The 554,803-nt window shown below is 37.9% G+C and overlaps 17 protein-coding genes across 48 annotated transcripts; 7 read left to right on the top strand and 10 right to left on the bottom strand.

Moving 5' to 3' along the window:
• Positions 1-60,836: 60,836 nt before the first annotated feature.
• Positions 60,837-205,289, top strand: unc5cb (unc-5 netrin receptor Cb). 3 transcript variants are annotated; one of them, XM_044096282.1, is made up of 17 exons: positions 60,837-61,523; positions 138,425-138,655; positions 148,062-148,205; positions 155,406-155,509; positions 171,047-171,227; positions 174,515-174,682; positions 174,933-175,097; positions 180,502-180,558; positions 186,787-186,978; positions 191,758-192,120; positions 193,918-194,005; positions 194,149-194,320; positions 198,312-198,488; positions 199,023-199,172; positions 199,922-200,086; positions 200,700-200,878; positions 203,374-205,289. In XM_044096282.1, exons 1-17 carry the CDS (start codon positions 61,406-61,408, stop codon positions 203,531-203,533), a joined length of 2,814 nt encoding a protein of 937 aa, XP_043952217.1. In that variant the 5' UTR covers positions 60,837-61,405; the 3' UTR covers positions 203,534-205,289. The 3 variants fall into 3 exon arrangements, with proteins under 3 accessions (XP_043952217.1, XP_043952218.1, XP_043952219.1); XM_044096283.1 differs by lacking the exon at positions 180,502-180,558; XM_044096284.1 differs by lacking the exons at positions 174,933-175,097; positions 180,502-180,558 and having other exon boundaries at positions 60,838-61,523.
• A 678-nt stretch (positions 205,290-205,967) lies between these two features.
• bmpr1bb (bone morphogenetic protein receptor, type IBb) lies at positions 205,968-254,440 on the bottom strand. 4 transcript variants are annotated; one of them, XM_044096287.1, is made up of 14 exons: positions 254,231-254,440; positions 248,433-248,535; positions 232,081-232,190; positions 224,475-224,758; positions 214,045-214,204; positions 212,953-213,055; positions 212,178-212,280; positions 210,712-210,805; positions 210,487-210,631; positions 209,445-209,637; positions 209,071-209,368; positions 208,787-208,962; positions 208,573-208,703; positions 205,968-207,493 (listed from the first exon to the last, which is right to left on the bottom strand). In XM_044096287.1, the coding sequence occupies exons 4-14, from the start codon at positions 224,563-224,565 to the stop codon at positions 207,368-207,370; spliced, it is 1,620 nt and encodes a 539-aa protein (XP_043952222.1). In that variant the 5' UTR covers positions 224,566-224,758; positions 232,081-232,190; positions 248,433-248,535; positions 254,231-254,440; the 3' UTR covers positions 205,968-207,367. The 4 variants fall into 4 exon arrangements, with proteins under 4 accessions (XP_043952222.1, XP_043952220.1, XP_043952221.1 ...); XM_044096285.1 differs by lacking the exon at positions 248,433-248,535 and having other exon boundaries at positions 206,774-207,493; XM_044096286.1 differs by lacking the exon at positions 232,081-232,190 and having other exon boundaries at positions 206,775-207,493.
• Positions 254,441-255,784: 1,344 nt separating this feature from the next.
• pdlim5b (PDZ and LIM domain 5b) lies at positions 255,785-293,216 on the bottom strand. Of its 5 annotated transcripts, none has more exons than XM_044144270.1 (14): positions 293,029-293,154; positions 286,731-286,836; positions 277,892-278,043; positions 269,548-269,581; positions 268,055-268,578; positions 265,585-265,611; positions 264,506-264,660; positions 262,939-262,963; positions 260,363-260,523; positions 258,507-258,687; positions 258,232-258,412; positions 256,920-257,040; positions 256,716-256,831; positions 255,785-256,615 (listed from the first exon to the last, which is right to left on the bottom strand). In XM_044144270.1, the coding sequence occupies exons 2-14, from the start codon at positions 286,827-286,829 to the stop codon at positions 256,526-256,528; spliced, it is 1,866 nt and encodes a 621-aa protein (XP_044000205.1). In that variant the 5' UTR covers positions 286,830-286,836; positions 293,029-293,154; the 3' UTR covers positions 255,785-256,525. The 5 variants fall into 5 exon arrangements, with proteins under 5 accessions (XP_044000205.1, XP_044000204.1, XP_044000209.1 ...); XM_044144269.1 differs by having other exon boundaries at positions 293,024-293,149; XM_044144274.1 differs by lacking the exon at positions 268,055-268,578 and adding an exon at positions 266,407-266,429 and having other exon boundaries at positions 293,024-293,148.
• Positions 293,217-297,718: 4,502 nt separating this feature from the next.
• opn4xa (opsin 4xa) lies at positions 297,719-308,029 on the bottom strand. The gene is made up of 10 exons (XM_044144496.1): positions 307,936-308,029; positions 302,978-303,113; positions 302,170-302,303; positions 301,675-301,878; positions 301,414-301,585; positions 300,406-300,567; positions 300,104-300,211; positions 299,844-300,018; positions 298,318-298,422; positions 297,719-298,207 (listed from the first exon to the last, which is right to left on the bottom strand). The coding sequence occupies exons 2-10, from the start codon at positions 303,109-303,111 to the stop codon at positions 298,136-298,138; spliced, it is 1,266 nt and encodes a 421-aa protein (XP_044000431.1). The 5' UTR covers positions 303,112-303,113; positions 307,936-308,029; the 3' UTR covers positions 297,719-298,135.
• Positions 308,030-328,948: 20,919 nt separating this feature from the next.
• Positions 328,949-338,442, top strand: gdnfa (glial cell derived neurotrophic factor a). Of its 2 annotated transcripts, XM_044096025.1 has the most exons (4): positions 328,949-329,347; positions 329,442-329,833; positions 331,812-332,042; positions 337,388-338,442. In XM_044096025.1, exons 3-4 carry the CDS (start codon positions 331,838-331,840, stop codon positions 337,933-337,935), a joined length of 753 nt encoding a protein of 250 aa, XP_043951960.1. In that variant the 5' UTR covers positions 328,949-329,347; positions 329,442-329,833; positions 331,812-331,837; the 3' UTR covers positions 337,936-338,442. The 2 variants fall into 2 exon arrangements, with proteins under 2 accessions (XP_043951960.1, XP_043951959.1); XM_044096024.1 differs by having other exon boundaries at positions 328,949-329,833.
• A 7,338-nt stretch (positions 338,443-345,780) lies between these two features.
• LOC122847273 (WD repeat-containing protein 70) lies at positions 345,781-384,945 on the bottom strand. The gene is made up of 18 exons (XM_044144854.1): positions 384,841-384,945; positions 384,332-384,385; positions 384,140-384,223; positions 383,810-383,906; positions 383,502-383,703; positions 382,915-382,974; positions 382,073-382,206; positions 381,202-381,355; positions 377,322-377,398; positions 369,640-369,814; positions 360,996-361,095; positions 360,502-360,586; positions 360,262-360,400; positions 351,562-351,662; positions 350,932-351,011; positions 349,631-349,747; positions 346,974-347,136; positions 345,781-346,439 (listed from the first exon to the last, which is right to left on the bottom strand). Exons 1-18 carry the CDS (start codon positions 384,848-384,850, stop codon positions 346,352-346,354), a joined length of 1,920 nt encoding a protein of 639 aa, XP_044000789.1. The 5' UTR covers positions 384,851-384,945; the 3' UTR covers positions 345,781-346,351.
• A 416-nt stretch (positions 384,946-385,361) lies between these two features.
• cplane1 (ciliogenesis and planar polarity effector 1) lies at positions 385,362-405,445 on the bottom strand. The gene is given in 50 exon segments (XM_044144873.1): positions 385,362-385,798; positions 385,922-386,187; positions 386,522-386,655; positions 387,134-387,301; positions 387,377-387,432; positions 387,532-388,373; positions 388,538-389,016; positions 389,090-389,221; positions 389,303-389,345; positions 389,585-389,775; positions 389,810-390,092; positions 390,743-390,968; positions 391,068-391,138; positions 391,228-391,296; positions 391,473-391,607; positions 392,124-392,193; positions 392,277-392,355; positions 392,422-392,585; positions 392,679-393,284; positions 393,382-393,696; positions 393,786-393,999; positions 394,446-394,495; positions 394,582-394,667; positions 394,759-394,892; positions 395,547-396,596; positions 396,672-396,984; positions 397,243-397,354; positions 397,449-397,598; positions 397,680-397,789; positions 397,865-398,006; positions 398,251-398,415; positions 398,622-398,839; positions 398,927-399,063; positions 399,160-399,391; positions 399,462-399,626; positions 400,390-400,554; positions 400,642-400,722; positions 400,826-401,016; positions 401,149-401,903; positions 402,004-402,204; positions 402,297-402,546; positions 402,904-403,086; positions 403,217-403,320; positions 403,417-403,573; positions 403,656-403,759; positions 403,875-404,107; positions 404,548-404,667; positions 404,744-404,879; positions 404,975-405,086; positions 405,310-405,445. Coding segments are annotated over 49 exon segments (10,512 nt in total). The 5' UTR covers positions 405,056-405,086; positions 405,310-405,445; the 3' UTR covers positions 385,362-385,654.
• Positions 405,446-409,333: 3,888 nt separating this feature from the next.
• LOC122847239 (protein FAM222A) lies at positions 409,334-435,780 on the top strand. Of its 8 annotated transcripts, none has more exons than XM_044144737.1 (4): positions 409,382-409,718; positions 414,908-414,959; positions 419,622-419,790; positions 433,392-435,774. In XM_044144737.1, the coding sequence occupies exons 3-4, from the start codon at positions 419,661-419,663 to the stop codon at positions 434,735-434,737; spliced, it is 1,476 nt and encodes a 491-aa protein (XP_044000672.1). In that variant the 5' UTR covers positions 409,382-409,718; positions 414,908-414,959; positions 419,622-419,660; the 3' UTR covers positions 434,738-435,774. The 8 variants fall into 8 exon arrangements, with proteins under 8 accessions (XP_044000674.1, XP_044000676.1, XP_044000672.1 ...); XM_044144740.1 differs by having other exon boundaries at positions 433,395-435,774; XM_044144739.1 differs by lacking the exon at positions 414,908-414,959 and having other exon boundaries at positions 409,334-409,718; positions 433,395-435,780.
• A 1,124-nt stretch (positions 435,781-436,904) lies between these two features.
• LOC122846964 (glycolipid transfer protein-like) lies at positions 436,905-440,876 on the bottom strand. The gene is made up of 5 exons (XM_044144263.1): positions 440,653-440,876; positions 440,167-440,225; positions 439,889-440,022; positions 439,120-439,270; positions 436,905-437,751 (listed from the first exon to the last, which is right to left on the bottom strand). Exons 1-5 carry the CDS (start codon positions 440,753-440,755, stop codon positions 437,569-437,571), a joined length of 630 nt encoding a protein of 209 aa, XP_044000198.1. The 5' UTR covers positions 440,756-440,876; the 3' UTR covers positions 436,905-437,568.
• Positions 440,877-442,680: 1,804 nt separating this feature from the next.
• git2b (G protein-coupled receptor kinase interacting ArfGAP 2b) lies at positions 442,681-456,413 on the bottom strand. Of its 6 annotated transcripts, XM_044144256.1 has the most exons (21): positions 456,205-456,413; positions 455,604-455,737; positions 454,963-455,075; positions 453,788-453,893; positions 453,257-453,343; positions 453,028-453,158; positions 451,945-452,039; positions 451,791-451,836; positions 451,596-451,601; positions 451,448-451,499; positions 451,300-451,372; positions 451,084-451,181; positions 450,887-450,998; positions 450,389-450,540; positions 450,128-450,280; positions 448,302-448,511; positions 448,069-448,158; positions 446,733-446,815; positions 445,921-446,076; positions 444,238-444,301; positions 442,681-444,133 (listed from the first exon to the last, which is right to left on the bottom strand). In XM_044144256.1, the coding sequence occupies exons 1-21, from the start codon at positions 456,254-456,256 to the stop codon at positions 443,924-443,926; spliced, it is 2,223 nt and encodes a 740-aa protein (XP_044000191.1). In that variant the 5' UTR covers positions 456,257-456,413; the 3' UTR covers positions 442,681-443,923. The 6 variants fall into 6 exon arrangements, with proteins under 6 accessions (XP_044000191.1, XP_044000193.1, XP_044000192.1 ...); XM_044144258.1 differs by lacking the exon at positions 451,596-451,601 and having other exon boundaries at positions 451,448-451,496; XM_044144257.1 differs by lacking the exon at positions 451,596-451,601.
• A 1,707-nt stretch (positions 456,414-458,120) lies between these two features.
• Positions 458,121-473,718, top strand: sgsm1b (small G protein signaling modulator 1b). 2 transcript variants are annotated; one of them, XM_044144594.1, is made up of 25 exons: positions 458,121-458,259; positions 458,370-458,413; positions 460,837-460,912; positions 461,534-461,696; positions 462,498-462,650; positions 462,948-463,015; positions 463,098-463,240; positions 463,329-463,460; positions 463,542-463,666; positions 463,749-463,816; positions 463,898-464,061; positions 465,352-465,481; positions 465,924-466,050; positions 466,133-466,197; positions 466,294-466,439; positions 466,521-466,649; positions 466,740-466,913; positions 467,067-467,135; positions 467,386-468,507; positions 468,589-468,713; positions 469,302-469,384; positions 469,489-469,598; positions 469,829-469,925; positions 470,035-470,202; positions 470,694-473,718. In XM_044144594.1, exons 1-25 carry the CDS (start codon positions 458,253-458,255, stop codon positions 470,780-470,782), a joined length of 3,777 nt encoding a protein of 1,258 aa, XP_044000529.1. In that variant the 5' UTR covers positions 458,121-458,252; the 3' UTR covers positions 470,783-473,718. The 2 variants fall into 2 exon arrangements, with proteins under 2 accessions (XP_044000529.1, XP_044000527.1); XM_044144592.1 differs by having other exon boundaries at positions 458,153-458,413.
• Positions 473,407-479,226, bottom strand: srsf9 (serine and arginine rich splicing factor 9). Of its 7 annotated transcripts, none has more exons than XM_044144597.1 (5): positions 479,148-479,226; positions 476,856-477,147; positions 476,493-476,674; positions 474,171-474,343; positions 473,407-474,098 (listed from the first exon to the last, which is right to left on the bottom strand). In XM_044144597.1, exons 2-5 carry the CDS (start codon positions 477,011-477,013, stop codon positions 473,874-473,876), a joined length of 738 nt encoding a protein of 245 aa, XP_044000532.1. In that variant the 5' UTR covers positions 477,014-477,147; positions 479,148-479,226; the 3' UTR covers positions 473,407-473,873. The 7 variants fall into 7 exon arrangements, with proteins under 7 accessions (XP_044000532.1, XP_044000531.1, XP_044000536.1 ...); XM_044144596.1 differs by having other exon boundaries at positions 476,856-477,180; XM_044144601.1 differs by having other exon boundaries at positions 476,856-477,032; positions 479,148-479,205.
• Positions 479,227-480,164: 938 nt separating this feature from the next.
• Positions 480,165-490,707, top strand: prodha (proline dehydrogenase (oxidase) 1a). Its single transcript, XM_044144602.1, has 14 exons — positions 480,165-480,618; positions 480,701-480,909; positions 483,083-483,117; positions 483,723-483,872; positions 484,387-484,451; positions 484,652-484,768; positions 485,046-485,125; positions 485,355-485,436; positions 485,912-486,004; positions 486,224-486,370; positions 486,848-487,023; positions 487,111-487,209; positions 487,355-487,443; positions 489,046-490,707. Exons 1-14 carry the CDS (start codon positions 480,274-480,276, stop codon positions 489,234-489,236), a joined length of 1,878 nt encoding a protein of 625 aa, XP_044000537.1. The 5' UTR covers positions 480,165-480,273; the 3' UTR covers positions 489,237-490,707.
• Positions 490,708-491,458: 751 nt separating this feature from the next.
• gal3st1b (galactose-3-O-sulfotransferase 1b) lies at positions 491,459-495,692 on the top strand. Of its 3 annotated transcripts, none has more exons than XM_044144605.1 (3): positions 491,459-491,521; positions 492,374-492,513; positions 493,985-495,692. In XM_044144605.1, the coding sequence occupies exons 2-3, from the start codon at positions 492,395-492,397 to the stop codon at positions 495,123-495,125; spliced, it is 1,260 nt and encodes a 419-aa protein (XP_044000540.1). In that variant the 5' UTR covers positions 491,459-491,521; positions 492,374-492,394; the 3' UTR covers positions 495,126-495,692. The 3 variants fall into 3 exon arrangements, with proteins under 3 accessions (XP_044000540.1, XP_044000541.1, XP_044000539.1); XM_044144606.1 differs by having other exon boundaries at positions 492,374-492,463; XM_044144604.1 differs by lacking the exon at positions 491,459-491,521 and having other exon boundaries at positions 492,338-492,513.
• Positions 495,693-496,640: 948 nt separating this feature from the next.
• Positions 496,641-497,317, bottom strand: LOC122847165 (cytochrome b-c1 complex subunit 9). Its single transcript, XM_044144608.1, has 2 exons — positions 497,134-497,317; positions 496,641-496,972 (listed from the first exon to the last, which is right to left on the bottom strand). Exons 1-2 carry the CDS (start codon positions 497,272-497,274, stop codon positions 496,925-496,927), a joined length of 189 nt encoding a protein of 62 aa, XP_044000543.1. The 5' UTR covers positions 497,275-497,317; the 3' UTR covers positions 496,641-496,924.
• On the top strand, positions 497,216-499,897 carry zmat5 (zinc finger, matrin-type 5). Its single transcript, XM_044144607.1, has 6 exons — positions 497,216-497,512; positions 498,023-498,167; positions 498,612-498,674; positions 498,833-498,913; positions 499,233-499,341; positions 499,449-499,897. The coding sequence occupies exons 2-6, from the start codon at positions 498,041-498,043 to the stop codon at positions 499,594-499,596; spliced, it is 528 nt and encodes a 175-aa protein (XP_044000542.1). The 5' UTR covers positions 497,216-497,512; positions 498,023-498,040; the 3' UTR covers positions 499,597-499,897.
• Positions 499,898-501,093: 1,196 nt separating this feature from the next.
• Positions 501,094-520,183, bottom strand: cabp7b (calcium binding protein 7b). The gene is made up of 5 exons (XM_044144609.1): positions 519,176-520,183; positions 504,810-504,953; positions 504,617-504,729; positions 504,084-504,231; positions 501,094-503,973 (listed from the first exon to the last, which is right to left on the bottom strand). Exons 1-5 carry the CDS (start codon positions 519,282-519,284, stop codon positions 503,846-503,848), a joined length of 642 nt encoding a protein of 213 aa, XP_044000544.1. The 5' UTR covers positions 519,285-520,183; the 3' UTR covers positions 501,094-503,845.
• Positions 520,184-554,803: the final 34,620 nt, after the last annotated feature.

Here is a 554,803-nt window from a genome sequence, read left to right on the forward strand (position 1 = left end):
CCTCTTCCAAAGAACAGATATTTTAATCAGGCCATGTATTGCTGAGGTCTACAAAACAAATTACTGACCTAGTTTGACAACACCTGTAAGTTTGTGCTTTTTTTTTTTATTTTTTTTTTTACACAAATGCAAACTAAGATTCGTGTAAAAGTCACACTGGTGATTTATTAGTTTGGACCTCCTGCTTTAGCATGAACAAGGTAAATATTATCAACATTTTAGCCACGTCAACGTCATAAGTATCTCTGGAGTCTAGTGGCAGCCACTGTGGATGCCAATTACTGCCATAATCACTCTCTCGCTGAGGACGTGGTTTTCAGATGGGGTAAAAGTATTATCCATCTTCATCATATTCATTATCAGGCAGCAGATGCAGGTGTCCTAGTCTCCCACTGCTCCACACCATTAGTGACTGATAGACAGAGGGACTATACTGACAATTCTTCAGTAAAGCACACCCACATGACTTCTTCTTCTTAAAAAAAGACAAAATTCTTCAGTTAAAGAAACTGCAGAGATGTACACGGAGTGCAGAGACTACTTTTTATCTATACTGTGACAGTCATCAGGTAGACGAGATACCCATACGGTCAAAAGTCACACAGCAGGGGGTTTGCAGCACATCATTTGTTCTCTCCTGATTATCCTCGGCTGTCGGTCTAACAAGGAGGGTCAGTGTGACAGACATATATTATCTTTGTTTCACACAACCACAGAGCAGAAAAGGTGAGAGGGAGCAATGCCTTAGCGGCGGTGTGTTTGTCACCTATCGATCCAGCTTACACTCATATGCACACGGGTGGACAAGGCCAACCTGCTGCCGATACTCCACCTATAGGCTGAGGCAGGGATGCGTGTCGCGAGAACTGCCACGGTAGCTCAAATAAATCACCTCATTAGCCTGTTCCCTAATGGGTTATTATAACACGGGTGACAACATGCTCCGGGTAAAGCTCGTGAGGTTTCAAACTTTTAAAACGCTTTTGGGTGGGATCGTTTTCCTATCTTGTCACACCTGGTCGAGGTCATCCCATTAGGTGGATTGATTTACATATAAATTGAACATGCAGTTTCGCGCACCTCCTTAAACTCATCTGTTTCAGTACTGTATCCCATTATCTGTCTTCCATACTTCAACAAGCTTTTAATCTCGTCTTTCACATTGTCTTACGTTTCATTATTTTTTAAGGGATGTTTATTAAAATTCATTTATCTAATAACGCCCACTCTCGTGCACACGCCCCCTCTGTTCTACCTACACTGGTGCGTTTGGAGACAACTGTGTGTCCTGAGGTGAAATGGGAAATGTTGGAAATTCACTGGAATATGAAAAGCAATCACATTTTCTGTATCAGTAAGCAGGTCTGTGGTAGCTGGAGGTCATTCGCGCTTTCTGCTGTTGCTTGGGGAGGCATTTTGCAAGATCCCCCAAGGCTCACCTAGTTAATTAAGTTTTTGTAACTTGTGATTTTATTGCCCCACAAAGACAATTCTCTCCAACTGCTGACGGTTTATTGTATGGTAAACCTCATGTTACACCTTACTATAGAACAACTATGTTGTGATGTGAGATAATAAATTGCCTTTGTAAAAGTATTTATACCCTCAGAACTTCTTCATATTTTGTCACATTATAGCAACATACTTTAATGTGTTTTTATATGGATTTTATGTACCAGACTTTTACAAAAAGGTGCAGATTTGTAACGTGTAAGGAAAAAAACAACTAATAGTAATAGATCTCAAAGGTTGTGACCGGATTTATAAAACTTTCTCTACCAGCTTTGCACATTTATAGTTTGAAGGATTTGCCCACTTTTCTTAGCAACATACCTTAAAATGAGTCAAATTAGATCTTAGAGTATCTCTGACCACCAATGTTCAAGTCTTGCCAAAGATTTTCAGCAGTACTATGATAAGGCTGTTCTAACATACTGTTAGTAGGACAGAATAATGCTGCCACCACCATGTTTCACAATGGGAATTGTGTGATCATGTATTAGTTTTCAGCCTTTTGTACACAGGGAAGTTAGATTGGTAGAATGTGATAAGATAGATGGATATCTTTATTTGTAATATTATTCATATGGAATAAAAGCTAGATTAAGTTTGACTTAGTTTGGCTCAGTCAAATATGAAACAACTACATAATTAAATAACTAAATGTAAAGTAAAATTAGGGATACAGAATAGGGGGAAAAACAATACATACACATTGGTACAGAATTAGAATATTGCACATGGTGTATCAGCTGCCAAGATTGTTCAGCATAATTATTGAAAGTGTTTTTCAAATGGGTTGTGATGGTTATAACTGTCTGGTATCTGCTTCCTGAGGGAGCTGGAACAGAATGTTTCCTGGGTATTTTGCATCTTTTTTAATGTTCATCGCTTTTGTTGTGCAATAGCACCTGAAGATCAGGGTAATGGTTGTCCGGGTGACAGACTCTCGTACCTGACTGGCGAATCTCTGCAGCTCCTCCACATTAATTGTGTGCCTTGTTGCTGTAACTAAAAATAATCCTCTCCTCTCCTTGCCTGGCCTGTCGGTTTTGGTGGTCTGTCTTAGTAAATTTGGAGTGGAGCCATACACTTTCTATTATAAAATGATGAATTGGTGAGAATGAAGTGGCATCTTAGTGTGATATTTAAAGCTTGGTGTACTGTTTGTAACCTAGCCAAGATTTGTATTTCTCCACAACGTTGTCTCTGAGCTCTCTAGTGTGTTACGTGATTTTTATGTTGGTGTTCTTTCACTAATGTTCTCTAGCAAAGGTCTTCGATTTAATAGTTACTAGATTACTTTGGAAGGCAGTTAGTTGCCTTTAGTATTCATTAGAGATTCTAAAGTTAAAGGAGCCTGAATACATGCTTCACTTTTCAGATTTTTTTGAGCAATTTCCTTCATCTTCACAATCATGTGCTATTTTGTTTCTATATCTATATCTATATATCTATAGGTATAGATATATAGATATATATAGATATATATCTTTATATATATAGAGAGAGATGTATATCTATATATATATAGATATAGATATATAGATATCTATATATAGATAGATGGATATCTAGAGATATATAGAGATATATAGATATATATAGAGAGATATAGATATATAGATATCTATAGATAGATAGATATCTGAAATTATTAATTGTGGTATTTTTCTCATCAAAGACAAAATAGATGCTGTCTTAAAGAGCAGAAAGAAACTTTATGTGTTGAGGTTGTCTTGGTGATAAGGACTTTGTATGCTATGAGGGGGTGGAAGTGAAGCTCCAGATATAGTAATGTGTGGGTGTGTGTATGTGACTTTATCCACTGCCAAGAAATAAATTAAGCAATAACATTGGCTGGGTGAGGTGCTTATGAAGGGTGAAAAGACAAATTGATTAAAGCCTGTAAGGGGGGAAAAAAAGTCTACCTGAATGGTTTTCCTGCAGCAGCAGTGCTGCTACTGCACTATTTTCCACACTCCCTGGACAGAATTATTATACTTTTTTTTTTTTTTCCCACATTGCTCAATATATCGTTTCTTCAAGCTGAGAAGTGTGGCCTTGGAAACCATGTATCTCTGAGAGCTCATTAAACTGCATGGACTGAGTATTTTTGTTAGATGGTCAGAATGAGAAGGAACCATATTTATTTTTAACCACAGATCATTGACGTACAATGCAATATGCATTATAAACGTGGGCATGCATGTCTGTAAAATGTGCTTGGTTAGGTGAATTGTGACAAACTTCTGCAGCATTGTAAGGCTCTGGGGTGTCTCTTTCCCTTAGAATAATTGGTTGGACAGTGCTCATGAATAACTTTTTTTTTTTTTTTTTTCAATACAAAGATTATCATCTGAGAAAATGTGCTGAGATAAATTAGATTTAAGCCACTGACTGTGAAAGACGAAAAAATGAGCAAGTTAATAACCAACCAATTTAAGTGGTGACAGTGAATAAACCCTGTATTGTTTGAAGTCAGTTGTCATAAATAATTGATTACAGCTATTGCAAACACCTTACTGGCAGAATAAACAATGCTAAAATTCAGCGTCATTTGCAGTGACTGCAGACTGTGGCCTATTCTCTCTGTTTTTCATGGAAAGTGCACCTGGGTCAGTGCTTCTGTGTTAAGCCTCTGTCTTTTACCTCAATGAAGCCATCAACATCGCTTTTGCTAATTATGAAGTTGGTATAATCTGCTTTTCTGCCCCATGGCATGTATTCCTGACGTATTGTTTCTGTCTTTTTTCCTGGAATGAGCCGTCTCACAGTGTTTTAACTGGATTAACTTGGTACACTCTTAATTTTTCTTTCCAGTTGAAATGACTCCTGAGTACTTGTGCCTGGTTCTTTCTTGAATCAAGTCATGATAAATAGCATTTAGCTGATCTATGAACCTGGTTAAACATGTAGAAGAAGAGAACAAACTACAAGTCAAAATTGATTTTGTGCTTGTCAAACTTTTCATACAGCACTTTATGTGAAAGTGGTATTTACAGGGTGTGAATATGTAACAATAGTCACTTTAAATAATGAAATACCATATCGGGCATTTCACAATGTGTCATATTAAGCAATAGCACATGGAGAATATAAATTTGAGTACAGAAACGATTCTCTCTAACTTGGAGACAGTTGTGTTTTTTTTTTTTTTTTTTTTTTTTTTGCATAAACATTGTGCAACTTGCGCTGAGACCCAACAGACTTACTGTAACATTTATGCCAGGTTGCCAGTTCTTTCTGTTTTAAGCTGTTTAATTTTTAGTGTGATCTTTTGTTTTACAGCAGAAAATAACCGAAGAATTACTTTTGCTACTGCGGGAAGCACAGTCTTCAGGAGATTAATATTTCCTGACCTCCACAGAAACAAGCATTTGTAGCACAACTATGTACTTATTCTTGACTTATATCCAACACATCTAATGCAAACAATTTCTGCGTTTTACATAAAATAAATTGGAATGGAAAAAGAAGCTAGCACTTCATAGCTGTAACCTAGTCTTCTTTCTTTACTCTCTAATTTTCACCTCTTTTCTTATTTTATTTTTGGCAAACAACTAAAAAATCTGACTGAATGAAAAGAGTCAGATGAAGATAATTTTTCAGAAATGCCTAGAGTCTGGTTTGCCATTTTAAGTATAGTTTGATCTAAACCCTTTCATTGTAGCTCAGGTTGTCATGATTTGACCACTGCTCTACTAGAAAGTAAAACTCTGCTCGAGTTTCTTAAATAAATTTCCATTTATCTCTCTCCATTTCCCCATCAGTTCCGATCAGCCCGTCTATTCCTTCTGTAGAAAAGTTCCCCATCAGCTTGCTGTGCCACAACCATATGTTATGAAGAGATGTTCTAGATCATGTGAACTGCTTTATGTCACACATAGTGTGTTGCAGACCATGTGTAATGTTATAAATTAATAAATATACATACATCTTAAATTTTTGAGTCGTGTGTTATGAAAATGCCATTCCTTGCAGGCAGAAATAACTACCGATGGTGGAAGAAAAGAGGCATTCGGATAATAAGGTTGGAAAACAATGGAGAAAGATTATGATGATATAAACCGCCTTTTGTTGCCCTTGATGTCAGAAATTCTGACATTTTTTTAAACAGCTAGATTTTCTTCACCATTACATTCATCTCTCCTTAGAAGAGCAACATACTGTAACTTGGTGAACCCAGGCTATGGCAGGAGAATAATGAGGAGCCATAACTAGTGAAAGTTTCCTCCTCCCACAGTGAAGCAGATGGGAACACCTCCACAACCTCCTTCTCATATTCATCTCAAATGGAAAATGCAAGCTGAGGCTGCCAAGTGTCTGAAAACAAATATGATGACTGACAGACTATCTTGTTTTTTCAGCTGAAGCCAATAATGCGGAAAGCTATCTGCTTCGTGAGGAGAAATCTCTCCTGTGTACGAAAGGCATATCAGAGCTAATACTGAGCAAACTTTCATTCCCCAGCATGCCTTTTGTTTGGGTTGAGTTTAATAAGAAAGAAAAAATGACGGAAGCTCAAAATTATCTTTGTCTCTGGGAAATGCTGGTTGCGGTTCTGTTAATCTGTAACCCACTTCACACAAAGACAGATCTGGCTGCCAACGTGTTGGCAGCGCTGACTTTTGATGTGAGGAATGTGGGCAGTTTCCCAGGGTGACTTTAGAAACTGGGGGTACACTAGCATTAAATAAGAAAATATATCCTTTTGCAAGTTTTCTATTACATTTTAATGCATGTACAGTCAGTGGACTAGGTTTTCTCTGCTTGCTGGTAAGAATGGGAGATGCTTTCTTTAGGACAACACTCCAATTTACCCTGGTTTAAAATCTTAGATAATTTCTTGCATGTTAATTGGCTGGCTGGTAAAAGAATGCTCACCTGGGGAGCATTTCAAGCGAGAACCATCACTGCGCATAGGCACAACTATGCACACTTTTATAGTGTTAGAGAAGTGGCAGGTAGAGCTGTTGATCAGCACCATGCATGGGAGTAATAGATCCGTTTAGCGTTAATCAATGTCGCTCACAGGCTCATTGAGCAGTGCACTCAGCATCCTGCTTTTGTGTCAGGGAGCCTTTTAATCTAATTGGACATTAAACTCCTGTCATTATTCCTCATGCTCTGAGACTTATTTATGGCTTTCCTGCTTGCTTGTCTTTACCTTTTCATTACAGCATGCCAGTCTACATCAGCAAACTCATTAAAGGAGATGAATCAAAGGAAAAAGTTGATGCGCAGCTGAAAAGTGTAATTTAATAAATGTATGTTCGGCTGCAGTGATCGGCACATCACTCATGTTGTTTACGGCCCGTAGTGTGTTAGCAGGTGAGGGCACTTTAATAATAAAGGCCTCTCACAAAGGCAAACAACAGTGCTGAATTTTAATGCTGGGGCCTGTGGGGAGTGAGTGGACTGTCAATGCTGCAACACGTGATGTTGCTGTGGATTTCATTCAGAAATTAAATGATTTGTCAGTTTAAGCAGCTTTTACACAGTATCCCACAAATCAATAGTTTCATCAGTATGAAAAGGAAAAGTGTCTCATGTTGTTTGTGTCATTTTGTCCTAAAGTGCTTTCATGAGAGCATTTTAAAAGGGGAATACAGTTGAATCAAGATGCTTACGTGCACTGTAAAAAAGACACATTATCTTTTCTTGTCAATGTCTGACATCAGTCAAACTAAACGTTTTCTGTCGTAAGTTTGTTGACCAAAATAATGATTGTCAAAGTTATTCATATTTGCTGAATAAGAATAAGATTGGAGAGAGAGTTTAGAGGAGATTTTTTTGAAGAAAGTCAGAAGTTCACATCTATGCTAACATCACTTTGCTTTGAAACAATTTGGGAAAATATAGATGATGTCATGGCTTTGCAAGCTTCTGGTAGGTTCATTTAAATAATTTCTTTTAAATGTTTGGGACACACGTGGGGCAGCTGGTAAGAAGGTGCCCTTCACTGTGAAACATTCCTGTACCAACATGAAGCTGAGCTGAAGGGCTGCTTAGAGAAGATGAAGCCATTATTTCTAAACAGTGGTTTCTTTTCACTTCTCAATTGCTCATTGAATAAGTTCTGTATATTGCATGCCATACATATATGCTAAGATCCCCAAGTTGAGTTGCTGTGACCTGTTTGCTGAGGACAGGGAGGAGGTCACACCAGGTCAGTTGCTTCTTGTGTGATCTTTGAAAAGTAGTTATGTTTTTCTGTCTTCTTTGCAAAAAAGAAGCACAAAATTAATTTATGTGACTTGTTTGAGTGTTTCAGAAACTGCTAATTTTCTGAGATTTTGAATTGAAACCATCTTCCAGGTTTATATTAAATGGCCTAAAAAAGAGCTTTATTCTTCAATGGCCTCCACAGTTCACCTAATCTCCATGCAACATAGCACTTTTAATATGTGGGGGGAATAGCAGATGTACATCATGAATGTGCAGCTGAACGATCTGAGGCAACTGTATGATTCTGTCATGTCAGTATGGACCAAATTCTCAGAGGAATGTTTCAGAAACCTTGTTGAATCTAGGTCACACAGAATTGAAGCAGTTTGGAAAGCAAGAATGGACCCAATCCTCTAGTAGCAAGACGCATCTAGAAAGGTGATGCATGTAAATACATGTGACATACTTTGTATTTATATAAAAAAGAAAATCCTATGAGTTTGTAATTGTTTTTTACACTTTTTGCAATAGAATTTAGAAGTCAAACCATTACAGAGGTCTTAGTAGATTTTAATTAAATTGTTGTTGAATCTCCAGCCATCCAAGGACTATTAATCCCACAATGCACTGCATTAACCCGCTTTTAGCAGCAGGAACCTGAATGGAAAATCTATGATGTCATGGAAGTTTATATAGAGGATTCAACAATGTAAACTATGAAACAAGACCATATACCTTTGAACTACTTTGTTCTCCAACTATTACAGTTGGTCACTTGGACTTCTCTTTCTACATCAGTTTGTTTCTTCATTAAATTTGCTGAAGGACAAGAAAGTTGTAGGTTTTTGTTTTCAAAGACCTGTCCCTCCCCTTTATCTTTTCTTGATTTTAATTCAAATGTTTGTTCTTTCTATTAATAATCTTGACCATTAGAAGCTGTGTCTATATCTGAAAAATGTATGGATTTTTTTTTTCTAACTTGTGAAAAGTCCTGATTGTTTTATTGGTTAGCCTCCACAAAGTTAGAAATGATCATAAGAAGTATCATCTTAAGCTGTGCAAAACTTGTAAATCTAACAATATGGTTCACAGCCTTTACAGCCTCCTCTCAGAAAATGGAGCCTGTTCCCTCTGCACGGTCAATCACATACACATTGCATGGGAAATTAATTCCATTATTAAACATGCTGCAGTTCAGAAATTTCAATTACCAGCCCCAGCATGTGGAGGAGGAAAAAAGTGATGCACGCCTCCCCTAATGCATGAATATTGTATTAGGCCAAGAGAGTAATCAAGGCTGATAGCTACAGAAGTCGAGTGTCTTAAGGTCCATTTATATACATGACTTCTGGCCAGATGGTCACCTTAGACAACAGGTTCATTTATGCAGCCATTAGATACTGAAAATTGTTAAAGTGGTCAAGAGCATGACAAGCAGGAGCTCCAACACAAAATGGCCACTCCACCTAATAGGTTTAAGAGGTATAAATGGTAAACATTACACAAGTAGGCATCTCTTCTCCAAATGAATTAATGCTGCTGACCTTAGTGCTTGTTAAAGCAAGAATTCGTGATACAGAGAAACCGTGTTTCCATGTTTAGACAATGTGTAAAATAAACCAAAAACAGTTTGTCTTTCAGGGTTACATAGTGTTAAAATAAATGCTCGATTAAATGTATTTTTTTGGCTGTCTTCTGAGAAATTGGAAAAGCATAAACACAGGGGAACAAATCGGCTTGCTTTGACCCCGTAGAGGACAAACACTTACCTCTGTTAATTTCCACGCTTGCCATTTCCTCATGTTTTGCGGACTCGAGCATTCTTTCCAGTTGGGTAAAATGTCCCCTGTTGCCATTGAGCCATGAGTCTGAGAGAGAGAGAAAAAAAAAGGTCAAAGCAATTTATATGTGACACATAGAGTTTGATCGCTTTGTCATCGCCTCGGGGGCCAAACCTGCCGCTCTCATAAGTATGTTGCTCACACACGCGAACTCGGAGTGAAACGCACAAAAAACCTGCAGAAATGTGCACAGGTGCATACACAAGTAAATACAACTGCAATTTGCATGAGAATGTAAAAGTAATGGTTTAGGTTCATTCTGGTTTCAAATTGGGGTTTTTTTCTAGAGGAAACAAAAATGGAAGAGTCGAGGTGCAGATGCCAAATAAAACATTTAAGATTCACGTTTAGTGAGCGATGCATTTTTGTCTGTCTTCAATTTAATTAAAAATGTATTTCTATTAGAAAGTGACACATCTGAAATTAAAATTCACAAACTTTTGATTATATGGAGTACATATTGGAGATGGAACCAAATTGTTTTAAAATCCTAATGTGTATTTTCCAAGTTATCTCATTAGGAATGAAATAACTTGAAAAAGAAATATTCTCATCAAGCAAAAAAAATCTGTCAGTAGTTGTTTTGCATTTAAACAAAATGCTGGCTAATGTACCAGAATTATTGGATTTGGCAGGAAACTGTATGTTTGGATAATTTTGGGCGTAAGAAAATTTTGACTCTCAAGTACATTAATACTTGCTACTAATTTCTTGCCAAGAGTGCCTGCCTGTTGCCTGGAAACTGCATGCAACAAAGACAAAGAGGTAAAACTGTAAGACATTTCCATGTATTCAGCGCCATACTGCTGCCTTTAATTTATTTTCATGTTCACATTATAATTATAGGATTTTATGGCAAATTTGCTATATATTTTCTTAATTTGAGTTTTGTATTGATAAATGATAGTTTAATGAGCCAATACTGAACAAAAAGAGCCTTTTAAATATAGGTTTTAAAGTCTTAAGAGGAAAAGAGAGCAAACCTATTTTTGTCAGTTTTTCTTTTACAATCCTGTTGCAAATCTCCTTTTGATATTTGAAAATTATAATGTTAAGATGTTTAGATGAAGCTTTTTTCATTTAATTGGTTGTAGTGCAGCAAACATGTTGGATTCCCTTTCACTGACAATATGCAACATCAATATTCTACAACCTTATGATAGACTAGATGTACAATGCATTGCAATTATTAACCCCTGAACATTTTCACCTTTTGTCGTTTTACAACTTGAGTGCATTTTATTGGGATTTCATATAAGAAACCGACACAAATTAGATCATAACAGGAGGAAGAAAAATCATAAATGGGTTTCAAACTTTTAAAAATACAAATTTGAAAAGTGTGACTCCAAATTTTATTTAGCCCCCTGAAATCCTTTGTAAATCACTATTCATTTATAGAAAGAAGTTTTTTGTGCATTTTTCCTCCGTTTTTGCACACTTGAAGTGTGGATGTTTTAATAGTTAACTTGATCTGTTACTAAATATTTTCACCTTATTTATGATGATGATGATGGGATATGATGTTTTTGGAATTCTTTGCAGAGATTAATGCAGAGCATTAAGTGAAGTTTGTGGCTTTTGTCTGGCAAGATTGGTTTTGCAAGACACTGCATGTGAACCCTACAGGCTGACTACTTGCTTTGTGGGAAAACAATTGGCCCTTTAATTTTTGAAAAAAAGCAGTTTTATAGCTACTGTTTTCTTTTCCAGGTATTTGAACCTGAACCTTGAAGGTATATGAACCCAAACATCAAGATGCCAGAACCCTGTGATAGATTTTACTGTGGTATCTTCTCTCCGTGTGTACAGTAACAGATGAAATTGTCCAGCTGTGTCATTATCTATCGTACTCTTGTCCTGAAGCCTCTGGCAACTGGGAGAAGATGATGGAAGTTAGAGAACTAGAGGCACCTGCTGCCTCCATGAATACCCATCATGCCAATTTCTGCTCTGATTTATCGAGAGTCTTGCCCAGGCGGGGGACAAATGACCTTCACGTGTAGTTATCAGAGGAAGATATCAACGGACAGGGATTTCCTCATCACATCCCTCTTTTTCCCTGGGGTACGGACCAGGCGCAGTGTGTTTGCCTGCATGCAGGTGTGTGTATGTGTGTTATTGAGTAAAACAGACACTCATTCAACCCTCAGGGCAGAGAAGGACTGTAGATTGTGTCCCACACGTGAGTCAGTCCTTGCAGGAAAAGTGAGTATTTACATTGGGGAAACTTACGGCAAAGAGTCACCACATAACCTGCCTTTACATGTTCACTTCAATTAGAAATAATAAATCGTTTGATAAAGGAATGACAAATTTGCGTTTTCCGGACACGGATCTTGCAGCTTGTGTGCACAAAGCACAAACAGCTCAGAAAAATCTCTCTCCTCCACTCATCTGAAATCCCTAATTTGAATAACAAAACGCCAGTTGCTCAGCCTTGTTCTGGTCTTTTTTTCCCTACTTTTTTCTGCATCTGATTGAGCTGACCTTCTGTAAGCTGCCAGCCAAAACCTGGTCTATGCCACACTAGGGTCCCACTGGTTCTGGATGTACGAGTACATGCTGTTTCCCACATGACCCCAGATGTTGTATGTCATCATGCCTTACAGCTTGCCAGGCCTGGCTGGGCTCTTTCTGACCTTTTGCAGAAATGCTTTCATTAAACAAGTTGGGTCAGAATTACAAGGTGTTTTCTTTTCTCAAATATACACTTTCAAAATGTATATTTGAGGAAATAATCCACATATTTACAGGTAGTGGCTTCAATATGGAATCATTCTGGGCTAGAAGACCATTTTACCTGTTGTCATATAAAACTTTTAATGATGTTGAATCACTACAGATCAGTGTGGACTACTTTGCGTGTAAGGAGCATTTTACTTTAAATAAATTTTTGCTACAGACATGATCATCTGTCTTTGCCAGTTGCACTTACATAAACAACCCATTTTATGTAAATATAAGTACTTTATCTAATCCTAAATCCCCAGTGTCTTAATCTACAAAGCTACAATATGTGGTATGCGGTGCAGTAGGTGCTTTTTCTTTCTTCCTTTCTTTTTTTTGCAAGACCATGAGTAAAAACAGCAAGCCAAAGCATAAAATAGGTCTAAGCAAAACAAAATGCACTCAGTGAATTTCTTTCAACATAAAATTATTGGAAAATATTAAGAAATTTTACATTCTTAAAATATAAGGTGATTTTTTTATTTATTTATTCCTCAAAAATTTATGCTTAACCTAAGTTACTACAGTTGAAACCAAACATTTACATAAACTGTAAATATCTAACACAATCTTTTTTAAGTATAAGCTCAGTGAGAATTTTCATGATTTCCTTCAAAGTCAAAAGTTTACTTTCACTAACATTTCTACGCATTTAAAGACGACAATGGGAAAAGAGTATGGTATTGTAAGCTCTCTCTCTTTCTATATATATATATATAGATTCTCTGCACGGAATTACCAAAACATCATATGCCGTCATCATAACAGAACAGGTGATCTATTTAAACATCCACGGTTCAGGTGTGCAAAAATGGAGGACAATTACACAAAAACCCTGTATCTATAAATGAGAAGAAGTTTACAGAGGACTTCAGGGGGCCTGAATAAAATTGGAAGTCACACTTTTCAGGTTTTTATTTTTTAAAAGTCAAGTCAAACATGTTCCGACAGTATAGGCCTTTAACAATGAAAAATGGCTTGTGTTTGCATGTTGAACACAAAGGGCACCATAAAAATCATTACTGGAATTATTTTTAATTGGTCTGTCAATCACATTGGCACAATAAAGATATATTTTTTTCTTACAACATATAAAATGTCTTGCGCATTTTTAGGCTATGGCTATGGCCTTCTTCAGCTCCATACCTCAACAGAGGCTTGAGTAATTCCTGCAAGGCATACCTGGTCTTTCCCTTTCAGTCGATTAAAAAAGCCTGACACTTAGTCTTTTCCTGCAGACATGGCCAATATTTTTTCTGTCTTTATAACAACATTATATGGTCCTGGAAATCTGTGCGTCTCATTTGTCAGCCCTTTTTACTGGAGGCTCCTGACACTTCAGTCTACAGATCATGAACCCAATTAAAGCAAGCAATTTGTGTTAAATTTATTACGCCAAGGCTGCTCTGCTATTGGCTCAGAGCTCGTTAGGCATTACCTTTATCACACTTGGTAGTTCAGCTTGGTCCCCAAGAGGTCTCTGGTCATTTTTGTTATTGTTACTTTGATTTATTTCCTTGATAGTGAAGAAACTGGCCAGACACTGCCCCCCACTTGCCACCGAGTGTAAAATAAACTATAGCTTTATATGAGGTGCCTCATCCTCTGCTGATAGAATGTCAGAAGGGAGGAACTGGTTTAGTCGAGAAGTAAAATAAATTGTCTCAGTGGAGAATGTTGTACAAATGAAAAACAGTTTACCCCTCAGTTTATTGAGCATCATTTTTATATGATTTACTTTTTATTTGTGATAAGGCTTATAGCTGTCCATAGATAAGAACTTAAATGTCTTTTAAAAAGTAGTCAAATTCGTGATCACAACTAATTTACCATGATGTTTATTTGCCTTTTGGTAGATGTGTTTGACTCTGTGTTTTACTGGTTGCTTAGATGAAGGCCCTTTTATGTGGGGACAAGGATCACCAATTAACTATTACTACGGCATAACATGATAAATGTATACACTTGTCTGTATCAAATAAATAAATAAATAAATAAATACATATAAAAAGATTTATTTAAATACCTAAGCCGAATAAATATGTTAAAAGAAGAAAACAAAGGTTGCTGAAGGTTGCCAAAGACTTAAAACTTTACATCCAAATCAAAGTTTCTCACCGGACTTAACTGTTATGGCTGCAGAAGAAGAAAGCAACAATAATGAACTCTTTAGCTCCTAGGGAGCTCAAATTATTCCAGTCCTGAATAATGCCTACTGGCGTGATGGATAAAATCAAACAGAAATATTGACAAGGGTCGATATACTTTTGTACAAACATTATATTAGGGTATTCTGTTAGTTTTATGTTGTTTTTTTGTGGAACTTTTAGTTGTGGCTGCTATAAAAATGTGATGTCTTATACATACCACATTTGCTCATCTAAAAAAAAAAAAAGCTCAACTTTTTGACAGGCAATCGCTTTCATCTGGATGGTCTGGGGTCTGGCTGTGGACTTTCCCTTTAAGAGTACTGTTTTTTTTGGTGCATTAACTGTGGACTGTCATCTCTCAGCCTCTTGTTCTTCCCTTCGATTCTCTCCATAGGACTTGTTTTTACATGCAATACCCTTTTTAGTTTGATGAATCTTACCCAAAAAAGTGGGTAAATTGCTAACAAAATCATATATTTCCTGCAATAAGAGGTCCTTGCACTATATACCTCAATACCTAAGTGTCTTTTTATCTGTATCATGTTTTTTTTAAGTAAACATACTTAAATAAACATAGATTAAATAAATGTCTGTTGTCCTAAATATATACATACATATTTATTTTTCTACTTTGTGATCTCATAACTAAAATTGTAGTTTGCAGACAGGTTTAAAATTACCTAAAGGATTTCATTCTACATATTTCTGAGTCAGAAAAAGGCTACAAGTTCCACAGTATTTTTTATGTACCATGGCAAAATGAAGGCAGTTATTAATAACTGGAAGAAATGTGGGTCAGCAGTGATATTACAAAGAACCACTGACTTCCTCTGTTTAACAGGATTATTATTTTTGTCAAAAAGTTCTTTTGAATTACTTAAGAAAAAGCTGATGAGGACATTTACTCTTTAAAGTTAAGTAAATATGTATGCCTTTACCTTTACTTCTTTAAAGATAATTTGACCTTAAATTAATATTATAAGTTAGGGTTCAAGTCTAAAATGAATCAAATGGTTGTAATTCTTGATAGTGATACTGAATCGAATAAAAAAACATCATAGATACAGAAAGTTACTTTAAAAAATCCTTAAGCCGTCTGCAACTCAGGCGGGGAGGAGACTCTGGTATTGTTCCATTTCAAGCCTGTCAGCCTGACTGATGACTTCAAGGCCTCACATCATTCCTCTCTGTCTTTTCTTTTGTATTTATGATTAGGGCAAGACTTTCACAACACAAAGTCGACACAGGCTCCCACATTAATGGCAGTTCCTCATTTGATTGTCAACTGTCGCTCCTGTCATCCATGAAGGACAGCAGTATATGGTTTTATTTTTTAAATGTAACTAATACCATATATACAGTGTTCTATAGTGTTGATTAATTTTAACTAATTTTATATTTTAAATATTTTGTATAACTCAAGAAAAATTGTACTTTAGACGTTTTATAAACTCAAAGTAAGTTTAAAGCCTTTATTTTTTTTTATTTTCCCAAAATAAAGTAATTTTAGTTGTTGTGGATACAAGGGCTGCTGAGGGGAACAGTAACATGATAATGCATATTCTGAGATATTATATATATATATTTTTTACCAAAGTCAATTTAGAATCATCAATCAAAGTGGCAGAATGCCAGAATAAGCCCCGGCTGCAAACTCCCACAGACCCCACTTTGAGAAACCTCAAACCAGAGATCTTCATGCAATGAGGTGACAGTACTAACCATCACATCATTGTCTGGCCCCACAACAGGAACATGACACATAATACCTTTCTCTTTAATTTTCCCCCAGACAACATTAAAGCAATGTGACGGTCCATCAGGCTGCTGTCTGTCGAACTGTCACTGCACTGGTCCCTTCATCTTCAAGACAAACTGTGAGCCATTTATTCATTAAAGGGAGGGGGGAAGCCTAGAGGAAGCCATTCAAGGGGTGATTTAGTGTTCTGATATAAAGAACTTTACAAGCTATTAATCTACCTCCAAACAGCACAAATACTGCCGACTCCTAAGATCTCTTCCAGGATGACAATGGCCCAATCCAAATAAAATGAGGGATAACTTAAAAGATTGATGAGTGTGAAAATGCTATGAATTATAAGCTGCAGCCTTCACAGTCACCTTCACAACCCGATTAAAAACCCATGAGAGTTTTAGACAGAGATCTCTCAAACATCTCTCTTTCCATCCACATCATCAAAACGCTAAATGAGGCAATGCTTTTTGGAAGAATGCCATTTTATTCCCCTATTACAGTGTAAAAGATTTATGCCGTCGATACCTTTCTGTATCTCAAGAGACAGTAATGAATCACTGTGGAGTTTCAGACCAGCATGATTGGAAAAAGTAAACGCCATCTGATAAAGTTTGTTGGCACATCATTTTTTTCCTAAATGGGTTGCATGGTCTTATATCCAACATCCTTACTGGTGAGAAATTAGTGAAGCGACTGTTGTATTCAGTTTTATCTTACTTTGAAAGCTTAATTGAATATGGCTACATAAATAAGTGTTTTTGTATTCTTAAGTTACGCAAAAATAATTCGAAGGAAGTCACAAGCATGAAATGAAAGTCACTTTGTTTGCTGTAGAAGGTCAGCGGATGAGAGCATTTTTTTTTTTTTAGCTCAGTCTATGATTCCAGCTCCTTATAATTACATTGAGACATAACAATGGAGGAAGCCCTTGGCATGCAAATTCTGTAGAGCAAGATTAATTACAGAGATGACCAGCCAGCATTTGTTTGTAGTCTAGCAAACCAACTATGTAATCTTTTCCCAATTCACTGACATGGATACCAGTCCTTGAGATGACCCAACAGGGCAGCTGCGGTCATTCAATGTATTTAAGCATCATGACCTAACATTATAGACATGTATGTTCTTTTTCTGAGGACTATGTGAACTGGAACAGGCTATATAAACACAGATCCTAGTGCAAAAAAGCCAAGATTTCATTGTCGGGTCATTATTATATTTATTGAATGCAACATAATAGCATGCAAGACTATGGTCCAGTATTTTGGTGAAAGGCATCTGGCACCTTGGTACTTTGATGAGTGGTCAGATTGGAGCAAAGTCAGCTCATGCATCATCCTGGTGTGTTTGTCTTGATTGGTAACCAGAGAATTTGGAGCAAGACTGGTCAAGCTGGCTTCATGCCATAGCTGCAATTCCATCACATCACAGCAATTCAAGTAAGTTAATGTAAAGTCTTTGGCCATGTGTCAGCAATGGACAGGGGCTATGTCACTTTTCTGACTGCAACAAAAAGTCTTTTCAAACAATCTATTCTCAAAATATAGGCTTTGCCGAGACTCCTTGCACGTGAATATTGATATACATTTTAAGCTTAGACAAACAGAACTCTAAGCGAAGCGACCACATCTCCAAATTGCATGTAAAGTGGTTGCTAGAAAGCTGAGATCCTTGAGATGATTCTGAAGCAAAAGTTATCCAGGAATTTGAATGAACTTCACAAGAAGTAAGCAGAGGCTGGAAACATCAAGTGCATCAAGAAGATCTTTTCAGATGAAAGTAACATTTACATTTCATAATGAAATAGGTCCCAGAGTTTAATGATGAGCTTTATGGAGATGCAGATTTAATTTTCAAACATCAAAATTGCAAGAAATAAAGGCTTTACATGTTTTAGTCTATGCAATAAATCTATACATATGCCTATATAGATACTTATTTTTTTCTGTAATGAGTAAAAGAAGTGTGTTTTTTGAATTGTGCTGGCCACACTTTCTGTGCTGAAAACCGGAGCTGAACTATTTCAGCATTTCTGAGGATGATGTAAATCCGGAAATTTAGTTTCCTTCTGCCTAAAAGTATTTTGACTTGTCAGTGTTTTCAGTTCAGTCCTTTGCCCACAAAAATGTATTTCTTTATTTATTTGGAAATTACGCCTCTGAGGCAAGAAGAGACAAAGGCTGAACTTTTTCTTGCCGGAATGTATTCACTAAGCAATCTGGAGCAATTTTGAAAGTCACAAGGGAAGCATGTACTCTATACAGAGCTGTCAAAAAAATGATCACACATGAGCACACACATTTACTTTTTTATTGGCTAAATAAATAGAAGATGTTAAATTATTTTTGCATAAGCAAACACACCCTTCTGAACGCCCATTCACGGTAATATGTTTATGTGCACCCACACAGATACGGGAGGCATTGCATTAAAGGAGAGACCCATCTGGTCGCTTGTGCAAGTGTAGCACTCAGCGGACCCTGATTTCATTATCTCAGCATGTTCTCTGTGACCCGGAGAAAAGTGACATCTGATTTACCTCAAGATCAATTTGTATGTAAATCAGTGAGAAACTGGAGGGCAATGGAGGGGTGGCATGACAAAAGCTGTTCCTGAGTGTGCAAGAAGGTTTGAGAGTTTAGGTGAAGCCAGCCGTCTCCACCGAGGCGCTAATAGCTCACATTTAAGTAATAGGACCCCCACTCAAACTGTACTGCCACATTATTGCATTCAAAAACAGCATGTTTGTTTAGAATCTGTTATTTGCTGTTTTACACCCCCATATTAGATGCTGCACTTAGACGAACTGCTTCTCTTTTTAAAACCTTTGCAAGTCAGTATATTTTAAAGGCCACCATCAGACCTATCGGAGAATAATGTGCCTGTCTCTTAATAATGAATGAAATCATAAAGAGGTTAAATGTTAATCACCTCAGCGTTTCCACCACCTGGTTGTTTCAGCTGTGTTACCTTAAACCAGACTTTGCCAACGCTGCAGCCCCTCTCCGTGATTGTAAAATATTACAGCCATATGGGGACGACACATTTGATCTTCTGATGATGAATGCCCCCTGCCTTCCAGACATTCTTGGTCAATTTCCTCCTCTTTGATTTGAGACCCGAGCAGGCTCCCCTGAACTTTAATGGATCGCATAAGAAGTGTCAGTTCTAGCCTGAAGGACTGCATCCTCGTGTGCCACCTGCAGAACAACCTGTTTTTGCTTCTCATTACTGCTCAATGGTCACCTACAGCTCCTTTGGGACATTATCTACCATGCAACTTGGTTTGGTTCCTCTAAGGTTAGAATGCACTTATTCCTGCATGTAAAATTACTAAATTTAGGTCATGTGTAAGACAGACAGCGCTTTGAGATACAGTAGAATTACATCTGTTTGGAGTGGGTGGTATTATGACAAAGCTCTGTTTATAGGCACAGAACAATTAAAAAAGCAGAAAGCTACAGTAACCCAGGAAGTAAACGGAGTTTTGACATTTATAAATGTCAAACAAGCTTCAACCAGAAGAGTTTGATTCAGCTTCTTACAGATGAAGTGAACTCTCTCATTACAAATAACTTCAAATTTAATGTCTGTATTTATTACACTTATACATGTAGACACATGCTCGCACAGCTGTCTTACCAAATATAGGCCTGCGAATGTCAGGCGTAATTACGTCTATAAATTATGTCGATGCTCGTTTGACTTTGTCTGCAAAGCAAAATGGTCTTGCTGGCCAATCAAATTATGCCAATCCCTGTGACACAGTCATATAAAAGCTCTTTGTGTTATTAACTGAGTATATCATTTCTGGTAGACAATGACAGTTTTGATGCTTTCAGCTGCTCATAAAGCACCTTTAATCTCCAAGTAAAGAAGACTTGAGAGTGACATGGCTTTGAGATGGATGGACTTTGGTTGATGACAGTTATTTATGGGTTTTGGTCTTAACAACATTAAGATTCAGCTGACCAGTTCAGTGTCTTTTCTTAATTTTTTAATATGGTGATCCAGAGTCAAAAAGGAGAGTTTCAGCACAACATATTAAACACATTGAATGTATTTTCATGTATTTTATCTCAAGGATGATATCAGCTCTTCCATATAGACAATTCTTTATTCAAATACCAATGTTCACAGCAGACCCCTGGTGTTAACAGGGGCTAGGGACCACAATCGCACCTTAATATGCACTAATACACACTGTCTTGGCACTACACCGACACTAACGTCTACAGCCGCATATCTCTGCTCTTGGGGGACAGCCAATCAGTTCCAAGCAAAATGAATAGTGCTCCTGGATGAGCTGGTTTCCATTTGCCAGCCAATAATGTGTTGAGTAGCATTTATTTGTAGAAAGTATAAGAAAACTGGGATAGGCCTATTAGGTAGTGAAAGGAGAAGGTATGTGCCAGAAAAAGCTGAATCTCACAATGATCTGAAATGACATCTTTAGAAAATACGAAATAAGTAAGAAAATATCTGCAGAAGCTATGAGGTGTGTCAGCAACATGCTATTTTAAGAATAAATAACTACTGGCAGCTTTAATGCAATACATAAAGAAGTAGTGGTTGGCTTTTGTTCAGTACTTTATGAAGAGTAAAGTGCGTCTCAGCACTTCACTACACATATTTTCAGGTCATAAAGGAAGCATAGCATCTCCTCTATTATAGGACCATTCTCTTGAGCTTTACAAAATGCAGGCACGGTGGACTGTGTCCTTCTCAGGCCATTTAACTCCTCAGGTACCACTCACTCTCCTCAGCCACTCAGTGCACCACTGCTCTTTGCTAAAAAGAGGAGAAACCACACGCTTGCATTTAGGGAAGGTGCGAAGAGTTGATGAGGACTGATTTCCATTCATTTCATTCATCAATTACTCTATAAAAGCTTCAACAACTTCACCATGAAAGGTAGTGGATTCAACATCTAATTCTCCAGACTGACAGAGGGTACCCAGTAGGTTTTGGCCCATCACACAAGGGGAAGCACTTCCCCTGTCCAGTCCTTAGCTTATTATCTGCTCCCTGGTTGAGAGAACGGACTGAGCGGCTATGTCTGCAGTGAGCAGGGGAGAGTCTCTTGTCTGAGAAATAAAATGATTTTCCGTCTGAGCTGAATGGAGATTATTAACACAATCCAAATAGGAGCGACGGAGTTCAGAGAGGGATTTTGTCTGCACCAGTGAAGTTACACATTGTTATTAGGTCATAGTATTTTATTGTGACACATAATAGAAGTGTGGAAAAAGTCCCCATGAGTTTTCATATAAAATAAGACTGTTGAAGTTTAAAATGCAGCATTAGACTCTCAAAAAGGAGGAAAAAAAGCGAAACATTCCCAGAAATGTATGTAAATGTGTTGCAGTAAAAATAAAATATTCAGCTCCACATTCTTCTCAGCTGCTGTATTTCTGCATTTCTGATCATGAATAAAAAAATAATCATTTGGGGCTTCACAATTTTTCATTTTTTACAATAACCACGAGGTGTTTAGTATATACTAAATACTGTAAATGTTTAGTTGTGACAGAAATCCTGTGGACTTAAAACCATTTCCGGTGCCAAGTGCTTGACTTCATTTATCATCGAACTGTAGAACAAAGGATAGAAACAAAAAAAGCCACCTGTCAATGCATTTTTTTCTCTCCTCAGCTCTTCCATGAATTAATCTCTCAAGCAGTTTTGACAAGTGACCCTGTGGGGGGTTGCAATTGTTATGGCATGGGACCCTTTTAAGTAGCCCACGTCTTGGCTTTTTTCTTTTTTTTTCCTGAGTGATCTAATTATTGCATGTTAAATAGGCATCTGGTAAATGGTGCATATAATGATGCGCTTCCACAGAATTAAGTGCCTGCCTTTTCTGCTGCTGGGCTAACACATAAATTGGCCCTCCTCTGTTCTCCCCTCCTTTTCCCGACTGCAATCCCTCATTTGAGTTTCTGTGGGTGAGGCTCTCGCAGAGACATGCCTCAGGTTCTCCCAGGATTAATGACAATACTCTGAGATGAGTTTTGGTCCACAGCTCATGTCACCAAGAAGGAAACAGGGCAGTAATGCAAGGGATGAGGGCAATAAATTGAGTATCTGAGACATGTGTATTTATCAGTTCACACTGAACAGGAAAGTGGAGTCAAGTCTCTTGATATTTTGTGAGTTTTGTCAAATTACAGCCACAAATTTGATTATTTTTATTGGAATGTTTGTACTATACAGTACTTACAGTTGTGCACAGCAAGCAAAGGGTGTTATTCTTGTTGTAAAATGACTTTGCTTTTGCACAAGATGTGAACAAGTTAGAACTCCAAATAGTAAAAATATGTATTCCATATCTGGTACCAATGTACCTCACCTACTGTAGTTGGAGATTTTAAGTAGTTGTGAAAATAGTGTGAAGCGTCTCGAGTATATTCAAGTGTTTTGCGTTGGAAACCACTTCCAGACTGAACTGTTGTAATGAAAACATGATAAAGCCATTTGACTATGTTGTTTTATAAATAATGGCTGCATGACTTTTCATTTTGATGACACTGATTTGTTCAATAGCATAATACTTTCTTTTGAAGAATGAACTGCCCATTTTGAGCAAGTGACATGAATTTTCAGGTAGTCAATTAGATTTTCAAGGACTAGTTGTTCTGATGCTAATGTTGAGACTGAAAAAAAACCCTGTACTTGTTAGATGGTAAAATCTAATCTGGGAAGTAACTTATTGGGAAAAAAAATATTTTAAAGGAAAACTTCTGTTTTTAAGTTAAAAATTTTAAAAATATGACAGTTTCATTGTGACACGTGGATGAGAAAATATTATAAGTTCTCCAAGAGAGAACATTAATGTTGAGCTAAACCCAAAGAGATTGCAAATGTTTGAAATCCAAACAATTGCTTCTACGGTTGAACTATTTTTATATCACTGACTAGTAAGTAACTCACTGTTAGTGCTCCCCAAGTAGGAGAAAAGACATTAGGTATTCAGACACACATTCGGGAAGAATTTCCTATTATACATAAGTAAAATACAATAAGTTCTCAACCCCCAAAATATACATATATATTGTTGATATACTTATGACAAAATCATGAACTTCTTAAAGATGCATCACATTTGAGCAACTTACCAATTATATTATACTAAGCAAAAATAATCCATCCATCCATCCATCCATTTTCTGTACACTATTGTCCCTAGTGAGGTAGGGAGGGGTGCTGGTGTCGATCTCCAGCTAACATTCCAGGTGAGAGGCGGGTTCACCCTGGACAGGTCACCAATCTGTCGCAGGGCAACATAGAGACAGACAGGACACACAACCATTCACATACACACTCACACCTAGGGAGAATTTAGAGAGACCAATTAACCTGACAGTCATGTTTTTGGTAAGCAAAAATAATATTAGATATTTGTCTATTGCATCTTGATCTAATCTAGCCTGGTCATTGCCTTCCTTAAGTTCCCTTCACTTCTAATTGCCCTTCACAGTTCAGTGTGGGTTTTCTCCCATTGGCCTGGATTTTTGGGTAGAATTTCAACAGAGCCAATCAGCAAACAGAAGTTCTGAACAATGACTTTGATGTTCTGTGATATTTTGGAGTTGTAGTTTGCCTGTATTTTTACGAGTTTTAGGATTTTCATAGTAGTATAAAATAACTACATCTCATTCAATGAAAACTTTAGGTTTTTCTTTTTTCTTTCCTTTGTCTAGGAATAAAACCCCATTCAGCTCCTCATATGCTTGTCTTTTTATTATTGTATGGTGGCTGGCCACTCAGTGATTGGAGCATTACAGCCACCTGCTGTCCCTGATTGATGGTCAAAAGTTTTTTACACACAGCTCACTGTTTTAGCTAGTTCAATTCTCTGGTATTAGGTCCTCAGTTAAGCTCTTTGATCTACAAATAGAGTTAAAACTCTGTCGTACTCAAAGAGTTAAAATTTTGTTTCCAAGTACAACCTTGCTCTGCTATGATTTAAAAATAATTTTGTCTTACAAATAAAATTAAAACTCTGTCTGTCGTACTCAAAGAGTTAAAATTTTGTTTCCAGGTACAACCTTGCTCTGCTATGATTTAAAAATAATTTTGTCTTATCGTAAAATGGGAGTCTCTATAAGAAGTAAACAATCCCAAATCATTAAAATACTCGTAACATTTTAATGGAGGGTTAAGGTGTGTATGCTGGAATGCACCGGTTATCTTTTTCAGCAAATTAATTAATTGTTGTTTGGTAATTAATTCATCAAGCACCGTCCAAGAGAACATTGGCAAACTCGAACGTAACTCTGACAGTTCCTTTTTAGCAAGTGTGTTGTGTTTTTATACGTAACACTCCTTTGTGCTCCATTTTTTTTATTTATTTTTTTTATTTGTTCAGTTCTGCAATGGCAATAAGATTCTTAAATCCTGTTGATTGACATTTGAAGTTTTGTGCCTGGAATCAGTTTGATTGCAGAACAAGAATTACTGTGAGAACATCTCGCCTCATCTTTCAGACTGGGCTCTGTAAATATCAGCAGGCAGCATCATATCCACTCGATTTCAGCAAACCCTCACTAGCGTTGCTGACATTTATCTGGATCTGCTGCCAGAGAATAACCTTTGTGAGTTATGAAAAGCTGTCCAGACCTGCCTGTTCAAATGTCGTAACACATGGGTTCATCATCCGAGCTCCGGGGATGAGGATTAAAGGCCCAATCTGTGATCCAAATGTAAACAAAAGGTGAGAACTCTCTACCAGCATTCAGATAACTAGGCTGTAATCTACAAGATTTTTGTAAATAGAAAACTCAAAATAGAAAAATATTATAGTTGCTGAGTTGAAGTGTTTCAACAAATGTCCCATTTACTTTAAAGCCACTATATTACTTTTCCTCACTACAAGTGGGAAGATTTAATCACAGGTGTAGCTTCAAAATTAAAATATTATAAAGAAAACAATTTATTTTGTCACTCATTTCAGATAGTGCTAAAATTTCAAGTCATTCTTTATTGTAATTTTGTTGATCATGTCTTGCAGAAAATGAAAGCCCAAATTGTCTCAGAAATTAGGAGTATTAAATTGGGTCATGTTATGGACTTGCAGCCTACATTCCTCCTGGATGAGCATGTAACGACGGTTGAGAGAAAAACACCCCCTTTCTCAAGAAACCTCCAGCAGAACCTGTGTGAGTGTGAAACGTCATCTGCCATGTCCGACTTAGGGTTTGAGAAGACAGAGCAGACACATTCACAAAGAAATAAAAGAAAAATAGTCTTAATACTAAAAATAAAAGAAAATGAGGACATTTTTTTGCTTTATTAAACTGATGTATATCTCATGCACTTTGACTGACCACATGTTCTCCAGGCCTTTCTGTTCTGTCAAATCTCATGACCTTGGTCGTTTTGATTAATGACAGATATCGAGGTGCAGTATGTTCCATATGCATATTGTCTCAGTAACTGGCATTCCCATTAGTCATAACTCACATGCTAAAGTTAAACTTCATTAACCATGACAAGATTAAAGAATAGAGTGGTGATTTATTTATTTTTTGTAGTGGTATGTGAAAGTGTCCATTAATTGTTTTTATGCCTGGTTTTGAGCAAATGTCATAAAAGTCTCAGTTCTTAGTTACATTCACATTAACAATGCTGTATCTGATGTTTATGGTGATTAAATATGAAAGAGAGGCAAATACTTAATTATAAAAACCGAGCAGTTTAATTATTCTTCTCCAGGAATCTCATATATTTCAGTAAATATAAGCTCTTGCAGCTGTGCCAATAGCAGATGGGCAATAAAAGCTCTTATAAATCACTAAGTGTACAATTAAATGTTTCGGTTTTGTTGCTTAACTCTGAAAAGGGTAACTTGACTTCATTTATGTATAATTTCTAAAAATAATATATTTATATTCCTGATCCAAGACAAAAAAAAAAAACTCACAAAGTCTCTTTGAGCTGTACAGTAAACTCTTGGAAGATCTGGTGATACATCAAATTAGTGCTTAAATTTTACTGTAAGCAGCAGAATACTTGAGCTAAAGCTACTAACTGTTTAATTTTTGAATAAAAAGAAGAAACGGGTGATGCTTCTGTTGTGCTTGTGCCATGTCGGTCCTGGTTGGAGAGCACAGGAGTGAGTGGGGGAAACAAAGAAGCAAAGGCACAGCAGACTGGAGCTGTACACTTCAGTGCTTCTGCATGCTGAGGACAGCTGACACATGCTGATATTAAGACAGACACAACTACAGTCCAAAGTTACAGAGAAGGGAACCCGTTCCAGGAACCTGCCTGTTCCCGCTACATGTCTCACCTGTCCCATATATTTGCAGCCAAATCCCCTGGCGACATGCTACGTATGCAACCGAAACAAAATTACGTCCAGCTTCAAACATGCACATTATGATTGGCTTATAACTGCAGGGAGGCAAATTAAAAACCAAGAAACGCACGCCAAGTGCTTTATCACACAGTCCGTTAGTCATGGTCCAGTACAACTGTTGTCCTAACCACATGTTCTGACCACATGTATGGACCATATCTGTTGACCTGAAGTGCTGCTAGCATGGGGTTCACAGGCTGTGCCGCCACACTGGATTGGATTAGGAGACAGCAGGTGTAACAGCTTGGTTCGAAGCTATCCGGCAAGGCTGCCATCCCGCCTTGAGCGCTGCAGATGCTGCCTCACTGGTAGGCAGTGCGAATGTGCTGCTTAAGGTGATACTTAGAATCAGTTTGAACACCTTTATGGCAACCTTTAATGAGGAATGCAATATAATTGAGATGGGCAAAGGACAGAAATACATTATTTTAAAGAAATCTGTTCCATTGCAGTTTTGAGTTGTTGCTTTGCTGGAAGGTACCCTTGGCCCCCTTTTCAGCCTATGAAGTCTTTTATTTTGAAGAATTTAAATTCAGCTCCAACCATTTTAGTATCAACTCTGACCAGCTTCCTTGTCCTGGTTCAAGAGCAGCATCACCACAGCAAGACGCAATCACCAACATCTGTGTGCTAATCATTGAGTTTTTTCTCAAAACAAAATGTTTATGGCAGTAAAAAATTTAAATCTTTGGGATTGTTGGGAACTTTCAGTGCTAAGTGAACCGATTCTCCCACTTGGCAATCTGTGCAGCACCAGTGCCCTCTTAGCTGCATTTCTGATTATTTTTCTACTTGTCTGGCCTGTCAGAACGGTCATGTCTTGGCAGATTTGCAGTAGTGCCATCCACTTTCTGTTTTCAGATAATGGATTGAAGAGTGTGAGATGTAAAAAATTGGGAGTACATCCTGGAGAGGTTGCCAGCCCAAAATCTGGGATATTATTTTAGTTAATTACAGCCTACTCAAATCTATTCACTTGTCACAGAACTTATTTGGGGGAAATGAAATGAAAGGGGCTGGGTTGAATGTGCACAACACTTTTCCTGTATCGCACTAATTTCATTTCAAAATTTTACATCACTTTGTTTTTTTACAACATTTAAGACCTCAATAAAAAGTAATTAGGCTTACGGGAAAGAATGAGCGTGAATACTTTAGCAAGGCACTTTAATTAGCACCACTCCAACTGGCCAAAGATTCAGTGATACAGGTTTTATGTCACAGTTTAAATGCAGTAAAGGATGTTCATTGCAAAAGGACAGTGGGTTATGACTTTATTGGTCTATTAGTTTTTATGCAGGCATTAGATCCCCCCAGGAATGTCTCATTGTTGAATTCACACCTCAAGGTCTTTCAGGTCTTCGGGATGCACAGCAATAACTCGCAACAAACAAACAAATCTGACATGGTTAAAAAAAAAAAAACAACAAAAAAAAATACTGCTCTCCTTCCCTGCACCCTCACGGGAGCCTCTGTGTTAGCACGCACGGCTGCTAAAGATGCCGCTGCTGTGAGAGTCACCTTGCCCGGGTGTTTTTTACCTGCACCCCACTCGTGATCGTGAAATCCATCACCTGGCATCGCCCCGGTAATGGACTCATTTTTTTCTGGCGGTCGGTTGTCAGGGAGCTCCACCGGGGACGCAGGCGTAGTTCCCGCGCAGTGAATAATTGACCTTATGCCAAAAGGGGAACTTGGGGGTCATCGCTGCCAATGACAAAGAGGACAAATCTGGTCCTACACTCCCAATGTCTTTGTGAATCAGAGGTGGACAGAAAAGGGCATCAGCAACAAGACAGTAGGGGACAAGGAGATCATTAAAGTTTTGTAGGGAGTTAGGGGAAAAAAAGTGGGAAGCAGTAAAAAAGCAGTAGTTTTGGTGAATTTCACAAAAGTTGCCTAGCAGCAGAGGGAAGATAAATGACTAAATTGTTTTGTTGGTTATTAGGGATGTCTGTTGCATTCAGCTGACTGCAAAGCACACAAGATTTGTGTTTATTATGAGTAATTAAATTTGTGATGTAGGCTATAATTAAATTTGCGATGTATGTATTTATACAGACGGCAGAATCTGTTGCCAAGCAGCATTATTTACTAATGTCCATCAGTCATAAAACTAACAAAAAAAACTCAATCCATCGTTTATTTTTATTTAGTACAATATTCAAATGGTGGAAAGCTATGTTGCTGGGTATTAAAAAAAAAGTCATTGCCCATAATGGTCATGATATCCAGCTGGCACTATACAAGCAAATTATATCTTCACCTCAATCATAAAAGGGAGGAGGAGCACAAACTCAGCTTTCACAAAAATGTGGTCAACAGTCCTATGTTATGGGAAGTGAAGATTGCTCAGTGTAGTATGGATGTTAATGTGCTCCTGCAGCATGTTTACCCATAGGGTGCAAGCATTTACACAAGTGATTTTTGAGCTCAAGGAAGAAGAAATCTCTGTCTGGAGGCAGAAGCTGGCACGCCGTCTGAAAGTCATATTGAGCTGCCGTTGTGTTCTGCTCCTGTTCCACACACACCCCTCTTCTTTTGCTGTTCGCTCATTGTCTTCATTTAGAAGGAGCTGTAGGTGCTTTTTAACGTCTCGTAATACATGAGATGTTTTTTTTTTATTATTGTGCCAATTCACGAAATAAAATGTTTTCAGAAAGTAGTTCCTCAAACAATCTAAGGCTGTATAGAATCCAGCTTGATCCTTATATAATTGAAATCCTTCCAGATGAGTTAAAATTATACATGAAGTCAGATTCAAATGCATTCAGCCCTATTCAGTCTAAATTATGAAACAGTTCTATCAAATTAATTTGACTGACTAAAGCCAACTGGCAAAAATGTAGCCATCAAAGGAAGGCAACTTATTGTATTAAATCATTAACATGTGAGCAATTCTTTCTGGTCAAGCATGTGGAGACATTTGAAAATATCCTTCAAAGAAAGTTAATACAACACTGATGGCAGCACTAATTGCCATAATTGGGGAGCAGTAGGAGAAAACAGTGAGGAAAAGTGATCACTGTTGAGCACAATAGAACATCTATCCCTGTAGTCAATTTGTTCATAGTTGTTTTTTTCATGTCTTGATAATAAGACTTATTATGTTGACGAAACAATGGTGTTATCTTGTGATAACAATAATTTTCTCTATGCTATGTTTTCCCCTTGATTTTAATACTTCAATATCTCAGAATTTAAGACCAATTATTCCTTGTTTGAGCTGCCAGAGCGCTTTTAGAGGCTATTCTTGCAAACAGTCGCGGTTGTGCATTTAATTATCACTCATAATCTACATCAGAGAAAACAAGGAGAACGTAGATAATTTTTTAAACTATAATCATCCAATGAGCCCACAAAATAAGAAAACATTGGTATCTCAGAAACAACTTTTTAGCAGTGGTAACCATTTTTGAATTTCGAGAAGCTTATCAAGTCAATTTATTGTTGTTTTTTTTTCTTGTTTGTTTGTTTTTTTGCTTAAAAGTTGTACAACATGGCTTTGTAGACGAGGTCTACCTTAGCACATGAATACCAAACAACTGAAGAGACTGAAAGATTGTAGTTGTCTATGTTGGAAAGTGTAACACACTAAGTTTACCTTGTCTGAAAGCAAAATTTTAAGCCTGTTCTTCAAAGCAGATAGTACAGCAATAAAGTAAAAATAGATAAACTTTCTGAATTGAAAACATGCTTGTAAAGCAGCAGTGAGAGGAAATTATTTTTCTTTCACCTTGTCAGGATGTCTAATTTTATCACACACATCATCAGGCTTTAGATTTTTACATTTTGTGGCTCTGTACACTGACTGTCTGTAAAGTTGAATTCAAAAGCACTGTTTAACTCCATATACATTCCTGTTATCCGGTGCTATATTATCACACTGACCTGTTCTTTAATGGCGCTGCCCTCTGCTCTTGTTGCTGCCTTCCAACCAAGACTGTTCAAGCCAAGATTACAATTTTCTTCTCGAAACAACTCGGCTACTATTATGTTACCATATCTCCATAATGCTTTCATGATAAGACTAGACGTGATCATTTATTGATAAAACTGCAAGAGGTGCAGCTGTGTGAAAAAAGAAAAAAAAAAAACCCTCTTCCAAGTTTCAGTCTGGTCTTTGGAGATTCAGAAGAATCTCCAAAATATATATTTATTTTTCAACACACGACACTTTTTGATAAGACTCAAAATCCACCTGTACAGATAATACCGTTTTATGTACTCAGCCCATTTTAAGTCAAAGGGTTTTATTGTATTTTTGCAGACGTTTGTCAAAGCATCGCCTTATCTAAGTGAGAGCAGACACCTCCTGCCCTTTCTCTGAACACCTCAGGTGCTTGAGTGCTCAGAGTAGATGGCTGCTCTCTACATTACAACAAAATAGGGCCTGTCCAAATGTAATACCAATATTCTAAAAATTACCTGAGCACAAAATTGCCCTCCTTGATTTAAGACCCCCGGCAAAACATGTGACTAATTACGCTCCAAACCTGTCAGGGATTTAAGCAGTCTAGAATTATTAATCAGAGCCAAATAAAGAGTGTCTGTTTGGTAATGCACACCTTCTGCTGCTGCTGCAAGAGGCCTAATAACAACGTTAGTTTTAATTTATTTCTTGTTTGTTTGTTTTCTAATAATTGAAATACAGGTTTCATTCTTGTTACAGATTTTTTTGTTGTTGTTTCTGAGATACTAAAGTGTACAAGTGGCCTTTAAAAGTCATTCCTCTTGTCTGAAATTCTTAAAAGAAACCAGGTGTTCGACGTAATAATTAAGTGTTGTTAAAAGAACACCACTGATCCTCAGAGGGTGATGGTCTTATTAATCTTAATGTCAAGGAAAAACTGAATCTCCTGCAACTCACTGAGAAAAGCTCAGGGGAAATCTTTGAGGTCTGAGGTGACCCAGTGTTTGGAAAATGTCTTGAGCAAATCTGGATTGGCTTCTATGCAGATATACAAAGGTCATTTGATGTAGATTCATAAATAAATATGCAAGTTCTGACTCAGAGGAATTTTTTAGAGGAATTATTTTTTTTATTGAACTCTGGAACCCAGTGTTGAAGTCATAAAATCTGTTACTGGAGGAATGAAACTCATAATCTGTGTAAAACTTATCCTGAGACCTGTAAAGCAAGAATACAATAATATATATTTTTTTCCATAAAACAAGGTCTCTAATGGTCTCATTAAGCTCACTGTACACCAATATTCTTCCTTTCACCGAAGTCATTAATAATATGGCTTATTTATATAGATTTCCAATAAAAGTCAGTACATGCAAAAAGCAGGATCTGCATCATAAGTCATTAGTAGTTTTGTTTATATTTTTATGAAATAACCATATCCTTGTGAGTTCACATTTGGGAACCAATTGTTTTTCAGCAACCTTTGGCAAATGGCATTTTATAATCAATGATCACTGACGAGAAGTTCTAAGCAAGAATGTATGGTGTATACATTCATATACAGCAATGTCCAGGTTTTCACATTCTAATGAAAAGGATAACATTTCTTGAATTCAATGTATCTGTTATTACATGTCATGCAACCTTCAATTTCGAGTACAGTTATTCAGAGAGTAACAAATTCCAAGTTAAGAAATGATGCAGCCACAATTATTGACGTCCCCGACTGATTTTTACCTATGGAACATGACCTACTTATAGTTTCTTAATGATGATGCAAATAGAGAGAGTATGCTTAGACTGTTCCTCCTTGAACAATCTTTGTTCCCACTTATAGTCTCTCCTATAACTCTCCTATAGTTTTTTTTTCTATTTTATTTCTGGGGACTGAGATGACCATGAAAGAAGATTGATTTTGTGTCTGGTAAACCATTTCTGTGTCGACTTGGCCATAGGATTTGAATTATTATCCTGTTGGAATGAAACATTTCTATTTTGCCAGTGGAGTCCACTAGATTTTTTTGGTGAAATTTTCTGGTATTTCAAAGCTTCCTGAGTTCCCTTAGAAAATTAACAGGCCCAAAGCCTCAGGCCCATGCTTAACAGAGAGCTTCATGTGCCTTTTCTTCCCTTTGTTATACACCAGAGGGTTTGTTGATGAGGAGCTCAATCTAAGTGGCACAAAATCACACACATCCAGAAGAAGTCCCAGTGGCATGTGGGAAATTCCACAGATTTATATTTGTCAGAGTGGGTCAGAAATGACTTTTCCTGGAGTACTATGAACCATTTCAGCTTGTAGATGGAATCTAATGGTATGGAGACTCGATGACCCTATGATGCCACACTTTCAGAAGCGGTTTTTAATATTAGCAATATGGCTCCCTGCCCAGAGTGTCCTTAAGCGGGAGCAGTATTAAGAGAAGATTGTCACTTAGACCCTGAATAACTTTTATATTCCACTGCTTTTCATGTCCAAACAATGGGGATGTACTGTAGGAAAACATGCTAAAGTAAAAGTCTGTTTTGCTGTTTAAGAACTCTGGATTGCACTGGACAATTTTAGATTATATAGAACTTTATTAATGCCTCAGAATTTCTGTAAGAAATTATTGCCTAGTTCAAAATCTACTTTGACTGATCAAACATGAACTATATTATTGTAATATAAAACAGATTAATTAAAAACTTAGAAATCCTTAATGCTATTTATATAAACACACTATAGCATTCCCTTTAATAAGACCATTTGGACCAACTTAACCTGAAAGAAGTCACAATATATAGACTGGTCAGACATGAACTGTGCTAAAGGAAGTGCTTGTGCAGGTTGGCACTCATGCCAGAAACCCCACTGCACACTTTGCTGCAGTTCTGGCAAGATAAACCTGGCCCATTTTTCATCTTGTATGCCATATTTGCCAACTTTGTTCAACACTGAAAAAAGCGCAGCTTAAATTTAAAAGTGAAATACAAGTTGGCAAAATTACAACGTGGCATTTATTTTGATATCTTGATTAATTTATGTGGAGTATAAGCAGCTGTAGCACCAAGGGGTTTGGTAAAATAATAATTTCCTACCATTATCCCCCGCCCTCTCACACACAATGAATGTACTCAAAGATTGATTTTTTTTTTTTTCATTATACTTACAGCAGTAAAAGCTACATTAATTTAAAGTCTGTTTATTTTCCAGACAGAAATATCAATAAGCAGTAAGGGCTCTGTACATTGAGAGCAGGATTTGACTAGATTCAGGTGGTTCACTCTCACCTTATATCAGTGCTTTCACAATACGCTTGTACGGTTACAGATAAACGGTCATATTTCAAGCAAACTCAAATGCACTTGGGTAATTGGCTGTTGCAGTTTTTGCGGACACGAGTGATTCATTTTCCGCTTTTGTCTGAGCTGCCATCTAATGTCAGCTCTGGTCAGACTGCACTGAGCTGCAGACATGGGATGTTTGGAAACTGAACCACAGACTGCTCTTTTTATGTGGATGCCGACATCGTTGCCATTTCTTTTGTATTGACCATGAGACTCACGTAGTTGACACTTTTCACTGGTTGCCATGTAACATGCCTGCTTTCTCAAGCAGCAGAAAACAAATTCATAACTGAAAATGTCATGGTGCCACAGATCAGACAGAACAGACAAAATCCTTTTTTAATGGCAGGTGAAACTTCATGTGAATTGATGATCTTTTAACATCACAGTAATACCAAAATAACAAGCTAGATCATCTGTACCGAGCTTCATAGCTTGATATAAACAGAACAACATCCAAAGTCATTTTTCTGCTATTCTTCTGATTTATTTGTCTGACTCAAATGCCATTTTGAGTCTGAAATGAAGTTTTACAGCAGTCTTTATTGCAGTTAATGCTCCCCTCTGTAGTTTTCTGCATGATAACCAGTCTTCCAATGCTCAGAGGAGTTGCGCCTCACATACTTGGTGCTTATTATATGTGAAGCTGTTGGTAAGACCCCACACTGAGTAGCTCCATCTTAGCTCTCTGCTTCCACTGAGCCACCAGCTGCAGAAATGAGTCAAGCAGTCACTTCACAATAACTCCACCAGTCCAAGCCTTGCCGTAATGAAATCTTTTTTTTTTTTAAGTGGAAGATGCTGAGCTGTTGCTCCGAGGATGCGCAACTCACGCAGGACAAACAAAACTGGCATGCAGTAAACCGGCCTAATGCTGGCTGCAGTTTTATTTCGTTTGACCACAAAAGCCGATTAATGGATTTGGCTGCAGTCTGTTGGAGCAGGAAGAGCTTTGCTGTCTTAGCTCTTCTCCCCAGAGAACTTTCTAGAAGAATATAAATACTTGAAGGAGGAGTGGGAACATCTATAATATCTGCAAGTGGTGACTGGTGGAAGTGAATACATGTAAAAGTTTTCTTCACTGGTCTGCCAGACGGCTTTGGGTTTTTACCATTGTAGGGAAATGAGGTGCATCACAGAAAGCGGCTAATTATTTCAACGCTTTGATTTCCTCAAACACACACATCTTACAATTGAAACTGAATTGAGCTAGATAGAAAAAGTAGTTGAATGCATATACAGATTTTCTCTCGTATGGAAGACATTAGAAAGGAAGTATCTGTCATGTTAAAGAATAAGACTCATGCTGGCAACAGTCACAGAAATAAATCAAAATTTTGAACGGTTTATTAAAACAAGTAGCTGGTTCTCCTGGGCATACAGTGAGATTGTGGGTTGGTATTAAGGAAGAGACATAAGTGGTTAACTGTTAGAGAAATTACATTGAAATGTTGGTTAGAATTCTTGAGCAACCAGAAGGAGTAAGGAAGGAGAGCACTGAAACAGAGGAACTCAGCATGAATGTGGGAAATGGTAGCACACAGGAAGGCAAAGCAATCTGTCATTTGCCACAGAGGATCCATATTGGCACTGAGGAGGAGAGGTAGGAGGTTAACTCCTTTTACTCTTCCTCTTCTTTATGCTCCTCTGATTAGACTTGATGAGTTGCAGCTGCAGGTGCACACCTGCCAGTCACACCCTGCGATTAGAGGAGGTGAGGAAAGACGCATCGACATGTACACAGGTCAGTGGATATGACGGTGTCATCTTTTAGATGTTAGGATAATACACTTCTCTTGGAAGAGGAGCTAGACCAATCACATCTCTTGATGGCCAGGCAGTAGGAGGACTTGTCAATTTAAACACGGTCAGCTATAATGTCAGTCCACCAATCTGCATTTAGTCTTCATGACAACTGGGTAGCGCAGATATTCACCCTGGCTTCAGGATACAGACTTTAAAGTAGATACATCTGCTTGTTGATTGAAGAACACATCACAACCACATACATTGATTTATTTTAATTGGATTTTATGTGAATATAAAATATGGTTTTATTTTATTTTGTTTCTTTTGTTGCTTACCAGTATATATATTACAAATGCAGGCTTTGAATAGGCCATTCCATTTCCAAAATAAGCTTTGATCTAAGATATCAAATTGTAGTTATGACTATATTATACATAAAGTGGCAGCAAATAATTTTTAAACATTAAGAACATGTAACTGAAATACAGAGATATATGTATGCATGCTGCTTCAAGGTAGTTTACAAAAGATACTTTAATCTGATGGCCAAGCCTCACCAGAACTGATATTCTAATTTATTGAATGCCTACGTTTTTCTCCGCTGTTGCTTGTAAAACACAAACATTTTAAATACAGCATGTTAAACGGAAATGTTGATACATAAACCTGAATAAATATTTTCAGACATTAGATCCTTACTTTCATCCTTGACTTTTTTTTTTTTTTGGTTGAGATTGCGATGAAAGAACATTTGAATTTTATAAACATAAGTTTTCTCCTTAGAGCTTATGTACATTGGACGTCGGCACTTTTCACTGGATGACCTTCATAAGATCAATTAATCAAACTTTAATTAATTTTGTTGTTGCCCTCAAAGTGGTTGAGTGTCAGTGCAGAATTGGCACTTGTTAAAGATTGTTGGCATCAGACCGACAGTGTTGCTCCCTCTCAGACAACTTCTAGAGGATATTCCAATCCCAGCTTTGTTAATCTATTCTACCTCACGTCATTCAGATGTATAGCTCACTAATTGACTCCCTTGCTGACTTTTTCTCATATCAGACCAACTGTCAGCATCTAGAGATGGGAGTATGTTACTGTTTCAGCAGATCCCATGGATAGTAGATTATACATTGCCATTCCCTAAGCAGGAGCACTAAGAAAAAGAGCTGCATCTCTTGTCAGTGTGTGTTTTCCTAAACTTTGCAGAGCTGTGTTAGTAACAGAATGACTTATTGGATCTCGAATTTCGATCTACGCTATATATTTTGTTCTCACGGTTCCTTCTATCATTTTCAGCTAAAAATATTTTGCTATGCCAACACAAATCTGGGCAATGTTTACTGTGGAGAGGAAATGGGAAATTTGTAATGTCATCACACATCTCTGGTCATGATGTGCAAGAAAATGAATCCCAAGAATTTGAAGATAGTCACTCTAGTGAACAGAAAATAAAACTTTAAGAAACAAATCAACAAAGAAAAACACTGGTGGAACAGCTAATAACTTTCCTCAAACCTGCAGTAGAAAATTTATTATAAATGATATGTTTAACATATAGTTTTGGCAGCATATTTCTCTAGAATTGTAAAAAAAACATTTCTATAAACATTACTTACTATTATGTTATTTTTGAGAAAATATGCAATTTTGAATAATTTTTAAGTACATTTGGAGCTTGATGCTTTTCATTTTCTTTTAAAATTATACTTATAGTTAATGTAGCTGGGCTGCAAAAGTGCTAGTTAAAAAAACCACACTGAAGTAAAAAATGCACTTTTTAAATCTTCTTTCTTTTTTACTTTTTGAGGTATTGTATACTTCTAAATCTCTATTTCATCTATTTATATATTTTAAGTAAAATCTGTAATAACATTGGAACACAATTACAACTGATGCACTGCATATTCACAACAATAACAGACACAACAGGGAAAGTTTCCCCACTGAGTCAAATGGGGAAACTTTCCTTTTGTGTGAACTACAGGGCTAAAAGCGTTCCCATGAAAGCTTTACTTTGCAGCAGAACCCTGGGCTCATCTTAGGATATTATGCAGAGGAGGAGTCATGGGCTGTCTGTATCCTCACTGCAGTAACATTACTGTGATTAATGTCGCGTCTCAACCATCTGAGAAAAGAAAAGTCCTGAAACTGCTTCATGTCCTTCTGCTAATGCAGCGGCCAGTTCAACCTAATTACAGCACAGCTCAAGCTTAAAAGCTACTCGGTGAGACAGTTATTAATTAACCCATTTCCTTGTCATGAAATCACAATCGCATCAGAGCATTTAGTGTTTAATACTTCTATAAATTTACTAGCTTGTGTCATTGTTCAGTCGTAGACTTAATGGGCAATATATTTCCATCTCTTCCACCTCTGATATACAACTGATTCTTTTTATCTGGTGCAAAAACAGTTGGTGTGTGTTACAACACAAGATGCAGGGAGTCTTCACTGTCTTGTTTTGGTAGAAAGCATATTCAGCAAAATTGGATTTCAAATACACTTGGACTTTTTATTTAGATTTAGTTTACTAGTTACCATCCAGTTAACACTAATCCTAAATCTAAAATAGAAATTCATCAGCTGACATTTGAATCTACAACCTTCTTGCACTTAGTCAACCAATTTTATCTTATAGCATGTGAATTTGTCATGCCAATGTCTTAACACAATGCAACAAAGAGACAATGTCAGGAATAGCTGTAATTACAGAGGTTGAATAATGACTCAGCATTTCAGAGAAACCAGTGATCTCTTATAGACGTCCAGGAAATGTTTTGTTGCACAGCTGACACTGAGGAGAAGAAGGACTGTTGATCCCAAAGACACTCTGTGGAAAAACATGGAAACAATTTGTAAGTGACTTGGAATGAGTAGATATACGGCAACAGGGAGGGCCAAAATGGGCGATCTGACGGTGAACAGGAGTCCTTCTGGACCTTTTGGACTGTGGTTTGATACGCAGACTAGCAGCAGGTGAAAGGAACAAGCCTACAAGGAGAAAAACAACCACCAACCACAGCAAACCTTCTCCTTCAAGAAAGCTTTGAAGCAAAACGGAAAAAGAAATCTGTATCATATTATTTAAAACATGAAATTCTATCTTGTGTAAATCCTTAAGCTTTCAGTCCAGACATTGCCTTTCATTCTCTGCTGCTGTAGCCCTAAGTAGTGTAAAACGTTTGAATTTGCAGAGGTAATCAGCAATAATTTCTAAAGCAAGTGTTGTGCTTTTGCATTCTACCTTCCCGACATTCCAGTTCTCCTTAATGCCACACTAAACGCTGAACACATGGTGAGTCGTCGTCTGTGCCCAAATGCAGTCCAGCTGCCTCTTGTCTCGTCCACGGCTGTAAGAGGTTAATGAAAGAGCCCAGCTCCCTTGATGAAAAGATGCAACCTGAGTTTAAATTACTCATGTAAAACCTTAAACAAGCCCACAAGTCCGACATGTTTGCACTGTCCAGTAGGGGAATTCTAAATACCCATTTGAAACAGTTTACCATCACTTTTTAGCCCTAAAACATCTATAAAATATTGTATTACAAAATGTCTTTACATGTCCACAGTAAGGATGATTTCTTTCAATTCTTTTCTAGTTTGTACTTGAAATTCAAAACAGATTTGTAAAGGCAAATCAAAGTCATGTCCATCCTAATGCAGAGAGTGACAGATCAACACTCTCACTCCAAGAAAGCTCACTCTTTAACAGAACATCTAAGATACACTCCCATGAGGGTCACACTGCCAACAAGCAAGAACACATATTGTACCATCTGGTACATCGTAGATCTCTCATCAACCCTGTCCAATCTGGAGTCTCTGAGATGAAAAAATTTCATGTACAAGTTTGACCTCAAGATGACATCTTCCTGAAATATTAAAACAGATGACTGGAACATTGTTTGTAAGAAAATATCGGCTTATTTTTTACCTCATTCTCCTTTTCTTTGTCTAAACAGAAGAGGACATATGATCTCTTTTTAGCTTAGTCAAAATCCTGCAAAGGTTGAGGCAGGACTTGTGGAGGAAATGTATTCCTATCTGATGAGTGAAACGGGATGGTTGCAGCCATGTCTGGCTTCTTTCCAGCCTGCAAATATCCAAACAGTCTGTGTCTGTTTGTATTCTCGTTTGTGTTTGTCTGTGTGCATTAGCTGGCCAAAAATCCTGGATTTCTTTGTTATTATTTTAGAACTGGAAGACTTAGACATGACACATAACTGACTGAAGAAGGGCCCAGCAACCCTGGTTAATGTGGAGCCAGTCTGCGGTGACTTAGCGGGGGGCTGGCCTCCTTAATTTACCAGCATCTACAGACCGGAAAAAGGTGGGAGTGTGGTACAAGCAGCTGATTTACATTTAGAGCTTTTAATTGCCTACTTCTGAGGCTTATTACTGAATTTTGTTGTATCTGTTTATGTTGCTAACTCTGTATGTTGTAATTTATGCACTGAGTCAATTGTCAATCATGCTGACAGTGTGGAGAAAACTCCAGCTGCTCTGAAGACTTAAGGCTCTCCTGTATTAATATTAATACAAAACATTTTTCTGAATCTAAATAAAGGTATGCATAAGGAAAGGATTTCAAAACAAAGATATGATGTACAAGACCTTTCGACCACATTTCATATTTATTTGCCGGCTCTTTTAATGGTATGGGAAGTACATTATTTGACGTTTGAGCTAGATGAAATAATTTAAAAAAACACTTTTTTTCTAAACTTTCTTTTTTGATGGAGGTTTTAAGTTACTGTAATAGTTCTCCTATCTGTAGCAAAAAAAAAAAAAAATCTCATCATGAGCATATATGACGAGATATGCTTGTCATATATGATGTCATGACGCCACTGCGCTGATGATATCAGGTGGGAGGCTAACAAGATGCATTAATCTGCCTTATCTATTCTGCTTACGAATTGTCTGATTGTGACACTCCAGTAATAATTTTTAAACAAACGAGGTCTAGAAGCAAAGGAACGTCTCTGCTGCTTCTCTGCAACTGACAGCCGTCAAATTGTTTTAAACAATACTGCTAAAGTCAGATAAAATTGATACTGCACCTAATATCTTTTAACTTTCAGTAGTTTGACAGTTTCTTCATTTTTTAAAACAATCGCATAGTGATTTGCACAGGTAAAGAAACTACTACCATTAATAGCTCCACACAACCTTGCATCATAGAAACTCTGGATCCTTTAGGGAGTTCCTTCTCTTAGATATTATATCATGGTAAAATAAAATTCACTTCTTGGCTTTTCCATTCATTTTATGTGGTGCAAAACAGTTTTTTATGCTGTAATACATTCTCCATTAGAGAAATGTATCACAACAGTGCTTCAATACAGAATTTCACGATTAGATTTTGCAAAATTGAAACACACGAGCCATACAGAACATTTATTAGAAGGAATTGAACATTTATGCATTTATGTATATAAAAAAGGTACAAAACATTTCACTGAGGTTATGAGTCAGATTAAGTGCAATTAAATCATATTCTGTCAGGAAATTATAAAAAACAATAGATAATGCATCACTATGTGAACATTTGTAAAATCGAACTTAATATTTGTAATACCCTGATGTTTTCCTAACACTATATTTTACAGGTGGCCATTATTAAATAAAATGTGAATAACACAAGCATTTAAAGCTTTGTCCAGTTTTAAAAGATATTCATACATTTATTCCTGAAATCTATTTGATCCTGTGCAGGGAGATTAGAGGGCGTCCTGTTCAACATTAACTCAGGAACAGGCACATTCTGCACAGAACGCTGGTTTATCACAGAGCTAACACACACAGACATGCAACCATTCACACTGACAGTCCAATTGATGGTCAATTAAGAATTACGAATTATTTTAAGGACTTGTTCTTGTAAAAACCCAGAGCAGACAGAAAACAAAACACAGAAGCCGCAAAGACAAGTTAGACCAGTTAGATTCAAAGTATTTCACTGTGAAGCATCACTGCCCAACTAAACCATAAAAAAATAAAGTTTGGATTGCAGTAATGAGGAAAACGTAGCTTTCTGTCTTTGCAAAGGTGCCAGCAGCTGCACTCTTTTTGGCCCTGAGTTTATCAAGAAATAAAAGTAAAAAAATACAACATTCAAATGAATAAAAAAGTTTTTTTATCAATGGGACAAGCTTCTGCTCTTATAACATGATTTCTCTTTAAATACTAGCAGCGGAAAGCAGAATTGGCTTTAGTAACATTTTGAGGTGGTTGTACATGTTGAATGACATGAAGCAGATGAAGTAAAAATGTGACTGAGCAGCATTTCTCGCAGGAACATAACATCAAAGCTGCACAAACAGGAAACCTTTTTAATCTCCCTCGTCTACTTCCCCAGTGGGGTACTCACAGCACAATGAGGGGGAAATGGGCCAAGTGCAGGACCTATAGTAGGAGCAACAAGCGTGTGCAGAACACAGTTTCATTCAGTCAAATACAAATTGCGTTTCAGTCATAAATCTGTGGATGAGGCAACTTTTCATGCTTACTTTTTCATTAAAACACCCCATCCCAGTTCCCTGAGATTACAGACCTGGGACCCGCTCTTATTGGACGTTTACTGCATGGTGAAAAGCAAGTATGTATTTTGCTGTTCGTATATCTGAGCTGCATCTGGTCATGACACTGTTCCCAACACCACTCACAGGAGATAGAGTCAAGGACCCAGCCCAGTTTAATGGCCTTCCTCCCCTGAAAGGAAGCTATAATTAAAGCTAAGTGAGCAGACGCTGAAAGAAAAGCATTTTCCCTGATAATAAATGTGGTTTAGAATTTAACACCTCGGGTAGAGGAACCCTGCTGAAAACCCCCTCCGGGCCAACCTCCACTTCTACAGTAGACCTTAATGCTGCGGAGCATGGGGACGACACCCTCCTCCGCTTCCACTTAGCTCCACTCCCCTCCCAGCCTGCTGGCTAAGGTTGAAACCTCTGTGTTTCAGAGGGGATTAGATTACTGCACTTAAGTGTAGCAACAATGTTGATGAAATTGAGACCGCTAATGTTTGCGTTGTACCTACAAGGCAGCTAACCGAAACCATAGACAGGCAACGAAAAAGAGGGTTTCAGCGGCACCATGGCCATTGTAATCCAGGGCTTTGGAATGAAAGTTAATCATCGGGAGTTCCTGCAAGCAAGCACATGTTTGCATCTTTAACATTTCCTCTCTTAACTTCAGAGTCTTTGCCTTCCAAAAGGGCTGTTTACAACTAAAAGGTGACTGTTAAGTTATAATTTAAGGGGAACAACAGCTATTTTGTGGCATTTTTTGTTGGAATTTATTTCAGCATATCTTTTATGATGCCTTGCAAAAGTCATCATACCTCTGAACTTTTCACCTTTTGTCATGTTAAAACCCTACACTTTAGTATATTTTATTGGGATTTAAGTAACTAATAACTAACTATTATGAATCAGAAGAAAAAATATGCTACCTAGAAGCGCCTAGTCTTGCAAATACAACTGCAAGTTGTTCCCTCTCGACAAGCTTTGCACATTTAGAAAAAGCAGTTTTCCCTATTTATTCTTTACCAGAGTGCTCTAGCTAAGATTGGATAGATATCATCTGTAAACATCAACTAAATGTTTATTATTTGGACTGATGTGTGATAATTGACACAATTTTCTTATGGATCTTTGTGGTTGGGGTTGTTGTCTTGATGAAACATTAACCTTTATCCAAATCTTAAGTCTTATGCACCCTCTGACAGATTTTCTCCCTGCATTACCCTACATTTAACTAATTTCTTACCGTGTTACACTTTTGTAATGGTTCAAGGTTATAATTTTCTGCCACACATATTTTGCATTTAGCCCCAAAAGTTATGGTCTTGGCCTTATCTGACTAGAAGACTTTTTTAGGGAAACTTCAACTAAAAATTGTTATGGTTCTTTAAACATCAAACTTTATTTCTTTTATCTTGGCACTCAGATTTGTGTGGTGTATATATTACAGTTGTCCCTTTGTACCAAATTCTCTAACCTGAGCTGTGCAACAGTTTTTCCAGAGTTTCTAGGAACCCCTTGATTGCTTCTCTGATTAATTCTCTCCTCAGTTTAGATGAACAAACATGTTTTAGTAGGTTTGTGGATGTGGCATATTGTTTCCTTTTTTGAGTGATGGATTGAACTGTTCTTTTATGAAAAGTACAGATGTTGACATTTTGTATTTTCCCCAAACTCTGATTTAAACACCCCCACAATGTCACCCCTAACTTGTTTGATGTTTCTTAGTTTATTCAATAATGTTGTCTGCCAGTCCCCAGAGGCCTTCACAGAACAGCTGAATTCATACTGAAGCGATTTGTAAAAGTATTTTACGAATCGTAGGCAACTTCAGAAGATATAAGTGTTATTATAACTAGGAGTACAAGAGCAAAGAGGCTGTATGCAGGCCACATGGTAGTTTTATTGGTAAATTCAAATAAGATGCACTGAAATAACATGACAAAATAGGGAAAAGAGTAAGACTTCTTCAAACTAGGATGTATAAGCAAACCACAATTTTTTCTTTCTGTTATTGCTGCAGGATTTCAGTGATAATTGGTCATGTTGCTTTCTGAATCAAACTTATTTCACCACAATCATTTCCATTGTCTTTCTATTTAAAGGTTATATTCCTGTGTTCACGTTGAACCTTTTTAATTGAGGTTCAACCAAAGAGCAAGGACACCCTTCAGGAGTTGAATAGTAGAGGACCCCCTGCTGTAACTTGCCGTAACCTGGAGCCAAAGCAGGGCAGGGGATCCTGGGATATCAGTTGGCCCCTGCCCTGAAGGGACCAATCCAATCCCCCTCTCTCTCTGGTCTGTAAGCCTGGAGTGAAATCCGACTGGAAGCCCTGGTGATTCCTGCCACAGCTCATCACAGCAGGGGTGTGCTAAAAGGCTCTCTGGGCTCCAATCTGGTGCAGAGGAGCAATGAAATTGGAATGAGGGCCCTCTTTTGTTTTTTCATCAGGACCCCTACATTTCCATCTCCCAAGGCCTTTATAGGCCACTGCATTAAGTTCTTTCTTTTGTTTTCATTTGACTGCTTTGCATTGTTTTGGTACTATAAACCTATCTTTTCAAAGCGCCATTTATAACCAGCATTTTTTCTTAAGATTTCATCTAAAATGTTTTGATCAATTATTTATTTTTTTCTAGACAAGATTCATGAATAGATGCAATTTCCCATTTTCTTTCTACCCCAGTGATTAAGTACATCGGTTGATCATTGCAGAGCATTACATTTTCAATAAAACATTTGTTTGGATAACGTCTTTTACGCGCAAGGTGCCAAATATTAAAAAAATATCTCTGATTAATGAATGCTTAATTCCAAATGACTGGAATAGCAGAAACGGCTTACGCAGCACGCCAAAGAAACCTGATTGAGTCTCATCTCTTCATCGGAAGCAGATGTTTATTTACAAATTGCAATCATGATTGTACGTATCCGGAGTTCGTGCTCAGGCAGAATAATTTATTGCACAGAGGCTGTATGTGATTATGTTTGCTGTCCTAGTGAATGTGTGTGACCACGGTGCTTTTTTGTTTCAGTTTTTTCTGCATAGTTTGCATATTGCTTCCCTACGGCAACAACCTATTAATGAGACAAGCAGGTCATTCCCAGAAAACAGTGCTTACCATGCGAGTGTGAACGAACAGACCCGTGGATTCTGTCCTCTTTTGTCCTCCGTGTGCTGATACAGACACTCATCAGAAGCACTTACACAACTGTTTTCGAACTTTACACTTCCTTTAACTCCCTCGTGCTCTCTAGAGAACCTTGAGTCAGTCCTCTTCCATTGATTTAACCTTGTGTTGCCAGTTTTCCTCCCCGTCTACTTTGCAACATTAAGGAGCAACCTCTTCCTGTAGTGAGCAACTGAAGGATGCCTTTTCATCCACCCTGTACTCATTTTGTTTACACATCCCATTTGTTGGTATGGATCAGATGGCAGAAATAGTAATGCGACCTGCGCTGAGTAATGGCAGAGGATTGGGGTTTGACACACTGACCCCCCACCCATCAGTGTCATTTGCCACCAGCAACCCCTGCGGATGCTCTTTGGGAAATGTCTGTCCTGCTTATTGGAATTTCTTTGATGTGTTTCAGGTTACGGAATAATGCAATCTGTGCTTTCCACCAGACCCAAGCAGACCGTATCAGGTTTGGCTTAGCGTCACAGGAGAAGAGATTATACACTAAGTATGAAGGAAAACAATTCACAATTTTCAAGATGTTTTTACATATTTTTACCAATAAAACCCCCCCTCAGATTTTCACTTTGCATACAGTACAGACCAAAAGTTTGGACACACACAGTGACTCGTTTGGTGTTTTTAATCCTGGTCAAGCTCTTAATTTGAAGTAACTGTAGTGTGTTAGAGTACTGCTTGTTTTAAATGATTGTCAAACATCTAAAAAAAAAAAAAGACACTAGATTTTATCATGTTATGTAAATCCTTATGCATTCTAATTTTCCTATGAAGAGATTCAGTGGTAAGATGTAGGAACATCAAAGTATGTAACTTCCCAAAGAATGGTTTAAAGTTTGATTTTGCAAATATTTATTAATCTTTCTCAATGCACTGTTTAAATTTTCATTTAAATTAGAATTATGATTATTGATGTAGCCTTTGGTCGAATTCCTTTCCTTTGACAAACAGGTCTTTTCTGCTGTCAGGAAGTTGGACATTAACGCTTAGATGGAGTGCTTTAGCCTTTTGTAGCCATGAAACAAGATTATTTCTCACGTGTTATCACCACACAGGAATGTGAAAGGGTGTAATGGATTCCTGTGAGAGCCTTCATTAGATGTCATACACTGTGTTTACAGTAGCTTTCCCAGTCCGTCTGCATTACCACAACCTGGTGCTGCTCCCTCCCCCTCAAGCGACCATAAATCATCGTTAACAGACAGAGTTGACATCCTGCTCATACATCAACAGGCAGGCCTTTACCCATCCACAATTCAAATCCTTGATGTACAAACATCCCCGACCGTGTCGCGTCAGTTCAAAACATAGTTGAAACTAACACTCTAACAAAGAACAACAGGCCTCTCTTTCAGGCAAAGGAGATGAAAGGCTTTTAGAGTAAGTCGAGAGCTCTTATGCCTCAGAACATTATACCACTCTTCTTTTTTTTTCTGCAGGCAGAAATTCAAGTTTTTTTTGTGTAATCCTGTAAAAGGATAAATAGTTCAGATATAAAAGTGTTGATTTAAAAAAAAAAACTACAAAAAGAATTCATAACCAAAACACTTTCATACATTTTCACAACAGCAAACTTCAATGGAATGTCATAATTTAATGTGAAAATCATTAACACAATGTAGTGCATACTTTTTTAACAAGCTGCAATCTGAAAACTTTAAATAAGCCCTAGATGGTACAACAAAATAAAACCTAGTTCTCTAACTTTGATTATTTCAGAGGTCACTATTCAGTCCATCAGCTGAAAATGGAAACAGCATGGCACAAATGCTTCCATTTTAAAAAGAAATAGCTCTGTTTGGAGTTAGCTGCAAGATATTTATGAGACACAGAACGTAATTTGGTCACACAACAACCTACATGCAAAATACTATGAATAACTGCATGTCATCTAGAACGCATCACCCTCACCATGAGTATGGTGGTGGCAGCATCACGCTGTAGTGCAACTGTTCTGCTGAAAAGAAAAGGAAGCTGGTCAAAATTAATAGGAAGTTGGAGCTAAAAATCATATTAAAAAACAACATGATATAGCCAGAGATACATCAAAGTATTATATTTCAAAACATATGCAAGTGTTACAATGGACTAGTCAAAGACCAGACCAAATTTTAATTCAAATTGTGTGAGAACAGTGAATAATTATCTTGACAAATATAAACATCCATTCTGACGTAGCTGGAGCTATTTCACTGAAAAGGATGGACAAATATTACTGCTGACTGAGACACACGTTAAAAGCTGCAACTGCTGTGAAAAGTGGTTCTAACTGGTGACTCATGGAGGCTGAAAAAAAAAAAAGAAATTACAACTCTGGGTTAGTTTGTTGCATAAAATCCCATTAAAATACATTGAAGTTTGTGGCTGTAACATGACAAAATGTGAGGCAGTTCAAAAGATGTGAATACTTTTGCCACGCACAGCACTGTAAAAACTTTTATTGCATATCTTATAATTTAATATCAGAATTATTCATGTTTTTATTGGAAGAAGTCCTGTAATCTTTCAAGCCGTGAAACAATTCAAGTATATTTTCGTGCCATGTCAAGATCAGACAGAACACCTTAAATTTATTTTCTGATGGCTTTATGCACTTTCAGGTTATTAAAGACATGAAATATAAACTTTGAGTATCAAAGCTGCTTTTCACCTCCTTCCCAATGACATCCAGACACTGCTTGGCAGCCATCTGCCAGTCGGGATGTGTTGCCAAGGCTCCGGTTGTTGTCTAACTGCCACTTCACATAAAGCAAACAGCCTTCGTTACTGCTTATTCCACTCCAGAAGTAGTGGCACACAGAAGATGATATATAGCAACAGTTATGAAGTAGTATGGGTATTAAATGTGTGTGGTTTAAATTTGGTATAAAAATGTACAAAACCTATTTTCCTAAATGTAATTTGATGCCACGGTAACATGACTGTTTCGCTATTGTTCCCGATTGGCCATCATGGCAAAATAGACAAAGGAGTCTCCTCATTGATCTCTTACAAGCTGCTTTTAAACCATCAATACATTTTAAAGCACCACTTAAGATGAGTAACATATGTCTCCCTGCTGTCTCTCTAAGTGCAATTGCTGTAACGAGCTGAGGGCCAGCAGAGGCTGTAATAGCTTAAAGGAGACATTCAATATTCTGATGAAAATTCAAGAAAACAAAAGCTAGAATAACAACTAAAAATCTGAAATAAAAATTCAAAAAGTTGATTAAACGTTAAACATTTACTTTAAGCACTGAATAACATTCAAACACTCTATGCTGTTGGATCTTTACATTTCTGTGTATATTTGAGTGACACCTGTTGACTCTTATCGGATACACATTTTTAACATTTTAAAAGCTTTGGGTTAATATGATCAGAGAACAATCATCTGAACTACAATAGGAGCTGTGTGATAGACCTGTGACTTATATAAAGGGTCACAGGTCACCCCACCTCTTGTCTTCCCAAGTTTGCTTGTGCCTATCTTGGAAATAGGCACCAACCACTTTGCAATCCTTTGAGCAGGTGCAGACAATGGATGAAAAGCTAGCTATAGCAATACGGGTAAAACCTGGATCTCTGCTAAAGGGTTTCCTGTAGATAGATTTTAAACTCAGTTTTAACAATTAGATATAGAGATGTTAACTCTAATTGTTAAGACACAGGACAAGTTGCATTAGCTGTATGAAAAGCTGCCTGTTCAGCTACCAGTAAATGCATATTGATAACTGTGACTGGGCCAGTCATTTTGTAATGTTGCGTGTCAATTCTTTGAACATTATAGTGCACATAAATTAATTTCTGATGTCACAAAGCATTTCTCAGCTGTTCAATCAAGAAAAACTAGAAGTCATAATTCAATCTAGCAAACAATATTTGTCTTTAATGCTTCATCAATATTGTGCTGCTGTTACACATAGTTATTAATTCACTCAATTAAAAGAGAAAGAAATCTTAATGATGATGATTTACATTTAAAATTTAAAATTCAACACAGATTTTTGTGAACTTGAAATTTCAAAGAAAACAAAGAAGTTTCACATCTACTTTTTGGTTTGAGTCGTCCATGTTTGCCGGTTAAGGGTGCTGACACTTATCCCTCATTACTTGCCTATACCTTGCCAAAGAAGGAACGTCTCTCTCCTAAAAAGGGGTTAGGCTAATGAGGAAACAAAGAAATTTTCATCCTCCAGTTCACTGCAGCAGCTTCAATCAGCAGCCAGAGTCTCACCTCCTCCTCTCTCTGTCCTTGACACACTTAGCCAAGGTGGACGTGCTGACCCTATCTGCCGCTGCTGTACAGATCCCATAGGGGGCCACAACACCCCGCAGCCCTCCAACATCTATCTCCAACAGTCCCATGAGCTTCTGTGTGGCCCCCCCTCCAAATGCCTTGGGCTGTTCCTTTGACAATTTCTCTCAAGAAGTGATTAATGCCTGTTTACTTCAGAGAGGCCAAACCATTTCCCAGCATGAATGGGGTAAGTTGGGTTCCTAATGAGAAGGAAAAGAATTAGAAGGGGGGGGGGGGGGAAGAGTTAAAAAGGGGGGATCAAATGCTGTAAATGTATGGGGAGGAAATGATGAAATTCAACAACAGTGAAATCCTATAGCAGTATGTCCTCTGAGCTAAGGTTAGCAAGAGATAATCACAGGCTTTATGTAGTTTCTATAGAAGAACCTCTGAAGGTCTGAGTCACAGCATGAAGGAAAGAGCGCAGCCACTTTTCTTCAAGGATGTACCGAGTTGTTATTAAACAGTGATTCACAGACATCCTGCAACTGCCTCGTGGATATCGGAGCACTGCTCTCCTGTTTTGAAATGCCACCAGCACAGGCTACAATTTAATGTCTTTTTTGAAGACAAAAAGACAACAACAACAAAAAAAAAAAAAAAAAAAAAACAGCAGACGGAAACCTTGTAATGTCCTTAGGTTTACCATTTAAAAAAAGCTTGGATAATTCCAAGAATGGAGGAAGAGGAACAAATTAAGCTGAACCTTTGACAGGCGTGTACTGATGAGATACAAGATGATTGGAGCGAATTTACTGAAGGTACAAATTCATGCATTTATTTTTTTAATAGTTTTGTCTTGCATCAGTATGCCTAGTAGCAATCCAAGGGTACCTGTACACATTTCGGATCTGCTTGGTTGATCTCCAAAAGTTTGGGTAGATATTAAACAGAGTGAACCCAGACTCTTTGATCTGACCAGAGCAGTGGTGAAGATATAAGATGTGTTGAAGGGTGTGTTTCTGGTCTGTGCCACAGCGAGACTTTCAACTTCCTCCAGGCAGAGACTTCAAATGAGAAGTCTGTACTATCAGTGAATGGTGAAAGGGGTCAAGGCCTGGCTTGCATCAGCAATCACTCAAGAACAACTGTGGTGGTCTGTGGATCTTCTGCAGAGTGAAGGAGAATATTACCACTACTGATGGGAGAAATTACAAGAATTGTTGCCAAATCTTCAAGCGTCACCAAGGGCTGCGCAAATAACTTTGATTTTGGATCTAAATGATAAAAAAAGTAGATGTAAAAAGTATTCTAAAAATTTTTAAGAAATTTTAGCTTTTATATATTTTGTTTTGCAAATACTATACTTATTTTATAGTTTCCTGATAAACTTCTGCTGCTTTCAGAGATTTGCTAGCTCAACAACTTGCCATATATTTACCAACTTTTTAGACTCCTCCAGTTTAAAAATAATTAAAAACAATTGCAATAATAAAATCTGGCTCAGAATATTCTATGTACATCCCTGTGGCAATTCACATGCAGATTTTTATGTTTTTGCTAATGGTGACAAAATTAGAAAATTATGAAATTGAATATATGTATTCAGTTGTGAAAAAAATCCTACATTATGAAACTGTTTTTAACAAACTTGTTAAAAACACTTGTCAGAATTATGGGAACTGAAGCATTCTTAGACTTCTTACCTATTCTTATTTAGTTGATCTATGTCCATCAAATGTAAACAAGTATTTCATGACTTCCTGTTACCCATTTGCCTGTGTCTCCAAAATGGGAAAATATCAGAAACCAAAGTATTATTAATATAATAATTCTTGTTACTATATGCCATTATTTTAAGCCTCTTTGCACATCTTAACCAGAAATGCCAATAAAAGCTTGCCCTAACCTTCGTGGGAAGTTAAGAACTCACAGAGATACCAGACTAATTATAATTTCTCACAGAAATTAATTACATTTGCATAAGTTTGGTCATCGGCCATTGTAGGAGGAGGCAGGAGAGGCGGGGGAGCAAGATTTCAGAGATGAACAAGCCAAGTGAGGGAGTGACTTAGTGAACATAGAGAGAGCAAGTTAAATTAATGTTGGTTTTGCTATAAATGTGCTCATAAGGCAGAAAAAGCTGCGTAAATAGTCTCCATAAACTAATCTGAACCTCCACGATGCGAATATCTCTTTTAAAGTAACAGCAGACGTGGTTAATTTCTCATCTTAGCTTCACTGGATTACATAATTTAAGTGGAAAGGAGCCTCTGTGGTGATTGTGTAAGTGTCATGTTGAGCCACACTCCTGGTGGCAGCAGTGTCTTCAGTTTGCGGTGCTTTATGGGATGACTCACAGGCTGATGGACGGGCGAATCGATATTTTGACTTTGGCCACTGGATTTTCTCTTACAGAAGAAGCGACGGTAATGGAGGAGGACTGTAAATAAGTGGAGGGTTCCTGACAAATGAATCCATTAACATTTGCCTGTGTCGCCTGGCGAGCAGATTTGCTGTTTTATGGAGCAGGAAAAAAGAGCTTGTAAATCTGAGGGCGCTGTGAGGGTGAGGCGCTGAGAGCAGGCTGGGGAACACGTCTTCCATGATGCAGCACTTTATCTCCCTCCCAAATGGCATCTTTATCTGCCTAAATTAAGTTTTGATTCCTTGCCACATGCGGAGCTGCAAATCACTTTTAATACTGATATCAAGAGCAGCAGTAAAGTGTGCCCAAAGCGATGGAAAGCAGCTTTATTGTGTGGCACATAACTTGTTTCGCCACCATTCACTGTCTCTCTCTCTCTCTGGCTCACAGTTGTAAAAAGCAAATCTCAAACTCCTGCTTTGTCTGCAAATCATATTATGCCATTTGTCATAATTTAAATTCCCTTCTATCCTGCAGCTCATGCATGCAGAACTTCATGGTATCTTTCGCTATACCTGTTACTCTGTGAATGAGGAAGAAGCTCATCCCCAAAGGTGACTTAATTTATAGCTATGATTAATTTCCAATTCCATTTTCATCTGGCGATGTTTATCTTTAAAATTAGCAAGACGTTTGGGTACATTTGTGTCTAGCAGAGGGCGGGGGGGATAAGTTGGTGTTAGAGATTCGGTTCCATGGCAGTACATCCTCGCTGAATAATCACTAATCTGCTGGTGTATCACTCTATTTGTCCAATATCAATCTGTCTGTGTCTCTGTCTAATTGATCCACAGGCTGATGCTAGAGAGGGATGTTGGGTGAGAATGTTCAGCAGGAGGGGGAGATCTCTGATATGCATAGAGCTAGAAACCATTCCCCTCACCCCCTCATATAGGAATATGTAATGAGTTGAAGTAACAGCTAATTTATTTGTCTGAGATATTTTTGAAAAACTAGAATGTAGCATAGTGTTTCTCTAGGTGTGATTATATCATAGATGAGGGAAAAGATAATCTTCCTTCAGATGTTGGAGATCAAGCAGCATGGCGCAGCTCTTTGGTCAGCAGTTCATTGCCCCATCCTGCGTCCAGAGTACCCAGGGTAAGAAACTGCTGTACTAGGCAAAATGTAGTTTTAGTCTCCACAATTTCTGTTACAGGTCTCAGTTTCTGCCTAGTGTTGAACCACAGATCCAGAATAATTTTCCGCTTTAAATCTATTTAGAAACTTAGACGTTTTTGATCATAAAACAAATTGTATTATCAGATAAAGATAATCAGGCTCAGAATAAATTGCAGATTTCAAATTATGATTTTATTTATCAAGGGATGCCAACCAAACTAGCCAAGCCATTACATTTATACACACTTATACTCAATTGTCATCTCCTTTCACTGGTATATGTAGGATTTTCTCTTATTGAGGAGTTGTGAACAACATCATTGATTTTCTGTGTCGTTTTAGAATTGTAATCTGTAGTTTTTCAGTAGCATTTATTCTGTGTTGGCCTCAATTTCAGCTATTGAATTAACATTAACAGCTTTCTCGTTCATAGAAATAATGCATTGCACTCGTCACACCCAAATGTTAGTGATTGGGTAAAATTTTAAGCTTCAACAGAGTCCACACCTCCAGCAAGCAATCGTTTCTCAATAGCCAAAGGGTCTACACCCTCTGTATGGCATAGAACAGAGGGGGCTTGTTTTTGACAGGCCTTATAATTACTCTCTTTCGCCAAATTATGAATTAAACACAATTTTTGGAAAGGTGTGTTTAATTTCACCAGCCACACCCAGATGTGATGTCTCCTAGACCCGAAAAATCATAAAATCACTTAAACAGCGCATATCTGTCTGGAACTGCCAAGAGAGCCATTTTGAAAGCTTTGCATGTTCAATGAAGCACGTTGTCAGTCATTACAAGAAAATAACATGAAACAGAGGTGAAGCTGCCAGACAACCAAAAATAATTCAAGAGTGCATTAACAACTCATCAATGATGTCTAAACAGCATCTGACGTAGTTGTAGAATCTGAAGAACTTGACATGCCAGATGAAACCAAGAAGAGTGCTCTTTACCAGAAATTAGCAAACAATAGACTTGAATTCATAATCCTAAAAATCTAAACAAAAACTGCAGTAAGTAGCAGAAAATAAGGAATAGTTTTTCCACGTTTTCAAAGTACCTTTCATAAACCTAGAGATGAATTCATATCAAGCATAAAACTATTAAAGGCATATAGCCTTAAATGTCTCATGTCTTTTATTTCAAACTTATACGGGTAAACTGCAACATTAAACATTGACAAACTGTGAAACTATAGGAAGGTAACATCAAAATACAGTAAAACAGAAAAGTTATTTATTCCATCAGTTCCTGCATGTTTATGTTATCGCCCACTGTGAGCTGAAAACCCATTTGAAATGATAGCTGCACAGGGAAGCTCAAAACGTTTAATCTGATCATAATGCTCAAAATGTGCATTTTTATTAAAGGAATAGTGTCGTGTTGTTGTAAAAAGTATCACCCCCTAAAATATCCAGCATATTACAAAAATCTAGCTGCTTATTAGAGAACGCTTTTGTGGCAGTGAAAGCTTTGGTTTAAAGCTGAATTACACTTCAATTCACTTCATGTAAATATTCAGTGTCTGCATTTTATACACTGAATATTCCAATTTTCTCATGAGACACACTTCATATTACCAAATTTTGGCTTTATTCTTTTGCACCGATAACTGTGATAGCTTCACGGTTATCGGTGCAGCTATCACTTCTTTTCCAAAAGTGGAGGACTTCTTTTCTGCCTGCTTTATCATATTATTATGATTTTCCACAAAATTCTCTCTGATCAAAACTACCACAAAAGTTTCATCAGACTGTACGTGGAATTACACCTTAATTTGAACACCAAGAGGATGAACTTACAGGCAAAATAACAGCCGGAACAAACCTCTTTAAGATCAGTCACCTGAAAAAGACAACAAATCTTTTCTAATGCAATCAAAAATAGGAGAAAAAATGTTAAAGCAGAAATGGCAGCTCATTGTTACCAGTTGAAAGGTCTTTACATAATATCTAAAAATGAGGCTAGTTTGAAGCACAGTCATTACAGAATAAAATTATTCAAATAGATGCATAACAATGACATCACCTTTTCACAGTATCTCATCACTTCCATTTATCACAGTCTCTCTTGTTAATGGGGTTTTTACTTGGTTGTCCAGGAATCGTGACTCCACCCAGATGCATAAGAATAACACAGAAAACAAATACATAAACAAAAATAGAACTTCACAATATATATATAATCTTTTAAATTAACTTGGGTAACTAGTGTCCCCTTCCGCTTGTTCGATCTGCCCCTCAATGACTCACTAGAAAAAAAATAAAAGGTAAAAATGACAAAACTAGTGTTCAGGTGAATAGGAATGAGAGCTCACTACTACAGCTTTGAGCAGAAGGACATTTCCGAAAGCCTGTATTGGTTAACCTTGAATTCGATAGGCTGCATTGGCAGAGAGCTACACCACTTTCCCCTCCACTCAGCAAACAGTGAAATGAGGCTATGTGTACCATAACTGAAAATGGATGACTGTGAGGGAAGGAATACATTTTAATCTGAAAAACTCTGGTTGTATTTGAATATTCATATCTCTATGATGAACTATGTGCTTTATGGCTAGCATGATACATAGAGCTACAGCATGGCATTTCATATGCATGCATTGCATTTGTTTTTAAGGAAACTGGTTTAACACATCAATTTTCCTCTTATTGCTTTCATACAACTATAAAAACTATCTTTTAAACTAATTCAAATGTGCTGCAGAATCAAAGCAGTAAGATGAGCTATGCTGAATCAACAGGAAGAGCATATTGTCAGGACTTTGTACAATGGTAAAAAATCCTTGTTTGTTGATCTATATTTACTGTATCAATTGAAGGATTATAGCAGAGGTGGGCACGCCTGGTCCTCTTGGGCCAGTTTCCTGCAACTTTTAGATGTATCTCTACTTTAATACACCTGAGTCAAATAATGAGGTCATTAGCAGGACTCTTGAGAATCTGACTGCACTTGGGAGGTGATTCAGCTGTTGGATTCAAGCGTGTTGGACCAGGGAGACATCTAAGAGTTGCAGGACACCGGCCCTCGAGGACCAGGAGTGCCCACCTCTGGATTATAGGATAGGTATTTTTATTTCAGAACAACATATACCTATTAGTCAGACGTTTCTCCTGGCAGAATCTCTGGTGTGAATTAGTTTTGAATCTGGGTCTCTCGGTGGTTAGGTGTACCGCAATCCTGTACCCACCTGGCTACCTCTGTACACTGGGAGCTGCTGTTGTTGTTTGACCTCCTTCTGGATGTCTGAACTCCTTGCAGAAATATGCATGCAGCTGTTCTCTGAATATCTCAGAAGTTTAAAATAATATTGACTGACCATACTTAAATAAGTATGTACTTATACATAAATATGTAAGGTGGCCCCTGGGATGGATGAGATTTGCCCAGAGTTCCTAAAGGATCTGGATGTTGTAGGGTTGTGTTAGCTGACTCGACTCTGCAATATCGCATGGACATCGGGGGCAGTTCCCCTAGATTGGCATATCGGGGTGGTGGTCCCGGGCGGTGAAGAGAGAGCTGAGTCAAAAAGTGAAGCTCTCGATTTACCGGTCAATTTACGCTCCCACCCTCATCTACGGTTATGAGCTTTGGGTCATGACTAAAAGAACGAGATCACAGATACCAGCGGCCGAAATTGACAGAGCTGCAAGCATATCATACTTGATAATGAAAAAGGAGCACTAATCTGAGAAGCGGCAAAGAAATCCATTGTAACTTTGGAGGACATGGAGAGATGCACAACTCCATTTGGAGCACACATCATGAATTCATTGCATCAATTAAAGGATCATAAATTCACTACTCTGCTTTGGTCTCTCACATTAAATCCCAATGAAACTTGTTGACGTCTGTGGTTGTAATTTGACAAAATGTAGAAAGTTCCAGCAGCATGAACACTTCTGCTAGATGTATCCATGATGTCAATGTTTCAGCTGATGAATGCATTTCTAACATAAAACAAACAATTATTTTTTATTATATTTGACAGCAACCTACTGAAATGTCTACATGGCATGATGAGGCCAGGAAAGCAAAACTCTTCCAAAAGACTCTAAGAAATACATTAACAGTCTTTAGTCTTCACTAAATGCAATGACCTTGTGTATGGTATGCAGGACCCTGTGACACCCTCTAATCGGATTTCTGAATCTTCCTTTGATTAACAAATTCTGTGGCAAAAACTCCATTAAATACTTTTTAGAGGCGCACAGTGACTGTTTAGAGCCACACAGTGAAGCTGTTAAAAAATCCTTTGTGGAGTAAATCTCATCCTCACCTGGAGGCTTGTTTGGAAGGCAGTATATGAAGAACACTGAGGTTTTTAGCTAAATACAACATTTACATATAATATGAACTTTGTTTCTTTTTGATCTGTCCATTGACTGTACATTTCTGTAACTGAAATTTTCAAAACACTCCAAAAACGTTTTCCACTTTGTGTATTTGTGTGTAGAATTTTGAGGAAAGAAAACAATTTAATACAATTTGGAATAAGGCTGTCGCATAGCAAAATGTGTAAAAAGTGAAGTGCTGTGACTATTTTCCAGCAGCAAGCAGTGATTTGTTTATTTCACTTTGCATTGTTTGTAGACAAACCCTAAGCTAAGAATTGTAAGTGATGGAGATCCGCTCTTCCCCTACCAGGATACATGAATCCCATTCATCACATTTTAGCTTTTATGAAAAAGACAAGCTCTTCACTTTAGATCCATTTGTCATTTCGATATGCTAGTTATTTGTCCAAACTGTCTGTTCATTCAATAAATAGTTGATTCTCAAGCTCTATCTTTTTGTATCATTTGCCACATTCTGCTCCAGCAGAAAAATCCTAGAACTGGTACAGTGATAGCCCAAGCTTTTATAATTTAAAGTTGGCAAGCTGGGATAGGTGGTACACAGGGGATGGATAATTACTGGAATTGTTAATAGGTGAGTTATTCAGCAGAATGAATGTCAGCTGTGAGGGGAGTACAACTAAAAAAACGGAGGAAAATTGGAATAATGTGATGAATATACATGGGCAAAGAAGCCAAGTTAACACTAATAACCTAAAATAAACAGGTATTTCGGTTTAAAAACTATAATAGGTAAGGCAGCAGCACTGCACAAGGAAACTGTGTAATCCAAGAACCAAAGGTTATGCTGAAAGAAAACAATTCCCACAATTTGTTAGTATTTATTGGTTCTGTGATGTACAGTGTTCCACAGTTGGTTCACTTTTTTGTTTTGAGATTTTTGGTTTGTGTTCTCTTCTTTGACTATTGATATTCTGATGTGTGATTATTTCTAGATTCTCTCTTTTTTAAGTAGCCCTACATGGGACAATTTGGACTACAATATGTAAAAAAAAAAAAATTAACTATGTTGACTTATGATGAAGGAATCTTAATATGACTTGATTTTTTTATATATCTATCTGTGTTGATATATACAGTATATAATAAACATTTTTATGCTTTGCTTGGAAAAGTGCCCTTTAGATGAAATATACTTCATGCTACAAATATGAGCTTTAAAACAGCAGCTAGCGACCCGTTCTATTTTAGTCTACTTTTTCTAATGTTGTTTTGTGCAGTCTATAGTTGATCCAGAAGCACTTTTTACACCCAATGATGGGTGAAAAAAGTCATATGACCAATGTCATATGACCAATTGTTATACTTTGAAAACTTTTATGCACTTAACTAAAAATCTCCAGCTTGTTTGAAAGCAGACGCGTGCCACTTCTCAAAAGATGTCATCATAACAAAATAATTCTTATGATTTACCTGTGATTAATTTATTGCTATGGCTTATTTTGATTTTTGTAAAAAAGCATTAACAATATACATTAACATCTTTGTATATGTAGGAAGGTCTGAAGCAAGAATAAATAATTTCCTGCGTATGCTATCCAAAATTGAAATGTCAGAAAGATGTCAGCAGCCTGCTGACATCACCATGCATTAGAGACTGTTATAGGGGGAGGGAAGGGAATCCTAAAATTAGATTCATATTTTAAAAGTTTCATATCGGTGCAGATATGGTGCTGGAGTTCATGTTTCACATTAATCACGAAGTGTCGGGAACATTACTCAGACCTCTGTCATGCATATGTAATAACCCATCAGCCTTCCATCGGAAAGCTGAGACAAATTTCTACCCAAAAAGAAAAAGCCCTATTTCAAGCAGTTTTTCTTTTCTCTGAATTTCTGCGTGGATGTATGTCTGTCAGGCTGAGTTCCTTATATATCTAATTACATGCTATTAGTACTTTAAAATAACAATTTCCTTTGTTTGCAACAAGGGACAGTGCAAGGTCCTATCTGACATGCAGTGTTCAAACATAATTTTTGGTGATTTATTTTTCCAATGAAAGGTGGCATCAGAAGCATCTGTTTGCAATACATTGGAAATATAAACCACATTTTATATAGAGTAATGCACTGGATATTTCCATTTTTTCTACTTTATATTTCAGCTGCACTACAATGACAAGAAAATACCTAAGTGGCCCTACTGTACTGGTACCTTTGTCCATAAATCAGTTTGCAGGAGTTTATGGGACATTTTTGTCTTCTCACCCTGTTGCTGCTCAAGGCAGAAGTCCTTGTCCGGAAAAGATTCACATTTTTATTTATTTTTTAACAAAGGCATGAGGACATTATGTGATTATAGGAACATCACCAGGCTAACTTTTGGTCACATTTATCTGTCAGATTTCATTTTTTTTTCATTCAATTAATTACAATTTCTAAAGGTCCCAAATGTTTTGTTCACTTGTAACATAGTTTGTCCATAATCGTAGTTGAATCTGTCATTCATAAAACTTACACTAAGTGTATAATTTGTGATTAGGCGACCTGGATTCAATTCAAAATATATGTGCGTGTAACACAAATACAACAATTGTGTTATTTAAGCATTTATTTAGCTAATTAAAATCAATTTTAAAAAAAAAAGTTTGCAAAAAAAATGGCTGTTTGTTCACAGCATATTAATAGAAAGTTGAGCAGAAGGAAAAAGTGGATTTGAAAATTATGCATTGGCAACGTGGATAATCACAGCTTTGAAAGGGCTCCTCTGGGGAATGCACCAGAACTACCTCGCAGGCGTCTCAAGGAACAAGTCGTTTATGAAGAACGTATGAAGAAAGTGGAGGCACAGAATCCAAGTTTGAAGTCCAGGATGAAGTATCCATATCTGAGGAACCATGTCATCTGTGGGTGTTGGTTTACCGTGTTTTAGCAACTCCAAAGTCAGCGCAGCCACCTACCAGAAAATTACAGAGCATTTTGTGCTTCCCTCTGCTGAAAAGTCTTACAGAGACGCTCATTTAATTTTCCAGCAGGAGCTCAGACCTGCTCATAAAATAACCATCATATCACTGTGACTTATTGGCCAGCAAACTCTTCTGACCTAAAACCTCCTAATGAATTTATGTCAAGAGGAAAATAGGGAAAAAAAACAGACTCAACACTGCAGATGAGCTGAAGGGTGCTAATAAAGCTACCTGGGTTTTTATAACACCTCAGCAGATTGACAGGGTGACTAATTCAATGCTATTTCACACTAATATAGTAAGTCATGCAAAAGGAGTCCAGACAAATTATTTTATACATGTGTGACTAAGTAGATGCATGTGAGGTTACATTTTTACATAAGTCTTTAAATAATTGGCATTGTGTAACATTCAAAATTTATGAGACATACATATTTTTAAGCAGATAGCAGATCATTTGAGGCAGAGACAACCCCGTCTCGTATTCTTGAGATAGAGTTGTAGGGAAGACCACATTTTCTTCTTATGTCACACTTTTGATTGACTGTTTTTTCTAAATCCCGAACTTGTATTCGCCTTGCATTTAATAAACAGCTTCCATTCCTCGCCGCTGTCCGGGCCAGGTTTTGATACAGCGCCGCCACTCGCCGGAGCACTTGGATTGGCTGAAGGAGCAAGGTAGTCCGCAGAGACGGCTCCTTCCCCGGGTTCAGTCCCGCCAGTGAGACTCACACGCTGAACAGGTTCGGCTGAGCGGGACTCTCCGCGTGTTGGACTTCGATTTGGCGAGGGAGCATGAATTCACCTTCAAGGTATCGAGCCACACATCAGAGCAAATCTGGTGAACCTTTGAGAGGAAAATCAAACGGAGTCAGGTTTTAACGCAACATCCTCTCCTCTAACGGCGGACGATGCGCCCACATCTTATTCTATAAACTATCACATGTTTGTGAGGAAAAAGCAAACAAACAATCAGTGCGCTGGAGATATCTTCTGCGGAGCTACGCTGTGCGCTCTTGGTTGTGGAGGTTGCTACCTGGACGGGAACGCGGCGCACAGAGGGAGGATAAAGCGTGTTGGAGATCCATTTACTCAGAGACTCGGACTTGCCTCAGAGCGCAGTTTGACTCCTCATCATGGGCTGCGGCACACAGACTGACAGAGGAAGGGGAAGAGTGACGAGATTCCCCCCGGAGATGCCGTCCGTATCCTGGCTTCTGCTCCTTCTCCTGCTGGATGTGGGATTTGCTCAAGGTAAACTTTAATGCTTAGTGCGGACTTTACGACTGGTCAAAGTTTCACGCACACTTTTAGCTTCGGAGTGGTTGTAATGGTCGGAAAAAAAAACACCCCGAAAGTTTAAGCAGGAATATTTTAAGTCGAGTACTCAACTTTTGGGACAGAGTTATAAAGTCAGTCTCTAATCTGCCTGGCAGATGAATGTCTACAAAGTCATTTAGGGTCAATGAATATAGAATATGTAATTTACGTTTCCTCGATCCGAACTGAATTAATACGTGTTATACCGGTGGATCGGCCAAAGATTTGAATAGGCTGATTTTCCTTAGAGTTGCTTTGGTGAGTAAGAAACTAATAATAATAATAATAACAACAACAACAATAATGATAATAATAATAATATATTTTTAGAAATCATAAATTAATATTTTTTAATTTATCAAAAAAAAAAAAAACACCATCCTTCTTTTTATAAAGCAATAGACCAAGCTACTTTGAGATAGTTATAAAATAAAATAGACAAAGTTTAGTATACTTTGCTGCATGCTTTGTGTTGACCTGTAATTAAGTAATTTTCTGTTTTATTTAAAGTTACTCCCTCTTTAAATTAAAATACTGTTTATATTTTTCCTCGTTTTTTATTATTGTCTGAAAAAAAAGATCTGAATAAGCAGAATCAGTATGAGGCATGTAAAGCCTGGTGGTTCTGAGATACGAACCAACTTTTACTCAACCAGCTCTCATCAGTGGTATGTAGGTCAAAAGTAGAAAAATCTGATAAATCTTCAACTATCTTTTTTACTTTCTGCAAACAAATGTGGGGCTTTATACATACATTTTAAACAAAAACATAAAGTTACAAATTTTTTCACTTAAACTTATATGTTTATGGATGCAACTCATTATTTTAAAATTGCACCCATAATTACACCAATCATCTTTTAAAACTCAATTGTTTCCACCTCTTTTGGTAGAAAACATTTTTTTTTCTCTACCACACTTTCCATTGATGTTTTAGGCAAACTGTAGTAGCTGTCAGTTACAGAACAAAGCGAAAGCTAAAACACTTGAAGGTATTTACTTAATCCTCTTGTGGATGAAATTACCTGTCAAAGGGCTGTTAGAAGAGAGCATCTGTTTGACGCTTAATTGTTCATTATCTGTCTGTGCATGTTTAAGTACCGGCCTTGAATAAAGTCAGGTGGTCTCTCAACTGTATATGGGTATTTTACCGTATTAAATGTCTGCGGTCTTTGAGAGCCAGACGAGGTTATATTGGCGGCTCAAGCACTTATCGTGTGGCAAGGATTAGAATCTGTGAGCAACCTTATCCAGCTCCTCCAAATTGTCATCTCACTCCTACATTGTTAATGAGCAAAACGGAGTTGAAAAAAAGGGGCGAGGAAGAACAAAACACAGGCCAGAAGCAGCTTCTGAAGGGCAGGGTGAGATGACATAATACCCTTTCCAAAACCCCGGAGAGCTCTGTGTCATTGACTGGATGGGAATACGAACAAGGTTCCTCTCTGTCCATTAAGAAGTCGATAGAGCAGGAGAACATTGTTTGAGCTTAATTAATGGGCTTAGCTATTTTGGGGCCCTGATGAGCTGTACACATTTCCAAATCGCTTGAGAGATGCTTCTTCAGTGTGAAACTACTGGTGATTAAAGTGGCTCGCTTACAGACGCTTACTTGCAACACAGTTCTGTTCCTGAATGGCTTGTTTGTGGATTATCAGAACACATCTTCTGCTTCTGTGTACTTGTATTTGTTTCATTTTTAATTTTCTTTGAGGGATCTAGCTCAATTCAATAATCAGAGTGCTCTTTACTTGGTGGAAGCCTCACTAAAAGAGACAAGGTGAGACAGATTTCAGTGAGGGCTTTGTGACAGTAGCTTGGTTAAGAACTCCTACTGGGCAAACAAATCTGTCTGCGAGTTACAAGGAGTATCTGATGGGTTTTAAGTAGGTTTTCTAACTCACATAAAATCACAGTTCTGAAAACCGTGTTTCATTAGACAAAGAAAAACGTATCTGAAGTGTTTTCATACTTGATCTCTTTTTATTTTCATGCCTGACCTTAAGGTTGACATTTATGTAGCTCGTCTTTGCGTTAGCCACTGGATAGAGAGGTGCTGAGGGCCATCCTTGGGATTAATTCAGTTTTTCCATACGGCTGCTCTTGTACCTTCCTGCTTCTCTCACACCCTGCTCCTCTGCTTCCTGAAGATGTGTCCTCTGAGGATTCTTTATAGAGGGGAAAGTTAAAGGATATTTGATACATATATGGATTATAAACCATCCTGAGTAAGTGTTCTGCGAGGCTTTGCTATGTACCGCAGATGACAATCCTGTTCCGAACAATCCAGGTGCTACATGGAGTGAATGGGAATGGTATTTTCATTATTATTATTATTCTAACAGGCTTTCCTGGGCCCTGACAAACTAGCTCCCTTTGGTCTACTAACATTACAATCATCTGGGTCATTTTTTAAGCTGAGCGTATGCACAATAAGCACACTGTGTGTAAGGAGCAGGAGTTATAAATTTTCCCCCGTGAGCTGACCGAAATGACAGCTTTAAATTCAATAAATTAAACGTAACTGAAGAATTTAATGTAACTGATGTAAATAGAGATTAGGTTTGCAGTGCGCGTACGTTATAGAAGAGAGCAGGGGAAAGATTGTCTGCACAGTTTGGCTTCAATGGGGCAGAGCTACATGCTGGTTGCTAGCTAAGCCACAGATGGAGCGTGGTAGCAAGCGATAATTACTGTGAAAAGTAGCTGCTGAGCTTGCTTCCCTGCACTACTTGATGTCATGTACTATTGTTATGAAAGCAAAAAATATAGACGTGTGCTATTTTAGGGCCGGGAACAGTCTTCGCTCCTCCTGTGGGTGAGGATACCTTGTGGTTGGCTGGTGGAGGCGGGATACTGTGGCTGCCATGTTTACAGTTGGCCCTACTGCAAGGTTCACTGTTGTACTGTTATTTGTTCAAAATTCAGTTTTGTTCCTTTTAATGTTCATAAAAGTTCTTTTTCTTTTTCACTTGTCTCATGGCAACATTTTTTCCATCTCCCCTTATTTTGCTGCTTTCACTTTCACAGTTCAGTTTTGAATTAAATACTAATTTGTGGCTTTAAATACTTTTTGAACACATCCTAATATAACCGGCTAGACTGCGTGACCCTCAAAACCAAAAATGTTTGGGAAAAACACGTCAGAACTAGCATTAACAAGAAAACATGAACTATCTGCATCACTTTGAATATTTGTGCTCCTTTCTTTTAGTTTCCTGCAGTTTAATTATTGCATTTAAAGTATTTCTGTGTTTTACTGACATCTTACTAATACTGAAGATAACTTATATTTACTCTTCCTCTTTCCATAAACGCTTGCTCTTACAAAGCACCATCCATTTACACAAAGCTCCTCCTCTGAGCTGCAGTTCCAAGCCGTACTTCCGCCTCACCTCTCTCCAGCACCTTCCCCATTCAGTTCCTCCAGACTAGCAGAAGCAGCAGCAATTTGAAAACACCTGGTGGAACTGTGAGTCTGCTGAGGTCATCATCCAAACTACTTTTCACTGCAAACGACCCAAAGAATGGTTGTCAATAGATTAATGAGAAGCATTTCTGTAAGGGCACACTGAAGGGCTACTTAAAGAGACAAATGCCCAATTTCAAGGCGTCAAATGACAAAATTAGATTAATTTTATGTTATGTTTGATATATACATCATTATTATAAGTACAGGTAACTTAGTTACTTGATTGTGTTATAAAATGGCACTCTGCTGTGTGTCTGGATTATATATAACACCACCGAATCAAATCAACATTCAATTTCTATTTTTCAGAGCATATTTAATGGTATTTCACAATTTACAGCGTTTGAAAAACTATAAAATTCTTCCTGGTGGAACAATCTAGTAACCATGTTAAAATATGGAAGAAAAAAAAAACCCAAACTCCTCCATCCAGTTCAGTAAGTCAAATAACTTATTTTTAAATGTTGCTCTTCCATGTTTCTTCCACATTTTTATTTGCTTCTCTCATGCGGTGATGCCTTGAAGCCATCAAAACCTGACTAGTGAAGGGTATAATAGAAAATCAGAAAACTCTTGTTCTTTCCAGAGCGGTACTTGAAAAACAAAATAGGTGAGATGAAGGAGATTGTAAGGACGCAGGTAAAGGACAGAAAGGTGAGCAATGAAGAGAAGGGGGAGCTGTTGGCAGAGGCAGGGAGAGGTAAGGGTGAAAGCAGTCGGACAGAAGAGGAGAGGAGTGTCATTAATCACCCTGTGTGACACTCTCAACTACAGGGGAGCTTCACAGTGCAACATTCACTTCTATTAGCAGTCCATTAGCAGAGCTCTGCACAAGTAGCAGCGCTTGACAGGTAGGCCTGTGCCAGAATGGCTGACCTGTGTGCCTTAACAACGCATATTGTTTCTGGACTGTGTGAAGGTGTGTGGGGGTGTGGGTGCGTGTGTGTTTGCGTCGGGTGTAGAAAGTCAAAGTGCACCACAGGGCAGAAATTACCTTGACATATTGTGGCAAGTTTTGTCTTTTCGTCTATGGAAAGGAAATGAAAATAATTGTTTAAAAGGTCCCACTTTCAATTACACTACTGAGTGAGATGGGAGATAATGATCCTAACAATAATGATGGTGGTGGTGGGAAGCTGATTCCCACCATTTTTGCCTTTGCTGCAAAATGGCTCTTCAAACTTGAGATGATGCATTAGAGGTGCACCCATTTCTCATTCAAAACCTTGCATTGCCTCCTGGTATCCAGGAGCCCTCTGATTATGGGATTGTAGGCAAGGAGACGGGGGAGTGGACCACTGTTCCTGTTCTAGATCCTCTGTTCGTTTATGATTAGAGGTCGGAGCTAGCAGTCAGAAAATCTGGGCTGGGTGGGGGTGCAGGAGAGGAGGACAAAGCCAAAGGGGGAGAGAGAAGTGATTACGAGTTAAGTGGCCCTTCTCATGCCATTATAAGCAGCAGGGCTGACAGAGCACACCATGAGTGAGAATAAGTACATACTCCACTTCTGCCCTTTAATTTGGCATCCTGGCCTCTCCCCTGGTGTTCAACCACTAACGTCCACCTACATTTTTCTGTCCCTAATTGGAAATCAGCCACGTATCTTTGCCAACACAGCTACATACAGGTGAATTCACAAGTTAAGTGACTTTCTAGTGAGGCTTTTTATTACTTTTTATATTTCAGTAATTATTTATGTACTAATTTGAGAAACACTAGCGCCCAACCTTATTCTCATTTTCTTTTCATGTTTGTCATATAATTGTGCAATATTCACATTACTTTTTCATTCTTAGTAGTACGGGGCCTAATAATCAAGTCATCAAATTTTCAGAGGAACAAGTGGAGCAACCATTCCAGAGCTATTGAACAAGTGCCCACCTTTAAATATCTGAGTATCATTATGTGCAGTAATTTGTGTTGGAATGATCATATTGATTGTCTCCAAACTAGCCCTAAGACCACATTTTCTGAACAGGCTTAAAATGTTTGGAGTCCAGGATAATGCTGACCTTTTATAAAGCTGTCTTGAGCAGTATAATTAGATATATGTGCCTGGTATGGCTCACTCACTGTGTAATCTTAATCTAGAATTGCACCCATGGTAAAGTCACAGATGAAAATAGTTGGGTCGAACTATCAACCCCCTCCCTTGTAGTCAATCTATGAAATCACTGAAATGAAACAGGCAAAGAAGATGCTGAAGGACCCATCCCATATCCTGTTTGGAGACTAGTATCAACTACTACTCTCAAGGAAATGTTATCTGCTGCATAAGCAATAGTTTTAAACAATCTTTTCATCAAACTTCTCTTTTACGTCTTTATAAATCTGATAACGTTCTTGATTTTTTTCCTTTTAAAACTAATTTCCCATCTAGACAATCTGAACTTTATGGATGCTATATATATATATATATATATATATATATATATATATTTATATATATATATATATATATATATATATATATATATATATATATATATATATATATATATATATATATATATATATATATATATATATATATATATATATATATATATATATATATATATATATATATATATATATAGTTTTATTTATTTTTTTTGCTTTTTTTATTTGGTGTGCATGTGACCTTGTAGTCATTGTACACCTGCCCCTCAATGAATTTCCCTCAGAGATAATGAAGTCTCTCTTATATTCTCCTAAACACCTGAACTTTGTTGTTGCCCTCAATGTCTCTCTACAGTATCAGTTAATTTTGTACAGTTTGCATGCAACCTAAACAGAATTAAAGAGGCCTCTGTAATGTTACCTTGCTCAGGGTCACTATAAATAACGCAATGTGCTGATTAAGAGGCCAATGCAGTTAGGTTATTTCCCCGATGTCCTTTTAACCAAGCTACCTATTCCAGCATGAACAACCTTGCTAACTGCTGCTGTAAATAGGAAGCAGGTGCCCAATGTGGCACAAATATGTAATCCAACATATAGAGTAAAACATGCTTCAAAATGTTCAGTTCATTCAGATTTTGGATTTCAATGGTGAAAACTGCACTATTACAAGTTAGAGAAATACACTAAACGATATATGTAATTTCTGAGAAAGAAAATCTGGCAAAAAGATTGTAGTTTTTAATGTTTTTTAAAGAATTTTGTGAACTACTGCAATTTAACATTGCGCAGGACTGTGTGGGAGGCTTTTTCAAAACTGGAAAACAAGCATTTCACTCTGCAGTAAATTTGGAGCTACACTGGAGCCCTGACTATTTGCAGTTCAGTATTTGCAGATTCACCTATTCAGGATTTTTTCTGTGACTCATGGCTTCAAATTATTTGTGGATACTCTGCCTATTTGCACATTGTTTTGGCATTGCTACTTGCCACGCTATTGGCTGGCATTTGCAAAGCAGCCAATCCAGGGGTGGCATTTATTTTCTTTCATGGAAGTAATTGATTGATAATTAAATATGTAAACATAACTTTAGATTTTTATTAGATGTTAAAAAAAGTAACTTACACATTTTCGGAGCAGAAGTTCAGCACTATCAACCTTTGAAAAAAAAACAAGTATTACATCAGATTTGTTGTTTATTGTGAGCTTATGTCTGCAATACAAGCTGACTATATTTTAGAAGTCTGTAGACTTCTTTACTTCAAATATTGGTGGACCCGGTAATGTGACTGCTTGTTACAATTAAGGAACATTAATGCTAAACTCAGGCTATGCATTCTTTCTTCACGAAAACGTCCAACATGCCAAAGAGGCAGTAATGAGGTGATCTCAGAGATGATTCATCATGCTTGAGTCATGGTCAGCATGGAGTTACTTGAATTATGACGTTTGTTTAGAAATCCATCCTTCTCTTGAAACATGAAACACAGCTACCGTCTTTCGCTCAGTCCTCACTGTCTGATGAAACTAAGCCTCTTTTCTTTGCTTTCTGCTGCTTTCTGTTCCTTCACACAGCTTTGAGTATAGCGCAAATATAAAAAATCTCCTTGATAAAGGATATTTTAATTATAACACAGTCTAATGAAGATAATAATCTACATTAGAATGAAGAATTTATTTTTGCTAAACCTCTTCACATTTATTTATATCCTTAAATGTGTTTATTTCTGTTTAGAAGGATCTAGTTTTCCATTTGCTTATCCCTCTGCTTGTAGAGGGTTGTGGTCTTCATATGTCAGCAGAACAGAAAGAGAGGGTGGGAAGGGGGGGTAAGTGAGGGAGTTCTTGTGGGACCCCCTTGTCCCGGGTGAAACATGAGAGCAGGAGACCAAACGTTCCCCATTTCCTGTCTCGACTTTATCAGCATCTTGCTCTGTGTTATTTCTACACTCTTAAAGCATCTGATGAAAGTCTTGCCTCAGACAAATGTTTGTGCCTCCTTGCTTTTTACGGGGCTCAAATGAGATACTTTATCCTCGTGCCACCCCTCCCTCTTTCATTCTCTTTTTACCTCATTCCTGTGTCTGCTTTTGAGATCCCACAAATGAAGTTCAGAGTCTCTGGTTTACATTATGGTTGCTTAAAGATGGGCCTGGGATGCCTTAAAAGACAATGATTGTCGTTCTTCTGGAGGAATACACTTTTACAAGACTTTGGGGAACAGCTTTGAGGAAAAAGAACCTTTGTTGAGTTAACTACATTTCTGCTGAGTTTTGCTGAATATAATTACTTCCACCCACATATAGGTCAGCGATACTTCACAAATGAGAAGTAATTCTCCTTTTGCATCTTTGACAGTTCACACTCTTTTCCATTCATTCATTAATTTTCATTCTAGCTTGTGTAAGCTGTGTGTTGCAAAAGTTTTCACAACCATTGAAGTTTTAGTGTTTGGTCATGTTACAGCTACAAACTTTTATGCATTTTATTAGAATTTAATCTAGTAACCCAACACAAAGTAGTGCATAATCATAAAATGGAAAGAAAATTATAGATGGTTTTCATAGTTTTTTGCAAATAAAAATCTGATTTGTGTGATGGTATTTCTAATTATACTAATATTCTTGAATAAAATCCACTGTAACCAATTGTTTATGTGTAATCTGAGTGTGGAAGACCAAACAAATCAGCCAAAAGAAGTGCATTGGCCTACATCTAAAAGCCTGGAAAGGAGATGGAAAAATACCCAAGAGAAATAGATTTGAAGAAGGTGCAGAGAAGCGCATCTGAGATTAAAAAAAATCTGCTTACAGAACAACTGTTAGCTGTGTACTTCTAGCTATTGTAGACTAGTGAAAAGAAAGCCATTGTTGAAAGAAAGTGGCAACATTGTGCTGCAAGCATGTTTTTCTTTAGGAGACACAAGGATCTTTATAGAGTTGACGGGAAGATGGATGAAGCTTTATATAGGGCAATGCTGGAAGAAAACTTGTTGGGGGCTGCGAAAGATTTGAGATTAGGGTAGAGGTTCACCTTTCAGTAGCACAACAATTCTACACATACAACCAGACGGCAGTGGAATCATTAAGTAAATATATACTGTGCTATAACAGCCTAGTCGAAGGCCTAAACTAATGTGATTATCATTGACAAGTCTGGAAATTCACTGTTCACAAATGCCCTATGGCCAGTCCAGAAAAACTTAAGCTACTCTGTAAAAAAGAAAGGGCGCAAGTTTCAGTCAAAGCCCAGATGTTTACAGCTGGTGGAGACAGAGATGTGTTGTTGTAAATGCAGCAAACAGAGTTTTTCCTAGCAATTGACATAAAGGAGGCTGAATGGAAGCCATTTTCTATTTGAAAATGTTGAAAACTAAGAATGATTTCCTTTCCAATGCTTTGTGTTGGTCAATTACACAAAATCCCAGTAAAGCAGTCAGAGGTTGTAATATGACAAATTCTAAAAAAAACATTCAAGGTGTTTGAATATATACTTTTCTATGTGTCTCTTCTTACGAAAACAGCTCTGTCTTTGTGTGCACGTTATTGTTTTTCTGCACGCGTTTGTTTGTCCAGTGATAACTGGGTTTGAAAAAAAGTCTGCTTCAGAATAAACTGTCTGAACACCAGACCGTTCTTCTTTGCAAAATCAATCTTTCTCATAATTCCCCACATTTTTCTTCCATCTGTTATCTACCGAGCTGCCAAGCAGACTTTTAAATGAAGCAGACCATTACCAGAGGGCAGAATTAAACGTGTGTCACGATGCCAGCCTGTAAAAGTTGTTTTTACTGAGTGAAATGAGGTGATAAATTAAAGCTTCTCAACTGGTATGTACTGTTGTATGAATAATCCCCACTAAATACATCATCAAGGAAGGGTCAAAATACAAACACACACCTAGTTTTTCCAAAATTGTATGTTTTTGACTTATCGTTTGCATAAGCAACTGAATCCTGCTTCGCTGGTCTTTTTTGGGGATAATTATTCTTCACAAGTCTCAGCATGAACAGTGGAATTCAACATTGCAGAAAAAAAAAAACTGTGTAATAGCAGACTTAACTACCTCACCATCAACCACCCCACCGCAGAGCTCCCACCAACTTTAACACCCACTGTGTGACCTCTTTTCCCCAGTTTTGGCTTTGTTACCGTGACTCCAGTAATAGTTTGCAACTTGAGATTGCTGTTGGGTGTCAGCACTTTCCTGTGTTTGTACAACATGTGTGTGTTTGCCATATCTCCATGATCAGTCCCTGGTGACTTAACTGCTGGCAGACAGTGCATAACTGGGGTAAGCTCAATGGGTCTCATTTAGATGGGGCCCAGACAGAAGCCCCAGTGGTGGAAGGTTATTTTATTACTCCTAACATGTAAAGTACACCACTGAGGCTGCTACATTTGTTGGCTCTGTCAGAAAAGAGCAAATGGTACCGTGTTGTTCTGTTGTAAAGATGTGAGAAATTTCTAATCTGCTACATCGGTCGGAAAATAAATGGCTCTGCGGCCTTTGATTCTCATGCATTCTTTTTCGGTTAATGACAGCTATGGAAATGAGCTTAATAATTGAAACCAGTTTTGCTGATCTAAGAGTTCAAGTAAATGTGAGAACTGCATGATGTATTAACACAAAAGGATCAGAAACAGCCATAATACAGCTGCCCTCAGATTTCTAGTAGCGTCGTATTTTCATATTTATACAAAGGATGTGCTCAGTAGCTGGAAATGTGCTCACTTCAATTCATTATGAATCGTAAAATATTACTCAAACATCCCTGTTGGCGGAGGAGAGCTCCCAGCTGTGCATTTGCCCCTTTCAAGGAGTTACCCAAACAGTAGGCAGAGAGTGAATAATGAATGTTGTTGTGATGATTGCTTCAAAATACTTTGGAGAAAGCAAGAGATTCTTCCAAAGAAGGTCGAAAGTCTGAATAGACTCAATCTTCCACACTGATTCATTCAGCAAACACAACTCTTGTTTGCTGTGTAACCTCCACAGGCTGCTAATCCTTCAAGAAGCAGAACCCAAAAACACTGGGGCTCAAATCTACTGTGATGTACATGCTGCTATTGAGGTTTATTGAACATCATATGCCTCAGATTAGAAGAGGACATCAGTGGTCTGCTTTAGAGATTTTGTTTGTACATTTCAAACAGTATTAAAGATACTTACAACAAAGAGTAAAGAGTAAGATTCATGGAACAATTGAATCCACAGTTCAGTGGTCTTGTGCTGTGATTCCATCTTTTATATTGCAAGCCTCTTTTACATTTTTCCCCTGGTTTCTCTATTCTTTTCAGATTTTTTTTTTATATGAAATGTGGCATAGATTTTATGAACTGAAGTGGCTCCGAGCATGAGAAGTTGACACACACAAAAAAAGATTCTATGGTAAATATAGGGCAGAGAAATAGGGTATAACATTATCCCTCTGGCAACTGGTAGGTTTTTGGAAAAAAAAAAAAACTTGACATGTCAGCTTTTTGTTTGATGTCTTTTTGTCAGTGTGATTAGCATGTATGTGGAAAACATATGTAATATGTATTATGTCTGTGGTTTAAACAAGCCAAACTGATTAAGGCATATTTCAAGATAAATACCATTGAATAAAAGTACATTTTTAATATACACAGTCAAGTAGCATACTAATTGCAACTCTGCTTTTGTAAAAATATGAATTTAATTCTGATATCTGCTTCCACTAGGGATGCTTTGATCAAGATTTTTGTCCTTGAAAACAATCCGAGTCATTTAATATTAGGTTTTTACTGAAACGTAATCCCAATCCTATTTACAGTCTCTACTATCTTTGTCTCTTGACAGCGAGACAGTTTGCCCCAACTAGAGTTTGTGTAGGTTAGCATATGCTGTTTCATGAAGCTTTTTTCAATTAACCTTCCAATATGTTTTTGCATGATTTATCATTTTGTTCCTGAAGACGTTTATAACTTGACGTATACCGCTTCACTCTTCTGTAAACGCTCTTCTTTTTTCTTCTTAGTTTTTTTTTATGTGTAGCAGTCTGACAAAATGCTAGGCTAAATCTAACATCTGTCTGTTTTAAGACAACTTGTTGTCAGGTTGACTTGTGCCTCACAAGTGTACAGTCACTTAATGGTGACTGTACAAAACATATAAAAATTGTTCTCCTGAGTCTAAACTTGAAACAACATAAAACATGAATGGCGTTTCAGGTCTGTCTCCTACATTAAAATCCGTCTGGGAATCTCTAAGCATCGTGGGTGGAGCCGGTCAAATGAAACAATGAGACAGAAAGCTGCAGCAGCCATTACAATCCTTCTTTAATTTTAAAATGTCAGGGAAACTCAAGTCTTCTGCTTACTGAATATTGTGCTTGGCTATAATAGCATTTTTTAAACCATGCACATAATATTTGCGCTGTGATTTAAAAGAAAAACTGGTTATGCGAAATACAGCTGTGCAGTTTGCCAGTATAACAGTATAACTAAAATAAAATTATGAATGAATCGTAAATTATTTGCAAATCCCCGAGGGTATTCTCAGCTGCCACTAAAGGAGGAATCAGAATCCACATAAAACTGATTTTTTGTGACAGAGATAAACGACAACTGTTGGTGGTTATACTTGTATTTAGACCGTATTATGTAAGTATATGAAAAAATCTTGTAGCAATAGACAAAAAAAACACATTTGTCCAAGACTGTCTCTTAATTATTTTTTTGAGTTTATCTTTATTGATAGGAATAGATTATGAGTTATTTAATGTAAGTTAAAAGGTGTGACAAATACTGGATGAACTGTTGTGTATTTGTGGTTTGAAATAAAATGTCGAATGGATTTTAAAGAAACATGATACCAACACAGCATTTTGCTCAACCCATAATGACTTTAGCTATCTTTTTTTATTAAGCTTCACCATTAGTGCTACATTAGTAAAATTACTTAAAATAAATATTCTACAAACAGCAAAAAAATATTAGCAGATTTTTCATTTTCATTATCTAATGTTTTGGCTATTCAAATTGTGCCTGTAAGTGGTTACAGAGAGATAGTATGAAAAGAGGGAGTGAGAGAAGCAATGATGGACTCCAGCTGCTTTCGAGCAGGGGCCATCTTAACCGCTAATCCACTGGAGTGCCCCCAGATATCAGGGACTTTCAAACATGCCCATCAATTTCTATAGGAGGGCTTTGGAGGATTGTTCTCCCTGTTGTCAAAATGACGAAGAAATGAGATCCTAGTTTGGGAAAAAATTGACCAAGCTCGGTGAGATGACAAGTCTGTTTCTCCAGTTCCAGACATCTATAAAGCATGACTCCATACGGTACACCAGCTGCGCTGGAGTCAGCACAGTTACTGTAAACTGATACACAGTAATGGCTTGCTGCAGATATGCTGGAGCATGTGGAGCGGAAACCGATAATTCAGTGGTGACACACTATGCATAGGGGTTCCCATGGTCTTTAGGCTGACGTGAAGTAAGCTGATCCATCAGGTAAAAAGAAGAGAGGGTTACGCTGAGGAGATGGGGAGAGTGGGGAGGGCTGTGTAAAGGAAAGAGCATGGCATCAGTGAATTGCACCTCCTGATGAGTTTCCGCCGGTAGCTGCTTGTTTAAATCCCACTGCACACGCTCTTTGCGTCTCACATTTAGAAGGCTTCACATTACTAAATCATGTTTGTTTTTACAAGTCTACAAAGCCTTACTAGCTTTCCGTTAGCCATGTTTTCTGCTTTTTTGTGCCAAATATTTTATTTAGCATCCCTATGTTCCATGACAAGCGCTCGCCAACAAAAGCACCGACATGGCCTCGGGAAAAAGAATAGAAAGGGGGAACTGGAGATGAGGAAAAAAGGAATAAGGAACCACTCCTAAGCTGTGTGTCTTTTACCCAGGAGATGAGCAGACTGGAGGTATCCAGTATTTAGGCACATTAACCCACAGCTATTCATGGCTGCTTTGTGCGGTTTTTTTGTTCATGGAACAGCGGCAAAAAAAATCTGGTAAACAAATACAGCCGCATTATACAAAGCAGCATTTTCTGCAAGCAGCATTTTCTGCAAGCACCGGGCAGCTTTAAGTGTTACCAGCTCACATGCATATTTCCATTCGCCTGCAATTTCTGGGAAATTTGGCAGCGTAATCTGAACCTTATTGTGTTTCTTCTCCATGAAACACCAGACACCAGTGAAACCTGGTTTTGGTTTTGACTGGAGTTTTTTTTTTTTCCTTTATTTGTTTCTTTCTAGTAGTCGCTTTGAATTTAGGGTCACATTCAAGACAAGCAAGAACATTTGTCATGATAATTTCCGTTTTAGTTCCTGTCAGAACAAACTCAACAGAAAACAGTACATATGTGAGATTTTCATGGTATGATAGCCTTGCATACAAATAACACAGTATCATGATATTTTCCATTAACATTTCCGAAGTTATCACTTGCTACTCCTACAAAGACACTGGATAAAATATTAAGAGAAATTTGGGTGGGGTGGGAGATGGTTCTATAAAAAAGTTTTAAGTAAAAAGAATTAACAAGCTTTTAAAAAGGTGGAGTAAGAGACATGGGAAACAGGCTGTGGGAGCACCACAAAATAATGCTGTGCAATAAACAATCAAACAAACAAACAAAAAAAAACAACAACAACGAAGTGTTTTGAGGTAGAAAATGTTTATTTAAAGTCTGGATGGCATAAAATTTTCCTCAACAATTTAAAACAAAAGGCACATTTTGACAATGAGAACCAGAACTTATTTCATCAGAACTTTTTTTTTACCCCTACAATTTTGGTTTTGGTAATGTTTTCATGTTGCTGGATTTGTACCTTTGGGACAAACTGAGGGTTTATTTTGTAAAAATAAACCATCAGTTTATCTTCTTTTGTGAATATAAACCCTCAGTTTTCAGCAATAGCTAAAACAAATAATCCTGTGTAGTAATTACACTAACTTCTATAGAGTCCCGACAAAATCTATGAAAAGTGTTGCTGTAGTGTTTTCCTGCCTTTGGAGCAACAGGAAGGAGAAAAGAGTAGAGATAGCTCCAGTGGGGATAATTTCAAAGCAGTTACACCGTGAAGCTGAATTAAAATCCCTACAAAGTCAGAAAAACGTTAAGAACTTTAATTGATGTTGATCTAAATAAATCCTGAGAGACATATCTTACAAAGCACCATATTTCTTGAAAGTCTCCCAACAATCCAGTTGGCAAGAATTTTACCCTATTAAAGTTAAAGCAAAAATTGTGCATCTGAACTGAGATGATTAAAGTATAATTTAGTTATTTTTTTATCAGTTTGACGTTTATGTCTCTCTCCTTCCATATACTTCCATATACATCTACCAAAGTTCTTGGTAGATGTTGAAATACTTCTTACTTCCATAAAAGGGCCTTTTTCTGGATTAGTTTTCTATATTTTCTTGCTAAGGTAAGTGCACGGGAAACACAGGGGGATGATAATGACAGCAGAAAGCTGCACTGGTAAAAGGTTTATGTAAAAAGGTTTCTGTGGAACACGCCTAGAACTCCTTCTATTTAAAACAGAAAAGTATCAATTATTCCTACATTTGCTATGATGTAACATTATGATTATTTCAGTATCAATGTTCTCTACAAAAAAAACATTTATTGTTATTATGATACATAGACTTAAGGGAAAATGTAGAATAATAGATTGCAGCTTCGGTTTTTTAAAATAGGGTCTCTTTTAAGCTTTACTTTCAAAGACTTTTTTATGTTTTTCATGACCCAAAGTATTTCCAGACAAGCAGTTTTGTGTTTATTCTCAGCAATTGAAAGAAGCAGTAGTCTTTTTTTTTTTAGCTAAACGTCTGGCAGTGCATATCAACAGATGGGGTTGGGGGTAGAATATGAAACTTCTTAATATTCCATGCAGCTGGAATAACTATGGTCACTTTCCCTGACGTTTCTAGGAAAGGGCTTCAAACCATATTTTGATATAAAATTTTAGTGTTTCTAAAACTTTAGTGTACCTGGATACTGGCAGCGAGGCCCAACATTGTAATGGTGCAAAGACATTTTTAACTGGAGCTAATATATTTGATAAATGCCCCCAGTCATTAACATCCTGCTTTGTCTTTAGTCATATAGTCAGAAGGACTGGTCTGAAAGGTTTGGACAAACAGGAGAACAAAAGTGATGAGTGATATGATGGATGTGTCACAATAAGGAGATGTTGCTGTCTACCATCTATCGTTGAATAAAGAATTTTTTTCTGCGCGGCCTGTCACATCCAACTTGACTCTTCATTTGTAGTCCTCTCTCCCTTTGGTTTCCTATTTTATTCTGTAAGAAAAAGCTGGGATCTAAAAGGAGAGGGGTAAAAAGAAAATCTCTGAGCCTGCAGAGAGAATTTTGGAAAAGCCTTAGACAATTATTTTTTACTTCACGGCCTCAGTTACAAGCAGACAATCTTTGTACTTTGCATCAGGGTGGTCTCCTGAGAGTGAAGCAGACATTTTAATTCAATCAGCTGCAAATCCCTCCTCCCTCACCACAACCCCTCCTAAAACTCAGTCATCTAAGTTCAGTGACACAATTACGAGCTCCTCTGCATTAGGCATCTTGTTGTGATTATATATGTTTACATGGGAGGGAGGTGTTTACAGAAACTGCAGCCCCTTCCTGCTGCTCATTTAGCTACTGGAAAAGTAGAGCTTCAGTGAGATTTAATTTATTTATCCTCTATGGAAAAGAATTATGATGATTCAGTAACAAGCATTGTGATTAGTCTTCTTGTGTTCTTTTCCATTAGGATGAATGGCACCAGGTTTACAGAGAAAATTGGTATAATGATTCCGCAGCGACATAGAGACTTATGCATGTGTTTGTACCTACTGAGTGATCTCATTTGCTTTTTTGTTCTTTCTTTAAGTACAGTTGTATGAAACAACTAAAAGTGTGCAAATATCCATATGTTTAAAACACAATAGTTTGATGAATCTGATGTAAAATTATAAAATAAATTCCTTGCCTAAAATATGGCTGACAATGTAGGTTGAAAGTGCAGTGAAATAAACATATTTCATAATATTCTGGGGTCCTACTTTGCCTCACATTACTTTCCAGATGTTGCAGTATCGGTTTCTTTTTCTTGGAGTGACGGATAATAGATTCCAAATTGGGTTTCTGGAGGAAAAGCCTTAATATTTTGTTTCAGTACTTGATTAAATAAATCACCTATTATTCTTGCTAATGTTTCAATTCTGAGATGTTTGTTAAAGTAGTAGGCTAGCATGGTAGTTTTCTGTTTTTGATTTGACTCATTGAGAAGTCGGCCCATGACATATTTCAGTATGATTCCATTTGTTTGACTATCAACTTTTTCTCTTAAAGGTAGCACTTTGTTTTGAATGTAATACAATTTAATAACTGGTGTTTCTGCTGCTTTCTGTTTCCGTTACACTTTATTGTGTGCAGAAAGCCATCTAGCAAGCACAGTGACCCAGACAGCTATGATGGCTTGTCTCTCTTTAACTCTGAATCTCATTAAAAGGGTGAAAAAGGTTGTTGGTTTTATATATAATTAAAAAAATATTAAACTGCCCTTAGTTTCTTTAGACTTAGCTTCTTATTTGTCTATGCTTCTCATTTTTTCATGTTGTGTTGATCAAAAGTTCTCCAAGATTTTTTTAATGCAAATCTGTAAATTGTAATTTTCTTTAAGGAAGAGGACTTAACTGTCACCCTCAAAACACTTACATGTAAGCCAATGTACGTGTCCATGAGGACATTTAATGGGTTTAACACTAAGATAAGACCCAACAGATGCATCATTTTTCTGTCCCCTGCATTCCTTAAACAAATATACTCTAAAGGATTCACATTCTTGGTTTTGAAATGCTGTTTTTTCTCAATCAGACATAAAATAAATAAAGAGCTACTAAAGTTATAATGACCTCCAGAAAGAATGCATGTTTGGTTCTTTAGCAGAAGAAAAGAAAAGAAGACTTTGCTTAGACCTTACCTTACAATTTTTTGCTTGGTTGTAATTTTAATCAGTCTCTTTAACTGCATTTGACTTTTAAAAAGAGCAAGCTGAACAATTTGTTTGCTTTTTCATATTTCTAAGTATCCATGTACCCCCGGCCTTGCATTGTCCCATTGCTGCAGCATTCTAGTGATAACATTGACTCACTAATCTCACTGATGGTCACATTCCCCTTTCAGGCAACAGCACTTTGTTTTATTGGTGTAGCTTGATGCGTCATGTTTTGACCATTGTTTACTCCACAACATGCCACTTGTTATCTCTTGCAGCAAATGGCTGCGTCTTTACCAATCTTGTCTGGCTTTTGTCTGCTTTCCTCTCTTCCGCTGGATGAGCAGCCATTTAGTGCAAGGGTCAGGGTTGTAATTGACAGCCACCACTAAACAAATCTGGCCGTCTCGGCGGTAGACCGAGCCCACCTCCCGTCCCCTCCTTCTGGTCTAATCTAACTAATGCACCCGTGTGTGTGCTGGAAAGTGAATTAAGCAGAGAAAACTCAATACCTGATCCATCTGACGGAGCTGCCTGTGTGCACATTAGCAGTTTCTCTGCAGCCTCTGTAATTGTATTACACAAGTTGGCCGCTCTAACGATCAGGCCTTACACACACTTACACACGCATACACACCAAGACTGTTGTCGTTAATCGCTGCCTTTGCTGGCCCCGGAGGCGTATGAAATGAAATCATAGTCAGAGTGTGTGCGTGTGCGTTCACAAATTGGTATATTGGTCTGCGTCTTCTTTTGTTTTCGTAGCTCTTTTGTCAAACTTTTTCTATTTGCTGCTTCGCCTTCTAATCAGTGGCTTTTTGGGCGCTCCTGCTGCGAGGTTCTGTTTCTGCTTCTGCTTTTCTTATCCACACTGCATGTTATCTGTGTATTATCAACAGTCTTGCCCCTTTCCAGAAGCACAGCATGATAAGATGAGCTTACTCTCTCCAATTCTCTCCCTTTACTAATCTCCCTTGACCTTATCCAGACCTACGCAAGGTTAAAAAACAAATTTCTCTCTAGTATTTTCTTCATTAAGCATTAGGGATGCAATGCTAGGAATTTATCATCTGATTTCAGATCTTTGGTTTTTTTTTAAGGATTAATGCAAGGATAGTTTTAGCTGATTCCAATGGTCTTTTATAAGAATTGTCATTAACAGAAGTTTAGCTTTGCTACTGCTGGCACCGATTAACACTATAAGGAACAGGCTTCACATTGTGTGCTTGAGAAAGTAGTTGCTGTAAAACAGAGTTGTAGTACTTTAATACAAAGACAACATATTAACATAGTTAGCATTTTAACCAAATTTAGTGCCCTAAATTAGCAATTAGTGTGGCTATTATCCCTAAAACAGTAGTGTATTCTTAAATGCATGGTTCTTAAACTGTGGCGCCACCACTGATGGTTATTGGGAATTCTAGTGGAAATTCTCAAATCACCCTTTGACATTCAGGAGTACTGCAAATAGACAGCTATCATAGGTTTTAAACAGACAGGAGCCATGTTGGATTTTAATGATGGATTGATGAGAAGTGTACAATTTTCCCAGTAACAATTCTGACTTTGGAGTATCTTCTTTTTATTACTCCAACTTGGACCATGACTTAAATTAAAACATTTAAATAAAATGCAAAAAAACACAACATTGACCCAAACATACTCTGCCAGTGGATAAGAACTAAGTTTTGTGATCTAAAATGTTGGTCTGTATGGTTATACTGAGAACTGTGTTTACTGAGCTGAAAAATCTAAGACTGTCTAGATCAATACCCCTAAGCTTTCCAAAAAAGTAGTCAAAATGTCAAAATAACAGAGTTGTTTTGCTGTAATTAGTTCAACCCTCCTGTTATGTGCTGAAAGTTTTGCTCTCTCATAGCCTGAATGAATCACGAAATCATCTTGACAAGTTTTGGAAACTTCTGTTTCTTTTTCAAATACTTTTTACATCTCATTTCTTTCTCTGACCTCATTTTTCTTGCCTGACTAATACTTGAAATCGCTGACCTTTCACTTTTCCTCACTCAGTAAGAGCATCTACATGGAAAAGTTGAAAGCGTGGTTGTCCTCTTAAAGATGGCGAGGAAAAATAAAGGATGGTGTTTCTGGAGAGCCAGATGTAATGAACAAAATACTTGATCTAATGTAGATTTCTCCTTTAAGAGGTTACTGGACTTCATCACTGAGTACCAGAGAGAATGAAACCCAACAAGAAGATAAAAAAAGTCCTGTTGAGGTGATTAAGGGAGTTGGTGTGCTGATTTCCTGCATGTTGCTGTGCAGACAACCATTTTCTCTGCCCTCACTAATGGAGACTTCAGTTCCAATCCAAGGAGAGGCTCTTTAAATTTTTATTTATTCTAACAGGGTGATTTATAATGATGAGCCACATACTCTTTCCACCACAGCAGGACATCACAAAGAGTCCTGGGAAGCAAGGAAACTATATATAGCAATACCATGAAGGGACTTGCTCTAGGCATGAGCTAGTTTAGATAGATGGTAAAAGATGAACTGCAACTCAAAGCTGCCTGATGTCGTCTGAGAGACCTCTGTGACCTCTGTAGTTCCCGGGGCCGAGTGATATCCTGCTGGCCAGATGACACCCCGTGATCCTACTCCTGGGAACAGGTCTAGTGGGCGTGCACGTCTGCATGCTTGTGTCAGAGTCCCTCAGGGGGGAGTTTTCATCAACTCAGGGAGTAGGTCATCAGATATGCCTGTATATATTCACTGTTATGTCGGTGCACGTTCAAATCTGTGTGTGTGTGTGTGTGTTGTCTTTCCCCAAACGTAAGCACGGCCAGGGATGAAGGAGAGCAAGGATGGGCAGGTTTATCGTGGTTATCTGAAAGGTCACTCTGTCATTGTCGAAGCGCACTTTACAGAATCTCCCTGTGGTCAGGAAGAGGCAAGATGATCCTGGAGAAAGAGAGGGAGGAGATGAATGAAAGATATTAGCTATTCCATCCTTTTTTCACTGTAAGCATCAGTAGGAAAATTAAACACACAGAGAAGATTTATATTACCTTACACTTACTTCCATCTGAACTTTATGTTTGGTGTGATTTTAGAGAACAAATTGAGCCTTTAATTTTAGATATCCCTTGCAAATTTAGATTCTAATTCACTTTTGGTCAATTGAAAATCTTATTTCTGGTAGGAAATAAAATCATCTGTTTTATGTACATTTATAAAAAAAAAATGTCATGTCAAAAATATTTATGCCTTTCTCAACGATAATGAAATTGTCTTTAGTGCAAATTTAGCAATCAAACTGTTCTTCAGTTCAATAAATTTAAGATATAATTAAATGTTGCTGGAACTCATACTATAAAAGTTTCTTCAGTAAGTTGTTGTAGATGATAACTGCTGTGGGAAGGAAGGATCTCCTGTAACACTGAAAACACTGAAGCTTCTGAATTAATATTATAGCTGAGCAGCACTTGCATGTTCCAACTGTTATTTTCATTAGTTGTCTTTAAATTGATTTAAACTGCGTAACTGAAAATTGTTAGATTTTTCAACTCTTGGCTTCTTAGTAACAGCCACATCTGTGGTCTTATCAGGTCTGTCTAAATATGCCTTCATCCAGTTACAGCATTCAGAGTAAGTTGAACCTTAAGTCAAAAAGATTGTGTTTGAGGTAGTGCTAGCATCTCTCTTGCTCATATGTTAGATATATGACAAGACCTTATAATGCTTTTATTTACATTCAGATTATTTTCTAAGCTAATAACAAAATTGAATTGAACTCTGCTTTCATGATGGGAAAGGAAAGGAAGACATTATGCAATACAGCAGATCAACTTTAAACGTGAGCTCAGTTGTAATCAGAGAGAAAACGGTGTGAAGGGAGCGACTTATCCTCCTGTGTCAACTGTGTACAAGCCAAATCCCTGAGAAACACTAATCCTGCTGGTTCTGCTGGTTATCTCTCCTGCTTCCCTCCTCCCATCATCCCTCAGCAGGTACGTCTCGTCTGCCAAGGTGCCTCCCTGACATCCGTCTACTGTTTTCCCATTCAGCTCACCTACGACCCTTCCCAAACCCAGTTGACACCCCCATCGGGCTGTGTTTGTTTTCGCAGTTGTATCTTGGTGACATTAGCCAGAGTAATCCAATTGAAAGCAGCTCAGACTGGGGTTCTGCTAGGCTGAGGCGTTTCCACGGGGATCGCATGGATTCCTAATTAAGCTCATTAAAGCTTGCTATTAAAGCTCGTTAAATCTCATCCTGACATGGCAGCAGAGCTACTGGTGTCTGACTGTGCTGATTCACACACATAGACACATACATAGATGCACATAAAAGCACAAATATGCTGATTTACACACTGAATTCTCTACTCTAATGTGCTTGTTGAGAGTAATTAAACCACTCAATCAGCCCTGCAGCTTTATTTGGTTTGAATTGTTGGAAGTGTTATAAATGAGATTTCATAAGGCGTTTCATGGACAATTTTGCTAATGCCAGCAATTGTGCTTATTCCAAATTTTCATAGTCATTTATGAACATAGTCTGTAAACAGTGCTTTCAAAATTTGCTTGGTGTCAACTTTAGTAGGACATAATTCCTTCAAAGTAAAAAAAAACACCAAAAAAAACCAAAAAAATTAATGCATAACTCAATGAGCAAAATTTGAAACTCATACATTTCCAAAAATAAAGACAGTTTTTGACATTTCTTTAGCAGCGATGCACCAACCTAAATTTTGTGGCCAATTTCAAACCTATGGTGTTTGTAAACTTTTGACATGCTGTTACAGATTTTAACTGGTTTTGTTTTTTGTTTAAGAAAAATAACCAGACTCAAAAAGACCATTCAGAATACTTTTTTCTAACTTTCCTATCTTAGTTGGCCCTACAGATTTCTTTTAAGTTCACAGTTGAGTTTATGCTTTGTGTAAGAGTACATTGGCTTAAAAACATGGGTTTGCTAATATTTTCAGAAGTCCAATACTGAATCTCAGAATGACATGGTATTTGAGTTGCAAGTTGGAAAACAGTAAGTTCTCCTTTTTCGAAGCTTATTACAGTTTTTTTTTAATCCTTTCTATGATTTCATTCATGACTTCAAACCTCACTGACACTGACTGGCAAACTTTGAAACTTTTTCACTCAGTTTTCATACCGAAAGGTTTCATTGTCATTGTGTCCGTTTAAACCTAAGGTAAACTGTCTTTAATGGAAAAAAAAAAATAAAAATCAGTAAAAGTCTGTTGACTCAGGTCACCGGGTAATTTCTTGCGGTATTACTAGACCAAACCCAAACACAGAATGAAAATAAGGATATGCACAGCAAGAAAAACTAAAAAAAATTCGAAGAGAAATGGTCACTCTGTTTGAAAGTTTTGCTCAAAATGTTACAAGGAGTCAAATTCAACAGCTTCGTATTATGGAGTGTGGCAAAAAAGAACCTATTGTCTTAATATTTTACTCTTTCACACTCAGTCATGTTATTATATGCCCCTTGACCTAACACTAAATTTACACGTCAACTCCAAATATTTTTCTTTGGCTTCAAGCAGGAACAGTAAACCGTAATGTTTTTGAAGGTCTTTAGGGGGCCGAGGGGAAATGAGTGCGTGTGCGTGTGTGTGTGTGTGTTTGGTGTGTGAGAGGCAGAAAGAGACTCCCCACACAACCTGAATCAGCCCTTTGATGCTCACTGGCCTTGACATCAACAATGTGGCCTTTCACAGCCCTCCTCCTACCTCTGAGGAGCTCACCGAGAACACACACATACACATCGTTTCCTTCTGTGTCACTCGCACCGTAGTTTTTATTGTTTACTTTTTGTGCCATTCACAGGGAAATTGCTCTATGGGTGGAAAGAAAACAGCAAAAGCAGGGAAGGAAGCAGTTATGTGAACAGGGTAAAGCATAGTGCATCAGATGTGGTCTGAGATGTTAATTCTCCATTTTCCAACACTGATGACAGGATATTGAGCTGAGCTTGGTAGAACTGGTCAAAACCAGTGGGACATTAAGTACTTGACAGTTGATTTATGTCTGACTCAGAAAGTTTTCTTTTTCTTTTTCTCTTCCTTTAAGAGAGTTCCATCCTGTGCTTTTCTGGTCTTGTCTGTCCTAGAGGGATTTCAGACTTGTGTCATAATGACTGTGGTTTAAAAGTCAGTTCCAGATAAATCTTGAAACGCTCAAAGCTCTCTGAAAGGAGGCTCTGAAGTACAGCCTGCTTGAGGGACATCCATCATTGACATCATCAGTAATTTTGGTGACACACTCAGCAAAACATGCCCAGCTGTGTGCAAAAGAAACACATGAACTCTCTGTTTCCATGTTTTTTTCTTTACTTCTATGTCATACAAAAGCTGCAACTATTACCAGGCATGTGCTTCTTTAATGCTCAGTGTTTAAGAAGACTTGAGAGGGATTTCTTTAGACAAACATGTTTTTGTTCAGATGTGGAAAAGGCTGGTGGAACATTGCTTTCGAAAGTTAAAATGTGGCATGCCAGGCAAGCAGTAATTTTCCTGTTACCAATAAAACCTCATTAACATGTTAGCATTTCAGATAGCTGTTTGTTAGTGGATGGATATAAGTGTAGTCTTAAATATTTTATAGAGACCCTCAGTTTTTTTTCAAACCAGTGACAAAATTCAGGAGAAAAACACTTAAAATGCATTTTTATGCAGATGACATAATGCTTTATTCTTTTAGATTTACTCTCTGGGAGGCTGTTGAGTTGTGCAGAGGTCACTGAGAAAACTGTATTAATATTTTCCAGAAACTACACCTATACTGAGATAATTTTGCTAAATTTAACATAAGGGGCAACTTTCTTGAAAGTGTATGCTAAAATATTAGGTTTTTTGGGTGAATATGGGACTGGGCTTTTGTTATCAAAATACATTGTGTTCTAATTTGTCAGGTCAGAAAAAGCTTATTCAGGCCAGTGAATGTTTTTCACCTATGGTGATTCTAAATTCTTACATGCTGCTTCATTTGCACAATATTTTTTGTACAATCCGTATAATGCTATTCTTATGCTGTTTTTCTTGCTTTGGCATTCTGTTTATCTTATACCCATTGCATTAAAAATATCTATTTTTAAGATAGATTTTCACCTGAAATATCTTAAGTGTGTCTAAGTTTTAGTATATAATTCGAAACAGTGTACATTCTTGGTGAGATGTTGATCTCAAAGGACTTCCTGGTTAATTAAATCTGAAATTAAATCTGAAGGGACAAAGTATGTAACACGTAAGTGGCTTAAATGAAGGTGTGTTGAGATATGTTGCATCTTAATAACATCTGAGGATCAAAATAAAACTCCCATTCTAGCACCAGAAAATAAAGAATGACTACATTCTTATTTAGTCATTCTTACATGACTACATAAGAGTCATGCAAGAATCACTCTTCTGTCATTCTTGCATGTCTCAATGTGGGGTTTTATCTTTGTAGACTTGCTCAGACACCAACCATGGAGTTTTGGTCAGAACATTCAAGTTAAACACATCTCACAGAACATACTATTTCCTGAAGATGAATGCTACACTGTGACGGATAAAGTTAAATACATCCAGTCATTTTCCCTGGAGCACGAGTCTGTGTTTAGGTGACCGGACGAAGAGGATGTGGGCAGTTGCAGAATGACTGCCTTGGTGCCTTGCTGCTTCCATCTCTGCCACGTGGACTCCATGCATAAAATCAGAGGTCCTTTTTGTTTTTTGGGAAGTTTATAAGACATGGTTAGTTGCCATCAGGAATATGGGTTCTTTAAAGACACCAGATTTTTCATCATTGTAGTAAATTCTTTTAATTATGGGCATTATGGAATAGTAAATTGCCAGGATGCGAAGCAGATGCAGGGATGTCTTTTGGTTTTCACAAACAGTGGAAAGAAGCAAGCTGTCTATTTGAGTTTCAAGTGTATGTATCCAATTAGTGCTCGGGTGAATATTGAGTTAGTAAAAGCCACTTCCGACTTCGACTGCAGTAATTACAGTAATTGCTACAGTACACATACAATCCAGCTGCCCACCAATGATTTAAAGAATCTTGTTTTTTCCTCCTCTAAACACTCAGTCAGGCCAGGTGCTTCCAGAGAGCGTTTGAGTTTTGCCCCACTATTGCCTGCTTGCCCACATGCATCCACAGCTTCAGTGGTCAGAAGCTCGTATTTCAGTCTCTCTGACAGTGGTGGTTTGCTTTGATAGTCAGGCCTGTTTACCGCTCAATGTCCCGGGGCTAACTGAGCTCGGATCACCCTCAAATGAACTGAGGAGTGAGGGAAATATTCAACACAGCTGTGCTTACTCTGAGGGCTGAGGCCAGGAGAGACATGCTGCTTTTGCTTTCAGGTGGCGGGCAGGTCGGGCCTCTGAAGCTGGCCTTTAGAGAGGCTCTTTGCATTTATAAGAGATGTTTGCTTGGATGGGAAAATAAAGATTTTCCCAACTGTAATGAATGGGAATGCAAAGAGAAATAGTGAGCTGGATGACACGAAACAATTTTTTTTTATTTTTTTTAAATAGGTAGGGAAGCAAATAACTTAGTGGGAATTTGGGAATATTGCAGCATGTCATCAGTAAATGAAATGGTTTTTGAATTTCAAGATGGAAAGACTTCATTTTGTTAACTTAGGTGGTTAGAATAAAAAAAATAATTTAAATGTAATTGTTCCTCTGCTATGCAGGCAACTCCTTATTAAAGATGTCTTTTCTCTCTTGTGTTAGGATGTAAACGCATAAATTGAACATCTTGTGTTTATTTTTTTTCTCCAAGCCAGTTTGTTGCTTTCTCCAATTTAGCATCTCAGCACAACACATTCGATGGCTGGCAGGAGTTGTGAGACCGATACACAGTCACTGCTGTTTAATGAATAGAGGGCATGGCAAAAGCCATTTGGCAAGGGTAGATGGAAGAGGTCATATATACCGATAAAGAGGACAGAATAGAGAAAGTCTGACACGTAGCATGGAAGCAGCTTCTGGTTTGCCAGTGATCAACTGTCAATCAACATAATTGTGGTTCAGTATCATACAGGCAGCTGTGGGGTTGGGGTCACTAGTGTGCTTGTGGCAGGATGCTTTAATCTTCAACATATTCTGAAATAATCTCCGTCACTGTGCAGGTTAATTCAGATTTGCGCACATTTAATGTTTGTTCAATTCAGCATGAGTGAAATGTTTTTATTCTGATCCTTTCTTCAATATACACTTGCCATCAACTACCAAATGGAAAAATTCACTGTACCAAATCAATGCACTGCACAAAAACTATGAAGGCTTCCCAAATGTTATTAGTACACAAAATAGTGACAGACAGACTCTTTTCAATATGTACATCAGGCACAGAAGTAACAAAATCAGGCTGTGTGGGACTCATAATGAACTCCGATTTCCTGACTTGCTATTTTTAAAGTGTGCTGCACAGTGTGTGATTGAAGTATTAATCTGGAATCTAACAGGAATTAGAGGATTTTCCTCATTAATGTGTCAAAGCATACGCCTTAACACTTATTAGATTTTTAATCAGCTTAAAAAAAAAGAAGATCATGGACTATCATTTGTAGTTCTCAGTAATGATTTATTTAATATATAGGAGAAAACAAACGCATATTTTACTTTGTGATTTGATTTATTTATTTTAAACCTATTTTTAAAAACAACAAGAAAAAAAAGCATCAAAAACATCACTGACCAGTGCTGATCCAGGGAAAATTGGCTGACTGCAATATCTGGTTGACTAATTGTTGGTCTTTTGTTATGTAGAAATAATACAGAACAGACACTTGACAAATGCCAAAGACGTTTTTCATTAGCTTTTTACCAGTCTGCCAAGTGAAGTACTGTTGAGCGAAATACAGAACAACTGTTGTCAGGAGAAGTGGAAAATAAGCAAGCTGTGAGAAGAGCCGTGTTGTGAATGTAGCTGCACTGCCCACTGTGTTGCTGGCGCCCAGACCGGCCCCCTGTTTGCATGTGCATCCTGTACCCCTCTGCTTCCCCGCCCTCCCTCTGCTTCTCCATATTTCCACTAGTTCATTCTGTCCAAGCTTTGCCTGGTGTTAGTTCTGGCATGCCAGCCCTGCCCTGCCCCATTCGACTTTGTTACACTTCCTCCCCCTGGCCCGGTGGGCCTCGGCTGCCCGGCGGAGACAACCTGCTCACCTCCGGGGCAGCTGCCATGCCTGATGGCCCCATTTATCAGAACTTGGGGGAGAGTGTTATAGGGGGTCTGAATAGTGAGCTGGTGGAGTGGTGTGGGCTTTGTCGCTGACTTTAGTGAGATAGTTATTAAATAGGGCTTGACGACAGGAGAGGGAGAGGAATGCTTTTAACTTCCACTGCAGGAGATGTCGTTCTCAAACTGTTGGGCTGAATGGATGATGGAAAGAGGGCGGGGCTATGACCAAAAGTATTTCATTACGTTCAGATTGCAGAGAAGGAACCAAAAACAGACATAAATATATACTCAAAGAGGCAGCTAACAAGCTAAGTTTTTCAAATGAGGTTTTAAGGGTAAAGGGAAATATTATTGCTTGTTGTCTTTTAGAGACAGATGACTTGCCCTGGGCGAGGGGCTGGCAACCTGCGGTGCCTGATTACTGAATGACAGAGCTCCTACTGACACACCCGCACACACAACACACACACAACCTTTTGAGTGTCCCAGCAGGGGCGAAGACACAGCCTTTGGACCAGGGGCCAGGGAAGGGATCCGGAGGGCAAAGAAGGTCTCCTTAGTCTCAAATACAGCCAGCAGTTAGCAAATGGCATGGGAAAATCCAGTCCAAAGACTCCACACCCTCTGGTGCATTGAAACCTAACAGTAGCACATCCTTGTGTGTGCCTGCTTGTGTAAGATTCCCTTGACCCTTACCCTGGTCCACAGCTGTTCAACACAGGATGAGGAGAGCCCCAGAAAGAAAGGCGGACTCGGAGCGAATGGAAGCCAAAGCCTGAATGTAGTCCCTGTGGGCAAAATGAATGAATAACTGACATCTTCTTGGCTAGATTCACGCTTTTTGTCACTCTGGACAATCCCTGAAAAATGTTTAAATTCATTAAGTTTATTACCACTTTGTAATTTGCTTCTTTTCTCTAGGCTTCCATGCTGAGGATCTAGCAATCGCCTTGTAAACAACATAATCCAGAGCTGTATAGCAATTGTTCTATGTATTTTTACATCAAACAATAAGTGGTAAATAGGTACCACTTATTTTGGGAATCTAGAACATGGTACACATTTTTATAGGCTGAATAAACTTTGAAAATGTGTATGAACTTGTGGGAAATTTTTGCACAAAAATGCTGTTTATAAATGCATAGCATAATCTGATTACATTTGCAATGCTGTGACCCTTAATAGTTCTTTGTCATTTTGAGTTTGTTATACTCTCAGTATTAGTGTCAAAAGCAGAAACCCAAGTCTAACAAACTCACAATAGCCAGGTAACTAGTTTGGCTATCTGCTGTGTCTACTGCTTCAAAGATACCTTGCTAACTTTATTGTTTTTACGACAATATTCCCCCAGGAATAGCACACCTTGATTGTCCATGTTTCTCATCACTTTTTTACAGCCACACACCTAATTTTCTTTCAGCCAACTGACCAGCAGTGTGCGTAAACAAGTGAGTGATTCATAGAAAAGTCTTGTCAATCCAGTACTTTATCTAGTTACGGTAGTTAAAACTGCTGAAATATTCCTAAATACTATTCCCTTGTATTATATGGGAGACTAACATCAGATTTCTGCATAAATAGTTCTACTTTGCTGGTTGGTTTCTGGCTTTGTCATCTGATTATGTTCTCACAATGTTTTTGTAAAGCAATTTGGCCGGCTAGGCCTCTGTGTTGGAAGGCTGCTGGCATGTTTGTTGGGGAAAATAACAAGAGCACCTCTCTATGGGCCAAGTTTCCCATGAACAAAAAAAACAATATTTATATATATATAAACTGACGTAGTTGCTTGTTACAAATAAGCAACTACAACTGCCAGCATAATGGATTGCACTTTAAAACATGTGCATATGTTCAAGTAGCCATTTTGTCTTCTGCCTGGGTGTTACAGGCATGCTTGTGTTCCTGTTGCGGTCGATTTTCATGCCTTGGCCATTTCTTATATCTGTCTTGATGATTAACATGGAGGTGGAACGATGAATGACACAGTTTCAGCATCTTTATATTGCAGTGACGTCAGTTCGCCTGGCTTAAATGAAGGTGTGTTGAGATAAGCCAATCAGGATTGAACTGAATTGAATTGATATTCCAAATAATTTCAAGGCCTTTAGTTTTCTTTCATTGCTTCATTCCTTCATTATTTATCGGGACATCGATGCTTTGACTTTGAACATCTAAGTAACAAAATAGAGAATGCAGATGTATTTTTGCTTTTCCCACCACAATTAGAAAAAAAAACAGTGTCTTATACTTTTAAAACGAACTTTTTAAATATAAAATGAATTGCATCATTTTGCAAAAATACCCTTAGATATTCACTCCTTTTCAACTTTATCACACCCATTTCAGCAAATCAAGCAAAGGGTTGTGGGTTTTTCACCCCATTTCCTTTAACCTGTGTACGCTTTAGTTAAGGAGATCTGGGTCCCATCACCTCAGGCTCAATAGTGTAGACAAGGTAAATGAGTACGCATTATTTTACTCTCTTTCACAGGGACAGAAAACCGCATAATGCACTCACAAATGAACATGCAACAGCAGAGACTGCAGAACCTGCACAGGATTTGCTTCACAGTGAAGAATTACTCTAAAGGATTCCAAATCTCAGCCAGGATGACAGCCACCTTTATTGAATATCTTAAAATTTGTGTGACAGGAGATGAATATCTGAACCGTCCTATTCATTTTAAGTGTATATATGTGAAATGAAACTGCATATAGTTTGGATGATGGAAAGAAATAGCCTCAGACAGTTTTTGAAGGCTGAATGCCACATTTTATCCAGCTGCGCACAACATGTCAAGAAAATCTGGATTTTGAACATTTTACATACCCCTAAGGACATTTTGAATTCACCAAGCCATAAACTCGAAAACGAAGGTTTGAAGTGTGGAGGCATTTTTCATCTTCCGCCAAAGCTTTAAAGATACATCCTTTGAGATCTGGTGGAGATAATTTTGTTTACTCATCGTTCTAAGAGAAGCCTTAGAATACAGAGGGACAAAAGTGCTTGTACAGTCAGCAGAGGCAAATCAATAAGGGAATATAGACTTTATTTTTTGTCTCCTAACTAAGTTACTAACTCATTATTCTGTATCAGCTCATTGAATCTCTGCTGTCAAAATGGTTTGTTTACAGGAAAGTCACAGCTGACAGATGTGAAAGGCATTTAATAAGCAATCTAGCTGTCATGATATTCCTGCAGGAAAAAAGCTGGAGACAATACAATTTTTAACTTCATGTGTTGTAGTTTTTTTTTGTTGAACATGTGGTCACAGATCTGACCAGCTGTATGCAATTCAGTTTCGGAGTGACAATTATTATTTGGCAGGAAAAACCACAATGAAATAAGTACTTGAAAAGATGCATTTATTCAATTGCCAATTTTTACTATCTTGGCTATATCTGGATTCCTTAAACAAAGAGTTTACTGTGAGATTTAGTTCTGAAGTATTCATAGGGATTGTGTAACTCAATAGTTGGGAATCATTTTTGCATGAACCCTGGATGTGTTTGCATGCTTTTGTTGCAGTCAGACTGGGTGTATTTAAAAAGACTCTACTTTATGAAATTGTAAATAAAGTTTTTGACTGCAATTTACCTGATTTACAGTGATTGAGAAATGTAGCAGAAACACAATGCTTACAAAGATGATTCAGATTGTGTTTATTTGACAATTCTTTTCAGTATTGGAAACTCTGATAGGATCATGTTAGGATGACGCACCATATATTTTTATTTTTTTTAACAATCACTTAAAACATGTTGCTTTTTTCCCATGAATTACAAATTTAAGAAAGCGTCCTATTGTTATATTTAGCACTTAATTTGACTAGTAAGATCACATTCAGGATCCCCTGCAAACTTCTGGTTAAATTTCAGATGCATATTGTGAGAATATACAACATTATGCTTTAACGAAGATGACAACACTAATTACCTAAGTCTTAAAAAAACTCATTAAAAGAATTATAATACACGGCACACTTATATAAAGACTTGCAGTCTAAAGAAACCAGTATCACAAAGCAGCGCCACATAAAAATATTGTATGTATAGCAACATGTCTATTTTTCTGTATCATTAAAGTCTAAGACTAATGAAATGTCCTCTGGAGTAACTTATTTTGAAAAGATCTTGAACTCCAGAGATCAATTTTAAAACAAAAACAAGTGTCTATCTTTTCTGCATAAAAATGTCAAATCAGGGACATATTTAGGGATTTGCTGCGCAATTTCTGGCTTTAAACTGGCCTGATTGTTTGCTGGCGTCAGATTGAGATGAAGCATCGTTAAGAAAGACAAGCTTTCTTTTTTTAGACTTTACTTTCTGTCATCCTGGCTTAATGTGCACCACTTGGTCCAGAGTGATTTGAAGCTCTTGGCGTTCTGCAGTACAATCTGAATTTACAACTGAAGGACAGAAATTAAGGAAGTAATTGTGGCACTGTAAATTCTATGTTGTGATAATCTTATTTTTATAGCATGAACCAGTATTATTGTATATAAAAAGTGTGGGCCTGGTAACTTTAAAAGACACGTAGAGAAGGAAGTGTTTTTTTCCGTTTTCATTTTCTTCTTTTATACCCACATATGTCATTGCACTCCTTTTTTTCTGAGACAACACAGTCAGACACTAAAATTCCTCGTAATTGTCATTCTTACACTTGGTAATTGGCATTCTAACACCTCGGAGGTGAAGAACAGACACCCAGCCCTCATGACCCTTCCATAACCACACTTACTCCTCACGCTTCGCTGAGCCCATCCTCAGCATGAGGTGTGTGCATGTGCGGACAAAGACAGAAAGCCAGAAATGAAAATGGAGAAAAAGAGATATGATCTGTCCATCAGTGGCTTCGTCAGAGCATCTTTCAACTTGGTGTGTCTCTCCGGCTGCTCACTCCACTGAGCACTCAATCACCGGAAATAGCTTTTGTGAATTGTTGTTTCGGACTTTGGAGTGTGTGATTCAGGTTGTGTCGACAGATGTGTTGCAGGGTTACCCGTGAGGAAGCGGGCAAGCACAGAGAGTGCATTAACACCAGCGCCTTGTGCGCTGTTCCAAATTCCTCCAGGTCTTCGAACATGTGCATGAAGTGAAGCTTTCGTGAGCTCATGCTTTAAATTTTTCAGGAGCTCAATGCTCGCTAACCTAACCTCAGAGTGACCTTGCTGATGTCAGTCCTCTTGGGCGGCCATGACCCACCTTCAGTTTTTTTCTTCCCCACAAGCCTGCTGAATGTCTCTGCTGACGATTGTATGAAGGGATTGGAACTTAATCACAGAACCAACATTGAAAGGCTTTAGCAGTTGTATTGCTGAGTAGTCCCAGTAGGCCCCATTTCTGTTAGGAATGGTTTAGAGACAATGTTGTGAGCTTCTGTTGTGGTTTGTAGAGCCATCGTTTTAAGTCACTAACAGGCCAATGAAAATACTTGTCATGTAGACATTATTCCCTTTTTACTTTACCAGCGGTTGGATTGATGTTTAATTTCTAGTCGCCTTTTTTATGGGAACTAATTGCCACAGTATTGTGTCTCAAATATGTGGAGAAATGAAAAGAAGTACTGGCACCACAAGTAAAGATGCTTTAAAAGATTTTAAACTTGTTTTTTATCTTTAATTGCAGAAGCTTTCTAAAGAAACATCTAGAAAAAAAAAGCCCTTAATATGACTTTATTAAAAAAAAAACATTTTTTTTTTTCTTTTAATCTCTGGTGCTGCAGTTAATTTCCTCAGTGTCTAAATATGACATAGATTCTGACGTGACACCAGCTGTGGGCAGCATGGGTAGTTGCTCTGGGCATTAGAATTTGATACTGAATGAGTTTTGTTTTATTTTTTTCATATGTTGCCAATTTGGAGTTGACAAAACCTCACTCTCCCATTCAGGAGGCATTGCTGTGTGGTGAAGGGAAAATACAAAAAAAATTCAAAATTGGGAAGGCCAGCAATTGTTGTTACAGTGAACTTCTATAAACAAAAACACCTAAAAGTCAGATTTTCCTTTCTAGACAGTTGTTAAATATAGTAAATGTGTAGGATAAATTTATTTACTTTCTGTGTAAGATTCTGCTGCTGCACTGAAAAAGGAATTTTTACAGTTTTTTTTTTCACAGAGACATATCTTCAAGTGGGATTTCATAAGAGAGCGATGTATCCACAGACAGAAAGGATCATATATTTCTTAAAACAATAAACACATGCTGGAGCTGTGGCCTGTGGATGATGTCCCCATGGAGAACCCACTACAACATCCCTCTGAAATCTTCACGTCATACCAGATCAGAGTTAAAAAAACGGAGAGTGAAGGGAGAAGGAGCGGAGGCGGAGTGGAGAGTCTGCATTTTACATTCAGCCCCCCTCCTTCCCGCCAGTCATCCATTTAACCCTGCCACCGCGCCTGGTGCAATATTAATGACTTTAAACGCAGATGAGGTGAAAATGTGTCTGAGGGAGCGGATCCCTGCGGGGAGGGCAGCTGCACACATGCACAGGGTCAGGAACACACACGTTCACTTTACAGTATAGGGCCTTTGATATTTAAACACATTGTCCATTTACATTCAGAAGGCCTTTCCAGCCAGATGTTACCTTTGTACTGTACATGATCTATTCGGCAGCCTTCCAGGCTCTTTTCCTGTGGTTCGAAACTGAAGTGGGCTTATCAGAGATTTGTGGATCAAAGTGTGTTTATTTGAAACCCTAAACCAACTCAAATGCAGGCTATTCCACCAAATACCTCCCAGTGTGGAATGTTGATCTGAAGTAGGAAGAGTCGGGTGAGAGGTGAGCAGTGAGGGCAGGAAATCAATTCAGTGCCGTGTTACCTGAATAATGAATGAGGCAGTGTCTCCAGAGATTAGAGGGGTGTATTTGGACAGTGCAGGAAGACGTGGAGATGTGTATTTAAAAAAAAAAAAAGAATTGCACTTGTTTTTGTGTGTTGTTGCATCAAGCAGATTTAAACTCTAAATCTGCTTGATGCAAAAACCTGATTAGTAGCCCTGTAGAAGAATCAAGAAATATTGTTATATGGGGACATAAGTAACTTCTATGAACTTTTGGTTTTCAATATTGTTTCAATCTCATAAGAAATGAAATAAAAATAAGCAGAAAAAACTGTTTTGTGCCAGTGACAGTCATTGTGCTGAAAACATGCACTGCCACCACAGGCACAATGATGACATAAACTCAATAAACTCCTTTTTTCTGTGCATATGTAATTCCTCACTTAATTTCAGTACTTTGATAAGCTACAGAAGTCCAGAAGTGGAACCAACCATGACAAAGAGAAAATGTTAAAAATAAAGTCTCTGTTCTGTGGATTCACACTCTATAAAACCTTTCTTCCTTTTTCTTTCATATAGCTTGAAATCAATCAATCAATCAGAAGAAATTTATTTTTCTGGCCTGTTTGGTAGTTGGATGGACTTAATAAAAAAAAGTATTTAAACTTAAACGGCTTTTGATCAAAGCTGACAGACACTTCCTTTAAGTGTGGCAACGTCGTCTTGGACACAAAACTGTAAGCAGGATGACCTCCCCAGCACAGCACTTTAGGGAGTAGTTTAACACATTACTTTTGTGCCACACCTTTTAGCCGATACCAACACCTAACCTTTAGATAACCCCAGCAGGCTGGTTAAGAGTCCCACATTGCTGCTGTTTCTTGACAAAGTGGCCACAAGCTGCCCACTAGATGAGCTTTCTATATTCTCCAACCCAAACTCAGCTGCTCCAGTAACAGCTGGCGCTCACAGTAATTTTATATTCTGTTTTATTCTGTGAAGAAGCCTGTCGGAGGCATCTGACGGGCGGATGGAAGTGCAGCCGTGTTTGTGAGGGGAGAAAGGAAGTGCCAAGCAACAGAACAAGCATCTACAGGGAGAGTGAGCTCAAAACAACTTTGTAAAGGGCAAGGCGTTATTTCTTAGCCCTTAGATCCACAGAGGCTCTGTGAATTTCAAGGAGCCGTTTCCTGTCACCATCACCCTTGGCTTGGCTTTTAAGGGGGAGATATGTTATTGACACATTTGTGCAAAAAAAAAGAGAAAAAAGTGGCAGATTCAGTCATGCAAGTGAAATTTTAAAGATTTGAACTTCTGACACCTCAGAATATGTGGGTGGAATTTGGGAAAAAATCTCAGATGGGTGGGGACCTTTACATTGGCGATGCGACTGCACTGGATGAAGTCATCTTTTTAATTGCGCTGCAGCTCGCTGTGCCTTTATGTTAGTACTGGCCTAAGTTTCCAGGCATCTTGAAATGATAGTATTTAGACCGCTTTAACCTTTTTACTATAATACAACTTCAAAATTGGAAATTGTCCTGTTATAAATGAGGGCTGGACGGTAAATCAATTTTATCAATAAATCCAATCTTCTGTTTAGGAATATTTAATGTGAGAAAAATCCAGATTTTTATTTTTTTATTTTTTATTTTTTTACCAATTTACTCTTTGGGTTTTTATAGTTTTCAGAGTGATGTCATTTCCCTCACAGTCTGCCATCTTGTTTTACAAACATGTTTTACAGCTTGAATTTACTTTGAATTCAGTTCATCTCCCAGGATGCGTGACTGAAGTAAAATAAAAAGTTTTTGAAAATATTATTTAGTTATTTTGTAATTAATTTTAAGAATAGAAAATGATGGGAAACAAATTCCTCACTTTATACCAAATTGGAAATCGGATTTGGTAATTTATAATTTCCCCATTTATTTTGAAACACCATTCTGAAGGCTAAAGAACAAGCCAGACCGATCAGGTACATACTATGAAGAAGTTTAAAGTAGGGCTCCCATAAAACTTTGAAAAATCTGATCCACAGTCAATGTTTCCAACAACAACGGCTAATCATTATCACCACTGGGCAAAACAGAGACACATAAAGGATTCAGGCCCACTCTCATAACTAAGTGCAGTTAACTTTGTGCAATCATATTTTGGACTGTGGGATGAAGCCAGAGTAGCCTCATTGCTTTAATATTAGCCTTCCTCAAATATTTGCTCTTGACTTGGTTTTCTGACTTGGTCTTCTTGACTACAACACTACTTTAACCTGTAACTGCAAATAAAGTACTGCATCAAGTGGCTGAATATAAATGCACACTAAACTTTTAAGATTTTAGAGTATAAAAATGTTGAAAACCATGCACCCCCTTCCTTCTACTTGGCAATTAAGCAATACCCTGTGTTGGTCTATCATGTAAATTCTCCTGAAAATAATTAAAAGCTTACAGTTGTGAAATAATATAAATTAAAGTGAAGGTATTTTAGAACAGATGCATGCACAGAGATCTTGTCATATTTTCTGCACTGGTTGTGATGATTGGGCTAATATTATCTTTTAATATTTGATGTTCTCACAGGAGCTTTATGTGTACTTTTCATCACTGTGTTCCCGCCTCTGCTTTGCTTGCTATTTCTCAAGTCAAAGATTGTAAAGAGACATTAGATTGCTTAAAGAAATAGATGGTTCCGTGTAATCTGCTTATACCATTGATTTATCTTTTTATCCAATTGTCTTTTGTAACCCTACTCCAGCCTATATCTCTTCATAGCACAATGGTGCTGCACCCCAGCAGATGTCTATTGACAAGCTCTACATATGCCATTATCAGTCGGCAGGTATTTTCACAACAAGGTATCAAAAAGAGATTTATTACTGTCTATGTCTGATGCTGCCGGGAATTCCTAGTTTCATGGAAAGTTGTCAAAAATCAGTATATAGTCTTATTTTCCTCTCTGAGATCCCAGAAGATGTGGTATTTGATGTCATTGTTTGTTAGAGGAAGGAGAGCGGAGTGTGTAGTGTAGCCCAAATAATTGGCGGCGGATTCTCAGCAGGGGAAGGTAAACTGAAAGTGACACCAGGGTGGAAAGCTCGGCATGAGGCTGTCTTCCTTTCAGCACTTCATCGGAATACTACAGACCGTCTGCAGTTCTACGGCAACACAAGTGAGAGCTCCTTAACCGGAGAAGAGAGTCTTTGGCAGACGCAAACGCATAACCCCCTCCCAACTTTCCTCAGCCAGCCCATTAATCTTTCATATCCAGGGCTAAATATGAGCAGAGTTAATGTGACGCTGCGTCTGTGTTGGGGGCAGGCTGAGTAACAGGGGGCGAAGGGGGAGGCCTGTCGAGGTTAAGTGCTCTGGTGCGCTTGACTCTGGGGATGGGAGTAGGAGAAAGAGGGAGGGGGAGTCTGCTCACTGGGAAACTTGAAGACAAGAGGGGAGTTAAAGAAGGATAGAAGAGGAGACGGAGGACAACTGAAAGATCGTCCCATGAGGGGAGCTCTCAAAGCTGGGGTTGGGTTTTATGAGATTGGCCTCAGAGTCACACATCTGCATGCTTACGCAGACGCATGCACGGATACAGGTGGCGAGCCTAAAACAAAAGCTCGCCTAATCCAGGGAATTCTCATGTTTCTGTCTTTATTAATCCCCAGGCTTCTCTTTGACAGGGTTGCATGCTTGACATTCAGTTTATTGGAAGTGAAGTCTGTACATTTTAGAATACTTGCAGCAACATTTTTCATATCTGGGCTACTGCCAAACCCCAAGAGGGGCTGCAACAGTGTCCCAGAGAACGAGCAGTCATGTAAAAGAGGCTGAAACTGGAGCTTTTCTGTATCGGGATCTGTTTGTTCTCCCTCCATATTTGCTTCTTTTTGGTCCACCGCTCACTCTAGTGGATTTTTGGATGTGCATGTCATTCTCTGAGCTACACTGCGACTCCTGTTCAAAGCACTGTATGATTCTGATCTTTCTGAAGTTTTAAAGGGAAATCTAGGAATGCGATGCAGCTGAAGACTCGCTCTTGTGAGTTTTGTGGTTCTCTTGTTTTCATCTCGTTACATGCACAAACAAGATAAAAGAAGGAGGAAAAGTCCCCTCTGCGGTGTTAAATTATATGGTGCGAGAATGAAGCAATCAGCTTAGGGGATGCGAGGATCTACTGCAGCTGAAGACATCCTGATCATCATATCAGAACAATGATGAGGGAATTTAAGTCAACATTGTTCTCCACCACGCTCCATTAACAACAGCAGAATCCATGATGGCATTCATTTACAAGCAGCTTTATTTAATAAAATGGAATAGGCCTGGTTTCTCCATTACCATAATGCTGCTTAACATTAATCTTGGTCATTAAAAAAGACTCATACCAAATCCCCAGGCATCCGAGTCATAGGAATTAGGAATGAACTCGGGGAAAAGAAGCGCTTATATCTGTAATGTGCTTGTCCCTGTTTTTCAAATGCAAAATTCCCAAAGATCCCTAATGTTTCTGGAAGTACCGTTGCCGCCAAGCACAACTCGGAGGTGAGGTTTTTGATCTTCCGCCGTGGATGTAAACAACTCATTAGAAAGGGAGCAGGATGCCTGCTGACTGGCAGGGACAGCAGGGGTGCTGGGGATAGCTGGGAACATGGTAGCTATCTCTCTTATCGCTGTCTCTGCCGGTTGCTTTACTTTCATCCCTTCATCAACTTCCAGGGACTTATTTCGAAGAGGTGGCGGTATAATTGTATCTTACTTAGAATGCTCCCTACTTTTTTTTCATCTGCCTTCATTCACCTGGTGATTGAGTCTGAACCTGCTTTCAACTTCCCTCACTCCTCTTCAGATATCCCTTTATTCCACCTTCTCACCCCTACCTTTTTTCCATGGCTGAGTTTGTCTCCGCTGCTCTCTTAATCAATAACTCTTCAAGCTGCTTCTCGGTATTCTGCATTTCCTTCTGCTCCTTGTATTTTTTGGAAAACATTCTTTCTCCATACACAGCCCCTTTTTTTTTGTTAGACTTTGTCTGAATTTTGTGGCTGATTTCTGAACTGTCAATACCAATTTTAGGACAAAATTATGCCATTTATGTTTACTGTAGGATTTTGCTTTTTTTGCAGGAAACTTAAACAAGACGCAGCAGTGTATTCCAGTTATTTAATGGGAATGTACATTTTTACCACCCTCTGAGCTATCTGAAAGGCTGCAAGCATTTTGAAATCCAGCATACTCCATGGCATAATGCTATCGGATACTTACAAAAGCTAAAATAGCCCTGGTTTGTTGTACACTCAGTCAGCCTTCCTGTTAGTCCTGATCTCTCGTAGCCTGAATCACTCCTTAGTAGCGAAAATATTTGTTTGCTGTCTTGGACCACAATGTAAGTGCCTTAATGATGATTCTGAAATGATGACACGATTTCAATAATTTGCCATGTGTATGCACTTTTAATAGACACCACAAGAAGAGAAACATAAAAGCCTGACAAATGCAAACATGAAACCTTTACTAAATGCTTCACTAAATTGCTGTATGTGACTGTGAGAGACTTACTCAACTGTGTGCCTTTCTGTAACATTGTAGGATAAGGTAAACATCTTACCAGCTAGTTGTTGAAGATATTTTAAACGAAAATGCTGAAATACCACAATGCTAAATGACATTCTGTTGTCTGTTTGCAATGCAGAGATCTAATTTATTTTACTTAGGGGATATTTAGTGCTTGAACAATTAAAATAAACAACAACCAGCATTTTTAGAGGAGGTCTCACGTATTTTAGTTATTTGCTGGTTATATGGTCCCTAACCCTAGGAAATACCTGAGAATTCAGTGGGGATATGACTTTCCGCACTCAATCTTCCCTTTTGCAAATTAATTCAACCTCATGAGCCTGAGTAACATGTTCCCTTTACAATTTCTTCCTTCTGTTCTCACATCTCAGTCCTCTGAAAGAGCTCGGTTCGAGGGTGCTCAGCTTTATCTGAGTTGTACAAATCCATATTTACTGTTGAAAGGATCAATGATTAGTGCTCCCACCAAGCTAAAATAGTCACCATTGCTGATGCATTGATTTGAAGTAATAGCTCATGCATACTAATGAGTCTTGTGAACCATAAAAAAAAAAGCTTTAATGTCTGAATTTTATAAAGAAGATGTCGATACAGGGATCTAGGGAACCTGAGGAGAACATGAAGCACAACCGAAAAATTGATTTTTAGGTTACATTTTATGTTATCCAAGGAGACCTTATCGTGACCCCTTTTATTAAATCTCTGTCATCGGAGGTTAGAATTACTTCTGCTGCCACGCCTTTTCAGTTTTGGTCTTTTGATGTTGATTAGTGTTTTTCTTAGCCATCTCAATCCTGTTTTTACTCAGCAGAGAGCTTCGTCAAGCTGTTGTGTCCCAAATATCTCCAGCCAGTGAGTTGAGCATGGATTAGTCTCTCTCTTTGTCCTGATGACTGGCAGCTGAAAGTCTAAGATAGACCTGAGAGGCAAGCAGAGTCCCATCAGATCAACCTCAGTAATTAACTTGTTTAAACAAACTGGAAGAGAGAGTTGGAAGAAAAGCTTTCAGTATGCTTAAAAAAAGCCATTATAGGAGAACAGGGGGGATGGAAAATAAATGGTGTGCAGTTTTATCAAGAGTCTGCAACCTGGGCCTCTTGTATGTGTGTTTATGTGTTGAGGATGGAAGATCAGGGAGCTCTGTGTTTACCCCGCAGGTCGGACAGATCTGAGGAGCTGTGTGAAGAATCCCAGACAGGGGCAACTTAACCATTGACCTTTGTGTACTGAGCTAAATTAGAGGCTGCAAACTAAGCTTCTTAAAAGAAGTGACACAGACAATGCAAAGCGGGCCAGGGAGGGTGGGGATACTGGAGGAAAGACACAATAACTAGGGAAAGTCCCAAACCACAGTTTTGTCATTAACTCCATTTAGCTTTGTGATTCACCTTCATTCATGTTTGAATTAACTGAAATGTTTCCGTTCCCTAAACGACCGAGTGTTTACTTCATGAGGCTTAGCATACATGTAATTTAGCTGTCACCTACTGAGTTACTGTTGAAGCAAAATTTCTTGCTCTGCTGATAAACTTAGATCTGCTGCAGATTAAGAGTTTCATCCATGTTGTCACAGCCGGCACTAATGAGCTCGTCCCATCAAAACTGCAACGCATTCTTATATAACAAACACACCTTTACTGTGTTGTATAAATGGTGCGTGACATCTTATTTTGTGTGATTGCGGGTATTGTAATTAGAAGAAAGGTTTATTATCCAGTGAAGATGTCCTCCTTCACAGACCAGCGATGCACTCGCCTTGGGGATTTTGCAACACTGAGACTTAATAGAAAACTTTCAGGCTGAGCAGAAGCTGAAGTTTTGTACTGCACAGATCTTGCTGCACTCACATAAGCTCATGAGATTATATATTCTGCCAGAAAGTGTGGCAAGTTATTATTATTATTTTTTTTTTCCTCATTTCCCCTGCATTGGATTAGGATAAAATTACCTGTGCTTATGTCACAATATAGAAAATACAAAAAATTAAACCGAAACAGATGTAGAGAGACAAAGGCATGCTAGAGACACTGAGGTCTCTGTGTGATGTATGATGTTCATTTCCCCCCATGGGTCATCTCCAGCTAAGCGTCAGCCATAAGAGAGGCAGAGGAAATGAACACTGGGGAATTTATCTCTCACGCTGGCATTGTTTTGGCACGGTGAGCTCTGAATTAACACATTTATTAAAAGGCGGCTTTGAGACCTTGACTCATTGCAGGGCAACTAAAGAAGACACTAAACTGGGACCATGTGTTATGTAAAAGTGCAACCAAAATTAAAGCTGTAGATCAGTAAATGGAGTAGCTAATGAGGAGCAGATAATGCAGTGACTGTATTTTGTGTTTTATATCAATGCAATAAGTGTAAATGTACGTTTTTTTAAAAGAGATTTGGTCATGTTTGCATGTAGACCAAATACTGAACTGCTCATGGTTCAGCATTGGCAGATTCACCTATTTGTGAAAACAAATAGGCAGATTCACAAATAAAAAGGTTCTGTGGGACCTCTCTCCAAATTATTCAGGAAATGTTGGCCTGTTCATGGATTTCTTTGTAAAGTGTAAGAAAAATGTTCTAAATGAAATGTAACTTGGGTAAATGGGACACCTTGGTGCAGTGTAAGAAAAATGTTCTAAATGAAATGTAACTTGGGTAAATGGGACACCTTGGTGCAATGCAGCTTGTCACACTTCTGTATTTTCAAAGCAACCAATCTGTGAGCACTATTTATTTTCTTCCTTCGATTAATATTCAACTTTCCCCGTTTTACTGTTGTGCCATGAGTTACATGGTCTTGGTGCTTGATGCTGTTAGTTCACAAATCTTTTCTAACAACTTCTACCTTTGCAGATCAGCTCTATTTATTAGGTTAAAATACACATGGACTTTAATGTTTTAATAAGATGACTCAGGAAAATAATAGGTGAACTGTTTTAGACACATGACAGTGAAGGGAACTAAATACAAGTATATGGTAACCATCTACGGTTTTTATCTTTCAGCGTTTTTTTTAACCCCATAAGTTTAATTCCATTTGAAAGTTATGTACTATTTTGTGTTTGTGTCACACATAATCCTAATAAAAATATTTAAGTTAATGGGTTTTAATGTTAAAAAAATGTGGAAAAGTTAAACTAATTTGTGCCTTGTGCAGTTTGCAGAAATTTCTACATTAGATGCTGAATGTTTTAGTGCCCTGTAGAGTATCTAAATAATTCTGAAAAGTGACAGATTCCTTCTAATTTGAGCAAAATTTGGCCCAAACTCGTTGATCTGGCTGTATTGGACAAATAACCTCCTCACTGATTAGTTTGTATTTGTTAGATTGAAGTCAAATGGAGTTCGAGTGGTTGTGGTTAATTTGCAGAAAGCACTTGTGCAAAGTGGGGGGGGGGGGGAATATAGCCGGACACATTTTGCTCCCTGAACATAATGTATAATTAGCCACACTTTCACTGAAGTCACTAATTAAGAGCCTTGAATAGTCGCTGTTATTAACAATCACTCCCTAACCTAATTGGAGAAGTTGTGAGAAGCTCTCCACTAGGTGAGCACTCCTGATTATTGGTAGAATCTACTCATAACCTCAGAAAACTGATTTTCTAACTAGTTAAACAGAAACCACACTGATTTCTGATCAAAATCAGATAAACACAGTGAGTCTGTCGAGAAGTTTTTTATGAAACTCCCACATGGTTTCTTTTTCTCATTTCCTGTAGTGCTTCCTGTTCTTTTCCAAGTAACTCTACCTCCTATATCTTGGGGTTGGAAGGTAAAGTAGTTTCTTTGATTTGATGGCTGAACAGTAGTCTTTAACTTTGCTCCCCCCCAACCCTCTTCTCTCCTCTGCCCTCGGACTGATGTCTCAGGGGCACCTCATCTCCTGTCTCTTGCACTCTTTCATCCAAGGTACATGCACCTCTAGCCCTATGGCTGCTGCAGTCAACCGGGCTAATGGAGCCACTTACTGGCCCTTTAAATCTTAACGGTGCTGGTTAACCCTGTATTGATGTTCTTAGACCCTTCAGCTGCCTGCTGGCTGGTCAGACTGTAAATCTTCCACTGCAGCTTGATCACCTGCTCAAAGGGAACGTCTGAGTGAATGCAGGCTTGGTCATTAGATAGAAAGGAAAAAAAAAAATGCTACTACAACCATTCGTCAAAGACTGAACAGTGACGTGTTTCTCTCTGCCAGCCCTTTGTTGTGCTTTAAGGGTGTTTGGCTTCTGGTTCCTACCGGTGACACAGAAATCAACCCACAACTTTTTCAAATTCTATCTTAATGTACGTGCATTTACATCTGAATGTAATTTGTGTTTGTTTAATATGTTTCTTGTCTACAGGCTGTTCACAGATTTACATACACTTGTCAGTATCATCCATGTCATTTCTATTTTGTCCTATAAATAACTTATAAAAGTTCAACTTGAGTGATTTTTAAAACAAAAATTAGTTATAGAGCTCCAGTTTTCTTCACCTTCTAGAGGCTACGAGAAAGCCTCCAGAAGGTGGCTGGCCGGCTGAGGCACAGAAAAATGAAGCTGGTGTTGTCCTTCTGTTCTGATAAATTTCCTCTTAGCATCTAGCTTAGCATAATGTTCTAATCTGGTATATGTCAAATAGTTCAAATACTTTTATCCCAATATTTGTGGAGGGTATATATACATTTTTGGTTCAGTGTGGATTGGGAAAAAAATCAATAACTTCAATCTACTAATTCTAGTTTTTAACTATACTTAAAATAATCATTAATTCAAGAACAAATCCAAATTTAATATGACATTAATGGTCATAATGGATTTTTCTCTGTCTGGCTCCATCAAATTAATCTTTGATGTCTATACCTTAACTTTTATGAATAGACGAGATTAATTATAAAAAGTTGAATGAAATGTTTGATTGACCAATAATAGGCATGCATATCAAATCTTTGGCCTTCACATTTCATTTGTACCTTGTTTTGAAAATGTATTTTTGTTTTATATGTGAGTATCTTGATGTTGCTCACAAATGCTCTCTTTGTGCTCCTCCACTGTTTGTAATAGAGACACTCTAAAGCTTTAATACCATCAGCACAACTCCCTTAAGGCACAAGGAGCTTTATAAAGTCTGCATCACTTGTCCAAACATCTAATAACCCATCTTTGGTCTTAGGGCAACATCCCACCCTCATCCTGCTTAAGTCTGCTTTCCCCTTTGTGGGGGTTGAAATGGAGGAAAATGTGCTTGCTCACATGCTATGTCGCAGCTGTGCCACCTCATTTAAGTACTCCTGCAAGTATATCTAAAAGTGGCCTCAAACTGTGGCCCAATAAACTCCACAGGGCTGCTTCTCTTCTCTTTCTTCTGCTCTGTCGTTCCAAAGGCCAGCCATATCCTTTTACCTAAGGCGATGGCAGTCTGAGAGTCTGGGACATGTTAGCCAGCTGCCAAATGAAAGGAGGATAAATCACACAAATGAAAACAAATAGAGCCAGGTCTGCTTAGCTCTAATTAAAGCCGGTCCCCACACTCTGTAAACTCTGCAGTGTTCCACATACTTGACAGTGCTTCCGGAAACATGTGTTCCTACTGAATTTCTTCATATCTAAAGCAGCCGTTTATGCCTGCACTTGGGGCCGAGAGTGAGTTTCAGATGTGCTTTATCTTTTTCGGAGGATTATTTTCTGCAAATGTAGTGTTTCAAAAATGCAGTGTTGTTTTACAATCATTTTGTTCCATGTAAAAAATGTGTTATCTGTTTAACTTGAGCATTTTTAAATTAATAACATCTTTTCTTTTCTTTTCTCTCTCTCTCTTTCATGTTCATGTGGACTCTCCTGCATATAGGTAAGCATCTTCTGAAAACACATCTGCATTTTAATAAATTAAAATGTCATTGAGAACATCACTTACTCAGTTCAAAGAATTTTAATTCCATATAAATGAAAGTTGAGTGGTAGAAAAATATGCCCAGACAGTAGAGAGAATGGTAGCACTAAGGTGGACTGGAGCTGGATTTAGTACTTTAACACTGAACACACACAGAGTTATCCAGAACATTGTCTACATCTATGCAAATTATTGTATTTCCAGACTTTTTTGTGCAGTTAGTGTGATAGGAAATGAATTATACATCATCTAAAAGTCATTGCTTTAGTCTTTGGATTTACACAAGTGGACATCCAGATTAATTTTCATTGGCTGACTACTTCTGTAAATTAATGTGCTGCAGGGATTATCTCCACAAAGCTGCCCCTGCCCTGTGAGGGTCTCTGCATCACTCTCACTCTCTTGTTTATATTATTATGCAGAATCAGATTTTTTTATTTTATTTTCATGAACTGAGCTTTGAGTCAGCGCCTGTGAAGTGTGAACCTCCATGACTGCCGTAATGCTTATGTCAAGCTCAATTCTGTTTATATGTATTCAGTGGGATGGGGAATGTTGTTTATGTGCGCATGTATATGTGCGCTCCATCCCACATCAAATGCCACATTTGGAGGTGGAATACATCAAAGATTTCTCTTTGATCTTCTTGTTTTCCAACCAGACTGGATGATTCATAAATGAAACTATATGGTTCCTACGATCCAAGAACGATGATTGGAGTTGCTTAGAAACTCCTCGGTTTCTTAGATGTTTTCTTCGCCATAGTTTTTATCTAAAACTCATTCTCTGGTATGCTTCCAGTAATCCTTATCATCACAGGCCTCAGGGGTTCCCCGCTTGTTGACTGTAAAACGCTGGTGGTGACTCGGGAAGCAGAAGTCCCCCCCACTCCAGAAACAGTGATTTCTGCTCTGCCAGAATGCATTTGTTAGCTGCTGCACAGACAAACAGGAAGGCTCACTGACCCATGCAGTACTTCAATTAACATTTGCCACCGACACCTGCTCACATCAAGCACTCAGCATTTCAGTGTAAGCATGGCCGTATGTTTCGTTTTTGGATTGGTATTGCTGCACATGTTCATTAAATATTAAAACCCAGGGGTGAGGTTGGGCAGGACAGGCCCTCCTGTTTTTTTTTTCTCCTCATCAAAAATAAAACATGTATCGAAGACGCAAATTCATGGCACAAGATGAGGGCATTTAACAATCCAGTGCCATTTACGTGTTTTCATAGGCATTGCACTTTTTCTCATTTATTCATGTTACAAGCACAGACTTTGTTGTACTTCATTATATTTCATGGGAACTTGGTGTTTGGATTGTATTTTTTAGGTCTTGCCATATTCTTTTCATCTCTCTGTTCCTGTATTTTTCTAGCAAGGTCTTGCCTTACGAGTTTATTTATTTGTATTTAGTTTCTTAGTGTATTCTGACGTTTTGTTGTTTGTGCTTTTGGATTTAGTTTTCTTAGATCGGTGTTGTTTCTTTCCTCTTTGTTTATAATTTATTTCATTCTTAGTTCAGCTCCTTTGTGTTAATTATTGACCTTCCTTCAGCCTGCCAGTTTTCTCTCTTCCGCAGTTGTTCCCAATGGTCTGATTTCCTCATTCTCCACTCATTCCTCAGTAGTAAAGCCCACTGGTTCTCATTGTTTTTAAAACTTTCTCTTGTTCCTGTCTTCTTGCCCATTATCATTATCTGTTCCCCTTCATGACTGTCTTGTAAATCTTTGTCTTTGTCAATTATTAAATACTCTCCCTTCACCTTCTGTCTTCATTTCTGCCTGCATTTTGGTCCAACTGAAATTGTTATGATGCTTTGTTTGGATTTCGTTTGATCCAACACAAAGTAGTTTGTGATTCTCAAGTGGAAGGAAAAATCTTAGCGACCCCATTTAAGTCAATACTTTTGTAGATCAGCACTTCTGATTTGAACTTTGCAAAACTACTGGCTGACATTTTTGACTATGCTTCAATGCACATCTGTTAGTATCAATTTTCAAGTAACACACATTTTCATTTGGTTTTAGGTTTGGACTTTAGTTGGGCTATAAAAACAAACAGGCGATGGCATGAACCGATGTGTTGTTCCTCTGGATGTGTTGATTTCGTGCTAAGAGAGCCATGCTTAGCTCCTATCTTCCTGACAAGTCTAACCAGATTTCTTGTCCCCTGCTAAAGAAAACTATTCCCACTGCATGATGCTGCCACCACCGTGTGCGGCTGGTGTTTTAAGTGTGATTTATAGTGGTTATTTTCCTCTATATTCATTGTTTTACAAGTTAGCTTTTGGTCTTTTACTACTTGGTATTGGTCTGCCAAATGAACCTCCACCCCACCCCCCACCCCCAGAACAAGTTTGTAACATGACATTCAACCTGAAGCACTGATAAGAAAAGACGGATAAAGCTTGTTGTGAAACAGGGTCAAAGGTCAAAAAGTGGAGCCACCCAGTTCGTAATGACTTTAACCTTTGACTCTAACTATTGTCTCGAATCCTGTCTTAATGTATCGTGCATGACAGATTGGCAGCTTTTAACATTCTTCAGTCTGGGCCTCAGGCGGAAATGATTTATGCAACATCTAGATTAAAACAATAACAATGTAAATGGCTGCACAATTCATCACATTTTCTCTGCCTCTGTCTCATGATTTCTTATGCACTGTCACCATGACGCAAAATGCTGAAAGTTTACTTCCAAGAAGCCCCCCTACTGCAGCATGACATTCGCGCTTCCTTGCAACCAGCAGCTCCAGCCTTCTCTCTAATCGAACAGAGGGTTTGAAACGTGACTAATTGGTGTCTATTTGTTTGTTAATGGTCCTCTTGTTTGGTGCTGGTGGGAACAGATGTGCCTGATGAGCGTCGTGAAGTGGTGGATATATGTGGAGGGACGAGCCTAATCAGTAGCACAATTATAAGTTTGGGAGCATATCATCTGCTTGAGCTGAGGAGGAAAATAGATTCTGCTTGTTGTTTTTCATTTGCTTTCTGAAGCATGTATTTTTCACAGTCTGGTGCCTGATACATTTTAAAGGGAAAAAAAAGCAGCTTCAGACTTCTTTTGACTTTGTAAGTGGGGAAATATCAAGAAGTGTTTTACCAAGAATATAGTTGATAAGGTGAGAATTGTGGATAACAGGAAAGGAGGATTTGAAGTGTGTGGTGAGATGTGGCATTGAAATGAAGATAGATCTGTTTTTGTCAGATGAAGGGAGGTTACATTTTACTTTCTGACCTCTTAGCTGACCTTGTTGGGTGACAGCTTTGTTGATGAAATCCTCTGTGAAGGCACTGACCTCAGAAGTAGGTGTGACTGATGCCTCACCAGCATGAATGCTGAACCATGGAACCAGGTTTTTTCAGTAAATATTGAAACTGGCATTCAAATTCTAGACCCAGCTTTCAAGATCAGAATGTAATGATACACAAGATGCAATTTTTTACATATCTTAATAATCATTTACTATGTTTTGTGTTAGTTTGACTTGGCACTCCAAATCTCACAATTTTTTTTTGCCCTTTGTTTGTTTACTTTCTGGGTGCTATGGCTCATTATCCTAAAGAACCCAAGTGCACTTTGGATTAAGATCCAGGGGCCAAACATTCTTATTTAGGCTTTTCAGATAGAGAGCAGAATTAAGAGTCCTTTGACTTGAAGCAAGTCACCAAACTCCTGTAGCAGCAAGCAGACATGGGCCGTCACATCATTATATTAGTATGATGTCACTTAATTTTAAAATTATGTTAGTTTTACCTCAGATATAAAGAAATGCACACCTTCAAGAATGCCCCAAGTAGTTTTTCAGTCATAAAATGTTTTACTAAAGTTCTGTGCAGCGTTTTTTTTTCTTTTGAGAAATCTAAAAGGGGCATTTGTGTTCTTTTTGATCTCCTATGGATACACTTTTTGCCTGATGTTTTCTTATGTTGATTCATGGACACTTACTTGAAGCATCTGCAGCTCTTTAGTCGCCTCCTCTTTGGTTAAATGTGCCAGTTTTTTGAAGTGCCCCCTATAAGCATGATGCTGCCATTGCTTTACTTCTGTGTTATCAGTCTACCAAATGTTAATGTATAACAACCTGAGATAAAATTTTCATAATAGTTTCTTAACTAAATGTTGCAGGTTTTGTATCCTTTTTATTTGCTCAATAATTAATGTGGAAATACTAAACTGATGGCAATCAGTGTCGATACTTACATTTATTTGGGGGAAAAAAAAATTCAGGGAACATCTTATCAGACTTTCATACTCTTCACAGTCTTCTTCTAATATCTTCTCTCAGAGGTGGGCAACATTTTATTTCTAGAGAGGGTCTGTATTGATTTTGCCAGAGCAATTGAGCGCTACATTAAACTGGCTAAATAATTATTCCAGGAATCCATGTCAGAAGATACCTTTGGGGCTTTTTTCTTAATTTTCATAGAATGCAAAATAGGTAGATTAAATTGCTTGACTGATTTGTGCAAATAATATTTCCATGTAAAACAAAACGCAAGCTTATGATGAAGTCACCCTCTGCATTCAGCTGGAACAACCAATACTGTTTAAAGAAAGGCAAGTAAAACTTAGGGCCTATTTTAGTGTTAAAGCTTTAGATTTAAACATCCAAGATGTTAAATTTAGATTTTTCAGTTACTTTGGTGTGTCAGCAACCAGAAGATAATGGCAGTGGAAGTGGCTAATGTACAGTCTCATAAGCAGTAATGGGTCCTGAGGGAATTCAGAGCTGATATAAAAGTTATAAGACATTTTTGCCTTTCATTTGGTGTTGATGCAAGGCAAGGCACATGATTTGGGCAGCATCGTTTACAGAAGGGATATGATACTGTATTAAGAAAGACTTTACTAAAACATAACCCTGCTGCTGTGAGACAAGCTGAGCCCCAGTCTTTGTCTCTACAGGGTGAATCATCTTTTTGTATTTTAATCACTTTAGATTACTGCAGCATGTAGAATATGCAATGTAAAATAATTCAAATTGTATCAGTCCCCCTCTTTGAAATAGCCTATTAATCAGAGTGTACATTTTTTATTGCACCTATTATTAACACAGTGAAAGACAAAAAGGCTAAATCTGATGCCGCTGGTAAGTTCTTTCTTTTTTTTTTTTTAAATGGTTTATAGTGAATACTGAGCTTAATATATGGTTTTAATGATTATAGCAAAAAAAAAAAAAAGAAGTTATGATAATGTTTAGTGTATTCTGGGACAGCAGTGCTCGCATGGCCAGACGCACCATAAATCATTCTGTCAAGAATGGAGGGAGGATGGGGCTGAATAGGAAAAAGGGTGAGGGGCGGGTGCCTTTGAAAGGGATCTGCGTGGGGGGGCAATGACAGTTTGGCAAGGTGATATGAGCAAAACTACTAGCCTGTAAAGAAGTCCCTCAACCCCTCTCCACCCTTCTCAATTGAACTGATATCGCATCACCTCTCCCTCTGTAGCGACCACCATCTTTCTCTCTGCCACTTTCTTCTACCTCACCAGTCATGTTTTCATCTGCTCTATTAAGGTTCTGTGCTTTCCCCACGCTGTGCCCCCCCAAACCCACCTCGAACCTGCCTGTCACTCACACTACTGACTGCTGGGCCCCAAACACAGCAGAGATGGGAAACATTGAGTTTGAATATGTAGAGGGCTCTCCATGATCCCATTGTAGACACTGTATGCTGTGAATGTTGTGATCTAAATTTATCAACGTGGTTATGTGGAGTATGTTATGGGGATGGCTGTAACAAAAAGAGGAGTGGTCAATGAAAGGATCAGCTTCTCCAGAGAAAATCCTACAAAATTCCTTCCTAGGTGGAGAGATTACTGAGTTAAATTTGGAATTAGTTGGAACTGATTCATAAAAAGTGCTTTTATTCTCCTCTAGGATCCTTTTTTTAAAATTGTGCACATCTATCCAATTTCACTAATGAACTACTGAAAAATGTCCATGAAAATAACTGATGGAAGGCCAGCTAACGCAGTGTTGTGAAAATGATGATGATTAATAGTTTCCTGTGAGGATCATCTCTATTATGCTGATGATCTCTGAGGAGTTTAATTGAAAGTGTTGAGTTGTATAACCCCAGATTTTACTCAGCACTGTGCAGAAGTTTTGAAGCTCCCCTCTATAGAATCAGAGCTTTCCTATGATTTTGTAAAAGTGTTCTTGATTGATGGTTCTTCAGGCTTTTCAAATGGTCTTCAAATATTTGAAAAACAAGTTTGGTTGCTTTAATTGAAATATCCTGTAAAACATTTCCACTAATTTCAGAAAGTATAATTTATAGATTCATTCCACATAGAGTAAATATTTTAATACTTTATTTAGTGTAATTTTGATCATTATGGCTTACAAAAAAATGACTTCTCCAAAATTCAATTTCAGAAAATTTTCATTTTCTGAATTTTCATAAGATCAATAAAAAAATTGCTTAAATAGAAATGTCAGAAAGGTCAAGTAAATTCACTGGCCAATCAAACACAGTCACAACATGGTCAAATCAGCTTTATGCAATGACATATTTATCTTGAAAAACTTCATTACTAATTACTGCTTAAGAAAGTAATTTAGTTACTTTACTGATTACTTGATTTTAAAAGAAACAACTAAGATTGATTATTCACCACCTACCAACAACTGCCCTTGGTATGTCAACATAAAAATTACAGACAGGACTAATTAACCATGTTTAAGTGCAGCATTTCCTCTCCTACATGCTATTTGTTCAACTTCAACTCTCCTCCACTTACTAGATGTGCTCCAAAGTGAAGCGTATATGGCTCTCTCAGTTTCCCTGTACCGTGCTGCAACTCAAAATCTTTCTTTCTTTTTTATTATGTGATGTAGAATTTTTGAAGCTAAATAGTTTGGTAGGTTAGTTAAAATAAGCCTTAAAACAATGTAAATACAGTAGGAAAATAGTCGAAAAGTTATAGTTTTTCATTTGTATTAATGTCTGTGTTATTTATTCAAGTAAATTGTAATCTCTGCTTCACCGATTAGCTATTAAACCTTTTCAAGAATTGATTGTTAGTGGCTCCATCCTCCACTAGGGGTTTTCATGCTCTCTGCTCATTGCATTACTTCTGCATGAGAGAGGTACTAAAAATAACTCATTATTCTGTCTTCAATACTTTTAAGGGTGTATCAATGGCATCTTGTCTGCAGCACAGAGGGTACAACAAACCTTGATATTGACACCTTTAGCTGACATGAACTCAAAACAGTGCTTGTATTTGTAGCAAGAAAGTGCAGTTTACGTTTGTTTCATGCGTGGTATTATACATTCATAACATGGCTGAATTGTCACTTAGGCTGTCATTCCCCTAGATGCAAGAGGAAAGCAACAATATTTCTTATTACGGTAAGAAAAATTCTAAGAACAGTACCATACAGTGTTTTGTGTAACTTTAATCTGATTACTGGGTTGGAAAGAGTATCACATTAGATTTATAATTTTTTTTAAAAAGGGGGCAGGTTAGAACAATGCCTTGCCAATAGTGCGTTACTGAGATCACTGGGTACGGGTACCATAAAATACTAAAGTAAAAGAAATGGAAAAACAAATGTAACAGGGACATTAAAGTAACCCAACCTTGCTGGCGATTGGGCATGTAGGTACCAGCTTATGTACAGAAAGGCCGACTTGGGTAGTGTAAATTTACTTTAAATAATAAAAAATAATAATTAAAAGGTCAGTTTATGTGACGTTTTTACACCAACTTTACGCAAATAGCGAGACTATTTGAACACCGGGTGAAGTTTGTTAAACACCCATGCCGTTCAATGTCTGGCATCTGACTTTTACATGTCATTATCTCCAGCCATTCTTGCACCAGTTTGGCGTGGCGTGCTTAAACTACTCATTTTCAGTCATGGCTTTAACAAAAAGCAATAAAACCAGAAGCATGTGTTCTTGTTTATACGTGTGTACCGTTGCATCCCTAGCACACACTGCACAGCTGGTACTCATGTTTGGGTACAAGGTCCCGACAGACAAATATAAATAAATTAGTTATTGTTTAAAACGTTTGCAATGTACTGTTGGCTACATATGTTTTTTGTGATAAAGAACATACATTCAATACTACATGCGTCCCTTGCTACTTACTTGCAGCAAGTTTTCTCACTCTGTCTGTCTGAACATTCTTGTGCTTTTTAGTGATTACTGACTAATATGATTTGACAATAAATGTCAGCAAAGCAGCTCTTTGCCATGGCTGTCGAATGAAATTCTTTCATCTTTTAAATTCATTTTAAGGATTACATGCTCTATAAGAGGATGAGAGGTATGCACATGGCAGTGACTCATGAAACCATTTCAGAACCAGTTAGATAAATTCAAAAACACATGGACATCAAACTAAAAACGAGACTGTGTAATACACCCCATTAGTGCTTATCATGTGAATATGGGCATCCTCTGACAACTTAAAATAAAACAAAATATTTTGAGAAACATATCTGTTTTGGTAACCAGCTTGTTTTTTATGTCAAGTGCATTGCATGTTGTGTGTGTTCATATTTTAAAACAAGAAATTTTCAAACATGAAATATGCTGCAGGGTTCTATCTGGGTTAATATTCTGTCTTATTTATATTTCATTCAGGGCTTCCGTGTAGATTACAAACACTTTAAAGGATCATTTTCATGTTTGTACTTTCTTTGGTGCATTGTCTTGATGTTCTGTAGAGATTTCTTCTGAAATAAATTGTATCTGAATGAATATAAGCAATTAAAGGTGCATAGTTCTAGTCTGGCATGGATTTACTGTTTGTGTGGGTGTTAGCTTGTTTTATATTTCATGACTAAAAATCTTGCATGTATTATTTTGTAGCAGTGACATCAATGGTTCAGTACTGACAAAATCCCTGGAGAATTTTATCATTGCAGCCAGTAACACAGATATATGTTATAGAGTGGTCATGTCTGAGTTAACTATCGAGTCAAGTCTGATTTATATAATCAAAGATCTCTGAAGTCATTTAAATTGTAGTTGTCATCTCAGTGAGATTTCTTACATTTTGAAAAATAGCCCTTTTTGTTCTTTGTTTACTTCCTCACTATCTCTGCTATGCCGGCAAGGCAGCTATGTTAGTAGTATTTTAAACACCTGCTTTTGAAAACAGAGATCAGTGGAGTGGAAAAGCCCAACAGAAGCCTTCAAGGGCTGCGGATCACAAGTAAAGTCAAATATTTGGGTGTGGAGCATCTGGGAGGTGCACTGTGGAAATCTTTTCATCCCTTGCCCCCAGATGAGGATCTATGCAGCTGTCAGGATGCATCTTAGGGTTTTGGGGATTGGGCCCTGGCAGGTGACAGAGTGTGATAAACAATAAAAAGAACCTGATTAGTAATTACAATGCACATCTTTCAAAGCAATCTATTTCCTGCTGTGTTTAGGTTGACAAAAATAACAACCAATATTCTATGATATTGCTACAGTTTGTCCTTTCATGGAAATGGTGTATTTTTATTGACAAATAATCTAAATTTTAACTTTAGCTATGAAATGTTACCAGACAAAGAAGATTAATTAATATAACTTCGTACATAATTAAGTTTCATTCAAATTCAACTCAACTTAAATCCAGTTAATTCCAGGACAATTCAGTCATAAAGTAGTTGCTTCAAATAAATCCCCTACGGAGCACCAAGGTGGCAAAATCAGCTGCCTAATTGCTAAAATTCTTGAATTTTTAAGATTGGCACCAATTTTCTATAAATGGCAAAGCCCTGGTACATCTTGAGACCTGGCCTGCTTTCAAGTGTTTCTAAAAGATTAGATGAGAGGTATCATTACCCCACTGCACTCTCTGCGGTTGCTGGAGCACCCGTTTCCTGACAAGAAAGAGAAGACGGCAGCTTTGAAATGTCCACCTGAGGGCACAGTAGCAGATTTTGTCTTTCGAAAATCTTGAAAGAGTAGAAGCGCTTCCATTTTCATTACGAGACCTTGGTTTGGTTGTCTTTACTGCAGACAACTAAGGACAGTGGGAAGACAGTAACAGAACTATCTTTCAATTTTTTATTTTATTTTATTTTTTTTTTGAGAAAAACAGGAATTTGAAAAACGTTTAAGTAGTCTTTTTTGACTGATCTTTTCTCAAGTGGGTGTGTAGGAATCCGACCAAACTGTGGATTAGTGTGAAGCTTTAGACTGATTGTTCAACTCAATAAACTATGAACAAACTAGTGTTCTCTGTTGATGTGCGATTGATGTTAATGTTTAATGAAACCCACTCAAGACCTGAGCAACAAGCCCTAAATATAATCAATACAATTACAATCTGCACTGCCTCTCTGTAATTATTAGTGGCGAGGGCCAGCTGCTTCCTGTCACCTCTAGTATTTTTGATATCTGCTGCTGGGGAGTGTCAAAGAGATATATGTGATTGAAAAAGAGAAGAGTGAGGCTCTACTTTCTAGACCTTGGAGCTATCACGATCTGTGGCTGTTTTCTGCATATCCCTGTGGATGTCAGGGAATGTGGCTGAGCTCTGCTCCGTCCTTGAAAGCAGGGGAGCAGCACAGAGGCTTAGAGTCAGAAAGATGCCCTCAGCTCACCACAGATCATTAATGCATGAGGTAGATGGAGATGGGCAGTATCCTGTTCCACTGGAGAAAAGGTCATAGCAAGTGGAGACTGCAAGGGAAGACATGAGTTTGGAGTGCAAGGAGATGCAACGGGCAGAATGAATAAGGAGATGAGGGGGGAAAAGAAATATGGAATGAGAAGTGGAATGCTGAGGGTTTTTTTCAGTGGATTCGTGTGTGTGTGTGTGTACTTCTGTTCAAGTGCATGCATGTTTCAGCCCTTGACATAAATACTTGAGATGGCAGGATATCTGATTTAGCCCCTTGAATCAATAGCCAAACTCACGTGAACAGCTTTAAGCAACATATCGACTATATTTTAAACAAGTCAACTTCTCATGAAGCACTTTACATAGCTGGTCAATACAAGACTACCATTTCTATTCCTGTCAGAGGCTATAAAACATGTCTGTTTGTCAATGTTAAACCATTTCATCAGTTTTCTTAGTTTTGTTTTTGTACAAATCTTGCTCAAAAGTTTTTTCCTGTATGTCAGGATAAACTTTAGAGGAAGGAAGCTCAGAGATGATTCCCACAAAGACCACAAACACACAGGAAGAATGTACTTAAAAGCACTCTTTATTGGCAAAACAATAAAATGGAGCTGGCCATATAGTTTCTCGAAAGAGATTTTTTGGCAAGTAATCAATGCCTCCATATGCTGGTAATTCCTACAGAGTTGCATGCTTTACCCAAGGTGGAAATGCTAAAAGTTGATGTTTTCTCTGTGCTTCCAAAAATGTCAGTAACATCTTAGACAAGGTTTCTTTCTTCACTAAATTATTTCAAAAACAAGGGGTCACCCCTAAGCACAACTCAGGTGAGCTGTTTATTCAGTCAAAAGCATTATTCAGCTTAAGGCTTTATATTTACTTCTGTTACTTCCTGTATTGCTTCACTCCTTAATTACCATCAGAGCTGTCAGCTGATCAACATTTTGCATTAATTGTCAGTGTGTTAATTTGTATTGTATTGAAGCTTCAAAACTTAACAGCTGGGAAGTACATCTTGATGGGGGAACTCAGACCAATCATTGGGCTCTCTGTGTCCATGAAACCAACATTTAACTTATGACATCTTGGACGTTTGCTACTTCATGCTTATGGTACACTTCGGCATTTTCTTTTTGTAGCCTGCGGAAGCGTTTTTTTGAACCATGTATTGTTTGCCTTGTCAGCTAAGGACGGTCACTCATGATTTTTCTAGTTGTACTCACCGTGTTCACAGAACGTGACTTAGAGCAGGTAAGGTGATTGACTTCATGGAGGGGAGGTGATGAGTGTCTTCAGTACTGCAGCACTGCTGCCAGTACAACTCACTCTGGATGGCTAATTTTATATTGATTTTAACACGTATGAGTATCTTTGAATGAGTAATATTTCTATTATCGATTATGATGAGATATCGATTATTTTGACAACTGTAGCTATTAGATAACATAATGCCTCATCATTAGCTTTCTTTGTTGCTGTCCTTGCTGTTTTGACAAACTTAACAAAACCTTCTGAGAAAACTTTCTAACTTTCTATTTCTTCAACCAAACTCATTACTTTTAAACTTTTGCCTCTTTATGCAAAAATAATAATATAAAAAGATAATCCCTGTTAGTGATTTTTGAACAATCATCTACAGAATGTAGGGTCACACTGATGGAGTGACTGAAAACAGTTCTACACAATACACACTATTATTAACTATTTCCAATTTCCTCAGTCTTTCATTTAATTTAGCGGAGATGAGCTTTATAAACCAATGATGGGAATTCATCTTGTGAGGGTGCATGTTCCATATGAAATAGTGGAACTTGCTCTGTTCAAGCGTGGCTGTGTAAATGATTGTTGTGGCTGGGAGGTCGGTATGTTGTGGCTGTTGTTGCCGTCTTCTCTGCAGGCCGCCTTCACTTTGTCCATGGGGGGGCCCGTGGCTTGCTTCTGGCTTCTGGATGGTGGAGAAAGGGGGGAGAGATGGGGTGCAAAAGGGAGCAGAAAGGGTGGTGCACACTTGCTCCTCATTGCCCCTTCATTATATGTGGTTGACCTATTTCAGCATTGAGTTGCAAAAAGATGAAAAGAAGGGAGGGGTACTGGGCAAATCACAGTCTGACAGAAGTCCCCTGGTGAGTGGAGCTGGGTGTGTGATTGCCTAATGGAGTCACTTTATATACACTCACAAAACAAACACACACCTACTTTGTGTCCTTCTTTCTGGCTGGTGTCTTATCTTCTTAACACATCCATTAACAACTGTGGGGTCTGTGCATGCTGGTGTGTGTGCAACAGTGCATATGAAATATATGGAGGATAGCCAATCAATAAGGAAAATATTGAATGTGTGCTTATATTGTGTACTTTCTTTTACATGAATACCAATACTGGATATATTTTTGGGATTATAAATCTGTAGGACTGAATTTTAATTAGATCTCCTGCCAAGATATAAAATGATAAAATGTTGAAGTGAAGTTTTTCTGAATCAGAGATAAAGGCCACAATGAATGACTCACAATGATGCATCTTCCTACTTACCAAGTTCGAGTGAGTCAATGTTCTTCTATGCGAAGTAATTTTACTCTTCCTACACCTTTTTCTTCTTCTTACTTTCATTTTCTTGACATTTATGTTTTTCACTTTTAGACAAATCACTGAGAAGAAATTCTGCAACATTTATTCGTATTTTCACGAACTGCATGTGTGGTTTTGCATTCTGGTCACTTCTTCACCAGATGGGAATGCAAAAAAACAATGATTTTTCTCCAGCTTGGCTGATGGCTTCCTTTCTGTGGACCAGAGGTTGCTAGATACATTAGCGTATCTTTTTATGTAATATAAACTTACAATACAACAGAGTGGTGAAAGGACAAGAATGCATTTTTTTCCCAAATTACAACAAATGGGATGAAAACTTAAAATAGATCTTTAATATTTGTATAAATCACAATTCATAACAGAACAGTAAACAGAAAGTTATACAGTGACTTGCAAAGGCATTCAAATCTTTTGAAATTTGCATTCACTCTATTTACTGTTACTTAAAAATAAAATCCAATTCTACCTAATTAGTCAAGTTGCATGTGATTTAAACATATAAACATATCTGATCTGTGTAGGCCCTTTTGTAGATTTTTCACCAGCCATGTAGGAGATACAGCAAACATGTGGGACAAGATGTAGGCCAGAAAATACTAAGACTGAAAACTAACACTGCGCATTGCATTACCCTGAACACTCAGTAAAACATGGTGGTGACAGCATATAGCTGTGAGAATGCTTTTCATCTGAAAGGATGGGGGAAGCTGCTCAGAGCTGAGGGCTAAAATGGATGAGGAAGTAAATGGATGGAAGAAAACTTTAAGGATTTGAGGCTCAGGGCAGAGATTGAACTTCCAACAGAAATATTGCCCTAAACATACAGTCAGAACCACAATGAAATGGTTTTGCAAATCAAATCACATGTGAAATGCGTAGTCAAGTCCAGACCTGAATTCAACTGAGAAACTGTGGCAAGATTTCAAACTTGACCTTTACAAAGGCCAGCTATCTGGCTTTTCTGAACATCAGCTATTTTCCAATTAAAAGTGGCAGTGAAACAAATGTAGGTCATGAAATGTTGGCTTTTATGCATCGGCTGATTTAGTTAAACAAAACCATAGGAGTTATTCACTGATCATTGCAACCTTTAAAACATTGTTGGGATTTATAAAATAATAAGACTTTTTTAATATTAACACATTCCTATTTGATTAATTTTATAATACTTTTTAAAAAATTAATTATTAATTAATTTACAACTTTATTAATGTACAACAGGAGCCAGAAAACATTCTGGAAACTTAAAAAAAAATTAATTGTGTAAAGCTGTTTCCAGTTTTTCAGGTTTTGAGTTTAACAATTTCTCAAAAAATTAATTTCTTCCCTTTTATTTTTCAAATGTAACCTGCGATATGTGACATGCAGTGCATAAAAACTGACAGTGGTTAGTCTACGTATGTCTGTTTATCAGAGTTTGTAGCTATATAGCTACATTTAATCTCATTACCAGATGCACTGCGACTGATCATTGACACTGGACAAAGTTTTCCATGGAGCCTGTAACTTTGAGCGCGACTCTGATGCCTTGTCCTGCAGCCATGTTTTCATTCTGCTTCAAACTGATATTGCAAAAAGAAAATAAACTAACACAATACCTTCATTTGGTGCAAGGCATTGTAGAATATAAGAAACTAAAGAGGGATTTGCATGTAAAGTAGTGTACATAAGCGCCTTTCTCAGGTCCAGAGTCAGCACAGAGAGCCTTGATGCACCTCAGTACAACACAGCCACCGCCCTGCTACATGTGCATTATGTAGAGCCTGTGTGCAGAAACCAGCAAGGTGCAATTTCCTGAGAATGCTTACAAAGCCTTTTTTCTTTTTAGCTATAATCCTAGCAGGAATCCTGGCTACCCTTAAATGAGCATGCAGGGAAAGTCAGCGTTGTTATAAAATACTAGGGGAAAATTTCTCTCCGCAGATCAGCTATGGTGGGGAAGGCAAATGAACTGCAATTACTTCTTTGTTCCTTTACAGTTATGCCCTTCTAAATCAGTTCAGCATAGACAAAATATGGATAAATAAAAAATAGCACAGGGCGTTGAAAATGTACTTAAAAAACACTTAGCCTATGTGAAAGAAAAGCTATGTTCTATTTGCGAGAATGCAAGTCTAATGAAATGAATGTTTATGATTGTGAATGTGAGCTGAATATCAAGTGTTCTCAGAAATGCAGATAAAAGGCTGCATTAATTATTGTTTTAACTCTGAGAAAGTATTTTTCCACAGCTGCACCATCTCAGCTCACTCGCTGTGTGCGACTGTGAAGAACCAGAAAGTTGAAATGCTTACCCATTAAAAATGAATGGTTGAGATGCAAAGAATTGAAAAAGTATTTTTATGTAACCTTATTTTCTCCACCTTTTAATTTTATAGGTATGTTTTAAACCAAGAAGGTGCTACGCATAATTGTGAAGGACACACAAAACTGAAAAGTGAAACATGCACTTTTCATTCATCCTGCTTTATTCTAATACCCTTAAATAAAGTGTTAATCTTCCACGAGTTACCTGATTAGTAAATAGCCACCTATGTGTAATGTAATTTTAGTACAATTACAGTTGTTGTGTAACAACAAACAGTATCCTAAAGTCAAAAGAACACTGCAGAAATGTCAGAGATAAAGTTATGGAGAGGTGTCCGGGTCATGCTCTGAGGGTGGATCGTTAGACTGGCATGGAGGTTCACTTACCAGTGGAAAAAAGCCAGATGTTTCAGAAAAACAAAAACACTCGTTAGAATGGCCCAGTTAAAGTCCAGACCTAAATCCAGCTCGAAATTTGTGACAAGATCTGAATCAACACTCTAAATCCATTCTGACTTTAAGCTTGAGCTACATAGGTTTGAAGAATTCACAAACGTTTCTCTCCATTTGCAAAGTTGGTAGAGACAAACCTCAGACATTTTCCAGTTGTAACTGCTGCAGAAAGTGGTTCTACAACTATATTCTCCATGGGGCTGGATGGAGATGCACATCACACTTTTAAAATGTTCAACTTATAAGAATTTTTGAGAAGAGTGTAGCATTGTCTCCCACTTCACAATGATCCACTGTGGTCATTGATCCTTCAGCATCTCTTGGTAGATGCTGAAGGAAACTTTTCATCTTGTATACGTTCAGTAGAGAATAAAGAATCTTATCTCACCTTGTGCTAGTGAATTGCATAAGATATCAATCAAATATATTTAAGTTTGACAAAAAGTGCAAATATGACAAATGAAAAAAAGTTCAACTAGGAAGAGTATTTTTGCAAGGCGCTTTTGGATCTAAATACGTGAACTAAGCATATATTAGTAATTGGATTAAAAGCATTAGTGCAATAAATGAGCATCAAATCTGATAGTGACAGTTGTTGAGCAGTCTGTTGAGAGACTTGCTGATCAGCTGGTCAGGCTTATTTTGACAATGAACTGTGTCAGAATGTGTCGTCTGCATTGAGCTGCGACAGTCCTATTCCCAAATGAAGTCCTGTCATGTTGCTTTTAGTCCCACGTGATGCAGCTTGCACAGTAAGTAAAGATTTTAGCATGTTGTACAACAGCAAGCTTGTATAACAGTATTAAGATTTTAACAGTATTACAGCCACATCTAACACTTGAGCTGTTGGGCTGAAAGCGGCGTCATAAACGGCGAGAAAAGCGGATAGAGTTGGTGTTTTGTGTGTCTGACTGTGTGAGTGCATGTCACAGCCCTCAGGGCCAGATTTGGAGTCGTGTCTTTTAGCTGGCTGTCGCGGCCGGGTCTTGTTTTTATTATCGGCATCCGAGCTGTGGTGTGTGTGCCCTTTAATGTATATCACCTCCTGCTCCCCCTCTGGTGTTCCCAGGCCAGAGATTTATGATTCTGCATTACACCTGCCATGTCACATTAATTCTACCATCACACATAGACACAAGAACTCGCATGCAAATATCTAACACCATTCACTGTCAAAGCCTGAATTAGGGCATGCACCCATGCCTGGTGCATTACACCATATAGTAAATCTTGATCTTCTCATATTCCATCAAATTTGAGCCCCTTTGTACATGACGGCAGGTTTCTTTATTAAGCACAGGAAAGGACACAGTTTCAAAAAATAACAAAAGAGATGTTGACAGCCTTTGAACTATGGTTTTTGTGCAGCTTTTACTTGCCAAATCAAATTTTTTCTTAAGAACTATGTATCTCTTATTTCTTATTTGTGTTTGTTTCTAGTCCTCAAACCAGGAGTCATTAATTAAATGTACAGATATTTAACTCTTAGATTTCCTAGGAAATCTAGACACAAGTTCAACATAGTTTCTGACAGGTTGACATAAGAGCAAAAGAATATAATAAAACATGTTTGCTGTTGCGTGGACTTTGATATTTGGTGGGTTTAGGGACAACAACTGGGCAAGAATAGGTGGAACTCCACTGCATTCAGTTTTGCTGGGATCCACTGAAGTCTGTTCTGGGTTCATTCAAAACATTGAAAAGTATGATGTGCCGAAAGAGCAACCCATTATAGTCTCACTCCTTGTTCTACTTACTTAAATTTAAAGCCATCACTGTTCTGTAAAAAACATATACATTCTTTTAAATAACTCTTCTATTTACTCTGGCTTTATTTATTCATTCACTTTTACACTCTATTATGATGAAAATAGCTCACTTTGATCTATCTTCCTGGAGTAACAACTTCCTTTCTAAAGAGTGCTGTCAGTTCAGCCTTGTAGCCACCACTTCTTAATGTCACATTCCCTGATTGGGAAAATACTTTTTTTTCTTATTTTATGACTAGCTGAACAAGCAGCTGAACTTTTAAGTGGAAAGAAAATAGCCTAATATCTCTATGTGACTTTTTATTTTCCCCTTACCTTGCTATTTGATTGACAAGGTAGTGAGAATGAGATTTAGGGTGTAGATGCGTATGTTCGTCCCCATGTTTCTCCAGGGAATAAGCAGGCAATGACAGACATGGAGAGTAGACTGTGCTCAGGGACTTTGTCTCACACATTTCTAGTTTGTAATGTTCAGATGCAGGACTGCATCTGAAGGCTTTCTTTCCCTGTTTGAGAAAAGGCTGGGATATTTAATGTGCTTCAGGATACATGCGCAAGGTGGGCATGTGTGAAGTATGTGTGGACATGTGTGGAGGCAGTGCCTCCTCTTCAGCGAATTTACATTTTTGTGCAGCACAGAAACCACAAAATAAGCAGATGATGGAGAAATTTAGCTTCGTGTTTTCAGGGAGTTACTGCAATATTGTATGGATTCTAAACCATACAACAATGCATTTATTTTGACATGTTAACTTAGAATTTTTATGTTGAAAATATGTTTGAATGAACGAATTCACCCAAACTGTTCATAGATCTCTTGACTAAATGGTAAATTTGGTCTAATATTGCTAAACCAAATTTAAGCAATTTTAGCAAGAATTAAATGTGACCAAGGTGATTTTTTTTTTTCCTATGCAATGAGCTTTAACTTATTTTTGTGAATTATGTGCCATTTTCCTTTAAATATACAAATTTGAGGCTGAGCCAAATGACATTCTGGCTGTAAGTAATCTAAGGAAAACCTTTTTTATATAGTACATTTTATATATAAAGATTGCAAAGCGCTTCACAATAAACATTAACACAAGAAATGTTTAACAACACAAATTTAAAAAGATAAGCTTTTAACTGGCTTTTAAGGGAAGCAACAGAGTTTGCTGATCTCCGCATCCAAGGACCAGCCAGTAAAGTAAAAGTGCTGCTATCTTTTGTTTTCACCTTAGTGTAGGCAGCTGTCAGCAGGTCCTGATCACTGTGGCTCAGGAACCTGCAGGGGACAAATCAATGCAAGAGTTCTCTGCTTATAACTCAGTGGCTGACCATGAAACGCTCTACCTAGTCCGAACAAGAATCTTACAATGCACTCAAAAATGCACCAGGAGCAAATGTAGATGCATTGGGAGCAGTCACATGTGAGAATTTGGGTGATGTTGTCAGAAGCCTGATAGCAGCACTCCGAACGGCCTGCAACATGTAGGGAGGTTTTGATTAAACAACATTATAATAATCCAGGCACAAAGCAGCAAAGCCTCTTTAATTTGACATGCTGATAACCCACTGAACCGCTAGTTGTTTTCATCTGTCAAAATATAAGTGTGTAAATATCTGTTAATTTTTTAAACTGTTGTCTATTTTTTAGCTCTAAAGTGAACAAAGAGTCTTATGTGATGTTTTCATTGCGTAGGCATCATATCTTTAGTCAAAGTTATTTGTGAAATCTGTACTTACAATGAAACGTTTAGAGCACGGCTTTTAAAAGTTGCTGTTTCAAAAGTGATGAAGAATTTCATCTGGATTTATGGTGCATACAGTTTGGTAGAACTGACCATCCCCTTCCTTTTGCTGTTGACAAAAACAATTTTGTATTTACTTACACAGAATGCAAATTAAGATGTTTTTAAAAGCTGGAAAATTGACAGTCCTGGTAACGAAAATAAAGAAACACCACATCTTACCTTGAATTTATTGATAAGTCTTAAAACTAGGGTTGTATGCTTAAAACCCTAACCTTAACCCTGAGAAAATTATAGAGTGATAAATGTCATCTCAACACTGAATCTACCCATTGCCCTGATTTCACTCTGCATATCCAGTTATCCTTTGAAATTCTGATTACTGCTGAAGCTGCATGATGTACAGAGTTCAATAGGAAGCGACAAGCGCAAAAATGCTTGAAAGTAAAAGCTCCAGACTTCGTCTCCCCTCACAAGCAAAACTTATTCATATTTCAGCTTATCTCAGCTAAAATGCAGATATCCATTTGATGTCTCTGACTGGCTTTAGACATATATAAAAGTTTCTATTTTAAGACTCAATTTAACCTGATTTTTTCTTATAGGTAACTTTGATGTGTTCAAAGTACACAGTTTTCTATTTGTCTATTATTTTTGTATTATTATTTACTTTTTTGTGGAAATTGTCATATTTTTCTATTTTTAGAAGCGGCAACCTTTCTGGCTGAAGAGGTTGACAGGATGCCCCTAAGAGTGATATAAAAATAAACTAAAGTCCAACTATTAAGGCTGCAAGAAGCATTTCTTTTAGTCTTTAGTTGAATTGCACGTCCCACTGCTATTGGCCAATTAACCAAATTCAGAGCATCTCTTCAGGCTGTTGGGCACAGTGGTGGGTCAGGGTGTGCCGCATGTCTCTTCTGACAGGAGCAGCTTTACTCCACAGCCCACCGGTCAGTGTGGGGCAGGGTGACGGCCCTGTCTGGCTTTGGACACCCAGGGGTGTGACGGTTGACAAGTGAATGGGTCTGCCAGCTTGTGCAGAAACGACCAGTCGTCAGGAAGTGAAGTCAAGCAGGGGAGTTATGCAGCGGCTGCTTTGAACTGGATTAAAGTGTTTGTGCATCACTGAATGCATGGCCTGTGACGGTGGGTGGGCGGGAAAGCATGCGAGCGTGACATATTAATATTGACACATGTCACTGAAGACTCCAAGCATAAAGATAGCAGCGATCAAACCTGCGTGAAGTTAATTGGGTCCGTCTTGTACTGGTTGTACTCAAACCACCGTTGTACCTCTTGAAGGTGTTTGGCCAGATGCCTCACTCTCCTTTACACCGCTCTCCTCTGTTGTCCCTGCCTCGGACTTCTCTCCAAGCAACGTGTGTGCCAGACCGCGCCGTAAATTAGTCCCGTGTGGTGAGATGGTGCTTGCAGGGTAATTTGGACAATGGGGCGTTTGACAGCTCACCCATCACGGCTACAACGCCCCAGGGAGCCACTTCTCCTCTGGAGCTTTTCTCTGTCTCCTTGCTACTATTCTTCCTCAGTGCCGATGGACTCTGACTCTCTAAGTAGCGGCATCATTCTCCGATCAACCACCAAGGAGACTCTTCATCCATGAGCAAATAGATAGATGGGGACTTGAGGGGAGGGGGTTGACCTGTTAGGTGAAAAGAAAAATCCCAAAATAAAGGTAATAGTAAGAAAACATCAAATGGAAAAAGGCAAAAAGTAGCAAAAAAAATGAAGAGTTCAATTACACTGGTAGTCATGATAAAGATTTAAAATATGTTTTAAATATGTTCAGCTTCCACACTAAGCTGATGTACTATGCTACTATATAATGTTTTTAAAAGAAGAGACATAAAAAAACAAGCAGTTAGTTTTTCAAAAGTGGCAACAATATCAAATCAATCAAGTGAGTGGTAAATGAAATAAAAATGTCAATACAAATTACAATAAGGCGACCAGAAATCAAGCAAAGGAAAGATTTTTGAAATTACAGAGAAATGGCAAGGATTTAAAGTTCATAGATTTTTGACTTATAAAGATTAGTTGAACATGCCTGTCTAATATCTAGAGGTAGATGGTTTAATAGTGCTAGTGTGCAGAATAGAAGAATAAAAAAACCTCACACATCAGCAGTTTTATGTGAACTTTTGCAACTTTCAACCTAAAGCTGCCCTGGGAATGTAGATAACATAAGGGCATAAAAGGGATGACCAGCTCTGACAACCACAATTCTCCAAGTTCAATCAGTATTTTTATGTAAAATGCGATAATGTGAAACCTGCCAGCGCCTGAGTAATATAAGAAAATTTATTGGTACCTGTCAAAACTAAGTTGCTACATTCTGAAGCATCTGAGGGAGTGTTAATCTCCAATACTCCTATAATTTAGAGCCAAATGTTACATTTTAGAGCCAGATAGTTTAGAAATCTGGTAATGAATCACAATATGGTTAATCTCAAAGCTAGACAACATTTCCCTGGACAAACTGCCATATGAACCTTTAAATTTATGTCATTGCTTTCATCTTGGATGGCCATTGTGGCTTGGATTAGCCAATTAATGCGATAATGTGCATTTTTTTTAAAGGTTTTGTTAGCTCTCGTGGCCTTTATTGGAAAGTAGTTTGACAGGAAGCAGGGTAATGAGAGAGGGGGAAAACATGCGGCAAATATCACCACGCTGGGAATCGAACCTGCGACCACCGCCACAAGGACTAAGGCCTCAATATGTGGGTCGTGAGCTGCCCCTGCGCCACCACAGCACCCCCAATGTCTTGTGCATTTGATGCTAATCTTTCATCTACATGTAATTCCCAACATTTTGCATGGACATAAATGAACCACAACCCCAAACACAGATACGATGGACATGTTGCAGAAATGATGATGAGCATCCTTTAATTTTTATTTTGCAACAAGAATTGGGTTTTGATTTCTTACCTTTGAATCTTATCACTATATGTTTGTAAGGTCAGTTGTCTAGTGGGATTGACCGAAGTGTTTCCTGAGCTCAAACAAAATTGGTCTGTTGAGGCATGAGAAACAGAGAGCCAATCAATGGGCTGAAGTCCATCAGCCGCAGTGTAAATAGACACTGCTTACTATTTTTAAAGTCTGTTAATTTGCAACTCGTGTCCCTAGAAGGAATTTTAGGACTGAGACTGAACTGAGATTTGTCTAAACTGGTGTGCATGTGCAGTGGGAGTGAAGATAATTACTTTTGGCTTAAAAAAGGAGGTTCAATAAGCTCATATTTCATATGAACATTACGTAAGAAAAATACCTGGTGCAGCTTCTTTTTTTGAAGTAGCTCACACTACTGCTCTCTCCAACCATTTACAGAAGTATTATTTTCACCCTAATTTTGCCTTTTTTCATTTTTTTTCCTAAAGAATCTCATCTTTTTGAAACCTCTTTTCAGATCATCTTACTAAACTGGTCTATGCAGGTTTCTGCTTACCTCTTCTTCACCTCCTTATCACAGGACTAATTATTGTTTTTCTTTTCATTTTTTAAAAGACTTTCTGTCATTTAAGAAGTTGCTGACCACTTTTTCATTTTTAGTTGTTTTTTTTTTCCACATACGAGTATGTGATATCTTTATAATCTAATATCTTGCTATTTAAATATGTGATAGAAAGTTGTTGTTTTTAAAATCCTGCCACCTTTATAACATAAACTTTAAAGTAGATGAAGTTTATTATCATCATATTTTGACCTTGTCTCTTCTGGCATTGATGTGACTGGAGAGACAGTGACCGATGCTTGGCATGACCCTGGCAAAGACCAGCTGCCACCTGCCAGGGTGCTGCCCGAGAGAACCAAGTGAAGGTCAGGGATGACGATCAGAGAGAACATGTAAACACACCCAAAGCGAAATACACAACTAACATTGCAAAGTTAGCCGAAAGCAACTTTTATCTTGATAGAGATGGCCTGTTCTCTCTAAAAGTTATGAAATTGTCTTTGAAAGTTCACCAATCGGAATTTTGTAGCAAAATTCCAATCGATGGTTTTTATAGAGCAATTCTTAGAATACACTGATTTTGCTAGATTTTGTGAGAGGTCAGGGTTTTACTGAAATTTGTAACTCTTTGGGATCTTACTAGTTCATCTAAGCACCAGTCTGTGTCTTAAATATCTGCTTGCAAAGGAAGAGGCCACTGGTTCTTGGTAGCAATCAATACCTCCTTATGCTTAGGTCAGGGTGTGTAGATATAGGAGTTTGCATGAAACACTGAGCTAATAGAGAGATTGCATGAGAACACCAATACAAAGAAATGAGTTTAAACCTGTTGCCTTTTTCTTTTTAAGGTTTTAAAAGGAGATGCTGTTGAAAGAAGGACCATGTATATTGATTGAGGCCAGTGGGATGTATAACTCTTTCTATAGGCCAATACTGCTGGCCAGAAAAAGTCATTACCATAGTTTATGTTCACTTAGTAAAATCAGTAGGTGTGTCAAAAGCACATTTATAGGTAGAACTGACCAATTTGTTAATAACAGAGATGACAGCTGAGTAGATGCTACAAAACATCTGCCTTGTAAAATCCCCAGCTAGATGACTAGATGATAATTCACCAATGTTTTGCCTGGACTTCCCCTGTATGTGTATTAATAATTAGAAGGATTAGTGAGACGAGGACTTAATTTGGGAAAGTAAGAGAGAATGAGATATGGATAAAAAAGATAAAGAAATTAAATAAAGACGATTTGTTCCAGAGTTCATCCTTGTTCATGCTCAACTCACCCCTGATGAAGGGGAAACATTGTTCACACTGGCACATCACTTTTCTTTGGAAAATAAATCTGCTCAAGCACTGATAGAGACAGCTTATCTTCCACAGCACCATCAGATCCCCAGCATTTTATTAGGTTCGAAAACTTGCCTTCACACACTGAACAATGTCCAGTCTTGGGCAACATTTCTTATTTCTTTAGTGAATAGCGGTGTAACAAAAACATTCAGCTCATGAGACCAAAAGCTGAACATATGAGAATGAGACAAGTGATTTTAGCAATATTTTTGAGAATATCCCCACTTTCTTTTTACATAATTAAATATTTCATTAACAACAAACTGCGTTTTGAAGAAAACATGCAATCAGAGTGGAATATTTTAATACAGGCTTGATCAGGGTATAAATTTCTTTTAGTCTTATCTAATGGCAAGGCTGCTGTCACACAGTTTCTTTACCTCTTAGGTGCCTAGATGTAAGGAAGCACATTATGTGCATTATAACATGTCTGAAATATTTGTGTTGGTTTGAAGGACGTTTCGGGTTCAACAGTGTCAGCATGGAATGCAACTTCTACTGTGATCCCATCGACTGACCATGCTTTTTGATTTCCCCCACATATGGTAATAATAATAGTAGCTCACATATCTTGGCCAAGGAGCCTCTTTCACTCAGTTACCAGCATCCTGAGGTGTGTGAAACTTCAACAGTCCACACAAAGCATCTGCATACTGTTTCATGAGAGCATATAATATTATTATTGGGTCATTGCTGCAATAATTGAGAAGCATTTGTGTAACTTTGAAACAATGCAGTAGAGACACTCTGAGAACTGCAGGGTAGCATAGCTGTTGATAAAATCATGTCTGGTGCAGTGTAAGCATAGAAAAGTCAAAAGCCAGTAAGTGAAATTTTAATCTTGTGCCACAAGATCCCGTGATTCCCTTTGTAATGAAGTGCTGTACACACCGAATACACAGCAACCATACAACATGCAGTCTGTTAGGTGTACTCTATATGCTGTAATGTGCTTAAATAATTTACATGCGATACCGTTTGTGCAGTTTAGATTTTCTGTACTGTGGTTTTGTATTTTTCCTGAAGCAGCTTTTATTTTTTTCAAGGTAAAAGAATATATATATATTTGAATAATATAAAATATGCAGCTTGTTTTATGTAGGGTATTCACTTGTAGTTGCTCAGAACCTAATCAACAGCACTTAGAATAATTATAAAGTAGTTATAAAAAAATGTATTACTTGAATACACAGCGAATAAGAAAATCATGGTCATGACCACTGGCTGCTACTCCATCAAGGTATGTTGCCTTGACTTTAACTGCACCCCCTTATCATGGCCTTTTTTTCTTGATCTTTTGCTTGTATTCAGTAACTGAAAATCTTCCACGCCTGTCACAAGGACAAGTAATTGGTTCAATCATTAAAGAAAACACTATGTCTCAGAGCTTCTTTTGTTACCTGTCAGAGAGGTTTGGGGGTCATTATTTAAGACTTTGCCATGCCATCTTTTTATCCTTTTGGAGTTTGATGTGCTTTTGGCAAACTATCCAACCCTCTGCACCTTTCACTCTTTTCACATACAGTTCTGGGTAGAAACAATGACAAGCCTATTTTCACCCACGCTCTCAGCACTGGCTGCTTGTCCATTTCAGAGTTGACTGCTTGTTGTCGGATGTGCCAAGGATCGATCTGGTTTTTGTAGTCGCAAATTCAAAACTGTGGAAGGCATAGTCATTTCAAATTAGAAAGGCCTTGTAGATGTTACCAGATATTTTTCAATCTATTTTGCAGACTCACCTTTTGGGTTTTGTTTTCAACCTAGTTGCTATAGAATTTATCTGGATTTTATTTTATGTCAATTGTTACTCATACTTTTACATGCATTTCTTTTCAGTATCTTATTGCGTTTTATAGTTTTTATTCTTTCTTATTTTATGTTTATCACTTTTGTTGGTTCTCACTGTTTTTTAAAATGTTATAACATGCAAATTCAACGCAGACGACCAAGGCCAGGGTTTGAACCCGGGATCGTTTTTCTGCAAGACCACCGTCATTCAGCCTGTCACTTATTATTATGCTAATCCCATTTCAGTGGGAATCATTATGTTTATTTTCTCTCATATGAGAACATATTGCTTTATGTCTCATTCAGCTCTATTTTGCCACCATATATGTTTTGATTTAGAACAAGCTATACAACATATGCTTCATTAGACTAGTTGATTGACTTTGACCAGCTCAAAACATTATCATCTATCACTATCATCTACTGCGTTATTTCAGTTTGACTCAAGGCAAAGGAAGTCTCATTGTAAAGCTTCAGATAGCTCAGCCCGTTTTCAACCTTCTTTTCAGTGGTACTCTGGACTGTGTTGCTCTTATCTGATTAATTCATTGGCAGTGAAGTATTTGACATTTGTATCCACTTGACAAGCTCTCTCACATGAGTATCTGTTTTTATATAATTTATTTTTTAAGTTTTTTGCTGGTGAGATATGGAGTTCATATAAAATTCAAGTAATGTTCAATTTGTGCCTTAGAATATTTGATTATAAAGTCACAATTTACATATGAATTAGAAAAACTTACCTCAATTACAGAGCAAAACATAATTAAAAGAAAAGCGCTGCAAGGATATATTTCATAAAATTTTAAACACTCAATCTGGAGATTGTTCAGGGGGGGTTTGTATTAAAAGAAAGGCAGAGTAATACAAATGCTTAAGGAAAATCTAAAGTGCATATCAAACAGGGGGAGCATTCTTTATTAATGCTTTTGCTAAAAAGGCTACAACTTCAGAGGAAAAACATTTCATTTCACATTTTGGAAAAATAGGGTTTAAGAAAAAAATGTTTTGTAAAGATGTCTCTTTAGTTCTATTGTTTCTCGCGTGTGAGGTGAAAGATGCTGAAATGATGTGGAGATGTGGGGGGAGAAGGACTGGTAAAAGTCAGGGTTTCTCATATTGTCATGAGGTTTCCTTTTATACTCCTTTGCTGATTTTTTATTTTTTACTGCAGAACTCGTGCAAAACGCTTGAATTTATTATTTCTAGGACTAAGAAAGCTGATGAGTTCGAATATCTGTGAGCAAAGTCGTGTGTGCCGGTGTGCGTGTAACCATTGTGAGCGTTTCTATGTGCATGAGCACATTAGACGCGTGCCTCTCTTTGGTTGTAAGGGAGCTGCACTTTCTTGGTCACCTCAGATCTTTCTGCCTCAGAGTTTGACAGAGGCAACAGAGCCAGGAGGGAGCGAAAGATGGAGAGATAATGGGAATGGAGGGCGAAAGAAGGCTAACACAATCTTTAATGAGTTTCCTTGGCTCTCTTTGCCTGTTTCTGGGTCATGGTCCCTTTGGCTGAGTATGTGGGTGGACTGAGGACTATGTTGCACAAAAGAAAAGACTAACCCAAGGTCTGGTGAATAAGACTTCAGCTTTATGAAGACATTACTCGCAAAATTGAATGGAGGAGAAAGTTTCCAACTTTTTTTTCTTGATGGAAAAGTCTCTGTATATCTTGAACTCACAGACTTCTATTCAGGTTCTAGAAAATCGTCACAATTTTAAAAGTCTGTCATGCATTTCTTTTTATTCCGATACCCCTGAAAAAAAATCTGGTACAGCTAATTGCTTTCAGAAGAACTACTGCAATAAATATATGAAAGATTTATTCTTTGTGTGAATCCAGCTGTTCTGTGAAGGACGGTTGTTAGAGAACATTGGCAAACAAAAAACTTCTTGACGACCAATGAACACAGCAGACATGTCAGGAACAAACTTGATGAAGTTTAAATCAGGCATAGGTTACAAAATAATATATCAGCTGTTGAATATTTCATAGGAGTGTTCAATCTATCATCTAAAAACACAAGGAGTAAGGCACAACTTGTAAGCCTAACAAGACTTGCCCAGTACACTTAAATTGACAGGGCCAACAATAGGAGAAATGATCTGAGATGGAGCCAGTAGACACATGCTACCACTGGAGAAGCTGCAGAGGGGCACAGATCATGTTGGACATGTTGGACAACTCTTGCTTTCCAGCCGGAACCTCTCAACCTCACACACTAGCTCTGGCTCCTTCCCCACCAGAAAGGTGACATTGCACGTCCCAAGAGCCAGCTTCTGCGACTGAGGATTGGACCGCCAGGGACACCTCCCTCGGCTCCCACCCATCACACAATGCACCCGACCCCTTTGGCCCCTCTCATAGGTGGTGGGCCCATGGGAGGGGGGAACCCATGTTTCCTCTTCAGGCTGGGCCCGGGCGGGCTCCATGGGTAAAAGCCCGGCCACCAGGCGCTCGCCATTGTGCCCCCCTTCCTGGCCCTGCGTCCAGGCAAGGGAACACCAAGTCCAAAGTTCTTGTCCCTCATAAGGGGTCTTTGGGCTGCGCTTTTTCTGGCCCCTCGCCTAGAACCTGTCTGCCTTGGGTGACTCTTCCAGGGGCATAAAGCCCCAGACAGCACAGCTCCTAGGATCATTGGGTCTCTCAAACCCCTCCACCACGAGAAGGTGGCAGCCCAAGAAAAAGTTTGATCTGACACGCAAGTTTTATTAAAACATATATTTTAATTTATGTAATATAGCTGTAAATTTACTGTTAAATTAAATAACTATTAAAAAAATTTATTTCATTGTTTAGAGGACAAAAAAAACCCTTAAAACTTTTCATATTCTGTATACATTGTATTGTTGAAATTGAGCATATATTGTTACAGGACTAACTGCTAAATCTATGCCAAGACTTAAAAGTTTATGTTCATATATGCTGTCCATCCAAAATATCTTAATTTGAGCTATTTCTTCAAAAGAGAAAAGACACAAATTTAAGTCAAGCTGCCAGAGACACCCAATAAAACCTTCAGCTGTTGTTTTAGAATTGACTTAGAGAGGTCTGAACAATATAACATTTGTTTGTGCACTTTAAATTTTCTACTATGGAATGCTTGTGTTTGTATAAAGTACCAATATAACACATACCAAACTATGAAACCATGTAGTGGGTATGAATACTTTTCCAAGATACTGTAACTGCACACACGCTTTCACCTCAGTGAGGTTTGCTTTGTTCACTTGATGATTGGCTCCTCCTGCACTTTCATTTCCCAGCAATCAGCCTCTGTCCGCTGGTAGGTATGGAGGGATAGATAACATTAGAGCAACATCACAGGGAGATATCTGCTCAGTCAAGATGTTATTTAGTGCTCCCAAAAGCATTCACGAGGCAACTTCTGTCAGACAACAAGACTCCATCATGTCCACACAGGTCAGGGAGGCAGATAGATGGAGGGCCATGGAAGAATTACTGATTGGGCTGATAAACTCTATTGTTATCCGAAGAGTCTGCCTTCCTGTTCCTGTGCTCCTGCGTTACGTTTCTGTCTGTCTGCCCAGCTCAATTCCTACATATCAATCTATGTCTGTCTGGCTTAGCTGCCCTCACTGTTCCTTCCTTCTGTTTCCCTCTGTGTCTCTGTCTCTATTACTCTGCCTTCTTTCTTTCACACTCGTGAATAATTGATGTCTACCGGTTCAATGGTAAGAATAGAACAGTTCTGGAGGTGACAAATAGGGTGGCGAATAGGCCTTATCCTGCTTTCTTCAAAGAGTTAGAAAGTTAGCTGGACCCACTTGGATGTGCACGCCTGTGTATTCGTACGATTGTGAGCTTTTATTTGTGTGTTTGTGCACTTGTATGCGCATGCACATACAGCTGAGCGTTTGTGATTTAAGACACAGAGATGAAAGAGACTTGTAATTACAGGGAAGCGTATCTGTCTACTGCAGAAGTATCTGAGGAATGGCACATGGCACAAACTGGGCCAAAAGCCCGAGGTCATTAGATGTGCTGCCTGCATCCGGGTTGTCTGCGTGAGTTGGTGTTTGTGTGTGTGCGTGAGAAAGAGTGACAAAGAGGGAGAAGACAAGAGAAAATTGGAGGCACAGCTAGAAGAGCTTATAACTTTAGTTCCTTGGAGTCAACCTACAAATTCTGTTTCTCGTTATTGGCTCTGGCTGGCGTCACTGCTCTTTCATTGCTCAGCAATCGCTGGTTGTGGTTTGACCAAGTGAGGCCGAATTTCTGTAAATCCATGCAGGCTTATTGGCCTGAGAGGAATCCCAGAATTTCCTGCGCTCTAAAACACTTGTGTAAACATTCCAAAATATCAAATGATAGGGATTTCACTGTGTGTGCTCTGCGAAGTGGATTATCTCATCCAAAGGCTGGTTATAATACTCCCCCGCTGTCTTCTGCCTCCTTTTTCTCTCCAAACTGATTCTTATTTTTTCCATAATTGCTTTTATGTCTGTCTTCACTAGTTATTCAATGTCTTCCCATCCTTCTCCCATCATGTGACAGAGTTTTTCTCTTTACAGTTGACGATGATTTCATTGGTCTGGGTGAGCTGCCTGAAACGTTCCCATCAGATCCCCCAGAGCCACTTCCCGTATTTTTGATGGAACCGGAGGAGGCCTACATTGTGAAGAACAAGCCAGTTAACCTGTACTGTAAAGCCACGCCTGCCACGCAGATCTACTTCAAGTGCAACAGTGAGTGGGTTCATCAAAAGGAGCACACCGTGGAGGAGAGGGTGGACGAAAACTCTGGTCAGTAAAAGCATCACATTCATGGAACATATGTTGCACTGGTTGTTAAAGAAATGATTTTCCTAAAGTACCAAAAAAATGTGCTTGATGTCAATGCTCTGTTGACTCAACTTTTGATAAGTATATCCTCCCATTGGGGATTTTCTCCTTCCCTAGGGATTATCTTGGATGCTAAGTCGGTCCATAAGCAATGCTAACACAGATACTTAGAAAAAGACATTTGTGACTAAATTGCAGGAATAAATTAAACTTACATGTGTGTTAGCTTGTGCGAAAAAGCCAGAGCACCTGGAGTGACCTCATTCAGATCTAAGGAAAAGGGACAAGGGTCACATCTGGAGTGGAGCTTTGAACTTTTTTAATCAACTCTTTTATTGTTATTGATTTGATAAAGATTATTCAGAATATTTTCCCTTTGAACAACAATCACTGACAAAAGGAATATTAAACATCCTTCTACAGATTTTCTGGATATTTAACTTTTTAGTATCATTATGTGTATTTGTTAGTGCTGCATCACAGTTGATGATGTTGATATTAATTACTTTGTGCAACCATACCCAACATCTCCTGAATTGGACCCGTTGGAGATTCAGGTGACCTTGACAAATATATCCAAATAGACTCATAAACATAAAAAGTGCAACATGTCTAAGATGTTGATGATTGTTTTTGTATTGCCTTTTGATAATCTCTCAACTAACATCTCACAAACATTCAACTCTTGCACATATTGATGACTGAAAAGCAAAATCACTTTTCTGAAAAATGTCTAGTAAATCCTACTGGGATTTTTTGCCATGGGACTATTCTGTCACAACAGGAGATTTATATTTATCCATAGACAAATATGGATAAATATTTGTCTATGGATAAATAGACAAATATTTATCCATAGAATAAATAATCCTCTAAAGTGAAATCCGCCTATCTGAGAATCCTGCAGATAGATTTTCATTTTAGTCTACATGGAGAGCAACTTGATGAAGAACTATTCAGCAAGCAAAATTTCTAAATTCTTTGCTAGCATTAGGTAGATGCCAAGAGTTTTTTCTTTGAAGATTTTTTTCTGACCTTATATCAAGATGGCCATCTCATGAAAAGATGTTTGCACTGCCTATTGACGTCTGTGTTTTTGCTATGGAGCCAGTCAAAAACAAAACCACAGCCTTGCCTTACCTCGGAGTGTTAATGGTTTGCGTGAACCTGCAGGTGTTATCCGAGAGACAAGTCTAAGCTAGTTGGGCCTGGCTAGGAGCTTTATTGCTGAGCCTTTGTTTCCAAGCACACGGCATTATATGCTGCCTCAATGTTGGATAGGCAACTACTAACCAATAAAAATATGATGATCTTATTCCATACTCCAATGTATTTTGTTGCTTATTAAAGCAATAAGATACATCTGGAGCAGTTGCACAAAAATCCTTCACTGCACACCCAAGGCAAAATCTTTTTTCAGGCTTCAGTTGAAAGCTCATTTGTAACTACCATGTAAAAGGTCAGATAAATATAAAGGTCTCAAAATATAAAGTTGTAATGTAACATAATTTTGCTGTTTAAAGCCTTTCTAAAACATGATTATCTGTTTTCACTGTTCAGCAAGTGTCAGAAGCATGTTGAAGGCCAAAAATACCTTATATACTGTCAGAGAATACTAGACAATACTAGGATTTGGCCTTTAAGGTTCCTTTATTATCAGGTTCTCTGATCATAGCAATTTCTTTCAATCTACTCCTAATACAAATGGTGTTGCAAGCCTTATACTTTGATTTAGAACTTGACTTGACCTAGATTTCACTTGCTGTTAAAAGCTTAAACTCATATTCTTCAGGTTTGTGTGGACTTTTAAGGCTTTTATAGAGAAGTGTTAGAAAATAATGCTTCAGTTGGGAAACACATTACCTGCCATCATAAATTATAATGTAACCAAATTTTTGCACATTCACATTTTGTTTGGTTTATAATTATCACATGAGCTACAAACCTACATATTTGTTCTGAAAAAGGGCTATGAAAATACACACAGACAAGTTTTAAGGTATCATAAAGTCTGTCTTTAAGATTGCACATATATTTTTAGGAGGCATCTCAGGGAAGTGAAGGTAGCAAATCTCCAGCAGGGTTGTTTTCTCCAGAACTCAAACCCTGAAGGCACCAGAACCATTACACACTACAAGCCAGCGCTGATTGGCCTGCATTCAGCTGCTGTATTTGGAATTGAGTTCTTTCTGTTGCCCAAAGGTACCAATCACATTGCATTTACCCTTTTCATCCAACTGTTTTGCTATACACATGCCTTCAAGCTTCCACAAACACACACCCAACACTGCTCCTTTAGTCCAGTGTGAGCATTTAAGGTCATGAGCGCATGTTTTCACGCACTTCAAGGACCTAAAAGTGTGTTTCTATCAAGATGTGGACTAAAAACAGGCTTCACTGTTGCTCTTCGTAGTGACCTGCATGGCAAAACATCAAATTAAAGACAATAGCAAGCTGTTAAAAGTTACACCAAAGGTTTTGCAGCACTTGTACATTATTTAAAACGCACAAACAGATTTGTTCACCAGGCACTAATTTTAAAAGGAACGATTGAAAATCTTGAAACCTTTTCATTTTTGCAACCTTGTGTGTGTTCGCATGAAAACAGAAATTCCGACATGTGTTTTAGTTATAATGACAAAGAACAGGGAGAAGGTAGTAGTGGCTTTTAGCCCTTGTGTCAGGAGGTTTTGTGCCAAAAGCATCAACAAGAAAAACAACCCACACATCATACAGGCACCCACTCTACATAGCCATATCCACAGGCTATTTACTGCACAGATATTCATTCGTTTATACTCTTGCAAAGCACAAAAAACACACAGTACACCAGCAGAGCTCAGTGCATGTGTGTTGCTGCTCTCAACCCACTCATTTGCTCTCTGATTTCTCCAAATTGACAGAAAGGGAACACCGATAGAAACCAGCAAGCTTGGTCAATACCACTAATAACAGCCTAAAGAAACTAGATCGCTCCCCTCCTTGGTTTTCTTCACTGCCTTCTATCTTCTTTCTGTCTCACTGCCATAATGGAGAGAACTGATGAGCTTATGCAAATAGCACAGTCGCAGATACTGAGATTAAATGTACAAGAGACTAAAGACAGAAACCGCAGGTGTTCATTTTAGGCTTCTGGCTGTATCCATAGCATATTTATCCAGATGTTTTACACTCTCGTGTTAGCGTTGTGTGCCGAGCTGTACAAACATTTTCATCACACAGATGTTTCTATTACCATCCACTGTGCTAAATCATCAGGGAAACATCTGACTGGTGTTAGATTTGGTCTCCAGCCTCATGGCAACGACTTCAGATCACAATCATGAAAAATTCATTTAGGTTACTTGAAGAGGTAGAAAGCATTTTTCCCTCAGGTTTCAATTTTTTTTTTTACATATACCCATTTATAATAAAATCAATAAATTGGTTCCACATTTGAATATATTGATTAACTAAATCAGATTAAACCCTCTATTAGAAGTGTTGTCCCCTCTCACAGTTGTTTTCATATGTGACCACCGCCCATTCCGTCTCTGACGCCGTTAAACTTTGATCTCCTTTTACATTTCTTTACCTCGGTAATATAACATTGATACATCAATCCAAATTTCGAGAGAGCATTTAGAAATTACAGTGAACAAATGCAACAGCAACAGCATGATTCCCCTCACCCTTTGCTGCAGAGAATTGGGGGACTAGGTTATGCGCTTTTGTTAGAGCTGCACTGTATTTTATTATCCCATACTAAGATGGTTTTATAGGATTGAGACTGTTGTTGTTTTGTTTTGTTTTTGGGGATTTTCAGGAGTTGTGGGTAGATTTTTAATCATTTACATGGGCACTTGTGCATGTTTACTGTGTTTACTGATTACAGTGTATATAGTGGCTTTAAAAAAAATTACATAGCCATATTGAAATTCAAGGTATTTGTGATGTAAACCAATGCAACGAATATTATTAAATTCAAATCTTTCCATCTTTAATGTGTAAAATTCAGCTCATATGCAGATCTATTGGGGAAGTAAAAATAAGAAGCAAGAAAGCAGCAAAAGCTTGGTTCCATAGGTGCACCTCCTTATACTAATACTTCAAGTTTTATCACTTTTTGATTGTGTTTCAGCTTTTAGTCTTGTAAAGTTCACACCTTCCATCAAAGTTCGACTGTTCTGAAATCCTTGAGCTAAAGTCATATTTTTCATAGAGGTTACAAAGTATCAGAATGTACAAAGGCATAAGTCAAGAGAAGGTTACACAAAATCCATAGTAAGGGTGGCTGCAAACAGCCGAAGAGCAAATCTGAAATAGCTGCAGAAGTCGATGCCAAGTACTGGTTGTGTTGTACATGTGATAGCGGTCTACTGTATTCCAGTATTATTTGTAGTATGGAAAATGGTTGAAATAGGCCTGGCCAAGATCTCCAAAATCCCAGTGGGAAAACATGTTTCACCTTCAATCTTCACAAAGGTATAGCAATGTGTATCACAAAAAGATGATCAAGATGAAATTGTTTTTAAGTGGGGTAATAAAAACTGTTAGGGGTATGGACAAGAAAAGTACTCACAGTCCAATAGATTAAGAGAACCTTTATTTCAGTAATTGAAGGACAAAACCTGAGAAACAAAGAGAAATTAGCCAGTAAATTTGGTCTTCTAACAAAATAGCTTTTTCTGTGACTTTGTGGCAGAGCCATTTAGGTTTCGGGGGTCATCTTTTCTCTTATAGCTATTTCCTGCTATATGTTTCACGTGTAACTACAACTCATTTTGACAAGTGTAAAGGTCATAAAACATAGCTTTGACACTTTTGACAGTCCCAGTTTTGTTTTGTGAGTGCTGAAATGTTTTACCTCCCGGTGTCGAGGGCAGGTTATAGTATCTTTTGAACAAAATGAGCATTGATCCGAGCAAATGACCGGTAAATTAATTTCAAGCACCTCGTATAATATACACCAGAGACAGCTTGTCACTTCCTCTGAGAAACGAGGTGTATGATCAGACGGGAGTCCTCTTCATCTGGTCCGATAATGAGTGCCCATACTCCTCCCTCCTGCTTCTGCTCGTCTTTATTGACCGATGCTTCCTCCTCCTTCCTGACCAGTCTGATCAATAATGTTAGCCAGGCGCTAGCACTGAAGAGCGAGGCTAGCTCACATTTATAGTCACATTAATAATGAATTATTTTTAATAAAGTGCCCTGTGTCAGCCAGCTATGAATGGAGGCTGATGGCTGTAGTTGGATGAAGCAGCCCCTCATCATTAGTCCTGCTGGGGTTCACAATTACTTCAGCCCTTGTGGCTGTAAATTTAATGCTATGCTCTGTAGTGTTCTTAATTGTAATGATGTGCTACATAAAGTCAGGGTGACTTCACAGTTACAGGGGTATGAAAAAGTATTTGACCTCTTAAAAATACATTTTATGTTTGTTTGTGGTTTATATGAATATTAAAGAATTTTTATAATAAAAAAAAAGATAGCCAGAGTATACAAGTCAACCTGAAATTTGGTAATTAGCCCCCATATGAAAACTGTTTGGATCAATCTTTGTAGCAACAAAATACCCTCAAATCTCAATCATATCAAACTCAAAAATTTGAATAGGCTGGGTTAGTGTAACATGAAAACGCACCTTCCAAGAAGTTCCACTTTTTGTCTCAGCAGTTAACGGAATATTTCATAATATGAGACAATCTGCTGTTTTCTTTTTTGGTCAGCAGTGGTTCCGGCCTTGAAACGCTCTCATAAATGCCTTTCTTCTTGTTTAATCACAAACACTGAACTTAATTAAGGCAAGTGAGGTCTGCAGAGCTTTGGATGCTGTTCTTTTGAGACCTGTGATGAGTCACTGATGCACTTCTGAATTCATTTTTGTAGGTTGAACACTCCTGAGAAAGTCGCCCAAAACTATTGCATGTTTTCATCCATTGTGACTAATGGTGTTAACTATGGTTTATTTGAGCCCCAAAATCTGATAAACGGATTTGTAATTTTCCCAGACAGATAGATCATCTGTTCTTCTTTTTCTTTAGATCGAGGCAGATTGTGTTGCTATTCAAAATCTTTTAGTGCACTTGATTTGTGAGACATACTCCATTTAAGTGACTTCTTGATTCTGCTGTTCTGGCTGTAATCAGGTCTGGGTGCAGCTTGTGAACCTAGACTGAAATGTTGTTAATCACAGTTTGGTCTGACAAATCACGTGTAAATGCTTAAAGAAATCTTTATTAGCCAATAAAGCCAATGAAAGCCAAATTTCATCACTCCATAGCCATGCTGCTCAGCATTTGATAGAGTAATGAGTGCATATATATTCCCACTGAACCTGTCTTCCACACATCAGGAAATGAAAAGAAGGTCTCCCACCCCAGAGTGCATAGTGGGGTGACAGGGAGGTGGAGAGGCTGAAGAAAACAATGCAGAAGCTGGCTGCAGTGCATGAAATGTAAAGTGGAGCAGCGCACATGCCACCTTAAACAGACCACCCAAATTCTTAGGGCATGCTTGATATATACTTCAGTGTCTTAAAGATTATGTGTCAAGCAACAGCACTGCTGAAGAGACTGGATGAGCCTGAAACATCAATTCATGATTAAACAAGGGAGGACAGTCAGGTTAGTATGGAAAGCTTTTGTCCCTTAATAAATACAATTATCATCTAAAAACTATGTTAGATATTTATGTAGGTTACATTTGCCATATATGAAGACGTTTGGAATAGTCTTAAAGATTTAAATGTAAGAAAAATGCAAAATATGCAGAAATGTGTAGGAGGGCAAATATTTTTTGTCACAACATTATTTTTCACAGTTTTGCTTGTATTGTGTTAAAAGCGAAGCATATCTCAGAAAACTTAATCCAGGTTTAATTATGACTTTTAATGTATATTGATATTTGATCATCATGAGTATTTTAGTTAATCTATTACAACACAAGTAACATTTAAAAACAGACATGTTACTCAAATCCATGAATGTTTAACATAAAACTAAAAAAAGAGATGAGTTTCCCCAGTGTAAGCTTCAGACATCGAGTAGTTTGAGAGTACAATTATTTTCACTGCTGTTGATTTTTCCCGTTGCTGTTTAGAGACACTCCCACTGCTCAACATCCATCCTTGACATTATCAAGCTAACAAAACATTCTCTCAGGCAAGCACATTAGCATGCAACAGTACTTCCTTCCTTACAGTGGCACACACGTGTGGAAAAACGCAGAGGCAAATTGTGAGACTCCAGACATTGCTGCTCCCTTGCCTGTCGGCGCACTGCTTAAATTTTACATGAGGGCTAAGCTGGTGCGTTGGTTGTCAATGTGCCTGGTGTGTGTATCTGCTGGAACAAGTAGGCTGTGTTAATGCGATGAACCTGAAATAAAATGGCATGTTCATTTTTTAACCATCTGCTCTTATTGTATTTTCCATTCAGCCAGAACCTGACACTTTTCATATCTACTTGTTAAGCCAAACCCCTTCAACTAAAATGTGATCTCACACATTGGGTTTTAAACAAGAAAAAACTGAAATTACAATGATGTAGGCTTTTTACTTTATTTTGGGGGGCATTTAGATGTTTCACCTGATTCAACATGTTTGGAACTGGTGAAGCAATTCTTAAATTACTTTAAAATTAATCCCCCTTTGCTATGAATTTAGATTCTCAATGTGTCCTATATTAGCCCATCATGGTTGAGTTGACATCGAATAACTCTGTAATGAATTGGATTGCAAAATACAGAATGGATGCAGATAGGGACACAGATATCTCTATAATTTATTACACCAGTTCAGGGCCAAAATAATGTCCTATTGACAACAGTTACTTCCTGCTGCAATAAATCAGTATCAAGGATAACCTGATACCTGAAGAGTATGAAGAGTAATGATAACCTGAAGATAATATAGTCCTTTCCTAACCCTGGCCAAGGCCTAGGTATTTCTAAATTTAACTCAGAATTGCTGATGACTACATCATGCCAGTTTTGGAGCCTAAATCTTAGCAAAAAGGTAGTCACTACCATCAAAACAACAAATAAAATAGTGGTCTTTGAAAGCCTAGAAAATCTCGCCAGTATAATAAAAAAGATATGTTAAATTTATCTGTTGAGTCTAGCTTTCAAAAAGTCTAAAAACTAACTCTGCTGTCTTCCATCCTTATTCTCTGGTTGCCAAAGGTCACTTTTTGCATTACTTTGATGGAGTTTTGACAGGCACAAAAACACAATAAATCTCTCAGTGGAAAGAATAGTTTAAAAGCAATGTACACCACAGCAGTATGTTCCTCAGCTCAGCAGGGTTTGAATTAGATTTGCTACAACAGAAGCAAACTCTCTTTCATTGTTTTGTCACCTAACTAGGAAACCTTCAGCGGAGCAAGTGATCCACAAAATTAAAGGAATAATGAACCCACTGCTTCTTAACATGGCCTTTTTTATTATTATTATACCATCAGTGATGGTTATAGTACAGACTGACAATGATGGCGTAATATAATGTAACAAAATGTGTCCCAGTGGGAACTGGGAAAGATTAGAATGTCACAGTCCAGTTTTACCTCAGAGCTGACCATGAGCATAACCACTTCAGAAAAATTACATTAACTTATTTCCAACATGCTGCTCAACTTCTATATCTAAACTTAATATGTAGCTGTACATCCAAGGGATGAGGAGGAAGGGAAAATTCACAGTCTGGGTGTTATATATTAAAAAAAAATCTGCTAAAGTGTTGTAGCACATTTGAATATGAGCTTCCAGCTTAAATGCATGCAAAGTTCAAGCTCTGCTGGAGCTAAACCCCCCCCAACTAGAGCAAAATGGAACATATACAAACTTCTCTTTTTACCCTTAAATGTCCGCGGTTTAGTGCCCGTTCCTTAATATACATCCGAGCCATAAAAATGTGATTTGTGTTGAGCTGAAATGGAATTAAAGTGTTGATATCTTCTATGACTGTTTCTGTTAGGGAAACATATGATATCAATGGGCTTATATGTGCAAACACAGATGTAGGCAGAGTGTGGCAGCAGCAAAGTCCTCTGTAGCACTGCAGCTGTTGATAGAAGCATCTGTTCCAGGGCCAGTGTGTTTGTTTGTTTTTGTTTATTAGGTCCTGGCATCCAAATGAGCCCTAATCAGATGAGTTAGCAAACAGGATTGTGTTAGCTGTAACATCGAGAAGCCAACCCCCGCAGGGCCCAGACCAAAACAGCTCAGTACTCAGTCCAGACTGACCCTCCAAAATACCACAACGTCTGAGAGGAACGTGTTTTATTCCAAGTGATTTCTGATTTTCTTTCTTTTTTTTTTCTTATTAATCCTTTAAGGTTGAGTCAGTTTGTTCCTGCTCTCTAAACTTCCTCTGTTACCTCTGCAGGTCTGGTTGTGAGAGAGGCCAGCATAGAGATCACCCGGCAGCAGGTGGAGGAGTTGTTTGGGCCGGAGGACTTCTGGTGTCAGTGTGTGGCCTGGAGCTCCGCTGGGACCACCAAGAGCCGCAAAGCCCACGTCCGCATCGCCTGTGAGTTTATCTGTTATTATCCACTCCCTCATCTGTGCACTCCTCTCTAAGCACAATCTTGAACTTTCCAGACGGTTGATGTCCAACAAGCTGTTAAAAAGGCTTTTACTGACATGAAAGTTTAGAGAATCTGAATTGGTTTCATTGCACTCTGTATAATCGACGAGAAGAAAAAGCAAAAAGTGAAGAGGCAAAGCAGTGTTTATACACAGTAGAAGGCCTATATGGTTCCTATTTATGTCAGCATTCCGCCTTTTTTCCTCTTCCATGGCCCTCATTTGTTCCCTGACTGTGTGTTTGTCCTCCTTCTGAACAGCACAGCACAACTGTTTTCAAGTAATGAGAGACATTCTGCACTGGCCCCAAAGTTTAGGCTCATTTTAAGCTGTTCCCCAAAGGATGTTCTAGTGAGAATTTGAAAAGTAATGAAACCCCAGAAGACTGCGATGCGGTAAACAGAGTTTTTGTTATGCAGAGCTGTGACATCAAGGCAGCCTTTTTTGCAACACAATAAATTTTATGTAACACAACTTGCTCATGCATTGTTGTCAAAATGCTGCCTGAAGGCAAGTCTTTTTGTAGTATCAGTGAGATGCCTGAGCTTCCCAACCATCTGTCAGTCATTTTATGATCCATGACATTTTCTGCACAGGTTTTCTCCTTCTTCTCCTTTTGGCCAACGAGATTTACGCTTTTCATTTGATACATACTTCAATGACTTAATGGGCCTATCACAGTTGGGTCTTTGTTTACTCAGTGGAAGTAACACAGTACAACATTGAAATCAAACCTCTTAGCAATATCCTTCATTTAGTCAATTTGCAGTTTGGATGATTTTTTTTCACCAGAATATCTGATTTGTTCATTTTTCTTCTCAGGATAAAGTTACTCCAATGCAGTTGGACATAAAAAATTCAGATAATCTTGTTCTACATTGATATATTATTGACAATCTAGCAGTGGTTTGTTTTCTTCGATTTCATAAAATGATGATTGACCTGAACTCATTCTTCAAATTACTGAGTCAGTCCAGGACTTTCTTCTGGCTTCTACTTCAGTGATGATAATGAAAAGTTAAGCTGGCAACTCAATTCTACTTTTAAAATGAACTCATCTCCACCAAATTGGAACAGATGGCACAGTAAGGAGTCAACATCTGTGTTTTTCACCTGAGTCAGCCGGTTTAAACTTACTTAGCATTTGTCTCTCTCAGTTTGAGCCTTTTGAATTCTTTCCTTCATCTTTAAATTGTCATATACCTAAGTGTTTTTCGCCTGCTGTTTGCCCTCATTTCCCTCACAGTTTCCATCTAAATTTGTTGGGTTCTCTTTAGTTCAAGCACCAGCAACCCTTATTACTGCTTCTATAAGGCCAGCCTTTCGAATAGAGAATCACACTTCCCAGTCTCCCACCGAGCTCGTTCCCGCTGCTCCACCTCCTATAATCACCTGTGATGAGCGGCCTGCCAGCACTGCACCTATCCTTCAAATCACAATGGACCCCTTTTCCCCTCTCATTAGCTTCTGCTGAATGGATTAGCTCTTCTAGTGGGCTTTCTCTTTGGGCGGGCTTCTTGTTAGAGCCAGACTCCATCCCGTTAAGCTAATGGAAACTGGGGTTGTTTTCCTCTCCTCTCCCATCATCTAAACATATGCAGTTTAATCAGATAGTGAGTCAGAGCAAGTGCTGCTGCGCAAAAAGGTTGCCATGTTAAAAACAGAGCTTTCAGACTTGCAATGTAAAAAGGTTTTGCAGGAACATGTTGGAGTGCACAAAAAGTTCTTCTGATTAAATTTGTCTCAATTTTTGCGGTGCACGGATTGCCTACCAACTAAAAACAATTTACAGTCAGATTAATTAAAGTTAATTAAAAGTATGGAGAAGCGTAACTTTGTTTGCAGTTTTATTTTATTTTTTTTATTTCAGGTAAAAGCTGCTGACCAACATTTTATCCCTGAATTAGATTCAGATGTTGAACGTGTTCTGTGTCACTCCTAATCTGGACTCGTTCTAGCCGCTAATGATTTTCTCAGTGGGGAAAGAAACCGTGTCTGAAGTGTGAGGTTGGCGTAATTTAGTGAGACAAGTAGCCAAATACATCCACTTAAGGTAATGGTAGTCATATGTGTCTGTTTCTATGGAGCTGTGAGGTTTGAAATGTTTGTGTACAGAGCGACTCCCACAGGAATGCCAACTCAGCTGATCGTGCTCCCCGTCATTGGGCCGCAGGGCTGATCCAGGTTATGAGGTGTGAGGAGAGGAGAGACTGTAGACTAGAGGAATAGCTAAACTCCACATGCAGTAAACATCAAACTATTTTACAGTGGCTCGACATCCATGCCTCACAAACTATAACCCAGTTTTCAGATATTATAACAACATATTTCAATCTGTTTTCTTGGGATTCCATGTGATACACCAACACAAAGTAATGTGAACAATTGCAGACAGAAGTCATGTATTTATTAAGTACAAATCTATGTGCGATTTATTTTAGTGTAGAAAGGAAACAACATCAAGGGTCTCAGCAGACAGGGTAGGACCATGGACCATAAGAATGAAGCTTAAACTGGTGTTGGTTTATAAAATTACATCCCAATTATTGGACACCTCACTGAAAACTGTTCAATATATCATTCAAAAATAAATGACATTACTCCAAACTACCATGACGTGCCTATCCACTGAAACTGACACACCAGGGTAAGGAAAGCTTTCGTCAAAGAAGCAATTCCAGTGAAAGCATTTTGTCAAAAGGACAACTTTTATCCTGACTGTTCACAGATCTGGTCTTTATGGAAGAGTGGAAAGAAGAAAGCAATTATTATAAGAAGTATAGTTTAGATTTTACCTAAAGGGATGCAGTGGACACAGCAATTAAGTTATGGAAGGCACTATCGTCAGATGAGATCAGCAGAAAACTAACTGCACATTATCCTGAAAATCTAGACGGACTCAGAGCTGACCAGAGCTACTGTTTGATGATGTAGATTAACATGTTTAAAAGAAGAAAATGAAGTCAATGTGAAACTTATACTTAGCAAGTCTTAAAATTGCTGTTTCTATGTGTTCTCCTGACAATATGAAGTTTATGAAATGTGACAAAATGAGAAAATATTCCAGAGCTGTAAATACTTTTAAAAAGCTCTTAAAGTTAATTTTATTTTGTTTCACAACTGTGTATTTATGGCAACAAAACATTTTATTTTTTTTGTTTCTCCTGTCTGTTTCCTGTTCTTTGACTTGCACTTTGTCTTTTACTATGAAATATGTTGGGTCTACATTTAGGCCCTCTTGGGACCTTATCACCAGTAAGTGGCTGCCAGCTTTTATGGTTTACTCTAAAGCGGGCAGTGGCATGCTGAATCACTGCACACTGAGCAGTCATGAAGACTTCCATATGCTGTAATGCATTTATGTGAAGAAATCAAATTTGATTTATTAGATTTAGCTGTGCTGCATATGCAGTAAATCAAAATGTATCATCTAGAATGTGTGACTGTGTTGCCTCCTCACCTGTCACACCGTGTCTGTGCAGTCTTCTGTCTTTTAGAGGCAGTTTAAGCAGAAATCAATCTCTGCGTTGTTGTTCTGATTTAGCAGCATAACTTTTAGAACAAAACAGAAACTTTGATAGCCTCCTTTGCATGTTGTTTTCGTTCCCTTTTTTCTTCCTCTTATTGGAGACAAAAACAAATGATGCGTTTGTCCTTGGATAAAATTCCTTAAATCGTTTTTTCAAAGAGAACGCCTGTCTAGTTATTCCTTTTTCTTGTATTTCAATCAAAAAAAAAAGCCTTTTCAATTTATCATCCAGCCTTTCAGCTTTTTAAAACTCAGCTCAGTAATGTTTGGAATCAGAGCATATTCCCCGAAGGCATGCTTAAGTTGAACTGGAACAAGGACAGGAACTCATATTCAGTGTTTTGAACATCAAAATATATGTATTTTTTGGTTCCTCTGGGTCTTGTGTTTTAAAAAACAAAAACACACAAAAAAAACCCCAGTCAGATCTCTCTATTTTTATATAATGTATTCCTATTTAAAACTATTAAACTAAAGCACACATAAAAATTGTAAATGTTTCTCTAAAGTTTAAAGGTATATTTCTTTTATACTACTTCTGTTCTGCTCTCACAAGACACTCTATCATAATAGATATGGACATCTCTTTACATGCTTAGCCCAAGAGTTTCAGAGTTAAGAGGTTTATGTGCATTTTTGTCTAGAGCCCGTCATATGCCAAATGTTCAATCTGCATCACTGCTTCTCATTTAGGGCTTTTAGTTTTAGTCTCATATTTTAAAATATTGCACCATTATGAAGTCATCTAAGACAAAATCATTTGAATTTATGTCAACAGTCAATGTTGCATAGAATTTTGGGAAGATGAACATCAAGATAAATCTATTGCTGGAAAATAAAATGGATAAGTCTTTGTGTTTTACTGTTAATTGTTTAGTGAAACTCTTTTTTGAATATATGAATACTTTTATGCCAAACTTTAAAAATTATGTAAGCTAAAGTTTAATCAGTAATACTTTTATAACAAATTCATGTCAGATCATGATTTCTTGGTTAATGTCAAGTTGTCATAACAAAGACATTTTGAATGATGTCAACTTTGTATTAAAAGTATCATGATTCACCGAATGACGCTTTATGACAAAAGTCATAAATATTCATGAAGACTTACTCATGTTCATAACAGGTGTTATGTCATGTTTATGACAGTGTCATGACAGTCTTATTAACAACCTGTCAAATAAAGTGTTACCAAACTTCTATATGGACAAAAATCAAAGTCTCCAAGTAGTGGCACTGATCACAAAAAGAAACAAAAGTGAAGGATTTAATGTAAGGCTAAGAATGTGGCACATGTCCACATATACATTTTATCTAGGGCTGTAGAATATTAGGTTATATTGTATATATAAATCATACAATTTCTGATTAATGAACAGTTAAGTATTAATGTATTTAATACTACAAGCAAAGAGACCCCGAATGCATGGTGTATAAAAATTAGCTGGCACTTATGATAGATAAAACAGTTTTTTGTGATGTGCATAATGCTTATACTGTTGTAATATGATACATTTGAAATATGCTGTGCAGCCATAAAATAAGGATGTAAAAATATAAATATTTGGGCATCACTTGGCTCAGTGGCAAAGCAGGTGCTACATATACTGAGACTACAGTCCTTTTTACAGCTGTCCTGGGTTTGATTCCTGGTTCTGGTCTTGGTTACTGCATGTCTTCCCCTTCTCTCTCTGCCCTACTTCCTGTCCAGCTAGTATCTACTAATGGATAAAGGCTACCAGAGCCATAAAACATAAAAGAAGTCATATAAATAACCCTGAATAACACTTCTGAAGTAAAAATTTTTTATCAACAATTTCTGCACATTTTCATGCCGTTTATTATAAAACTAAGGAGGATAGAAACTGAATGCAGCATGACCTCGTTTACTTCTGGTCCTTGGAACACTGAGAAATCCAAGAGCTTAAATAAAAACATGATGAAGTGCTGGAAGCAGTGGGCAACAAAGAAACGCCGCTGCATTGTAAAGCAACAATTCTACCTGCATTGTAAATAAAAAAAACAAAACAAAAACCTAAATAGCGGTATTCAGTTCATAAGTACCAGCTTCTTTCTTCTTTAAAGTCAACATAGAATGGGCATCAGTAAAGACGAGGTTTAACTGCTTACTGTATCAAGGAATGTCAAGTTTCAAAGCTCGTTTTTTTTTTTTTTTCATTAACAAGGTTTGAAGTAGAGTTACACATTTCAGGCTTTTCCTGACAAATGCAAATTTCCAATTTCTCTAAGGTCTCACTTGTCAATTCCAGTTTTGACTGATTTGTATTTTTTCCTATGGACTATAACACATAAAAGATAAAACTGTGCTGCAGGTGATTTGATAGCAATATTCATTTTAAATCCAATTGAAAATGAAGAAACTAAGGATCATTCTCGGTAATGCATCACATCCCATCACTTTTACTGATTTACACTGAACTCAATAAATGCATCCAAGTTTAGCAAGGCATAGCATCCATTCATAAACACAAAATAGTGATTGTTCTTAGATTTGATGCATGTATCCATTGTCTATGCCCAATAAATTAGTCAAGACACAGGAATAGCCTGTACACTCAGGCCAAAGAACCATGCACAGACACACACATACTCCTGAGGGCAGTTTATAGAACTCAATTAACCTAATATGCATGTTTCTGTAGTAGTAAATCTGAAAAAGAGTGATTTTTCATCATTTGACGTGTCAATCATGTGGCAGAATCAAGTTCGCTGTCTTCTACTTTATTTTTTACTTCTGGTTCATCTCTAGTTTAGGTCTTTTTCATGAGATGCCAAAATGTTGCTTGTGAGAGTGCCAGGTGTTTTTATGACACTGCGGAGACAACTGACAATGAACAATCAACGCAAGTTGTCAAGGGCTGAAAATGAGGTCACCAGTTTCATTGAAAAGATGACAAAGTGGAAAAATTAAGATGAAAAAGAAGAAAAGCCAAAAGCTTGTCTCAGTAAAGAAATGAAGTGTACATGTGTCAACATAGCATGGGCATCATGGAGTATTTTGGAAGGATTTGCTAGATTTTATAATAAAAGTGCTATATTTCCCATATTTATATGCCTCTGCTGAGCTGCTGTTGCCTATGGTTTGCACTTCACTGTAAAATGTAGGATATGATACATTTTACAGTATCATAGAGCACAAATGCTCCTAATTCTTGGAGCATTTGTGCATAAATAGTCTATTTCTAATCCAGGAATTTGTAATTCTGGTTCTTGAGTGCGACAGTCCTGCAATCTATGGATGAATTCCTGCTCCAGTGTGCCTGAATCAAATAAATGCTTAATGACCAGGCCTTTCCAGAACTGGCTAACCCTCCCCTTATTACTCAGGTAATTTGGCCTTTTGACTGAGTTGTGTTGGAGCAGAAATGCATCCAAAAGTTGGAAGAGAGTGACACTCAAGTACTAAAGTTGCAAACAACAATCAGCAAGATGCAGTTTGTTTACATAATTTATTTTGGTGATAAAAATGGTTTCACTTTACTCAGCATTTATTCCTAACTTTATGTTAAAATATGTCACTACATCTACTTGTCAGTAACATACTGTGGAGTAGGTTCATGCTGATGCACAGTGTGCTTTGTCTGCTCCCTGCAGACCTGAGAAAGACATTTGATCAGGAGCCTCTGGGGAAGGAAGTGTTACTCGAGCAGGAAGTGTTGCTGCAGTGTCGCCCACCTGAAGGCATCCCAGCAGCCGAGGTAAGATTTAAAAGACATTTTTACTGAGCTGGTACACTTAAAAAAAACGTCTGAATAATGTCAGTGTTTTCTTTTTTTTTTTTTTTTTATAAAATACATTTTTTAAAAAAGTTCAGATATAGACGTGAGAAATAGAGGCAGTGGAGATTTTCTACACTAAGCTTGGCTGAAAGCTCCCACCTCAAATCCAGTAAACTGGCTTCTCTGTAAAGAGGTTTATGTGATTTTCACTGACTTTTTGGGGTCAGTTTCTGATTAAAAGTCAACATCATGTCTTATGTAATTTTTTCCAAATAACATTTAAAGGACTGCAAAAATGCCCTGTATTCATATTGCTGCATATTCATCTATTCAGTCTGTTCATTTTACAAGCAAATGTAAAACCACTGCGCATGTTTTTACATTTTTTTTATTTTTGTATTTACACTGGTGAAATACTTTTTTTTTTTTGCCCTAAAACAACACTGAACAAATCCGATGCAGCACAGTGCACAGATAATGACATTTTGCACCACTACATGGACTATTGAAGTGCTTAGTTTTTTTTTTTCCTGAATGCCAGCCAGTCACAGCAATTTGATGGAAAGACAATTATCTGCAGAGAGCACAAAAAAAAGAAGAAATGTGTCTTGGCAACCTTGGCTTCGCTAATATTTTCTCCTTTTCTTTAAGTGCTACAACTCTGTCTGAAAAGGCTCAGTCGAGATAGCAGGAACATAAAAATACAGAGTGGAAGTGTGGTTTGATGGGTTGAAGTTGGGGGTGCTAAACTCTTGAAGGCTGATTGACCCGGAAAAGCTAAGTTAAGTGAGTGGAACTGTGCAAAATTTATCCCTCTTAAAAGTGCTGACAAGCTGAGTGGACAGAAGTTGCGGGACTTGCCGTCTGTGTGCAACCCAGCATTCACTTTGGCTGCGATTCCTGCAAATCCGGAGTACGTGCATGGCTGTCTGAGTGAATTTATCCAACCTTTGAGTGCTCATTTGGAGTTTGGTCATGCTCCGACTATGTCTACTATGTTGGCCATGTGTTTTTGTTTTATGTTCTTTTTCTGGTAATATCATCGTTATACTTGTTGGACTTTCTTTTGGAAATTGAGCTAGAGTTATTTTACGGTAAGCAGCAGGAGATAAACTTTTTTATCTGTTCAACATTGTACAGTGTTTGATCTTTATTGTGGAACAGAATGTTGCAGTTTAACATTCAGTGAATTGTCAATGCATTCAGACCTCTTACACTTATGTTTGTGAGATTATAAAAACAAGTTAAGTTGGATTTTATTGTATTTCAACAGGATTTTTGTGATAAACCAGCACAAAGGGGTGCATAGCTGTAAAGTTAAAGGAAAATAAGTAATGGTGAACTGTTAAAAAAAAAAAAAAAATATCCCCAACTGATTTTTCCTACTTTCACTTTTTTAAAATCAAAGTTTCCAATCAGTACTGAGAGTAAATAGAAAACATCTGTTTTAAAGGATAATTAATCTTAATAATGATAACAACAGCCCTTAAATCAACCCCCAGAATTAATATTAATTGTTGAATTAACTGTGATTAAAACATTTAATCTAGTCAATGTAGCCCTCACTATTGACAAACCTGAGGAATAAATAAAGGGCTTAAACCTGCTTGATGACATAAAGTAGGCCAAATATCTGAAACAACAGCACATAATATCTTAATGTAAAGATATTTAATGCAAAATAAAGTATAGGTTATTGATCTATAAGTTTGGAAAAAATTACCAAGCCCTTCATAAGGCTTTGGGACTTCAACAAACAGAAAGAGCCATTTTCTACAAAAGTATAAAGATTAACTTTCCCTGGAGTGTTCAAATTCCAGCAGGATAAAAATCTCTAACTCATGCAGACAGATCAACAATGGAATAATATGGATCAATGCATAATAATTTTCTTCATGGCCCAGTCAAAGTCCAGTTCTAGATCAAACATAGAATCTGTTGCAAGATTTGAAAATTTAGGGTTACACAAAATCTGACCGCAGGTTACATATCCAAAAAGATGAATGGGCAGAGCTCCTTTGCTGTGTTTAAATATGTAATACTTGAAGTTATAGTTTCAGCAAAAGGAGGTTCTACAAAATATTGACTCAGGAGCTGAAAACAAGTTAACTAATCAGTTTGATTTGCATTTTGCAAGACATTTTAAAAACACTCCACAGAAATGCAATTAATAAAACCCAATTAATATTTTTTTTTTAAAGTTGATATGAATACTTTTGCTAGATATTTTACTCAGTGCTTCAGAAGCCAATAAAGTTGCTAAATATTGTTCCATGAGTCAATACTCTGACTGCTGACAGTTTTTTGTAACAAGCCTCGTTTTTGTGCACAAATTGGTGCTTAAAAGATTATTTTCACATGGTAATTTCCCCGTTTTACACTAGTGCCAGGTGATTTAGTGGGGGGGAAAAAAGGAATAACTAAAGGCTGCTTTTTCATCTGTGTTTGTGAGGCCTTTTTTTCTCACACAGGCTTGCCAAAGAGAAGCCTTGGAAAAAAGCAGATGGGGCTAAGGCTGTGGTTACATATGAATTTACAGAAAAAAATGCGGCTGCCGCTGCGACGGGAAGAGATCTGTCATATTTCACCCGCTCAAGACACACAAAATACAGAGAGGATGAAAGAAGCTGAAGGCAGAAGGAGGAGAGCTGTTATGGTTTTGTCAGGGCTTGATTCACTGGGATGTTGTCAGGCCTCCAGTGGGCTGTTGGTTCACTCAGTGGTTCCTTTGCAGGCCTTTGGCCAGTTACTGAGAGGCTGGAAGAAGGGCAGCCTGTGGTTGAGCTATAAAAGCATTGCTCCCACAGCACTTTTGGATTTTTTATGCAAACTGTATGTGACGGATTTTGTGCCGTGCATGAAAAGGACAATCAGGACATATACTTGTGCTGATTGTTTATTGTCAGGTGAACATCTTGTGTCACGACCAGGGAAAATAATTTTCCTAGTTGTTGATTGCACAATGTGACTATTGCTGACCAGCAGGTAGTTCGAGAGTCATTACTGGATTAAAAAGGAGAAATCAAAAGCTGTTTGGTTTCTCTTTCTTCAACATACAATGTGTTACTTGGAAACAAATGTTAATGTTTTAAAAATAGGGCTGCGGCATATTAGCATTCATGTACCAATGATGTTTGTGAATCAGTGTGCTGTGCAGCCCCCATGTTGTACAAAAATCATTTTCACCATTGATTTAGAGGTTTTTGTAATGCGAGCTGAATATAAAAACAATTAGTAAGAAGGCAACCGACTAACATAACCTTTGACGTTCATTTCATCGTCTGTTAAAGCTTCATTTGCTGCAACTTTGATTTTGTGACCTTGTGTAATGTTTGTCCCTCACGCAGCAATTAAACTCCTACTCAAAGGGTGGAACCAAAACATAGTGAAACAAGATCAATAGCAGAAGAAAACAAACGACAATGAGCTTTTGTTGTAGGAAATTTGGTGGGGCGACTTGCTATCTTTCATTTTTCAGGAAACCAACAGAAAAACATTTCTTTTTTGTTCTCCTCTTCTGAGTAGACAGTTGCTGAACCAGTGCAACATCCCTCCCTGCGAGACTGTACTCAAAAAATATAAATCGCTGGCTGGAAATCCATTCTTAAACTTACAAACTGTAGTAGGAATAAAACTGCAAAAGTGTAAGTAGGTTCAAGCAGAGTACATTCAGGGACATGGAGATGTTGTGGCTCAGGTAGAGACAAAATAAGACAGTTCAGAATCTAGCAAAAATAGAAATAGAGATATACAGAAAGAGGAAACATGTTTAGCAAAATCACTGACGTGAACAAAAATACTAAATAGATGCATTTACAACAAAACTAAGTCCATAGCTTTCTCTCACTTTTAGTAAAATAAAAAATAAATCCCTGCACAATTTGATCCCAATGAGCTCCAGCCCTTCTACTTTGTCTTTCCACATTTTTGACCATTTACATCAGCAGCCGTAAAGATGGTTAACCAAAGTAATAACATCCTATGTTGGTTCTATTTAAGTATTTGTGATTCTTTGATGGGTTTATTTTTGCCGAGGCTGTTGCCCTCAAAAAGTAAAGATTCTGCTGAATACTCCAGATAGTTTCTGTGATGGTTCTGCAAATTTCCCTAACAAAAAATCTGAAGCAATTTAGAGTTTAACTCAACGTACCCTAAAATATATTTTTGAATAGTTTTTTGTTTTTTTTTGCAGTTGATGCATACATTTAGCCGAGTACAGCTAGTCCCTGGATACTGGAAAACGCACCACACAGTAACCCACACTCACAAAGAAAACAAGCAGCAGGCATTTATTTTGGCTCTCCTTGCGACCATTACCAGTGGAACTTTGGCCTGGGCGTACTGAAAAACAGAGAGTGAGGTTTCTGAAGCAGCATAGGGTTTCAGGCATGTATGGTCTGAATAAATTAGATACTCAGCAGGCTCTCTTAAGAGCCATTGTTACACGTTTCCATAGCCATGAATATTTGATATATACTTAATCAGGAACAGAGGGGAAAATGTAACTGTTGAGAAGTTCAAGGAACAAAGAGGAGGGAGCCATTTAGCAGTAAAGGACACTGTTTCACTATTATGTGGGCTTAACTGGGAGCTGCATGTAGTTATAGTAATAAAGGTAAAAATAGGGTGGGGTTCTATCAGCTGAGTGCGGATCTTTCCCTCTTTGAATGCCACCATGAAGCTCTTTCATCAACTTCTGAAGGGCTTCTCCACAAGCAAGGCTGGCCCCTTTTCATACTTCAAAAATATGTGGCAGGCTCATAAAATGGACAGCTAAAAGAATGTAGCATTATTGTGCTTTTTCTTCTGCTGAAGGCCCCATCTCCATTTCACAGCACTTGTCACGGCCCTGAGACAAAGACGAAAGTTCAGAGGTGATGCTGCACAGCGAGCTGCTAAGCCCGTTTCCATGGGAGCAGGATTTTAATTCAGGCATCGCCTCCGTCAGCCGGGGTCCTGCCGTGTTATCGCGGGTAACGAGTCATTGATGCTCCGTGGGGAACAGGCCTCGCTGCCGTGATTAAGTCCATTGGCTTTGCTGAGAAAAAAGCAGAGTAACACAAAGCTCTGCTGTTCAAGCTTCTCCATCTGGAAAAAGGAACATTTAAACAAAAGAATTTTAACACTTGAGTCAGAAAGGCCAAATTTAAGATTTCATACATATATTCTTTTAGAATACCAGAGTGAGTTACATTTGTGTTTTGCTCCAAAGCTTCAAGGTCTAAAAATGATGTTTGACATTTAAACTATTTTAATATGCATAAATAAATCAGTCTCACAATCCACCACATACTTTAAATAAAATCAGCTAAACTGCTTACCATTCCATTGAATGATTTCTGTTACAGATTTGTAGAAACAAGAGCATTCTGGAGAAGATTAAAATTTATTTAGGCTCAATCAAAGATAATCACACCTAATTTAAATTATGTTAAGAAGGAGCGTATTGTGATGCAGTGGTTATAGCGGGTGAACCCAAAACAGATGCCAAAGACCTTGATGCAGGCTTCTCAAGTTTGAGTCCCATCTGAAGTCTATTGGCTTTGCAATGTGGGAATTTTATTGGGAATTTTAATGTTTATTTCAAAGTTTCCCAGAGCTGAAAAAATTGTCAAAAAAGAAAAAAGATAGATAGATAGATAGATAGATAGATAGATAGATAGATAGATAGATAGATAGATAGATAGATAGATAGATAGATAGATAGATAGATATATATATATATATATATATATATATATATATATATATATATATATATATATATATATATGCTAAGGATCAATTGGAGCAAGTAGTAGAACCCAGAATTAAAAAGTAAGCAGACTGATTGGAATTATGTAATAAAAAAGGAAAGTATGATAGACACAGTGGCGCAGTTGGTAGAGCTGCTGCCTTGCAGCAAGAAGATCCTGGGTTTGATTCCCGGCCCGGGGTCTTTCTGCATGGAGTTTGCATGTTCTCCCTGTGCATGCGTGGGTTCTCTCCGGGTTCTCCGGCTTCCTCCCACAGTTCAAAAACATGACTGTCAGGTTAATTGGTCTCTCTAAATTCTCCCTAGGTGTGAGTGTGTGTGTGAATGGTTGTGTGTCTTGTATGTCTCTGTGTTGCCCTGCGACAGACTGGCGACCTGTCCAGGGTGAACCCCGCCTCTCGCCCGGAACGCAGCTGGAGATAAACACCAGCAACCCTCCCGACCCCATTAGGGACAAGGGTGAACAGAAGATGGATGGATATGATAAAAAAATGATAAAATAAATATTACTCCAACAGCCTAAATGGGGAATCTTTATATATATGAGGCATTCAAACTATTTGACCAAATTAAAGATCAAACATTTGCCTGTCTGTGGAAGTCTTGGAACATTATTCTAACCTTGTTTTCTAACTCTGTTCCAATTTCTGACAGTAAAATGCAATGAGGATTTTGTAACCTTGTAAGAAATTCAAACTTAAATGTAACGTACTAAAGGACTTTACTAAAGGTTAACTTGAAATGAAGCGATGTGGAAAATTGCAATGCCTGCTTTTAATTAGCTCCCTAGTCCTGTACTTCCCCCCCCCAAAAAAAATAAATTTTACTTTTCAAATTCTTTTCTCATTTTCAATATTACATGTACATGTTTTCTTTCTTATTTTTATAAAAGTGACCAATGGTTTTGTGCCTTTAGAGTTTGTGGTCAGTGTTTTCTGGTCCAAGACATAGCAATGCTGTAACGTTCAAACAACACATCAGCTAATACATACTTACCTTCATTGGTAATGCTAAATGATGCCTTGATTCTCCATATACGATTGCAAAATGTCAATAAACATGCATCACGCTCTGCTGAGGATCCCTGCTGAAAGGATAGGCTAACTACCTTACTTGGATAAGAATATGTTCTTGTTTTGTTCCAGTTAATTAAGTTTGCATAAATCTCACCATCAGAGCTGTTTTCTGCATCATAAACAAGGCTATTTGTTTTATTAGCCATAGTTATTGATGAACAGTGTTACACAGCAGTCAGGTCTCTATCAGCAGGCTGTTAGTTTGAGGAAGAGCTGAGCTTTGGCTGGATTGGTCACAAATCAATTTGTCCAAGAGATGACAGAAGACAAGATGTGCTCCCTTTTATTGTGAAATCTTGGGACACTTTAATTGGTACAGTCTTGGCATAATAATAACTTGTTTACAATGTGGGATGTTTCTATAGAAACTCCAATATATTCCAATCAGTCTAATTGCTGAGCTTTATTGACATCACCAGCTTTCCTTCCAGTATACGCCACATGAATGTCTGGTATTCTTGATAATTAGGCTTAGTTTCACTTTAAAGGTGATTTGGAAGCAAACCAGAAGCAGCATATTATCTTGCCTTGCCAACAAGAAGCTGAGCACTTTTTTCCAGGAAGAATGGGGCCTCGTTGAGCTGTGAAGGGGTACCAGGAATGTCAAGAGTTACAGCACTTCAGTGCCCACGGAAACAGCTAAGTGCATTTTCATCAAGACTTCCTGTGGGAGTTAATGTGTTAGTGGGCACCGGACTACAGCCCTGTTGCAGCCAACCAAAGATTGCCCTTTAGGTGCTCACCTGCCAATCACCAAAGTTTTCCAGTGTAAAGGCTGTGATTTCCGGTAATGGCTCACATTTCTGAGCTTTTGGTTTTCTCCGTGAGTCACTTCTCTTCTTGCTGTCGCATTCCAGTGGGTCAGCTTTACCTGGAAAATGTCATGCCGAAGAAGCTTTCTGTGCTGCAGTCTATTCAAGACTTTTAAAATGAGATAGAAATGTGCTTTCAAAACTAACAAATTAACTACTTCACTGTGTTGCATGGGCTATGACAAAATAAAGTTTCTTTGCAATTGGCTCCAAACTTCCAAGATAGAAAAATTTATCACTTAAGACATTCAAATAGATCACACAGTGAAAGAATTTCATTTTATCATTGAAATTGAAAAGGGGAAGTTGGATGTTTACTCTCAAGGCACCTATTCGGTGTCATTATGGCTTCTCATTAAGCCACAGTGGAGAAAGAAATCTTGAGTCAGTGTATTCAACTGCGAGAAGGTATGTTGCTCTCTCAACACTCAGCCTAATTACTCACCTTTAACCCTACCCAGTGGAACATAAACAGCACAGTAGCACTGACAAAAACTAGCTGTACTTCTGCTGCGAAATCTTCTATTAAAAAAATCCAGCCATACGCTGACATTACATAGACCATGTTCGCTTCTACAGTGTATTCTGGTCCAAATCATATACTGGATTGTCAATCCATCAAAAGTGATTTAAAGCGTGTTTTTTCATCATCAAATGTCAACATAATATTTTTGATAAATATTGACTGAATGACAACAACCATTTCAATTGATTCTATTGTTGCCTAATAATTGTATTAATTGATGAAACTAAAATAAAATCTTAAATCAGCTATGCACTACTCACTTCTTCAAATGCTAGAAAAGAAAAATCTGTGAATTCCATAGCCTTGGTCCCAACACACACACGCACACACACACGCTGTTCAGAGTGAGATTCTGCCAAAAGCAACACATGATCAAAATATACAACTTGATTTTCCAAATATTCCCATCATGTTTTTATTTTCAGACCCGCTTAATATGTTTTGAATATGCCAGCATACATGGGAATCTAGAAAATAGTCTTGACAGCAGCTTTAACATTTCTGGATTAGTCAATGTTTGCAGCAGCAACTGCATCTTTGCTTCTATTCAGTATCGTCGCATTCCTCTGTCCTCTCTGATCAACACCATCTAATCTGCAAGTTGAAAATAATTTTTACCATCACATCTCAAGACATCGTACCTTTGTGAATTTGGGCTTGTGAATATTTATACCGCTCACAATCCCACACTTGTCATGCATGCATCTGCAGAGCATATGGCTTCTTCTCTGACAATAAATGATTTAATTATCACTTGGTAACCTATTGTGGTTCATCCTCCAGGTTTGTCATTTGACTCTGGAGAGGAAATGCTGTGAAAAAAGGGATAAATGAATAATTTAGGCGAGACAGCTAGTTAGACTTCACATGAAGGAGCTGAAGAGCTCATAATGACTTCTTTGTCGCACATTTCTGAGGAACATTTTTTTTCTTCACCTTTCTTGTCTTTTCACACCCTTCTCTTCCCCCACACACTGCTGTGCACTCTATTTCTGACTCTGCTGTGAGTAATGACTGCTTTTGCATCGCGTTGGTTCTTAACAAGTGTGTGGCTTGTATATAGTGTGTTCTGTGTATTAGGCTAATTAATGTTGTGCTGGCACAACCAGGCAGAGCACTGAGACGTCCCACTTGGTGGCTACTCCCACGTTGCTGCTGCAGTGTGGTTTGCAGCCAGGTTTGTAGACTAGAAGGGGGAAGGAATGACAGTGGTAGGACATTGAAGAAGAACCCGAATTTGGACTGAACGTGATGTGTTCACAGTTTCTGGCAGCTACTAATAACATTTTTTTTAAATCAATAATTGATCATGTGTCATACGCTAGATCACATTTGTGATAAAATGCTGACATAAAGTCACCTTTAGCTCTAAGATGTCTAGTTTTCCAAACTTCTTTGGTGATTGGAACATGTTTAGAATATGGATCTGAAGTAGCAGCTGTTGAAAGTCTGATTATATATTTGAATTTGCAAAACAAATAAAAAGTCTTTACACAGATGTTTACACAAGGGGTCCTCAAATCCAAGCCTCAAGGGCTGGTGTCCTCCAGCTTTTGGATGCATCCCTTGTCCAACACACCTGCATCAGATGGATGAATTACGCTCAGTATTCAGTAAAGTTCTCCAAGGTCTGCTAATGACCTGATTATTTGAGTTGTAGTGCTGAAGCAAAGAGATGCATCTAAAAGTTGTAGGACGCCAACCCCCTAGGACTGGAGATACAGACCCCAGTTGTAGACCTATAATTAAAGAAATACAAAACTTTAAAAAATGGTTATTTAAGGACCACAGATAGGGCTTTGACTCATTGTGTGCTAAATATTAAGAAATGACAAACATCTTAAGTATTTTTGCACATCAGTGTAAACATATTCATGTGTTTTGAACTATTTCACATTTTGTCTCGGTATGAGAGCAAACTTCTCTGTGTTTCAGAGACCAACTTGGGAAAAGTACAATTATGAAGTTTAAGAAAAATAATGAAGCACTATGAATATGTTTTACAGATAAATATATAAAAAGTTTTTTGCTCTCTTTAGTACCCCTTAATAAAATTCAGTGCAGTCTTTTGCCTTCAAAAGCTGCATAATTGCTTGAACATTGCTTTTTGCTAAGGCCATGGAAATTTAGTAGGGAATATTAGTGACAGGTCAGAGAAAAAGTTTAAAGAAGTTTAAAACCGGGTTAGTTTGCAAAGCAATGTTCTAGACTTTTAACATTGCACAGATTACAGTTCAGTCGATCATCAAAAAATAGAGTTAACTGCAAAGCTACCAAGCTGTTACCATGACAGGCTGGCAAGGAAGCAGCAGCGAGGCCCACTGTTACTCTGGAAAAGCTGCAGAGATCCAAAGCTCAGAATTAAGGGATTCCATTTTGATAAATTAGCAGATTTTTCTACCTTCATGGGAAACACTTCATGTTAAAAACGTGACCCTGCACATTACCTCAAACACACCATTTCCACAATGAAGGTGGCAACATCAAACTGTGGGGATTTCTTTCTGTGGGGAATAAAAAGCTAATAAAAATGTATTGGCATTGGAGCTTATTATACAACGCATCATGGAAGAAAACCTGTTAAAAGCCAAAAACTGTCTGAAGACCGTTACAGAGGTTCACCTGCCAGCAGGATATAAACAAACAGCCAGAGTTACAAAAATCTAATTTGGAATTTTCTGCAAAATTTGTAAACCTGTTCACAGATATCCAGATATGGGAGTTTGAACTACTTTGCAAAGCAGAATGAGTAAATACTTATGCTTTCAGGTGTGCGAAGCTGGCAGAAACATAGATTGACGCTGCACTTGCAGCAAATTATGGTTTTACAAAGAATTGACTCAGGGTAACTAAAATATACAGCATATACACACAACAAACTTTTCAAGACTAATTATCATTTTCTTCCCACATGCTACTTTATGTTGGACTGTCACATAAAGTCATAATAAAAAGTAGTTAGGTTTACAAAGTTAAAGTTATTGGTAATGTTCAGCTTATATACTTTGCTTTACACGATGTCCAACACATTTTGATCCTGATCATGTTGGTCTTTTTCATTGCTTTAGGTTAATTAGGATGTTTTGTTTTTCTGTCATTGTGAACCTTCTTCTGATAACCAGTTAGGTCTTCACAGCTCCACCTATAATCCCAAAATGTGCCCATCTTTTATTCTTTCATGTCCACCCTCGACCCTCTCCGATGATAGATTAAGTGTATATTTTGACACTGTGGTAACTGTTCTCGTACAGATGCACCTGCTCCCTCCTCTCCGTCCTGTTTTTCCCTGTGTTGCTCCTTTTTTCACATCTTTCTCTCCTCCACTCTGGGTCTAAGTTTCCATCTCGCTGTCTGTCACTTGGCTGTATCCGATGACAGCTGACATGTGGCAATTTCCCGGTCGTTAATGACAAGAAATGTGCCAATTACCTCTCTGGATGTTTCGCTGCCAATCAGACACTAACGAGCTGTGAGAGTGTGTCTTTGGATGGGCGTGCAAGTTTGTGCATCTGCACATGTGCATGCTTTTACGTCTGCTGGCAGCAAAGAAGATTGGGGAATTGCAAAAAGAGCTGTAGTGTTTTGCAGACTTTGATCATGTGAAATTTGCTGAAGAAATTGTTTTGCCATTTTCTTTTAGTTTTAGCACAGGTTTAAATATTGGTGATCTGTTGTTACTTTTATTCACGCTTTCCAGTTTATAATATAAAATTCTGCCACAATCTTTTTCCTTGTCACTTGTTTTCCTTCCCGCCCCTCCATCTGCACTGAAAGGTCCTTTTGTTCAAATTTTAATTACCTTTTCCCGTAAAAGTGCTCTTGACATTTGAACGCAGCACGTCTGGAAAGTCTGCCTCTATGATTGGTGAAAATTGGATAATCACCTCTTTGTATCTACTGTCAATCTCTTTTTCTCACCAAAAACCCCCTTCTGATGCTTTTTACCAGCGCCTTCTTCTCAGCATTGACTGATGCAAGTACGAAAAGAGAAAATATTTATCATGTCAAGTTTTAAAAAAAATAAAAACGACCCATTCTTTCTCTTGTTTGCATCATTTAATTTGTTCTATTCAGGACTTTTTCAGCACAAGAACAAAAGACACAGAAAGTGACAATGAGATCACTGTCAAATCTTTGTTCTCTAAACTCCTGGGCCCTTCTCTCTCCCTCTCTTTCTGGCAGAATATTTTTCGATTCATTCAGAATTCAGACTAGATTGAATTTTAACCCAAATATCCACTAACAGCCTTTCCTGCCCCTATTACCTACATGCCTTTAGACATTATTTAAAAATTACTTGCAGTCTATAATCTTGACTATTTCTAAACATACTTTTCTAGACCTATTTAATAACCTTATATGATAAAAGTAAAAGACCCTGCAGATCACTGAATTCCGGCAGTGTGATACGCAAATCCTGAAAATCACCACAGATGTCTGCAGTTTCAGCAGATATCAGGACAAGTAAGTTGAAATGAAATAGAAGAAGCAGATTTAGCCACTGTGGGCTAAGATGACTAATTATCAATACTATAGATGATCACGTTTCACATGAGCTGGCTCAAACTTTGGCTGGCACAGATTAAAACTGATCCCTGAAAATGTTCTCAGGTAAGAACACAACTTCAAACACAAAGTAGTTTGCATCCATTTCTGAGATTTCTAATGGGATAAATATACTTTTTTATAAAGCTTTTTTTAATTGTGTTGTACTGTATTTTATGTTTTCATGTACAATGATCAGGAAAATGGGTAATTGAATGAGATTTTCTCTTTGATTTCAAGTAAACCCAAAATTATTTGTAGCTTTGCCAGATTTTGAATGAAACCTATTGTTGGTCATCCAAGATGTTTGCTTCTGTGATAACTGTCTTTCAAAATACAATGAAACAATGTAAAAACGTCATCAATTTCAAAATATAGTAATTGATCTGTTTGCATTTTGCTAAAAATCTAATAAAAAATACATGGTTCCTCTGTTACTTTGATGATTTATATTTGTTGCTGAGCTCCAACTTTTTGAGTTTAGAAGGCCATTAATATACACTGCTCATGTCTTTCCTAGTTGTTTTTTTATTCAAACAGCATTGCTTTAAATAAGCTCTGCCTTAAATTGTCAGTGGTTTATATGAAAACCTACATTTTAACCCAGCAGACTTGGTGATAGACAGTTTATTGCATCCTCTATGCTTTGCAATAAAAGTAATGCTGCATTTAATTGCAGCCAAATCAAATAAGCGAAAGGTTTAGTTTCAGTTTGCAGACAGACAGCGATGGAATCATATCTCTCCTGGCTCCATGAAATTGATTAGGCTGATACATGTTTATGAAGGAAAACACTCATAAACACCAAATCTGCAGAGAAAACACATCAAGAATATGGAGGTTTACTGTAAACCACCGCTCATATAAATCTCACACCCGCTGTTTGTTGAGACTCAGGTATGCTATGGGAGTAGAGTGTTATGAGATGCATCATGTTGATGTTGCACACCTTGATTTGAGAGACGTTTAGTGTGAAACCTTAGGAAAGTTTCTTTTTTTTTTCTCAGGCATATTCAGCGTGTTCCCACTGGATAAGAGGAAGAAGGCGTTTTGCAGAGGTGTTGTGCCGCAGGCGTCTCTTAATGTTTGTCACCTCAAACTGAGGCAGATAGTGGTGGAGCTGGTACACCGCTTCAAGCGCAGCACCTGGTGCATTTTCACAAATCAGTCAATCTTCTTTTTTAAGAGACTTCTAACAATGCTGGTCTTATAACAATGGCCAATTGTGAGTCAGATGGTGTTTCTGTAGATATCCAACAACAGTGGCTGTTTTGTCTTGGCAGGACTCATATCAGATTATTGCCCCACTTTTGGAGATACATTATCTCCCCGGAGAAGGACACTTTATAAACATCCAGCCTTATCTTCGTCTGTTCTGCTCATCAAGTCCCACTCCTAGCGGGGTACCTCGTTGCACAGGAAGGTAGCCTGTTTGCCAGGCGTCCTCATTGCTGGACAGTTCCTTTGAAGAAAACCAAACACCCAGGAAATATGTTTGAATCAAAGTAACTGCAGAAAGCGAGAAAGGCACGTGTTGTTCTTTTGAAGAATAAGAAAGTAAAAAAAAATCTGAACCTTCACACCTCTTAAAGAGAAAAGGGGGATCTTGGAGAATTACAGTCAAATAAAGGCTCCAAATGATTCCTTGTTCTGCGATGGAGCCGGGCGTTCAATATCGGAGTGATTCAGAGAAATGAAACTCATAAGGAAAGGTCAGAGAGCCTCTCGGCTTTCGCAGTTGTAGAGCGTTTGCTTTTCTCCGCTGCCTGACAATGCTGCTGTTACTGTAGTGCTTTGTTCTGGGGAAGAATAAAAAGAGCATGATAGCTATTGACTTTTTGTAGTCAGACCTCTGAGACATAAACAACGGTGCTGTAATCCTGGCTTTCACTGCTGTATGAGAAATTGGACAGAAACAGGAAAAACTATGGCAGTTTAAATGCTTCAACGATTGTGAGTTTTTCTCCTATAATTTAATGAGGTCATTCTATCCTTTATTTATTGTCTTTTCCAGCAGCGGTTCTTGTATGAATGCTGCCATAGATGAGCCCCTTTTTCTTCACCTATGTAGATATCCATACATACATTTATTCATTGTTTTTGACTCTTTAATCTTTGCAAGGGTGTTTGGGTTGTCACATCTTTAGAGTTGATGTTTTAACCTGTCTTGCATCGGTTTGAACCGTAGAACAAGGGCAAAGCCCCCAAAGAGTACCGACACATACATTGGGACAACTTGCAAATCCTATTCAGAAAAGACCCTCAGCTTGGATTTAAGCACAGTCCTCTGTTGCTGCACAGAACCCATACTGACAACTGTAGTCTGTTTTTCAGATTCTGTAATCAATTCAGAGTTAGGATTGTCCACAAATGACCTGTTTACATTTTGCGATTGTTATGTTTGTATCAGTTTTAGGTTGCCCTGTCACCAAAAACTTATCTAAAAGACGGTCTTTGGTGACTGTTTTTGACAAGCTTAAGTCCTAAACTTTAAAGAATCTGTGTTTAGTACATCATAATTCAGGTTAAGTTTGACCACTCTAGGTATTTTATTCAAATTTTGAACTAAATTTGGTCAAAGATAGTCTTTAGTTTAGCATTAAAATTCAGTGTCATTGCTTCTGTAAGCGATTTGCAGAGTATGACCATATTTTCTTATAGTGTATGCACAAGATGAGAAAAATAACCAATAGAAATGAATTCAATGTAGGAATAGATAAAACCATTACTGCTCATGTTTTTCATCCCAAAATACTGGCAGTTGTAATTTTGTAAAAAATAATTTTTTAACTTCATTTTTAGGTGGAGTGGTTAAAGAATGAAGAAGTCATTGATCCTGCAGACGACAGAAACTTCTACATCACCATCGACCACAACCTGATAATAAAACAGGCCCGCCTCTCCGACACCGCCAACTACACCTGCGTGGCGAAGAACATTGTGGCCAAAAGACGCAGCACCACCGCCACAGTTATTGTCTATGGTAAAACTCCGTGTTATACTCCGGTGCCAACTTTTCATGACTCCAACTCAGTTCCTCTTGCATCTTTCAAGCAGTTTAGTAATGCTCACAGTTTTTGACAGTGTTAATCTGATAATTCACCAACTCAAACGCTCAACCATTTGATCTGAAAAACTTCCACATCAGCCACATGACAGGTTTGTGAAGTCAGAGGAAAAAGTGTTGAATCCTGTCACAAGGTCGGCTCAAGTCAAAATAAATCAAATTTCAAAGTCGCTGTGCATGAAGTGGGAATCAGTCTGTCACCCGTAGAGAGTAACATTCGCTCATTTTGTTTCTGCCGGAAGGTGTGTGGGGAGCAGAGGATTTACGGTTTTCTGAACTGTGAGAGAGGTGTAGATGTAGCTGAGGCGTTCTTAAAGAGACCCCCGCTGTGGCTCCTGCATAGGCTCAGCTACCGTCTCCCCAACATCAACCAGCTTGGTTCTTACCGCACAGCATGGCTATAAAGATAAAATTCAACAAGTGTAGGAGGCCCAAGACTGAACAAATGACACATAACACAAATCCTCTTTAGATACAATATTATTGTTTTTTTGAGTAAAAATAGCTTTATAGCTCAATTAATCAAAACTTACAGTTTCTGTCTTCTTTGTTCAATTTGTTCCTGACTGGAAACTGCTCACAGCTATTATACTCTATAAGAATACCTCTGATAACTTTTTTTTACCATATGTCTTCCAGCTTTTAGTATATAATAGCTATATTAATTTCCATGTCTTCTGTTGAGAAATATGCACAACAGCGAAAAGGAATCCAATTGCAAGATATGCAAGAAGAACTCAACTAAAAATTGCAGAAAAGTGATAATGTCACACATGGAACACCAAACTCCGGTAATCATTGCATACCACTTTAGCCAACCAAGACGGAAGTTGAGGGATGTTACAAGGGTGAGGATTTATATCTCTGTTTACCCAGTGAGTAAGAGAGAATTATGAGAAATGTCATCTTGAGAAAGTTAACAGACCAGCACCCTAACCTGATATTTGAAAGCACTCCATGACATGCTCAATGTGCATGTATATCATCGCAGTGTTAAGTAATGGCTTGTGATAGAAATTGTAATTGAAAAGAAAAGAAAGAAACTCTGTCAGCCTTCCAGCTGATGCAATTTCTGCCCCATATCTCTCCACTGTTACCGGTTTTATTTAATGACAACTAACATTTTTGCAAACAGTGGACACATGCACCTTAAATAAACACTGTATCAGTCTTTTCTTTTCTGAAAAATTTATGGTCTCCTTTATGGTGCTTTTTGCTTTATGCTCTTTCTAAATGCTTTGAAAGACAACAGTAACGCCGATTGCAGTGTCACTATATTTCATACTTTGAAGTTGGAAGGTTGTCAAGGGTTAAATAACATGATAAATGTCCTTTAAACACAGATGCAGTAGATGCACATAAATAATACAGAAGTGACCAGATGCTTGCAACCGATACTACCACCAGGGTAAAGTTTCAAATCCATAATCTTCTCATCTCTTTCTTCCATCCCCGACTCTCTCCTGGACCTGCAAGTGGTGTTGCATTCATATAGGGACTTTGTTTTGTTTATCAACTATTTTTCACAGCTGAGTGGATACTGAGAATAATATAGCCATTTGGGGATCAGTGCAACAGTACTGTACAAATGTAGGAGAGCAGATTTCAGACACAAGGCTTTCATGTCACCAGCACAGTCTTTTAGGATTAAGTGTCAAAAAAGTGCTTTGATGTCAGCTCATTCTTTTCATTTCAAAGATGGTATACTCACACATTCAAGTACAATTGTGCTGCATGTGTAAGTATTCATACTGCCCCATGCAGCAGGATAGAAATACCCTACGGATGAGGGAGAGTTGTTTGATACCAGTGATGAGGAAAAAAAACTGAGATGGATTTGCAGTATTTCCAAAGCAACTCACAAAAAGGACACTGGGAAGAGGAGATGACAACAAAATCTGGGTTTGGAGAGAGACAATGAGCGAAGGAGAGAAGATGGAGCTTTAATCCCCCGTAGGAAAGAAAAAAAAAAGACAGCACAGAAATCTTGGCTCTCCTTCGAGACGAATGTTTTTAGGAGGGGGTTTTCCACTCACCATGTCACATTTGAAAGTTGTTGGCTACGAGGGGCCCGGTTTCACCATCTCAAATGCCACAGACTTGTTCTCAGCCACAAGCCCTGGTGTCACTCTGCACTGGATTTAGCCGCCGACAGAGATGGATGAGGGAGGTAAGAGAGGCATTAGGAGGAATCAGGGAATGGAAAAGGCAGCAACTGGACCAAAATTGACACGCCGACCGCTTCAGATAGTAATCACCCAAGATGTCACGGCCCAAATGCAAAATCTGAACAGTTAAAACATGTTATGGGATGTGAACCTGACTGGACATGGGCTTTCCTAATAGGGGATTATTTTACTTCACAAAAACAACATTTGTGTTTAGCCTAATATTTTAGAGAAAGCACTCTAATTTAATGTGAAATTTATATAATTTTTTTAAACGTAAAGGAGGCTACAGCATATTTTCTGCTAAGGCAAAGTATTAATGTCTAATTGATGCAGAAAGATACTGTGATGGTCAAAAAAGAGTCAAAAATATGTGGGTCATACTTTTGACTCATAAGTAATATCATCATTGCAGCTTTCAGCAGGGCTGTTACAATTATATCATATTTCCATGATACCATGCAACCTAGTTAGGATGATGCTACCGATTTATGTGAGAGCAGATACCGGTAAACATCTCTGCAACAATTCAGTCATTCAAAATTAGTATGGAGTTGGTATTTATAATACCTTTAGCATTCTACATTAAGAATTAGCTAAATGAGCACAGCTTTGATCATTCTTTGTAGAGTAAGTAGACCTGCAGAGTAAGTAGATTTCATTTCTGAAAGACTGCCGAAATTCTGTAATCCAGCATAGAATTGGACTTTTACCTCCTAACTGTCTTGAGGACATTGGTATCCTCGTAGAACCATAGTCTGATATGAAAACACTTTTCGGGGGAAAGATAGGACAGCCTGAATGAAGTCTATGTTTTTGTAGAAAATATATCTAGAATCTTCTTAATCCTTTGTGCTTCCAGTCTCTACTTTTATTAACTACTAATCATTGATCAGTTACTGGATGATCGCCATCTCTCATTTTAGACACCAGATAACTCTTTTTTTTTTTTTCTTTTTTTTTTTTTGCTTTGTCAAAGACTTGTTCATTTGTTCATACTCCTGAGTTGAAGCCTCTTTTAACCATTTTTTCCAGTAAATGGTGGATGGTCAACATGGACAGAGTGGTCAGTGTGTAACAGCCGCTGTGGCCGTGGTTACCAGAAGCGGACGCGCAGCTGTACCAACCCAGCCCCACTGAACGGAGGTTCAATTTGCGAAGGACAGGGCATCCAGAAGCTGCCATGCAATCCTCTCTGCCCAGGTATGGCAACAACAACAACAACAACAAAACAAAACACCAACCTATTAATGGGCTAAAAAGGGTTCAGCAGCACAAAAACTGAGTGCATTACATGATGCAACTTGTGCTTGCATATTGTGTCTCCATGCTTACATGTACCTATTCTCACTGTTTCAATCATATCCACTCACCCACACGGGCGCTCATTTGTCTCCACCTTCCTCATTTCACTCATTCGACCCTCATCCATGTCCTGTCTGCTGTGTGATAGTGGATGGCCTGTGGACAGAGTGGAGTAAGTGGTCCACCTGTGGGACAGAGTGCACCCACTACAGGAGGAGGGAATGCAGCGCCCCGGCACCCAAAAACGGAGGGAAGGACTGTGAGGGCGTGGTGCTCCAATCTAAGAACTGCACGGACGGGCTGTGCATGCAGAGTGAGTACCCATACTAATCCTGTGCTACTCTCTCTGAACCCGCCGACCCAGAAGAGTCTCTTCGACTTTTGACCAGAAGTTTTCGCTGTGCTCTTTCATCGCCATGTGTTTCACACCCACATATAACACTTTCGCCTTGTCTATCACTCAGCTTTTCTTCACCTCACTCAGAAAAAAAGAGCAGAAGCTGGAAAGCTTCTGTCTTTATCTGTCTCATTTTAATCACACTATAAAACAAAAAAAAAATACAGAGCTTCAACCCGGGAGAACATGTGGTGGTATCCTGTAGTTTATATGTTCTCATCAAGGGCTTGAAAATCATCAAACTCCTTGACTGGTTTATTTGAATTGTTCTTTTACCTGGGTGGATTGATTACCAGAAACTTCACTTAATTTGATAAAACAAGAACTTTGTGTACAATTTTGAACTTATTCAGAATTTTCTTTGTTCCACTAACCCTAACCCGCTAGGTCTTTCCTCTTTCTTTCTGTATTTCTTTCTTTCTTGTGAAATAGTTTAAAGTGTTTAAAATGTTTATCAGTTTTAACCTTTGTGAACCAAACTTACAAATAGCCCTTAACAGAGGACTAAACTGGGAACCTTTTTTGATGCTATTGCCAATCCTAGTATTCATTTGTACATTTAAATGGAGGTGGCAAAACCAAGAATAAAGTTAATATATTCTTGGACTGACTAGGAGCTAGAACAGTTTAAAACTGCTAAGTCCACACTTGGGGGGGCAGGGAATGACATTTTCAGCATTACTCATTCTCCCTTTAAATTTCTGACCAGTCATACAACAAAAGGCAAATGGAGAGAACATCATGGCAAGAAACATGTAAATAATTGGAATACATGACATGGACTGAGAACAAATCAGGAGCATAAATAAGAACTGAGAAGTTAATTTGTGGAGTGGGAGCAGACGAGATAGATTAAATACATGTGGAACAGCTGCAGGGAAGAATAAAAATAGACCCTTAATGAGGAGATGACAAAACACCAGCAAACACAGGGAAAATGTCCTGATCAGATGAACAGTGACTAAATAAAACATGACCAAATGCCAAAGTCTTTAGAAATACAATAAAAGTGAACAGGAACAGATGTGAAAGATACTGGAGAGAAACTGAGCCATTAAAGCCAAACAGAGCCTACAAACCAAAAAAAAAAAAAAAACACAAAACAAAACTAGATACATTTTGGTGAATGTCTATGTACATATTTGAGCCCAGTTGTAAAATTTTGAACCCTGTTACGAAAGGCGGAAATCCTTGATCATTTCAAACTTGTGCAACTAATTCTTACTTTTTAGCAATCATTGATGCTGAATATTTTATCATCATTTCACCGTGGGAAAAGAGTGGTTTCAATAAATCTTGAAAAGCCCAAAATGAACTACATTGATACCCCTGATAATACACGTACATCTCTGACCAGAACTGTATATGTAATTTTGAGCTGTTCTCTGGGAAGTTCTGGGACACGCTGTATTTAGGCTTGCTCTGAAATATTCATTTACTGGTCTTACTCTGTTGATGTTGACAAAACAACAGATAAAAACCAGTTTGTGGTGAAGCCAGACCTTTTTTTTTCTCGCAAGCAGAGAATGGTTTACTCATGCCGTTTCTGCCAGGAAGTTAAAAACAGCCGCACGGTTTGCCTAATCCAACAATCCTGCTCCCACTTATTTATAACACATTCACAGATTGAAATCATGAATTTATAGCTTTGATGTGTGTGTGTGTGTTTACGACATGGCGGGGCCGTCACACGGTGAAGTATTTGGCCCCTTCGGCTTCATCTGACTAAATGATCTTTGCCATCTTTTCTTCAGCAACAAGAGGAAGGGGATGAGCTGTGGGGAGAGGCAAGTGCTGCACAGAAACTGAGTTAGACCCTGTCTAGTCTTATAAAACTCTTTTGCAATAAACATCTTTGGAGGTGTTAGATCCAATCACTGTCACTTGCGCCTTCATCATGTGTAAACCTATTACAGATGGTGATTGTGACACTAATTATATAACAGAGGCTCAGCTGCTAGGTGTCTTAAATTTAATAGAGCTGGCAAGCACTTTGTGCAGCTTCTGTTGCACCACATTGTAAATGGCTACTAGTTGTAATGCATCATAAGTTAGAGTCAACATTATATTACTAATCAAAGTCCAAATTTATTAAGTAAATAAATGTGTCTGCAGAGTACGAGGCCAGGAAGTGTTGTATTCAGAGAGTGGATTACAAGAATGCATTAGCTGATTTTGTTGAGCATTATACGTTGCTTTGCAGAAGCACTCCTGCCCTTGGAACTTTTAATAAAGATTTTGTCACATTAAAACTACGGACTTCATATTGCTTTTATTTGGATATAGAGACCAAAACGTACATTGGACATTTCAGGGTTGAAACTGAGGAGAGGTTTTCTGGAGGAGCTGCAGAGATCCGTGGCTCAGGTGGGAGAGTCAGATAGCAGGATAACTATCAGTCATGGATTCCACAAATATGGGATCTATTGAGCAACAAGAAGCAAGCTAATGTTGAAAGAAAGACATTAGCTTGTCTTTCTTTCAAGAAAAGGGAGAAGATGCGCTGCCCAAATGAGACAATCTTGATTGAACTATCCTATATTTGAAACATGGTAATGGCAGCATAATGCTGCAGCAAAATTTTCTTCAGCCAAAGCTGATTCTATGTGATGGGACGATGGATGGAGCAATCTGGGAAGAAAACCTGTCAGAGGCTGAAATTAACTAGAGACTGGCAAGAAGGTTGACCTTCCAGTGCGACAACAACTAGACCTCCCATCACATAGTTTTAATAAAAACATATCATACATATACAAAGTTTATATATAAATAATTTGGCATCTGTAACAAGACTAAAAACCATGTTAGCAGACATTTGTCTTCTAATCTCAATATCCATAAGCTACTTTAAGAAGAACAAGAAGATGTCAGTCACTAGTGCTGCAAAGCTGATAGAGACCCACTCTGAAAGATTGTCAGTTGTAATTACAGAAAAAGTAAAAGAGTCTGAGGTTTGAAAACAAATACACGTCACAAAGATTTATGTTTATACAAATATTTTAAAAAAGTTTTCATTTACTTCCTAAAATTTAATGTTGGTCTATTACATTAAATCCCAACAAAATGTTCTAGTTTGTGATTCTAATTTAAAAAGTTTAAGACAAGAACACAAAAACATTGGGGAAAAAAATTTGCAAAAGAAAGTGTAAGACTGTGAATGGGTTTTTTTGCTTTAGCATAACAACATATGTTAACCCAACTCTCACCTGCCCTTGTTCTCGCCCGGCAGCTCCACCTGTCCCAAAAGCATTAGCTCTTGGAGGATTGATGGCTAGTTTGCCGAGAATATAAAGCCATAATGATATAGATTCAGGATCATTTCAGAGATTGATTTTTTTTAGAAGCTAAGAGGCCAGAGCCACTTACGCCAATGCTAACGACCATTTCCACAAGCATTTAGGAGAACGGCCCATTATCTGAAAGCTCATGTTATGGCAAATATGATTGGGAATGGAAGTTGTGTGCAATCCGAACTCACCTCAGACGGTTGATTTGCTCCCTGCAGTGCAGAGCTGGAATCTGAGCAAACACGTGTCTGTGGATTTCGTTGCAGTTTGATCTTATTTTCTGATGTTTGAATTTATTTAAATCACTTCAATTGCAGTCCATCACAGAGCTCTGCCTGAAGGAATCTGATCTGGCCAGAGCTGAAACAGGGCCTGATGTTTCAGGCATCCATAACTCCTCACTGTGGAAACACAACTGACCCCAGTCAAAAAGGAAAGAGATGTGTGATAATTTACTTTGCAGCTTGTTTATTGCATTTTAACAGTCAGGGAATTTTGGGTGTTACATTTACTAAAGTTAAATATCATAAAATTGATCCAGAAAGGTTTCACTCTGTACATTCAGAGAAAACCTTTGGATTTCTAACTTGTTCAGCTACCACAGTTCACCATGGGTGACCCGTCTGTGTTTGGCACTTCCCCTGTGGTCTGTGTTTCTGAATTCATATGTTGTTTGCCGAGCCTCCGGTAACCCCACTCGCAGACATGACATTTTCTTGACATATCGATCCACAGAACAGGAAAATTCAGACACCAGCAAGGGTGCACCGTTTTAATGCTGTGAGACAAGACGGCACAATCACGATGCCAAGCTTGATTTCTGCTATTTACACTTTGGCTTAAAGGTCTTGATCAAATTGTCTCTGGATTTTTGGTTTCACAAAAATTAATAAGTAGCAGAGACGGAAATTAACCTTTAAAATTTTTTAATAATGGCTCTTTTACAGACAAAAGAACAAAGTAGGCTTCCAAGATTGGAAAATTGCCAAGCTAAAGGAGTAATGTTCAACACTCACATTGATTACCTGTGCTATGATCCCAACTTCCTTCCTGGATCTATAAGTAGAGTAAAAAAGAGAAAGATTTTTTTTCTCTGTCTGGACCTGCTTGTTTTCCTCTGGAGCCCATCCACTAAAAAAGCTATTATGCTGGTTTTCCAGTACTCTCAGTCTGGATGTATGGAAACTCCACAGGATGGGTTCAGAAGGGGCATCCGCTTACTGTCGCCTCCCGCTTGCTCCAACTTTGCTTCCCCAACGCCTGATTGCATGCACCGACCTCATCTATTACATCATTGATTTTCCTGTCAGTCCACTTGTCTTCCTGTGGCACTCTCCCTTTCCAATAAGGATTTCATTGTTTGTATAGTTGTTTATGGATGTCTCAGGGAGACTGAATATTATGTGTGCTTGTGCGCTGGCTCTGCCTTTCAGTCTGGCCCCAGCTAAAGCCTCTAAAATACCAGCAGGAGCCAGAAAACCTTCTATGCAGAAGATTTCCTAAATCTCCCAATCGCACGTGTCCAATTTTTATAATCGCTGTCCTTCAGCTTTCTCCTCTTTCCGCTTTCTTAACATAATCATTCCTTTTATCTCGTGCACTAACGTCTCCATCCACCTTCTAGTGACAGATGCAAGGCTGTAGGTTCTATTGACTCTGCTGGAGCTCGTACTTTATCAGCCCCTCCATTCCCCTCACCTGCCAGCATCTGTCCTGCTGCTGCCGAAGCACTAAGCCCACTTGATGGATCGTGCCGCTTCCTCAGAGAGCCTCCATGTTCTCCCCCTGTTTTCCCTTCATTCATCTCTATACAGCATGCACAGATACGGCAAGGAAGGGGGGCTGAATCAAGAACGATCACATCCCTGTGTCATCGCTCTTGCTCATGGGTTTGTCGCTGTCTCATTTGTTGAGTTAGTTTTTCTGTTTGAAATTTGATTTTCATCATCCCTCTTTCTTTACCCCCCCCACCCACCTTACCTCTCACACCCTCCTCCCCATCCACAACCTTTTCTTTCTTGTTTTTTTTAAAGGTTCCTTATATCAGAAGTCTACTGAGGCTAATGACGAGGGTGATTTTGGAAATTCATGTGAGTTGTTTATTTTCATCTTTTAATTTCTTTTTTTTTTTCTTGTGGTTTGCTGTTATTTCCATGCATGTATATGTCTTTGTCTTCACCTTTTGTTTTGTTTTTGTTGGTGTTTTTTTTATAAGCAGCTTATGAACAAACTGTATTTGTCACTACAGTCCATCAAATTAGACACTGAAAATATAATAATAAATAATAATACATTTTATTTGAAGGCGCATTTCAAAGCATTCAATATCCCCGAAAAAGAAAAAGAAACACTACAATAAAAACAATAAAACACCAAAAGACGTATCTGAAAATTTGCAGTAAAATCTTTAAAAATACTGCTTTCCAAATGATCATTGTGCTTTAATTTGTTCATCACTACTTAATTTCTAATACCATCATAATATACCAGCAAACCAGCTCTGTGTTGTTTTTTCAAATCTTTAAAGTAAATTGGTGAGTAAAAATTTAATTATTGAAGAGACGTAAAAGCATCACTTAAAGTCTTGGTTTAATAAATACACCTTTTGGACTAAGAACTAATCGTAATCCAAAAAATATTGCTATTTATCAACAATCTTTATCAAATCAGTTGCCATTGAGTCATCAGTTTGGTTACCAGACTTTCTAAAGAGAGAATAGACATAAAAATCTTGTTCAGTCAGAATTTGTCTTTAATTAAATATTTCCTAACGATATTGGAATGATATGTTTTACTGTTGATGTGCAGATCTAATTCATTCTGCTTCACTTTGGCCTAAACTTCTGTGGGGGATCTCAAAGATGGCATATATTTGGCATATCCAAATTGATGAATAGCGACCTTTGCATTGAAATTCTTGCAGTCCATTCACCTATATTATTTTTTGATAAATGAGGACCAGCCGGGGGGAAAACAATCAGGTCTCTCTTTGTCTTTCCAAAGCAGAAACTCTCCCAGATACTAAAACTTGTTTTTCAAGATTTAGTAAAACTATGCTTTTTGAAACGCTACCAACTTCAGGGTTTTGGTTTCTCACTGCCTTCACTGAGTAGTACATTGGATTTCAACTTTACTAGACAGTTTAAGGTACACTTCTCTAGTGGTGGATAGAAATCGTTTTTCCCTTTAGAAGTGCTTTCATTTTATGTGGCTTAGATTACAAAAATCTGTCAAGTCGGGTGATAATTTCTTAGAGATTCGGTCCACTTTGATATAATCTATTACATAGTCAGCAACAATACTCATTTGGTATTAAAAGACTCAAACAGTGCTGAGAAGAATCCCCCATATTAGTACTCCAATAGGAGCAGTCTGATACAAAGCAGCTTTCAATTGAATGTTACAGCTAAAATCAAGACTGGTTGCATTAGGAAATGTTATTCTGATCTATTATTGTCCAACTTTGTTTGGTCAGCATGCATCCAGCCTCAGTTTAACTTGGCATGATGGTTAGCGTGCATCTACAGATAACGTGCATACCTAGATTGGCACAAACGGTTGTTTGAGCTCCAGTAATTCTCACTTGACATCCAAAAGGAGTTTTCTACCACATAGCTGTCGTTTGCAGAATAATATTTTCAGGGGTTTGTGCAGAAAAATCTCAGTAGATCAGCATATTCTGAAATACTCCGACCAGCCCGAATGCAACAATAGCCATCAGAATTCCCTTTTTTCTCATTCATCATGCTCAGCTTGAACTTCTGCAGGCTGCCTTCATCACATTCAGCAGCAGCTATTTGACTGGTTGATTCACTATTAGTGTTACCAAGAAGTAAAAATATGTGTATCAGTTTAAGTGGCTGGCAAATGTGTGCATCTTATTTAGGCACTTTTATCCCTTATTTAGACCTATATATGCTTCTAACATTATACCACTTTTACAAAATGCCGTTTTTGTATTTCTAACTTAACAAAATCACATAAAAAGAAAAAAAAAAACTAATTAATGTCTCTATCAAAGTCTGCATATTATGCAAATTGCCAGAAAGCTCATGCCACAATTAGAATCCAGTCAATTCTCTGTATGAATAAACAATGTTCACACTTATTCAAAGCACTTTCTATATATTTTATCAACATCTTAAAAGTGCCAGAAATTCATCAAAGCAATCTTGGTTGTGTATTTACATTGTACTTGTGGGTAGAGTAGAAACACATCAGAAAGCAGGGCACTACTCTTGGTTTCCACAGGTTCTAAAAGTCGGATAGGAGGTACGTATTTTAGTTTTCAGACAGCTCTCCTGTGGAACCAGCTCTCAGTTTTAGTTTAAAACTAGGCTTAAAATCTGACTAAGAACCTTATTGTTTTGCTCTATTTGTCTTCTAGATGAAGCCACTAGAGGAACTAATACTGTCATTAATTTCTTTACTTTTCTTTAACATAGAAAATACTTCTGGATCAGTACTTCAGTGTCTATGTTTTCTCGTTGTTGTATGTCTTCTCATACCCCCCAGTCAGTTGTGGCAGAAGGCCGTTCACACGGAGGGATTTCCCTTCTGAGATTTCCACATGCATGCTCCAGTATGATGGATTGCTGCAAAGTTAGTTACACAATGCAGGCAACTTTCCACTATCAGCGACATGATGCAATCTGCTGGGTTTCCTTAGAAAGAAAAAAAACACTTTTTAACCACTTTAAAGAATAAACTGAACTTGACAGCATTGTTTGACTTTTTTTTTGTCTTGAGACAACGTGCTGTCAACTGGCACTATATAAATAAACTGAATTGAATTCGAACATGGATAATATGTGCTGATTGGGTTAAAAACCTCTGCAGACGACTTCTTTTTCTTGCACAATAGATGATGACCCTCTACACAGAGGACTTAAAGAGAAATTTGGAACATTTTTAATCATTTGAGTTGTCAGATGTCTTACCAGAATCTTAGACCTTAATTAGGTTCTCAAGGCTGAGGGTCTTCACAGTCGTGAAGGAAAGAGCAAGATTTGATTCAAGCTTTAAAAACTCTATCACTTAATTGTGTGGCTACTCTAAGTGTGAAATAATGAAGACTCTGAAAGCTGGAGATATATTTAAGAAAGGAGCAAAGTGTTTTTTAGGTATCTGCTTTCTTAGTTCAAAGTCAGAGGCATCTCACTGTGCTGCAGCTACTGCAGAAATAATTAAAACAGTCATTAGAAGAAACCTTATGTAACGTTTTATCATTAGATGTTAGCAAGTAAATTTCTGGACCAAACAAAAGCATGAAGAAAATAATTGCAAATGAGCAAGGGCTTTTTGACCTTGTTAGAGTACGGATCAATCTTCCCTTCTCTCTTTTAACATTTGCTCAAAAAGAAAAAAAAAGATTAAAATGTTAATGAAATTCATTTCAGTCTCAATAATGTAAGTTATTTAAGTAATTAAGATTGGATTTAAAGTAAATCCACCCTAACAGCAATGTGCAATAGGACCACTTCTAAACATCTCCCATCACACTTTTTTTGTTGCAGTGTTTTATGCTTTTAAGTCTTTCTGTTAATCTGTCTCTCCCTCTGTCTTTAAATCTTCTGCTCTTCACAGAAAATAGAGTGTTTAATAATCTGTTTCATTTTCACTCCTTGTATTTTTCCACTTCTGACAATAGCTCATGTTCAAAGGGACATATTAATCTGAGTGATGCATTTTAATGCGTACACTTAGCAGGTTGCTGCATTTATCATCAAAGCGTGGATGGAAGATTGTTCGACTGAGGGGATATATGTTAAGCAACTGCAGGGAAGCTCTGCAGATGGAGCGGAGTGAAATTACATTTTTAGACCTTCATCACTGGCGCCCTGCTCCGTTTTGTGTTTGTGACTCTGCGAGAGGAAAGATTAGAGCCCTGACATACATTAGGATGCATCTGGAAGAGGATGTTTAAGGCAAGGCTGAGTAGAGACGCCTATGTTACAAATATGCTTTCTAAAGAAGATACATTAATATAATATATACTGATGTGCTTTTTGCAGTACATAAAGTGTGTCTAATTATAGTCATTCAGGAAACTTAAACCTCTGCTGTAACACAGTCCTCATCCTCACTGCTCATATTGTGCATTTAATGCATTTTAAGTTTATAGCAACAAACTATGCACTGCATTATGCTCCTTTTAGCCTTGGGTTAGTTCTGTGTAAAGCTAAAACCGTTTCCCAATTTATCATCTTACAGTCACAAACATTTTATCTTCTCAGTTGAATGTAGGTCTCGTCTTTAACTGGACTATTTAACACATCTAGAGTCTGGATGGTGTCTATGCCAGCCTCTAAGAGATTTTATTATCATATTGTCTTGTATTTAGTGTCATCCATCTTCCTATCAACTCTAACCAGCTTCCCTGTCCCTGCTAAAGGAAAAATACCCATACCGCATGATGCTGCTACCACCATGGCTTGCAATGAGGATGTTATATATATTTAGGGTTATGTGCAGAGTTGGTTTTAAGTCACACCTGAAGATTTGCATAAAGTTCAGAAAGTCTGACTAGAGCACCTTTTACCACATTTGCTGTGTCCTCTTGTGGCAAACTTAAAATTCGACTTTCCCTTCATCAACAGACTTCCTCTCACCACTCTTCAGTAAAGTCTGGATTTCTGCAGTGTGTGGCTGATTGTTGATCTGTCAACAAAGCTGTTCTTCTCCAAAGTTACCACAGGCGTTTTGACTCTGTCTTTTGGTGGATTTGCCGGTTTCCCTGAACTCTGTTGGTTGCAGTGAATTTTATTTAGGGGTATTAGAGCAAATAGTTCTGAATACAAATGCATGCCACACTTTTCAGATTTTTGATTGTAAAAATCTTTCAAAAGTATGTACCATTTTCCTTAAAGTTTACAATTCTTTACCAGTTTGTGTTGGCCTTTCACATAAAATACTAAATTTAATCAAATGAAGTTTGTAATTGCAACTTGGTAAATGATATAAATATGGTTCTTTAGAGTATGTAATTAGTAAACTTATGGCTTTCCCTTTTTGCAAAAACACTCTTCCCTCACAGCCTTTTTGCTCTACTGCTTCATGATTCTTTGTGAAACTGAGCACAAGAGACACATGAGTGCCATCTGCACACATGCTCCACCATCATGCATGTTTTCAAAGCCTTGTCTTTGGATTTATGGGTGACACTGCCATCTGCTGCATATTCAACGCAATTTGCATAAGTGCTTATCCTAAAAATGGGATCCTCTCCCTTATCAAAATGCCTTTTGTTCTCTTATAAGTAAGTATGCATTTGCATTCTTTTTGTTTGACTTTTTCAACAACCCTACAGCATGTAGGCCCTGCGCTGACATGCCAAACAATGCACGGACACATGCTCCCACAAGCCCCCCTGGTATTTCATTACCTCGAAAGAAGTGTTTCCCCCTCCTCATTTGTCAAGTTGTGACACTGAAGGACATTCTTCATAGAGCACCACAGAGTTCAGACTGTCAGTCAGCATCTAATAAAAGGCCTGATCTGTACTCACTGTCTGGCTCTAGCAGCTGCATATATATTCTTCCTTGCCTGGCCAACTAATCACAGAGGTTTCTCCAGCTGGAAAATGGACAGAAAAACTCTGGGAGGCGGGCAGAGATGAAAGACAATTTGAGAAATCCAAGCTATGTCTAGATCTTATCTGCAGTGTGTAAGAACAAAGACGCAAACGGGCTCTGAACTTCAGCACAGAGCGCTGCGATTTGAAGATGAAATCCTGCACAACTATGTGTCCAAGAACTTTTGATCTTGCGTCTGACCGTGATTCAGCCTGCCGCTGTGTTACGGGGTGGCCATGTATCTTAATTGTGTTGTTTCTCTAGACTCTTATCATCATTATCTGATAATCATCGTTAATTATCATATTTATGAGGTCTTGTGAACAACATCCTCTCAAACACAGAGAATTCTTTTTTTTCAAATTCTTTTAAGAAATATCCAGGTTTTACTTTCTAAAATCTCTGCCTTTTAGCACTGGAGTAAAGACTGTAATTTGTTTGCTGCAATATATATGTGTGTATTTGTTTCTTTGTAATATGTTTCGGATAGGGAAATTATTTTTGCAAATATATGAATATAAAAAATACCAGATGGGGAAAAAAAAACAAATTAGCTATCCGCATTTATTTCTCTGTATTATGGCTGTTAATATCCGGCTCAGTCCCAAGCCAGGATATTAGTCCGCTGATAATGTCTTCATCGCAACTCCTGCATGTTGAAAGAGAAAGCCTAATCTTATTGATGCAAAGTTATGAGCTCTTAAAAGACTCTATCTGTATCCTATCTCTGCTTGCTCCCCCCAGTGGCTCCCAGTACAGATGACGTAGCCCTCTATGTGGGTATTGTCATCGCCGTGATTCTGTGCGTGGTTATCTCCGTCGTCGTGGCGCTCTTCATCTACAGGAAGAACCATCGGGAGTTCAGCTCTGACATCATTGATTCATCTGCCCTGAACGGAGGCTTTCAACCGGTCAGCATCAAGACCGCACGCAAAGGTGGGTCAACTGGGACATTAAAGTTTTTAATTTAAGGACATATGTGACAAAATGCAAGGCAGACAGGTTGTACGTGCTGAAGTTCAGAGCAGACAAAGCGCAGCCCGAAGACCCCTATGATGGACAAGAACTTTGGACTTGGTGTTCCCTTGCCCGGACGCGGCTCACCGGGGCCTCACTCTGGAACTTGGCTCTTGGGACATAGAATGTCACCTTTCTGGTGGAGAAGGAGCCGGAGCTAGTGTGTGAGGTTGAGAGGTTCCGGCTAGAAATAGTCGGTCTCACCTCGATGCATGGCTCTGGTTCTGGAACCGGTCTTCTTGGGAGGGGCTGGACATACTTCCACTCTGGAGTTGCCCACGGTGAGAGGCATCGGGCAGGAGTGGGCATACTTGTTGCTCCCTATCTCTGCGCCTGTACCTTGGGGTTTACCCCGGTGAACGAGAGGGTCCCCCCTCCCTCCGCCTACGGGTGGGGGGACGGGTCCTGACTGTTATTTGTACTTACGGGCCAAACGACAGCTCAGATTACCCACCCTTTTTGGACTCCCTAGAAGGGGTGCTGGAAAGTGCTCCACCTGGGGACTCCCTTGTTCTGCAGGGGGACTTCAACGCTCATGTGGGCAATGACAGTGAGACCTGGAAGGGCGTGGTTTGGAGGAACGGCCCTCCCGATCTGAACTCGAGCTGTATTTTGTTGTTGGACTTCTGTGCTCGTCACAGATTGTCCATAACGAACACCATGTTCAGGCATAAGGGTGTCCATATGTGCACTTGGCACCGGGACACCCTAGGCTGCAGTTCAATGATCGACTTTGTCATTGTTTTATCGGATCTGTGGCTGTATGTATTGGACACTCGGGTGAAGAGAGGTGCGGAGCTGTCCACTGACCACTATCTGGTGGTGAGTTGGCTCCGCTGGTGGGGGAGGATGCCGGTCAGACCTGGCAGGCCCAAACATGTTGTGAGGATCTGCTGGGAACGTCTGGCGGAATCCCCTGTGAAACGGCGCTTAACTCCCATCTCCGGCAGAACTTCGAACACGTCCCGGGGGAGGTGCTGGACATGGAGTCTGAGTGGACCCTGTTCAGTGCCTCCATTGTCGAGGTGGCCTATTGGAGCTGTGGCCGCAAGATTGTTGGTGCCTGTCGCTACGGCAACCCTCGAACCCGTTGGTGGACACCTTCGGTGAGGGATGCTGTCTGGCTGAAGAAGGAGTCCTATCGGGCCTTTTTGGCCTGTGGGATTCCGAAAGCAGCTGATGGGTACCGGCGGGCAAAGCGGCATGCAGCTCGGGTGGCTGCCATTGCAAAAACTTGGGCATGGCAGGAGTTCGGGTAGGCCATGGAGAAAGTTCTGGTGATTAAAATTAAATGAACAAGGTCCAAATGTCATTTAAAAGAGCTCCCAATAAAAAAGTACATTATGTCATTTTACCTTAAGGCACCGCTTGAAATGATATTATGTAAGATTTTACTTATGTGTATTGACAAAAAAATCATGAATTCAATAAAATAGCCACAGGCCATTATATATCCAGCTACTTTAGAGTTGGTAAAGGATTTGATTCCAAAATAGTATCGGTTTCTTACCAAACATCTCTATCATTACCATTGCCTTGTAGTTTTTAACATATTATTGAATACGAAACAGTACAAAAGCTTACAGTCAAAAATAACACATAAACCTTTTTTACAATGTCTTCAGTTTTCTTAGAATTATATCAGCGTTACCTCAAGCATATTTTTGTTTTTGTAATTGTCTGTTTTAAATATTTTGACTTTTAAGCAAACTCGGTATACAACATTTAGTTGAAGGACTAAATGTTGCACATTAGATCAAGTTGTGTTAGTCTAAATCAGGGGTTTTCAAAGTATGAAAGGGTGAGCCCCCCTCCAAGGAGCACAATGCCTGCTGCGCCTCCCCCCCCCCCCGAAGGTGGTGGGTGGGCGCGTAAAACTCCACCTACAGCCCCGCTCTGGCCAAAACCAGTGATGGCATAGTTACTTTGAAAAAGTAACTTTAATCGGACTACTGATTACTCCTTGAAAAAGTAACTTAGTTATATTACTGAATACTGACTTGGAAAGTAACTAAGTTACATTAAAAGTAACTGTTTATTTACTTTCAGCAGCTGCTAACAACAACGCTCCACCTCCTGTGAAAATCACATTGATCTTTGCTAATACTTAATTGTAAGCTATTTTATAATGGTAACATCAACAATGTGTCTCCACTGATAAGGTTGAACTGAAGAGGAGATTGTACAAAAAAACAGTACAAAAAATAAAAAACGTGAGTAATTTGTGTGGTCCACTGTTGTCTGGAAAACTCTAAGACGGATTTTAAACCCCCTCCCCAGCCTCCAGATTCTGCGTTACGGCCCTGCGTTTGGTGTCACAGCACAGAGCTCCTCCTGCAGCTCCACAGCTCAGATGGCTGCACAGATTTGTGACACTTATCTTAATATTAATAATTATAATGATGTTAAGTTGCCATTATAACTATTGCCAACTACGGACACGTTCATTCGTGGCTGTTTTCACGTTTATTGCGCTGTTCATATTGGTCTCACTGTTTGCAGTTTTCACATGATACAGAAGTAAACTCGACGACTGAATCAGAGGTAAATATATTAACTTGACATCAACAAAGACACAGCTGATCCGATCATCCGGGAAATGATGGACAGAGAGACTGACTAAAACTACCTTAATGACGGACAAATTCTGGGATTTATTATGAGTCTCTGATTATTTCCAAGCCCAAATGAGTAACTTCACGCTCAAAAACGAGCCCAAAAGGCGCAACCAGCAAATCGTTAAATTTTCAAACGATTTAAAAAATTTGAAGCCCAAAGCCGTATAATAATGGATAACCAAGAAAGAAACTCAAAATAGTTCCAGTTTTTCCACCAACAAAATGCGATCTCCCTCCATTGTTTACATTTCTGTCGATAGAGACGCCGGTCACCACAAGTTTCGAGTAGAGGAAATACGATTAAATAACTAAAGAAGATAAGTAACGCAGTAACCTTCCATGGCATATGATTTTGATAAGTAACTGTAGTCTGACTACTGGATTTGAAATAGCAATGCGTTAGATTACTGGTTACTGAAAAGTGGTCCATCAGTTCTTCATGACAGCCACTGGCCAAAACATCCTCTAAGGGGGGAAACATTTCCACTGATCCCGCCTCCACACGCGCAACAGTACCAACTTTTTCCTAAATCCACAGAGTTGAGTTCAGCGTAAAAGACGTTTCTCTCACATCAGTAGACAGCAAGCAGATAGCTTTTCCGGTTTATTTTTTCCCTCGCACCGCGCCTCCCCTAAAGTGCTCTGGCGCCCCCCAGGGGAGGCGCGCCTCACACTTTGAAAACCGCCGGTCTAAATGCTTTGAGAGACATCTGGAGTGGCTTACATTAATCATTTGAATGTAGATGTGCTCTTTGGACTACAGTTGATTGTGAAGACTGTTTATGTGAATGACATTCTATGATGATGTAAATATGTGACGGAAGGTTAAACCAGGACCTATCATTAAAGCATATTTGGAGCTGCCTCCGTGCCACAGTGTTGATCTGAAGTGAGTCATCAGCACTTAAACTGGACTTAAAGGTAAAGCATAACAATACCGGTAATGACTGGAGACAATGAAAAAAGGTTTTAAAAAGCATTATGAGGTTTTCAAGTTTTCTCTTCCATAATGAAATCATGCTAAAGTATTTTTCACAACAGCTTAAGTAAATTTTAAAAACTAACTTTCATTTTAAGGTGAAAAATGAAAGACCTCATGCCTACTATTGTTTCTGTAAGGGAGAAACATACTAAGAGATGTCCCAGAGGTGGCCTTAACACATACAAAATCAATGTTTTGAGAAATTATTATTTAAAGTGTTTCATCATCAATTAATATGAGTATAAACAGAAAGAACATTTGTAAGTCTTCAAGCTGTAATTAGTAGTAAAATCTGTATCATACAGCAGATTTTTACTACTACATGTTTCACTGTGTAATCAATTGTCACATGACACAGAAGTAACATTAATGAGACTGAATAATGGTAAAGAAACATGTTAAGACAAGTTGGCTATAGGATTTTCAGTTCAGCTGATCAACATTTCTGTTTAGTGTCTTATCGCATTATCACTTTTTATTTTAATTTGATGGGAAATAAACGTTAACGCAGGCATCAAATGTTTCATTTCAACGGATTTGTGGAAATCCTAATGTGATAGCTGTTGGCTTTCATTTTTCTGATTTAATTTGTAGCACTTAATATTGGTATTTTTAAACATGGATAACCAAGAAATATTTTATTTTTCTTGTATCTGTTTGTCTGTTTTTCCTCTACCTGTACCTGCAATCTCCTCTCCTCTCTCTCCCTTTAATTCACAGTGTAATCACCACAGTTTCTGACGTTTCATAAACAACAAATAATCACCCCTAATTTTATTACCTTCCATGGCATATGTGTGATATAAAGTATCCTGTGGCATGAAAGCAAAGTGGGTGTGTAGGCAGTAAAGGAGCTTAACTTTGCAGGCTACCTACAGGGTAAACTCAGTTCTTGTGATGCCATCTGTTCTTCATGAATAACAGCTGCACCTAGAACTTCTCAGACTGAGTAATGTTTGTTACCACTGAAACAGACTTCCTTAATGAGTGAAAAACAGCAGAGAAAAGCAAAGCAGATGTTCTGAGTTCAGTTTTGTGTGTTTTTCCCCAAAATTACAAAAATTGGATTTACTTTGCCTTTTTTATTTTCTCCCACAGCTGATCTCTTAACAGCACCCCCTGACTTGACCTCAGCGGCCGCCATGTACCGCGGCCCGGTTTACGCCCTCCATGATGTGGCCGACAAAATCCCCATGACCAACTCCCCCCTGCTGGATCCACTGCCCAACCTGAAGATTAAGGTGTACAACTCCTCGGGTCTGGTGACCCCTCAGGATGACCTGGGAGGGGAGCTGTCCTCCAAGCTGTCCCCAAAGCTTCCCCACTGCCTGCTGGACAACAGCGACAGCACGATGGGCCGGCGCATGCAGACACAGACGCTGCTGCGCACCAGGGATCCTTCCTGCACCGCTCTGGGCTCCTTCAGTTCGCAGGGGGGGCAGCTGATTGTGCCCAACTCAGGTAGAACAGCAAGATGCAGACCTGTTACCATATCTGTGTATTGATTTGATATTCAGTAGAAATATTCTCTACATTTCTACATCAGGGAATAATTCCACGATAAGAAAAAAATATATATGTATAATTTATATAAAAAAGACTTGTCAACACCTATAGTCAAAGCAAAAAAATGTTCAAAATAACCAGAACAGTTACAGACAAGGTTGGAAGAGAGTCTTACTTTATCTATTTGTTCATTATACAATAAGGAGGATTATAAAGGAGTGAAAAAACATCAGCAGCTCTACTTTGAGCTCCCCTCTACTTCTCACCCATTGTCTCAGGCTGTCCAGCTGCCCTACAGAGTGAGCTCATATCAGCCGCTTGTGTCCATGACATAAAGCAAGTGTAATAAAATATGGATTTATTTTATGTTTTTCATAGTTCATGCTCTGAAATCTTTTTTATAAAGCATGTCAATAATGTTTTAAATCAAAAGACAATGCAAATATCAAGACCTAGAAATATACATATTCTTATGTTCTCCATAAGATTTTTACTAATATATTAATCTAATCAAATACAAACCTTTTTTTTGACTGCTAAAACCCAATCATCCACAATGCTCATGTAGTTTTCAACACAAACACATACTTTCAGTTTTCTGTGTAATGCAAACTCTGGGTACAGTAGGCGTGTTGTTCTACTTACAGGCCTTAGCTGCCTGTTATACCACCACTACATAAAACATACAAAACAGATGTGACTTTGAAGTGATACACTTAGCCATATGCAACTTATCAGGCAGCTGACTGCGCGCAGTATGACAAGAGTTGATGGATACCTGAGGTGCCTCCACCAGAAGCGCCAAAGTCGAGGTGTTCTAGTTTGAGGCAGCTTACATTAGCCATGCTGTCTTCACTTCAAACATGTGCAGGCTGTATGGATCACACCACAGATGCGTGTTGACAAGCATAGACAAACTAGCTCTGACATTAAAGGATGCACAGACTTCTCACATTTCTCAAGTTTTTTTTTTTTGTTTTTTTTTTTCATTTTCTTTATGATACCTGAAAAATATTTTCACCTTATTGTGTTACACAGGCGGTATGGGGCAGAAAGGGCATTTGATATTCGATATGTTTGTGTGTCAGAGTAATGAAATATTTGGTGACACTTCCTGTGTGGCTGTTCCTGCATCTTAAAATACGTCGCAGCTTTCCTGTGAGGCAGATCCGTGATTGAAGGGAAAACCTGTCTGTCACCTTTTTGAGAAGTTTACTTCAATTACAATGGAAATCAGTGCTCAATCTTAATACCCTTCCCTCCTGAGAGGGAAAAGTCTAGATTGTGTGTATGCATGAGGAAATTTGATGGATTTGTTCCCAAAAAGAAACCCCATGAGACAAGACATCATTTCAAATCAATCTCAGATGGAAATATGCAAATTATGATAGCTGTAGCTATATAGGAAAGATGTAAGGAGAAGGGAGATCATTGATTGTAGGAGTGAAATCCGGCAGCATTTCCAATATCATGAGAAAGGCAATAAAATATGAGTTTTATGAGAGAATACATATTATCACTATGGCACAGAGTCCAGAAGAAAGATGTGATAGTTTCCAAAACAATTTTCCAAAAACAAATATTTTTTTTATTTTTTTTATCCTTTTGATGCATGCATATGTGAGATTTGCAGTTCCAGTTAAGCAGGACAGACATAAAAAGTACCATAAATATAAGATGCATACTACACTGGGGTGCCACACAAGTCAAAGTTTTGGTTGCATGCTTGTTTCCTGTCTATTTGTTCGTTAGGGGTGAGTCTGCTCATACCAGCGGGGGCCATTCCTCAAGGCAGAGTCTATGAGATGTACGTGACCGTTCAGAGGAAGGACAACCTGAGGTACGGATTTCTGCTCAATGCCCTGAGAGCTGTGTTTACCTCCGTCCTCTATCACACTCTCACACAGACTGCTGTCAACACTGTCACTGAACAGCATGTGTATGTTCCTTTTTATTTTTTCTCTCTCTAAATAAAACCTTCAGGCCTTCTGTGGAAGATGGTCAAACAGTGCTGAGCCCTATAGTGAGCTGTGGGCCTCCTGGGGCCCTGCTGACACGGCCCGTCATCATCACCATGCACCACTGTGCCGTGTGTGACGGCCAGCAGGACTGGCTGATCCAGCTCAAGAGCCAGTCCCCGCAGAACCAGTGGGAGGTGAGATTTCAGACTCACAGAAAAACCCAGAGAATCCTCTGCCACGGTGGAAGCTAAGACCTGTGGCCGGAGTCGGTTCTAAAATATACATTCATGTAAGGCATTAGGATGGCTCCCTTTCAAGTTAAACATCCGATTTAAAAATCTATTTACTCAAGGCATTTTTCAAGATGCATGTGGCTTGCTGAAAGTTTAGCTGTGTATTGAGTAAAGAACAAAGGAGAAAGACGCTATTCCTTTGAACAGCAGATAAAAGTTTAGTTTCAAGCTTGGTTCTAATCAAGTGCTGAAAGAGTAAGTAAGCCTCTGGTCTCTGAAAGTAAAACTGCTCTTTACCAATTCCTTTATTACGGCTTTCTTCAATACATGTGCTTCTGTGCACTGAGTTATTCGAAACCTTTTCGCTTAGACCCCAAATGATCAAGTCAGATCACAATAGATGCTTAAAGATAAATATTTTGTCCCTTCTATGCATCTGGGTTAGGCTTGTTTCCCTCTTTATTATGATTCTTTAATCAAAAGGTGGGCTACATTACTGTGAAGAAATCTTTACTGGCTGGCTTTTGAAATTCAAAATTTGTTGCCTGAAAACAGTTTTCATTTACATATTACCACCTTGTTTATGGACAAACAAAAGACAATAATGGAAAAAAACAAAACAAAAAAAAAACACATCTCCCGCATATTGAAGTTACAGCTTTACAAAAAAAGAGAACAGTAAGAAATTGAAAATATTGTGCTTGGTCTTATCATTCCTCCTCCTAATTATAAATATTTACCCATCACATTTTAGAAGTAGTTCTACTTCTTCTTACAGCCCTCATACTCGAATCAGTTCCTCTGACTGCAGAACACCAAATGCCTGCACACTTTCTCAGGCGTATTAATGAGTTCTTCAAGCTGAACGAATGTGAAACATCCTGTACTCCAAGAGCCATGTTGTTATAGGATTGGAGTGCCATAAAATAGAGTTCCAGGGTCTGGCATTACTCCACAATGGCATGCTTCAGAAGACACAAGCCTCTCATCATTCTGCATAAATAAATCAGTTTGAACTACACAACCCTCGCTCCTATGCTCAGGTCATGCCATCAACTGGTTGTTTAAAACTCCTCATGCTTGTGCTGATCTGAACCATCACCACTATTTAAGATAGTATTCCTATTTCTAAAGTTAAACATTTGTAGTTCTTCACTTACCACCTGCAACAGCACCGAAAATCTTGCGGTGCAATCTTCCAACACAGCTTGATTCCCATTTTGTGTTAGAATATTACTGAAAAATTAATTTAGTTTGATTTAAGATTATTAAACCCAAATCACTAAGTGAAACCCATATTTATTAATTACATACAGTTTTTTGTTGTAAGACTTTAGGTTAATTATGATGATTTTTTTTGGCTACAGCTAATAAAAACATGTATAATGTGTAATAAAACCCCCTGTGAATACCAGAGTTCCACTTCATTTTAATCTGACAAATGAGCATCATCAGAAGCCATATTCTAATTTTCTGAATATGACTTTATAAACTTAATACAGTCCTTGAAATTACGATGCACTCATTTTTCTTATGTCTGCATTAAAATAATCTAATCACTCATAAAAGGTCATTAGTATAAACTGTACTTCCATCCTTATCACTGAAAGGTCTAGACAAATGTGAACCTACTCACAATAGTTTAGTAGTTTAAACTGTAAATACATAATTTAGACAACATTACAATCTTTTATTTATTTATTTGTTTTCTAGTCAAGAGAAAATTTTTGGACAAACAGCTTCCACATGCTGAAATCTGCATGATTTCAGCATGTGGAAGCTGTTTGTCTAAATTGATATAAGAATCAAAATGGGCAAAGCAGCAGTTTCAAATTCATCTTCTGTATCCAACATGATGCTCTTTCAGTGGGTTACTAAATAATGACTTAAGCATTCTTAGTTTTGTTAAACCTCTTCATGTGCAGAGGTACTGTTTTCTTTTGTAGTCAAAATAAAACAGTACAGCTAATCATTTTAAAATAATAAAAAAAACCGTTTGAACAGTTTGACCGGCTGATAAAGCTCAGCATACTTGCGCCCAAAAGTCCGTGCTATGTGGGCGACTGTGAAAACATACTTTTGGATCCGTCTTTAGGAACACAGGAGATGAGCGTCGCTAAATAGGTAATTACCAAATCTGGCCCTTACAGATACACGCAGTGTCTCTCCAAAGGCATGTTGATGATCACAGATCGTAAAGTGAGGAATATTTTGTGACTTTCTGCTTCATAAATTTTTTAAATAAAAAAAAAAATCCTGGGAAAAAAATTAAAGCCGTGCTTGCTCACTCAACTGCGTTTGTTTGTGCACATACTGTATAAACAAAGTACAAGCTGACTTTGTCTGCTGCGTGTCCTCATTATCCCCCAATAGCAAAGCCCCCGGTGCATCCCATAGGGGCAGTTAAAGAGTCTAATGATCAGCCATAATACTGCTGTTAAATGGCACAGCTTACAATAAAATGCTGTAATTCCTTTTCTGTCTCCTATAATGGGTTGAATTAATACCAGGGTGCTGCAGGCAGGAGTGTTTGTTACACTGAGAAAGAGAGCGAGTGACTCAAAGATCCAGATCAGGAGAGCCAGCGGAGAGAGAGAAGACAGGATGGGAAGATGGAGGGAGGCATGAGTCGCCTCAGACAGGACGGTCCTAATGAAAGAGAAATATGTCCAGGCGATGGCGCCATTAAAGGGGTCAGCTTGAGATGGCCTGAATACTACATGTTCCATTATCTGGCGTACATAATGAGTGAGTGTCAGAGGAAGTCACACGCGAAAACACACACATTAATATTGCAAAAGGACGCAACTTTTTTTAAAGGTCAGAGCCTTAATTGTGTCTTTTGCATTAAAATTCATTTAAATTTACTGAGCAGTTACAAAGCATGATGGTAAACAAGAATAAATCCAAAACGCTGCGAAGTTAGATGGTTGTTTCCTGCCGAACGGCAGGTATGTTAAATATGTAACTTGTGTCATAGTTTGAAGTTCTTTAAGTATGCTATTAATCAAGTTAATGGCTGGTTATATACTGATGAGGAATTCAGCCATTTGCTTCTGGTGTGTTGGAAAAGGGAGGGCAAAAGCTTCGGAAGATGGGACTTGGTCTCCCCTAGATGAACTAGGTGTTCAGTCACCTCCCACCCAGGAAAAGAACAAATTATCACATACACACATCAAATCATGGGTGATTTGGTGAGTGTAAGACAAAATTTGTTCAGAGAAACTCTCCTACTTTGGCTCATGGCCAATAAAAACAGAAAATTTTAAAAAATGTATTTGATGTGCATTTGTACTGTGATCCTTAGACAAAATCAAGATTCCTGCACTTAGAGTTGTAAGACATAAAACATAACACTATTGACATAATTTAATCTCCTTTGACCAAGTAAATTTTTTAGGACTAATTTTCAACACAACAATCTTCTACCTTATCTGTATTTTTGAATGTTGGACACAGCTGAGTAACAGGTAGTCTTTGCATTCTTTTGCATGCTGCTACATATTTTCAGATTTCGCCCATTTTCAGATAGGTTTTAGGGACAGCAGCATCCTGTACTCCACCCCTCTGTCTCCCTGTCTGGTTTTTTCAGTCCCAGGGATGAGGAGTTGTCCTGGTTTTTACAAGACTGGTTTGTGGTGCGTTCAAACACCGTCGTAACGTTCGTTTTAGGGTCATGTCTTTTGAATTTTAAAAGCAAAAAAGAAGTGACTTAAAGAGCAGATCATGTTCGCGTTTGTTCAGAAAGGCGAAACAAAGCATCACTGTTGGTGGAGGATGTGTCAGCAGTCCTGACAATCTGATTTCATGTCTTTAATCCCAGATGGTCTCTCTCCTGTTGTTACATTTGTCGATTTATGCTTTTATTCTTGCCTTTTAGTGAAAGTACCGTTATGCTGGCATATTAGCATGTACATTCATTGCTATTTTCGTCTACCTGTCTGTGCTGCAGGATGTGGTGGTGGTAGGAGAGGAAAACTTCACCACGCCGTGCTATATCCAGATGGATGAAGAGAGCGCTGCCACCATCAAGCGCCTCAAGCTAGCCATCTTTGGCCCCGTCACCTGCCCCGCCATGGAGTACCACATCCGAGTTTACTGTCTGGACGATACTCAGGATGCACTCAAGGTACATACACAGCTGCACATGCAAGTGATTTAATCTCTTAGTGTCTGCTGAAGGTCGTATCGGCAGAATTAGATTGTTTTTGAGCATTAATAACACATTTTTCTTTTTCATTTTGCCTGAGCTGTTCGTGTGAGGGAACAGCCAGCAGATGAGAAAGCCTTGTATGGTCCTGTCACAATACTTGAGAAACAGTGCGGCTCCTTGAAAGACGTAGCCTCTGCATCAATGCAATAAGCCACATTTATCCCCCTTCTCTGCTGCTCTCTCATCACATCAATTCTGTTTAATACCTGGACGCACCTATGTGGAGGAAAGATAAGGAGAAATTACTCTGCTGAGGGGGATATTGAACGCAGTTATTAAATTTGGAGACGGGTAATGAGAGGTGATAGTTATCCAGCTGCAAGAACACAGACCTAGGCTGTTGGTTTTTTTTTTAAAGACTGACATGTCTACAAGCTGTCCTTGAAAACAGGATGCACTGCAAGTTGTGGATGGTCTCATTGCAAATACAGTGCATGTTTGCATTTGCAGGAGGTTCTGCAGATGGAGAAGCAAATGGGTGGAAAATTGCTGGATGAACCAAAGACTCTAAACTTTAAAGACAGCACCCACAACCTGAGACTTTCCATCCATGATGTTCCCCAGCCGTTATGGAAGAGCAAACTCCTAGCAAAGTATCAGGTAGGATTGAGACTGGCAAACTATACTTTCAAATCTTCAAATGTCAATTCTATATAGTCAAATAAACCAAGTCTGATTTCTCTTTAAGAACACAGTCTAAGAAACTCTCCTAGCAGTCAGTCACACCCCTCCGTGTCCAAGAGATATCAGTTCCTTTAAGAGTTTTACTTACATTTTAAAGCAAACACACAATGATGATGGAGCCTAGCTTTAGCTTTTAGCTTTCCAGCTTTCTAGTATTTCTAAAACAATAGACATCATGTAGTTTTCTTCAAGCATGTTGATCCTAACTTCTAATCAGAGATTTTCAAAATTTGCTAAAATACCAAATCTATCATTGTCCATGACAGACAAAGGTTGAAAGTTAGAAAGAATAAAAAAAAGACTGACCTTGCTGTCCTCTGTTCAGCTTTCCTTTGTCTCCTTTCTTACTTTATTGCAGTCTAAATGAATGGCAGACCTGTGTCAACATCTCATGGAAAATAGTTTCCCTTCAAACATCTTTTAGGCTCCCAGTGCTTCCTCCCTTGACTTCACTGATACTGAAATAAAAAAATTTAGTTAAACTGGAGATTTTTTTCTTTTCAGCATGAACTGGTAGTGCTTACTGATCAGGAGAAAAATTATTTTTTTTTGCTTTAGTTTCTGTCCAACAGATCAAGCTGAATTTTTTTATTTTAAAAATATTTTCATGACAGGACTGATCCTGTTGAAAACAGTCCAAGTTTCTCCTTTTGTGTCTCTTGCAGGAACTGTCCTTCCAGCAAGTGTGGACTGGTTCACAGAGGAACCTCCACTGCTGCTTTACTCTGGAGCGCTTCTCAGTCAGCACGGGGGACCTGAGCTGTAAGATATGTGTGCGTCAAGTTGAAGGAGAAGGACAGATTTTTCAGCTGGATACTACACTCTCAGAGGTATGTCTTTATATCTAAAGGTTAAATATACAATTTTTCAAAACAGAAATGTGTTAGATAAAATCTTTCTGCAGTAACAGTTGGCAGCACAATGCCAAAAGTAGGTTCCCCCACTCTAAAAACATTTTTATAGTTTGAGTATCTGATATGTTCTATATTATACTGAGCCCATTGTCTGCATGGCGAAAACATGGTAGTGGCAGCATCAGTCCATGGGGATTTGTTTTTCCAGCAGGGATAAGGAAGATTGCCGGGTTTAATGAAAAGATGGATGGAGTGAAATGCAGGACACAAGTTCACCTTCCTATTGGACAACACTACACATACAGTCAGAGAGACAATGCTGTTGTTTAGATCAAAACATATGTATTTCTAATAATGGCCCAGTCAAAGTCCAGATTCAAAGGCAATTGAGAAACTGTGGCCATTCTTGAAAATTAACATTTTCCTTCCACTTCCCAATTCTACACTTGATTTGTTCGGTCATGCAACATCTTATTTAGCTACAATGAAGTTTGATGTTATAAAGTGACAACATGTGAACAAGTCCAAGGAGCAAGAATACATTTCCTGTGATTGGAGCTTTTTCAGTGTATTTTTTCTATCTTTATAGGACTCCCAGAGCATCGACACGTCTCTGCTCGACCCCGCCAGCAACATCACCACACTGGTCGGTCCAAACGCTTTTCGAATCCCGCTCTCCATTCGACAGAAGCTGTGCGGCAGCCTAGATGCACCGCAGACCAGAGGCAACGACTGGAGGATGTTGGCCCACAAACTTAATCTTGACAGGTGGGAAGACGAGCGAGACGTTGCGTAACATTTGAACTGTGGTTGGACCCCAACAGGCTGTCGCCAGCAGCCAATAAAACTCAAAAAGCTGCTCATGTAAAATTTTATCTGCCATATTATCCTTTTCAGAAGTAGCAGAGACCTACTTTGCATGGAGACAAATTGTAGATAACTAATCTATTTTTAATTTGATTGTGATTGTTCTGCTGGGATGTGACTCATTGTGATAAACATCAGCTGAATTGAGATTAATTGACTTGGAGCGAACTCCGACAAAGACGGAGAGAGACGAAGATGGAGAGAGACGCTCTTCAGTGCAAAACGTCACCCGTGTGTCTTTGATAGTCCCGTGTATGCGTGCGTGTGAGAGCGTGTGTGAGAGAGGGAGAGAAAGAGAGATGGAGATACAGTGTGAATCCATTTATAAGATCCCAGCTCAGCAGGACAGCCTTATCACAAGCAGCAGCTGCAGATTGACGAGACCTCTTACTGAGTTCAGCATGAAGGCAGAAGAACGCTAGCGAGAGACTTCAACTAACTCCTCACTCACAGCTCACACCAGTGATGCATCTTAGTAGTGATTTTTATGTTTTGTTTAGATTTTTTCTTAAATAAACTTCCCTTCTCAGAAAAAAAAAATTGGAAAAATGTAAAAGTTTTACCAAATTCATTCATCAGAGGTGAAAGATGAGATGAGAACCATGAGCATATTAGACTGTTATGGGCCGCAGTCAGACCTCTGAATAATGTTTTCCTATGGATTATGTATTTGTCTTATTGAGGGGGAAGTTGTTGTTAAACGCAGGGAAGTTTGGCAGCTAAGGAAGCTGTTCTTCAAAATTGGTAACAAAGATATTTAATAGAGGAATGAATACAGGTATCCTAAAATTTTATAGATATTTCTGAAATTTAGAAAAATTCAATCACTGGCTAGAGCTTTTGTAATTTTTAGGTTTGCAAAATCATAAATGTAAAGTCTAAAATATTGTGCCAAGTAAGTTAAACCTTATTTCTCAAAGTGTTTTTGATTAAATCCCTGTAAGATTTCATAGTTTTCACTGGTAATAAGCATCAGAAAGCAAAAGTGAATTGATCCATCGTAGTCATGGTTACTTATCTCACCTTTTATTTATATGAGCCAAAAATATCCAAGAGGGAAATAAGAATCTGCTACTAGCACCTAATTTATTCAGACATAAAGGGCCCTCTTCATCAATGTAAAAAAAAAGAAAGTCTTAAAAAAGTATTAAAATATCTTCACACCATAATATCTCATTTTAATCAAAAGGGGAAAGCATCCTGACAATGGAATAATTGTATTCAACGTTCTACTTTTCCAAGTTTATTAAACTGTGTGGCAACTTTAACTTGTAATTCAAGACTTCCCCTTCAGTACACCTTAAATTCATCTTTCAAGGAATGATTTCTTGATTGCTCTTCAAAATGGGAAAGACTAGAGAACATGGCATTCACAGATGCATGTCGATCTACAATTTAGTAAATCACTAAGCAGATAGATACTTGTTTTAACATACCCATCTTTACATTCACATCAACTTTAAAAGGAAAAACAAAACTGGAGCTTTGTTAAAAACTAGTTTTCATCTTTCTGCTGCAAACAGCGAGGAGGACGGTGAGGAAGGTCACAAAAAAAAGTCTCAAAAGTTCTTGGCTTGAGATTCATGTGTCCATGTCATCAAGCCTCAACAAGAACAATTCATTTGAAGGTTTTTTTGTTTATGTCTTTCCCCTGGCATGTTGCTGATAACTGTGTAGAGTATCAAATCTTAAAATCTACACCACTATTCATGTTGGTTCCTGCTTTGTTCTGGCAGAAGTTGCTAAAGTCTCTTCTTGAGAAGCTGTAGAATATTTTTAGTCTTTTGGTGAAGAAAAGTGTTGTAGATTTTTTTAGTTAATGAAGATCACAGAAAATAAGAATGATCAGCTAGCCAAGTTCCTGACTAGTAATTAATTTAGCCTTCAATTGACTTTTGATAATTTGACCATTAAATAATTAAACAGTGAATTAAAAACTCCAAGAGTTTGAATGTTTTCCAAAGCAGAAAAAAACTTATTTTATCTTCAACTTTTTAAACAAAAATCTAAATAATTCTTTGGAGGGACTTCTGTTTTCTAATTTGTAAAACTGACAAACTAGTATATAACAAATATATTTTTGGGAAAAAACATAGTTTAAAAATGAAGTATGTGTGGCTCAATGGCTTGATGGGTTTAATTAGAGAATTTGATAATTTGAGTTTTTGCCTCGCCTCAGCTATATTTTATTATTTTGAGAGATTTAAAAGGCATATTTAAAATCTATACAGATCAATCAAAAAGCAGTACATTTGTATATATTAAGTTTTCTGGAAACATTTGAAAACCTCACCAACCATTTACCCAATAAAGAATCAGCTAATATTCATTTAGATTCACCTCTCAGCATGTTTCCTTACACATTCCTCCTTGTTTCTCTATAATCTTTCATTTAGGTATCTGAACTACTTCGCCACCAAATCTAGTCCTACAGGAGTGATCCTGGACTTGTGGGAGGCGCAGCATTTTCCCGATGGCAACCTCAGCCGCCTGGCCCAGGTACTGGAAGAGATGGGTCGCCACGACAGCCTCGTTCCTGCTGCAACTGAGCACTGACGTCTGCTTATATCTGAAGAGGAAGAAGATAAAAACAGGAGTAAGGAAGAGAGGAGTTAAAGGCAAGACTTTGATTTTGAAATCTCAGTGGAAAATGCTCTTTCGCGCTTCTAAAAGCTACCTGAGAGCACGCTGATAGAGGTGGAAGTATCGAAAGGGCCAGGTCTGCTCAGGCATGACCCAGTTAAACATTGGCAACAAAAGGGTGTAAAAAGCTGGAGAGCAAACATGAACCCTTGCCAGTCACTTTTCTGGCTGATCCTTCCTCTCTCTGGTGCAACAGTTTGATATTTTTGGCTCTAGTTTCCTTGGAAACAGCTGTCCGGTTGTTTGGATGGATCTTGTTGCCGATTCCCTCACAGTATACAAATAACTATCGACAAGAGGTCAGTGGATCAAAGGAGGACTAGGTTCAGAGAGAGCATCACTCAGCCATCGAAGTCAATATTCTGCAATCCTTGATAACACAGTTAACAATATACAGTTAACAATATACATATTTGTGCTTGTTTTTTTTTTATTTCATTCTACCTGGTAGTATGTTGCAGAATCCTTTAATTTAGTTGCATTTTCTTTCTTTGTGTCACAGCACCACCTGGTGGACACTCACGAAAGTAAGAGTCAGAAAAGCAAAGGGAAAAAGAACATTTTCACATTTGTTGTAATAATAATTGCTATTATTTAGTGTTATATATTATTGTTGAGTTTTTATTATGTAAGTAATTTTTTTTCACAACATTTTGGTTATTTCTAATCTTATTTTTTATTATTTTTATGGATTTTCAAAGTTCCTCCCCTTGCTACCCTTTTATTTAGAAATTAGATTTGGTATGAAAGCCTACATAATATCCCATGCAGAAGAACAAAATAAGAATGACACTAATGACCTTTATGATCAGAATTTCCACAACTCGATCCTGTGATCAAACTTTATTTTTGTAGGACCAATGTGGCTGGAAACAGCTGCTTTCTACCAAAAAATGGAGACATAAGATGTGAGGGTCAGTTTAACCTGAAAGTTAATCAGTTAAGTCTTGTCTTATTTTGTGTTTGGAGTCAAATCACATTCTTCAGCACTTTGATACAAAGGCTAAGACTTTAACTGATTTAAAAGTTTGTACATTAAACGACAGAAGCCATCAGTATCATGATGACGCTGATTATGTGCATATTAATTATTCATAGCTATAAATGCGACATTCCTTTAATGAAGCGAGAACTTGCGACTTTTCCAGTGTTCTTCATTCTTTTCTCTCTTTTTTTTCAAATGTATTTGTTCATGTTTTTGTAAAGCTGTCTATGCAAACTCTGCATCCGTTTGAAACAATCTATTCATTTATCAGTGGGTTAGCCTTTGCATTACCTGATTGTCCTTCAGCTTCATGATTAATGTTGTGCATAGCGAGAATGTAGCCTGTTTGTTTCTGGCACTCATGATGTTCCTCGCTTGCGTTTCATCTGTCGAGTTACTGTACAAAGTGTAAGAAAGAATTTTTAAGACTGATAATAAATTATATTTATATGCAACAATATAAATGAAGCATTCTTGTTTGAATTTCTGAAACTGCAGAGCAATGTTTCAGAGGAGATTGTTATCCTGTGGGCACAAATTTTGGCCAAACATTTTTGTACTTGTAAACCCAACTTTGTAACATTATGAAATAAAATTCCTGAGAAAGTCAGGTTTGTGTATCTGTAGAAAAAGGTTTTTTTTGTTGATCCAGTTTTGTGTAGCTTACCGTATGATTACAGGCAAAGCAGAAATAAAAATGTGTAACTCCACTGCTTGGATCTGCTTCTTGAGATCCAAGTGGAAATTTCCCTCATGATTTTATGTCTCAAACTGAGTGGACAGCGGCAAACCCAACTGGCCAATCTAGAGTTGAAAAGTGACAGAAAATTATTGTGTGTGATTGGCCAGTTTGATTTGCTAACATAGCAAGCTTGGGGAACAGAAATTAGGCTAAAGGAGGGACAACTAGTGGGTAACTGCTATGCAGCAGGTCCATCTCTTTTCTGATTGGCCAGTTATATATTTTTTTGCCTAGTCACCTTGATGCACAGAGATGCGGCAGAATAATTTATTTTCTGATTGGTCAGTTTGGGTTCGTACTACAAACAGCTTAAAGTGGAGTGAGTGTCTCAAAAGCGTGATATCTAGAGCGCCGTTGAGATAACCAACCCGGAGTACATCTGGGATGCAGCTTCTGGTTCATCAGCTGGATTTTTTTATTGAGCAACCAGCTTGTGGTAAAGAAATTGGAATAAGTAAGCAACATCTAGAAGAGAGCTGAGCAGCAACAAATCAGTCTGCCTTATGATTGGCCAGTTTGCTTGTTACTGACCATTTGGCATTGAATAATCATCTTGAGGCACAGAAATTGTGACAAAAAGAGTAAAATCTAGAAAGGATACAACTGAAACTCTCACCTTACTGGCAAGTTTGATTATTTTTTTATTTTTACATAAACAGCTTTATACCAAAGGAAGCACACCAAGGCATCAGCTAAAAGAAGCAGAGACAAGGTAAAAAAAACCAAAAAACAATAAATCAGACTCTCTTCTGAGTGGTCAGTTAAATTCACAGCAACCAATCAGGCTGCGGTAAAGACATATCCCAAGGGCAGATGAGAAGTAACAAAACAATGATAACCATGAGGCAAATAATTTTAAAAAAATGGACATTCAGGCATCGGGGAACCCAAAAACATTCTCTGTCCTCAGTCAGTATGATTTTTGAACACAATTAGTTGTGCTAAAAGGGAGACAAGAGACTAGCTGCGTATGTCTGATTGGTTAATTTCATTTTAGCCAAACCAAAAATTTCAACAGAAACACGTAAAAGACAACTGATTTTCAAAACCTACCTTGTCAAGTCTCCAGATGTCCACAAAAGGCACAAAACAGAACAAATACAAATTGTATCTATAATTGTATAGATTGTATACAATTGTAAATTGTATCCACATACCTTTTCTTACCTTGCAAATTCAAAACATACCTCAGTCAAAGTCACCAAGACATTTCTGGCTCATCTCCAGGAATTAGTAAATATATTTTCAGCTACATTTTAGGAAAGTAGGTGGAAATTTTTTAAAATAATTAATGCTTTAGGGAAAATACCTAAAAGACATTTTGAAGTTCTGGAAAGAAACCTCTATGTTTTGGTTAGGTTCAGACGAACTTTGTAAAAATTGACTGTAATTTAAAAATGATACAAAGATGACAGACTCGGCTTGGAAAGTTCAGAAGATCTTAGTTTAATTTTGAAACAAAATAAACTTAAAAAATACATTATAAGGAACAAAATTACAAAATAAAATATATATATTCAATACTTTTTTGACTATGAGGTCACTTGTCTTAGAATTATTAGGCTGAAGTTACCATCATGTTGAGCGTGAACTCTCCATGCAACGAGTCTCACAAAGCTCATGGAAATAAAAATCATTCAAACACATAAAGGAAAGTTGTGACAGCACAAAAGACTGTTCAGAATAATGCTGTATGGCTTCAGGAAGGAGGTTGCAGCAGCAGCATCCTCACTGGAACCTGCTGGGCCGCTCCCTACACGGACAGTCTTTGGCCGGGCAAACACTCCGCTTTCACAGAAAGCACAATCTGATCTCTTACAATCTGAGGACAGATGTCTGCTAAATCTTTTTCTTGACATTCTTCCTGGCTCCATTATCGCCTATCCTGCATGCCAGTGTCTTTTATCCAAACATTCACAGTCTCTTATTTTCCCTTTCTTCGATTGGTCATTTTAAGAGGTCTGTGCCAGTGGCAGTGACAAGTCTGTAGGTGAGAAGAAAACATCTCCCTGATTCTCTGTCACAGTTTGATGTCTTGGGACTCTAACATCTTCGCAAGGGTCTTCTTCACCCGGAGGGCTGTGAGGCGACAAGCCGGGTTGTGAGCCCAGCACTCTGACATCAGTTTCCCCATCTGCCGTAGACACTGAAGACACACATCAATTTAACATCAGAAATACCAGAACAGAAAAACAAATAAATGTAATTTTCCATCAGGCTACAAATGAATCCAGCACCATTTTTAGTCATGTCTAAACGGCCTTAAAAGAAACATTTCTTTTATGGCAGTACCGACATCTCAGTAATAAAATTTAGAGAAAATGGCAACAGGAAAATATCTACTTGTCTAATTACTAAAATTAAAACAGTAACTTTACAGTTTAAGACAATTAGCAGTATGGCAACATAAGGCTGGAAGAAGTCCAGCCTTATGTCTGGCAACCATGCAAGCACAGAAAGATGATAAAAGAAGCAAAAAAAATCTCAGAAGCTCACTCTTAATACACTGAGCAAGAAAAGATGTTAGAGAACAGCAGTATTCTTTAAAGTAAGAGATTATGCTAGAGCACCAAAAGATTAATTTATTTTATAGCCTTTATTAACATCTTTACAAGGGGTGACAATGGTGGAAGGTGATAGGTGTATTTCACCTTCTAACGACAAATATTTAATGTTTACATAAATTGAAAGCACAAAAAAACTCCCTCTGAAAGAAAATGTGGTAATTTCGTTATTCTCCAGTTAAAAATAAACATAATAACACTTAATAAATATGCTTTATATCAAAGTGAAATCCTGCATCTTCAAAAATATATACTTGTTAAGAGGATAACACACAAATCCTTATGAAGATTAGAAACACATTAAACCGAAAACAAAACGTAATTCTAAATATTTTCTTGGCATGTAATGAGCCTCTTAAAACTGAGGTACTAACAGTTTGCAGTTTGTTTGACAGACCTTTGTAGGAGTAGGAAAAATAATGAGTATAGAAACACAGATGGCGGAATGAAAGTTTTACATGTTGCTATTGCTGTAAAAGTTTTATTTGAGGAAAAAAAACAACAGGTGTCTTAATAAAATTAGAGGTAAGGTAAAGCTATTTAAATGAAGCAATTTATTTCTCTTAACTTCCAACATAAAAATCTTCTCAAAGCAGAATGTACATTTGCATTACTAAATTGGATTCTGGCAGCTGAAAGTAATCAAAAACATAAATAGTACCTCATTGCTGCTCCAGTGATTTGCAATCGAAGGTCTTTGCTTCTTAATGCAGACTACCTCCCTCATGTCTTCATATGAAGGGTCAGTGGGCACGAGGTCATGATAGGGCAGCTGATGTTCTTCAACAACACCTTTAAGAAAGTCAACGTCCTCTGTCATCATTGGCAATAAAACATCGGAATGAGTTCTGATGACTAAAGTATGTTTTTCTGACCTCCAGAGGTGCATCGCCGTGCCACTTCCCAAAGAATGAGACCAAAACTGTACATGTCAGCCATGATGAAGGACTGGAAGGTGGTTATGTTCAGGGTCTCGTCCAGCACTTCAGGTGGCATGTAGCGCTTGGTCCCAACTCGTAGGTTAGGAGGGATGTCTACCTCATTGGTGTCACTGAAACGGACAATGAGAACACAATTATGCTTCAGGATGCACTTATTCTGCCTTATAATAATCTGCATCAAAACAACTCTTCTATGACCCCAGGAAGGCCTCCCATACCTGTTAAACTTGACAGCAAGTCCCAGGTCGGCGATACAGCAGAAGCCGTTCTTTTTCACTAGGATGTTTTTGCTCTTTAGATCTCGGTGCGCTATAGCAGGTTTGCCCTGTGTGCCATAGATCTCTGTGTGCAGGTGGCAAAGGCCTGAGATGGAGGAATAAGCCAGTTTCAGCAGAGCGCTGACATCTAAGGTGTTGGACTTGAGGTAGTCGTACAGGGATCCGTTCTCATGGTAGTCTGTAATCAGGTACAGCTGAGTCCACGAGCCGGTTCCTTTAATGTCAGCTGCGATGAATCCTGCAGACGAGACAGGTTGGATGAGGGGAGGAGAAACAAACACCAGCAGAAAAACCTTCGGGTTTTGTCGACCTACCCAGTATGTTGTCATGCCTCATCAGGAAAGTCTGATAAATTTCTGTTTCTCTGAACCAGCTCTCCTCCTCAGTTGTGAAGAAGACTTTGACAGCCACTCTCTCCCCTCTCCATTTGCCCATCCACACTTCTCCATATCGGCCTTTTCCGATCTGTTTAACCATCTGAATCTGCTTGGCAATGGTCCGCTGAACCTTTCAACGTAACACAAGCAGTTTCGTTTTCTTCAGCTTTTTGTTGAGTTATAACTACAAACTTCTATGTATGTTGTAGGTATTTTTTCTATAATAAACTAATACCAAGTAGAACATTTTTAAATCTAAAGCTCACCCGAGTCAATGCTTTCTTGAATAACACAAAACCTTCTGCAATTACATCTGAAAGTTGTTTAGAGATTTTCTCTAGAAGATTTTCACATCTAGAAACTCCTGGGGAGAATCTGTGAACATGGGTTTTTATGTCTGCCTTTGGATTCTCACTTGCTTTTAGGTCTGGGCTTTCACTAGACCATTCTACATGTGGATCTGGTTGTATGTATACCAACAGCAGTTTCTGACATGACTTAAATGGGCAGTTTCAGATTGTGGAATTAGACAAGGGAAGGCAAGAGCACAATTTTAAAAAATAAAACTTATTTTTCACTTGCACCCAAAACAAGTTTTGCTTTTAAGTATATTCTGTCAAATGTGTTAGATTTAACACATTTACACAGAGTAAAGCCAATTAAACCTAAATGTGTGGGATACTTTTCAGACTTTTTTTTATGAAAAGATTTTGAATATGTGAAGCATGTCTTTGGTGATTCCTATTAGTTGTGTTGCAGTTGGAGGCTCTTAAAATTAATAATTTATGAAAATTTTATGATGAAATGGTTTGCAAATCATGCAAAACAAGACTTCTTTACAACTGGATTGCATCACCTCTTCTTACAACAGCACTCGGGATTTAAATAGAGCACTCATGGAAAATTTCCCTTGTCTTTCTAGATAAGCAAATTTAACCTGTGCTTAAACATGCCAAGACATGCTGTTTTTATTTGATACCAGCAGAGGGAGTCCTGATCCAGACCCGGAGCCGGCGCTGCGGGAGTGCTCTATCAGATCCTTCAGAGTCTCCCCGGGAGGAATGTATGTCTCATCCTGCTCCAGGTCGATACTGTAGGGCGGCCGCGATGCCTGTCGCTTGTATCTGCCGTGGAGGGGGAAAGAAGGATTGGTTTAGCAAGTATAAATGTATTGGTTTATAATGTTCATAAAGGCATTTTGTACCTGAAATAGCAGAGGATGAGAACGACACAAAAGATGCTGCAAACTGCCACTGAAATGAACAGGGCAATGTACTGGATGCTGCTGTCTACGTATTCTGAAAGAAAAAAATTAAACAAGAGTAAAAAAAAAAGTTATTTCTGTCCTTGATTTAAATGAGCAAAGAGGAGGGTTGGTAAAATGTTACTGATTAATGGAGGATGACACTCTCTCTTATCAACTTAGGAATCGTTCTAATTGTGAGTGGCAGCGTCAAGCTACTCCCCTTCAATCGCCCTCGGTCTTACTCATGCACACCCCCCGCCCCATCACTACCCTTCCACCTCCCGCACAGTACTTTCACAGCCCGTTATTGATCACATCCCGTTCCTGAATCCCACGGATTGCGTGTCGCAGTGACATACATCGCTGCAGAAACCCCAGGGGCCCAAAGCAGCTCAGAATCTCTGGCCTTTCTGTCCCGGTGCTGTCAATCACAGACACACACACTGAAGAGGCTGCAGATGCTTCATGGAAAACAAAAGCTAAAGGACTAAAAACAAGATATACTTCATTTGACTTACATTATTTATTTTATTGAAAAAAGATTGGCAAATACTCCCCCTGTGCAGCACAAAAAGTGCAAATTTAACACTTTTTTATAACACTAATGTTAAAAAATGTTACACAATGTGATTTTTAATATCTTCTTCCATTAGAACTGATGCTGGTTTGATTCTTGTCTTTCCAAATTTACTAAAAAAAAATCTAACTAAATCAAAATAAAACCATGAGCATTTAAATTTGCAGAAGTATTCCTCTTAGACATTCTTTAGCAATTATGCAAAGAAGTATATTTCTTAATTATGTATGTTTAACTTCCTACTTCATGATTATGTGCTACGCTTACTGTTCTGATTTATCACATAAAGTCTCAACAAAGTAATTTGTTGTTTTAAAGGCATAAAATGCAAAGAGTTTGCAGGTTATGAACACTTTTGCAGAACAGTGCATGATCGGCCCTGCCATCATCCCAAAAAAGCATAACACTCTATTTGTCTACAGCTTAGCTGAGAAATCAGATGGCCAATTGAGTCTTGGATGTACTTGCAAAAGCAAAATGTTGAGTGTTTCTGACAAAGGCAGAAAGAGAACAAATGTGTGTGTTTGTGCGTGTGTGTGTGTTGGCTTGCCATGGAGTGACAGATGGACATATACCTCACATCCGTCCTGAGGCAAGAAACTCAAGCAGGCCCTGGGGAGAGCCTGTCCTTTTCATTACAGAGTGAGAAAACAAGCCAAGTCTGCACTCTCTGCTCCGCCTGCCACTCTCTCCTCTGCTTCTCCAGAGCAGCAGGAGCCATGTCCCCTCCACTGTAGTTAGTAATAGTTTAAACTGGCAGTGTCCGTCACCGACCCAGCGTTGGCCCCATTGAAGCCACTTTAAAAACCTTAGAGTGCGGCAGGTTTTACTGTGTGAGGTAAACTACCTGATGTGATGATCGGAGGAAGCGTTGGACGTAGTTTTCTGTTGCAGTAGTCATGATCCGTGCAACACTCAAGAACTCTCCAGGAGCGTGCACTCCCAGTGTCCTTTAAAAACACAAAATATACATATCTTAACATTCTAACAATTAGATGAATATTAGAAATATTTGTGATAAAATTCAAAAATAAAAAACTCGGAGCTGAAAGACACAGTGCCTTGCAAAAGTCTTACTTTGTCACATTTGGATATTAGTTTTTTTGTTTTTCTCCCCACCAAGGGGTCTTTTTGTGGGCTCTAGTGTCCTTTATACGACAGTAGGCTGACAGGAAAGGGAGAGGGAGGAAGACATGCCGCAAATGTCGCCGGGTCCGGGAATCGAACCCGCGACGGCCGCGTCGAGGACTCAAGGCCTCCAAATGTGGGTCGCGCTACCCCCTATGCTACCACAGCACGCCCGGATATGATTTTATACTTTATACAAGATTGTTTACAAAATATATGGCATACATTGTATTTCAGTCAATATTTGGTCACAATTCCAGCTGTTATATTAATTTCTCCCATGTGGTTCATGCCAAGTCAAATTGCATAAAGAGTTTTTGTTAACAAAAACTTGTAATTCGTGACACTTTTTCAATTGGATGTAGGTCAGTGGTGGTGGATAACATAGGTCACCTGGGCAGTTGCCCAAGTCAGCATTAGTAAATTACCTAACAGTGTCTGACGATGAAGGATGCATGATAAATATTTTGAAACATACATGCATAAAAACTTACTCTGCACTGAAATTCAGAGCCACTCAGCGCCAAACAACCTCTGCTCAACACAACATGACCCCCCTCCTCTTCCATAACCATGGTGAAGCAGAAACCATTGGTCCTGAAATCAATGCACACAAACCATTACCTGAACAATAAACAATTACAGGTGTATCATATATTAAATATATAAAAGTTTGAATGATGCATATTATAATTTAATAAACTGAACTTCTTTTAATTGTTATAAATCTTTATAAATAACATAGAAAGGAAAAAGGCAATTTTACATTTACTATGACTGTAAAGTTTTCTTAAAAATTGTTCTAGTAATATTATCTTCAATTAGATTTGTTTGTTAACACTTTATTTGAAGGGGTGTGCATAAGCTGACATAAGACTGTCATAAGTATGACATAACAACTGTTATGAACAAAAAATTGTTCTCATGAATGCTTATGACTGTTATCATAAAGTGTTATTTGTTAAATTACACTTTTAATGCAAAGCTGACAAATGTCAGCTTTGCATTGGACTTTTTATGCAAGCTTTAAGGGAACTTTCCATTAAAAGTGTTATTACTTACTAAATAATGCAAAGTTGACACTTTCAATAAACCTTTAATGCAACTTTTAGTGCACATTTCCATTAATATGCCATTTACCAAATGACATTTCATGACAACAGTCGTAAACATTTATGAAGGGTCATTTGTGTTCATGACGTGTGTTATGTCATGTTTATGACAGACTCATGTCAGTCTTATGCATACCTCCTCAAAATAAGGTGTTACCAAAAAAATCTACTTGAAGTTAATATTACTTTAACAATTTTTATGGAAATGTTACAGTCTACAGTTTTTTGTTTCTAACTTCTTTAATGCAAGAAAGATTTTGCCAGATTGAATCAAACATTCTGCGCAAGTCAAGCAGTAGTAAAATAATGGTTAGTTCACCTCTCTATTTATTGCACAAAAAGATTGAACATTGATTTTCATCCTTTTAATAATGGTCAACAGCTAATTTTTACATTATACATGTAATTAGGCTCATTATAGAGTAATTTCATTTTTCTGTGTGTAAGCACGAAGGCGTGTGTACTCCAGCATACATGCAGGTGTTGTTGACGGATCCATCGGGGCACTGAGGGTAGCAGTGGCACCGCAGTGTGTTCTCAGCTGAAACTGTGGCGGTGCTGCTGCTGTCCTCCGATGGCCCGTCCGATTCCTCCCTCCATCCACTCCTCAGTAGCATTGTGTCCAAAAGGTTGGCTGTTTAGGGGAAAAATGTTACTTTAAAAATACTAAAAGCTATAACACAGAGAGACAGAAGAAGACAGATCAACAGAGGTATGCTTTACCTTTTAATATATAGGATCGTGTATTTTATACATATTTAAGGGTTTTGAAGTGTCGTCAATATTTTATATACTAATACTAACATAGATTAATCTCTGTTGTGTACACTTCAGAGATTTGATTTTATCTTAGCATCTGATAAAGACTAGATTATTTAGGCACTAAAGCCCTTCAACAGAGCCTAATTTTCATACAGAAGTTAATTTACTGCAATAATTCTCTTTAATAAGTAAAATTCATATGTACATTTATGACAGAGTGGGATATATTTAAATAGTCTACTTACATTAATATTGATAATTGTTCCAGTTATTAAAACCCAAAAATGTGAAAAAAGGATATTAGATCAGATCAGTAATATCAGAATTTTTATTGTCCCTCTGCTTTACACATTATGTTTGTTTACTACATCTTAATGTAAGAGTTTTCCTTTTAGATCTGATTTATTGGAGTAGGTTAGTTTTACCTTGTAATTTATTGTATGCAAGTTTCCTCTTAATCTAAGTGATATTTCATTGTTATTTCTATGTAACGGTGAAAAATGGCTTTTAAGCAAAACAGCCACCTCAACCCTTACAAAAAAATCTCACGAAAATCACATGTGATCACATGTGGTTCACACAAATTTTACATGTGAATCATGTGAATCACATGTGAAAGCACATGAATACGTGTGATTTTGGAACGTTTTGTGGTAAAATCACATGTGAATCACACATTTCCACATGTGATCACATGAAAATCACATGTGAAAACATCTGATTTTTGGTGTGATTTAGGTCTTTCACATGTGAAAATCACACCAAAAATCACATGTTTTTACATGTGATTTTCATGTGATCACATGTGGTCACATGTGGAAATGTGTGATTCACGTGATTACCACAAAACGTTCCAAAATCACATGTATTCATGTGCTTTCACAGGTGATTCACATGATTCACATGTAAAATTTGTGTGAACCACATGTGATTTTCGTGGGATTTTTTTGTAAGGGAAACATTTGCTTTTTCATTATGATAACATTTATTTATATAAAACAAAAGGCGATGTCTTACTTTAAATAAAACAAGTATTTTCTGACCTCGGTAGACTTATGCAACTTATCTGTATTTTGTCTACACTCAGGATCAATTAAATTTTAAATGACAATCCTATTACAGTCACTTATGAGATTCTCCCCAGGGCTTTTGTTTTAATTTAAATTATTTATTTACAGCATGTCACAAAGAGATACATTAAAAATAAAATCTCTGATACTGTCAAGTTGAAAGCCAAAAGCTGAAACATTGAAAAAAATGACTCAAAGAGCAGATTAAGTGTTTAACATGCTCTAAATGATTTAAATGAATATACCTAAAAGCCAAGGATAGTCGTGGAAATTTCACGAATGTTCAGCATCACACAGAATAACACAGCAATGTTAGTCTCCAAGTTAATCTCCAAATATACAGTTCTGAGCATTATCAAGTTCACAGAGAAGATAAGAATACTTCAAATATCATGAAAGCGGATTCTATGGATTAAATCCAACACGTTTTACTCATATCTGGTTCAACACCTGCCAAACTAACAATAGCAGCATAGAAGACCAAATGTAAATTAAAACTAAGAAAATGATCAGAAATTGGTTATCTTGTAAGAAATAAACAGTTCAATTGTTATTTAAAAATCACAATTAAAGAGGAATGCTTCTTTTTAACAACAGAAGGTACACGTAGTTCCTCTATGAAGAGTAAAACGAGTTCTGACAGCAGCTCATCCCTAAGGACGATTGTGGTCAGGAAGCTGAACAGTTCTGTGCCACACTAGATGGATGCCTTCATCGCACTGAAAGTCTAACATTCACTCCCTCACTCTCTTTAGGCTGCCACGGTCTTTTATACGGACCCAGAAAGCAAGACAGAAGCACTTTATAACAAAAGCAGTTATAAATATAAATTCAAAATCTGGAGTTTTGTTTAGAAAAGACCTGCACAACACATCAAGGATGTTCACTTTGACTCTGTCAGTCATTTGTAAGAAAAGCTTCCCTTATAGGTTTCATTATGCCGGGTGTAAGCAGATCTAAGCAGCCTGACAGCAGAGCAGCGACTGAAAACGAGCGGTAAGTAAATCTCCAGAGAACTATGTAATCAAAGAGTGGTATAAACAGACTGAACGTTCTTTAAATGCAACTCTGTATCCATTCAGTGTAATCTGTGTTGCTGTTTCAGTCAGAGGGGAAGTTTTTGGAGCAGCTCAGATCCTCCCTAATAGCAACCTTGGTTTCTCTATCTCTCCTACTTAGATTCTATAAAAAAAAAAAAAAAAATTAAAAAAATAAAAAGTTTTCACTTTTTATTTTTCCTTTTATGTCAGAGGCGAACATTCAAAGACAGCAAGAGCAGGTTATGGACACTTCTGACTTGTAGTAAGCAGGTAATTCACTGAAAAATCAGATTCTTTCACTTTTAAATGTTTAAAGCTGAAAATTCCCACTTTAATTTTATACAGATGCATGTTTTATGCATGTTGTCCTGAGGTTAATAAAAGGAAGACATTACTGTTGCATTTAACAATAGACTTAAAAAGTAGATAAATTATGTTAATTGATTTTGTAGCCTTTACAAAATACAAAAAACGGACAAACTTTTGAAATTGACAGGTTAAAACTCAAAGACACGTGGTCTGATTAGAACTGTCTGTACCTTAATCTTAGATGCAGGTGAAGTGGAATTGGTAAAAAATAAATAAATAAATACTTGAATTTCAAAATTTTTGTTAATTATACATTATGGTTTTACAGTAAAAAAAAATATTCATTTTAAGGAAATGTACAAATCTTTACAAATATGTTTTTTTTAAATTATATTAAAGAACTTAATTTTAATGTCAAACTAGGAAAAATATGAAACTGAAATGAAATGGTAAATACAGTCTTAGTGCACCTGAAAAAGTGCACACCATCTTTTTTCCTTCCTTCACTCCTGTCCTAAACATTCACACAGCTTTAAATTTGCTATGTCTGCGGCGCGGCACACTCAAGGTCATCCTGAAACAGATCTGTGTCCCCCACGCATTCCACAGGCGGCTCCTCAACGCTGACGTGATATAGCACAAAAACATGGTCAAAGTCTGGGAAATTTGGAGCGTGGAAGATGGGTGAATTATTCCTGCTGGAGGAACTGGAAGTGTAGCTCAGCGTCATCGTCAGCGGGTCTGTAAACCTTCACAGTTTATGTGCTGCTGTAACCTTGGCTCTCGCCTCTTTATCTACAAATACAGTTTGGTTAATAATCTTGTCTGTCCTTCTCTCTATGGAAAAGAACCTTCAATATGAACTGAGAGTCAATAATGCAACCAACAGTTCCTGAGTGTAGATAAATTGATAATCAGTATATTGATCAATGCGTGACAAAGAGTTTCTTGTGGGAGTCCAGTGAGCATGTCTCACATTTCAAAGACAATGGGGTCTGAAGGATTGCTCTGTGGTGTAACATTTAGACATGTGGGCCAAAACCGTGTACACAGGTTGACAAATTGATTGGCCCAAATTAGGCTGAACTCAATAGTTCAGTATTTGTGGATTCACCTATTTGCAGATTTTGTGACTCCAAATTATTTGTGGAAAATTCACAGATTTATTCAATAGAGCATGTCAAGATCAAAAGAAACTATAGCTTGGGAAGCTAAAATACCCAGGTGCAATATTACTTGACACGCTACTGGCTGCCATTTGGAGAGAAGCCAATCCAGGAACAGCATTTATTTTTCTTGGTACTGATTGACTGTAGCCCCAAGAGCAGAGATATAGAAGACTGTAGACGTGAATTTATGTGGTAGTGCAAAAGCAATTACCAATGTTTGTATTACTTTTACATTTCAGAGAAAAATATGAGATTGGGACACATAACATGCTAATTTTGGAAAGAAAATATGTACAGATAACTGCGGCAGCATTCGCAGAGGTGTCAGCAGCAAAGATGAACTGCTCCACTACTAACAACAATGGTATTACTGCTCCCAAATTAGTCTGTCATGTGTAAGCAGAGTAAGCAAAAAACAGCTCTGATTCATAAACAAGCCCATTGATTTTTCAAAAATCAGTTCAGATGGTTCAGGCATATGATCAACATTTCCTTTTGTTTGGTGGTTGAGTTTTTGTACAATCACAGAAAGAAAAATACTTTAACTCAGCTATATTGATGGGGGTTATTTATTATTTTACCTTTAATGACATAATTATCAGGATTTGTTGGTATGTTCCAGAGAGCTTCGGTTCAGACACAGACAATAGCAGTCAATAAAATTAACAATTAGAGATCAATGCCATGATTAATGTTTCCAGAGATTAGAACAAAATCTCAACAATAAAAAAGCTTTATAAAGTGCTCCCATTAACAGAACTGTTTCACTTGAGCAGCAGCTGCTTAATCTGTGAGCTTTAAGACAGACTGATCGCTCATCATCGAAGGTACCGAGACAAACATGAGAGGGAAGGAGAGATAAGTTGCTCCAGGTGGCCATAATAAATAACCTCCTCAAAGAAGGCATCTTCCCCGGAGCCTCCAGAGTTCAGCCCGACTCTACTGGGGTCACACCCTGCCTGCAGGAGGGCCATGCATCCTCTTCCACCCTAACATCGCACTACCATTCCTCCTAACCACCCCCCTGCAGGCTTCAAAGAACCTCTGCCACATGAGACACCTACATATGTGCAAACATCATACAAGAAAGCGCATTCCACGCCGTCTCGCTGCCTCTGCCGCTACACCCATTCTGGGTCATCTGTTTCCATCATGCCGTTTCCTTCAACCTGTTCCCTGTCTACCTGGTGAGACCGGCCTGCCTCGCCAGAAGGCTACAACCACCCACAAAGGGATCTTTGTGCCGCTGACCCAGCACCACATTACATTCTTGTGCCAAAGTCAGAGTCTAACTTTCAGGAATTCACACAGTTTGCATGGAGAAAATGTGGCGCATAGATGTGAATACTGCATAGAGCTGCTAAATCAACAAATGTGTATTTAAACACAGAAGGAATATTCAAAGCAAAATGAGGCCTGCAAACTAATAAGTGATGAGTAAAAATGGATTACACTGTGCACACACAGTTGCATCTCAAATTGGAATATCATGGAAAAGGTCATTTATTCTAAACACTGTTTTTTTTTCGGTAATTTTAACAATTTTGACTTACAGTCACTTTCATGCCAATATTTAGATCCTCAGACAACTGAAATGTTACATAAGACCAGTAGAACCAGATATATTTTTGTATTATTACGAGCCAGACAATTATAATAAAGACTGCTGACTAAGTTGTCTAGCAGACAGTAAGTGAGATGCATCTAGAGTACATGCACATACTGGTCTTATGTAATTTATATAGTAACTTGCTTACAATTACGATTGTGAGCCATAACAATCTTAATTAGTGGCAATAAATGCAAAAACTATATATCATCATGTATGTAAATTAAATCTAATAACACTTGAATTTCAGTTTTTTGATTGAACTGAAAAAAAAGTTTTCAATTGTATCATTATTTGACAAAATACCCTTATTATTAGGCTTCTGTCTTTCACACACAATTATGAACACAAAAAGCAAAGATGCTGTGTTTTTCTGTACTTTGTTGTGTGAGATTCAACATGCAACCTTGATCCCATCTTCTCTGATAATTTTTTTTTAAACATCGTCTCCCCATGATTCCCATCAATGCACTTCCCTGCTCCTCTATCTATCTGTGTGGTCTGGACTTACTGGAAAAAAGCCACAATATGCTGGGTTCATTACAGATGTACTGAAAGACTGCAGCCATAGTCTCACCACAGTATGTTACTTTAGCCAACAACAATGCCTCTGATAAAAAAAAAGGGTATATGCTTCTATCTTTATGTACAAAAATTTCCATAAGATGAACTTGAGTTTAAAGGGAAGACTAAAAATAAGAACTGAGTTTTTGAAAGTGTGTCCCACTTAAATTTTGACTTTAAAGTCGGAATTCTGAGTTTAAAGTCGGAATTCTGACTTCCTGACTTTCATCTCGGAATTCTGACTTTAAACTCGGAATTCTGACTTTAATCTCGGAATTCTGACTTTAAACTCAGAATTCTGACTTTAAACTCGGAATTCTGACTTTAATCTTGGAATTCTGACTTTAATCTTGGAATTCTGACTTTAAACTCAGAATTCTGACTTTAAACTCAGAATTCTTTTTTTTGTTTTTTCTTCGGTGGCCCTAATCCTCTTCCGTACAAAGTGCTACTCATACAGCTAGTTTACCAAAGAATTGTCTTTAAATTTAAGTGGCTTAAAATCAGGTCACACCAGAGAAAAGCCCAAGATACAAGGTCAGGAATAAACATAATCAGAGGAAGTCATACCTGCTGCTGAGAGTATTGATGTCATTCATGAGAAATGCAGTTCTTTTGAAGGCTCTATGCCAGGAACAAATCTCAGTTGGTGAGAACTTTTCTTTGCTTGCTGCTCACACGTCAACAGCTATTGTTATTTTTACTTAATTAAAAATGACTCATCAAGTTAACTGAAAATTTAATTAAATTGAAAATGAAATTAATTTAATTTAATTAGTTAAATACAATAGATGAATACAAATGACAGAAATTGGTGGATAATTTTATGTTTAATGGTGCAGAAGAGGATTTTTGTTTCCAGCAAACCAACTCTATTTTTCTTTTGTTGTGCTAATAGATTACAAATAGCCCTAAATGTTATTAATACACACAACACTTGGTAGTAAAGAACAACTTCTTTTTTGATTTCCATGTGTTTGACATCCACACTTTCAGTCCACTCAAAATGCCCTGAGTGGACTCATGGCTTTGGTGGCCATTCACATTTACCAGACAGCATGAATGAACAAATAAAACAACAATAAGTACATTAAGAGACTAATATTTTCATTTCAAGTTGTATATATTAAGGTTGTATATGTTATGTTATTGTGGGGCAATTTCAAGTTAGGACCCCAGCTGAAAAAAGGTTGAGAAACACTTTAGAGGTATGAATAATTAGGCCTGACTATGAATAAAAGGCTAGACTGACTGCTAGAAAAGCACATCTGCACTAGGATCAAATTCTGTGTGAGGGGAACCATATTCACGTCCTGACAGGAAGCAGCTCACAGAAGGCTGAAGGTACCCAGTCCTGCTGAAGACCAACTGCTGCCTTGTTGCAACGCTGGGCCTCTATGGCACGCTGCACTCTGACCTTGCTGCATAACACTAACTTCCACACACATATTCGAAAGGAAGTGTCAAAGTCACATAGTAATTTAAGAAAAACCCAACAACTGGTATGGGAAATTTTGAATATTTGCTTTGGAATCAAGAGATTCTGATGGTAGTCATCAACAACCATATAAATTGGAGCCCATTTGAATTTGAATTCAAGATATATAGAGAACTTGAGATGTTTTCTCCTCATATTGCAGTCTTTAATGTGAAAAAAATCACGACTTCTGTTTTATTTGCAAATAACACACAGATCACAGTTATCCCCTTCTCTTCACTCATGTATTTCCAGCCAGTGGAATCCACAGCGCACACACACCAACATGCAAAAAACACTCCTGCAGATAAAGATATATTCAATGTGCCTCTAGATATCAAAAAACATTTTAAGATTGTGTGGAGAAAAAAAACACTTCACTTTTGTAAACAGGAGATCTGTGAGTTTTACTCATGCATGTGATGTCAATGATCAATGCAGGACAGTGGAGAACATAAAGAAACCTGATCTTTTTTTAAATTTCCAGCTGTTAGATTTAGTCAAGTAGCTACTAAGAAATCACCTGGAGACTGGAACAATTACATTTTCAGCTTGATTGGGCCTGACCAGTAACTGGACAGTCCCAAACGTAAAAATTTAAAAACAAAACGGCGTGGGAAGCTGCGTACAAGTGTAGAATAATAAAAAATGTACAATAGATAGGGGCATGTCAGTTGATTCAGACAGAGGACAAGCGGGTAGGAATTGCAGAGTTTCTCTCTTTTATCCTCATGAGCTTTTACAACCACCATCTGTTATAAACATGCTGGATCTGGAAAGGATGCAGCCTTTTGAGAATACCAGAGCAAAGTATCTACATTCGCTAGGAAAACAAACAGAAACAGTTGTTTTAGTGATATTTAGCTAACCATGCTAATTGCTTATAAAAATAGTTTATAAAAATATAAACAAGAGAGTTTAAAATGTCTATTCCAATGATTTTGGCTAAGTTTTAAAACAGTGACATCTCATTAAACAACAACTATGTAATATGTAGTCTTGTCCTGACAGAGATTTTAAAAACAACTTGCATGGGGAAGGCTTTCAATATGCAATTTCTTTTATTGGAGCACTTAAAAAGAAATCACAATCAGATAAAACTGTCAGGTCAAAGCATTAACATTTGTAAGGGTTTATAACCAGCTGCTTTCTCCTTTACAAAACCCACACACATTATCTCAAAGTCTGACATTTTGAATAAGAGAAATGGATTTGAATGACATAATTTAAAAACCTGAAGATAATACCATTCATCTATTTTCAGTGAACCTCACCAGGTTGCAGAAACAGGTGGCAAACTGACCTTGCTGCCCAGATTTATGGCAATCTCCCACATGTTTAGCTCATTAGGGTGACCTTTTGAAGATCGAATCACAAAGAAACATGGTGGAACCCAACTTTGCAAAGAAATCTAAGATCCTTAGTCCATATATTATTTGTTAGTCAGCAAAGGCAAAAATATAAGCCTGATCCTCCACTGGTTCCCATAGCTGTGGCTGGGAAAGTGGAAATCAATGTTTCTTTTGAGCTATTTTTTTCCACTCCAACTTTCCACATTCTTTATATATTTGGGTGGCTGTTGAGTTTCAGACCTAGCAGAGAGTTTCAACTCTTACTTTGGTCCATCTAGAAGAGATTGGGAGATTCTGTGAAGGAGCATTCATCAGCAGCTGAGGTATTTCTTGACCAACTGTGAAAGTTACATTTAGCTCAGAGCCACACTGTCAGTCTGGGAGTTTACAGCTGGTCTTTAGTTTTGACACAATTTCAGGACAGAGAGCCTTTGTGCAAGATGTGTATTTATGCTTATTGTAACATGGAGGTAGATCTCACTATTTCCAATATTTTTCACCAACGTTATCTGAACCCTGCTGAGCTTTTATATCTTGAAGAGTCAACAGAAAGAAGCCAATTAACAAGTGAATAAAACATTGGAACTTGGATCATTAAGGAATATCAGACAAATAAAATAAGTTACAGTTCAGACAAGTACACATTTGAAACATAATAGAAATTAAATTAAGTAAAACAGAAGAGAAATTAAATTGAGATAAAAAGCATAAAAACAATTGATTTTTAAAACTTACACCAGGAGCAAAACGAGAAAGTAAAGAGTCATCGGCCCAAATGTCCTAGATCATCTTTTTATGGGACCGTCTATAAACATTTTGTGTTTGTTGGAACATGTGGGGCCCAAATGATAATTTTACGACTTGTCGTGTGAGCATTGCTGCAAACAATAATCTTCCTCACTCTGGGGATTCACTTTTTTTTCTTTTTTTTTTTTTGCTAATTAATGAATCTACGAAACTGTACTTTGAAGTTCAAAACAAAGTCTCTCTAATAAATAATGAAAAAATGTTATTCATTTCTATGAAGGAAAAATAAATTCTACTGAAGATTTGAGTCTTATTGAATGTCAAGTACATGATTTATGTTAGGATGAATATGTGGCTATAAAATACAAAATTCCAGAGCCTATTTTAGTCATTTAGAAAACATGATCACTTTTTCTTTTCAATGGCAAAGAATCATTCTTAAGGTGGGAACCTACCAAACCCCTGATATTGTCAAAAGCCTCTAGAGCACAATGACATATTCACATTCAATGTAAACTGAGTGTCCATTCTTAAACAATTAGAGGGGTTCAGATCATTTCTCTCAATAGAGTTTATCCCTCATTAATACCAGAAGGGGGAAATTGATCAATAACCTCCCAGAAGTAACAATCAACCTGTCAGCTCATTGTGATCTCAAGCAAAACAAGAGAAAACATGATCAGCATGATGAGTCTTACAAAAGAACGCATATCAAAACTTAACAAGAGAGGTACCTCATTTATAAAAGTAATGGTGCAACCATAAATATAGAGGAATTACAAGATGTTTTCTGTGTGGCACTTACCGTCAGAACCACAGCTCAGAGATGCAAGTCCAGCCACCAGAACAACAGCTTGCCAGGCCCACTCTGCAGACAGCCACGCCACCACAACCATCCTGCCAGCTCCGGCTTCCTTCCAATCCCAGAGGTGCTGCCTCCTGCTCAAGAAGGTCTCCCTTTTTTATCCTCTATGTGAAAGGGTTGGAGTCCTCTCCTTCTCTGCGAGTGACTCCCAGTCTACTTCTCAGAGCTCCCAGGAACTTCTCACAGTTGCCTTGCAGCCTGCAGCAATCCTCCACACTGACAGCCTGGGAGACAGACATGGAGAAAGAAGATTGGGACAAAAGAAAAGGAGGGGGAAGAGGAGGGTGTTACTTCGCTGCTCTCTCACTGTGTTATTCGTCTAGCTCTGTGGCAGCTTCACAGCAGAGGTAACAGCTGAGTATATCCACACATGTTCTCTCTGTTATTTCATACACACACACAGGCATTGCAAACTTTATCTGCCTCTGAAAAGGCAAATAAAATGAAACAAAGCAGATGTAGCAAAAGGAACTGAGGCATGGTCGTGAAATTGCCTACAAAATGAATGAAGCATGAAACTCGGTAACAAATGTGAAACCTTCCTGAAAGGACATGAAAACTTTATGTGGAACTAAGGACTTCAAAGAAAATATGCAAAGAATCTGGTTAAATCTACTGGTATTAGTCCTGTGAGGCACAGAGTGTCTGACTGATCCCAAGAAGAAAGAGGCAGTTAAGACAAAATCCAGTTTAGAGCAGATTCTCCAAAACTCTTCTGCTTCCACTCTGTAATATAACAATGGAAGACAGAGGGGGCCCAAATGGTCACTTGGTTAAACAAGAATTACCAATAGATTTATTGAACAGGGGTACAGCATCATTATGAAAAGGTAATTTTTATTTGTATGAGCATAATATAAAAGTAATCAAATTATAACTTTTGTCTGAAATTCCAATCACATGCAATGAATGAAACAGGAAGGGGTTTCAAGCTCTCCATGACCCTCACTCTTCTTAGTGTGACTATTGAACTAAAGCTGGCCACAGATGTCTTTTGAACTCCAAATGCCGTGTATTAATCTGCACCCAAGTGTGTGATTTTATAGTTCATATGTGGGCTGAACCGTGTTAAGTTCTTCACACAGGCCAGTGAGGGGTGAAAATGCAACAGGGATCAGGCCGTCACACGTCAGGTGATTAGAGGCGATTAGAGCCAACACCCCCAGGCACAGCCTCGGCTTTGGCAAATTCACACTAATGCAGCACCAGCAAGTAAAACTCAACCAAACTATGGTAGAAACAGAGGAACCGCGGGCACAAATTCCAGTGGAGAATGATTTATGAATGCTACAAATTACAATTAGCAAGTTGACAGACTGGAACAAGCTCCCGACAACAACCACACAAACCGTAAACATGTCTTTTTAGGAACAAGATTCCTTGCAGCATTCTGAATCAAACATTAAGAGGAAAACAAAACTGAAAAAAGGGTTGATTTGAAAATAAACCAACAGCCACCATATGGGTGTCTCCACCCACCACCTGTCCCCTCTTACACACTGACTGGGTGGGAACTGCAGCCCCCAGAAGTCAACTCTCCCTCCTGGAGCTCCACCAGTCCTGTAACTGTTTACGTCTGACTTGCGCAGAGCTGTGTGCTACATACGATAAGTCAGCCTATTCTGGGGTCTCAGTGCATGGGGAGCGATGTGAATGGGTCAGTGCACTTCACACACTCTTCTGCGCTCCATCAAATGCCCAGCATGGAGCTTCTTCGGAGTGACAGCCCACTCGGCACAGAGGCCAGGGCCGGGAAAGTTCAGTGGAGTGGCCGGCTCTGCAGGTGGGGGTCACGCCACCACACAGAGGGGGTTGCAAGAGGGACACGCTGTTTGTGAGGCCTATTTTCAGGCAAATTACTGCTCCCTTTCTTATTTTCTTTGCCTCTAGCCAATGGTTAGAATTTAAACAGCAAAGCACATCTGTTATTCCAAGATTAGTTAAAAAGTCTTCAAACTGGTTAATTTATGAAGGTGCTTTTCAAGATGATTAGTTGTACTTTAATTTCTTCTTAGTGAGATAAAACACAACCTTTCAATCAGTTTGTAAAAATCCCTAGAGAATATTTAGATTGCAGATCAGGCGCAACAAAGGGAACATTTAGCACCTGCAATTTGGGGTGTTTTACAAAACAATAAAGGAACACAAGAAAAAAAAATCCACATTGAATCAAGTAAAACATCAAACAACAAAAAATTTCTTTCAGCACCAAATAAAAATACAAAAATTCTAATAAACAGGAAAGACTTGGGAAGCTTTCCACTTCAACCCACCTCAATACATCTCTTATCTGTGAGGGCTTAGGAAATGTATATCTAATATTCTAATGTTGATTCATTAATAAAGAGTTATCAAAAAATACTGAAGTAGGGGTATTCAATTTGTAATTCTTTTGTTGCCCCAGAGATAAATTTGAGGCCAATTTATTATTGCAAAAGCAGAATAGAAATACTGTGCTGCAGCTGCGACGCACATTGAGGTGAACTATGTCTGCTGTACACAAGAAAAATGTGTAAAATGCATTTTCATGGTCCTCAGTGCCTGGCTTTGAGCTATCAAAGCAGTTGTTGATGTATTACTCTGGCTCATTCACTTTCAGAGAAGCAGGGAGGGATCTGTGGGGAGGTCATTTTCAGTTTGTTCTGTAGATTATGTGCACTACAAATTCTAGCCTGTCACAGTAAAAGTTCAAATAGTACCACTTAACTGTTTAAAGAAATCTATCTCCATTTCATAAGAAAATATTTGCTTCTGAAACAGAGATGCTACATGAACACGCGTGCCGATATTGAAATGCACCATGGAAATTTGTTAAGTTCTTAATTTCATAAAGGACTTTCAAAGTGCAAGCACGTTCCATCACACAGCAAGAAAAATGAGACGGATGACTGAGAAAAGTCAGTGCTAACCTGTTAAACAAAAAGCCATGGTGGGACACAGATGATGGAATTACCTTGTGCAGAGATGGAATGCGTATCATGAACAAAGTTTCAGATGGAGTTAAAGTGATCCTATGCTCTGTGAAATTTAGAGGATTTTCAGCAGCTCACACTTAAATCTGCTGTCATTGACTCCTGAAGAGTAGATTATTAGCATGGCATCACAGCTGTCTAGATCGGATGGTTCAATGTGATCTTCATCATCCAACAGGATAAAGATCAGACTTGGGGTTTTGAACGTCAGAAAAAAAAAAATAGAAAAAAAGGAGCACTAACCTTGTCGTCATAAATTGACAGAGTCTGGTATATTGGGATCACTTGTTTTTGACAGATTACAAGAAGGCTTAGAGACATTGTTAGGATCCTAAACGTCAGAGGCCAAGTCCTGCTCAGAAACAGCTATATTTCCATACATCAGCAGCATACTTTTTAAAGTAATTTAATTCTAAAACATAAAACATGCTGAATCAGTTGCCTGTGTTGGATCTTTCAAACAAAATCCAATCAATTATTGCATTCATCATTGTCCGTATTACAAGCAGCTAGAGTAAAACTAAGAAAATCTTATTTTTGAGATTATTATTATTCCACCATAGATGCTAAACTATCAGATCTTAGCGAGATATTTCTTTCATAAGTTCCAGATTTTAGGCATTTCCACCACTTTTCAAGTTCATGCTCAACAATATGCCTCCATTTTCACATCCAAGACCTGGACATTATGGTGTAATGATATTCTAAAGGGCTTAGGCTTCAGACCAGAGGTTCGGTTGACCATATATGCACCTTTATTGTATTTTATATGTAAAGCTTAGCAAAATAAGAACACAGCTTTGTTTTTGTCAATTCTAAGAAAAAAATTCACAATACAACAAAAGCTGAACAAACTTTGATGGAGGCTCATAGTGAATCTGGTTCTGCTGGAGGTTTCTTTCTAAAAAAAGATAACTGTCACCACTTGCTTTCTCAGGATGGAGGCCTTCAAAATGAAGATATGATGCAATCAGCTGGTTTTCTTCATAGATAAAGGTCTGTTGAGGCTGTATTGTGTTACTATAGAACGGACAGAATAAAATGAGCTGTAATGTTCTGTAAAGATAAAGGTAATTTTATTTCTATAAAGTAGCGTATTGCACTGCACTGTAAAGCAGAGGTCACCAACCCTGGTCCTCAGGGCAATCTGTCCTGCATGTTTTAGGTGTTTCCCGGCTGCTGAACACCTGGTTTAAATGAATGGGTCATTAACAAGCTTTTGTAACAATTGTCAGCAGGGCTGGAGTAGAGAGACATCTGAAACAGGCGAGATGGACAGTGAGCCCTGGGACCAGAGTTGGGGACCACTGCTGTGAAGTACTGCTCTTTCTGTATAGCATTGAATTAAATTAGACTGAATGAATTTAGACTGTCATAGAAATAGAACCTGTCACAGAAAATGCTTGAGGAGAACATTTATTAATTGAGTTTAAAAAAATAAAAAATAAACTGAACTGTATTGAATAAAATGATGAAAACATAACGCTTTAAATAATGAATACAAAAGTTCCAATTACATTTTGTTTCACCAGTACTGTTATGTTTGGGATATTTCTGGGGATTTTTCCATATATATAAAAAAATACAATAAAAAGATAGTCCCAAGTGATTGAAAGTTGAAAACACACCCAGCTTTCTGTTCCAGCTATGCTCCACATTAAAACTAAACTGCTTCTCCTTTTTTTTTAGATGCAAGTCTGGCAAGAGAAAGTAAATATGTTCTTGATATGAGCGGTCTGGATGGTTCTTAACATATCCAAAGATCAGAAACTAAATCAATAAAGATAAAACTATGTGCTGGATTACAATACTTTAACATTTCCTGGTGTTTTGACTAAACTTCAAATCAATGTTTGCCTTACAAGCAGGACTAAAACTTTATTTTTAATTCAATGAATTTATGCAAGCACAATATCAAAACATAACATTCCTGTAGGAATGAAGAAGAATGTAGCACCTTTATTAATTCTCTGTTTATTTGGAATTCAGATGAATGAATGTAAAAAGAGAAAAAGATTAAAACAGGGGTGCTGAGGAAAACCGTAGATCATAGAGCAGTAGCTCCAAAGCCAAAGACACTAGCAGGGAAATCTACAGAATAACAATCCACTTGCTGAGATAGGAAGACAGAGGTCCTGTTGAATATTCAAAATTCCCACAAAGCAGAGCAAATCACTCAGCTGAGATTGATGCTTTGAAGTCACCAAGAAAGCTGAGTGGGACGAAGAACACTATTCATGAAGAGTGAAAAGGCTGTCACAGCAAGTTTCCCCCTCCTTCCCTTCATCTTTTCCTCACCCTGCCAATGTTTCTCACTCGGTCTGACTCATTGACTCTTTCTGCACAATGTCAAGATGTCATATCCAAAGAGACAAAACAAGAAAACACTGGTATTGAATCATTTTCTCTGCCAATATCAATGTTTAAAGATACAACTTGTGGAGTGATCCAGGAGTTTATCTAAACCCTGCACATTAAATTTAGAACCTGATTGACAAGTATTTCAGATCGAAAGGATTTGAGACAAGATCTGACCTGTCTAAGGCAAAGCAGCAATATTTTTAACTTTGTGTTGCAGACAGCAAAATAACATCGTGTGCAAACCTGAATTTATAGCGCTCTGGTTTGTATGATGATAGACAAGGTGCACCCAGTAATTACACATGTGGAACACACAGAAATAAATTATGCATGCCAAGTTGTAAGTGTCGGAGAATGTGATTCACATAAAAATGTCAATTCATACAGCCTCCAACAAGTTGAGTAAACTAAACTGTAACAGAATGTGAGCTTATGATTATGCTTACGCTACATTGCTCATTGAAAAAGATTCCACCTTAATCTTGAGTCAGTTTGATACTTTCTTTATTAAGTTTCAGAAAATAATAAACTAAAACTCACTGGAGGAGTTTAAAAACTTTTTTGTATACTGCTGACAAAGTAAAAAAAAATAAAAAAAAATTGATTAATTTACCAATTGCCAATCTCATGATCACAACAGTAGCAATCCAAGAGGTCATTTCATAAAAAACATCCATTACTCGACACACACCTGCAGCTCAGACGTAAACAATGGGCACAACAACAACAAAACGTTCTCACAACGACCTCCATGTCAGAGCTTCAGAAATCCTTATTAATAAAATGGCTTTCCTTTCTCCAGGCAAAAACAGCCAATGTCATTTCCCCTTCTTTTTCTTGCTTCTGAAAGGTATTCAGAGTTATTGGTCCATGCCTCCCTGAGCTTCTACTAAATAAACTCTCTTGTTTTTGTTGATGGAGATGAATATCTTAAGAGTTTTGCCTCAGCTGATTTACTCAAAGGTCCGTTAACATTTATTTTCTGCCCACTTTACTACACCAATCTGGCATCAAGCATTTAAGTCTGTTTTGATTTTGCACAGACAGACTAACTGCTGGTAAAATCTCGTTGAAATAACAATGACAAGCAGAGAGGAGTAGTAGCTTAGACTGTTTCAAGCTATAATCAATGAAAGAAACATTACAGTTACATCACCGCGTCACACTTCTCAAACTGCTTTAATGAAATGGCAGAAAGCGTTTATGTTTTTTCTCTGCTTGTGTGGTGTGCAGAGCACTCTTGTGTCCTTCACACCTTATAAACCAAACTTTTCTCCTTACTAGAAAAAGACTAACTTGGCTGTTTCAACATTCTCACATGTACCAGAAACAATAAACAGTTTCCTGTGGAGGGCCGCAGTCCTGCAGTTTTTAGATGTGCCACAGGTACAAAACACTGGAATGAAATGGCTTAATTACCTCCACCTTGTGTAGATCAGTTCTCCAGAGCCTTAATTATTCTATTCAGGTGTGGTGCAGCAGAGGCACATCTAAAAGTTGCAGGACTGCGGCCCTCGAGGACTGGAGTTTGAGACCCCTGATCTAGACCTTTTTCTGATTTGTAAGGAAGCAAATTTATGACTATGTACTTATTAATCTCACTCTTGTTACCTTATTTTTTGTAAACTATGTAAACAGGATTAAAAATGTCCATATCTCACATATGAAGCATTTTAAATAAAATGGTGGATCCCCACTTACTCCCGGTTTAGTATTTGAGGAAATTTTGTGTATTTGGAGATTTTTTTCATAAAACATTCCAGCTCAGCTCCATCCATCAAAAGATCTGATATATTTGATTGTTTTAAGTAAATTGGTAAAAAATAAACATGTACTGCGTTAGATCCTAAAAATCTGTTTCTGCCAGTAAGTCTTAAAGCGAGACTGGTGATACCAAGTAATCCAGGTCAATTTATTAAATAGATTGCCTGCACTCTCAACACAGAAATCGCATTAAACAGTGAGATTGAAGATGTTTGATCATAAAGTGGATGTAATCCTCAAACATGCCTTGTGGCATGCCATCGTAACACAGCAACTATGACAACCCTCTAAAAGAAGTGTTCATGCTTACTGGTGTGCAAAAAAATTGCATATTTTTGTGAACAAGCATAAAAAAAGCATTGTGGCAACACGATGACTAACTTTTCAGACAGAACATAGTTTTTTTTCTTTTCTGAATTACTTTAAATAGATGGAGAGGTTTGACTTACTGAACTCGCGCATAAGCCAATGTGGAGAACATTACGCAGAGTCTGGCAAGCTGCAGAGGGGCTCCATTTGTGTGTGTCAAAAGTTCAAGACCCCCCTTCCGGTGCTCAACCTGCAAAAACAAAGAGTTTGCCTTATGTGGGCTTTATCCCCCTGCACCACAAACAAGACTGATTGTTACAGAGTGACTCCACCTGTTTCTTACTCTAATTAGTCGTGCTAGTCCCTGAAGTGTTAAACCAGCAGGGATAGACTAAAACAGGGTCAAAGGAATGAAGCAAACCCTTAAAAAAGTGTGGAATGTGGAAACATGTTAACTTGTGTGAGGAGAATAAAAGACGGACACACAACAATTAGACAAACATCAAGCAGACTGTTCAGAAATGACCAATTTTAGGCATGATAATTCAATCACACAAATGCTCCTACATGTACAAACATTTATAAACGGCTGTGATGATTGGGATAAAAAAATAAATAAAATCCAAATGCCACATTTCACACATGGGGATGTGTTGCTGGTGTCTATCTCAAACAGTTACTGGGCAAGTGGTGGGTTACACCAGGTCACCTCAATCACCGGGCAGCATAGAGACGAACACACATTCACACAAACACTCATAAATTCTAGCAATTTAGAGTAACCAATTAACCTGATAGTCATGTTTTTGGACCGCAGCACTTGGAGAAAGCCCACCAGTGCATGGGGGGAACATGCAAACTCCATACATGAAGGATTTGAACCCAGGACCAGCAACAATGCCATCAGCTGCTCCATCATGCAGCTCATGTTGAAAAATAACAGCACTCTACATTATTGCCAGCCGAATAATGTAGTCAATGGAAACATTTTAGCATCTCACAGCTATAATAATACTTTCAATCCTGTGGAGAACCATATAAATCAAAAGTAATTTCACATAAACAACCACACAATAAAGACTTCACAGTACACAAGTATGGCAATCTGCTGTAATGCCAGTACATTTGATATATCTATGAAAAAACATGTTATTTATAATGGCATCTGCACAGTGTAGCCTTTCTCACACACTCCCCTCTTCTGGCTGTAGTGATGCATGAAGAGATGGATTCAGCCCAAGCCTTGGAACAGCTACCAGCTGTATTAATGTTCAGCTCTATGGACCGGTTGACACAGATAGGTGGGATTTAAATGGCAAATGAACTACCCATAGATGCCCAGTATGAATCTGTCCATTAAGCACAACGCTCAAAACCTTTGTGATTAATGGTGTTTGGTCAAATTTCAGTTTTACTGCTTTATTATATAAGAAGAATTGAATAGAAGGGGCTGGTGCACTGCCTCTTGTTGGAGTACCTGCTCTGTTTGATTGAGAGGGAATGTAGGGAGAGAAGTCAGTTAGGAGGGAGGGAGTCTTCTGTGCATATTTTCCATGTGTACCCACGCCTCTCCTTTAGCTGGTGCTGCTGAAAGCTCTTTTGTATGTCTGTGTGTAGTGTGTAGTCAAGGCACAGACCACAGGCTGAGCAGTTACCAATAACATCTAAGTAATAATTCTGAGCTTAACTTAATAGCTGTTTTCATTGGAATTTTGCAAATGGAATATTTTAAATCTAATTTGCAGTTTCTGAACACATCGCTCTTTTTTATACAAATGTTGCATCACAACAGAAAATCCACTTTGCGCTTCTGAGAGATAAACTTAAAATACTCGAGGAAAAAAAAAAACAGTGGAGCATGGAGGAGAAATAATTTCACACGCGAGGAGAAGTTATCATTATATCAATGGCACCATTTTGCAAAAACTGGCGTGTCTAGAACAAGCCCCTGGGGTATTAGTGGTGGAATCATGAGTGGAGCGATAGTGCTATCAAGCACCAGTCAGAGCGTCTGACAGCCACTTAAAATAGTAAGTGAGGGTCACCGAGCACAAAGGATGCCTTGTAGATACATTACAGCATTGCATTTGTGACAGAGTTTAGCATGGTCATGTTTTTGGGTTTGTATGCTGTGAAGTGGAAAAATTTGCACATATGTCTACATTTTTATTTTCTTAAACATGTCTGTTTTATTTCCCGTGCAAGTAAGCAGTTTTCTAAGCACACATAGTGTAAGGAGCAGGTACATTTGAAAGGTCAGATAACATAAGTGATAACCAGAGAGTGCAAGGAAGGTTCAAAGTAGGTGTCTATGCATCAAGTTTACTTTCTATTCCAGTCTTAAGTTTTTCCCTTTGTACCTACTTTTCCAATATATGTGCGTGTGTGGGTGTGTGTGCGTCTCAAGACAGGATGTATTTTTGACTGAAATGTATAAGACTGTAATGCAGCTGTACAGCAGGTTCTCTTCTCAACTGGTCTGCCTCAGTCTCAGACTTTGAACGCTTCAGGCCTTCAAAATAAAACATTTAAAGACAAAGATTGATCTTTCTCATTTCTTAAGTTTCTCTACCCTTTTGTTATTAATTTCCATAGCAGCTGCCAAATGGTTGTTTTATGGTTTAATGGTAATATTTCAGTTCCCTCATTTACACATTAGTTCAAAATATCAGGCTGATGTGATATCTACATGTCCAAGTCATTTACCTCTCATTTCTAGTCTACTTGTACACCATATGTCGTCAACTTGGAGTTTTCCAAAGTGAGATTCTGAGAAGTTATCAGTAATAGTTGCTTTATCGGTAGAAGAAATGTATCTTACAGTGAGCTTGTTGAAGAGTAAATAAATCCTCAAAGTGGTGAAAGGCTGACATGCTAATCATACATACACCACTTGCTCTAGCAAATTAAAACAACTCAAAACGAAATTTTTTATATCAGTGGAATGCAATGCTATTTCATATACCAACAACTCAACTTTTCAACTAATTTGGGAGATGATTTTATTAATAAAAAGTGTTTCTGTTCCTGTGTGGTTGAGTCTGCCAGCTATATTAATCTGCTAGATTCACCATGTCTCACTAATCCACTCCAGCTTTGCCAAGAATCGGGTAAACCTTTAAATTTTGGATCATTCTTGCAGTTGTGGTACATTGTCAGCAATACTGTGTTACTGTGCTTTCCGGATTTCTGATGTGTTTGAAAATAATACCTGCAGACACATTATCATCTATTCTACCGCATTAGCTGATGAGGTGGATTGAAACAGAGTATGACTGAGTAGCTAGGCATTGCTCCAAATATTTTTTTTCTTGAAACAAAGAAAAAGATAAATGAGGAAAAAGTTACATTGGTCCTGATAAAATTAATTTCCGTATTGTGGGACAAAATAAGACTTCCTTAAATAAGTTTACTTCATAACACAAGAAGGTGATTGGTAATAGCCATCTCCTACTGACATTTTGATATACTGTTCAGACTTTTCCATTGCAAGTGCAACTTTATACAAAACTCTAATAGTTGTGTATTGCTATCCACAGTTAATTACCAACCACAATAAACATCTAGACCTGACTAACTGATGAATGACATACAGATGAGCAGAACATTTCTTTTGGAACAACAACCCCTAAATGCCCTATAATGGCTCTGGAGTATGTCTTCACATGCAGGCTCATTGATTTTTCCAGGCCTTTTAATAGGTCAGGAGTCAGGAGCAAACCTTTTATCTGCATAATAAAATTTAGCTCCTTTCCAAAAAAAACTAGTGTTAATTAGTTCCTGTTGTACAGTTATGCTTGCTTCCATTTGAAGTACTCACAGGGCTGCCACCCCTTTAGTTTATCGTCTTTTACACAAACAGATTGCACATAGCCGTTTTCTCTGTGAGGTCAAAGTGAGTGTTAAGCCATCTGCCAACATGGCTGATGAGAAATACAGGGGCAAGGAAATCCTTTTTTTTTTTCAGGTTGCCAGGCTGACTCATGACTTATTTGTGAGTTTGGGCACATTTTCCTTTAATTAGAAGAAGATGATCTTTAAAGGAAACCTCTATTTTAGCGAGAAAGAGAACCTAGTATATCCCTTACCTGCATAACAAAACATGCAGGAAAAATGAACACCTAGTTTGTGGCTTTCTGACAAATTAATCAATGAAAATTTGATTTAAAACTGGAATTCATACAGACAAGACTGCTGGAGACGTCAAAAACTATCTGTAAAATTCCAGGAATAAAACATTTTATTTTTAACGAGATAAAAATAAAAGTACAGTTGGTGTACTTGCAGCCAGATATCTGATCATTAAAATGTCTGTTTTCTATCCTCTTTTCATGAGCAGTATCTTTTCAGATATAAAGATATCTACTCAGGATTATATCCCATGTAACTCTCTTTCCCTGGAGATCTCAGCGCATTAGATACGGAGCTATCAGCAGCCTTTCCCCTGACGTTGTTGTTTGCTATCTTCCAATGATAGCGCAATGAAAACACAGGAAGCAGATGGGAGAGCGCTGGGGCTGCGATCGATGCATCCGTGTCCAACTGTGAGCTAGGTGAAGTCTTAACATCTTGCCCTCTTCGCTTTCTCAACCGTCCGTTTCCGTCCTGTCAAGTCTCCTTCTGCCGCTAATGTGTCTGAATGCAGTGTCATCCAGTGCCGCCTCGCAGCAGTCGATAAGTACTGGAAATGCTACCCATCTCTGAAACATCACTCCTTCACTTACTGTAAGTGCACATCAGCGAGGGCAGCATCCCCGCACTGCTGACAGGGAGGAAGACAACACCAGCCAGATCACGCTGTGACCGAGCATCACCGACTGGAACCACAGACAAGGTTTTCACTGCTGAAATTGCAGACGACATAAAAAGTGACTGAACTGAGCTATGGTTTATCAAATTTGAGCTGGTGTTCCACATCACTTCCAGGAATAAAGGATTTCCTTCAAAAAGCAGATCCTGTGGAGCAAAGTCAAGATCAATTTCTTCTGTGATCTGACAACTCTATGCCTATTTTCCCTTTTTATGTTCTCTGTGTGACCATCCATTAAGCTATTTAGAGTGGTTATCACAACAGTCCAATAAACACAAAGGATCTTAATATTTTCTTTGGATTCTGTTAAATTGCGGTCAATGGACAGTATCTTATATGTTTAAATGTATTGAAAGTTTGAAAAATCTAACCAAGCTAAAGGCAAATTAGACTACAAGTATGCTGAGCTGGATTTGTCTTTGAGCTGGAACTCGGATAATTGAGACCTGAGCTTTTAAATTGCAATTCTGTCAGACATTTTGTCTGCCTTAGTCTTGCTGCTGCTGGATGATTGATCAACTAACAACTTCTGTTTTAATAAAAAAAGTGGTAAGTTTTAGTAGCTGAGCCGTTTTGAAGTAACTGGTTAAGATTAGGGGTTTTTTTTACGTCTGAAGCAGTAATCACACACTTGTTGCTATAACTACACATCCATAAATGCATAGGATTTTTCAACCCCATTCTTTACTAACATGATAAATAAAAGTCGAAAGTGGTTCAAAAATCTAAATCTGAAGATTTTAAAGCAACAAAGTCCTGCAGGTTTTCTCTATTTGTAAAAATAACAGCCATGGGGTGAAGAAAAATGTTAACCCCAATTGTGCTGTGGCAACAATAGTCAAGAAGATTAAAAGCACTGCTAAGGGGAGCTCAGGTATAATTTTAGGTTTCAGAAATAAGGCGTGTCCTTTTTTGTTATGTAATAATTGATTACTGTGTGACACCCAGTCATTACAGTCAAAATCACAGAAGATTCTTGCTTAACAGGGAAATACACAATCATTGTAGTCATTGAGTTATTTAAAAGCATCAAAATAACTCAATACAACTCAAAATAACACAAAAATTATAATTTTATTTTTTTTATTTTTGTTCTTTTAACAGTGAAAATAACAAGATCTATAAGTAAGACAATAATGCATAATCAGAGTCCATCTTTTTAGACTCTCCTACTCTGAAGTCTGAAGAGACAGCTTTGACAATATCATCCTGTTTAAGGGCATTTGATCTGCTAGAAGCAGTGAGGTGACATTTACACATGGCTTTACTAACAGATTTAATGCATCACAGGATTTTTCTGGTTGCCAGACAATTTGTACCCATTTGGCATTAGATGGCAGCTGTCATCTCTTGAGTCATGAAAACAAAAGGAGTAAAAGTGATTAAGGAGAAAACAAATCAAAGTTTATTTATACATAGCAAAGTGCTTCACATGATAATTTTTTTTTAAGAAATGTTACATTGGCAAAAATAAAGAGGAATAATTAAAAAGTTGTAATTTAGAATAGATTTAATATGCTCTATTGATTATGTTAATCAAAGGCAAGTCTAAACAAATTGGGTTTTAGCTACATGGAGCCAGTGTAATGACTTTAGAATCATCTTCCTGGTTTAAGAAAGAAAGCTAAGAGTAGCATTGTGGATCATTGCAGCTGTCTGACTTTTTAGGCAGATCTGTGAAGATGCTGTTGAAGTAATAATGCAACTACATATAAACCAACACCAGTCATTTAATGCTGGAAATGTTCTTCAGATTATGGAACTTAGTAATTGTAAATATTTTATCATTTATTGCTCCTGCCCTTGTTGAGATCTAGGCCCTAAATATTTACAACCAGCTTCTGACTATATCAGGGAAGAATCACATTTGGTATTCCATTTCTAAATAAATAAGTGATGCAAACTTTTTTATGCACTGCTTCATCCTTTAAAATAAGAAATGAGATATCTTTAAATGATTAATTTGAAAATTTAATTAAGTGTTGAATGAATAACATAATACATTGCACATTAATAAATTAATGTGTTCTACTGCAGCAATTAGTTCATACTTCTGTTGTTCTCCTGCTTTAGCTCAGGCTGCTGATTGAGAACACTGAAGTGTTGTCAAGTCTTCATAAACAATAAAACAAACATGTTGCAAAACATTTTCCACTTACCACAGAACATGAGTGGAGTCTCAAAAGTGTATTTCCACATTTAATAATGACAGATTTCTAAATAGTTTATAAAATATTTATACTCAGCTCATATCTGATTTAACCTTGCCTTACAGAAACAATAACAATGTGCTTCCAAATAATATTTTGAGGTTCCTTCAGGCACCACTGCTGGGGGTAATTAATGGCGCCACGGGTCCTGTGAGAGTGGGACCAGCTGTGTGCTTTGTCTTCTCACCAGTCCCACTCTGCTTGACACCTTCAGTGACATCCCTCTTTTCCTGTGCCAAAATTACAGTTGAGGAGCTCGTCTCTGGACCTTTTGTGCCCACCCTCAGAGAACAAACGCTAGTAAGACTCAACAACTTGCCCCCTTTGCCCAGCCCCAGAGCGCGAGGCAGTGCCCACTGCTGTAACTGGAGAGCATTGGAAAAAACAGCTGCCCTTGCTCTATTCTGCATCTGCCACAACTGTGATTTGATGGAACAAAGCGGGAATGCAAGCACACGTTTGGACTCTTAAGTTCAGTCACACTCCAGCTATTGTCCATTTAGCTCTCAATGCAACTTTCTTTCCTTTGAGACGTAGACACACAAAGGGAATACTAATCTGTCATTATACATTGCTAGGCTACATATTTTTGGCCCCATATTTGGTTTTGTGGGATCAATGACCCATCATCATAAATGTACAATTGTAAATTTCACTGGCGATTTAGATTTTATCTTTATTCAACCAAGAATGTTTCTTTCAAAAGAGAAGCATTTATCAAAAGATTTTTATTTATATTTTATTTAAAAAATGGCATAAAGAAAATGGTGAAAAACATATGCAGTTGAATCATCAAAAATAGAAGAAATAAATTGCTGAAATATTTCACTGCGTGAGTGATAAATATATATTATGAGTTTCATTCCTGAATGAAATGGCAAAAAGTATTGAACTTTTTTACAACATCCAATTGGGTTTTTTTAGTTGCAGCCTACATATAGTTTTTCTACGAATGTTTTTGTAAGTTGCACAACTAAAACAAAAGAAAGAAAAAGGGCAATCATTTTTATTTAGGGGAAGTAAATTTATTTGTGATCTGTGCAATAAGAGCCTGCTTTTATAGCAACATATTTGTGCTAAGCTGTGTTTTTTGTTGATCTGCTGTCAACTGCAGCTTAATTCTTTTCATTTCTTTCGTTTCACAGTCAAAGCTTGCACAGCACTGATGTCAGAGACTTTACAACCAAAGACTTCACCCTCACTCAGTCAAATTCTCATTTACAGATCCTTCAATGCTCTTTGACACTCTGAATGAGGTGCTGATGGCTGCTTTTGGCAGCACACCTGAACACTGCTTCCTCCCTGGCAGCCCAAGATTGAGAGGAATTTTATAGATTATTCAGTACTTTGGCTGACATAAGAACGTTTGCATATAATATTGCAAAAGCAGCAAAGCTTGTCACCATTTACTTGTAGCTGAAAACCGTACTAATTGTGCCTAAAACTCCCTATTCTATCTAATGACCAAACTTTTAAGGATGTTTAAAGCTGTTTTACTATGACAAAAAAAACCCTGATATTTAATTTATATAGGGCAAAAGGGAATCTATAATAAATATTTTTTATTTCATAAACCTCGAAAGTTTAGGTGATAAATGCTTCCTTAATATTTTAACAAAAAATAAAAAGCTTTCAGTTTGGAATTTTTTCCACAAAAATCCAAATTACAATTCAGTCACAACAATCAAAGCTGCATGCAATCTGACCTTATGAAATAGTTGCTAAACCCTAGATCCTTCACAATGCCCATACCCAGTAAGACAAATACACTTAGGACATCTCATGAGTGTATTTGACAGACAAAATAAAATTTTCTAATTGATGAGACAAATATTCCAAACAAAGCCGTTCTAATACTATGGAGCAGAATTACTGCCGTTATTCACTTAACTCCAACAATTTTTAAACATTGTACAGACTACAAACAAACCATCTGCAAGTAGGGAACACACATCTGCTTCATCTGTCAGCAAATCCTAACCAAGTTAATAACAACCTCGTGTGGGTTGGGACAGAGTTCAGTCAGCTGCACATGCGAGTGTCTGAGCAGAAGGACAGGAGAGAGAGAGAGCGCAGAATAAATGTCGATTCTCAGCATGGATCTGTTCTTCTGGTGTGCACTCCAGCCCTAAGTCCCTCTGGGAACCAAAGCCGCAGCGGGCAACCTGAAACCCATGATGTCAGCTTCAGAGGGCACACACCATCAGGACCCAGTGAGAAAACGGACAAACGCGATGTCAACGGTTGCACAGTTAATGCGCTGAATTGTACTTGGATTTGAGCAGCTGTGGTGGATTAAGGTGTTCCCAAAGTGCAGTACTTTAGGAAAGTCATGGAAAAAGTTTTCACCAAATTCGACGAAAATGTAATGTTGCAAATCAAATTTGTAAGTTATGTTGTTTTAAATTATATTAATGAAGGTGCTAAAAGAGGACATGCTGCTCTGTAAGCTTGAATGCTTTGAAATCTGACTGATTTACATTGTAATCTAATTAAATTTATTTAGCCTGTTTGGTTCAATTCAGTAATATTTTATTACACTAAAAGGGCAAAGGCGAGCACTGTAGTAAGTTGGTTATGTGGAGAGTGGTAAAACTACATAAACTACATAAACTGAGATTTTTTGTGGAGGAAAACCAAGAAAAGGAAAAACTGACAATGTTGTCCACCTTTATTTAAGGATCTCACAAACTTCATCCAAAGTGCTAAAGTTGGTTCTCAATGACTTAAATATGTGACCAAAATGGTATAATTTTGTTTATTGAAAGGCATCACTCTAACACCACATTGTTAATGTGTGTTATGCATAAATGCGCTTGGACAGCAATGTTGATATTTATCTTCAAATAGTTCGCTTCCACAATCCGGTTTTTGACAGTCAACTTGGTTGTCCAAAAGGAGGCTGCATGTAGAAAAGTGAGGTGCTCTCAATGTGAAACCGTTTCGTAAAACCCAAAGAGAGGATCCAAGGCAGGAGTGGGAAAGTCCGTGGATAGGGGCGTGACGTTCACTAAAGAGGCAGGGGTCTCCCAAAGGCGGTCAAAGATGTGTGTGAAAAAGAACCGTCCACAACCACGACTGGGCATCAACTGTTCGGCTTCTGATTAAGTATGTGGGACCCTTGAGACATACGGTGCGATGAAGGTATTTTCACCCTCAAAGAGCTTCTGTTTTTTTGTAGGACTGAAAGTTTAAAAAAAAAAAACCTTGTCATCAGTCGCTGCTCATAACGTTAAGTTGATTTCCTACATTTCCACACATACACAGAAGAACTCTGGTTCTGTTCAGCTTGGCTGTCTGCAGAGAAAGAGATTATCATATTGCCTACAGGGTACATTCTGTCTGTTCTTGTTATACACTCCTGCAGACTCATCAGTTCTTCCCCTCCTTTTCCCGTGGCTTCAAGTGCTACCTTCTTTGTAATAGAAGGTAGCACTTAAATAAAAGTTCAACACTTGATGTACACAAATACATATGTACATCATCATTTAAGCAGTACTTATGTACTTGATGTACTTGTAAAGAAAAAACATTTTTGTTCTTCACAAAAAAACTGTTTTTGTGAAGAAAAGTTTTTGTTTTCTTCACAAAAACAAAAACTGCATTTTGGTTTATTTTTGAGTTGTCTTTGACTAACATACTTTTAATTTAGATTGATGTTCTCAATTCTTAAATGTGACAAACACGCAGAAAAAAAAACAGGAAATCATGAAAGGGACAACCACTTTTTAACACCTCTGTACATGTGTAAAAGTTTGCCATATTCACTTAGCACATATGTGAATATAATACTGAAACAGGACAGGTCTATTACAAAGATGCACATGTGCTGGCAAAAATGCACAAAGGCAAGGCAGAAAATTGATGTTCTTTCATTCTGTGTCTAATCTAGACAGAGAAGGGGTGAATAACTGATTGGATGCAGTAAGATATCAATTCAACCTAAAAGTGACTGTGGATATATGAATGAGGATGGACACGGTTTACAGAGGCTTTATAGCACAGACGTGTCAAAACACAGAAGAAATATGGCCTGCTTTAGTTACAGCAGAAGCACATCAAATTAAACAAGACATCCAGAAACGAAGGCCTTGGAGTCCAATTTATAATTTCAAGACAGGATGAGGTTGCTATTCTGCTTTATAGAATAATTTATGCTTTGGTCCAAGAAATATATTCATAGGTTCAATAAAGTTAGAATAAATTAAGATGTGAGCAAGACACAAACTCAGATGAGTAAAAAGACTAAAAGCTTGAGATGAAAGTTAAACCAAGCCTTTCTAGTAAGGTGGTGAAGCAGGTCAGCTAAGCTCAGACAAGCTAAAACTAATAGAAACATTTAAGCAACCTACTTGCATACTGTATGCAGACTGTTGAATGTAGAATTCATGAGCAGTAAATATTGTGCCAGTATCAGTATTGGACCAAGGAAAGCAAGGCAGTTGCAAAATTGTGATGTTATTGATGGGTAAGATAGACTAAAAAAATTGCAACAGCAGCTGCGGAGGGGGGGACCCAATCTAATTTTTTGTCATGGGGCCGGGGGTGGAAATTAAAAATTTTCTCCATCAGCCACAATGGCTGGTAGAGAACATTTTTTACCTGCCACTCAGACATTTCTCCAGCCACTGTTTTTTTTTTCCTTTCGTTTACAAACCCAACGTGCACAAGCAAATTATATAAAATTGACTGACAATAAGTTCACCATACAGATGTACATATACAGAATAATTTACCATAAAGCATGGACACCTTAACAGACTTGTAGTGAAATAATTTCATTTTAAGTAATTACTAACAGCAAACTTTAACATTCTTGCAATCACGTTGAACATTTCCAAATTTTGGCAACAACTCTCCTTGATAGTATTTATTAAAAATGTGTCTAGTCATTTTAAAAATTGTATCAATAGCTGTTTTCTAACCGTTTTATTGTTTTCTCTTACTTATTACAAAAAAATCTCAGAATGTGTTCATTATTAATTCCACGGGCCATCATCATTCTTGTGTTACTCCAGAGTTTTTCGGACTACCTGGACCTTAGTGTTAGCTTCCCCCTCACACACCTGCCTTCCTGCCTGCATGAAACTTTTTCTTTATAAACATTTTCATTCCTTTTTACTGGGCAGCAGCAGCTAATCTGAACTCTTCCTCAATCTGTCCCAGGTCACGTCTCTCATCATCCTCGTCTGATGATAATAAAGCCCCTGAATTGCTAATTCCCACTCCTTGTACACTACTGAATCTCCTCCAACGGTCAAAGTTAGTGTGGTAATTAACATATCGGTTAGCGCATAAGCCCATTTTTCTGAATGGTCTGATACACTTTTTAGCTTTTGTCCTAGTTGGGATAAAATGGACATGCAAAGAGCTCATGTTGTTATCTTAGCCTGAACCCAGCTTGCTTCTATTGCAGGAATACTAAAGGGACTGAAAATATTCAGTATGTCAAAAATAAAAGGGAACATGAAGGGTAAAAAATTTTAAATGACATTAAATTCAACTGTAAAGCCCCCTCAAGACATCTATTCCCAAAAGGTTGGAAATCATTCAAATATAAACAGCTTTCTGATGTTGGAACTTAGTCTACTCAGTTATTCCCATACTTTAGGTGGGCTAAAGTATGAGAATAATACTTATATATGATAAACTTGATGAAAGCTCCAGACCAAACATGAAATAAAAGTGTGCCTTTCTAGACATTGTTTGCACAGACAAAGTCAGATTTCCCAGCAGAAACCCTGGGGGCTTTCTCTTTACTTGACCCCCTTCTTCTGTCCCTACATCCCCCCTTCTCATCCTTCTCACTGACCCCTGGGGAAGGTTCAGTTTTAGGGGCCAAATTCCAGCTTGGCCTCTCAGGACTGTCTACCTCCTTTTGCTCTTGTTTTGCTTTGTTGGAAAGATAGCTGCAGGCAGTAAAGCAGACTGTCAAGCCACATAGAAAACATTCAAATAAGACAGTCAAATTGATGGTATTCATGAGATGCACTCTAGACCTTTACAGAATCCTAATGAAAGAGAACGATGGACTAAGCACAACCGACAGACTTTATTGATAAATAAACAGCATTAGCCTTACTCTGGCTTTGATTGAGGCTTCATCATTTGTCATTCACTTGAGTGCTTTGGATAAGTCTCAATCTAAACTGACTCAAGAGGCTGAAGTCAGGACTGGGAAACAACCTCCACTGGTCAATCCACACAGACAGAGGTCAATATTTCCCTCATGACTAAAGTACTTCTGCGTATGACCGATGTGCATGGCTCGGTATTGACACGTGCTGGCTCCATGTACTAGGAGTCATCTGTTTTATTTGATTTATATTATTCCTATGATTTCTCTGACCAACCCAACAGTGTAGAGCATGGGCAGGGTTTTTCCATGCTCTCAGTTGTCCAGGTATGTGTAATAAAATCCAGCTTTCTGTTTTGAAAACCCTGGGAGTTCCAGTCATTTTCACATTTTGAGGTTTTCCTCCCTGCTCCCCTTTCCCTCTCAGACTTTTGCACTCCAGTGTACAGAACACTCTACGCAAGGCTACCTAGTTTAATTTCCAGACCCTTCAAAAAGCAAAACAAACATGTTTGAAAAGGTAGGGAACACCCAGCAACTTTACCACTTTATGCAAAGAAGGAAAAGAGTTGTGCTTACCTATGTGTCTATAGCAAGCATTTTTAAAACGTGTTTTAAATCAGTTTAACAAATATAACTAAAAAAATATTGGCATCGGAAAAAGGCATTTATTTTCCACCGTCATTCCCATTGGAAGATCTCACCAATAAATATGCACAGGTATTTATTAAAGCTGAGCTTTAGAAAAAAAATAAGAGAACTACTAATATGTTTTTTGCACACAGTGCAGGTGTGCAAAATAGAACAGGTTAAACACCAGAAATGTAGCCCCACTGCTCCAAAATCTCAAATACCTAACCATAAAAAATATATCCGAGGTCCTCATTATAAATAAAATAAAAGGTTATCTTCTTGGGATTCAATTGTAAAAGGTTTGCAATGCTTAACTTTTTTGCAAGCAATTTTTCACAGCTTTTGAGCGAATGGTAGGTATGGCGCTGAGAAAGAGAAAAAGAGAGAGAGAGAGAGAATTCCTTGAATAATCGTAAACAGCCCTATAACTAGATCCTCAATCTTCTCCAGGACACTCATCATTTGGGTGGATTTTTAATAGATTAGATCCTTTTCTCATTACAAATATGTGAATTTATGTTTTACTAGGAAAAGGAAACTTTAAGTGATCTCACTTCTCAATGTCAGTTCAATCTTTTATGTATAAATTCTGGCCCCCAAATCCCCAAATGACAAAAATCTACAGAAAAAAAACAACAACAGACACAGTAATCTACTTAAATCATGTTGCACATATTAAACACACACAACAATTGTAACGGTCTGGAATACAAAAGATGACAAAAATTAGCAAATGCCAGAATTCCCCCTCCCCAGGTCTTTTATCTTGAAAAGCCATCTTCTAATCTTTAAATCGTCCATCTGTGATCTTTGGCTTGAAAACAAGCACTTGGGTTGGCCGTTCCTGAGTGACTCCCGCTCCACATGTGTCACTAAGCAGAATAAATTAACAGCTGTAACTGCTCTCAAACACCTGCAAAAACAATTCAGGGTGTAGCAGGTTAGCAAGCAGTTCCTCTCCTTCTCTCCTGTAATCCGATCGAGCCTCTCCTCTGAATTCCCAGAGCGGCAGCGGAGGCGTGGAAAAGACACAATGAGAAGCTGCTCACTTCTTAGACTGGACAAAGCCGTAACTAAAGATGAAGGACAAATGACTGGTTTAGCCAACTCATTTTTCCCTCTAAAGTTCATTTCAAGAACCGAGAGTCCTCAACATGTCTGAATGGGGTCAGTCATCTACAGTTAATTATATCTGTTAAAAGATTATGGTTTATAATGTTAAAATCCAGCTATTAATAAGTTTGTATACCAAGCAATGCAATGCTACAGTCCTGCAAGCCAACAAAAGCAAATGGCAGAGGTTTTTCCCCACATGGTTTGTAGAGACTAGACCCAACCCAACCCTAACTAATTTACTAAAGTCAGCATATAACTTTCCTTTCAGTGATGTCACCACTCATCTGTGCCACTTACAAAGAAAACAAGGAACCCTAATCACCATTAAAGAGCTACCCAGACGTACATTAGGCTGAGTGCCAGAGGGTTGTAAACATATCAGAGGATTCAAAGTTACATCCAATACCTCAAAGGGAAATTACTTCTGTGACGCAGTTTGGAAAGTTTAGTAAATCAGGAAACCATGTAGCAGCAATTGTTAAAGGATATGATCAATATACACAGCATACAGAGGTTGGCAACTTCTCCAATGACATGATTCACCTTTTGTTTGCAGGTGGCTGGGTTAATTCTGTGTTGAAGCCTTTTTTTTGTCAAGTGTTGACATTAGTTTGTCACCTGCCACCTGTTCTTGGCCAGCTCCTTAATCCTCCAACTGATGCCAGACCCTGTTCAGGAACTGCAGTGTGTGTTGAGTGTGTGTGCGGCATGCATGTATGAGAGAGCATGTTCAGCTTGTTACTGCACAAAACAGTGTGCTATTCAGACGCACAATGGAGTATTATGCACCACAGAGCAACTGTAGAGCTGGCAAATATGCAGAAATATCTCACTGAGTCTTGGCAATAAAAAACAATTTAGATAACATTGTTTAAAATAATCCATGCACATTGCACACACTTTTTTCAGGAAAGTATTCAAACCCCCTTCCACGTTCTCTCACATCACAACCTCAAACTTCAATGTATTTCAGTGGAATTCCATGTAAGATGAATAAAAATAGGTGTCTAATTGTGAAATGGTAGAACAATGAATGTATTTTCACATTTCTATGGAAAGTGTATTCAGACATTTTGTAGAATCACCTTTGGCAGCAAAAATGTTGGATTTATAGAGACAGAAAATGGTCTTAATGGTTGGAAGAAAAACTCTAGACATCAATTTTGAAGTCAAAGATTCTTAACTGGATTTTGGTCTGGACTTAGACTGGGCCATTAACCCCAGCCTTAAGTCTTTAGCACTCCATTGTTAGTTTTCTGGTAGTCACAGCGTTTGAATGTGGGCCAAAAGTTAAATATAATGTTTTAAAGGGTCCAATTGATTTGTCTAGAGCACCTACTTACATGCGTTTTCTGCGTCCCCTACATGATTTGCGACAAACTTTAAACTGGACCTATAACAGTTCACTTTCCAACAGAGTTTCCTTCTTACCAGTCTTCTATAAAGATTCAGAAAACTGGAGTTTAAAACTAATAGCTGTTCTGATACTCCCACCAGAGCTAGGAATATCTGCATTTTTTCCAAAGTTAGCATTAGTGTCTTAGCTGCTTCTCTGATTATTTTCTAGCCCAGCTAGTCAGTTTCAAATACACAGAAGTAAATTTTTTTTATAAGGCACTGTAATAGTGATCAAGAAGGCATACTCACTGTATTCTCTTAATCACTTCCTTTGTCTGCAGAGTGTAAAACGCAAAGCATCAACATTAGCTGGATGTGTCACAGCTATGGCTCTAAATGCCCTCTGTTGTACCTATAAAGAAAAAGAAAGAAACATGTGAAACTCATTTTATGGTCTGTCATCGTGGAGCCGTGAAGCAGGGATTAAAAAAAAAAAAAAAAAAAAAAGGACAAAAATTGATTTCATCTGTTTCCCTCTCTTTTCTCGTGGTGTGAGTGGCACTCGTTGTCACTTGTTATTTACTGGACGAGTGTGAGGTTCCCCTGTGGGATCAGACACAGTCCATTAATGATTTGTAGCAGAACCGACACGCTGAAAACTACAGAACAAAGCTTTTTTAAGGCCCTTTTCTATGTGAAAAAATAAACTGTTAAAATGAGTTTGTTATATATTTTGACTAAAGTGAAACAAAGAACCTCTTGTTCATGACCAAATGGAGAATTCGTAAAATTCAATATAACGAAGCATTATTAAACTTAACTGAGACAGAATTATAGAATGCTACCTTGGCTAGATTGTTTGAAAGTGTTGAATCCTGGACTTTACCTTTTTTCCAAAACAGCTGATTTGTTCTGTAATTCCAGGAGGTCTCCTGGATCAGTCTTTTTTTTTTTTTTTAAGCAAAGAACATAATTATGAGCTGCCATTCTGCATCAGCGCGCAAATGCAATACAGATTGACCCACACTTGATGGAATAATGCATTTCTCTATTTATCTCTGTTTTCACTTGGGCAGACACACTTGCACACACACTTCCAAGATGCCTTTTATTTTCCAGGAGCGCAGATGGAGATACAGTGCAAACGTTTAGCACACAGATTCTTAACATTCCTGCTGGGTGTGAGTTACTCTCCAACAGAAACTGCTGCTTGGCTTCATCTCTCTTTGCTCTGTGGCCAGCAAGTCACTGTCGCAGAAGGAGTCTGTGTGAGCCTCTCTCAAACTTCGTTTTCCGTCAAAAGTACAGGAGTTCTGTTTGTTCACGCTCTGCGTTTGTTCAGATCCCTGAGAGGGCACTGGGTAAATACATTCTTCTTGGGTCTGAGTCAGCATATTTATGTTTATGGAGGTTCTTGTAGCAGCAAGCTCATTGCTTAATGGAAAAGGAATTCTAATTAAACAACCAAGTGTGGCAGGTACCTGTTGAAATAAAGGGTGGAGATGGGCGTTATTCGGGTACTCCATGTCCACCTTTGGAATCCCACAGGGCTCTTTGATGTAGAAGTATTGACTTGTATGAAGTGAAAGAACAAAATGATGCATTATGGGGTGTTCATGGCTCTGTTTTTATTGTGGAACTATTTTCTGACAGGCTAAAGTGGAGGAGTGACCTCAATTTAAGATTTAGCATATAAAAGTATCAGAACACTTTTATATGATTTTCTTAATTTTAAAAGTTGTGTTAATTATTAGGTCAAGTTACTTATAATATGCAAATAGACAAAGAAGGAAGGAAGTGACACAGTGAAAAGAAAGAAGAAAGGATAGAAACAAGTTTAGCAGAATCGAAGATCCAAATGAAGGAAATGCAAGGAGGGAAAATGATGACAAATAAGAAAGGAAATTAAAGAAGAAAATAATGGAGGGACAAGGGACATGAGAAAGGATGGAAGAAAGGTCAAGGTATAAAAAGGAGGACATACAAGAAAAGAAAGGCAGGAGGAAGGATCAGAGGTAGGACACAAGTGAGGAAGGACAGAAGGTTGTAGGATACAAGGAAGGAAGGAAACTCAAGAAAGAAAGAAGAAGAGAAGGTTGGGCATAATTGATTATGGGGAATGACACAAGGAAGGAAGAAAGCAAGGATAGAAAGAAGAGCAGAAGTAAGGACACGACCTTAAACAATGGAACGAGAAAAAAAGTCTGGAAACTATTATCTTTTTTCATTCTTATCCCGACTTGGAAAATGCTGAAATCAATAACTAGATTCTTCAAGCATGCATAGGAACTCTTAGTCAGATAAAATGGTAAACCTGTCAAAAATGAAGATCTCTGGAGTTACTCAGGTGCAACTAAATCTTCTGCGTCTTTATAAAGTGTATACCACTCTGTCAGAATCTTGTTCATTTTCAGCGCTCCAGTCAGCAGACAGACTCTCTGTCTCGACATAAACTCTAGAGGGGAATACAGGATTTTACAAAAGTCGCAGTGGTTTATTTTACATAGCTTATCAAGGCACTTGGCACAAAGTCAATTAGTTCACCACTTACGGCACAAATTGATGGAACTACAGCATTACAATCTCAGAATAAACACAAAAACACACAGCTTCCTACTACTACCTCCAGTGATGGAGAATCAACACAGTCTGGGCTGATCGATGCAGCTTTTGGGTTTGGGTTTCACGTTCTTCACAATATTATTGGTGTGCAGAATCAAGTGAAAGTACACAACATTACAACCTTTATCAATACATCTCAGTTCATGACATCACTAAGCATCTGTGTATTTATACATTTTATGCAGTTGAACTTAAACAAATTGATTTTTAAGGCAAGGAAAAACATCAAAAAGCAGCATCTGAAGTCTTTTTGGTGTTTTCTCTAAAAGAAAGAAAGAGATAAAGAAAGAAATTGATTTGGAAGAGGCTTATGTGTCCACTGTCCATATCTGAGAAATGTGGAGACTAAATTTCAAACTAAGGTCTATTTCCTCCATTTGGACATTAAGACAGTCATGCAATGTGCCCCTTTTTTATTTTCTGTACTTCGATCTCCCATCAAAGTACAGAAAATTCATCCTGTATCCTTTTGTCCTCTCCTCCACTCCTCTCCTTCTCTAATAACAGGATGCCTGCTTTCTCTCAAACAGTCGCTGACCCCAGTGCCAAAGAGCCGAGCAGCTCACAGCTTTAAGCAATTCCCGCTGCCCGCACTTGTCTCTCATCGGCAGATGAAACAGCGAGTGGGGTCTCTCTCCTTACATGCGTTTGCTGAATTACAGAGGCACAGAATAAGACGATTAAATGTAAGTGGAACAAGATCAACTGTATTTCTCTGCCTTTGCTGATGGGATTTTGGTTGTTACAACAAAATACTATTTAGCATTATGTTCTTGAAATTAATCTTCTTGAATAGGATCAGACTGGGGATAACTTCACGTCCATTTCTTTGTATGTTTGTCCTTAAAAACGTATAACTGCCACACAGAATACAATTTACTGACAAGAGGAACACAGATCAGTTCATGCTGCCGATTTCTTATCTGATCTTTGTCAATCTGTGATAATCAACTTTCACCGATTTTAATTTTCCGTGAAAGAAAACAAACAAAAAAATCTAAGTAATAAAAAGAAACACAGCAGCTTCCCTGGTATTATTGTTATTTTCTGACAGCACTTATGGTTTGGAAAACATTTGCTGAAAATCTGCCAATTTTGGCTAATTTCTCAGTGCTTCTCAGTGAATGATATTAGGACTGAATGCAAAGCGGCAGACACATAGAAAGAGGCCCTTTAAGGAGCTGAACTCTCAGTGTATCTCAGTATAAAATGATCTATCAGGGTGTGCTGATAGAAGAGGATAAACCAAAGGAAGTACAGTATATGAAAGGCTATAATGTTCTGCCAGCTGGAAAAGACATTAAGTAATATGTCTGGTACTGAACTCTTGTCTGTCTGTCTCGACACACTAATGTTTCTGTCCATTATCACTATGATCGCTTTACATGAGAATGATTTTACAAACTTAACTTTTTAGGGTCTCCTTATGGAGTTCTAACCCACTTCTTAGTTAAAAAGCATCACTTGTAAAGACCTTAAAAACTGCTTCTTTCCAGTTTGTTAATATGCAGCAAATCATCTCCGCCTGAATTGGCTGAAGGTGCTTCCTGCAATTATAGGGGAGGAAACCAGGGTGAGAGGTCAGAGCATGCTAAGTTTAGCCCTGTGGACAAGCCCAGACACAGGCAGGTTATCTTCCAAGTTAAAGAGCAGTTGTTTTTAAGCATTTGTACGCAACAGGAAGTGAGTCTTTGTGAGGGTGTTTATGTGAGTAAGAGGCCCTAAGGAATAGCATGCCCAAAGAGGAGCAGGTACTTTTCTACAGGTGTAGTTTAATTGAAAACCAACAATGTCTTGAACTATATCGCATTTTTTTAGGTTTGTGTCACAAACTTCAAAGTATTCTATTTGGATTGCATTTAATAGACCAAGACAATGATACAAAGAATAAAGACAAGTATTTTTGTCTTATTTATAAATGATGAGAAGTGTGCAATGCATTTGTATTCTGTGCTCTTGAGAAAACCCTTCTAAGAGTCACTTTTAGCTGCAATTACAACAGCAAGTTTTCTGGGTGGCATGTCTCGGTCAACTTCGCAGATTTAAAGAGTTTTAACACTATTTTCTTTACGTTTTTTTTTACATCTGGTCACAGATTTTCAAATAGAAACAAATCTGGACTTTAACTAGGTCATTTTATGACGCCAGAATAATTTGATCAGTTTAGCTGTAGTACTAGTTGTATAATGTTCATGAGTCGACTTGCTGGAAGGTGAATTTCATTCCCAGCCTCCAGGGTTTTCAAGCCTCTAATAACTTTCTCCCAGGGTCACCCACTATGATGCTGCCACCATCAGGATGGTGTCCAGGGTGATATGTAATGTATGTTTTCTGTCACACAGGCCATGTTGCAGTTGAACCAGACTTTCTTGACTTTCTATAGATATAGATATGTATCTATAAAAAAATTAAAACCATCATTAGACATAACTACTTAGCGTCTATTCCATAAAATCCAAATAAAATAAAAAAAACATAATGGAGTTTGCAGTTTTAATGTGACCAATTTATTCAACATGAGATGCAGAACTGTTATGCTTCAGCTTCTGACTATTTATGGGGAAAGAAACTGAGGACCAGGCCTACAAGTGGACCTGTTCAGTGCCAAGCACACTGAAGCATTTGAGGTTGTGAGTCTGCGGTAGACCACAAAGAGTTTCCTTGCCAGGCACCCTCACTTGACGTGCCATCCTTAATAGTGTAAGCCAAAAGCATGGGTGTTACCCCAAGCATTACAAGCACCGAGCCAAGAGCTGGGCAGAGGTGTACTCACTTTCTCAATGTTTTATTAATATTGTTTCCAAAACACTAAGCTGTGATTCAACAAGCTTCCCCAAGCTTTGGGGTTTGACTATTGCTGATGGATTCAGTCAACACCTCACGCCTTGGAGGTGGAAACAGGTTACATGTTGCCTCTTCTGGGATCAGAGAAGCTGATGTTAAACACTGTGCATCAGATTGGTTTGCTGCCTTGCAGAAAACAGATTTTATGTCCTGCATCTGACGAATATATTGAATGACTTGGTGAAATTAAACAAGTGACAAGTAAGCACAGACATCGTGTAATCAGATTAGCATCTCAGAGGCAATAAACCAGTTTTATATCAAATGGACTCATCTGCAGGTACCGTTCGTCCTGTCTCTCAATAGAGTTTATAGTCATTGAGTAAAAGAAAAAGACTCAACAAGATTTAACATGAACACGGTGAAAGATCAAATTAGTAGCGAGTTTAAGTTATCATAATGCAATTTACACGACTCCAACGCTCTGATTTGGCATAATTCTGCGCAACAAGATGAGATGAGGACACCAGTGAGTGATAAGCATCCTCTTCTTCTTCGCAGATTTATAACAGCGTGCGGAATCCTATTGATCAGCTGCTGCCAGCTCCTCAGCTGAATCCTAATGAGCAGCACCGAAATCAAACTCCGGCCAGCTTTCTGTTTTCACCGGAGAACGCTACAAAGAGAGCTGCGCTCCTTACCTTCTCCTCTTTGCTTAAAATTCCGCTCAGTCAGCTTCTCTTCGACTAGACGTCCGCCTCGGTTTCCTTTCAATTGCGCATGCTTTTCTGTCTCGCAACAGAGTTTTCCAAGTGTTGGATACCACGGGTTAGATATCTCGTGTCTTTACCCTCTGCCCGCACGCGCACGCGTCTTGAAGTAGTGCGCGTTCGCAAACTCGGCTCACGTGAGCAGAGCTCTGTAATTCAGCTACACCTATTGAAGCGGTGGATTTTTAAAACAGGCTAGCAAAAATATTAAAACAAGGCGCCGCATGGCCATAATGCTAGCAAACATTTTAAGTTATTTAACAGAGACGACCTTAAGATGTATGAGGGCCTAATCAGCTCTCAATCTGGGGACCCCTTTCAAGTTTACCCACCAGTCACATACTACCAATCCCCCTTCTTATATAGCTATAGGTGCATTTCAAAAAATTAAGATATTATAGTAATTATTTTCTTCACACACCAACCTGTCTTGACTCCAACAATGTACATTTACTGGTTGTTTGAGGTCAAACAAATATGTTTTTTTAGTACCTAATATTTTCTTAACCACTCAAATAAAACAACTTTTAAATCATGTTCAAACTTACTGATTTCATAATGTCCCTGAAATTTGATTGTTGCAAATTTATTTTTGTAGTACAATAAAAAAAATATTGAGAAAACACCATCAAGATGTAATCACTACGTGCTCTATTTTTAAATCATCCATACAGTTGAATTAAAGACAAAATTAACACATTTCCACTTTTAATTTGCACTCCTGCTTTTACAGTTAGCTTGCCAACAATGCATTAAGGACTGAATGAAAATGTGTTTGACAGTTTCATGTTATTTTATTTAAACTAATATATTCTACCGTAAAATAGCACTTCTTATTTAAAAACATTTTGATATCGCAAGCATTTAATTTCCATCATCACTACAGAGCATTACTGAGCTTTGTAGCCTGGGGCATAAGCAGATATTCATCGAGTTCTTAATTATACTTTAGGTAAATATTAGCGGAGTTTTAGGTAAATATTATTCTCCCTGTTATTTTGTTCCATTTGGCAAAAGTACATTTCTGGAGGGGGGCATCAGCTAAAATAATGCCACCATCAACTAATTGTTCTCAGTCTTATGCTTCTTATTTTTTTTCCCCAAGATCAAAAATAATCCTACATCAGTTCATCTGTTTTTTTTGTTTGTCTGCGGTTTTCTCAAAGACTGCCCAATTGGTGGTGGCAAATGGTGCTTACTGAGCCGGGTCTGCTGGGCTTTTCTTACTGTAGTTATTTGTCTCTTACCATCGCTACATGCATCCTCGAGATGAGGGATTGCTGTACATTACAAGTGATTTTCTGCTGTGGCTACATAGAAGCCAATGCTGCAAGACAATGATGCAATGCAATCTGCTGGGTTTTCTTAAATACAAACTTTTAACTTTTCATGCTTGGTCACCAACAATGCATGTCCTCCTTACCATTTTGAATCGATTAAGATACAAAAAGTGTTGAAAAAACATCAGATGTTAAATAATGAGGCTACCAGTTACCAAATACTTTATTTTAATTAAGCAAAATCCATCTCCTAAATCAAATTCCTGCTTTAAATGGCACAATTATTGATAAAATTACATTTTGAAAAAATGCACTTTTGTTTTCAGCCACTAGCTGAAAACAAAAGTGTTTTGTTCATATTACATCAACACAAAACATTACAATCATCCAAGTGATCTGCTGATGAAGGTTTAAAAAAATACTCCTGAATTCACAAATAATTAAACCTGAACCTATGCATGATACTAACACCTGCCTAGTGGTAATGAATAACTTTAAGAAATATATATATACCATGATGCAACCATGACATTTCCTTTTGAACCTCCAGAACACATCGACTTGTACATAAATATGTTTTTCACTCAACATTAAATAGCTTTCACTTTCAAATCTTGCAATAGCTGTACTTTTACCAGATGTAGCTTTCATACCATGAGTTCTGGGTAAAACAAATAGACCACAACTAGCTCTCGCTTGCCCAAATGCTAACAGTGAACTGAAATGAAGTTGGAATAAATGGCTATAGAGTTTTAAGCAATAAGAACAACAAACCAAAAATATACTAGAAAGGATTTAAAACTAAACTTAGTGATCTGTTTCACCAACTGTTACGTTATCACATTCCACAAACTGGTAGACCAGATTGTTTCTCATCAGGTATTAATCCAAAATCTCATAAAATCCAAAACTGCATCTCATAAAATTCTGCAGCCGTAGGACAAGATCAGATGTTGACAGAGTGAGCATGTTTCTTGCACAAAGGCTTGTCCTTCTTGGAGAAGAAAGGTTGGCATTCCAGGCTGGTGGAGCAAACCTGCAAAGACAATCAAACATTTACATAGGTCTGCTATTTACACGAAACAAGTAAGAATTACCAGTTTGTCATTGGCTGAAAGGAGTATTCCCAGACTTACCACACACACAAAACAGGTGTCATGCCAGGTAAAACCCAGCGCCTCCAGGAACTTGTCTCCGGCCTCAATGGGGAAGTCGCAGCCATGGCAGTTGGTCCCAAACATGGTGTAATAGTCTGTTTGATTATTGCATTAACACAATATTAGTCTGTTTGAAATGCATAAGGATTTTCCTGGTTTCGCACTAGGAGGCGTTTTCTGTACCTCTTTCACAGTATGGCTGTCCGTCCTCCATGTGAAATGTGTTGCCTCTGATTGGCTGGTGGCAGGCAGCGCAGACAAAACAGGACACATGCCAGGTCTGCTTCAGGGCATTCATGACTTCCTGCAGGGGGAATGAAAAAGCAAGAGAAGCCACTCCTGAAGTTAGCACTGCATTAAAATGAATATATTCAGATCTTTATTAAGAACATTTACTACTTGCTAAATTTTATAAACAAAGTTCAAAATACATGAGAACAAAAGTTCTGTTCAGTTCCTGGAATTATTTTAGAAATCTGCCCAAATGTTTACAACTTGAATGTGTGACTCTTTTCTGCTATTTAGCAATAAGCACCACATATACTGCGAAACATTAAAACATTTTGTTGCAATAGATAGGGCAGCTATAACAAAATAAGTGTAAAAAATATAGTATATACCATAAAACAAGAAAATATTTAAAAGTGTTAAATGCAACTATTTTTACAGATGCATAGCCTCACATTGGAGACAAAAACATTTTTATTCAAGTACATTTATTCAATGATGAAAAGGCTTAAGGACAAAATAGTCATTTTCAACAAACTGATTGGTAGCACAACTGTTGGTACTTCCAACAAGCACAAGCAAGTTTTGTTATTCAGTACACTTAACATTAATCGTCAACACTAATTTGAACTTCCAATTTACCTGCATGTACTGTACAGAATACTGATCCCAAAACAAGAGAGCCCTTGAAAATGTATTGGTACTGAATGAATTGGTCTCCGACCTCATAAATGTGAATCTGGAAAAATGGCATAAAATTGTTCAGGGTATAAAACATCCCAGAAAAATCAAAACATAATAGCAGACCCCGGACTCTGGAGGACATAGATTAGCTGTAGATAGAGGAATGGTCAAGTATAGTCTTTCTCTGATCAAACTCTGTGAAGACTTTGCTCCATTAAATTCTGTTTTATTAAACAATTATTTTGTAGAGTGGGATCCCCACACCACTGAATTTATGTACAGGAGTTAAAGATTGCATTTTTAGAACATTTTAGGTTGAGATTATAATACTCCAACAGTGTATAATTTACACATCTTTGCAAGCGGCGAGAATAGTTTTTGGATGGCACAGTGTGTTACCATGATGAAAAAAATGTTTGACACCAAGAATCATGGTAACTTTTTGTCCTTTCAGATTTTCTAAAAACATATCCCATTTTATATCATATGGAAAATAACTAAATATTCACCAAAATAGAATTAACAGTTTACATTTTTACATATTTTTGGAGTACTAAACAATTTCCTTTTTTTAAATACCCACCCCGAGGATCTTCTGGTTGCAGCTGGCACAGGTGGGAGCAAAGAACTGCTCGTAGCAATGCACACAGTACACCTGGTTCTTCTCTTCAACAAATCCCCGTTCTGCCAGGGAGGAGTGGCAGTGAGCGCAGTTGAATTCCTCAGGGTGCCAGGACATGCCCATGGCCACGAGGAATGGGCCTCTGATGGGAGCAGAGTTCAGACATAAATTATTTTAAAAATGTATTCAAAATCTCTTTAAACATCACATGTGCGTATAGAGCTGCCTTGATGTACCTTATGACTTTGTTGCACTTGCAGCACATTGGGGTGCGGGTACCAGCAGGTATATGCTCAGCACGTTGCACCAAAGAGTTCAGATCCTCAGGATGTGGCTGTGGAGTGGGGCGGTCCAGTACTTTCTGAGCAGGACTGACTATTTTCCCAAATGAGGGACCTGCTCCCACTTTAGAAAACCCTGAAGCAGAGGAGAAAAGGGTGAGTTATTGTGCCTGAGCAAGCGTAGTCGAGTGAACTGAATTATTTTTGGTTTTTCACAAAGAAAAAAAAAAAATAATACTGTAAACAAACTGTGCTAATGTGAAAGGTTGAACATGCATTTTATAAATGAATACACACATTAGTTCTGTAGGATTATTGGGTTTTATCCAATTACATATGCATAAAATATAATTGTCACATTATTCATTTTAAACATGAATTCATTTTTAACATGAATAAGAAGTCTAAAAAAATCTTCATATATATATAAAGAAAATATGACCTTTATTTAGGGGTTATATTCATAAATGAAATTAAATCAAAATCTGCTGTACTCTCAATACCTATACATTTAACATCTCAAATGGATATTTTAGTTACATGTTCAATTTGCCATCTACACATCCTGTTTCCTGGAGTGTAAATATGATATGACACAGAAGCCTATTACTCTTATCCACACTTCAAAAGTCCAAAATAACTATTTTTCTAATCTTGTCCAAATCTAAATTTAGAGAAATTACTGAAAATGTTAAACACTCAAATATCTTGCCATCAGGCACATAGAGGAGGCAGTTTAGGGAGCAGGAAGAACTCTGTAGAGCTCATTGTAAGAACTGCAGAAAAAATGTTTAAAGTAAGATATTGCAGTGATAAACCAAGCATTTAGCCTTTTGTGACTTTTTGCACATCTTTGCCATGGGTTCATTTTACACCTTTCACAATCCTCTGTAAAAAAAAAAACTTTGAAAATTATTTCTCTTATTATTTTATGAAGGGATAGAACTGGACCTAACAAAGACTTTTTATTAATTTTACTTCTGTATTGATTGCATTATAAAAATGTTCATAAATGGGTTTAAAATGATTCAAAACATGTCTAAAAAGGCTTCAGGTTCTGCTGAAAATAAACAAACTCAGTTTTAACTCTGCTCTTTGCGGTCTTTGGCCTCCTTAACTCCTAAAGAACAAACAGTTCCAAACATCTCTTCTCACAACTTAGAACAAAGTCGGACTTTTAAATGGATACGGATGGTGAGCTTGAGAAAATTACTTCATTCATGTTGAATAAATGAACAACAAGTTGAAGCCTTGAGCGATCCACTTAAACAAATGAGTTTCATGCCTGAGTGTTAATCTGATAAATAAAAGCCAACAGAAGATCACTGTGTCCTCAGACTCTCTCCCTCTCTCTGTGTGGCATTTCTTGAGAAAAACATGGCAGGGAAACACAGCACATCTGTTCACGTATGAGGGCGCACTTGTTATTAGTATTACTAATAATGATGGATCCCTCCGAGCAAATATTTGCACTGGCTGGCTCCAGGTCTCGTGGCAGGGATCGCAGCATTTCATGAGCCACTTTCACACAAAATAAAATCCATAATTCTCACATTAACAATCTATTTGACTGAGGAAATCTTGGGAAAAGCCAATAATCTGAGCTCATTAAGTGAATACCTCCAGCTTTTATAGAGCCCATAATCTTAAATGGCTTAGTGTCAGGTATTAAACCCGTTATAAATGTTGTAGCTAAATAGCGGCGGTGTGAAAGAATGAGGCTGCCCTCTACAGGCTGAAAGAAGCAAATCCATTTTAATGTCTATGAATACAGAAGTAGAGCGGTGAGGACAGCGTGTGTATTTCTGTACCTGAAGAACCTCCAGGTTGGAAGGAGGCTTTATTTTGAGCAGGAGTCTTAAATGCAGATCCAGGGACTACACTGCCATTCCTGGGTGCTGCTGCAGAATTGGAATATGTTTTTGCAGCAGGTGATGTGTGAACACTGGGACCGGTTGGGTCAACTGCTTCTCTAAAAAAACAGATACACACTTCAAATGAAGACACACTCAGTTTGACAATACAAAAATACTCAACTCCATACGTATTTCAATACTTGTGTATTTTTGCCGAAAAACTGCATACCACAGAGAGTTACAAACAGATACATGTGGCTGTTTGTGTTTTAGTTGCTCATAAAATAAAGACCAGCAATACCAATATTAGCCAACAGGAATAAATTTTAATAGAAACATGTTACTGTGACCTGGTCAAGTGTAGGCTGGATTCCTCAAAAGTAGAAAAGATGCTTTAAAAAAATGTAAATCATATTGCACATGGATACAGAGCCTTGCAAAAGTAAGATACTTTTTCAACATTTTGTGATGTATAAAAAACATGGTTTTAACTAATTTTTACTTTTTAAAAATCTGAAGTATGGCATATAGTTACACTCAGACCATCTACCCCTAAATAAAACTCAATGAAACCAACAGACTCTGTAAATTAGTAAACCAAGTCCATCTGTGTGTAATTTAATCTTAGACAACACAATACAGCTGTTCATCACCATTGTGAAACAGTGCATTGGCAGCATCATGCTGTGGGGATACTTTTCTCCAGCAGGGACAGAGTTTATGGTTAGGGTAAGGAGACCTAATGCCGAAATGTTGTTAGAGGCTCCAAAAAACTTGAGACTGAGCTAGAGGTTCACCTTCTGGATACACAATGACCACAAACATACAGGTGAAGCTAAAATAATCGTTTTAGATTAAAGTATATTCATGTGCTACAACAGCTCAGTCAAAGCACAGATGTAAGCCTTATCCAATATATGTCAAACTATCTAAAATGACACCCTCCATACAGAATGAGCCAAAAAAAAAAAAACCAGTAGAAACACATCTGCAAAACAACTGCAGATGATACAAAATGAGGCTGTGCAAATTGTTGAATTCAAAATAAATCCACATCTTTCATATTTGCTTTTGCAAACTACATAATTTATCTTCTCATTCCTTTTTATGCACTATGTTGTGTTAGTCTTAAACATAAAATTCAAATTACTTTTACATTCATTGACGTTTATCCCCTATAACATTGTCAAAATGGTAACCAGATGGAGACTGATGCAAATGTTTGGGGCGTGCTGTTGTCATATTGCTAAAGTTTATGACCAAAGGGTATTTACAAAAGGAGATGCAGATTAATGTATGTTGTGAATACAAACCCCCCTTTGTACATTTATTTCTTTGTCAATACTTTAGAATAAAACAAACAAATTTCTATTGCTGGTTAGGTAAAGTAGAAAATACATTTTAAAAGAAGAGTGACTGTGATATGACATTTGGCAACTTTAAACTTTAACAATGTTTTTTTTTTTTTTGCATTACCGTCCGATAATATGGTTCAATAATGTTTCATAAACATATAAAAACTGCTTTTTCCATCTACTTAAAGAGGTCCCTATGAACAAGGTTAAAGGAGGAGAAAAAAAGCCAAGGAGATGAGAAGAAAGCAGAAAAGAAGTTGTTTATTCAGAAAATAGATTGCAAATGAAAGATTAGAAGGAAAGAAATGACAGACAGGTTCAGAAAATTCAGGAATACAAAATAGAAAGTAATGAAAGCACAGATTTACAGAATGTGCAAACATACACACTGCAAAAATAATTTACTGCTATTTATCTAAATGTAGACATTTTTTAAGCATGCATCAACAGGAGCATCACGGCTTGCTGTTTCATCCATCTTGTACTTATGTACAAAAAGAGACTGCAGAAGTCAGTACTGGTCAAAAAATCTAATTACACAATAGACAAAACAAGCACTGTACTACTGTACATTTAGCACTCGTGCTGAAACACCGTGGTGCCAGTCTCTCAGCTTGTTATACTTGTGTCCTACAACTTCTGGATCCACCTTGTTCACTCTGATTTGCACAGGAGGACAGAAAAAAGAGAGAAGAAAAAAACAGGGGAAAACAGTTGGACAGTTAAGGTGGCAGAGCAGAAGTCAAAGATTTTACAGGAGGAATGAATTGAAAAAAAAAACAGTAGGCTAGGAGAATGTTTTCTTTTTATAGTCTAATAGAGAAATACAAGAAACTAATCAAATGACTGGTTGCATGCTCTGCTTAGATTCTGATTTACATTGAGAACAACAATGGAAGCCACAAAAATGGTCAACACCACCTTCTTTTGCACTCTTTAATTGAAATGTTTTCTGTTTAAAAGTCATTTAAACAATAAAACACCACCCTGGAACAGGAAATCTTGGAAATTTCATTTTGTGAACATTTACCAGCCAAATAATAAATGAAACATATCAAGATAAAATTTCAACAAATGTACCTGCAAAATAGATTTTCTTGTTTTGCACAATATTCACTAAAAGTAGTAAAAGTGAAAAAACCATATTTATTAGACTTAAGAAAAAGCACTACTTACTTTTTCCCATTTTCTGGCATTTGTTCTACAAGAGGAAAGAAAAAAAAGCACCAATAAATTTACTACCATATGAAAAATTTGCACTATGCTTACAGGAAAGATATGTACATAAATAAAAACAACCCTAGCTTTGTTGGTTATTTTGAAACATAGCAATTGGTATTGCAATCTTTTTTCTTTTTTTTTAACTATGCAAGCATCTACAATATCAAAACATTTTATATTTCTAAGACTAAGAGCACATCACAATTTTTTCTGGACACATTTACACACATTCTATAAACACCAAGAGAACAGCAGCACATATAGCTGGGGTATAAAAAATAGCATGTTCAAAATAATGAAGCAAAGATGGACGTTCTTTCAACAGCTGTTATTACCAATCATTAAAAATGTATTTGGAACGATTTATATTCGGTTCCGAAAAACCTATGGTATCTCACATTAACTTAAGGAATGGCAAGGAAAGAGAATATTATGCAGTCTGCATTTCTTTTTACAATCTGAGAACTGACACCGAGGTCTGCAGAGAACTGCTTCACATTAGTGTTATATGAAGTGAACTAACTTCATGCATGGTAAACAGTCCAACCCACAATTGGTTTTACCTCAAACATTACGGTTGAAGTCACCACATAAGGTTTCTATTAGATTAAGCACTGGGATTGGGTTAGCCACACCATAATATTAATATCTTTGGTCTAGACCAGGGGTCTGCAAACCTTGCAACTTAAAGAGACTTTTTTTGTGTGTTTGCCCTCAGTCCTGTTAAATAAAACGTATTTAGTGCTGCAAGTGTTGTGTGATCTTTTGAAAAAGACATCTTATTGTTTTTGATAAATATCTACTACAGACAATGTGTTGCCATTTTAAAGAACTGCTGTAAGTTTCTAAAAACTCCCATTGCAAACTGTTTATTCTCATCAGAATAGTGAAACCTTTACACTGACAAATAATCAAATAATCCCTGGTAGCCATAAACAGACCTAACATCATATGCAGGTTTCTTTGCATAGGGTCACACAAAGAAACCTGGGCTTTCTTGTTTCACAGTATGTTTAGCTTGTATTTAAAGTTTGTGAGTCATCTGTTAAATAGTCCTGAAAAAGTTGCTGAAAAAGTTACAATTCACCAAAGAGATGCAATTTCTTCAGCAATGGGACTTTGCTAGTACTTCTTGGCAAGAGCATGACTTTACATGTTCAAAAGCTGAACATTGGAATTAAAACAAAAAAATATTTTTAATTTCATCCAACTTCAGCCAAAAACAGTGATCAGTCTACTTAATGATATTGCATATCTATAATTTTGAAAATAACATTATGGGTACCAACCACATTTCATTTGTAGTTAAAATACAAATAGCTTCATTTGTATAGAAATACAACTTATTTTTGAGTGAGTGCAATCTACATGTGCTGTGGAGTTATAATGAATCTAAAAGAAAAAATAGCTAGAAGTTATTACAGAGAGCAGCACTTTTCTGAAAATATCCCATAGTCATAAAGTATTACAAATACTCATTTGGAAATATTTTTTACTTCTTTAAGCTGAGGTCAGTGCTCACCATTCTCAGTGCCAGTCATTTGTGCGAGGATGCGGAAGGAGCGAGACTGGGAGGTACCAGTCCGTGGGTGCCAGTCCTCTGTGTCTTCAATAAGACGCTTTTTGCTGGCGTCACTCAGAGGGGACACGCTCTTTTCAAGCTCCACACCAGCTTTCCTGTGCAGCAAAACGGGGCATAAAGTAAATAACTTGTAATTTTGATTTGAATGGCAATCATCTAGATTACAGGTTTCAAACTCCAGATTCGAGGGAGTTTTGATGGCACATCTTTTAGATGTGCCTCTGCATTTCAAAAATCACAATACCAAGTTATTATGACTCTATAAAACTTGAGTGTATGAGGTGCTCAGTTTGTAAACAAAAAATATTACATTGCTGGAATTTATACTTGTCAGATCAACTATTGCTACAAAAAAAATTAGAAAAATACAAGGAAATGTAAACTGCAGCAGGAGAACATTGGTAGCAGATTCAGAGAGAATATTGCTTTCTACTTTAAGTCCTGAGAGTGGTATAGTACTAATTGTGTTAACTGGGTATGGGTCACAGTGGTATACTTTTTTTGAATATGCTCTAATATAGACCAGTTTGTTCATTAAATAAATAGAAAAAGCATCAATGTTAACTTTTTAATAAACAGATGTGTGCCATTTAAACTGTGCTCCCTCCCCTTAAAATAAAACAACTATGTAGAACTAATGCTCTATATTTTTCCTGTCATCAGTTCCAGATGTCACATAATGCACAACACATTAGATATGCACCAATCGACGGGAATCACAGTTTCTCCTAGCTTGGCTCTGACTGGTGATAAACGCGTCAAAAGCAGATGAATAAAACTTTCCGTTTCCTGTTCATCAAATACAGCATGTGTCTTTAGGTAGTTTTTAGACTTCAATACCAAAAGAAATAAAAATCAATAAGTTTATGGTTTGATGCACAAGCAGAGATGTCTTTTTCGTATTCGTTCAATACAAGTAGTTCAATAATACTAACACTTCATTGTTTCTGTTTGACAAATTATATTTATATAATGTATATGGAAACAACATAGCCTAGCAGGAATCAAACCACAGTTACCTCCTAGGTGTAGTTGCAGGTGGAGTTCTGCAGGTGAAGAGTGAAAAGACGATTGAGGAGAGAAAAAACAGAAAGAATCCGACATTTACAGACAGACAGAAAATTGAAGAATTTGAAATTAGGAATACTATTAGAAAAAAACTAAATGTTATCTTGATAAAATTTGATAAAGTGAATCTTAAAAAAAAAAAAAAAACTCTTTAGCAAAGTAAAGAGCTAGTGAAAACTTGTTATAACGGCAAAACTGCAAGGAAAAATCTCATAATAATCAGTAAATGTGAGTCAGTGGTGCACCACCAGGTGGTAGTAATGGGCTTTCAATTTTAAATATGACCTTTTACTTTTATACAATAATGCACTGTATATTATCCAGAGCCCCTTTCAAACTGTGAGCAGGTTTATCATCAAGAGATCAAAACATGTGCACCATTTTCCTCTACTTGTGCTTAACTAAAACATAAATGCAAACAAAAAGACATGTTGTATTATCCTTAGTCCAATGCAAATATACAGATGCAACACCAGCCCTCAATAAACTGATAGTGGTTACAGCTAAGCCAATCAGGTGCAGAAGCAAAAGCCAAACACAGATGCTCCTAAGTGCATAAAAAAAGATCTAAGGCTGTTCTGCCAATTAATGTCCCTGGAGGTTTTAGATAATGAATATTTACTGGGTTGTTTTTACTTTAAAGTAAGGTTCTCATGTTAGCAGATGAGGTTTGTGAGGTGTAAGCATGCTTTAATTTAATCATAACCCAGAAAGATGTGGAGGCTGTAATCACAAGCTACTGCAGCAACCACGTTATCAATCATAGCACTAACTTTGTGTTTGTCTCGTCCTCATCCTGCAGGGGGGAAAAAATAGTGCATGGAAAAGAATTAAAGCAAAGAATGAAGAGGAACAAATTTGAGAGAATGTACATCAAGAAAAACAAATCGGAAAAAGAAAGCATGCAAGTTAGGACACAGACAAAAACTAGACTCCACGTCTAAAAAGGTGAAAAAGTAGCTGTTTTAAGCAAAAGTAAAACTGAAAAAGCTGAAGAAACAAAAGTACTAAATTTTATTAGACTCAGACTTTGAAACTGTTTCAGTTTGGTCTTTTATTTTTAACACTTGTACATTTTTACTCGCTTTAGGTCAGTGAAGTGAAAGTTAGTGAGCCAAAAGGTTCCAGCTTAGGAGGACGTCCAGTCCTCCTAAGCTTTGCTAAACTGTTGGTGTTGACATTATGCATCCATTTGATATCCTAACAAGGTCTTTTCATGTAAAGTCCTTCTAATAATTATTGTATCTCTTTGAGGACACTGCCTGTCTGGTTGATGAAATATGACAAAGACAAATTTGTGCCTTTAGAAATATTTTCAGACTAGAGGCAACAGTCATGGTGTGGAAACTTTAAGAGCAAAGCCAAATAAACCACATACACTCCTGTTTAAAATTACTGAAGCCTTGATATTGTAAAACTGTAATATTTTAGTCAAGGTTATAACATAAATATCTAATGCCTGGACAAAAAAAGAACAAATAAATAAAAATAAATAAAATAAATAAATAAAAGAACAAAAAAAAAAAAACAGTTGACAATTAAATATGAAGGTAAATAGTAGATCTTCTGTTTTGTTACTTAATTTTAGTACAATCTGATTCTTTGCTCCAAACACAATAAAACATTTCTTTAATGTTGTTGCCAGTTCCCTTTTTTGGTTCATGCAGCTGAAAACCAAAGTGTGGCCACAGTAATGCTGCAGCTGTCGTTTACATCCAAAACTTAATTTTGCTAAATATCACAACATTAATCCTTTGCTTTCTACTGTTGGGTCCATTAAATCTTGAGCAAAGAGAGGGTGGGAAATTGTGAGAAAATAAGATGAAGTGCTTTAATAGAAGGCAAATCTAACACCTATGGCTTTCATGTCCTGCATGACTGAAAATCCACATAAGCACGAGAGGAAGTAGTAAAGCAAATAGGACACATCTTCCTGTTCCATCTGACTGTGGCATAATAATGGAAACTATGCTACTAAACGGTTCACAATTCACTCAGAAAACTTCCTCCAACAACGGTAGAACTGAAACAAGCCACTCCGTCTCTTGCTGGAATTGAGATGATTAAAAACCAAATACAAAGAGTGTGACTTCAACCTACGCCAAGACTTTTTCATTTTCTTTTCTTCAAGTGCATACAAATTATGATTTGTGGTTTCACGGTTTACTTTTTGAATTAGACAAATATTTTGGGGTGAAATGTAATGGTTTACAGAGTTTTATGTGGTGGAGATCAGAAAGAGTTATATTGGCTTTAATGAATTTTTCAGTCGGGGAAACCACAGAAATGTCCAATAACGCCAAGTCTAAAGTTACAAAAATACCAGGCCTGCTGACTAATGCAAACAGTAGCTGGAAATGGATCACTTATTTTTTAAGAAAGATGTGAAACAGAAATAAAACATGAAAACCTTGAACCTACCCATTTACATGTTCTGAGAGACCCTGGCTCTCCAAAAGGCCTCGCCTTTGTCCAATAGCAACTTCACAAGCATTGACGTTGGAGTACAGGTTGATAGGTGTATTATAGACGGAGGGCTGCGGGACATTAGGATGGGAAGGGGGGGCCGTCACTTTTGGTGAAGATGAGGAGTTAGATGAAGCGGATGAGGCAGAGGGGGAGGTGAAGGCAGAACGGCCAGGGCTGATTTTGGGGGCAGAGTTTACTGCGGCAGAATCTGAAGCGGGGAGGCTCGACTTCAATGCGAAGGGAGGCTGTGGAGGCTGAGAGGGAGAGGCTGGGGTGAAAGCTGATGATTCGGAAGGAATAGAGGCAACTTTTGGAGCAGGCAGGGAGGAAGAAGCAGTAACCCCACTGCTACCGCCTCCAAACGGCCGAGCTGTCTTGTTGTACAAAGGAGTGGGCTGGCTTGGTGGCTTGGTGTATGTGGTGCTCGGCGCAGGGTGAGTGATCGGCACAGGCTTAATGATTTCCTGAGGTTCTTCCTGGATGAAGGTGAAGACAAACATGCACAAAAAGCAAATCCACAAAAATCCCATGCACTGAAGCCAGAACTCACAGCACAAACAGAATAAAAATTAACTGTGCTCACAAACTGGTGGACGAATCAGGTTACATCTCTGCCATTCAAGCAAAATTATTCATACCTCTTTTTACAAGTTTTGCCACATTATAACCACAAACTGATGTTTTTTTATTGGAATGTCCCACAAAGTACAACAAAACTCTGATGTGAATTGCATACAATCTGAAAAGTGTGGCATTCATTCAGCCCACTTTAATATGACACCTGATGAGAAATGGTAATGGATGGTATCATCATGCTCTGGAGGTGCTTCACTTCAGCAGGGATTGGGAAGCTAGCTAGTCAGAGTTAATGAGGGGATTAAGCTATAACAGGAAACTGGACGAAGGATGCAAAACACTTGAGATCAGGGTGAACCCTAAACCCAATTAAAAATCCATAGTAAGACTTGAAAACTGATGTCCACAAAGGCTCTTCATCCAGTCTGACCGGGCTTGAGTTACTTTGTAAATAGAAAAGGGGAAAACTTTTACTTTTGGTAGAGCATGTAGCAGTGTTTGCAGCTAAAGCTGGTTCTCCAAAGCATTAACTCTAGGTAGAATGAATTTATATATATATAATCTTAAAATTTTTCAGGTCTTTTGTGGCGTAAATATTTTGAAAACCATTTATAAATGTCTTTGCACTTTAAAAATTAAAACACTTTAAATTGTCTTAATCAATCACATCTATTCTAGTTATTTACATTAATATCTGTAGTTGTAAAGTGACACACAAAAAAAAAAAAATTTTTTCCAAGGGTGTGAATACTTTAGCAGTGCAATGCGTACATGCAAAGCAAACTCATTTTTTCCCAAATAATCTCAGAAGGGTTTAATAATACGAGTTATTCAACTCTGATGCAGAGCTAAATGAACGTTTGCCTTACCTTGTGCGATTCCTCTTTCGAGGCAGCGGAGGCTCTGAAAAGACAAAAGAAATGATGAGTTATTCCACATGAAACATGTACAGTTGTTAAATCTGAAGTGTTTGGAAAAGTATTAAAGACTTTTTAAAAACTTTGCCCAACTTATTTTAAAGGCTGGTTTGCAGAGGGAAGAAAAAAATATAGTCAAATAGGCACAAATTTAAGCACACATACGTACATAAACATTGTTCTAAATCCTGTGATCATTAAAAGTCCAGTATGCATTTGATTTGCACAACAGCTGAAGAAGCTGCTACGTTTTTTAAAACCATGAGGGAGGTTTAGGGTGGTCTGCTCGTCTCTTCTTCCTTCTTATCTCACTCTGGAGATGTTCTGGAAACTGAAGAGCATCCAACAAACTTTTCAACCCACTTTTGATTTATTTTTGACAAGTGTGCAGTGTTACTGTTCGATTAATGTTTTGGACTTTTTCCTGTTGATATACAACACATTCTGTTTTATGTTAAAAAGAAGTTGGAATCAGCAGTTTAAAGCACTTAAAATGTTGGCTACTTTGAATGATGACAGGTTGTAATAACATTTTACAATATTTGGTCTGAACTCCAGATAATGTAGCCCTTTTTTCCCCTATGTAAAAAAAAACGAGGGAACAAAAGCAAAAAAACAGGCATGAGGTAGAGAGGCTGGTCCTGGACCAGGAGCTGTGGTATGTTTCCTGCCTCCCTTCCTGTCTATCAGGACAACAGACAACAAACTCACACATTTCCTTTCCGACTGAGCTGGAGTGCATTAACAGAGCCTGGTACCAGGTTGTTAAACAACCCCACCCTGCAGAATCAGACGTCATCTGCGGCCATGCGTCCACTTACAATTTTCCACTTAACAGTTAATATCCAGCCCGCTTATTTTCCAATGAGCTGCACCAATGTATTATTGTAATTGCTTATGGAGCAACACTTTGCCTCGCCAGGGAAAACAGTCAGAGGTCTAAAGATCAAACAGCACAGACTGTTTTGAACAGAACCCAGTCTGTAATAGTAAGGCACTTTGTATCTGCTATCAGGGTCCCAGAATGGGGCAGCTGGCCAGATTCTGTGTCAATTCCCAGAGCAAACTGAACAAACACTCGACAGGGTGGTGGCCTGGACATCAGTTTAATTCAGACCTGTGGGAGTCCTGCACTTTGTGTAATCAAACCTGCTCTTGTAGTGCTGTCAGAAAGACAACCCTATATTATTTTCCTTCAATTACATTTTGTGCTACTTTGAGTTGGTCTGTCATTTAAAACCTCAAGTTATATTTAGTGTTTTTACAAGACATTGTGTAAAAAAAAAATTATGTATAACCAAAAAGGTTCATTGCATTTTTAATGCCTTTATAGTGACCAGTTATTGAGCAACATGTTACTTTGTTTGGTTTACATTCATTAAGATAAGCTTCACGCTTCCCTGCAGAGAAATGTTTCTTTCATCTGTTAACATCTAAGGTATTTCAGAATAAGTTTAATGAGTTGAGTAATCTGGCCCCCGGTGTAGAAATTGTTTAGTCAGAGAACAAGTCTCAATCTGAAAGAATGCTTCACTTTTTCGCAATACTTTTACAAGAAAAGCTAATAAATATTTGTCTGGTACAGGTAAATGGAAGAGAGCGCACTGGTTGAAAAAAAGATGATGCATCTCATGGTGTTCATCAATGCATGTTTCTTTGTGTACGCACCCTGACACACAGCTGTGGCTGCCAAGAATAAGGAGGTTAACAAGAGCAGTAAAGCCTGAGGGCAGAGCACACTGACGCATTTTCATCCGGCCTGAGTCTCTTTGAGGGCCAAGAGAAATAGTCTGGCATATGGCAGTTAACTGAATGATGGAGTGTCTAATTGACATCTTTCTCAGTACAGGCTTGTGGATTAACAACTTACATTCTTTTTTTCCAAAAGTAAAATTGCGCATATACGAGGAGCTTCTAGATTTTCTTTAATTTCGAAGAGTTTTAGCAGCAAACATTTTAGATTGTGAAACAGCTCGATAAACGTAATTAAATGACCCGCTATAATCCTGTGACTCCAGGCATCTGTCTCCGTCTTGTGCCATGATCTCCGGTTACAGTTTTGTTTACTATATTTAAACTGTAGCAGATTGAGACTTAGAGCTTGACAGGGTTATGAAATATGCAGGAAAACATGTCTGATAGAAGAATCCAAGCAATTGTTATTTATTCCAAACCACTGTGGACCAAGAACGTCCTCTTTAAAAATGTTGACCTATCACTTGAAGAACATTTCTAGAAATAAAGAACTAATATCCCAATAATAGCTAGAGGACCTCACCCATGAGTTTATATCTAATCGTATTGATTACTGCAACAATGTCCTCACATGTTTGCCTAAAAAGTTAGACAGCAGCTGCTGCTGCTCAAGCCATCACAAAAACTAGGAAAATAAAATACATCAACCTAGTTCTAAAGTCCTTACACTAGCTTCCTGAAGCTCAGAGACTAGACTTCAAAAAAACCATATTAGTTTATAATCACGCAATGGCTTTGCATCAAAATTCATTAAAAATCTGCAACCTTCCAAAAGACTTGTTTCTTCCGATTAAAGTTGTTCCTGAAGCCCCAGAGCCAGATCCAAACAACAACAACAACAACAAAAAATCCACTAATCAGGAACAAACTTCCAGAAAACTGCAAAACAGCTGAAACACTTCAATTAAATCAAGGCTAAACCCCATTTGCTTAGAGATGTCTGATTAAAAACAACTGGAACAAAAATTTATTCTAGTTTTCATTACAATGTTGTTTTTTGAGAAAATGTGGCATTTGTTGCTTGCTGGTTCTTTTTAATCATGTAAGGCACTTTCAATACCCTGTTAATAAAACATGCTATACAAATGAACTTGCCTTGCCTTAAAATCTGGCTTCTCCAACAAATATGCATTTTTTTTATTGCATCCAATTCATGCACAAGGTGTCTACTACATTTTTTGTTTGCTCTTGTTGATGTGAAAAACTTTCTGTGCAAAAAGGCAAGGCATGGCAACTAGCATCAAGGTACAAGTAGGCTTTAAATAATTACTGCTTCAAAAATGTCTTTAAGGCAAATCTGTTTTAAAACTAGAATTGAATGAAGATTTTGCCCTAATTTTATCAGTTAAAACATTGAAGGGAATTTATATATACAAAACTTACTTTCAATTTGGACAAAATTCATTTGGGTCGGCTTTTAGTATTCAACATAACAACTGTAACGAACAATATAATATTTTATTTTTATCAGCAATAGGAAAACTTGTCTAATATTTTAAATAATTGCAACTGGCAATTTGTTTAACATATGTAATATTTTTATTAATTTTGAGTTATCACCAGTCAAGTCAAGCTCACACTCTAAATGTTTTTAAAAAGTGCTAAAAACCTCCAATCAACCCTCAGCATGCCAGCGATGACAGAAACATGCTATTTTCCACCACAGTAAACACTGTGCAGTATGCAACAGCGCTGCTTTCTGTTGCTGTCGGTTGCCTGGATACATCACAAACACAGTTTTCATCCCGTCTGCATGTTTAGTGATTGTGTAAACATATCAAACAGGAGCACTGTGCCTTTCATATCAGCAGTCCCAGGCATTATCCTGACAGTAGGAGTTCACTGTATGCCATTTCATTGTGAATGTGAGCACGATAACTCCCATCATGTACTTTTGTCTTAAGCTGCAGAGTCTCATAGCTATTCAAATAATGCCTGAAGCCCCCCATTGTTTTGCTTTTTTTGCTTTACTTTCAGCTGCCACTATACATCTGGCTAAGGTCTGTGGGGCTCTGAATAGTGGCCTCTACTTCACCCTGTAAACTGTAGCTTATTGGATATATGTGAGAATGCATGCAGATAAAATCCAGAACTTTTCAGGAGCTGAAGGTTTGAGATCAAGTAAAACAGGTTTAAAGAAAAAGAAAAAAAAAAAAAAGACAGACATGTTGAATTATGTTGTTTCCACTGACTATCTCCGATTTATTTTTAGATGGAAGAATCTGAAACATTCAAAAACAATAATGAAAGTAATATGTATGGGAGATAAATGCATGCGGTTCAACCGTGAGTTTACTCTTTCTAATCCATCATCTTTGAGGTTTTGGATCAAGAAGAAACCAGCCACTGCCTTATGGACACAATGTTTCATTGCACTCTGCTGCGTGTTTCAAAGACAATAAATAAACAATTATCATACTTTCCAAACCCTGCTTTCCACAGCCATCTGGTGACTGACTAGTGGCTAAACAACAAGATTTCCTTGATTTTAGAATAAAACGTGCCCATAAACTGGATACTGCTGTTCATAGCAACAATCAGAATTAAATGGAAGTTTGAAACCTCAAGAAGTCACTCAATTCTGCTAAATGAACACAACATGTACACAGAAACTAGAAAAACATGTCCAGGATTTTCACTAAAAGCACTTTAAAATTGTTTTGGATAAAAATAATAATAATAACAATAATAAAAAACTTTAAAGTTGTTTTGGAAAAGAATTTTGATGTAGGTTTTTACAGAGATTTTGGTTTTGAAAACAGCTATTTTTTTTTTTTTTAAATCACTGAGTTAAAGTTAAAATATTTCTCGCTGAAAGTCTCTCAATTATGTCGTTTCTAGTTGTATTTGTTAAAAAAAAAAAGATTCTTTGTATTCCATATAGTTTTTGCATTCCAAACCTACTGACTCACTTTCATGTAATGATGACACATAAAAAGACATCTATAATAAGAGTCTAAACAGGAAGTACTTGCACTCATTTTCAATGCACTTTACCCTTTCAGGTCTGCCATGGTTATTAATGGATCTCCGCTTTTGAATACTCCATGCATTTTGGGATAAAGGGAGTAGAATTAAATTTTCTACTAACGCACAACAAAGTTCATTTTTGCTTTGTGAAGTCTCCATTTCTGAACAGATGATGAAATATCATTTTTTAATGCACAGTGCCCACAAAATTTAGGTGCCCTTTGGTTAAGTTTTTGTGGATGCATCTACTAAAAAGGCAAAATGCAGAAGGCTTTTATGATCAAACTGATAAAAGGTCATAAGTTTGTACTAATAAATTGTTCAGGATACTGGTAGTAATGCTGCAGGTTGGACCTCTCTCAGAACAAACATGCTTGTTCCAATGGTCAAACAGCCAAATTAAACACTACATTATCCTTCCTGGTTCTAATTTCTATACACAGAGCAGCAATGCCAAATGTAATTTCACACTACATCAAGCACATAGAGCAAGATATTATCATTCTGGCACATTTTGTTGGGATTTCGACCACTTCTGCTTGTTCAGACTCAACATGTAATTTGCTTCATGGAATAATGGAATTACAGCAGGACAAGCAGTGGACTTCCTCAGTTCATTTCCTCTCTGATGAAAACATGTTTACCCCTGCTTTGACTCAGAAAAACTTGTTAAACAGACCAAGCTGTTCTGGGCTCTCTCAGCTCTCCATATGCATTTTAGTTGGACACTTATTTGCAAGTTAGCGAAACAAAAAAACAAAAAAAAAAAAAGGAACCGTAAAACAATTCAAAAATGTTCAGTATTGGACATGTTTAAAGCCACAGTGTATGCAATACAGGATTTTATATGGCATGCATACACTATCAAATGTAATTTTAACTAGAGAAATTAATACACATCTAAAAAAAAAACATAAAAAAATGTGTGAGGTTATTTAAACATCAAGTCCCAGCAGTCTCCTTTAAATAAATATTAATCCAAGAGTGTTTCTCTTTAGTTTTGCACTCCTCCTCCAGATGGTTTGGATTCTAAAGTGGCTTTTTAAGGAAGTGCTTAGAGAATGTAAACTATGACAAAGTGACATAACAGGGCGAAACTGTCCCATTAATCATCTCCCAACACTCTCTCTCTCTGCAGCTGTAATGTCAGCAGCCTTATCAGTGATCATCAAAACCATAAACTGCTCACAGAGAGAAGAAAGGATTAGTTGTTGATCAGAGGGAAATGTTTTTTTGTTGTTGTTTTAAACCAGTGGTGCACCTCTCTGATTTCTGGGGGTGAGGTGTTTTAGAAGACAATATTAGCATTTGTTTATTTAGGTTATACAATTTTGAAGCAATTTTTATAATCAACTTCATTTATTCCAAAAACAAAATGAAATGCAAGAAACCATAAACACACACCACAATTACGCACCACTTGTAACAACAAGACCTTTGTTGTTTCGGGGGTAATTCAGCTGTAATTTACTTGCTCCATGAGACCAGAATTGTTTGATGTTTCATCGTGCATCAGCAACACACAGCAGATTATATACAGCTGTAGGACAGGACTATTTTCAGACGGTTTTCCCACGATTAAAGCAAAGAGGCTCATTTTTCCTTTGATGTGGTGATGGAATGACAGGATGGGCAAAGCAGACTTGATTTTAGCCGTCAACGTGTTTTACGGCTAGGAGAATGTGCGTGCTTTGGCTCCATTTGTCTCTGTCTAACACAAGAGATACTTTTTGCTCATTTCAAATATAGCCACCTCAATGATTACTTAACTTAAACTCGAATAACAGCAGACCACATTATCATCATCAGCTTTATGCTGCTTTTCTGTTAAATGCATTTAGCAGACCATTTTAGAGCTTCTTCACCTTTTCTACTGTGCTGTCGAATTTAGATGCTTCAAAGCAAAGAAATATTTACATCCATTAAACATAGCCTGACTAAATACAATAACAAACTTCAAAAATGATATTTAAGAAAAAAGGTTTTCCAAACCAGCTTGAACATGTTGTGAGAGAGGTTCTACTTAGGTTTCTGGCAGCAATGAAGCCTGGTTGCTTGGATAATTGCTTTTTGACATAGAGCCTAGGAGCCAAGTATTGCTTCCTTGCCTTAAAAATATACATATTTCAGAAAATAAAAACATTAAAAAAAGAAATCTGCAAAGTGGCAGAGACATTTTTACAGTTTTGACTTAACACCAAACAAAAAAAAAAAAAAAACCTGATCAATCCTCATGTGCTGCTTTCTCTGAATAACACGTATAATAGTCGCTGGAGCATCAAGGAGCTTCAAGACCTAAATTTTGCATTCAATAAGGCTTAAGGTATTTTAATATTTTATTTTGGGTAACGAGAACAGAGGAGCAGCGTCGAATGTCTTTGCAATATGCTAACATGTGGAGACAATTAGTTACAGATTGTAATAACCCATAATTAAGATTAAGTACTTCATGTTCTCTCTGTGTAGCATGTGACATTCATATACATAACATTGCGGCTTCACAAACACCCACTTTGGAAACAACCTTCTGAAAACCAAAATGGAGCTGAACCGCAAAGTAAATTTGCATTAAACATGTCTTTTTTTTTTTTTTACAATTTTAGTATAATGCTAAAATCTCTTCCCACTCTCATGGGTGACATTTAGCTTTTCAATCATGCATGAGCATCAATCCAGCTTAAAAGCCTTTGCAAACATTTTCTGTAATTACCAAGTAGACGACACGATGCTCAAACGATGTACATGACCAACAAGCTTACTCCTCCGGACCTTTAAGACAGGACTGCCGAAGCTTTTGCTGTGGTATTTCCTGGTGGGTAGCTTTCAAATACTAACAAAAAAACTTATTTGACCAGGTAAAGAATTTTTAAATTGTGAAATTTCTAATATAGTCTTTTCCCTATATAAATGCATTTTTCTTGTACCGACAAAGGTTACTCTCTTTTTGGCAGTGCCTTGTTTGCTGTACAGGTACTATGTTCATATTTGGTTGCATAATCAATGAGGAAAGGTTTATTTGTTTTTTGTTATATTTCCGATTGCGAGGGTAATAACCCTCAATGATACAGGAGCTGCACAGCCAGCTGCTGGAGAAGCAGTCAGCAGACCAAGTTAGAAGAGTACAGAATGTGATGCGCTTGGAGAAGGAGACCAAGGAACAGAGCCATTGTCAGCAAATGGCTTAGACCAGATCTGCATCAAATAACTACTCCACTCCTTCAAAGATATCTTCTGGACAAGCCAATTCATTTATGTTTTTATATGTATAAAGTAGAGAAGTTATTTTTTTTACTTCAATGTGACAATTTTTTTGTCACATTTTCACTGTAATATTGATATCTCGTGATATACTCCATGGATGTTATCTTTGTTAGGTCTGCCTCTTATCCCGTTTGTTTCTAAAAGCTTTCATTGACAGTCTGTCCATTTCACCCTAAATCTGTCATTTATTCTGTGTATTAGCACCTCCTGGTTTTACCACTACAATACTGTACACAATCAAAATAAACCAAGAAAAACAGTCTAAAAATCAAAATTGTAAAAAAAAGTGTACTTTATGTGCACCTGTTACCTTCGTAGAGTGAGGCTGAGGTTGCCTGTGCAGGCTTTAATCTTGTTCTGAGCCTCCAGGTGATTCATGCCTTCCGAGGAAATCCCATTAATGGAAAGGATGATATCTCCAATGTTCATCCCGGCTTTAACTGCCTTGCCCCCGTCAGTCAGCTGCAGTGAAACAAAAAGCATAAAATATAAGTTCAGCGTTAGGAAAACATAGTGTGTCTCAAAAGCTCTTTAGCAATAAGTTGTTGTTTCTTCCCACACACAATATTTCAAACTAAGTACTTTCATTTTTATTCCTAGAAACACTTTTGAGGAATTAAAATTATGGTACCACTAATTATTACAATCTCTTTTACCTTTCCTGTTGTATCTGGTGAGATAGGAATCTTATTCTCCACACAACATTTATTAAATAAGACTGGATTTCCACTATAGCAATCTGTACATAAAACACCACCCACAAAATTTCACAAAAGCACATTACAAAATAAATCTTATTGAACCCACATGGTTTGAAAGCTTACAGCTTTTATTTATAAAACTACTTGGCTATAATGTAAAGAATGTTCAGTCTGGACTGAAGCCAGTTCCAGATCATTGTCCTTTAATTAATCCATTTTGGGAAGTTTGGGTGCTGAAAGTTTAATCTCTCCGAGTTCAACTCTTTTCCTAACTTGATAAGTTTTTGGGCTATTTTTATTTGTATGGAGGCATGGAAAATTGTAATTATAACAGTCTGTAAAGAACTTGAATTGAATACAATCAACTAACATAGCCGTTCTAGAATAAGATAACAGATAAACGCAAAGGTAGATGGGTAAGAGAGTTTTATCTCTAAAGCACTTTCCACAGATTAAAATCAAAATAATATAATTTTTACAATATTAAAAACTATGTTGAAAGAAGTGCATACACCATCTGTAAACACTTGTGACATCTTGAAGATTTGCCAAAGCAAATGAAAAGTGAGCTTTTACCACGGGTTCCATAAAAATCCAGAAGAGGACAAAGTATCACCCGACAGTTTTCATCATGAAAGCTTCAACAGGGTCTTAAAAGGAGTCTTGCACACAGTAGCGAGTTAAGACTGAAGTTTCACTAGATCTTCCATCAATTTCCCCCATGCTGCGACTTGCATTTCACACATGGAAATAACGTCATAAAACCGTTACGACTGGACAACACCCTTTCAGGTGTGATGACTGATCTGTCATTACATACAAGCACCTCATCAATCAGTCAGCACTCTCTTAACACACTCAAATCCTGCACACCTATGCTGGCTGCCAAAAGGACTCTGTGTACTCATTATCTTATGTTGTCTTTATTACCTCCATAACTTCATGTCATCCTTCAACATGATGGTAGAATATAACTTAATGTGACATGGCAACTAAATGAACTCTTTAAAGTTCAGTGTAAAACAGAGTTTTTGGTTATCGTGGCTGTTCAGTGAACTCTGATTTCAGATAATGAAGTGAATAACAAAATCCCTGAAAAGTTCTAGTATCTGTTATCTTGAATCCGTTATCCTTGTCACCACACAGTTGAGTGAAACTATTTATATGAACAAAACTGATAAGGGCAGAGAAACAACAAAAAAAACAGATATCCTCTTTCCTCACTGCTAAAGAATGCATTCAGGTTGGGCAACTCTGAAATGTAGCCATTGTCCCATTGTGTTTACTCTCAACTTAACAAAATAGAGGAAAAGAATGGGAAGGGGAACGAAGGAATGAGGAAGTGACAGCATCTGTGCTAGAGACTGCCACTTTTTTTTTTTAAGTCTTGAAAAGTGCTTTCTTCCACTTACTTGTTACTTGATCGGTAGCAGGAAGTCCAGAACCCAAAGCTGAGGCTGATGTATGCATACCGACGTCTAGGGCATCTATAGTGCGGTTCTACCACTCACAAAAGCCCAGTGTGCAGACAGGCTCTCTGCTTTAACCAAATCACTCGCTCATTACTTGTGTGACGCACAGTCACAGGCACCTACAAGCATTTAGTGAAAAACATGGGTACTTTTAATCAAGCAACCCACATTCTCAGATTAATAATCATTTTTACAACTTTTGTTTTTCACATGCGTTATGCCTTGTTGAGTTTCCAAAAGTCACTAAGCACTGGCTTTACAGCAGCACAAAGTTGCCGAAGAGAGATGACCTTACCTCGGCCTTTAATGCATAACAATGTCTATGAAGGACAAAAGTACCGATATATTCTCACACTCTCGTTATGATTTAGAAAAGTGCGTTTAAAATTTATTTTCTCAACTTTTAAAATCTCTTATTTTATTTATAGCTCAGACTTTCAAGTCCATAAAGTCTTCTGTATCCCACGGTACAAGAACAAAGCAATTGGAATGCTATGCAATCATCACACTCACATTTGTATGCTTGAACAGAGCAGATAAAAATACTTCTCGACTCCATTTCTTAATTGCTTAAGCATTTACGTAAAGCACAAACAAACATATGGATTGTCAACAATATGTAATGCTTTAATCTGTGGTGAACAAACTGTACTTTGTACATCCCAAATTCCCCCCACCCAATCACTGTTGCTCTCATGTGGACACAAAACAAATAGATGTTGAGTAAGAATCTCCGGCATGTGCAGTCTATAAATATAAATCAAGTGAGGTCTGAGTGAGACTCGTGACGGAAAGCAGATAAGCAATTACCAGTGACATTCAATGCTCTCCAAAGAGAGAAATAACATTGCGTTTTACCAAAACTTTTGGTTTTGTTCTATAATTTCACATCCACCTTTAAAACATATAATGGTTTAAGTCTTTGCAACATAAAATGGAAAAGGCCATGTAATGGGTGTATAAAAATATATTTTAATTACTGGAGTGGTTGATGGTTATGCTTTTTAAATGAATAAGGGTATCTGTCCAGCAACCTTTACATGAATGGGATTTCAGCCATATTATAGTGAGGCTGCTGTTATGTGGTTTCCTTCTCCACATTGGTGAATTTACTGCTGTGGAGTCATTAATAATGACTGGTTCTTTCACTGTGGTTCTGTAAATGCAGTAAGCTGGGAGCTTGTAAAACAAGCCATGTTCTGCAGCACTAACTGAGAAATTATGACAAATCTTACCAACATTGTCCATAATAATAATAATAATAATAAACCATACAAGCAAGATGCCAAAACTGTAATCTAATCCTAGATGAAAAGATGAATACAAAACAATACTCCATTGGTTCTATATGTGCTTCAATGTAACAGTCAAATTAAAAAAAAATAAATAAATAAAGATCTAATTTTCTAAGAAAATTCACTATTCACCTTCAATATTTTACTGAACAGCTTAGCTAGCCCAGTGCTTTTAGCTTCACACTTCAACACTACGAAGACACTAACCACCTCCCTTGCTTCTCAGCATGCAGCTTCCTGCCTTCAGTGAAAGTATGGAGTAAGGAAGAGGATTGCTTCACATCTGGGACGTCATGCTACAGGAAGTATCTTGTGGTGGGAGCTGGAAGGCTAGTAAGCTGCATGTCACATCTGTGAAGGATGGAGTAAGACAGAGAACCTTATATGGAGAAGTCTTGAGTTTAAAGACCAAGTCATCACAAACAAGGAAAGGCTCACGGAACCTCACTATGTCACAATGCTGCCAGATAATATAGCTCTGAGTTCATCTAAATCCACTCAAAACAAGATACAACATCATAATTAGGCATGAGCCAGTATGAAATTATGGTGACATAATAAGCTAAAAATATTACAGTTTTATGGTTTCACGGTATTATAATTCCAGCGCAAAAATGTATTATTTTGCAGCTTCTTTAGAATGATTTGAGGTGAATGTATAAGTGTTTTCTGAATTGTGGGTTGATCTTCACTCTTTGACATAACCCGTTGCAATTCGGACCAACGTGAATTTAATTAGAGTCTCAAATTAGTCTTCCACTTACTTCACAAAATACTTTGAGTCCTCGAGTAGCAAGTTGCAAATATAGATGATTGCTGTATAGACTTTTCTTCTAGGGGAAGCTTGAGTCTTTCGGTATTTAAGCAAGAAGCTGCAGTTCTTCTATAAATGTGGTGGAGAGTACACAGTCTTCTCACATCATCTGTTGTTAGCCAGTGATTTAAAAAACAAGCTCATAAAGATGGCTGTTTCTATTCTGAGGCGCGCTCTGGAGAATGTTGTAGGAGGATTCTTTACAACATAAAGAATATTATACACAACCCTGAGAATCTTCATCCCCAGCCATCAGCACCTACAGCAGCTCTTTGAATGGAATTGTATAATAGTGACAACATTCAATTTCCCTTTTATTGTTTTAAATTGAATCATGTTACTAAATCACTAATGTTTAAGTTCCATGTAGTCGATTTGTATTTATGTTGAACATAGGTTGTTCAAATACCTTTCGCCCGCTGTGGCTCATCTTCTCAAAGCCAAGCATCCCAATTAAGGACATGAACAGAGATAGACAAACTGTTGTCATGATCCCAGTCTGTTACTACATCAATCTGGCAGCTAAAAAACCTGAGATGCCAGTAAAACCTTACAGGACCTTTTAGTCAAATTGCCATGACAACAAACAAAAACACATAGCAAAGTACCGACCCGAATACTAAACACTCTTTATAGACAGGTCCAGAAAAGAGCCAGCTGGTTTAGCCTCCTGAGCCAGAAGATACAGAAAAATTTGAGCCAAGATGCAGAACTGGATCCCAACTCCATCCTGTTCGGTTTGAAGTGAAACATTCGACAACAGCTTTCTGATACAGTTAAAGAACAACACAAAAGATACCCAAGATTCTTTCAAAACATTATGGTTCACTCTAAAAAATTAATTACTATGCATGCCCAACCATATTTTGACAGTAGCATGGAAAAATGCCAAACGTTGTAGTCAAAGCTCTCCCCATAAAACAGATCATGAGCTTCAGCATGCAGGGTTTTTTTAGTCACATGGAAGAAATCATAGAAAAGTTTAATTCCTCCAAAAAGTTGTTTAAACCCAAATTAAAGTGACAGCACAGCTACTCTTTATAGCTCTGCCATATAGCAGAGCCCTCCTAAAATCTTGAGGCAGACACAAACCAATCATGCCGGGATCAAACACATACTGCAGAGAACAGCTATCCATATGGAACCTGAACGCATCTCCAGGAGTCTGCACAACTGATGGTTAAGGAAAATACAAGCTGCTTCCCAGCTAAGCAGCACAGACCACAGCTTGTCTGTGTGGTTTCCGAAAATGCAGGGTATGTTTTGTTTTTTTTTCCCCCTTTAACAGCTTGCTTTTATTTGTTTCTGAACCAGAACTTATGGTCAAGTCCAAATAGCCAACATAATCAAGAAGCCAAAGAAGATATTAAGTTTTGAGTCGCAATATTTTCTTCAATGGAAGGGATTTTACCTAGAATTATGTTTTTTGGGTAATGTTTTTATATTGCATTAAAATGTTAAAGCTTTTCCATGAACTAGTTCTCAACCTGCCAAGAAGTGAAGAAAAATTCTAAGACTAACATGTTTGGTACTTTAAGTGTATATAATACTTCTTTTACTGTAAGCAGGAACATATCTAGTACAAAATGCTTCCTAGAGTAAGTTTCCGCACTATTTCATGGTGGTTTATAGAGGTCTGTCGAGTCTGTGGAGAGGAAATTAAACTGCAGTTTTGGCCACCGTCTCGTGTGCTGGATTTAAAAGAGTTTCAGAAAAATGTCTGCGAAGAATAATGGTTGGTGAGTGAAGGGGCTGTTTAAAGGCAGATCAAAGAGAGCAGTAAAAGACTGCTGCAAACAAAATTAAACTAACAATACTTCCAGAAAGGGCAAGTGTCCCAATTAATGTTGGAATATCTTTGGGATGGGTTTGGTCTAAAAAAATTAAAATAAAAAGCTTAAAAAATATAAATAATCGAAGTTAACACTTTTTTAAAAAGTACCGGTATATTGAATTTACGTCCAACCTTAATGTAGGCTACCAGGATCATTTCTATGGCCTAATTCTTATTCAGATAGAGTGGAATTAACTTTGCCATACTAAAAATATAGTGGCTAAAAGCAGTGCATTACTGCAAAGCTTCCTGCAGAGACCAACCTAAAATTAGCCTGTCTGTTTTCAGAAAGTATTACAAACCCTTACAACAGCAAATAAAGGGAAAATAAAAAGAAACTGGCCTAACGGACAAAGAAATAGATTCGGCGCTGCTCCCCTGGCATATGTATTCCAACTTGGAAGAATAAAAAGCATTTTGAGCATATTTTCCAGCTGTGGAAAACAGTCAAAAGAGAACTCTGAAAAGAAGCGCAGCAGCCTTGTTCTAAATGATCTGGAAGAGTCGCAGGAAAAACAAATAGCGGCACCCCTCCACCACACACATACGCAGACACGCCCTCACACAAGTTTATAATTGAGTTCTAGCTCCATAAATCATTCATGAGGTACTGGGTGGTCCTAGTTTTAACAATTAACGGCGCTGAATCAAGTTTGTTATTTAACAAAGCGTCAAATACAAGTTTAGTCTGAACATTGTAGTCCAATAATGTGGTATTGGACTACAATGTAAAAGCTGTGCTACAACATTTTGTTGGATATTACCCGTATTGCATCTCTTACAGTCATTAAGAGTTATTTTAAGAACTAAAGCCCAAAATTCCCTATATGGAAATCCCAATAATTGTCTGTGGTCATTCTGCGACCATCCTTATACTTTGTTCATAATCGTTAAATAACTTACATATGGCATATGTAAAATCAAGTCATTACATCATTACTCTATGGCAACGTCATTTATCAGCGCATAATATGTTCAAGCTCAGATGTGTTGTAAACAGATGCATACTCCTCAACATGGCAAGTATATTTAACATCGCAGGTCTCTAATGAACCCTGAAACAAGCTTGAGCTCAACACAGTTTTCTACCTCACCAACTGAATGAAGGGATTAAAGGAGCAGCTAAAGTTTTTGCAGATGCTTGTAAATGTGTCTTGTCCACCAACTCTAATGGATCATTTCCAATAATGCTCATCATGTCTAAATTGAGATTAAATTATATATCATTCCACCACACAGTCAAGACACAAACCAGCCACTAAATTATAAACCAAGGATAGATTCATTAGAGATTTATGAAATAAAATACAGACTAGTAATAAGACATTATGAGTGGTGCAATGCTTTGCTTCAAACCTCAACTGAAGCTTGTTATAGACACTACACAAATTAAGCAGAGTTGCACAATATCCTGCAACCCTGCCACCCTTCTTTCACAGATTCTTTTATTTGTTTTTCCAATCTTTAAATAATCTTGCAGTGCCCTACCTCTCTGAGCTTTAACAAAGACTTTGCCTCTCCTGTTCAATAAGATCAGAAGAGTAACTTCACCAGCATGCAAATGTCAGAGAGGTCCCTTTGCTGTTTTTCTTTAAACCACCTCTGAAAATACATTTTTATCCCACCACAATTGAACTAATTTTATTTGTTAGAGTTGCTTTATAGCATCTTTTTCTGTATTTTGTATCTGTGTTTTATTGCTTATTTTAGTGTAGAATATTTCTTCAGTACTTTGGTCAGGAGTATTGTTTTTAAACTGCATAAACAAAATTGGCTTGGCTTCTACTTCCAAATATATATATTTTTAAGTTTGTTTAAATATTTAAAAACACAAAATGACTATCATGTTTAGACTAATGACTGCATGTAATTGTCTGGACATTAACAGACTCGCCTGTCACTTGTTTTTTCCTACTGTACTAGTGTTGTTGAGGGAACTCTGCTGTCAGATAAGCTTCTAAATGAGGACGTGCTTCACGCTTCAATCCTCAGCTGCTTTCATATTGACAAGAGGCGTACTGACAACATAATGTCCCACATACCAATTATCATCACCGTAGCAAGACTTAAAAATAGTGTGGAAAACAAACACTGGCCTTTCTGTTCTCTTTGAGTGGCTGCGTCTGAACACTGATGGACACTTCACCAAATGAGAGGCGTAATTTCTTTGCACACATAATACGACATTCCGTAACTGATTCTGCCAACAACAAATAAACAGAGGAAGTGACCTTGGTGGTGACACTCAGATTAGAGTTTCATAACAGGAAGTGGCGAAACCTGAGCGACTCCCCTCTCTTTCTGAAGAAGTTCACAAAGCACAATCCGTACCGGTGGAGGACTAAATACAACTTTAGTTGTATTTGCTGAAGTGCTAATGTGAACGGAAGGCTTCATTTTAATTTCTGTAGCAGATGCTGTAACACAATGCTTGAGAAATGTCCTCCTCAACCAATATCATAAGTTATGTTATTGTGTATATTCACGCCAACAAAAAGCCATCCAGCTGCCAGAACACATATTCAAAGGTCCTGGTCAGTCCACTTGGAATTTATGTGGCAGAACGTCCCCAAATAGTTATTACAGAACCACTGTGGCTCTCTAGGGTTACACTCAAATGCTTCCACAGTGCACACCATGTCTCCTGTGTCTCTAATCAGGAGAAATACCAGAGAAGAAGGAAGGTCGCTTATCCTTCAGTCAAATGGCTAAATGACAATAGTCACCCATTTTCTTAATCTATGAAATATGATTAATTTTCCAAATGGACAGATTATGTCTAGATCCTGTTATGCAATGTGATTTTGACAACAATAGGCAGACAGGAGGAGTGTAAAAGCCTTGATCAACAGGCCACAAACTGTTGAATGAGCTGTCCAAATCCAGAAACAAGAGCCACCCAAGAGGCAAATGGTCCTTTTGTCACTGAGGAAGCAAATGGCAAAATGTGCATGGGTTGCATTCCTTTGAGGTGACCATCATGAAGTGAAGGGTACATTTGCATGCGAGTGTGCGTGTCCATCCCCTACTCACCCGTGAGATGGTGAGGGGCAGGCAGAAGTCCTTCCCTCCTTGCAGTCTAAAGCCCCAGGGGGCAGGGCTGGCCAGGGAGACACTGTAGCTGCTGCTCATGATGCACCTAGAAACACACATTTTGTAATCACTTTATTAGACCTGTAACTAGAATAACAGGGTTTCAAACTTCAATGCATTTCATTGACATATCATGTGATTAACCTAATCAATTTAGAAGATTCAAAACAAAAACACAGATTTCAACATTTTCCATGAATAAAATGCTAAATAAGTGGAGTACACATTAGTATCCATCTCCCCTGAGTCGATCCTTAGCCAACTTTGAACATCCAATTGTACATTTTTTTTTTAATTATTATTTATTTTTTTAAGAATTGGCCCAAGCTCAGTCAGAATGGATTTAGAGAATCTGAGCAAAATGTTTAAGCATTAATAACCAAATTTGTCTAATGAATTAATATGCCGAGATTCAATTGCAAACCTTTTCACAATATATCTGGCTGCATCTTTAGTCATTGTCTTAGTGTAGTTGTGGGTTAGTGTAGTCAAAAGGTCAAAATAGATGAACACAAAACAGCATCAGCAGCCACGTTGTCACATTGGTGGAAGGTCATAAAGTCTCTTTTGGTCTCCTCCAATTAGACGCCTTTCTTACATGTGTCTCCTATGTACCAGCCATGGCTTGTGGTGAACTTTAAAGAGGGCTTCTTAAAGTTGTCCTCCCATCATTCCTCCAAAAATGGCATATTCATGGAGTGAACAACCAGTGGTTACTCTGTTAACTGTTTTTTTGACTTGTTGCAGCTCCCACACGGTTACCAAGCTTCTCTGTTTAATGATCTCTTTGGCCAACTTTACCACTTATCAGAAGAGCCATTCTTTAGTAGATTTGGAGGTGACTTTTCTCAATTTTAGAAAAACAGACTGAACAGTTCTTTGTTGTACATGTCCCCAAGTTTGGGATTCTAATTCATAACCAACTTATCCAGTACTTCAACCCTGGTCTGTCTCCTGTGCTCCTCAGAGTCCATGATGGAGTTTGTTCACTTATGTTTTCCCAGAAGTCTTCATGGTACAGCTATTTTTATGATACCATAAAAGTTTTGACAGGTGAATTTTGGATTCAGTTAGTGTAAGGCCTTTCTTCTTTTTTTTTCTCCTTATCATTTAAAAATAATTGTAAACCACAAACCAGTCTCCTTTCACATCACAATCATGCATTACTTTTTGCTGACCTACTAGTTAAATCCTTTTAAAATGCCTTGTTTGCAGTTTTAATTTGGCAAAAAGTTTAAAAAGGGAGGGAATACTTTTGCAAGGCACTACAAGAGCAGGAATGCATGAGAAAACTAAACCTGTTCTTTATATTTTGTCAGCAAGATTCAAATGTCAGACTCAGCCGTTTTAGAGCAGGTATTAGTTGCTTAACAAGGAAAAGTAAAGTAATTCTGCAACAGGTTGTGGCCAGCTTATGTTTTGAAATCAACAGATTGACAAAAAGGGAAAGTAATAAAAAATAAAATAAAAAAAGAGGATGAATGTCTAACATTTTGTGTAAATTATTAAATAATGCTGGCTGAATATCCAGCGGAGTGAATGTAAGGCTTGAAGTAACTAGTACAAATTGAAGGAAAAAACATGTTCCAGCAGGGATATTTTTTATTTTAAAAAGCATCTCAATCAGTATTTTAAAGCCATTTGTTGAGCACATTATGTCAGCAATCTGTCACTAAATGTTCTGCATGAGACAAGCAGCCTTTCTATACAAGCTACTTGTATACCTGGTTATTAAGGATAAAAGACCAGGACTGTTTTGAACATAATTCAAACCAAGTGCAATCATGCCAACATTACACAGACGGTTAAAAAAACCCAACCAAAACCAAGGCAAATAAAGCATTCGGAAAATTATGAGCTGTGAGGGAAAGGCATCATCACTCCAGTCAAGCAGACAACATCTTGAATTTCATATTTCTTTTTTACACAGAGTCCACAAACTCATACCTAGGCTTTAGAGCTCTAGAGACAAGACAAATTGTCTTCCATGCATTCATATTTAACCAACCCCCGCCTTTGTTAATCACATGGAACAAAGAAACAAGATGTCGTTCCTCACACCACTGCTGTGGCGCTGGACCTGCGCGAGAAAGAAGTGAAGACGAGACACACCCTTGATAGCAAGGGACTTGTTAGAACTCAGATTTCACTGGCAACTCAAAGTTATGCAAGCTTTCCAAGAATTACTATAAATCCAAAAACACCTCAGTAACTCCTTATTCTCAAATTTATGTGTGCAAATATATGAATAATGCCTCAATTACAAATTAAAAACGTCAGGAAGGCAGCAAGATACATGCAGGCGTAAAAATATTTCATGCACCATTAAGTTTCACTGTCTAATGCCTGCCTGTTATGCATTCCTTTTCCCTTGAAATACTGAAGTTTTAAAATACTTACTGGAAGCAAGACTGAGGTCAAGTGAGGTAAAATGTGAAGGCTTGGTATATTGTAAAATTTATTTAGAGCGATAATTGAGGGAACCGTTAAACCAGATTTGCACTGTTTTTTTCAGAGGAATGTGTGTGTGCTTGTCTGTTTCACAACTTCTGTCACTTCACAGTCATGTGGAACTGTTACCTTTGACCCGACCAAACAGGAAGGGTGCATGCAGACACCAAAACATCAAACACCACGTGCTCTATGGTATATTTACAATACTTGAAGAAGAAACTCTCTTCTATTAATTGTTTCAGTCAGTAAAAGTTGTCTCTTGAGCTACAACAGGTGACTTAATGTTTCATTTTATTCTAGAAATTACATATGTAATCCCCAGAAACACAGCTGGGTTATAAGACGACATGCCTTTCTTTCCCAATGAATATTTCATGAGTAAAATGTTCTATCATCCTAAAGGAATGTCTTTTTGAAGCTGCCAGTCAGGCTGCCTCTAGGACAAAGCACCACCTGCTGCAGCCCGTCACCTGGTTTTGTTGTACTAGACGCATGGCAAATCAGGGAGCCTGTTTTCACACGATCTTCCATTTAAGCCCGAAGGAGAACAAGTGGATATGAGGAAAGGGTGTAGAAACTGGGAAGGAAAGGATTAAAACTACATGTGAAAGTGAGTTTTTCCCATTAAAACATGATTCATCCTATTATCACCATATAGTCTTCATGTCAGAAGTGCAGCTGATTTTGGGGGGAGCATGGGAAATGTTGTTGAACTTCCTTTCATTTTCAAACAAATGACAATGACAAAAAAGAAAAGAGAACTAAAGTAGAATGAAATATTTTTGAGAGCAGGCAGATGAAGTATGTTAGTACCAAACATACTAGTTGATTTAAAATGCCAAAGACTGTTTCCAGTACTCTCTTTCCTTCATGGAGTAAAAACATTTCAATAAAAAGGACGGAAAAGGTGTTTGTTGCTGGTTACATAATGCATGTGGGCAGATCTGGAAAGACCAGTGAACTATAGCTAAATCAAAAACATGTACTAGGTCCAATAAATGAAGAATAAAGTTGGTGACAATACAAGATTATGTTTTGTTTTTAAGCCTTGTAGTCAACTTCGATTTTGATATTTTAAAGGACCACATAGAAAACAATAGAAGAAATAACCCAAAAATAACTGGAGAAAGTCTTTTAGATTATTCAGATATTGTGGTTTACATGCAGCAGGTAAACTAAAGCATTGCTGGCTGAAAACTGCCAAAAAGCCCAAAACATCTATGCCCAAGCAAATTTTTTGCAAATACTTTGGAGTCACATTACCACACAAAAATCTGTGAATACTGAACTACAAATGGAGAAATTTGGTGTACAAGCAATAAGATGTATATATAAGAAAGTCTTTATAAAAAGCATAGAAACAGAAGCAGTAATCCATCAGTTCAGCACTTTCTCAAATTACAGAGCTATTTCTGAGGTTTATTCATCTAAGATGTGATTGCACCACATATCAGGGATTCCCCTTTTCAGCAAAATGAAGAGAAATGTAAAGAAGTCATAGTTCAGAAAAAATAACTTGGAAGCCATCCTTCACATTGTCAAATGCTTTGTTTACCTTCCCATTTAAGGACTGACCTATGAACCATGAATGCTGACAAACAGCTAATGCTCTGAGGCCTTAGAGTTCATATTCCTAATGTACAACCCTTTGGGAAAACATGACTCTGAACTGCTCAGGCTTGCACATTTTGTAGCATTTGCTTTCACAGTAAAATGAATCGACTCATTTTGAAGGGGTGAGATTTGAATCACGACTCCAGTCATGACAGATGCGCACATATCAATAGCATTACCTAATAAGGAAAGAACAAAGATTAGGTCCATCTCATGCCCCTGCTTGTTTTGCAATCCCTAATGATATCATGCATAGACATGAGCAGACACACCTCTCAGTGTTCTCACACAGATGAAAAACAGTCAAGATGTGCATCAGAATTTCTCAGCAACATTCACATCGACACATCTGCGAGTTTGAAAGAGAATTCCCCTTTTGGGCCATATCTGTCAAGCTCCTATCGTGTTGGCACCACTGCAAAACATTTCATCCCCTTTTCCCAGATATCAGCTCAGACATTTAAATGGCTCTGAGCTGAATGGTAGGCAGAGCATTTAAATAGTTTGAAAAATGGTTTTTCCTCCAGTGTCTGACTGTAAAGTAAATAACATGCTGATGGGAACAGTTTGAATTTTTGCAGAATATCTCAACTTCTTAATGAGTTTAAAATTAGGTTATTTTGGAGAGGAGGCAGTATAAATACCATTGGGGTGCCTTTTCCCACTCTTTGTTGCAACAACAAAACACCAATTTGATTCATTTTAATCTTTTCAGGTCAGAGATCCAGGGCAGCAATCAGTCACACAGTCCACAAATCTGACAGTGAGAATTGAAAGAGCGACAAGAAGAACCCCTATGCTGAAAAAACCTAATGTGTAGTCTCATGTGCACTTTATCACAAGCAGGACACTGCATATTAAAGAAAGTTTCGTCAGAGAAGACCAAAACTAAGCCAAAATGGTGGTGGTATCATTGTGGTATTGAGAATGCTATTCTACAGTAGCTACCAATTCAGGGCAATCTATTAAGAAAACTTGTCAGAGGCTGCAAAAGACAGTGGACAGTAACTTTGTCACCTTGACAACAATCCTAGACATAAAGCTAAAGTTACAATGTCAGGGTTTAGATGAAGGCATATCCAGGATGTCCCTGTCAAAATCTAAATCTAAATAAGAATCTGTGGGAAGACTTTAAGTTAAATGACAAATTAGAATGGTTGCACCCAAAAACATCTGTATGTTTATGTCCAATTTTCTTTTTGTTTCTCACTTAAAATACTTTAAAAGAGTCTCTAAAGGTCCAAGGGTCATAAATGCCTTTACAAGATACTGTAAGTTTCCTAATCTTAGGCCAGTACAGTAAATTTTGTAATAAAATGAACCACCACCACTGCAAACAAAGGTGCATTTCAACTGAAAAAGCTTTTTCTTTAATGGTAGTTAAACACGGGTCACCTGAACTGAATGCAGGCGCCGCTCCCCATCATGACCCCAGCTGCATGCGTCACACCATGATTGTGTCAAACCATGTTTTCTTCATGCCGTGTTCAAAAGAAAGAATGTCTCCAAGTTTTGATGAGCACAGTGTGTGAGATTTGTCATCAGAAGTTCAAGATTCAGACATCAGGCTTATTTCACAAGGCTTCATAAGGAGGCTTTGCTGCTGGGTAATGTTACAGCGAGATATTGACTGAGTGGCCTTGGATTTACTGCACCTTATCACAGCACTTTCACTGAAAACAAAGGGAATCTCTTTGACTTAATTTGAAATTCTAAACTACGTTATATTAGTGCTCAATCAATTACAATTAAGTCAAATACTCATGATAGGATCATCAAATCTTCAAACGTATTGCCCTACACTACCTATTTTTAAATATCCATGTCTTACTATTGACTTTGCTAGCTTATACACGTTATTTATTTATAGAGAAACAACTACACTGAGGATAATGAATAATGCAGTCAGTCTGTCCACCCATGTGTTCACTTGGAGAGGTGCAGGACCGCACCGATAAAACATGTCTAAGATTATTACAGCTCTCCTAGATTAAACTGAAACAAAAACATATCCGTCCAAAACAGATAATAACCTGTTTGTTATTTAAACGTTTTATTTTAAAAACATGTGATTTTGAAAGTTCAGATGAAGATTGCAGCTGCGCAGCGGGAACAAAAAGTTGTGAAATAATGAAGAAAATAAAAAATATCAACATTGTGCTCACCTTACCTCGAGGAATACGGGTTTGTGTTGAGAGAGAGGAGCGACTTCTGCCCGTCGATTCTCAGCCTCCAAGAAATGAAGTGAGTGGACCTGAAACTTCCGCCTTTAAGCCAGCCCTTCAGACAAGTGGGGAGGAGGGTCTACTACACCAGCTCTCTGAGGCCGGGGGCAGCACGATTGCAGGCAGACAGACAGACAGGCAGAGGCTTGTCCTGAAGGTGGGACAGGAACAAAACGCACTGACTGACCTGCATGAGGCAAAGCTAAGAGCGGAAATTCACTTTATAAACATCTAGTGGAGGGTTTAGCTTCACTGTGCTAGTGGGACTTTTTTTCTCATTAATGTGAAAAAAAACAGTGTGCAGTTGCTTGGTGGATTGTTATCTTTAGGCTATTTGACTAAAGCTGCAGTATGTATTGTTTACAAAAATATGTTAAATATCTTTTTTTTTCCATATTTGCTAAAACTGTCACTGTGTTGTGATAGTATAATAGAGAGAGAGATAATCTATGAAAAATTCTAGCTCTTACATCTCCTTCCTGAGCTTCTATTACCATCTGACAATGCACTCTCCAACCAATCAGAGCCAGGAGGAAGGTCTAAGCATTGTCAATCAAGAGGAGAAACATGCTGCCAAGTGTGCTAATGATGGAAAAAAAAAAAAAAAAAAACTCATGGTCCAGGAAAACCGTTAATCTGGTGGCCATGCTAACAATCCTTAGCATTAGTGACAGGCTATGCTATGGTACATCACCTGCACCATAGCAAAGACGGTGAGCGGCAAGTACACAAGAGTGATTGACAGCATTAAGACTCTCCTCCTGACTCTGATTGGTTGTTTCTGACTGAGCGGTGCATTTCTGCAGTTGGTGGGAATACTGGGAGAAGATATAATTTCTTATATTTTGGATAGTAACATTATTTGAAGGAGCTGAAATCACTCAATCTTCTCTTGATTTGCTTTGACCAATTACCGGCATGTCTAACAGTGATTCTTTTAATGCATGAAAACGGCAACACCAGCATTTTCAGTAAATCTGAACAAACGGATATGTATTTCTATGTTTTTGAAAGCACTTTGTTTTGTGTTTGGCAATCAGGTAATCATTGAATTTATGCTTTCATGCATAAATAATATAACTTGCTTTATCAGTCATATATTATTGTGCTTGTCACATCAAATTGTTTGGATTTGACAGGTGAAACCCAGATTACCATATCTTATCTTTTGCATTGCACATGATGCTTCTTATTTTGACTTACAGATAAAATGTATATTCTGGGAGTAAGATTCATGTAATTTTTCCAAAAAATTGTGTATCAGAAGGTCAGCCTTAAGCTACATGGTGCATCTCACCATTAAAGCACTGTTTCAGTATCCATAATAAGATAATTAATTTAATTTAATTTTAACTCATTTTGACTTTCTCCCTCCCTACTATCTCTCGTTGTATTGATGGTAAATGGCTTTGTACTTGTACAGCGCCTTATCAAGCCCAAAGCGCTTCATGCTACAGTCATTCACCCATTCACACACACACTCACACGTTGATGGTGGCAAGCTACTTGGTAGTAGCCACCGCTGCCCTGAGGGAGCCTGACAGAAGCAAAGTTTGATGTTGTAAATGAAAACCATCTTATTGATGTCATTCTTTATTTTTAATGTTTGCCTTGGGATATTTTTATGCCTACACTAGAATTACTCATTTGAAAAAACTCTTTGGCATTTGCTTAAAGGAAGGTTAGACTCTATAGGGAATGAGGAGCTTACTTTTACATATCGTTATGGAAGAAGTATTTCAAACTCTGACGAAGAGTTGGCATTCTCTACCGCATCCGTGCACAGTGAAGTCATGCTTTCCAGTAAATACCTCAGTGTAGAAGTCAGACACAACGTATGCCATCCTCTTTTGTGCAACGTGCTCTACTGTCAGCAGACGGATGCCTTTCATAAGGGGAAACAATGTGACTGCAAGTGTCATTAGTTTTGAAGAAAACCAATTCCACACAGTCTTCAGGAACTAATCTTATGATTAATGTTGGTACAGTTTGAAGACTTTGTTTTAGCACAAAAAGCTGTTAATTATTCCATGGGCTGTTTTGGTAAAATGTTTGGATGTTTCTAAATGTGCAGTTGAAAATAAATATTTACATATTATGGTGTGAAAAAATGTTTTTTCTCTTCCTGATTTTAAGCATTTGAGAACATCAAACTAATTTAAATATTAGCCAAAGAGTACACAAGTAAACAGAAAATGCAATTTTAAATGAAGGTGTTTATTATAACATGCAGGAAAAAAAAAACCCTGTGGGGAAGAAGTGATTATCACCTAAATCTAATAATAACTGGTTGGGTGAACCTTCGCTCGTAAAATTGCAATCATGTGTTTGTGACGACTTGCAAAGAGTCTTTTATTGAATTTTATCACTTTCATCTTTGCAGAATTGTTCTAACTCAGCCACATGGGAATGTTTTCTTCAACTGGAACAGCTTTTTAAGGTCATCCTACAGCATCTCAAAAGGATTAAGGGCAGGACTTTGACTAGGCCACTTCAGAGTTCTCATTTTGTTTTTCTTCAGACTTTCAGAGGTGAAAATTGTGGTGTGCATTGGAAGATAGTCCTGCTGCAGAAGCAAAGTTTGTTTCAGCTTGAGTTAAAATGACAATTTGCAAATGTTTTCATGGACACAGACCATGTTTTGGATAAATTTTATTTGGTCAAATGAAACTAAATCTGAAGTCTTTACCTTCGGAGGGAAACACGAGAAATGAGAATGCTATAGAACACTGTAACAATTGTGAATAGGAGATACAGCAGGAAAATAAATTGCTCTCCGATTAGTCTGACATTCAGAAAATAGTGATTAAAAATTATTAGCCTAATTTAATGTCAGACAGTGAGAAATGTTTTTGTATTTTTACGCAGTGTGTGTAAATAATATTTGGTTTAAATGTACTTGCTGCACTGGTGAGCGTTTCTCTGTCAAAGTAGACGTGAGTGACACAGTGTTGAGATGCCCTCTAGTGGCCAAAATGATCTTCACAATTCCTGTAAATGTGATACATTCAGCTATTTATAATCTTTTATAGCTTGGACTTTAAAGTTTCTGGCCTCTTGCCAACAAGCATACCTGTATGAAATCTTCATTCCATTTCTTATTTAACAAAAACTAGATTGTCTTGCCAGGATGTGATGAAACATATTTGTGAGTATGTGCCTGGAGATTTACTGGGAGTCCAGTAGCTAAATCCCCCTGTGTAATTCATTTGAATCACTCAGCTGCACAAGGTATTCATCTGAGGATCTGTTACATGCTTTCAGATTATTAAGCCTAAATGAACAAGCTCCCTGTCTTGGATTTAATGTAGAAAGACATATAATGTGCGTGTGTGTGTGTATCTAGAAGACGAACCAGTGTATCACTGATACATTAACTTCATTATAGCTGAAACCGTTATTCAGTTGGTCAGTATCACACCCACTGTCACAGTGAAAGTGAAATATCAACTTCAACACTGCGATATTGGATCTCTTGATTTAAGAAAAAATCCCACCCAGTGTACAGTTGTTCCTGTCTTCCATGTAGTTAGAAAAACTACATTTAATACTTTAATTACTGATAAAAATTCACATATTTGAGATCTAATATATGTGACTTATCTGCAGTTAAACAACAGAAGATACCAAACACAAATGTGAATTCCAACTGAGGGAAAGTTTATATACATATATATATATATCAAGAGATCCAACATCGAAGTTGATATTTCACTATCATATATATATATATATATATATATATATATATATATATATATATATATATATATATATATATATATAATATATATAAGTGGGGGGTGGGAGAGAGCCTTCGTCTTACTGACACCCTGTAATGCTGCAGAGAAATGAATTCACATTAAAATGTTTAACGTTACAAGTGTCTAAATGAGTAAAATTTACATGAAATAAATATAGTTTGAACAAGTTATTTCATATGTTTTCTATCCTTTCTTTCTCAAGTTGACCTAACTTTCTAGAAACATTTAATTATCCATGATTATCTTGTTTCACATGGATAAAAATCTGGTTCACCATTATTTCTCATTTTTCTTTTTCAAAACTAGGATACGAGAGAACACATCATTCAAGCAGACGTGTATTGGTCTTCAGGATATAGCTGCAAGAAATGATCTTTACTATACCTGCAACAGTCAACATAAAAAAATAAAAATACTGAAACAACTAGTCCTGTAACAAGACTGGGCTCCAAAATTCAGGGAGAAAGCTTTTCTTGTGTCAGAGTGCACAGCATCAGCAAAATACATATTTTTTATGACTTTTTTGATAAGTATGGGAACTTCCTTAGACCAGATTTTAGCTAGCTTATCTACAGAATAAATCTTTCCAAATAGGTACAGTTATTGGTTTATACACATAAATTAGATATTAATATGCTGAAGTATTTTGAACTTAGCTCTTTCAAATCAAAATAAAAAAAATTGCCTCATGTTTCTTTTGTCAGTTCAGTTCAGTTGAGGCTGAACAAAATGGAAAATGCAAAGAAAAAAGTGAATATTTTTATTTTTGTTTTGATTTCATGATTTCACAAAGAACAAAATAATTTGCTTTTTATCTAAGCAGACACATAACATGATTAAGTTTTTCACATATCCTAACGAAGGTAGACTTTGCGTCTTTGGTGAAGAGAGTTTTACTTGCTGCTCTTCAGTTAAACGTCTGGACACATGGATCAAATCTTTTTGGAATAAGTCGTGTCGAAACTTGTGCTCCAGAAATGCTGCAGTCTTTATTTGCTGAGCAGAACAGTCCAGAGGTTGTAAACAAACTATCAGATTCTTCTTGTAGGCTTTGTGTGACATTGTCTTGTTATATAACTGAAGGCTTTTCATTGAGTTGGATCTGACTTCTCAGGGGGAAAAGACATACTTGATTGTCCAAAGTTTCTAGCACCCGTGACTCATCCTTGTTTTTCTCTTTCTGAGGCTGCTGTGCCTCAACATCTTCACTTTGAAATGCTTTATTCATCGTCCCGCTTTCTCCGTGTTGTTCAGCTTTCAAGGTTCTCCTCCTCCAAGTTAACAACATCTATTCTGTTGATAAACTGATGTGACTTACTGGCGAAAGATTTTTCTGTGACGTTTTCTCAGGAAAAGCAGCCTAAAACAAAATGCAAAACGAAGACAGAGAACATTGCTTCTGAAGATGTTTCTGTAGCCATCAAAATTTAAAATTAGTAACTACGGTATGTTGATGAGCACCAACATTACCTTTTCCTGACTTGGACGTTCTTTGACCTTTGCAGCAGCAGGGGAATAATCTGTTTTAGCACAATGACTCTGATCCATGGAATCCAGCTCCACATCACTGCAAACCTGATTGAAATGAGGTGAATGTAAGTTAAAGAAAGCATTTACAAAAACTATTAAAACTAAAGAAAGTTAATGTTCATAACATCTTCAATTGACTTTATACAAACTAAACCGAAATGTTTAGTCATGACTGCTTGATGTGTGTTTTTCATGTTATTCAGCATGTCAATTCTTAAATCTTAGTCTGTAAATTAGTACTTTCATCTAATTTGCGATTTACATAACGACTGTGAATTGAAATATAAAAGGTCTGCAGCACATAATGGTTACACAGATCAAAGATACTTAAGGCAATTAGACCATTAAAACAATTAAAAAACAACAACAAAACAAACAACTCAAAAACTATTAAAGAGCAACCATGCTGGTTAAAAGGTTCTTGTTGCTTTAAGAATAGTTTGAAATAATTGCAAAGAAATAAGATTTGGCATCTTGAGGTCAGACTGGTGATTATTCCACATCATAGGAGCCAAAAGGCTGAATGTTTCTCCTTTTTCATCCAAACGGAAAAAGAAAAACATTTCAAACAAAAGAAAGATGTTTTTTAGAGTGAAAAGAGTAGCCAATATTAGGTCTTTCTTGGAGAGAACTTAAGTAAGATGAAGCCAGGCTAACCAGAGTTTAGTCAAATTAATATATCTCTGTACACTAGGAGGCCAATCGAGCTTTTGTGTGCAAAGGTGAGACTTCTGCAGCCTGTTACAAACCTCAAAGCACAGTGATAAACAGTATTCAGTGACTAAAGACATTTGGCCAAAGCATTCATATACAGAACATCTAATCAAGCAGACTGAAAGACATTTCTTTCCAGCTTTGAGAGAGAATCAGAATGCACTGTGGTAATAAAACCTAATCTCCACTCGCAGATTTCAAACCAAATTTGCGATATGAATTTGAAAAGATTCGGTATGCAGCCCTCTTATGTGTTTGTTTGTGGTTGTTCAATTTGTTTACCTAGGGCAGTGGTAATCAATAGAGAAATCAATGATAGCCTTCATGAATGCAAAAAATATATTGCTTTTGTTCTACTCACATTCAAAGCAACTTCAAAGTGTGTAAATGAGACAATAACGATATGTGCAGATGTAGCTTACTGAGACTAACATTTCAACACCTTTTGCATTTTCATCAGAATCACAAATGAACCAAGCAGAAAATACAAGTATTGGTATTTTCTCTGATCTGCATTATGGCTTAATATTAATTGAAGTCATAGACATTCATCAAGACTCCTTCATGTTCATGACAGTGTCATGTCAGTCTTATGCACACCCTATCAAATAAAGTATTACATTTTTTGCCATATTTTTTTAAATCTCATGTCAAGAGTTATCTCTTTATGAGTTGTTTTCTGTAAAAACAGTGACTGCATGCTGTTCTGTCAATATAAATAGAAAACAAAAGCCTGCAGGGCTCATACTCACTGTGTCTGTTGTAGACATGGAGGAAACTCTCTGAAACTGTGATTTGGAGACTGATGACTGATGGCTAAGCACAGAGTCTCTTACGGAGGACTTGCTGTTTGACACTGATATGCAGTTTCTTTTAGGGGCATGGGCCAGGAAGTGCAGGCAGGGGACCTTCTCTGCCAGGGTGTCCCTGTTGAAATATGTCCTGATTATTTGCTGAAATAGTTTCCATTGTATTTAAACTCTTAGTTAACAGTTAACTAATGTGTTGGTACCTGTATCTGGAGTGAGTGATTCCATAGATGAAAGGGTTGTAGATGGCAGATGCTTTCGCAATAACCGCAGGGACAGCTTTAGAGTATGGATTGAGAATGTGTGCATATCTAAAACACAGTGTGTTGACAAATGTAAGCAGAGAATATTGAGAATATTGAATATTATCCTGCATGCATTTACTGCAGGATAATATTCAATCATTCATTGAGATTGAACAGTGTTCATAATGAAATAATGACCAAAAAGAGCTTAGACTATTGAAATAAATATTTCCACCAAAAGGTAAAGGTTTTATATTTACCCAGCCCAGGCGATGAGAGTGACACACGCATAGGGTGACCAGGAAAGTACAAACACTATGATCACCACAAAGGCAATCTTTGCCAACTTCCACTCAGTCCTGATAGACTGCTGTTGGATCAGAGTTGACTTTCTCACCTGAGACCCCAACTTCTCAACATCTCTGAACATTTAAAAAAGGAAAAGTGCAGATTAATACACCACCATATCCAAAAACGTATGCAATAATATGAAAAAGTTAAACCAAAAAAATGTACTCTAGCATGGTAATACCCAACATACCTCATACCTTTATTTGCAACCCTTGTATAAAAGCCTTGCATAAGAGCCACAATTTGAAAAGTGCTTCTTTTTTCCTCACACACCAAGCTTTGCAGAGTTTGTTTACTTTCCTTAACATCTTCACAGCACCCATGTTTGTCTCAGCTACAGCTGTTTTGAGCGGTAATATATTTTATCATTCAAACTAGAGCCACAGTTTAAAGGGAAAGGAATATTAAAAATGAAAAGTGTGATGCATGTTTGTATTAAACCCCTTTTATTCTGTTACCCCTAAATAAAACCCAGGTTGCCTTTAAGTGATGAGTAAAATGAATCCACCTCTATATGTTTTTTAAGGTTCTGCAGAGATCCACAGGTCAGGTGGGACAATCTGGTGACAAGACAACTATTAGTTGTGTGCTCCAAAAAATATGGTCTATATGGAAGTATGGCAACAAGAAAAGTCATGGAAAAGATCAAATCACAAGAAGTCCTACTTAAAGTTTCCTGCAAGCCATCTGTGCTCTTCATCCAGTTTGACAAAGCTTGAGGTATTCTGCAAAGCTTTTAGTGACCCCCAGAAGACTTGCGAAATTAATCTCTGAATTTATGAGTGTGAGATAAGATTAAACTGGAACAAAATACAAATTTATTATACGCCTGCCTAATGAATAATGGTTAGAAAGAAATTGCAATTTTAATAAAAATGTTTGGGTCAAATGGGTAGCAAAGCGTTTTTTATTTTTACCTGCTTGCATGACGAATTGCTAGGAACATGCACAAGTAACAGTAGGATATGATGCCCAGAGGGACAAAGAATACGAAGCAGCACAACATCAAAGTGTAGCTTTTATTGGCTGGAGTAGATGTCACATAGTCCCATGTGCAGGAGGTCATTAGGCCCTCGGGGATGTAGGAACCTTTGGAAAGACGTTCAACACAAAGAAAGCATAAAGCAGCACAAGTAATGGTGATTTGAAAATATTGCTGAAATGACTAATGTACTTACTCCACCCCAAAAGTGGTGCAAGGCTCCAAGCAAGTGAATAGAACCACACAAGTGCAATTATGAGGCAAGTACGTCTTGCCGAAGTCCACCCTATGGACTGCAAAGGCTTGGTGATTACTATGTACCGGTCTATGGAGATGGCGAGCAGGTTTATCATCGAGGCGATTCCGAATAAAGCCCCGCAGAAGGCATAAATTTTACAGCCTGTGTGGGATAAATATGGAAGGAAACTGTTTAATAACATGTTTCTTTATACACAAGCACCAGAAACTTTCTGCTTTTAGGGAGCATGCTTAAAGTTACTAATATCTTAAAGTAGTCTCATCATCACATTTTGTTTAATGCAAAAAAAATATGCTCAAAAAACCGAGTATGTTAAAAAAAATTGTTTTGTATGAAATACTCTGTTCATAAACAACAAAATAAATTATGCTGTTGTATTTATTTTCTAATGATGCACAAGTTTATCATTGAAGACAATGATAAACAATATACCTGTTTCCCCAAAAATCCACCCCTTATTGAGGCAGTTAACAAAAAAGATGGGCGACTGTGTGATGGCCATCATGAAGTCGCTGATGGCCAGGTTCATGATGAAGAAGTTGGGAGGTGTCCAGAGTTTCTTGTTGCTGAAAGACACCAGGCTTGAAATGTTGCATATAAGATGTCATTATTTTACAAAGCAATAAAATAGTATGAAATTGATTTATTATACAATAAACTTTACCTATGTTCTGTTTTTCCTAAAACATTTGGATGGTGTAAAGCACAAAAAACCTAAATACACTTGTTATATCCACTTGTGTGCAATTTTATCTACTGAATGTAGGTTTAAATGTCAGATGTCCTAATGTATTTCTGACCAGGAAACCTAATTTTACAAGAAATGTTTTAAAAGTTTTGATGCTTTAATGCTTTCTTTAACACAAAGAAAGCTTAAAGCATGTGCCTTTTCAGTTTGGTTATATTATTTAAATTCTTTAGCAGTGATATCGTTTATTTATAAAAAATTTTATATGTATAAGTTTGAAAAATATTTTTGCAATTTTTAAAAATGACTGTAAATGTTTTAGCTTGTAAATTTTGGACGCTACACAGATTAAGTATCTCAGATATTCCTCAATCCTTAAATTCAATAAAGGCATTTATTGCATAATCACTCCACCGTGATGAAGCACAGCTGAAATTAGTCCTTAAAAGTCCAAACGTAATATCACATTATTGTCCACAGTTACCAGACAAGTAGTTTACTGAAAGAATAACAAATAAATCAATGAATCTTGATAATAATCTGTCTGCTTACCAAGAAAAAGCATACATGACCAAGGCATTCCCAGAAACTCCCACTGCTCCGATCACTAAGACGAAGAAGGCAACGATGTAGTGAACGTGGTCCGGGACGTCCACATGCCGATAGAACCCGTGTTCTAGATCCATACCTGTGATGCAACCAAATACATGTTGAATCATTTTGTGAGCATGTCTTAGGTTTTGTGCAGTTTTCTCACCCTCCTAACCTACTGAACTCTGTTGGATGACACCAGTGTCGTTCATGAGTTGCAAACATTTTAGACAGATACTCTGGCATGCCACAGCATTAAATGTCAGCATTGATGAGGAATTTTTACTTTGGCACTTTACTAGACTTGATGGGAAAAAACTCAAAACAGAGAATGTACTATTTAAATCCACCATAAATTCATATGGTGGATCTTAAAAATGTTCACACTTCTATAAAATTTCAACATTTCTGTGAAGTTAAAATGGAGATTCTAGTGGTAGTTATGCTTTACAGTTTAACTGAAAACCAGACCAATATGTTGGAGGAAAAATAAAATGACGTAACCCAGCTGCATATGTCTGAACAATCATAAGCAAAAACATAAATCTGTGGCTGAAATACATTTGGATTCAATTTTAAAAATGTGTATTCTTGAAACAACCTAGATCAGCCTGAAAAAAGGTTCAGCTTACCCAGTTGGGTTTTTCTGATATTCATTTACATCGAGCCGTGGCCAAGGTTTTCAGAAATGTTTTCAAAATGTTGTGCAAATGTATCAGTAAGGAGAAGAGTCCAGTAAAAAAAATAAGAAAACTGATGAAGATGAAACCAAAAATCCATTTGTGGGACACGTTTCCAAAACGTTTGACACTGAAAACAGCGATAGATATTACCAAAGAAGCACCACACACACAGTGAAACATGGTGGTGGGAGTAACATACTCTGGGATTATTTTTCATGAGACACAACCAGGTTGTTTTAGTGGAATAAATTATGAGCGGTTTTAAATATCAGTCTGTTTTGACTGACAACCTTCCAGTAGCTGCTAGAAAGCTGCACTGAAGCAAGGTTTTTAGTTTTCAGTTAGCTCTAAAACGCATCTAAATCAAATGAATGACTTTAGAAGAGAAAATAAAAAACCAAAAACTAAATCACGTCTAACATTTTCCCTGCAGCCACCAGCAAATAAAAACCCTGTTTTATATTAAATCTGTCAGCAGTGCATATTAATCCCATTAATCAATTTTCATTAAAAAAAGTCAATGAAAATTTTCTGTTATCTCTCATTTTTTTCTAATTTGGTTTGCTCTGTTTAGATAATTTACTGTTTTTTTTTTTTTTTGTTGATATGGAAAATATTGCGGCTGTTAAACATCAACATAGGATGGCATTGATTATGTTAGAGTAAAAATAAAGTATAAAATTCAAGCATCTGCATCACATAAACCTCAGATCTAAAACAGATGCACATTTTAAAATTAATGCAGGACTTTCGCCTCAAAGGATTTGACATACTATGATAGATTATGGTCTGTGAGGGGGTATGGTGGCAATTAAATACAGGTGTTATAGGTTATTTAATCAAGGGGATTATGACAGTCAAAATTTTAATATCAATTAATGACACTTGCAGACTGTCAAATGGGGCAAGTGAGTAATAATCACCATAAAGGTTGAAGAGAGGTGCTTTTCTGGTCAGAAAAGAGACGCACCCTCATTATTACTGAGCTGATGGGTATAGAGAATTGGCAGGTGGATTTTAAAACTACCAGCTAATGTCTGTTACTTTTCTACATGATCACGAATCAATAAAAAAAAAAAAAAAAAAAGAAAAGTTTTTTTTTTATTTTTTTTATTAAAAGATAGGTTTAATGTGTTACTGATACCTTTATATTTCAAAACGTGGCAGTCTGCAGTCCGGAAATAATGATGTTGTAATCTGGTAAAGGTGAAAATAAGTGTAGAGAAGTAATTTCTTTGCAAAGACCTTGCATTCTTGGACCTGTTGGAGATTCACACAGTGGTTTCTTGCTGTGCTCATTGAGCTCTTCTCTGTCAGAGGTAGTCACAGTCAACTCTTACTTCCTCACAAATCCAATACCTATCTGGTTAATGTCACATTGCAAAAGTGGAGCACAGTTTTCCCCATCTTTTATGATTTATCAGCTACATTCAGATGCAGAATGTCACTAAAAGGATAACACTGAATTTGGCAAGTGAATGTAATGTAAAAAACCCAGTCTAAAGCTTTTATGACAGTGTATATTTGCTTCTTTCTCAAAATAACTCAATGCACAGCCATTAATGTCTAATCTGCAGGCAAGAATGGTGAGTTCCCCTCCTAAGTGAAAATTTGTGAATTGTGTCCAGTTAGCCATCCTCCCTCCCCGGTGCTATGTGACGTGTTAGTGTTACAAGGTCTCAGGTGTGAATAGGCATCAGGTGTGCTAAATTTAGTGTTATTGCTCTCACACTCTCTCATACTGGTCACTGGAAGTTCAACATTGCACCTCATGGCAAAGAACTCTCTGAGGATCAGGAAAAAAAAGCAATTGTTGCTTTACTAAAAGATGGCCAGGCTGTGAGGAGATTGTCATCACGCTGAACCTGAGCTGCACCATCCAGTGGTTTAACAGAAGAGGTTCCAGTCAGAACAGATTTTGCCGTGGTTGATCAAAGAAGTTGAGCGCACGTGCTCAGTATCACATTGAGAGGTTGTCTTTTGAACATAGACACTAGTACTGCGTGGTGTGCCTGTTAGTGCTCAGACCATCTCACATTGCATCAGATGCCTGTTGAAAGCGTCTACTGAAGAAGATGCTCAAGAAAGCATGCAAACAGTTTGTTGAAGAGAATCAGACAAAAAGGCAGATTCTTGAAACCGTGTTCTGCAGTCTGACAAAACTAAGATAAACCTTTCTGGTTCAGATGATGTCAAGCATGAGTGGTGGCAATATGGTGAGAAAAACAAAGACCAGCGTATCCTGCCTGCAGTCAAACACAATAGTGGGAGTGTCATGGTGATGCTAACCACGGGGAGCCAAAGTTAATTAAGGGAACTGTGATTTCCAACTTCACAATGTATCAAAGTATCATATCTTCAGTATCTTTGTATTTGTTTCACACAGGGTCTGGGCTCTTTGCTAGTGAAAAGCGATTGCTTCCTCGACAGGTGGACTTTGTTGAAGTTTTAAATTTTACCCAATCGCTAACGTTTGTCTGTGATGTGTGTAATGCGCCAGTTTGACTCCATGAAGTCTCACTAGAAATTGCTTCCATTGTAAACAACAATCCTGCACAGAGACGAGAGAAGAGCTGAGCTGAAGGAGGAGGCTGTTCGTGTAAATTTAATATTTGGAAGTGTGGACAGCATGGACTGAATGACTTTGCTCACTTTCTCCGCTTCCATTGCTAAAGCTACAGGCAGACTACAGTTCTAAAACAATGCAGATAATTGACTTTATCATTTACGACCTTTTCTTCTGTTCTGATTGGTCCAGTCAAATATGAAGTCCAGGGGAGAAAGCCCAGACTGTAAGTGAGATTATTTTTTCAAATGGAGTTGCACAGGAAGGCCATAGCCAGGCTGTATCGTCGGTGGTTAAAAAAAAAAAGTATGTCTCTCCCGCTATGGTGGCACAGGTTGACATAAGGTTAAATAAATAATTACATAGCGTTTTCAGTCACTTTTGCCCAAATTAGCATTGCATTCCCATTTGTGTGTCTGTGCAACAGGAGAGGGAACCTGATGTCTGTGCCAGGTGGCTGATATGCCAGAAGGTAGCATCTGATAAATGCCTTACCAAGTTTTTGTTTCTGAATAATTACATCACAAGGAGTCTTTTTGCTGTTACTGTTTCTTGTTATTGTGAGGAGAGAAGAAGTTTCACCATTCTTCCCAGACTTTCGTTTTGAAATACGTGACCTGAAGAGACCTGGATTCTTCTGAATAAGAAATGGAAACAGGGTGAATTTTGGTTTCTTCATGGTGGTTGATGAAACACCAGTACACTAGAGAAACAGTTTGCTCGCAAAAGCTAACTTTTACCAGTCATCAGGTTATTTTATTCAATTTTTGTGCATAACTTTAAGCAGAAATTCTTCATGTTCACATATTACTTCTTTACCAATCCAGATTGTGGGTTATTACTTTTAACCACAACCTGTTGGCTTCATATTCCATCATTCTGTGGACTGGCCTCACATTTTAATGGTTTAGGAAGTTATATAACATACTCTATCAGATTAACAATGCTCCAGCATCATCTCCCTGCACATTTGATTCTGCAGCATGTCATTTGACTTTACTTATTTTACTGATTGAAAACGTAACCCAGAATGCTGGTTCAAACCCAATTCCCAACCTTGTAGTGTCAAACCAAGCCAGAGTTGAATTAGTTCGTATTTATATTGATGTGGGTTGGTTATTTTTAAATCTGCGGTTATTATTTTATTTTTTGTAGTCAGTCTTGTAAGTGAACGTTTTAGACCCTTTCACCAATGAAGACTTAAGTGAAGTATCCTCAAGTGCTCCTGTTGTTTCACTGGAAAAACATTTCTAGGAATAAAGCCCACATGTGATGTTATGTTCAATATGCACACTTATTTCCCAGTCATATGTATTCAGTTATTTTTAGAGGCTCAATCAGTTGTGTTTTGTTGTGATTTTAAAGGAGGATTTGCACTCGAGAGCTTAAGTGTAGAAGAAAACAGTCACTGGTTCCGCCTTGCTGCATTAAATACTTTGTGAGAAAGTTTGCCACAATTGCTTTTGAATGCAAGTATCTTTAAATGGCTATACAAAAATACTAGAGGACATGAAGTCTTGTGACTCACAGCAAAAGGCGATATTTAAAACAAGATTTAAATTTAGGCCAAAATTAAGCTTCAATTAACATTTATACTTGTTTGACATTAATACCAAACAAGTATAAATGTGACATTAATACCTAAGTAATAAATGAAAATTTTTCCATACCTTTTGCTGAAATTGGAGCTTATTTTCCTTCTTCTTTTCTGCTTTGAGGCAGAAGACAAGAAACATAGAAGCTGTGCAGTAGATGAAAAATCCTGCAGGTTAATCAGTTAGTCTATCTGATTTTCCAATCTCTAAACTCCAAGAGCCAGCGCTTTACATGCGTCATGCGCTGCCATGAGTGCTCCACAAAAGCAAGAATGTCCAGACCGAGCCTGAAAGCCACCAGCAGCACACTGGCCCATCCCCCTGAAAGCTCCCCATCACGCACATATCTCTCACGGCACAATAAATCGATCCAGCTCGTGTGTGTTGTATGCGTGAATGAGGATTGCTTTTTTGTCTTTTCATTTGTCTCTCCCTGTGTGGAGAAGCAAGTGTCAACAGCAAAATCTATCCCATTTTGTTTGAGAAGCAGAACCTTTAGTGGCATTTGCATTAAAATGCCACTTAGAGCCCAAATTATGTTTTGTGCACACTGATTATTTTTCACCAAAATATGAGTGGGATGTCTAGATTCATGCATCAGAGAAGACATTTGGACAGGAGGTGTGAAGGTGCCATAAGCCAGTTGTAACAACCTCCCATAGAGTGAGCTGAGGCTCATAGAAAGAAGTAAAAAAAAAAGTAGGTTTTTTTACAGGGGAAAAAAAATCGAACCAAGTATGAAAGAATCACACTTGTTCACTGCTTAGCCATGTGTGAGAAGATTTCTGAGAAAAGTGTTCAGATGAAAGCCTACCAATGTTTATCATCTCATGCACAACTGAACAGGCAGCTTTAGCACCTCCGAGTGCCCTTAATATTTCCATTTTCCAGGAAGATTTTGTGTAGATTCCTTCCAGTATGAGGAGGATAATCCTTCACACTCGTGGGTCACTGCGCTTCCAATGAACGCAGGTCCATCAATTTGATAAATGTAAATCCTTAGAGAAAATGGAGACTACTTATTCCTTTGGTTTCTGGGAACATTTTTTCCCCATTACTGATTATTTTCTTGCATTGTTGCAATTATTTTCCAGACAAATAACTGGTTGAGTAAAAGGTTACATTTGTGATAACCAGCTGACTCACTATGAGCATCATTCCTACAAAGTTTTACTGTTTTCTGCATCTGGCTCAGACAAAGACAGCTTTCTTTACTTTTTGCACGTTGTGTTGGAATCTGAAGTAACATAAAAATGATTCCTGCTGTGTTTAGTAGGGCGGATTAAACACTCATTCTATTGAAATTCCAATGAAGCAGCTCAGTATAACAACAACAGCAACTCATTGAACTTTTTATTTAATTTTTTTTTCCCAGCCAGGGGGTATTTTGTGGGCTCTAGTGTCCCTTATTCAAAAGTAGGCTGACAGGAAAGGGGGAAGGAGAGGAGGGAAGACATGCGGCAAACGTTAGCCACGTCCAGGAATCGAACCTGCGACTGCTGAGTCGAGGACTAAAGACCTCCAAATGTGGGTTGTGCTTTCCCCTATGCCACCACAGCACGCCCCAAGTTTTTATAATTTTTCAGTCACTTTTAGAAAACTGGAAATACAGATGGAAATCCTCCTCAAATTGCTAAATTTAGCACAGCTAAAATGAAACAATTTCCATCATTCATGCACACATAAATTAGGTCAGATACCTGGTACTTATCATTGAGATTGTCATACTAAGACTTTTCTTTTTATCATAAATAGGCACAATTTACAGGCCAACGAGGTAGGTATTCCAGCTTCTTCCCACTGTTTCTACAATTGTGTCTCTGTCTTCTGTGATTTTGCAAACCTCCAACTGAGAGCAGTTAACCTTTTTAAGCAATTATCAAGAGTTTGATGTCATTCTGGCTGGGCATTTGAAAACTATTCTTGGCAAAATTGACAGAATTATTTTTAACATAGTTTATATAATTTTAATAGAACTTATGTTGGGGGTTATTCCAAAAACTTGTTGGAAGCCTCCTTCACTATTTTCAAAATCAGTTTGGATGCTTGTTTGCTCTGCTGGAAAACACAACTGTCCCAGTTTTAACTTTTGATTTGAGGAAAAGTGTAAATCAATTTTCTACTTTGGCATTCCTTTAAATATCTACAATGCACCAGAAACACCAGCAGAGAAACATAATCCCATCAAGATGTCACTACCTCAGTACTGTTTGGCTTGAAAGCATCACAATAACACATCCAAGCTGCGGTGGTTTTTGATATGAGCCATATGGGTAGTTGCCCAGGGCGACATTAAAATGAAGAGCCCCAAACATGAGATAAAATCAGTATAACTTCTCTGAGGGTATTCTAGCTTCTCCCACTAAATGAGAGTAAAACAGTGAATGTATTTTGTCCCTTTAAGTCGTTCGTAGTTTCCAATCTTCGTGTAAAAAAAAGAGAGAAATTCTTCATGTCCTGTAGTATTTTTATTTACACTAAATGATTGGAGGAAGGTCTTGTTAGTTTATTTTTCCTCAGGTAATCCACAACAATCAGCTGTCCAGTTACTGTCTAAGTGGTCAGTCACCTCTGTCACTAAAGTGTAGAGAAGGACAAATGCATCTGCCAAGACACAGGTTTTGAAATAGCTTCTGCTCTAAAATGAGTCTGCCTGAAGTTTAAGTGACAAACAACATGAAAGAGCTCTTCTCTTGCACAGTGAAGGTATTATTCCTTAAACACAACCAGGCGCTAAAATTGCCTAGAAGTGTTTCACTTCTTCTAAGTTGAATCAAATTAGTTTAATAGTATGTTTGTTTTTTGTATTCCGAAGATATAGCTCTAAAATTAGAAATGTGAACTTTTTTCTTCAGAAATATAGCAAATGTGTCCAGGCTGATATGTTGCACGTACAGATGTTACCAGTCAGAAGTGAGACTTTCCACCCTCTTAGTTCCTACATCACTCGTACTGAAGGCTGCTTTCTTGAAGGACTGAAAGACCTTTTGTTTTATATTTAGGTCAGGACAAAGAAGGCCTAAGGATGTTTAAACTCTCAAGCAAATGTTTATTTTTTGATGATTTGTTGTACTTATAAGGTCCTGTGGCCTTTAAGAATTACTTTTGTATCTGGAAGGAGTGACTTCAGCATTGGTTTGGCCCAAGGTTATTTGGGCCTGTTAAGATCACCAAGTTTAACTGACTGAGCTTCAAAACTATAACTGATAATCAGTTAATAATTGTTGAGATAGATTTATGAATTAAGTGAGATCAAACACAAAGAAAACTTTTAACTTGTAGCATCAGACTGTTACCTTGTTGGCATGAAAATCAAACCATGAAAATTACTCACTTTTACAAAGTAAACTTAAAATAAAGCCGCAAATATTTGTTTTAAAATTGTAAATATATCTATGCTGACACTGTCAAAGCAACTGTGTTAAAATTCAAGCATTTGACAATTTGGTCCCTTGAGCTTAGATCACTTATGCCTTGGTTTGGCTCCAATTACACCAATTGGCTCTGCTATTGGTGCATGTTTCCACTTTTTGTTAGGTGATGTTTTACCAGAAAAGTAATTGATATTGTCCTTATGGAAGCACTTTATGTTACTGACAATCCCTGATTTGATTGCAGATGGAAAACAAATCTGTTGGCACAGCAGTGAAGGTCTTATAAAATCAATTCATCTTTTTGTTTGAGTGCAATAATGGGCGCTAGGAATTCGTACAGTTGTTAGTAAACCTAACAATTCCTTTATAATATATTTAACTGATTTTTTTTTTATAACTGTGCCGAATAAATTTATTCTGAAAAACAAAAGACTAAATTTACCAAGCTCCTACTATATGTAGGTAGCTCAAAATTTAATATTCCTGTGGAGATAAAAATCAACAATTATCGATCATATTCAAAATTTGTCTTAGTGACTTTGATTAACAAACATAAATGAGTAAAAACCTCCATGAATTTCCTATCAGTGTGTCCTGAAAATGTCTCACCTCTTTCTAATGATTTACAAAGCAAAAATATCATAAATAAAAACTTACTTTCACAGAATGTTAATTTCAGTGTCCCTTAAATATATCATCAGTTCACCATGAGCGAGGCAGATGAAGCCAAGTTTAAAGGTCAACCCTGAATCTGGAGCCACCGTTTGATGAAAATTATTATCTAATGGCAGAGTGGATCAACCACCCATTATTTCTGAGAGCTTCGTCAGACTTGTTTGAATAGATTACTACAGATTTAGCCAGAGCTAATAGCACAGCAACGAGATGGGAAAGGAGATTATTAATAGACCAACCTTAGTGACACAGTGAACTCTATCAGAGACCATGAAAAAGCTTCACAGCACCAGTCATGAATTATAGCTCCTGCTTCTATCATTCAAGGGCATAGTCATAGTCAGATTTTGGAAAAACTTATGGGCAAGTAATTTTATTTTTTTTTTATATTGGTTGAGATGTATTTAGATTATTATTATTTTGAACAAGTGGGAAAACTCCCTTGTGCATTGTCACATTTCTCTAATATTAAAGTTGTGTGATGATCTGAAGAAATCTGTTAAAAGGCAAATATTTTTTCCATTGGATTCTGTTATGTTTAGAGGATTTATACTATTAATAGCTGCAGGATATGTGACCGAAGACGGTGGGGTGATGATGGCCTGTCACACTTTGCTCCAGTAATGAGTCAAGACACAAAACATGACACTTTCTGCCCTCACACATCTGCAGGTCATGGGTTGCTCCTTCATGGATTATGACGAAGCAATGACGGAGTTGCATCATGTCCTTTTTATCTCTGAGCTGTTTGATGTGAGATCATGTGATTCAGTTAGTTTTTTTGGAGGCATTTTGGAGGTCAAATTACCTACAACGTGCCAGAAGGGCTTAAATACAAATAAGAAGAAGTTTACCTTAAATTTACTTTAACTTTCATGCTAAACAATTAGTCTTGATGAAACTGCTGAAAAGCCAGAAGAAACTGAGGAATTATTGGATTATCGTTTTCAACACTAATGAGAAGTGGACTGACTTTAAACCTATACTCTGACTGGAATGGAGATTGATGTACTGTTAAAAACATTGTCGTAAATATATAGTTTGCTTTATCTCAGCAAATATTAGTAATCATTTACAATATCTGCGACAGACTGGCGACATGTCCAGGGTGAACCCCGCCTCTCGCCCGGAACGCAGCTGGAGATAGGCACCAGCTCCCGACCCCATTAGGGACGAAGGGTGTACAGACAATGGATGGATGAATGGATTTTACAATATTGGGCTGAAAGTTTTCCTTTTTTGTTGTGGAAAGCAAAATCAACCAAAGCATTTATGCTCCATTACATTAAATATTTACTGAAATAGTCTAAAACACAGAGCTAGGGTGCACTTGATCAGCTCTACAAAGTCTTTACATTTTGTTTTGTGTAAGCAGATAAAACAAGCTTACCTTTGCTACTAACATGTAACCACCAGAGGGAGACGTTTCATTTTATTTCTGTTTTCTTTGTCTGGTGTAGTTCTTTGGTGCTGATTGTAAATAGATTACCTCTTTTTTTGTCAGTTTAGATCTTTTAAAAATGCACACAAAACATTGATGATTAGATAAATTCTGAATGTAATTACTGCCAAAGTTAATTACTTCAAATGAATGAATAAATGAAAATAAATGGGGAAAACAACAAAAATTGAAATGCTTGGCATGAATTGTAGAAGGGCTAGAAAGAAAATGTCAAACAGCCAGTTTTTTAGAGTTGTATGCTGTTACTACAGCTACAACATAAAAAATATATATAAATAAAATAAATAAAAGTAAAATTAATAAGATAAAAAAACATTAATATGAATGTTAGCATTAAAGATATGATTCAAGAATGTATTTCTGTAATATATTCTGGATTTTACAATATACATGCAGTAAATGCTAGAACTCTTAGTGGACAATTCCAAATTTGGCCATCCTTTGATTTTATTGGCATAACAATAGTTTGTATATCATCTGTCATGCATTCAGCTGCAGCCTCTGGCTAATTCAGAGTATGTATATTCTCCAGACTGGGAGGTTAGCAGGATTTGGAGGAGCATATTCATGTATGATCACTGCCTCCAGATCAAGGATGAAAAGATATTCATAGCAATGCAATGAGGGGGTGATGCTCTCGTGTTGCATATACAGATCTATTTTAGATATTTGACTAATAGATTTAGCATGTAGTTCTTATTGGTCAAAGCTGATATGCATGCCAATAATGTTAGCCACCCTACTGAACTCAACTCTCAACATTCAGCTGAAACTGAGGAGCCCAAAGTCTCAGCCGCAGGTTTCACTGGAGTTACACGAAGAGACCAACTTCTGAAGCGCCACAACCATTGGCTCCGATTTCTGAATTCTTTCTGCATCATAAACAATCAGAGTTCAGAGCACCCACGGACACACGGTGACAGTCACAGCACGCTTTTGACATGATCAAGAGGATGTCAGGATGAACAGAGGCTGTTTTTGGATTTTCACTCCCGCCTAGTGGATCCTGAGGCAAAGAGCTGTGCATACAGCATGGCAGTGAAGGAGGTCTTGTAGGTGGTCTGAGGTGGGCCTCTCCAGCTGTAAATAGTGAAATAGTGTTCTGACACGTGTGTGACCGCACCAGTGTCTGCAACCTCTCACCCCTGAAAGCTTAGCTTTACCACCTGCAGGTAGACTGTTCTTGATCCTGCAGCACCTCCAGGAGGATTGCATAAACCTCTTCTCTTCCTGCTTCCTGTAAAAGACCTCGAGGTCCCAGGACACTCAGATATACACGTCATGTGTGTGTATCTACATGACGTGTCTGTTACAATTGCATTTACATGGAGGTCTTGGTGGCTGTGTTATTCATTTCAGAGCTTCCAGAGTTTTATGTTCGTAAGACCTGGTTTAATATCTGTGTTTATTACACAGTTTGTTTATGTCACAGATAGCTCAGTCAAAACAACATGAGACTCAAAGACACAGCACATGCCTCACTTTGAAGATTACATCCATCATGCTTATGATTGTTTTTATTTGTATTGCATCCTGTATGATCAACTGCTTCATGTTTTACCTCCGCTGTTTGATCTGTTCTTAATTCTGCAGATGGAAACTCAACAGTTCCTGTAAAGCTTTGCCTTACATCAGTGCAAAGAGAAATGAACATGTTGAAATTGGAATTAGCTATTGTTTATTTTGGGGTTAAAACTAATCTCAAGGAATTTGTGGGTATTTGAATGAGCCATGTGATGATGTACAGTGTAGATAAATTTGTTGGAATATCTTTGAAAAGTTGTAATCCCACAAGAAATTGAGACAAATCAAAAAAATTTTATGTATGTAATCAGCAAGGAGAATAACCGTAACTGAAAATAGGCGGAAATGCAGGTATGCTTAGAATTTTTTTCAAAATAAAAGTAAGTAAAGAACAGTGGCAGATAAGTTACGCAATGGATTTTTTTTTTTTTTTTTTTCACCAATGGCCATAGAAACCGTGGCCAACTTTCTGACATACCAGACATTATAATAACAATCTGGTGGATTACCAGAAAGCTGAACGTTGATAATGATTAAAAACATGTGGCATAATCAACAGAAAATCAATTCTCCAGACACTGAATCAAGCGGGGGCGGGGAGGCAATAAATACGGCAATGATGATTTTGATCAAAACAAATATTTTTTTTCTTAAATTTGACTTTTTTCCACACATTACTTCAACTCAAATTGAATCTTGAATTTCTTTGAAACAGTCAATACTTTGCCTTCTTGCAAAGGCTTGCTTCACCTCTGAAAGCAGCCTAGATAAACTTTGTACTTCTTGAGATGAGTTATGTCCTATTATGCCTAATTTTGCAAATTACCCTACTAAATACCTGCTATCATGTTGATGTTTCTCTTGTGTTGTAATCCAGTTAATAATCTCTACTTTTTATGTAATCATGTATGCATTCAGACACTGAGGGGTTACTCATTTTTACCAGGGGTGCCAATAAATTTGTCACTGTCTGCACATTAGATGATAATAAAAATATAACCCAGCTGCGATGTTCACTGAATGATCCTCAGGTGTGTCTTTTCAAGAGCTCTGCTATATGAGGTTACTGTTATTAAGCCTCTACATCTTTAGAAGCTTTTTAACTCCTACATGTCATCCTAGTACAGCCATAATTCATAACTCAGAATACAACAAAGCAATCAAATACTACGCTTTGATCAGATTTATCCCTCACTTTAGCAGTTTTTAAAAAAAATACAGGCGTAACAATGTGTCTCACTCCCACTGCCTAGCCGGCTGTCTTTTTTCATTATCTTTTCTCCTTTATTCTGTTGTCCAGAACAATACGGTGCAGGCGGACAGGGTGGAGGCGCCTGACAGGGCAGGGTAACATGATGACACACCAAAGGCTTAGGTGAGCAAAATACCCCTCCACTGTAGGACATGTGTCACAGTCCAGCCATGTCTTGAACCTTTTTTGTGGTCTCTGGTCTCTTCTTTTGGCCCCCTCTCTCCCTGCGGCGATAACGATAAAGCTCCCATCTGCTGTGGTGGGACTTGGGCCTTTCTTTCTTCTAACCGATCCCTCACAGTGGCTCCCCCCTTTGTCAGATGGGCTGGTCATGTTTCAGTTTTGACACCTCTCTGTCTTGCACATGCAACAGGTACCAAAGTTCTTCTGTTCTCCGGAGAAACATATTGGAAATGCGATCGTTATCTCTTTCCAAAGCTTTGCCCCTTTGCACCCTTGTGCTCTTGAAAACAGTATTTTTCAAAGCGGAAAAACAACTCTGAAAGAATGTGACTTAAATGTCAGTAGGAGCTGAATAACTCACTGACTCTGTGGCCCAGTGAGAAATTAACACACAAAAGCCACAGTCTGCTATTTTTTGCATTCAACGACCTTTTCTTAAAGAAAAATCTCAGAACAACCTGACTCTTGTAAAAATAGGCATTTGCTGATAACTAGCCACAATATCATAGTTCTATTCAAGTTAATGAAATAGGTTTCATGGACATGCATGGGAAATCAGAGTGGTTTATGCTGATATAATGATTATGACCCACTTAACACATTCACCAATGATGTTGAGGATGCTGAAGTATCCAATTTTCTTAAAATCTGCAGATATTTTATTCTGGGATTGTGTTGGCTGTTGCAGTTCCTGGTCTCTTACCTCCTCTGCATTTAAAGGAATTACTCATAGCAACCAGATACGTCTGTTAAATTTCTGCAGGGCATCTCTAATTTATGGTAAAATACCGGAAGCTGTGGTTGCCAGTAGGAGCTGGATAACTGACTCTGTAAATTTTAGGTAAAATCTTCAGTGACCGGTAGAAACAGGTAATGTTAGGGAGCATCTTCTCCTGCACATGAACCATCAGCACAACCACCGTTGGAAGTGGCCTTCCCGTCCATCCAGAATTTGTACAACTCTGGGGTCAGGGCAGCTAAAATCTCTACAGAACCCACACATCCTGGACACAAACTATTAAGACAAACTATTCAGGATGGTGCTGCAGAGTTAATTGCAAAAACCACAGAGACAGTTTCTTCTCCCAGGCTGTCTCTCTAATGAGCACACAAAACGTCCAGATCAATGTCTGTGTCGCACTATTTCAGCCTTGTCTTCCTCTTTTGTAAAAACACTGTCCATATTTACATATTTACAAGAGAGACAAAAACTTTTTTTAGTTTTTATTTTAACTTTAATACATGTTTACATTTTAAACATTTTAATGAGATCAAAATGAAACCAAAGACAAATGTCTTGTTTGTGTTCGCAGGCTTGACAAATAAAGCTGATTCCGATTCTGAAATTCAATCAATCAAACATTATTTTTGAACATGCTCCTTGCAAATAATGATTCAGCAACATAATCAACATACATGGCATGACATCTGGTTTTCCTTTAGCCTACCACACCTACTAGTAAATTATTTGCCATGTAGATATACATAAGATTCCAACAAAAACGGGGAACGATCTGGTCAGTGAGATATTTTGAACCCAACGTAAAGTCTTTGTTTAGCTGTGCAGCTATACGTTTCTCTCCCACTCATTCATGTGGTTTGTCCATAGTGTTTTCAGCTGCTTCTGTGTGTCAACAGTGTCGCACATGCCAAAAGTAAGTAACATGAACCTAGTGAGCATCCTAACCTGCGGTGAGATTGCCCGTCACAGGTCAAAAAGACAGCTGTAAGGTTCTCGGACTCTCCCTTAAACTGATAAAGGTTCTCCTAATCTCTGTAATGTGTGATATAAGAACAGATTATCTTTTTAGAGTCATTATAAAGTTAACAGTGTCGCGTTGCCACACACACTTCAAAGAAGGAATATCTTAGATCAAAGCGCTGGTGATTAAGCATTTTTTTTAGCCTGAACTGATCACAAATGTGTTTAAATTTAGAGTTTCAGGTGGTTTGACTGACTGGTTTGATTGTTAATGTTGGCTTTATCTCCTGTACAAGGTTGGACAATAAGTGGACCAGAGTCATTCAAACATGACATGGCTGAACTTTGAACTATGATCTCAAACTCATGTCTGCAGCTCCTCCTGCTATCAGGTAAACTCAAAGCAAGCAGTGGGAAGAGCTTTGCATTTTCTCTGAACCCAACATGACTCACCGCCCTTGTGTGGGGCGACTTGCCTTTGGACCAAAAACAATCACCTGCTAAACCTCACCTACGCGTTTGGTGTTATTTACTTTTCATCTACCGTTCATCTTTATTCCATGTAAAACTGAAAACCTGAAATTGTTCTCTGAACCTCTGTTGATTTCTTGTTCTGTTTATCTGAAAGAGAAATCACAAATTTGCTATTTCTGGTGAGATCCAACATCACTTTGGATAATGTTCAGCATTGCATCATAGAAGCAGTAGCTTTCACTAATCAGTTTAACCTTGAGGTAAATCACACTACAGGTCCACTTTCTATGACTTTTGTTATCAAATTAATAGATTAGATTAGCTGGGATTTTTATCTAATTGCCTCTTTGGAGATGTGTTTTGTTAGCTATTGTAAGCTACCTGTGAACTGTTATTAGCGGGACAAAGTTCAAGGCTCGTGGTTTATTTGACCCATCTATGTTTTCATTTGAAGAGTAACCTAAGAGTTTTTGTTCAGCCTGCATGTTGGATTGAACAAGAAGTGACGAAACTCGACAGAGGTTAAATAAAAATCCTGGTTAATGTCAAATCCTGTTTTTAATTTACATTTTCTCAGGCCTGAAACTGTTTAACTCTCATCAATCCGATGGGGATTAAGTCGACCTGTCAGCTCCAGGAGTTTACACATTTTAACATAGGTGGTCCCACTTAAAAAATGAACTTTTAACCTTTGCCATGTAAAAGCCTCAGACATTCATTTGTCTCCAGTTTTTTTACCTGTAGTTTTACACTGTCCACTCTAGAACTCCAGAAAAAAGGAGTTGGCTTTTACCAAAGCTATTCAAGCCAAGAATACCATCTCAACACAAAACATGTTGCACCAACAAACCACGATACACATTTTTAAGAAAAAATTTTTTCAAAGAAGTCACATGAATAATCAGGAGAAACACTTGAAACACTTAAAAGCTGAATGGGTGTGATAGTACTTTCCAACAAACTGATGCAATGACCCAGGAATAGTGTTTTTGTTAATCTGACATCTCTACTTATTCAAATATCTAGCAGTAAACATGGTTTTCCAACTGAAAATGTTATCAATTAAAATTATATTAACTAACAATTAATTAATTACAGACCTTCAATATAAACTTGAAATGTTTATCAAGACCCAATATATATATAGATATCTATATCTATATATATAGTTATAGATATAGATATAGATATCTATATATATTTAGTTTTATGTTTGCACAATTTAAACAATTTTCAAGGTGACTGCACTATCTGGTTTACATCAAAGTGACTGGGTGCTCAAGTTCCTGTGATCAACTGTCCAATCTACTGAGAGACATAATATCCATGGGGTATTACTGACTAGGAGCACGATCTCTTTCTCTCTCTCCCTCTGTCTCTCTTTTTCTCTCTCTCTCTCTCTCTCTTTCTCTCTCTCTCTCTCTCTCCCTGTGTGCGTGTGTGTGTGTGTGTGTGTGTGTGTGTGTGTGTGTGTGTCCATGTGCTTGTGGTGAGTGTCACTATGGGCGTACGCTCTGGACCTTCTGCATGAGTGTGAACATGTCTGTGTGCCACAGCGCATTAATGAAAGCGGCTGACATAAATACATCAAGGGAAACACACATCTGTCCTGCACCGTGTTTTTGCTGGGGCTCAACATCTGAAAGGACAAGTGGGAATGTTCCTGTTGGTTTACTTCACTTCAAGTTTCTTTTATCAAACTTTGCTTTCTGAGTGGCCCTGCCACAGCCTGCCCTTCTGGTGCTTTCCTCTGAAAGCGCAGCAGCAGAGGAAGCACAGACTTAACGGGTCCCACTTCAGAGTCACCGGATGGCTGCAGTGAAAGGGACCTGCTGTGATCTCAACACATACCAGGCTGGATTAGAACAGGGGGACCAGAGCAGAAACAGGATCTGCCTCACTTTGCTGTCACTCTCAAACCCCGGCGCTCCTTCCCGAAGACATCTTCAGCACTTCCTTCTCCAATTAATGTGACCTTGTTGTGCTTGAGCAGCATCTCTGGGTCCTGTGAAAGTCAAGACCCAGCTTTATTCCCTGCACTTTTAGCTGAGTCCTCAAGCAAGCAGGCGGCTGGCGGCAATAAACAAAATAGCTCAGATCAAACCTGTAAGCTGATACGGACACAGTAAACGGCTGGACAACAAGCAGCGTAATGGTGGCCGCTTCCCAGGAGGGCTTTTCATCTTGGATGACTGGATGTGATCAGCCCTTAGCCTGTCCTGTTTGTTTAGTAATAAAGACGGAGGGGGCCCTGGCAGATTCCCTTTGAATCCTAAAAACTGTAAAGCCAGCACAGAGTTGACACCGTACCACATTGGCAATGAGTCCCGCGTGTCCCTTCTTCGAAGATGGGCGCCACTGGCAGCTGGCGAAAGTCAGGGTTCAAAGTCATGCCAGGTTGATCGGTGGTCAGAGTGCAGACAGTGAATGATTGAGCAGCTAGGTTGTGCTTGGACAGCTGGGAACGGCTCCGCAGCAGGGTTTCAATGTTTGGATCACAGACATGAAGGGGATTTTTGAGTTCAACTTTTGCACATTTAGCTTTTACTGAAGCACTGTGGGAAAAAAAAACACTGGATTCAGTACATGAAGCAACTTTCACAGCTTAGTAAAGCACTATTAATGTGGGGAGGAAAAAAAAAACAGAACAGAAAAAAAAAACACTGATTGGCTTCTCATCGGCTCATGGAGAGATAATTTAACCATAACTGTTAATAAGCTCTTTCCACGCCATGCATGGCAGCAATCGTGACTTCAAATTAAACCTCTGTAATAGAGAGGAGAACTGTACAACAACAACAGAAAAAAACTCCTTTGCTTTTACGGTGCCAATGTATAGTTGGAGTGCAGAGCAGAATTGCATTCTGTGAAGTAGATCGAATCGGACATGTAGCAGTTCAGATGGCTTCGCTCCACTCATTTAGTGTCAGAGATTTAACCTCCCTTACTTCCTCCATTCTATTTATAACAGTGTCATAGTCCTGCTGCACTTTGATAGTACCAAGCGATCTCATTTACACATTTTCATACACTCTTCCTTACATACACTCACACACACTACCTCGTGATTGCATGTTTTCTATGCATGCAAACAATCTATGCGCAAAAGACATTTTTGTGCAACTAATATTACGGAGCAGTGAGCGAACTGTCAAGCTGGTCTGAATTCTGCGATAGCCGGATGTTTGGCATTGGGTCATGTCGGGATTGTAGAATGTCCTAATGGATCAGCTGAAAGCTATGTGAATCCCTGAGTATCTGTCCCGACTACCTGCTCTCTGTCTCTGCACCAATAGTGATCGAAGTGACAGCTGAGCTTTCACAGGCTGACAACTGGCACTTCTGCTCACCGCATGTATAATACAGGATAAAAAAGCCCCTATTCTGGTATCATGTAGGCCAAAGGTATTGTGCCAGAGAACTTAAGGCAACATTTTGAGGCTAAATTTAACTCGTCGTATGGAAGCGCCATTAAAATCAGTCAGGGCCTTCTCCAGAGATCCCTCAACACTCATAGAAAGCATAGGTAAAAATATGGTGAAGGCTTTTTTTTTTTTTTACACTGGCACAGTCTGACCCAGAATCCTAAAAGTTGATTTTCTACTGAATTCCTTTAAAAAGATTCAGTGATAACTTGTTTTCAGTTTTCTCTCCCTCCGATTTTTATTTAAAACATCCCGACATTTTTTTTTTCTCTCACTCTATTGCAGTTTTAGGGGCTTTGGAAGAGAAACAAGCCCACAGCATCACAACTCCTCTACCATGCTTAGCAATGGCCATAAGGTGTAGTTCCACATACTCATCCATTGTTTCACACCTGACCAAGTTGGAACGTTACTTGTATGTAATCAAATCACAGTTAAAGCTCCTGTAGCATTTTAAAAAGTCCAAATGTTAGATTGTGTGAAGTAGAATCCTCCCAGATGGGAGGCAGAATATGATGTCAGGAATCGAAGCCTTTATCACGTCTCATGAGAGCTGGAGAAATGAGCCCTCGCCTGTTGAGTGTGGTGTATGTAGGACTATATATTATGGTGTCCCAGTAGATTATAGTCATTATTGACTCATGGTTGCCATAAACTTTATAAGACCGACTAATTTTAGTGACATAGTGGGTGTAAAATATCGAATAAAATGTTTTGCTACATGACTGGCTTACATTTTACTTCATGACACACAAAATTACAAGTGAATCGTCCATATTGTCTCCAAGTGTATTCTGGGCAAAGCTTACGTCATCATCAGTCACTTGGCAACAGATGGCAAACTAGCTAGAACATTTTTACGGCCTAAGTTAACATGAGTGGAGCTCCATGGAGAGGCAAAGTGAAAAGGATGGAAAAAAGAGATCAAGGAAAAGGCAAAAACTGGACGCATATCTTGTTCCTCGACTTGGAGATGAAAAGGACTTTTTTGTTGGCAGCTATTCAGACCTGCCAAAACTGCCAGCCCAGCGAAGGAGCCAGACTAGTTACACGTAATAAAAAGTTTAGTACTTCTAATCAACTTTAAATTGCAAAGCTGCAGTTTTAAGGAAGGGGTTCATTGATCTCTGAAAAAGTGTACTAAAAACTTTCTCAACTAAAAACCCACTTGTTTAGAGTTGTATTTGAAACGTAATCAATTGCAAATTTATTGACGGAATCTGACTTGATGTTGTGTTTTTATTGTTGATTCTATGTTGCATTGTTTTTTTGTGTTTGATTTGATGTGAAGCACTTTGAAATGCCTTGCTGCTGAAATGTGCTATACAAATAAAGCTTGATTTGATTTGATTTGATTTGATTTACTCAGCTTAAAGGTTAGTTTTTCTGACATTTATAATATTTTACTATAGCAATAAAAGACCAATTTAGTTTTTACCAGAGCTGCAAAGAAGTGTGTAGGGAGCTGTAACAGGAAGGGTCACTAAAACTAGGTGTAACTATAAATTCTTTCAAAAAGGAATGTTTTAAGCCAAGTTTTAACAGCAAAGAAGACTGTCTGCCTCCCAAAGCAGTAATCTGGCTCATCAAGTGAGGGCCATTACTCTGCTTCCTACTTTACTTAGGACACATCGAACAACCCTGCAGTCTCAGAGTTTATTCTTGAGAAAACACCCAACTATGTGCTCTTCATGACATGACGGAGCTTGGCTATTACAAATATTAAATATTACAATAATAAGTTTTTTTTTTTTTTTTTTTAAATGATTAGAATTTAAGCAAATATTTTTCTTAATTAAATTTGGAGTCGCATGAACCAAAATCCAAGTCAGTTCCAAGCATGAGCAACAAGCTTGATTCTGGCTGACAAAGAAAGCATTCCCTATTTTAGTTTTACTCCTCGCATTCTGACGTGAGCGACAGCTACAACGCTGTGATCTGCAAACTTTAATTTGTTCCGTTTTTGTCTCTCAGATTTTTCCCCGTAAAACTAATGATGGACTTTAGAATTTCAAATGAAGTTGTTAAACCTCTGAGATACGCTGCTAAACCTTTGATCGGCTCAGGAAAACGTTCTCTCTGCAGATTGGTGTAGAAACGCTGTTAAATAGTGAAATAGTGTTTTTGTTTCAGATTATTTTTGTATTTCTTTTTAGTTGATTAGATCATTAGGAAAAAAGAAAATTGTGTGTTCAAAGATAAAGCACGATCTTCGATAACATTATTTATTTAGTGATGAGAAATAATGTTCAATATAGAACTTTCCTGATAGATTTAGAGATTGTTGCTGATACTTTTTATTCCCATGTATTAATAGTTTGGTTTGTTTTGTTTTGGGTGGGGTTTTTTTTTGTTTTTTAAAAAATAAAACTGAGAAATTCAATTAAGTAAAATACTGTGCCATCTGGATTGTTCATATTTTCTTCCAACATTGAAAAAAGCAATGTTGTAGAGTTATGTTAGACTGGAAATTACTAGAGCCCTTTAAAAGTTAGACAAGGCATTTAAATTGATTTGACCTTCATTAATCAAAGCAACATAAACTACTTGAGAAGACACTGTGGTACAAATTGCAACTAACTTATTTTTCCCTATTAAACTGCATGACAGCAGTATAAACCAAAACCTGGGAGTCTTTTATGATACTGAATACTCGTGAGACCAAAAGCTGTTGGACTTCAATACCTTAAATCACATGAATGGGTTTCAGTGTTTCTTCTTCGGGTTTTCTTTAAATTAAATCATTTCAATCAGTTAAATTTACTACACAGTCGTGAATCTTGTGTAGTAACTGTTTATTCCTCTAAGACACATAAAACCAGATTGAACCATAAACACAGATTGCCTCACTGCCATCACATATGTGCCATTAAAGCAAGAGGCAGAAGATGTCAGCCGCGTTTTGTTGTGTTTAAAAATCCTTAAAGTCAACTTTTTAAACCAAATATTACCACTACAAATTGACATAGTGCATGCTTAAAGACGGGATAAAGTTGTTTGAAAATAAAATCAATTAGTAATGTCAAGCATTTGTTTCAGATTAGCTTTTTACAGCCTGATGGTAAACAGAACCAGATGATCCGCTTGTTACTGCGAGTATTGTTAAATGCCTTTGTAGACTTTGTGGGAACTCCTTGATGCTTCCATCTGAGGCGTTTGTCAGCGCTCAGTGGAGGAATAAATTCAGAAATCAGGGTGGTTGTTCCATTAGCGCTGTAAAAAGTGAAAGAGATCTTTTCAGATGGAGTGACGAGCCTCTTCATCACACCCTATGTGGTGGTGATTCCTCTGTCTTACTCATGTTTGTAGTCACTTAAGTCTTTCAGCTCAAGGAACTTATGACACACAGAGTCTGCGGCGCTCCCACATAAAGCGAAGATGAGCCGATTCTTGGTCGCTCTTATCTTCACCGCTCTGTCTGGATGAGGCGGAGGAGGGAAGCGGACGTTTTCTGGAGACGCGTCTGCAGATCCTATCAACAATACAGCCACTGTGCAAATGTCTCTGAGAAACGTCTGTCAAGCATAAAGACCCGACTGCCGTAATGTGTAATGGGTTTGAGCCTTTATTAAGTCTTTATATCTAATCAACAATATTTATCTACTAAACAGTATCTGTATATATGCACAGACATATATATTGAGTTTTACAGACGTTTGTGTAAATTGGAAGAAAAAAAACATAAGCCTTTTGTGGCCTCTACTCTCCCAGAATAATGCTGTTTTTGACAGTTTCTTGGTGTATTTTATGTGTTTTTCTGTTAAATGCTTAAGATAAATTACAGGATTAACAGGCTTATTCTGGGATTTTCTGGTGTCTACTGGAACATTAATGTTTTTTTTACTTGTCTCTGTGGTAGTTTTGTTCTGTAAATATTATGGTGAGGTATATATAAATCAAAAGAGGTCTCTCTTGTAAATGAGATCTCGGATCTCAGTGAGACAACCTGTACAAATGAAGGCCAAGTCAGAAAAAAGGAGAATGGTAATTTTCAGCTATTTAATTGTCTGTCTTCCATCCCCACTGTGAGAATAATGGAAGCTTTTTTTCTGTTTTTTGTTTATTTTTCAAAGTCTGCTTTTATACAACGTTTTCTGTTAAATCATTGAAAACAACTTTTTTTCTGCCCATTTGCTGGGGTACATCAGTGTGTTGGTCTGGTTTTAATTATTGGTGTTTTTATTTTTTTGTACAGCATGTCGACAATTTTCCTACGCTTTCTTAAGCTTAGATAATTATGGCAAACAGTGGTTAAGTCACTTTCTGGCACCCCATTTGATGGGATGGGTGATCAAAATTTGTATTTTACACTTTTTCAGGTACAGTTGTTGCTGTTGTTGCTCAGAGTTGCACCAAACCAATTCTTTTATATGCTAAAGCCAAGAAACATATTTCTTATTTATTCAGACTTTTGATCAACTTACTAAAAGTTAGTAAGAGGAAAGCGGCTTATAGGTGAGTTAAAACAGCTTTACCAAAACTGATATTTTCTGTATTTTCTTTAAACTGTGTTCCCTTAACATTTTGGGGAGTTTTTGCTGGTTTAGTGTTACATTTTGGGGCGCTTCTTGTACAGCCCAATTATATTATTGTACATGTACTTTGGAAGTAAAACTGATTTAATAAATCTGAGAGCAAAGAACAAAACATTTAGGTTGATTCATAAATGGCTAGGCCTGCAGGTTCATGTTGATAATGATGTTGGGTGATATAGATGCCAATTTAGATAGGCTATTTTATGCCTGAAATTTCCACTTAAAGCATTGTTGTCTTAAAAGGTTGCAAATGTGACTGAATTTGACTGCTGTCAAACTCTGAGCCATCTTGAAAACCCACACTAGCAACACTCTGCAATCAGGCCGTGATCTGATTTCTCTGAATGTCTGTTCATATTATATTCACCTGTGTGAGTTTGTTTAAACAGTGTTAAAAGATGACTTTGTATCTTTGAGTTTTTTCACCTGCATGTTCTTGTTTAAGGTTGTGCAGAGCCTCAAGGCGATCCAGCATGCACTGGCAGGGAAACAAAAATCTTATATTATAGTCAAACAAAACGACAAACTGATATTCTATTCATTTTCAATTCAATTGTAGTGTTGAGTGATTGTAAAAAGTAAGAATTTGAAGCATTAGGCGTTTCCACCTAAGAGCTGAAAACTTAAAAAGGAAGTGTAAGTACACTTCCTGTTTTTCCATGATCCTTTGTTACGGCCGCTTATGACCGTGTTGTCCTTTTGTAAAGGAGGCTTAAGAAGTGATACTCAAGAAGACAAAAACACTGAATCAGTAAATAGTATCACAAACACTGTCAATGAGGAAGAATTAGGTTTTGGTAGTCAAAAGGTAATAGGAGCCACTTTGAAGAGTAAATATAGACTCGCATTCCTTCAGAACACGAGACAACATGAAAAGAATTAAGAATTACAAAATAAATATGAGATGAGTTAAAATTAACAGGATATTGTCACTGAAAATGAAGCAGCAGCTGTCTGGTAACACAATAAAACCATGTAGGAACTTGACAGGGAGGAATCCATACGATGAGGACTTGGCAACGTAGACGCGGTAGGGATGGGCAGGGCCCAACTAAATCGCCTGAAAGAAAAACATGTATAAACAAGACGTTTTGGGATTGTGAGCAAACAAATCTGAGCTTTAATGCCGCTGAGTAACAGGTAAGTCAGTGCGGATTTAGGGTGTCAGAGTGAGGATTTTCAGCCTTTTATTGAACAGCTCGCCTTTTTTCTCTCTTTTTTTGTAAGAGCGTTGCACGTATAAATTTGAACCAGAGCGCTTCTTGGACACGCAAGTGTTTACTTCTGGCTGGATCTGGTGTCCTGGCTAGGGAACACTGAGTTTAATTCTGAGTAACTTGTGGAATTCAGATCTGCAGGAGATAAATAAGCAGCAGTGGCGCCACCAAGGGGGGACCAAAGAGGGCAGTGAGCTCCTACAAGTTTAGTGAGCAACCCCCAACTCCGGCAACGCTATCTTATATAAATATATTTATAAGAAATTAGCAGTGACCGTTCTTGCATGATGGCTTTCTGGGTGAGCACCATATTACTTTTGCTGTGTAGTTACATCGTTGCACATGTAACCACACAACCACATAACATAAAACTCATTTTGTAGATGATGTAACATTAGAAACACTGCAAGCTACAAAATACTTTTTAATTCTATTTTAATTGGGTCAAATTTTCAACAACAGTTGGCTAAAAGGAGTTTATGCTGTATTAAAGCATACATTTCAAAAAGCCTTTAAACTGAAAGAAAACTTTTTTTTTATCCCGTGGCTCCCCCAGCTACAATAAATTTGAACATTGCATTTCATTTTATTATTATTACTATTATTATTTTATATATTTTATTTTTTGGATTGAGAAAACTTAAGATTCTAAAATCAAAACAGCTCATTTTGTTATAAACTTAATTGCAAAAAACCCCAATAAAATGAGTCATAAAAAAGTAAAATGAGTTTAAAAAAAATCATAAAGAGAATCAATATGTTTTCAATGGAATCTAAATTTTCACTATTAGCTATTTTATCATGTCTAATAAAATAAAAATAAAAATAAAATCTATTTAAATAATGGTTAATAATAATAGTTATTTTATCTGCTGTGCCACATCTGACCATTAAATTAAAATGTTCTAAATGCGCCTCTGGAAAGCAGGCCGTTTTTAAACTGTAAAGGCTAATTGCTGCTTTCCCAGGTCTCTCTTATGCGCGCTGGGAGTTCACTTTGACCAGAACCCAATTACTCCCACAACATGCGCCAATGAACTTCTCTCTCTTAGCATCGAGTTTGCACTTAAATAAGCTGTAAATTTTAAAGCAGCCCAGAAAAACAGTTCCTTAAAAGCTCCCTTCGCGTCTGCACGAGCATGCTCCGAGTAAATAGCAGGTGAAGTGGCACTCCTGCATTTGAGATGTGTGCAGCCATGAGACGGAACTTGACACTGCAGGCACACGGAGCGCCGAGATCAGGTTAGAAACATGCACCGCAACAGAACATCTCCAAATCGCATTCCGCATACTGAAATCTAATCCGAGGACATCAGGATGTGTGACATAATCCTCAAGACATCTGAAAACTTCGCTCCTCCAAACAAGGCTCCAGGGGTGGTTTGGAGAGAAATGCGGACCTCTGTTACTCACTGTTTGCGCTCGCATGGGTCTATAAAAGAGGGGGCGGACACCACCTACCCCCCCAAACGTCAGAGCGCATTGAACTATAAATCTTTCCAAACAGCCCCTCTGCGCCTGGCGCGGTGCTGTGCGCAGACATCTGCCCTGCTTTAGTCCAATATGAGGACGACGCGTGTGGAGACTTCTGCGTAAACACAGAGTGACTTGGAGGAAGTAGAAAACATTTATCTGAGTATCTGTTGTTTACTATGGCGATATTGGTGAGAAATACCGGAGATTCTGGACAAAGTACAATTGAGCTGTTTTACCAAGAGGCAGATGAACGGTAACAACACACCTCTGGGGCTTTTCTAGTTTGTTGGACATTCTGATGTCTTCATTGGACTCCTTTCGATCGGAGATGGTGGCGTTCTCTCGGATTTCCAGAGTGGAAACGTAGCATCCAATTAATCAGCGACTGCAACTGTACTCCGTGAGGCGCAGAGGCACTTTGGTCCGCCGTCTTCAGAGACGCATGGTTTATTCAGTGCACTGGGTCGGAATACGGAGAACAAATCTGGCACAACAGAGCGGCCTTTTCCTTCTGTACTTGGACTAATATTGATTTAAGGGAATTCTCCTTTTGGAGATTCTGACATGATTTACGCAGCTAAGTCAGCTGGGGACACTCCAGGAGTTGCGCTTTCTGTTTGGATTTTACTATAAACTACCAAGAAAATATTAGGTCTGCATGGGCCATATGTAAGGTAAGTGAGTCTCTATAATACAAGGAATATAAAAATCAAGCAAAATGAGCTTCATTTTCGTGTGTTTTCCTTTAAATCAGCAAAATAAACATGGAATTACGCATTTAGACACTTCGTTTAGGTTTAGTATTTATCCATACGTAGCTGTTTAGGTTTACAGCAGACTCAACATGCCATTACAGATTCACGTAAGCTCCGCGGATCGCCATCTGGCCAACTCACACCATTATTTAGGCTATCATTGCCAAAACGCTTAGGTGCGTGCTGTAACCAGCCGTATTTGCGTGTGTGTGTTTGTTTTCTTGTTTGCGAGGCGCATCTGACATCAGATGAGAGAAAACGTGTTTCATCCAAAACGCCAAATGTTTGCGCGGAATATCACAGAATATCACACTGATATAAACAAACTGGTAGAGTTAAAACAATGAAACTACCTGAGTAATTTGCATATATTTCATGGAGGTAGATGTGAATCAGGCTGCTCTTTTGTAAAAAATAAAAAATAAAAATAATAATAATTATTACATTTTTTCAATAAAAATGTAATTTCTTATTTCATTTTTAAAAGAATTTTAATTTAAAAAATTACAATTATATATATATATATATATATATATATATATATATATATATATATATATATATATATATATATATATATATATATATATATATATAATATATGACTCATGGTTATATATATTATAGGCATGAACTACATGAGAGACAAAATATTCCTCTAAGTTAGCAATACAAGCAAATGTGACTTGGTAGCACTTGCTAAAGCAGGACACAAATGTTTTAAATTTATTCTAATAAAGTGGCATAAACACGAACCACTGATAATAATGCTACTCATTGGCAATTGTAGCCTTAGTGTATAGATGGTCTGTTAGCTAAGAAAATTTTATTTTAGCGATGGAGCTATAGCTAAACCAGAAAAGCAAATTTTCTGAAATAAACAGATCCAATTGAGCATAATTTTTCCTGAAAGTGACAGCAGCTCTCTAGCTAAATAATGTTAAAACGTGGTCGAAAAGTGAAAGGGGAAAAGTCATCCATGTTAAAACATCTGTAGATGTCTAAATGTTATCAAAAAGTAGAAACAATCAAGTAACTGTAACTAAGCATTGCTAAAATCAGACACAAAAACAGTGGATATCCATTGTTCCCTGCTAAATATAATCATTTATAAAACAACCTATGTTAAAACGAGCCTGGTTGTCAAAATTGTCACAAATTGGACAATTTTCACAAAAATTAAAAATTGTCTGAAAATGAGCCAAAAATTGCGATTGCCTGATTTAGCTTTAGTCCTCTGCTGAACTCTAAAATCAGAATAAAGTTGACTGAAACAATATTTTCAGTTAAAATTCAAATGTTAAGGAAGAATTGTTACTCCTCTTCCTCCTCCACCAGTAGGGAATGTGAGCTGGGTTTAGACTGTTGTGAAACAGGTTTGTTTTACCTACGTACTCATAATGTGTTGTTGAAATAGTAATTCTACATTTTTCCCCCGAAGAAATGTAGAAGGCATTGGAATTTAACATTTTGACTTTACCTTTACAATTTAGTATCCTTTATCAGAATTCAGTGACAGTAAAATGACTAAAATCTAATGCCTTCCAAAATTCTTTTTTGTAGTGTAGATAGGTTTGGATCTGCTGTTTTAATTGATAGATTTTTATGTTCAGAGCGAACACAAAACAGAACTCGGAACCAAACCTTGTTGACATGTTGGTACACGGTTATCAGTATAGTATGAGTTGTGGTACGTCTAGTCACTGTATTGTTTCATGTGCAAGATTCAAAAAGCATTGGTTGGCTTTCTGGGAGAAAGTAGATGTTTTTCTAATTTGCTTGGCCTCAAAATATAAATACTACAGCGCATACCAAACTCCTGAAATCTATAAAGCCAAGCCAACTTTATTTATGAGCATCTTTAAAACAGCAAGACTGACCAAAGTTTTTTTTGCAGCTTTCATCATAGGAACTGAGTCTAAGATGAAGTTATGGGATGTTTTGGCCACGTGTTTCTTGCTCCTGACCTCTGTCGCTACACGGCCTCTCTACCAAAACACTCAGCAAGCCAAGAGGACTCGCTTCCCCAGCAGCTACCGTGATTCTGGGTCTCTGTATGTGGAAGACGAAAAGCCACTGTTCCAGCGTGAAGAGCACAACCTTCAGGAGATCTCCATGGAAGATCAGTGTAAGACCTCTGATCAGATATATCAGTGTAAGATGTGTAGTAGCAACAGTTCTCTTTGAGTAGGACCAGTCATATACGTTCAATTCCCAGCGTTGGACAAGTCAATTAAGCACAAGAGGGAATAACTTATTTTTCCTCTTTTGTGGAACAAATTTGTCCTGACATTATAAAGAAACCAGACACACCATCCTGTTTGCTTAAGCAGTCATGAAAGGACATGTGCAATAAGTAAAATAAATAACATCGACTGTCTAAACGCACATAAATATTGCTAAGTTACTTTTAAATGCTAAATAATGTGGTGCATCTTAACCTATTGCTCTTGAAAAACACGCTGTAAAGCGATTACCACAGGGTGAATAATCCAACTCAAAGGTTATCAGATGAAGGTCTTAATTTGTGTTTTATTGCTGCTTTTGTGTTACATCATCATGTTGTCTAAACAAACCAGCAGCAGGCAAGAGACTTTGAACAGCTCCAATCCTCAGCAGACTTCACGTTTCACATCTCCCTGTCTCCCGGTGTTTACATTCAGCCCCTGCCTCTCTGTGCCTCAGACAGCCATGCCAAAACTCAGAAATCATGGCAGATTTTAGAGGAGGCACTGTGAACCAGGTCACAGGAGGTTTTTTAAGGTGCAAAGGCTTGTCTGAAGCACTGAATAAGCACCCTGTGTTTACATTCGTTCCGACAGAGACGGTGGGCAGGAATTAATTCTGTTTGGATCAGTGTGACACTGTATCATCCTCACTTTGGAGTAATCACAGCTAACAACTAGATAAGGCATGGAACATTTGGGGCATGTGTTTGTCTTTGCCACTTCATATTGTGTTTGGAGCGCGGTGACATCACTGATCTGCAATGTATCCCTAGATGATGAAGTCTTCAGGAACAGTGTAAACAAAGCGGCCATGCGGGGAGAGGGGATCGGCCGCTCGGTTTATGCTTAATGTCAAATAAAAACATGGTTTGTGACTGGAATGTGCAGGTTTCCGTTTTTAATGAGATTCATTCCAAAACAGCGTTCCTACACAGTCTGGAAGAGTTTTTTGAATTTGAATTTGTTTTCCACATCTGGAATAGTTCTGAAAAAATATTAGAAAACACAATATTAGCTATAAATACAGACTTTATTCCCTACTATTCCATCTATCCATCCACCCTGCAGGATCCATAAAGTCAGACCTCTTTATCTGACATTAATTCATAGTGAACCTCTTTTTTATTTGATAGAAAAGGACTGATATTTCTAGAAATGTGCACTGGAGTTTTAAAATGAATAGTGCCGAAAAGACAAAATCTTGTTAATAAAGTGTAAGTCTGGGGCCTTCTTTTACATTTCTGCCTCATTTGTGTTTATTTTAGACAGCAGCATGAGTCTCCATGATTGATTGAGCAACAGAATAGCAGAGTTTGATTCAGCTCATTAGCGTCGCAGTATAATCTGTCAGCAGGTGCACTCTGTAGACACCACGTCTTTCACCTGACACACAATACAAGGTGTCTAAATCAAAGGATAGGTGTGTCTAAACAGATTGGCCCCATAGTTCACCTGATACACGAAGGGCAGCCTAATCAGCTGTGGCGCTCGGACAGATCAGATAGCCAAGGTAAAGAAGACGAGATAGAGGACACTGCAGAGTAGACGCTGTGTTAACCACAATACCACCTGCCAGATATCTCACCCCGCCGGCTGTGACTCCTTGATGCACGTACAACAGGTTAACAGACATCTGAGCGCAGAGGCGTTGCCCCCATTACGCAGACATGCTCGGGTAGTATAATTAGCATTTGACTAATTTAGTCATGACAGAAAGGAACTTTTTTACGACTTAATTCACTGTTCCCATACCTGTGCCAGTTCACATAACTTTTTAACGGGATCAACATGGAATTCAGCAGGATCCAAATTTTTCACTCAGTCTTCGATTTTTTTGGTTTTTTGTTCTGTTTTTTTTTTTTTTTTTCTTGCTCAAAGCAGATGCTACAGAGTTGTACAGCAGCATATTCTCAATTGTTTCATCCGAATAACTCAAAGCACATGACTTCCCTTTCTTCTTACGGCCTTTCAAGTCTGTGCATATTATAATGACATCCATCAGACATTAAAACACATTTGTGACTTGTTTGTGCTTGACTGCATCAAACCTGACAGCTCCTGTGAGAAAGCTCACAAATTCTGGCTGAAAGGTCAAACTCTCCATGACTTACGAGAAGACCTGGATGCATTTTTAGCTCTACGAAGGAAGTGCCTGCAAACACAGTTTGTAAACACTGATTTGTCTTTAAAACCTCCCAAGATGAAATGAAAAAGAAACAAACAACGATAGAAATACAGAACAGAATTCACTTTTTTTAAATAAGTAAAATTATCACCAGTGTTATTGGGATTTTGAATTCTGGCAGTAATAACCTCTAAATGGATAAAATGCTACATTATTGATATATTTTGAATTTAAAACCTTACTTGGGTCCTCGCAATGCTGCCCTGTGATAAAAGTGCCGTCCAAAAGATGCCGAGAAATCTGGATAGGTTCCAGCAGCGTAACAACAGTAAACAAACAACATGAGCATGTAAAACATTAACGCATGTTAATGTTTTGGAATGACGAGTTACGAAATCCAGTGGAAAATCTATGGCGAAAGCTTAAAACTGACAATCGCTGATGTTCTCCATTAATTCTAATTGAGCTTGAATTTGTTCCCCCAAAAAGTGGGCAAAACAAAAATTTTCCAAACAGCTTGAATCTATAATTTGAGCAAAGACACGCAAGGCATTTGTCATTAGTCAAAAAAAACAAAACAACTAACAAATAAAACAAAAAACAAAACAGAGTGAGCTATGTCTCCATTACGGATTACTTTGTGTTGGTCTGTCACATAAAATCTCAATGAAAGCTTGTTGTCATAATGTTCCGAAATGCCCGGTGGATTTCACATTGTATTTCACAAAAATCTGAAAACCTTTAAAAATGCATCTACAAAACCCTTATAATTATGCCCAAACAACAAGTAGTGAACTTGTCGGTTAACATAGACAACAAACATCAACTGGTGACCTGGAACATTTGGTACCTGAACTTTAGTTATAGATCCACTGGGCACTTTTGATCATGGGGTTGCCTCCCACAGATGCCAGTAGAGCCCATCTGTGAGGTTTGGAAGCCGATTAAACATTCTAGACTCCTTCAGGCATTCTTTCAGTAAATCCCAATCATTTTAAACAAAATTCATGGCTTCCCTGCATATTTTTATCGAGGACTCTCATTTCCTTGAGGGATTGGGTGTTGTCAGCAAAATGTTTACATAAGCGGGAAGTCAAAACGCAGGTTTTGCCAATTGCTGGTTAAAGTGCCGAGCTTTGGTGCAATGACTCATTGCTTTTTGTAGCTTCGTAAACACCAGAAAGAATAATTAAACAACAGAAACAGAATTAACAATTGAGGCCAACACAATCTTTTGCAGCGCTGACATTTTAATTAGGTATTTAAAGCTCCAGTTTGCTCAAAGAGCAAGTTAGGAATGACCAAAATATTAATCAGAAAACAGAATAAAGCTTTAAAGGAAGAACTGAATGTTACTAAATAAAAAACTCAACATAACATCACTGAAAGTGGTACAAAGTGTGCATTTACAATTTCTTCTGACATGAAAATAATTTGTAATCTATACATAAAAAGTGCTGCTCTTATTTGTAAAATGATAAACAATAAAATTAAATCTGGGTTTAGGATGATCACATATCAGTGTCAATGTGGCAGGACACTTTTCCCTCATTAAAATATGCTGAAAGTCCCCTTAGGTCCCCTATTGCTCCTGGTGTGCTCATTGTAGTGTGAATGAAAGTACAAAGCGCAGTATTTGTATAACATACTGTAAGGGGGAGGTGAATGAGAACAGAAACCCTGATTTCAAAAAAGCAGTTTCAGTGTGGTGCAGTTGAACTGAGGGAACATTCATAACAATAGAAATTTGAATGGGCGCTGCCTTCACCATGCATGCTTGTTTATCCCTGTGAAGATCTTTGAACAGATCATTTCACCCATTACCCAGTTCATGCTCACATTTTTTACCTAGAAATTGGTATTTTAGCCCGCCTTACTTCCAACTAACATCGGTTAAAAAAACCCTATAATTATAGCTATTATATATCAGTTAATTTTTCAAGGTAATTTGATGATGCTTGGATTGGGGTACATTGTTTCTAAAATCTGCACCATATTTTAATGTCATAATCTTGTCCTTACTGTACAGGCTATTGTCCTTAATTGTGTTATATTGTTTTTATTAATTTTTTATCTTTGTGTGAACCTACATCCCTTGATGCTCCTGTTACACCTGAATTTCCCCATTGTGGGACAAAAAGAATATTTCTATTCTATTCTATTACTTATTTAACAAATTTGGAGATGAATAATATAAAGTAAAAATATAAAGTAATAAGATTAGGCTATATAAAATTTCACATAAGACTTTAACTTAGTTGCAGATTAGTTTCTGTATTTTTTACATTAGGCTCTACCTCCATTGATTGTGGTTCTGACCATCTGGCCCAGTTGACTGCTGGAACAAGAACCAAAATAACTATTAGATATTATTTATTGGAATTTCATAACCATATTTCAATTAACCTAAACTCTTTGGTTCTCGAAGTCTGTATAAAATATCTCTAAATCAGGTATGAATTGTTGTATTATTGGTATGTCCATCTGGTACCTGAAAAAGTTGCGAATAAAAATGATCTGAAAGACTTGGTATCGTTAGATTTAAGGTCAGAGTCCACATCAAGTAGATGAGTTGTTTTTATTGTTTTATTATTATTATTATTTTGATGCCTTGTTCACAAGTAATGGTTGGAGGCCTTGTCTGCAATAATTTGGCCATTTCTCTAGTTTTTTGTGGTGAGGAAAGAACTAAGGACGGGGTGTGGTGCTCGGTTAATGGGGGCCTTGAGGTAGAGCCATATTGAAAAGAATCAGCTGAGTTGGTTAGATTAGGATGAACCAGAATCTAATGGTAATTCCACTAGTTTACACAAAATGAGTCAGATTTTGCTGAGGAAAGAGATGTCCAGGTTTCCCTTCTGAAACCTTCTGCGACCAGATCAGACGGACGAATAGACGAAAAGACTTAAAAGCTAAAGCGCTCAGTTCAGAAGGAGCAAAATGAGCCGAAGAATGGTCTGAGAAAAAGATATATCATATTAAAGTTTTTGCAATAAGAATAGTATATCATTAATATTCACATGTGCACCAATACTTTTGGACATATAGTGCATTCACTTTAAAAACTGAAGATGTATGAAAGTGATTTATAAACTGATCTCCTTCTTCTGTACCTTGCAGATGACATAGCAGCTCCCTATCCAGACCAGTTTGAGGACGTGATGGATTTTATCGAGGCTACCATCGGGAGACTGCGGAGGTCATCGGAAACTAGCGGGAACTCTGCAGGACGACGGGAGCAGAGACAGAGAGGAGCAGCAAACACAAGAGGCACGAGAGAAGAGAGGAGAGGGCATGGGGGGAAGAAAAGGGGTCGAGGCCGAGGAGGAAAGGGAGGCGGGGCGGAGAGAGAAAAGGAGAGGATATCTGTACAGAGTCGTGGTTGCTTACTAAAGGAGGTCCATCTCAATGTGACAGATTTGGGGTTAGGGTACCAGACCAAGGAGGAGCTGATCTTCCGGTACTGTAGCGGGCCCTGCATTGAGGCGGAGACCAACTATGACAAGATCCTGAACAACCTCACACACAACAAAAAGCTGGACAAGGACACGCCCTCACGCACCTGCTGTCGACCGATCGCCTTCGATGACGATTTGTCTTTTTTGGACGACGACGTGGTGTATCACACGCTGAAAAAGCATTCAGCTCGGAAGTGTGCCTGCGTCTGAGGAAGTCACGACAAAATACTGCAGCGGACTTTGGATCATCTCAGCAGATGCTGCGCACAGAGGGATTGCAGTCAGACGTGTGCTCTGGAGGGCAGGGTGTGTAGTCTCTTGTTTTTGTCAGCTGATATCAGGACGGGACAAAGTGGATTACAGCGAGAGCTCATGAGAGACAATGGAACAGCCACTAAAGAAACAAACTGCACAAATTCACATATAATCCTCCAGATTGTGCATAACAGTACCAGTTTACAGCAGATTAAACACTGGTACACTTACAGAATGCTGTCAAAAAAGAAGGTGAAGAAAAACTGATCTTGCAAGGTGGATTTCATTTCCCAGGAATTCAGTTTTTCCTTAGCCGGCTGTCTCCAGATGAGCGCAGAGAGTTGAGGAACCTCTCTCAGTTGTAGTCTAAATCACCTCCCCTGTATAGTCTTGATGTTGACATTCAGAGCCAAGGGAAACACACCGAGGTGCAGAAAAGACTGGTGGAATGCATCTGCATAAGAAAAGCAATCAATATATATATATATATATATATATATATATATATATATATATATATATATATATATATATATATATATATATATATATATATATATATATATATATATATATGTTAGTGTAAGAGGTATATTTATTGAGATGGAATTAACTTATTGTTATTTATTTCAATCCATTTTATGAAAGAAAAAGCTGTTTTTTCTTCTATTTATTAAATTGTTTCATTTGCTCTGGACAGTGCCAAAGTAGAGTTTTCCCATGCAAAATATTTCAGGATTTTCTCAAAACTGCTAAGCTTGGAAAAGCTTCTTTTTTTTTATTTTTTATTTTTAGCTTTGTCATTTAAATTCCAGCCATCTTTAACCATCCAAATGATGGTTATTCAACATAAAGGCAACATACAGAGACAGAGGAGGGGACCAGTAGATGAGTTATGGTAGAAATGATTTTAAGCATTTCGAGACAGCAGTGTAGTTTCCATCATTTTTCACTAATGTGACCGCTCTTTGACATGGGAAACGTTATCTATCTCCTCACAGAGCCTGACTTCTATATTAAAATCATCCATACTTTATACTCTGTTTCTATAGAGACACATCATAAACAACACTGTTTGATGTGAATGTTGTTACTGCAGGAAGAAGGCTCAAAGTTTCTTATTTTTAGTGTCAGTGAGTTGACTGAAGCAAAAAATCTGGAAAGGAAACTATATTAACTCATGCATTTGGGCTGCAGGAGTAGACGGCAAAGTCAGTTCATGACTTTGTTATTTTACAATTTTGCAATTGAAATTGAGTCCTACAAGATTGTTTTCAGATCCAAAAAGTAGCTGAGCCAGTTTTTCATGCTTAGCAACATGTTTACTGAAGGAGTTTTTATGGTACGTTTGTGTGACTGATTTAATTGGATGAAAATCATCAAAGGTGCAAATTAAATGATTGTCATTAAGTTTTATAAACTGTTGAAAACTTTGAATATCACCACATTAAATCCCAGCTTCCAGGCACTTTTCAGTTACTGTTGCAACCTTCTGAAACCCATAAAACACATAATTAATTTGAAGTGCATTCTGCACTTCAAACTGTTAAGTAACACCAATGGACGAGAAAAGTTTTCTTTTCTAGGCTTATATAACAAAACAACAAACCTAAACCAGTTGAATTGTGCTATTATAATGTTCTGATCTATCTAGATGAGAGGTGTTCAAGGTATGGCCCTGGGGACATTTGCAGTTCATGACTGTGCAGTACAGAAACACAAATCAAGAGCAGTACACATTACAACGCTGATGCAGATAAGCTCTTTCCTTAAATTGGAAAATGCAACCCACGACATAAGGATTGTGCCTTTCACCGTGTTTTTTTCTGTCATTTAAATTTCATAGTAAATACAGCCATCAATTAAATTCCATTCATAGTAGTAACGCTACCTAAACCGTTTTTGAGTGTGTGTTTCAACATGAAAATTTGAATTGAAATTGGCTACACATTTCTGATCAGTGCATCTCTTAACTTGCAAAGAAACAATCCAGGACATGTTGTATGTGAATTAACTAAAAAACCACAATCTCCTTTGGATCATATGAAATGACATTATGAAAACTGGGGAGCCGTTTCCATGAGGATGTTTTAAAACATCAATGAATATTTGCCAATTAGCTAAGGTTGTCCAAAACCTCAGTCTGGCTATGCGTTGGGCCTACGCAGTGGTTGATGTCCCGGTGAGCTTCCAACTTCATTGGTGTGCCTGTGTTTCTGTCCGTGCCCTAACTGGCAGCTCTTATTTCCTCAAAGGGAACTTGAAAGTGATCCTCTGATGTGAGTCTTAACTGTGTACCCCCTCCGGCAAAGACAATTTAAAGAAGACCTAGCTACTGTAGCGGCTGTTGTCAAGCAGTTGCTGTAAGTGTCTGAAGACTAGACGTTTGGACAAAAGAGTATGTTTTGGAAAAATCTGGAGTGAGGACAATGGGTCTGCTCTGCATGCTCTCTGCACGTAGCAACTTGTAAAGAAATAATTTCTCCAACTAAAACCAAGATGTATATGAAGGAAAGGAGCTGCTCCCCCCTTTAAAGGGAGGGCGGTCATTATAAGTGGAACAAAGAGAGCCCTCGTGTAGGTCTTGATGTTAGCACGGATTAGGGACCAAGGTATCTGTGCCCACCCAGCAGCAAGCAGGCCAGCTTTACTGTGTAATCCCCCTTGCACAGAACAAATCCACTGTATCAGGCTGAATTTAGGCCAAGCAATAAACACAAATAATAATTAAAAAAAAAATCCAGATTTTTATCACCTCACACAGTTGAATCATCCTTCAGATAACACTTCCTGCTTCTCATCTTCTGTACAGTTCACTTGACTGTCCACTGATTTAACAATTGGAACATTATTGTTAAATGCGAAGGAATCTGCAATGTTAGCATCAGAAGTTTTTGTTTTCACTCTGTTAGCATCTATATGTATGTGGGGAGAAAAAAAATCCTGTCTTGTCTCACTTGTTTTGTGTTACAGAACCAAAGCTCTCTGCAAACTTTATTTTTGTACAATATTCATTTTATAACTTTTTACAGAAATAAACTTGTTTCTATTAAATCAAAAAGGCCTCCTGGTATTGCAATGACCAAAGATGGTGGTAATCCTACATCCACTCACTTTGTGAATGAATACGATTCTGAGAAATTCTGGCAGGATTTAATGTTCCTTTAATCTGGCTGGGTTTCAGAAAAAGATCTGGATTTTATGCACACTATTTGATTGTAAAATGTTAATAGTAGCCAGCATTCTACATCCTAAACCAGCTTTGATGTGGGCTTGGTGTAACTATCCTGCTGGAACACCTAATTGTATTGAGATTTCAACCATCTAACCCAAACAGTCTTCCCCAAACACAAGGAGATTGGTCATCATGTACTAAAACAGACCTCAGCCTCAGGAATCACTAAATTTGCTAAAAATGCCTTTGAAGTAAAGTTTTATGGCCAAATGAGATGAAAACTCATCAATTTGGACAAACTGTTTGCATGGAGAAAGTTAAGACGAAGGTTTGAAGCCAAAACACATTTCACCAACTGTCAAGTCAGGTGGCGGTGGAAGCTGAAATATCAAAGGAAGACCATGCCTTTAAATTCTTAAACTCCATCTCCAGTCAAGAGCCACAGTTTTAAACTTGGACACTGTGGATTGTTCAAATGGGATAAGAGAAAGGATAATGCACACAAACGTTAAGCATCTGCAACCATCCTGATGTAACTGTATTTTAAACCCATGGATGACGGCTAAAGCAATCAATTTTAGCTATTCCTCCTGCAAAAATAAAGATTTACACCCATAATTAGTGTACATAAACTTATGGAAGATAAATAGTCTTGCTGCTGTCCTAGTCAACACAAACATAACATAAAGTTTAGTAAAAAATGTTGGTTTAGAGGTAAATTTAGGCAACCGTTTGAAAGGTGGCCTTCACAATGGGGCACTGACTTATCCTTCTGGATTCTTGAACCAGAGCCCAGGGTCCTACGATAAACAAAAGATTGTGGTAAAGAGCCACTGAGTTGTAAATCACCGCACTGGAGAATCTTTCCACTCTGGTGGAAAGATGTGAAAAAGCCGACAGTCATAAAAGGGCGAGGTAACCCGACTACTGAAACGCAGGATTATGCCAATTTCAAAGTTTTCTAATTTAATTTCGGAAGGCTACTCAAATGAGCTTACATATTTAATGTTTAAAATTCATTGTCTTGCTCCTTTCCTTTTGGTTACTTTCAGAACACCAAACCAGTAAGATGGGAGGAATTTGAAGGTAATTATTACTCACAAACATTTTGGGTTACAATTGTTTTAAAAAACGTATTAAAACTACTTTTTTTTCCTGAGTATATGAATTAGCTCCTTTGACAGCCTTTAAAGTGTTCTTGGGTAGTTCTCTGCAAAGTCTGCATACCTGTTTGCAGTGTTCATTCATTCTCCTCTTATCCTCCCACTAAGTCAGACTGGGTGGGCAGCGTTGATGGAGGGCCAATTTTATGTCCTTCTTGAGACGTTCACTTGGAGTTACATTTGGAGTTCAGGTGATCCACTAAGAGACTTTCATAGATCGCTCCTTTTCTTTTGTTTGCTTCTTTCCTTTAGTTAACCAGGTAAAATCACATTGAGACTCAGAACTCATCTGCACAAATGAAACCATATACACAAGCTTAAAACAAATTACCAGGGGCGTGCTGCGGTGGCGTAGAGGGTAGCGCTACCCACGTTTGGAGGCCTTGAGTCCCCGACGTGGCCGTCGTGGGATCGATTCCCAGACCCGACGACATTTGCCGCATGTCGTCCCCCCACTCCTTCCCCCTTTTTTGTCAGCCTACTGTTATATAAGGGACACTAGAGCCCACAAAAGACCCCCTGGAGGGAAAAAAATAATAAAACCAATTACAAAACAGCTTAAGAAGCAATGACGCACAACATGATGCTGCCACCACCACGCAAGGATGGTAGTAGGCATGTGATAAGCACATGTGACTCTTGGAGTTTGGACCAAAAAGTTGTGTTCTGGTTTCCAGGCTGAAATCAAATCAGAATCAGATTTCATCTGCAGATATCAAGACATTTTATGCAATGTTCTGCTGGTCTTGTCCTGCTGTGGGACACTGAGATGTTCTTTCAGCATAACAAGTGTATCAAAGGTATTCACTTCAATGCTATGTGGCCCATCAAGGCCTGCAAGTCGTACCCTGGATGAGTAATAGCATTCTCTAGCAGCTACAAATGTCCTTGACTGGAATCCATTAGACGGTCTGATTCCAATCAGATTTATTTTTGAAACCTTCCAGGAAACTTCAGAAATGGTGTTTTCACTGCAACATCAAGGCTTATACACATTTCTAAACAGCCAACAAAGGTCTACACAGATTCACTCAGATCTACTTTTTATAGTTCTGCAGGAAGCCTGCAGATACCACTAGCATAACATTTCTGCCATAAAAACCCAAAACATTCTTTGTAATTTGAGTGAATTGAGCCTTTAATAGGTCTGTTTAAATCTCCACCTTGAGGCAAGTGTTTCCACTCCACACTTAGCTTCTCGATTTCACAGGCACCGCTGTTGTATCACATGATTGCAGTGTGGCCAGCCATCTCCCTTCACTTACTCCTGCTGCTTTCTAAACGTGATAGAAGGCTGAAACCATGAACCAACTCTGCAGCCTTCCCTTCAGAAAATGAAGCACTTAAATGTTTTAGTGCTTTCATATTTCTGCTGGTCAAATCTTTGTCTCTGATTAATTTTACGACAGCTGGATGTTTGCGGGGACAAAGACATTTGAACTGTTCTCTTGTTATTTCCATTGTCAAGAAAGTGACGTTTTTTGGTTTCTGGGCTCGTAAGTCACCAATTAGAAACATCAGTAAGACGAAGGATCAACATGCAAGACTTTAGTAGCTTCGAAAAGAGGATATACAAAACCTGCATAAAATCCTTTTTAAAAGAAAATTATAACTCTATTCCGGTTGTTCACGTTTCTTGATCGAGCATAGAGTATAATTTTGTACAAAAGTATCAAAACCCTGTGAACATCTTGGATGTTTTCGCCTTCCAACAAGAAACTTTAATGGGTTTCACCTAAATCCAAAATGTGGAATATACATTTTCATTAAAGACCCTCTGAGTCAGAATATTTTGAAGCTACCTCTCTTCACAATTACAGCTGCAGACTTTTTGGGTTTGACTCTACCATCGTTGTACATCTAGAGACTGAAGTCAGAGAGCATCTAAGAACATCAATTTTAGCTTTAGTCGTGGAGTTTGACTAAGCCATTCTAATCCATTAACATTCTTTGATCCACATAAACCATTTCTTTGCAGCCCTGGCTTTACGTTTGGTGTTGCTGCCCTGCTGTAAAGTGAGTCTGTCATCTGCTCAAATGGATTTCCTCCCAGGAATGCCCTTTTTATCAAATCTAAAACGCTTTCCTTTCTCAGCAGAAGGAAAGATTTCCTGCAGCATGATGCTGCCACCATCAGGTTTCACAGTGGGGATGTTCAGAAAGACAGGCCACACGGTGGTTTTGCACATAGACCAACAGGTTCAATTCTATTCATATTTATTTGAGAGCAAATTCTTTCCAGCTTGCGCTGTCCCTGTATGGTCTGTTCTCTTTTAATTTCTACAACAGCATCGTTTGTGGAGAGTATAAATAAAAGTTGCCTTTATTACCACGCTGCTTCTCTCTTTTAATCAATTTTATTATACAGTAGTGTGTAGTGAGGGTTAGAGTTGTACAACTATTTGATCCATCAGTTGCTGATAACAGACTGTACACTGCTGCACAAAATGTTTGGAGCATGAGAAGTTTCTGCTTTAAAGTCCTCCACCATTTTCTTCCCTGATCTGTCTGCTGTGTTCCCTGGTCTTCATGAAGCAATTTGTTCTCTAAAATAACTGAGTCCTTCCCAAAACCGCTGCAGTTACACACAATACAAATGGATTCCACACTTTCCAAGTAATAACTGGTGAAAAAAAGAAAAAAAATGAAACCATGGAAATTTCCAACCATGCACTATTAAGAGCTCAACTATTACGTAAAAATAGAAGGAAACAGGTGATTTTAAAACAAACAAAATGTGAAAAAGCTCTGCGAGGCTCGGCGTGCTGCAAATAAAAACTCAGACCAACACGTGGTAAGCAGAGGCTGCATTCCGAAGAGATGTATAATATGCTGAACACAAAAGTGGCTTTCATTATTTCTGTTTTTGTGGGTTTCTCTGTCACTAAGTATCGCAGACATATTTCATTTAACATTATCCAGCAGAAACATTTCCACGTTCAAAGTCGGAGATGAGAAAAAGCTGTAGGTACGAAGAAGGAAAAACATCCTTTAAGGCGTCAATAAGATATTCAAGAGACCTCAAGAGATATTCACAGTCCGTCCTGAATTCAGAGTTGTACAATTAAGATGTTTAACCTCAAATAAAAAATAAAAAAAAAAAGAGTTTACTTTGTGAATGGCCAGCAAGCCAATATCAGAGCCCAGGTTGGGATCAAGAGAATAACTTCAGAGAGGTAACACCCTCTCCACTGCACAACCACATCTTAACAATAACTGAACTTTTAAATAAAAATTAAACACCCCTGATTTGCCAGTTTAATACTGTCCTACTTTGTCCAGAATCATTTAATTGAAGCAATGCATAGCGTGTAAAACCCTTTCAATGCAGTAAGTAAAAACAGCAGGATTGGCTCCGCTATGTATCTTCAGGTTTGAGCTTGTGCCTCACAGGAAAGGCATTCCTTTGATCAGCAGGTAAGACAGATCAGACTCAGCTTCAGTTTGGATGAAATACAACTCTTTGACAAGAGGATATAAATTTCTTTATTTGAATTTTGAGTTGGTTTACATGGTGTGGAGAAAACAGAAAATAATTGAAGGTTTTGCAGTTAACAACTACAAAAACAAAAGCACAGCTTTAAAACCATCAATATCTCCACATAAAACTGGCTGAAATTAAATTTTACGTCTCCGCAATTTGCTCTGTGCAAACTCTTCTTCGTGGTGATCGGCACTGGACCACACACAAACTGGAGCTGATTTACGAGGCATTAGTTAACTCTGGAGATGTGAGGTGTGAGGACAAAAGAAATTGCAAAAATACAGTCCACACAATCAAAGCAGACATAAAAACTGAAGTGGCTCATGTGTAGCACTGAGAGGAACATAAAACTGTACCATGGCGAGATCAGATTTATGCTCAAAGCAGGAGGGAAGAAAAGGGAGGAATTAAGATTCATTGGAGGGCAGAAACATTATGCTTTAGGAATTTAATTGATGCTCTCAAGTATTTTTGGCCAGTTCTTTGTGTTTCTGGCCTGACCAAGGTCTTTATCAGCTAATCTCATATAAAAAAAAGAAAATCAGTCACTCAGATTTTGCGTTTCTTCCACTCCGGTTCTTTGTCAGCCTCCTCATCCTCCTCTGACTCTTCTGCGAACACGGGCTCCGGCTGGGTCCTGCAGGGATTCACAAAGACAAGCGATGATTTAACTGTCACTTTTATTTCATTTCTATTCATACAGCTTCGGAGCAAAAGCAATGAAGGGCAGAACAAAGAAGTTATCCAGCTGTGAAACAATGAATTAAGTCAGATGCTGGAGTGTCAGAGTGTCAGACCAATGACACACTAAAAAAGGCTTAATGAGCTTCTGACTAAGAAGAGAAGAATGTTGCACAGAAACACATTTCTCCAAACGTTCCCAGATGGATGGATGGATGGATGGATGGATGGATGGAAGGATGGATAAACAGAGAGACAGAAAGAAAGACAGATGAAGAAATCAATAGATTGATGGATGGATGAATGAAGAGACAGACAGTACCAGAAGGATGGGTGAATAAACAAAAAAATGGAAAGCTGTATGACAGATGGATGGATGTACTGAATATATGTGTGTATAAATTAATGGACAGAAGACTGGATGATCGTGTCCCATTGTACACTAGTGAGACAGATTGAGAGGTAAAATGCTGGAGAATCATGAATTTACTGTTCGTAAGCCGGGGCGATCCAGTACGGGTTCTCCGATGCCTCCTTGGCGTGACGCAGGATGGCCTCCCGCGGGTTACTGTCGTCTGTTTTATCCAAAGCGATGTTCTTCACGATGAACGACGACAACGTGCCCCCGTGTGCTGCTACTCTGCCTCCTCGACCTGTGAGGGCACACAGATTAGTGGATTAGAGACTCTTTCATGTTGCATGTTCTTAGAAAGCAGGGGGGAAAGAAAATCAACAAATCCCGATTTCGGGTTAAGCTGGGGCATGATCAGCAAGGAGACACTGACCTTACTTTGAGCCACTGATTTAGAGCTCTGGTTCCAGATGATGCTATCTACTATAATCTGCCACACTGAACAGACACTGACATTATTTTGCATCATAGATCTGCATGCGGCAGATGTGTTGGTCACAGTGTTAAAACATCAGATATAAAAGTCATTTTGAACAACAGTTTATTTTCTTCTCATATCAAATGCTTGTAAAATTTAATCTATTTGATGAATTTGACTTCACCTCCTTCTTTCCAGACAATGTAAAGACCAGAGTTTAGATCTGGACCAACATAAAGCGTGCAGGGAGTTCCTCTGTAGCGGCCCAGCTGTGTTGTTTGGGGACCGAGAGCCACATCCAGCCATTGCTTGTAAGCTTTGAGCCAACCACCAAACATTGCCTTGCACTTATGCGAAGTCAGTTCACACACAAGGTAAACATTGTAAGAAAAGTCTATAATCTGAGAGCCACAAGTCACCCATCAAGACGTCACTCTCCTTTTCATAGAATAGACCTATTTTTGAACTTTTGCGCCTTCTCTAAACCTTAGTGACTCATGTGTTTTATTTATACAGAAACGTGTGCAATGATATTCCCTGTACCAATTTCAGATACTAAAAATGTGTAAACCATGAGCTGGGTATGCTTTTACTTAAAAAACCTCCCGCGGTCTAAAGAGATGGGTCATTTAGACCCCATGAATTCTTTACTCTGCACAGTCCGGATGGGTCGCGCTGACACAAATGTATCAGCGCGACCTTTCCGGGTCACAAATGTGTGCTTTTACGAGTTAGATTTATTTTGTGTGGTTTCGGTAACTGACAATTTGACGGGACAACCCCCCCAGCGCTTCCCAGCGACATCTGTCGCGCTCCTCCTGAGCGTCGTGCTAAGATGGCGGGAGGGTTAATACACAGCCATACTGTAAAGGAAACAAAAAAGGTTGCAATCATAGAAAACAAAAAACTTATTTAATCATCCATCCTACTTGTGGCATTGGTTTCACAAAGCCTGGTTAACAAGATTGTTTTTTTGTTTTTTTACAAGACTGCTTAAGTGCGGTTTGTGGGAAACAAATACACTTGGATTTTCACTAGGTTATTGCAACATCTGCTGAAATCCCTTTTTTTGTTATTTTTCAAAGTGTAAAAACAAAGCTGAAATAAGCCATTGTCAGCCCCAGGCCCTAAAAAGGATGAATCTTTTTGAGCTTTTGCAGTTGAGTCCAGTTTGTTCAGAGTCAAACTGGACTCACATTCACTAAGTTTAGTTTATAGTTGATTTGATTTAAAGCACACAGACACTCATAATAATAAAGGTTTTTAGTCAACATTCCAAGTATAATCACGGAAATTCAAAATAAAGTCAAATAGAAATAATTTATAAGTGTTATATAGATCGGGAGTAGGCTGAAGCTATACGTGCCTATTATTACATGTTTGTTACAAAAAGATCATTTCCACTCGTCACAGCTTTAGTGTAACAAATATTTACTGAATACACAGGATCAACAATTAAATCCAGACAAGAAAAGTCAAAAATAAAATATAAACCCAAAAGACAAGACAAAGAAAAAAGTAAGTAAATCACATCATAAAAGTTTCAATCAGGTTTTAAATATCTGATTTAAAATCTGCTATTTATTATATTGTTTCAAGTCCCTTTTAAACTGTTATGTTATTATTTACATATTTATGTTTTGGCAAACTATTCCAAAGTTTAACCCCAGTAACAGAGAAACACAAACTTTTTAATGTAATATTTATATTTTTTCATTTAAGTTAAATTTCTAAAATACTGTCTAAATTAATCTGGATGTTTTGTAGTCATGTCCAATAGGTAGTTGACTCAAGGCTAACTTAGAACTAACTGGATTAGTTATGCATAAATTAGTTCATCTTATTTTATTGTTGGATTATTTTATTTGCTCCTGATATGTAACCATTTACAGCTGACATCGCCACAAGTTCCCAATGCTGTGGTACAAAACAGAGAAACTGCACAACATAACTTGGCAGCAGTGAGCCTGGGGACAAGAGAAATGTCGTCTGTGGTTTGTTGGACTTCAAAACTGCTTTTAAAAATTAGCATTTTCACATTTAAATACAACAATTATGGTCCTCTTGCATTTTTTTCATTGCAAGAGTTAACCATAAATGGCAAATGGCCAGGATGTTTGAGAGGCCAGTTGCTCCACATGGGCTGGACTGTGTTACACCAACTGCAGCCTGGACATCTGCCTAAAACAAATAGATTCTCTGACCAGTTACAAACTTGATATTTTATACGCTTGAGAGCAGCTGCAAAACAAAGCTGTACCTCACTTTTTTCAGCTGAGATGATTTTTCTTATTTTAATATATACGTAATAGGTTACCTGGCCCAGATACAGGCGGCTCGGGTTTGTGGGATTTCTTCGGGTCCAGTCGGTCCTTCTCCAGCTGTTTTCGTGTACTCCGCTGTCGGGCCTCTCGGAACATGGGCAGAGCGTGAGCTGGAGAGAGTAAACAAACAAATGTGAGGGCGAGTGGTTAACAGTCACATGGCCCCAGCAAACAAAAAAACACAAGAACCAATCATAACTCTAAATCTTCCGCCGCCCCATGCTGAAATCCAGGAGCGCGTGGGTGACCGTGTGCGCGATTAGGTGTGAATGAGTGCACTCCGAGTAAGTCCGGCGACGCTATCTGAGCGTGTGCGGGCGACTGAGCATCTGTTTCAGGAAGTGTGTATCCTCTGCTCTCATTCTCTGGGGTTACAAGGAGACACTTTAGTGAAGAGCTAGATAAAGTGATTTTCCATTCAGGAGCTTCTGTCCCTGCTCAGTGTTAATTCTTCTCCATGCTACATTAAGCAAAAAGGTTACCGTTAACAGATTCCCTCGCTTTTCTCAATGGGCCGTCACTTGCTTCCTGTCTCGTCTAATTTTTCCAGTGCCAAGGCATCAAGTGCGTCACTCACCACTTGGAGCAGCGAAATGCTCGACTATTTTACACCCTGTTGGCACGACAATGAGCTCACAATGAGCTGAAAAGCCTGAAGCAGACCAAAAGGTAAATGTTGTCCGGGGTCGGAGGAGATGGGAGGCACGCACAAAAGAGATGACAGCCTCATGTGTCGGTGTTACGACTGCGAGAGGGGAGCAGTTTGGAGTGTGTGCGGCAAAACCAGCAGAAGATCACGCCGGGAAGGGAGAGAGAGGAGGTCATTCCTCTTATGGTTCCTGCGTGACAGGAAAGTACATGGTGGTTGCGTGGCTATCGATTCAATAATCCACAACCAAATCCATCAGCTAATGGAAGGGGTGAACGTCCAGAACAAGCTGTCGCTCCATCCAAAAAGCCCTGCGGCATCAGATAAGAGTTCGTCTCAATATCTGAGTGTGGGAGGTAGCATTAGAGCTGGCCGGACGAAAAACAGGCTCTGCTTGTCAAATCTTTGAAAAAGGTTTCTCAGATTATTTATATTTACAGTAGCCAAATCTTAGGCAGACCACAGTGCTCAGCAGGGAGGCTGGGGACTCATTGCAGCAGGGCTTTAATAGATGAACTTTAATCTGACTACCATGCGAGATGGATTGAGAGAAGCAGGAATGTTGTTTTTGCTGAGAGTTGCTGTTGTTGTGAAACAACCCCTGTGTATTCTAATTTTGTCCCGTAAAAACACGGAAGAACTTACGCGTGATGATGTAATCTTGTGTTAGCGTCTCGGCGTGTTTCTCTTTCCGCTTGCTCTTTACCACACACAGCTTGGCCCCTCTGGAGGAAAAAGATCAGGAGCAAAATGGCTGAGCGGCGATTTACAACGTGTTGAACAGTAGATGCATTATTGTACCATTTAAACATGGCAGTCAAATTACCTTTGCAAATGTCTATTTAAAAACAACTGCTACAGTTTTTGCTTTGATTAAAACACTAAAAATATTCAAAGATTAGGGTTAGATTGCTGCATCTGGGCATCTTTCCCTGTTTTATTTTTTTACAGTGACTATTCATTGAGAGTTTAAACTCCGTTTTGAAGATTTGAAAGACGGCTTTTAATGACACAAATTTTTTAGAATATGTCTGTCAAATTCCTTAAAGTACTACTGCCCATTCCAGTGGTCACTCAGTGAGAGGGAGTGCAATTCGGTGTCTCTGGATAGAACGATTTTTTAATTACTCAATCAACTCTTTTCATTGGTTTGTATAGATTGATACTTAGGAATCCCTGTATACTGTTTTCATTTTATTAGCATTATTTTAATAGTCACATTTAAAAAGAAAACTGAAGCATGTTTGTTGCTAATGGAGGTTCCCCTGAACATACCTGTGACTTTTAACTGGATCATAGTACACCTTGGTCAGTCCGTTCCCAGTACCCACCATAATCTGGTTCAGTTTGGGATGCCACAGGCAGCGAACAACGCTCTGCATCAAACACACACATAAAATTATTTGCATCGGTTACATTTTTATTTCATGTTTTTTTTAAAGTATTTAAGGGTGTAAAATGGAAGGCTTGCATCATTCTTTTGGTTTTTGAAAGGCTCGTGTTCCCCCTACTTAAACAACAGAAGGTAACAATCATTTTTTATTCCCCGCAGTAGTGAAAATGTGCAGCCCAGGTACAGTGAGGAAAACTCCCACTGTGCTCTGCTACTCTAGTTGACTATATTTGGTTGGTGGGATGAGGGCTGGATCTCGCTGTCTGTGTGTGACAGATGGCCTGGTGCCAATAGGCGAATGTGACCACATTTATCCAGAGACGGGTGTGTGTAACTCTCGCTGTGTGTTTATGTGAGAGAGTAGCATAGAGAGGGAGCAATATAAGAACAGCTGTTCGACAGTGATTGAGATCTTCGGCTCATTCTGATATGTGAGCTGTAATGCATCTAAAAAAACTCCTCCAGCAGCGCCTCATTTTTCCCCACTCACTTAAAATGCCCCTGTGATCTGATTGGGGGCCATCTAAAGGAGTTTTGTGGGCTGGGGGGCTGGGTAAGACCATGCGTACAGTGAAAGCTGCTTAACGTCCAGCTGTTCAGCGTCCCATCAGGACACCAGAGGAGCGAGCCTCAATCGTATACGCAAAATAAAACATGCAGGCACAATCAGAGCAGCACAGACATTTTTACAGAAAAACTGCATTTCTGGTTCACTTTTTTCCCCTTAATTTAGCATTTGGTAATATCGCGCATTACAGGTGATCATTTCTCATTTGGTGGAACCAGTAATCTACGTACACTGATAAATCTTTTATTTCACAGGAAGACTGTGATTTAAAGAGAAGTTGTTGTTATGTTATGGTTGATCACTTTACATCAACACCATCATGTCAGGAGGTCACAGTGTTGTTTAACTCTGCAGCGAGATGAAGGTTAATCTGCTCAACCAGATCAGCTGACTGTAACTGAGCGAACAATCCAGAAAAGGCTTTTAAACGAAATGAGCCTCATGCTTTCAATAAAATACTAGTAGCTTAAAATTATCTCAAGATGAATGCATACCCCATTACCATTTTTTTACATTTTGTCATAAAAAAACACATTTCGTTCTATTTCATTGGGATTTAGGAGATCAAACCCAAAGTAGTGCATCCTTATGAAGCAGCAGGGAAATACAAGATGCATGGTTAAACTGCTTTTTTTTTTTTTCCTTTCAAATAAAATCTAAATGTGTGGTATAGATTTGTTCTAATCCATACCACTCTTCTACTTTTATGGAAGAATGGAAAAGCGAATGCCAAGTAAAAACAATATAAGAAACAAAAGGAAGTCCCATTTAAAATTTGATTTAAAAGAAAAAGAGGCAGCAGACAAGAATGATGTGCAGATGACTGTACTCTGGTTAGATGAAATCTAAATTCAGCAATACTGAAAGCCTATTACAGGTATTAAAAGATTTGAAACAGAGACCAAAGTTTCCAGCAGTCAGATATATGCCAAAAGGTCTGCAGCTACACAGGTGGACTTTGCTAATTCTGTAATTTCTGAAGAAGTCTGGTTGAACAAGATTAAATTAAAGGGTGTGAGTACTTTTCAAATAAAAAGCAAAACAAAAACAAAAAGTAAAAGAATATACAATTTTTCTTCCACCGAAGTTTGATGCTGTAAAACGATAACATATGGAAAAGATTCAATAGGCATATAATATAATTCTCAATAAAAGTCTGTTGAATTGATGCTATGGAAGACATGATACATGTATCAGCATGGAAGTCAGCATGATGAGCTGAAATCCAGACACTCTGGGTGTGCTCCACTGACAATGTGTAGTGCGTTATAAATTGGCCTGTCAAGAATGCTACACTAACAGTGACAGTCGACTCATTCGAGCAACAGTGAAGAACAAAGTCTGAGGTCTGGTTACACTCCAGAGGTGCCATCAAAGAATCCAGGTTAGCAGCGCAGGCAGATCAGCCTGTAGTAACCGTAAATCCCAAATATCCAGCCAGGTACCATAAACTCAGTCCATTTGAGTTCACTGAACGGTCTCCACAGACCCAAACAAATCACTCTGTCAAAGAGTTTCATAGAAGCAGAACTGCAACAGCCCAGCTGAGTGCAGCCCGCACCACAACTGTATGCACAAAAACTACCACACACACACACGCCCACGCACACACACACACACACACACACAGCCAAGCCCTGCTCGCCCCAGCTTAATTGTTGGACTTCTTTCCAGAAATTCAGAGAAGCATGTTTATTCTCCAGGAATCCCTGTTTACACTTTGTGTTTGCGGAGTTCCATCAAGGATGAAGACACTTTAATCAGTGTGTTCTCCAGCAGCAAGATTCAGACTTCTATGTCCCACCGGAATAAAATGCCAAAGTGCTGACCAAAGATAAATGACTTGCCACCCACTTTCACAACATAAATGCCAATTATGAAATAAAACCAGGCAGCAGTAATGAGATGCGGCAGTATGCTACAATCCTTGTTCAGCACTGGGCGGGAGGCCAATTTAAACCTGCAGGAGAAAGGAAAACCAAATGTTTACCATTTAAGCCCCATGCTGTGAGAGCTACTGTCCAAGAAGGCAGAAACAATGCTACTTGAATAACTTGCAACGTCTTTCTGTTTGCCACACACCCTTTTAATGCTCTTGGCAGAAATATAAGCTCACTTAGATGAAAGCCTCTCTTTATTTCTATAGAAATAATGGTGTACAGAGCACAGAAGGAAGAAGTAAAAATTACAGTTAAAATCTACAATACTGTTAAATCGACTTAATATTTCGCTGACTTTAATGTTTGTGTGAGATGAGCAGATTTTTTAAATCTCAATTTAAACACTGCTTCTAGTGAGCAAGAACTCACTCTTACTCCCAAATTTCCAAAAAATGAATATGAAACACATCAGTACTTTGTCTTTAACCGTACAAAACATGTTGAGAGATAAAACAATGTCTTAACAGTTCAAATATAAATAAAACCAATGAAATACAACAACAATGTTTTTGAAAAAGTGACTTAAGTGAAGTTTAAAATACTCTTGTCATTAGTAAATAACAAGAGTCAGCTGAATGTTTGTGAGTTTCATAAAGATAAAAGCAATAGTTCAATATTTCTTAAAAGTGGTTCTAGTAAAGTTATTATAAGTAGTTAATAGCTTTTCTGTTTAAATAACTCACTCAGAAAATTTATGTAGTATAAATACAGACTGGCTGGTTCTGGAGCCTGAAGGAAGGTAATGGCTGGCCAGACATTGGCCAAGAGCAAAGTGGATTTCTACAGACTTAACACAAAGTAGCTAACAAATGGAAGATGAAAGCAGCTTTAGAAAAAATAAGAAAATAATAATAAAAAAAATATATATATATATAAAAACGGTGTTTACTTAATGCTTTTGTTTTCCTTTTTAAATTGTTTACTGTTATATCACACAGTACCGTAATTAACCACAAATGCTTCTGGTGTTCTGTGGGACAGTGGCTTTTCAGTCCCACAATGGCTCTTTATTTCCCATGTAAATAATTATCAATGTGACCAATGGAAATCTAAAAGTGGTTTAAAGGTTCTTAAAATAATGCTCATAGAAGCCAGAGGACATTTTGGGGAAGGCAATTGTTTTACGATGCTTCAGGCTCCACAACCAATTAAACAAGATTGATCCTAGATGAAGACAAGAGATATTATTTACTAATGTTTAATTAGTAAATATTAGACTGCTTATAACCTTTTAATAGAATCTCACATTAAACATGCTGATTTGTAAGATTATTATAATTTAAATTTAAATTATAATTTAAATAATTAAATAATTGGAATTTAATTATTTAAATTAAAATTGGGTAATTTTGAAAAATAACCCAAGCTACTGTAGGTCACTTGGGTTACAAGCGACATATAATAGCTTATGCAATTGTTGTATTTGTATGTTGTATTGTTTAAGCAAGTGGAAAATATGTCAACATTTTGGTTTGTTTTTTACTGTAGGTAGTGCGATACCTTCAAAGTGCTCTTACAGTAAACTTACAGTTACTTATAAGAGCTCACTGAAATCCTTGTTTTCAAACCAAACCTTGTTAAAGATACACTTTGGCATGATGAAGAAGCTGGCATTGGATCATTTAACAAAAATGTTTTTATTTTAGTTATTGAAATATACAGTAAATTGCTTTTAGGAGCCAAATTTTTTGCTGGGTTTGCTGAATTGACTGAATGTATGGAGCTTAATTCCTATTATTTGCTACAGAGCTGTTTGCTGCACTGTATTTTGTTGTTTTGCCAGTGTACAAATAAATCTAATGTTGGGGGGAAAGTCAATAGAAAGTGCAATTAATGATGAAACATCCTAATTTAAAATGTGACTAAATGCCTTTTACAACTATGTGCACGGTGAAAGTTGATTAATTAAGCAATAGGAAAAATAAAACTATGCATTAGATGTTACTTTTTTATTTAGTAAAACTAAACTCATCTGTACAGTGATAAATTATTTATTTTATGATAAAACAGTCACTTAAGACTTTCTATGGATTTTTTAAGACACGGCGTGCAGAAATCCTGTATATCATCCACTGTCTGTTCAGTGATGTGGAGAGTCTGCAGGAGTTCATAACACACATGTTAAGCAGAAGGAAAAATGTTTTTATCAACTTTCAAGAGAAACCAGGCTGCAGCTTAGAGACTGTTTCATACAGCCAGGCAGTAGAAGAAGTGAAAGGGGCAATGGAAAAATCACTTCCAAATGTTTACCCTCCCTTTAGTAGAGCGAAAGTGAAGACAAACGTACACAGAGTGATGCAAAGGAGCAGAGTTGTGGCGAGCTAAATACACTCTTTGACCCAAAGTGTGTCCTTTGTCTGGTGCTTCCTAGACTGAATCTGCGTGCAAACAGACTCTGTCAAGAACAGAAATCAACAACATTAACTGCTTGGTCCCCGGATGTTCATGCGTACAAGGGATATGTGGTTTGTCATGAAAGAACTTTTTATTTTTATTTTTCAAAGTCAAAATTATGACCAAGCAACAAAAAACTATTTTGCATCTTGAGCTCTAACTTTTTTGAAGGAGGCAATTACAGAGCCAAGATCATCGACACAAGAACTGAAAATCCATGCTTCATTTTGAGAGACAGTCACACAAACAATCCTGGAACAAGTCATCGCAAGACAGATTACTGCCTCGGCAAAGGAACTTCCTCTTTATCGTCTGTGTTAGTTTAAAGCTGCTATTTTTAGTATTTTTTGCCATCAGAAGAAATAACAATACAATATATTCAGACAGCTGCACTGATAGAATAATATTACTCTCACTGTTAAGTTTAAGCAGACTTGGAAGCTTACATTTAACTTTGATCGTTTTACTTGTTTTGACAGCTGAGTGCTAAAGTATTGGATCAGAAGTGTGGCTTTGCATTGGTGTGCTTAGCATGAACAACATGCAAAGGTTTGTAGCATTCCAAATGACACCTTCAGTGTGTTTATTTAATCGCTCTGAGTGTGTATTTCTTCCTCCAGCGCTGGAGAAGACAGTTACTGCTGAAGACATTAACCTCTGTCAAACCGTGGTGTTATGGCTACAGAGAGATCAGAAGCAGGATGCGACAGGAAACATGTTTCTATAGTAGGCAACAGCTCTGGACTGCAGTTTAACACCTGTGGCTCCATGAAATGCAATTCTCAGAAAGCGGGATAAGTTTAAAGCACGCCATTTGCTACTGTGTATGGAACATGATGATTGTGACCGCAGATAATTGCATTTCTAACACACTCAGCACGTTTAAAGCTTCACATCTTTCCTGCCAACAGTTTGAGTAAAACGGTGGAATGAGATCCTTTCTTTCATTATTTTAATCCCACAGAGTTCGCCTCTAGCCATTTTAAGATGTTACTCCTTAGCCCAGCATTTTCCCCAAATGCTGCAAGACATACTTTTATGTGAAAATGGAGCAAAATTAAATTTATTACCAAAATACAACCAGATTGAGACATATAATTTTATAAAGGGAGATGCTTAGTTACTACCACACAATGTGGTACTGAAAGGGGGAAAAAAGTTTTTCCATTTTGAGCAGAATGATTCATTTAAAATATGTTCTGCGCTTAAATGACAATATTATCCAAAGCCAAAGAAAATCTAATATTTTGCCAAAAAAATGCAGAACTTTCGACATTAATTTCACATATTGACAAGAAAAACTTCGACATTCAATGAAAAGTCAAAAGCCTGCAACAAAAAAAGGATAATTTTTCATAATCAAAAGCATAAATTTCCAATCATAAAAGTAGAATATCACCTAAAATTTGGAAAACAACTTATTACAAAATTATCAGGAAAATCTCTGAAGTTTTGGAAGATTATAAAATCAGACATGCTTGGCAAGAAATTTATGGATTTTTATGGATGAAGTTGTACATTTCGGAGATGTGAACATTTTCAGAAATCTGGTGAAATCTCCTCAATACATACAAACCTTAAACTCAATGATACATTAACTACACTTCAATTTCTATTCATAGGAGTAGTCTTGGGTAAACTGTGAGTAAGCCAACTCCTTTAAATGTGAAGCAGGCCCACACATGGAGTGTCTCAGGAAACTTCTCTGCTTGGAAAACAGAGAAGTGTATCAGGATAACACATTTTTGCTTTTTAGACACAAGTGAAATTCCAGATGTCACAAATAATAAGAAGGAGAATTCCTCAGAGGAATTCCAGTCTTCTTCTACTTCCTGCACAGTTTCAGTTACTTTTTGGCAAAATAAAAATAAAAAAAATCTAAGAGTTGACTTTTGACTGAGTAATATTTTGAATATGTTTAAAGCAAAAAGTGCACTACTCACAGACAAATATCAAAAGTTTTTGTTAACGGGAGACTTCTTGTTCATACACAAGCTTGATTGTTCTAATATTATTCTTTATCTGCTGAGCCTACCATACAATTTGGAGGTCACATACAGTATATATATATATATATATATATATATATATATATATATATATATATATATATATATATATATATATATATATATATATATATATATATATAGTGAGATATATATATATATATATATCACTGAGAAGACTTTGTACTGTTCAAACATTGAAATGATCTACTATTGACTCCCAAAAATTTATGTTGGAAAATGTATGACATTTACTAGTTTTGTTTTGTTTTATTTTTACAGATTACAACTGAGTCAGTTGAGTTAAACATATTTGTAACTATAACATTGTATTTTTGTCTGTTTAATTACATTTTGGACAAATTCAATCAGATCATTCAATACCTGAGTAGTGTTTTAGTGTTTAGTAATTCTTTGAATCTATACTCTTGTACTTGTTTAAACACACACTGGCGTAAAGCTACTCTTACTTGAGTTGCATTTTTAGCTCCTGTACCCACCTCTGTGCAGAAGTAGCTCTTCTGCAGCAAGGTAGTTGTCCAAATGTTTATTTTAAGGTAATAAAGTTCTGCAGTAGATCAATATGACACAATAATTATATGACAGATGCAACTTTTACACAACATGTTTCAAAGGTGCATTCCCAAGCTCTCAGAAAAGAGCTTAGGGGTGAAAAAATATTACTGCTTGTTCTCTGAAATCCTGTACAAATAAGGTAGCTCCACAGAAAATGTAAAAACTAAATAAGAACTTAAATTACCATCAACATATTTATATTTGAAGTAGTATAAATACTTTCCCAACATTTAATACTTTTCCAGAGTTTTTAGTCCTACAATCACTTTAAAATAGAAACATTCACTATAAATTTATGTGGGATGTGTGTACAGTGGACATGGTTTACATAAAGTTTCAGCAGCATCCAGAATCTGGAAAGAACACACAGAAGGAAGGACAAACAAAGAAAGAAGGGGAGAAAAAACACAAAGAAGAGATAGGAACAAAAGGCAAAAAGAAGACACAAAGAAAATTAAGGAAAGGCAATGGAAAGCAAAAAAAGTCCACAAAAAAGGTATGAAGGAAGAGGGAAGCAAAGACAAGTATGGAATAATAGAAAAAAGAAGGAAACTTAGGATCTACAAAAGGCATAAAGGAAGGAAAAAAGATTGAAAGTAAAGGTAGTAAGAAAAGAAGGACAAATGAGAGGAAGAGAAGAGGGAATAGTGATAGGGTACAAGGAAACAAAGACACAAACAGGTCTATAGTAATGGCACAAGGAAGAAAGAAAACAGCATTAGAAAGTGAGGAAGAAAAAAAGAACAAAAGGAAGAAAGTAATGAAGGAAAAAAGAAAGGACATAATAGAAGGGCAGAATCAAAGAAAGTATATGAAGAAGGACGACCAAAAGAAAGGACAACAAAAATAAAGATATACTTCCTTTCTCATATTTTCATTATCTGTACTTATCTAGACCTGAAAAATACTGAAAATTAAACTCCACACTGTGAAGGAAACTTGTTAGTATCTAAATGAAATCAGCCACATTTGCAGCTGATAAAAGTATAGTCAAAGTTAATAATTAAAACAAGTGTTTTACTCATTCTTATTTGTAAGAGTCTTTACATAATTGCTGTACTGAAAATCTCCAGTGTGTGCTGCAGCAGAACTTACAGCGTTGGTGACCTCTATCTCATAGACCTTCTGAAAAGAAGCTCTGTCGAAGAAAACCAGCTTCCCATTTCCCTCCTCCTTCTTCACGGAGGTCCCTGTCACAACAAGCCTGTCATCAGGACTAAAACAGCAGTCAGTCCTGGAAGGGAAAGTCACACATACAAATATTTATGATCTACACACGATGCACTCATACCAAGAACTGAAAACAAGCAGTCTATAAAAGAGGAGATGACTTGCATGGAGAAGTAGTTTGTCAGCCGGTTAGCTTCGTTTACAGGCTTCCTGAAGTTGCGTATGTCCCAGATCTTCAGCGTGTCGTCCCCTGAAAATGAATACATTAATGAAACTTTAAAAGGCAAACTTTACTTTAAGTTCTATATATTATTATGGAAGTGGCACTTATTTCCTGAATAAATAGTTAGCTCTCATTTATATTACAAAATCATGTTGAAAGAAGGACTATTCCTTCCTCGGTTATTTTTGTTTATGTTTGTGTTAGCAACCTCTTAACAAGATTACATACCAAAAAGCAAAGTCTTTTAGTGTTTATCCACCTCCTGTAAGATTTCTGTGTTTTGTTAGTGGTGGGTCTTTGTTTATTTGCCTACTAAGGGAGGGAAAAGCACTTAATTTGCCTAAAATCCATTGTTTTTATTAACTAAAGATTGAATATTATGATGCCAATGACTGCAGCTGGCTGGGGGTTCTGAGAGTCATGGTGTTTTCCATACCGCCACGGGAAGCAAGAGTCTTGCCATCGTATGAAAAGCAGAGGCAGGAGGTGTCTGATCCAGGAGTGTGGGCTTGCCGGCAGTGAAACTTTGTATGAACCTAAGAAAAAGGGGAAAAAAACAGTAGTCACGTTGTTTATTGCTCATTCAGGTGTGCTTTAAAAAAAAAAATAGGTTAGTAATAATGTTTCATACCCACCTCCTCCGTAGCTGCTTGTAAAATGTGTTTTATGAATCTCTTATTATAGGAAACAGCCTGACCACTGATTTAATAGTAGATGTTTAAGTCTGTCACTACAGTAACAAAACGACCCGTTCGTTCTCTGCGTCTTCAAAACAACATATGGTTTTCATCACAGTCACGAACACTAAACACCACAACCTATGAAACACAAGCAGGTTAGCACGCTGTAGCAACATCACAGACATTTACCTTGGCAAACTCCAAGGCTACAGCCTCACAGATGGTATTAAAAGTTTTTCTTTTTTTTTTTTTTTTACATTAAATTAAATTATGATGTTTTACAGAGAACAATTTACTGAGCAATAACTCACAGCAGACACATTTTGACTGTAACCACAGGCCTGACCGGCGTAATTCTTTTTGAGGTTTTGTTGTAATAAGCATTTCTTAAACAAGTTTCTGTGTGACCAATGTTTTGTCATAAGTGTCAACCAATGTCCGAACTATAAGCAACCAAGCCTACTATATGTCAAATAAAGAGAGTCTGGGTTTTTCATAGTTGTAATTTATCTGAGATTACGGGGAAAAAATGTTGGGGTTTTTTTTACGTTTTCACCCAACAATAACCATTAGGGGTTTTTTTCCATTCATTGTTAAAAACAGATATTCACACATCTGTTATGTGTATCTGTGTTTTAAAAATAAACTGTGATGACGAATTAGGACTCTGTTGATCAAAGTGTAAATAAAAGGAGAAAAAAAAAACTGTAAGCAAGCTATTTCGTACCCATTTATTTAAATTGTTCAGTTCTCTTGATAGTAAACTATTTCTACAAGTTATAGACAGTCATAAAAATAATTAAACCTTCTGCATAATGCAGACACAATGTTGAGTAATAAAGTATGAGATCTCGTCAAATCATAGTAACTAAGCAATCTCTTGCAGGTAAATATGATTTATTAGGCTAGAATAACCAAGCCATTTAAGATACACCCACTAAATTACAGAAAAAATGTTCTAAACATGCCTGTGGCAAGTACAAATTGACAAATTGGTTCACAGTAGTATTCTCTCACACTAGATGATGCATTTTCCATTCATTTATTCATACTTCCATTTATCTGAGGAAGTAGGTTGTTCAGGAGGGAATTGCAGACATCTCTCTGTGGTGAAGCTGGAAGCTTATTCTACGGGGCCAGGCCAGAAGATGCACATATTCTCTCCAGCGTAATTTGGGTCTGCTGGGGTTTTGTCCCAGTTGGACATTACCAGAAAATCTTCAAAGAGCGCAGGTTCAAGAGGCGTCCTGATCAAATGTCTCTACTAGGCAATAAATGTATACTTGTAGCCCTCACTACTGAATTTAACTCGGATATCTGCCACAGCAGAACCACCGCTTGGTTGGACAGAAGGATGTTTGCTACTAAGATGTTACAATGGTGATAGGCAAATCTGAAAGACAGCCTCCACTTATGTGGGTGGACAAGCTACATACTGCCTCCCTTCATTCTATGGGACAAACACTGGCGAGAAAAAGTAGTGATGAGGTTGAACAGCGTAGCCTCAGTCACCAAGAACAACATATACTCCGAGTCCCTGCTTGTTCAGCTGACTTTCTCCTGATCACCATTCTATTCCTGGAGTAAACATGCACTCAAATCCTTCTTATGAAACTCAAGCAGAATAAGTCAAAAAGGTTTTTTAAAAATAACAGTTTAAGCAGAGGATCTAAAGAGGTCCACTGGATGGTTAATTTTAGAGTGTACTACATTACAATTCGTCATGTAGCCAATGTTATAACATGGATTCATGCAGTTTGAGGATGAAGCTTTACTACATTTGCCTATGAAGATCAGCATGCAGAAAAGAAAATAATAATACAGAAGTGCATAAGGGTAAGAAAGATTACAGTCATTAACTGTAAAGAAAGATGGGGATGAGACAAAAAGTTTAATTTTACTAAATAATCAGAACGATCCCCCCCTCTACTAACGTTTTGGTTTGAAGCCATTTCTAAGCGTATTAAGATTAATATTCTAAGTGTAAGCATCGCCATACTGCCAAATAAAAATAAAACCATCCAGGTCTAAATGAAAATCAAGTTAACTGTATCTTGAAGACCGTGTTTGAGAACCACAGCTCTGTGGAAAGCACTACTGCGTCTTTGCCTTTCTGCTACCCCCAACACTCACTGCCCACTGTCCTGGCTTTACCTGGCCTGAACACAACCAAATTCCAGAGAATCGATCATTAGTAGACGACGGTGAAGCAATAAGCCCGGGAAGTAGGTCTTTCTAACGCTCAAACAAACATAACCTTGGTTTATACAGCCACATTGTCATTAATTCTAAGGGGAACGCAAATAAATCAGTGAAAAGCGAATTGCAGCACTGCAGGTCTTTGACCAAAAAAAGCAGTGGATAAGGAATTTGAAGTGAGCACACACTGTGGAGGACAGATAAGGCAGCGACATACAGAGAAAAACTTGCAGGAGAGAGCAGAGCATGAGCTGAATGAGTGATGTGCCCTCATGATAACACAAAGAAAGGGGTCCATACTTCACCTCCGAAGCAAGTGAAGGGAAGTTATTAACTTGCTTGAGACAGATAACAGTGTTACCTTGGAGTGTAGATAACTTGGATTACACTTTCTTATGCTTGGTCTCCCCTGGGAATAATTTTCTGCTCCCCCATCATCAACATTACTTCTGAGTCAATGCTTTTCTTCTCCTTTGTTGTCTTTAAATATCTCCCAAGTCTTTTTTTTTGCTGGACTAAAATTAATTTAGTTGTAAAATAAAATTCAGAAGGGCAGTTTAAGTCCAAAACCGCCATTTCTAATCCATCAGGGGACGATTTTAGACTTTATAAGTAGCAGCTAAGGTGAAATGTTAATAGATGTGGCTGTGGTGGTCTCCATCCCATCTTAATCCTGACTGGATTTTAGCTACTCTGTGCAAATTCACAAGTGGAACAAGAACCACAACTCTGTAAGCCACAGATGTGCCGATTAGAAATGTTGTTGCACTTGTCTCACCGTGGAAATGGGTCAATGAAGCAGATTCAGGTTGCCTTCTTTGGTCTGTAGTAAAAACCAGAGAAAGCCTGGAATGATACCAAAAATATACTCTGCGAAGGGAGAGTGATGAGATGTGCTTTACAGAACACCAAAAACAACTGTCCAGATGTTTGTTTTTCATCATTTCTCTCTCTAAATGAACCTGCTCAAACTGAACTCTTTACTAGAACCACAGTTTTCCCATGTAAGCTAAAAAGAATGTTTGGGACTCTTGCTTGGCTTCAGATTAATCATCCCACACTGTTTTCCTTATTTCTGGTCTACTGTTTGAAAAATAATGTCAAATGCTGCCAGAAATTGTGTTGGTTTGTATGTTATGCAGAACATAATTTGCATCACATAGCCATACAAGCGCCTCGAAAAAGTATTGACAACCCCTGAACGTTTCATAAGGTTGAAGAACAACAATAAGTTCTTTACAATAACCTGAAAGAAAGAGATGTTGGCAGCGTCGTGTTGTGTTGTTCCTTTCCTCAAATAAATTAATCAAATAAAATCCCAATAAAGTAGACTGACGCTTATGAGTGAAACATGAAAAAGGTCAGAGTGTGAAAATTTTTGCCTGATAATCTACATGTATATGTTTGCGCCAAACTTTAATCAAGATGATATCAAGATGAAGGCATTTGGTTTCTTCCTCTGCATGCTGCGATAAGAATCTCCCACTGCACCAACTCGTCCAAATCACAGTATCTGACTAGAACTATACAGCTCTAAATCTCTGCTTTTTCCACATATTTACAACCGAACCCCTAAAATACGTCGATTCCCCGAGTGCGGTCAGCTTACGTCTCACTCTGACTTTGTTACTGCGTGGGGATCAAGCCGCTGAACCACAGTCCTCAACAGCTGTTATAATCTTTCAAGGAAATCAGCAAGATGTGACAGCGAGGCTGTGTGTGTTTGGGAATCACACACACTGGAACGAGAGGCCAGATAGTCTAAAACGTTTGCTGTGTTACTGGAACTTTCCACCATATCTCAGTAATGTACTAAAGGAAAAGCACAGTTTGTAAAGTCTGAAAAGATTTCAAGCAGTTACAATGTTCTCCTCTAATGCTATTGAAATACTAAACATGTTGTAAAAGTTAAATAGAGGAATGATTACAAAAATTGTACAAGTAATGTTTAACTTCTCTAAGCAATATTTCTTTTAATCAAAGTCTCTTTTAAGACAAAATATGTTGGTTTTTGTGACCAATCTATGAGTAAACAGAACTGTCTTGAGTATTTTACAGAAGGACTAGACTTTCGTAAACTATCACTGCTAAAAATTGAGCAATTAAAACAACTCAGTTTAGAGGCCATCTACAAGTTTTAAGGTTCAAGTCATGCTAAAGCACAATTTTCTGCTTTTGAACACCTGATTTAGATGCTGTTAACTAGCCTTCAGTTGAAATCAGGTGTGCCGAAGCAGGGAAACACTGAAAACATGCAGGGCAGTCTTCCATGAGGAAAATGGCTGGGGAACCCTGGCTTAAGTTACTGAAACATTAGATATTTTTTATATGACTACATGATAAGCAGCAGCAGCAGAGTTCAGCCAGTTTCTCTAGACTGGCTGGATGCTGCTCTGCTCACTAGAAGCACTAAACCCAACTTCTAAATTGATCAATTTTATTTTAAGGTCACCTGACAAACCACATAAAAGCCATCTCTGATAGTGATATAAAACACAGTTCTGTGGAGTTTGGAAAAATTTTGAATTTACTTTAATTGATTTGTAAGTCTGGATGAGCTTTTAGGAGTGAAAAAAATATCAATTTATTCCCTTTTCTAAAAAATTAAAACAACATTTTGAAATTAAGTTCTTTTACTCATTGCCTTAAATTCAAATCTTATTTAAAATTGAACATCTTCAACATTTTAGCCATCAGTAGTTTATCTTTTGAGCTGTGAGAATTCTTAATGGAAATATTGTTTAACCCTAAATTATTTATTATTCAAACCAGAATCGGGATTAAAGTAATCTTTAATTTGAACGTTTCTTCTCAGTGGAAGTAAAATTAAAGTTTCTGAGTGGTTCACAGAGTCCAAACTTGAATCTGATAGATAATCTATGGAGGGAGTTGAAGTTTAGGCTGATGACACCCAAACCCAAAAATTCGGACCTCTTCACCAAAGACAAATTGTAAAAATATCAGCAAAAACCTACCAAAAAAAATCTGGTCAGCAAGAAAAATAAAAGGTTTGACTGATGTATTGTATAATAAATTGTACATAGCACTTTGTTTTATTAATTAAAACATCTGTACCTTTCCAATCAGACATAAAGGCCTTGATTGAAAAATAAAATAACCGCATGTCTAAATTTGACTCACTTAACTGCAAACTCATTCAAAAATAAAAACATTTCTGTTATAGATATGAAATGTGAGACTTACACATGCATTTTCCAAATAAATATTTCAGACTGCTAGTTAAAAATGATCTTTTAATATTTGATTTTAAGGGAAATTCAGCCATGACACATGAAGAAAACACTTGCGCTGATCGATTTATTTCAGCCATCTTGTTTGTGCTCCCACTTTGATGTCTGGTAACATGAAAGTACATCGCTGACATCATAACATTCCTCAACTCTCTGTGGTAACGTTTTGGACAGAGGACAAGTCTCTTGCAGTGTTCATAAGCCTGGCAACCTGAATGCGGCCTCGTAATTGTGGTCAGGGGGATGAACATGCAATTCCTCTCTGTGGCCGTCCACTGGAAGCGACCTATTTGACTCCCATCACTGGATCAATCAGCTCATGCCATGGTTCTAGAACACAATGTGTCATCCCCAATAGCTTCACCTCAGGCTGAGCCGCAGATCAAGGTCACGTATGTAATTGATCGTGACTGACCTGCCTGCATATTCTGTGCATGAGTAATAGTAGCAATATAACAGGAGATAGGCCTCATTTGAGTGGAGGAGGGAGCAGCAATAAAGCAATGGAAGGTCAACTCCTTTTTAGGGTTTCAGCTGAATTTGAGTCAGCAGCACAGGTTGCTGATTAGGGCAGAGGGCAACACGCAAAATTCTTGAGCCATTCAAACGGGGCAGGCTCCAGTGGTCAGGAGAGAGACACGACTATTGTAAGCTGCTATGGGACACAAGGTAAATATTTAGCCTGGAGAAGGAGGGGTAATAAATTCTGAGAGCTTTAACCCAATCACTTGAGGCATGCTGCTTTCTGCAGCACAGAGGTGGGATGATGGGTGGCTGGGGAAGGGGTGGGAGTCTTTATAACATTGGGAAGCACACAAAAAGAAAGAAACACATGAAGTTACCCTCTGTGTGTCTTTTGATTATGAAGTTGGCTGTTGGAGCAATTATCATGTAGCCTACTTCCCATTTGACTTAATCTGGATAAGCCCTTCTTTCCAATCAAGCTGTTCCAACTCACTAACCACAGCTTGATTGTTACAGTCTCAATCCTTGCAGGATATAACAGAAGCTTTCAGCTTTGTTCACATACTGTATGGGGTTCGACAAATGCAGAAGTAGAAAAAGAAGCAGAAACAAGCCAAAAAAGGAACTTTATTTTCCAGTAACTAGTCTAATGTCATCTGATAATTTTACTGCCACTATACTTAGTTTGCCATGTGCCTACTGATCTTATCTTTATGTAAAATAGCTTCTCAATGTATTTTTTTCAGCTAAAAATTAACATGATTCTAAATTGAACCTAAAACATTAATCATTTACAGGCATTATACACATATCAACATAATAATCTGTTCAAGGGAGTCTGCAGTTTTCTTTGTTAATTTAATTATTTTAAAAAAGAAAGCAAAAACTCTCACAGACCAACAAGAAAAAGCAGCTTAATGTATTCCTTGGTTTCCCAAACACTAACCACAGTCTAATATGGAACAGCCATCTTTATGAAAAATGGAGATGCTGCATTCTCCAGTTCATTTTCATCCACAGTGAAGGTCTGTAACAGCTGAAGGAAAAACAGCAAATGAGCGCAAAGCTTCCTACAAGCCAAAATCAACTCCTACCTAGACAATGTGAATCTTTAAGAATGTAAGGCAGCCTTTGATCAGATAATTGTCTAATTAACTAATTGTGGAAAATGTGCTGGTGGGAAATTGTAATCAGGCCTCCCACCAGTGTTTATGCAATTCGGGCTATTTTGAGCCATACCATTAGTGTGGCCGCACTGGGCTCCTAGTAAGTGCATAAACTTGGTCAAAGAAAAAAACCATTAAATAGATGGGTTACATAAAAAGGTTGTTGATTTTCCCTTAAAGGATGAACTGTCATTAATTTCCCTGAATGTTTCTGCCATCAGCATCATTGGATCAGATTTGAAATTTGTTTTGAACTAGGCCTTTAGTAAGAAAAAAAAAAACAGGGTTTTATAAATTCTAAGCAGATGGAAGTTCACCAGCTTGGGGTGGGGGCGTCTAGGAAAATAATTAAATTTTGAAATATCTACTTTTGCTCCCATAATTTAGAACGCTACGCGAAAATACAAATGAGCAATTTATAACGTTCATAAAATATTTTATTGGAACGCCGATAACGATGTCGTAGCTTAATCTTCTGTGTCAGTTTTCATTTGACTTAGCAGATACCCAAAAACACCAATTACAGAGTTGGGAAAAGTAACGCTCCTTGTATTTCTTTAGAATAAAACACATCAGTAAGTGAAAAGCAAGAGTTTGGGTTAAAATTTACATTTTACTCCAAACTCTTCACCTAGCTATTTGCCTATTGCATTCTGGGATTGTTTTATGTAGGACTGAGCGCAAGAAAAAGAAATTCTCTCAGACGATAAGAAGTACGGAGAAGCTTTTGGAACCATTTGCAAAATCTAATACTGCAAGCAGTCCTGTTCTGATGACAGTTCCACTAGAATATTTCTCTCTCACATTTCCAATGCTATTTTGGTTTTATTTGTTTAAATCACTGACTTGATTTAAACCAACATATTAAAGATGCTGTTTATTTGGTCCCTGTCAGTTGTATGCACTACAACCAGGTTTCAATAGTAGTGCTTAAACGGTCACTTGGCAGCTGTCTGCACAGCTTTTCATGTTTACTGGGTCAGAATGACTTCTGTTGATGGTTGTCGGTATAAAGTATTTCTTCCTTAGCATTATCCCACAATATAATGCTAAGGTGATTCGTTTTAGGTGAAGTCATGAGGTAAAAGGCATTTGAGTTCAACTTACCAGAGTTACATCCAGTCCTTGGCAGTTGTAGTGTTAAAGGTATCTATTCCAAATTATTTATAGCTAGTGTTTGGTTAACCTGTGGTCTCTTTGGCCTATGACTGGATGACCCTGAGTTTCATGACTCTGTATCCACAGCTATCCTGAAGCCACTAACCCACTCCTGCAATCTATGACACGTTGTGGCGGCTGGAATGCGCTTTAACACTCACGCTCATATTTCTGTCCCAGATCTGGATGGTGCCGTCTTGGCAACCTGCTGCGATGAGCTTCCCGTCGCGGCTGTAGGTGCAACAGGTGGGGATGACCTTCTTCCCCTGCTGGGAGCGAGGTTTGAACACCGACTTGTGGTTCTTCTCTGAGTTCACGTCCCAAGTGCGCACAGTGCTGAGAACAGGAGACGAATGTTATACTTTAAAACATATTTGTTCATTGATGACACATTAGGATTTTGGTAGATTTATAATGGCTCAAATGAGCAAGATGAGCTATTTGAGAATAAAATGAAAACTTTTTATTATTGCACAAATATGTGACTTGATTCTAAAAAAAAATTGTATAACATATAAACTTTTCCAAATTAATTATGGTTAAACACTTTGAACAGATAACGGTATAAATGTTTGGCATTTACACAACACTAGAAAACTACTATCTAAATACTAATTTTGTCGTCAAGAATACATTATTTTAGAGCAAAAGATTAAATGAAGTTGTTCCAAAACTTTAGGACACATTGTCTCAGAGGAGAACATTTCACCTTCACATCATGTTTACAACCCAATCTAAGCATAAATCTAAACAGCTGTTTTGTGACTGTACAGAGGCAGCACATGCCCAAATTATTTGGTAAAAGCTTGTAAAAACCTTACAAATAATTTTCTTTGCTTTTGTAGTTGCATAATTTCACAACAAACAAAAGGGACTAGAATGAATACGGTATGACACAGGAGTTCCATTACTCATTCTTCAAAATAGGAAAGACAACAGAACCTGTAATTCAAGTTAGGCAATCTCAATAAGTGTGCAAGAAATTAGCTGCTTATAAGAGGGAGTCTGGAAATGCACAGAAATGTAACCGTTTGCATTTTTAAAGTAAAACACATGTACAACACATACATGTTTACTCAACCTCTCATGCTGTCACCCAAACTCTCACAGCAGGCCGGAGTATATCTAAATGTATCTGCGACCCACTGCTCACCTTAGTGAACATCTTACCCCGTCTGGGTCATGGGATCACCAGCGGAGTATAAACACACACCCAGAGCAGCTACGAAAAGCCAGGCAAGGATTCCTCCCTGACAGGTCACAAAGACACACACATACACTCAAGTGTGTTTAGTTAAGTCTAACAACTTGATACAACTGCCAGCTGAAGACATATGGTTTGAAAACTGCCAAGAGTTAGAAAATATAACTCATTTTGATGACTAAAACTGTTATAGTCTGTTATAATCCTGTGCTTTAAATTAAAATAATCTGCTGAAAATTATTGTGATGTAATTGCTTTCTTAGTATAAACTGGACACTTTAAAAAGAGCCTCTATACAGGTGGGTGTGTTGGAAAATTACAGCTATAGCCATGGTGTGGGTGACAATAAAGTTCACTTGCTGCACACACACACACACGCACGCACGCACACACACATCTCTGATTTGTTTAGTGAAGATCGCAGGCATCCTGTCAGGCCAATAACGCCAATATAACCTTTAGAGCCGCACACAGAACCTGGAATGCTATTTATCTTAATGCCGCTTTTCCACTGGGGGAAGACTGGACACCCTCACCTGTCACCAGTAAGAGGCTTAGTGAGGAAAAGGAAATGGAAAGTGTTGGCTCTGATGTGTGGCTTGGCGAAATGGTTCATTTAAATGGCTTTCTGGTTGAATTAGTTACAAAATTAACTTGTAACAAACTTGAAACAAAATTAACTTCAAAAGATTAACATAAGGTTAAACTTTTTAACTCAAAAGTTGGAGAAGTCAGATTTCATTTCAAAAATTGAAGATAGTTTGTGTCAAAGTATGTACAGGCCATTGTAAGATACTACATGGTTAAAGGATCACAGTATTTTGTTAAGATGAAAAAGATTAATATGTATTTAAATATATATATAATGTAATATGTGTATATAAATAAGTGCTGATCAATCATGCACTTTTCAGTTTTTTATAAACCCTTGCTTTAACTTTAAACTGATCACCTTTAATACCACCGCAACAGTGTTACCATGTGAAGTCTAAAAATGTACTTCTGATTTTACTCTATAGTAGTATGTTTTTTTTATTATTATTATAATTTTGCTGCTTCCATTCTCCAACTTGTGTTTTCGCTTCAATCAGCTGCCCCCTTTTCCTGCACAAACACTCTCCAGACTAAGGGGTGAATGTAACAGAATGAAACCCATACAACCCCAGTCATGCATGCGCACTTTACGGGGCAACACCTTCATTTACACATCGACTGAGGAGAGACGGCTCTCCTTGGCCCCAGGTTTTATCTGTCCATCAGGTTACAGACACCACAGGGGTGATGGTTGCTGGGATTCCTTTCACAGATGATGAGATAAGGAAAAGCGAGGCACACATCTTATATGAGGGTGTTTTACTGGTAGAATTCCTGTGTTAGCTGGTTGACTGATTAACTGGGACTCTGTTATGAGAAAGGAGGATTAAGAAGGGAAGATGCTCCATGCTCCTTCACAGCTGAAGAAGATAAAGTTGGAGGGATACAAGGAGTTCCACTCAAGCAAAGAAGCTAAACGGAAAACAATGTGGACGACGAGCAGAGGGACTGTGGGAACGGCAAGGGGCAAGTTCCTCTAATTTAACAACGCTGCCTGGTTTTAAGCAGCCGAATATCTGCCCTACCTTCTATGAGATTGAGTCACAACATCATTGAGATTTAATCAAGCTACTGTGCCATTAGATCCTTTCAGCGGAACAAGAAAAAGAAACAAATATTGTGTTCATAGCTCACACATAAAAAAGACAAAAGTTGCTGTCAGTCAAATATTCAGTCACGGCTGCAGAATGGACAAAAAAGGACAAATGCATTCATTTAGTATGTGCATTCTTGCGCAGGCTATGGAACGCTTGCACTGCAAGGAAGGAACATTTGGATATGAACTGGACTGTGGATGAACCCAAAGTGTCCAATCAGGTGAATCGCCTCCACATGTTCACACACTCAGCGTTCATCCCTAATGCACTCCTCGAAAAAATATAAAAATGGAGAACAATGTGGACGACAAGTAAACGTTAAGCTGGCCAAGTTGCTTAATATGGTACAAAAAACATTTTAAAAAGAATGTACTTGTAAATCTCTTGGACGAAAGAGATTTGTGGTTGTGGAAAGGCTCTGTGGTTTGTGGCAACTAATCCAGGTCCAGCTGCAGCCTTGGCAGAAGGCCAACACGGAGGGAATCCCTGGCATTCAAACATCCTGCAAACTTCCCTCAATTTGTGTGTTTTTGTGTGTACCCGTACTCAAGTGTGCCTCATGACACAAAGGGGGGAAAAAAAAACATGTGGGCCCAATTAGAAAGTCGCCATTTGTCCTATTCTCAGTTCAACTGGCTGAAAATTCAGTCGCAAAAGAAGAAAAAAAAAAAAAACCATTCCTACAATGCTCGTGGGATCTATAAAGTAACATTCATCAAATCAAATGTTCTCCAACAGTGTCTGTAAAAACATAAGATCTATTTAGGGTGGAAATACCCTTTGGCAATTATTAGATGCTTATTAATACTTATTAATAGGATTTTTATTTGAACAGAAATCATCTCAAACCCAAGTTAGTTAAATATTTTGTAGTTGCATTCGGTTTAGTCCTGCTTTTTTACAAGACACGCCATGTGTTCCCAACACTTTCTAATAAGGAAAAGTGTTTTTGACAAAGTTCTTCAGTCCTTCAGCAAATAGATAGTTAGATCCGGGTCAGCACATAATAACCTCCCTTAGATAAACCGTGTATTTGCTGGAAAACATTGTGCCATTAAACACTTTCAAATCTGAAGCGTCGACATGTTCACACCACTGTGAGAAGAAATACTTTTCCAGCTGTACAGACTTCCCTATTCAGCCCATGGTTTTGGAAGAACAATCCCAGCCTCCCTGCTGCTGCATTATCGCTGCTTTCCTCTTAGCCACTTCCTCTATTAAGGGCATAATTTAAGAAGCTTGGATGTAGAGCTTGTGAATGAGATTCTGTTCAACGACAGGGGTTCTTTCAATTAAGAAGCTGGGAGGTCTGCGGATCGTACATTATTACCGATTCAAATTATCATTGCAGAGACCTCCTAAATAGGCAGCATAGGTGTTATTTTTATGGTGAGACAAACCCAACAACAGGCTGGAGACCCGGTGGCTTATCATTAGTGTTTACAAACTGAATGGATAGAGCACATCATATCTCATGGGTGGCTAAATCTGAAATCCTTTCAGTCTCAGAGTCCAACATGTCAGACTGAAAGGATGACAGACCCCAAGGCTTCACTGTGTTGCTTCCAGACTATAATGACAACATTGTAGCGGTTTAGCTTATCATCGGTTAACAGGTAGGCTTTGTGCTTGAGGCTTTATAAAAGAGGTTTATTTTAAAGTTCTTAGTATTTGAGATCTTTTCATGTACAGACAGTAAAGCATGAAGCATTGAGTGAATAGTTCAGAATTTCATTCGCTTTTACAATTTGGTGACATTCTGAGTGTTAGGGGCTATGTGAATAAGGATGAGTTGAACGAAAACAAATAAGATGACGAGTGCCACGACTTGAAGAGTTTATCACTTCATTCATCAAGGCCAGTAGTCTGCAGCCCTGTTGTCAGGACATATGTCTTGAATGTTTGAAGGCCCTTTTATGCTCCCTCTAGGGAATAAATATATCCACCAGTTTCTAGTGTTGACCAGTGTCACAACCCTCATTATGCCAATGAGTTCATTAATTAGGCATGGTTGATTTGAAATATATATACTGTAGGGGCAGTTCATGGTTTGAATTAAGAGGGTTAGAATGACTCTCATAAAATTCTAAAGGGATTAATAAAGTCTGTTTTTCTTCCTTCTTGTCTTTCTATCTAGGCTGCCAGAGGAACAATATAATGAAAATGCAGGTCATTTTGAAAGGAAAAACAGTAGAAATACTCCCCTAATGCAAAAATAAATCCTGCCTGACTTTATCTGGACAATAAGGTTTTCGATTTATATTACTTTCAGCTGTTAAGTTCCTCTTGCTGAGTTTTCTGAATCAGCTGAAATAAATATTTATAATTAAAACTCTACAAATGAACAATCTATAACTCTTTCAGTATGTTGTAAAAAAAAAATAAATAAATAAAGGTAATCTCTGACTAAAATTCAGAATTATGCATGATCCACCCTCCGGATGCTCAAGGAATACGATTCCCTACTCTCCCTTCCTCCAGCTGTGTGAACATATCTTTAGTGAGAAATTTTACAAGTGTGGGCAGCAACTTAGGAAAAAGTCCAGAGCAAATGACACGCTCGTTCTCCTCAACATCTCCAATGTTCGTCTGTGAAAATGTTTTGAATGGGAACCATAAAGCAAGAGCTGATTGAGTTTTCTAGACGAAGAGATCAGATTCTCTCTACAATTTGATATTTTTTTTATAATATTTTATAATTCCACATATTGTATCCACCTCACAACATTTTTTCAACTTAGTGCTTTTATAAAGTAAGCAGTTCTGAGTCTAAAAAATAAAGTGCTTTGTTTACTGGTGCAAAGAGGATCGAAGACATCCACTCTCCACTACATGGACGGCTGAAGCAGTAGCCGGGGCCTGCTTCCATTTAGTCTGATGGCCAGGCCATTAATTGACCTTTCTGGAACCACTTTAACTCCAGCTGATTTGTCACTTTTGTTCAAGTCAGGTTCTGGACATTATTTTCTGGTACGTTCAGCAGGTTTGGGAGAAAAATGCCCATGAATATTTTCTGATGTTAAAGTAAAGATAAAACATGTAAATGTCTAAATGTAAATATAAATATTTGGGAATTTGCAATTACGGTGCAAACTAAACATATTTTATGCTTCTTATAAACTACCTAAAGATTTTGAATGCATTTGAAAAATAGTAATAAAAAAACATTTTCAATACTAGAGTTCCAGGAAACAACAAACTAATAGTAAAAAAAGAACCTCCAACATTTTATCATCCAGGTTCGCCTTTGCAGTGCAACATAGTAAATCATGAAATGGATAATGCAATAATAAGTTATTAGAAGTAAAGGAACGAACGCCCCACACCAGACACCGAGTAGTCCCTTCCACTCTTCCCATCGATACGCTCAGCCAGCGCTGCTGTCCTGCTCCGCTGCAGTGAACCGTTCACACATGCAGCTGCTCTCTGTCTATGAATGGCTCCCTGTGCGCTCCTCACTGCTGATCTCCTGCGAGTAGGCCAGGGGCAACACCCAGCGCTAACGTGCCAGCGGAGGATTTCCAGAGACTCAATAAGAGCTAAATAAACCAACAGCCACATCTGGGAGAGCAGTTACACTGGTAAACACCGCAGAGCTGGGCCCTCGTTTCCACTTAACGATGATAACCTCCTGTTTCTGCACTGCTGCCTGTCACACTCACTTGCTCTCATCGCGTTGCCGTTTCTCTTGCACATGTTGATGCTCAAATATTACTGCACACCTGAGATGCTCCAAACCTATTAGTCTGATATAAAGTGATAGCCGTATTTTTTGGCACTGGTAGCTGTATAATGAGTTCATATTTCAACATAACTTCACTGAAGAATTTAGAAAATAGCAAAAAAATGACTCAAAAAAATCTTAGAAATAACTGGTTTCTAAGATTACAGCCCCAGCTGTTTTAAAATGATGGAGCCAATTAGTAGCACTCTTGCTTTCAATGCTTTGCTCAAAGCCCTTTTGAACAGCACTTATTCTTCTGTTAAGCAACACAAAGTTGGAGAATACAGAAAGACACTTTAGACTTTCCTTTCACTCCTACAAATGTTCATGTACTTCATTTTGTACCATATCCTACAGTTTTCTGCTGTTAAATGAGAAATTTCCCAGTGAGATCAATACCTCCTTCTTTTCTCTTCAGCAAACCTAACAAGTTTTTAAACAGAAATTAAGTGCAGAGACAGCAAAAGCGAGAAAAAATTTATCAAATATTTCCTGTATCTGGTGAAGCATTCTTGTGTTTACTTGACTGTATGTTTTAGATCGTCATCCTTGAGAAAAATCAAGATGATGATCTACTTGTTTTTCAGATTCCTATTTGTAAATCTGCAGGAATTCAAGAGTTCATAACTCCACACTAACATGGATTTCAGCACCTAAAGAAGAGAAACAGGACCACAGCATCCCAGATCATCAGCCACACGTTCCTTACACAAATCCCGCCTGGAGTGTTTGTTGATAAAAAGCTCAATCTAATAAGAAGCTTTATCATAAATTTCAATTGTCCAAAGCAAATGGCAGCATTTACAGCCCCAGTAGTGCTTAGTCAAATCCCTAGTTTACATTTGTGATGTTGGGTTTCACTCCCAAATAACCAGTCTAATGCAAGGTAGGGAGATTTGGCAACTCTGAGATACTTCACTGTGGTTCTCCAACAGTTATCTTTTGTCCCCTCCTGTTTATTATGCACAGCAGGAAGTGAAATATTGGTCCCCATTCAGCCTGGTGGCTAAAAGAAATGAACCTCAATGATGACCCGTTTGTACTCCAGAGAACCAGTAATAGATATACTGAAAAAAAGTAAAAGCAGTGCAGAAACAGCATCTTGGTAACCATTTATTTTAATGACTAAAGTTAGGCAATTATGTTTTATTGGAATGCAATGAAAACAAAATATAATAATGAAGGTGTTAAACATTTTTGCTCACTCTACATTTAAAAACTCACCCATCATTTGAGCAGGTCATGAACTCTTCTTTAATCTTAGGATGCCAGCAGCCACAGTTCAGCATAGCCGTGTGTCCCTGGAAAAAAGACAAGAAGATAATTAAACTACTTAAAACTGAGCCAGCTTTGACAGGCTGCACACAGATGGATGATAATGGGAATTTTGTTGTCTAATGTAGATTAAAGACATGTAGGTTCAAAAATTGAAGCTGCCACATAAGTGTTTTTAAAAACCTATTCAACATTTAGAGACGAGCCAAAGAGGTTGAGGTCAGAGTTAACAAGGAGATTTAAAAGGCTGAATGTTGCCAAGACCAACCTATATAATGTGCAGTTTAATTCTAAACCAATTATATATGATGGCAGTTGTTCATCACTGATTGTAATTTCTGTGTGATGATGGACTGTCAGTTCTGAGTGTTGTAAACTGCAAGCAAAAATTAACGCCCAAATAAAAAGGAACGTTTATTTTTTTTCCTCCATATGTCTGCATTGCAGAGGAATCTCCAGTAAGAAAATTACCCTTAATTTGAACAAGCTCTTAAGCTAATTTCTGGCATCCAACAGAACAGACCTTGCTTAGCAAATGAGCAAGTAAATTTTGAGAATGGGCAGGAGGCAGCGCTGCATCTTAGACACAAATTTTCTTTAATAATAAGCTTTGGCCATCCCCTCAAATGGAGGAGTCCTGTGGAGAATTGCATTACCTTGCAAAATGTATTCATACCTGTAAACTTCTCCATTTTTATTCAAGTTATGAGAACAAAATCTCAGTAAATACTTATTTCATTTGAATTCAACCACCTTTACCTGGCAACCATCTGCCTCCAGGAGTCACCTAATTAGTGGACAGAGTCCACCTGTGTGTAACTTAATCTCAGTAGGAATCCAGCTGTTCTGAGAAACCCCTTTAGAGGTTCAACAGAGAACAAAAAGCATCATGAAGACCAAGGAACACAGCAGATGGATCAGGGATAACATTGTGGAGAAGTTTAGTAGAGTTAGGTTTTACTGAAATGTGTTGACAGACCGTGGCATTGTGATGCAGAAGGTAAAGAAAAAAACAAAACTAAAGTAGCAATAGGTTTATAATACAATATGTACATTGGAGAAACTTAAGATTCACCTGGGAGCAACTTTTTAGTTCAGAGGAGATTTAGAAAGAAGTCTAATGGAAATGTATACAGATATGCTTGACGTATTATGACAACCTGTCCAAACACTTTGCGTGTTAAGACTTATACAATGAAATTATGCTTAACTGTTGAGACAATTCAACAGAGATCCATATAATACATTTTGATCAATTTGACATAAGCAATTGAAAATGTAGGAAAACGCAGAGAATTGAACATGATAACTTGGATGATGTCAAAGAACATTTGCAACTCGCTGAAAGAAATAAGAAAATGCTTCTTTTTAAAAAAAAATCCCTCCAGGGTGTCTTTCTGTGGGCTCTAGTGTCCCTTATATGAAAGCAGGCTGACAGGTAAGGGAAAAGGAGAAGGGGGAAGACATGCGGTAAATGTCGCCGGGTCCGGGAGTCGAACCCGTGACAGCTGCGTCGAGGACTCAAGGCCTCCAAAGATGGGTTGTGCTATCCCCTACGCCACCACAGCACGCCCCCAAGAAGAAAATGCTTTTTTGATGCACCCCAGTGACAAAATGAACAAGTAGTTTTGAGATTTTAAAATTTATTTTGAGAAGTGCACCATAGCAACTGAGAAAAAAAAAAACAGAAATCATGTCAGATTATTTACAAAAATATATCTCTTTCATTACTCTTTATATTTATGCACTACTGTGTGATCACGAAAGACTTTAGTAAAATAAAAATAAGATTTTGGATATAGTGAAACAAAATATGGGAAAAAAAAGGTAGGGATATTTGAGAAATTATCTTTAAAGAAGAATAGCTCAAAGCGGGACCTCTAGCCACCAGTCAGGCAGCAAGGAGTCTGTACATATGACACGCAGCTATTTGACAGGACATAAAAGAAAACAGAGCCATATCTCAGCAGAAGATGTGACCAAACAACATTGGTATGCGTGGCTCAGGGAGAAGGCCTGTCTGCTTACTGTTACACACTCAACAACATCATTTTATGAATTGCTTAGCAGTCAAATTAATGGGACAATAGAAATAATATAGAATCAACTTTGGAGTAAACAAGCTCAACTACTGCTCTGACAATACAATTACATACAGCAATTATTCAGCACATAAGTCATCATAATTAACTGAACAAGTTGTAATTTTTCTGTACTATTATAATTCCTCTTCATCCTCAATAGTTTTGGAAGATAAATTGCTAATGACTAAAAAAATTGATCAGATTGATAAAGTCAGTGAAGAGCAAGAACGGAGCAAAGACAAGAGAATTACCTTGTAATACTGCCCTGCACATGTTGTCATTTTGATTTCTTATGGTAGATCATATACATGTTTCTGTATAGGCCTATGCAGGATTGATAAACCACTTTTCCAACTTTTGTTGGATAACAGAGGAAATAACTACCTGACAGCTACAGCTACACATTTATGTTGTGATTTGAAGCAATAATTGGACAAAGCTGCCGTGGATTAAAAGAAACAATATGTATAGTTTTTCCAAAATCTGTAAAACCAAATGTAAGCAGCAAAAAATCTGTTGTTCTGCTGCATGCGTACATCAGCTTGTGAGTCCCAAGCCACTCAGCAGATAGAAGAGAAAGGATGAATCAGAAGGGAAGTAATTACACGTCAACCTAGGCAGAGTGGAGGCAATGAGTTAATCACATGAGAGACAGCTAATCGACTGAGACTCTGTTAGCACGCCAAGATGCATTTGCACTGAACCAACCTGCTCCAGATGGGACAGAGCAGGATAAGAATGAAGGACATCCTGAAAACCACTTCTTATAATCAATGGACCTTCACTTCAAGCACATTTATAAACCATGTCTAAATGTGCTGCAGCCGGCACACATGGTTGCTGACCACCAATACCACTCTAAAACCCAAATATAGACACTTAATTAGGGTTCTACGGTGTAGGTACAGGTTTAAGGACAAAAACATTTGGAGTCATTCTTTCTTGTAGATTAAGCTCTGACTATTTAGCTTGTAATCAAAACACAGAGGGCATGCCCTGCTACCATTAAATATTTCTGTAGGGTTTACCTACGGAACACTAGAAGCTGCTCAACGGCGTGGAGTTGAGTTTCAATAGAGGTAAAAAGAAATATACATTGTCACATTAACATTTACAGTGTTTTTATCTTTTCTAGATAAATACAGTCTGATGTTCTTTTTTAAATTCCATACTTTCTATCTTTATATTTTAATGGAAAATACTTAAATTCCATGTTTTTCCAACTTTACACATCTTGTCAGACTTAAAGAACATTTAGTGAGATAAATCTAGACATAATGTCATGTTAAATGTTTATGTTTAGGGAAGTCTGTCATTTTCTTACAAAAGCATAAATACTGGATGTCAACTGAACATCCTAAAAGTCAAATGGGTATCCTATTCATCCTGTCCAAGCCTTCCTACAGGTCGGTGTCATTTGAAAGACAGAATTCATTTGATCAGTAGTAATGTCTACACTAGTGGAGAATAAACAAAACATTCTAGTTTATATGTTTGCAGTTTTCCTCCGATATGAGCGAGAATATCTGAGATTTGGGGAAACAACATTTCTTTCAGACAAACCCTGACTTCTTTTCAACAACTATGATCACCTGATGCCAACATTAATCTTGTTGTCGGATTTTAGGTAAGAAAAATGACCTTTATGCAATAGTTCCTTCAACACAATAGTGAATAAAATCATGCACTGAGAGTTTTAAAACATGTTTCAAGCAAAATCAATTAAGAAAGCTATTTTTGCATACCTTAGTGTTGGCCATGTCCACAATGTACTGGTCTCCTTTGATACACTCCATGACATTGAAGCCGTCACGGTCCAATACTTTGGCCTGTGCATTTCCAGAGACCACCAGGAGGACATCACCTGTGATGCTGTACTGCAAGGACTTGATCTGGTGGCTGACACACAGAAGAGCTTAATAAATTTAACTTTATTTTTATGGTGCAATCACGAGAAACGGTTCTGCACAAAATATATTTTACACCCATGTTTCAGTGGTACCCCTAGTTTCTGTATCTGATACATGACAACAAATTAAAATAATGATAGTAAGAGAGAGATAGCATAATGATGAAAAGAAAATTTTTAATCCTACATAAACTACACAATAATTAAGAAGCTCCAGAGACTGTAAAAATCCATCAAGTGAAATAAGTTGGCAAGTTTCTGTTTTATATCACAAAGGACAAAGAGTGGACTTTACCACTTCACCTGCTCACCCTTAACTTTAACTTTCCGGTGACCCATAAAGGCTAATGGATCTCACTGTAATCATAATAAATGAAGCATGAATTTCCCTTAATAAGGGGAAGCCTTATCCAGCTCAGTCCACTGGTTCCCAAAAGCAAAAAAGAATGCAATCTTTAATGCCAGGAACACTGGAACACAGATTAAACACAAACACACACATAACTTTGCCATCTGCTTCTAAAAGCATCATTTTGGATGAAAAGAGGGGATTCCACAAAGCAAACATTAGACCCGATGAAGCTTAACAAGCCTTCGTGTGTATGTTTGTACGCGCTGAAGCACACTTAAATGAAGTCTGTGTGCCTGATGTTTGCATAAAACCAATTTAAACACATGTTGGGCAACTGTGTTGATGTTCCACATACCACTCACAGGGCTGCAGGGTTCGGAAAGCCTGCAGAGCCTGGTCCATTCCAGCAAAATCCCAGAAACGGACATCATAATCATATCCGCCTGTCACCAGACGGGCTCCAGAGGGGTCTAAGCCAAGAGCTGATACCTGAGGAGACAATTAGCAGTCAATTCAAACTTACTCTTAAACCTACAATGTCATACTGTAACGTCAGTTGGCTGCTTCTAAACTGACTTAAAGAAAAAAAAGCAAAACAATAAAAATAAAATACTCGAAGGTCAGTGCAGTGAAAGCACTTGATTATTCAGAAAGAAAGTGTTGACTGCATTAATTCTGCCTCTGGATACCAGACTCAGAGTTAAATATCTTCATTTGAAAGAGCAATGCCACAAGAAACAGGGTCAGATCTGTTACACAATCACAGGAAAGGATAAATCCAGCTGCTGTTCAAACTTTATAAAACAAAATTAGTAATTTTACATTTCAAACAATTGTTTATTAAATGTTATGTAGATTTTATATCAAGGTTCATTAAATTTTAATTTTACATGATGGTAAAATCATGTAAAATAATTTTACATTATTAATGACAATGAATCATTTACATTAATGATTGTAAATTGCTGATTTACAATCATTTACAAATACAGATTTGTACTTCTGTTTGCCTGTTTGTCATTTTATTCTTTTTTTTTTTGTTGAACCTTGGGTCTGAAATAAAGTATCTATCTATGAAAATGTTAACATTTCTCGTCATTTAATATTATTCTAGCAACAGTAAAAAAATATATTTTTAAAAACTTTAAAGAGTCAATAAAATTATAATATTTTGACTGTTGTAGGCAAAATCATTACTGTTTTGGTTCCGTGTTGTAAAATGATCTCATGAGTGTCTGGAATCTTCTTCACTGGGTTCTGCGGAAAAACATGGAACAAAAAGTTATTTTGTTATTGTCTAGTTTCCTTTTTAATCTCTATGGTCAGGATCTAAAATGCTTTGTTCTGTCCTGAGCTGTTTACATCACTACATCATAAAATGAAGATTTAATCATAACATGTGTTAATATTTCCCAGGATCATTTGAATTCTCCTAAAACAAACTAATATAATAATCATAAACGACATGCGGCAGCATTACACAGAGTCTGGCTGTTGTGGTGCTGCCACCTTGTGTTCATTTTTGTACTATCGTAGTGCTTTTCAAGCTCCTGTGTTACGGATAGAAATATCATGACTGAAAAAGAGTTGGTAATGTATATAACAACACTAATGATGAATTTTATAATTTACTGATTTAATTTTAAATTTTGACTGTATGAACAACACAGAACAGAATTACATTTTATGTTATCACTCCCAACATCTACTCACAAAGAGAAACGATTTGAAGATCCACACTGTAAACTCAAAATACAAAAAACTAAAATGACTTTCATACATACATCATCATCATCATCGTCGTCATCATCGTTTGTGTCTGCTTCGCTGTCGTCATCATCGTCGTCACTATTTGCTGCGTTGTCCCTATAACCTGGTGGAAGGGGTGGTCCTACAAGCTCATCTTCCTGGGCTCCATGTTGAGGAGGCACTGGTGGCCCAACGAGCTCTGAGTCTGAATCGCTGCTGTCACTACTTCGCTGGTTCCTGATGATGTTTTTAAAACAGATTCTCAAGTAAAGCAAAAACACGTTCAGGCCAAGTTAAGAAAGGTTTAAGAAATACTCGCTCAAACAAGGCAAAGTTGTCTTACCGAGCTGCAGCTTTGTCTCTCTGACTAGGAACTGATGGTTTAACTGACTTGGAGCTTTCTCCTTCCTCTTCTACCTGAGCCCCTTTCTGTCGATCCTCTGAGGGTTTATAGGACACACTGAAGTTATTTATTTTACACATAAAACTCAACATATTGTATGAAAAATTTGACTGAAGCATTTAACTTTTTACGCACAATAGATAAGTGTTTTGTGACTAATAGTGGGTCAAATAAACAACAAATCTCAACACTTCTCCAAAAATAAGGAGGGAATTATGTCAAGAATCCGGTCATTATGTAAAACAGCAATATAAGTCACAAAATACTCACCCAGGATACGCTGACTCCTCTCAATAGCTGTTCTCCGGGTTTGCTCAAAAATGGCGTCAAGATCAAATGTCCGAGCCTTCTTACCTAAAAATGTACAAAAGATTTATCTTAACTGATTCAATCAAATCTGAAACAACACGCTCTATGGTTTATTAAATATAACCCGTCATGTCATTTGTAGCTGCCACATACCAAACCCAGAAAATCCCATGACAGATCCGATGTCTCCATCACTCGGTAATTGTTCTGCTCAAAAGAGAGTATTTTAGAGTAGACTTAATAACACAGCTCATTCATTTGACCATGAGATCTGCAATTTACACTTCTGTTAATGTACCGGATATAAAAACATATAAAAGCCTCAAAACACATGTGCAATAAAGTCAGCAGAAAAACTAGTTTTAAATAACTACTTATAAATAGCACTTAAAATTGTTTCGGAGACAATGTTCAATATTATAGTTTCTTGAAATGCTCAATATTAAATTTTCTACGTGTAAAATATATTTTAAATACTAAAAATGTAATGTAAGCTAAATTGTTAAGCTAACAATAAATTAGCAAACTTCGACATTTATATTTAAAGTAATTCCCGAAAAAAACACACAAGAACCTCTCCATGGCTACAAAAATAATATTTCAAGTAGTTTAAATTAATGCAATACAGAAAAAACAGACGTAAAAACCTGCAAAGTGTTTACCTTCATCCATGTTTTCAAATACGACTGTTTACCTCTGACCTTCGGAAGTTCTTCTTCTTCTTCGCTCCAAGAGGGACATAGCCGAAGTGCTCCAACAGCGCCACAGCCGTCTTGGAGGACTTCTATTTCGAAGGCAGCGCTTGGTTTACAGAAATAAACGTTTTCAGATTTGGTTTTTGGAGCCATTAGTGTCTGGATATCTCAGTATTTCAAGCAGTTGGTTTCAGAATTAAGGCGTTTACTGACCATCAATAGGATATCAAATAATATCCTTTGACAATGAGGGTGCAAGTGCACTGATTTAGGGATTGGTGTAATATGGTCCATTTAAAGTATTAGAAGGCCAATTTATTAATAGATGTGTTTTTGGTTGTTAAAAAACCAATTTAAATCAATGAACAGAATGAATGGATGGATTTTAATTTAGATTCATCTTTTTCAATGCTGCATTGTTGTGTAACAATATACTGATGTAATACTGAATTATACATAAAAAATGAAAGTATGGGACTCTGTTAAAAGGGCTTATCATTAAAGTACTTTATTTAAATCACAGGTTTAAAGTGAAAATACAAGAAGCTGTTTAAAACAGTCAAGGAGGCTATGAATATAGAAATATAAAATACCACCTGAAGACATTACAAATATAAATAGGAACAAATATCAGACTAAAAAAAGTTTTTAAGAAAAAAATCTACCAATTTATATTTCAGTTTATACAATGTATCCATTGGGCACTTGTGGTACCTTACAACCTATTTTACTGAACAGTTGTTTTTTCTAACAATTATTATTATTATTAACATTAACTATCTTATTCAGCCACCATCCTTTCAATGGCAGTCCAGTCTATTCTGCTTAGGCTGCTTCCTGCGCTGTCAGAGAGATTATCCAGCCAGTCCATCTCTGAAACGCCATCTGCGACAGCACCGTCCTCCCCACGTAAAATCCCCGCCACCTAAAAAACAGCCACAAAATAATCATAATTGAGGAAGCAAAGTCATTCGAAGTTATATTTCAGTTTTTCTCGCTACAGTGGAAAGATTCAAATAGGTTAGTTTTAGGAAAATGTGACTTTTACCGAGACAGAATCCTCCACAGCCTCCGGTCTGGTAAATTCTGAATGCTTCCTCGCTTCAGGCTCCTTCACTTGTCTGTGTTCCTTCAGGTTCCCTCTTTGTGAAGCAGCTCCACTTGATAATCTGTTGTTGAACCCAGTTTTTTTCTGTAATCCTACTTGCTGTGCCTGACTATCGCTGGCTGTGTAGAGCTTGCATTGGCTCTCGGTGTTGCTGGGCATACCATCACTCGCTACCTGAGACAGCTCTTCCGGTGGAAAAAAAATGACTGAAACAAGAAAATGGATGATAAATATAAGTCATTTTTATGGAAGCAAGAGAAAAATAAACATGAAAAATGTTGTGAAAACGTGTGTGATACCTTAGAGCAACTATGTCAAGGACGGTGGAGCCTAACCAGCCTACACATTGACTTAATTTTTTTATTAACGACCCACCACTCAGTTTTATACTGTGAAATATCATCCCACTACATAGCCCATAATGCACTGTAACAGCTAGCAGTACACTCAGGTCCACGTACATTTTGAGTCTTACCTTCATCCCTGAAACAAAATCCCACCACAGCACTGTATGTATCGTATTACAACGGGTGATAATACCTGGTCGACGACGTATCAGTCTTCTGCTGAGATCACGTGAATATTCACTGTCTGCAGAAAAACATAACTGAGAAGAGGGACTTCCTGTCTGAGATGTGGGACTTTTTTCATCAGTGGCTGGTACGTTGAGAGGCCTGCAAGAAAAAAATACTACACTTATTACCATACTACATAACAGTCTTGTCTACAAGATAAGATACTCTTATCTCAAATGTTGGTGTGCCTAAAAACTGATCATCTCGGGCTGGAAGTTCGATGCTATAAAAACAATTTATTGTTCCCAACTGCACAGAAAGTTTTTAGCTGATTTACTCAGGCACATCGCCGGAGTCATCACTTAAAGAAAACGGCAAGCAGACTACAGGAACACGGTGGAATCTGCATCGATTATGTTTATTGAGTGATGAACTTTGAACTCAACAGGTAAATATCACTTTTCATGGCATTATTTTTGCTTAACAAACTTTCTCTTGACAATTTTAAAATTTTTAACAAAATCTAGTTAACTTCCAGGAAGGTTGGGATCTTTGGTCTTAGATGGAATGCTATTAATCTACCTTAATTACTGTTTAAAGACTTCAGATGCTAGATTTATTTCTTAGCCCAGGATACCTAAAAGGGTGGCCAAGAGGTGGATTCGAACTCAACCAGGGGCTGTAGAGAAATGGACCTTCACAAGTCTGGGAGGAACTTGACCCGGTATCACGAGAAGTGAGAAAGTCATTGGCCAAATGGCAAGCCTCTTCTGTTCTTCGAAAGTACTGATTAAGAAGCATGAACCTAATAAGAAAGTAGACAGTACAATTTATAAAGGCAAGCATGTTCTCATGTGGCTCAAAGTACAGCGGTACCTACTTTTCTTTTTCCTCTCTGCTACCCCAAAAACTTGCTGTTTTTCTGTTTGCAAAATGCTATGGAAAGTTGGGTAGTAGTAATGCAGATGTTATTGCAAACAAAGGTATTGCTCATAGCAAACTGGAATATCACATCCAGAAAAAAACATCTCCCACCTCTACTGAAGAGCCACAGAATGGTTTACGCTCCCTGTCCCTCAGGCTCTGTCTGTGCTTTTTATAAGCAGTCTGTCTTTCCCTTTGTTTCCGTCTCATCCAAATCCTCAGCTCCTTCCTCTCCTCCGCAGGAAGCCTCCTTTTCTCTAATGTCCAACTATATTCGTTCTGGTTCTGCCTCCTGACGGCTCCTTCCGGCTCCTTTCTCTCCTCCTCAGGATGCATCCTTTTCTGTAATGCCCAGCTATGTTCCCTCTGGTCCTGCCTCTTCATGGCTCCTTCTAGCTCCTTCCTCTTCTCCACAGGAAGACTCCTTTTCTCTAATGCCCAGCTATGTTCCCTCTGGTCCTGCCTCCTCATGGGTCCTTCAAGCTCCTTTCTCTCCTCTGCAGGAAGACTCCTTTTCTCTAATGCCCAGCTATGTTCCCTCTGGTCCTGCCTCTTCATGGCTCCTTCTAGCTCCTTCCTCTTCTCCACAGGAAGACTCCTTTTCTCTAATGCCCAGCTATGTTCCCTCTGGTCCTGCCTCTTCATGGCTCCTTCTAGCTCCTTCCTCTTCTCCACAGGAAGACTCCTTTTCTCTAATGCCCAGCTATGTTCCCTCTGGTCCTGCCTCCTCATGGTTCCTTCCAGCTCCTTTCTCTCCTCTGCAGGAAGACTCCTTTTCTCTAATGCCCAGCTATGTTCCCTCTGGTCCTGCCTCTTCATGGCTCCTTCTAGCTCCTTCCTCTTCTCCACAGGAAGACTCCTTTTCTCTGATGCCCAGCTATGTTCCCTCTGGTCCTGCCTCCTCATGGTTCCTTCCAGCTCCTTTCTCTCCTCTGCAGGAAGACTCCTTTTCTCTAATGCCCAGCTATGTTCCCTCTGGTCCTGCCTCCTCATGGTTCCTTCCAGCTCCTTTCTCTCCTCTGCAGGAAGCATCTTTTCTCTAATGTCCAGGGATGTTCCCTCTGGTCCTGCTTCCTTCATGGCTCCTTCAGCTCCTTCCTCTCCTCCACAGGAAGACATCTTTTCTCTAATGCCCTGCTATGTTCCCTCTGGTCCTGCCTCTTCATGGCTCCTTCTAGCTCCTTCCTCTTCTCCACAGGAAGACTCCTTTTCTCTAATGCCCAGCTATGTTCCCTCTGGTCCTGCCTCCTCATGGCTCCTTCTAGCTCCTTCCTCTTCTCCACAGGAAGACTCCTTTTCTCTAATGCCCCGCTATGTTCCCTCTGGTCCTGCCTCCTCATGGTTCCTTCTTGCTCCTTCCTCTTCTCCACAGGAAGACTCCTTCTCTGTAATGCCCAGCTATGTTCCCTCTGATTCTGCCTCCTGACGGCTCCTTCCAGCTCCTTCCTCTCCTCCTCAGGAAGCATCTTTTTCTCTAATGTCCAGGGATGTTCCCTCTGGTCCTGCTTCCTTCCAGCTCCTTCCAGCTCCTTCCTCTCCTCCTCAGGAAGCATCTTTTTCTCTAATGTCCAGGTATGTTCCCTCTGGTCCTGCCTCCTGAGGGCCATGTTATTTGTCAGATGGGTGAGGTTCCTCATTTAAAATATTACAAAAATGTAAACATTTGTACCTGTTCTGGTGTGAAGTCTGAGAGCGATCCAAATCCCAGTCAGAGGGAGATAAGTAGCCTTCCTTGACCAAGTCGTCTAAGATTTCCATAGTGTCGGATAACCCAGTCTGACTCAGAGTCCCATCTGCCCCTCTACATGTTGAGAAATACAAAACACAGTTTTAAAAAAGGATGTTTTATGTGTTTTAAGACTCCAGGTCTAGATAAACTTACTCATTAGATATATCGTAGGTTTCATGGAAGTGCTCTTTTTTTCCTTTGGATGAAAGATTACAGAGTTATTTTTTTTAACAGATCCCTGAAATGATACATAATTTCATTAAAACAATAAAGTCTGATGTCAGTAAACGGATCCAACACTACAACTTATCATCTTGACAGATCACAGTTAAAAACAACCATCAGTTTTCCCCAAATCCATCTGATGAGACTAATGGTGTAACACAAGTTTATCAGGGAACACAACAAAGATGTTTAAATAAGCTGCATTTCAACCTGGAGCTTGAAGATAGGATGGACCACTACTCTGACTGAAAGGAGAGGTTGAATAGTGACGTGACGGTTTTATTGCAGAACTCCCGGAGTCGTCATGAAGCACATGTTCCTCTTCCTGCTCTTTGATCTCATCGCATTTCTTCAATGCATGTAAAGGGTCTGGATCCGGAGCTGTTGGGAATAATAATAAACTTTATAGATTTGCTAAATTTATTTTAAAATCACAATAGTGTAAATTGGATTTATAAATGTTTAAGAAAAATCTAGTCAAGATTATCTGCAATGTTCTGCAAAGCGGCCAACTGAGAGTCCATCTCTGACAGGCGGGAGGAGAACCAGGCTGTGGCAGACGCTGAAGGAGCTCTGTCACGGACGAGGCTCTGCGCCTTTATGACTCGACAGATTTCAGATGCAGATGAATCCTCCAACGCATCATCTTGTAAGGTGACTTTCTCTGCAACTCTAGCGGGCTCGGAGGAACTGAATGAAAGAGACACCTCAAGGACTTCTGTGGTTTCAGATTTTTGTGAGAAAAGAAAGAACAGATAAAACAGTAAGAAACTCAGTTTTAAAACACATTGGATAAATAAACAAAAACTGTTCATGTCCATTGAACAAATTCTGTGATTTTGCGACCATAATTTCAAAGTATTTTATTGGCATTTTATCTGATAGATTAACAACATAAAGTAGCCTCTAATTGTGGAGCAGAAGGAAAAAACTTATTACAAATAAGACTTAATTGGATTTAACACTGAAACTTGGATCATTCGAACACAGGAAAAGGCTAAATGTGGCCCTGACTGTATGTTTAAAACAATTGTTGGGCTGGAAAGTGAACCTCTGCCCAATCTCAAGTCCTCTGCACTCTTGACTTATGGAGCATTGTTTAGCTCCATTCATATTTTTATTAAGCCTGACCAGCTGTCCTTTTCATGCTAAAAAAAAATCTATTAGAGTACAGGGGGCCAAATACAAATACTCCCCACATTTTTCTCAATAAAGAATTTTGAAAAGCACATAGCTTCAGAATTACACACTATTTTCTGTTGTTCTATCGCTGAAAATCCCAGTAAACTACAAAGATGTTTATAGCTGCTATGTGACAAAATGTTAAGGGATAGGAGTATTGTTGCAGCTGTAAAATCTGCAACAAACCTGCGGTAGTTTTGGGTTCCTGAAGATTGTTTGTGACTGGAGTTGAGGATTGTGCCTCAGCTTCAGCAGCTGAGCTGATGACAGAGGTGGCAAGAACATGGAGCTGAGCAGAAGTTGGTGAAGAAGAAATATCTGCTGCTTCTGAGCCAGGACACGGCAGCAAATCTTCAGACTGCCTCACATCTTCCAGATCCAAGACACTTATGAACTGGCGTCCACCAAGACCCTGACAAATAACAACAAAAAAAGTGTAAAATTTACAGCTTTCTGTCAGAATTCAATGAGAGATGATTAATATATATGCATTGTTTGAGAGGATTCTTACCAGAAACGTCTCTGATTTCTGCTGGTTCTCCAGTTGAACAGGAGCTTCTGGGAAATTGCATGGACTTTGCGCTAAATTGGAAAAACACTCACATGAGCCAAATTTTTAATTCTATCCACTAAAAAACATTAAAGTTGTGCATCATCCCACATTAGCTTACCTTTTGGGCTGCTAGTCATTGCAGATGTCTGGACAGAAATAGATTTGCTCTCAAGTGTGGGAGTAACAGCTGAAAGAACAAGTTTACATTCGTAATATTGATAAATTGTAGTCTAAACAATTTTGCATTTTGAATTGTTTCAAGCAAAATATATTAAATCTAACTTAACTTAGTTTAACTCTTGGTATTTCTGAATCAGTAGGAACTTGATTACAAGAAATTTTCATGTCATATCTGCAAATCACCTGGCTCTGTGTTGGTGAAAGCATCGTGGCACTCCGGAGGGCGTTTACTTGTGGAAGCGAAGGCATGGAGCTCGGCGGAAGTGGAGAAAACTTTATCTAATAATCTCTGACCGGTCAGCAAATGGTAAGAGGAGCCTGGGATTAAATGACCAGAAAATAAATAAGATTTAAAATAGAAAAAAAAGTTCTCAGATGACAGATGCAATAAAATTTTGTTCACATGTATTTAGGTTCAGTTCGTAAAAATGAACTGAATGAACTTTTCTTTTCCTTAACTAAATATACAGAGGTAGAGTCCCCACACACTTTTCATGTCAAAAATCTACATTGCTCCTAATTTCATTTCTAGAGTTCTTAGTTTGTTTTTTAAGTGTAAATAGAAAAGTTTCTCAAGAGTCTAAGGCAGATATTTTTTACAGTGGTCAGGTTGTAAATATGGAACATGCAAAAATCAGAGACTGGTTGGAAGGATGGATGGATGGATGGACAGACAGATGGATAGATGGGAGGAAGATTAACAGGATAAAAGAAAGAACATCAAGATAAAAGAAAAATAGATGAACAAATGTACAGACAAGTGGCTTAACGGCACTGGAAACAGACACCAAGGTATTGGTTTAAGCAGAAAAGTGTTCTTTGTTGTGTAGTCACCTGTCACATCCTGTGCAGGTTTGATCTCTTCAGCAACTGTAGCATCTTCACTTTCAAGGACTTGTGCTGCCTAAAATTATATTGAGACAAAGATAATGAAGGCATAGCTACCACAGGTAATTCTGAATTCAAGTTATTGTTGATTCCTTCTACCTCTTTTGCTGGGATGATGGAGTCATTTGGACGAAATGAGACTTCTAAGTTCATTCGCTTTTCCTCTCTTCTCTTCTGCCTGTCGAGTAAAAATGCAAAAAGAGTAAAAGAAAGCAAACAGCTATAAAAGCTTCTATTTGATTACCTTCTAGTTGAACTCAAGCAGGGGGTGCTGGTTAGATTTCTATTGCCTTCATCAGAGTGATCTGGTCTTGATATCTGCAGCTGATCCTGTCTCAATGTTTTTGTAGCAGTCAACTCCATCGTAAGGCGAGCCTTTTGTTTTGAAGGAATATTCCGGGGTGCCATCTGTAGTCGTGAAAGATATGCATAAAACACTTAGATTTACAAAGTTTGGTTATGATCAATCTTAAAACCTTGAAGAACATCAGAACTGCTCACCATTTTGAGTCCAGACTCAGTGTGTAAAAGCTTAATTATTGGAACTTCTGTCATTGGAGTTGAAATAACAGCAGGTATTGCTCTAATTAGTTTAGGGAAGTTAAAGCTGCTAGGTGGAGTATCCCGTAACTGCAACAGACGAAGGCCCTGCATTGGTGCAGGTTTTTGAGTGGCAAAAGCAGCAGGATGTAGAGGGAACGCTTTACCGAAGAACTGTCCTGGATCGTGCGCAGGATAAAATAGGAGATGCTTAGTTTGAACAGAAAACCCATTTCTTTGCTCTCCACCTTTCTTTTTCCAAGTGGATTGATCATAGTGTGTGGCCTTGGGCTGATTGGACTTAAGGTTTGCCGTGTGAGGAGCCTGTGCATGTTGAGCGGCATAATGTCGGGCACTGTACTCTGCCATAGCAAAGTGATGGAGTTTAAGTAACTTCAGACCCGACCCAGCAGAGCCAGTGTGTACACTGCTGTTGTACGGTTGGTGTTGAACAGTGTGACTCCTATCAGTCGTGGCCAGGAGACCGTCTGAAGACGGGATCAGTCTCTTCTTCCCCATTTGCTGAGTTTGTGGTGACTCTGCTTGGACAGAGAGGGGCTGCATCTCCTGAAAACCAAAACAACGAGTGTGTGAGTGCAGCTTGGAATCAGAGACAAAAGCTCAGAATGTACAATCTCCAGAATACCTAAAAAGCTACACCTACACTATTGGTTCTGGTGAGTTGGCTTTGGTTGATGTGATGCAGACCGAGTCCTGTTCCTTGCAGGACCGGCTGGGCTGCAAAATGATATGACCCAATTTGATTCAACTGGGGTTCATTAGATTCTGGTTTTGGCACAGAGGTCTGTGTCTGTGGCATAGCAGTGGAAGAAGTTTGAACTGGAAAAGCATTTGGCTCAGGGTTTATTCTAGCAGCAGAAGATAAATTCATATTAAGCTGTAAGGAATTCTGCTGGGCCATCTGGAGACTGGAAAATGTAGCTCCTAAAACCTCATTCAGACTCATGTAGTTGATGTGCTGCAAAAACAGGACAGGTGTCTTCAGTATAGAGATGTTACTACATTTATTTAGCCTCACATCTTACCTTCAGTTCAACCTTTCATTACCTGAACTAATCTGAATAAGTCTTCACCCAGACGCTGTCTCATTGTGGAAGTTATCAAAGGCAGAGTAGAGGTTGAAGAATCAGCAGGGGGCGCCCCAGCTGTGGAGATTTGTGGCTGATTAGCAGCAGGGTTGGGGAGCGGAACGCCACCCAAATCAGAAGATTCTGCAGGAGGAGGAGGTTTAGGAGCAGGTTCTGAACTAACAGGAGGATATCTGTGGGGGGAAAAAAAACCACGACAACACAAATGACTATTCAGTTTCAGCAGGTTTGCAATGTCTATGTCCACTTCTTTTATCTATAAATTGGAAAAGCATCATCAAAGTTTATGTTTTATTGTCCTCTTTGCAATTGTCACTGTAGAAGACGTGGGTTTAAACTAATTTGTAGACTAAAGTAATATTTGACGCTGACATGAGAAGGATGAAATATGCAAGTTGCTAAGACTTTACCACATTACAAATTCAAATCAACAATCAATCAGCAAGGAAGGAAGAATATATTTTAACAATAAGATCAAATACACTAAAATAAAATGAATAGAGCCTGGAATAGAAAAATGATCATGCACCATTTCTCCTCCATTTTTTTAACCCATACTCATAAATTCAGTCCTTTTCCAGACTTGCATTCACCATGTAAAACTGCATTTGAAACTTACTGACACGATGAACCAGACACTGAGTGGTCGAGGTCTTCAAGCTTTAAACTCTGAGAGAAACAAAATACCACAATGATCTCTGTTGTAGGAACAGAGTGAAAAATGATTATGACCAATATCAACAAGTAATAACCACCATTTCAGGTGAGCAGACATCTTTAGAGGTATCCTGAACGGAATCAGAAAGTAACACTTCGACGCTCTTGCTGTTTCCGTTTCTTTCTGCAAATTTAAAGGCACTCTAATTAATATTTCCAGTGACAATAATTTAAAAAAAAACACAGCTATTTTACTGTCTCGTGTTTTAACAAACCTTCTCTTTCAGGTGTAACATCCAAGTCATCAAAGGTCTGCTGTGGGGAATGTGGCTCTCTCTGTCGAGAATCAAAGCTGAACTGAACCTCACCAGCTGGAAACATTAGCTCCTTTTGTTCCTCTGAGACAGAGCTGAAGAAAAAAATAAACAGAGACTAAATCTTGCAAAAATTAGGAGGTGCTGCTGTGCTAAATACAAAATAACAAACAGAATAGATGTTTTATTAAGAGTTGTACTAGTTGTTAAACTATGTACTTATATAGAAAAAGTGATAATTATTATAGGTAATGGTAAGTACTTAATTTTATTGTTCTCTTGTGTGTCGGAGTAATAATAACCTTTGCTCTGTGAAATTATTAAAACCACAAAATGTGGCTTTCATAGGCAATTTTTTGTGCCATAAGAAGGGAATATTATATAATTCTTTACAGAACCATATAAAGAATTATATAATATTATATAATTATTATAGAATTACATAAAAGCAAAATGTGGAACAACTAGGATACAGATACAAATAAATGTAATGCAGTCAATTAGTCTTGTAGCGGAAAAAGGTTGTCAGTCAAAAGGATGAAAATTGATTAAAATCATATACAATGCTGGTATATATATTATTTCCCAAATGTTTTAAATCTAGAAATAAGAATAAAAAAAACAGCCGCACAAGACACACATAGCCAATTTTGTAATCAGATTTGATCAAGGAACCAATATTCTGAATATTCTGCATCTAAATAACCCTGTGCCACGTCAGAACTGGTTTGCTAACACGTCGAACTCACGGAGTAGTCTCTCCTCGCTGCAGATTATGATCCGGACCAATGATAGGAGTGTTAGTGGATCCAGGGTAACCAGTATCAACGCTGCTCTCTCTCTCCGTCTTCCGTTCAACGACCGAATGCAGCACAAGGGGAACAGCCCACTGCATTTCAGGAACTTGGCTGTAGGAGGTGTAGCGCTCAGTTTGGGGTTGAGCAGCATACCTGTGCTCCAACAAACTTAAAGAGGTAAGGATAGCAGGTGCTGCGGTTTTTACACGAATCACAACTCCATCATTTTGTTTGTCTGCCATGTCTTTCTTCTTGTTACCATGATGCCCCAACAGTATCCTTCTATCGGCCCAACGCACCATCCACTCCAGCAACCTGCCCAGCTCTGGAAACCGGGCCTCTAACTCCGGATCCAGGCCCTGCTGTAAGTCAGTCACAGCTTCAACAGACGATGAGAAGCCAGGGGAGGGGTTTTCCGTGATCAAGGCATTCTGGATAAAACTGGTTTCAGAGCCAACACTGGCTTCCTTTAGTCTTGCTGAATGTTGCCGGTGGCTGAACAAACCTTTCTGTTTCTCGGTTCCCCGCCCGACAGAAAGGCTGCTCCCGAAAACGGGAGCTTCACTCCAAACGGAAGACGTCTGCGGTTCAGGTATCACGTCTTGTTTCATAGGTTTGTAGCAACAGCCTGCTCTGAACACCGATGGGGGCTTCCCCAAATGTTTCCTCTCTAGAAGGTGCCCGCCTCTTTGACGACGATGTATACTTGAGACTACATCAAATGTTAGAGAATGCAACTCCTTCTCCCGTACTTGAGAGCAGAAGCCTTTCAGCAAAGGGATCTCATCGCCACAGTCCATCCCATCAGCAGCGTCCTTCTCTAGGACATAGCCAAGGAAAAGCTCCAGGAAATTTAGATATTCCTCGTCTTCCAGCTCAAACTCCCAGGAGCCGACCGCTGGCAAAGGAAGCTGCTCCTTTTCTCTCTCTCCACTTATATTGGTGTTTTCTTTAAGGACACTGTCCGTCTTAGATGTCATCTTCTGTCTATCTTTCTTGCTTCTAAGAAGTCAAAATAGAATAAGAAAACCAACAAAAAGTAGATAACAGCAGTGTTTCTGTCTTCACTTCTCCTACCTGCTCACGGCTGCACGGTGCTGTTTCGTGGAGATGGTCTCAAATGTATTCACTGCTGTGTCTGCGTCGCTGCACACTGGCTGGTTAAACTCGGTCACAGTGCTGGTGCCCACAGTTGTCCCCAGGGACAGCTGCCCTGTTGTGGCCGTGTCAGTTCGTGCCCCTCTGTCCTCCTCTTCCTCTACTTTCTCCCACAGATGGAGCACAGGGGGGGCCAAGTGCCTCTGCAATCGCGCCAAATGTTTCCTCCTGTGCCTTTTTCTATCTTGAATAAAAATCATCATCAACTCTTCACCGTCTTCTCCCCCTTCTCCTGAAAAATAAAAGGAAACATGAAAAGGGGGATCATATGGCTCCAATTTCATGCGGGGCTGCAACACAAACATCATTTAGTCATAGTCAGCCTTTCACATTGCTCCAATATGCTTTTAAATCCCAAGCTTTGAATTGCAAAATAAATGCTTTTGTCAGATAAACAAGGTTTATGAGTATTATGTCCTGAGAGCAACAGCTAGTTAGATATATTCATTATTTAAAAACTGCCTACAGCCTTTTAAGGAAGCATTTGTACCGAGAAGGTTGCACTGGCCAAGTCTCTGCAGGAGTAACTTGTACTTCTCTCTTAAAGACACCCTGACCGACTCGTCCTCCTGGGGAAAGGCTCGTACCAGCGTGTCTGCCACCTACAGGCAAGAAGAACCAGGGATAAAAAATGTCCTAACTCAAAATCAGTCCTTTTTATGCTCTTAAAAGTATGACAAAATTAGAACACATTACCAAGGAGACAGGAGGTAGTTCTGACAGAAGACTGAGTATTATGTCCTGAAGGACCTCCTCCTCACTGAGGAAGTGAGAGAAAGGCAGAAGACGACAAGCCCAGTGAAGAGCGGTAACATTGGCTGAATTTCCTGGTGAATCCTCTGGGATCTAAAAGACAAACGTACACATTCCATCAGCAGTAAGGACAAATTTAACAAGTATGTTCTATAGGTGACATCGTTGTAATACCGCTTCCTCTCCGTCACGTTGTCTGGCAGCCTGATACTTCCTGCAGTGAAGGGAGAGCTGATCCCTGACATGAAGCATCCAGCATAAAGCACAAAGCTCTCTGAAACAAACTTAAGGAAAATAAATAATGATTAAGATGATATTGAGCTATTCTCATTCTATTCACATCAATGTAGCTGTATTACTGATTGTTTGGATGGTATCAGGATCCAGGTCTTTATTAGAGTCCCGTCTGAAGAATCCAGAATGGCTAATCAACTTCATCAGTCCCTCAGGAAAAGTTTTCTCCTCCTGAGCAGCTGATGGGTAGGAATACTTCTTCTTGATCTGCAGACAATGCCAGATATTTTAGCAATTTAATATATCAAAAACATTAAAAATTGGCTTCTGGCAATATTTAGGATTGTCTTTTCTTGTCTTTTTTTTATGAGTTAAAAGATTGTGAAGAATAAGCAACTAATCAACCTCCTTATTTATCTCAAGAGAAAATAAAGGAAAAAATGAAATTGAGAACTACTTGAAGCCTTTTTTTTAACCACGTAACAATAAACCAAAGCTTTTAGAGACTCACCTTGTGCAGGATGTGTCTAGCACGCCGCAGGCACCTGACGTACCATTGTGCAGCAGGACGGCAACAATGGGCAGATTTCAGAAGCAAGAGTAATCTTTGGAGAATTCCAGAGACTTTGTGACGACTAACAAGTTCCATAAATGGCCCCATTTCACACATTTGGTCCTGAAAATAAAACATCCAATGTCTAACCTTGTTACATGAATAGACCCTCTAGACTCCTTGAGCTTTTTCACAATTTCTCCCATGACAACCACTAACTGGAACTTATTTTAAGGATATTAAGTGATAGATCAACAGAAGACCAGAATAAGATCAAAAAGGAGATTTATCATTTTACTTTCACTTCATAATTGTGCATTTTCTTGTACCTGTGTGTTTGGAGAAGGCTGTGGGCAATACAGAGGTGGCGAAGGTAGGTACACTTCATCGGGTACCAATGTAGGCATTAACAAGCACATGTCTTTAACCTTGTCCAGCAAGGTCGACAAAGGAAATGACATGACATTCACTCCTGCCATGGCTGAAGCTTTCAGAATTTCGTGCACAGAAGCCTGTAAAACCTCCCAGTCTTCTCCTTCCATCGGATCTTGAAAAATGTGGAAAAAATACCAATGTAAACTAAAAACTTTTAGCCCGAAAGAGCTCTTTTATCTAATGAATGTTTTTTTCCAACCTGTAAAGCTGTCATTCCGGTCTTTATCTGTCCACTCTCGTGAATTGGTTTTGCTGCCAAGAAGATCCCTCAGCTCAGACTGAAAAATGCTTTCTGGCTGTAACTCTGCTGGCAGGAGAAAATCTCTCCTTCTGATCCTGTCACAAAGTCAAAAACCGGATGCTTTCTGACAGAAATATGATAATTTCATCCATACTGTTATTTATTTGCACATTTGGTGCTTTTAGTCTTACCCAGTAAAGTCAAAATGTTTTGCGCAGTAAGTGGTGTATGCCAAGCTTAGAGTCACTGCAGTTTTCCAGTCGCCCAGATGAGACGCCAACCACACAGCCTCAGGCAGGAGACCTCCCAGCAGAAGCAAGTCCTGAGCATAGTCCACCGTCCAAACCTCCGACAGGTGTTGCTGTCGGACTGCTTTAGCCACTTCTTCTTGGCACAGGGACACCAAACGACCGATGTTCGAGGCTAAAGAAGAATCAACGTATCACCATGCCGCAACATTCATAAAGAATCTATTAAACTTTCAGAAACACACCGAGGGGTAGGTGTAGTGGAGGCAGGATAGCCACATTATGAGCCGGCAGAATGAAGAGCGGCTGGTTGGTGAAGTAAGCGGCCATGAATCGTCCGAGGGCCTGAATTACTGCACAGGCGGCATCACTGGGAAGATCAATTGGCAACCAGGGGCAAGGAAGAGGATCTGTTGCAGCGCACAAAGCCAAGGAAAGAAAAATAAAGTTTATTTTCCTCTAACTTAGACTTCTTTCACACAGTGTCACAGTATAACTAGAAAAACTAACTTTATGGTGTCTACAATGTGGACAGAATACACAATAAGGCCTAGTCCACACAGCTAGATGTCTGAGAAAACAAATTTTTGTGTTTTAGCCTTTCATGCACACGAAAACTTTGTTTAATGCCACTAAAACAGATTATTTATAAAAACTCCGACCAAAGTGGAGACTCTGTATTTAAGTGGGAAAGTGGAGAGTTAGTGTCCTACACATACATTCTAACATTTGTTGCAGAATGTAACTATTTGTCACATTCTGCAAAAAATAGTACGCCAGTATAGCCACATTTGACATGAGTCTCAATCAACCTTGTCTTGTTTTTAACTTTATGTTCGTCTTTATATGTATACTTACATGTCCACACAAAGGAACCTCCTGGCGCCATGTTTAGTTTCCAACAGGAAGTTGTGGCTGTTTTTAAGCAATCTGACTGGCTGGCATAGGTTTAAGCTATGTGCTACACTGAACCCTGTGTATTTGGCATATTTAAAACAACATTCAGTGACGTATTTGTGCATGTTTGTGTGGATGAAACCTTTTCTGAAACCTATTCTGGATTTACTTTATAATTTTTTTGAACGACGTGACAGAGCGTTTTATTTTTAAAAAGACCCAGGTGCATGTTTGCAGGGTCTAAGACTATGAAACTACTTTTTTTTTAGATCTGACCTGAAATGCTAGTGAAGTTGTCAGTCTGGTTTCCAGCTCTGAACAAAATCAGTTGAGCCATGTGGTCCCCGAACTCCTGGGCTTCCCTGAGCTGGTACTGAGATAACAGACTATACAGGAGCGCCAGACAAAGGCGCGTCTCCTGGAAGACACTACGGTTTCTGCCTAAGAGAAAGAATCATAAAATTATTTAAACTTAAAATGGCTTTTAGAATAAATGGTTAATCCTAAATCCAAAGACATAGTCCTTACCTTTGCTGGCCTCTTGACAGATCTGTAACCGTAACATCTGGGAGCTTTGAGAGTACAAGCCGCAGAGGAAAAGTTGCTCACCTAAAAGAATAATAAGTACATTTAAATATTAACATCAACATTTACAAAGTTTTAAAAAAGTGCAAAGCTTATAAACACAATCAAAACCTTCCACGCAAGTTACCTTGGTAACTCAGGAGTGATCGACCCTCTTCCAGATTTTCTCCTGTTGCCTGCAGAGCGGTCTGAATCTGGGATGTGATGACAGACAGCTTTTGCTCCTCTTCTTCCAAACCATCACAGTCTTTAAACCTCTTCAGCTCCTCTGCATACTGCTGAGCTACATCATACACAAGCTGCCATACTCCCAACAATCTGTCCAGAAACATTTTAAATAACAGTGGCTGTCACCTTTTTGTACAGCCACTGTTATTTAGTGGCTGTCAACTCAAATAATCTTTTTATCTGGTATTTGAAAGCTAACACAACAGCATAAGCTGTGCGTACCTGCTTGAAGGCCGCTGAGGAACTGGTAATGCTTGATGTTCTAAGGCAGATGGGTCTGCATTCCCCTCCTGCAGCAGAGGAACATGGTGAACATCTGAACACCACAGGTGCAGCTGAGAAGATAAAAACTCCTCCTCAGAAGACCAGAAAGTTTTCTGCTCTAAGATGTAAGTCTGGTCAAGAGAATCTGAGATCAGGCGTAAGATCTGCATTATTCTGGACAAACTTTGAGATGATAAAAGGGAGTGGCCAGTCAGACGGACATCGGGCTGAGGGGTCAGCAGAAGGCGCACTATCCGTTCACTGAACTCCACCATCAGTCCCAAGCAGTGCTGTCCACCTGAGGAAGAGCCGTCCCAATAAAGGAATGAGAGGAGAGCTTTTATGAGGTGGATCAACCTTCCAAAAATAGGGCTATTTTTTTCTCTTGGGGGGACCAAGTGGAGCAGAGCAGCAAACCAAACCACGCAGCACAGTGTATGCTTCAGAAGAGCAACTCTGTGTTCAACTGCATCTCCTATGGACATGGCAAAAGCCCAAGCAGTGAGAAGCTTCCTCTGAATCTTCCCCAGCTCAGAGCAAAGACGATTCTTCTTCTCTGGTTGTCTCTTGTAATTTGAATCAACTCCAAATTCACTGTGAGTGTCCACAGCATGGAGAGTGTCAAACATGGAGGCAAACTCCAATCGGCCTCCGTCCTGCCCACGAGAACCAGCAGGAAGTCCTTCTAAATCGGAGTCTTCTTCAAAGAGAGCCTAGAAAATGACAAAACAGATAACTAAAACATCTACTATATCAAAATCAACATTCTTCTATAGAATCAAAAATCATATGTTGTCTATAAAAAAATCATACCTGCATGTTCTCAAGAAGCTCCTTGGTGCTACCCAGAGTCTGCTGGTCCTGAAGGAAAAGCGGCAGCCTGGTTGGATCTGCTGCTGCAGAATTAGTGGAGTCTGACGCTTTGGGCTGACATGTAGCAGTAGCACTGACCTCCTCAAGGCTGCTGTCTGAATTAAACCAAGACACAGACTCTAGCCAAACCTTCACATGAACCTGCAAACAGAGATAAAAATGGTGAAAGTAAGTCAAGGACATAAAAAAAAAAAAACACACCGTAGCTGTAGGAAATCTTCAACCATAACTACCTGGGATTTTTCTAATTTGCAGCTGGTTTTCTCAAGATCTGCATAGGTTTCTTTTAGAAGTGCCTTCAGGAACAGGGCAGGCGAAAGTTTGTCCTGCACCTTCATAACTGTAGCCATGTAGCCATCGGACACAATGAGATATGGAAGCCGTGGATGCCAGGTGACAGAAAACCGCTGCCTCAGGAGGTCGCGCACAGACAAGCTGGAGCTGGAAAGAGAAGCTTCTCTATTCTCTGCAGACAGCGGTGGTCTGTAAGGAAGAACCAGAGTCATCATAAACTTTATACATTCATTTTCACTTTACATCAAAATAACTGATAAGAGATAGAAAATACTAAAGGAAAATTACGATAAAGATATTTTTCTTTTTCATTTTACAAGTAAAATTCTGAAATGTGTTGCATGAATATATTTATTTTCCCCTCAGTCAATGACATGTATACCCATAAATACATAAGGCATATCACACTTTTCAGATTAAAAGCAAAGTATCATTTAACTGTGACTGAACAACTCTACAGTCATTATTTTGGGCTCAAATAAATACATTTTAGTTTGTTGTTTAATAACAAGCAAAAAAATGTAATAACTTTAAATTTAAGTCTACCGGTAAGTGACCAGCGGATGCAGGGGCAGGAAGTGTGCAGGACCAAAATCCACATTGCAACCAGAGCTTGTCAGGGTGAGAAGCCCACCCAGGCGAGCCAACACCAAGAGGGAGCCCCTTTTCAAGACGCAGGCAAAGAACAGGCCTTCTGCTGACCAGCTGACACTGCTGACCCAGTAGGACCTGATAGGTCCATGGAAAACACAAACATGTTGTAAACTTGTGACACAAATTTAAAATAAAATGATTTTTTTTATGGTGGCAGAGTTAAATTTTGCATAAGTTATTCTATTACATAATTCCATATGCTGACCTGACATATTTTGATGGGATATCCAGCTTCTTACTTCCACATCCTCCCAGGTCACTTGAGATTGAAACAAAATTCTGTGTGCTCACAAAAAGGACCTGTGTGTCCTGGATTCAAAAACACAACATACATATTTTTTGGAGTTCTTATTAGTAGAATTGAGTTATTAAGTTAGAAATGTATTAGAAAGGACTGGTTTCAACCTTTGGTTTCCTCTGGTTCAGTACGATGGCCAACAGGCGTCCATCTGGAGAAAACGCTGGCACCAAGGCCCCTCTGGACTTCACTGACTGGCAGGGTGGGCACAGCTGAGACATGGGATATGTCTTACTAGCCCACTGTATATTGTAACCAACAGAACTGCAAAGAGAAACGTGTTCCTTTCATTAAATCATAAATGAAAGTCTGGTATACCACTATAATAATATCACTGTTTACTCACCCAACCATCATACGACCTTGGCTCCACTGAATTTTTAGAATAGTGACAACAAGCTGCTTCCCAGAGGTGAAAACAAATGCTGATAAGCAAATGTCAGCCATAATCTAGAACAAATGAATACCACACATAGTGTAAGGACAATACAAGATAAGAGTGGAGCATCAAAATTGAATCATGGACCAAAATAAGAGATAAGTATATTTAATTCTCAGTGTGGACCTCTGTCTTTACAAAGATGGTGTGCTGGGATGCTTCTTTATCATTTGAAGACGGCAAAATGGTTTCTTCAAGCGGCAGTAAATGAGCCCACCGCCCTTTGACAGCGCCATCTCGCACGCCTGGAAAACCCCTCCCCTCTGTGCACTCCCACAGGAACACCTGCCCAGTAATGACAGCCAGAAGAACCCTCATCCCATCGCATGAAACCTGAAGACACAGCTTTAGAGGATTTCCTGTGAAAACAAAAACAAGTTCACCGTGAATTAATTATTAAGTGCATTTGTACAATCCACAGAGGCCTCAAAAATATTGTAAAATTAAGTAAATGAGATGCCAACTTAAAACATGATGGACCTTGCAAAAGCATTTACCCCCTTGATCTTTTCCACAAGTAAAACTATGAAAGGAATGGTTAATTTGTATTCTCCCCTCTTAACTCTAATGCCCTCAAATTTCACCCAGTACATCAAATTGCAATAATTAAGTGAAAACATTTGGAAAAGCTCTAGGAGTTTGAATTTCCCAGGCACTATATATCTTACTATATAATGTAGGTCGTTATTACAAGAATGAGAAATTCTAGTAACACCTAATGTAATTCTAGACATCAGTACTCTTTTCTGGTTTAATTTCACCTCTCTGCCTAAATATGAAGGTCTTATGCAGCACCAACCTTGAGCAGAGTTGATTATCTGAACTACTTCTGGCACTGCTGTTGCAGTCTTCAGTAAATCTTTATCTCTGTTCCACAAAAACAATTCTCCTGACACCAAAAGTCCACACAGCCACATCCCTGATAAATGATAACAGCAACGAATGATTAGAATCAGTAATATTGGAGCTTCTTTGCTTGATCAAACTAAACTTACCATTGTGAGAAGAAGTCATTTTCACCACACTGCTGAGCAAAGGATGTAGTTTAGGCATCTTTTTCTTGGTACGACCAGACATCATGTTGATCTCACTGATCCGTTTGTCATCTAACAGGAAAACAGACTCCTTTTCCTAAGGAGCAAAGTCACAAGGTCAAGTTCTTTGCTAATTTCTCTTGAACTTATTGGAAAATATTTTATTTATTCTCAACAGAAAACACGCATCACCTGTCCAAGCCAGCAGAATCTCGGCCATGGTTTCTTCCGTTTGATGCTAGATGACAAAACAACCTCCAACTTCAGCTCCATCTCTTTTTCCTAATGACTCTTTCAAAAAAGACTGAGAAAGAGTAAACCAACACCGATAAAACATTGATTAATAAAATCAATAGGCACTTAAGTACGTCGAAGAGTTACTGTTTGCGTTGATAGTTTAAACAAAGAGCCGAACAAACCAGATTTAACCGTTCATGTTAGCTACCTAGCCAAATGTGCTGATGGTCAGCGGAGGCAGTAAATTCGCCAGTAAAATTGGAGCCTGATTATTTTTAACCAATACTCACCGACTAAACCCGTATGAAACTGCTATGAACATCCTATGTTCCAGTGGCATCTCAAGAAGTAACGTAGATAAAGCTGAAATCTTTCGAAAATCCCTCCGCTCCCTAAGCTAGAATTGTTTCCCATGATCCTCTGGGAAGGAAGCTATGACCCGTTACCGTAGAAACGCAACCGGATGTAGCTGATACCTTGTGGAAAAAAAACAGGAGGAGGAAGAGACAGCTAAAAGACTGTTTAAAGTACTGATTTTCTACTTTTTATTAGAAGTACAATTTCTATATTTTCTTTGTGTTTTATTGTGTTTTCTTCCTTTGATTTTACAACAATTTTTATAAAGCATTGCATTCCTTTTTTGCCAGCAGATGGCGGCATACTACCACAGCAATTATTTTCACATCCTGACAAAAATAGACATTTAAATGCAGAGATCAGCATCAAAACCTTTGTGTATTTTATCTTTTAGCTACTGCAAATTTGTTGGATCGAGGAATTTTTTTTTCTTAAGAAACTCTCAGTCCTATCAGCAATCTGAATTTGAGAAAGTACTAAATTGAAATCTTTTAATTAATAAGCTTCAAGTTGTGTATATTCTCCAGCAATAAGATCTATTATTGGTTTGTTAAAGAGTTATTAGGTCTGCCCTCAGGCCCGCTGCTGGTATTTAATAACCCCTGCAGTGCCTCAGTTTCATCATGGTGGAGATGATGGCTGCCACTGGCAATAGGTGGAAGTGGGGATTTTGCCCAAACTTAATTGGTTCATTTGCCTCATCTTGTCAGCTGCAGATGGAGTTCTTAATTTATGTCACTTGCAGGTTTATTCTGCTCCAATAAAAAAGATCTAAAGAGGGAGAGTTTGATACCATGTGAGGGCATGATGACACCACCGTAACAAAAGCTAGCAACTCACAATAGAGATGTTTGTCACTAATTTTAACCAGTGAATTTGGAAATGTATCTTTAATCCAGACTGTTTAGCAAGTAGAGGATTCCCCAAATATTGGATATGTTACATATATCTCATAAATTATCTGTTTAAGTAGAAAAGCATCAGTGTTATGATTGCCTAGTGTTTCTATAGCACACTAAAAGTAGACTCCTCTAACTTGCAATTTAACAACTTATAATTAATTTGAGAGCAATCCCTTGTCTTCATCCTCCCCATTCAATATGTCAGTGTGAGAACATCAGTTGGCATGGTAACCCCATTTGCCATCTGCAGACCTCATTCATACTGAAAAATGACACTTGGGGAGATGTCAAGAGACAGTTCAGTATTCCTCGGCAACAGCAGGTCAGAGTCTGTCTGCAGTAAATCTCAGATCTTTGGAGTGTGTGCAGGCGTCTTGTCTTTGAAGATAACAAACTGGTGTTTTTGAAGGGTTTGATTTGTACCCAGTATGGTTGCATTTATATGTTCCATAGTTTTTTGGGAGAAAATTCTTCAAACTGCGGAAGAGTGCGGAGGAAAAGACTTTGTGGCAAAGACAAACCATTCTATTCCAAGTCAAGTTCACTTTTCTGGTTAAAAAATGTTGAAAAGTTACACAAGATAAATTTACCAGGTATATAAAAAGTTTAAACTGATTTTTTTCTTGTTGAAAGAAGATTTCCAACAGTGTCATACAACTATTTCAGGACTGTCAAAATTAACAAGTCTGCAAAATCTAGAACAATTTGTTGTTCTATCAAAGGGGGAAAATGTTTGGGACATTAAGAAAGGTTTCTGACACATTATAACTTACTGACTTTCTTTGATGGATGGAGACAATAATCAGCGTTTACAATGCCCGTTTAACACTTTCTCCCCTTCTGCTAAAATAACACATATGAGAGTATCAGCACAAGTCCCCGGTGCACTGATCTCTCTTTCAAGCAAAATAATTGAAAACATCTAACTGCAAAATGTTGTGCTGTTTTTATTAAGAGAGTGCACTGCAGTTGGCTCATGGAGAAACAGTTAAGATGTTTCGACTTATCATAATGGCTCAGTTGTTGCTAATGACATTAATAATGACTCCATTCTAATCACATGTTGCAGTAAGACCGGAGACCGTAACATTGAGTCGGCATGTACCAGCCATAAATGACATCAGGTCCCCGAAGCTAAAGCATGTAACTGGAACTCAGCCATTATTTCCCTCATATAGGTTTTATGCACTAATTCATATTTCTCCACATGAAAAAGCCCATTATATTTATGAGTTTAGAGACCCAGAGATTAAGACATGGGTATAATAACCTCTCTGTAATGCAGATAGATCATGCTGTGGTGTCATTACATTTACAGCATGCTACGGGAATCTCACAAGATTTAAGCTTAGTGAGTAATCAGCCTTGTCTGCTGTTCATCTTTGACTGCATTATTGTCCTGTTGTCCTTAAGAGAAACAATAAATCAGGCTGTTAAATTGAGAAATGGATTGATTTTGAGTGTAACCACTCAAGGACTAGAGCTAACCCAAAGCAAAAGGGAGATAAATCACTGATATGACCTCCAGGCCAGCAGTTTTGTTTGGTTTATATGGTTGCTGTAGTTCATTGTATATCTTTTACTTGTTTGTTTTTTTGCCTGTAACTCATGTTCCTGAATGCTTTTGTCTCCATTTAATTTTTTGTATGTTGATTTGGTTTAGTCATGTCCAATTTAGCTTTTCATCTCATGCTCTTTTGGCCCTTGAATGCTTTCCAGTTCTCCACTGAATTTTTGCTGCTTTACAGCTTTTCCTCATCATTTAATCAGTCTCACCTATTTCCACTCCAATAAGTGCCCTCCAGGTGTTGGGCTCCATGTTTTCAAAACTCTTTTCTGTTTTGATGTATATTACCATGTTTTTGACATGGTAATAAACTGTTAATCTGATAATCTGAGGAAATAAAAATAACAGTTGTGAAGTGATGGTTTCATTTATCAAAAAGTTATTTGGCAAAAGTTATCCAAACTGCCCCCACTCTATATGTGACTGTGATACATTTGGCAGCAACAGCTGACATAAGTGGTTCACTCTTCTTTTCAGAATAGCTATAATTCAAACACAGGATATTTTTTTTTCAGACATTCAGAAGTGGTCTTCCTGGTATGCTTAGGATCAGTGTCCTGGTGAAACACCCAAGTCTGCTTGAGGTTAAGGTCATAAAATAATGACTGAACATTTTTTTTGGCAAAGAGCAGAGGTCTATCAAAGGGGGAAAATGTTAAATCTTGTGTTCTTTATAGTCGGCAAACTATACATTAAAAGGATCTAAATTGATTTGGGAAAAATGTTATGAATCTTTTCAAGGGCATCAGGTCCATGCACAGTCAAATGAAGGACAAACAATTAACCAACACTGTTCATATATAGTACTTATCAAGTGCCAACACTTAAAACCAACCCTGAGCCATAGTAGAGGTTAGTACATGTATTTAAAATAAGAATCTAATAACAACAACAGAAAACGTAACAGATTAATTGCTGCACAGTTATTTAAGATCAATTTAGGAAGCATCATTGCCATTTAGCCTTCTAACTGATTTGTCTTGTGAGAACATATATTTTTATTTGGCATCTGTACATATTTTTACCATAATTTAGCCATTGTTTATACTTTTCTTGTCCCTAAGAGAAAGATTATTTAACCAGAAATATATAAACAAAAAATATCTAAAGGTTTATAAAAGCACAATAAACCTTTGCATTACTCAAAACCCAAAGTGCTAAATCGTCTACTGACGTTTTTATCAATTTTTTTAATGTATTTTATGAACAGAGGTATTTTTTTATTATTATTTACACATGACAGAACTTGTAACTGTGAAATATATGGATGGAGATTCATGCTTTCTGGTCCAGCACATCTCATCTAGTTTTTAGCTGATTAAGAAGCATGTAAATGTTCAGCTCAAATAACCTCTGCATATTAATAATAAGAGAAAGGCAATATACAACAAAACAAAACAAATTTTTAATAGACAGTGTTTTCTTTCAACGTCACCTTAAGCCCCGCCTTCTCTCTCATACGATTGGTCGAGGCGTGGGAATATTCAAATGCAGTCCTGATTGATTCGCCCGGAGCCGGTTCCAGCTGCGCACAAAACTGGTCCGGCTTCGCATTCCCGACGTCGCTCCCCCAGTCGCTCGCAGCTTTCCGTCCATCCGCCTCGCTGCAATGATACACAAGTTGCTTCGAGAAAAAACCGAACACTTGAGATTATTTTCATGATATATATTTTTGTTTATTTGTAGCACGGACGTCGAGCATGTCGAGGAAGTACAGTTGATGGAGCCGGCTTCTTCAATGGATATTTCTCCCGAGGTTTCCAGCGCTCACCGTGAAATCAGAGGCGGAGGAAGAACGTCTTCAGAAGAGGACGAGAGCCAATCAGCCGTGGCGAACCAAAGATAAACAAGCCTTATGATAAAGCAAAACTCTGTAAGACATTATCAGATTCTTTTACATTCTTTTACAATGTGAGGGCGTTTACTTTAGTTTTGGATTATTTGTTGTAGAAGAAGACATCTCTTTTTATTTTCAGGCTAACAATAACAGTAAAGGTGGGGAAAAGAAGGAAAGCTATAAGGATTTTCTGAGGAGGCATAAAATAATTAAGTGTCCCAATCATCTTATAGTATTATAATAGTTCTTTTTCTGAATGAAATTGAAATTTCTACTTATAAAGTATTTTATATATATTGTTTCCACTTAATAAATGAATTATGGCACCCAGTTCTTCCAAATGCGCAGATTTTAAATCCAAATATGTCATGACATTAATAGGTTTGTGCTTTTTTATTGTATTCTCTTCGGCACTGTCTGGTAGCTTTCTGTGCAAATAAAATGCACAGAAAGGATTATTTGGCAGCATCTCAGTGGCAATGCTTTGAAGTATATTATCAGTCACTCAGGGCTGCCTCAGAGGGTTTCCATTTCCATTGTCTACGAGCCCGAGGTGGGATCATCGCACCTCAATGCACCCGTGGCAGCCAGGGTTGAAGGTTAGCCTCAGCAGAGGTTCCTGCAGATTATTGGCCAGGTGTGAAATTCAAGCCTGTGTGCGTATGCGTGTGTGTGTGTGTGTGTGTGTGTGTGTGTGTTTTACCCTGCCTCCTTTGCCTGATCCTTTATTACTCAGAGAGATGGAGTGTCAGAGCACACCACCAGAGGCAGGGAAGAAAAATCCTGCAATTTTGGTGTTTTATTATCTCCCCTTCATCTTTTTTTTTTCTGAGTGTCATGATGAAAAATGTTGTACTTTGTCCCATTTGTATTGGCTCTGTTCAAACGCAACTCTTATTTTATCTAGAATTCAGCATCCTTACATTAACATTTTTCTTTATTGCTGGAGCTTGAACTTGTTCTTAAAATTTCAGTGGATTTCAGCAGTCAGTGTGTGCAGGTATCCCCCACAGGGGTATTCCTCTGATCCCACATCACACCCAGGCAGTAATTCCAAGTCTGTGAAGAAGTAAAAAGAGGGGGGATTTGTCATTTGGCTGCCTGCTTTCGTTTGCTTCCTCGGGAGTGAAGCTAAGCTTTGATTCATTGTGAAGTTTCACCAAGTATCCCAAATCACTCAATGGAGGGAAGTGCACACTGTGAGAGTGACCTTTTTCTTGGAAGATTATCATCCAGGCCAGTGCAGGGGGGGATGGGTGAGCTGATTAGGGTCTTCTGTGTTTTTGCTCAATCATCTATTACCTCATTTTCAGGGGTTTGTTAAGTGTACATTGTTGCTCCTTGCAGCCACTCTCAACAGTTTGCAATGGTGAAAAATGACTGATAAGAGGAAGAAACATGTTTGCTTCCATCTTGTGGGATAATGTCAAAGTCTGAGCGTGCTGAGCAGTTTCTCGTAATCACCTTTTTATCTGCTAGGGGTTGTCATGTGTAATTACCAGCGGCCTGCCATCTTCTGAAATCTGTCTAATTGGTCCTTTCTTTAATAACAGGATGACGGGCTGTGAGACGAGGGGCTTACTGGTGCAGGGGTTAAAGACTGGGTCTCACTGCTCACTGGGGAGGGAACGGAACATCTACGGTCATTAATATTATTTTGCCTTCAAGCTTCTACTCCTGTAATTGCTTTAAATTAATGATTATCCTGCTGCCAAATTGCACTGGATGCATCATCATTTGTTCTGAAAGGAAAAGCAGGGCCATGACGACGTCGTAATTTGGTTCGGAGATCAAAGCCACTTTACTTCTTGATGTGCCTACTGTATGCTTGAAAGCTTATCTTTAGGTTCTCTAACACATTAAAGCTACAGCTTTGAACAAGTCCAATGACTTCCAAAAAGTATCCATACCGCTTGTAGCTTTCCATTTTGTTGGTTTACAACCACAAACCTAATTGTATTTTATTTGGAGTTTTGGTGACAGATCAAGACAAAGTACTGTAAATAGAAATAAGAAGAAAAAGGAAAAATAATTTATTGTTTTCCAAATATTTGTTCAGCTTTACTCAGCCCCTTAACTTCTACTAAATAAAATCTGGTGCAGCCGCATGCCCTTAAGAAGTCTCCTAATTAGTAAATAGAGGATGTAATTTAATCTTGGTATAAATACATTTTTTCTCTGGGGGTTTCAGATGTTTGTTTGAGAACATTAGTGAACAAACTGCATCATGAGGACTGTGGAACACAGCAGACGGGTCAAGCAGAAAGTTGTGGAGAAGCTTAAAGTAGATTTATTTCACAAAACAATATCCTGAGATTTCAGTATCTCATGGAACACTGCTCAATCCATCATCTGAAAACTGAAAGAGTATGGCTCCATTGCAAAGCTAAGAGAACCTGGGTATCTCTTGAGGCGCAGCAGATATTCGCTGCTCAGTTGGGAGAATCTGTTGGCCAGACAACTTATTGTCATGCCTTTTTGGGACTTCGACATAAAAGAAAACCATAAAAAGCCCAGTTGGCACATAGGAAACAAGCATATGGAAGAAGATGCTCTGATCTGGCTGATAGAAAGATGGATGCCTTAAACATACAGCCAGACCACAGGGTGATTGTTTTGATCAAAGCTTATTCAATTGTTAGAGTGGCCCAGTCAGATACCATAGTCAAATCCAATGAAAAATCTGACAGGACTTGAAAACTAGGATCCATAGAGCCTCTCCATCCAATCTGACTGAGTTTGACTGAGCTTGAGTTAATTTTCAAAAAAGAATTTGCAAAACGTTCTAGATGTGCAAAGAAAACAATTAATCTAATTTCCCAGAAGGGGTGAACACTAATATTTTCAAATTTGTACTTTTTTTTTTCTTTTTTTTTTCCAAAAACTTTGCTTTAACTTCAGCTAGGCACAGCTTTATGTTGATCTAGTAAATAAAACCATACAAAAACTTAGGGGCATGAGAAGAGATTTTCTTCACTCTACTCTGAGATATTTTTCTTCTTCATGATAGCAGTAGATCATGTTTTCAGCCTGTGGTCCAGTCCATTCATTTAGATCTGCTATCAGTTTGAGGCAAGGCCCTCAAAAGGTTTGGCTGCATATCTCTTTGCTCTTTAACGGTGTGTCTTAGTGTGTATGTTGGGCTAAGGATAAGATAAGGCCATGTTTACCCTCTACTGCTGCCTTGGTATTGGCCAGACTTTACCTCACGCAGTGTGTTTCTTCTACCTTGGCACCGGTGATGAGTGAGGGCAGATTTAAGTCAGTCCAAGGCTTTCCACTCCCCACCCGAGGGCCGCTCTCCAAGATAAGGCTCAATTTTGCAGCTTTGAATTCAAAGCCTCTCCTATTCTCAACCTCATTTGTGCTCAAATATCGACAACTTTGTTTTCTTATTTTGTAACGACGGTAGGGCGATTTGATTAGAGAAGACTTTCACACTGAGATACAGTTTATAAAACCAAGTCAATACCACAGAAATTGCTCTCTTTTTGAATATAAATTATGCTTCAATGATTTTATCCCATTTTATCATTTTTTTTTTTTTTTTTTCAGAATTACCAGTCACAACAATCACAATTCCCATAAAGTAGCTATACTTATCTAACCATTTTTAATGTATACCTTTCTAGATTAATATAAGTGTCCAGAAACTTAAAATTTGCAATTCACTGATTCTTGTTTTTGGGGGGGATCATAACTGTATCTTCAAAATGTGGGAAAACAACAGAGCACGTCCCTCAGAGGGACAGAGACAGATATGTGATGAAGATTATGCTCACTGTTAGAGAATCACAGCAGACTTTTTGTAATTTTTCTACTGCAAGAAGGAGGCTTTTTACTCATTTTTACAAGGAGTGCCAATAGATGTGAATTTTTATTAGCACACAATAAGATAACAGATAATTTGTTAGTATACTTTGAGGAAAAGAATTCTGCAGCTCCAGAGGACATTTAATAATTTGCTGATTTCCACCACATTTCATACGATGTCATTTAGAAATAATTTTAAAGTAGCCTAATAATATACACCACAAAGTAAATTAAGCCCTGCTAAGTTGATTCATTTACTCATTTAGGAGGATGATAGATTAAGAAAATGGGGCAGCTTTATACTTTTATAGCAAAACTACAACAGTTTGTATTCTACTTTTGGCAGGTTTTCTAAAGTTTTAATCAGGCTTTGCCTTGTTATGCAGAGATTATGCAGGGGCGTTGCTGTTGTTATTTTATTGCTTTCACCATTAAATGAATGTTTTTGCATTAGCTGGATAGTTGAGAGCCTATTAAAGGTTGTCAGTAGAGTATTTGTGCTGTGATTAAGGGTGAATCATTTGCTTCGTTTCATCACAGCTGCGTCTTTGCATGAGAGAGTCTGTAATGTAAATGTGTCCGTCTCGCAGTCACTCAGCCATTAATGCTGCATGATTTACATCTAATTGAATTTCAGGACATCTGTCAGTATATCGCCCAGAGATAAGCGACATACATTTTGCACTTGCATTAAAAATGTAAAGGGAAGCCTTTATAATGCTGTTATGCCTTCCACAGGAGCTAATCTCGATGCTAATGAGGCTCATTGTTGAGAGCTGCAGGCCCGGAGCATTCTTGTAGCGCGGAGTCGAGCGACCTGGGGTTGTTTGGTTATCCTGCATTTCAACCCAAGTGTTCTGTTTTTGCTTTCTCAATAAAAAGGACGAGGGGAAAATCTGGGTCTCTCTTGTGTGCTGTTCAGATTCCAATTATATAAACTATTAGAGAATTTAACCAGGGCAGTTCTTATCAGTTAATCCAGAAGTAATAGATTCTATTAAAAATGTATGAGGGGATTGGGGATGATCTGTGCATATGCCGAGGGTTGTATTGAGACGAATCCAGCAGCTGCTGTCTAACTCTGCCTTTATTTTAAACTCTTTGTCTGGTCCCCATTACTGACAGCTTTCTGCTGCACTTACCTTTATCAAAAGCATTTAGAACTGATCACAAGCTGTGACTTAGTGGTGACGGACTCTCTCTGGTTAATTATCCGTATTCAAAGAGAGACAGTCTTACTTTACCATTCTAATTTCTCTTTATTAGGCTTTTATTTATTCCTACAGTCATTTTTCCTTTCCCTCATCTCTGGCTCTTGAGTGGAAAGAAGGAAAAACATTTGCATAGCACTCATGTGATAGAATGAAAAAGATGCTCGTGTGAAACCTTTTCATTGTCCTCTAATTATTCAGTGAGGATCCTGAGAACTGCGAACAGGAGACAAGATGGAAGAAGTCAGGGAAGGTGTGTGTGAGTCTGCCCTCTTTTATCTGTGCATTTCATGTTTGCTGAAAGGGAGGCTCTTTATGCATTTGGCTTCTATCTTTACTCTGACCTTTGATGCTGCACAAAGTCATAAAAGTCTGACAGAAGGGCAGACAGATGCTGGTGCCTGTATAATTTAAGGCTCTTTTTGTTGCTTGGAAAGAGGTTCTTTTCCTGTTGCTTTTTACAGCCAAACAGGTGAAGCAGCGCATAATCCATTTCAGATCTAACACAGCGTTTGGTGGTGTGGTTAATCATGCATGCACAGCCTTTGCTATACTAAGAAATGAAATGCACTGCCTAGACATAAATAGTGCCTGCTCCATGACTACAGAAGTGAGGAGATTTTGTTGAACACATGCTTATATATTCACTTCAAAGCTGTTTTTCTGCTCATCTGTGGCAAATTTCAGAAAGGTCCCTCCCAAATCTTCTCTCTGGCTCTTGTCTCTTCATAAGAAATGGCCCAGAATGCCTGCAGCAGATGCCACATTCTATCTAAGATGAGAGGAGAGCTTGTAAAATAACTTTGCCTGTCTAAACATTGTTATCACAACACCGTGGGGGACAGTTAGATGGACGACAAAGCACAAGGACTTTATCTCTCTGGCAGGCCCTCCCTGGACTGCATCCTGCTGCTTATCAGCTGCATGGATACAGACTACGAGAGGGAAGATTTAAACTGTTTCTGCTTAAACTTTGTGCTTTTGTTATTGTTTCTAGAAAGATACTTGAAGGCTTCAACTGGTGAGACGCTAGGGTTACCAGAGAAGAAACATTTGGCGTTGCTTGACCTAATTTATAAGATGTGACTTGAACTACACTTGTAGATGCAAGTTTAGATACTGCTGATAAAATGTATCAGTTATTACACCAAGTTTCAATCTGCTTTTCTTTGAAGCTGATGTACTAGTTGAATTATTTTTCTAGGAATACTTTATTTGTTGGCAGAGGGAGTGGAAAATCCACCCACCGTCTTAGTGACTCTGGATTTATACCAAACACTAAAATGTTTGGAATATCTAGTATAGATCTATCATTGCTCAATATTGGTTTGCTTCTTAACTTATCATTTCAAAGCATTTCTGTTGCAAAGTTCAACGTGAAGTTGTCTTTGGTTGTGGGGTTCCACAGGGTTTTCTTCTTAAAGATTACTCAATAATGTATGCTGTCACTGGTAGGCAGCTGTTTACCACTACCGGTACTTTAATGTTTCACTCCTTGAGAATATTTTCAAATGCATCAAATCAGAGTTTGTTGAATAATGTTCTTAAGTTAAACCAGGACAAAAGTAATTTGTTCACTGGCTAGCATGGCTGAAAGCTGGTGTTTGCCTTATGCACACATTAGAGTCTTTTGTGAAATCTATCACCTTCAGGTCGCCTTAAAAGTAGCTGATATTTTACTGATCGATTGGTCTGGATCCTGTTCGATACCGGATGCATAGGTCAAAGGGTCAGGACTCCAGCCAGCGACGGCCATGTTGAAAACAGAGACCTCTGTACATGGGTTGTGTGCTTTACCCCTGCGCCATTCCTGCTCTCCACATTTGAATTTTCTGAAACATGGAGTTCCACAACGTTTTGTTCTTGGCCGTATTTTCTCTGCTTCATTTGCTCCTTTTATGTTATCTTTCGAGATTGTTCAGTGATATTTTCTCTCTCTGTAATGTAGTGATATTCAGTTCTTTGCTACTTTTAAACGGTGTATAACAAAAGCCAGAAATTAAAAAGACAAAAATTACTTTTAGACCATTAAAATACTGGTGTTGTTCCCCAGTTGATCAAACACAAGTCAGAGATTCATATTTGTGTTCTGGATTATCATCGTCTCCCTCACTGTAGCTCAAGAAGCTAAGACTCTGCTTGGTTATGCACCTTCATTCCAGATCTGATCTTGTCTGGGAATCTGTCATCACCAGGACCCTGATCAGGACCTGTCATGTCTGCAAAACTAAAGCTGACAGAGTATTTGCTGCTTTTGCTGCTATGCTGTTGAACTCTTTATTCTGTGGGCTGAATGGACTTAATCAAGAAGCTGTTTAGCTGAAGACTAGAATTTGATTAGTATTTGGCTTGTATTGTATGTCATTTAAATTAACTTGGTTGTATTTTAGCTTTATTGTTCATTGTATTTCATTTGAACTAAATATAGTGTTCTTTACTGTGTATTATGTTGCTTTGAGGCACCTTATGATCTTAAAGGGTTATAGAAGTAATATTTACCTGCTACTACCTCTGCAATACATTTACATCATAAATAGGTGAGAAATAGTTTTACTGAGACAGATGCAGGCATTTGGAGTAACTTTGATGTCATCTCCTCCATATGCTAATCAGGAGAGGTTGACATTTTTAAAGAAAATTACAGCATAATAGAAACAATCAGGAGTGCATTACCTGCACTCCCGATTGTTTCTGAAATCTTTTCTTGCTTTAATTTGAACTTTTCCAGGTAAGACACCATAGGCCCTCATCTTGAGTTCTGACTCCCTCCTTAGTGTGTTTCCTTTCATCTACAAATGATTGGAGTGATTGAAGATATTCTTGTGCATGTCTCATTTTCTGCTTGTGAAGGGATTCCCCTGGAGATGTCCTCTCTCTCCTCTGTTTTCCCCTGCTGTCTTTTCAGTGTCTCCCCTATGATAGATGTAAGGTAATGGCGGGATTGTTCTGAAATTGCTATTATTTTCTAAATGGGTTCTGATCATTCTGAGGCTTTTTAGCTCTCCTGATGCCTGTGTGTTAATAGGAGAGCGGTTTGAAGTCTGTTTGTCCCAGATGAATGGATGTTGAGCAGAAAAAGAAAGAGGAAAAAGTGAGAGGATGACTGCACCTGGAAAAAGCAAATCAGTCTTTTCTTCTTTTTTGAAGCAAAGGTAATCATGTTTCTGCAGCCCATCACTGAATGTTCTGTTCTGTGCTTGACTCGCTTTAGTTCCCCTCTGGGTCCTCAGGGTGGAATAAAAACAAAAAAACAGAAACTGAGTAAGAAAGGCAATCTGACAGCTGAATGCTGCAGGCTGATATTAGCCTTGTTGCACTGCTGTGTGGTAAAGAAAGAAACAGTTGTTTCCCTTTGTAGCCAATGGATGGATTAACTTTTAATACCACACACTACTGGATGTCTGACATTTTGCATCTGTATTTGCAGATACCTGATTTGCATGCATTAATGTATTTCATTCCGGCCTGAGGGCGTTATATATTTTGCATTGCTGGCATTCAGATTTTGCTGACTCTTTAAGATAATCAAAGAGGACGTCACACGTGATTACTACTGAAATATTAACTCAATTACAGGCTTTTTTTTTTTTGTCACTGAAACCACCCAGCTGTGGAGAGGAAAAGTCTTGTTGAGACAGAGGCTTTCATTTCCTCTGACAGTGCTTAAATCAAACAGTGCAGCAAGCTTCTGAGAGATATGCTTTCGTCTTTCTCTGCTGATCAATACGGTCGTACATTTACAACAAGGAACAAGGTCTCTGTGCTGGTTATTCTTTCCACGTAGCCCGACCAGGCCTGAGGCTACAGGAGGGTTAGCAATAATCTGTATGATTACAGCTGAAAGAGCAAGACTGATAACAGGGAAGAGCCTTCAAAGCAACTTAGCAGATGGAGCTGATGGAATCATTACCAAGCAATTCCACTTTTCTAACTGTTATGTCTCTGTAATTCAAAGCGTAGCTGAATTTGAATAACACAACTCAATTCTTTTTAGTTTTATGTCTGTTTCCTATATAACATGGAAATATTGTATTTTTGAAGGGAGCAATAATTTTAGATCCAGTAAACTTTAGTTTCATAGCTGATGTTCTGTAAAGTGGTTGTTTCTTTCAGCAGCTTTGAGGTGTAATGTTTTGTAAACATTTCAAATATTATGATTCCAGTACATAATATGTATTATCATGGGTCATAACCTCTCATTTTGTTTTTAATGAGAGTCGTGGGACCCAAAGGAGAATCAGAACTGTGATTACAAATTATAGCATTTTTTAAATAAATACCAAGAGAAATAAATTGATACACATTGTCTTTGGTTGCTGGAAAACAATAATCCTTTTTGAGACAGATTTGCAATTTATTATCAGATATGTAACTGGGCAAATAATGTTCAGCCAATGATCCGGCTCTAGACAACAGTCACAATTGCTTATGTTCCCCTTCAACTAAAACAAATAGCCAAAGCCCAGGATAGTGGATCATTTTTAAGCCTTAATTGTCCCAAGAGGATAAATCCTGATTTAAAAATGAAAACATCCAATTTGTGTTCTCCCAATTATTCCATTTATGTAATTATATCTCGATAATTCAATTTTTTAAATTTACTTTAATGATTCTTTTAGTGTGTTTAATACCAATAAGTAGCCATTATTGCTTGTTAGGCATTAAGCTAATGACTGCTATCTTACTAGCTGTCTTTGCTAGCTTAATGGTCTTTTAAGCTGTTTTCTCGTTTGGTTTTATCTTTTATGCCTTTGAAAGTTTCAGGTTGTTTGACCTTGACCTACTACCTATTATAATGTACTATTTGTTTATGGGTGGCTCTGTTAAAATACCGACTACAGATGAACATGATGGGCATTCGGGTTAGTTGACTATAGTATAGTAGTGTTATAAACCTACTTTTTTCTTCTTTTAGCAGGAAAACCCAGGCTGCTTGCAGGCCCAGTGAACTATCATGCTAGCCTGTATCCAGAGACAGCAGAACTTCTCATCGCACCATTTGGCGTGCACACCCAAAAGCTTTGATGTTTCGCCCTCGTCCTTATTGCTCCCAGTGGCACCACTGCAGACATGCACCCGGAAAGGTTGGTCTGTTACACAGCTGGAGAGATTTTATGTGACAGTACATAGACTAGAGAATTTCGTATTACAAAATCAGCTAAGTAAAAGAGTAGAAAGTTATGTTGTTCCTCACTTTGTCTCTTATAAGTTCTTATCAAAGACTCACATAGGTTAGCTGAGGACACAGCTGCTGTGAATCTTCTTGAATTAAACTAACAAGCTCCTCGATAATAATGCCTGTTAATTGGGTCAGTAATCAATGTGCTCCTGCCGTGCAAAACAGGCAGGTCAAAGTGGACTCTGAAATTACAGTGTTAATCAGCTCGCCCACACAGGATCACTAATGATGCTCACATTTTGTGCTTCTTGTCGGTGTTGTTTGACCTTCATCCTGACTAATTATTCTGCTTTTGTTGAAAGGTTGGGTGGGTGTCTTTTGGCCTTGAATTTATGAGTCGATTTCCTTCAGCTAAACAATTGCATTCAGAGTGTCTGACATATCCCTTTTTTCTGAAAATGCATCGATAAATCTCATGATCTTTATACCACTGAACACAGTAGATTCACATACTGAGACCACTGAGAATAAATGTTTTATTTCAATTTTTCTCTGAAGAAAAGTGTATGTCAAAGGAGCATATTATAAAAAAGAGTTTTTTGTGTTTTGTTGAATACTTTTGGGGAAAACAAGAACCTACAGAGGCCCAGATTTGTCAGTGAAAAGAATCTTTGAAGATTTTATTGTGATTCTTTTGCTTAAAAGAACAAAAGGTTTGTGTGGGCAAATATGTGAAAATCTCTGTTTAATTTTTAATTTTTCTGTTTTTACATTTGTTGCATATTGAGATGATGGTATTAATTGTGATTAACCTGCATTTGATGAGTATTTTCTTTATTTTCCTTCATCACAAATATCCCAGTAAGCTAACATCTCAGACACTAAAAATAAGCCAGGTGTAGGTACTGTGTGAAAATCAGCCCACATTGGTTTTGGCATCTATGGCTCTTGAAGTTTAATATGCTTTATCAAATATTGCAACTAGCTGTCCTTTGTGAGTACAATATTGCAAACATAAATATTGCAATGCTGATTTTGATTTTCAACGGACCCCCAGTGTTTGCGAGGCTTAAGAACGACATCTGCCCACAATTATTTAACATTTGCCAATACTAAAAACGGTTCTAACTTCCTATTTTAATAGTTCGCACACCTAATCTACCTCAATATGCATTAGTGCACTACCACAAAAGCTAATATTTACAGTCTTGCTTACTTCCGCTCTTCATGGTAGAGCTAATCAGCTGCCTTTCTTCCAAATATATTAGATGTGTGATATAAAAACATCCATAAAGAGGGAGATTATTTGTGGCTACACTGCAGTAGCCACAATGCAGTGACGTTTGAGAGAAAAATCTGATTAGATGAATCCGCAAATACTGACTGTAAATAGACAGGAGTTCACTGTATTGTATAAAGTTGGTGCAGAGGCGATTATTGGTCATTCACTCAATACGAAATATTAATTATGTTAAGAATTCTTAATATTTTAATGGGAACAGTACTGCTTTCTGTTCCAGCATGACTTCACATCAGTGCACAAAGCAAGATCCATTAAGACATAGTTGAGCAAATTTGATGTGGGAGAAGTTGACTGTTCTGACCTGAACCCCCAAAAAACACCTTTTGGATAAATAAGAGCAGAGACTGCAAAGTTTGCCTTGGTTCGATGTTATTGAACATAGTCTAATAAAAGAATAAACAAATCAAATAAAGACTAAATAAATAAATGAAGCAAACAAAATAAAAGAAGAACAGTACTGAAGTATATTTACATGTTCAAAGGTGTGGGTAGAAATATGAACTTATTTTTACACCCACGCCGCTTCGTCCAGTAAATTGCTATTCAAGTTAACAGTATTTCTTATTATTTTCTATATCCATGTAGAGGCGTTCCGCATCACAAATGTGCTTTTGATTCTCCACAGGGTTTAAGAGGTTAAAGCTCCAAATAAGGGTGAGATGGTATCATATTAAACCATCTGGCTCAAGATTGGGATGTCACATGTGTGTGCAGGCAGATGAGCAAAAACTTTTGGTTATAATGTCCATAAGAAATGAACAAATGGTATTTAGAGGATGCCTAGTTCGATTATGCCTCTCTGAATATGTCCTGCTTTATTAAAAATACATTTGCAACAAGAATGAAAGAAATGAAATCAGATAAGACGTCTTTACAATTTCTGCTCTTTCAAGCAACTTGTTGTTGTCTGGCGCTGAAAAACAAACTGAACTGAATTAGAGCTAAAGGAGGCACATCCTTTTTTTTTTCTTTCTTTTTTTTTTTTTTTTTTTTACAGATTTAATGGTTCTGTAATTAGACCACTACACCCAACACCTGCACCTTCACGCAGGTGTTTTCACTTACACTGGATTATTGGACATCCTGTTAGTTTCACTTCGACTGGCACCTTGCCATGGGAATTTGCTGAGGTCACAAAACCATTTTATTTAGTCGTCAAAAGCTTCTGTTATGTGGAACATAACAGGAGCAACAAGACTAACCCAACAGTCAGGATCGGCCGGGAAATGATCATCCTGAGTTTTAAACAGCTAAAAATGATTCAGATACCACTCTGGTGGCTTGACAGACTGCGTAGTTAATTAAGGCTCCCCTATGTAGTTGTTGCTTAACCGTGTGTATCCAACTATGTGCAAATTTGAATGCTCCATCTACTCATCTCTCATTTCCTTAGGCAAAATACCTCTTTGTTATTAAATATTAATTTGGAGTCAGTGGAGCACTTGCCTGCTAATTGTTGTAACAGAAGGGCCTGGTTTGCCTCAGGCGGATCCGAGGATGCGTTTCTCATCCTGTTTACCTGCAGGGCCTCCACTCCTCCTCGTCTCCAACCCATCCTTAGTTCTCTGCACTGCACCCTCCAGCTCAAGCCTGACATTTCAAGCACAGCCGTGGGGAATAGGCTCCTGATGGGAGCTCAGTCTGTGTGGTCCACGCTTTTTCATTAAGCGAGTCGTTGCTGGAGCGAGTTAAAAAGGGACAGCCTCTAGCCACTGCTGCGCTTTTCAAAGCCATTTCCACTTTTAGCTATCAATAAATTGAAGGAACACTAGAGCTCTCACAGCTACGCGAGACCCCATGTGAGCAATTTCCGAGAAAGTGTTACGAAGATGAGAGCAAATGAGAGTTCCACTCTTCTCCGGTATCTTTGTGTGAATGCAGGGACTGCGAGTGCTTTTTTTTTTTTTTTTTTTTTTTTTTTTCCCACGCTGCTGGCCTGGGCTCGATGCTGGCTGAGAGAGGGGAAAGTTTGCCCAAGCTGGGCCAAAGTGGCACGGAAACAAATGAGGAATGACACTGGCGCAAAGAAGTCCTCGCCAGAACCTCCTCGAGCGCACATATCTGAGTGTTGAACCCGGAGGTCACTCCGTTCTGAGAGCACCGTTCGTGTCGAGGCTACTGACACGGAAACAGGGAGCCATGTGAAAATGGGGTGAATGAGTGTCTGTGTTTTTGCTTTGGTTTGTTTACCAAGGAAGGTCATAAATAGAGAGGCTAGTGTGAGGGGAGCACATATTGAGGTCCACATATCTGTGTCTTGTCCCGCAGAGGGAAACGCAGATAATTAGCAGTCAGATCTGATGCGCAGTTTGGCAGGGAGAATAGTTGAAACCAACTCAAGTCTCTGTAGCTACTGCTGTGATGAGCCAGAGTTACAGTGCAACAAATCTGGTTATTGACATACAGCGTACAAAGAGGAACATAACGACTTTTTTTTCCTCTGAACTTGTCCTCTCTGTCTCAAATCAGACTAAACTTTTCCTGAAAGTGAATTTATGATAATAGCATACGATTAATGTTTCATTTGATTCATCTCACAAGTTGATTCTTTGGGAAATGATGGTGCACATAAGTTGAGTGTGTAAACATCAAGTCCACAAACCTGTTGGAAAACCTTCTAATTGCTGTGGAGCTCTTCGTATTACAACCTGTTTTTCTCAACTTCAAAACACAAAATAAAACCAAGGTTGCACAGATGACAAATACAGACTTCTAACTGAACACATCTTAATCCTTTTAGAATGAATTACTTCAGATTATTTAGTAATAGAGTTAAAACTCTTTCCAATTTAATTGTCAGCTGCATCCAAAAGGTCATTGCCAGCATCTTTTTTTTGCTTGGAATGATACTAACACACACGTGTGTATGCCACAGAGCAGAAAGTATTAACAATATAATTCTCTACATAAAATAAAGAGCAGAATTTCTTTTTCACCTGGTATCCATGTCTTATTTTTTAAAGTAGGATATTGGCAGCTGCTCAGTTTAGCTGTTTACTCTGGCTAAGTGGCAGAAAGTCTATCGCAGAGGCTGGTTTCAAACAGATGAAGGCAGGACCAATTAATTACATGGGTTTTAATTACTGGGCTTATTGGGCCAACTGGATGCATAGAAGGAGTTGTCATAGCAACAGAGAAATAGGTTTGAAAGGCATTGTACATGCACTGCGCTCAGTCCCCCGTTATTAATATAGGCGAGAGTATTTTTATTATCAGTATTATTGGTGTAGTAAACAAGTATTTACGCCTGCTGAGAAGTGCTGTTCTGTAATTAACCGCCTGTTTTCAGAGCTGTGTTCCTGCTGAGGTTCTGACACCAGTAAACAAGTGATCTCACCCAAGTGTTCAAGATAAGTCCTTAGTCGAAGATAAAAGACCTTCTAATCCTGGCAGTTCTGCCGTCGGGTATGGTTATATTCTAGTTTTATCTCATGTGGGAATCATATCTAGGAGTCGCTGTAATTGTTTCCTCATGTTCCCTCGGCATGAGACGGCTGGAAGCTGTGGGTTTGGAAACCCAATGAGCTTGTCCAACTCCTGTTTCAGTCCCTGGGTTGTTTTGCCCATAAATTAGTGATTAACTCAAACTGCTCCAAAACAATGAGGTCTCTGCTCTAATCTTGCAGGATAGTGGGGAGTTTTGGAGGGGGCTAAGCTTCGAGTGTGACCACGGGAAAAAGATTATCCAGTTTAAAAAAGAACCGAATGAAGGAGGCATATGCTACTGCACAAATAAAAATGCTACAATGTTCAATCACAGTCTTAAACTAACTTTTGAATCTCCTAATGAGAATCGCAAAATCAGCGCCACCCTAGACCTTTTTTTTCCTTCCCTTGCTTAAATAAAAAAGGGAAACCAGGATGAGGTGGATCATTTCTGCTTTAACAACTTAATGCGTGTGCTGCAATTAAACTAGTAATTTAAGTCCAGGTCCATTAAATTGATCAGAATTCATGCTGCATATCACATCAGAGCCGCTGTGCTCGTTTTTAAGGATAATAAAAATAGAACCAAGGTTTTCAGCCCCATGTGGCTGATTTCAATCAGCCCTGAGGGAAATATTAAAAGGTCAAAAAATGTTAAAGCGTTGCATGATGGCTTTGGCTGAGGCCGCTCGCAAAAAAGAGGCTGCTGTTATTTTCTGGGCTTGCTCCACTCTCTGTCAGTGCTGAGCGGAGATACAGCGTGCAGGCTGCAGGTTCAGGGTGATTAAGTGCTTAAGGTCAGGCTGCTAATTATCTTCCTGCCATTCCTCACCTCACAACACACAGCTGCCATTTCCCCCGTCGTCATGTGAACGGCCTTATATTTGTTTTCACTTCTTATCTTTATTTCACAGCTCTAAATTTTGTTGTATATGTGCAGCCTGTATCAAAGCCTGTTTAAAACCTGTCTTAAAGAAGCTTAGCGCTGACATTTTGCTATAATTATGTGAGAAAGTTTAGAATGCTGTTTGAAAATATTAGTGTCGTTAGTAAATACCAATAGCCCAAGCAAAAAAAGTGTCTGATTACTGTCTGATGATACCCTGATGTAGGTTAAACAGTCTCAAAGGCATCATGTCCTGATCTACACCAACTAAACCATGGGTAGGAAACAGAGTCACTGACATCTAATTGTCTGGAAAAGGTTAAGCAATAAACTCTGAGACTCCAGTAAGCTACGCTGACAGTCATTATACCCAAAAGTGGAAAAATAAAGTGGTCATCTTTCCCAGGAAGGGCCTGACCTATCAAAATTTCTCTCAGGAATACATCAATGACTCACTCAGCTGGGAAAAAAGAAAAAAAATCTAAAGCGCCGCAGGTTTCAGTTGCATCAGTTTAGGTCATTGTTTGTTAGCAGTAGTCTCTTTCAGATCATATTTCTGCAATAAACACACAACCAACACCTCCCAAGTGGGGATCTTTTTAATCTGTCACATTCAAAATCTAGCTAGCAGTTACCTGCTTCCAAAGCATGTAACTGAGACAGGGCTTACACGGAGGTGTGTTTGGGGGATTCTCATCTTTATGTGGCTGAGCTTTGTGTTGCGATCCTCATGCAGGCTGTCTAAAATGCATGCAGTGCCTTGCATACAAGAACGGTCTTGTGCATCATCAACATGATATCTGCAGGAGATTCTGCTGATCATGTTTCTTAGATTAAATGGAAACTGGTGGTTCATCTGTTTTCTCTGCTCTCTCTGCACCCACGGATGGTGCAGCAGCTGCTGCTGTCTTTGCTTTATATTGTATCACTTCATCACACAGGTTTCACTGTCCTGTCGTACACCAGTTACAGTTCACAGTGGTTAAGGCTTTGTGACTACCTTCGGTGATGATTTAGGGCATAATATTGAACAAGCTGCTCTTGCTCACAAGCCCTCCAATGTGACCAAATTGATGCAGTTCTGAGAAGAAAGAGGTCAATATGTCTCCTCTGCGATGTCAGAGACGTATTGCCAGTTATTTTAACTGTGTGATGGTAAGATTCCTGTCAACAGTGGCATCTCAAATTTAGCTTGACTATCTTTACCCTCTATCAGTGTTTTCTATGAGAAAACACATGAAAAAACAGAAAAAAAAAATCTTAAGCTGTGCTATTAATTCTTTAAGAAATAAAGAAATACAGATTTTGGTGTCGCTCAGCAACATTTGTGTTTTTCCATACAGTGTGACCTTCCTCTGTTAATGTTTTTCCACCGAAGCAGTTCCAGTGCTTAACAAGGGCTGCTGCTGTGGCCAGTTTTAACTGGTTTAATAAAAACACAGTTAAGAACCTGAAGCAGCGTGGTGCCAAGTCATTACATCACTTGAGCATGCCTTTTGATGTATTTTTTTTATGTATTTTAAATTTCTTTAGTGGCTCACAGCTCATAGACACAGTTTGTCCATACAAACCACCATATTTGTCTATTATGTGTATTTAAAAAAATATCTATTTAGTCAGCGTAAACTCAGTTCAAGTCTATGCTTGTGGCTTATTTCAGCAACCAGGCAGTTCAAAGTGATTTACATGATAAAACATAATACAGTTTAAAAAACTATTGAACAAGCAACAAGCATTACATTTTGTCAAATGCCATCATTAAAATCATCAAGAATAATCATCATCAAATGTACATCAGATATATTTGACTAAAGACTAAAGATAAACTTTAGTTTAAAAGTTTCTCTAGATCTTGCAGGAACATTAATCATTTAATCCTAGAAATGTTCTTCAGGTGATAGAAGGCTGACTTTGTAATTGTCTTTATGTGTCTATAAACGTTCATCGCTACACATAGATTTTGGGCCTGGTCACTAATTTCTAGCTGTAATTAATAAATCTACATGCTGACTTTTGATTGTTCCTCCTTTTTTCACATCTTCTGTTCAACCATGAAGAAAGTTATGGTACATCAATGTTTGCATTTATCAATTTCTTACTTGCTTTTTCGAAATATTAATGCTAATTAGTTTTCTCCTCAATTAGACAGACTTACTTAGGAGCTTTATGTCTCTTTCTGGTTCTGGCTTATGCCTGGTTTTCACAATTTGATCTACAATTTCCAATAAACCCTCCTTTTGTGTCTGCTTAGACAAGATCTTGCGCTTTGCCCAGAAAGCCCTATTGTCAAGATAGAATCAGTTCACAACAGCAAAACTTGTGGAGACTGAAATAACTGGTGCTAAAAAACTCTGGCTTTCCACTTGAACCAATGTTGTGAAAATTGAGTCATAAATGGTTAAACAATGCAGTTGCTGCTTGTATTATTTCTTCTGCCAACTAGCTTTTTAGTGTGGTTCAGAAGTCTTTGCCACTCTATTGTGGGTCAGACAGTGTTTGGTAATCAGTGGGCTGGAGAAATTTTGAGAATGAAAATAAAGATAGGTTTTTCCAAAGCTGGTCTGCAAACTGCTTGTTTTGGCCCTTATCTGTTAATGAGCCTTTGGTCACCAAAACACTGCTGTGGCCCAACAGCAGGTGATCAGTGTATATGTTGAGTCAGCTGACATTTTATTGTCTATAAAGACAATAAAATGTCTTTATAGACAACCTAGCTTAACTCTTGTTAAGCGGGATAAATCACTTGGCTACTACCGTCAGGTGCAGAAATAAAACATCTTTGTGGTTGAAAGGTTGAACATTTTAAAGTTATATCGGTTTGATACATCTTTCCTGTCATTTGTGAGAATAAAAAAAAGCTTCACAATATCAGTCAGTGCATTAAAGGTGCCAGGTTTTGCCAGGAAGTTGTCCCCCACACCATGACAACGCAACCAACAGCCAGAGCCGCTGATTCGAGACAAGATGCAGCCATGCTTTTATGATCTTCACTTTGACTTTTGACTTAACATCTGAATGCCGCTGAATTTGAGACTCATCGGACCGACCTGTTTGATTTGTAGCCTTGGTTTCCTGTGTGTAGCTGACAGCAATGACACTTGTTGTGGTCTTCTGCTGTAAAGATTGAAAATATAAATAGAATCATCTTCCTATGCCTTTCTGTAATCTCCAGCCAGTCTGCCCATTTTCCTCAGACATCAACAAGGCTTTTACATCGACACATCTGCCGTTCACTTGATATTTTCTTTTTTTTTCAGACTGTGCTCCATCCTGAGAGATCAACAGGTTCTGTACTACTCTGCCAGTCTGGCAGGAACAAACAACTATGTCACATTCAAAATTACATAAATCGCCTCTTTATTCCCAAGTTCTGATTTGCTGGTTAAACTCCAGCAAATCAGCGCTCAGTGCCTAAAGGCACCGAGTTCCTGTCATGTTACTGGCTTATTATTACTAGTTTGTGTTATGAAATAGCTGAACCCGTGTACCTCATAAAATGTAAGTGTATTCCATGTGCAATCTATTGAAAGTTTACATATCAATTTATATTTGTTCATTTGGATGTGGCTTGTTCCATCCAAAGACACTGTGCTTTATGACCAGATCTGATTTACATCTTAGTGAAGTTAAAGCCCTGGAAGCTTGGTTATGATGTGCTCAAGATGGAAAGAGGAGAGTTAGAAAAATGCTTGCTTTTCACAATTTATATTGTCCTCACAGTGTAAAACAGGAATATAAAGAACCTGTAGCTAAATTCTTTCTTTTGAAGTTGTGTCCCAATAAACTTGCACGTTTTTTGTATTTTTGTATATTAGTAGTATTTGTGTTGCCTTTTGTGCTAAGGTCACAAAGTCAGGTTTTGTTGTTCAGATCTGCTATTTTGTCTTGTAGTTTTGAACCCTTTTAAATGCTCTAACCCTAACCCACCTGCAAAGTGCAATAATTTGCATCCGACAATAAAACTAATGGCTTGCAGCTTTAGACATACTTCTCTTAACTTGTTTTTCCGTATAGTCTTCCTAAACTAATTCCTAAACGCCACAAACGAGTGTGGTGCATACTTCACAACCTGATTGTGGATTCCGCACATTACCTCTTCGGACCTTTTCAGGGAACCACTGAGGTTATACTTTGTCCACTTGTCGGTCCAGTTTCACCGATCTCTATGAGGGATCATGTTGAACATTTAGTTGAGACAGCAGCCTCTTGGCAGGCGGCTTTTGTCTGGTTGTCTGCTTCAGGGCGAAGCACGAGTTATCACAGTGCCAGATTGTCATTATTGAGCATTGAACTTGGCTGTGTTTGTCAGGAAATGGGCAAATGAGGAGAAATAAAGACTTCAAGACATGATTTTATTTCACTGAGACCATATTAACATCCTCTCTTTACCTCACCGTGTTGCTGCTGTTCGCTGCTATTTAACACCAGCAATTGCAATGAATCTCCTCTAGATTGAAACCTTTAACCTCCGGCTGTAGTTTAGAGTAATTTAATATGGATCATGCTGATCTCATATGAAACCTCACACTAAGCAGAGGTTGGGTTTCTGTCAGTAAAAAACCCTAAACGGATCCCTTTTCCCATGCATATGTCACACAGCAGTGTTGCTCAGATGATGAATGTGAATTCAGAGTGCCTGTTTGCTAATGAGATTTCCACCGTGCCACATTAAGGCAGCCGCAGTGGGAAGTGCAGCTGTGTTGTGTCTCCTCAGCTCTGACAGGGCTGTAATCTGTGGGACTAACAATATCAGACATCCTGTGAAGACGTGTTACCATTCGGAGCGTTTGAAGTGCGGTCGTACCACGCAGGGCTCAGCACTTAACATTTTACACAACAAGAAAAAAAATAAAATACAAAAAACTGCCAGGTTTTGATTTGCTCCGCTAAATTATCAATTGCTGATAGCTGCGTATTACCCATCGAGGAGAAATTATATTAATCCTGGTGTGTGGTGATGCAAGGAGTTATTACGCTTTTAAATGTGTCATTTCTTTTAGTAATCTAAGCTCCTTTTAGCTGGTTATGATCCTCTTCCTCTTATCTTTTACGGCCATGAATAAAACATTTTTAGCCAAAAGCTATAAGTTATTATTACAGCTGGCATTTTGTGTTACCTCTTTCTTCACATGCAGGATTATGGGAAACTGGAGAGGAGCGAGCTCACATCTTGATGTTGTGTACAGTACAAACACCCCTTCAACATCCCAGATGTCATTGTTTTCTATAGCAGCACTACGCTGAAACATAATAAGGCCTGTTTTTGCTTTGTTGTATTTCTCTGCAGAATTCACTCACACTCCTGGCACCATGGTGCTCGTTCCTTCTCCTCCGCCGGGAGACCGTTGGGTGGATTGAACACTCTGCCTTACCTCTCTTTTTTTTTTTCCTTTTTTTTTTTCCCCCTGCATTTTAAACACCCAATTTATTCCTTTCGTGAGGTGGATCTTGTAGATTGAGTCATTTTCACAGTCGGGAGGCTCACTGTGGGCCTGAGATGAAATGAACTCCCAAATCAATTTCAAATGGGAACAGTGAGCAAGCACCACCCCTGCATAGCTGGAATTGGTTTTGTTATTGAAAATGAAATGAAGTGTTTGGTTTCTTTTTTTTTTTCCTCTCTCTCTCTCTTTATTGCAGATTACAGCTTTGTTCTCTTTGCATGCTCTGATTTCCACTGGCTCACTGTGTGATCCAGGTTAATTTCAGAGACTTTTCTGTACTCTGTCAGAAATTCCACAAAAGCGTCAATCTGAAAGGCGGCAGTAATTTCCTCAGGGCGATTTATTGTTTTTAAAATGAAGCGCTTTTCCCACCTTTTCTTTGTCAACACAAGTTAAGCAGCACCACATAATAAGCTCAAACAATAGTGTTTGAAATGGGCAGGGCAAAGTAAAATTGGTTTTCACCAGCGAGATTCTTGACAATTGCTTTTTTCTTTTACCTTGCAGCAGCCTATCAACTATTTGAACTTAAATCTTTTACAGTCATTTCTGTGCCAGCTCCTGATTTTATGAGACAAAATATGCAATTGTTTTGGATAAATTCAAGTCACTTTATTCCTATCAGGGATTTCCATTATGGTTTCCGTTTTAGTAGGCTACATTGGTTTTTCTTTAAATACCGTTTATATAATAAATGTTTGCAAAGTTTCACAATTTGACTCCTCCAAAAAATGAGTTTTGTTTTTTTTACAGAACATGTTTGATCTGAACAAACTGAAACAGTAAATTCTTCTTTTCTTTAACTTAAACATGCAGTATGAAATGTTAAAAATGTTTTATTTATATATATATATAAATACAACAAATATATATTGGTTGTATTTGTCAATCTTTTTTGACAGTGTAACATAAGACAAATAATCTGTGTAAAAAATCAAGTTTCTCCACCTCCTCCCGGTGCTCCTATTGACACCTGCACAGGAATGTTTTAGTGCTGTCAATCATGCTTGTGGATGTGCTGCTCAGTGTGCAAATGGCAGAGAATCAACTTACCATTGCAGAAACACTGTTTATTTGTCATGATTAATGGCCATGCTACTAATTCTGAGGTGAAGAACTAGTTGTAGTCTAGCTGAGAGCCAGGTGGAGGGTATGAGCAGCATGCACACAAGTGTAATTAACAGCGCGAGATCACAAATAGAACCACAGGGAGGAAGCAGAGGAACATAATTTTTTCCGCAGATTGTCTGTAAAAGACCTATTTTTATAAAGGTTACTGCAGTTTTTACATCTTAGAATGACTTTATTCATCTGTGAGGACACATTTCAACCTCTTGTAACAGTTTTCACCACAAAGAAAGTTAAATTGATCATTTAAAAAATTAGGATTTTTCTAAAATATCTTAGTTTGAACAACGATAAGTATTTCTAAAAGCAATTATTTGCTGCATTTTAAGCATTTCTCGAACATAACCCTACAGTAAACGGGAAGTAATGTCAATTTGGAGACCCAGATTTTGGAGACAACTGCCACATAGCAACAGCTGCAGTAATAAATAGTTTTTTTTTAGGTTTGGTTGCACTTCTGGTAGTTTGAATCTTATTAAATCTTTTCCACACATTAATACATGGAACCTCTGTTGGTGAATGTGTTCCTTTTTGTATTTCATTTCCAAAAATGCACAGGCATTGCAATTAGCTGGCATTAGTAGCAGCAATAAGCCTTATTTACTGAGTTCACCCTTCTGTTCTTTTAACTGCAGCTCTAATATGGTTAAGCTAGGTTAGATGTTTGTTCCCAGATTCAACTTCCAAATCCAGAGGTAAATGAAACTCACTACCAATAGCTGCCAGCACTTGTTCTTGGTTCACTTACTGGATGTGGTTTTGAGCTATTCTCCATAGCACCTCCCATCTGAGCAGTATCTGTTTGATCAGTGTGTGTAAATTGCTGGGTCTGAAATGATCCTGTTGGCTGTTTGTGCTTATTGGCTTAACATTACAGCTTATTTGGTTCATATTTACCTTTTTATTAGTAGGTACCAAGGTTCCTTCTGAAAGCAGCACAAGTACCACCAGCTGTACTTGTTCCACAGATTGAGAATAATGGCTTAATCCTTCACTTTTACAAGAACATTGAGCACTTTAATAATAGTAGTGCTTTCTCTTATTCAGTTTGACTGTTGATGGAGTTATTTAAAAAAAATGTGGAATAGAAAATCAATTATCCTCCTGTTTTTTGGGAGGATAATTGATTGCCAAAAGATGTTTTTTTTTTTTTTACGTCTTTTGGGAAACTAATTATTGGGGATGTGCTGAGTCTAAATTAATATCATTAAGTTCAGTTTAAAGCATGCCAAAGGCGCTTCAGTTTGTAGCTGCACTTTATATATGCAATTATCCCCTATGGCAGATTTAGGACTGCAGAATAATGAAAGAGTGAAAGAATATGTCTCTTCTGGGCTGCCTGGCTTCTAATCACCTTTTCCTGTCTGCCTGTTTTCCAGCAGAGACCGGGTCCATGATTTCTCGGTACCCATCTCCTGCAGAGTTGGACGCTTTTGCCCAGAAAACCGCCAACAACCCGCTCTCCATCAAAATCTTCCCATCTGATGTACGGGTGCCACAACACAAGCAGCTCAACAAAACTGTGAATGGCTTGGACACCACCGGTCAGCGCTACAGCCCCTACCACCACCCACACTCAGGAGGCTACCAGGGCTTGCTGGCAATCGTCAAAGCCTCCGTGGTCAAGGGTGTTCTGAAAAGCTCTGAGGGCAAGAGGACTAAACACATGAACTCTCAGACTTCTGTGGCACCGTATAATAACCCTCTGAGTGATAGCTGCACAGTCAGACACAGACATGAAGCCTATAACACAGGTTCATATAAACCCCCTGATGTACCCATTGAAGCACTTTGTTCTGCTGCAGGAATGGCCTCCAGAGATCAGAGCCTGGCCTCCCAGTCGGAGCTGGCAGAGGTTCAAAGCCTGATGAGGCGGATGAGCAGAGTTCCCCACAGCCAGGCCCAGCAGCTGGGGGGAGAGGCTCGGGCCAGCCCCTCGCTGCAGGCCGTGGCAGCAGTGGCACATCCAGAATCAGACTTTGTCTTTGGAGTACCGCCCCAGAGTAGCCGAGCCTTCGCAGGAGCAGTGCTGCCTACACAGAGTTCCGACACAGCCAAAACTGGATACCTAGAGAGGGGCGACTACGCCGTGTGGCAGCACAAACCTCCAATGCAGCTCTATCAGCAGGAGGTGGTGAGGATGTACGGTGTGAGTAACGACCCGCAGAGCTGCAGAACAGCGAAGGCCGGAGTGGGCTCTCCTGAAACCCGCCACCCTCTGCCCTGCTCCTCCCAGCTGCCTTACGGGCAGCGCCTCGGAAACGTGGGAGCCGCCGTGCAGAAAGAGCGGACAGCGGGACAGTACTTCGCTCCTCTCTGGGACGACCCGGGCAGCGACGGGTATTCCTCTCAGGTGATGGGAACAAATACATGTGCATCCAGACCTAGACATGTAGGGATCGCCCATCCTCATCTCCAAGCAAGCTGCCATCAACAAAATCAACCCCAGCTTCATCCACATCATCCTAATCAGCACCACCCTCTTCATCACCATCAAGCCCAGGCCTACAGCACAGAGCAGAACCTCTCTTGCGGGCTGCCCAGCTTCAGCCTGTGCCACGCCGCGGTACTCAGCAGCAGCCTGCAGTCTCTGGAGTGCCTCATCAGTGAGATTCAGCCTCCCTGCATCAAAGAGTGCATGCTGGGCCGCGGGTACGAAGCCATGGGGGGGATGCTTCCGCTGCTGGAACACCAGCAGCACATGCAACTCCCCGTCTACAGATGAGGCAACGCTCTGGGACACGCGAGTTCGAACATTTGTGAAGTACACATGCCTTTTTAGTTTGTGCATGTATTTGTAGAAGGCTGTGCATTAAACACTTTGAAAACGGGAGTAAGTAATAATCAGGAGTCACGATGCAGGTTTACGCTACAGATTCTTTTATTTTTGACTGCTGTTGTTGATTTAACACTGAAGCTGAGCACTTGATCGCACTTGGATTTCATCAGTTAATCGTATATTTTGTATTTGCTGTTGTTGACCTTTTACAAAACGGAAATGGATCAAAAATAATCAGGGGTATCAATCAAAAAAGATAGAATTGCAGGATCTCTTAAAGAGTTTAGTAACGCAGTTGTGTATTTTTACCTCTCTTGTTAGAGTTGGACCATTGGTAAACTTTTTGTCTGTCCTGACTTTAAGCCAAGTCTAGTCATAACAAAGTATTCTCTATCAATACGAAGCAACTCCTAAAGCTTATATGAGAAGATATTGCTCATAAACACAGAGTTTTGTTATTTAACGTTTAAAATAATTTGTTTCACTTCTCAGCTCAGTTGATCTTGACTGTCAAATGAACACTGTTGCATTCAGGCCAAGCGAGATGCAATATCCTTTGCGGATATTTTTCGAGCATTCTTAATGGTAAATCTGTTGAGTGAACATTTTTTCCCCCCCCCCTCTTACTCTTGGAGATTGTGTGACTGTTTCTCATAACAAATAGCTGTTTTTGAGAGTAGGCTGCCTGACTCATTTACTGTCTTGTTCTTTGCAGGGCTATATTATCTCTAATGGTTTGAAATGTACGAGTGAGCAGCACTTCATATGTCTGCAATGGTTCTCTGAGACTATTTATTTCTGTCAACTTGGTGGGTTACGTGGCAAACTGTCTTTATAATTATAAAGTGCAATTATTATATATGGACACATGACTTATCTCCATAAATGATGTTGATGAAATAACTTTTTGAAATGTATGACCCTAATCAAACACTTTTTTGTCTCTTCTTAATAAGGATTGTCAAGTAAATAAATTTTTTAAAACCCAATAAGTATTATTTTGTGATATGTATACATACCCAATACTTTACTTTACTCCTGAGTTTAATGTACTGCATTTCTTATTTTGTAAATCCTTTTAATGATGCAAGTTCTTAACATTTTTAAGGAGCTACACTTTTATAAATGATCCATTCTCCTTCAGAGAAAAGCTATTTGTAAAGGCGTATTAATTTTTTGCCCATTTATGCATATTAAGTAATTTTCCTGCAGGACCGACTGGTGCTTCTAGTAATGATTTGATAAGCTTTTTTCCAACAATTTACTCCATCATTCTACATGCAACATGAATAATAATTTGACTTTAAAAATACTGTTTACAATAATAATAAAAAAAGACCTTTAATGTCTCTTTTGAATTACCAGTACTAGATGTGACTGGAGGTACCCCCTTTTACTTCATCTGTCTTCCTAAATAGCACGCTGCAACACTGATGCAGCTTAGATCATCATGGAAACGAAACGTGAAGACACTTTAAGTAGCCTGCTAAAAAGCTAATTATGTAGTGTGTATAAATGGGGGCATTAGCAGCAAAACCTCAACCTCGCTAACAGATGACCTCATTTTAGACAAATATCTCTAGTTTAAAGTCAGCAACTGTCACTGGAGCACTATTCAATGAATTGCAGTGCCTATTTTGTCGTATCACAGCTTTGCTTGGAAGTTTTTCCATTCTGCTGTGCAAGGCTGCTGATAAACCGGACATGTTCCTCTTGCTCAGAGACGATTAGCTCAGGCTCCTGTGGGAGAGGAACCAGAGCCTCCCCGACCTCTGGAACACACTTCAGATAAATAAGAGTGGGCCGAGGAAAAGCATGGCTTGTTAAGAGGATTAGGCTACATTTGGAATACAGATTGTCCTTTAATAAAATTCAGTGTATTGATTTATTTTTTTTACTTTTTTTTTTGCATGCATCATCAAAATAAGGATATCTTCTTAAAAACAAAGAGAAAAAAAGTAAATACTTTCAGAAACACATCAGAGGAATAGTTTTAAATGTAACATCCAGAAACAAGAGAACAAACTTGAAGACTAAATAGGTGGATACCGCCATCTAGTGTACGACGCTTAAACTACAATATCTTTAAAAAACATTTTGTTTCCGACACAGATGATTTACCAGAACGGTTTTATTTATTTTCAGCGTATTCATTCAGAAATTATCTATTAATATTTGCACATACGATATGATGATTTCCTTCAGACACTCTGCCACACATAATAATTAGAAACAGGTCACACAAGACAATGAAGGCAACGCAAAAGAACTGCAAAAAAGATTCACATAATCTTCACTGGAAGGATGTTTCACACAAAAATATCAAATATGAAACATCACAGGTTAAAAACAAAGCGCAAAATGAAAATATTCAACCTTTGTTCAGCCAAAACAAAGTATTTGTCAGCGGAGAGGTTCAGAAAATAGAGGTTTACACCAGCAAAGATGAAAGGAATGTTTCTTTGATGAGCGAGTTTCTTTGGTGACATTAAAAGAGATGAAAGGCACACAGTGATCTCATAAATAAAGCAGCAAAAACCAACTGTCACAAAGTCTTGACTATAGGATAATATAAAGTTAACTTTAGTAATCCTGCAGAAAAGCATTGTTAACTACATGTTTCTTCCAATTTGAGAAAGGTATAATCAGAGTAATAAATAGAACAAAAAAGATGCAAAGCACCCCATTTTAAGAACCTTTGAAAACTGGACTTGAGTTACACCCTGAAGGAGTTGTGGGTCGCTCCTGAACCTCAAGCCCAGCTTCATCCTCAGACATCAAACTGTGTAGTCCAGTTCTGCGTTTAGGTTTGAGTACATCTCGTAGATGGCATCTACAGTGGTGGTGTAATTTACCAGGAAGAGACGCACGTTTGCCAGACAGTCCTCGTCCTTTACTTCTTCTCCCTTTGACAGGGCCTTGAGGAAGTTTGATCTGTAGGGAGCTGCAATTAGCGCTGCCTAAAGGACACGCAGAGAAAACGAGAGGAAGAGTGAAACCACCAGTTACTGTAATGCTGTGTCAACTCAAAAGTCACATGATAGTCTGCTTAATATTGCAAGGAAACAAAAAAAGAAAAGAAATTTTCTAACCTATTGCAACTTCACAGTATAAAATAAAAATAATAAAAGAGTCCTTTGCACACAAGATGTCCAGTATTCAGCTTTCTCTGCAGCATGGAATCTCATAAACCTAATCTTTTTGTGATGGTGAATGATTCATACGAAGCACCAGCAGGTTGTGCTAACAGCAACACCTTTTGGTGTGGAAGCTATTGCTGAGGGAAAAAGTTAAATGTTTTCTTAGCATTAGTTGGAGCTAAAAATTAAATCAGATGAAACAGATCTGTACACAAACAAAAGGTAGAAACTAGTGACATGTTGAGACATTCCTGCGGTTCAGTCAGACTGCCCGAGAGCGAGAAAGAGTGAGACTTTCAGCAGATACTAGGAAAATTACAGGAAAATTTTTATCTTTTGATCCTTCAATATGGAAATGAAATGTTGGCAGTCATTTGGAAATCTCAGCGTTTGGGAAAATATCCAATTTCTCTTTGGAACACACACACATACACATATATATCTGTTTCAGGGATGGCAAAACCAAAGTTTTCTGAACCACTGAATCAGTGAGAGACAATTGTGTTGAAATATGACGACAACTCATGGTCAACCTTCAATATTGTATCCGGGCGGAACAGTTAAGGGCTCCGGAAACTCCCACAGCGTTTAGATTGTGCCCTCTTTCTAAGCACTGCTGGTTAAACAACTCCACTCTGACTTCATGCATAGTCCGACACTTTGCCAATATGTACGTAATTGAATGTGGCTTCTTTTGGGAAGCCATCTGATTTTCTTAATCAAGTGAATAATATTCACTTGATTAGCTCTAGAGGTAAACAAATGACCTCTAGAGCTAATCAAGCAATGATGACCTCTAGAGGTAATCATTGCGGCTCTAGAGATTGGTGCTAAGTTGAGTCATCTGTTTGGAGAATTGCATCACCAATCGAAGCTGCTGAGAACCGTTCACAAGAACCGCTACTCTGTTACACACATGGTGTGTCATTTCCTCTGTTCTGTCCTCGATATTTAATGATCGCTCACACCAAAAGGTGTAGAAAAATGTTTTTGCATGTCCTGGTCTCATTGAGGTGATCTGTGAAATATTGTTCCTTTGCTCTTTTGAAGGAGATAACAGAAGAAAAGCCTTTACTAAACACACTAAAGAAGCCAGCATGAATATGTGCAAGAATAACATAATACCAACAAAACATTCCTGGCTAGTTTTCAAATGAGAGATTTCTTCCACGTTAACCTTCTACTTACGGTAAAAATCTTTTGAACGATCCAACCATGGTATTTCTTCAGAGCGTGCTCATAGGCTTTGTTGATATTGACCCGAATAAGGTTAGGGTTGTTCTCATCTCTGTCTCCATCTGCCAAACTCTGCAACAAAACCTGTATGAATCGGAGACCCCTGCAGGAGGGAGCAGAAAACACACCCATCTATTGCTACATAATGTAAGGGACAATGTATTTAGTATGTATCCGTGTCTCTTTAGTCATGTTATAGCCACAGAGGTCAGTGTGTTACGTCGAATGTTTGTAAAACAAAAGTCTGAAAAGTGTGACCTGCATTTATCGTCTGAAGACTTTTGCAGCCTCTAGCCATTTTTCATTTGACTTTACTTTTTATTTAGCTCCATCTTTCTGTTATCTTAGCGAATTCCTTTATGCTTGTTTGAGGATCATCCAGGAACAACGGACAGCAGGTCGTACTGAGGAAATTACTCAGAGCTTGTTTGCTTTTCTGCAGTATTAGTTTTATGATACATGTACTGTTTCACATGCAGACGCAAAAGTTCAGATTCTGACCAAAAATACCATCATATAACATTTGCTCTATCTCTCATGTGGTCTGGAGAAAAGTGCAAATTGAACTTCTTACAGCCTTGTATACAAAGGTCTGCCACACTTTTGAGATTTTCCTAAGCAAAAACCTTTCCTTTGAAATCTAAAGAAAGTCCATCAAAGTTTGGAAAATTTCAAGGGGAATAAAAACTTTTGCTTCATGACAGAAGAGAAAGCAGCTCACCTCTTGAGCCACATTAGAGCTAACGTCGCTCCAACTTTAGGCCATTCTCCTTTGTGGGTGTCTCTCTCTGCTTCCACAATATCCTGCAAGGTGACATACTTTGCAGGATCCTGATCATAAACTGCTCTAATTTTCTAAGGAGAAGACAAAAGCACATTTGGTTCAAGTTTGCATGAAAGGAACCGCTCCATTAAGCATTACACCCATCTTGCAATTTAAATGTATTGCAGTAGTATGAAAATACATAGAAGGGGAAACAGAGTGTGCCTGTATCTCACCGTTATATTCCCATTAATGTCAGATTTGATGATTGAAAACACTTTTGATCCCAAGCAGTCTGCAAGAGAAACGGATATTTGAGAGCGCAGCAATGAAATATGAATGACTTCATGGCGCATGTGCCGGGCTGAGAGGACAGAGTGAACGCGAATGTGAGCTCAGGGGCAGAGGTGGAGGGAAAAAAAAAAAAAAAACAGTGAATGGATAGTTTCAGTAAAGTCACAATGGGGTCAATGTTCGCTCTGTTCAGCGTGTAAACAGTTTCTCTTTATATAAACCCAGCCCTACAGATCTAACTTCCTCCCGTGACATGACTGCTGTTCCTGTTGCGTAAAATGTAAATATCTCCTCGTAAAAAGCGATCGCACCGAGATAAATGTCAAATGTTGAGTAATCGAAATAACCTATCGGAAACCGATCCGTCAGGCGTTCGCAAAAAGTCACCTGGTGAGTTCTTTTAGTTGTTCAGGTGGAACTTTACTCACCGAAAAACGGAGGCAGGGTCGACACATTGTCCAAGAACGTCTTAGTGTCAACAGACCTGTCAGCAGGAAGTTCTGCAAATTGATTGTCCAATAAAAGAGACATTGTACCGTCCTGTGACAGAGGCGAGAGAGCAACAACAGCTCTCTTCTGAAAAAAAAAAAAAAAAAAAAACCACGAGAGGGAAAAACCCGGAACTGTATTCTTCTCAGATGGGTGTGGAAGAGCTTCCAGCCCACATCATCATCATCATCATCGCCGCCGCTTTTCTTCTCCTCCAACAGGTGGCAAATAACGCAGGGGAGCGAGAAAAACGCAACACACGCAGAAATAAAGACAACGACCAAGTTTAGGTTAGTTATAGTTTATTATACACTAAACGGAGTTTTCAACTGAGGCAGGACGAGGCTCAAATGTACAGGGAATTAAATACCAGGTTGGACGCCAGAGTGGAAAGACTAAGCAGGCTCAAAATGTAAAAAAAAAAAAAAGAAAGAAAAAGAAAAACATTTTTTGGTGTAAAATAATACAATTCCTCTTTCGTGTTTTAAAAGCCGATTTTAAGATAAATTTGATTTAATTGTATAATTTATTATCAAAACTAACGCACTTTATTTGAAATGTGACTTTGGTGCAAGTGCCCTCGTCTTGAAATAATTGTTTTAACTTCCCCTCACCAGGATAGGTATAGAATCAGTAAAACATTTCAAATGACTCTTTTCCTTCATCCCATTATCCAGCTTCATTCAGAGCACTAGTATTCATGGTTAAAAACTCCCAAAGCAAAACAAATTTGGAGTAATTTCACATAAAAAAATATTCTGTGATTTTAAAGATAATAGATTTTTTTTTTTTGGTAAGGTCCACTCATCAGAAAATATATATATATATATATTAGAAGCTTGTTTTTAAAGTTCCAAATGTATATGGATTACATGATTAGGTTTCAACAATATTTTGCATGAAAGTGTGAAAAAACAGTTTCACATTTACTTAGGTTTTCCTATGTATCTAAAAGGTGAGTTTCAGTTTCAATAATCTTTCTTTATTCTTGAATCACATCTGCCAGAGTAAAAATAGATGACTTGGAAAAACGACCCAGTACTTTTAATACCACCCTGAACCTTGGGGTCAACCTCAATGGAGGAAAGTAGCAATAAGTTTCTGATTGGCTGAATATTTTCACTCTTAGCATCGGATGTCAGTCGTCGATTGGAAATCTCTGACACAATCTTACAGTAAACTCCTAAGATATGAAATATTTGGTTTTGCTTTTTTTTTTTTTCAAAGCTGCAAAACAACCAGTTTCTTAAAAATCTTCAAATATTTTATACACTTCCTTAAGTGTATTTATTCAGTTGCCAAAATTATGTTTTTTTTCTTCCTTTCTTACTCTTCATCTAGTTGCAAAACCATCATTTGTAATTTAAATGTAAAGCTTTTGCAGTTCAAATGCACAAAACAAAACTAACCTGGGCAGACTGCAGGTTAGAGTCGGAGGATAAATGTTCAGGGGAGTATATTAGAAACAAACCTAAAGTGATCCTCTCTAGCGCTTGCTTCGTTACACATCACGTCTTCATAAAGAAGAAGAAAAAAAAAGTTGCTGGGCTAAAATAAATTAACTTAATATATGCAACATCAGTTACATCATTAATACCCTGAAGGGATTGTGGCTGATGTTTTCTCAGTCCCACCAGATTGCCCAATGTGCATTTAAAATAATCATACTACAAATATTCTGACACTTGTTTGCAGCCTAACATTTACAAAACCCAAAAGTAATTAAAACCTGGTAAATAGTTTATTTTAAATAAAGCAGATTTGAAATAATTGTGGTCTCATTTAAATAAGGTGAAAGCATCCTGGCGCTTTTCTGAATGTGTGATGCAGTCTGCAACGTTTTCTACTGAATAAAAATATATTTTCTGTCAAACACACGTCAAGCCGTAGTTTTAAAAGTGAATTATAGAAGATTAGTTCTCATAATGCAAAGTTGACATAGAAGAGAAAGTCTCCTGGAAACATAGTGAACATGTTTTATGTTTATGAAGTCTAATTAAACCTGAGTAACATGAAAAGAACTACAGTTCATTTCCACAACTGGGTCAAACTCATCTGGCTCACTATGATCTACAATAGGTACACAGAGGTTACGGTTACTTTATTGTGGGCTGTAAGCCATGTAGCACTACGCATTTGACCACAGGAAGAGTGTAAAACACTTGATTACAGCACCACAGCAAATACACTGAGATCACAAGTTATCTTTAACTAACTGCCCCAAACAGCAGGACGAATGTTAGCTGTGTTAAACAAAAGCTTATGAAAATAAACACTGATATTTGTTTAGAGGTATGACATACATTTTTAAATAGAATAGCATTTGGATTAATCTGATAAAGAATTGCATGGATACATATATCTTACATATTTGCATAATGCTGTTAAAATTGATTCAAAGTGGTTTTCACACATCCCATCGTGGACGCCGCATTTCAGAGCAACTTCTCTCCCTCACACACGGAGCATTACAAGTATGGCTGTAACATTATAACTCCAATAACTACTGACACTTTACCTAAAGAAGAAATCTTCAACCAGCTGAGAGAGAGACAGAAGCATAAATCTCCTGCTGGATGGAATGAAAGTGTGCTGGTCTGAAACATAGTCTAATACACAGAAGGCGTTTTGTGTCATCGTCACAGTCGGCTTTCTAAACAAGTGTACACTTTTAAGCAAGCAACATCACAAAGATTTTAGATTACAATACAGCCACCGTCTCCTAAAACAACAGTTAGAAAAATAAACCATCGTCACTGGAGTAAACTGGGGAGGGTTTATCAGTTGTGGTCCTTGCTGGTCTGAATCTTTTGGACCATGCCAGAAAGCAGACGTCAAGAACCACAACAGATGTCAAATACAGTACTGAGGAGAAAGACAAAACACAAAGAAACTCTTTAGAACTGCTTGTTGTTCTGTTTCGGTTCCATAAGTGCACAACGTTGCACTTTCGGAAACTAGAGGGATTTAACTCTGCGAGGTAAGGATGTGTTTTTTCATAAATGCACTGCACAAAGACAAAAGTTATTTTTTGATGACTTTATGATTCTGAATCCTTTGGTGAGACGTTCCCACCCCGAGGAATGTGTGTGAATGCCTAGACTCATTACTTTTGAGGAAACAGAAATATAACACTGATTAAAAAGAAAGCCTAGCACTGTAACAGATGGATTGCGCATTGAGTGCTTGAGAAGTGTCTTTGGGTTTAGGTTAGTTGTTGTTTTCTTTGGTTGTGACAGTAACAAGTTGCTTGGCAGCTTTGGCAATGTCATAGGCACACTGGATGACCTGCTGAGTGACCAGCTGGATGTCCGATGGGCAGGGATTGTGCTCTGCCGCCTTCTGGCACTCTCCGTGAAGTCGGCTCGCGCTCGAGGTCAGCAGATACAGAGAATTTCGCACCGTCTCCGAGGACGGCCTCTGTTGAGAGGGGAAGGCAAGAAGTTGAATAAAAATGCTCTTGAAGCAAAAGGGGATATTTAAGACCCGTCAACAAATCTGCTGATTGTTCAAGAAGTGAATACCTTGGGAAACAGGGCGGCCATCTCAGTCACAGCCAAACGGATCTTCTCAGAACAGGGCAGAAAGCTGGAAAAGACAAAATGCTGAATAAACAGGTTCTAAATGCTCTACTGAGTACAGAGACATTTAAATGAATGTTGTTTTTAGCATGGTTTTCAAAGTAAATTCATTTTTCTTCCTCACGTTTGTTAATGTGATTTTAAAAACCATAACAACTGCTGCCTGTTTTTATTAATAAACGAAACACTTCATGCTCAGCATTTTACTTATCAAAGTTTTCAGACCATTAAACCCTGAGTGGCATTAACGAATGCAATTCTAAAACATTGTACATGCAGGCCTGAAACAATCAAGTTGTATATTTTAAGAGTTTCTTCAACTTTCACCGTCTGAAATTTAAGAAGGTGTCAGAATAATTAAGTTCTCAAAACGACATAAAAAAAATTACTTTACAAGATTACTTTATAACTTACTTAATACCTAACATATAACTTATTTAATGATTTACCTTGACAGAGATTTACTTAACTGACTTAAATGACTTTAATGTTTTACATCTAGGCTACTTGATGTCAAAACCCTTTACTGGAATGCGGTGATGCATGTATTAATCCCAATCTATCACAGGAAAAATATCACCTTCATGTACATGTAGTCAGACAAAGAAGGCAGTGACGACACTCATTCACAAAACAACACACACACATTTTTATTGTTTTTATGTTAAGAGGCACAACAGAAAATTAGAAGATAAAGCTGGAGCCTGCAGCAGTCCACACCAAATTAATGCAACGAGGGTTGCAACTAAATGTGTGGAGGTTAAAGAATCAAATCTTCCTCACACTGTACTTCACACAGTTTGGTTCTGCAGCTGCCCCTCGACTACCATATAGGACTTAACATGATGAATTAAAACAGACTATTTTTTTACAAAAACATCTTAGAATATTAATCAACATTGAAAATACCACCCAAAAATAAATTTTGTCTGGCTGGAAATGAAAATGTGAAAGAGTGCATTGTGTCAGCAATACCCACGAAAGACGTTCTCACATGATCTTAATGAATTTTATTGACCTCTAATGAAATGTCTGCCTTAAATCTCTCAAACAAACAAACACACTATCCAGAAATGCTCTCGCTATAGATAAAAAATAGTGATGAAGATCTCTAAACAAAGTGGTTCACTTGTGTATCTGTAATTATTGTGATATCAAAATGATAAGAATCAAACAGTTCCCACATATTTAGGGGTTAACAGGCTACATGTCATTGTAGGCAAATCTGAACAAACAGCTAAGATAAAAGAAAAGATTTAGATTGAAAACAAGAGCAGACAACAGACAAGAACAAATCAGCTGCATGAACAGCCAGAGCCAGTTAAGGCACATCCAACTGGCTACCAGACTCCAAACCAGTAGTTCCAGATCTTTAGTTTTCTTCAACATGTGACTGTGTTTAGCGTACAACTCAGCATATATTAGTTAACAGGCTAGTTGTGAAACAAGTGGCATACAAATCCCATAGCATGGCTTCTAAAAGGCACTGACCAAGAAGCTGAGAAACCTTCAGCTTGAGCAAATCTAAAACACAGCTGGCTCCTTAAAGTCAGGTAGAAATGCATCATTCAACAGGTTTAATTCATTTTAAACCATGGCGTCACACTTCAAATCAAAATGCTGTACCTTTCATGCTTGGTCTCCTGTGCAGCTCTCAGGAGTTCCTGGATGTTCTTGGTGATCTGCTCCGTCTTGCAGATAACGTCCTCAGTGCACGGCAGGGTGGCATCTTCTTCACCTTCCACCCCCGTTTCCACTGAGTCAGGAGTTGCTTCCGGACTGCTACAAACACAAAAATACAAACACTGAATTCCTCCTAAAGTGAAGTTCAAAGTGAAATTAGAACCAAGTCTTGGAAGAAGATGTTATATTTATATTGACCTGGTGCCAGGTTAATTTAATGATTACTCTTCTGGCTGAATTAAGTGCATGGTCTGAACATTTTTATTGTTGTGTCCATAAAAGTAGCCCTATATCATTTATCGTAAAAACAACTCACTGCTTGTCACTTAACATTTTTTAGTAGTATTTGTCTTTAAAGTATCTCTAAAATTTCAATCTCAAGGACCCAGATCTGATTTTTTGTCAAGTCAACAGGTTTGGTAAAAACATACAAGATGGATTTTTTTTTTCTGCTTCATATTGTATGCCTTTTGTTTTGAATAACAAAACAAATGATTAGTAATCATGTTTTCCCCACACAGCTGGTCACCTAAAACAGATTAATGGGAAAAAGTAAACATTTATTAGATATAGTTCACAAATGATCAATATTGTCTGAATATTTAAAGATTAATATAAAGGGCCAGGTTGACTGATCCAAAGTCCAAAGTTTGAGAAGCACTGCTCTAAATCTACAATAAAAAATTGCTTCACTTCCCAGTCAGCAGCACTTTGCACAAGCAAGTCCCCAGTAAACATACAACGTTCCTACTTACCCAGTCTCCTCGAGTTCAGAGTGGTTTGGAGTAGTGTCATAGTCGCTCTCCAACATTGTACCGTGTCCTCCAAGACTACAGCCCTATAATGATACCAATGTATTACTATCAGTCAAACACAGAGTGACTAATGATTACAACACACGGTAAAATTGGGAAAATTTACTTCATGCATTTCAGAATCAATGTTTCGTTCTAAAGCAAATACAGAAAAGGAGGAGAAAAAAAAATATCAAGTGATTGTGTTTTAGACATTCATAGCACAGCTGATGCAATTAGTAGATGTAATAAAATACAGATGGTAGCTAAGTGTTCTGTAATCAGTGAACAATGCCAAAAAGTACTTTGTGTAAAGCTATCTCATGTTTTTATAGAGATGCACCAAGGAATCAAACGGAGACGGAACAGACTGATTTTAGGCTTGATTGACTATAAATGTGATCGACCGGTCGAAAACTCAAAAATCATCTCTTTTTCAGGCCACAATCTTTAGTGTGGACACTGTTACTGAGTGAACAACATTTACCTTTAGCCATTTTCAGTATCAGTGACATGTCTAAAACATAGAGGAACCATAGAAGTCATTTTAAAGGAAACTAAATTAATCTGGATTTCTGCTGTTCCTACAGAACGCGAGATGGTGAGGAAGAGCAGGACCTTTTACATAGATAACAGAAAGCAAATACGGAGTACAAAAAAAGTTTCTCTTGCATTTTTCAGCTTTCAACCTCCATCTGTAATAGAATGGACTGGATTTGAAAATGTTGGCAGCCTTTTGGAAGTCTCAGCAGTAAGCATCTACATTTTCTAAGAATACACAGAGTGGCTTCTTCGGCTAGCAATGCTAATGGCGAATATAACACATGAAGACCGTTTAACATGCACTGAATTTCAATGCAAGTCTATTTAAGATTGACTACTCACAGGCAGTACAATGCAAACATCAGGAAGCCCAAACAAAAAAAAAAGCTTAAATAATTTAAAATTAGCTCAAAATTGGTCTCAGTAGGTCAGAGCTATATAAAAACCTATGATCGGAAAATGAACTTGAAAAGTCGTATCAGTGCATCTCTAATCTTGATCACTGCAGCAATGTGATCATTCAGACAGCATCTGTGCAACATTTCATAAATTTAATGTATACTTTCAAATCTGCTGGGTTTGTTGAAGTGACTGGACCATAGCAGAGGTACTAAGGTACATGCATGCAGCCAATACTCAGAAAAAGCAGTTCAAAGACAGGTCTGGAGAGAAAAGACTGTGGGGTCAAGCAAGAGGACAGTTTTCAGTGTCCCTGGAGGCTCCAACTGAGCCAAGGGGACTTTTGGTACTCAACCCTGCGAGATCTCTCATCCCACGACCAGGACAGGGGAGAGGGGAAGGTAGGGAGGGAGGAGGCAGCTGTCCCCAAAGGGCCCCTCCCAATCTAGAGAAGGGGTCAAACCAAGTTGAGCAACACCATTGAGATCCAGTAAATGATTGAAAGAATAAATGAAAATCCAACACCAGCCCCAAGCCAAGCATCGTCACTTTAAACATGAGCAGGAGCGCCGCTGCTCGTGTGCTTACGTTGGTGGGAAATGGCTGCAAAACAACTCCGTCGTCATGGCGAGCCGTGTCCACTCTGTGGGAGAAATGTTTCGGAGCAGAGCCCGTCTCATACATCGACATGGCGCGACCTCCGCGGGGTGGATGTCGACCAAAGGGCCCCTGGGGATGCTGTTGTCCGCCGGGGGTTTGCCATCTCAGCGTTGTGTTTTCAGTCTGCAGGGAGCTCAGCTGGAGGCAACAAAGAGACGTGTAATTTAATCTTGGCTGGAGGTCGCTTTCCCCACAATAAGTCTGTAATCAACTGATAAGCCTCAAGGTCAAAGGAAATACTTTGTTGTAATGCTCTATCACACAAAAGGAGAGCTCTCCTTGACAAATGAAATGCTGATAAAGCATGTTGATAAAAACTCTCATGAGAATACCCACCAGAACCGGTTTCCTTTATTTATGAGTAAAAATTGATGGTGAGAAACGTGACTTTTACAGCTTACTGAGCAAAAATCCTCAACATGCAACTTTTCAACAGAGTGCAAGTCTTATAAAGACCACCAGAGAGGACATCATTTGGTTAACCGAAGAAGACAGTTTGCAGCATTCAAAAGTAAGTCAAAAATGTTTTAAACAAATTAACTGATGACTCCATTAGAAGCATCCTGGTCATGTAGAGTTTGTTTTTGTCTGTAGAGTATGCTGTGTTTTAATACGCTCTGATGAGGATGTTTCTTCCAATATGAGAAATGAAAGGATGCGAGTTGTGTGTTTAACAGACAAAAGAATCTTTGTTTCCTTCTGAATAACCCGGATCATGTTTCTAGAAAGAGACCATGCTATTGATCTGAATCTGCTGCCCTCAAGTGTGACCAGAAATGTTAATGGAAGAGGACTTTCTGAAACATCAGTAACAGTGTTTAAAACAGGCAAGTCTGACATGTTTAAAAAATTATGTAAGACAAGACAAATGTGTAACTGTAGTAAGAAATAAAGTGATTGTGGGTGGTATTTGGCAGATGCTTTCTGGAGGTGTAAGCGATCTACTCTCAGTTCATATTTCTAGTTTGTAGAGCCAACCTGTTGCAGTAGTCCAAACTACATTTTCTGTTCCTTTCTGAAATCTTCTACTAAACATTTTCAGCTAGAATGGTGATTTTTAGAGGTATGCTTGCTATGCTGCTGGGATATTGTCTCTTTTTATCATCCGTTTTAATTGGTAACCATTCCAGTGAGAGCTGCTTACATTTGGAAGAGGTTTATTGGGCTCTCTACATTAACCAAACACAGGCATAATACACTAAAGCCCCAAAATGTTCTAAGGATGTCTCAAATGTAATCTAGAAACATTAAAAAAAAAAAAACCTAATGTAAACCATGCCTTTAATTAATCGTGGAAGGGAATATAGTAGTCTGATGGAAGATGATGACATACTAAGAATTTATTTAATGCAAATTTATGTAATGTGAGGAAGATAAGACTTTAGCAGCATCAGCTCATAAAATCCACCCAACCACGATTAGTTGAGACTCTGCCTCCTCAGCACAGTGTTTCATAAATTTCATCTGCCTGTTGCACATTTGCAGATGAAATGGGGGGACAGCAACAGCACATTACTATGAGGCTGGCAACATGTTAAAACTAGTGCAGCAATCAACCAAATCAATATGCCTCAAAGAGGATAGAAATGCAATTTGTTAGGTGCAATAATCCACAACTACACTTGCACTGAAATATTAATATACCGCCATTTAATTAACGTCCACAAAGAGATTAATACTGCAAAACTGTTCATTTTATTCATACTCTCGCAAAATAATTAAGCACATACAACACAATCCATAATTTTACTAACCTTGCTCTGCATCATCTGCAGTTCTTTACTAAGATGACAGTTGACTTTGAGAAGCTGTTGTATTTTGGCCTCTGAAGCAGTCAGGGCACTCTTCACCTCCATGAACTCCTGCACTGTAATTGGTCCATCAGACAGATCAGAAGACTCTGAGCTCTAATGCAAAAGAAAAAAATATATAGAAAAGATGTTATCAATTTTAAATGTCAAGAAAGATACCGACGTTCAGTGTGAGAGACTGGTTTCTTAAAAAAAAAAATTTACCTTTGTCCTCCCATGGTTACAGCTGTCCCCACATGAGGCCTCTTGTACTGGATCTTCATCAGATGCCACACTGTCATAATCTGGTTGATCGTTGTCTTGGCTCTCACTGTTGTGGCGACTGTTTATCCCCTGAAGGATCAGCTCAATGTTATCTGATGGCAGAAAGAAAAGTCAGTGATGAAGCAGGAGAGAAGCTACAAAGAGATCAAGATACTAAACAGAGCATATTTAAATTCCTCTTCTGAAATTGCAACTGAAAATAACATAAAGAAACAAAATAGTCATGGGGGTGGTTTGGCATTTCTTGATTAATCATCAGTTTAACACCTTGTATGTGTGACTCATACCACACATACTCCTACTTGATTCAAACTATAGAGCTGGTGCTTTATTGGAAACTTAAAACATATAACCACACAACCTACCTGGAAAAAAAGCTCAGAAATATATGAACAATGTGAGTACGGATCGGTGAAAACAAAAATTTCCTTCATGTACCTTTCGGACTATCGCAGGAATTACCCCACTGTCGTCGTTTAGCGTCTGCTAGAATATCAATAACCAAGGTGGCAAATTCGTGAGCGCTAAACCTCGCCAATTTCTGACGACCCTAGAAACACAAAAGCAGAAAGAAAAACTTTCAGATGTCAACTACTTGCACAAGAGCGTTAGGTTTTAATATGAAGAAAACTTGCCTGATTTCTGGTGGATGAATATTCAGGGTTGACCGGCAAAAAAGGAACAACTGTAGTGTCTGTGACAAGAGTGCTGTGATTCTGAGTGGCCAACCAGACTGAAATATGAGGGTATTTCACATGAAACATTAGAATGAAAATAGAGAAACACAAGGAGAAAACAAATAAGACTGCATACAGAACATAGTTTTATTTTAAGAAGTTCAGAACGCCGACCTGCATCAGTTTCTCTTCTATCCACTTCATCATAAACATCCATGGCAAGTTCCTCAAATTGATGGTTACTTAACTAAAACAAAAGCTGAATTAGTTACTTATTTTTAGCCATTTGTACAGAAATTTACCATAACTGAAGACATCTTACCGACTGGAGCTTCTTCTTTGCTGCCTTTGCAAAATCTGACAAATCGAGACTGCTTTGGACAAAAGAATTCAAGCCATTACTTTACAAGGTGAAAGAAAAAAATTCCAAAATATTCCAGCACATAAAGAAACATAAAATAAACACTTACTCGTTTCTATTCCATCCAATGCAGCACAGAGTAAAATACACGGTAAACACCGACTAAATATTTCTTGAGGTTCACAATAAAAGCTCAATTCAATAACCAAATATTATAAACTAAGGTGGATTTCATAAAGATTTTAAATCTTTAATTTCTTCCTTTCAATAATCTCAGATTTAAAAAAAAAAATAAATAAATTACCTGTCAGCCATTTGTGGAATGATGAAGTGCTGCCCATTTCTATGATCTAGGACAAAGCAATCCCAAAACGTGATTTCCAATGAATGACTATATATCGCTTCTCTGGCTTCCTGTTAAATCTTAAACTGACTTCATTGACTTTGAGTAGACTCACCAGGTCTTCTGCCACACAGATAAAATGTTAACCGGTCAGTGAGTTCATATTGTATCTCAACCAGCCTCTCTGCCAGCTCCTGGTGCCCAGCTTGTCTGCAAATATGACACATGAAAAGAAAGTTTTACCACCATCTGCTGATAAAAATGACAAATCTAACGTGAATAGTGTTGGGGACTAAAAAAAGTTATCATGATCACATTCAGTATAAGACATTCAAAGTATTGTTACTTTAATGATTAATTTCATCACAACATAAAAACTTTGGTGCCTTAATTCTTCAAATGATTGACATCTTGTCTACATAATATTGATGTTTCCATTTTTATTCAAAAAAATGTTTCCAGAACTAATACTATAGTATGTAATAAATAGTTCTTACAGATATCTTTATTTTCTTTGTCTTCATGTCATTGTTAAACTGGATTAACAGAGTATTGCATTCCGTCAACAGCTTAGACCATTGGAGTCTGTTCTTATTGTTCATTGTAGAAAAAGCATGCTAGATATGCATCATGTCAATTATAGGTTACATTTCTCAAATTTCTAGCTTCACTACTTCAACCCTTTTTCTCCCCAAGTATTTCTCATCAACTTCTGCACAAAATAAAACACTGATCCATAACCACAACATACTAAGCTTCATACCAGCTTGAAATGTTTTGTAGCAAAAGTGGGAACCTCATACGGTGTGTAACATTTCCTGTAACACATTGACAAAGCGATGCTTCCAAATGCACAGTGAGTTAGGGAACTTCCAGAACAGCTATAACTGTTAGCAGCTTTCTTTTTTGTACAACAAACTCTCACCACAAAGCTCTGGGTACAGAATTAACTTCTGTGTTTTTCAGGTGAGACATAAATCACACTTCTTTGTTTAAAAACAGAATGTTCCTACATGCGGCATGTTTAAAATGATATAGTTCCACCTAACTAACATCAAATTGCTCTGTACCATGATTAAACAAGCTGTTGACTGAATGCAATATTCTGTTAATCCAGTTTAACAATGATATAAAGACAAAGAAAATAAAGATATCCATAAGAACTATTTATTACAAGCTTTATCAGTCTTAAGTTTACCTTGCGTTGTCAATCGGTGTCTTCCCACTGGAGTCCAGAGCTCCAGGATCGGCTCCATAAACCGCCAAGAGCTCAGCTTGTAGAATCTGACCTGCCTTTGCTGCTATATGTAGTGGGGTGTTACCTTTCTCCTAAAGTCAGAATAAAGCAAATTTTGCACTTTGGAATTGACATAAAAACACAATTTGGACAATGTTTTTATATTTTGAGCACATTTTTCAAGACTTACTGGGTGGAAGAAGTTGGCTTGTGCTCCTAGAGATAGAAGTCTGAGGCAGGTCTCCAGGTTCCCCGTCCGAACACTGGAGTGGAGTTGCTGCATGAAAATCAAAAAGAGGTTTGTTGAAATTTAAATGTGAGGTTCGTTCACACATGGTTTGATACATGTATTGAAATAAATGTTTTTTTTAATGCTTTATGGCATATAGCATCTACAGAATCTAGGAGTTTTGCATTTTAATATTCAGATTATACGCCTGGCCAAAATGTGAAAATGTCAGCAGAACTGAGAGCAGTTTATCGATCTATAAAAAGAACGTAGCAGGATGCAATTTTCACACAGACTAAACTAATTTACATAAACCCAATGGGGATGACAGAAAAAGAAATAAACTTCCTTTACTCTGCAAAAGCACAGAAACATTTTAATTCCATTATCATCTGTCATTTGGGTTCCATTGTTGCCAACACAAATATGCTAAATCTTTATTCCTGTACTACTCATGAAAAAATAAAATCAAATCAAAAACAACTTTTTTACCTTACTGAGATCCTTTGCAGTTACACTGTCATCATCACGACAAGGCATCCGATGGACATAAGCCAACATCTGATATTTTGCCTTGATGAACTCCGTCTTGTTGGGGCTGCAAATAAAAAAAGTCCACCGGTGAAATTGAGAGAATATTTCTACTTTCACTAACTGCCGTGTCATGTTATTTGTTTTCTGTGATTATTCTTCTGACTAGCTATAATAAATCAGACACATCAGCTTTCCAGATTCCCCAAAGACTGAAACCCAAAAACTTTTATTTGAATATTTAATTGACACTTGATTTAAGAGGATGTTGAACTTTTACAGTGCTGGTCAAATTAAGTTCACATCCACTCACATTTGTCTCTTTTTCCTTATTGATTCGGTACAGGAGTGATCCCTCCCTGTTATCTAACTAACTGTTCAATAATTACTTTGTAAATATGAGCAGAGCATTGTAATAATTAAAAAAATAATAGATGAGATTCTCCTTGTTTAGTGAATGACTCAACAGACAACATGAAGCAGCTGAAGGCTCTGTGTTTCACAGACAAACTTTCAAACCTAGTACACATTCCCAACAACTAGAACTCAGACTAAGAAAATAATTTAAGGCAAACTTTTAAATTAAATTATGGTCCTTTTAAAAAAATCTAACAATTCGCTGAGAATTTTTCTGCATGTCTGTTGGTTGCTAATAGTACGCGTTTTCTCAATGTGTGAACTGAACCTATCACAGCTGTGTTTACACGTATCTGAATGTTTATGTTTAGTCCACCAGTGTGACACTCGACTAATAAAATATTTACACCCAGAAACGGATGTTATATTCATGACACTATCCTGCAGATTCTGTTTTCTTATTCTATTCTTTATGACTATAGATAGCTTTTTAAATAAAAGTTTAATACTTTTCTATCACACTGATAACCTACGGCCAACTAGGAGTTGTTCATACTTCTTCAAACTAAACTTATTTTATGGGAAGATTGAGGAAGTTTTTCCAAGTTGGCTGAGACTGCATCGCAATGAGTCATGGTCATTGCACAGAGGGCCAATTGTGCATATTCACTGACCCCAAGTATGAAAATCCATGTTTGCTGCAAACCGTTATACAAAGTGCAAGCAAGCATACCAAAATCTGCAGTGACATATATATAAATCTTTAAAAACCCACTTACTGAACTCTGTCCTGAGGGTTGGCTTTGCGTTTCCCACTCGCTGATGAGGAAGGATCCAGAAGGCTGTGTTCCCATATGGAATTTGCTCCATTGCCATATAATGTTTGGACCATCTAGAGCAAGACACAACTAGTTGGAGTTGAAGAACACAAAGCCTTGCAAAAGTATTAAACTCCTTTCCTTTCTCTGAGGAACATATACAGCAATACTCCACATGATACCTGACTAATATAGAGATATTCTGCAGAGGTAAAACCTTTTCACTTATGCAGGCAAAGGTACCGCCAATATACGGTACTTGCAATTGTAATTGGCACCAAAAGATAGTTCAACAAAGTATTAGGGGTATGAATACTGCTGCACATCACAAGTTTCAGAATTTTTTTAATGTATAATTGAAGACAATGCATAATTTCACTCAAAAGTCGATTTGTCACATAAAATACTAAATAAATATCCTGAAATTTGTATTTTTTTAACATGCTAAATGAGAAATAACTCAAGGGTTATGCAAACTGTGGCAAAGCAGTCTGCTGACTGTGTATCCTTGTTCATTGATCTGTGTGGAAGAAATGTCCGATTGCTGAAAAGATTTTCATTTGATGTTTGTTTTGAGGGGCTTGTGCTCTTGTATTACTCACCTGCAGCTGAGACGGAGGCCAAGAAGACTGAGTCAGATGTCTGACTTGAGAGCTGTGTCGCCCGAGACCCCGGTGGATGCTGCAGCACTCGTCGCAGATCAACACACCTCTGTTCACAGAGGCCCAACGGGGCTCTGCAAAACACATGCGATGTTTGTTAATTAGCTAGCTCCATTATGTATGAACACTGACCGTTATTCACAAATTTAATCTCAAACTGCCTCTTTGAAATATTCTGATAGAAAAATCACAGAAGATATATGTGACATTATTTTCAACCAGTCACTCAAGTAAAAGCATCTTTTTTTTTTCCGATGGATGCTACCAAGTGTAAAGCTAACTCCATGTTAGTACTGTTAATTATTTTAAACATACAATTTCATTATTACATAAGTTACCATTACTGCACAACAACTACTACATCACAAACAAACTTACTCAGGAGTAGCGCGTTTACCACAAATATATTTAGCACTATTACTGTCTGTCAATGAGTTGTCACAGTTCCGAAATATTAATTAGTTTAGCCAACCGGACGTAGCGGTTAGCTAGTGGGTTAGCTAGGCAGCTAACGTAAACGCTAGCTAGTTTGGGACCGTACCAGGAGCGCTGCAATCAGCGCAGACCTCCCTGCTTCGCACTCGCTTTGACATCTCTTACGCAGAAATCCTCTCAGTCCGGGAAGAGAAAAGATTTTCCAAATGTATATTACAACGCAAATAGTCCTGGTCGGTAGGCTGTATTTGAGCAAGGCAAGACAAGCAGCTGTGTGTCTGCCCTCCTCCCTCCTACTGTTGAACAAAGCGGCGTCTCGTTCCAATAAGTACCCTGTGCTTCCTTGTCTGCTTCCTTCCTCGTTTCCTTCATCGTCTTTTTTTCTACTTAATATCGGAGTTCATGGTTGAAATTTGCAGGGCTGTTGTTGGTACTTATGGTAAAGATACGTGAAAAGCCTTCAAGCAAATTGATATTTTGTTGCAGTGAAATTATGTAAATTTGGAAATCTGAACAAAATCAATTGAGCACATTCTTTCAGAGAAGAGAAAAATTATCATAAAGGAAAATTATTTTGCTCCCCTGCTGTCAATACTGACACTACATCAAGCCAACCACACAGGACTTTGTCATAAATTTCACAAGGACACAAAAGAGTTTTTGTGTATTTGGTGGCTGTATGGCTGAGTACCAAGGGCGCCATGAGAGATCATATCTCACATGGCGCCCTTGTGAGATATGACTTGTACATTCATACACCAAAAGCAGCAGGTACATTAGGTATTTTGCTAATTATTTTTCATTGACTATGTTCCTTCAAGTCATCAGTGGTGCAAAATTCAACTCACTAAACAAAGAGTCCCAAAAAAATATCCTAAACCCAAAGCTCTTTTTCCACATTTTGACACGATTATCCTCCCCATACTTCACTGTTGTTGTGTCTTCTAATATATGTTACACATCTCTGCAGCAACTGCACAACTTTGCACCAATGTTTTTAATTCTGAAAATGCCAGAATAGGATATTGCAAAGCACAACATGTATCATATTGTTGACAAAGTTGAACCTTTATAGAGTATTTGTTGAATGTGAGAAAATCTGTAACTTTCTGGCAACATTTACAGAACATCCCTGAAGGTTGTACACCATATAACCAATTTAGATTTTAACCCTTTTATCTAAGGAAGAAAACACTCAAAAAGTACCTTGCTAGATTCCACCAATTTTTATTGGTTATTTGGATTTCTACTCAACGAATAAAACCAGCTCTCAATCTAAGACTTTATAACTATCGCTACTACCCAAAAAGTCAGGGTTATTTACACAATTTTATTCAATTCAAGTAATCAATAAATTCAATAAAACAATTACTTCTACACTTTTTTTTTTACTTCTAAGCAGTCTGTTAATGTGCTTTTGCAGAAAATTTAATATGCATGCATATCTTGTATATTTTTTTTAAATTACCCTACTCAGTTGCACATTTCTTTTAATCTGAATATGGTATTTTGGATTATTGTCCAGTATTATTTTTTTTATATTTTAAATTTAGCATTGATTTATGTTTTTTTTGTTGTTCTTATTTTACATTTTACTTTGGCGTGAATGCATGTTTCCTTACCTTTAACTTGCTGCTGGTTCACCTGAATTGTAGGACAATAAAGTTTCATTCTCTATTCTATTCTATTCTATTCTATTCTATTCTATTCTATTCTATTCTATTCTATTCTATTCTATTCTAAAGTGTTTTACATTTACATGGGTTATAATAAACAATATATATAATAGTATATACTAGCTAAAGATTAGCTATAAAACAGTAAATGCGACCAAATTATTTAGTTCCTCCGTGAAGAAATATTGTTAAATTAAATCCCAATAACAAAGAAAAGGGGATTAATGAAGAACATATTTCTTTTTTGTTTAAACATCGGCCAATTATGCCAGTGTATGGGTGTGTGAGAGCGTGGGTTTACGGTGCCTCTGTGGCTTTAAAGGGGTGGTGGTTCGTAGAGAGATAGCACATAGGTTTAATTTAGTCGCTGGGAACATATCTCTGAGCCCAGAGCAGAGCCTCTCTCCTCTTCCACTCGTTTCGCCTTAACAGCTTTCCAGACGTTTCCCAGAAAGCTGCGCTCATCGAGCCCGGAGTGATGGGAGGTTCGGCCATCGCCGCGCATCATCATCATCTTCTTCATCATCATCACCATTCCTTTTTTCACGCAGACAGGATCTGATCAGCATAATCACCATGTTTTCTCTTGTGACAGAGGCCGAGACGAGACAGAAACTGCTTCGCAATGTGAAGAAGGAGGTTCGTGACATTGCAAAAACAAATTATTAACATTATTATTAGGGTACTTCTTTCTTGCTCGTCTGTTTTCGTGTTTACCGGAGCTTTAAGCAATGAGTGTGTGTGTGAGTGTGCGCGTGTGTGTGTGGACGTCGCTCAGTGGGTCTGGCAACCCCACAGGCCTGTTTTTGATAAACCTGGTGGTTTCCCCCCCCCTTTGTAAATAGATGTGGATGTTGTGAACCAAATAAAATCGCCCAGCCAGTTTCCAGGTGAAGGTTGGATTGGCGTAAGATGTTGATGATGACGATGGTGGTGATGGTAATGATGACGATAATACAAGTGATGATTGTAAATTGTGCACTTAAAAGAAACCATGCACCGATTTGTCTCTTTTATTGCAAGACCTGCATTTAAACAAGAAAATAAAAGTCCATAAAAACACAAGAACCACGTCAATGCTCCAAACTTACAGCTGTGACCTTGCCATCTGCTTAATTTTAGATGTTCCAAACAGCTGCACTATTCAGGCAGCTTGTTTGTTTTTGCACAAAAAGCTGTGGAACAAGGGAGCCTACACTGCATTCAGGCTGAACGGCGACTCTTTGCCTCCCGAAGAAAAGACAAATGTGGGTTTTATCCATGCCTTAGAGAATCTGGTACCTGCAGACTTTTTTCTTTGCGTTCATGCTCGCCCTCACCTGTGACTCACTGCTTCTTAAAAAAAGCAATCTATGACTCTTGTATCTATGAGTCTGCAGCTGGGAGGGGCTGAGCTTCAATGTGTAGATTTGCACAGGTTAATTAAGACACAGAAGCAGCAGTCTTAATTTTTTGCTAATTATGCATAAATTAGAGGCAAACACAACCCTAAGCTTTACTTATTAGATGCATTAATGAACTGAACCACAGTTTTGGATCCCTTTCATGCAACAAGGTGCTTGCTGCTGAATATATAATGGCATGTAGTTTTGCAATTAGAGGTCCAATCATGACACATAAACATGTAATGCATTGTAATTTGCATTCAAGCCATATATACTTTTTATATTTCTGCTCATCTAGGAATAATCACAACTTACACTGACTTCGAAATGCAGCAATTAACTTTCATTTGGTGGTATAACTTTAAATTTTCTTTAATGGTTAAAATGCAGACACAGTCTTTGACATATTCTATTTCATAAGTACAAACTGTCTTAATTCAGTAGTTAAAAGTATTAAATACCAAATGTAAAGGGGCAAAATTGACCTTGCAAATGTTTTTATGTCATTTACCTTCCTTTTTCCACACTTTGTCCCTCTACTTTAGCACTTTATTGGAAAATGTGTCCAGTAAACCAAGAGAAAGGCAGTAATGATTGTTAAACAAAAGGAAAAAGATACATAGCTTTCCAAGTCTTTCAACCAAAAGCCTCAAATGCCTTAAAATCCCAGAGGATTTTGCTGAGATAGTGCAGTTACTTCAGTCTGGATAAAACAAAACTTATATCTTTTGCACTTTGCCCTGGGAAGCCTGCACATTTGGACAGATGGGAAATGAACCAAGGAGTGTTGTAAAATCCAGTTTTTATGGAAATTGCATTTAGGAAAACCTAAGAAAATATTTTTTTGTACTCAGACGATAATTCTTTGCTTGAGCTTTAAATGTGGTGTAAAGTAATTTTATGAGAAAATGGACAGGAAGATCAGAATTTTGTGGGGGGGGTTTCTTTCCGTTGTAACAGATTGAAATGTTTGTGGTGTTATTCGATAATGCGGGAGACGTGCATCTCACATCTGGTGGGCAGACCACCAGAAACTATATCTTGCAGAGCTGCAGAAACGTTGAATTGCTAGACTTATCATTTTGAAGGAAAACACCAAATGTTGATATAAGAGATTTAAAACTGTAATCAGAGATATTCTCAGAAGATAAGGATACTGTTTCCATTTTACCATCACTTCCTGTTGTGTTTACTGTTATGGCTGTCTCTTCTATTCATCCCAGAATCTTTGGGACAGTTTACAGTGCAATGAAGAACCGCTTCTCTCCTTTCACCTTTATTCTGTTTTTACTATCCATCACACTTAAATCTTTCAGATCATCAAATAAATCTACACGCAAAAAAAAAAGAACACAAGCAAAATACAAAAGGCAGCATGCTGATGTACAAAAGCAAGTATACCTCTGATTAGCACAACAACATAAAAACTGAAGGTTTTTTATTGGTGCTGGAGTGACGCAGTCAAAGTCTGGATATAAATCAGATCAGAATACTTTAGTGACACTTTAAGCTAAATGTTTCTACTAAATAACACTCCGGTATGACTGAATTAAAGAAGTTCTGCAAAGAAAAGTGCGCAGAACTTCCTACCTGGGATGTAAAATCATATTGTATTTACTAAAGGTATTTTGTTAACACTTTTAGATGTAACAAAAATTGTGTTTTTCTTTTCTTTAGGTGAAGCAAATAATGGAGGAAGCCGTAACAAGAAAATTTGTGCATGCAGACAGCAGCCACATTATCTCCTTCTGTGGTAAACATCTTTCTGCTGCTTACTTTTATTGCCTTGCAACCTGCAGTGAAAGCTATTCCTTTTGTCTGGCAACACTCAAGATTAACGGAATAAAAATATACAGCTTGGAAAAATAAGTAGGCAACTTTTGACTTGCATTTTAAAACCATGGACTTTAAATGACAGTCTTTTCTACAACAGTAGAGATGTGTCAAGCCCTGCCACCGCCTACAATTTTATCCACACCCTCTTAAAGGTCATGTGCAATTTGTTTAGGCAACACAAGTCTGTATGGTTTGTTTTCTATCATCATGTCTATTCATATTTACTAAGATGGGTAACTGCAGTGTAAATTAGAGCAGACTGACACCTTTCTAAGGTGTTGATGCTAACCAGAAGTGAAACATATGTGATTCACCCTTCTCATATCCTAGCAACCATGGACAACCCAGATTTCAGTGTATTTTCCCTCATCCAAGCTGCACTTTTCCTTCCCATGTATTTAAAAAAAACAACAACAAAAAAACACAAAGGGAATGAAAATATTTCAGACTTTCAGAAAGATAAACTTTATTGTTCATGAAAAATCAAACTGGAATATTCGTACTGATTAAAGCTGTGTGTATGATTGTGTGTTTATAGCTGTTGTAGAGGCATGCGTGCTGCATGGACTGAAGCGTCGAATTGCAGGCCTGCTGTGCAGTAATAAGGTCGCTGCACTCTTTATGAAGGTGGGAAAGAGCTTTTCTCCTGCTGAGGAGCTCTGTCGCAAGGTCCAGGAGCTGGAGCAGATTATTGAAAACAGGTGAAATGACTTTGACTACCTTTGTGTCTTTTTAGCCGTTTGTATTCTTTTAGTTAGGTTTCATACAACCTTATCATGAACTGAAAAGTGACGTCAATATGCTGTTTTCATTATTTGATTTTGAGCATTTATTCTATTTATACAACAATTTTGTGTATGTTTCATCATGTAGACATTGGACTAAAAAAACATAAGACGGAGTTGTTTAAATCATTGAAACTGAGGTACTTGATGAAGTGGGGGAGAGCTAACTGTAATCATTGTGAACTCATTATTTTCCAGATTAAACATGGTGGTGGCAGCATCATGTTGTCAGAATGGATTTCTTCAGTAGGAACGGATGGTTGGAGCTAAATATATAAAATACATGAAAATGCTTTAAGAAAAGCTGTTAGACGCTGCAGAAGACTTGAGAATGGTGTGGAGCTTCAACAATTAGCCACACACTTCACAAATCTGGGCTTTGAAAACTTGAAAATTGCACAGCAAAACTTTAAATTTTCACACCACACTTTTCAGATTTTTATTTGTAAGAGTCTCACAGAGTCGTTTCTTCACACTTCCTTACAACACATTACTTTGTGATGGCCAATCAATTCATTAAAACACATTGAAATATGAGGTTAGAGCATAACAACATCTGAAAAAGTTCAAGGAATGAAAATACAGATGCAAGAAAAACTTTTTTGGGAAGATATTCATGTCTATGGTGTACATATACTTGTAAAGATAACTATTTTTGTGGTTATATTGGTTATATTACATAGATTTTATCATTGTGTTTCTTTTTCTGCTCTTTAGCAAGCAGAACATTTCGTCTCTTAGTAATGACCGCAGTCGGCAGTCAAAGTTACCCAACCTCCCCCCTCAAGCTCTGAAACACTTGTGGATTAGAACAGCTTTGATGGAGAAGCTCCTGGACAAGATTGTTCTGTACTTGGTGGAAAACAGCAGGTATTACATGTTAAATACTGCATTTGCAGTTGAGAGTATTGCTCTTTGTATACCAATATTTGCTTAGGGTTCTTTTTCTTAACAAAGGAACTACAAATTGTTTTGTTTCTGTTTTATATGTATCCAAACTTACTATTTGTTGTTTTATTCAAGATTTCACTTGATTTTCAACATAGTGTTCCTCAGCATATGCTTTTTTTAAAAATTATGTGTCTACATTATCTATTGTAAAAGCCTTTTTTACCAAAACTGAAAAACATTCTGCATGTGCAAATTTGTTTTCCCATTTTGCCTTAGTGCATTTTATGACAAAGAAGCCATGCTGATGGATCCTGTGGATGGACCAATTCTTGCATCTCTACTGGGTACTTTCCTTTATTGTGCCAGTTTTTAGCTTAGCAAATAAATATTAAGAAATATTTAAAACAACTAACTTAATTTTTCTAGTTGGGCCTTGTGCACTGGAGTACACCAAAGTTAAGACGGCGGACCATTTCTGGACAGACCCATCTGCTGACGAGCTCGTACAGCGGCATCGAATCCACAGCGGCCACTGTCGGCAGGATTCTCCCTCCAGAAGGCCCGCCTTGGTATGAAGTCCAGAGAGCTTATTGTTCCCATTAACTTCATTACTTTTTCCATAGGTTTACGTTTTATGATTTCTTCTTGAACTACCAGATCCAGAAGAGACAGTCTAGTGGTAGCATGGATGATCGACCTCTCACATGGGTGAGAGAGTACGTGGAGTCCCTCCACCAAAACTCCCGAGCCACTCTTCTGTTTGGGAAGAACAACGTTCTGGTGCAGCCGGTGAGTGTCTTCAATTAGTGCCACAGCACCTACATAGCTGGGTAATCACACTCCAATGAGAAATGTTGCTTATGCTTGCAGAGAGACGGCATGGAGGCCATTCCAGGATACCTTTCTCTTCATCAAACTGCAGATCTCATGACACTGAAGTGGACTCCCAATCAGTTGATGAATGGCAATGTTGGGGAGCTTGATTCTGAAAAGAGGTTAGAACAGTATGGTATTACAAAAAAAAAGGTTGTTGTTTTTTTTATAATACTGTTGACTGGTTTCCCCTTTGTATTTCAGTGTTTTCTGGGATTATGCGATGACAATTCGTTTGGAGGAGATCGTGTACCTTCACTGTCATCAACAAAGTATGCTAATTCCCCTTTAGTTTTTAACCCCCATCCCCTCCAAATTTCAGCTATTTATCTGTATGTTGGTGATTTCCTCAGTAAACAGAGGTGGTACTGTAGTTTTGGTGAGTCAAGATGGAATCCAAAGACCTCCACTACATTTTCCCAAAGGGGGTCATCTGCTCCAGTTTCTCACTTGTCTAGAGACTGGCCTGCTACCTCACGGACAGCTGGACCCTCCTCTCTGGAATCAGAGAGGAAAGGTTAGCACAATATAACCTAACCAACTTTTTAATGTATTTTTCTCTAAAGAACCCAGATATTCTTAGGAAACTTAGTTCAGATCAGTTTATTTACTTATCAACAGTTCACATAAAATGTGAATACCACTTAAAGCACTTTACAAGGCAAACAGGTCCAAGTTATGTTCATTTCAGATTGACATTCAGTTAGATTGATTTAAGCTGTCCCAGTACAATCCAACCATATTGGTCATACAGTCCAGGCAAATGGCATCTAGTTGTTAACTTTGCAGTTATGTGTGCATGTGGTGACAGTAGAAACAAATGTATCAATTTTAACAGGAGAAAAGAGAATAATGGGCATAGTTAACAGTAGCAACAACTCAATCAATACCTCCACCAACAAATGTCAGAAGGGCTGAGACAAGTTGACTTTCTGTGGGAGAGAAAACAGAGAAACTTCACTCAGGATTATACTAAATTAACAACACTGTAACTGCTAACATCTGAGTCTGAGGTACTTCCTGTGAAACCGAAAACGAAACAGAGCAGCAAATGTTCACTATTTCAGTGGCTCTTTAAAGTATTTAGACAAGAAACAAACAGCTAATCACAGAAACACTCATCTAGCAGTACTTTCTTTAGGAAAGTAAGGCGAAGAGATTACACAGAGTTATTAGAACCGACCCAGACCTAAGCAAAAGCAAAGCAACAACAACAAAAAATAAACAAAGTTCATAAAAGCAAATAGCTCTACTTTTGGTGAAGAAAGAGACACAGCTAAATATACCAATCTAGATTTTGAAGGTTCAACTTTTTTTTCGAGTATGGCTTTCTTTATCCTGTCCATGAAAACATAATATGTGGCTTAGAAGTTTTCCAGACTTCAGATACCTACACCTAATGAGTGGAAGATCTTTACTTTAAGAATCAGGACATGAGTCTACAAAATCATCTGATCTTTGGTATGGCATAATAGAAATAACAACAAAAATAGCAAAAAACTGCAACCAAAAGTGCCTGAAAATGTAATTAAGAATTGATTCCTTGGTAATGTGTTAATTCCTTGAGTTTAAGATGTCTGAGTGAATCCTGAGCAGACATTTGCAGAGGTTGACTTACTGGACTGACAGCCAGAAGAATAAAACTGTCAACATTCACAGAGAAACTTCATTGGACTTCTAAAAAACCTGGACAAATGTTGAAACAAAAGTCGGGTTCAACTAAATCAATTATAAAGACATCAGGGAACTATACATGTTCCATGTATATTTTCAAATGAGTTAGGTTTTTACTCTGTCTTTTCTACAGGGAAAGGTTTTCCCCAAACTGCGTAGGAGAAGTCCCCACAGCTCGTGTGATTCTGTATCAGATAAAGAAGAGGATGAAGCCACTGATTATGTGTTTCGGATCCTCTTCCCAGGCAATCAGATGGAGTTCAGTAAGTGTCTTAAATCTTCTTAATCTGCCTCCTAGTGGTGATCCAATAACACATCATTAGAGATTTCAGCTGAGATTACTTGGCTCTTTTAATTTGATCTCAGTTTAGCTAAACGATTTTCCCCAGGCATACATAGGTATATCTAATTAAGTTCATTCTAATTTGAAAATGCTACAGTTATCTATTGTCTGTATTAATTCCCCATTATAGTCCTCTTTTCAGCATGGTGCCTTTGCATGGATAAAAAGTTATTTATCTGCCTCATCTCCATCTTTCTGCTCTGCTGCAATTTGTTTCCCTTTTCTTTTTTTCAAAACTTCTCTAAGTAGTTTGAAGACATTAACTTTATGTCCAAATTCTGTTTGCATTTTCCCTTCTGTGTGCTTGTTTTTGATGCTGATTAACACAGAGAGGAAATGATAAATGCTCCTGTACTGTGCAGTGTCTCTTGAGATAATGGATCAGGGCGTTACTATGTGGCAACCAACGCCTAGAAAATCCTCCTGCTCCTCCTGCTCACAGAACGGCTCCTCTGACGGCTCTTTACCTAATGGCTGCAATCATGAAAGGTAAATGTGCTCAAAAGATTGACTTCAATTAATATTCAAATTGTTCCACTTGACTACATTTTCAATTTTGCAACCCTGCCAGGGCTCCTATAAAGCTCCTTTGCGACACAATGAAATACCAAATAATCTCTCGGGCTTTCTATGGATGTGAGTGTTAAAAACTTGCCATAATTTTAGCACTAGAATAAAACCAGTCCAGCAGATTTAAGGGAGAGCAATAATTAATATTTTTTTTGTCCCCAGGGCTCGCATACTGTCGCCATTTATCCACAGTCCGGACGCACCTTTCTGCTTTGGTGAACACCACTATAGTTGATCCAGATATACCGTGTCATGCTAGAGATGGTCTCTCTGTGGAGGTTTGGGAACGTTTTCTAAAGGACAACTCTGTAAGGTTCCCAAACACTGAACTGGAATAATGTTTATTATTTGTACTGCAAGGCAATTCATGAATAAAAAAACATTTTTAGGCTTTTGAGGAAAAGGAGATACACAGGCTTGTGTATTTTGGTGGCGTGGCATCATCACTTCGCAAAGAGGTTTGGCCCTTTCTGCTGGGTCATTATCAGTTCACCATGACTGAGAAAGCCAGACTGGAGGTATTTCATATTTCATTCAGATATGAAAAGACATATGTTCATATTAGGTTTTTTTTTATTTTCTGCTTTCACTGATTTTCTGCGGCCCAGATTGATGATCGTATGCGAGCATTGTATGAACAGACAATGAAGGAGTGGCAGGGCTGTGAGGTCATAGTCCGTCAGAGAGAGAGGGAGAAGCACGCCGAGGCCCTCGCGCGATGTTCCTCAGGAGCCAGCGTAGAACGGGGGCCCATACAGCGGGACTCCACCATCAGCACAGATGTAAGTTTGACCTATGCACATTTAATAAAATGGACGATGTAATGTAACCAGTGCTACAATAAGAGAAAAAACTTGGAAGATATTATTTATACCACAATGCAGAAATAATTTGAGTTTTAATTTTTTGTCTTGCATGTAATTCTTCCACTCTAGTCATCTCTGAGTAGCAGCTCAGACCAACAAAACGCCCACTCACACAGTGATTCCAGCAGCTGTGCTCAGGTACACTTTCTGTTGGTTTCAACTCAACTGCTAACCACCAATTAATAAGCAAATTTGGCACTATATTTTTTCATGTCTCTGAAATGTTGTAGTTAAACTTAAATCAAAATATATTTTCTGTCAACTACTTCCTTAAGTATCTAAAGTGAGATAATTGCATAAAACAATATCTGGTGTAATTGACATCAGACCATCTCACATTTGGATCTAGAGTGATTTTCTTCTCTACTACTTTCTTTTTGTCTTCAAGGTCTTTGAATCAGTTGAGGCCGAACCGATGCATGAAGGAGAAGAAATGCCACCAGCTGGCCATGTGAAGACCCCAGAAGGTCCACAGCCTTCCACCAGTGAATCCTCCACCCTTGCTGTGTCAGTTGAACAACCAGTTCCAGATAGTGGTACTGTACCTGAGTTAACAGAAGAACCTGTAGCCAAAGTATCTGAAACTGTCAATGAAGAAACTGCCCCAGCAATCACTGAATCTGCTGGACAAGATATCAAACTCCCAGATCTTCAGGAAGAAGCTCTAATCCCAAAGAATGAGGTAAATGCAAAAAGTGAAGTTACTGCAGAGACAGGAATAGATAATTCCAAAGAGACATCTGCAGCTGAGAGTAAAGAGCTCACAACTCATGAAGTTGTAAAAGAAGTAGACATGGATACAAACGTGAAGTCAGCTCCAGAAAACACTAATGTCCTGAAGCTGGAAACGGAAGTACACAACGAATATTTCCAAGCACCTCCACTTGGAGAAACTTTGACTCTTCAAGGGAACAAGAGCAAAGATCTGGAAGGGGAAAGCTCATGTCCAGAAACATTAAGAGAAAAGGATGATTCCCAAAGTGACAAAAAGCCACAGGATTCTAAAAAACCTGAAAATACAGAAACAACCATTTGTGACTTTGCTGAAACCAAAAAAGCCACAGAGATGCAACTTGAGAAACCTGGTTCAAACTCTCCAGTCAGACAAGTACTAAATGCCCTGCAGACCGCCTCAAGAGGAAGCTTTTCATTGTCATCTCACTCTCGGCAGTCCCCAGACACAGTGGATTCAGACGATTCTCCCTCTGCCTTGGAAATGGAGGACATTCCTGCAGGGATAACATGTGTGATTTCAGAAGACGTTAAGCCCAGGCCTTTGATAGGGCTTGCTGCTCCTCCCATCTCCTTGGCCCAAAGGGAAAAAATGGCCTCAGAGAGGCTTGCCCAAGATCATCATCTGGACACGGCATGCAACACCAGTCCTGAATGCACTGACCTGGGTCTTTCTGAGGAAGAGGTTGAGATAGACAATGTGCTAACTGAACCAGAATCTGCAGAGACGGGAGGTGTGACCAAATATGAAGAATCCTCGGAGGAACAGACATATTCTGTAAGCATTGCACAGTGCAAAGATATTATTTACCTCTGTTTCATGCATACACTAACAACTTTGGTGTCATTTTTTGTTTAGCAAGAAACACTTGACATGTACTTGATCAACTTACATCGCATTGACAAAGATGTCAGACGTTGCGACAGAACATACTGGTACTTTACTGCTGAGAATCTGGAAAGGTTGCGTAACATCATGTGCAGGTATACTTGTTGCACTGATAAATAAACAACTTGTTTTCTTTATTGTAACAATGCTTCTTGGTAATAAGTATCAGTAAAAGCCTGTTTATTGTTCTATTGCATTATAAAGAAATTTGTGGATTGGGCACCAGACTTGAGTTTGTAGGGTAAGGCAAAGAAAACGTTACCAAATCCTCTCCGCCAATGCCAAACATCATTTGGTGGAGGCAGTGGGATAGTACAGGGTGTCATTTGCTTCACCAGAAAAAAATAAAGTTTGTCATCACTGGAGACAATCTTAGTCAGAGAGATACTGAGATGAGATTTTTCTGCCACTGGCAATTCCATATATCCACTTTTAGAGAGTGAACTCTGTCCAAAATTCTCATGTTCATCTTTGCTGTTCAACCCTTTATGTATTTCCCAAAAAATTGTGGGACCAATAAAGAAAAGGAAACAGGCTTTCCAAAGGTATAAAATTTATTGCTAAGAAGATTGCTACAACACATGCAATTTGACTTACTCTTTGTTCTAGATATATCTATAAAGCTGTGCTTAACTCCCAAGGGCGAATCTAATGAAACATTGAAAATGTGGTTATCATTACAGTTACGTGTGGCAGCATCTGGAGACGGGATATGTGCAGGGCATGTGTGATTTATTGGCTCCTCTTCTGGTTATTCTGGATGATGGTCAGTAAAATGAAAAGTACAAACTTTGAGTTTGGAGTAGTCGTGCACATGCAGGACCCACGCTGGTTGAGTATTTTCATGCCTGTGTTGGGGAATGTTCACAGAGGTAATGGCATTCAGCTGCTTCACCGAACTGATGAAGAGGATGAACCAGAATTTTCCTCATGGAGGTGCCATGGATACTCACTTTGCCAACATGCGGTCACTCATACAGGTTTGTTCCCTTCCTTTCCCAATTAAGTTATTTTTGTGTGTCAAATTAATTAGATACTGATTAAATTCACTGAAACTTTCAGTTAAGTACAATAATTCCAGTGTATAAGCTTCTCCAGAGCTGGATAATAATGCAAAGTTTATAATGTCGGTTATATCAGGTTCTCAGGTTGTATCAATATATAAGGTCTGACAAACACTCATGGTGATTCTCTGGTTCTCCATGGACAGATCCTGGACTCTGAACTGTTTGAGCTGATGCAGCAGAATGGAGACTACACTCACTTCTACTTCTGTTACCGTTGGTTCCTTCTTGACTTTAAAAGAGGTGAGAAGGAAAACATTAGAATCGTCCATGTTTGATCATCCAACCTTATCAATTCATATGTTGTACAAAGTATGATTATCAGGGACTGTGTTATTCTTTTTCCAAACAGAAATGGTGTATGATGATGTGTTCTCTGTGTGGGAAACAATCTGGGCAGCCAAGCACACATCTTCTGAGCACTTTGTGCTTTTCATCTCTCTTGCCCTAGTGGAGATGTACAGAGACATCATTCTGGAAAATAACATGGACTTCACAGACATCATCAAGTTTTTCAATGGTAAGATGACGAAGGATGAATACTGAAGCCCTCGATGTCTTGGCTCGTTTCCAATCATGAACTCCAAATTTTGCAGCGTTTTTGCATTTTTTGATCATTTTCATGTTGGAGAACCCAGTTATGTCCACATTTCAACCATCTTGAAACTTAAATATTTTAAAGTATTCCCCATATTAATCCATCTACCTTTTGGATTATGAAAAGTAGATAGAACTACAGGTATAAAAACAGGCTGACAGCAATGTACTCTCAGAACAATATAGCACATTGTCTAGAAATAGTGAGAAATGGTGTTACTTTTGCAGTGTATTTAGATAACTGCTTCGAGCAAATCTTAAAACTGATGCATAAAGTAACAAATAACTTGCATGGTCTCTGTTTGAAAGCTTTTTTTTAAAATAAAGTTTTGATATAACTATGTCGACAAAAATGAAGACTAAAATGATTGACGTATTTTGCCAGCCAATCCAACTTCTGTCCTCTATTCTCAGAAATGGCGGAGCGGCATGACGTCCCGAAGGTCTTGATGAAAGCCCGAGAACTCGTCCTCCAAGTTCAGACTCTCATAGAAAACAAGTAACACTAAAGATGCTGCATCCCATGACCCCATGACTGGTGTACAACATTGTTTCAAAGATCCTGGCACATAAAGACATCAACTAAAGCATTGGGTTGGAGGTCATTAATGCTGCTCATTATTTAAACTGTGGTTGTAAAACAACCTCTCGCCAGTTGCTCCTCTTTATATTCAGGAGACACAAGCATTGCCAGTAGATTTATTTTTGAAGTGTTATTGTTCACCCAGTGAATGTGACCTTGTAGATGTTGCTTCAGGATGTTATTTAGCCTTAAACTATGAAGTTTGTTTTCAGGGATACAGCAACCAAATTCATCATTCTCTTTAAAATATGTGATTTCACCTGACACCATGAGCATATTCTCAGAATTGAATTGTAGCTGCCATTGTTAATCATCTTTTGGAAAACATTATTGTTGATTTGATATAGTGTCATTACATAATTTGGATGAGCAAATGATTATGTCCACATTGCATGTAGACATTCTTTCTCTGCTTTCGGACCTGAGACACTTAACCTTCTGTCTTGTGCCTCCGATACGCTCAAACCTTGAAAACATGCAGACCCAAACGCGGTGCAGCCCAGCATGAATGCACATATTTTGGTTGTAGACATGGTTCAAACATTTCCACTGGTAGCTTCAGCCTTTATTCTTCTGCACTCATTCTCCGACATCCCCTAAGCATTGATTTAGAGATGATTCAGCTCGCTTGAATTTGTACTTTGACTCAGATGTCAGTTTTTATTTCTGTGCAGGCCAGTGCTTCTCAGAAATCCCCGTGTTCACCTGCAGACATTTATGGCATTCACACTTTCTATAAACTTACATAAGAGCTCTGTTTATGTTGTTGAGGATGAAAACATCAGCTGATGACGCTCATTAAATCCAACAAGTGCGACACCAACAGATTCTGCTTCAGTGCATGATCAGGCGAATTTTCAGAGGTGAAAAACACAACCGTGCCTCTGCAGCACGTTAAACTCCCGTCTTTTGCTTGTACCTTAACAGATTCATTTTTGTCCTACCATCATCGTCAAATTAGCTATCAGGATCTCTCTTCTCTTCATTTATACCACAACAATATTGTGTTCTTGTTTTCTGAATCACAAGTTTACATGCTCACCACTCAGGCTTTATGTATGAAGAGTAATCTTGATTTTTTATGACTTTATACCCAAAGTATTATACCATGACTCATCATGTTGTTTATTCTAAAACTTAGTTTGATCTTAGTGAAAACATTCAATGATATTTTGAGTTGCTACTGATTGATAATTCTCTTACACATACTAGAAAAAGCACAGAAAAAAGTTTTCTTAAACATTTTGTCTCATGTCAGCTTTCAGAGATGAAAAACTATTACATTTAAAAGAAGTGCATGTCCTTGAGTGCGTTATTCCTGGAGATTTTGATCCCAACATATGGACACCTTTTTGAGGGGGAGGATAACCTTAATAACTTGAAAATATCTAAAGATAAGCATAACATCTTGAAAACGATCAGTTTTGTCAGATAAAAATGCTGTTTGTGCTACATCACAATTGCAAAATATCCGATACACATTTGTGTTGGTTCATTGATGTGGCTTAACTTCCAGTGTTTTGGTATCACCGCTAACGTGTCCCCATAAGAACTAAAAACCGCCTGAATATCGCTTCTTGTGTGTTGCTGTTTGTGATCAGAAGATATAAAATGTGTTGAAGCAGATTTATTGTACTTAGCTGGTACATATTTAATAAATGCAATACAATGTCTGTATATCAGTTAAGTCTAAATAATGATGAAAACCTAAAGCATATTCATGGAAATATATTTATTTTTTTCTGTCTTCTGAAATGGTCCCAAGTAAAATTAATTTATTGTGTATTAAAAATATTCTATTTTGCATCTGTGTCTGGTGTGCATTTTATGGGGGGGAGGGGGCAACCTGCCATTTAAATGAAAAATAATATATATGAAGGTGTATTAAACTTTCTCCACCTATAGCGTGAGACATAACTAACTTAGTTGAAATAAAATATCAGTTAAGAGTTCATAAACACAAACATCAATTAAAGTACAAGGCTTAAATATCTTTCTGAGATTTACCCATTTGCATCATTTCAGTTAAAAGCATTATTTTTCCAGAGAAATGACAGTGGCTGCAAAGGATCCCACTGAGCAACTGTATCTGGAATATAAACGTTTTTTACAGCAATGTATGCATATCATGGCAGAACAAAAAGTGTGCAACCTAACAGATTTGTTTTTTAAACTGTCGAGGACAAATATAGTATTATATGTGCAAAAGATTTTTAATTTATTTATCACAGTCTCACTTTTTTGTTTCAAAAACTGGCAAGACGACAATGTGTGCAGACTTGTAAGAGTCACTGTTCTGGATTTGTTTTAATTAATTTATACACCTAAATGCAACTGACCAAATAACTGCAGATAGAAACCAAATAAAATTACAAATCCTATCCTGGAAAAATTATTATTTTATTCAATTCCATACTTCCCTGAATGGTTATAAACAAAGTTGTTTTTAAATATAAATGTTTTATGGAATTGATTTGCCTTTTCAAAAATGAAACTGTCCCAATAAGAGTTTGTATTGTTTTGGTAAAGAACAACAAATTATGCTCAACCCACAGGTCACTTTAATCCATTGTTCACACATTAAAAGAAAAAAAACAGTCTCCCAGGCAACAGCTAAAAGGCTCACAAATGATTAACATCGTTGAGAGAAAAAAATACAAAACTCCTAAAAAAAAAGAAAATCTAAAGTGGGAAAATAAATTTGATCAATTCAACAACACGAAATCAAGTCTGAATAGGTTTTTGTGAACAGCCAAGAAATTAAGTACCAAAGTAGACAAAAGAATGTCAACTTAAAAATTGCCAACCCTATTTTGAAATAACTAAAACTAAAAACAGGAAAAAAAAAATCTTAAAGGCTGCAGAAAGAGTAGGCTGTCGTGGGTTTTCTGGCCATGGAATGCATTTATACCAAAATAGGGACGAGGATGTCTGAAGTAAAACAGACAAAATGGTAAAAAATGCAGAAGTTTGAAATATTTCCTCCAGACATTGCGTAAGTACTGACGCCTCTATCTGTAATGACGTGGAGGTGGGCTATGGTGAGGTGGGAGGTGCCTCCTCGGAGGCGGACTATGCCTTAACATGGGATGGCGTGGAGGTGACGGGTAGCGAGGGGGAGATCCTCTGTTAAAATATGGAGGAGAATAGCGGCCTCGGGATCTGGAACGAGAACGTGAACGACCCCAGTTGGCACCGCCTCTCTCCTCGTAAACTCGGATATACGAGGTCTCACCCTGCAAAAAATGTTCAATAAATTACAAATATGAACAACAGCCTCTGTTTTCACCATCATTGATGCCACATACCTGATGCGAACGAAACTCTGTCCGGTCAAGTCGGCGTAGCGCGTACTCCATATCCTCCCTACGGAGAAACTCCACTACGCCCTCGCCGTCTCTCTGTACATCTGCGAAACAAACATCTCCTGCTTCTCGCATGTGATCCTTCAGATCCTGCCAGCTTCCAGTAGATGGTAACCCTTTGGAGCGGAGGGCAAATATGATGAAAAACATTTAAGAAATAAAAGACAACAGAAATAAATTAGGTTTGGTTGACCAAAGTGTAAAGTTTTAAGGAACGTAGTTAAAAATGAAGCCTGAATGACATTTTAAAAGTCACATTCATGAAGTTCTTTATGAAACAAATGTAAACTTTGATTAACTCACTTGAAATATTAGCTTACATACTGATTCAGGAGTTGAATTGGAGCTTCTTAAATCATTTACAGTTTCACCTTGGAGAAGTTTCTTATTGATAAGTGTAATGCCAACTCCTGAGCTGCAGTTGCTTATAATGCAGACTGACTTCAAATGTGCCAAGACCATTTTAAAATGCAACTACCAGCTTTTCCATTGAGTCCCTATCAGACCAGATGTAAAATTTGGTCGTTAGCATAATCAAGAACCCTGGAGCTAAAGTTTTCGGTAGCTATATGTGACTATCTTAGACGGCCTATAGTTACATTGCTGTCACATTCACAATATTAAAGAAGTACAAATCATATGAAATCTCTGCATTTCTGGACAAATACCAGAAGCAACCTAGTTTGCACTGAAAAAGTGACCTTGCTCACATCTACTCATACAACCACCACAATAAATATATCTTACAGGGATTTTGTGTGATTGATCGACACAAATAGTGTTGATCTTTTACTATTGGATTGTTGATGCTTAGCCATGGCAAGTAATTATAATTTTTTCTCACTGGGAGCAGTTGATTAGCATCCCAAAAGTTTGTACGATGACCCATCCCTAGTGGCCAAAGCAAAGGAGATGAATTAGCAATACTACCCAAGTGATGGTGTCTAAGACCTGTGGAATATAATTTCTACTGTCAAAAATTTAGTGTTTAGCCCATCACAATAGTCCTGAAATTGTCTAAGTAAAGTATTTTTGAGTTAAAAGATGGTGAAAAATATAAAGTACAAAGCTTTCAGATTTGTACTTGAAAGCTGTTTAAGAAGCATGTATTTTCCCCGTTCACAACTGTGTGTTAGTGTCCTATCCAAAATTCTAGTAAAATACATGGAAGTCTGTGGTTGTAACATGACTGAATATCCAATATTGCACGGCACTGTGTGTTAACATTTTGCGAGTGTGGAAAAACAACAGATAAAAGATACACAATGATAAAATTACACCTACCAGTCACTACAGCAGGAGTTTAGGATTATTCAGGCAACATGATCAGTTTTTGTTTAGTCTCAGTTTTCATGATCTGAGAAGCAGACTTCATCTCATCCATTCAGTCCCCTTGACTTCCAGTCCAAGAGAAAACATATCTGCCTATGACTCACGACATCCTTTACTATTTCCCTTGTCCTCCAGTCCGCCATAAGAGAGAGACAGTATTACTTGTCAACAACTTTTGAGATCCATTTTCCTCTAGTCCGCCATGAGAGAGAGATTTCATTATGCGTCTACAACTTTTGGTATCCTTTTTCCTCTAGTTTGCCATGAGAGAGAAAAATGTCTGTCTATAACACTTGGGATCCATCTAGTATGCCCTTGTCCTCCAGTCCACGGCAAGAGAGAGAGTGAAATATTTGTCAAACCTTTGGCATCCATCTACAGAACCCTTGTCCTCCAGTCCTCCAAGAGGGAGAAAAATCTGTCTACAACTTTTGGCATCCATCTACAAGGCCCTTGTCCTCCTCTCCACAATGATAGAGAGAAATATTTGTCTATAATCCTTGGATCCATCTACTAGGCCCTTGTCCTCCAGTCCGCCATAAAAGAGAGAAATATTTGTCTATAAATTTTGGGGTCCATTTATGAGGCCCTGTTTCTCCAGTCCACCTTGAGAGAGAGTGAAATTTTTGTCTACAATATTTGGGATCCATCTACCAGGCCCTTGTCTTCCTGTCCACCATGAGAGAGAGAAGTATCTGTTTACATTTGTGGTGTCCATGTACGAAACTTTTGTCCTCCTCTCCAAAATGACAGAGAAATATTTGTCTACAACCTTTGGGGTCCATTTACTGGGCCCTTGTCCTCCTGTCCGCCATGAGAGAGAAGAAATTATATCTGACTATGACTCCTATATTCCTAACAGTCCCTTTAATTTGTCGTCGCAGCATAACAGAGATTAATATCATTGGGCCACGACTCGCAGCATCCACCTACCAGTCACTATGACCCGAAATTCGGATCTTCGAGTTGGGGGTCCAAACCTTCCTCTCTGTCCTCCTCCTCCAAAACCTCCCATTGGACCAGTTTTGGCAGCAGAGGATCGAGGATACTCTACACGTAGCTTGGAGTTCCCATATGCATATCCATTCCTTCCAAAGACAGCATCCTCAGCATCCCTAAGAGAAGAGAGCAAATAACTCCTTACCAAAATACACCCAGTGGGCAAAGGTTGGATTTGGTGCCTCCATCCATTTCCTGCTGGCGATTGATTATTGGAGTAGAGTTGTACCACAAAATCAAAGTTGTCCAACAAGGAGATTCTGATTCGACTTGCCAGAGACCATCCCGAAAACTCACCGTGGATCCTCGAACCGGATGAAGGCAAAAGGAACAGTTCCTCTGTTATTCTTCAATTCTATTTCTCGGATTTTTCCATATTTGAAGAAGAGATCCTCTATGTCTCTCTCCTGGACGTCCATGGGGAGATTTCCAACATAGATCCGGCCGTCAGACATGTTGAATGACTGGATAGCACTGCTGACACAGAATAGGGGCAACTGCAGACTGTAAGTGCACCTCTTGCTTCAGAAACAGCTGTGGAAACGGTCCTCTTCCAAATCCATACACTTAGTCCATTGGAGGCCAATTCCTTAATTTAGACAAAGATCTGTAAATCTGTAATCTGAAAACCGGAGATGAAGTCACAACAGTAGTAAATGACGAGGTCAAGAAAAAAAAAGTCTCAGAACTCTGGATGCAAGCCTGAAACTTTAAAAGAGGGTAGAAAATGTTTAATAAGAAACAGCTTTTTTAGGCAGATGAAATTATTGCATAGTGTTAGCATTCATATAAAAATTAATAAAATCCTTAAATGTTGTGAGCAGAAAGTGATAAAAACTCTAAAGTGCTTCAAAGAAGTGGAGAAAGGAGCAGAGTAACTATCATAATGCTACATCATTTCTAAGAACCTACATACGTCTAAATGCTGTTCCTTGGATATTTCTAATCCCTAATTAGAAATTCTACGTACTATTAAAAAATTTATGAATTAGACATTGGTTTTTAAACAGTCAAATAAATTGTTTCTTCCATTTTCCCCCTTCACTAAAAAGTTTTACAATTTTGGTCATTTTGTATCAAACTCTCTTTTGGTAGAAAAGGGAGACTGACTCTTACTGGAGCTTCCATGCTAAAAACCACAGGAATGTTTCGTACAACCAGTAATTTACACCATGTTCTATTATAGGAAGAGACTTTACTGTAGCAAAATGTAGTTACTAGTAGTTTATCAAGGGCAAGATGCTCAGAGCAGGGATGATAAAAATAATGATTTATCGCAAAAAATTGAAAACTGCTAAATTTCACTCAAGATGATTAGCTGGTTTTGTTAAATAAATAAGCCACCCTTAATGTTTTTCAATATTTCAAAAATCATGAGTTTGCATATGCACACACCCGCATAATAAGCCTGTGCATCAAAACATTCATATGTTTTGATGTTTCCATCAAAAACATTAATATATATGTCAATTAGACTAGTTAGCAAATATGTTGCAATTCAAAAAATACACCAACTTTTTTTTTTAATTTGACACAAACTACTATCTGCTGGTGTTATTAATTGTGAAAATAAATTTCTAAAACAAATTAACCAAACCTTTTAGCTGAGTAAAAGACTTAATTAAAGTGCAATTGTTTTTATTGCAATCACTATTACAGCAGAATAACTGCCAGCGTTTGCTCAACATCTCAAGTCACTTTGTAAAAAATATTTTACATTTAACTGAGCAATTTTTGTGTGATCTTTAGACACCACTATTTTACAGATTTTAATTTAAATCGAAGGAAATAAATCATCCAACAAATGGAAATTTACAAACACAAATTTGTTATAGTTCAATAGAAAACACACAAAAAAATGCACCGTGAAATCTTCAGAATACATCAAAAATAAAAATAGCTGATATGATAAATAACCAAAGATTTTTTTTCCACTGGCACACCTATTCAAGTTCCAGTGCTTTTCTAAAAGGCAGATTTTCTTTTATACTATTCAGAACGAGGACATTTCCAAGGCCTTCTTGAGAAATCATTTATGACGAACCGACCAGACCTGTTTTTCCAACTAAATGAAGAGTGACACGTAGCACTAACTGAAAGTTTTACAACCTCGACGTGGAATATCAGATTTATTTATGTTTTCAGCATGTACCTACACCATAAAACTGTAACACCAAATAAATGTGGAGGCTAAAGCTAATAAACACGACACAGACGCGTTGCTGCTACAACTAAAAAGATAGAGCAGGCATTAAGATGTTTCTTTTTTTCTGTAGTCCACATACTTGGTTTATTGACCGTATAACCTCATTCATTAAGCAGGATTTCTGTTTTGTATCGACTTGAACCTGAATATGTTCGTTGGATACGCAAGTAACATTTCTTTGTTGATCAGCTAACCTGGCTAAGAATCTGCCACTGCGGCTAAATTGCACCAATATTTCTATCAATCCATAACAGCAGTATTACTTAGTACACCGTGTAGGTTGTAATAAAAACTAATTACAATTAAAACAGTACAATTACCTTTCAAAGACGTTTATAACACCTAAGTGTTTTTGTTAGAACGCTACTACTCAAGACACACACCTTTTTCCGTGTTAGCAATGTTAGCTTCTTCTTCTTCTTGAGTTTGCGACAAGTATGAATTCTTAGTTGTGCATTACCGCCCCCAGAGGCAAAGGTGCCTCTACGTATTTCTTTGCTTCCTACGGAAAGGAAATGACAAAATTTGATATCTATTTTTGGTTTTTTATTTTTTGTTCACCAACCATGGGTTTATTTGAAATCTCAGAAATGACTCCTACTGATATTCTATTGACTAAATTATTAAATTAATTATTTTTAAAATCTGTTTTATATCTCATGTACTTTTATTTTGTAAAGCGGGTAGAATAACTTTAAGTTACATTTACTTGAGTAAAAATGAGGTGTGCTTTTAGGAGCAGTTTTAGTGTATCGTACCAATGCCTCTGTAATATTTTTATGAAGTATAATTAATCTTACTTGAATAAAAATTTGGAGATTTTACCCAAGACGAATAACGTTAATGAATGAAGAATCAACATATTTTAACCAAAAATGTATGAGACACAGAAACACGCATAAAGTTCATGATAAACTGAGACTTTTGGGTGTATGCAAGCTTTGTTGTTCTAATATTATTTGCTGAGCCTGCTGTGCCATTTGGATATCGATGTATTGTCATTTAAAGTATCTATAACGGGGTTTTACGTAGAAAAATATCTGTTAAAGTCTTTCTTTTGCCTGAATAAGTTGTTTTTTTGATTTTTAAAATTATGTTATTTATATTTTCTATTTTAGTCTTTAGAATGTACTCATAACTGCTTTTGTCTGTCTGATGATATAATTTTTAAGCATTGATGTTTACTTGAAGTAGGTACCAGCACCCCTAGGCTCGTGCCCATGCTAGGATAAGCGGATGCATGTTAGATAATGGATGGAGGAATGTAATAACAAAGGCATAATCTGTTAGATTCCATGTAGGATATTTTTATTTTCTTTTATTTTAATAAGAAGAGCGCATGCTTCTACATGTGAGGAACCGCCCCTCTAGACCAGAGAGATGAGTTGCAGCCGCACCGACTCGCGCGCTCATTACACAACCGTCACCCATTGAAGCAGCAGCCAAGCAGCACGGAACTGATCACTGCGGTTTAAAAAAAAAAAAAACTCATTAAAAGAAGGGGGAAGTATGTCCTACACAAAGTTTGTTGCGTCTCTTGCTCGAGCGAAGTCGGGAAACATCAACAAAATTCGCATTTCACCTTCAAGATGTCGGTCAACTGTGGCATCCCCGAAGAGCCAGGAAGAGAAGGAGCCGCAGCGGCAGTTAGAGGGCTGCACGGTGGTGGATGCTGTCCCAATAGAACTCATCAGCCAGACCAAAAACGCCAAAGACGTGCGTCTGAAGAGAGTTCACATCGACTTCGACAACACCGAAGACGCATACAAAAGTAAGAATAACATCGAGCTGCTGCGAAGTCTGCTGGTCTTCAACCTGTGTACAATTGACATCCTTGTCGAGAAGAATAAGGAGGTGAGTTTATCTGAAAAAGTTGTAATTCAACTTGCAAATTATCTGCGTGCTAAAATAAACCAGCTTTTCCATGGTCTTTCAGCTGATGGAACTCAGTAAGAAACTGCTGGGTCAGCGGTTGTTTGAGAAGCTGATGAAGATGACCTTCTACGGTCAGTTTGTGGCAGGGGAAGACCATAACGCTATTAAACCTTTAATCCGCAAGAACCAGGCTTTTGGTGTGGGGGCAGTGCTGGACTACAGTGTGGAAGAAGATCTGACACAAGAGGAGGCAGAGAAGAAAGAAATGGAGTAAGTACAGAGCCATTCACTTAAATAAAATACTACTGAAATCCATTTATTTCAGAAACTTAAACACATTATATGGGTCAAATACACACAGATGATTGTTTGAAAACTTTTATTTCTGTAAATAATTTCCCACTTGCATGTAATAAAAATATGACATTTAAATTTATAATATCTACACCAGACCAGTGACAAAAATAGTATTAAAAACAAAAATGTGTACTTATAGAAATGTATGCTTAATACCTGCTTAAAGGATATTATTTTGAAGAGGTACTTGTAATCTGAGAAACAGGCCTCATTTGAACACATATTCTAATTTATTGAATATGACTGTATTCACTGAGTGTAAAGGTTTAGTTGTCTGCAATGTGAATTCAGGTTTGTATTTAACCACTGTTTAGTAAGCCTCACATGTAAAAGGAAGACACGCCCTTTCCTCTGTAGTTATGTAACATGCTTAATACATGCAAACCAGTTGAGACAAGTACATTTGCACAGTCTGTCCTTATATCCTTGTTTGTATCTTAATGGGTGTGTCTGCATCAGAACAGTCTTTCTGTCCAAGCCTTTATCGTCATTCAACAATAACACAAACACACTAAACCCTGGGAATTCAGAAGGCTATTCAAAGTAAGAGAGTGAAAAACATCCCTCTGCATATTTATAACATGAGTAATGTATTTTGGATAGCAACTGCAGGAAAATAACATTAAATGCCACTGACAAAACACATTTTCGGAGACTTCTTCTTTACAGGAGTATCACTATGAGGTGAAATTATGCCCAATAATGTCATTTAAATATTGAGATATTTCAGCATATCTACTTTACTGAAATTGCTCAGTAATTGCTTCAGAAAGTGTTTTTTTAGGTCTTTGGTCTCTGCTTGGAGAGTAGAGAACATTTCGTGTTGACTGCAGCCTAACTACAGAAGCAGATTAAAGAGCAATTTCGCTATTCATTACCTACTTCCCTATTTTTAAATACTAGAGTTGCACAATTCCGGGGAATTATTTTCATTTGGAACATTATAATTAACAGAATTATTAGATAGTTTGGGAGGGATATAATTTACAAACAGATCTCATGCAAGTAACCTTAAGTATGTTTACCCCATTGCTCAATCACATGCGCATGGCAACCTGCAAACTGCAGGGGTAGTGAGGTGGTTCACCTTACATGCAGTCTTCCATCACATGACAATGTAGAAGCCAGGCCTTTTAAGCCTGCATGTTTGGGCACAGCACTCAAAGTAATAGAACTGTTGATTTTACTGCTAGGCAAATAAGTGTACATGTTGTATTACCGTTTTATCTTGCAATTATTACATGGCAAAATAAAAAAGATTTATGTTTAAATATGATAGAGTTTGTTTAAATCACCCCAACTGTTAGTTACTTTATATAATTTGCATGTGAATTTTTCCAATTTGGAATATTTTCAGAATTTGTCAGCTTAACATGTAAGATAGACAAGGAAACCTGAGGTTTGCCACATATTAAATTCAGAATAAAAATTTAAAATTAAGTATTTTATTTCCTTCCATAAACTCTATAATATTCCACTGTGCTGTACTTTCTGCTCTTATCTTATCTCTTCATGTATTATTTCCGTTATGCCTCCTGATCTGTGTAGTCTACAGCATGTTTATAACCTCTTTAAAGGCCTGTAATCAAATCTTAAAGTGTTTTATATTTGTTTTCAACATCACAAGCAGTTCTTGTCTCCTATTGGCCAATTGGGACATACCTCCTTCTTCTGATTGGTTGGATCAGATATCCAGCTGGAGGAGTGAACATTATTAAAAGGCTGCCAAACCTTAAGGCTAATGTGTTGTAACTCTTTATTACACACTCATACCCTTGCAAAGAAGGATTGTGGACTTCTCTCTGGTGCATTAAGCAGAGTTTATTTTTGTCCAAATGCTTTTACTACAAAAAACATTTTCTGTTTCTCAGTACCTGCTTTGATAATATATCAAGAAGACTGTTTGCCTCAATATAAGGAGAAAAAGACAGAATATCTCAGCAAGTCAGCATAAGTCAGAATCACATTGTTTCTCAGCATATAAGATTTACTGTGAAAATATAATTTATCAGTAGAAAATGTGTATTGATGCATTCTCTAAAGAATAACCGAGTCTTCTAATGCCAATCTCCTTTATTTTCCCCAGTTCCTGTGTTTCCAAGGCAGAGAAGGAAAGCCCAGGTGTGTATATTGATTCACATTAGGGATGATTTACTTACTTAAAGTTGTGCAACATGTCAGCTTATATGCTACATGTAGTAAGAAGCGGCAGGGGAGTAGGTTGATATGGTGAAAAGAGGGTTTGCCTTTTTTGGAATGATGACACTGCAAGTGAAAGCTGTTCTAGTGCAGAGTGACATGCTGTACTCTCATGCCAACATGTGCTTTAGGCTGGACTGCACTGGTTGTAGCTGGTTCTGGTTAGGTATGACATGTCCAGTTCAGCTGTTGCAGCAGGATGACGTTTGATTCACGTGAAGAGTTTAACGCTTACAGCAGAGCTACAAGGCTTTCTCTGAAAGAAATGTTTCTCCATGTATGTTCTTGCGGTTACTCGATCTAGCAATATTATTATTATACAATTATACTAATGATAACTTTTATCTGCTTGAAACAATAATTTGCATCAAAACTCTAGTTACTAAGTTCTTGTAACTCAGTAACTAGAACTGAACACAATTCAGTTCTAGTTTCTAAACAGCAAACAGCAAATTACTCCATAAAAATCAAAGTTGAAGTGCATTGCTTCCTCACATAAGTTGGTTAAGATCAGTTTTCCTCTTTAGGTGCAGGTCATCGTGAAAAGAAGTACAAGGCCCACCGTCAGTTTGGGGACAGACGTGGCGGTGTCATCAGCGCTCGCACATACTTTTATGCCGATGAAGCCAAATGTGACAATCAAATGGAGACGTTCATAAACTGTATTAAAGCGTCAGGTAAGTAGTATCTGAAGCAGTTAGGGAAAGAAGTATTTGTTTTTATTTTTTAAATAAAAAAGTACAAAAAAAAATGAATGCATTATTAATACAAGAGTGACAGAGTTGATTTGAAGATGATATATTTTTACTAGTTGTGTGAAGAGCTGGTATGTAGGCAATATCTTCTATGCAGTAGAACAAGGTCACTGTGATATTCCTCTGAGTTTATGATGGAGCCAAAACATTCACTGACCAGAGGAAGGCTACCAGAAAAGCAAATATTTTGCCATCTAAAGCAGATCAAACTTCACAAACTTAATCATTGCTGATTAAGCAAACAGTATGCTGTGGATTTTTGCACGTCTATTACTCAGCATGTTTGCTGTCCCTAGTTTATTGCAACAAATTTTTTACACTGTCTGGCCACTGTCGGTTGCATATGTACTCATGTGATGTCCATTAAAAAAAGTAAATATTAATTTTAGCAATAAATGACCAGCCATCTTTAAACCACACTGGTTATTTATTCTAGGTGGAGCTTCAAATGATGGATTCTCTGCAATTAAAATGACTGCACTGGGACGACCACAGTTCCTTGTAAGAATAACTTCACATCTTTTTGTATAAATAGTGAGCATCATTTCACTAAATTAGCCACTTTATCCACCTTTTGGATTACATATAATATTTATCAAAGTTAAATACAGTTACATCTGAGTTGTTATCTGTGTCAGTCAGAACTGCAATTGACTTTTATTACATGTTTGTGATTAAAATCATATATTTTGCTTAAACAGCTTCAGTTTTCAGAGGTCCTTGTCAAATGGAGGAAGTTCTTTAACTTCCTCGCTGAACAGCAAGGAAAGTCTGACATGACTGCTTTGGAGAAAAGACTGGAACTGGAGCAGCTGAAGGTATTTTGTGCCTTTTTCATGTCACCTGGAACGGGTGTCTTTGAATTATTATTAATTAGTTTCTTTGGTAGGGACAGACATACAGCGACATAGACAAACTGAAAGAAAACAGCAGTCCCATGTTTACGTCATAGTGCAATAGCAAAAGCTAATTCGCAGCACTTGTCCCTAGATGGGACACTTATTTTAGAACACTTCTGTTTGTATATCTGTGGGATGTTTACTATTTAAACCAATGTAATTTTTTTATTTGTATTGTTATGTTTTGTTCTTGTAGGAAAGTTTGACTCAAATGGGTGTAGCAGCCAGAGATGACATTGAGAACTGGTTCACTGGGGAGAAGCTGGGTTTGTCAGGGTAAGATCCATCCATCCATCCATTTTCTTAACACCCTTCTTCCCTAATGGGGTCGGGAGGGTTGCTGGTGCCTATCTCCAGCTGTGTTGTCAGGGTAAGATAACCTTCCATTTACTGAGAAACAACGGTGGTGCCTTTTCTCTTCACCTCATTTATTAGCTGGACTTCCTTAAGCTGTATAAAGCGTTTACTGAGTTTATTGCATTTCTATTGCATTTGATATCCCCAGAACAATTGACTTGCTGGACTGGAACAGTCTGATAAATGATACAACAAAAATGTCCAATCTGCTCATGGTGCCAAATCTTGAGGTAAGTCGTTGCAACTTTTATGGTGTTTTCAGAGGTGATTTGGTGATAAATTGGCAGTTGTTGCAATGTATGCTGCATACCTACAAAACCTTTAAATTAACAACAAAAACACTTGTCAGATAAACCTATGTGATTAATGCCCTATTTTAAAGCAAAGTATGAGTAGCAGATGGAGTTACTCAGGAACAGAAATGTAAATGCTGGCAAGAACATCTCTTTCACTTTATGCTTGATTTCCTGCTCATTTGATGGAAAATAATCAGATCTAAATTCACTGATGTGGAAAAAAACATCAATGAAAAAAAATCTCCCAACTAAAAAATATTGGAATCACAATTTAGAGAAAAGACAGACCCCAGATATTGGAGAAACTTGTACTGATCATCCTGCAGTTTTCTCTGTATGACACACACCATGGTAAGGAGTTCATATTCTTCAATAAGAGTGCTAATGACTCTGTCTTTTGGCTGTGCAGACAGGCCAGCTGGAATCTTTGTCAATCAAGTTTTCTGCCGAGGAGGAGAGCCAGATGAAGCGAATGCTGCAGAGAGTTGACATTCTAGCAAAGGTGAGAACTGAAAAAGATGACCAAAGTTATTACCAGTACATTAAATAACATATAAATGCAAATTGATTATAACTTACCATAGAGGTGCTGTTTAAGGAAAAACAAAATGGCAAATATAGATATTAACCACAGGCTCTGTGTGCCTTATGCACATATTCAGTTACTGTTGTAATATATATTATCAAGAAGCATCATGAAAACTACTTCTTTGTGCTTCAGCATGCTTTGGAGAATGGAGTGAGGCTCATGGTGGATGCAGAGCAGACATACTTCCAACCAGCAATCAGTCGACTCACCTTGGAGATGCAGAGGAAGTTCAACAGAGAAAAGCCAGTGATTTTCAACACTTACCAGTGTTATCTTAAGGTGAATATTATTATTTACTAGGGATTTTGGAGGATAGATGTTGATTTTACATTGTAGTTATAGATAAGATTACTATTGCTATTTTCAAAACTGGAAAATTGTGAAAGATCACTTTGTTTTATCTTTCACTTGATTTTATTCCTTACAACTTTTTTCTTTGCATAATTTTGATGAAGTTATGGTAATAATTAAAGTTTATTATAAATATTTTCACCTTTTGAAACCCTGAACATTTTTCTTAATAAAAATGTGTAGTCATTCAGAATATTACCTTTTTGTTACAATCTTATAACAATTCGTTTCAGTTTAAATTCAATTCAATTAAAAAAACAAAAAAACTTTCTCACAGTTACAACACTATTATGTTATCAAATGTTTTCATTGTGAAAAAACAACAACAATATTTTCTAAAAGCCTAAATAAGACTGAGTGGTACTAATGCTCTTCATATTTGTCCTATTGTCAATATTTTTCTAGGAAGCCTACGACAATGTGACTTTGGATGTAGAGCTGTCCCGACGAGAGGGTTGGTACTTCGGTGCCAAACTCGTTCGTGGTGCTTATATGTACCAAGAGAGAGCCAGAGCCCAGGAAATTGGCTACGAAGACCCAATAAACCCTGACTATGAAGCCACAAACAGGATGTACCACAAGTAAGTCTTGACTTGGTTCCCAGAGCTTTTCTGTACTTCAGGCAGATAGTTTTTGTATCCCTACCATTTGGCTTTTTGTTTGTCCAGGTGTTTGGAGTATGTCCTGGAGGAGATTGAACACAACAGGAAAGCAAATGTCATGGTCGCTACTCACAATGAGGACACTGTGAAGTTTACTCTTGAAAAGTATGTTTTTGTCTCTGTCCTATATAAAAATCTAAATGAATTTTGATTTTTTTGTTGAAGCATCAAGCATAGCTCTGATTTATGATAATATAATGTTTCACAAGTCTTCAGATAACCTCATGTGTGTTTTTCCAATTTTTTTCAGAATGAATGAAATGGGTCTGTCACCCACGGAGAATAAAGTTTACTTTGGACAGCTTCTTGGCATGTGTGACCAGATCAGTTTCCCGCTAGGTACGCTGCGCCCAGCTCAGAAACTAAAAGCAAACACTAGGTTATGAAATCACAAAGGCTTACGTCACAGCCTCAGATGGCCGCAAAGGCTCAGCTAAAACACGATCCCCACAGACATCAGCCTAGTCACAGTCAGGCAAGTCGATGACCTTTCAAAAAGACCTGCAGTGAATATGTTGAGAGAAAACAAGTTCCTGGTGTCCTTTAGTGAAAGTTGCCAAACATACATCACAACCTTTTGGTGTCAACCCAATATTACCCAATTTGACCCATAGTATCACTGTGGAGATGATGTGGGAACTCAGAAGTAAATTATATTGCTTTCTTTTAATTTAAACACTAAATACAAGACTTGAGTCAATATTTTTTAAAGCCACTTTTTGTTGCAATCGCACCTGGAAGGTTTTGGAGGTTTGTCTGTATCAATCAAGTAAGTTTTGATTTAAACCACTCAGGGACAGCTGGTATAAGTGGGCCCTCCCTGACATTCACAATAAAGTTGTTAAAATAAACAACTTAAAATTAAATACCTAAAAATAAATACATTTTAGAAATAATGTAGCACATTTTGTAAATCTTCAACAAACCTGGTGTCAAACCGCCTGGGGAGAATCCCTGGTTCTTTCCGAAGGCCTAACTTCTGACAGCCCCATTCAGTGTTGCTGTCTGTCCCAGCTCAAAATGATTGACAGGCGTCTAGCCACACCCCCTCGGTTTGCTCATTGGGGTTAATTTTGGTCAGCCCAGGACCAGCCCGCTGCCACAGGATTCATCCAATCAGGATGGACTTGCTTCTTGAGTATGTGTGGGCGTGGTTTGGCGTAAACTAAGTAGGTGCGATGGCGAGCAATATTAGCATAAACAAGTGGATTATTTAACCTTTTTGAGTCCCAGAAAAGTCTTGAGAGTGAGCTTCTTTTTAAATAAGGTAGGCCTCAATTAAAACATATTGTATCTTGTTTCATTTTATCAGTGTGATTGTACGGAAGCACATAGCTTTTATCTATTTATCTTGCTACAGAAGCACATAGCTGCTGTAGCAAGATAAAACAAGATAATAAGATAACTATCACGTTGAAACAAGATACGTATCATGTTACAACGTGATAGTGCTCGGAATTATATATATATTTATTTTTAGGTGTGTATACATATATATATATATACACCACCAGCCGCCACTGAAACCACTTCAATTAGCTCCATTCCATTTAAACTCTTTTGCGATTCTAAGAGGTGTTCCTTCAGGATTAACTTGTATTTCCCACTATCTGTCTTCATACGAACCCTGACAAGCTAACCTGTCCCTGCTGAAGAAAATCATGTTCACAGCATATGCTCCCTGTGAAGATGATGTGTGTGGTAATGTGCGTCACACAGTTTTGGACGTAGTCTAAGAAGTTCACTCTTCTCTGAACTGACCAGAACCCCTTATTTCTAAAACAGCTTTAGTCTTTATCCCTGAATTGTCTTTTGTATTTTTTGATCTTGTTGACAATATTTGAAAACCATGTCGGAGTCTCAAAGTCATGACACTGTATGCTCACACGGTGGCAACAGTGAGCTTTAAGTTTTTGTCTTTTGTCTCCATGCTGAAAACAGGTCAAGCAGGTTTCCCAGTGTACAAGTACGTCCCATACGGCCCTGTCAATGAGGTGATCCCTTATCTGTCTCGTCGTGCTCAAGAGAACCGGGGCTTCATGAAAGGATCCCAGAGGGAGCGCAGCCTGCTGTGGAACGAGCTGAGGCGCAGGTTTCTGGGTGGTCAGATTTTCTACAAGCCTGTCTACTGAAAAACAAAAAGACTGAATTATCTGTAAACATTCCATTAGCAAACACAGTGTTCACTGTGAGCTTTGTCTTGGGAGGTCAGTTTTTTTCCTTAGTTGCACTGGACAGAAGAAAAATATAACTTACTAATATAAATATAACTTACTAAAAGTTGTGAGATGTATATTGAGAAGCGTATGCAAGAGACAATACAAGAGAGCTGGGTTTTAAGTGATTAGCTATGATGAAACCTTAATCAGTTCTGAAGCACGCACAAAGATTGTCTTCTAAGGAAGAGGAAATGCTGATCCTTTCTGAGGACAAAGAAACCATGAATGAAAATTAATGTGTTCAGTTTGAATGGCAAAGGTAGCTTGGCTGTATAGAAACGCCTGTGCTTTTAAAGTGAAAATTCTTGTATGTTTTTACACTTCTTCCTTGTAGCAGTCACCTAAAAGTGCCTTGTAATTTTAACAAAACTATGAATTATGTCATTTCTTTACAACTTTAAGTTTTGTTGCAGTGCAACACTCCACAATCTTTTAATTTGTTGATTAGTATGTTTAATATTGCTGACTTTTTCTTAAAACAATTTAAGAAAATGTTTTTCTGTACTATTATAGTACTGATAAAATAAAAATGGCTCAAATATTTAATGGTGGTTATTTCCATGTCTGGTTTAATGGTTGAATTTGGGCTTTTTAGTGAACCAGAGTGACTCTTTCCAGGGATGCATTAATCACGTGTGACAGGTCTTAGAAGTATTTAATTTCAGTTTCAGCGAAATGCTTGAGATGTTCTTGTTATCAAACAATGACAGCATTGATTCAAACAAAACATGAACCATCATGTTTCACTATAACTAAGCCATTTGAGAACACTGAATAAAATGCTTTGTCTTGGGAGGTAAATTTTTTTCCGTAGTTGCACTGGACAGAAGAAAATATAAGTTTTACTAAAAGTTGTATCAGTTGTGAGATGTATATTGAGAAGCGTATGCAAGCGACAATACAAGAGAGCTGGGTTTTAAGTGATTAACCACTTTTTTAAACCTAGCTCTTTTAAGTATAAACCAGTGGCCCGGACATATGAACTGAACTTTGACTGTGTTCTTAGAAAAACCGGTTGTATCAGATGATCAGTTTTTTTTTTGCTTTCCAAACCTGACTCATATGTTTTGATGGAAAAGAAAAGGTTACAATTGAGAAGCAGAAAATGTGTTCTGTTCCATCCAGAAACTGTCAATGTGACAAAAAGCTTGGGCATGAATAAATGTTTAAGATTCAGCCATAATTGTCACAAATGTATACATGTAAACTAGCAATATTTTCAACCTATTTGATTATTGGCAATGGACCACTGGTACAATACTAATTAATCTGATGGGTTTTTTTTTTCCTGTAACACCTTTTTTAGATTGAAGTTTATATTTCTATGTGCTTTGTTCTTGTGAATTATGACCTTAAAAAATAAAAGTGCAATAAAATACCTGGATTATTTTTACGTTCTATTTGACTTAAATGGTACCTGGATCAGGGCTGCACAGTAGCGTAGTTGGTAGCATTGTTGCCTTGCAGCAAGAAGGTCCTGTGTTTGATTCCCGACCCAGGGTCTTTCCGAATGGATTTTGCATGTTCTCCCTGTGCATGCGTGGGTTCTCTCCAGGTTCTCCGGCTTCTTCCCACAGTCCAAAAAATAATAATCTCTCTAAATTCTCCCTTGGTGTGAGTGGTTGTGTGTCCTGTATGTCTCTGTGTTGCCCTGCGACAGACTGGCGACCTGTCCAGGGTGCAGCCCGCCTCTCGCCTGAAACGTTCACTGGAGATAGGCACCAGCACCCCTCCTGACCCCACTAGGGACAAGGGTGTTAAAAAATGGATGGATAGATTGATGGAAGTTTGATTTATTTTGTTTTTTCTACAATTATTAGGCTCAAAGATATTGTATATTTTAGATTCAGTTATTCACAACAAATTAAGTGTAGCTGTATTTGTTCTTCCCCTAATAATGCCAGTATGGTATTAAATGAGCAAAAGATTAAATTAGTTACATATCTTCAAGTTAATTAGCAGTTACATAACATAACATAAATAACATCATACAGTTGTGTCAAAAATCTAAAGATATATCCTTCAGCCGAAACCTGTGTGTCACATTCAGTCTTTGTGGGAGGAGATTTGATTTCTTTGAATGCTCATATCAGCCAATGAGGTGTGACCTCTGGGAAGGTTAACAGCATGAAGAGGTTGTTTTCAATCTGGAGAAGGCGCAGTAATCAGAGTGGCTTCTCTAATGTTACCTCCTCTGGGTAAGTCCAAAGATTTTTGTTTGATCGTTTTTCTCCTGTACTTTAAACATTTGAGTACTGAATGCATCTCGTAGTTTACAAGGCTGTTTTTATTCTTGCTTTTTGAGGAAAGATTTCAAGACTTGTCCTTTGTTCGTATGCTTTAATCCGCCAGAGCACAGTAAATAAACATGTAACACCTGCTAAGTTTTCTGAGTTTTAAAAGAAATATTGTATTAAATATTGACAGTGGATTATAACATAATTGGAAAACAAGTACGAGTATGCAGTCCAACAGACAAATTACTCAGATGAGACTGTCAGCTTGAAATTCCTGTTTTATCAGGCATCAGTTCAGTGTGTGCAGTTCGTATGTGTTTAGACATTTATCTTTTTACTCACCAAACATGTCTGTAGCATTAGTGTAGTTTGGGTTCCTCTTGTAATAAGAGCGATTGTCCCTTCTATTATTGTTTTTGTTAAAACTTGAAATTTAACCACAGTGTACATATTTTCAGTATCAACATGAGGGCTGTGTGCTCTATTTGAGAAAAAACAATGACTTTCCATTTCTCTTTCTTATCTTTAGTCTTTGTTTCTCCTTTTCCCATGAAGACTCTTTATAAGCTTCCCATGAAGACTTTCTGTCTTCATGGGAAACATATATGTGCTTTAACTAGGTGCTTTAACATATAAATGTAAAAAAAAAGTGTACAGGAACAACATTCATAAACTATGTGCTTTAACATATAAATGTTAAAGCTCATAGTTAAAGAAGGATAATATTATAATTTGAAAATGTTTTGCTGACACATTTTGGCTGCAGTGTTGGACAAAATGAGGATTAAATGTTCTCTCCTATTTCATTTTCAGGTTTGCATTTTGCATTTAAAAATGTTTAACAAAGGATTTATATGTAAAGTGATGGTGCGGCGGCTGATACCCTGGGTTGTACTGACTAAGGTAATGCTGGTCCTCTACTGTTTGACAATGACACGGCAAGTAAATATAAGGTAAATTAAATAAATAAATAAATGGATTTCAATAATGTCAGTCAATACACAAATGCACTCATCAATGGTATAAGCCCTATTAATGATTTGTTGTAAAATTATTTTATTTGAATAGTTTTTTTCCAGGGTTTACTAATTATACTATGAGATTGTTTCAAAGGTTTAAATTTATTTTATGTTTAGTTGTATAATCCACACAGAATCAAAATATTACATAAAAGCACAAATAGAGAGCCCAATTTATATAAACCTAAATAAATCCTAGTGAGTTGTTTTTTTCAATATGCACTAATTGCAATCGTCAGCAATCATCTGCCATAATTCTAGTTTGATTTTGATCAGTCTCTTTGGCAGAAGTGGTATAGAGTTAATTTAAATTGTTTGACTTGTTGGCACTGATCCACCTGTTAAACATAATACACAGATTAGTTTGAATCACTGCTTTCCAAAAGCTTAATGCTATCTCCCTTTATACATCCCAAAAGCAGTTTGGATATGTTTTCCTACTAGAAAATATAGCTGTATCCTGGTCCCAACCAACTGACTCAAACTGTCAGTTTGTTGGAACAAAATGACATTTGTAACAACTTTTATAAACACTCTAAGTCATAATTCCGCTGTAAAGATGAGGGACGTCGTCTCCAGAGAAACAGATTTCCCAGTGTTATAAACTAACAGGTTGAGAAAGAATCCTTTCAAGCTTTGAAGAAATTGCAATTGCCCACATGGTCGAGAAAATGTCCGCTAGAGACAATGTTTATGGTAAGAAGAAATAAACATGAAGCACCTTGACACCAGTGACAAGAACTGTGTTTGGATGAGTCAAGCAGAGGCTTTAAAATCCTAAAGCATCGTTCCAACTGAACATGGTGGCATACTTGCTACAAGTGATGTATTGTTTAAAGTGGGTGTATTGATAAAACAGGTGAATCTCTTTAACTTTATCTAACATTAATGCCAGGAGTAAAAAATGTGGATACAATCAGAACACATCAAATGTGTTTTTAGAAATGGAAGAGTAGAGTAATGGTAAGGCTTACAATGAACTATACTGCACTCAAAAACAGGGTCTGTGTCAGCAACCAGCTCATTTTAAATTCTACCAATTCCGCCAAGAAGACTGTCAAAAATCCAGCCAGAATTATGACAGAACCATGTTGATGGTAACAAAAAGTGTTCATGCAAGGAACAACATTCATAAAGGGTTTTATCCAAGAACCTTGAGAGGTAGCCGAGTCTGTTTGTGACACCTCACAAGGTGTGTATAGTCAACAAAAAGTATAATTTTGACTCTGTGTGGATCGAAGAAAAGCCACAATCTTCAAATTCCAGGTTAGGAATTAATAAAGACATGTACCATAATTTCAAATTAATAATTGAAAGCCCTAAATGAATGTGAGCTTCATGGCCTAAAGTGTATGTAAATTTCTGACTGCAGAAAGAGTAACCCTACTTTTTGTTTCACTCAAAGTCCCACACAGGAAGAAACGTGTCCCCTCAGCACGGCAAAGACAAGTCCAGGCGTCATCACTGGAAGCCCTGACTCTAAGCAGGATTGCTCTCCCAAAGTGAACATTATGTTCATGAAGACTCATAAAACGGCAAGCAGCACTATCCTCAACATCCTCTACAGGTTTGGGGAAAAGCACAAGCTCAAGTTTGCCTTACCTGACAGACGCAATGATTTCTGCTACCCGCAGCCATTCCTGTGCTCCCAGGTGAAGGACTATAGGGCGGGGGAGTGCTTTAACATTGTTTGCAACCACATGCGGTTCAACTATCAACAACTGTCCAAACTCTTGCCTCCAAATGCGTTGTATGTCACCATCTTACGTCACCCAGTGGATCTCTTTGAGTCAGCTTTTCATTACTTCCAAAAAATTATTCCTCTTACTTGGCGCATTAAGGGAAATAACAAACTGACTGAGTTTCTGAACAATCCAGAGGCCTTCTACAGTCCTGAAGCTATTAACTCATTCTATCTTAAAAATTTGCTGTTTTTTGACTTCGGTTTTGATAACAACCTTAAAGTCAATGACCCCCGTGTCATGAAGGAGATTCAGTATTTATCCAAACGTTTTCATCTGGTTCTTATAGCAGAATACTTTGAGGAATCTCTGATTCTGCTTAAGGATTTACTTTGCTGGTCCATGGAGGACATCCTGTATTTCAAGCTCAATGTTCGCAGGACCTCATCCGTGTCTCGGCTGGACCCTGAGATGAGAGCCAAAGCCTTACAGTGGAACTGGGCTGACTGGAAACTCTATGAACACTTTAATGCTTCTTTCTGGGAGAGAGTCGAGGCTTATGGAAGAACAAGAATGGAACAAGATGTAAATGAGCTGAGAAGAAGAAATGCTGAGATGAGGGCCACCTGCATTGAGGGTGGAGATGCAGTTGAAGCTCAGAAGATTAAAGAAAGACATTTCATGCCTTGGCAGCCCATTGGAGAGAAATCCATTATGGGATACAACTTGAGAAATGACATTAATCCTGAAAACAGGACAATATGTGCAAAAATGCTTACACCTGAGATCCAGTACTTATCAGACTTGGGAGTAAACCTCTGGGTGACGAAGCTATGGGGTTGGTTGAAAGATTATATTTTATAAGTGCCTTGTTTTATTTGTATAATTTAACTTAATTTTAAAAATGTTTTAAGATTAAGTTAAACAAATTAAATTGGTTGTCCATTTCACAAACTGTATGTTTATGACTAATTTAAAATGTCAGTACTTGTCATCTGAATTAAAGTTAATTTCTCTACAAAACAAAAGTCAGGTTTGCTGCACTTCACAATTCTTTTTTTTTTTACATTGCGAGATTAAAATAAACATATTTGTTACTTCTGTTTGTTAAATGTATAATGATTTGAAAAACTAAGAACTACTTATTTGGAGCTAAATAAGTGAGTCATTTCAGACAACTTGAATGATTAAAAATTGTAGTTTCTGACTGTGTTTACACCGTTTCATTAATGAATTTCAGGTTTAAGTGTAAATTTACTCCCTTTAGCATCTAAACAGTCAGGGGTTTCAATGCTAAACCTCTGACTAGAGAGTATTTCTTCTTGCTGCCCAAGGTGGTCTTGTGCTTGATAGGCATTTTACGTGTTTTCTATGATGTTGATTTCAGTCTGTGTTGATTAAGAATTTTAATAAACGTTTTTAAAGCCAAAATTCAATTCATTGTTTATGTTTGCCATGGGCGGAACGGGAACAAAAGATGGAGAACATTAGTATTCTCAATAGCATAGTTAGCATCTCTTTGCAAACCGAATATATTTTAGGTGAAGGGAAGAAGGGGGTCTCAGTGTCTATGCAGGAACAACCACTAAATCAATCTTTCTTTGACACTTTATTGGTCTGTTGCGTTTTTATCTAGGTCAGCATTCAGAGTTCTGGCCTAAACTAAATGTATTATTCAATGCAAGTGCTCATCTGGACACTGGTGCTACTTTCTCTTAGACTATAGACAGGTAGACTGTAAATAAGTGATTAGAAAACCATGGCTAGAACTGTCATGGGTTTTATTACACATAGTGTTAGTGAGACACCTGGAGGACTAATACTTACCTGCATGCAAAGCCTCCAGATGGTGTGGCCAATCTCACGTTATTACCAGTTACCTTGCATTAATGTAATTTTTACTTGGGCAATAAATTAAATTATTGGACCTCTGTGTTGTTTTGCAAAAATATTATGGTTAGTGTTATTGAAAGCATGTATTGAGTTTCAATGTCATAGTTATACCAGGGGTTTTATCACACCATTTCCATGTTTAAGCAATACTCTACTTTCATAACCCCATCAGTTTAAAGCCACTGTATCACGTCATGAGGGAGACATCAAAGATGTAGCAATTAGACAATGGGATAGAGAATAGTCTGATGTAAATATTTTACTACATTCTTATTTCCTCCTACTTATTCATACTAGGGAAAGACAGGCATCAAATCCCATAGTTTTCCAGACTGCACAGGAACCTAGTTAATAACAGGCTTTCTTGTAAGAGAAAGGTTGGCAAACAAAGCAGTTACTTTATCAAATGCAGTCGAGACACTTTGGCAATTTTACATAGCCATTTAAGTTATCAAGAACACAAGAAAAAAAAACTAAAACCCTGCATGACATTGAAACATGTTTAATATAACAATTTACAATCTGAAGGTAATGAAATCAACAGAAACATCTGCAAAGTAAAGGATGAGCTTTGATCCATTTCCCTGGTGGTCGGGACAGCCTTTCAGCCTCCGCAGGTCCTCTCAGCGCCTCCTCCAGCCTGGGCATGACTTAGTGCACATTGTCCAAGATGACAGCTGCTTCATTCAGGTGCTGAATCCAGGAATATGTGGGGATGGAAACTAGACAACACATTAGCACTGCAGCCTTATAAAACCGAGGGTGGCGTCCTACTCTTCTTTGTTCTCATAGTTGTGTTTGATGTGTTTCCATAGTTTCTGTAACGAGTCACAATGAGGTAATATTAGAAACTATATAAAAACCGGCGAAACTTAACCAACAGTCATTAACAGATTCGGCTAGCCAAGCTAAGCTAACACTAGCTTCGTCCTTTCCTCACAAGGTCAGCACCGATAAGAACAACCAGGGATGGACTTACCCCGCGGTTCATCTGCTCAAAAATCGCGTCACCGCCTTGGTCAAACACCCGCTCAAATAAGACAGCTCCAACCATGATGGTCACAGCGAAGGTGGACGTCCTCCTGAAGAGGAGATTGTAGACGGTCTTAGCCAGCGCCATGTTGTCGGTGTAATGCGCACTGCGCAATAGCGGAAGTGGATACACATGACAACTTCCTTTAGTGAGGTTTATGTTTTCCCAGCGTATGCACAGCTACCAGCTAAAAGCTACATACATGTTTTAATGACCGCAGAAAAGCTGTTTTTTGTTTTTGAAATGTTGGTGCATGTTACAGAAAACGCTTAAGAGCCACAGTGGAGTTTTACCAGTGCCGTATAAGGACAATTAACATTTAACGGTATGTCTGAAGGCATATTAGTAAACCATTTGGATGTACAAGATGGTTTCCAAAAGCAGCTACTTTTCCAGAAATATTTGTTTAATTTAAAATCGCTTAATGTTGTTTTGACCAGTATTTGTTTGCTGATTAAGAATTGTGTGTTCGTTATTTGTCTGATTAGCCACTATTTAAGTTCGCCTAATGTCTTGTTTGTTAGGTAAGTTTGTGCTTGAGTTGAAGTCTGTCATGTTGACCTCTGCTTTGGGCCCAATTCATAATTTTTGAAAATATTTTTGACTAATTTGTAATAAATTATGAATCGTTTTTGAAACAATTCAGTGTCATTATGGCTGGTTTGTCTAAATTCTTGACAGAGACTGATGGAAATATTTATTTAATATTATTATTTATATCTAGAAGCTGATGTGCCAAGACAAATGAGGGAAATCTTCAGTCACCATAATGTAGCAGAAATGTTATTTCTGTTTCAATCTTTTTTTCTCTGCTTACTCTCTCACCTATTGACAGCTCTCCGATTGGAGCACCATGGGGAAGAGGTATTACTGTGACTACTGTGACCGATCCTTTCAGGACAACATGCACAACAGGAAGAAACATCTAAATGGGGTTCAGCATCACAGAGCGAAGAAGGCCTGGTTTGACCAATTCAGAGGTGAGATGAGGAGGAATTCGTGACATTTGTTTGATGTGCTTTTTCTTCTATTTATCTTTTTAGTTAACTCCTAAATTAGAAACATTTGATCAGTGGACAATTACCTGAAAACAGATCCCACCAGGAAACACACTCACAAATATGTAGTTTTTCTATTAACTTCTAAACTGCCACCTCTATGAAGGAGTCTGCAGCACATTTTTATTTTTACAATCAGTTACATGGAATTGATGAGTTAAATCAAAGTTTAACTATGTTAGTTTGAATATATTATTGAAAGACAACCAGAATTGGGAGAACATGAATTCTTCATTTTCATAGATAATAAGCAAGACTAATATATATGAGCTTTTATTTGGCATTCCTAATATTGACATTTACAGTGCAAAGCTTGATAAGAAATTGTAATGGACTGTTTTTAGAACTGTTTTCTAATCCTTACAGATTCTGCTGCTGTTCTCCATGATGAACAAATAAAGAAACCCTGCAGGAAGTTTCTCCAAAAAGGTGAAAAAAATTCTCCAAAAAAACCCCCAAACTATAATATTCTCCAAAAAAATTTTTTTATTAAATTTTACTATCAAATCATATTTGATAACATTATCAAATTTTATGTTATTTTTCACAGTATTTTTTATTTTTTTTGCGGATTTTTTTCCCTTCAGGAATATGTGATTTTGGCCCAAACTGCAGATTTTCTCACATGTCTGAAGAGGATCTGTTCAACTTAAAAAGACACATGGAAGGTAAATAGTGGCCACAAGGTGGTGCTGTGTACCATATGATTTTAGGTGTAGATATGAATTTCAGAAGTGATGGTTTCTTTTATAATAACACCAGTTTTGGTCTTATTTACTAAAACAAGATCCTATTGACACGACAGGCAATGCGGTTTTAATTTTTTTTTAAATAAAGGATTTACACAAAAACTAACAAAATACTCAACATATTCAAAGATATTAACGAAACACAAATGTGCAGTGTGTTCTAGGTTACATGAAGGAAAACCATAGAAAACCATTTAACTGCTGTATCGTAATGAATGCAATATTTCTTTATTTTAAGAGGAAAGACAACACAAAGAGGACTTTGAGGACAGAATCATCTCTGGGCGAAGTATAGAGGATTGGCTCTCCAAAAGGGAAAAGAAGCAAGCAGCTCTTGGTAGCAAAGGGTATGCGCACTCCTTTTCATTTTAACACATTGGACTACATGGTTCGCATACCTAATCATTGGTCATGTTCATTTTGAATTCAGTCGTTTAATTATTTATCTCTGCAGAGACTCGAAAACCAAGGAGGACAATGAGGAGGATGAAGCAGAAAGCGATATTCCTCAACAACTCTTCTCCATTCCTGACCTCCCACCCTCACTGTTGCCTCCTCCTGCAGGGGGATGGAGAGTCAGCGCAAGCAGCGAGTGGGGCTGAAGGACATTCATTCCAGGGTTCAGATCCCAACAACTAAGTATATGATGTCTTTAGAGGGACATTTATTTCAAAGAGATTGTTTCACATTTTTGTTTGAGGATGTGCTCATGTTTTCAGCTGCTATAAAATTCCTAAATGTCTAAATTCAGATTGAAAGAAGAAGTTTGAGCAAGAATCGAGCAGACATATTTTGAATCCCCTGAAATACATCTGTTTACAAATATTTACATTGCTTAAACTAAACCAAAAAATGTAAGGAATTTTGAGTTATTGTGAAGACTAATAAAAGAAAAAAAAATTACAAAATGTGTATTGTTTTATTTGTATTTATTAGATTATGCAGGTGCTATTGAAAGGAACTGACTTCCTTTCACAGTTAAGAAACAGTCATGTTAGGTTAACAGGTGAACTCAGACAAGATGGTTTATCATGTTGGTACAGAAAGAATTGACAATCAATTTGTCGCTCATGTACTTTAACTTTTCAGTGGGTGTTGAGATAAGCTTTCTAAGCTTGCATATTTCTAACATTTTTGTTAGCTGAATTTGTAGAGTTAATTTAAATTGTCTGGTTTTCTGGCACAGCTCCAACTTAAAACCTGAACCAGAAACTCGGCTTTTGGATGATTATTCCAGATGCTTAATATAAGCAAACTTAAGCTATTCCAACTCATGTTTGGATTAGCTTTTGGGATTGCCTTGTTGGAATATCTGTCTATGTCCATGTTTGGTCGTCTAGCTGTTAAAGTGTTTTGTTTTTTCATTTTCATAGCATGACGCTTTCACCACCATACTTGGAAATTGTTGTTATTGTAGACAAATAATTCACCCATTTACAATTGGTTCCTTCTTCTGGGCAGCTGGAAGTTTCAGTCAAGTTTTAAGCCATTTATTTTGAAGCCAATGGCTTTTTGTTTTCTTTTTGTGCCTTTTAATTAATGAGACCGTAAATGTTGTTTCAATATGAACAATGACATTGGTTATCAAACTTCAGAATAGGCTTGATCCTTTATGGTTCCTGAGTTTTTCAAGCACATCTCCACCAATTTTTTCTTCCAAGATTGGCAATTTGGTTCTCCTTCTGGACTTTGTGGTGACACCTCGTGTTTACCTATGATTGATTGTTTGAACGGATGATCTTGGAATATGCAGTTGTTTTAAAAAAGCTCTAAAAACCTGCCAGTTATTTTTCAATCTATGATTCTTCCTATGGACTAAGCTAATAACTGCAGTTTTATGTATTTTAGGGCTTTGCTGATGGTTGCACTTGTTATTTCATGCAACAGTGATAGCTTATTGGCCAAAATGGTTGAATATATAATATATTCAGAATCACAATGTTTTTCTAACCCCAGGTCTCATGCATTTGTCCAATTTTCATCATATTTTCCCTTCATAATTGAATCATTCGTCTTTCTGATTTGACAGCATGCAAATGTCCTCTGCAGCTTTCTCACCTTTATTTATTTATTTATTTATTTTAGTAGAGACGGCGCTACAAGATTTTTATTATTGCACTTGTTTTTATTGGACTACATGCATCTTGACAACACTTACAATAGTGTAAAAATTGATGCAGTGATCTTTACAGAGGCAAAATAAAATAAAACAGCAGATATTTATTTATATTGTAAAAAATCATAGTCAATGTATCACAGTTGGATGGCACAATGCTTTGACCTAAAATAATTACTTTAGTTAGCTGTTCAGAAATCCTTTCAAAAGTCTGAATCATTTTTCACCAAGTAGACTCAATATCTTTGTAGGAGTTTTTGGAGTGACATTGCTTCAGTGGAACATGGTTTGTTTCTAGAATGACAAAATCCAGTTACAATTACAACAAATAGGACAACCTGTTAACAAAGTAATCCTCTCATTAGTACACCAACACATAAAACAGGACAATATTTGTTAATACAGTGCATCACTGGACAATATTTGGCACGGTGGCTATATTTTATATCCACACAACACTCATTTTTACATGATATGTTCACATGAAGAGGTAAAGCAATGTCATAAATCTTTTTTTTTTTTTTGCACCAAACTGCTAGATTGGATAAAATATATATCTAATTGCCAGAGTGATTCTCACCTACCCATGCTGTTCACTTCGTGGTAGAGCTTTGAGAAACTGAACTGACTTAAGAAATAAATAAGAATTGTTTAGTAAAATCTGAAGAAAACCTTAAAAGTTAACAAATCTTAAAAGCTAATGTAAGTGCATGGCCTCAATATACAGAACTTGTATCTGAATGTCCAGACACATCATTTTTTTGTGCATTTTTTATATGTTTTTAAAAAACTTTATGCATATATCAATAACAAAATAACATCGATTTAATGTATACTTCATTCAAGTATAAGAAAATATAATGATGTCATATAATTAAATAGTATGTTGTCTAAGTACTCTATGTAAAAGCCAGAAAACAACTTTTCCCCCCATGATATGTAAAATCATTGTTCACAGCATACTGCAAAGAATTTAGTATTTTGATATTGTTTGCACATTGACAAAAATGACATTTACAAGAAAATGTCACAATTTTTTTGCAATTATCACTTAACAAATTGCATAAGTATTTGAACATATACCTCAAAGATCTATACCACCCACGTACAACACACATTTATTTCTTGACATGCAAGTGTGCCGCATAGAATACATCATATTCATTTGCTATAAATATTACAGGTAATACATGTTCTAAACACGGTTCTATTTATTGTAAATGGGTCACTCTGCGGCTAAATTGTCTTTGCTGATGCTCATTTTGAAAGTGTGGTATAAATGCACAGATTTGAAATGTGCAAACTGGGATTTGAATGAATTGAAGGCAGGTTGTGAGCATAAAATCTCTTGATTTGTGCGATGGATAAGAGATCAACACTTGTCTGGGATGTGAAGTTTTAGCAGTACCCTCAAAACCTACTGGCATCCCAGTTCAAGAGATGTGAAAGGCCTTAAAGTAAATAATTTTTTTTTATTGCAATATCATAATCTAACACTGAAAACCTTATAAAAATGTAGCTTTTTATTATGTATTTATTCCCTGGTGGGAATAATATCTCAAATTTACAGGTATTTGCTACACCAATTGCCACACCTCTGACAGTTCCCACAAATAAATCTGATAAAATCATTTATTAATTTATACTTATTCAATTGATCAGAATATCTGATAACCTTATATTCTTTGGAGTACAAATAACAAACTCATTTGCCAAAATAGGAAGTATAAGAAGACATGCCATTCAAGCAGATGTGTTTCATAAGTAAGAAAATAGTTGGTAGAAAAAAACAAACTTGGCAACCAAAATGCTTAAAACAACTGGAATTCTGACAAATAAGGTTAATTCAACCTGTATGAAATACTGGATTGTTTTAAACAAAAATCTGGATTTCAGGAAGATAGTAGTGAAAAAACAACCCTAAATAGATGTGAAAGTGGTTCACCAGACATTAAACCAACCATAATCTCAGTGTCCAGACTTACTGTAAAGTCTAGAAAACCTGTCGGCTGACCTGAATTGAATAGAGCTCATAAAGAAACCACAACACCCAGAAGGTCTGGAGACTAAAAAACCATTACCTAACCTAAAACACACATCTTTCTAACTTAACTGGCATGTTTTCCCATTTTTCCAATACTAAGGATTACGTGTACCTTGATAAGCTTTATACCTGTGTATGAAGTCATATTTAGAGTGATGGAAATTAAATTTACCTAGATATTGAAATTTGTAAGACAAAAAAAATACAAAAACATTAAACCAGTGGTACCAATCAATGTGCAGTGGAATCTGGGTTTACTGTAACCTAAAATGAAACAATATGTGGTTCACATTATTATTGCTTTATTACTATCATTGGTACTTGGTTATTTGGTGCATTCCAGATGGACAGATGCTTCACTACAGAACTGAAGGATTTTATGCACCACAGCTACGCTTCAGCTCCAGAGTATTAAAGCTACATTCTGATTTCTGCTCTAATTTCTTTTCCAAGCATGTTGGTAACACTAATCAGCCCTTGTAGTTCATTTCTCGTTTTCATCTTGGTAAGCTGTGAGAAGCGGTCTTTTACAACCACTGTGTGACATCATTTGATCCTTAATGCTGTAGAGAAAGGCTGTGAAAGCATTATTTCAACTATGATGTAAAACAGAAAATGAGAGCATTTTTTGGTTAATGGTTTTCTTTTCCCCCAACATAGGATCCCTTTTTGTCCTGCTGGCAGCATTAATTTACTTCATTCCTCTGCGGAGCATTTGATTTGCTGCAATGAGCATGACGCTGATGATGAATGCAATCGCGAAGGCACAAATCAGGCTTTTACGCACACATGTGTGTTTTTCCTGCTGCGTTGGGCTTGCTGTGAAGAGATTTGGGAAAAGAAAAACAACATTAATGCATCACTCAGCCTTAACACAGCTTGAACATGTCAAAGAAGATAAAAAAAGAGAGGAAATTGATTAGACATACTGTCAATGTCTACGTGAGACTCTGGACTGTTCAGGTGGTTTTCCTCAGTCATGATGATGTTCTCAATGTCTTTCATGGTGAGATGGTCACGGAAAGTGTCGTACAGGAGTCTTTTCAGCTCATCTACTGTCAGTTTTTGCATGTCGCACTGGGAACACAGAAAAATAATTAGGAGGAGAAATTTCCCCTCCACTCTCCCATCCCTGATCACCAGCTTTGATCAGAAAAGACAAGCCTGAGACACTGTTCAAAAGACAAAGGAACTCAGTTCTGTCTTAGCTCTGTCTCAGATTCTTTCAAATTAAATTTTTTCACATCTTCCAGAGACAGCTGATGAAATTTTGTTTCTGGATCAAATGTGCTGCATGATTAAAAGGACATTTTTGAAGTTAAAATTACAATAAGTAAATTCCAGTACCAGAATGACTGGCAGAATTTATTGTAATAATTACAATTTTGCAGCATGAGTACAGCAGCCTACTCTAATTGATTAAATTATTACTCCTTAAATTACTGGCGATGACTGAGTCTACCTTCCAAAACACAGAGTCAAAGTCTGCGCCGTGGAACTTATCAGGCATTCCTGCAGCAGAGAGCTTAGGACCAAGCAATGTGACAAATTCCTCAAAGCCAACCTGGCCGTCACCTGATGAAACAGACAGAAACTTGTCACAGCAGAGCTCATGTATGAGACGGTATGCAGCAGAAAAAGAGTAAGAGACGGACCATCCATGTCAAGTCTTTGGATGATAACCTCCAGCTCCACCTCATTCGGCATGTAGCCCAGCGAGCGCATGGCCATTCCCAACTCCTGCTTTGAGATATAGCCGTTTCCATCTCTGTCAAATACCTTGAAAGCCTCCCGAATCTCTGTGGAACAAGCATATTCACAAGGTGTTATTAGTTCATATTGGCGGGGTTTTTTTCAGTCTTTTAAAGCTGTTTCAGTCACACATGATGGGTAATATATACAGATACAAACTGTTTAAATTAGAGGTTTACAGTGGATTATGCAACCTTTGCAGAGATTTTCAGGCAGTTCATTTTGGTCACAATCTCCCTCATTGAGCCAACATGCTGTGTAGTTAAAAGCATATGTGCCTCATTTTAATGATAAGAGCTCCTACAAGTTTAACTGTTGCTTTTCTAAGTTCCTTTAGCAGCTATCTCTACAGCAAGGCAAACTGTGCTTATACTGAGAAAAGAAAAAGTGCTTGAGTTTTAGCAGTATTATTTTTGACTTCTGTCCTTCTGTCCTGTCATTCCAGCAAAAAGAACAATTTATAAACTGTTTGTTTGTGGCAGCTTTCTTGCTAATTACAGCTATTAAAGATTGTTTTGTCCACATTTATAAGCTGCACCTACTGAACCACTTGTCACCATGACTAAGCTGATACTGGTTGTAACAGGAAGCATTGAGAAGGTTTATTTGTTTCTAATTAGCTATAAACCTTCTAAATAAGTCTGGAAAATTTACATTTGGCTCCTCTTGCTCTACATCAAAGCATTCTGTTTGAAGTGGTGAAAAAGAGCAGAGCTGTACATCAAAGGCATGGACCGTACTGGTTCTTATTGGTGCAGGATCTCAAACAAACTGGTCGATTCAAATAGTCATAAAGAAAAAGAAAAAACAGAAATTGGATTCCAAAAAAATAAATGATCTCACTTATGATTAAAAAAGCCAACATACATCCATCCTTGTTCCATAAGAGAAGAGAAGGCGGACACTGCTGATCAAATGTCTTGATTACCTGTTTGCCAGAAAGTGTGCATGTATTACCTGGAGAATGTGTCGGCACAACGTCAAGAAGGAAAGAAAACATCAATGAAGCAATTGTTGCTGCCCATGAATCTGGCAGGGGTCATAGGGTAATATTTACCCAATTTGAAAAGTGTACATATTTAAAACAGATATCAATCTTTGCAAAGATGCTAGGCTTGCTATGACGCATAGAAACATGCTTGGTGAAAACAAACCAGATCAATACTTCATCTAGCACAGCAGTGGAAGAGGGAAGATTTAGGGTTCTTTGACAGAATCTGGAGAAATAAAGTCTGTAGTGTTCAAAAGTCAAATCTGAGGCCAGAACAATTAATTTTCAACAATCTTTTCTGGAAAAGAAAAGAGGAAAAAAAGGTGATACAATGATCTAGTCAAACTCCTAGTCTCTCCCTGATTGAATTTGTGTTCCGAATGAACAAGAGCAATGTTGTAAAGAAGAATGGTACAACGATTACTCTGCAGGAATGTGAGAAATTTAGAAAATTATATAGAAAAAGACTCTGGCTAAAGGTGGAGCTTTATCTTTGATTGTACTGGAAGTCAATGAAACTATAGTTTTTCCATGTTTTTATATTAAGTAAGTTAATAAACAGGTAATGGGCTGAAACAGCTAAGAAAATCTGATAGGAAGAACAGACAATAAAATTGAATTCATGCATCAAATCTACCCCAGTCTAATGCATGAGTTATGTGGGCTTAGTCATTCTCTGCCATCAAGTTTCAAGATGACAATTACCTAAATGTTTGGACTTTTTCTTTCTTAAGTATTGGCTCCAAAATAGACATTCACTAAACCGTGCGCAAGTTGAGTGCTTTTTACAATAAATAGAGCTCATTTACATGCGCATATATAACTTTGCTAACATAATTTGCATGCAAGTGAAGAAACAGGAACAATTTATCATGTGTGTACATAAATCACTGGATCTTAGCAGATAGTTTGAGGCGCACTGTACTAGTTTGAATTTATACACTGGACAAAAATAATTTACTCACAAAAAGTGAGTAAATGAGGTTCTGGTCTTTACAGTACCTTGACATATCAGGGGTAACATATTTGTCTAAATTACAGCCAAGAGCACTGCTTGAGTTTCCTTATCGTCCCGAAGCACCATCTGAGATTCAGTGTCGCGACCTCTGGTGCCAGCATCAAATAATGAATTTAGCCAGCCAGCTGGGCAGCAGCCACAGTATTGATGGATTTACTTGTGAAGAAGCATTTTCAGAAGGACAAACAGATAGCAGCTTTTATTAGGAAAACATGGATGTGTTTATGTGTTTCAAGAAAGTATTAAATAACTGCAAAGCTTTAGAAGCAAATGTTTCTGTTGGATTAAGATAAATTATAGGATTACAAGATATAAATGTTTAAATACGTTTCTGATGTTTTATTTGAACACAAATGCTACCAGAGCAAACTGAAATTCAAAATCACAGCAAAAAGTAACTTAATCCTTTCAACATATTTTAAGAGTATAAAACATTACATTTTTAATGCATCATTAAAACTCCTTAAGCAGAAAAGCCTGGTGCAAGTAAAGCACAAATAGAGCTGTAAATAACAATAGAATAAAAAGAAAAAGAAATGTCAGAAATTAAAAAGGGAGGTTGCATTCAACACACTCAGCTTTGATTGTGTCCTTCATCTGACAATCTGCATAACCTTGTAGTGCTACAAGCTTTCAGCAGCTCAGTGATCTAAAGCCAAGGCCAGCTCATTTCCTCTGTATGGAATCAATGAATTACAAAAAACTGCATCAGCATCTAAAACTGTACTCAAGGTCTAAATGGGGAAAAAAAACAAAACTACTGTTCTATCCACTGACGAATGGTTCAGAAATTCTAGAAAAAAGGTTCAATAATAATGTAGGACAATAAGAAAAAAAAAGCATACCGTTAGTTGTTCTACTGTATTTGAAGTACTTAAAAATAGCAGTGCACTAAACCAGTACGATAAAAAATGAAATGAGAGCAAAAATGCTGAAGCGTTGACAATGTTTTGCTAACACTCACAATGTAATTCTATGGATTTTTTATGTTGGGAAAATAACAAAAACATCTGTTTTTTATTTTAAAGTGCAAAAATGGTTAGTGGTGTGGTTGTGTCAGAGGAACTTGGTTTACTCTACCAGTTTAATAAACTGTATAACCTGTTTTAAACTGTGACGTATCAGCGCAGAGGGTTGACAGGGTGTAACAATTGGTATAAATTGAGTGCCCTTAATCTTACGCTTGAAACTAAACTCATCCAATAAAGCCAATTAGTGAGTTTCGAAAAGGGGAAGGTCACATTTTTTCTCTCCGTGGTAAAAAATAACCGATTATTCCTGTGTGTTCAGAAACCTGGATGATGCTTAAAAAAGGATTCAATTGAATGACAAAGTTTCTATAACTGTGATGTCATCGTTGAGCTTCTTTACATTTAGTGGCAATTAAAACATTCAGAGATATTAAAAATTGGTATCAAATGATTACCTTTATTTCAGAATATTCTGCAAGCACTTTAATCTCTCCAACTAACATAAAAGCACTAACCTTTCTAAAATGTCCTATTGCTGATTGTTTCCTGAATTGTTAATTTTATTTGACTGTATCTGTAAGTCGAGAAAGATCAGAGAAAAGAGGACAATTTATTCTTTATATTCCTCGAGTATATTTCAATCACTTTGTCTCAAACACTAGGAAAAATAAATCTGGTGACCTTTTATGTGACCTTTCATTTGAACTTAAACTGAACATGAAGACCAACAGATCGCAGTGACCTTTCTCACGTCCCACGGTCCGATTAATGCTGCACAAAGTTGAAGCTGAAAACATCAATCACAAACTGGCTCACATTAAAAGTTGATGCCAAGATGCCAACTGCTGCAGACTAGCAGTTGGCATCAAGTCCTAAGGACATAGATTATTGGGAAAATCCCAGATTTTCAAGCCAGATGAAGGAGAGGAGACTACACTTGAAACTCTAATGATTGTGTTGTTGTTGACAGGAATAAGGGCCAGAAGACAAGAAAGAGAAGGGGAATGTATGCAAATGTGGAATAGGAATTGAGCTGGATTGAGGATTGGTGCCTCCATACCTGAAAAGCAGCCATCTTATCTTCTCTCTTAAACAAAAACACCAACGTAGCTATTGGAGCGGTATGTCTGTATTCTTTGACTCCTTTCTATTCTCTAAAACACCAGCTGCTTGCAGCAGATGGCTGCTCACAGTGAGTCTGTTACTGCTGGAGGATTCTTCCTACCAACAGGAAGTAGTTCCTCTCCACTGTCACCACATGCTTGGTCAGGATTAGGAATTACCAGGGACTCAGTCCAGATAGCTGTGCTTTCCTTTCAATTATTACATGATCAGCTGGACTGGAATGTACTGCACTAAAATTGGGACCAAATTGGACCAATATTATATTCTTGTAATATTGTTTGCTTACAATTTTAGCTTGTTCTTGTCTAATTAAGTCAAAATGAAGATAGTTTTTTTAGTTTCTAACACCAAACAACCCCAAAAAGAACAACAACAAAAAAAGTTTATTCATCGGGTAATTAAAGGCTCACACCGATTCATTTCTTACACTTAAAATTTTCAGAAAAAGGCTATCAGGAAGTATCACTGGGATCAGCTATAAAACTGATCCCAGTTTTATCACCATTGCTTGTGCACCTTTTGTAACCACACTTTTCCTTCAATATGCTCAGATACCATTGTCTGTAATCAGCTGGTCTTTTTAAAAATGACGTTTTTTGGCTTGTATCCTCCTTGTTAAGGGCGTCAATGATTGTTTACAGGACATCTCTCAAGTAAAAAGTCTTCTCTACTGTCCTGACATATAACATGGTGATAACATATTCTTTCTGCATTAGGAATGATTTTGCAATTGGTTGTACAGTTCTATCCTTGTTAAGATAGATCTGTCTGGTGGTTCTTCTGGTGGTTCTGGCTCCTCTAGCAGTGCACACCTTGATTTTGGTCAACAAGGCTCTGAAGGTTGAGGATATCCCTGCTGCTTGTGGAGCTTTTCCACTTTATCCTTCCACTTAACTTTCTATTAATGTGCTTAGATAGCACGCAGTTTTTAAACAATGACCTTTCCTAACTCAACCCCGAGATGTCAGTGATGGTCTGCTGGATAGCTGCCAAGTCAGCAGTTTTCCCATGATTGAATAGGCCATTGAATATGTTTTTCTGTATCATCCATCCCTTTTATTAGTCCAAAGAAGTACTCAAATCTTCTGAGAAACAAAATTTTCAGTTTTCTGTAAGCTGTTTTACACAGTGATTAAAATGAACAGAAATAAAATACTGTATATTATAAATATTGTTGACTTTTGTGATTTGAATTACTCCTTTTCTCTGCAATGCAAACTGTGGAAATCCCTGTGACAGCTGGTGACTTCTAAACAAACGGCAAACATTATCCTTGAGAGAAGGCATCCACCAAGCATCGGGAACACCCCACTGGGACTGTCCAGTTTGCTACATAAAACCCTCCTCACCTTCACTAACGATCATGACACTGAGCGATGCCCTAATAGACTCGATTCAGCAGGAGGTATATGAAGTCTCTGCTCCACAGGAACCCGGACTGAAGAGAACAACAACAGGCAGCTGCTAAGCATTAAAAGTTACTCTCTGTACAAATACCCAACAAAAACTTTTCAAAATGTTTTATGTCAAATTTGTGTCAACTTTACTTGACTCTTAACTAGATTAGCAATGAGATTATCTGTTCATTTTTCAAAACTGAACAGCAGCTTAGAAAAAAAAGGATAATTTCCCTCAGTTAATTGTGCTCAGTGAAGATCAAACAAGATCAGTCTTAGGAAGAAGAAAGGCATTCTTTAAAGAGATGAAAGAGATGTAAATTAAAACCTTCAAAAAGGCATCCTTTCACATCCAGAGGAGATGTTAAGTCACTTAAGAAGAAGATTGTTTTCCCCTCTAAAAGTTGCATAATAAATATATTCAGTTGTAGATGAGTCAAAGGCTTGTCCTGACACGATATTTTCTGATTAGAACTGAGATGAAAACATGAGTCATAAATAAATAGCAGCGACAGCAGAAACAACTCAATTAATGCTGCAAAAATGTGTCTAGATGCAATAACTCTATATCCATATAAATACGATTCTGGGAATGTTACAAAAATGTTAAAACATTGCAAAGACCCCTTTTATGTTTAGGTGAAAGCTAATTATTTCAAGACCTAAATCAACAGAATAGCTAGAAAATGTATTAAATAAAATACATTTATTAGTTGAAACAGCTCAAGTAGTAGATGCCAAGTCAAATTTCTTTTTTGAGGAGGGAGCTGGAGTCTCTTTGGACTTTGCTAAATTATCCAATACATTAATAAAGAGCTTTTTTTATTACATTGCTGAAAGCTGTTTCCCCTCCACAAATTTGCTAATCAAAAATTTCATTTTCAAGTGAAGTTAGTTTGCTTCCGGGTGAAGATCTTTAAAGGATTTTAAATAAATCTGCTGTTGCTTTTCGTTTTCAATTGTGTGATTCATCCTTGAATTTCAGTTAATCAATTCAATGGCAAAAAAAAAAAGAACAAATCCAAAGGCACAATTTCTGTAATGCAGACCAACAATATTTTCCACATTTGTGCCAAAAGGATGGAACATTTATAATATTTCATGAAGCTGTTGAAACAGTGAGATGTATCTTTAACTATTTCTCATTGGATAATTTATCTAGATCATGCAGTTGTTTCCCACGCTTCACCTAACTTTTCATCAACATTTCCTGGTGTTTCAAATGATCTGTGATGCCATGCACTCTAGAAATGTTACCAGGTTCTTTGGATGAGAAACAGGCCCACAGCGTCACATCTCCTGTGAGTGAGGAAATCTTTGTCGTGTCATATTTATATCCCAGGAAAGCAGAAACTAAAAAGAACATTTTAAAGTTGTTGTTAGGGGTAACAATAAGTGTTGTATCTGTTATTTTGTTAAAAATAAATAATCCTTAACATGGAATTCGCCTCATCATCAATGAATAAATACACTCAAATTAAAGCTGGGAAAGCAACCAATTTGTCTCCATCTTTTTGTAAAGGTGCGACAAATTATCTTTCAATGGCCTAAACAAATAATGGCAGTAAAAATATTTAATTTGATAACTTCTCCTTTTTTCTCCCCACAAAATGTATGTAATTCCCTCCAACAATAAGCAACTCATACAGAGTTACTTGACAGTAAGAGGTTGTGCTTTGGGAAGCCTGCAGCTAAAAAAATCTCCTGCTGTCAAAAAGTATTTGAATTCACCTCCTGGTGCTCTCACTAGGCTCAAATTATGATTACAAGTCACACATTTCACATGTTCCCCTAGCTAAGTAATAATTTATACTTTTGTGAAGCAGTTGCTGTTTTGGTCAAATTAGCTTTTTAGAAGATATTAGTTTATTGTGCACTGATTAATGTTCAGAAAACAGAGTAAAAACAGATTCTGTCCTGCTGAAGGACACTAATAAAAAGCCTGTTTGATGTTGGGTCAATATATGACCGCTTTTATGTGCCTCTCATACAGTCATAAGTTGGTATTTATGGGTTGCCTGAACTCCAGCTGTTGTTCAGTGCAGAAAGATCACAAACAGATTTTATTTGCTTGTCCAGCAGCCAGATATGTTTTTATGAGTTAAATGCTGTCTCATAAATGAGAACCTGACAAAGAAAAGGAAAATAAATGGGGAGTTATTGTATTATCAAATGCATCTGATAATACAACAGAAATTTTACATCAAAATAAAATGCCACAGCGTTAAATTTTTATACATCACAGTTTTAAAAGCTCGTTGTTGTGTGTTCAATGAAATAAACCAAGACTAAAACCAAATGAGAGCTGGACAGGAAATCCCACCAAAGGTTCAAATTTCCATCAACATACATTAATACACAAATGCAGTACATTCATCTGCTTCCAATTTTACTGCAAAGAGGCAGCATTTGTCAGCACAAAAGAGGACAGCTTTGCATACAAAGTGGAAGACTGCACTCCACTACAATGCGGTACGTCTGGGGGATTCTCCTGCTGGCTGCGAACTATAAATATTGCTCACATCCTCTGTCATCAATGCACCAAGGAGCACTACAAGCTCGCAGACTCCTCCTGGGCAGTAAATGCCAGGAAGTCACAACTGCTCAGCCATAAAACGACAGGCTTATCTGTGTCAACACGTGCGGTAGTTAACATGTCTGCCTGTTCAATGCAGGTTATTGATTTTAGTGCGTGGAATCCAATGGGATTCTTTATCTTTACTGTCATGTCAGAATTTGGGCTTGCTCTTTTCCGTCAAATTGCCGTGACAAATTTCTGTGGGGCTGTGTGGAAATTGAATAAATTGCAGAATATTCCTGAAGAGTTAATCAAGGCGGGATTTGCGAAACATGTTTTATAGCTTGAACGTTAAAACATTAAAAATATATAATCATTCAGTGACGTAACATACAAATATGAGGGTTTATTTCTCTTTTAACACCACACATTAACTGGAATATTAGGACTATATTTAGTTTCTCCAGATGCTAATTTATAATGGCTTTAGATCCAGCTTTTAATATAGTCCTCATTAAATGGGGAGACACTTGGCAAAGAACGATGTCCACTTTAAGCAGAGTCCACACTCCATCAAGAGGAAAGATCCCAAATAAATGTGACATAATAACAAAATGAACATCATTTAGTTCCCATAAAAAGCCTGAATATTTTAAAAAGTTTAATTAAAGGTCTCTTCATATAGAGAGAGTGCTCATCCAAAACATTTTATAGGTCAAATAACATAACTAGAGTTAAAAAAAAAAAATAAATCCTAAGCATCTGGAAAATGTTAGACATGAATCCCAATTAGTTTTCAGGCTTCTCCAGCCCAATAAATGCCAGTGATTGATCCTAAAGAACGACAAATTCTAAATCATCGTTGACCTGTTTTGTAAGAAAACTAATTCTGCATGGACTTACAATATTTTTAAAATAACAGTTGCAATAATGTCCTATAGTTAAATCCTAAAAAGAGAAATGCAAACTGATTCTGTGTAACAAAATGGGACTTTCAATGTTGCCATTCACTAATGTTTAGAGTAATATAAAGTTGATTATTTGGGTGACACAGTAGATCTGAGCATCAGAATAACAGTGATCATCAGAAATAAAGCTACAATGTCTGTCATGATCCTTGGAGGGCATTTTTTGTACTTTGTATTTTTGACTTTTCAAATGAAATACAACTTGTGACTCAATTCTTACATGTGAGGGGTTCACTGTCAAACTTTTCAACATATTTCTTTTCATGTGACACAAATATAATCAAGTTTATAGAGTTATGTGTCTTCACAATTAAAACAAAAACATGTCAGGGTTTCTGATAGGGGCATCAAGTGCAGAAGGTGAGAGAGAAAAGGGCCAGAAGCCTCACCGCTGGGCTGACCCACTCAGGTAACCATCTGGTCAGACAGTATCCCCTGGAAACAGCAGACCCATTAGGCGCTGTAAGCACTTCATCTGCCTCCTTAAATCTCTCCAAGTGAAGACAATATCCTCTCCCATCAGGTCATTACATTAGTCTAATCCTCACTGCTGTCACTGACGTGTTTGTTACGGTTCTGCCGGAAAATGTGGAAGCAGCACTCGAGGTGTTAGTCAATTTATCACCCCTATGATTGGTATTCATGTAAAATGCCAGCTTGAATAGAGCAAAGGGCTTGAGATGCCAGAAATAATGAGATAATCTGTGTGAATATGGTTTAAATAGAATAGTCGCCCATGTTTTATTAATTTCAACAATTTAAATTCGGCATTAAAACCTATAATAAATAATTGTGTGCTGTGGCCCTCTTTTTTTAATAAGTAATTTTTCCAATTATTTTTGTCATTCGACTTTTTTGTTTCCACCCAGAATATTTAGAAAAGGAGTCATCACACACATCGCAGTAAAATAGATTATCTCTATTAGAAAATGCTCCAGATTTGTGAACGTAATACTGCTTCTGAAAGTGATCATTTAAGAGAAAAGTTAATTATTCTTGTTAAAATGTACAGACACTGATTGTAGACATTAATGACAGATTCATTTGGTTGGTTATTGAGCTGTTTTGGGATTATTAAAATACAGGCAACCTACATTTTCTTTTGAAAGATTGATTAATTTGGGATTTTACACTTACACTTACACTCAAATAAATGTATATACTGTGACAAGTTTATTCAAAATCGTCCTGTTCTCACTGTAGATATACCAACAAGCATCATTGTGGCTGAATATTTGAGCACAAAAATTAGCATCCACTTGAATTTCTGCTTTCTTGGCACAAAACCAGCTCTTAAGCATAGTTCATTAATTTCCTATTTAATTTAATTTCTTCCTATTTAAAGCCTGATGGCTTCAAATTTAGTCTCCTTCGTCCCTTCCAAAACCAGTTCTGAAACCAGACCTGGTTTGGACAGCAGACTGTAATTATCACACCCAAACCAGCCTCCGCAGTGAAAGGAAGTTGGTTAAGGTGCTTCATAACAATGTACACAGTCATATTCAATAAATAATAATATGTGTTCCGATGAGGCAGATTTTCTATCTTGTGAAAATTGATCACTTTTAAGATGTGTTTTACTTAGGGATCAAGTTTCTGAAATAAATGGACTTTTCAATAATTTATTGGCTGCGTCGTAAACCCCAGAAGATGCTGGAAGAACACCAGCATCACTGACCACAACAAAGCATGTTTCAAGACCCCTGAAAGCCTTTTGGCCAAATAAAAAACATTTTCCACCTTCAGGGTCGACTAAAGTTTACAGCTGCGCACATGGAGAAGCAGAGTAGCCTCTGGAAAACATGAGGCAAATGTTGAGTTATTTGGATATAATAACAAGGAGAGTGTTTGAAGGGTTAAAGTGAAGTTTTTCAGTCTAGCATCTGTCAAAAATGGAGGTGGCAGCATCATGCTGAGGGAAAGTTTAACTCCCACTGATACTGGAGAGTCCACAAAACTGACAGAATATTGAAAAAGGAGAAGGATGTAGAAATTCGTCAACCCTGCCTCAAATCAACTCATAAACTGTTGAAAAACGGACCAAATTTGGAAAGGAATTAACCTTAATCTAATTAAAAACCTCAATATAATTGAAAATCTATTCTATTCTGCTTGAAAACTGAGTCAGTATGTTAAGAAGACAGGTTAAATGTCCAGCCAAAACTATGACAAAGTCTTTTGTTTGCTGTATTCAGAAAGGAAATGTAAAGAAAGAGAAGGGAGGACTAACAGCCTCCATATTCGGATTGTCTGCTCCTTTACACCAAGTGCTGCCCTGTAATTCTTGTCATAAAAATCCTGATAGTTGAACGTCTTATAATTATAAAGATTATTTTCTAGCATAGTAAAAATGCCACGTGTCAAAAGGGAGACACTGATGACTCTTCTTAATTTAGTAAACATTTATTCAGATGCACAAAAAGTGACAGCTGTGGTATTTGCAAGTTGTGAACCAGCCTGCACTGCTGTCATAAGGTGGAGAAACACATGTGCCAAATGCAGGACTCACAGGAGGCAGCCTAGAGGGAAACCAAACACCTGTAATTAACAGCTCGATAGAAAACCCCCCAAAAAGGATTCTGGGCAGAAATTTTCAAGTCAACATGTGTCCTGACCGATTAAACAATCACGAACCAAACAGAGGAATTGCCACAATGAGCTGCTAGGGAACAAAGCAGAGGAGGAAATAATGTGAAAGAAAAACCAGAAAGAAATTAACCATTTGAATTTGATTGGAAGAAGTGTATGTATGGAGAGATAAACAAAGAAACAGAAAACAAACAAGAAAAGAGACAATAACTTTATCAACAAAATCCAGAGGTATTTGTTCTGCTTGTCAACTATCCAGCCAAAGTTCCTGGATCCACACATACACCAGGAAAGCATGCAAAGTTCTTGGAGGCCAGGAGGTTTTTGCAAGGTGTCAGGGCTGGCAACGAGATAAATAATAATATCAAAGAACCGTGTCAAGTGATGTTAATTTCCACAAATTCATTAATTTATGGGAATAAATTAATGAATATGTGCTTTGAATAAGCTGAATATGACTTAAATTTACTCTCTTCCCTTCTGTACTAATTTAGCTTGATGTTTATTTGTTCAAATGCAACAGACCTGGTCCATACATATTTTTTTCTAATTTATTTCAGACGTCCTTCTGCTTCAGCCTGACAACTTTCATTTGTGGGATCTGCTGTTTGAAAATAATGTTTTACACATCTTGGCATACAGAGTGTGACTTACTGCTGGCTCATTGTCACAACAATAATTTCCATTTTTCTAAAATGAATCTCTTGAAATTGTTTATCTGAGGCACTTTGTTTTATACACTGACCATTGTGCAACATTTCTCTTTGCACAGGATGCAAGGTCCCTCTGTCCTTGTGTTGTGTTTGTCAGTGTGGGCTTTATTTTCCACGTGTCCCTGCCACAAAGTCACCGAGAGAAATTCCCGCTGATTTAATCACATATCACTGTCTGTGTATAAATTATTCATATACAGTAAGAAAAAAACCCCAAACATATATATATAATTTTGACGGACTGGGGCAACAAATGATTTTACAAGCACCCAAACTGTAATGATGATTTTAACATGGAAAAATTGCCATCACAGCATGATTGAAAGAATGAAATTAATGAGAGTTTTTATTTGCTATCTAACTGTGTGCTGTAATCAGGTTTGGGAATGTAGAGCTAACTGGGTGAATCTCAAAATGCTAAATCTGACTGGGAATATCTACCAAAACCTTCCACGGGTAGAGCAATTACCCTAAATATGATTAGAGGAGCGTAATTACATGAGATGAGCAATCAGTGAGCTTCTATGTTGCATTAATTACAGATTTTGTGGATATTCCTGTATTTATATGTTGAGTATCTTAGATCTTTTTCGTAGAAAGTTGGAATTTTTCTTTGGAAAACAAAGGACTGCAGCGCTGACAACATTCATTTAGACACTCCTGCTGCAGTGTGTGTGTGAAGGTGGTGCAGGAGAGGCATTAAAGGGCAGGTGGGAGCTTGCAGATTCATGCCCACAGACAAGTCTTAGACCTGTTAGAAAGAGGAGAGAAAACTGAAACCTGCTAGTTTCACTCAACTAAACTGAATGAGGTTCCCTGTAATTAGCAGAAAATTGCTGTTTGCGAAGCAAAGTTAATTTACCTGTGCATTACGTGCTCAGTGAATATTTTCTGGGTAAATAAATTACGTTTTAATTGGCCTGCCTGATTGTTCTGCATATTTAATGAATCTAAATGACCAAAAACGCTTTGTCCTTACTAAAGGCATGTCACAGTTGGTCTAAATTCCTGCTTGTCCATAAATCCAATCATTTAATTAAATTGATGTCCTCACCGCAGATTGTGGATTTTCAATGTCAAAACGGGTTCAAAGCAAGGGCATGCTGTTATGTGTGGGCAACCTATAGACAAAAGAAGAAGAAGATGAGGAAGGGAAGGATTGGGGGGAAAAGACTATGTGATATCTAATCTTATCGTGTGAATCTCTTTATTGCAGTCGGCCTGGCTCTGTTCCTATTCTCTGCCAGCTGTGCTTTCTCCTTCTGAGAGCCACTTGGCAAAACAAAACCACCGTTTCTAACAGAGATGCACCTGGGTTACAATTGCAGCTTCTACTTTATTGGATAGTTTAAGAAATACGTGACAATGCTGGTCTTACTTTTTTTTGTTAAGTTTATTTACTCAAAATCAAAGAATTCAGAGTTGCAATTCAAAAGTCTCCCATGTCCCCCTTTTAAAGGTGTGTAACACTGCTTTTAGCCTGGAGGAGAAGATTAATATTATTCAAAGCAATAACTAACCAGACCTCTTTCTGGTCCCCCAGTTTTGTCACTTGGATTAAACCCAAATCACTTATTACCACGCTGGATGCAATTAAGATGTTGCCCCCAGACAAATCAATTCTCGCAAGATGAATAAATGTTTTATTCAGTTTCCTGATAGTTAAAAAGCTAATTGTGCATCTAAACTACTTTGAAAAACTGATTCTGACCTCAAGGCATGTAATTTCTCAGTCCTGCCTTGAAAATGTGCACAATCCTTTAAATCCACCTTCTGTTTCTTCCGTCTTTAATCCTCCACACTCTGTGCACAATGAGATTTCTTTTTGGTCAAAAGGAAGAAGCGCACAGCCAGAGGAGCTCTCCGGAGTGCTGAAAAGCTGCATGAATTCAGGTACCTCACCTCTCAAATTTCACAACAACAAGTTATAACCACCAAACACTTCCACAATCAGTTAAGCAAAATGCGCCAAAGCTCACCTTCCACCTCGTCCTCGGGCAGGTGAACTGGGGTCCGGTAAGAGAGGACATCTGGGATAGTGCAAAGCCCCTTGTACATGAACCTGGTGGTCACGGCGCGCACTGGCATTTCTGCGAAGGGAAAGCAACAACCGTGTCGCGATCTTCATAGAGCCTCGCTCTCCGGAGTTTTGACAAACCGTCGGCTACAGTCCCTGATATTTTCAGGAAAATATCAAGCAGGTGACGATTGGGAAAATCACGATGCGTAAAGTTCACCTTCTTTGTGTTGGATAATAACAGCGAAAATCGGGGCGTGTATCCAAAAGGCAGACTGTGAATTGGCCTTTGGGTTCAATGCATAGCCTGGCATCAGCTTTCTGAAAGTCAACTATAAAACAAAGACGGTTTGTCAGAAATGGCACGTAAAACTTTCACCAGCCTGTTGAACTCAACTCTGTGTTCTTGTGTCCACCGACCAGATGGTAATCTAAAATCCAATATAACAAAATAGAACGGAATACATTTATTTATTTTCTCTCTCCTTGGAGTTTAAGCAAACAATAATAAAACTGGAAAACGAAAATCGCTACAAAATGAATCCAGCCATGGGTCTTACTGGTTCCTATTTCGCATCTTGTTCTTTCGGTCTGTTCCTGGCAGAATCTAGTTCACTTTTCTTCCCCCATTTCGGCATCTTGACAAAAGACGAGAAATGAAAAGGCAAAAAATTCGGTGACTGAGTGTGCGCTTCTGTAAAAGCAGATGGAGCAGCAGCAGAGGAAGCGATATCCTTGATTTTACCCCAGTAAACGAGCCTGGAATGAAATCTTTGTCATCTAATCCTATTTGTTTCCCCGCGGAGAGCAGTTTCAAGGGAATCCTGGGTGACCCCCGCTCATCTGATCCAGACACGCTGCATGTGGCGGCGCTCCTCTCTCTCTCTGCCCAGCCGTCTGCTCCAGCCACATGTAGTCCTAATGAAGCGTGCTCTCTTTCACATTGCCGCTCCTCCTCTCAAGTCACCCCCTAGAATAACATTATCTGGTTTTTGTCCGCTCACTCCTCCAATTTGCGGAGGTTAAAACGGTACAATACATGCGCAGCGCACCAAAAGTGTGCTGATGTTTTGCAACAGGTGACGCTCGACTTACTCGATTTGCAAAGCGCAAACGAGTCAAAAAAGAGAAGATACACCAATCCTCACAAACATTTCAGTTGATTAGGTACAACATAAATTAAGCATGTAAAAATGCATACAGACAAGCAAGAAGGGAAAATGTTAATGGGAGCTCATGGAAAACTCTGTGCTCTAGAAAATGATCATTCTTTAGTCTTGCCATTCAAAACTCTCCCATCATGATGAAAACGTGCTTCAACTTCACGTAAAGGAGCATCTCAACAAACTGTAATACCATCCAAATGTCTCTCCAGTAAATAAAATGAAAAATATCAATTTCATCATATCAATTCATTAAATAGAGAGGAATGTATATGTCTACAATTTTGTCAAATTTGTTCAGTATGCTAATAGCTAATGGAAACTCAAAATTCAAGTCCTCAGAAACTTTATTTATTCAATTTAGTTGATGAATTATTAAGGAAGCCCAGTTTCCTTTTATAGCTGGCTTTTCTGCATTGTTGGGTCTTGTATCTCTAATCTTCCTCTTGATAATACCCAATAAATCCTTAATGGTGTTGTGGTGTGAGCAGGTGCCAAGTCCTGCTGCAAAGTGAAGTCAGAGTCCCTATAAAACTCGAAGTATAACGTTTTTGGCAGGTTGTTTAACAAGGCTGATAGCTTTTCATTGACACCATTTTTATCTTACTCATGTCACAAATCCACATCCATGGTTTAAACAAAGGGCATAGATGCTTCTATTGTCTTCACTGCTTTTTAGTAAGATTTTACTAAAACAGCTTCTTGGCCACTTTCAAATGATCCACTCATTGTCTTCATTTGTTCGTGCTGTATTTAAAAATTTTTAATTTTTTTTGCTTTCTGTCCTGGCTCTGCTGAAATATCTCTCAGACATATCTCAAAATCAATTTTCTGAAAATGGGAGGTAATTTTGATTTAAATGTTTATGTCTTTAATGCTAAACAAATGTCTGCTCAGACTGGAGAAGCTCAGCTTTGTCCTTTCTCTGTCGTGAGAACATTATCATGGGAAAGAAATCTGTGGTTTATTTGTGGAAATCGTATTGAGCTGTCAGTCCTGCCTTTTACCACTTTTCAGTAGTTTTGTCCTCCTTATCCGACCCACTTGCGTCACTTGCTTGGTGGGGGGGTTTAAATTAAAATCTCCAGACCGCCCCATGCTGGCTTGAAATGCTTTGCTAGTCTTGTACCATCTTTTTCCTCCATAATCACCACCGACCAACCACCCAGCCTTTTCTCTGTCCTGCATACTGAAAGCATCTTCTTGATTTGTGCAGGATGCATCTCGTGAAGAAACACATTCTAAGAAGTTTCCCTATTATTTTATAGCCTCTGGAGTTTTTTCTTTTATTTTATTTTAAAATATCATTTGTGATGGGTACAGTTCAAAGCCTTCACTGTTTTTAGAATTAAACAGTCTTTGGTCGTTGATTCGGACTGTTTGAACAGTTTGAAGCAAAGCTATCAAACACCAGCCTGATGAGTTAGAATATTAAATCAAGCTTGAGTCTGTTTAGCTACAACATCCTCTGTCAGCTAAGCAGTTTGTTCTTTCTGAGTTGTATTTTGTTTCCCAGAGACTCAAGACGTCAGGAGAGATGCACCAGGCAACAAAACAGTTTATTATTGACCTCTTACAAACTGTAATCTGCATGATGTAAACTAAACAATTAAGTGTGGCACAGATTGAAACTGTAAAAGCCTGTGGTTTTTTCCCCCTTCTTCTTCTAGCCTTGCAGCAAAAGCGTTCAGCTGCTGTAAATGTCAAGGTGTGAAACCAGTTTCAGTCCTTTCTTTTAACACCACAGAGGTGCTACATGTGATATAGAAGCAGTCCTATCAGCTGCAAAACATCAAAAAGTCTAAATCTTACTGTTGTACTGTGACTTTCAACAATGAATCCTAGATTGTCATTTTAGAATATATGCCATTCCATCAAGGAAGAAAAAAAAAACCCCATTGATGGAATAACCTGGTTTTCTTTAATTTAGACAGTCAGCTGAAACTACTAATGTAGCTGATTCTAGACCTGATCACAACAATCCCTGATCTTAGTTCTACCTCCACAGGATTTTACAGTCGGCACTAGAAGTGATGAGTCCATCACTTCATCTGCTCCTCTATTTAACTTGTTGCCCCCAATCTCTCTGGAAGAGGGTAATTCTGACCCCTCAGACTACAGAATCCAATCTTTATGATGCCTGGCAAATTGTAGCTTTTTTTCCTCGCTTTTCAGAGATTAGAGGTTTTCTTCTAACCACACAGATGCTTAGACCCAATCTTTTGACTTCCCTTCACATTGTGAGTGTGAAAATGTTCTTACCTTCACTATTGAACACCTCTCTCAGTTCTACTGTTGTTTTTCTTTGGTGTAATTTCACCAAACATTAAAGTGATTGTTAGACACAATCATTTTGTTTTTGCCACGTTTCTTCTTTAATGCCTGTGCCTCCCCGCTTTTCTTCCAGTTTTTAGTTATGTGTTCTCGAGCCAATATTAATGGCTTCTGCAGACTCCTTAGGCTTTTGTTCTCTACTTGATACATGGCAGTGATTTGACCCGACTTAACGTCTTTTGCTTAACCGCTGATGTGGTTGTTTAGAAATAAGAAGCTAATATCAGCAGTTGGGGTAAAAACGTGTTGATAGCTGGAAGATAGTAGCCAGTATAGTAATAGGAGGCTTGTACCTTTTTGCTTAATTAAATCCAGGTAGTGACAGTGTATTAGCAATGTGCATTGCTTTGGATTTTTTTTTTACTCTTCTTCTGACTGATTCCTTTACAAAATGGAATCATTTTCATCCTGTTTAAATCTCTGAAAACAAAGATTAAAATAGCTTTTTTATTGTTTTATATTTTTTCCTTATGTGAATTGTTTCTCAGCTGAGTTGCACAGAACCTATCTGAAATGTTACACAGAGAAAAACCTTAAAGTGATTTACCTCTCTCAAAAACTTGCATTTTAAAAATGTGCGTGCTTTTATGATTGACTTGATTTATTAGAACACATTGAAGTCATTTGAGGTCCCTCAGATATTCTTGGAACAGCTAACTAAAAAGTTTACCTTAAAAACTATTAGTGCTCATGAGAGAAAGAAACATACAATTACATATTTTGCACTTGAATTAGATTGCAGGTCTGATATTTTTGTTAGGTTTCTAGAAGGAGATTGAATTTTAACTTTAATGATCCTCACAGGGAATTTTTATGCCTGAGCCAAAACTAAAGAAGGAAGCTAACAGCAAGTTAGTTTGTTTAACCCTGCAACAAAAGCAGCAAACAATTGCATTTGTTGTTTCGGAACAGGTTGTGAGTCACCAAAATATCCTGAGCTTCCAAAACATTTCACCCAAGTCAAAAAAACAAAAGAAAATCCAGTGTAAACACCAACAAGCACAATCTGCAGAGAATGACTGCATCCTGCATGACGGTGGCCCTGCGTTAGTATCTTTCCACCCTGGTTCACACCAGATAAGTGTGCAGCGTGCCGCCTGTGTTCAGGGAGAGCTGCATGTGGTTCCGCTGGTTGGTTCTTCAAGGGTTTTTTTTTTTCTTTCAGGAGTGACAGGTCTATTCCCTGCTGAATGGGGAGGGATCGTCTCTGTCTGTTACACCTGAGCAGAACCCATGCTGTGCACTCAGGAAAGCGAGGATTGATACAATTCACAGATTCCTATTTCTATGATGTTGAGCTCTGTGATTAACAGCATCATAGCTCAACTAAGTTTGATTTTTATTCATTTTTACACATCAAGGCCTCTAAAACATATAAAAGATTTTTTTTTTTTTTAACAGTACAATTTCAAGAAAAGCCCCTTCCAGACTACCATTATCTTTTTATATGTATTGCAATAGACGTGCATTGTGTTGCAAGTAGGAGACTAATGTGTGCCTCCCAGGTTGAAGAGGGAATCAGGCTTGTCATCCGCTAGGAATCATGCAGAGGAAGATCAACTCAGCCTTGGGCTTCCACCAATGGGGAAGACCTCAGCTGACAGCTTATTTTCATCAAATTAAGTGTCTTGGATGAGCCTTATGTTGCCCAAGGAGGATTCAGATCTGAGAGCGAGAGGAGAGAGATGTGATAACCGCAGCTGGCTGACCTCCAGGAAGTCAAGATGGAAACTTTCTGCAGAGGATGGAGGAGAACTCCAACGATGTCAGGGTTAGGGTTATGTTTTGTTGTTGTTGTGAATGAAAGCAAAAACCATATTGCTGGTTGATGATGCTGGATCTGTTTTTAGACCATGCACTAATGCAAGAGCTTTGAAATGAGTCATGTGCGGAGATGAATGCTTTGTTTTGGTGAAATGAGAGCTGGTTTAAAATAATTTAAAAAAACAGCATACAGCAGCCTTGTGTTTCGGACAACAGCAAGAGGAGCTGGAAGAAGGAATGATTGTGGTGGAAATCCTGCCATGCTGGCTGCTGGGCAGCACAGAGGCTGTGGATTTGGGCAAAGCTAGTAGCCACAGGCTTGTGTCAGAACGGGATTCAGGATGAGCATTGGCTGGCTGGCTGCTTGCTGGCTCCAAATCCACGTCCAGCAAAAAAAATAAATAAATAAATAAACCAAACAAACAGATAATGGGAGCCCAAACCACACAAACAGAAAGTGGTGGGGGAAGAAGGAACTACTTAAAATTCAAAGAACAAAGTGAATTTCTATCATCTTGTGACAGAGTGTTGAATAGATCTGCTTCTCCCACATTGTAATGATATTCATATCATTTTTTTTAATAAACAAGCTGAAACAATATTCATTGTACGCGACAAATGCAATCTATAAAAGCAGCGATGCAGAAAGGAGTTTTGAAGGTCTTATTACAAACACCTGCACCAAAATAAAGCAGCCAAGCGTTTAGTTTGGATTATTGATTACTGTTATAATTGGGTAAATGCCCCTTTGGATTCAGAAACTATCCGATCATAAAGACAGCTTGATGTAATAAAAATGATCCCCCAGCGTAGACAAAGAAAAAGATTTTGATTCTTTATATCTTACTGGTGATTTAGAGGAGAATTAAATTAAGTCACTGATATTCATCCAAAAGTTTACATTCACTCACGAGTATAATTGCCATATTACTTTTTAAATCTTGAAGATAAATTTAAACTTTTCTTCTTTCAGGATGATTATGCAACATGCAAATTTGATTATTAAATATGAAAGGAGAATTTATTGTGGATTTTCTGTACTCCATGCACAATTATATTTACAGGCCTAAATATGCAGAGAGCCTAGTAATATTTTGTCAGCATGTACAGGCATTAACTGTAAATTTCACCATTCCTGTGAGCAGTTATAGGAGAGTTGATTCAAACAGATTGGTTTCCAAGGGACTTAGCTTTTACAGTTTTTTAGATTTGCTTACACAGTTGAGTTTTCAAAAATTAGTGAAAACTCAAACTCAGCGAAACACCATCCCAGATTGAAAGAAGTAAGACTACAAAATCAGCATCAAACTTTTTCAAAAATCCGCACTAAGCACATTTTGTCTGCTTTGGACAGAGAAAACATAGCATTATTTATATTTTGTCTTTTTAAATTACACAGTTTTTGGATGACAGCACAAGTTGTGTGGTGTCCAAACATCTGCAGTAAGAGCTTAATAAAAAAAAACAAGCAAAAAAATCAGCTGAAGCATCAAAAAAAATAATTTTTTTTAAAAATGGCAGGAGATGAAATTGCTTGTTTTCAACACAAAGAGATGGAGTTTTAAAAACAGGAAAATGAGGAACAGTCGAGTAGAGTAATACTTGGGGTTGAAGAAAATTAACTTCATCAAATTAAATCTGCGAGGCAGTAATTTACCAAAGAGGGAGGCTGAGGGAGGCTGGACTGGTAGTCATCAAATATCTTTGCCAATTTTAAATCCTCAAAAACATCAAGTACAGTTTGTCACTTGTGGTGAGTGTTGGTGAGTCTAATAGAAATTCAGAGTGAGAAATCTGCAAGATGAATGGGAGCAGGGTGCATTGCTCTTTTTGTATCCACACTGTTAGCCTTTGCTGTATTTTCTACAGCTAAATACCGCAAAATGCCCAGTAAAACTAACATAAAACATCTTTACAATTAGATACTGTAATTTGCATTGCATTATGGGTAAAGGACATAGTATTACAGTAACTTACTGTATGTTTTGAAGTTGCAGTAATTTACTGTTTACACATTGCAGTAGTGGTACTGTATTTATAATATCTTGCACTGTTAGCCTTTACTGTATTTTTTACAGCTAAATACATAAAATGCCCAGTAAACTAACATAAAACATCTTTACAATTAGTTACTGTAATTTGCATTGCATTATGGGTATAGTACATAGCATTACAGTAACTTACTGTATGTTTTGAAGTTGTAATTTACTGTTTACACATTACAGTAGTGGTACTGTACTTATAATGTCTTTGCGCTGGCCATGTAAGAATTCTATTTGATTTCCAACGGTCATCATAGATGTTTCATCGTGGTTCCCTGTTTCTGTATTTTTACTCCTTTAGTGGTTAACATATTTTAAGGCAGAAAGAGAGCATGTACTTTTGTTTTTTTTCACATCCTAGCTAACATTAATATGCAGTTTATCTAGCTACGTCATCAAGGGTGGCTTCGCTTCCAACGTTTTTCTGATGACGTTTGTTTTAAACTCCGAAGCTTTTTCCGTCCAAGTGCAAGTGCAGCTCTGTCGCTGTGGGCTCACACTGCTTCAGCTCTTCGCAAGACAGGTAAAAAAATACTTAGAAAACTGTTTGAAGCCAATGTATATTTTAGATGGAGCTAACGTAACTTATAGCATCATGCTATAATGCTATAACTTAGCATGAGGTGAAAGATAGAAAAATATGATGGTGTTATTTTTTGAGCTGGTTCGGAATTAACGTTAGCTAAGGTGCTAATTTTACCGAAGGTTTTAGCTTGGCTTTTGCCGCTAAATCTTCCTCGAGCGACTAGCTTTGGGTTGAGATAAGCTCAGTGATGAGTGTCTGTTAGCATTGTTGTTACATCCTTTGTCGAACAATATAACGTTAACTGATAATTGATCCCCCCCCTTTTTTTTTTAAATACATCTAACTGTTCATTTGTTTAAACCATGACCTTGCAAATGTTAAGAGTGCAGATTAGCTAGGTCAACAAGGATGAATTCTAACGTTGTTCTTTTTTTTCTTTTTGTCAGATGACTTTTTTAACTCCCAAGCTTTTTCCTCCAAGTGGCTGTGCAGTTTTGTCCTGCTGAGTGCTAACATAGTTTCAACTCTTGAAAAGACAAGACAACAGGTAAAAAGACAGCTCTTCAAACATATTTGAAGCCACAAAATAATCTGGAAATGTAGAGGAGCAGCTAACCTAATCTATAACTTTGAGCTTGCTACAGCTAGTTAGCCTGCTAAAGTAGCATTACATCTCCAACATAGTGTACAAGAGTCTGTAAATGAGGACAAAGGTGGAAAACATTCAAGTGGTTTCTGTTATTTTTTGAGTTGGTTCAGCCACAGTGGCCAGGTGGACAAAAAAGTTCATTTCAACCCTGGTTCCATATAAGGACTGTTCACCTGTTTAAACCATGCTCTTGCAAATTTAAAGTTAAGTCAGTACTAACAGGTGCAACTATGTACAGGTGTAAATTCTGCAGCATTTGTACTTCAGAATTTAGAGAATTTTGTACTCATGTGAAGAAACATCAACACACAGCTAATTATCGGTTTTCGTTGTGGAATAGAGCAATGTCCTACTTCCGTCAGAGAAAATAAAACATTTAGAAGAAAAGAGGACTCAATCTTCATCTTGGTTGATGTAATTTTATATCGACTCTTAACTTAAAACACACATCTTAAATCAGAATTGTTCAATTAATTTGTTAAAGGGATCAATTCACCCAAATTACAAACATTTTGTTAACCCATATTGTACTTAGCCATTCAGATACTGTATTTGTGGAATGTAATGCTTTAAAAAATTCATTTAGCCTCACAAACTGTCATTCACATCCTGTTTCAGAGTGGTAGCAGGATGTAGGGGTAAAGTCTAGTCTAGTCTCCGGGTGAGGTTCTCAAAACCTGTTGTAATCTGGGTGAACTGGCCCTTTAAATATAAATTACTACCAGTAATTCATATTTAAGAGTTTTCCTTTTATGTTTCAAAGGTATCTTCCACCAAGATGTCTGTTGAGATGGAAATGACCTTACCTACAACACCAAGGGTAATCATGCTTGGTAAGAGGAATATTTTCTATCACTATAATTTTTTGTAGCAATGTATGTAATAGTTATGGTAGTCTGTACTTTTACTCACTAGCGTTAGCCTGACAAGGGTTTGTCTATTTTAGGAAATAGCTTGATGTCTGCAACCTGGTGGATGGTCAGTATGGAGGAGAAGGTATTTTTCAAGCCTGAGCAACTACATGACTTTGCCAGTGTCCTTGCTGTCTTTTTTGGGTCATATTATGACTTCAATCTGGAGTATCAGGAGTCAGCATCCACCACGCTGGAGATGATACAACGGTAAGTACTCTACACCAAGCCATTTATGAATTAAATTTAATGACAGTTTGACTGATGATGAAGAACCATAGCTGATTGCTGTATTGTATGTCTTCATTTTAAAAATACAATTAATATATTTTATTTCTGTTAAAAGATTCTTTGTGAGGATCAATCCAGATGTTGGATACCAAATGCACAGCCAAAGTCAGTACAAGCTGCAAGACGGAAGTCTTGTCAAGAGGAAAGTAGTCAGTGTCAACTCCGGATCAACACCTTCCTCAAACGACTCGCTGAATTTGAATAGAGGACTTCCAACTAGGTAAGCATTTTACCAAATGTTTATTATTTTATTGTCTTTTCCTCCTATCTTGCATGTTCTGACTTTACTTTAGGCTTTTTAATATGATTTTAATGATTATTTATAAATGGCATGTGATTCCTACACAATAGTCCTTTAGAGTAGCCTGCATCTTTTCTGTGTCCGTGGTAAAAAGTGGATGTCGCTGCATCTCTTACTAAATCACAGAAATGTTTAAGTGTGTAGTCGTTTAATTGAGGTGTTTTTTTTTTTATATTATGCAGTTTTCAGTTTATTAGGCACACCTTTGCAGTAATCCATCAGCACCAACAAAATGACTGAAAAGATTGTTATGACATGTTGTACTTCATCGTCTCCTTGGGGACATTTGCAGGGTCTCAATACAGTACGCAATCGTTTGAATTAGTGAAGACTGACTGACTGCTTTTGCCATAAACAATCCAAAAACCTGAAGTGAAGCCAGTCCTGCTCATTCTTTATGCAGCTTCTATTATCACTTCAGTGTAATTGAATTTTTTTTTTTAAAGAAATTATCAACTTAATGCTGCTTTATGCCAATGATTTTATGCATTTGGACATTGTCACTTCAGTTTAATTTGTCAGCCTTCCTGTTGATTTGAAAATGTAGATAACTTCCTGACCATCTCATGACCTCCCACATTGTCTGTCTTATTCTTTACAGTTCAGCTTCCACAAGATGGATCCCACTGATTTTGTTTGACAAATGGAATAAAAGTTCTTCTGATGTAGGAAATGCATCTGATATAACAATATTTATTGATATGAATGCCTACCATACAGTACATTATCACACTTGCACTGTTACTGTGATGTATTGTGTAACAGAGCACATTTAAGCTACTGTTAACTGCTTTCTGACAATGCAGCCTCTGCTGGTTTTTTAAATGAAGTATATTCTATATTTTTTAAAAGTCAGTCTTTAATAGTTTATGGCTAGTACTTGATGCACACATGTTCATGTTGCTACATACATGTGCCATAAAAATATTGACATGACCTGTAGTGTGTTCTATGGTTTTGTTGTTTTATAGCGCATTATATTGTATTGTGACATTGTTCTTTATGACATTGTGAATATATAAATGGATTTTATTTCAACAAATCTGCTGAAAATAAATACCTGTTTTTATTCACAGTACTTGGACTAAAATTTCTTTTGTGAAACTTTTCGGTTTATGGTAAAATATTCTTGTATTAAAAAATGTAAACTTTAATTTACAGTAAAACTGACATTATGTTGTGAAACAAGTTTACAGTAGACCAGCTTTACTATAAAATACATTTACAGTTTTATGCTATAAACTACATTTACAGTAAAGCAGTTATAACTGCAAAGCACACTCACAGTAAAAATTAACTGTGAAATATCATAACAGTAAAGGTACTGTAGAATGGTAATTACAGTAACTTACTGGCAACACTGTTGCCAGTAAGTTGCCAGTAAGTTACTGTAGAATGTGATTACAGTAACTTACTGGCAACACTGTTGCCAGTAAGTTGCCAGTAAGTTACTGTAGAATGGTGATTACAGTAACTTACTGGCAACACTGTTGCCAGTAAGTCGCCAGTAAGTTACTGTAGAATGGTGATTACAGTAACTTACTGGCAACACTGTTGCCAGTAAGTCGCCAGTAAGTTACTGTAGAATGGTGATTACAGTAACTTACTGGCAACACTGTTGCCAGTAAGTCGCCAGTAAGTTACTGTAGAATGGTGATTACAGTAACTTACTGGCAACACTGTTGCCAGTAAGTTGCCAGTAAGTTACTGTAGAATGGTGATTACAGTAACTTACTGGCAACACTGTTGCCAGTAAGTCGCCAGTAAGTTACTGTAGAATGGTGATTACAGTACCTTACTGGCAACACTGTTGCCAGTAAGGTACTGTAGAATGGTAATTACAGTACCTTGCTGGCAACTTACTGGCAACACTGTTGCCAGTAAGTTACTGTAATTACCATTCTACAGTAACTTACTGGCAACAGTGTTGCCAGTAAGGTACTGTAAAATTACAATAAAAAGTCTAACAGTGCAAATGATATCTGGAGTGGATGAAAAACCTGTTTGGAGGAGTCAGAGTGACACTGTCAAGACACTGTGGGTGTATGTATATATCTGAGCCTGTACATTCGGTTTTGGATCTGTGCTTATTCCCGTGGATGATGTATATTAACCACTCACCAGCTCTGTATGTGCAGAAGTTCTGTGCATGGATGAAGCAGAGAGAACAGCAAGAGGAAGTTTTTTTTTGTTTTTTATTTTACAGGGAAATCCAATAAAGTAACGTAAAGAAGAAAAAAGGAGAAAATAGTATTACAAACTGAAAAAAAAATCCCAGAATAAATACAGCTATGTGCAATTGCAAATTATGTTTTAATTCACACTGAGAGTTTATGACAGGTTTTCATTTAAAAATACACATAAGCAGCTTTTTAATTTAATCGCCCTCTTTATGGTGTCTACCTTTCTCAATTTGATTGTGTTTGACAATTTAATTATGAGGTTTATTCATACAGTGAAGTGAAGAATAATGCTCACATAAGAGTCTGCTGACAGAAATAGATGCATGCGTCTTTATGTCTTTAACATTAGAAGGGCAGGATGTCCCCATGCAGCAGCAGACATCTCCTCATCTTCATTTCTGGTAAATTGTAAGGACGATGAATTCCTCCTAATTATCGTCTAGCAGCGCCTAGATTTCAGGGTACATTCAGAGAGATGACTATTTTTTATGCAAATCTACCCCTTCTGGACAGCTTTATGACTCTACATGTTGCTCGCGCTACCCTTTAGGTGTGTCTTTCTCTTGGGGGCTGCAGGTGTAATTGGCGAATGAATGACGTACGGCATGGTGCGTAATGTGCATGGACTCATGAATATTTGATGGTGAAATGCATTTTCCCAACGTTTCACAGTCAGCATCTGCTCTTGTTCGATCAAGTTCCCTGACACTAATTTGTCCTTGGAATGGTCAGTCTGTTCCTCGCTCCATTTTGGGTGGGAGACAATGCAAACAGTGGTTTAATGCACCATCCTCCTCCGGGAGGTTATTATGTCATCTTCCTGCATGACATATTAAATTGGGAGGAAAACAAGCAATGCTTGAATACATTTGTTTATTGTTTTTTCACTCAGATGAGCATGAAAATAACAGAATTTTTTTTTTTCTTTGAGAACATCTGGGTATTGTCTGTTGCCTCTTGGCGATGTCATTTGTATCATGTCTACACTCACGCTTTTGACATTATGATGGAGTCTTTAAATTACCTGTTGCCGTGGCAGATGGCACGCTTTGTCATTAACAGCGATTGTGAGAATCCCCCTGCATCCTGATGAATTATTCATCAAGAAACTTCGTGACCAATAACAATATCATTTGTTTCTCCCAGCACCTTCAGAGGGCCAAATGAGAACCAGAGTGCCGACGAGTGCTTAGTGTATTGTTACATCATCACCTATTCAAATAATGTATTGAAACATAATGAGGATATCAACTGGTGCAACCTTTTGAATGCCTCAGGCAGCCAGGGGATTTCTGAACAGGTGCCAAGCGTGTCCAGAAACCCGACCGGTCGGCTCTGGTGCAGCCCATCCATCCCAGGTCGTGTCTGGCCGTCTTCCAAACTGATGCCGAGAAAACTGGAAACTGACAAATCTTCAGCTATAAAAACAGTCAATAGAGAGATTATAGAGCTTCTCTTGTGATATATTTTTCGGGAAAGGCATTTGTCACAGTCGAGGACCAGCGAAGTGTGGCCACAAGATCAATAAAGTATAGGAACATGATAATTAAATTATGGCCATGCTTTATTATTACTCATCATCAAGCTGCTTAATCAGCTCTTAACAACTGATGCTAAAAAAGCTTAATGCACACAAAGCATGGAAAATTGATTTAATTTCATTTCACTCTAATCTAGGAATGAATCACATTGACATCCTGGATTCTCTGGTTGGTAGAGTGTCATCATTATAGAAGTAAATTCAATGAGTTACTTCCTTAATTTGTGTCTATGACCTGTGTTAAACCTTTATAAATGTCAATACGAGTTGTTTTCTTCCTGTTTTCCTTCATTTCCTGCAGTATTTTAACCTGTGGGTTATATGTGGGCTCTCACTGCATACTCCGTCTTCCTCCCGCAGTTTAAAACATGCATTAGGTCAGTTTGTCTCTTTAAAATTTTCCTTACACATTAAGTTAATTTAGAAATTCAAAGAGACTCAACATGCAGATTTGAAACTGCAGGAGGAAACTCGAGTACTCAGAATATATGACACATGAACACAACTCCCCTTTGAAAGGTATGGAGTTATTATAACCCGATCAACTTCTTAATCAAAATAAATGAAAATTCAAAGTGAAACTTACTTTAAACCCCTTCAATAGAACTATAATTCTCTCTACTTATCCTGAATACTATGGCTCAGTGAGAACCTATCTAGACTTGGCTTATATCCCTGTGCTTAATGGGATTGTTTAAGATAAAGTAATACATTTATTCAATAGAGTTGTGACTAAACACCTCTGAAAATCTAAGAGTCTGTAAGAGATCAGCAAATCCTGGCAATAATGCATCCCTTTGAATATTAAGAGGGAGAAATAATTCAACAATCATCTCAGATCAAATGTGTATTTTTTAGCTGCTTTTCTGCATCTATTTGACTTTCAGTGGCAGATTAAATTTTATTGCAAAAATATGCATATATATATATACTTGCCTCTGGCTGTTTTTTAATTAAAGCATCCCCATTTTGTGAGGTCATGTTTTGATGGGACATGCAGATATTAGTTATCGTTTAAACTCACCCTCAGCTTGCACATCAAACAACACTGCTATCGTCATGTTGTCTGGAGGACAGAGAGTCGATGCTATCTCTACCCCACTCCTCTTCTAATCCTCCAATCAGTAAAACATGGCCAGTGCCGCCCGCCAGACATAAAATCTGGTTGACAGGTGCAAAACAGCTCAGGGGGAGGCCTGCATGCTCAGTGGTAAAACTCTTGAGGAAAACGAGCCCTCTGGAAGTATCTGAAGGCAAAATGTGGTGGATTTAAAAGCTCTCTCTTGATCTTTTATCACGCTCCCTTTATTGAAGTTTCAGCATTTTGATAGGAACGATATAAAACTATGATTGGATAGTTCGCTCACTTTTACGCTAGCTCAAAATCATACTCACAAAGGGAACCACAACAAAAACTATTCATTTAAAATTTTATGTGATGGAATTGGGCTGGGAAAGACCCTAGATGCTGCAATGTTCGATTTCAATAAACTCTCCCGAGTGTATTTTCTGGACAGCTACAGGACTTAACAGGTTTAAGGATTTTAACTCGTTAAATCTGAGCTTTTCCTCTGCTCTCGTGGAAGACCTTCAGCATCTACTGAGCTTGTGGTCAAGTAAAGTCAACCTAAAATATTTGCGCCGAATGAACCCTGCAAAATGTATTTGTCTCACACATCCCCAGTAGATTATTCAATCCATAAACATTTTGCCCGAAGGAAAAGTTATTTGACTTGAACGGTTGCATTTGAAGTCTTTCTTCATAGGTCGCTGCAGCTAACAATGAAATGTCAACAGCAGATTGTAACCTTTACTGACACTGAGCGGCACATTCATCACACCCACTGAAAACAGAGCCATGTAAAAGTATTCACGTCCCCTGACCTTTCACACCTTTTATGGCAAGTGTGGAGAACATTTTCGTTTAGCTGCATTTGCTCAGTTTTCTTCTTTGCAAAATAGCTCAAGCTGAATGTCACAGATTTTCAGTTATATTTTGGTCAGGATGTGTTAACACACATTATAGCACATTATGCTTTGATCTAGAGTGTGAAAGCTCAGGCTTTATGCTTTCTGTTCTTGTCTTTCTGGAAGGTGTTGTTTTTGTGTCCTCTAAAAGTTTTTCTTCTTCAGGACAATCCTGAATTTAGTTTCTCCCATCTAACTCAGCGATGCTATGGGTCCTCGAGAGCCGGGCATCCTGCATGTTTTACTTCTCTTCCTGGTGGCAGTAGCAACCTTTTCAGCAGGTCAATGTTCTTCTTTTTGCTCTAATCAGACATCATTTGATGCAGGTGCACTAAACCAGGGAAAGAACTAAACATGCAGGATGCCTGTCCTTGAGGACCCACTTTGGGCACCACTGATCTAACTCGCACCACAGCACCACCACCATGTTTCAGGGAAAGGTTGGTGTGGTCAGGGTGACAGGCTGTGCTCATTTTCCACAACTCTTAGTGATTTGCATGTCGGCCAAATAGTTTCGTAATTTCCTGGGAGATTTTTTTTACAATATCACTTTCCAAATCCTCCCCTGATCATGTGTACTGATTGGTTTTGTCCCTTTGGGGGCAGCCACAGCAAGTCATCTGTCTCCATGTAACTCCATCTTCTGCAGCTTCTTCTCTCACACCAGCTAAATGACAAAGTCATGTTGTCTTTCACTCCTTCTATAAATCTCCTCTTTGGTCTTCCTCTAAGTCTCTTGCCTGGCAGTTCCATCCTTAGCATTTGCATCATGGACCAATTTGAAATAAAACCCTCCTTTATTTAGAAAGATGTCTGACAGAGTCTTTGCTGCACTTGAGCAGTTAATTTCTGCAACTCCCCCAGTGATACCATAAGTATGCACTCTCCTTTTTGTAATTTCCATGTATTTGGTCAAACATATAAAGTTTTAATAAAATACATCAAAATTTACGGTTGTATTTTGACAAAATGGGAGAAAGTTCAAACAATGTGAATATTTTTTTCAAGCCACTTTGTGGATTAAAGAAAATAAATACACAAATCTTCCTCCTGGAATAAAGGTGTGAGCCTAATCCTTGAATAAAATGCTGGGATGCACCTTTTTGTAAGGAACAGTCAGAATAATATTTTAATGTTTAAACAATGCTTCGTTTTTACAGTTCGGTTCTATCAATATAATCTATGCCCATGAAGACAAATCCCTGTAATACTGTGCTCTGTGCAAGTTAATCCTATTAAAATGCTTACTTGTTTCTTTGCACATTTTATCTGGATGTTTTTCTTCATTCCTCTGTGTGCACTGCTGCTGGCGTGTGCGTGCGTGTGTTTAAAATCATTGATAGTGATTGTCGGTGCGGACATGCAGCTAACTTTTGCTCTTTGTTCACTCTCAGATGCCTTCCAGTGGGTCATTAGCCGCAGACACTGCCACGATAGTTGGATGTCTCGTTGTTCTCTGCACACCAGGGGGTGTCCATCAATCAGAGAGAGAGGCAGCACCGAGTGACAGATGCTTGATGGGTGATGACACTAAATATGCTGTCATTTTGTTTGAGAATAGTGCCTGAGTTGGTCGGTGGGCCCAGTTGAGTATCAGAAGCAGCTTCAGTGACTACATTTGCTAAAGAAGGAAGGTTTATGCTTTCTAATCTCCTTTTTTTCCACCATTAGTCAAAGCCCTGACAGGAAAATATTAAAATGGGACAAAGAAGCTCCACAACTGTGCTGCACTGGTCTGAGTTGTTGTTATTTAACAACACTCATAGCTCTTCTGAGACAGAGGAAAAAAAACAACAACATCTTTAATAGAAGCTCCTCAATGGAAGGTCAAGGTTAATGGATCTCGTTGTTATTCTTTCATCTCGTTGCAGTATCGCTCTCTACCCAAAATTCTGACCTTGTGGCCAAACCGTAACCCCTCGGGATGTTGTTTTGCACTAAAGTCAATTATGTTTTGGTAATGCATACTGTTAGGTAGCAATCCCCAGACAATCAGTCACTGTCTGCACAAGCTGGTTGCACTGGCTCATCCTCCTCATCTCCCATCCCATTACGTTGCAGCCCAGGTGGGGATATGTGTAAGGAAAAGGGAATCTTCTAGCAAGGTCACTGCTTTGCTCAGAACATGCAGCTTTCTGTATATTTACATCTGCATGACTCAGGATGAATTACCAAAAGTTTTCATCTTAGCGGAGAAATCTCCATTGAGTGAGTAGGTCTTGCTATTCCAATAGATTCCCCAAAAGTGACACATCTTATGTTTTTTTTTTAAACACACACAGACGCAGTGAAGGACTTTTTCTCATTTCACCCTGTAATCTCAGCCACTCAGCCGCAGCCTGTCTCTACGTTGCATAATAGCATCACTTGTGACTGGTAGGATGGGATAAAGACGGAGAAGAAAGCGAGAGCCTTTACATGGGAACATTATGAGTCTGGTCACAACAGCCCTTTGAAAAGCCAGATCAATACCATTTCTGTGACCAATTTTACAGTTCTGTGGCTCTGTTGCCTCTGGAGTAATAAAGCTGTTTTCTTCACTCATCCCTCAAGTCTTGGCTGTACAGTGACTGCTGGCAATATTATGGCATCATGTTTTATTTCCTGCTCTACAGTCGATCATTTTGACCAAAACTCAAGCTAAATGGTAAATAAATAAATAATAGATTAACATTTTACTTACAGGATATTTTGTTTTACTTTGTGCAGAAGCCTTTTGACAATCCCAATTTTGAAGAAGGTTTAAATAGCTGATTGTCACTTGCGGTGCCAAACTAATCGACTCTCAGAGAAAATGAACAGATGGTTAATTTGTGAAAGGTCGGCTGGATTTACACTTTGCTCTCATGTCACAGAGTTTTTTTGCACGGACAGTCAGATGACAGCCGGTGATCATCATAAAATGCCAGAGTTCATACTTCAAATAGATAAGGTGTTCTAATGTCTCAAAGTCTGTATTTTGGCAGAAGATTGTTCATACTTTTGGCATCTTTACATTTAAAATTAGTTTCATTCAAGAAGTTTGCTTATTTTAAAACTGAGAATCATTTAAAAAAAAAAAAAACTATTTAAATTGTGCAAAACACCTTTCTCAGGATTTCATGGAGAAATCTTGACATGACGGCAATTGAACTGATAATTATTGACTAGGGTTTTGCATTTCTCACATATTTTGGAGATTTATTTTTGGCAATTGTCTAAATTTATTTGAAGTTGGATGTCCCCCATAATCTTTATCTCCCTGAACAGATTCTCTGTCAAATTTAAGTCTGGACTCTGGCTCGACTTCCTCAAAACATTAATACTATTTCCAGTCAGAGAACATCTAAGTAAAATTAAAAAATTACTTCAAAACTCAAATTTTCTAGGGGATTGCAAACTTGTTAATGCTGTCCTTGTTTCTTGGAAAAATGTCCTAAATTTGTTGCTATGAGCAGCGTACCAAAAGCCTTAAAATAAATGAACCTTTTATAGCATTAGCATAATAACCCACTGGGAAAAAAGTAAAATTAAACATTTATTTTGAGTATTAATATACATCCAGGAGAAAACTTAAATTAAGAAATAATTATTGTCACCTATCAATATCTTTAAAAATAAATGATAAATGTAACTGGAACAGTTTTCAATTTATACTTTTTTTTTTTTTAGGTTATTCAGACTTTCAAGGAACTTGCATAATTTGTACTGCATGAGCCTTTATTCTGTTAGTGGACAAAGGGGGTTAAAATTACATTTCTTTTAGTAACTGACCTATATGAGGACTAATATTTACCTTTGCAACAACAACAAAAATCGGCAACAAAGAGCAGCATCTTGAAATTAGCAAGTCTTCATAAGGACCTTTAGATGCTAAATAAAACATCTGTTTGGGAAAAGGCCTTCAATATCAAAAGCATAAACATGTAAAGTTTTTTAAAACCTACTGGGACTTTAACAGGAACCGCATGTTTTGTTCAGACTGGGATTTTCAGAAACAATGGCTCTAGATTAAGAACAAATTAAGAATGTATGGAAAAGTACCATTTCTGCACCGTCAAGTATGGTGGAGGATCTGTGATGCTGTGGGCCTGATTTTTAGTTAAACACCTTTGGTACATTGTTAGAGGGTCTTTGGGGTACCAGAAGAGTTTAAATAGAATCAGAAAATGTGGCATTACCTGGTCTTTCATGAGGCTAGTAATTTAAACTATTTGATCAAACAAACACAAAAGTGTTTCATTAGGCACTAAATGATCTTCTTACGAGTTCCCTTACCTTATTCTTTAGAAAAAACCCTAAAGAGCCATAAGTCATAAGAAATAACACAGTCAAATTTTATAGGAGAAGACTGAGCACTCTATTAGCATAAAGAGAGTAATAAAAAGTAGCAGGGATGCTATTAAAACAGATGAAATACATGTAAGTTAAAGGTTAGATTATTGGATTTTACGGCAATGAAATATTAATTTACACATTTTGGATGTCAACAAATCTACTGAGCAGTTTGTTTGTACATATACGTTTGTGCTTTGCAGAAAAAAAAATGCCTTTCTGTTCTCCAAGTTTGTAAATAGAATAAATATTTTGTTGTTTGTTGGACCTGAAGGAAAGACAGTCTGGTTCATCCTCTGGCAGCAGAGTTTAATGACACAGCAGATGGTCTCTTCCGAAGTAGAGCCAGGAATCTGTGATTATTGCCGTCTTCCTGGGTTTCATTTAGTAATTAGAGTTTACTGAGACGCTTTAATAACCTTGGAAAACTAAACTTAATGTCTTCTGTTTTGTTGCTCACAAATTTTCAAAGCATTGCTTTCTGGATGTACTGGTACATATGCAATATCTGCAAGATGTTTGCATAAATATCAGTTTAAATTGTGGCTTTTAAAGACACAATTTAAACTATTTTTTTTTTATTTATGCTTCAAACATATATAAATACACTGCCAGTCGTGTATGACTAAAAAGCGCTTAGCAAATTTCTGGTAAGCCGCACACTTTCTGTAGCCATTAACAAGCTTCTGGGGAAATTCTGGCTGGATATTTGAGCACTCTTCTTTTCACAGCAGGTCATGTTCCTTTAAATTACAGCTTTACTGGCAGAGGCACAGTTTGTAATGACAGCAAACAAGTTTTCAACAGAGTTCTGGTAAATGCTTCAGGGATTATCAGTAGAAGTCCAGAGTCTTGTGATCCCACAGACTGACTGGGTTATTTCTGCATTTTTCACGTATTTATTTAAGAGTTTGGTTTTGTTATGTTTCTGTCCTGTCATCAGACTAGTCAACCCAACTTGTTATTGTTGCTTCCCACTCAAGCTGTCATTCATTCTGTGGATTTAGTTTTCAAATCACAATCATACTTTCAAAGTATTTAATCTCTCTAGTATCTTTAGTTCTGCATTATGCTGTTCTTCGACACAGGAATATGGTAAATTACAGTAAAAGTACTTCTTTTGGAAGATTCTTACCCTTCCAAATCTATCATTTCACACACCTGCCTCTGTCCTGCTACCATCTGGGTCAAACAGCTGTCAAATGTGACGTTTAATTAATAATTTCCATGCCAATGAGGGGTAAAAGTAAATCCCTCTGAATAATGTTCTAACATACTCAGAAATTATTTGTTTGTGCAATGATTCTGTTGCAAAACCAGATACTTTTGGCATATGTTATGTGATTTTCATTTGCAAGGACAGTAAACATCCCTGTGGCTCTTTTCCGTCAAACTGAAAGCAGTTCTGTTTACATAGCTTGTGTGTAATCACACTGCGTTCGTGTTAATGTGACAGTTATATAAATTTAAAATTAAAAGCAAAGCAAGTAATCTCTTTTTAGTTTTGCAGTAGTATTAGATCTTAAAACTATATGATGTAATTTTCCTAACACACGCAGTTTTGTAACTTATTTCCCCAAAGCAAGTTATCTAATGGATATCTCAAGAAAGGTAACTTAATTTATTGTGTTGCTTGTTTTCCTTTTCAAAAATGTCTTTAGAATTACACCAGCATGCATAAACACGTTTCTCATCAATAACCTAGGGAGTAATTTTTGTTGAAATAGCTGTTTTCAAACTTTAGGGAGTTTCTTGGTTTATAAAATTTTAAAAATGATCCATTTCATTAGAATGAGGCGCTTCTCCTCCTTTACACATTTCTCATGTTGCTGTATCTGAGAAGAATCACTATAGTTCACCTTAGCTGTCCACCTCCACATCCAGCTGCCTGGAGAGAGTAAAAGTATTTGGTTGACTGCACCTCAGTTTCAAAAACTTGACTCCTAACAGTGTCTCTCTTGGGAGAGTGGGAGGGGGAGTGAAGAAGGTCCAGTAGATATACGATGGATGAGCTCATTTATGTGCACAGTGCGTTGACCTGGAACCAAGCTGAAGGAAAGCCCCCGGATTCATGGTTAAAAGATCCACTTGCTGTGTCACAAAATGTTTCTGAACCTTAACCTTACATAGAGAAGGAAAGATTTTCTACACAAAAAACTAAGCAGTAACTCTGGTATGTGCACTGGATTTGAAATATAAAAGAATACTTAGTGTGATGTTTGGAAATATAGAGTAGCTTTATGGGTTTTTTGGGGTTTTTTTTATAGTTTGACTGAGAAAAGGGGATCACAAAAGCAACAATCATACTGCCTGAGTGAACTTTTCTCTGAATCTGCTTGTTTCAACCCGCATGGGAACAATTTCATGTTCTTTTGAAAATAATTTCAAGAAATAGAGACAGTTACGCCTAAAATTATTAATACACCTGCAGATTTGGGTTAGAATGTTTCTTCTGACTTCACAAATCAACCAACGGATGGTCTTTAACTTTGCAATCTGTAAGCAAAAGGAGCTATTGTTTTCTGGCAACATGCAGACAATCTACTCAAAATATCTCTTCCCACTATTACAGGTTGAAGACCAGAACTAAAGCTGCAGATTTGTTTAAGAAATGGCTCTAAAAGAGTCACTTTTATTTATTGCTTTTAAATGACCCCTTAAAGAGATCTTCATGAGATATAAACATTAAATTACGTTTCACAGCTCAGAGATCCTTCAGGCTGTTATCCCAGCGGCGTTCTGTCCCTTTGCCAGACAAAAATATTCATCATATTTTATTTGATCTTTATTCACATTTAACAATCATCTCCTCCAGATGCTGATCGCCTGAAAGACAAAATTAAAACAAATGTTTTTTAATGTGGCAGTAAAAACTTTATTATATTTGTGGGAAAGCCCTAACAACAGCTATACTTTAAGTGCCAATAAAAACACTCTTTTGTCCTGATTAACTGGCTTATTTGTTTAAACGATTGCATTTTTCTGAATGTGAGGTTTCAGCTGCTTCACAAAGCAGCAGTCTCTTTTCTCTCTCCGTCTTTTTTTGTCTTAAATTGATATCAACAAAAACACCTGTGACTTTGTCATATCCTCAGGCAGCCATGTTCTCCAAACATGTCAAAGCCAAAACCTCGCAGAAAGATTGATAATGGTTTGTTTAATGTTTAGTTTCACGTGACCTTTCAAATGAAGGCTTTCTGTTCATTTTCTTAAGTTCAAAGCATAATTGTAGAGTTTGACCGTCTTTTATCTTCTTTTCCTGTCTTGGTTGCTCTTTCAACATCCCTCATCCCTGTCAGAAAGAGTTAATTGGAAAATTAAGTGGAGGATTGTTTGGTTTCCCTACAAAGACATTATTGTGTTAGCATTTCATTAACCCCCACTTTCTTTTTTAAATATGACTCAATCCCCGTCACTGATCCCAGTCTTCACAATATTTTATGCTTCCTTATCCCTTAGAGTAAGACCAGTTTCTTTCCTTTTTATCTAACTTAAACATCATCTCTTTCTTTATTAGTTTTTCTCAAATTTTAAATGCAAACTAACCAAAACGGCGCCTTGGTTTCTGAGATTCTAGTACCATTATTGTTGCTGAGTGCTACTTGGATATGTTTGCTACCACTCGTGTGTTTACAGGCTAAGCAGGAGCCTGGGCTTAGATGGTCAGTTTATCAAAGAAACACGAGAAGCTCCCCTGCAGAGTTGAAAGCAAACCCTGAACTACAATCGAAGCAGCAGCCAGGACACTTCAGGCAGGCAATTAGAGCGCTTTGAATCCCTGTGTTTGTTTGCTACAATTTGCATCATCGGGCTTCACGTTGTCTTGTTTCATTACATCTTCAGTGATCAAGATTTGCCCTTATAGTTTATTAAATGGGTAAAACAACACAAGAATTGTTGTTTTTTTCTTTTTAAGTAGAAAACCTCAAATGAACTCACAAGAGCACTGTAAAATGTCTGCTTTTCTAGTTTGAAGATACATAACAAACACCTTTGAGGTGAATTGGGGGGATTTGTTGTAACCTAATGATTTGTCTATAATAAATTAGGTTTGTTTTCACACCACTTAAATAACACTAAAAAACAGTAAATAAGAAAAAAGGGACCTGCATAAGAGCAGGATGTCCCACTCTGACTGACATCACCTAGCGACAGAAATTCAATGAGGGTGGTACCACTTAACACAATCAAGAAAAAATAATTTAATCTCAGAAACAGTATGAAAATATTTTTGTTTGTTTTGGACACCGCATCTGCTGTATATCTTGTCAGCTTCCTAAACATTACACAAATTTTGTTTGCATATTTCCAGTCAGTGGCTGATTTGTGGTTACTTTTACTTACAGCAGGGAAGAAAACAACTATTTAAGTCAATCCAACAGATGTAGCTGGTCAGAGTGGGGAAAAGTTTACAGTTGGCAACTCGACGTTTTCTTGATATGCTGGTAATGAGACAGGGTTGTTTTGATGGGGTTTATATGTGCTTTGTGGCTGGAAGGAGAAAAATCTGGCAGAGGATACACTCTGTATTGACCTACAGCAAGCCCCTGTTATGATTTGTGGTTGTAAAAGACCTAAATTAAGAGAAAACTATCATCCAAATTGGAGAACGTTAATGAAAATTCATAAATCTGTGCTAGGAAAGATGTGGCACATAAAAGCAGGAAGAGCAGTGCAGGTAGTGAAGAGAGATTTTTACAGAAGAATGCGGAGAATAATGAAAATCCAGGAGGCAGAGGTGAAAAATGACAATGGAAGAAGAAGAACTAATCATAGGAAATGTGGTACAGCTGTGGCAGGGTGGAGAGGAGGGAAACTAAGGAAGGAAGGCTAGTAAATAAATACAAAAAAAAAGATTATGATGAGCCCTGCTTTAATTCTTGGAGCTTCCCTTAAAGCATTTAACTTTGTCACGTCTTTTCATTGCCAGAAGTCAGTTGAGCAAAGAGGTGACAATGGATGACCGCAGGGCGGATGCTTAGTCAGAATTTTGGAGAGCAGATCCGTGCTAAACAGGTCGATCCGCTGTAGAGCCGTAGGCCTGCGATTATCCCAACTGGCTCCAACTGGCTGTTTGATTTGGGTCTTAGAAGAAAGAAAGTAAATGGTCATGGCTCTTTTGTAATTTACTGTGGGCACACAGACAGAACAATAATGTCCTGTTAATATCTTTCAGTGAGAGAGTAAAAGTATATTTCAGACTATGTGACTTCTGGGGATAAAAATTAAATTACATGTCCTCATTGGACATTATCCAAAAAACAATTGTGCAGAATTTTAAGCAGCTTTGCTGAGAACAATCAGTTTTAAGCATTAAAATGAAAATAAAATGTTTGAGAACTCTTTGTGAAGTAAAGACCTACATTTGGCAACTTTATTGCAGTTTTTCAGAGGGGAAAAAGAAATCTCATTCTGAATTTTAATTTATGCAATATTTTCTGTATTCCTAAAATCCAGGCTCACAGCAGTACTGACCCAAAAAGCAGCAAGCTGACCCACATTTTGAGAATTAGGTCATAAGATCCTTCTGTCTTGCTCAGAAAGCATCGGAGAATCTGTCAGAGCACCATGAGGAGTTACATAATTCTGGCACAGAAAAGAAGACAAATAATCTAATTAACACAAATATTAGGAATAAAGAAAACACTGATAAGGACAGTAATGAGGGTTTTTTTGGACCTGAATGCATGAAATATGAGATTTTTCCTCCTCGTAGCTGAAAGGATCACACATCTTTTATTGATAATATACTGCTTTAGATGGTTTAGAAAGTAATTATGATAGCGGGTTGACACATCAAAAATCTGTGTGCCTATTTCCCAAGTGTGATGTTTTTGGATTTCTCTTCTGCGTGTGTCTGACTTAGCCTCTGATAGACACCCAATTTCATGGAAATTAAAAGGATTGCCTCCTTTTGAAATGTAAATTGGGTATGTAGATTTAGGACGAATCAAAATCGGCCTCCCTCGTTGATTCGTAGTTAAATAAGCTTCTCAGGACCAGAGCTGCTGTGCTGGCTGCCGACTCCAGATTCATTAAGGATCGGCAAGAACTCCCAGACTATTTTATTGGCGAGGAGGCGGCATCACAATTACTGTTTCAACTATACGTAGTCATTTTGGATAAATCAAAAATATCCAGCTGATTAGGATTGTTTGTCCAATTAAGTGTACCTTTTGAAATGAGCTTGTCAATTTAATGAAGATGAGTGTCTATACTGTACTGATGAATGTAGCTCTTCATCTAATGGTTTCAGTTTAACTTTATATTCTGTGATGTTACAGGAAAAACAATGAAAAAAAACAAAACAAACAAAAAAAAAAAAAAAAAAAACAATGTTATAGAAAAGTTTATTTTGTTTTTATAGAATCTATAAAATTAAGGCTGAACATCCCAAGCATCAATATTAATGTCTGCAAAATGACTCGGATTGAAATTACAGAAAAAACGATCCAGGAAAAACACAACTAAAACCAAAAAATTCCAGAAATTATCTAAAATGTTGCAAAAAGTATTTCAACTTCAATTTCTAGATGAAATAATTTACTTTGGTGTTAACACTGTAAGTTCTCCCCCTTTTAATTTTTGACAGAATTTATTCGTTCATAAAAATGTTTTCATTCATTTATTTCTTCTTTTACTCTATTTATCTTTGCACTGCTTTGTCCTTGTTTTTTTTTTTTTTTTGCTTTTCTGTATTTGTTTCTCTCCCATTATTGATTTATGCTTTTCATTGTGCAGTCAAAAGAAAACAATATTTGATTGTTCTGGATCAAACAAAAAAATCTCAAACGCTGTACACGTTTTGTGATCTGATTGCTCTTGCAGACGCCATACTTTTGCTAATATTGTTAATATAGAGAGTTTTTCTCTGTACTCACAAAGTATAAACAATCTATCAAAATCCTAACTTCTTTTGAGTTCCCTAAAAAATCAGCAAAAGAAAAGTAAATCATTTTCTGCTAAAATTCCATGATAATATTATAAGATGTTTGTGGTTCACAAAAATAGATAAATAAAATAAATACAATCTCCCATTTGTGTGTGTGACTCTTCATATTCTTGTCATGTTTCAATGTTTGCTTGCAGTGAGCAGACAGCCGACTCACAGTAAAGTGATTCCCCAACCAGACAATTCAGTGCGATTGTCTGCTTTAATCCATCAGTGCTGATATTTTATTTTCGCGAGGTTTATTTCTGTCATTCACAGTGTGACTGCCCAAATATATTATCTGCATATATCCTTGAAGTGACTCTGTAAACATACAAACTACAGATTAATTATTGATCCTAACACGTCAGATTTTTGTCACAGAACAAAATCCGAATGTAGAGGACGGCATTTAAAATTTAGCCTTGGGTTCTCCTGACCTCCGACTTGAACAGATTTTATATTCAAGGTCTGGATTTTATGCGAAGACGTCCTCCAGGGATCCTCACAACCCGGCTATAAATTAAACACCCTTCCTTTTTATGTCAAAACAGAAGTCAGAATGTCAAAAAGCTGTCAGCACCGTTCAGGGTGTTCTGGAAAATGGGTCAGGTATAATTTCTCACTTTACTAATGAACTCCCTGCGCTCTGAGCATCACACCTGTGCATTCAATTACTGCAGTGAAACAGGGAAGGAAATCCCAGCAGCGTGAGTCCAGCCAGCCAGCAGACGCTCAGGTGAAGCCGAAGCAGCAGTAGCAGCATAATGTTGCAGTTTTTTATTATAAGCAGGATAATAATTTACCAGGTTTGAACGAGAAGAGTCCCAAAGGCAGATTACGTTGCGAGTTTTTATTTAATCTGTCACAAGATAAGGAATTTTATTTATGCATTTATGTATTTATGCATTACCCTTTCTCCTGTTGTTAATATATAAATGTATTTGAAACCCTGCAGTGCAATTTGGATTCAAACGTTGCTGTTGTACCGTTTGCTTTTCTATTTATTTTATATCTAAAATATTTTTTGTTTTTTCTCCTTTTTTTTATATCCCAATCATTTGGGAGATGAGATTAAAGCAGCTTTGCAGAAGAATGCGTGCGGACAGCAGCGGTCAGTGTCACTCATTGTTTGGTATTGTCAACATGATGTCACTGGGATGATCTTGGGGAGACACATGCACTCTAAAAGTGATGAATAATTGAGCTGATCCACATCTAACATAGCTGCAGTTTCTCCTACCTGAGTAATGAGGTCCTCTGTGAGGTAAAGTTTATTTTAAACAACTCAGTGTTTGTTCCTAGCTCTTTTATCTGCTTGTTGGCCCTCCTCTCCTGAGGATTTGTTATCTCTGGAACATGCCGCTGGACAAGGATTGTTTCTGACTGGACACGAGCCATGCATCCACACAGAGGGCCAGGATCAGATGATAGGCCAAGATTATCTGATTTTGTTTGAGTTTTACACACCAAGTGTAACCCTACTGACTCTGAGATTGATCTGTTCATTCTTAAGAAGGAAAGTCATTTCTGTTGGATAATTGGAAGCTGGATGTTTGGGAAATACTCCAACAATTCCTCCCAAGTACACATAAATGTCTGGTACTTTCTGATATGTTGACCTGCACATTTATTAGCTGAAAACATAAATTCAACTTATTGGGGGAAGAGTTTAGTTTTCAGATTTTAGCCAAAAACTTTACAGTTCCCTACAAAATTACACATAGCTCCTAAATATTTGAATGTTTTGTCATCTTACAACAACAAACTTAATTGTACATCACACCATTGTGATATGTGGTTTTCATTTCATATTGTGAAGAAGTTTAAAGTCCATAAGCACTTTGGTTAAGTGCTGGTTGTTTAAGCCATCCAGATCCGATAAGCCAGACTTCACATCAGAGAGTTTGGGGCTTTGAATGGTCCGGTAGGTGGAAATAACTCATTTATTTTGAGGGGGGACTGCTTCAGGAGAGAGATTATGTGCCTGAGAGGCCCAGTGGCTTGGAGCACAAAGCATGAAGCAAAGTGGGTTTCTTTCACCCAACCGTCTTCTTTGTTCTCAGTAAATCTAGTCTATTTTCACTTACAATTTTTAGAGAGGCAAACAAAAAAAAAACGGTTTAAAGATTTAAAGAAATCCACAATAACTAGAACATAGGAGTGAGTGAAAGTCACTTTAATCTGTCATGTTACCAGTTATATTTTACTTCAACATAACACTTCAAATAAGCTTGATACAAAAATTTGTCATGCAACCAAATCTCGGTCCTGTTTGTGTCATTTTTTACATTTCTTCATACACCTCAGTCTGTCTTGTTCTGCTCCTTTTCCCTTCTAATCAGCCCCAATCTTATTGGATTGTCATTGAATTAAGTGGCAATTTCAGGCTGTGAGAATGTTATGTGGCTGAAAAACCTTTTCTAATCCAGGCATGCAATTCCATGAATAACATTTGTGAAACCCTAACTTTCAGAAAACTCGTTACATCTTCCTTTCTGTCTTAATTTTCTCATTTTTGCCTCTTCTTTTTAATGTGTTCTCACCCCATACTGTCTCCTCTTGTACACCACAGCCCCATGTTTATAGTACTTTTCATGCAAAATGTAAAAAGCCACTGATATGACCTGTCTGGCATCTCAGGATTGCAAACTATGCGTGGATCTCAATGTTCAGCCTACAGATAATTGCATTATTCTTCTCATGCCATACTGACAATTAAGACAAGCTCCTGGAGGGGGAAGATGTATGTGCAGACAGCAGCTGTCTGATTTAGATATATCAGTGCTATTAAAACATTTCTCATGAACAGCCTTGTCTTTCAGTTCTGCTGCCATTTTAATCTGCTAGACAGGAAGCAACACAGAGGGAGATTTGGTTTCCAAGAACGACTCCTCTAACAGAGCTACAGACCCTGCATGGTAATCATGTGGATTGCATATGTAGAGTAAGATTATTTCTGTGCATTTTTAACCATAGATTGATAGGATTGTTTTTCACTTCTAAAGGTGACATTAAGCAGAGACGTCCGTCTTTTTTCTTGTTTATCTAATAAGTGTAATGCGACCTGTTTTCAGCAATCAAACATGTCCTCTAAAGAATTTATCTATTTCTAAATGAAGCCCTGGAAAATGTTACCCTAATTGCTGCTCACTTCTCTCAGCTTGCAGCTTGGATGCTAATTTAATAAAAAACTGCCAATCAAATTTTCTATTTTCCTCGGTGACAGTGTGACCTCCCTGTAAATAAGAAATGGGGAAGGGGTCACTGGCTCGTCTTTCAGTCCGTCACTCATGTGAACGAGTTCGGTTGATCAGCTGCCTCAGCCTTGACAAGAAAACTAGGAGCTGACTGGTTTACAATTAGTCTGCAGCTACGATGCAAATTATGGATTTTTGTGCCTCGCCGACAATTTTATTCTCACATTTCCTAACAGATTTCAACATTTCTTAATAAACCACTTTTCAGGATTCGAACTTGTGAATGCATTTTGTGGAAACACTTGAAGTAAGGGTCTAGCAGATTACTTTTATAAACAAATTCTCAAATATTTTATAGAGATTCAACACATTATACAGATTTTAAGCGTTACTTTCCGTCTAGCATTCCACATGAATGTTGTCAACAGATCTCAAACTGACTGAGCTAATTTTCTTATAAAACAGCTCTTATGTGAACAGTTGTGATTATTTTGAGAGAAGATATGTAATCATTTGGAACTAAATAACCATCATGTGTGTGTGTCAAACTTGTGTGCAAAATCCCAGAATACCTTGCTGGTGTGTTGGTGTGTCAATCAGGACAGACGAGTTCCTTTCTTCTGCTGACATTCATTAGTGACCTCAGTCACCTCAGGCCACCTTTTCTAAAAATGGACAAACAAAAGATAAAATAAGCTTTCCACACAAGTAGAAAACAAGCTATATGTTCACAAAGATAAAAGACAGACCTGTTTGTTTTGCGTAAATAGAACATATCGGATTTGGGTTACAATTTGATAAAGTCTTCAGTTTTGGTCCACAATAGGCAGGATTCTGATATCTAGTAACTTATATATATAAAAAAATTCATACACATCAAATATGTTTCTTTAAACCGTTTTGCACATGCATGAATATAGCTCTCAAAGAATTACACCTTTCATTTTCTAGAGCCAAAAAATATCACCACAGGCTTTGCAGGAAATCCGTTATTTCAAAACAGTTTTCCAATGCAATAGAATATTTTCAAGACATGCCTCTCTAAAACAGAAACGCTATCACCACAAATGGATTTTATGTTAATGTTTTCGTATCTCATTGTGGTGCTATTTAACCATATGAACAAAACAGAGATAAAATGTAGAGAAAACTGCAATTTTCAGATGCTTCCGTACACTGCAGTTTTCACAGTTTTTTACATGTAAAGTAATTTTCCATTTTGGCAAATTAAACTCAAAATGGCCTTTCAAGAGAAAAAATGTAAATCCCCAGGTTTGGGTGCTGGTCTTTTAGGTTTCCAATAGTTATTTTATCTTTATATTAGATCTTTGCATTAAAACTCACTTTCAGATTCTCTGAAGCTACATTTTGTTTTATGCATTAATACAAAAGTTTGTAGTTTCATCACAACTTCCCAGGAAATTTTGACTGCATACTTGATTACTTTTTGCTGTAATTGTCTCATCCTTTTTCTACAATTTTCTAAGTAAAAATCACAAATAAAAAAAGAAGATCCAACACTACAGCTGCAACAATTCTACTTACGGTAGACTCTAATCCCGTCCAGCACAAACAAAATTATTTTGGCAACCCAGCACTAACAATGTTTGATAAAAAAAAAGAAGAAATTCATTATGTTCTCCGTATCTGAAAAGCAATTCTTCAACTGAGGAAAAATGACAAGATATTCTAAATTCACATAAAATTTGTTACGGCAGAACTATCTTCTTTGTTCAGTAGCGAGCGCCGAGCCAGATTACGATCCCAGGTATAAATCAACCTGCTGCGACTCAACCTGGACACACGGCATGGATTCACCTTCTGCATACTTATAGGGCCATCATCTCAGCCCACAAAATAAAAGAATAAACCGAATGACAGTGAGGAGGAAAAAACCTGATGATTCAAAAAAAAAAATCCTTCTGTCAGAGCTGTAAGCCTAACAATGTAATAATCTGACTTTGAAGCTGTTGACCACTGACAACAGAACTGGGATCATTCTACTGGGATTGCCATCTAATTTTTCCCTTTTGATCATGGATACATGTTTGAGCGCACATGCCTTTGTGAAATCATTTTAGTGGTTTATTCATTCCTATAATAAGTTTGAACATGACAACCACAATGAACCAACACTACCAATGGAACTTTATGAGTATTGTATTTTTTATGAGCTTCTCAGCGTGTATATGCTTTCTGTTATATAGACACCTGAGAATATTTCTCTGCTTTTAGTCTTAGCAGTGTTTAGCTGTCCATGAGCGTTTACCCTTTCTAGATGCTAACCCAAAAAAGGCCAAAAACTCATACTTTATTCTAAATTTTAAAATCTTTTGATTATTATTATTGTTGCTTTTAATGGGTAAAATGATAAGCTGGCTGTGACTAGATCCTCCTGGTGGCAGTTTTAGTGTCACTGAACGTCAGTGATGATTGACAACTCTGATCTGTCTCCTACGATGATCGTCATTAGAGCCAGCTAGAATGCCTCAGACCAGTGAAGACATTTCTACTGAGTGAAACTAAAAATATGACTGGCGGATCAAAATGTTAAGGCTTACGAGAAGCAGAATACCCAAAACAGAGGAAACGTACTTTATTTATCCCGGATGAAAGCTCACTATCTGATCGGAAAAAAATTTATTTGATCATTTTAATTGTGGTGTCATAAATTACTTTTTTATTTTTTAGCGCATTTTTCTTCCCTTAACAGAATAAATAATTTGAAGTCAAAGGTCAAAGGGTCGTCTTACTCAAAGAGAGATGAAGCACTAAGCTCAGTGCAGGTTTTGGACAGGTTTATTAGTATTTTTCACCAAATAATGATCCTAACTTTCTGTTTATTTTTCAAGGCTAATAGAAATATGTCAACCAATCAGAACTAATAATGCAGTTGTGTGTTGATATTTATAAATGTTTTATCAGTCTTGTCAATATTTTTGTCTTTTGTTAATTTAATATGTCATTTCTCTTTTATGTTTGAGTAAAAAAAAAGGAAAAACAGCTTTAAAACTCTTCAACCACTGCAAAATGTTTCTACCTTCAAATCGAAGGATTTTCCCCATTTCATGCTTTTCTTCTTTTTTTAGTCCAATCCAAAATGCACATTACGCTATATATATATATATATATATATATATATATATATATATATATTTTTTTTTTTTTTTTTTTTTTATCATTCTTATGTCTGACTGCGTCAGAGACTGGTCTGTTAACCCTGTCCCACTACTTTACTTTTTGCCCTTCAACCACCAGACAGGCACTCGGTGTTCATGTTCCGTGTTGCAGAGCACAAAAATGATTGCAACCAGTGGCAAGAAAGCTCTGATGAGGATTTATAAAGATTATGAAAGTACAACAACTCAGAAAGTTGTTACTGTGACGTACTGCCATATAAACGAGAGCTGAGCGCTGGTGAAGCTTGTACCTAATAACACCGAAACCCTTCGAAGCAGCAGGATCCTTTGTGTCTCTCTCGCTTTCAGACTTTACATGCCACGTGTCAAGTGTTGCTGCCCGACACATTGTGATTGATTACCTCTCTGCCATCTTATTCATTATGGATCTACCAATGCCTGCACCTGAATAGTAATGACCCTGATAAACAATTAAAATCTCTGTTTGCAGCAAGTGAACAACACACGTGGGCACCAAGGGTGAAGGTTACATTAGGGCTGCTAATAAAGGCAAAACACTATAAACTAATGTATATGATTAACCTTCTCTTTCTTTTTCTTGTTTAACCAACCCTGTAGTTTAATATAGTTTCATTTTTAAATTTGCTGTGCAGCCTTCATGCGTCTCACCTGGCTCATAGGAGAAAGAATAACAATGGCCGCCACACTTGCCAAGAAGAAACTCGTGGGAGATGATCATCGCTTGACACACACTCCGTGTCAAGCCTGACTGATGGTCACACTGGAAGGAAATCACTTAAACCAACACAAAATCCCACAGCAGCTCAGTCTGCAGTTTAAAAAGCAGTTGAATTTAAACCGCAACAGATGTGTGCTTTCTTTGCTTTGCAGAGGTTGCTCTTGGTAGTTTTGCATTGAGTGATGCAGCTGTTCCAATCCACTGACCTTGATTGCAGAGCAGAAGGGAAGCATTACATCGGATCACCTGGGTCCCAGACCGCAGCGTGAGTCAGGGCCAGTATCTCAACACAACAGACCCTTTCTGAGTGCTAAGCAGGGACCTGGGGAGAGACTGGGCCTCAGATAACATAATATACACAGCTACTGAGAAGCTCATCCTTCCTTTCGAAGTACCAAATGTCAAGCCTTTCATGCTGCGCAGAAAAGTGGATAGAAAGAAAAATGAGGAGATGCAGGTCACAGAAAAAAAAAACTAAAAAACGCAGTGGTGCAGAGAAACCGCAGAGCCGTGCAGGAGGGATGGAGGATCCTTCTCAGCTTTCAATTAGGAGTCAGTGTCTTTCAGGCGAACCAATTCCCGCACTGAAGGTAGTCCGAGAATTTCATTAAGGTGTGCAGCATCTGTTCTGTACAGTTTCATTAGAGAGGGCTGGGATTTACCAGAGGTTCTGAATTATAGTCAGAGAGGGAAAACCTCTTGGACCACGCTCCTGTCAGAAAACCTCTGTCATTTTACAGACATAACTGGATTCGAAATCCATTTCGTTTCCTTCGGACTACGTCTCCGGATCAACCCTTGTCCCTCTAAACTGCAAAGCCGCCTTCTCTGTGAAATTATTCCTGTCCCCTGTGCGACTGGAAAGCAGCGCAACAGGAAAACAAGGAAGGATGAAACAAACTGAAACTCCCTTGACGGCCAAGCGCTTTTGAAGCTCCCAGAAACTGCCTTGAGGAGATGTCACAAGCTGGGGTGGTGTAAGGAGAAGACAAACAGTACACTGAGTCACATTTATTTCACACAAAAAAAATAGTACTAAAAATAGCAGGGATGATTTATGATTAGCTTGGTTCTGTCTTAATATTTTTGCAACATTGTCACAGCTTTTATTTTTATCCATTACATTCAATTTCTCATTTCACAATTCTGCCAAGATAAAATTTCAAGGATGTTCCGATATCTCTTCAAATAAATTTGTAAAACCTGAAACTCTACAACAAAGTAAATCATTGTGATGGCAGAAGACCAATCTTCTCGGTTTTAAAGGTCTATGATCATGATCGTTATAACACCAATCAATGTATGAAATTCTCCTTTCTACATTGCCTAAAAGAAATAAGGCTCTTACAACTAGACTTTGCAGGTGACTGGAAGCTGCGATCGATGCAATTAGTGAGTGGTAATCAATCGGATCACTGAGGCACTCTAAGAGAGTCCACTTAGGGAAAAGAAATCATCAATATTGGCCATTTCTACCATAAACCCACCTAAAACTGCAGCAATTGCCTAAAACTTTTGTCTTAGGCAATTGCATACTTTAATGTTTTGGCCATTAAAGTATGCTGCAGTGATGGAAACAGCAGACTTAAGGCAA

The sequence above is a fragment of the Gambusia affinis genome, linkage group LG17, assembly GCF_019740435.1.
Source record: "Gambusia affinis linkage group LG17, SWU_Gaff_1.0, whole genome shotgun sequence".
NCBI classification, from domain to species: domain Eukaryota; kingdom Metazoa; phylum Chordata; class Actinopteri; order Cyprinodontiformes; family Poeciliidae; genus Gambusia; species Gambusia affinis.

Bases quoted from the DNA above. Each gene is read 5' to 3' on its own strand.
- unc5cb (XM_044096282.1), top strand. From the start codon at position 61,406: ATGGGCTGCGGCACACAGACTGACAGAGGAAGGGGAAGAGTGACGAGA. The intron at 194,321-198,311 runs GTGAGATTTCAG...TCTGTGCTGCAG, and splicing joins CCCCGCAGAACCAGTGGGAG to GATGTGGTGGTGGTAGGAGA. The intron at 199,173-199,921 runs GTAGGATTGAGA...TGTCTCTTGCAG, and splicing joins AACTCCTAGCAAAGTATCAG to GAACTGTCCTTCCAGCAAGT.
- bmpr1bb (XM_044096287.1), bottom strand. From the start codon at position 224,565: ATGGTTGTGGTGGCGTGGCTGTCTGCAGAGTGGGCCTGGCAAGCTGTT. The intron at 212,281-212,952 runs GTAAGTTTTTAT...GTGTTTTTAAAG, and splicing joins GCTCTGAATTTCAGTGCAGA to GACACTGGGAGTGCACGCTC. The intron at 210,632-210,711 runs GTACAAAATGCC...CCTCCACGGCAG, and splicing joins CTCATCCTCTGCTATTTCAG to ATACAAGCGACAGGCATCGC.
- pdlim5b (XM_044144270.1), bottom strand. From the start codon at position 286,829: ATGAGCAGCAGCTACAGTGTCTCCCTGGCCAGCCCTGCCCCCTGGGGC. The intron at 269,582-277,891 runs GTAACAGGTGCA...TTGTCTTTTCAG, and splicing joins CTCAGCCTCACTCTACGAAG to AGCCTCCGCTGCCTCGAAAG. The intron at 264,661-265,584 runs GTAACTGTGGTT...TTTGCTGCACAG, and splicing joins CCTGCAACTACACCTAGGAG to GAAAGCTGGTGTGGAGCTTG.
- opn4xa (XM_044144496.1), bottom strand. From the start codon at position 303,111: ATGGATCTAGAACACGGGTTCTATCGGCATGTGGACGTCCCGGACCAC. The intron at 302,304-302,977 runs GTAAGCAGACAG...GGTGTCTTTCAG, and splicing joins GTCATGTATGCTTTTTCTTG to CAACAAGAAACTCTGGACAC. The intron at 300,568-301,413 runs GTAAAAATAAAA...TTAAATGTTCAG, and splicing joins GCAATTCGTCATGCAAGCAG to AGATGTTGAGAAGTTGGGGT.
- gdnfa (XM_044096024.1), top strand. From the start codon at position 331,838: ATGAAGTTATGGGATGTTTTGGCCACGTGTTTCTTGCTCCTGACCTCT. The intron at 332,043-337,387 runs GTAAGACCTCTG...TGTACCTTGCAG, and splicing joins GATCTCCATGGAAGATCAGT to ATGACATAGCAGCTCCCTAT.
- LOC122847273 (XM_044144854.1), bottom strand. The intron at 382,207-382,914 runs GTAATGATTTTG...TTGTCTCCTCAG, and splicing joins TACAACACGGAACCAAAACA to GTATCAGCTCTTGGCTTAGA. The intron at 381,356-382,072 runs GTATGTGGAACA...TCTGTGTGTCAG, and splicing joins ACCCTGCAGCCCTGTGAGTG to CCACCAGATCAAGTCCTTGC.
- LOC122847239 (XM_044144735.1), top strand. From the start codon at position 419,661: ATGCTAGCCTGTATCCAGAGACAGCAGAACTTCTCATCGCACCATTTG. The intron at 419,791-433,391 runs GTTGGTCTGTTA...CCTGTTTTCCAG, and splicing joins GCAGACATGCACCCGGAAAG to CAGAGACCGGGTCCATGATT.
- LOC122846964 (XM_044144263.1), bottom strand. From the start codon at position 440,755: ATGTCTCTTTTATTGGACAATCAATTTGCAGAACTTCCTGCTGACAGG. The intron at 440,023-440,166 runs GTGAGATACAGG...TCTTCTCCTTAG, and splicing joins ACATTAATGGGAATATAACG to AAAATTAGAGCAGTTTATGA. The intron at 437,752-439,119 runs GTAAGTAGAAGG...CGTGTCCTTTAG, and splicing joins TCGTTCAAAAGATTTTTACC to GCAGCGCTAATTGCAGCTCC.
- git2b (XM_044144256.1), bottom strand. From the start codon at position 456,256: ATGTCAAAGCGAGTGCGAAGCAGGGAGGTCTGCGCTGATTGCAGCGCT. The intron at 451,837-451,944 runs GTGAGTCTACTC...GCTTTGTCCTAG, and splicing joins TCTGTGTGGCAGAAGACCTG to ATCATAGAAATGGGCAGCAC. The intron at 446,816-448,068 runs GTTGAGTACCAA...GTATCATTATAG, and splicing joins GGGATGAGAGATCTCGCAGG to GGCTGTAGTCTTGGAGGACA.
- sgsm1b (XM_044144592.1), top strand. From the start codon at position 458,351: ATGTTTTCTCTTGTGACAGAGGCCGAGACGAGACAGAAACTGCTTCGC. The intron at 463,817-463,897 runs GTATGCTAATTC...TGATTTCCTCAG, and splicing joins CCTTCACTGTCATCAACAAA to TAAACAGAGGTGGTACTGTA. The intron at 466,440-466,520 runs GTAAGGTTCCCA...AAACATTTTTAG, and splicing joins GTTTTCTAAAGGACAACTCT to GCTTTTGAGGAAAAGGAGAT.
- srsf9 (XM_044144597.1), bottom strand. From the start codon at position 477,013: ATGTCTGACGGCCGGATCTATGTTGGAAATCTCCCCATGGACGTCCAG. The intron at 476,675-476,855 runs GTGAGTTTTCGG...CTCTTCTCTTAG, and splicing joins ATCCGGTTCGAGGATCCACG to GGATGCTGAGGATGCTGTCT. The intron at 474,344-476,492 runs GTAGGTGGATGC...TCCGCTCCAAAG, and splicing joins ATTTCGGGTCATAGTGACTG to GGTTACCATCTACTGGAAGC.
- prodha (XM_044144602.1), top strand. From the start codon at position 480,274: ATGTCCTACACAAAGTTTGTTGCGTCTCTTGCTCGAGCGAAGTCGGGA. The intron at 483,873-484,386 runs GTAAGTAGTATC...TATTTATTCTAG, and splicing joins AAACTGTATTAAAGCGTCAG to GTGGAGCTTCAAATGATGGA. The intron at 485,126-485,354 runs GTAAGATCCATC...TGATATCCCCAG, and splicing joins GAGAAGCTGGGTTTGTCAGG to AACAATTGACTTGCTGGACT.
- gal3st1b (XM_044144604.1), top strand. From the start codon at position 492,338: ATGAGGATTAAATGTTCTCTCCTATTTCATTTTCAGGTTTGCATTTTG. The intron at 492,514-493,984 runs GTAAATTAAATA...TTTCACTCAAAG, and splicing joins ACACGGCAAGTAAATATAAG to TCCCACACAGGAAGAAACGT.
- LOC122847165 (XM_044144608.1), bottom strand. From the start codon at position 497,274: ATGGCGCTGGCTAAGACCGTCTACAATCTCCTCTTCAGGAGGACGTCC. The intron at 496,973-497,133 runs GTAAGTCCATCC...GACTCGTTACAG, and splicing joins TTGAGCAGATGAACCGCGGG to AAACTATGGAAACACATCAA.
- zmat5 (XM_044144607.1), top strand. From the start codon at position 498,041: ATGGGGAAGAGGTATTACTGTGACTACTGTGACCGATCCTTTCAGGAC. The intron at 498,675-498,832 runs GTGAAAAAAATT...TTTTCCCTTCAG, and splicing joins CAGGAAGTTTCTCCAAAAAG to GAATATGTGATTTTGGCCCA. The intron at 498,914-499,232 runs GTAAATAGTGGC...CTTTATTTTAAG, and splicing joins CTTAAAAAGACACATGGAAG to AGGAAAGACAACACAAAGAG.
- cabp7b (XM_044144609.1), bottom strand. From the start codon at position 519,284: ATGCCAGTGCGCGCCGTGACCACCAGGTTCATGTACAAGGGGCTTTGC. The intron at 504,232-504,616 runs GTAGACTCAGTC...CTGTGTTCCCAG, and splicing joins TTGACTCTGTGTTTTGGAAG to TGCGACATGCAAAAACTGAC. The intron at 503,974-504,083 runs GTATGTCTAATC...ATCTCTTCACAG, and splicing joins GTCTCACGTAGACATTGACA to CAAGCCCAACGCAGCAGGAA.